This window comes from Lissotriton helveticus, chromosome 5_1 (genome assembly GCF_964261635.1).
Source record: "Lissotriton helveticus chromosome 5_1, aLisHel1.1, whole genome shotgun sequence".
NCBI lineage: Eukaryota > Metazoa > Chordata > Amphibia > Caudata > Salamandridae > Lissotriton > Lissotriton helveticus.
In genome coordinates, this window is record NC_136065.1 from 1,989,775,291 (window position 1) to 1,990,352,006 (window position 576,716).

General features: G+C 47.6%; 1 protein-coding gene and 1 pseudogene across 4 annotated transcripts; both read right to left on the reverse strand.

The window, feature by feature from the left end:
- Positions 1 to 1,608: 1,608 nt before the first annotated feature.
- LOC144756137 (butyrophilin subfamily 3 member A3-like) lies at positions 1,609 to 389,147 on the reverse strand. 4 transcript variants are annotated; one of them, XM_078645704.1, is made up of 12 exons: positions 341,513 to 341,680; positions 340,174 to 340,231; positions 296,459 to 296,536; positions 244,419 to 244,451; positions 241,493 to 241,837; positions 191,388 to 191,624; positions 101,550 to 101,717; positions 70,519 to 70,545; positions 45,205 to 45,234; positions 28,274 to 28,306; positions 12,058 to 12,120; positions 1,609 to 6,430 (listed from the first exon to the last, which is right to left on the reverse strand). In XM_078645704.1, the coding sequence occupies exons 3-12, from the start codon at positions 296,517 to 296,519 to the stop codon at positions 5,871 to 5,873; spliced, it is 1,557 nt and encodes a 518-aa protein (XP_078501830.1). In that variant the 5' UTR covers positions 296,520 to 296,536; positions 340,174 to 340,231; positions 341,513 to 341,680; the 3' UTR covers positions 1,609 to 5,870. The 4 variants fall into 4 exon arrangements, with proteins under 4 accessions (XP_078501830.1, XP_078501829.1, XP_078501827.1 ...); XM_078645703.1 differs by having other exon boundaries at positions 341,336 to 341,680; XM_078645701.1 differs by lacking the exons at positions 340,174 to 340,231; positions 341,513 to 341,680 and adding an exon at positions 388,854 to 389,147.
- On the reverse strand, positions 99,325 to 100,779 carry LOC144753935 (metastasis-associated protein MTA2 pseudogene; annotated as a pseudogene).
- Positions 389,148 to 576,716: the final 187,569 nt, after the last annotated feature.

A 576,716-nucleotide genomic window follows, 5' to 3' on the forward strand; every position in this document is an offset into this window, starting at 1 on the left:
TCACACAAAAAAAACCTGCTCCTCTGTAACCAGGCGTTGTAGCACACCAGAGATGCACTCAGCATCTCTGGTGGGAACCCAATGATGAAGCATGTCACGAACTAGGTTGGTGAGTGAGGGTTCTTTTAATTAGAGTGATTCCTCTTGCTAGCTCTTCTTTTATCGGATGCACTCTTTTGTTGTTGGATTTAGGTTGAATCTAGTTCAACATTATAGACAATCCAACCTACTGTCTATACATGAAAGTCCCACTGGCAGTCGTTTGACAGCAGTAAAGGATGTATATAGCAAGGAACACTTCCTGGATGTGATTTATCCCCCAATGGCCAGGAAACTGTATGTGCAGTTTAGACTAGGGAATCTCCCATTACATGCAGTTCTAGTAAATGGGCCATAGAGCATACGGGCGATTGTCCTGCTTGCAATTACAAGGTAGAGTCGGAAATACATGTACTGTTCTTTTGCCCTGCATACCTACTGCCTCGCAAACACTTGTTAATACAGTTATGTAAAAACCTAGGATTTGTGTGTTGCTTAGAGGCCTATAGAGTTCTAAAATATGATACGCACCCTCCAATTGTTTTTGCTGTATCATGTTTTTTAAACTTTACGTGGCACATACGGTGGGGTTTGTTAAAGTACTACTCATGGGAAGAATTAAGGGGCCCATTAGGATGGCGGTAGCCACCGCCGGCCTGGTGGGGGCAATCCGCCCGCCATCCTCTCCTAAATGCCCCCGCCATATTAGCATGGCGGGGGGACCGCGGTGGACGGAAAGACCGTCCGCCGCTTTTCCGCCCCGGTCACCTTCTGGCGGGGGCGGAAAAGGTTTAATATGGTGGCGGTGTCTATTAGACACCGCCAGACACCGTAGTATGGGCCAAAACAGATGGCTTTCCGTGGTGACGATGCCGCCACGGAAAGGCATGCGGTCTTCACTCTGGGGGCCCCCTGCGGGCACACAGAGTGAAGGAGAGGTGGGGGTGCACACAGGGAGGAACCTGTGGTACCCCCTGCATTTGCATAAACAAAGCGGCAGGCACCGTGCGGTGCCTGCTGCTTTGTTTATGCAAATGCATGAATGTATTTTTAGCATTGTGGCTGGCGGTGCTGAGAGCCACAATGCTAAAAATGCAGGATGCGCCCGCCACTGTGGCGGGCACATCCTAATACCCCTCCTCCCCCCCCCCCCCACCCCCCACGGGGGGTATCAGTATCTTTCATGTTTGCAAAATGTACACAAGCACGTATGAAAAGAACATAGATACAGCAAAAACAAATTTCGAAAAATAAGACAACATTTTAAATGCAGGAAGACATCTATGGTATATTCACAATAAAACAGTCAAAGTAAAAACAAAGTTTGGTGTAAAACATCTGCAACATCATATCAATATGCAAAACATTCCTACTACTGGAATGATCGAAAAAATATGTTATTATGACACAATACAATCCTTCATTTATTTTTGAAAAGTTCAGAAAAGATGTAAACCATGTTTTACCCAAAAATATTTTTACATTCAGTACAAATAGAATATTGTAAACCATTTCTAAAAAAAAGTATAAATATACATCTTGTACAGTATACACTGGAATTATGCGATTCTGTGGCTGCACCGATTTTTGCATAGTTATGGATTTGCTACATAATCCATTGTCTGCTGCTTTATATCCAGAATTTAACAAAAAACTATTTTGTTTATTGCTCAAACTGATCAAAAGTTTTAAAAAAATATGGCAACTCAGGTTCCTTGAACAGGAAGGCTTTTCACAAAGGTTGACTGGCAATATTTCAGTTTCTTATTGCTGTATTTAGGTGTTTCATTTGTACTAGTAAGATGAAGTCTTGTCACAGACACTGTACCAGGGGTAAAATGACAAAATAATTAAGTAATGCTATCACAAAATGTGCCGCAATATGTCATCATTCATTAAGTCTTTATTGCAATTTTCCATCATAAAAGACAAAAATTTCCAGAATAAAACAGTTTCCATTCATTTATAAAATAAACCATCATACTCTAAAATCTAAACTCATACCACAATAATAATTAACAAGTTAATATATATATAAATACATGTTAAAAGAGTTCTTAAAAAAGAATTAAATATGTTTTGGCAAAAGACTTAATCCTCATCAGTTAATTTACAAAAGTTAAACAACTTATAAATAGGGCTCCCGGTTTTATGGTATTTATTTTTTTGCCATTTCCGTCTGTATTTATCCATATTTTTTGGGGGGGTATTTTTTCTGTATTTATCCACATTTATTTTTGCCACAAGCAAAAGACGACGCTACAGCTAATGTTTTTCCACATTTATTTAAATTTACAAGGCATACCTGCGCCTATTTTTATTGGTCAACACAATACATTCATCTGAAAACGCGAATTAGACCTGAACTGAATCAGGTATCAGAGCGCTTTACATAGCACCAGTTATGTTACATGAGGACACACATTCATTTTAGGCACGGGAAGATTAAGTGATTTGCCCAGAATCACAGGATGTTTTGTTTAACGTCGTTACCGAGACTCGAACCCAGGTCCCCAGGTGTCCAGGGTCTAGGCTGTAAACCTTGGAGGGTCCTAGGAGGGTCGCCAACTGGCAACAAGGGACATTCTGGGCAATGACTGTAAAAACTCAGGACAAAGGGTCAAAATTCAGGACCAAAGTTACATTTTATGGACACATCTGAGGAGGTTGCACAGTTCTAAAATAGTTGGATGGCAGAAAGACTGGTCAAAACAGGCTTCTGGTTATTGGTATCTATCACATATAGGAGTATTAATTAAACCTGCACATTTAGTCAGACTTAGCTAAAGATGAAAAAAACGAACAACCAGATGCACCCAGGCATCAGGGACCGGAGCCAGAATTCAGCACTCCTACCAGGAATGATGGCAGCTTTAGTATTTGTGGCACACTGAGCAACGTAACCCATGTTTCTGTATACCAAAAGTGTTGATTGGTATGAAGCAGACTACCTCCCATAATGCATTAGATTGATAAATCAACGCTCAAGACTAGAGTATCAGATTCTTGGTAAAACGGAACAAATGCTGCATATAGACTATTTAGGGGGAGTAAGCGCTATTTAAATACAATTACAATACAATTACATTACATGCGAAAACTGTCGCCTAATAAACAATAACAATAATAATAATAATAAAGACATTTGTAGAGCGCATGGATTACGCCATCCCGGCGTGTCCCCGCGCTAAAAATGTGCCCGAATGTGCCCGAAGCCCCCGTGGGCGTCTTCATAACCCCCTAAACCGTTGGGCAGGGCCCCCACCTTACTACGGCCAACCCCGCATGCCTCCTGCCACAGAGGCATGGCCAACTGTCTGTACCCGGGTCAGGAGGAGGCCACCCCCCCATACGGGAAAACACCAGGGTTGCGAGCACCTCCGTGATCAGGCTGTGGTCGATCGAAGGGGTGGAGGTGATCAAGTCCTGCACAGGGTTGGGTTGGGGGGGGAGGGACGGACGGACTGGCGCCAAACTCACTGCCAATTGCTGCAGCGGCTTAACCCGTCAGGGGGCACCCATTGACCACAAGACCAGTGAAGACTCTGCCCCTCATCCCATTATGCAAAGGTGTTGGTTGGGAGGAGGAGGGCATTTGTGTCTTGCTCCACTGTTAAAAAATAACTAACTGGGCGGGGAGGAAGGGGGTGGGGGACAAAGAAACATGTATCAAGGCCCCCCCCCCCTTCCGACCCTCAAAGCTGCTGAACTTAGCACCTAGTGATACGCTTTAGCATTAGTGAGCGCAGGGAATCGCACCATAATTGTAAGCGATCGCTGAAAGACAGGGCATTATTCCGAATGAGAGGAGGAGAGCTCACAGGGAGAGGGTGAGAGAAGGGGAAAGGAGAGCGGCAGAGAAAGAAGTAACTGCACAGATGAGGGCTACTGTGTTCTCTTTATGTCTTCCTTGATTGTATAATTAAAAATTTGCTGTAGCCATTAGCTAAGACATTTTGTTCATCAAGAACTTCTTCAGGGCGAATTTATAGGGGATCAGTATGATCCCAAGTGTAAATGCTTTTATGAATCAGTGCCTATCTGTTGGATTTGTGTGTAGGGCTTCCCCAGCTACTACGGCATGGTGTGTCCAAGTGACCACATGTTTGTGTTCCCTAGCATTGCATTTTAGTGGGCAGGAGAAAAGTAGCTGTCACTGCACAAGAAGAAACTGCTCAAAACTTGTTGCTGGATAAGAGCGGTAAACAGCCTCTTACTCTGTATTTAGAAACTGGGAATAACAGCCACTGGGCAAGTTCAAATTGACAATATTTGATTTATCACACAGAGGTACCTAAGGCAGTATTTACAATCCTGGAGTAATAAGGAACACCGTAATGAGCCTTCTCCAGTCAGGTTGCTGTCAAATCCTAGCCCATTTCACACATTTTGTGGACTGGGTGTGGCTTAAAATCCATTTCTGGGGCCGCTCGTTTTGCAGAGTTCTCCCCGTCCATCATTTTGTGTTGCATCAGTGGAACAAGGGCATATTAGAGCAGAACTAAAATATATTTGTGTGAAAAGTAGGATATATAAGCAGATCCTACACATAACTCATCAGCACTATGTTTTTACGTGTTATCCTTCTGTCTGACCATGAAACATGCCTAAATGTAGGTTCTTTTTTAAAGTATGCAATTAGGGCATGTAGTACTTTACTACTTAGATAAATGATGTCGTACTATGTTTATTTTGTGATTTAATTATCTGGAAAATTAAACTATCGATCCTGTAGTCTTCATGACATACTGTGAAGGCACATGGTATTTTATCTTATTTTAATTGATGTTATTTCCAATTTTTACTTTTTGACAACATCTAATGTGTTTTAACACGTTCCGTGTTCGCGTCGGCCAGCGTGCGACGCGAGCACTACTGCCCGGTTGCTGTGCACGACCAACAGCCGACGCAGTCCCGCCCACTGTGTCGAAACGCCCGCTCCGCGGTGGAATGTCCGCCGCTGTAAATGGCTTAAACGGAATGAAATGTTGACTGTGGTTTGTATGTTTCTTTTATGGATGGAACACCTTCAGAATAAAATGAATTGAACTCATCAACACATTTGGCACAAGTGAAGCGTAGATATGGAATTGTTGAGTAGCACCATCAGCACACGTTAGCAGCCCCCTTACATCTCAACAGAGAGTAGTCAGAATTACGTCAACAGCACCCAGTCATACCTGGCATTGAACCGCACCACCTTTATGCAATATCACCACAGGATGTCGAAAGGCATTTTGTCTTCTGTTAAAAGGATTCTGATGCTATGTTCACTGATGCAGGAACTGTGCTGTGAATTATATGTCACAGCACAAGAATCGAAACTTGCGACATTTCTCCTGACTTATGGGGAGTTACTGTCTTGGGGGCAGGGACATTAAACACCATTGTTCATGCGTACTAACGTTTGACAGCAGGCACTTATCTTAAAAAAGAATTGCGATTAAATAAACTCTACTTATGATCTCCTTTTCTGTACCCAAGCAAATATCCACATAAATCATGGCCGCGGAATGATCCACGGTAATTCTTGTTCAGCCACCAGTTTCTGTCCCTTGCAGATCTCAAGGAGCAAACATTAATTTTGCTTTAAAATATAAGTGGCAACCCTACCGTTCAATAATTCTTCTGAACCTTCTTTTAAACTTTTCTATTGTGAAAAAATATACTTTAAAATATTATCTTTGACCACATTTTTCATAAATGCTTACAACCAGAACCATCTTTAAATAGAAATACCTTATAAATATATACATCTTACATCTACATTGGAGGATGGGCACGCTCACGGTCTGTCCCTGCCCCCAAGTGGGCTACAGCTAATTGCTTTGCTAGAATGGCTCACTGTGTCTATCACTGGTGTCAGCAGACTGTGGAGGAGACACAGTAATCCAGTTCTTCTGGTCCATGGTCCAGATGAAAGGGAAGACCTTCTCATGGAAGCAAATCATATAGGTGAAAATATGTCTTTGAGTGTCCGCATTATAAAAAGATAGTTGTCCTCCTCCAATGTCCAGATACACGCCCAGTGTCACAGGAGGTGGGTCTGGGCTTATATTGGTCAGAGGAGAGGTGAATGCCTGGTACTGGCCCGCAGTCAGGCCCACTGCCAGTACCCCCTCCTTCTCGAGCAGGTTACTGTTCTCGGTCCTGTCCACAGATTCTTCAGCAACACCCACGGCCCAGCTTTTGGCTTTGCCTACACACACCAACCAAAAGTACTTTCCTTTGGCGAAGCCATCTTTCCCAAATGCGACTGGCTGCCCCCTTTTGACAGTGGCGTCAGGCGTTGCATCGCCTCTAAGTTTTACACAATTCTTATCTCTGATGATGTTGAGATGGCTGCTAGCGGAGCCCTCCTCCAATATAACAGTAACCTCAGTGAAAGGAGCTGAAACAAGAGAGACAGGTGGTTAATGCCCAGCAGGGAACAGCAACTGTCAATGCCATGTGCGTGCCCCTGAGTGGTATAGCCTGTCATCTGGAATTGAGTTTGTGTACCACCACATATGTAAATGTCAGCACATATTCTTTTAGTGTGGGTCGGTGTCTAAGTTCAAGTACCATTCTGTTTTGGGAACGTGTCTCTTCATGGATTTGTCCTCTGTTTGGTATCTGTGTACACATTTTCCCATGTACCATTACCTGTGTGCACTCCTCACCATGTACCTTTTTTATTAATTTTTCAAAAGCCAAGAGAATAGGCAAGAACAAAAGGAAACAAAAACGAAAAAGTAAAGATTCAAACCGATTGACCCATACCTGCTCCCCCTTCTCCCTTCCACTAGCATAACGAAACTTGAGGGGGGTCCCATGCAAGGTACACAGCGGGCCCCTCCAGACCAAATCGGTGTACTGTGCTGAGGGAGGCCCCTGGAGCTTGGGGCCCCCCTCACCGCAGGAGCTGCAGGGGCCAGTGAAACGCCACTGCTCCCCTCCCCCACAGCCCTAGATGACATGATTCGCCAAGGATTCCAATGTGGAAGTTAGACCATAGTAGTCTCACCCTTTTACCCCAGTTCTCAAAAACCTTTGTGGGGCACCCCCTTGCATCATAAATGGGTTTGTTAAGTTTTGCACACCAGTCCCTTCCAGCACTACACTGTTTTATTGTTCGTGGGGAAGGCCGTTTCCAAACACGGGTTGTCACAGTGAATCTACCAGTTTCATGCATCTCTGTACCTTTGTGTATTTCTCCAATTAGGTATGTGTTATAGGAGTATACAATATTCTATATGTGAGCATATATGTAGACATAGCCATATAACTTGTTCCAAAATAAATCTGTGTAAATTTAATTTGAAAATGTGGCTTCGAGTAGGTTTCTGAAAGGCTTCTGTATTGATGTATTTTCGGTTTTCTGTCCGTCCTCCCTTCCCTCCCAGCGCCTTGGGACTAAGTCTGGGCAGAGTTTGCGGAGTTCCGCAAAGTGCCCAAAAAAACTCTGCCGCGCTACGCTCAGCTCCGCAAGCGGCGGAGTTCCTTTAGATAAATGCTGGTCGCTGTGATTTTCAGTGTCAGGTGCTTGCCCGCACTGTGCAATCATCGCGAACGGCACCATGCACTGCGCAAGATGGTGCTGCTTCCTTTCTGCCGCTCGAGTAGATTTTTACCCGAGGACCGGCTTTCTCAACGTGAATGGACGGTTTCTCAACGCGAGCGTTCACAAGCATATATCGCAATGAGAAATCTGACCGCCCGTGTTGAGAAATCTCGCCGGGAGGTTAATTTTCCACGCTTGCCAACTTGATGTTGACGATCAGGAACGAGGAAAAATCTCGCCAGAAGGTGGATTTTCCTTGCTTGCGCTCGCCAACTTGGCGTTGCAAAACGCGAGCGTGGATAAAAACAGGGAAAATTCCACAAACTCCGCGAGCGGAGAGGAGTTCACCGCCCAGGCTTACTTGAGACCCTTACAGGTGAGTAGTTGCACTTTACAAGCCACCTGATTGATCCATCCATCGCTCCCTTCCTGTCTGCAGGTGTGTGGCTCTGTGTGTGCATATGTTTGCTTAGATATGTGTATGTGATCATCAGCTTCATATACCTATTTGCATCATTGTGAATGATGTTTTATAGTTCTCCGCAAGTGTGAGGTATAAATATAATTATGCATCGTGGTTATAGACATTTGATTCACCTAAGATAATGTGGTATTCATGTAAGCAGCTCAAGATTCAAGGTCTCGCTTTTTCGAGCATAGTTAAAGTATGTTTGACATGGTCGGAGTGGTATATATACTGATAAGCGAGATACATAGTATGAGGATCACTTCACTCCGTGGGGATTATTACATATAAGCTGCACTTCTGAGTCCTGTGCACCTCCAAATAGGCATGCCAGACGCAGACTGGGCCAAAGTGCTCTATTACAGTTAACGCTTTACCCCCGGGGAAGTCGCAAACTCGCAGCTCCCCTGATGGCAGTGCACTAAAGAAATGTGTAGCCACTTATTTAAGCAGACTGTCTGTCTTTCACTTTTTAGGTGGCAATTTGTCCTTACAAAAGGGGTGTTGAAATCCCAAAGCAGGCAGGTGCTGGGAGATGTCTGGTGGGGTCCATTGTATCCTCTTAGTCCCATTATAAGGGGTACCCCTGGGAGGAGCACTCACTGAGCGGCAACTCTTTGTGGTGGATAGTCAGTGTGCCTATCAACAGCTGCTTTGCCTATGTGCATGCATGTGTAATATGGTGTGCATCAGTGCAGAGGCCAAGTGTTTCCTCATTTGCATGTGGCCACACCTCTATACAAATGAGGGAACGCCCTCTTGAGACCACACATAGCACTGGTGTGATCTCTACTGCAGAAGAGGCCGTGAAAGCATGTGCAGAAAGAGGGCGCACACTCGGTGCAACTCAAGGCACTCTCCATGGTAAGCGCCAGATCACTCCGAAAACTATCTCTACTACTGAACATTTTGCTCACCAATCTATGTTTTCAGGAGTGGTAATCGGATTTCTTCAAAGGAAGCAGAACTAAGAAATGTATTACATGAAAGTGCAGAATTGGAAAGATCCGGAAGTTGGTCACCTAATAAAAAGAACAATGTGACTCACACCAAGCTGGGTAGTTTCAGCTACTGGACATACATTTACAATACCTGAACCAGCAGTACAGTGATCATCATTGACGGCTGTCTCTTATGGGAACTACACGCAGCTCTTCCCCAACGGGAGAATCCTAGCTCCACACAAGAAGTGTCTAAAGAATGCCTAACTGTGGTACACAGGATGGAAGAGAGGCATCTGAAATGCAATTCAGATAGAACTGAAAGCTTGCTGTTCAGAAATGCACACAAGGTATGGTCTAGCTGCAACTGGTGGCCTTATGCACTGGGAATCCCCCTCAGCCTACTGCTATAGCCAAAACTTTGGGAGGCAAGTTTGACATAGATTTATGAGAATCAGAATAAACTTTATTCGATCTAAATAAATAGATCCTAAAAGTACAATAAACGGCAATGCATTAAAATACAATTGGTTTCCAAAAATGTCATTACAATGCATTATAAAACGATTAATAAAAGAGCAAGACAGACTTATTTTTACCCTTCCGTTTTCTGTTTGTGACTGGCACATGGTTTTCTCTTTTAAGATCTATGAAAAAGATACCACGTATTTTACCAACTGATATACGCATGATTATTTCTATGGGGCTAACTGATTACTTAATTAATCGCCTTCAGATTTTGCAGAATGTAGTAGCCAGACCCGACTGATTCTGAAGAAACCCTGGTGCCAGTCAATGGTTAAACATCTCGCATAATTTCGGTGGCTGCCGATTCTGAAAATATATATATTTTTTCCAAAGGAGTGGTGATGGCCCTCAGATTATTGTACAAGACTGGGCCTAGATGGCTTAGGGGCAGGCCAACCTACTCCTTGCTGCCTGCATAGAAGGGTAAGATTGTCTGTACCCTGTCTGCTTAAAACGTCCTGGTACTGGCCAGCTAAAGGAGGAGGTCTCGCTTTTATTTATCAGCTAAAACATGGAAAAGTATTGCCTCTACTTTACACAATATCATAAATAAAAACCAGACTTGGAAACCAGTTGAAAACGTGACTTTAAATGAGGGCTTGTAAGTTCCAAGTTGCCCTGCTTTTGCCTCACTAAAGCGCATGGGTGGCTCATCCGCTAAGGGTGACAGCAGCGTTGTGATTGGCTAGGGGACCCTGGGAGCGTCTTGCCTCGTGCGTCAAGGACCGAGAAGAAGGTAAGTGGATTGAATTATTTTTAACTCCCTCTGCCCTGCCACCCCTGTTAAGGATAAGCTGGCACTGCGCAAGCGCCCGGACGCCCGTTTGGGCAGGTGCTGCGCTCTACAAATTTGATCTTTCAGAAAAAGCATATACATTTTCAAGACTGGAAGGGCAAGCTCCACTGTGCACAATATTCAGAATGAACACCCCTTTAGGGCCGTAAGCCTTGAAGAAGTTCAAAGGGTGAAACACGCTTGAAATGGTAATTCTAGAAGCTTTTAAAGAACTCTGTTAAGAATATCTGAAGAAAATAAAGAGAAAAATGTTAGGTACTCGCGAAAGTACACCTATTATTTGCACTATATCTAAAGGACAGTTTTTCTTGGCTGATATATAGTGCCACATGAATTTGAAACTTGGTACTGCATTATGGATGCAGCACAATGTGCACACTGCAAACTTTGATTAAGTGGCCACAGGTATATTAAAACATCATCTCCACCACTTGTCGCGAGCAGGAGGATCCAGAGTCTATATAGCTCTGTAAATTGCATGTGTGTTTGTTTATATGTCTTGATATGTCCACTGTTGCCTAGGTGTCTATGTGGATGCTAAATGATCTCTATATATATATTCTTCAGAGAAATGTTCCTGCAGACTTCTAGCATGGATTTTGTTTTTAAGCTTTATTTTTGTTTTGCTTTTAATCTTGATTCATAGTAATGCACTATTAACCTTCTAGTGCTGAAAGGAAATTGACGAATTTCCCTTTTGGGGATTATACATGATATATGGTGTGTGTTGGGGTTTTATCTGTTCATGCAGTGTATCAGACGATTGGATTATGTAGAAAACGTTTAAGGTGAACAATGCACCACAAAAATTAATACTCTGGTGTACTATGTTGCCCTTTCCAGAGCGGTGCCTCCTTTATCCTGAGCTGTTGCCAGGTGGGGGGAGGTAATTCCTCCATACTCTTGAGGTAAGGCTCGGTGGATGAGTGCCCACTATGAGGGTTAGCCTGATGACCAATTATAGTTACATAGGCTTGATATAGGACATACATACTGCCCTCCAAGACTGTTTTATTTCTTCTTTTCTGTACCTTTTCTGTATTTCTTATAGATCCCTCAAGAGATACGAGGATTGTGAACTGTGAGAACCAAGCTGTAAGGTTGTATTGTTCCACAGTGTAACCTTTATGGTACTTTTTCACATTTTTTGTTATAATCACCTTTCACTATTGCAGTAGCATCAATACTTAATAGGTCCTGATGAAAGCACTAGGTGTACATCTACCTTTAGGTGCTGAAACATGTTGACCGATTGATTATTTACGGACAGCTATCTGTTGAAACTGTTTCCATGCACTGTTTTTAACCTTTGATCGTATCAGACAAGAATACATTGGGGTCTGATTACGCTTCAATTTTAAACCTCACATCATTTATCGCACTGCACTTTTCCCATACACTCTATAAAAACATTTGCTCACATCTGTATTAACACCTAAAACATCCTTGGGCTCCTCCATCATTAGGGTGGAGTTGAAGCCCCATTTAAGGAGACCCAGATGATGAAGCATGTCACCTGGAATGGTGAGTGATGGGAATCCATACAATTTTTGTATATTCCATTAGAGTCTTGGACAGTTATAGTATCTGTGTTCCTTATCACTAGACCCCGGGATATATGTTGTGTTTTGAACGTCTATGTGGATGCCACCAGGTCTCAGACAGTGTGCGCCTTGACTGCGGATCATATTGGTTTAGAAGGACCGAGAAACCAACTTCGATGCAATCGTACAACTGAACTTACCTGGGCCGTCCTGCTGTGTAAGGGACTCCTGCTGTGTAAGGGACTCTTGGTGTGTAAGGGACTCTGCAATAAAAAAAGGAAAGGAAAGTGAGAGGATTCATGATGCATTAATCTACCAAACCATTACACGACACGATGCGAGGAGTTGGGATATAAGGGCAGATTATGATTACAGCACCAGGAGGCGTTTCATTATGAACCTGCACCACCTAAATTGAGACCATTCTGGCCAGCTTCGTTGTGGTATCAATGGTGGCTGCATTCCCTGCCTGTCATGTCTACGTCACTGGCAGTCTTATCTATGGGGAGGACAGTGGCAGTTTCTTGTCAGTTTTTTGTCAGCTGGTGTCTACAGTGGTGACAGCCTCTGGAGTCCCTAGTGGGGGCAGCAACAGTCTATGGTGGTGATAACCTCTGACTGTAACGTCTGTGGTGGTGAAAGTGGACATCAGTGGTGTCTATGACTAGAAGAGTGACTGCCACCACCATAATTCTTTGGTATGGTGATGCCAGACTCTGATGTCTATGGCAACAAGGAGCCTGGGGGTTTATAAGTGATTGAGCGTGGATATTATCTGATGTCTACCTTTATCAATTCTCAACTGTAACAGATCTATACGACAAATTTTTCTTGGTGAAGACATGTCAACCTGCGAAGTCAAAATTATACATGATGCTTCGTAAAAGCATGCACAGTGTTCTAAATGGTAACTTGAAAATGTAAACAAAATAAAGAAATACCATGTGAACATTACATGAATGCATTTATGTGCTATAAGAAAATAAAATGTGTTAAAAGAGAGAGTTTTATGATAATATTATTTAAATGTACATTGCACCTAAAAATATTACACGCATAATAGAAATTCTTAACATGAAAATTGCTTAAATTGGAGAGATTTGACGGAGACCAAATCTGAGCTTATGTAACGTTTATACAATAACATATGAATTAAGAAGTGACACCATAATAATTCTGGCTTTGAAAAATGATAACGTACAAAGGTGGTACGGAAAAAAAAGAATTTAGTAGTACCTAATAATGATATGTAGTATTTGAAAGAAAATAAGAACTGCGATAATGAAGACAATTAAAATGCAATTATGAAATGTGTGATTTATGTTAAAATTAAACAGTAGTGATTCAGCTAAATGTCATGTAGGCCTCAAATGCTTCTCTATTTCTGGCTTTAATTTAAAATCATGTGAGGCAGTCACCTAAGCCCCATGAGAACTTTCTGCAAAGTTTTATATCCGCCTTAGCTAACAATGGACTCTCTACTCGCTTAGAAGAATATTTGACAAAATATAACGGTATTGTTGCAAATCCAGAGAAAAGCATCTGGGAAGCGACGGACTGATAGTGAGCAAATTAAAGTTCCACCTACTTCAGTGGAAGTGGCAAAAAGGGAATACAATTGATCTTAAGCAATATTAATGACATTTGAAAGGATTACTCAATTCTTCCGGATTTGTGTAATTCACCGATCACCCCATCACAGCTCACGATGAGTGACCAATGAGAACCCCGTGGACTGATGTAATTGATATGATTGGGGGTGTAAACCCGAAACAATTGGGTATAATTGCCCCATCAATGGAGCAGGAGGCTGACTTGCTGTACAAAAGGGGGTGGTGATGGACGGGGCATCTGAACCAATCAAACACTCACACCCAGGCTGACTTGCTGACATTTCCCTTTCTTGCCTGGCATGCTGTCGGACAGATCTCTGAAATATATCGCTTTTCCTAGGTCCTATGCCTCTTTTCCGTCTTCCTGGGTGGAACTGGCACTGATGGAATTGAACTATATCTAATTGTGTCTTCAAAACCTGTGCTTTGCCAAGACGGTGAAGTGTGTAGAAAAATAACCTTTCGGCTGAGAGGTTAGCTGACTCCAACTGTGGCACATGGTGCGGCAGATCAGACTAGACCAGATCTAATTAAGGACGAACTTGAAGTGACCAGCTTTGTTTTGGTTTGTATGATCAATAATTGAATTTCCAATTCATCCTGTTTCTCTCAAAAGGGGATTTCCCAAATGTCAACAACTCGCTCTGTTCTGTGATGTGAGCTGCTTGTAGTATGTCTTATAATTAAACCTAAATTGATATGTATTTTCTTGACTTGTCCATTCTAATAGAGGCATCAGATAAATGTTTTCAATGAATTATCTTTTCCGATTCTGTCTCATTCTTTTAGTCATATTTCTTGCTTGGAGGCAATTTTATCTGTGGCCGGGAAAGGTATTTAATTAGTTTTCAGGTAACAATAATTCTATTGCAGGTCCTCATAGAGTAATTGTGAACGTTTCCTAGTATCCTAGTCCCTGACAGCTCAACAAAAAAATCCATTGGAGAACCAAGAAACTGTAGATGTTTGAGTGGCAAACTAAGATCATAGTATACTCTAGTAATGATGATGAATTGGTCCTGGTATGAAATGAGAGGGACTGAACTAAATGAAGTTAGAAAAAAACCCAGTACACTTTGCGCTGCATCATAAGCCTCTGGTATTGAGGATGGAGACCGTCTCTGGTGTTCATGGTGACATGCTATAGTGTCTGTGTAGTGGTTTTCTCTGGTTCTATGTATGGAGTTGCCAGTGGCAGTCTCTTTTATCCACAGTGGCCTTTCCTGAAGACATACATGTGAGGCTAACATTTCACGCTTTCGAAGGCTACCTCTGGACTTCAACTTGGCATTCGACAGCTTGAACTCCGATTTAACTATCTCGTCAAAAACTGTCAACGTGTTTCTTAGTTTCAAGGTGTCTGCAAGCACTTCCCACAAGAGCTGTCCTACAACCACGGTCAGCGGTTCCACTTTTATCACATTTTTTTTTTTTTTTTATTTGTTTATTGAGGTAAGAGGATCGATGCACTTCATGTCGCTTACAAACAGAAAACACAGGGTAAACATATACAGTGCAGATGCCTACATCCATAAATGGCCGGCTACCCGTACTCAAAAATCAAAATCATTTGCATTAGTGTTACACGGCCCATCAGCCGACATCCAGCGGACCGGCGGCGTAATGATTGATAGCATCCATGTGTGTGTCAGTGCTGTATTCGCTCCCTTATAAATCAGTAATCTTACATTTTCAAAGTTCTGTTGCTTCTTATCTGGTACCGCAACTTAAACAAAACCAAACAATGTAGTCCCCAACTTTTAGTTCACATCCTGCAATTATCTTTCTGTGTCACAGCATCCTCCCTCCTCAGTGTCATTACTACTAAACTTGTACATTCTGAGTCGTCAGTGTCTTATCTGTAGATACCTCTATATCTCCGTCTCTGATCCAGAACCAACATGTGCCAGTAAATATACTCGCAAGTATCCCCAATAATCCTTGGGCCTAGAGCCACCTGGTAGCTCTTCTTCATATGTTGCAAGCGTGTCTCGACAATACACCATATCACTTATCCATTGCTTCACCTCAGGGGCCCTTCTGCCATTCCAGTACATAGACACCCTTCTCTTAGCCAGTAAAAGCGCTATAGCACAAAATTTGCGTTTCAATGCTCTTAGTTGCGGGATAATGCCCAACAAGCAGATTTTCGCATCACACAGCATAGAGGTCCCCAGCATCTCGTTCAGGACCTGCATTACGCCTTCCCAAAACCCCGCCACTTTGCGGCAGTGCCACGCTAGATGCATGAAGTCCGCTTCATCTTGCTTACACCTACAACATTGTGAATCATCTCGCAAACCATATCTATGTAATCTCTGAGGTGTGTGGTATACCTGATGCAAATACTTGTAATGTATTATTTTCAAGTTCCCGTTAGGGGTTAACATACCAGTGAGCGCACAGGAGGAATCCCATTCCAAATCAGTGAGAGGTTCTGCTAGTCCAGCACTCCATCTGTCCCTAGCCTTGTGAGTATTCGCCCCCGCCGCCTCTTGTACAGCGGCATACAGTTTGGATACTAGATGTGACGCTGTTGGTGTAGTTAGAAGCAGTTGTAGGGGCGCTAGTGTGGGAGGTTCCTCCGGGTGCGTCGGGAAGTGTTCCCTAAGCGCTCTTTGTAGTCTATAGTAATTGAAACTGAATAATGGCGTCGGGTTTGTGATGTAGTTTAGCTTGTCCAGCGTTAGAAAGACCCCGCCATCGTATAGATCCCCAAGAGTGTCTAGGCCCGCTCGCCTGAACAGGTCAATGCCTACCCTTTCCTGCGTCACCGAAAGAGCTGGGTGATGTGCCAGAGGAAGTGTTGGTGCATACAGTGGTAAGTTGCGTGTTGCTTTGCCTATCAGCCGCCAAGCCTCAATCGTGGTATTAACTGGATTTATGTCTCGTTCATGTCGTTTAGTGCGTTTATGTGTTAATATGTTGGCTAGTGGGATAGGGTCAGCGTCCCCCGCCTCTACGGCCACATGTGACAAGAAGGGCACCTCGTGGTACCAGTGGTGCGCGTATTGCGCTTGCGCGCATAAGTAATATAAATAAAAGTCCGGCACCCTAAAGCCCCCCCTAGCATATGGCAGCGTCATGGTACGTAATTCCATCCTCGCTTGTTTCCCCGCCCACAACAAATTAAGGACCAGTGTGTTAATATTACGGAATACGGCAGCGGGTGGTTTGATTGGGATATTGTTAAACAAGTACAGGAACTTCGGAAGGAGCACCATTTTTACAATGGCCGCCCTGTCTGCCAATGAAAGGGGAAGTCTGTTCCACCTCTTAACCTTGTCCTCCAGCGACGATATGGTCCGCCCGTAGTTCGTCCTTACCACCAATTCCGGGTCTCTGTGGAACCATACACCCAAATATTTCGTAGGTTCTTCCTGCCATTTTAAAGGATAGTCTAGTTGTGTCGGGTGGGTGCTGTCCGTTAAGGACAGAACTAGAGATTTATCCCAGTTAATCTGCAACCCGGACTGTAGGCCAAACCTGATGTACTCTCTCAGGAGTGGATTAAGGTGCTGCTCAGGATTCTTCACATATAGCACCATGTCGTCTGCGTACAGTGAGATATGTATGGGTCTGGAGGGCATTTGTATCGCTGAATAGTGGTGATGCTGCCGGATCTTACATGCCAGTGGCTCTAGCACCAACGCGAATAGCATCGGCGAGAGCGGGCACCCCTGTCGAGTGCCTCTGCATATTGGAATGGGCTCTGATATGTATCTGTTTACTCTGATGCGTGCTGTCAAGTTGGAATACAACATCGTTATCCAACCCAGAAAGATCTGCGGAAATCCCATACGCACCAGTACTGCTTGGATAAAGGGCCAGCCGATTGTGTCGAAAGCTTTTGCTGCGTCCAGTAACACAGCCACCGCCTTCGATTCCGGTGTTAAATAATGGGCCAGTGCGAACAATGTACGAGTGTTATGTGTAGTCGCTCTGTCGGGGATAAAACCTGATTGGTCTGGCCTGACCAGCAACGGCATAAGGGGCTTCAACCGGTCCGCCAATAAACTAGCTATGATTTTAGTGTCCACATTCAATAAAGAAAGAGGGCGATATGAGTCGCACTTATCGGCTTCTTTACCCGGTTTCAGCAACGCCACGAGCAGTGCTTCTCTCATGGATGCTGGTAGCGTCTGAGCTTCATGTGCCGCCCCGTACAGCCGCACCAAGTATGGTGCTAGGGTATCAGCGTACTTTTTATAGAATTCCGTGGCAAAGCCGTCCGGCCCAGGTGCTTTGTTATTTGGTAATCTCCGAATGGTATCAGTCACTTCCTCTACCGTTACCGGGCGTTCTAGATATTCCCTGTGCCCTTCAGCTAGCCATGCCAGCTCTATATCTTCCATGTAGTGTAATAAATCACCCTGTGGTGGTGATGGACGCGCTGTGTAAAGTGCCTCGTAAGTTTTCATAAATTCAGTTAATATCCCCTTGGTGTCCGTGATCGCCTCCCCTGTGTCTGTGCCAATGGACGTTATGTTTTGTGGGGCTCTACCCGCGCATATCTTTGCGGCCAATTCCCTACCAGGCCTCCCTCCTTCCCCATATCTCCTCGCTGTCGCACGCTTTGATATATACTTCAGTTCGTCCGTCGCGAACTCATCGTATTCGGTTAGGAGTGTTTTAATTTCCCCCAAAACAGCAGCGTCGCCCGTTCGGGCGTACGTTTGTTCCAGGGTTTGTATAGCCTGTTCTCGTGTGTGCAGTTGTTGTCTGATATCCTTGAGGATGCCAGAGGTGGTGCTGATACAGATCCCCCGTATCGTGGCCTTAAATGCCTCCCATAGCAGACCAGGGTCTTCAGTGGTGGGGGCGTTGAGATCGAAGTAATCTATGATTGCCTTGTGTATGGTTTCAACATAAACAGGGTCTTGCAATGCAGTCGCGTTGAAACGCCAGGTAAAAGGTGGTGGGTCATAGTATGGTATAGCAATGTCTAATAGTACCGGACCATGGTCCGAAAGTGTTCGCGGTAGGTGAGTTATGTCCCTGACCCACGAAAGTACCTCCCGTGTGCCCAGCCAGTAGTCCAGCCTAGACCAACTATTGTTTGCTGCATTTATGTGTGTCGCGATAGTCGTTACTGGGTTGCGTGTCCTCCATAAATCTACCATGTGCAGGTCTTCCATGGTGTCTTGCAGCATCAACCGCGCTTTGCCGTGCTGTTCCAGCGTGTGTGTTGCCCTATCTAGGCTATCCTGTAGGGCGACATTGAAATCCCCACCCCAAATTATGTGAGTCGTCTGCATGTCGACGATAGTGTGCCATACCTGTCTGAAAAAGTCCGGGTCATCCACATTAGGCCCGTATGTGTTCACTAACAGTATCTTCTGCCGTCTCACCACTCCAGCTAGTATGACGGTCCTCCCTTCTGAGTCTCTATGTATGCTCGTGATCTCAAAACCCGTTCCCTTTCTGATCAATATGCTCACTCCTCTAGAGTATGTCGAGTAGTTCGAGTTGGTGACAGACTCAGCCCATTTAGCGCCTAGTGTGGAAGTACTGTCTCGGGCTAAGTGCGTTTCCTGTAAAAACACAATGCTAACTTGTAATCTGTCGAAATAGGCAAAGAGTCGCCAGATCTTTTTCGGGTCGCCTAGCCCCCGTACATTCCATGTTAGAAATTTGAGCGTATTAGTACCTGTTATGGGTATGAGCTTGGACATCAATGGCATACATCTTACATTTATAACTCTGTTTGTTCAGTGCGTATGGACGTAAACATTTTACAGTGACCGGCATTGACGTTGGTACGTTCTGTACAAAGACAATTCTCACATCATAATACACAGCTAAGGAGGTCGCCATGCGTCTCAGACACAGAAATTGCAGTTGGAAGTATTTAGAAATTCCCACCCTCCCCCCACCCACTTTAGCCCCCGAACTTTGCCAAAGCCATCCCTTAACAACCTTTAACTGTAATGTCAAACTCTTAGTGGGGAACACCCACTCGGGGGTATCACCAGGTTCACACATCTCCATCCACATAGTGGACGTGGACGGCCGCAATATCATGCTGTAGTGTAGTACATGCGCTCCAGGTCCCCCAACCCCCCATCCCTTCTGTGTAAGCAGGGCCGCCAATGCGGCATGACGTCAGTACGCCAAGTCCCCCACTATTAGTTACATCTGCGTAGCCACCAGACCGAGTCTTGGCATGGACAAAGTGCCGTCCGTCAGTCGAGCTATGTAAGCCATATAGTTTACCAGAAGTGGCAGGCACTAGGTCGTGATCACGCAATCTTCATAGCCGAGTGGCAAACAATAAGACATCCCCACACCCTCTATTGCAGAGATACTCACAGTCATGATGACTCTGCTGCGGCGTAGCTCCAGCAAGGTCCATACTTACAGTGAGTTCGCAAGTGCCACGCCAGGTCACCATCCGCTACAATCACAACCGCTTAGGGGTGTGCGAACATTCGCACACAAATGCAGCGTCCGTTACCTGCGCCTCACTGATGGGCACCGAAATTCAGTCCCGTGCGTCCACAGATTGGGTCAGTCATTCCACGTCGCTCGTGGCCGCACTTCGATCTTGCTGCTTGCGCCGTTTCAGTTGTTGCCTCACGTAGTCCTGCGCCGCCTGTACTGTTGGCAGTATGACCGGTTTCCCATCAGTGAAGATTTTGAGTTTCGCCGGGTATAGCATCGCATATTCTTGTCCGAGTTCTCTCAGCTTCTTTTTAACTGGAGCGAATTCCTTCCGAGCCAGTTGCACCGCCATGGTATGATCCGGATAGAACTCTAGCGTGTTACCTTGATGAGTTACTTTACCCATTTCTCTGGCCAGCCTAAGTATTGTGTCGCGGTCTCGGTAGTTGAGTAAGCGGGCTATGACCATGCGGGGGGCGGCACCAGGTTTCGGCACAGGCGCAAGTGAACGGTGTGCCCGTTCGACCAGGAACACGGAAGACAGTTTCTCAGAACCAAATATCTCTTTCACCAACGATTCTATATAAGTCTCCATCTTCCCCGTGTTTGTGGATTCGGGCAAGCCCGAAATCCGGACGTTGTTGCGCCTGGACCTGGCTTCCTGGTCCTCCACCTTGGCGCGCAAACTTTCCACTGTCTTTTCCAGACCTCCGCAGGACCTGGACATGGCCTGATGGTCATCCTCCACTTGTGAGATTCGTTGTTCGGCTTCCGTTATACGCCCGTCATGCTGTTCAATGTTCGCCGTCATGTTGTCCATTCGTTGCACCACATTGTCCAGTTTTCCGTTCATTTCCTGCAGGCTCTTCTGAATCGCCCGTAGCACTGATTCCATGCCCGTGGCGCCCGATTGTTCCTGGCCCCCTTCCGCCTCATGGTCCGTCGCAGCCATTTTATCTTGCTTCCGCGCCTCAAATTGGAGCTTAGTTTGTTGCCTGTCTGGTTTCCCCATGTCCATCTGCTGCTTCGGCGTAGTTTGTGCCGACGACAATCTGGGGCTGCTAGCCGTTGTCCCACCGGCCGTGGAGCTGACGCGGTGTGTTTTCGCTGCAGCCCCCCACCGAGCTTTGCGTGTAGTCATTAGCCAGCCACGTGCTTTGGAAATAAGGCCGATCGCCTCCGCGCAGGGCCGTCAGCTCAAGGCTCCAAACGGCGTTATGATAGTGGCTGCAACGTGTTGGGGGGGTCTCTCCTCAAAGCAGGTGCGCGGAACTGATGTGCGCGGCAAAGTTATGGGGCTCGCTCCTCATAAGCGCAAGCACCATGCATATCCCTCTATTCCGGAGCAATGCGCAGTCAGCCTCATGACCTGCGCGGGGGCCAGAGATAGCGCTTGTGAAAGTTAGGTGCCACTGCGTGGTGCAGAGATCTCCTGCTGGTAGCTGAGGCGTGCCACTGTGCCAATGGCTATGCGCTTCTGTGTACAGATTACAGGCGCCCCGCGTATTATCTGGACTGTCTGCTCACATCCGAGACTGCCACACTGGCGGCCCCCTGCGTTGTCCCGCTGTCAGCGCCGATGCAAGGCATGCACTTTGGTAAGCGCCGGGAGCCTCCCTCTGTCGCCGGCTCACATGTGTGTTCTGCACAGGCAGCTTACGGTGGGAAGGCGACCGGCGGGAGCGTCCGCCGCCGCCTCCAGTCTTGTGCGTTTCACGGGCGCCGCCATCTTGTCCGCGGTGGAACGCACGCCTATCTGTTGCGGCGCTGTGTCTCGGGGGCTCACTCGAGCCTCGCAGTCGTCGCGCTGGTGGTCAGTGGCCACTCACCAAGTGGCGCTTGGTGTGCACCGTTGTCTCACTGCATCAGGAGCCTCGGTAAGCGCCGATCCGCCAGGTGTCCGGAGCGGCCATTTTGGTGATGTTGTAGCGCGGAGTCCGAGTTTTGGGCTGATTCTTCCTTTCCCCGCATAAATCTCCTTCCAGTGTTAACTTGGGATGACGGCCTCACCTTCCGATGCCCATATTCACAATCGCCGCTTATTTTTATGGGGTTTCAAGGGGTTAAAAGGCCGCTAGTTACGCGACCGTCCGGCGGAGCTGACAAGCTAGCCAGCCATTCCGCAGTGCACCCTCTAGCGCCCCCACTTTTATCACATGTTTGACTTCCAATGTTGTTTTATTGAAGAAAATGCATACGAAGTCACATGTACACCACTCTCATTAGCGGGGCTCTGGCAGTCTGGCTAGCCAATTCAGTGTTTGCTTAATGAACGTGTGTTAGACTTCCAGTAGGCTGAAGGAGTGTTGCTTTGACACACTTAATCACATCTGATGCTGCTGCCTCAGGTCTATTGTCTCACTCTCCTGTGGCCACAGTGATAATCAGTAATATCAATGAAGGAAGCAGCCTCTAAACGGGGTATCTATATATGTGGGAGCAGTGATAGCCTGGCTGGATGCAGAATCTATAGAGGTGGAGGAAATTACAAACTGTAGCTGAGGTATCTATTGAGGTGGAACCAGTGCAAGCTCAGCCTGTGGTATCTACAGAGGTGGAACCAGTGCACACTCAGCTTGTTATATCCACAGAAGTGGAACCAGTGCACACTCAGTCTGTGGTATCTACAGAGGTGGAACCAGTGCACACTCAGCCTGTGGTATCTACAGAGGTGGAACCAGTGCACACTCAGCCTGTGGTAATTAAAAAGGGGGAACCAGTGCACACTCAGCCTGTGGTATCCACAGAAGTGGAACCAGTGCACACTCAGGCTGTGATATCCACAGATGGGAAACCATTGCACGCTCAGGCTGTGGTATCTACAGAGGGCGAACCAGTGCACACTCAGGCTGCAGTATCTACAGAGGGGGAACGAGGGCACACTCAGCCTGTGGTTTCTACAGACGGGGAACTAGTGAACACTCAGCCTGTGGTATCTACAGAAGTGGAACCAATGCACACTCAGGCTGTGATATCTACAGATGGGAAACCAGTGCACGCTCAGCTGTGGTGTCTACAGAGGGGGAACCAGTGCACACTCAGGCTGTGGTATCTACAGAGGTGGAACTAGTGCACACTCAGGCTGTGATATCCAGATGGGAAACCAGTGCACAATCAGCCTGTGGTATCTACAGCGGGGATACCAGTGCACACTCAGCCTGTGGTATCTACAGAAGTGGAACTAGTGCACAATCAGTCTGTGATATCCAGATGGGAAACCAGTGCATGCTCAGGCTGTGGTATCTACAGAGGGGAACCAGTGCATACTCAGGCTGTGATATCCACAGAGGTGGAACCAGTGCATACTCAGGCTGTGGTATCTACAGAAGTGGAACCAGTGCACACTCAGGCTGTGATATCCACAGATGGGAAACCAGTTCACGCTCAGCTGTGGTATCTACAGAGGGGAAACCAGTGCACACTCAGGCTGTGATATCCACAGATGGAAAACCAGTGCACGATCAGGCTGTGGTATCCACAGAGGGGAAATTAGTGCACACTCAGCCTGTGTTACAGAGGGGAAACCAGGGGGAAACCAGTGCACACTTAGGCTGCAGTATCTACTGAGGGGTAACCAATGCACACTCAGCCTGTGGTAACTAAAGAGGGGGAACCAGTGCACGCTCAGGCTGTGGTATCTACAGCAGGGAAACCAGTGCACACTCAGCCTGTGGTATCTACAGAAGTGGAACCAGTGCACACTCAGGCTGTGATATCCACAGATGGGAAACCAGTGCACGCTCAGGCTGTGGTATCTACAGAGGGGGAACCAGTGCACACTCAGGCTGCAGTATCTACAGAGGGGGAACCAGTGCATACTCAGCCTGTGGTATCTACAGAGGGGGAACTAGTAAACACTCAGGCTGTGGTATCTACAGCGGGGAAACCAGTGCGCACTCAGGCTGTGGTATCTACAGAGGGGAAACCAGTGGACACTCAGCCTGTGGTATCTACAGAAGTGGAACCAGTGCACACTCAGCCTGTGGTATCTACAGAAGTGGAACCATGGCACACTCAGTCTGTGGTATCTACAGCAGGGAAACCAGTGCACACTCAGCCTGTGGTATCTACAGAAGTGGAACAAGTGCACGCTCAGGCTGTGATAGCCACAGATAGGAAACCAGTCCACGCTCAGGCTGTGATATTTACAGTGCATACTCAGGCTGTGGTATCAACAGAAGGGGAACCAGTGCACACTCAGCCTGTTGCATTCACAGAGGGGAAATTAGTGCACACTTAGGCTGTGTTATCCACAGAGGGGAAACCAGTGCATACTCAGGCTGCAGTATCTACAGAGGGGGAACCAATGCACACTCAGCCTGTGGTATCTACAGAGGGGTAACCAGTGCACACTCAGGCTGTGGAATCTACAGCAGGGAAACCAGTGCACACTCAGCCTGTGGTATCTACAGAAGTGGAACCAGTGCACACTCAGGCTGTGATATCTACAGATGAAAAACCAGTGCACGCTCAGGCTGTGATATCTACAGAGGGTGAACCAGTGCACACTCAGGCTGTATTATCTATAGAGGTGGAACCAGTGCACACTCGGCCGTGGTATCTACAGAGGGGGAACCATTACATACTCAGGCTGAGGTATCTACAGAGGGGAAAGCAGTGCACACTCAGGCTGCGATATCCACAGAGGGGAATCCAGTGGACACTCAGCCTGTGGTATCTATGGAAGTGGAACCAGTGCACACTCAGGCTGTGATATCCACAGATGGGAAACCAGTGCACGCTCAGGCTGTGGTAGCTACAGAGGGGGAATACGTGCACACTCAGCCTGTGGTATCTACTGATGTGGAACCAGTGCAAACTCAGCCTGTGGTATCTACAGAGGGGGGACCAGTGCACACTCAGCCTGTGTTATCTACAGAAGTGGAACAAACCAGTGCACACTCAGCCTGTGGTATCTACAGCGGGGAAACCATTGCACACTCAGGCTGTGGTATCTACAGAAGTGGAACCAGTGCATACTCAGCCTGTGGTATCTACAGTGGGGAAACCAGTGCACACTCAGCCTGTGGTATCTACAGAAGTGGAACCAGTGCACACTCAGGCTGTGATAGCCACATATAGGAAACCAGTTCACGCTCAGGCTGTGATATTTACAGAGGGGAAACCAGTGCACACTAAGGCTGTGGTATCTACAGAGGGGGAACCAGTGCACACGCAGGCTGAGGTATCTACAGAGGGGGAACCGGTGCACACTAAGGCTGTGATATCCATAGAGGGGAAAGCAGTGCACACTCAGGCTGTGATATCCACAGAGGGGAAGCCAGTGCACACTCAGGCTGCAGTATCTACAGAGGTGGAACCAGTGCACACTCAGGGTGCGTTATCTACAGAGGGGGAACCAGTGCACACTCAGCCTGCAGTATCTACAGAGGCGGAAGCAGTGCACACTCAGGTTGTGATATACGCGGAGGGAAAACTAGTGCACACTCAGGCTGTGGTATCCACAGATGGGAAACCAGTGCAAGCTCAGGCTGTGGTATCTACAGAGGGGGAACCAGTGCACACTCAGCCTGTGGTATCTACAGCAGGCTGCTGTTGTGTACCATTTTAGGGCCCTAGTGTAATTTTCCCGATTCATGCCATTATATAGGTATAGATCTCCTTGTCCTTATATAGGCATAGAAATCATAACCATATTTAGACATAGCCCATGCAGTCCAAATACACAATGGATACTTCCACTAGTTCTGAAAAGCCACAACGTTTTCTTGGAAAACTCGGCTTCAGCCGTTAGGGACTTCCCCTTGCTTGAATATTGATTTGTCCAAGAACTCATGGAGTTTTCAAAGAACTGAGACTCTTTGATGACGTTATGTCTAACCTTACGTCAAACTCGGCACCTTCAAGGTATAAGTATGTCCACACTTGCCTCAGCAAACTCACGGTGGTTTGAGGCAGTTCGACTATCTACGTGCCCGACGCAGCTCGCTACAGCAAGTGCCGAAGGAAGCCGACCCTCCAGCAGACACACTGAGAGAGACGCTGTCTTTTCTCCAGCCGAGAAATCCAGCTCCAGTGTTTCCAAGCTCCCCTTGCGGGGTGTTGGGAAATCGCGTCCCGAGACAGAGAGATACCAGACCTCCTTCATCTAAACCAAGGTACGGAGCTGATTAGACCCTAAGAGAAATCTTGGATAGATTCTTGGCAAAAGAATACTAAACTTAAGCTACACCACACTTACTTCTTCCTTCGTACTAGACTTAGGTTAGGTACACTGGGGAGGTGTATTTTAGAAGCACCAGTTGAGTACTTTTAGTATTTATTTATTTATGTATGTATTTTATGACTTCGAAACCATACCATGCTTTTACAGTATTATTTTATAATACTCTTCTTACTGTACGCATTATACTTTGCAACCAGTATTACGATTGTAGCAATTTATTTCTTATGTATGCGAAAGAAGACTGTTCAATAAATACTTTTATTGAAAACGCCCATCTTTCTATTTCCCTGCACCTCTGGTGAAACGAAGCATGCACGATTGACTAAGTGAAATATCTATTGTTTCCACGACTCATACGATACATTTTCTTATTCTTGGGAAACAAAGTTGTCATGTTTATGCGGTTGTCAGAAACGAATCCCTTCTTGTTTATTCGAGAAAGTTTCTAGTGACCTCTGAGCTAGCTGGCACTCACTATTAAGTTTAATATATTCGATAGAGACCTAGTCGACCTATGTCCTACGTCTAATCTATAGGATATATTATTCCAATGCACAGAGCCTATTGGGAGCATAGGAACTACACTACACTGTGGGATCTACAGAGGGGGACCAGTGCACACTCAGGCTGTGGTATCTACAGAGGTGGAACCAGTGCACACTCAGGCTGGGGTATCTACAGAGCGGAAACCCATGCACACTCAGGCTGTGGTCTCTACATAGGTGGATCCATTAAACCCTTAGGCCAGGGCCAGGCAATTCCGACGAGTAACTCGTGAACTACCAGTAGCTCTCCAGGGGCCTGCGAATAACTCTCATAGGTGCAGCCCAGCCTATTATTATAGAAGCTTTTGTCTGGTTGAATTATTATCAGTATACTGCTGGCCATCCTCACGCTTGTAATCTCAAAGCTCGACTAGGTCAACAGCCTATATCTTGGAGTGCCCATATTCATCATACGCAAAGTACAACTCATCCAAAATGCTGTTGCAAAGCTGCGCCCACAAGAACGCATGACCCTAGGCCTGCAATTGCTCCACTAGTTACTTTTAGCTAGAAGGGCAATGTTCATAGCACTCTGCATTGTCCACAGAGCCTTCTAATGAAAAGGAAAGCAATACCTACAACTTCAGTTCAAACAATATAAATGAAACCAGACACTACATAACAAACCAAGCAGCCAAACTCTACTACTCACTATCAGCAAACATCTGAAGCATATACACTTCATAAGGCAGTTGGAAATGTGGCTATTTCCAACATAACTATATAACGGCACAACACAGCGAAATAACCCATAATGCCAGGTTCACCTTCGAAATCTATCTTCAGATTACAATGCACTGATTGGAAATAATCCAACCAGCAAATTTCTTTCGATAGGCATGTAAGTTTAGGGGGGCTGACCTATGGTTCGCCAGGAAATTATACAGTATTGCTCTATCATATATGACATTTCTGGCACCCAATAATACTAAGACCATAAAACTGAGTGGTGGCCAGCCAATTCTAACTTATACCTCTAACATTCTCATATGACATCTCTGCTATGAGGGCTTTCCATCACCAGCATTGTAGAGCCGATAATCCAGCCATCGCCAACTGAACAGGAATGGAATGACTGAAGAGATCTATCACACACTGCTGGAAAATCCGATGACTTTCATCTAGTTCACCACTGCAGGTCCCAAACATCTATACACTATGACTTCTTCACTACATCTCACAGAGAAACTCAGATATGGGCTTTTAGTAACAATGCCCATTGCAGCAAATCTCTCCAATTTTCCCTTCCTTCAGCCAGGCCAGCTCAGGATCTCAACTATACACACAATTTCAAACTGGACAATCCTGTACAGTAACCAGCAAATAATCACCCGAAATACTATAATGTGACCAGCAGAGCTGCTCAAAATTGTCAGTATCCTGAAAACCATAAACTGGGCATCTGTCTCACACCTCATCATCCATCACACTGCTACCCGTTGCGCCCCAGAACATGATAACCACACCTCGGTGGTCCTCACTCATGACATGGAAACACTACCCACATAGGATAACATCCTTAAAAACACACACCCTACATGCTGTAGCATGCTAATCACACAGGTAAGCTGTTCAGGGCCCCACATAGGGTTAGTAAGCACAATATAAATTCTGCAATACAATAACATTGATTCGATTCCAAACTCTGGGGCCGCATGCAGCTGCTCTTGCGCTCGTTCGCACTCACCTCCTTCATTTTGGCGGTTTTCATTTTCTGCATCTAGAAAGGAAATGGACAGAAGGGTTGTCAGCACTGAGCCCTCACCAAAAACACATTTCCTACATGCACGTTTTTTAAAGAAAGATGTTTACTGCAGTTTGTATAAATGACATATTACAACAGACAGTGACTGCAATAACCTAGGAACCAAGTGGTACACATAGACCCATTAGGTCAAAATGACAGGTGTGAGGTATAAAAGCGTTCAAAAAATGAGCCAGCAAGGGGTTTTGTTTAAAAATTCTGAGTAATAGCCACTGTGGGACCTACATAAATAAGTTATCCACACTACTATCAGTTAGTGGCCGTGACTTGTATATACAAAGACAAAACAATATTGTTACCACACTAACAACACGAAAAAATACAAAAACCAGGATTTTATGGTCAAAAGATTATTATTTTCTTTACAACAAATGTAAAAAGGGTACTAGAAAAATGTATTTGGGATGTAAAAGGAGCCTCCTATATACTCCTATAATACATCTCCAGATAAGTCTAGACTGCTAAAAAGTAATAACACAATGATTTCAAAACAGCAAGATAAATGAAAATCAATGATGATTGGAAAATATCAAGCAGAGTTAGACTTCGTAGTCGACGTTTCGGTCTTTGGGGATTATTTCATAAGACCATCTTCAGGACTTGAATATTGAGCATTAAGAATGATGACCCTGAGAAAAAATTCAGGTAATGATATATACACTTCCCAAGGGGGTCAGTGATGCTGGTTGGAATCAATCGACAAGGTATTGCAGAATATCGAATCCACAACTTCAGGCCACACTCAGCGCTTAGGTAGATAATGTTTGAAAAAGCAGATAAAATCCAATTATCAGCTGGAAATATATTTTCAGAAGTCAGAAATGAATTAGCACGATTTGAATGATCGAAAGAAACGGAGCAACTCGCGTTGACAGCGTCGGGACAACAGCGTTATGGAAAACAGCTGATGAGGTATAAAAGCAGCAAACATGAATATTTATTGTCTGTCCCTTCAATTAACACAGGCATGAACCCGCACACTCATATTTAAATTTTGCCCTGCAATTAGAAATGTTCCAGCTATAACATACATATTTTGCCATGTTTTTGCAGGCATCGTCAGTTCCTGTAGGTTGGCATTTCCAAAAACGTATATTTGTAATGTTCCCAAATGCACTTGCTCCGTCTTGGGTGGCAGGAGGCCTTACGGATCTCTGCTATATTCAGCTGAGGCCAAACTAGACTCAAGTGCAAGGCCTTGGCATACTGGATTGTGTCTCTGGCGTCCATGATATAATGTGGTGCAACCTTGGGAGAGTATGGGATGGGCCAGCCCAAGACGTATGAAAGTGTCCTCAAGACCTCCCACCAGGAAACCTGTCACTCTATGCAGTCTCACGTGGGCTGGAAATAACTCACTGCTGCGGGACATCACAGGCATGCCAATGAAGAGTCTACCCATTCTGTAAAGCCTTGGCCGAGGTTAGTAAATCTATGCAGAAACTTAAACTGAATTAGGCTCTGTCTGGAAAACATGGACACATCTCAGGGGGGCATAGGAGCATTTTACCAGTCTTTGTCAATGAAGCTCCCTAAACCCCCTCCAAGAAATGGAATATACATAAACAAGAGACCTTCTTGACCCCCATTATTAGCTTACCTCTCAATGTCATAACCTAGCAGTAGAACGTACCATTTTCAGGTAGCGGAAGATGTGTGTCTAAGTTGAAGACAGCAAAAGATTTGGGACATGTACAGCTTACAGTCCTGCATTCTTCAAATGATCACAAGTAAACTGGGAGGTCACATATTTTAACAGGGAAGCAGTAACAAGATCCCACTCCACCAAATTGTGCAGGGAGGAGAATTGATTTCTTCAGGCTCCAACCAGAGTGGGGTCTCTCATCAGCTTTCCATCCATTGAATTGTCCGGAGCGTGCCCATCCACACTGTAAGAAAACACCTGGTGGTCAAGGACAGCACCAATGGAAAGTCCAGATACAGGAACTACAAGGTGATCTCTCCTCCATTTGTGTCTGAAAAACTAGATCTTGCTGCAGTCAAATAACTGGCCATTATTGACTAATAGAATGGAGGCCTCATAATAACAAGCAATGCCAAATATGCATAGACCCCCTTCATAGGGTGATTGGCAGCTCATCTCTAATGAGATTTGCAGCATGCTAATCTCCCTTGGGAATGAGTGGACCTGGGCTGTAAGTTGCTTGAAAACCGAGAAGGCGAGGAAGTGAGTAAAGTTTTGAAGTGTTCAAAGCAGCTATTGGAGGACTACCATGTTGGCGAAAAGCACCAACCCAAAAGAAACAACAGGCGAAGCGACCAGTAATTTAGGTATCCTGATGAAGTCGAAGAGTGCATGATGTTTCTGGCCCAATAATTGCCAGCTGAGATCAAGGTCTCAACACATTTCCTCTGGATGATCCAACAGCAGAAAAATTGCTGATTTGGACCAGTTCACTTGCTGACCGAGCCAATCGAGCAGCTCCTTTGCAATTGGACCCATTGGTTACGGTGTTTGATATGTAGATGAGCAGATTTCTTTGAATTGAGAGACTTGGTTCCAGTCTCTACCGCCCAATGGACGCTTTGGAGTTCGCAAAAGGATGTGTGGCTCATACAAGGGTGACATTCACTCCCTGACTTGTCAGAACAATGGACTGGACAATAAAAACTACTGTTAGATTCCAAGTCATGACTCAAGCATGGTTATTGCGAATGCCGCAGTCAAGGTCGCACCTGGTAACTCCAGAGCAGTGCGAGGAAGACTGTAATCAGATTGGTGGAAAGGTCAGATTGTTTTGACCAAAACATACTATCCATACAGGGCAGGTCAGAAGACAAAGGGTTGCAAGGCAGATAGCGCACCAGCACCAGGAGGCCTATCACTCAAAGTACTTAGAGGTAGCTGCCGGAGATTACGGTTGTGTGTAGTTTCCATGTTCCCTCTACTGGAGTCCAGGATGAGGCCCCACAGGAACAAGATGTCCCTGTGATTGGGCTTAGTTGGGCCCTGCCCTACACTAGCCTACACACACCACCAAAGCATTGAACTTGCCCCCTCCATTACCTAACAGGGTTCACCAGGTGGGTTGTGTACGAGAACGAACTAGGTTTAGGGAACTTCCAGGACTGGTACTTGCCTCCCAGGCCAAGTTACACACCAGGCCTATGTGTGATGACCGGGCAATGTCCTTGGCTACACTTCTTCTGTCCTGGTGGCCATCTGCTACTGTGGTCTGCCGGTCTTCACTTGCCTCCATCCTCTTTGGTGTCCCCAAGCTAGTAGAACAATGGGTGCATTGCCCCAAGCCTCTCACATCAGTCCCTCTGTGCCTGGGACCAGGCCTGAAGAGGCTTGCAAATGGCTGTACCACGGTCCAGCACGCTCCATCCTATGCATTTTGCACACATGCACACTCTCTGGGGTCCACCACAGTGTTTCCCAAATTGTGGGTAGTGACCTTGTGGGTCGGTAAAGTCCAGGCAATAAATAAAGATGGTTTCCAATTCTGTACAATAACGTGTCACATTTGCTGTGCTTCAAAGATAGAGGGCAAATGTCAGGCCATGTCTTCTACTTAAGAGACTGGTGTTTACAAAATTCTCTCACTTTGAAGTCAGTGAAAGAAAAATATGCGTCAATCTTGCAGGGGCAGAGAGAGTGCGAAAGGAAAGCTGGAGGATGTCATCTTTTGTCTAAAACACAACAAAATGTGAATACCTGTAAATGAACTGGACACATTAAGCAGGTAGAAAAGCAAAATGAAGGACATTGTTTTGTAAATTTGAAGTGTGATGGAAAGAAAATATTTTAGTAGGATCCGAACAAATCAAGACCCTTTAATTAATTAATTAATTATGTGCTTATATAGCGCTGGAATCACTCCCGAAGGGGTACCTCCGCGCTTCGACCGCTGCGAAACCCTTCCTGGCTTCCCTGAGAGATGGTCCCTTAATGGGTATCTCCAGGGTGAGACCAGGCATCCCCGGCGGTCTGGTGGGGCCGTTAGTGAAGATGAGGCAAGCTAGTGCCCAGAGTTGCCGAGTGTGATCGCTGATCAGAGTGGGCACCGAGGCGAGAGAATTATCGAGTCCGCTGACCCTGGTCCAGAAACCTGCCGCGTCGGGAATCGAACCCTGGTCCCGGGCCGTCCTCTGCTCTCGGGTCTGCCGCCTCTAACCAGTGAGCCACACTACTCCCTACTCCCTTAAGTTGGTGATGCACTAGCAATATATACTGAAACCCGATTTTCACATATTATCATTCGTGTGCAATATAGTTTTCTCTATAAAACTGTGTGTCTGTGCAAATTAATGGCCATTTCAAGGGAAAATGTGCTGTCTGCAAATAACAATGTGCTACCACACAATGCTTTATTACTTTAAAAAACAATTTGAGCGCTTCAAATACATTAAAGCTAGCTGGGTCGCACAAGTTTGTCTTCCTAAAATGTGGGTCTAAAAAGTTTGGTAAGCATTCACCCACCATATAAAGAGCACGCGTCGACTTCAAAGCACACCTAAGGGAAAGGAGAGCCCCCTCCATCTGGGATGGCATCTGCAGATCAAGAGCACCTCACCGTCCACTAACCCTGGGCGGTGAGCTCTGCTCCGCACGCAGAGTTTGCGGATTTTTCTGCACTCCGTGCTCGTCAACTTCAAGTTGGCAAGTGCAAGCAAGAAAAATCCACCTACTGGCGAGATTTTTTGGCATTCACAATCGTCAAAATCAAGTTGGCGAGCACAAGCATGGAAAATCAACCTTACGGCAAGATTTCTCAACACGAACGGTCAGATTTCTCATTGCGAGTGGTCACGTATGCTCAAGACCGCTCATGTTGAGAAACTATCCGTTCGCGTTGAGAAAGCAGCCATTCGAGTAAAAATCTACTTGAGCGGCAGAAAAGACGCAGCGCCGGCTTGCGCTGTGCATGGTGCCGTTCCCGAGGATTGCACAGTGCGGATAAGCATCTGGCTCTGAAAATCACTGCGATCTGCATTTATCTAATGCACTCCGCCGCTTGTGGAGCTCCGCGTAGCACGGCAGAGGTTTTTTTTGCACTTCGCAGAGTTCCCGCGGAACTTCTCCCAGGCTTACTGTCCACCAGCCGCATTACACTGGCCACCCTCCCTAGATTCTCAGTGGGTTTCCAGGCCCGGGGAAGTGGCGGGCAGCGACGACCATAGAGCAGCATATGCTTTGGATGGTTTTCTCCAGAGATAGGCTTGTGGCCTGTCTAGTTGTTAAGAGATTGAAAGCATTTTGAATGCATGCTTTGACTTAATGAGTGTGCATTTGCCATCTATGCTGCACAAACCACACCCACTCATATCTATACGTGATTCTTGGTACACCATACATGCCAAAGAGTGGTAGGCAGTGAAATATATCCACAGATAACTAATTCAGACAACACCCCCAATGTGTGCTCAACAAATCATCCTTCAAATATTTTCTACTGTGGCTTAAGGCTCTTGCTTTGCGTGTGGGACTCCAGCCAGTTACTAGGTATGTGCCTTCCACACATCAGTGCTAGACTGACCTCACAGTGATTCTAATGATGTTAGAGTGGACTGTAGAGTCCACAGTAGCACAACAAGCTATTACAGGTGGTGTTGCAGGTGCTTCAAGCGAAAGGGTTGCTGTTGGGAATGGAGAAATGCGAGTCTGGTCAGAATAATTTGGAGTACTTTGGAGAGGTAATCGGTGAGCAAGAAATTAGTCACAGACTGGAGTTAGTTAAGTTAATCGAAGATGTCCCGTCTCCTAAAGGTAAAGACCAGGTCCTTTTCTTTTGGGGGTTTGTAAATGTTATTCTAAGTTCTTGCTGAATTTTTCCTCATTGGCAGAACCTATTACTAGATTTAAAAAAGCAGCATTTGTCAGAAGAGTTTAGCGTTTGAGCATATTAACTCCGACTTAGTGCACCTCTGTTACAACTGTACACTCCCGCCTGGCTCTCTGTTACAGTCTATACCAGTGATCAGGTATATGGAACAGTACTAGAAAAGAGAAGGTAAGCTTACAGTAGGTTTTCTCGCACACTAACCAATGTAGAAAAGCAATATCCAGTACTTGAAAGAGATGCTTGCTTGCAATTAAGCTATTCCAAAATGTATAACCTACTTGTGGGGTAATCTGTTTATGCTTTGGACTAAGCACAGACCTTTGTTGACCATTTTAGAAAAACTTGCGTTTACTTTAGAAGATTGACAGCTAGCGTGGTGAAACCAGGTACTTGAGTGCTCAAGTATTCCTGGAGGGCGAAATTGTAGAACAGGTTGTTACATTTGCCGGTACATGAAAAATATGAGTCTGAGGAAGACACTGAAGATATGGAGTGCCTAATCGCCTAAGCTAAGATGTTACTTGTGATTCTGAGGTGAAGGAAGTGGATTCCGCAGTGCCGAAGATGATTCAGTTTGTAAGAGAGGGATGGACTCAGTAACAATGTTCAGAAGATCTTTAGAGTTTTCCCAAAAATGCATCTAAACTATCCACGGACCATGGAAACGTATACAGAATTGATAAGTTAGTGCCTCCTCATGTTATCAGGCACAACCTTGTTTTTATGTTCATAATGGGCATCTGAGAGTGACATCAAACAAAAAGAGGCTTCATGAGACTTACTGCTGCTTTAAGTTGAATCATACTGATAAAATGACAATAACTACTTGAACCAAAATGTCTCCCAATAGTTAGTGTAGATCTACTAGAAAGTGTGTTGATTAAAAGTTGCATTAGATTTTTGGGGTCAATTTCAAACTAGGTGATACATTTTGATGGAAGGCAGGTCCTGCTGGATAAAGGTCAGGTTTTTTAAATGGCCATACACCCAAGTGGTGGTTGAATCTCCAATGGAAGTGTTCGTAAGTGAAGTTCTTCCTATCATCTTGGTCACACATAATGGTGTCCAAATCACTCCTTTTGAAATTTTTCTGAAATATAAAGGTATCCAACATAACAAAACAAGTTTGTTTGGCTCATAGAGCCAACTGATTAACTGGAGGATGCATTAGGATGACAATGGCAGGAGTGTTGCCTGTTGAGTAGATGGCACAAGATGTGTTGTGGTGTTATTTCACCCCAAATTCAACCACTGGTATTGCTTCGTTTGAGGTCTTGAAGGGTTGCAAAACATGCTCTTTTGCTGAATCACATTCCAGGAAGATGGACTGAGATACATGCAGGAATCGCAAAGAGGGTGACAGCTAGAAGGATACACAGCTGTGAGGCAAAACTTGGTACAATATCTTGCACTATGTGAAAAGAAAGATGGGTGAAAATTATATCACCTTGTAGTTTGAGAAAGAGTGTGCATAACTTTGGTCCTGAGTTAATGGGAGAAGATGTGCTGAAATCTGCAGTTTGTAATTGGGTAAATGGTGGCCCTCAGCAAGGCAGCACATGACTGCTTTCACGGATGGAGGACCCGAGTAATCTGTGGAAACGAATGTCCCACGCGGAGTAGGTTAGGAGACATTCTTAATGGTAGGGTTTTGTTGTAAGTATATTTGGAATATTTATAAAGCGTGAACATCCATCGATAAGGTATCTTGGCGCTTAAACCTAATCAGAAATGCAACAGTCAGATGTCTTAAAAGGGAGAAAGCTCAGATAAAGATTACTATCTTTGGAAAGATCAAGTTTTCAGTAACTTTCTACATTTTAAGGAGGAATCTGGGGAGCTCAAAATGTAAAGAATGCCAGTGCTTGACTGCCGCACAAGAAAATGACCAGCTTCCAAACAAATTTGCCAAAACTTTGGCAGCCTTATCAGAACTACATTCTCTGATCAGAGTTTACACCGAGGCATGTAGTGCACAAACTTCTGAAGTAAGAATTTATGCGTGGATCTTAAAAACCTTGTGGACCAAACAGAGAGATTGACATCCTCTGTCTGACCAGAAGTTAATGCAAAGAGGTCACAGTGGTAGAAATAGAATCAGCTGTTTTCAGATACAGAACCAGTCTCTGTGTCGTGTATTGAACCAACTCCAGCTTTTTGAGAACCTTATCAGGAAGCCCATGTGGACGGCATTGCATAAGTCCAATCTGCTTGTGATTTAGCATTCAGAATGTGGACTTTACTCGAAAAAATAAACAGATGTGAAATAAAGTTTTAACGTTTGTAGTTGATATAAGCAAGAGCTATCAAGACAATTAATCAGGTTTGTCAGAGTTAGACCTGTATCAAATTTAACTCCGAGGGTTTTAAAACATTGCTCTGACAAGGGTTTCCTCAAGGTAGGATGCCCAAAATGGCTGTTCCCAGGCTAACGCAGGCCTAAAAGTGGACAACATTTCAGCTTTCCTCCACTACAGTTTCAATTTACTTCTGCCAATCTGGTGCTTCACATTTTAGAGGCAGTCTTGCAAGGTATTTGACATCTGCTGATTTGTTTTTTTCTTTGGATTTGTATCTGCTATATTTCGTTTTGGTTTTGTAGAGTTGCAGAATATGTTGTGTGAATTTATATTTGTTGTGTACTTTTTCTTTTAAATAAGAGATGTGTTGTGTTGTATTGCGGCATACGATGGCTCTTTGACTCTTAGCCTCGATTGTGAGTCTGGAGCTAGGTAGGCACGCGCCTTCCACCAGTCAGTATTACAGTTTTAATAACGGGTAATCCAGTACTGTTGGAATGAATTGTGGAGCTGGGCAATGACAGGTGAGGTAACTGTACACTTGGTAATTGTAACTAACAGTTGTTACTTGAGCTTAGAAACAACAGCAACAACAGACATGTGGTGTGAACTACTAAATAAAAAATAAGCATTGGCAAAAACCAATAGGTCTCGCCTTTAGGACCTATTGGATTTGTTATTGGTATTTAGCCACACTGCACAGCACGACTAAGCAAGAAAAAAAGCCTGTAACGTGGCCGGTTGCGTCATTCTGTGGGTGTCTGAATTGAATCACAAATAAAAAGAAAAAAATGCAAACTCAGATTTTTGAAAGCAGGTTTGGGAGCAACGCGGGGGTGAAAGCAGAGTGAGCGGGGGCAAAAGCCACACAGGAGGGGCTGAAGCAACTCAGTGGGCGGTGAAAGCAACACAGAAGTTGTAAGTGTGGGGAAGCAACAGAGAGGGCACGGGTGAGACTAAAAGCAAACAGGTGACAGCAAAGTGGAAATGGGAAGGGGGAGAAGAACAAGAGGGCGAGCACATAACAAAGGGTCACAGAAGAGAAGCACATGGGCAACAGAAACCAACATGGAGGGCGGTGGGGAGAAAAATACACAAAGGAGAGAGATGGAAAACATATACACTCTATTGGAGAGCTTAACCTAAAACAAAAAAGTGGTGCTTGAAAAGCAAGTAGTGAAAGGATACAAGTAATGGGTCCATGCTTCAGCGGGGGGACAAACACAAGAAGAGAAAGTAAAGCCCACATAAGCTAACAAATAAGAAGTAAGCAAATAGAAGTGACAATAAAACCAACCAATGGTTAGCAATGAATGGGTGCTACGCCCACTCTAAGTTCAAAATAAGTCTCACAGCAGTCAGCACATGTACTGTCAAGCAGACTTAACAAGTTAGACAAACGTCAAAGCTGCTAAACAATCAAATACACATTTAGCCATTTTGGAAGAATATTTCGGTTGTGTAGTAGACCTGTTATATTAAACGTGGGAGCGAGCGGAGGAAGCTGAGCTCCCCAAAAAAAACAAAAATGCATTTGTTTGGGTCAATCTGTGGCTTGTGAAACTACCTTTAAAATGCTGCTGCGACCTTTGCTATGGTAAAAAAATTCTGTATTATTGATGCAGCAAGTGCAGTTGCACCAGGCCCAGTGGTAAGCGAGCCCTGCATCTATCTAAGTAGGGTAATGTTGCTTCTTTGCATTAGCATGGCACCATTACATGCCACTGGATTGTATTTAGAAATCAAGGAGTACATTTTCGACTTTTCAGACTCTTCGGGATTCACAAAGAGCACCAGGTGCCCTCTGGAAATTCTTTGACTGGAGTATTCCTACTATAGAGCAAACACAATGCGATGATGGACGGAGCGCTGACACAACACTTTTCAGACACTAACCCCCACTCACAGATCCGGGTTGAATCCATCATCGTTTTTTTAGCTCACTTCGTCACCTTAGTTCAGACCCAGCTATATGCAAATCAGTCTTGACCCTGTGCTTCATGGGAACAGTCCAGACCGAAGAGTCAAGCCTGGACCGGAAACAAGCATCATGGAACCGGTTTCGGCTAACAGCCCTCATCAGCCAGGCTAGCTTGAACCCAGTGGCAAAGTGAGCAAGAGACCCACGTCTGGGCATACCCTTCCAATTTAGGGCACACAAAGCAAACACGAGGAGATGATGGACGGAGCGCTGAAACTTTTCAGACACTGACCCCCAGTCACAGATCTGGGTTGAATCCATCATCGCTCTTTAGCTCACTTCGCCACCCCTAATTCTACCATAGAAAAATGTACTCAGGCAGATTTACCACAAATTGCATTTCCACATAATTGTCTCATGAGGATTTTTTTTTTTTTTTTTTTTTATAGAACTTTTATTAGCAAGAAAGGAATACAATTACAGGCCTACAACCACCGGGGCCGGCCAGTCACACAATAACAGTAGCGCAGTAAGACACAGCTCATCAGCCGACAACCGAAGGTCCGGCAGCGATAATGCACGACATTACTCAAAATGCTACGTATGAAAGGATGTTGAAAAGGTTTCACGTTTTATACAAATAAACAATAACACATAATCGAAAAAGAGTCGAGGCTGTACCCTGCAATGTAATATCAGTTCCACATGGCGCGGGGAGAGGCGAACAAAGAGCAGCGTTAAGAAACAGGAGAGATATCGGGAGAAGGGGGGGGACACAGAGCAGGAAACAATTCGTAGAACACAGAAAAGGAGGAAACCGAAGCGTACAGTCAAGGAGAAGAAGGAGTGTCGGGAGGTTCAGTAAGGGGGGGATCACATATCTCCCCTCGGTATGAGTTCCATTGGGCCCAAACCCTACCCCATTTCTTGGGCCTGCCACGGGAGACATGTACAATTTTTTCTCTGAACATACACCAATCCATGTTCTCTTCCCAGTTGTGAACTGATGGTGCCCTTTGAGATCCCCATAATTGAGCAATGTCTCTTTTCGCAACCATGTTCCCCAGCGTGACCCATTGAGTCTGAGCAACAGTGCAGTCATTCGGCTCCCAGATGTTCAACAAACAGCGCCTGGCCTCAGGCAACAACTCAACACCCGTCACCTCACCCATCACCGCATGCACTCTAGTCCAAAAAGACACCACTTCCGGACATTCCCATATGATGTGGAGGAAAGTAGCAAGCACACCACAGCCACGCCTACACAACCCATCCGCAGAAAAACCCATATGCATCAATCGTGGACCCGTGACATAGACCCGGTGCAGAATCTTCAGCTGTACGAGTCGCAGACGCCCCGGGATCGCGACCTCTTTAGGAGAGGATATCGCAGCCTGCCAGTCTTCATCGTCCAACTCCAGCCCATCGTTAGTCCAAGCACTCCGAAGCTGAACAAGCAGGTCTGAACGATCATTGATGAGTTTTTTATAAATAAGAGAGATAGTGCTGTCCGGAACATGTCCGTCCAGCACCCTGTCCTCCAGGGGAGAACACTCCGGGATAGTAGATCCGGCTGGAAAAACCGATTCAATGGCATGACGAACTTGGAAATAGCGAAAAAACTCCGTGTCATTCAAATTATATTCCTGTTTCAATTCAGCAAAGGTCTTAACTCTATTTTTAGCCCAGAGGTCACCCACTTTACTAATCCCAATGAGGTCCCATCTATCGAAACCCTTCGACGTCCACAACTCCCCCAGTCTCTCTGCGGCAAACAAAGGGTCGCCCTGGTCAGTCTATCCGCCCACCCCGTAGCCGTGGTCGCACTACCCCACACTCGCACTGCCACTCCAGTAGGACCCGTCAAGTTCCTCCTGGCGCCTCGAGAATAGAGCGCCCTGTAGTAATCGCCCCCGGGCAACAGCCACCGATCCATCTCAAATGCAGGATTCGGAGCTGGACCGTACATGGCATGGTTAACAGCGCTCAGCTGAGATGCCCAGTAGTATCTTTTAATATCAGGCAATGCTATACCACCGTCGTACCAGGGCAACGTCAACTTCGCCAACGCAATGCGGGGCCGTCCGGCCCACACTAGTCTCCTCTGGAGGCCCTCGATTTCACGAAAATAACTGGCCGGCACCAGATCAAGCGTGTTTTGGACGGCATACAGAAAACGGGGAAGAGACATCATCTTAAACAGGGCGGCTCGTCCCAAAGGGGACAAGGGTAAACTACACCATGTCGCAACGTCCGACCGAAGCCGGACAAGCGGAGGTAACAAATTCCGCTCGTAGCGTACTATGGGGTCCAATGAAATATAGATCCCCAAATACTTAAAGCCACCTCTAGAAACCGGTATCGGGCAAGTGCGGGGCAGAGAGGGCGAGTCTCCAGTCAGTGGGAAAATACAAGACTTGGCCCAATTGATAACTAAACCGGAGTTTCGTCCAAAGGAATTCAAAACGTCGAAGAGGACTGCTAGTGACTTACGGGGGGAGGTCAGGTACAGTAATATGTTGTCGGCATATAGTGATATGCGATCTTCGAAGTCAGGGGACCATCGAATGCCCTTGAGGGAGGGCTCCCAGCAGAGCCACGCAGCAAGGGGTTCAAGCGCAAGCGCAAATAAATGCGGCGACAAAGGACACCCCTGCCTCGTGCCCCGTCCGAGAACAAAGGGCTCCGAGGCTCTGCCGTTAACCACAGCCTGAGCCAACGGCTGCTCATACAGAAGCTTGACCCACGCAATGAACTTCGGTCCAAAACCAAATTTAGCAAGGGCAGCCCACAAATACGGCCACTCAACCGTGTCAAAGGCCATCGAGGCATCAATGGAAACCAAGATGGCCGGTTCATTGAGAGACCCCGCCCTCGCAAGGACACCGTGAAGACGGCGGAGATTGAGCGCAGTATTCCGATGAGGAATAAAACCAGACTGGTCAGGGTGTATCAAATCGCTAATCACCGTGACCAATCGATTCGCCAAAAGCTTCGCCAATATCTTGGGTTCCGCGTTCAAAAGTGATATCGGTCGATACGATGAGCAGCGCTCGCGGGGCTTGCCATCTTTATGGCTAACCACAATGGACGCCAGCCTTTGGTCCCTAGGAAGGGACCCGAGGTCTCGCGATGCCGCCAACATCCTACAAAGATACGGCGCCATTTTGTCCAGGCACAGCTTGTATAATTCGACTGGTATACCGTTCGGACCAGAGGCCTTCCCCGAGCGAAGGGAGCGCAACCTCATCAGTGGAAAAGTCCGCCTCCATAAACACCCTGTCCGACTCTGAGAGACTAGGCAGCGCTAGATCACGAAGCAACAAGTGCGAGTCCTCTTCCGGCATATTCGAGACCGGTGCGTATACAACCCGAAAGTGCTGGGCAAACACCTCGACTATCTCAATCGGGTCCACCACTCGCGTCCCATCAACTTTCTCAACCACAGGCACCACTCGATTCAGTCTATCACGTTTGTCCAGCCAAGCAATCAACTTTCACGCTTTATCACCCACATCATACAAACGCCCCTGTTGCACACGGTTCATCGCCTCGGCCGCGTCAGTCACCAAAGCCCTGTATTCAGATTGCTTGAGAGCTAAAAAGTGCAATCGCTCGGGTGTAACCCCAGACTCCAACTGTTCCTCCAACCCAGCAATTTCAGTTTCCAAGCTCACCACCTCCTCATTTTTGCGCCTCCTCTCGCCAGCAATCAAAGACAAAGTCTGACCACGAATCACAGTTTTATAGGCCTCCCACAGGGAGACCGGGGAGGACACTGTTCCCTCATTTTCAGCAAAGTAGAAGTCCATACACTTGACCACCTCCTATCTAATTTTGGGATTTTGAAAATGCCATGGATTGATCGGGGCAATCCGACCCCCAGCCCCCAGCTGTACATCAATGTGGAGCCAAAGCGGGGAGTGGTCAGAAATCCCCCTGGCCAAATGCTTGATTTCACGTACCGAGACCAACTGCACCACCGGTACGAGGATATAATCGAGTCTCGAGAGACTCCCATGAGCTCCCGAATGGAAGGTGTACTGGAGCTGTCCAGGGTGCAGCTGTCTCCAACAATCCGCCAGCCCAAAAGCATCCAAAAATTTCCCCAGCCATAACTGCGATGCGGGAAGAAGCCTGGGGGGGCTACGGTCACTCTCCCCGTTAACCACAGAATTAAAATCGCCACCCACTACCAACAAACCATCAGGCAGCCCCAGAACCACCCCACCCAAATCGGTGAATGTAGTAGACTGCAGACCAGGCGGAACATATACAGACAATATGGAGATCGACTTTCCCTCCCACCTCCCCGTAATAGCCGCATAGCGGCCTTTGTCATCCAACACCGTGCCATCTATCTCCAGGGGGAGGGAGTTCCTGACCAGGATGCCCGCCCCCCTCGATCCAGTGGTAAAGCCGGAATGGGCCACCAAGCGGTAACCTCGCCTATTCAATGCCTGACACGTATTACCCACCAATGCGTCTCCTGGAACAAAACCACATCTGGGGAAGATCGCTTCAAATACTGCAATACTATCCCTCGCTTTATCCTGTCACCAAGACCATTAACGTTCCAGCTCAACACCCTCAGTCCCCTACCCCCATCCCAGAAGTAAACAGTCTGCCCCCCCCACCATGAAACAAGCACATAGCAGCAAATATGGAACAAAGCGTAGCCTCGATACAAACAAGAAAGAAAGAACCCCCCCACCACCCCCAGTGAACCCGCAAAACACAAACCCCCCTCCCTGCACCCCTGCGGTAGACCGAAAAGCCACCCCAACTTGCAGTGTGCCTGTCGCCCCATTAAACTAACCTACAAAAAGAGAGAAAAAGTCCCCAGAGGAGGAAGATTCCCCATTCCCCCCCACCCCCGGGTATCCATATTAAAGAAAAACATAGTCTCTGAGCCACTGCCGTGAAGTCAGGTTCGCCGATGCAGACTCACTACTCCTGTTCCTCCAAGCCGCCTTCAGCGCCCCTCGAGCTCTCCGGGCCATCATGGCGCGTCGACAAAGTGTCTAACCAGTCACTGGCCACCTCAGGGCGGTCGAAGAAAAACGCACGATCTTCATGCTCGATCCTCAGGCGCGCCGGGAAAAGCATAGCATACTTCAGTCCCATATCTCTAAGGCGCCTTTTCACTCCCGTGAAGCCCATTCGTTGTTTCTGCACCGCCTGAGTAAAGTCCGGGTAAAAACTGATCGATACGTTCTCAAATTTGGTGGGCCCATTCGTGCGTGAGGCTTGCAGGATAGCGTCTCTGTCCCGGAAATTAAAAATCCTGGCTATTATGGGCCGCGGAGTGGCTCCCAACTTCGGCTTCCCACCAGGGACCCGATGAGCCCGCTCCACAGCGAAAAATTTACTAAGGCCCTTCGGTGCCAGGTGTCTCAACACAAGGTCCTCCACCAGGACGTCTACGGGCAGGTCAGCAGAGTTCTCCGGAACACCCACGATGCGAACGTTGTTGCGTCTGGCCCGGCCCTCGAAATCTTCCAGCCGACGGGCAAACAGATCATTAGTCGTCCGGAGATTGCGAACTGTGGCCTGAAGATCCGAGACATCCGTGGTCAGACTCGCAGTCTTGATATCGAGGGACTTGATCCGTTCATTAGTTTTCCCCAAGTCCGCCCTGATGAGGGTGACCTCGATCGCCACCGTGTCTATCTTAGCTGCCAGGGTTTCATATTGCTGGCCCATGGTGGTCCGAACACTCACAATGGCACCCATAACGTCCTTCAAAGTTGGCTCCTCAATTTCAGGAGCACCGTCCCCAGTTTCCTCGAGGGCCCCACTCGACCCGCCCGGGGATCCCTTAGGACGAGTAAAGCGATCGATAGTCTGGGATTGGGCAACCCCTCCCCGGGACGGGCCTCTGGTGGTGCACTTCTCAACAACCGCCCTGCCCGCCATGGTGGGCAACAAACTCAGACGGGATCTTTAGGATCTGATCAAAGTGAATACCGTCATGGAAAGCTCGTAAAAGCGAGAGGGCAGGGATCCAACGCTGACTGAAGATTGGCAGCAATAACAGAGCCGGTGCGCCGATCGGCTGCAGGTCGCTGACCACAACGACCAAAAACGAAACCGAGAGTAACCCAGGGGTAGAGGGCGTGGCGTATCAGCCGTTGTTGTTCGATTACCACCTGGGTACCTCGGGGACTCGAGCCCCCGGTTGGCATACGATGTAGGACCCAAAGTTCAAAGTACAGTAAGTCCGGTGTCCGGCGACCAAATCGATTTTCGAAAAGAATATGGGCATCAGCAGGGCAGCAATAACAAGTACCCGTCGTCCAAATCAGGATTATTCACAGGATAGTTGCGGGAGGCGGAAAGGGTCTCGGGAGCCCTTAGCTCACACGTCCATCTTGGAAACGCGCGAAGCTCCTCCCATGCTCATGAGGATTTTTAATCTAGACAACTCTCTTTTTAAAAAACAAAACTCTGTAAGGAAAATATTTTAGCTTTGTAGCAAACCTTGTCACTTTCACAACTTGGAAAGGCCTTACTCCTGCTTTAACAGGGGTACGCTTAGGTTAGTCTTCAGAGCAAGAAACTACTCACAAACGTGCATGTAAATACCTACAAATGTGCACGTTTGTGGATGTTACCTACATTTGGGAGGGTCACGTGGCCTGAAGCAGGTATTCACAACCACCTACTTTGCAAATCGACCTTACAGACGGATGACTAATTTCAGTGCCCTTTACAATTCTAAAAGTCCCCATAATTTGATTTTGAGACTCATTGCAGTTACATTTAGAGGTACATTATCTTTTGAGAACCGGCATTTGCCACTCAGTTCGACAGACTCACCTGCTTGTACAGCCACATAGACCATCTTTCCTGCACATGAGAAAGAGAAAAAAACTTTAGGCAGTGCTTATTTGTGAAAGAATAAGTGCTGGGGCCTAGAATTTTGGTCAAATGGATGCCACCAATATCAAGGCTGTGTCTTGATTCCACCTCATGCCTCAGTAATCCACAACCAGACAACCCCACAACTCTTTATTTCACTCTTGCATTGTCTTTTCATCCCTGCTTTTTCCTTTCATCATTGTTTTTCTCCTTCTTTACCCTTTTGTGTTTTTCTCTCACCCTGTGTCAGAGTTTGCTAAGGGAAAATAAGTGATGTACCCCAAAAACGAGTGTCGCTGGGTTCTACCTGCAACCACCGGCTCAAATTAAGCACAGACTAGGTGAAGTTCGACAAGCAGTCAAAACTGAAATTTTGGTTCCCGTAGGAGCTGATACGGAGTGCAAACCTTGGCGAAATAGGACAGGGGCGGCTCAATGAGAAAGGCGGGGTCCGCATCGGCCCCCCTGCAGGTATGGCGGGGCACTGACCCCCCCTTCCCCTTGTTTCGTCGGTCCATGGTGGGGCGCGCCCCGCCACATCCCCATGACGCGGTAGGCACGCCTCACCACCGATTGGTGTAGAGCCCCCCAGTTAACCCAGAAGCGATTGGATCACTTCCGGGTCAAAGGGGGGAGCCAGGGTCAGGCCAGTTAGAACTGGTCTGACTGGTTTAGGGTTTATAAGGCTCAGGAGCGCGGGAGGCGTTCTCTTGTTCCCGCGCTCCTCAGGCCTGCCCTTTGCCCCCCAGCCTCCTAGGAGGCTGTGATCTTTTTCTTTTGCTTTCTCGTTTCAGGTTGAAAGGATCCGCGAAGCTGAATCCGGTTTTGAGTCGTAGCGGGTTGGCGGAGTTGTTTTTTCTGTTTTCCTACAGGATTTAGCAGAGCGTGGAGCAGGCAGAAGGATCGGACAGCAGTGGAGCGGGGATCGAGGTCAACGATTTCAGAGAGCTGGCGCGGTTGTTGGCTTTCCGGTGGTTTTTTCGCACTCGCGGGCGCTACATGTACTGGGGGGGGATCTGGAGCGGGAGCACGGCCTGAGTGTGTGCGAGGCAACGTGAGCAGCACCGCTGGTCTGGGCAGTTGATCACAGCGCTGCAGGGGAGAGGGGATCGCGACATGGTCGGGGCAGCACGCACGCCTTCCTGAAGCTCTGAAGGGAGACGCAGGTCAGGGGCACTTGGTTGACAGGGTGAATCTGTGAGTTTGATTCCCGTCACCTCCCAGAGGCACATCATGCAATCAAAAGTACGAAACGTAATCTCCCTGTGAAGGAACTGTTAAAAAGATATATTTAATAGAAGCGGTTATATATAGCTCAAAGACACCATGACATTGTCATTGTTTACCGCTTCTCCTTTTTTCCTGTGGGGGGTGCCGAGGCAGGGTCACGTGCGGTGCAACCAGTGTTCGATCCCCGTACTGGTCAGGGCTGTGTGTGAATTTTGTTTACAGTTTCTGGGCATTGCAAATATATGGTGTATAATTTAAAAGGGAGCAAGAAACCTCTATTCTGACCTATCTGTCTTTACACAGTAGCATTAAAGTCTATTTGCAATTTTATACAGGATGCGTCAGGATATATGAATTCATTCACTTAGACATTGGATTTATTATTTTCCATTTATTCATCATTTTAACAAGTTATTTTTTCATTTTTTTGTGATCATATTATCAAAATTATCGTGCAGTTCACTGCTTCTGGAGGGCCGCCGGCCTAGAGTACGCTCACCCAACACCCAGGCTAGCTAGCTGGTGTGTCGCAGTCACAGTTGCGTGGTGCTTACGGCCAACTTCAGCAGGTACCTCCAACTTCAGCAGGTGAAAGAGGTGCGAGGTTCGTGAGGATAGTACTGTTACAGGTCAGGGCGTAGGGTACTTGGCTGTGTTAATAGCAAGGGGATTGCTAGTAGACGCGGCGCAAAACGGTCCCGCATGGAACACATGCTGGAAGGGATGATGCGTAGTATGGCAACAATGAATAGGAGATGGGGAAAGGTGGGGAAAAGCGTAGCGGAGCTCAGACAGTGATTAGATGAGCAGACCTGGCCAACAGGCAGGCCCAAGCGAACGATAGTGCCCCCGAAACCTAGGGGAGAATTGGATCCACTCCCTAAGCGGGCTAGAGCAAGGAAGGGGAAGAGTCCCGTTCCAAAGCCTCTTGGGGAGTGTCCTTCAGGGGGGTCCCTCAGGGAGCCTAGTGCCACCAATGTCCCCCGCACCTATTCCCCAGACTCCTTTAATCCCCGTACCAATTACGCCAGTGCCAACACCGGGTCCATTACCCCCACTGGTCCCGGTCGTAATCCCGGTGGTACCCACATCTAACCCCAGCCCATCCCCGGGGATCCCTGTCCCAGGCGCAGCGGCCCCTACCCCAGTCCTGCCACCAGCAGTGGTTAGTCAGGTCCCGCCGTAGCTAGCGGCTCAGATAGCGGCAGTTCTCCCATGGCTAGGAAAGGGGGGGATGTTATCGTCTTCGGTAGGCGCCAAATAAATAGGGGAGGATTCTTTAGCGGAGGCACATAAGATGTTGGCAAAGATTATGGCTACCACAAGCGGCCGAGTATTCCTAACCCACCTCAAGCGGCGCAACTAGAGGTCAACACCGGAAAAGAGAAGATTGTAGAGCCGGTGGGTGCTGGGGGAATAGGTAAGGAGGTGCCATTACCGTTGCTAGGAGCGGGTACACTACCTTCTAGAAGGGAGCATTTGGCAAGGCATGTGTCACGAGAAGTGAAGGAATTAATTTGGGCTGGTGCATATGTCAATCTGTTTTCTTTGTTCGTGGATAACAGGGAAATGGAGTATGCTAGGAAGCAGAAAGATTGGATGTCGCCTAGTGAATGGCGGGTGGAAATGGGGGGGATTCAGAGTTGAAGAAACTATGACCAATTGGATTAGCGCCTTCTCAGTATTTATGGCTATTATAGCTGAGCGTTCTCCCTACTCGCAAGCTGAAATGGTGTGTTACCAGAGCAGGGTTACAATGTTGCATGATAATTATGGGGGCGTGGCATGGAAGTAATATGACATGAATTTTAAGAAAGCTAAAGAATTTGACTCATCACTTACCTGGGACCAGGTCGACTCGATGTCATTGTTTAACCACTTTACTGCAAGCTAACAGAGTAATCCAGGCCAAGGCTGGAACAGAGGTTCCACCCCCAAATCACCTCAGCCCTTTCGTCCAGGGCAGGCCGGTGGCTCGGCCCCTGGAGCAGGGAGCAGTGGGTCGCGAAAAGGGGTCTGCTGGGATTTTAATAAGAGATCATGCACCAGGGCACAGGGCACGTGTACATTTAGACACGCATGCTCCATATGTAATCACCCTTCCCACCCTGAAACAAAATGATGAAAAAGAGGTAACACATCCTCTGGAAACAAGGGGAAAAAGAAACAGGAATAATGAAAATATACGGCTGGTATCACGTTCACCCATTGATGTACTGGCTATGACTCCTTGGCTGAACAAATACCCGGACCACGCTACTGCTAGGATGTTACAAGAAGGTTTTTTGTATGGTTTTAGGATCCCAGCGGAGGATTACAAAGGGACCTTTGCGTGTAGAAATCAGCTGTCTGTTAGAACCAATCCTGGGGTGGCAGCAGCCAAGATTACTAAAGAATTGCGTTTGGGCAGAATAGTGGGTCCTTTTGATCACATCCCTGTCCAGAATTTTGTTTGCTCACCCCTGGGCATGGTGCCAAAGAAAGAGGAAGGCGAGTTCAGGCTGATTCATAATCTGTCAGCGCCTAGGGGTGCATCACTGAATGACGCCATCAATGAAGAAATCTGTAGCGTGAGGTATGCCTCCTTTGACCAAGGAGTGGATATGCTAAGGGCTCTGGGACCAGGGGCCTTGCTGACAGTCAGATATTGAATTTGCCTACCGGCTGCTGCCGGTTCATCCTCTGGATCACCATCTGCTAGGCTTTTCATTTCAAGGCAAATTCGATATGGATATGTTTATGCCCATGGGTTGTTCTGTTTCCTGCCCCTACTTTGAGAAATTCAGTTCTTTATTGGAGTGGGTCTATCGACGGATGGCTGGGCATCAACACGTCATGCATTATCTGGATGACTTTCTTTTTCTCGGGTCGGCTGGCTCTCCTAGGAGTGAGCGTGGGCATTGCAGAAATTTTGCGTGCTCCTGCGGGCTTTCGGGGTCCCGCTGGCAGCGGGAAAGACGGTAGGTCCAGCAACAACAATAGAATTCTTGGACATCGAATTAGACTCGGTAGAGGGTTGTTTTATGTTACCTAAAGACAAGATTATGACATTTAGAGCAGCATTAAAACAATGGTTAGCCAAAGAAAAAGTGACACTTCATCAGCTACAGCAGACTGTGGGGCAGCTGAACTTTGCATTGAGGGTGATACCCATGGCACAACCGTTCTTCCGCTCAATCTCACAGACCATGACTGGTCTGAGGGAGAAGCACCATCGCACGAGACTGCCGGCAGTGGTCCGCCAGGACATGCGGATTTGGATCGCATTTCTGGAGGGTTTCAACGGCAGGGTAGTGTGGCTCGGTCCCCCCACTATGTCTGCAGAGTTAGGTTTATGGACTGAGGCTGCGGGCAGTGTGGGATTTGGCGCCATACCTGGAAACAAGTGGGCGGCACACCAGTGGCCGGCGCGGTGGGACGAGAGTGGGCTGACAACTAATATAGGTTTCCTGGAACTATTTCCAATCTGGGTTGCACTGATAGTTTGGCCTCAGCAATTGTGCAATCAATCTGTAATCTTCTGGTCTGATAACATGACAGTGGTTGAATGTATCAATCAGCAGGCGGCCCTGTGTAAGATGATACTCCGCCTACTGAAAGAGATAGTGCTGGTGTGCATGAAATTGAACATACAGTTCAATGTGGGTGGCTTGAACTGCTAGTGGGAGGCTTGACCTGCTGGGTTAGGCAATTTGAGGGGATACGGGTGGATGAGGTTTTTATTGATAGTCCAGACATCATGGTTATAAGGATAAGCTCAGGGAGAGGCCTTGACTTAACCATTTATAATGTATATGCTAGGGGTCAACCTGGTGGAAGGAGCTCTCCCGTCATTACGGCCCTTATGAATCATCTGTCAGAATTGCCTCTCAGCGGTAATTTGATTATCGCTGGAGACTTTAATACCTGCTTCGAACCAATAGATTCAGAAGATGGCAGGATTAGTGAAGATGTAGATGCTCTCTAGGGGATCCCTCAACTGGACCTCCAGCCTATTAAGAAATGGTCTGAGGCTGCACTTCAAGTGAAAGGGTTGTGCCTCGAAAGGGGCCTGAGGGCAGCTAATGGTAGGACTAAGTCAGATGGTAAGGGTGCGGTCACTTTCGACAATGGTAGATCCAAAAGCCGCATTGATTATATTCTTGTGAATGTGCAGCTATGGCCAGTAGTTATAGATATGGAAGTGCAATGATGCCTTGAAAGTGACCATAATCCTCTGGTCCTTAAAATTAATCATAGTAGCTTTTCGAGTCCGGCACTGTTGGAAGGTGGTACGTGTACTAACACGATAACCATTTCAAATGATTTAAGAAGGGGTCGGTGGACACTGATAGTTACAGACAATAGGAATGTGGCGGAGATAAGGGCTTTAGTAACAGTGTCTCAAAAGAAATTGTCTGAATGCGACTCCCAGGAGGCGCTGATTTGCAATTTACAGGGAATCCACAATGAGCTTTTTAGTGGGCTGAAAAGGTTTTTTATTAACACAAAACCAGCTAAAAAGAATGGTTTGCGAAACCCAAACACGTGTAGGCTAGCCCATAGAGCCCTAGTAGATGCCATCGAATCTAGATCCTATGGCAATATTAAGCTGTGTAGAGCAACATACAAATCAGCCTTAAGACAAGCTAAGAGAGGCTGGGACGAAGATAGATGGAAAGATCTGTTACTAGCTTGTAAGGGTAGAAATATGAACCAATTTTGGGATCTTCTTAAATGGGGGAACGGGCAGCAGTCGAAAACCCCGATTAATCATGTTGACCCTCAGCATTGGGTTGCCTTCTTTGAAGCCCAATTTAAAATAAGTACGAACAGTATTGGGGTAGTTCCACCCATTAAAATTGATGACCCCTTGGTGGTTAACGATAGTGAGGTAGAGACAGTGTTGAAGTCCACCCCGTGTGGCAAGGCACCGGGGCCAGATTGCATTCCGGCAGATCTATTTAAACAAGATTACGATCTTTGGGTACCCTATATCAAAATTTTAGTCAATACTCTAGCTGGTGAAGCACCAATTCCTGTATCCTGGTTCGGGGCGGAAATCATCCCGATTTACAAGAAGGGTGATTGTTCTGCTCCGGCCGATTACAGACCCATCAGCTTAATTGATGCTGTACAAAAGATAGCAGCACGCTTGATTCTGGGTAGGATCCAGGGTTGGATGTCTGATGATGACATTTTAACACCCTTGCAGGCGGGGTTCCGCTCTCATATAGGGACCCTGGATCAAGCATTTAGATTTGTTTTACTTTACTGGAAAGAGGTTTTTTTGGGTAGAGAATTGCTCTTTGCAGCATTTGTGGATTTAAAATCCGCTTTTGACCTTGTCCCCAGGGCAAAACTGTGGGAGGTTTTATTGAAAATAGGGATACCAAAAGAGATAGTTTCCTTCCTGTTTAAACTCCACGAAAATACTTATGCCCAGGTTCGCTGGGGTAAACCAGGCGAGGTCACTGAGAAATTTGAGGTTAAAAAAGGAGTCCGACAGGGGTGTGTGTTGGCGCCCACCCTGTTTTCTCTATTCATTAATGGGGTGGTGCAGTACTTTGCTGACCACCCTACGGATGCTCCAATGTTGGCCGGACAGAAGATGCCCCTGCTCATGTTCGCAGACGACACCCTGCTAATATCCAAGACGAGACAGGGGTTGCAGTTGGCACTGTCTCGTTTTGAGGTGTTCTGCCGCGAACATGAGCTGGTGGTTAACGTCGGGAAAACAAAGTTTATGGTGCTCCATGGGTCCAAGCCTGTTAAAGTTTGTTATGGGAGGAGAACTCCTGGAGCAAACCGATGTTTTTACATACTTAGGGGTCACTTTTGGTGACAAGTTGAGCTGGAAAACTCAAGTTAAGACCTTAGCATTGAAACACGCCCAACTAGCTGGAGCATTGATTAAGGAACACAGGTTATCATTAACTAAGCCCATAGCCCCTGTTGTTAAAATTTATACAACGAAAATTACTCCTGCTATCCTTTACGGAGCTGAAATCTGGGGGTTCTGGAATCTAACCGAATTGTCTACTGCTCAGAATAAATTTATGAGATCGGTCGTGGGGTTGCCCCAATCATCCCTCTTATCCCATTGCTTCTTGATTTAGGCTGTCATATAATTGAGGGCGTTGTCCGTTATAGGCCGCTGGCATTCTAAAGGCGTCTCTGGACTACTCCGGAGCTCCACCTTTTTGCCAGGGCACTGACTGAAGTAAGGAGACTAGACCGGTCACAAAGGATCCCATGGTTGATCGGTATCAAATCCGCTCTTATCGATATGGGGATGAAGGATCTATGGGACAGCCCAGAGACCGCAGAATTTCCCTCAAAAAAATCTTACAGAGCAGCATATTGGGAGTTAATTAAAATCAGGAAATGTTCCTCTCACATTAGCCCATCGCTGTCGAGGGATTTCCCAGAGTTAAAAGATGAACCCCTTCTGGAAAGCTACTGGGACCTCATAACGAAGCCCTTAGACCATAAGCTTTATCATCAGTTCAGGGTAGGGACACTACCCCTTTATAGGCTATCTAGTAAATGGAAGCCAGGAATTAGTAATAAGTGCCCATTTTGTCATGATCATATTGAAAATTCTGATCATTTGCTTTTTGTCTGTCCAGTTTACCAAAACCCAGAAGCATCTGGCTGAAATCAGTGTGCCGGACCTTTGGAACTAGCTCTGCGATGGTCGCAAAGAGGATATTGCAATCTGGTGTAAATGACGTTGCAGTAATTGGTGTAGCTAAGTTCCTGAGTTGGGCCTGGGTATTACGGGAGAAAAACGGAGGGTTGAAATATCCATTCTAGCTTATTATTGAGCTACTGAACTTAATTTGTGGAGTCGGGATTTTTTTTACTAGTTTTATCTAGCAAAGTCTAAGTCTGTGCGTGTGACATATTTAATCCTTTCTTAATAACCATTTTTTAAATTGTAAATACAAGTATTTATTTTTTACTAAATGATGTATTATGTAAAGCCAGCTTTATGTAAATTCATGGTGTATTTATGGTTGTAACCTGGTGTAATTAACTGACTGGCCTGTCTTTTAAGATGAATAACCGCAATAAAGACTTTTTGAACTGAGAACATACAGTTTAGGGCCAAACATGTTTCAGGGGTATTAAATAATGTGTAGTGTGTTTATCTAGGAACCTGAATCGATATTTCTATTCTTTGCCCTTGTCCGGTTATAAATCAATAATATCCCTACAACGGCATAGAAACCCTATTCATAATTCAGTCATAGCGCATGCTTTCACATTAAGCAAGCCTACTCCTCCAGCCCCCTAGAAAGCACACCGAGTTCTTAAACAAATCCAAGCCTCCAGCAACCTGGGAAATCCCCGCTGCCTTTGTTTTGATTTTGTCCAAGAACTCCTGTAAAGCACTGTAAGAACGACCAGTTCTTAGTGACATCTTTATTGACGTCTTATGTCCAGCCTTACGTCAAACCCGGCACCTTTCAGGTATAAATATACCAACGCTGCCTTAAGCAAAGACACGGTGGTGGTGAATCTGGAGCAGCTACTACTTGCCCGAGAGCCCAGCTGATGCGAGAGCCCACGGACGCTGCCCCTCCCTTTTGACGCGCTGAGAAAGACGCTGTCTTTTCTCCTGTCGAGAAAATCCAGCCTCTGGCGTTTCCAGCTTACCCTTGCGGGTGACTGGGATATCGAGTCCTGAGAGAGAGATACCAGCCCTCCTGCCTTCTAATACCCAGGTACTGAACTGACTAAACCCTTACAGAGAATTCTTGAGTCAGATTCTTGGCAAAACAAACTTAACTTAAACTGCTACTTACTTACTCCTTCCCACGTATTAGGCTTAGGTCAGGTACACTGGGGTAGGCGTATTTAGAAGCACCAGTTGAGTACGATTAGTCAATGTATATATGTATGTATATCTTTTATCCATTTTAAAGTATCATATGGCTAAGAAACCATATCCATGCTTTTACAGTATTATTTTATAATCCTGCTTTTACTATATGCACTTTACTTAACTATAAGTATTGCAATTGTAGCAATTCATTTCTCTTGTATGAGGAAGGAGACTGCTCAATAAATAATACCTTTTATTGAAAACGCCCGTCTCTCTTTTCTCTGCAACCTGGTGAAACTAAGTATGAATTTATGACTGAGTGAAATAGCTGTCTTTTGTTTTCACACGGCTCTAGAGATATACTCTTAATCAAGGAGAGCAAAGTTGTCATGTTTTATGGTTGTCAGAAACTAAATCCCTTCTTGTCTATCCAGGGAGGTTAAACTCCTCCTCGCTTATTCGAGAAAGTTTCTAGTGAACTCTGAGTAGCTGGCAAAAACTTAAGTCTAATATAGTCAGTAGAGACCTAGTTAACCTCAGTCCTACGTCTACACTACTGAAGATATTATTCCAATGCGCAGAGCCTATTGGGACTATAGGAACTACACTACAAATGCAGCTGATGCACTCACTCGCTCCAAGATGCAGGTTTTCATGGAACATCTACCATCCGCAGAGGCGACGCCAACTCACTTCCCGGAAACACTCTGGCACATTGGTGTCCCCAGCTACAGAACCTCGTGGCAGCTAGCCTAGCGCCCAAGACCCAAACAGCTTATGAAGGGGCGTTTCTGCCTTACTGCACCTTTTTGGGGCAGGGTTGGGGGGAGAGATGGGATGAGTTAGGAACTTCATCCAATACCTAGACACATTGCACAGGGAGGGGCGCTCTGTGGCGACAGCCAGCCGGCATGTGGCAGCTGTTTCTTTCTTTGCGCAGATCAAGGGTACCAAGGACCCCACGAATAGCTTCACTGTGAAGAAGGCTCTGAAGGGGTGGCGGGACCTCCAGGGGACCGCCTCTGACACAAGACAACTGATAGGTTTAGAGTGGCTGGCATCACTATTAAATGCCCTGGGTGGCATTTGCAGTTCAGCAGGGGAAGTGCTATTGTTTAGAGCTGCCTTTTCACGAGCCTTTTATGGGGCATTCAGGATAGGGGAGCTGGTGGCTAGCAATAAGCAGGATCTGCTAGGTGGACTCCAGCTTGGACACGCTCAGATACTAGGTGATGCGCTGTTAATTAAGAAATCAAAAACGGATCCAGAAGCCCGTGGTGAGGGGACGGTACTTCATCGGGCAAGAACTAACCCATGCTGCCCAGTGATGCATCTGGAGGTCTTCCTCCGCCAGAGGATAGGTGCAGTGGGGGGGGGGGGGGGGGACACTGTCAATGCATGCAGATGGCACCTCACTTACCAAGTTCCAATTCAAAAGGGTGTTGGCTATGACAATTAAAAGGGCTGGTTTGAATCCAAAACACTTTGGGACACATTCATTCCGAATAGGTGCTGCCACAGAGGCGACTGCTAGAGGGTTGCACATTAGCAGTGTGAAAAGAATTGGGAGATGGTCTTCTAATTGTTACAAGCGTTATGTGCGGGTGCACATGTTGTGAGGGTGGCAGAACAATTGGACTGATGCCTGTCTTGTTTGTTTGCTTATATTTCAGTTTCTCGAACCTGTCACGCAGGGCTGAAACAGCCGTCAACACATCACCAGCAAGTATCTTCACCACGGCGGACACAAGCACAGGACAAGGATGCACATTTTGTATGGGTGATTGGTCATTCTTATGTAAGGCGTGTCAAATCTGTTTTTCTGGCAGGAACTACAGACAGAGGGTGGAACAAGGAGGTTTCAGGGTTCCCTTCCATGGGAGAGGGGGTCACTGCCTCAGTCAGTTTAGGGGGTTTGTTACAGAGCTGCTGAACAGACACACCCCGCCGCCCACAGTGGTTATCTTGCACTTGGGCGGAAACGGTCTGGTAAACTTGGGGAGAAGGGTCCTGATGGAGGACATAATCTCTGAGGTAGGCTGGTTGGCCAAGACATGCCAGGGCTACACCATAGTTTGGTCCCAGATGATACCCAGATTCAAATGGGGGGGGGGGGGGGGGAGTCTGTCAAAGCGTTGAATCACTCAGTAAAAAGGATCAACAATAAAGTAGAGAAGTTGTTTAGGTCACCTCAATTGCAAAACATTGCACATGGGTGTGTCAGGGGGGAACTGTGCTTCTTAAAAGACTGGGTTCACCTGACTAGTGTGGGCAATGACATATTTTTAGAGAACATCATGGCTTGGCTGGGGGGCTTTAGGTCTGGGCATGGCCTTTCAGTGTAGGAGGATAGGGGGGGGCAGATAGCCAGGCAACTACGCTGGCCTGTGGCGGAAAGGTCATGATTGGTGAGAAGTCAATTTAAGGTCCTTAGGGGGCGGCGCCATTCTTGAATGGGGTCACCCAGGAGGAAGGACAAAGGGTCTCTCCAGGAACTCCAGGGGCGGTACATCCGGTTGGATAGCTGGGTGCAGGGGAGGAGGGAGTCACGCTTTCTTTAGGCTGGTTGGCCACCCCGCACGTGCACTATGACGTCACTAAACGGCGCAGAGTGCAAAGGCCCCCCTTTCTTAATGGAGTTCATGGAGCGTACGGGGGTAACCGGTGGGGGGGGGAGGGAGTACCCTCTCCGTAAACGGGCCCTCTGCGCATGCGCACTCATATGTGAGGGCGTGGCTGTTTGGTAAGGATCGGAGACTGGTTAGCGACCTTGCCGTAGGCCCAAATAATATATGCAGAAAATTAATAATGTGTGATTATGATTCAAAATTTTAGTTTGAGATAGGAAATACGTTGTATTAGAACTATGTTAAGGTTAGCCCTTTGACGCCTGTCTACATGAATTGTAATCTAATGTCAATTACGTTTTCTGCATAAATAATTGTGTAAATATTGTTTATTTAAATTTTTTTTATTTGCTTTTATGTTTTAATAAATACGGCCGGGGGGGTGTATGACCCCCCGCCTTCCAGAGAAATCCTCTCATGTCCAATTTTAATGACGGTGGGGGAAACACAAGGCAGGGGAGGGGGATGGTCGGTAGTCCCTGACCATATAACTTGGGCAGTCCAGCATGCAGCGTCCTGTGGCATCTCATGTTCACCCCAGCAGGATGCTGTTCCAGATGGCTGGAGCCACTACTGAGGGGGACTCTCCTCCGGATGGACTGAGATCATGTTTTGGCACCAAAGGGAGAGGTGTGGCGCCGCGGCCAGGGCGACTGACGCTGAAATCTGGGGATCAGGGTTCGATCCCCGGCTCCGGCGGCAGGTTAGCCCAGCACCATGTGACTCTGGGCAATAGCTCGCTTAATCTTCCCGACGGCCCCCAGCGCCTAGAGACCCTTACGGGTGATTGTGCGCTTTACAAATGTGGATTATTATTATTATTATTATTATTATAATGTCTGTCGGGTTTTACCTATTTGCATCACACGTTGTACATTGCTTATCTTTACAATGCCAGACACAGGAAGATAATGGTACAGTTGAGGTCAAGGGGCATTGAAAGTGCTATAAATAAACCTAGATGCAATACGTGTGTCATTTGGAAGTTCACTAGCCGTTTCTGTAGTGTCACACTACTGTGACCGTGGGATATCATTGAGGTGCTAGAAGCGGACAACATATCGACTATTTCCCCTGCAGAACGTGTCCTCTTTGCCTTACATGAAGACAAGTGTAAGGCGCTTTTGAACACCATTCAGTTGAACTACTGTACAGCACAGGCATCGAATGACAGCCCCATTTACACCATACGCCATTAATAGGTGCATTTTACAGAGACCTGGTTGTAATATGATCATATGTTCATTGTAGATTAGGGTGAAGGGCAAATTTACTAAAATATGTTGCAGTCGTAAACCATGCAAATGATAAAATCACAGGGTTTGGGCCAGTAAAATAAGATGTGTTCCCACATGAAATAATTGTTTTTTTTCAAATAATATTTCCCATTTGGAATGCAGACACAGGTGTTTTTTGCTGTTCCTTGCAGGCCACCATCCCTGTGTTTGTAGCCACAATTTTCAATGCCGCGGTCGTTCTGCAACGTCTGAAAGTGAAACAATGAAAGTGAACTACTGGCTTCCATTGCAAGACAAATAACTGGACCTATATTTTCCGTTAATCACCAAATGCAGCCACTTCTAAATGGTCAATGTTATCAGAAGAACATGGCCACAAGTAAACTATCGGTTAGCAGAAGAAATGGTGCTTTTTGTTATGGAAAAGAAATATCTGGTCCTGTTAGGGGTACAGTGTCTTTCAATCTGAGGTCTGAATCTAATGCAATTCGTTTTAGTAGATTGTTTTTCTTTCTGACTTCATGTTTATGGTCCAAGATGTCACCTTGAGCGCACGTGCATTACCACCGAAATCTTGTGGACAATACACAACCTGATACATTTATTCCAGAGGCCTGCAGCGTTTTTGCACCCATGTTACTTACTGATCAATAGAAAATATGGGAAATAAAGCACAAAAAAGCAATTTGCACGTTTTACATGTGTTTTTTCCACTTGTTTTTATCGTTTTGAGTTCACTTTTGATGAACGGAGCGAAAAAAGCGAGGTACAGCATTTGCTAATAGCTTTCCAAAGGCAGACCGCCTGAAACATGTAAAAACAGTTGACCCTGTTTCTGAACTACCATTCTGCTCCAAGTCAGGCCCAAAGTGAATTGCTTAGAATCATCATTTTCTTGGTCAAAATCAGAAGCTTTCACCAATCTACTTTATATCTAAAATGAAGACCTCATATCATGGATATGTTGCGTGGGGTTGCACCATGTCTATGGAAATTATTAGAATGTATAGCATACTCATTCTGATGGTTCGAGCCTCATATTTTGCTTGCTGATCAAATAAGACACAGAAACTGGGTCCAGTATAAGTGGACCTAGGGGCGGCTTCTCCGATAAGGCGGAGGAGGTTCGCTCCAGAAGAAAGATAAAATGATAATAATGCCATGTTATCATTATATTTTTCCCTAGCAGCTCCCCTGGTGCGGGGCGGGGCTGGACTGCTCAAAGATCAGGGGAGGAGTGGTAGGCACTTCCCAAGTGCACATGACGATGTGACCGGCCATCTTGGGCCGGCCAAACAGTCATGCGCACTGTGCATGTTCTCTACCAGTTGTAATGCACAGCCTGGGTGGACAGGCCCCAGTCCCCATCAGAGCGCCGAACCACAGCACTCAGACCAACCACGACGCTGCTATCAGCAGCGCCATGATTGGCTAGAGGAGGGTGCTTCGTGTTCCTGCATTGTGGCAAGAGGGACGGAGGAGAGGCAGCTGCTGGTAAGGTAAGTTTAATTTTCTTATATTTTTCCCTGTTTTTTTTTCTTCTTAAAACACCCCCTTCCCGCCTCACCACTGCAGCCCCGTAGCAGCCGCTACTGAGTAGACTGTGGCATTAAGAATGCCTAACGGAAGGTGTTCAGCTGATAAGTGCGACCAGAGTAGAAAATGTATTACGGAAAATACATTTATAAGGGGTGCTTGTGTATTAAGACAATATCCCTCGGAGCGTCCCTCAAATATTTTCCACATTTCTCACCACCTTCATATTTCCAAATAACAGTCATGTTTAAGGGTACTTACATTTTTGTTTGTACTTTTATAATTGCATTTCTTTTAAAGATAACAGCATCAGTTCTTATTTAACACTTATAATGATATTTCGAAATTGTATTGTAGTCCATTAAAATGCAATTAACGCCAGTGATACTGTGAAAAGCAACATCTCATAGCCCCCCCAACAGATAACAGACTAACCCTCACCACTGCAGTACCAAACACATGTAATTAAAGTGGTTACGTTTATTCCCATGTTTAATAACCCAAATTCGTAATACTTTGTCCAAAGCCCTCATCCTGACACTCTAAACTTTCACACGTATTTGCAAACCATTAAACACAATACCCTTGATGCTATACCTTTAAATTCTTTACCCTAAACGCTAACCCATACACCTGTATAAAATACCTCTAACTCCTATACCCCAAAGTCTCAAAACGTAACTTTGTATCCCAGATTCTTCTTCTTATACATTAAACCATAACCCTTTACCCAAACCCTCAATGTTCTACCCTTTAACCCCCAAGCCCACAGCCCATACCTATGTACCTGAAACTCTTAAGTCTAGACTCCAAACTCAAACCTTGTAGCTAAAACCCTGTACACTTAAGCGTATAACCTAGCCCCTATCCCCTATACTGCAAACCTTTAACCCTAACCATTTACTCTTAACCCTTGATCATTAGTCCTAAAAATGTAATCAGTATACCCTAAACACTATACCTTATCCCATACCCTTAACCACTTTTAAACTCTCTTTACTGCAGTATATTGTGTGAACCTCACGTTGGGAACTGTTCCTATTTCAAAGTATTAATCTGGGAATCAATAACTAAGTAGTGTAACTTCTTTTTTTTTTAAAGAAGTACTTCTTTCGATATTTGGAGGCAATACCACTTTGTTATTCATGCGCATGGCACCACTTCAAATGTGTTTTTGTGTGGATTTGGCTTGGGTGTCACAGTACTATCAGTGCTGTATGCCTTGGAGGGAGCATATTTACTTTTCTATATTTATGTTGTTTGGCTAGTTTCAGAACTTCTTACTGTACATTTCATGTGATGTGAACATGCAATAACCATCTATTAAGCTGGCATTGCTTCATGAGATGAATGTGGCAGCTGTGGGCTTAGCTCAGATGGAAATAGGCTGGCCAGTGGGTTCAATTGGTGCTGGGTCACTATGGTGGAGAGGAGACGTCAAGGCGATAGATTCCCTGAGCTAAGGGGGTAGGAGGGGGGGTTGGTATCAGAGCGCTTTACTTGAGCACCAGTTGCGTTACAGACAAACACATTCATTTTGTTAGACGCGGGGAGATTAAGTGAATTGGTCAGAATCACAGGATGTTCAGCGTCCCTGCCGAGACTTATACCCGGGTCCCCAGCTCCGAAGTCGACCTCTCTAGTCGTTAGGCCACATTGTCTAAGAAGCACTGGGTGAAGCTGGTCTCTCGGGGACTCCTGCTCTGTCACACATTTGCTCCAGTTGTGGTGTTCACCATGGGAGTCCTGGCTTCTCTTCTTTATGATCTCACTTTTTTTTATGTGGGTAGGCCAGAAAAGGCTGGGCACATGGCTATAAATGTGCACCTACTGGCATTAGTACAAGTGTTGGGTGGACGTCTTCTAGAAGGGCAAGGCTCTAGTGTGACTATGCATGGCAGGCGCCCAGGGAGCCATAACGTGGTCTACCAGGCCACATAATATGGCAATAGTCTGAACAGTACTCCAGAGTATTTTTTAAAGACTCAGCAGGGGTACCTCTCACATCCATCTGCTGTCTGAGTGGTAATCATTGTTACCCTTAATGCTGCTTGATTGACAGCATGTATCCTCCATTTTCAATAACAGCAAATGAGCAGAAGACATAATGGAGGTTGTAAGTGAGGGGTGGTCACGGCACTCAAATTACATTGAGTGTGTCTGGCATTCCCAAAAGGATCACTAAAGTTCACCCACGATGGCAATATGGAGTCCAGGTGAGGCATACGTTATTACAGGACGTTACAATAGAGTACAAAACTGCTTCACTGGCATGGCAGCGCATACAAGCACTGCATTAGCAAAGTCTATCCCTTCACAAAATCTTCAAATATAACATCAAATTTCCATATTATCTATTAAGACGACTTGACTCCCTGCTTTGTAGTTCAACTAATGAGCAAGGGCCTTGGGGTCCAGGTTGTATCAAGAACCCCCATATTTTTTGCAGAGTTTTGTGTGCCTTACGTGGTTACATACTGCTAGGTATTCAGCAACCTCACTTATCACCCAGCAGGATTCTTCTCTTGTGCTACTCCGCTTCCAAACGTCTTTCATTTCCTTTCCAAACCCATTAAAATAATATACTCTCGTCGCTTCATATTTGGTGCATTGGATAACAAAATTGTTTTCATCTTCTGGAAGACAAGTTGCACAGCTTCCAATCCTGTGTCCCCCTAGTTACTTTGGTCCAGATGTAGGAGACCAAATACCGGTCGGTAACGGCCGATTTCGGCCGTTACCGACTGGAGTTTTGTAATGTAGGGGGCCTTTGATTTACAGAATCGGTAAATTTACAGAATCTGTAAAATACCGAATCGGTAAATTTACCGATTCTGTAAATCAATATGTAGGTGCCACAGTAAACAGTGCCACCCACAGGCCCCTAAGAATTCGTTATTTACCATGTAATACTATTGCATGGTAAATAACGAATTCCTGTGTACATGCACATCTGTGCATGTACATCTGTGCCATGTGGCACACAGACATGCCCACATGGCACAAAAGCCAGAAACAGGGGTGCAACAGGGTGTCAAAGTGACACCCTGTTCCCCTTGGCAATTCGGTATTTTTACCGATTCGGTAATTACCGAATCGGTATTTGCCATTGATTCCTATGGGCTTCAAGGCCCATAGGAATCATTGGCAAATACCGATTCGGTAATTACAGAATCGGTAAATACCGAATCCTACCGATTCGGTATTTGTTACAGAATAATTACCCACATCAGATTTACCGATTCATGAATACCGAATCGGTAAAATTCGGTATTTATAAATCAGTAAATCTGATTTACCTACATCTAGCCCTAGGTGTCTGAATCCATTTCCACTTTACAGTCATTTACTCTGTATTTGTTCATTCTTGATCTGTGCTTGGTATTTCATTGTATTCCTAGTAGGTTTGCAGTCTCTCTTTAGTTATATCCCACATTTCATCTTGTGTTTATTACTACTTACCTTCCCAGTATATTTAATATACTTGACCAAAGTCACCAGTGATGAAGAGCTACATCTTCTAGGTTTTTATTCTTTTGTTCTGTGCTCATGACTTTGAATGGGGCAGGCTTGCTGGGCATTTAGGTGAAACTTGACATTTTTTCAACATGTGTCTAATCCTACAGTATTTATTGCCGTTCTACAAAGATGAGTTGTGTATGCTTTAATAGAAGTATTTCTGTGGACTTAAAGAATCTTTTTGTTGACGTATGCAAGCCTCACTTCTGCTGCAGTTGTGTCCCACTTAATTAGCTAAGTATGCCTTAGTGCTATATTTAGTTGTAGTTTGTTCATTTGTGTCATGGGGTGGTTTATGTACATTTTCTAATGGTCCTGCTTTTCCTTTGCCTCTTTTTCCCACTGTACATATAGTACAGTTTAGCTGTGCGCAGAAAGCTGTTTTATGGGCCTGATTGTGAATAATGTCTGTCAGTAATAACACTAAAAACCAATCTAAGTTCTACCAAACGGGATGTTAATCTTTTCTTGTTCTGCCATTTAATAGTTAGGTTTAAGGTTTTGCATAAGTTAAGTGGCTTCTTAACATGACTGTTTAGTTTATGATGATACCTCTGTGTCTGCTCTATGGCAGGAGTTGTCCACACAACACTGGTTGTGCAGAAAGCACTATTTTCTAGTATCGGCTCATCTCCATGCTTTGTAAGGAAGTCAAGTCAAGTCAAGAGTTCTTTATTCGGTGATTAAAAAACACCATAAAAGTACATATATATATATACAGCAAATTAAAATACAGTCAAATTTATCAGAACCCTGCTTGTAATGAAGTCAATTTGCCTGGTAGTGCATGATTAGTGTATTGAGCCTTGTTTGGAAGAGTGGAGTGTTTGATTATGCAATGTGAAAAGTTGTCTCATCCTAGTAAAATGAGACAACAAGTGGTATATAATCCATACATAACTAAGTTTCGGCCTGATGTTAAATTAGCTGGAAAGAGATCAAAACCCATAGATGAGTTATCCCTTTTTAACTAGTTTTTAATATTTCTCAGTTTTCTCTTCATACCAGATATTTATCCCTCTAGAATATTTTTCTTGAGAAATATATTTGGCTTTTTCTGTATATTAGCTTGTAATGCCCTTTTCATTATTATATTTTTGATTATCTTCATTCATGATAGTGTCTCTTCAATCACTATCTGCTGAATGAGTTTCTCCATTTCGTTCAATTCACTCTGCGTGTTTTAAGTAGTTTTCTATTCTCAAAATGAATCTTTTCCTCGTTGTGGGCTTATCCTTCTCTGTATTTTGAATTCAGCATTGTCCTCTGTGCTAGTTCCTACTCTTGGATCTTGCGGTGGGCGTTTGTGTGAGCTCAGCCCTCTTTCCATGTAGTATGAGTCCACATTTTATATCCTAGTCCTCAGTACCCTATCTTTAAGGCGTTGTCAGTAATGAACATGTCTTGTTTATAAGTCGCTAATATTCTGATAATTAAATCTGGGGTCATTTCTAGAAAATGAGGATATTCTTGATTTGAATGAGAAGAATCAGAATATCTTCCTAAACCATTCTTTTCTGGAAACCTCATTTGCCTTGCTGAGTAGCAGTGAAGAGATAGGACTTTGGGTATCTAGCCATTATTTACACATCTGTATCAAGGACACCTTCAGCCGCGGCACTCTTTAGCAGTTCAGGTTTATTTTGAGATTAAGCTCTTGAAATGTCTTGTTGGTGATGACCTATCCCGAGAGCAGTTTTTTTGACTCCGGAATTATTTGGTTGTTAATGTTAGCTGGTCTTCCGTAGCTCGAATATCTCTTCCTTTCTTGGATAAGCCATTGGTTCTGGTGCATGATTATGTAAATGTGATGCGGAATTTTGCTGTTTGTTTTGTGTCCAGTCACTGAACTGTAGAACTTGTAAATACACTCCGTCTAGGAGTTTCACATTTGCATTTCTTAACATTACAATGTACACAATCGGAGGCTGTGTACAACTCCTGTAATGATTCGAACGCCTTTTTTGAGCTTATGGCTAACCCAGATTCACTCAGGTGGTTAAATCTCCCACACACATTCCTGGGCACACTTTGGTTACTGTCTTTACCAACTATTCGGGCTTGGTGGTTGGGTGCATCTTCCCTCTGAGTTGGGCTGATCATCGGGGAGTGACTTAAGATATCAGTGCCCACCTCTCATGTGAGTACCTCACAGGCGCAGTGGAAATATGTGCCATACAGAAATTGGAACATAATTATGTTGGCTGACATGGATACAGCCCTCAAAAACTCAATTTTGCGGAATGATCATCCGCAGGATCATACTTTGGAAGATTTTGCAGACTGGGTCAAGTCTGCCGTAGATAAAGTGGCTCCACTGAGAGCTAAGATTTGCACTAGGTTTAAAGCACCTGCTCCTTGGTTTTCAGATGAACTTTAAGACCTCAGACAGCAGTGTCGTAGGCAGGAACATAAATCGGAGGGAGAATTCAGGCCTGCAGATAAAGGGAAGTATAAAGAGCTCTTACTCATTTATAAGCGCGCTATTGGCATAGCAAAATCCTCTTTTTATGTTAATAAAATTAGATCTGCTAGCAATTCCTTGAATGAAGGAGCTCTCCAAACCTCCGGTCAAACAGCTTATGGAGAATTCTCAAAGTTTTTGTGACAAAGTAGCTGTCTATTTCAGAGATAAAATCCTTAAGATCTACTCAGAATTTAACATTGATGACGCTGGGGTTGTCACCTCAAAAGCCTTCTTAAACCCTAACCGTCCGCAATTTTGTCTGCAAGGCCAAAATTATGTTATGAACATATAATTGAGGTCTCCAGATGAATCTCATCCCCTAGGAATCTGCAACTTGCTCCTGATTGCTCATGACTATTCTGCACAAAGTCTTTCACCATAAACTGAAAACAGGAGTGTATATCAGTCTTTGGAAGAACGCTATAGTCATTCCTCTGCAGAGGAAACCAAATGGGGACCCTGAGGACTTAAAAACCTTTGTCCCATTTCATTGTTGTCCACTCCAGCACAAATGTTAGGAAAATACATCAAGGTTAAATTTACAAACACTCACAAGCTCCTGGATCCATACCAGAATGATGGTGGACACAGCACGGAATCTTCACTTGCTGCTGTAGCCAATTCCATCTGTGGCCAGGTCAACCAGGGTGGTGCCAACATCTTGATGATGCTTGATTTGTCAGTGGCAATCAACACTATATCATCCTTTCGCCTGTTCCAAAGACTCCCAACAGGTTGCGGGTGAGGGCCACTGCCTTGGAGCTCTTCTGCTTATTCCTTAAGCGTAGGGCCCAATAGGAAGTTGTGGAGATTTCAGAGCATAGGCCTTTACGCTCCTCTGTGGGGTGCTGTGGGGATCCTCCCTCAGCACATTCATATTTATATGTAAGTCCCTCCCCCTTCTTTGCTGAGCTGTTGCGTTCATTCGTATTTTAAGTGCTATCCTATGCAAATGACACACAAAATATTGTCTCCCTATCGGACAAGCTGCCACTGATAGCAGATAAATTCAAACTGTGTAGGAAAGGCATCAGCATCTGGATGAAAGATAAATGTCTAAAACTGAATGCTGGAAAAACAGAGATCCTGGTGTTCGGGGCTCAACACTTGGTCTGCCCCGAGCTTTGGTGGCTGGAGACCTGTGGGCCTTTACCCACCCAAGTTGAATCGGAGAAAAACTTGGGGGTCATTTTTGACAGCCACTTAATTTTGACTCACAGGTCAGTCATACCACCAGTACTTGTTTTTTTTATCATCAGGGCTTCTAAGAATTTCTTTTCATTAATCCCCCATTGAATTTCGAGTTGCAGTAGTCATTGCCATGATAACATCACGCTTAGACTACTGCAATGCTCTATATCTAATCATCAACAAGTCCTTCCTGAATAAGCTCCAGGGTGCCTCAAAATGCGGCAGCCCACATTTATTAAATGTGCCTAAAATCTTTAGGTGAAGGAAGGCATTTGCTCCCTTCAATGGCTGCCAGTTACAAAGCCAGAGGTCTATAAAGCCCGGTCTTCCTTGCTTTCCATCATCAAGGACCTGTGCATTTTAGAACATCCTTCAGCAGGAGAGTGATTGTTCCCAGGTCTCGTAAAATCAGATGGGGCGGTCACTCCTTCTCTGCTTGCAGCGGCCAAGTTGTGGAATACTATGCCTGTGCACATCGCTGCCCTGGAGTCCTTCGCCCTGTTCAGCAAGCATTGCAAAACCTGGCTCTTCCGTAAGTTTTTCTCTCAATCTTTCAGCCGGTGTTTCCCGGTATGAACCAGCACTTTGATACCCTTGGGTTTAGTGTGCTCATTTTCCGGGGTCATCTGGGGTGCATAGGTAAGTCGCTGCTGGGTTTGTTTCGTGGGTTTGAAGGAGGCTCTTCTCTGCTTTGTTGTGATATTTTCATGTTTTGTTTCTGCGCTTCATGGCTTGGAATTTGTTCTTTGTCATTTTTGGTGTGCTTTGTGATATTTTTCTCTGTGGGGTCATTCTCCTTTGTGTTTCGAAAACAATATTTTTTTTAAAACTTCTGTTATTATGTGATTTACCAACTTTTTTTCTCTTTTTTGTTTTAGGGTTATTATACTTCTTATAAGTCCCTCGCTTTAAGATTGGCTCTTCTTTTGTCTGTTGTACGTAATAAATGAATTTCATCCCCCTTTTTTTATTTTGTTTCACAAATTTACTAGGATTGTATTTATATCAGCATTTGATGTTTTAATCTCTAGACTCAGGTTTTCAATTTCTGCCTTAAGTTCACATATGCCAGTCTTATTTTTACTGTTTGCTTTCCTAGAATGCTCTTGCAATTGGTTCACAAAACTGACTATTGCACAGGCACACTCTGCATTGTGAATCTCCAGAACTGAACAGACCGTTTTTTACAGTAGTTTCTATTTTTGGGGCATGTTACCAAAAGAGTGATACACAGTTGGAGTCTGTCCTACACTATGGGCCAGATGTACGACGCACCAATTTGCGAGTCGCAAATTGCTTTGCATTTGTGACTTGCAAATTGGTATGTACACCAGTGTCTCAGACAATTCCTATTGGGGTCGCAAATTGCATGACTCATGTATATCAATGAGGCAGTCGAAACTTACGACCTCATTGGGAATGGCTGGCACTCCCAGGGATGGTGGCCTGATCGGGCTCAGCAGACATCCATGTCTGGGACTGCTTTTAAATAAAGCAGTTTTTCTTTTTTTTAAATGCAGCCCCTTTTCCTTAAAGGAAAATTATTATATATAAAAAATAAAAAATACACTTTTCATTTTCATAAGAAAAAGTTTTTTAAGGTTAACCCATAGTCATCCACCAATGTTCTTGTCGTTTTTGGTGTGTCCCAGAGATCATTACTTTCTGTCCCATTCAATATCTCCATAAAAACTCTATTTTGCATCCTACATCATTGAGGTACATTATACCATTCCGAAGGGGGTGGCAAGCAGATGACATGCAATTGTCCTCTGAATTACTTTGGCTCCATAATGATAGGATTGAAGCATCTAATAATCCTACATTCAAGTTTTCATAATAGGATTGCTAGTGCTAAGATCAACGCCAAATAGGACTATGCAAATTCATTACAGAGGAAGACCTCTCCAAATTCAATGGTTGCAGGAGGTACAGAATGCTCCTGCCAGGTGGTCTGCACACTCAAAGAGAGTAACAGGTTTTCTATTGGACTAGAATCATTGCATTGGCTGCCATGAGGCAAAAAGATCCTTTTCTAACAATGACCAGTTCCAAATGAGTGGTTAGAATAGTTCCATCACACTGTCAAAAAAAGTTAATCCTACTAAGGATTTTGGATCACACAATTGTTCGATTGCGGGCTGTCCTACGTATAATGAGAGGTGACGGGAGGTTCACCCACTTCGGCCCTTGTTTGCAGAATAATTTGTCCCTAGAATTCGTGGACAACCCCTGACTCCTTAGCTTCTGGCAATGTCCAAAGACTTTATCCCTACAGTGTTTCATCATAGTGCCCTGAGACTAAGTTCTCGACCCTTGTGAACATGTGTCTTTTTATCTTTTTCGAATGATATTATTTACTCTCACAGTGAGGTGCCTAGAGACAATTTGCTTAATGGGTTTAGTAATTTTTATCACTAAAAGGTTTGTTTTTAACTTCCTTGAACTGCAACACTTGTTTATTTCCTAATTGTAAAGTTGTTTTGGTGTTGTAGTGTCACATAGACATTACTCAAGGGAATGCCTTGCTGGTTTTGCCCGGCTACCAGGGGTAATCTTGGGATGCCTAGAAGAACCCTGTATACTTTTAAGCAGCATAGAGTTTTGACTTTGTGGAAGCATAGTAGCAGCTCTTCTGAAGACTCAGGCTTCTCTCACATCCATTTTAACTCCTTCGCTGCTCATGACGGCTCCCGGCCGTCATGAGTCATGGTAGGCGCGTGCTCATGACGGCCGGGAGCCGTCAGAACGTTGCCGCTCCGCCCACACGCTGTTAATTCCCCGCCTGTGCAGGAGAATTAATTAGAGGGCGGAGTTCTAACGGCACCCGGCCGTCATGAGCACACGCCCATCGTGATTTATGACGGCCGGGAGCCGTCATGAGTACCGCAGCACCATGCTCAACCCCCCTCCCCGCACCGCGGCGGAATTCGCGCCGCGGCGAAGGGGCTAAGTACCTGGTTTATGACATCCATATTCTGAACAAAAATATAGGTTTCTAATGACAATTTTCAACAACATACTTTAAAATGCATTGTTCTAATGCAACGCGTAAATTGACAATGTCCACTGCAACATAAATTACTTAGCTGCCGAAGAACTGATTCACTTTGGAAAACAGAACTATTTATACATTTTTTAACCAGCCAGTCATGTTCCACACACCATGCAGTGGCTAACCAATACATGACCACTGCCAGGGCCTGCGGTTCTGTAATCTGCAACAGCAGATCTTGGGATGCCTGTATACTTTTAAGCAGCAATGGAAAGCACGAACTGCACCTCAGCATGCTGCAACTTCACACCTGCTTTCTTGAATGACATTACTTCCATTAATATTACTCAGTCACAAGGCCTGCAATTCCTCATTGTACACCAGAGAGGATTGTTCTTATATCTAAAAAGGCTTGATTTGACTGTATAACTCTGTCTGACTTCACTGAGCTATTGTAAAAAATGGGATTACTCATGCTAGACATCGGGCAACCTGAACAATGGGAGAAAGAAGCGGGGGAAAAGGAGGCGAGGGAAGAAGCTAAGACTTAGAGAGTGGAAGATAGAGAATGGGTGGGGTGACGGAAAAACAGATTGAAAGGGATTCGAGTGGAATGGAGAGTGATGGGGAGAACTAGAAACAAACAAGAAATGTACCTTCTTCCTTTACTTGTTGCTTGGTTGCTAAAAACAAACAAAAACACAACATGTCAGGTTATTTATAGAGAGAATATTGTAGAGATTGAGTTTAAACAATAAACAGTACTTGCTGCTCCTCCTTCCCTCTCTATTTTCTCCTCCCCATCTATTCCTCCCACCACTCTGGCGCATGGGTTACATGTACAGTTCACACCTAGACATTAAACTGATGTACTTTCCACTAGAGTTGTCTTCCTAAAATGTACTTATTCAACACTAGCTGAGCACAACGCACCTGGCCATTCTGAATTCCACGTTTTTTAGGCGCCAGACAGTTTTGAGGCAGTCAAAGCTCATGTCAAGACTGAGATATCTCTCAAATACAGTTTAAAAATCTGGGGACCTGAAGCTGCATTCTGAACAAACGTATGAAGAAAGAGATGATTTACAATACATTCTTTTAATGTAACATGCACACTGATAATGATCATTCCAACATTAATGAGCTAATTGCACGATAAACATGTGATTCATTTTGCAAAAAGGGAGCCATGTTCCACCCACCATGGCGATTGCAGCAGGGACTGGTTGAAGCATGCAGATTGCAGCAGGGACTGACAGAAGCATGCAGATTGCAGCAGTGACTGACTGAAGCATGCAGATTGTAGCAGTGACAGACTGATGCATGCAGATTGCAGCAGTGACAGACTGATGCATGCAGATTGCAGCAGTGACTGACTGATGCATGCATATTGCAACAGTGACTGACTGATGAATGCATATTGCAACAGTGACTGATGGATGCATGCGGATTATAGCAGTGACTGACTGAAGCATGCAGATTGCAGCAGTGACTGACTGATGCATGCAGATTGCAGCAGTGACTGGCTAATGCATGCAGATTGCAGCAGGGACTGATTAATGCATGCAGATTGCAGCAGGGACTGATGGATGCATGCGGATTATAGCAGTGACTGACTGAAGCATGCAGATTGCAGCAGTGACTGACTGATGCATGCAGATTGCAACAGTGACTGATGGATGCATGCGGATTATAGCAGTGACTGACTGAAGCATGCAGATTGCAGCAGTGACTGACTGATGCATGCAGATTGCAGCAGTGACTGGCTAATGCATGCAGATTGCAGCAGGGACTGATTAATGCATGCAGATTGCAGCAGGGACTGATTGATGCATGCAGATTGCAGCAGGGACGGACTGAAGCATGCAGATTGCAGCAGTGACTGACTGACTGATGCATGCATATTGCAACAGTGACTGACTGATGAATGCATATTGCAACAGTGACTGATGGATGCATGCGGATTATAGCAGTGACTGACTGAAGCATGCAGATTGCAGCAGTGACTGACTGATGCATGCAGATTGCAGCAGTGACTGGCTAATGCATGCATATTGCAGCAGGGACTGATTAATGCATGCAGATTGCAGCAGGGACTGATTGATGCATGCAGATTGCAGCAGGGACGAACTGAAGCATGCAGATTGCAGCAGTGACTGACTGATGCATGCAGATTGCAGCAGTGACTGGCTAATGCATGCAGATTGCAGCAGGGACTGATTAATGCATGCAGATTGCAGCAGGGACTGATTGATGCATGCAGATTGCAGCAGGGACGGACTGAAGCATGCAGATTGCAGCAGGAACTGACTGATGCATGCAGATTGAAGCAGGGACTGACTGAAGCATGCAGATTGCAGCAGGGACTGACCGATGCATGCAAATGGCAGCAGGGACTGACCGAGGCATGCAAATGGCAGCAGGGACTGACCGATGCATGCAGATGGCAGCAGGGACTGACCGAAACATGCAGATTTCAGCCGGGACTGACCGATGCATGCAGATTGCAGCCGGGACTGATTGATGCATGCAGATTGCAGCAGGGACTGATTGATGCATGCACATTGCAGCAGTTACTAACCGATGCATGCTGATTGCAGCAGTGACTGACTGATGCATGCAGATTGCAGCAGTGATGCATGCAGATAGAAGCAGTGATGCATGCAGATAGAAGCAGTGACTGACTGAAGCACGCAGATTGCAGCAGTGACTGACTGATGCATGCAGATTGCAGCAGGGACTGCCTGGTGCGTGCAGATTGTAGCAGGGACTGACCGATGCATGCAGATGGCAGCAGGGACTGACCGATGCATGCAAATTGCAGCAGGGACTGACCGAGGCATGCAGATGGCAGCAGTGACTGACCGATGCATGCAGATTTCAGCCGGGACTGACCGATGCATGCAGATTGCAGCCGGGACTGATTGATGCATGCAGATTGCAGCAGTGACTGACTGATGCATGCAGATTGCAGCAGTGATGCATGCAGATAGAAGCAGTGACTGACTGAAGCACGCAGATTGCAGCAGTGACTGACTGATGCATGCAGATTGCAGCAGGGACTGATTGAAGCATGCAGATTGCAGCAGGGACTGACTGGTGCATGCAGATTGCAGCAGGGACTGACTGAAGCATGCAGATTGCAGCAGGGACTGACTGAAGCATGTAGATAGCAGCAGGAACTGACCGATGCATGCAGATGGCAGCAGGGACTGACCGATGCATGCAGATGGCAGCAGGGACTGACCGAGGCATGCAGATGGCAGCAGTGACTGACCGATGCATGCAGATGGCAGCAGGGACTGACTGAAGCATGCAGATTGCAGCCGGGACTGACCGATGCATGCAGATTGCAGCCGGGTCTGATTGATGCATGCAGATTGCAGCAGGGACTGATTGATGCATGCAGATTGCAGCAGTGACTGACTTATGCATGCAGATTGCAGCAGTGACTGATTGATGCATGCAGATTGCAGCAGTGACTGATGCATGCAGATTGTAGCAGGGTCTGACTGATGCATGCAGATTATAGCAGTGACTGACTGATGCATGCAGATTGCAGCAGTGAATGACTCAAGCATGCAGATAGAAGCAGTAACTGACTGAAGCATGCAGATTGCAGCAGTGACTGACTGAAGCATGCAGATTGCAGCAGGGACTGATTGATGCATGCAGATTGCAGCAGGGACTGATTGATGCATGTAGATTGCAGCAGGGACTGACCGATGCATGCAAATTGCAGCAGGGACTGACCGAGGCATGCAGATGGCAGCAGTGACTGACCGATGCATGCAGATTTCAGCCGGGACTGACCGATGCATGCAGATTGCAGCCGGGACTGATTGATGCATGCAGATTGCAGCAGTGACTGACGGATGCATGCAGATTGCAGCAGTGGCTGACCGATGCATGACTACTGAGAGAACCTGCAACTCTGTAACAAGCAACATTAAGCACTAGAGCTACGGGTTTGGCAAATCTGGGGATGCTACAGCATCCCCAGATTTATATGGAAGTTTAAAATGGCAGGACAATAAGGAGGCCTAGTTGGCGTTTATTTCCCCAACAAGAGTAACTTTACCTAAGGGGCCCTGTTGATGGGAGCCAGGAGAGGATGAATGTCAGATGAAGATGTGTGTTAGAGGTTTTGTTGCCAAAAATTATAGAGAACCCCCTGTTATATAAACATTTAGTAACTCAACCATGTGTGTTTGAGTGTTTCCTACAGCGACATCTGAATGAGTCTGGGTATGATAAATGTGAGCCTACGTTTTCACTAGGGCACAACTTTGTATTTTAATGATACCATACTTTATTTGTTCTATCAAACATTGTGACTTCTGGATAAATATATAGGGTCCATCTGATGAATCTTATCGCGGAAATGGCAAACCTGCATGCACCATTTCATTTGTGTTGCCAGCATTGTAGTCAATAGTTTAAAAGGTATTTGTTCTAAAATACAAGTTTGAACTAGGGTACAACTTGAAGAAAACTAATTTCACACAATGTACGCTGTGCTCACAAAATGGGAAATGGTAGAAACTAAGGGGCTTAGCCTTATTTACAAGCCCTTTGCGCCACTCGTTCGTCACTTTTCCCATGTTAAAAATGACGCAAATGTGGCGTAAGGGGTTTGTAAATCTCACCCCAATTGTTCTTCCTTTAATTCAATTTAAAGGATGGAACTAAGTTTGTGAAAAACAAAACTGCTCCATTTATTATTAAAAGGTTAATCACAGCCTTTAATTACGTGTTAGAATCTTTATTAATCCTGTTTTTGCATTGGTGCAAGCTCCCGTGTGTAGCTTAAATAGACCCATGCAGTCCTTCCGACTAAGAATCTGAGTTCACCGATTGCTTGTTAGTGACTTATTAGCATCACCACACCATTTTGACGGACAATGTGCCAGCTACAAATCATTATTGTTCCATACCACTGTATATGACTTAGCACAATATTGAGCAACGTGTGCTTCGAAATGCACACCTTGTTTACAAAATGGCCATACCACACTCTTCTACTGCAGAGGCTTTGATTATTTGCAACACTCATTGATTCAGACTAAGACTTTTTATCTCTGGAAGGCGCTGTGGTATAGAAGACATGACCGGAAGAGCGGAGAGGAAAAGGAGGGTGTATCCATTTTGGACAATGTGGAGCACTCATCAGTCTGATGTAACGTTCTGCCACCCGCAGAGTATCTGACCTCCCACTGTGCAACTGTGTGCTGCAGAGGGCAACTTATAGTGGTTTTGCAGTGGCTGCAGAGGGAGGGGCTTGGGATTTGGTATTATGTCGTACCTGGGGCCCTGAATACTGGCAGCTGGATTGGACGTCTGCTCTTACTGAGGTAAGATGTAATGTGGCCTCTCCTGGTGCCCTCATCCGAAGTCTCAAAAGGGGTGAAACTGTTGGGGGAACTCCTGATTAGGGATCAAGGGAGTGCGCTGTTGCCTTGCTCTCCTGGAAGTGCTCCAAGGCCGAGTCTGCTTTATCTCCGATAAGATGTGCTATCAAATGACATGTCCATCAGGGATTGTTGTACGTCGCTTAATAACACTGAGGAGCGAAGCAAAACATGCACCAAAGCACCACACTGGTCCCGACTGCAGTCCCTCACCCAAGCACTCAGTAATGCCTACGCCTGAGCATATGACATATTTTGCTGTATCCTGACCATCATGTTTGATTTGTTGATGGTTAGTTCTAAGGTAATTTGGACTGCTGGCAAGATTTCCGCCACCATGTCCCGCAACGCATGCACATAGCGTCCCAGGATGCAGGTGGGGCTCACAGAACGTAAGGCGAGGCTAACGAAAGATAACATATGTTTTGGCAAATGTCTCCATGTGTTTCGACTCTATCTGGCGGGGTGGTCGCAAGCGAGTTGGGTTTTAGCCTGCAGGTAGAGGCCTGGAGCACCAGGCTCTCTCGTGTGGGTTGTTGCAGGAGAAGTCTGGGTCTCCAGATGTAGGTCTGTGTCTCCTAGTAACTAGTGCTCAAGATCCAGGCTTCGTCCAGGTCCCAGCAGGGTGTGGGTTAGAGCCTCGTTAAAAGCACGAGGGCTTCCTATGAGGTCTGCTTGGGTTACAGGACTTCTTTCAGGAAGTTTGTCTTGACCTCAATGGTAGGCGGTTCTAGGTCTAGGGTCTTTCCTGTCCCCAAATGACCATGGCAAAGGAAGAAGACTCTTCCACTGATGCTCAAGGAGTTATATAGAGTGTAGTGTCAGTGGAGGTGTCCAAATCACTGGCATCTTGGAGATTCAGATGAAGATTCTCAAGGTCTGTGAATTATCATCATTATAAGGGGCAGGCAGTCTGTAGTGTAGTGTAAAGGAAGTGTTTCCAAATCTGAATAACCTAAGGGGTGAGGAGGTAGCACTTTGGCAAGTGTCGCTGCAGATTAACTTTAGTGTAAGAAAGGACTATTGACTCCCCCTCTGGCGTCAGCAGCATCTAAGCCACTGCTATACTCTGGAGTCAGTTATGGTGGCATAAGGGGTATTGGCCTTGGTACCTACCCCAGGGTAGGGCTCTGACTTAGTACGTTTTTGGCTTTTGAGAGTTACCCAATGATTTCGACCTGAAGAAAGAGCGCCCATGAGAACGACCTCGGGAATAAGTATGCCTCCACATCCTTGAGTGGGTCAGTCATTCATGCCTTTTGGCAAAGATTCACATCGTAGAGTTCGGCCTCGAAGCCTCAGATGGCCTTTGGGTTATTCTAAGCGCATTTGCCACAAGATGCAAGTCGCGTGAGGAGCCCGTACACCAGAAAAAACCTCATAAGTGTCTGCCACTAACATTTGCTTGTGGCAATCCTCTGCAAGCTTTAAACCCTGTTGCTTTTGGAAGAGACATGCCCCTTGCACCCTGGAAAAAGTTTGAAAAAACTGTCTGTTAAGCCTAACAGAATTCAAAGGAGCGAGCTACGGATCCACATCGGAAGGCGCAGAAAGAAAGGAACTGACGTTAGTGCATAGGGGTGGTGACGAGGTAGGGGCCCCGATATTACATTTGGAATGGAACGAGATGGATCAGACGTGAAACTCACAACGCCACCTACTGACGTGCAACAGAATTACTTCCAAAAAATTTCCCGATACAGTCTGACACCTCGGGATATTCACAAGTTGAGGTATCTGAGATTGAATGTATCCCTCATGATATGAAAACTGCTCAGTTGAACAATAAGTAAATATGTATAGCTACATAAATATGTATATATATATATATACACACACACACACATATATATTAAACATATATATACACAGACATATATTTATATATACATATATAGCTACTTATATAGATATATAAATATAAATATAAAAATTACACTCCATCACCACGAATATGCTAGATTAGAATAAAGCGTTCAATAAATACATCCGAATGGAACAGTATATAGGAAAACAGAATAGAATATAAAAATATTGGAATAGGACTGTAACTATAAAATAAATAGGAGGATAAGCTTCATCAACAGCACATAACCCAAAATCTCTTCAGGTGATTAATCAATTTAGGGCTCTTCCGACATTTCCTTCATAATCCTTCTTTCTTTTCTTTTTCTCCCCTTCCTTACAACATCCCCATGTTCCATTGTTTACCTCTTTTCATGATCATCATGTTTCAATAAACTTTTTCACTGGCTCTGACCACCATGACACTACTTCATTATCATTCCCAGGTTCACCCATACCTCATTTTATCACTCCTCAACTCATCTGTCTTTGTGTATACTTCTCCTGTTTGTGCATGAACAACTCAACTAGCCTTCTGTTACCCAAGCCCATGTGTTGAGATCTATTCATCAGTGCTAGACAAACAGTGTGAACTGGACTCTACCTCTAAAAAAGAACACCCAATTACCTGCCAAAGAAAGAGGGGTAGTTCTGAAACTTGACAACATTTTGACAACATTTTTTTTATGTTCCTTCTGTACTCTAAATCCCTATGGACCATAAATTGTACATGTTCCTTTAACAATATTCTGAACCATTCTACTAACTAAAATTTTTCAGTGGGGTGGTAAAGTCCTCTTTTAAGTCTGAACACTCTTGTAGAGGCTATCCTGTGAGACAGACTACGGATTGCAAGACAATGGAAGCCAAACTTGCCTCTAGAAGGCATCCCTAAAGATGGGCTAAGGATTGCAAGATGATGGAAGCCAAACTCACCTGGGGAGGATATCCCTAGAAGCAGACTAAGGACTGAAAGATAATAAAGACTAAAGTACCCCCTAGAAATGACACCATCTTTGCCCTGATACTGTCTTGGGTTGCTTGTGTTCCTGTTCAGGGAGGACCTAACCTGGCAGTTCGGCGGAATGCAAACGCTAGCTCTGAGGCTGAGACCGGATCACAAGAGAACGGGTGAAAGGGCAGCCCTCCTGATCACCGCTCCAATCCCGTCCTGCCCCGCTCCACAACCGGAGCTGCTGCCTCTGCTGCCTCTGATGATTGCACCGTCCCCTGCTCCCAGCCGCCGGGCAGAAGCAGCCGAGCCCACGCCGTCAAGCCCTGAGCCGGCTCCCCGCCACCCGGAGCTTTTTGCCGCACCTCTCACCAAACCTCGGTGCCGCACCAAACTCCGGGACTCCGGGCTCCAAGTTCCGTGCTTCAGGCTTCGGGCTTTGGGCTACGCTCACAGGCTCGGAGATGCTCCAAACGCTAACCCAGTGAACGCCGGTGAACGCTGGTCATCACACCACTCGCTTCTCTCGCTTCTCGCCTCAGTCTCGCAATGGCCCACCAGAGTCAATCCCAATAAGAATCACATGCACACATACATAAAGATGGTGCCACACTCAAAGACTTGATTTACAAGTTCATGAGGTAGGCTCCATTTTGAAATGTTGGTCTCCTTTATGCATAACCCTTCTGTAATCACCTAGAGGTTTCAATAGAACAAAAAGTAGTGAATAAATGTGGTAGCCTTCCTCAAAGGAATCAAATATGGAAACTGTGGTGACAACCCCTTTTTCGCCTACCTTGAAAAAAAAAAACCTTTCCTTAAGGCAACTGTGATGGCATCGTCACGAGTGAGGCCATTGAGGTTGGAGTTGGGCAAAACTGTTGCATATTGGGGGGCGTGGCTAGCAGCCGACGATGGCGGCCGCAGCTTAGGGAGGCTCCTGGGCGAAGGCGGCTTTCCGCGAACATCCGTAGCAGAATCCTGATATTTACTGGCGGAAAGGGGCGGACCGGACCCAGCGTCCATGCGGCGAGCTTCGCTGAAATTTCCGGGAACGGCGGCGGCTCGAACGGGCAGGATCCTGAGGTCAAGTGGCTGAGGAGGGGCAGGGCCTAATTGCCGCAGCGGAGCCACGGACTGTCGGCGCGACTGCATCCAGCCGGAAGTGACCCGAGGGCGGGGGTGAGTGGCAGGAAGCGCCGGTGAAACGGGCGTATCACCCTGAACCCTCCGTGGGGCCCCCCTCCCGTCGACCCGAGCACTTGGGCACGCGTCCACACTACCAGTCGGCGCCCCCCGGTCCCGCAAGCATCCGCCAACGGCGTGACAGGGGTGGCGTAATCTCGGCCTAAGACCGCCATTGCCCGGCCACGCAGAAAGAATACGCAGAGCACCAGCAACGGCCGTCACAGGCACACGGCCACTGCGGTCGTCGGGAGGTGGGCGCGACGGACTTCTGACCGGGAACATCGGGGGCCATTCGCATGCTGAGCCACAAGAGGAGATAGGGCGTGGACAGCGCATATACCGGGGAGACACCGAGGAGAGGCATATTGTGGCAACCCCGGCCGGTGTGGGTCATACCTCACAGCGCACCGCCAAACTTTCCTTTGGGCTCCTTGCTGGGGGGCGGCCTGACCCCTGGCTTAGTCGCAATCAGTGGGAGAGCGCTGGACCGCTACATGCCAGTGAGGAAACGCCGTCCCCCATCGCAGTGACCAGATAAGCAGTCACGGCCCGCCGCAGAAGTGCAAGGAGGCGGCCCTGCGCGACCCACGCACGATCATTCTCTCCAGCTGGCAGTCCACTTCCCGGCGACGCCATGTCCCAAAGGGGCCCCAGAAGCAACGCGACCCAGGCCAAGTTGGACAAATTCGCGTATGAGAGGCACTCGCCGCCACACGACCCACGCAAGACCGCTGGAAAAACGGCAGAACCTGAGGGGGCGAGGAAAGCCACGCTTGACGATGTCCTGGTAGCTCTGGCCCAGGTGCAGACGACGGTGGGAGCCACGGCGACGGAAGTCACCCTGATAAGAGCGGATCTCCAAAAGATGAATGAGAGGGTCAAGCAGGTCGAGGTGGTCACTAAATCGCTGGTGGAGGACGTATCCGAATTGCAAACAGCAGTAGAACGCCTGCAAACCGATAACAAACTGCTTCGGGACAAACTGGATGACCAGGAAGGGCGCTCCCGGCGCAACAATGTCCGAATTTTAGGTGTGACGGAGTCAGAAGACACGGGGGCACTGGACCTATACGTGGAGGACTTGATCAAAACGCGGCTCAAGCCCAAGGGACTCTCGAACTTCTTCTCCGTCGAAAGGGCGCACCGCGTCCCGGGAGGAAAGCCCAAGTCGGGGGCCTCACCACGACCGATACTGGCCAGATTGTTTAATTTCCGGGATCGGGATGCCATTCTCCAAGCCGCAAGAGTGTCACCGTCCGTCCAAATTCAGAACTCCAAAATTGCTTTCTTCCCGGACTACACGGCGGAGGTGGCCAGGAGACGGAGAACATTCCTGGAGGTAAAGAAGACCTTGAGAGACAAAGAACTGCCATATTCGATGATCTTCCCGGCAAAGCTGCGGGTGGTAGCGGACAAAAAAGTGTGGATCTTCGACTCCCCGGATGCAGCCCGGGACTGGCTGGAGGGTTGGCACACCGTTGGTCGACGGCGCAAAACACACAAACCGGATCGGGACCGTGGAGAAGGCAGCAGACATGGCTCTCAAACGTCGGGACGAGCGGAGGGAGCAGACCACTCGCCCTCCCATGGCATTGAAGGGGGTGGCGAGGAAGAATGACCCTGACCACGGCCTCTACGCTCTAAGCAATCACCAACCGCCGTACAGACTTATCTCTTTCAAGGCTGCAAGTTGACGCTGGCATGGCTGCCCCGAAAGCCTTCAGGGAGGCCGCCTGCCTGGGGAGACGCTCTCCCCCCTACACGCAAGTACTCTGGTTTTGGGAGGGGTAAAGCACTCTGCTCAGTTGGGGTGGCGGGCAGTTATAGGTCCGTTAAGCATGGGGGCAGGGAGGGGGGTTTGTTTTGAACTGTTTTTGTTGGGAATGTGCACAAAGGGTCGAGGGCATTGTTTCAGTATTTACAAGAATCGGAACACTTTATTGGGAACGGACAATGACTTTATGCCCCCATGATGCAGCTAACACTTGGCTGCGCAGTGACACAGCCGCTAGACCGGCCACTTTTTTGGGGCAATACATCATGTACCTCATTGCCACTAGATGGCTAACGATTTCTTACCTGCGGAGGGGGTGACTCCCTCTGATACGCACTGCCCACCTTTGACCCTGGTTTCCTGGAATGTAAGGGGCTTGGGGGACAAGGTCAAGCGGGGATTGGTCTTAACTGCTATTAAGCGCCTGCGTCCTGCTGTGGCCCTGTTGCAAGAGACACACCTGGTGGGGGGAGCTACGAAGGCCTTAGATAGACGAGGCTACAAAATGTGGGCCCACTCAGCTTTCTCGTCCGGCTCCAGGGGGACCGGCGTTCTAATACAGAAGAACTCGCGTTTCATCCCCCTAGCAATTAAGACTGATGACCAGGGCTGCTTTGCGGCCGTGCAGGGACAATGGGAAGGGAAACTCTTTCATTTGATATCAGTGTATATCCCACCGGCTTTACACTCGGTTCACCTCCCAAGACTAGGAGACTTCCTTTTAACTCTCCCCGAGGGTGAGGCCATTATAGGGGGGGATTTCAACGCGGTCATGGACCCACAACTAGATAAACACCCATCCCCCGCCCAGACTGGGGGGGAAACATACTTTCGGCGATTTGCCGCGGCCATGGGCATGACAGACATCTGGAGACACTTACACCCGAACACGAAACACTACACATTTCACTCCGCAGTGCATGGGAGCCTGTCCCGTATCGACTATTTCCTGTCGCTAGGGGAGGCCCTTTGTCATGTGGAGACCCCGGTAATTCACCCTCGTGGTATTTCTGACCACTCACCGCTCACACTGACGATTTCCTTACAGGCAAGGGCACGTAAGCGCATTTACCCCATGCACGCATCATATTTCAAAATTCCACAGGTCCGCAAGGAACTCAAACGCGCCACGAAGCACTACTTTCTTGAAAATGCCCATTCGGTGCGCTCCCCGACGACGCTCTGGGAGGCCTACAAAACGGTTCTGCGGGGCCACGCCATTAACATCATAACTGGTCATAAGAAAAGACAGTCTCAAGAACTAGCCGACCTAGAGATTAAGTTGAGGGAATGTACCGCGGCACATGAGTCACAGACCTCCCCCGCTGCCATGCACGCACTCGCTCTCCAGCAACAGCTGTACAATGATCACCTGCGGTTGGTAGTCAAGGGGCACATAACCGAAACCCAGAACAGGATTTATGAAGTGGGGGATAAAGCAGGGAAAATGCTGGCATGGCTCGATAAACGGGAGGGCAACTCCAGGGGGATCCAATGTCTAAAAGATGAACAGGGAGAGGCGCACGCTGATCCGAGGCGGATAACAGAACTGCTTGCGTCCCATTTTGAACAAGTATACACCCCGGCTCGCGAAATAACACCTGAGTGTGCCCAGACGCTCTTGGCACCGATCGCCATTCGAACCCTTTCACCGGAGGCATCGTGCGAGCTGGAGGCGGACATCACAGCCGATGAAATCCAGCTGGCCATTAAGGCGCTAAACCCGGGCAAGGCATTGGGGCCAAATGGGATACCCATAGAGTGGTATCAGATGATGCCGGACACCCTCGGCGAGTATCTGTTAGAGATGTTCGAGGACTGTTTGGAGAAGGGTACCCTCCCACCGGACCAACGTACGGCTACTATAATACCGATCCTCAAGCCGGGTAAGCCCCCGGAGGAATGCACCTCCTATCGACCCATTTCCTTATTGAATGCGGAAGTGAAAATCTTGGCCAAGCTGCTGGCACTGAGAATCTTGCCCCATCTGTCCTCGGTTATACACCCGGATCAGTCCGGATTTATGCCACAAAGGAACACAGCGATGAATTTGCGGCGGCTGCATGGTATACTAGCCAGAGCCGACGACATCCACACGCCGGCAGTAATCCTGGCACTTGACGCCAAAATGGCATTTGACCTGGTGGAGTGGGAGTACCTCTTCGAAACACTGACACGTATGGGGTTCGGGCCCCGCTTTTTAGCATGGGTCAAACTGCTGTACACAGCCCCAGTGGCTCAGGTGGTGGCGAATGGCCACATTTCCCGCACTTTCCAGCTGGGGCGGGGCACGCGACAGGGATGCCCTCTGTCACTCCTGTTGTTTGCCATCTCCTTGGAACCCCTGGCGACTCACATACGAGCCTCCCCCCTCCTCAAGGGAATACCAGGGTCCGGAGGTTGGGAAGACCGTCTGTCCCTATAAGCAGACGATATGTTACTGTATCTAACGGACCCCGAGGTGGGGATACCGGCCTTGTTACGCATTTGTGACACGTACGGTAGGATCTCCGGCTATACGCTAAATTGGTCCAAATCAGAGATTTACGTTTTACGAGGTCCTGCTCCGGATCTCGACGACGATTGCCCGCTGCGACTGGCGGGGACGTCTTTCAAATATCTAGGCGTCCACGTCACTAGGGACCCGGCTGAATTCATAGACAAGAACCTGAAGCCGCCTCTGGATAGACTCAAGCGGGATGTGGAGTTTTGGTCTGGCCTACCGTTAACGCTCCTCGGCAGGGCAGCACTATATAAGATGATGGCGTTACCACGCTTCTTATACGTCCTTGACAATTCTCCCTATCCTGTGCCGCCCAAATTCTTCCAGAAAGTTGCGGCTCTGGTCTCCAATCTACTTTGGGGCAACCTCCCGGCGCGTGTGGCGCAATCCAAGTTACACAGAGATTGGTATGGCGGGGGCATTGCGCTACCGGACTTAAAACTGTACTATTGGGCTGCACACCTGAAGCCCATTAATCAGTGGATACACGCGCCGCACGATGAGCCGGCATTTCGTTCGGACAGGGTGCAGCTGGGAACTGATAGTCTGTTGGGTCCACTATATGATCGCCGCAAAATGCGCACTCTGATAGGCCCTACCAAGATAACGGTGCAGACATGGCACGCAGCTACGGCGGCCCTGGGATGGACGGGGAAAATTACTAGGATGACTCCGCTGTGGGACTCTCGCATACTAGGTAACCTGAGGAACACCAAGGGGTTCGCGCAATGGGACACAATAGGCATATCCGTTGTGGGTGACCTATGGGAGAGGAATGAGGTAATCCCTTTTACCCAATTAAAGGAACTCTATGAGCTCAACGACAGGGAACTGTACAGATACATTCAAATACGACACGCACTGCTTGCAGCCATTCCAGCAGACACACAACTCCCAGATTCTTCACCTTTGGAGGATCGCCTACTCACCGAACACATGCTCGAACGGGCGACTTCTCTAATTTACCGCAAGCTACTCAATAACAGCCCTGAACCCACTTCACACCTGAAAGAGAAATGGGAGGGGGAGATTAATGATATGGATGAACATGAATGGAACGAGGCACTTGGGTCCCCTAAGGAGGTGGGCATTTCGGCACGCATGCGGCTGGTGCAATTTAAGATCCTGCATAGGGTTTATTACACAAGGAAAATGCTGTATCACATACATAGGGCGCCCCATCCATACTGTCTCCGGGGATGTGGGGAGGAAGGCACTTTCTTCCATACCATATGGGACTGCCCCAAGATCCAGGAGTACTGGAAACAGGTGCTCCGCACACTTTCGCAGGCCCTAGATCACTCCATATTACCTGACCCGAGGAGGTGTTTGTTAAACATATGGGAACCCACTGACTTGAACCGTTACGAGCAACTATGGGTCACAGCGGGGTTAATGGTGGCAAAACGCGACATAGCACAGCGCTGGGGGGCGGCAGAACTACCAACCAAGTCCCAATGGTGCTTAAACATGGATCGAGTAATGTTAACAGAGCGAGCAGTGTACATCAGCCGAGCCTGTCCCGGGAAATGGAATAAGATATGGCTGAAGTGGAATGTTTACAGGGGGGACATCTGCGAACCACTGCGAGAAGATGAGCAGGTCGATTCTGAGGATGAGGAGGGGGAGGAGGGTTGAACTTAGTCGGGATGGGGCAGGGGGAGGTGGCCAGGACCGCTGCAGTGGCCTCTTCTTAGAGTTTAGGCAGAGGGGCCAAGGGGGGTAGGAGCGGGTAGGGTGGGTAAAGAAATGTGCGCACTGTGAGGTGCTGTCAAGTTCCCATATTCCCAAGAGACACTGAAGACCTGAAATGCACTGAATAATGCTTAACCGCACTGTCATTCCTAACTGTTATTGTTAAAAGTTTGTTGTTGTTTAAAAAGGAAAATACAAAAACGCAAAACTACGTCAAAACCTCAACTCATGCATTGAATAATGGCTCGAATGGCACTTTTGCACTTTTCAGTACTCTCCACCGTGATTTTGTTCTTAATGTGATATGGATATCCTTCCTGCTGGTGATTATTGTGTACAACAATCCTCTGATAGCGGCCGGCCCACAGGGTTGTAGGCGTTCCGCTGTGTACTTTGCAAAGTGCAATAAAGGTTTTGGAAAAAAAACAAAAAAAACAAAACAAAAAAAAACTGTTGCATATTAATTTGGGTGTGTAGAGGCAATACTCTCTAGTATCAGTGCACCTGGAACTAAATCTCTCATGCCTGAAACTTTTGGAAGAGGTGGATGGCAGGCGAGCTGAGACTCCTGTTGGCATTTTACCGGTTGGTTTGAATGGTTTCTGCCTATGCCACTTTTGGTTTCCTAGTCTGAAAGCAATCTCTGTTGTATGGGGCTCATTGTGTTTTGAACAGTGCTTGGGGAAGTAATGATTCCTTTTCTCTTTCGGGCTTGAACTTCTTTTCTAGGACTTGACCTGCTTCTGAATCAAATCCATCACACTACAGGTTAATAGCCCTTCTGGATGTAGAGGCCAAATACTATTCCACTCTGGTGCTAGAAGAGCTTAAGGCTCGGTCTGATAATCTCAATCTTATCCCGGCCAACCAGACAGGCTTCAGGCAAGGTTTAGGGACAACAACGGATAAACTACATCTCTACCTCTGCTTTATAGACCTAAAAGCAGCTTTTGATAGTGTTGATCGTCACCTCCTGTGGAAAAAGCTGCGAGCATGGGACATTCCTGAAAGGCTATTAAAAGGCATACTGCTATTTTATTCTAACACGTGGTTAAGAATCAAGATAGGTGATGGGTCCAGATTATCAAGGAAGCTGACAACGACCAGAGGCCTCAAACAAGGGTGTGTTCTGGTCCCTCAACTTTTTAATTTGTTTTTGTCTGATCTTTCACAAAGGCTGGACTGCATTAACTCCCATCCACTGAAACTTGGTAAATTAAGACTTTCTCATCTTTCGTACGCCGATGATGTGGTGTTAATGAGCCAAACAAAGATCGGTCTTCAAAGAAGTTTGAACGAAATGTTAGCTTATATTTCAGAAAACAAACTTGAAATAAATATATCTAAGACTAAAACAATGGTGACTGGGAGCCAACAGAGAAGTAAACAGACAATCTGGCTTAACGGTAACCAACTTGAGGAGGTAAAAAATACAAGTACCTAGGACTCTACATTGATAACTCAAGAAACCTCACGGAGCAAAAAAGGTATATGACTCAGAGAACAAGCGCCCTCATATTTGCCTTCAGCTTACTGGCTAAAAAGTTGAAGGGGCCTTCATATAAACCCCTGCTCGCTGTAATGAAGGCAAAAATCCTGCCAACACTAACATATGCCAGCGCTGCCTTTCATGGCAAAGATGGAGAGGTCTTAAATCAATTAATAGTTTCCAGCTACAAAAAAGTATTTACACACAAAGGTCGGCTGCTCCAGCCCAGGTTCGTCTTGAATTCGGCCTAATAAATGAAGACATAGGCAGAATGTATGCGACAGTGAAAACTTGGTATTGCTTGAAACAAAATGTAGCTACATCAGAAATCAACGAAGCCCTTTGGACCAAAGTAAATGAGGATAAAACCTCTCCTTTTAATCAACACCTATGCAAATCTCTCTCAACTACATCTACAACAGAATTATGGAATAAAAACCTGCTGTATCAATCTTTCAAACAAGCTATAAATAAAGTTTCAAAAATTCATTCATCTCAATTGGACAAAAATACTTTTAGATTAGGGTTGCACGCTTGGATGGTAATAAACAAGTACATAAATAAGTCCCTCGCACCGGCGTCACATTTGAGCGAAACATTCTCAATTAACGTAAAAAAGCAATTAATGGCATTACGCTTTGGGAAACTACCATCTTTGGCAGACCAGCCAACCTGGGTGCATACAGGCCCTAAATCATGTCGGCTGTGCAATTTCTACAAAGAAGATTTCATCCACGTAATTTGCACATGCAAGAAACTGTATAATGTTATCCTCCTAAAATTCAAGCTTTAATGAAAGAGGCATCAGTTCCTGTAGAGCTGCAATAATGGCGTGCCTAAACCCTTCAGATCCACCACTGAATGGTAGACTGATCAAATTCCTCAAAGCATTTACAAAGCTTTGTTAAAAGGGTCGGAAACTTGGCAAAGGAGGAAAAAGGACAAACCACTGCACTGAATTTTAACAATGAATTTTAGAAGTAAGAAGAAGAGATGAAATGAATGTATTGTTTAATTCTTTTTTTAACTTGTTTTGTATAACATTGGTCTTTTTCTTTTTTCTATTTTCTTGTTTTAAATTGTTATAGTTTTAATTAACTAAACAATAAACATTTACTTACTATTGGGAGGATAATCAAAGGAGGGTTTTCTGGGCTTTAGACTCAATACACTGTTGGCAAACAGAAATCCCAAAGAAAGATACCTGAATGGATAAGGTTGAGAACTGGTGCAACATGCTTGCTTAGAGGAAGTAGGAGCACAGAAAGCAGACTTCACCGTACTATTTTAGTGATTGGTCAAAGGCGCATGGTTGTTGAGGATAACAATGACACCAATCTTATTTCAACATACCGAGTTGCTGACAATTAGGTCCAACAAGAATCAACCCTCATAATCAGAGCAGCAAATACAGGAGCGAACGCTACCGGCTTTAGAAGTCACCATACAAAAAAACTTGGATTGCTGTTGGAGAGGCCACTAGAAAATCATCACCAGACATCTATGTTTTGGTTAGATCTTGAGCCCTAATGTCAAATGAACCTCTTTTAGGGAGTCCTGTTTGCCGGTATCATGCTGCTTGTTACACCCCTAGCTAGTTCGTTCTTAAGAAACAGAGTAGGACCAGGTTCAAATTCACATGGCAGGATAATGTCAAGTACTATATTTAAAATTCTCATCTTATCTAAAGAAGAGGGAGGTTTTGCTTTCTTGATTGTCAGTGCACATTGTATTGTTGCCTGAGTAATGGCTGACCATCCGCGAGGCAGGTCTAGGAGGCTTTGGACATAGAATGGGGATTGAGCAATGGCTTTTCCTGTTTAGCTACCTTTTGTGGCACGTGGGAAAAACTTTCAGAAAACTACAGAACCAGCCCATGTGATGTCTTTGATCAATTTGTTGCAGAATAGAACTGATTGCTATTTGCAAACTTGCCTTTCACCGACCAGTTCCTGGAGGGGTGTATCTGCTTGAAAAAATGCAACGGACCCCATGCAATATCAGAAGTGGGTGAATGCAGAAACTGAAAGCGCAAGGCAATTGTTCTGAAACGGTTTGGTCATTTTGTTCCATGACCTATTAAAATGTGGGGCACGCAACAGATAAGAATACCCCATATATTCAGAGTAAAGGAGTGTTAGCCAACACTACTTGGGCTATCAAACTCAACAGAGAACTTTCACATTTTGAAAGGTTGTTGAATTTAAAGATAGGAAGATATCTCAAACAAGATTTGGAAAGAGAATTAAGAGGTGGAATTTCAGATGATCAATTGAATAACATGAAAGATATTAAGTGAAGCGTGAGATGCACCCTGCTAAAGAGGAGACACCTGGGGGAGATAAGATGCAGATTCGGAGAGGAGAAACACAATAGCGGAATGTTAGATACACAACTAGGGAAGATGGGAGACACTGACAGACTAGATCCATAGATTAACACACTGAAGGACGATGAGGTACGATGAGGTACACATTGAAAGAAGATGAGATGTACACCAGAGGAAGATGAGATGCACACTGGACGAAGATGAGATGCACACTGGACGAAGATGAGATGCACACTGGACGAAGATGAGATGCATACTGGACGGAAATGAAATGCACACTGTAGTGTAGAAAGATGAGATACACGGATCACTGACAAAATATCGAATAAAAAAATATAGACTTACCAAAATATCAATGCCAAAATATAGAATGCAAAAATATCGAATTCCTATCTACAAACAGGTAAGTACAAAAATATCGAATCAAAAATATTGTTGTAAAAAATATAGTTAGTCAAAATATCGATTTTTTTTAAATGTCTTAGAAGTAATTTAAAATTAATGAAATAATAAATATAATCAACTAAACATACTTAGAAATACTTAAATAACCTTAAAAGTATTAAAAAATGTATTTAAGTTATAAAAAACATGACATTTTATTTTTTAATACACATATATATATATATATATATATATATATATTTTTGTAATATTAATAAAAAATATACAATATTTTTACCGTAGGATAGCGGGAGGGTAAAATGTACTATTACCCCTCCAGTGAGTGCAACAGTAGGGAAAACATTGGATAGCGCAGGTGTAAAAATTACTATTCCCACTCCAGTGAGTGCAATAGTAGGGAAAGCGTTGGATAGCGTAGGGGTAAAAATTACTATTCCCACTCCAGTGAGTGCAACAGTAGGGAAAGCGTTGGATAGCGTAGGGGTAAAAATTACTATTCCCACTCCAGTGAGTGGAACAGTAGGGAAAGCATTGTATAGCGTAGGGGTAAAAATTACTATTCCCACTCCAGAGAGTGCAACAGTAGGGAAAGCGTTGGATAGCGTAGGGGTAAAAATTACTATTCCCACTCCAGAGAGTGCAACAGTAGGGAAAGCGCTGGATAGCGTAGGGGTAAAAATTACTATTCCCACTCCAGAGAGTGCAACAGTAGGGAAAGCGTTGGATAGCGTAGGGGTAAAAATTACTATTCCCACTCCAGAGAGTGCAACAGTAGGGAAAGCGTTGGATAGCGTAGGGGTAAAAATTACTATTCCCACTCCAGAGAGTGCAACAGTAGGGAAAGTAATGATTTAATATATTCATAAAAATAAATTAAATATCAATACCAATAAAAAATTAATTAAAATGAATTACCAATTTAATATTATGTAATAATTAATCAATTAAAAATACAAATACATATTCGTTATTAAAATAAATTACCTATTCATAATTAATTAACAACGACTTAATTTTCAATGGCAAAAACGAATTAATAATAAAAATGAATACCAATTAATAATTAATTAACAGTAAATTAATTATCAATAAATAAAAAGTATTTGTAATATGTAATTAATTACAATTAAATTACTTCCCACCCTTTTCCCCTATAACCCCACAACCCGCTACAGAAAATAAATTAATAAAATTAACATAATTATCAATTAATCTATTGGCCTCGGAGATCGTTATATTCGGTGGACTAGGCTGTTGTACACCTCTGCCTCGGCGCGGGTTCGTACAGGGCGCACTATATCGGAAGCATACTCAGTAGGAAGGGGCACCCGTCAGGGTTGTTCCCTGTCCCCGTTGTTGTTCGCCTTGGCGATTGAACCATTAACGGCGCATGCTAGGCGGGGGAGGTTCTACGATGGCATCATGTTCCGCGGAGAGGTTCAATTCATCTCACTGTATGCTGATGATCTTTTGCTGTACCTGGGGGTTGCTGATGTGTCCCTGAGGGGAGCTAGAGCACTTCTGCAGGAGTTTGGCTGCTTATCAGGACTCCGAGTGAACTGGGAGAAGACCTGTCTATTCCCTTTGGCATCGGGAAGCCGGAAGCCCCTAAAGTCGGGAGAGCTGCGCTGGGAGCCTCGATGCCTACCCTATCTGGGTGTCCGCATTTTTCACTCTCCGCCCGACTTACTAGAGGGGAATGTGAGCAGAGCGTTAAGGGGACTTATGGAGTTTTGGCGGACCCTCCCCCTGTCGGTGGCTGGAAGAGTAGCGCTGTTGAAGATGGTGGCACTTCCGAGATTGCTTTATTTCTTCCGCACATTGCCGGTATGGATCCCGGCGTCTTTCTTTCGAACGCTTCGGACATTGATTGTGGGGTTTCTCTGGGGATCGGGCAGACGACGGGTCGCACTGACTACGCTGTTGAGACCAAGAGAAGAGGGGGGGTTGGCTGTTCCAGACTTTGAATGGTACTATTTGGCAGCACAGCTCCAGTGGCTTACACAGGCGATAGCGCGGGAGTTTAGGGGTCCTGACGGTCCGCAGGGCAGGGTCATTCCCCGGCATATATTATCGTTTATAGTGCTCCAACAGCGGCTAGAGCTCGATCAGCTCACCCTAGAGGAACATACCCTCCGACTGTGTTGGAACCGTAGTCAGCGACCCGCGCTTATGCCCCGGGATTCCTCTGGTCTCCCCCACGGAGGGGATTGGTCTGCGCTGGCTACCTGGGAGGAATTAGGAGTCCTCATGCTTGGGGACTTATATAAAGATGGTACTTTGCTATCTTTTCAGGAGCTGCAGGATACCTTCGGGTTGCCAAGGGGTGATTACTTGCTGCATGCGTCCCTTGTGGCAGGGGCAGGGATTAGGAAGCACTGGTGAATGGGGCTGCAGGAACCCCCGACCTCGCTGGGCTGCCAGTATGTTGCCATGGCAGCTGGCACCTTTAAGGCCGTTACGTGCCTCTACAGGCGGCTATCGACGGAGGGGCTCCCACCCCTGGAGGTGTATCTTGGTAAATGGGAAGCGGATCTTGGTAAACCCATTCCGGAAACGACCTGGCCCCAGCTGCTGCGGAGGGCTTGGAAGGGCACACGCAATGCCAGGTTCCAATTGGTTCAATTTTTCACGCTGCATAGGGTCTATTTGACGCCAGTTAAAATTCGGCAGTATTTTGGGGGCACACAAGCACCATGTCCCAGATGTCACGTGGATGATGCTGATTTTGGCCATATGTTTTGGGCTTGTGCAGGACTGGGATCGTACTGGGAGGATGTGGTGTCATGCCTGAATCTAGTGACGGGTCGTACGCTGACGGTTGAAATGGGGACTTGCCTGCTGCTCTGGTTTCCCCACACTCCTGCCACTAAAATTACTAGCAAATTTTGCGACCTTGAGTTGATTATGGCAAAAAGAGAGCTTACGATGCATTGGAAGTCCAGTGCGGGCCCCAGCTATTACAGATGGCGGGCGAGCCTTTTGAGATGGGCGGGAAGTGAGGGGACATTTTGGTTGAAGTTAGCATGGCGCACCAACAATGATAGGGCCCTGGAAGCAGCGAGGGCGTGGGAGGCACTGGTGGTAGAGCTTCAGGCGCCAGCTGAGGCAGATGAGGGGGAGGGAGATATAGGGGAGGAGGGGCGGGACGGGGGTGTCCAGGTGGGGGAGTTGTAGAAAGTCTCAATGGCACCGGGCTGAAGGGGCATACAGGGAGGGAGGCTAGCTCGCCCTATCCGGGGTTTTGGAACTGTTGGGCCGCCAGAACCGGGGCATGGGACACTCACACATGGACGGCAAGAGTGCGTTTCTCCTTTGTAGCTGGGTTTATTCATTCCCTTTTACAGGAGGAGCACACCAGAGGGGGAAACAGCCCGTATTTTTATTTTTATTTTTTTATTTATTTTTTTGAAGCAAGAGTGCATGCTTAGGGCACACTGATGGGGGGGTGGGGGTAGAGGGGTTGGGGGGTAGAAGAAACAAGGTAAAATATGAGACGATGTTATTACATATCATACATGAAGTCCACTGACCACCTGTGCACTGGTCCTGGACTTAACGATTTGGGGGGGGGGGGTTTGTGTTGAATTGGAAAAGCAATAAAAATCTTATCAATTAATCTATTAATAAAAATTAATTACCAATTAAAAATGAATTACCAATTAATTCAAAATGAATACCAACAAATAAATAAAAATATTTAATTAATTACAATTAAATTACTTCCCACCCTATTGCCCTATAAACCCACAACCCGCTACGGAACTAAAACGCAAAATTAAATAAAAAATCATTCGTAATTTCTAAAAATGTATATTTAATTTAATATAATTAAATTACTTCACACCCTATTCCCCTATAAACCCACAACCCTCTACAGAATTAAATTACGCAAAAATTAAAAAATCTGAAATTCATTACTAAAAATAAATTACAAAAATAATATACACTTTTCACGCATATACTAACATACAAAATACTTTAAAAAATTTGATATAATTAAAAATTCTATATTTTGACTTTCTATATTTTAAAAATCGATATTAAATTACTTACCTTCAATTCGATATTTTTCACCACTATATTCTGTCCATTCGATATTCTGTCCATTCTATATTTTGACTTCGATATTTTGTCCATTCGATATTTTGAATTCGATATTTGGTGTAGTTACCGAGATACACACTGGAAGAAGATGAGGTATACACTGGAGAAAGGTGAGGAGTACACTGGCCGAAGATGGGATGCACACTGGACGAAGATCAGATGCATACTGGCGAAAGATGAGATACAAATTGCAGAAAAATGAGGTGCACTCTGGAAGAATATGAGGTGTACTCTGAAAGAATATGAGGTGTACACTGGAGAAAGATGAGAAGCACACTGACTGAAGATGAGAATAACATTGCATGAAGACAGGGTGTACACTGGGTGGGACTAGATACATACACTGAGGGAAAATGAGATGCACACTGGAGGAAGATGAGACACACATTGTTGGAAGATGAGGTGTACTATGGAGGAAGATGAGATGCACACTGGAAGAAGGTGAAGAGTACACTGGAAGAAGATGACGTACATTGGAAGATGAGAAGTACATTGCAGGAAGTTCAGAGGCGCACTGGAGGAAGATGAGATGTTGAGTGTGGAAATAGAAGAGACTTTGGAGAGGTGAGATACATTGCAGCGTAGATAAGATTCACTTTGGTATGAGGACAACACTGGGGAGAAGAGGAAAGACAAAGGGAAGAAGATATGCATATTAAGCAGATGAGATGCACACTGCAAGAAGATGAGATGAAAACTGGAGAAAAAATTAGATGGATGAATCCTGTGGAAAGAAGTGAGACACTGCACAAGAGGAGATAATTGGTTTCAATTTGGTAAGAGGAAAAGTGCGCAGGGAAAATACAAGATGCAGAATGGGGGGAGGAAGAGGAGATGTACAATGGTGTAAGATGAGGTGCACACTTAGGGAAGATCCGATGCAGGCAATGGGACATGAGTGACTAATGAGATTAGATGCATACTGTTTACAATGATAATCACACTGGAGGAAGACGAAATGAAGACTGTGAAAGAGACATTGAGGAAGATCAGATACAAAAATGTACGTCACAGTAATGTAATTATTAATAGTAATCAAAGAAAACAGGTGCTCAAAGTAGGAGAAGAAGTCACCCAAACACGCCGCAGCTGGAACAATGTCCACCAACCTAGAACGTTAAAGAAAACTTCATAACTAACCCAAATGATGACTGAACCTAAAACTGGATTCCTTGTTGATTCCTTGGAGTCCTCGGAGGCTATGCATTAGAAGTGAGATTTACACTGGAGGATACACACTGTTGTAACATGAAAGGCATTTCAGGGGAAGAGGAGATGGAGACGGAGGGAAGTTGAGAGAATTATTGGGTAGCATGAGACAGCACGAGGGGGGAACCGAGATGCACACTGAGCAAAGATGACTGATGCAAGGCAATGGAGATGTAGACAGATTTATGAACCAAGACATTATTAGACTTCAAAACTTGGAAGTGTGTCAATGATGGGAAGTACAATAGCAAGGTGTTAGAAACATTTTTGATTTTCTTTGCTGTTCATTGATACAGTTTTTTTTATTAATGTGGATATTTTTTATTTTAGAAAATTAATATGTGGTATTAGAGGGCCAGATGTACGACCCTGTTTTACGGCCGCAAACGGGAGATCCTCCTGTTTGCGTCGCAAAAAAGGGTAGTGGCGTGTACAAACGCGGTCAGGAAGGGGCATCCCTTCCTAATAGCGAGTCACCATGCCATGCACAATTGATTTGCGGGTATGCGAGGGTGTGGGTATGTGAGAAAATATTTTTAAGAGCAGGCAGTGGTCGCAGGGACCACTGCCGCCCTGAAATGAAACTTTAAAAGTTTCATTTTTGTTTTTTAAATGCAGGAAAACGGGATGCATTAAAAAAAACTAAAAAGAAACTGCTTTATTTAAATGCAGTCCCAGACATGGTGGTCTGCTGACCCCATCAGGCGACCATTCCACGGAGTGCTAGCCAGTCCTAATGGGGTCGCAAATTGCACATGCCTCATTAATATTCATGAGGCATGCAATTAGCGAGTCGTAAATTGGTAGGTCGTACATCTGGCCCAAGTGCCATACATTTTTCTGCGATCTTAAACCTACACCATATCTCTAAGTTAGCCTCGGATGGCTCTGTGACGCTACGCACAATCAACACCTAGAAGGATGCAATTGCTCATCCGGTTCAGGGCTCAACAGTACGGCGGCCCCAAGACTTGAGTGGTAAATAACTCCAATTGCTACAAAAGAAATGTAGGACTTTCAGGCTGCCTTGAAAACTCGTGAACTAGGTTTCCCAGTGTTGCTGTTTATCTTGCAGAACTTAGGTGACCGATCCTACATAGACAACTCACAGCAGCTGCAGAATTAAGCGATGAAACACCAGTGACTCTTGACAATGAAACGAAACCACAAAACATCCAGGAGACTGATTTAACAAATATGAACGCAAACAGCACCAAGTTGTTTTTTTCGTTCTCTTTTTGTTTCATACTTCTTTTGCTTGCTATGTTTGTCCAGTTCTGTCTCCATCAATAAGGAAACAATAGGAACCTTTGGTGGGGAGAAGAGAGAAGGGGTTAGAAAAGGTCTTCGGAAAAGAGAAAGAGCAAGTATCGGGTGAACAGAGATGCTGCAGAAGCAGAAGGAGTACTGGAGAGGAAATTCTGAAATAAAGCACAGTCTAGATCCATAGAAGTATCCTGTCTGTTCTGGGGCACAACGATGCAACATCAGTGTTCTTTAAAATACATTTACAATACATTTTTTAAAAAAAGATACCTTCAAGGTACTGGAAGTAATATTAAAGCACAATCCCACAAAATATCTTTATTTGTTTGTTGTTTATTTGGGCCATTTTCTTTCTGCTGCTGGTGCCTATTTATTTCCAGGTCGTCCCCATCAGTCAGAGAAATGAGCAGAGCTCACAATAAGATGATAAGATGGAACTCCTTAAACATTTATATCACACTTTGCCCGTTTTGGAGTTCGGTGGTGGGGCATTACTACACGCCCCGGCAGCACTTGCCTTCATGTGCCTGGAAAGCACTTACAAATTCAGCCTCGGGCTCCCGCTGCACGGAACACCCATTTGGGAGTTTGGTGGTGGGGCATTACTACACGCCTCAGCAGCACTTGCCTTCTTGCGCCAGGAGGCGCTTAAGGATTCAGTCGTGGACTCCTGCTGCGCAGGACGCCCGTTTTGGAGTTTAGAGATGGGGCAGGACTACACGCCCCAGCAGCACTTGCCTTCTCACGCCCAGAGGCATCACGCTTGACATCACTGATGACATCATCCAGTGACTGTGTATGTTTTATATATATGTCAAGGTGTATTGAAGAATGAGTGGGTGTATAAGTGTCTGGATGAAGGATTTAGTAGGCTCGTGACTGACTGTATAAGTGAATGACTAAATGTGTCTTACTGAATGCACAGATTAGTGACTAAACTGTCTGAATGTGTGTTTCGGTATATGTGTTGTTCTGTAAGCTGATGCATGTGTTGGTCAGTAGCTACATGAGTGTCTATATGGGTTGTTGATTGGTTGCCTGAGTATTTGTATGAGAAACTGAGTGTGTGTGTGGGTGGGAAGGAGGTGTGTGACTGTGCATATATGTGTGAGGGGTTGATTCACTGGGTGTATGGGTTCAAGAGTGCATGTGGAAACAGCTGTATGGGCGGGTGAGTGTGTATATGGCTGTGTTGGTGAGTGAATGGATGTGTGAGAGTTGGAGTATATAAATGACTATACGTTAGAGTCAGTGATTGTGAGAGTGGCTGTTTGGATGAGTGTGTACTTGTATCAGAGATTGTATAAGAGTAAGTATGTGTTAGTATTTGTTTAAATAAGTGAGGTGGTGTGTGTATAACTGTATAGGTGAGTAAATGGGGCTGTAATTGATTGTTTGCATGACTGACTAGGTGTGTGAGTAACTCCATGGATGAGTGGCGGTGTGTGAGTGTCTGAATAGGTGTATGAGTGCATGTGATAGTGTTGTATTGATGAGTCACTGCATGTGTGAGTGACTGTATGGGTGAATGAGTGGATGTGTGTGTAGACCTAGGAATCAGTGAGTACATATGTAGTCACTGGTATTGGTGTGTCGATGGTTTCGAAAATGGTAGTCTGTATTTTACAGGGGGTGTATCAAAGGGTATACTAGAGTGTGAGGAGGTGCTTCAGATTTTTCACGTGGATGATGTCATAAGTGATGTCATTTGAGATGTCATCAGTGATGTAACTGACCATGTCATGAATGATGTCATATGTGACGTCATCAGCAGTGCATTGCGGGGCGCGAGTTATAGTTAGCTGAACTAACTATAACGGGGGAATTTCTATAGTTTTGTACAAGTGAAATGTCCAGCTGACTTTAACGTCCATGAAACCTATGGCTTTTTCAGTGAATTTCGAAGGTTTTTTTAAATGCTAAGTTCTAACTATAACGTGCCTGAAACCTATGATTTTTTCAGTGAATTTCAATGTTTTTTTAAATGCTAATTTCTAACTATAACGTAGCAGTCGTATTTGGAGACTGGTGGAGAAAGGTGAGAGTGGCCTCCAAATACCTCTGTTCCTGTTCTAGGTGAAGGAAGCTTGCACAGCTGCCAGGCTATACCTGTTCTAGGTGAAGGAAGCTTGCATTGTTGCAGCCAGGGTGTACCTGTTCTAGGTGTAGAAAGCTTGCACTTCTGCTGGACTGTACCTGTTCTAGGGGAAGGAAGCTTGCTCTGCTGGTGCCGAGCTGTACCTGTTCTAGGTGAAGGAAGCTGCCACTGCTGCCAGGCTGTACCTGTTCTAGGTGAAGGAAGCTTGCACTGCTGCTGCCGGCTGTACCTGTTCTAGGAGAAGGAAGCTTCCACTGCTGCCTCGTTGCACCTGTTCAAGGTGAAGGAAGCTTGCACTGCTGCCAGGCTGTACCTGTTGCAGGTGAAGGAAGCTTGCACTGCTGCCAGGCTGCACCTGTTCTCGGAGAGAAAGCTTGCACTGTTGCAACCAGGCTGTACCTGTTCTAGGTGAAGGAAGCTTGTACTTCTGCCGGGCTGTACCTGTTCTAGGTGAAGGAAGTTTGCACTGCTGCTGCCGGGCTGTACCTATTCTAGGTGAAGGAAGCTTGCACTTCTGCTGGGCTGTGCCTGTTCTAGGTGAAGGAAGCTTGCACTGCTGCTGCCGGACGGGACCTGCTCTAGGTGAAGGAAGCTTGCACTGCTGCCACGCTGTACCTGTTCAAGATGAAGGAACTTTGCACTGCTGCCACGTTGCGCCTATTCTAGGTGAAGGCACCTTGCACTGCTGCTGCCAGGCTGTACCTGTTCTAGGTGAAGGAAGCTTGCACTGCTGCCAGGCGTTACCTGTTCTACGTGAATGAAGCTTGCACTGCTACTGCTAGACTGTACTTATTATAGGTGAAGCAAACTAGCATTGCACACTTGTCACATCAGGCCCCGCACCCTCACTGCACCACTGTGCAAATGCGCCCCCCATGGCGCCTTGTAAGTTGGGGGATTAAGTCTCCTTGAATCCTGGGGGTCCAACTAGCAGTCTAATTTTTCAACGGGTGGACAGGAAATAGAGGTGAGGGCTAAAAAGGGGAAGTTGGAATTCAGGAATGGAAACAAAAGGGGAGAAAATAAGATAATCCCTGTCCTGATAGGAAGGGAAGTTTTGTTTGTGCCCAGCAAGGACAAGGAGGGGCATTACAGGGGCAAGAAGAAAAAAGACTAAGAACTGCACATGAAGTTTGGTGATCCAATCCTCTCATTCATCCATAGATAAATATTAAAAATGTCTGTCATTTATTAGTCCTCCATCACAGTGGGCCCGCAGGTGTTGGCCAAGTGTGCAAGGGGCACAATTGGCAGTGGAGGTGATGGTCTCAAGGGGATAGTGGAAATCACCTCCAATACAGAGTTAGGTCTCTGTGCTGCTCGACTCACACCTATATGGGTAAGAGCTTTTCGCAGAGCTCTGGTTTCTTTTGTAGTGATGAAGATGACAGGGTTAGGGGCATCACCTGGGTTCAATTTCTGATGCTTAACCATGGGTTGAGTGTTGGACCTCATCCTGGATGACACTGGTCTGACATTAGCTGCAAACGGGGGAGGGAGGGCACTGCGGCGACAGTAGCAGCAACAGCAGTGGCTCCAGCTCCTGTCCTCTAGAGGTCTCTTGGCCCCAATGGTTGCTGGTCCCAGATTCAGGGAAATTTGATTATGGTTGATGGGAGTCCTGGTACCACTGGGGGTTTTGGTTTCAACGAGGCCTGAGCAGCCAGCTCCTTTACAATTGCTGCCAGTGGTGGCCATACCAAGGGAAGGACCTTCACATGCAACTTCGGTCCTTTTGTTAGCCTAATGGAACATTGCACTTTAATGACATGGCTGCAGGATATGACACATCTGCCAGGAGATCCTGGTCACCTTAGAAGTCTGTAGAAGGAAGGTCTGGCGGTTCTTGGCCAACAGGTTGGTACGGTTAGCACTGGTTGTGTAAGGTGATAAGCTTTGAGACTCTGGGCAGAAAAGGTGTCCACCGGAGTGGGGCTCTGTGACACTTCTTGTGGCACCCTCTAGCTTAGTGGGAATCTCCAGCCTCCAATACTTCTTCCAGTAGATCCAGCATGAGGCACAGAGGCGGCACTGCATGTTCGGGGGGCCCTACGCATATCATTGTGCTGACTGCGTAGTGTGACAGCTTTCGCAGGTCAGTCCCTTCTCGAATCCAGCTCCGCTAAGACCTGGCAAACTTTGGGCCTGCCAAAATGATCTGATTTGGGTTGGGTTTTGTGAAGGTTGGAATGTAAGCCTGCTTCAATTAGCTGTATGCTTCAGCTGCCTTCAACCTTTTTTGTTGGATGTAGCAGTCTGTAGTTTTTCCACATCTAGTAGAATTGTAAAATGCTGGGCAGAGACTTCCAAGGGAGAAAGTCCTTCCTGATGTCATTGAAGTTCTTGCCACACTTCTCAAGTGCTTCCTTAAACAGGATTGCCTCTGAGGCAACCCACTCTTCCATCTCATCTCATCACAGCACTGGTCCTCCCTGTAGCACTAGCATTAACATGGCCTTGGCTAGATCATATCCATTTTTCTGCATGGTGTCCATGGCATGGAACAATGTGATACCTCTAGAGGCAGCTGCAGCACTCGTGTAAACTATGGAGCTACTGAAGTCTAGGGCTCGTGTGCGACAACCAGAAACTGCTCAATTTGCCGTTCAGTAGGATGTTTTCAGGGTCCCACACTTTTAGCTCCATCTTCTGCTGAACATGGTTATCTGATTCTCCTTCCGACAGCTTTTCTGGGATATCAGCTTGGTACTCTCCTTAGTCTTCAAGAAGTGTCTTCTGAACAGCATCGAATGCCAGTAAATAGAAAAAACAATCCACTTTATCTAGGTACTGGCCCAGGATGTCTATTTCATTGAGAAGTGTTACAATGAACTGCCCCCATATGTGAGTGGCTGGCAGAAATTCAAACTGTCGGGAAAGGAAGAGCTCTCCGTGCTTGAGCTGGCGCCGCTGTGGCTCCCCCAGTCGGCTGTTTGGACTCACCCTCAAACTCTTGTGTGTTGCTGTCTTCTAGGCTGTTCAAGCAGATAGAGATATTACGCTACCGGAAGAGGCACACAACTATTGCCTCAAAATTCCCATTGGCTGTCTTATTCCTCGATTCATCGGATGAGGAATGGTTTACTGGTAGAGTTTTCTAAGTAAACACAATCCCCTACTTGGTACACCTTCTTCGCCCCACTGACCCCTCACAATGCAGCCTCATCGCTACTACTGTTGGCATATGTGTATGTGTATATATATATATATGTCCAGCAATACACTCTGAATTAAGAAACAATCAAGTACAGCACAATGTTTCATCTGGAAAAAAAAAATCTGAGACTGACAGATGGGGCCACTTAAAAAAAGCCAACGACTGAATGGGCTTTGCGGCTGAACTTCCCTCACCCAGCACAGAAGTGATCCTTCCAGCCAGGAGGCCATTTAACATGATAAATGAACACTTGTCTTACCCTTAAAGATGGTGGTCACATGCCAGGACCGTATTGCTTCCATGCACTTCCCTTTTTTTGGTACAATATACAGAAGAATGGCAATGATGATCATGATGACAATAATGCCTCCAGTGATGCTTAGGAAAATCCAACAGGCAGCACAGGAGCAGTCTTCCAGGAGCAAGTCTGAAGAGAGAAAGAGATCAAGCTAGTGCACTGCTTCCTACACTTTAGAACAACAAACTTTCGTGACCCACTGTAACAATCACTGAAGACAGGTAAGCTGTGCAAATTCCTTTATACTTTTTGCAGTTTTGTGCTCTATTGAAGTCGTGTAAATGATGTAATTAAACTTACAGACCCCCAGTAGGTATTCTGTAATCAGGCATTGTACCGAAATGGTCAAATTTAAATTGCATGTTATACACAACTTCAATAGAGTGCGAAACTGATCTAATTGCATTATCCAGGAATATATGAACAGCCTAATATGGCAAAGTGAACAGGTACAAACACAAGCACCGCACAGCATCATCTGTCATCAACATTCGAAATACATACCTGCATACATAGAACCGACTTACACATTCTAATTCTACATTCTACATGACATACACCAATTCTATTTACAACCCATTACTACACCCCCCTTTGATAAAACAAAATAAAGGAAGAACACACTAAAAATTTAAACAAACCATAAACTAAACAAGAAATATCCATTCTAAGGAAAAACATTAAACTGCAAGGTACAAAAATAATCCTCAATTTTTTTATACTTCTGTCCTCGTCCTCATATCCTCTACATGACCACTCTGATTGTCCTCTATATGACCATTGTGATTGTCCTCTCTTATTTTAACACTTTCCTCATCTCTTCCAGTAACAGGACTTTTCACATCAGGGGCCGTATCACAGATACACCGCATTTTCCTTGTTTGTGTTGGGCACACCTTTTAACAAGCATTTGCATAGCCAATAGGTCTCGCCTTTGGGACCTTATAAGTGTTTAGCCATGCAACAGTTGATGTTGTTGCACCAAGTATATTGTGCTGGATAACAAAACACTTATAAGGTCCCAAAGGCGAGACCTATTGGCTATGCCAATGCTTGTTCAGCCATGCTTCGACAGGCCAGAATGCGGCAGGCAGGGCAGCCGACATCATCGCCGAGCTTGCCAAGCACATGCACGCTTGCTTCAAGCCTCAGAAAGGCAGTGAGAGGTCGCCTGGTATTAGAGTAGGCTATTGTGTTCCGCATCATATCCAATCTTTAGAGACCTGATCCTGAAAAGAAACTGGAGCAGTCCACCCTTAAGGCTTCTTATGGAGACAGGGCTTGACCTGGGGCCCACCATGTGGTACCATTGAAGACGAGTACCGTAAGCATGGATGTCTCCAATAGAGGCGCTGCCCAGTGACATTCTAGGATCTGAGGCACAATAGAGAACGGGGCACGGGTGACCCTTGGGTCAAACCACTGAAATGGAATGTCAACTCACTCGTTCAGAATCACTAACATAACATGAAATCCTTCGACATAGTCCCTCCCTTCCCCACCCCTCCACCCTCAATCCAGCACATATCCACTGGCTCTGAGAAATTCGAGTAACCACGTTTTTGTGGCTTAGATTCACACACTTAGAATGGCAATGTACACATCTGGATTAGGAGGCATGTTGAAATCTTTACCAAACACAAGCATTTGCAATGCAATATGTCTCGCATTTGAGAGAGTTTAAGTTATTGGCTTTGTAAATGACAATGCCTTTTATTTATGTTTTAAAAACCAATACATAAATAAAAGGCACTGTCATTTAAAATGCCAATAGCTCAAACTCTCACAACTGCGAGACCTATTGCATTGCAAATGCTTGTTTAGCAGGGAGGTGTGTCTGAAGGGAGTGGATTGTGCAGGGATGTTTGCCAAACTATAGGTTTGATTACACGTGGAGTTTGTGTTCACGTGTAAATCTATTGGCAAGAACTTGAGCCTGTATAGAGTTATATGAGCAGTGAACTGTGTCTTCATGGGGATGCAGCCGCATGGAGCTGTGCCCACAAACAATTGTGCCTGCAGGACACTGAATGCGCAGAGCAAGCACTTTGTTTAGTCGCCAAAGAACACTTCGTATAATCAGATAGCTGTGTTGTGTCATCGAATAATAGTTTCCAAAGATATATGCACCAACTTGCCTAAAAAGTAGAGGCCCACAACGCTTAAATTCTGCACACAAAAAATGCCTCTCCATTAGGGCTTAGATTGTACAAGGGTTAATAAATGTAAAGAGCTGCGCCAGCATCTGAACTGTCTATCATAACTCATACTTGTCTGAGATCACATCTTTTTCTTAACTCTAAGTACAGTGATTTAATATGCATGATAAATAATGGGCACAAAAGATGAAGGCTGCATGTTTGATTGAGACAGGTCAAAAAACACGAGAGCCCACTCAGTTGTGGGCAGCTGCTAAAAGAGAAAGTGCATTCAAAACAACCCTGTATGCACCCCACACGTGCAGGAGCTCTCTTCATCCCTACCCGGTTACGTTCTGCTCACAAGGTGGTACTTCGGGGGCCCGGAGCCTCTGCTCCTCCGCAGTCGGTTCTGGGGTCAGAGATATCTGCAGGCTGTTCGCTACATCCAGGACAGACTCAACAGTGTGCGCTTTTTTATTACCCAAGAGTGACAAGTGCGGCTCCATTTCTTCAAGCTGCACGAGAAGGGTTTGCTTGTTCCAGAGGTGACAAAGCCGAGGAATGCAGCAGCACGCCCAGCCTTCGACTACTCATATTTTTAAGAAAACGAACTTTAAGGTTTTCAAAGGTCACTTCCTTCCAAAAAGAAGGCTTAATCACTCTCGTGTGATAGCATTTTCTCTGTCCAACCCATTCCTGGTCACGCCTTTTCCTCGGGCACAGGCACAGCACATAAACAATGCCACTTCAGAAAGGAACACTAGTCTAGCAAGCAAAATAAATTGACGGAACTAGTTAAGTGAATTTGGGGGCGACTCGACTCACGAAGGCTGATTGCAGAAATAGTCCTGCACATGCGGTGGAAACGGGAAATACAGTAAGAGAGCAACAAGTCCTGTGGATTCGTGTCAGACTCAGCAGTACCTCCCCGTGGCGCCCAAAAGCGGAGACTGACCTGCCGAAGGCATAATGGCTAGCGCCATTCAACACAACCGACACAGCAGACTTGGGAAACCAGAATGGCAACGCGGCGCCAGAGCCCATATGTGCACTTAACGCAATCATCGTAAAGACAAACACGTGACTTCCCGAAGGCCTCACTTAACATGCGCTGCACTGACTGAAATGTTCCAGAGACCGCGAAAAGCCATGCCGGCAGCCCTATGTTACTAACCAAACATGTGACAAAAGGGTGGGGTCACAGCTGAGACTGCTCTTTTACCCAGTACAGTGCCAGTCAAGTCACTGTGTCACATGAACCGTCTGCTCAAGGGCATGGCAACTGTGGTTGTTCGGCAAAAGAATAAAATAGGGTTATTTTCGCCATTAATAAAAATCATGCTTGAATAATGTAGCACACATTTCTGAAACTAGTTTACATTTTATTACCACATCCTGCAAAACAACAATCTTCAAAACCGATTATGCTGCATAAAAAACACCAGCTTCTGGGTCAAGGCGCCATTTTTAAAAGAGTTGTTCTGTTCTATAAGTAAACGAGAAACAGCCCTCCCTTATGAACATTACAAGTGAACAAATTACAAAAGCAAATGCTACATTACATGAGGCAAAAGTGATCATCGTGAGACAACAAAATACAAGAGGAGCGAACGGTGCATTACAGGAGGAGACGAGAGAACAATCACCGCCGCAGCCCGGAGGAAAACACCGGAGGCAGATGTCCGGCCCGCCGCCTGGTTGTGGGCGGGGCCGGAAAGAGGTGTGTCCACTCCCACTGCCTCGCGGAAGCTTTGCCTCAGCCTGTTGTGACCGGAGATGCCGTGCCAGCCATGGCGGGGGGCCCCGTGCAGAAGATGGAGCCCCCGCTGGAGAAGGAGAGACCGGCCCGCCGCCGAGCGCCAGCCGACCCGGTGAGTCCCGATGTATGCGGCGGCCGGGGGCCCTTCTATGTATGCGGCGGAGGGGGGGGGGGGTTTGGTTGTGGTGGTGTCTGTGTATGTATGTGTGTGCGTGCGTGTGTGGGTGCGGCGGGGGCGGGGGGCGCGCGTGTGTCTGTGTGTGTGTGGCCCTTCCTGCCTGCGTGTGCATGTGTGTGACTGTGGCAGGGGACGTGCACGGCGCCGGGCTGGGCGTGCGCGCTCACGAGGTCGAATCTCGGCCTCAAAATGCGCGTGGCACTTTGCTGTCCTCATTCCCCGAAAAGTAACTGCTATAGTTGTCTCGCTACGTCTAGCGAGACCTAAAAAAACGGTTCAAAGCCGGAGGGTCCTCGGTACATTTTTAATACCACACAGGATTTAATCCCCAACACTTAGGGGCCCATTAGGATGGCGGGCGGATTGACCCCGCCAGGCTGGCGGTAGCCACCGCCGGCCTGGCGGGGGCAATCTGCCCGCCATCCTCTCTTAAATGCCCCCCCGCCATATTAGTATGGCGGCGGGGACTGCGGCGGACGGAAAGACTGCCCAATGCTTTTCCGCCCCGGTCGCCTTGCAGCTGGGCGGAAAAGGTTTAATATGGTGGCGGTGTCTATTAGACACCACCAGCCATATTAGTATGTGCCAAAACAGATGCCTCGCCGCCACGGAAAGGCATGCGGTCTTCACTCTGGGGGCCCCCTGCGGGCCCCCAGAGTGAAGGAGAGGTGGGGAGTGCACACGGGGGTTACCTGTGGAACCCCCCTGCATTTGCATAAGCAAAGCGGCAGGCACCGCGTGGTGCCTGCCGCTTTGTTTATGCAAATGCATTAATGCATTTTTAGCATTGTGGCGGGCGGTGCTGAGAGCACCGCCCGCCACAATGCTAAAAATGCAGGATGCTCCCGCCACTGTGGCGGGCACATCCTAATACCCCCCCCCGGGACCCCCGCCCTTATGGCGGGCGGTCCCAATCCACGGTAGGATGACGGGCGGACTTTGTGCCCACAGCTAGTTCTGTGGTGTATAGTCATTGGTTCTGTATTGTTTATGTTTTTGTTCACAAACTATCTAGTAGTGGTTCGCCACACTCTCTGATTTTTGTAATAGACCCAAGAATTTCATACTGTTTAATGTTGAAATCTTGACCTGTCCCAAGATCACAATTATTTATTTATTTATTTTATTTATTTATGGTATTTGTAAAGCGCTCTGCAACCCTACGGGCATCCTGGCGCTGAGTAAATATAGCTGAAAAACCTGTATAACAGAGAGAGCAGTGGTCTGATGTTCTGAACGATTAGATTTTTGGGAAGAGCCATGTTTTGACCTTTTTTCGAAAGGCCATCAGTTCATTTGTTTTTCTGATGTCAGTAGGAAGGTTGTTCCATAGATGAGCTGCAGCTATACTAAAGGCTCTTCCACCACAGGTGGCTTTCTTGATCCTGGGTATGCTGATAAGGTTTAGGGATGAGGATCGAAGAGACCGGGTAGGCTCATACCAGTTAAGTTTGTTTTGGAGTGGTCGGGGTCCTAGCCCATGAGCTGCCCTAAAGACAATACATAGGGACTTGAAACAAATCCTCTGGTGTATAGGCAGCCAATGAAGGTCAGCCAAGGCGAGAGTGGTAGAAGATCTTCGTTCTCGGGAGAGTGCCAGTTTAGCTGCAGCCGCCTGGATACTTTGAAGTCTGGAAATCAGATAAGCAGGGGATTCCAGTAATAGGGCGTTACAGTAATCCAGGCGGCTGAGAATGGTGCTCCTGACTATGTCGGTTCTGACCTGTGAGGGCAGTCGGAGGCTTTTAAAAGGAGAACGGGGCGATCACGAGCTGGGATTACCGAAGGGGTGGGACAAGTATAGTCACGGGTTGTAGACAGAGCGCTACGAATGACAAGGACGAACACCTTAAAGCAAAAGGGCCCGATTCACAAAGCCTTTGCTGTGATTGTACTCTTGGAGTACTCCAGGCGTACTCCTGAAATTCAGGAGTAAGTCAGGAGTATACTGTCACACCAACTCGCAGTAAAACCTTTGTGAATCTTGGTTCCTGTGTGCAGGCAAAGAATAAATGGAGGCACGTCTCTGTCCATTTGTCCCTCCGCTGCCTGTCCTTATTAGTTTGCCATTTAAATTTACGACCTGGATACTAGATTGCCCCTCACAATGACGCAGGGTCGCAGATCTAGTCACCTCTCGCGAACTCACCCCTGTCAAATGAGTGGTTCGTGACACGACACCTCTGTTTCAGGGTGCGAGTGCAACCATCACGCTAAAACCAACTATGACAGATATTACTGGACTAGCCCCTTCAGGTAGTCTCAGCAGAGAGGCCAGGAATTGAATGAGGACAAACTCCGAACCACCCTTTTTGTTCTTTGAAGATGGGATGTTGTATGTTTTGCCGTTTTTAGACAGCTCGCATTGGTTCTTTAAAGGTGTTCTGAGTGCTATTTATTTATTTTGAAAGTGTTATATAGCGCGGACAAGATCTTTGCAGATATCAGAGTGCTTTACAAAAACAGGGGGTAAAGAAACAAGGGAGTGATTAACAGACTTTTGAGCAAAGAATAGTTGTAGGTACAAGATGAATAGCAAAATAGGGTAGGTACATGGGGGGGCATAATAATCAACTAAAACCAATGATACAAATCGACAATCAGACAAAACAATAGTGCAGATAGGTGCAGAGCCTCAAATAGATCCAAAGTACAAGTTCAGGTGAATTTAGTCATGAGGATAGCTTTTACTTCTTTCTTAAAGAATGTAGTGGAGGAGATAAGTCTGGTTTCTGGAGGGAGTGAGTTCCAGATCCTGGGTGCCATTCCTGAAAAGGAGCGTTTATATGTTTTTTCCTTCCGGAATCTACGAGGTTTCAGAAGAAGATTCTTTGTGCTTCTAGTGGTTTTTGTGCCACCAGATATTGTCAGCTTCTGAGTGAGGTAGCCGGGTGAGTTGTTGTGTACAGCTCTGTGCGTCATGCAGGCAATTTTCAGATGTATTCTGGCTTCAAAGGGTAGCCAGTTCAAGGATTTTAGGTCAGGGGAAATATGTGAGTGTTTTTTTGATCCAGTGATGAGTCTCGCTGCAGCGTTCAAAGAGGCTCTCAGGGGTGCAGTTGTAGATAGAGGGAGTCCGCAAAGGGCGACGCTACCGTAGTCTATGCGAGGAATGACTAGGGCTTGTACTGCAGTTTGGAAGTCCTTGGCTGTTAGGAAGGGTTTAAGTTTCCTCAGGGTATTGATTTGGAAATTTGCTCCCTTAGTTGCCTTGCTGATATGCTGCTGCATGTTGAGGTTGGCGTCAAGTGTAATGCCTAGGGATTTCGCTGAGTCCACGATGGTAGGTTGGACATTGAGTGCAGTTAGGTGCTTAAGCCAAGTTTGAGTGGTGGAGATTTTCGAGGGAGGTGAGATCTGAAGGAACTCAGTTTTCAGAGCATTGAGTTTGAGGTGATTATCGGCAAGCCATGATTGGGTGTTTCTGAGCGTTGAGTTCAGGAGTTTGATGTCTTTGGGGGATTGTACTTTGAGATATAGTTGGGTGTCGTCGGCGTACATGTGAAAGTGTACATTAGATGCTTGTAACAAGGTGGTGAGAGGTTCCATGACCAGATTGAACAATGTTGGGGATAGAGAAGATCCTTGTGGGACGCCTAATGTTACAGGCACTGGTGGGGACATCAAGTTGTTGCTCTTGAATTTCTGAGACCTGTTATGCAGAAAGGAGGTGAACCATTTGAGAACAGTCCCAGATAGACCCATTCTGGTGTGTTACAGCTCAAGTAAGTTCTCGTGTTTGATAGTGTCAAATGCTGAGGAGAGGTCAAGAAGGATGAGGAGGCAGGTATCGTTTTGATCTAGGATTTGGAGTGCGTCATCAAATATGTGTGTCATAGCAGTTTCAGTACTGTGCCCTGCTCGGAAGCCTGATTGATGAGGGTTGAGGAGGTCAAACTGATCAATGTGTTTTGTCAATTGGAGTTGTACGCATTTTTCCAACAGTTTTGCAAGGGTGGGAATGTTGGTAATAGGACGGTAATTGTTTAGGTCAGTAGGGTCAGCTGTTGGTTTCTTGAGTATAGGTGTAACTTGTCCAATTTTGAGGGAGTCGGGGATGAGTCCTTGTTGAAGAGAACTGTTAATAATTTTGGTCCAGAGTGGGAGGAGTAATGGGATGAAGTCCTTTAATGCGTTGGCAGGAAGGGGGTCTGTGAGGTGATTAGAGGGTTTCAATGTGCTGAGCAGTTTGACAATTGTTTCTTCCGAGTAGGTGTCAAAGGATGACCATGCAGCATTGTTCTTTGGTACATTGCGGAGATCGCTCCTTATGTTGCCAGTCTTTAGATTAAAGAAAGCAGAGAAGTCTTCACAGGATGGTATATCGCCTATTGTGCTATGTGAGTGTTGGGGTGGTTCCTTGGATTGTGTTTTGATTAGTTCAAATAGTTTTCTTGGCCGGTTTTTTGCTTGGTCGAGCTGGAGGCTGAAGAAATCTGATTTTGTGCGCTTGATTTTCCTGAAGTAGGCGTTTCTTTTTTTCTTCAGAGTTTTAAGGTGCAGTGCCGAAGGGGTTGATCTCCAGGTGCGCTCTGCCATACGCATGGCTCGTCTATCTTCATTGAGTCTACCATCGTACCATGGGTTGGAGTTCTTAGTGGACACTCTTTTCAATTGCAAGGGGGCCGCCTCATTGATTATTGAGGTCATAGAGATGACGTAGTGGTCGGTCAAAGATTGAACGTCAAGAGTGCCGGTAGGGGGGGAGGAGCTACCATACGAAGCAAGATGGCCGCATAAGCTCCCGGCTCCGCCGACCTCCGCCGGCAGCTCGTATATCCTGTCTATTATCCTTCAATCGTGCTGGACTCCCATGCGCATGAAGTCTTTCTGACTCCTGAGGTGCAAGTCCGGTTTTTCTAACTTACCGGGGGGCGAAGTTACGTCGAGCTCTATCCTCGGCCTGCTCCAGGGCTTCCGCCGGGACCTCGATTTCTGGCCCATTCGGGCTGGAAGTGAACAACAGCGGCTGTGGGACCAGGGGTGCATCCGGTCTCCCGATCTCGGATCACTTTTCCGCTTCCGGCTGATAATAAAGCAACCAGCTTCTCGAAGGACATGGTACGGTGACGCAAGTAATATCGGTGGCCACGTCGGGGGTCCGACGCCGGGAGACCCTTCTGGGAGGCCAGGGTTGACGGGCTGGCCCCCGCGGGTGGCGAAGGTGCCGTCTCTGCCTGCTGTGAAAGCGCCCGCTGTTATTGCCAGCTCAGTGTGTGCCTGTGCCTCGACGGTGTTCCGTGACCCGGGTCCTGCTTCGTCTCGGGGGACGGAGATGGAGGGGACGGACGGCGCGCCATCGTTGAGGTCCGTAATGGCCGCCATTGGGGCGCTCCACTCTCACTTTGTTGTCACGTACCAACGGATGTCTGTAACGCTGGATACTGTTTGCTTGAGACCGGACAACGATGTTCCGACCAGTTATCAGCGAGCTATGGTTCCCGAGGAATATCCTGCATGTCCTTCCGAGGTCCTCGAGCGGAAACCTGCTTTATCCCAATTCTATGACTCTGGCCTCGTAGATGGCGCACCCACGAACGTTGTTGGCTTTCCATACCGGACTCCTGTTTGGCGAAACATCGTCGCTAAAGGCTGTGAGCGACATGGACAGTTTTTCAGTGACTTTCGGAGAGAATCGCCCTTCCCTTTCATCATCCTTTGCTGTCGTATTTTCGGATGTCGCCATTTTGTATCCTATCTACAACCCGATTCTGCGGCCCCAAATTGTTCTGGACGCTTCGACTACCTTGATGTCACCGTGGCTCGGGCCACTTGGCCGTTTGTAAAGAACCGTACTGGTCAGGGTTGATTTTTGACTTTTTTGGAGTTAGCCGTGCTTTGTGATTTATGCCCGAAATGTACCTTTTATTCTAATGGGAGTCAGGCAGTTTTTTGATGATGTCCTCCCCTTGTATGGGGTCAATACTTGCTCTTAATAGTGGATAATATGTCCTGGGGAGGTCGCTAATGGCGGGGGGTTAAGGAGACCGGGAGTGTGTTTTATTGTTCTCCTCTCTTTCTTTATCTTTTATTTTCCTTTCTTTAGGGTAATTCTGGGGCGACAGGCACGCTGTTAGTGGGGTAGGCCATAGCCATTATGGTGATGTAGGGTGGCGGGTGTTGGGGGGGTTTTGTTATTTTAGTTTGTTTTGTTATATGGTCCCTTTCTCTCTTCCTTTCTTAGTAGGGTTGGCTGTATCTCCTTCTTTCATCCTTTTCTCTGTCGGGCATCTGCACTTGCCTCTACTTTATTGTCTCGGAAGGGTGGGTTTTTCGGATGATGCTTTTGCTAAATTGCTTGCCATTGTTTGACCTTTACTACTGGCCTGCCTTCGGCGGGCGTAGTGTGTTTTAGGCCGTATTGCTCATCACCGATTCCCGATTGCGGGGAGGGATACGCCCCTCCCGTCTCTTCTTGTTTATCATGTAGTGTGATGCCTTCGATGATATAGCCACAGCTACTTCTTCAAAACTATAAAAAATGAAACCTTTTCCATCCATGTGCTTCGTGGTGCCTACAACCATGTATTATGATTACACCGTGATTACTGCTTGAGCCGTAAACATGTGCAATACTTCTGCTTATATTTCCTGAGTTTGCGGCCGGCCCCTGTGGTTGTAGGCCTGCGCTTGTACTGCTTTGATCGAATCAATAAAGGTTTTCAAAAAAAAAAAAAAAGAGTGCCGGTAGGGGGAAGGAGGAGATTGCAGCTGTGGGAAGGTAAAGAATTTGGGTTGAGTTTCTTCAGGTCCCTTTTCCAGACCTTGGATTTAGTGGTTTGAACCGGGTTAAGTTTAACTTTTTCATTGATGAAGAATGTGATAATGTGGTGGTCTGACCAGTCACAGGGTTGGATTGACCCAAGCTGGGTAGAGTTCTCTTTGGAGATGATAAGGTCGAGGATAGAGCCTTTATCGTGGGTAGGGCTGTTGCAGATTTGGGTGAGGTCAAGAGCATTGAGGTACTTTTTGAGACTATTTACCACTGCGTCATTGTGATCGTTCCAATGGAGATTGGGGTGACTCCCGGAGAACTTTACATTTCGTGCAGCGGAGGAGGCCATGGGCAGACCTAGCGCTCCTCCCTAGTCCACAGGAACGGGTGTGCTCAGTGGGTGAAGTGTTCGTACTTACCCCGTTTCCCTAAGGCACCAATCACGGGCGAGACTGCTGAGCAGGGGCAGTGAACTGCATAGATCTGCTTCGAAAAACTCCCGATCAGCACTACAGGCGCCATAGGACATCAGCAACAGAAATGTTATGTTACGTTGTAGGAAAAAGCGACTAGTATATCAATCAATCAATCAAAGCATTTGTATAGCGCACTACTCACCCGGAGGGTCTCAAGGCGCTGGGGGGGGGGGTCCGCTACTGCTCGAATAGCCAGGTCTTGAGCTGCTTCCTGAAGGCGAGGTGGTCCTGGGTCAGGCGGAGGTGGGTCGGAAGGGAGTTCCAAGTCTTGGCGGCCAGTATACAGCTGCCTGTCAGAGATACTAGATGCAAGCCCTAGCACACCTAAAAAGCAACGGCGGAAGAATATTCTACAACCAGGGCCAGCAGACGGAAAGCTCGACCTCCCTGTGTCGTCACTTGATATGTGCAACCGTGGCCACACTGATCTGAGAGGGCAGTGGGCCTGTAAAAGAAGTTTGAGAATGCGAGGGCCTGTGCTATTCGGCCCCACGAGTTGTGCAAAGCGCCTTGAACTAAGTGGGGAGCAAATGGAGGCTGTGGAAGTGAGTGGAGGCCGAATGATATTTTAGGTATCCAGCAATCTTGCTGCGGCGTTTTAGATAAGTTTAAGTCTCTATCTTAGAGGCGTTGGCAATGCAGATGTTACCATAATCAAGACGTGAAATAACAGGGGCCTGAATAAATGTCCTTTGGGTGATGAAGTTCCAAAGAATTTTCTTAAGTCTTCTTGACATACCAAACCAACAACAAGCGCGAGCGCCTCGCGCTAAAAGTAAAAAAAAAATGCGTCTCACTCTCGGCGTAGCCCGCTGTTGCTGAGTAAACAAGTGGGAGGAGTGCAGCAGGGACACGCAGCGTTTACCTTGCGGGAGCGAGCGCACTAATTGGTAACACATGGCGCCACTCGCTCTCGCAAGGGAATCGTCAAACGTGCACGCGTTGCCATTGAAGGCAATGCAACGCGTGCACATTTTTAAGCGAAAAACCGAACCGATTTCAAGAGGTCTCCTCCCTATGCAACGCATGCGCGAGACCTAAAAAGTGTCCCCAGCACAATAAAGGAAAATGCACTGTATTAGGATGAATGCGCTGCCCCCAAGGCAGCTGTGAACTTGTGATGCCATGGGGGCAGCGCATTCCTGTGAAAAATGGAGTGGCTGCTTTGAAGCTGCTCAGTGTTTCACAGTGCAGGCGGGAACCCACCTGCACTTTGAAGGGGGATTAGATCAGTTTTGTGCTCTACTAAAATTGTGTATACAATGCAATTAAACTTCCAAACCCCAGGTTAGTATTCCGTAATCGGCCATCATACCGAAATTGTGAAAATTAAATTACATCTTATGCACGACTTCAATAGAACGCCAAACTGATCTATTTGTATTGTATTGTATTGTAATACTTTATTCGATATATTCATATCATAAAAGTACAAACATTTATTAAACATAAAACCAATGTACAAAGTATTACATCCATTCCATCTTAAAATAATTTAAAAACCTCTATACAGTAAAAGGAATAATTACAGAAGACTAAAGTGCATTTTCAGTAATGTTCCTATTTCTAGATAAAGTAGGAGTTTTTATTTTTTAATAATATCTAGTAGTCTGGTCCGTATAAACCAAGCGCTAGAAAGAAACTTTGCAACCCCACAGACAATGAACATGGAAGTTGTATCAGTTAGAAGGATACGTAGGGCAATCCTAAAATCTCTAACACCCATCTCTCTGCACACAGGTTTTAACCATCTAGCTCTAGGGGACTTGTAAGCCCTACAAGCAAACAAAAAATGAGGTAGAGATTCTTGCGTGCATGGGCAGCCTGGACAATTGGCATCATGATCCCTCACTCTTTTCCACCCCGCTGTAAACTTTTTCAGGGGGAGTGTACCATATCTCATCTTCAAGAAGAGGGATCTATCTCTAGGGATTTGAATGTAATCCAGGAGGGGCTCTAACTTCCTAATTGGCTTATGTTCCAGAAATTGGTTAGTCAATGGCCCCCACTTTGTACTTTTTAGGTTCTCAGCCTCCACCCACTCCCAATAGATTTTCTTGACAATTTGTTTGTGGGGTGGTGACTGGGAAACCCAAAATTCTGCCATACCTAGACTCATCACCAACTGTCTTAATTTATTAAGCCACTTTATTTTTGTTGAGGCATTCAAGTTAATCAACTCGTCCAACACCAAAGCATATTTTGCCAATTCTGGTGTACTTCTCAGGCGCACCCAGAACAGCAAGGGGCGGAGGCGTACTATATCCGCAATTGATCGCTTGCCCATATCATTAAAAAGGGGTTTCAGAGGGGTCGAGTAGGGAAGCGATACTAAGTCTCTCACAAACTTATTCTCAGCTCTTACCAGATCCATCGTATCCTCTCCTCTCCACAATTCGGAACCATAAACCGCCGCAGCTAGCGCCTTTCCCTCGTATACTGCAAGGGCCGGGGCTATTGGCCTACTAATCGATAGGCACTGATTCCTCAGAATTACTCCGGAGACCCTTTTAAGATTTAGAAGCATTTTTGCTAGATGGGAGTCCCATTTCATATTATTACATAACCTGACTCCCAGATAGTCAAATTCTTCAACCACCTCTAGAGCAGCCCCAATTAAGGTGAGATGGACTTTCCTAGCCTTTTTTTTGTGGGATAGGACCATCAACTTCGTTTTGGTGGTATTAATGGTTAACCCACGCTCGTCACAAAACAAACTAAAGTGATCGACCAGTTTCTGTAAGCCTGATGGGGTTTTGGACATCAGGAGGGTGTCGTCAGCAAAGAGGAGGGTAGGTGTTTTCTCCCCAGCCAGGACTGGAGCATCCGCAGAGTCCTCCCTCAAATGGTCTACCACCCCATTGATAAAGAGGGAGAACAATGCCGGAGCCATAACACAGCCCTAGCGAACCCCTCTGCTGACTGGCACCCTCCCTGTTAGCTGACCCTGTGTACCCCACCGGATTCTGGCATAAGTATCTTCATGACGCCTGACAACAAACTGCAAAAGATGACACGGGAACCCCATGTCCAGCAAGACCTTCCAGAGCTTGTCACGGGGGATTACATCAAATGCAGTTTTTAAGTCTATAAAGGCCAAATATAGGCTACCCTTTGCGACGGACACAGATTTCCAGTATACTGCACAGAACCTGAAAACCTGGTCCATCGTGCCCAAATTTTTCCTAAACCCCGCCTGAAAATGGGTCAAAATATTGTCCTCATTTAGCCATGTCCCTATTCTATTAAGACCCTGCCAACTACCTTCTGAAGTGAATCAATTAAACTTATAGGTCTGTAGTTGGCAGGGTCCTCTCTGTCGCCTTTTTTATATATGGTTATAACCTCTGCACCTTTCCATGATTCGGGGACAGGATGTCCATACATGATTAGATTCATTATACGTGCAATGAGGTCAGACCAGAATTTTGGGTCGTGCAGAAGTAAGTCGCCCGGCAGCCCATCCGGGCCTGCTGCCTTGCCGGGTATTATATTTGTGATAGCATCCTGCACTTCCAGGGCAACAAAGGCTTCTGGCTGCGCTTGTTTCTCCAAACTGTGATTATTACAAGCCCCTTTGGGTTGCCCTAGGTCTGCTGTCCCACAATACAATTTTAAAAAATGGGCGTGCCACTGTTGTTCCGTTATATGATTTAGTATTGGCGCCACCCCTCTTCTATCCAGTATATTAACCAAGTTCCAAAACAGGGATGAGTTTTTTCCACTGGCAGCAAATTTAAGTTGCTGCCAGTGATCCTCCTCCCAGTCCCTCTTAGCTACTTTAATACTCCTATTGTACTCCTTCCTGGCTAATCTTACTGCTAGCGGGTCCTTTCTTTTAATGGAAGTAGTTATTGCCTTCCTCTTTTCCTTGCATTCAGTAGTATACCAAGGGGTGCCACTAGAGGGTTTACAATTTGAAATACTAAGTCCCTTGCACACCTCTATATTAAAAAACACTCCAATTTTGTCTATTAGATTCTTATAAGAATCTATTGGTTTAACATCTTGGGAGTTAAGCTGAGCTAGACTACTGGATGATAACTCTCTAATCTCTTTGATGCAGTTTAAACTTTCTTCTTTGCAGCTTACCCTACTCCATTTTAGCTTCCGGTTACAATTTGTGGGGATTACTTCTTTAGTAATCATCATAGGGCTATTCCTTGTTTTGGTCTTACTCCCCCAGATAAATCTCATACAAAGTGAGTTGTAGTCACTGTCCTGTGATTGCCTAACCACCATATCTACTAGGTTTCCCCATGATCGAATATCCATTAATATATAATCTATATGTGACGGGCAGCCTATTCTATTATATGTCATTGCCCCGTTAGAATCTGAAACAGTCCTCCCATTGAGAGCCCGTAAATTATGTTCTAACGTCGTTAGAGCATTCATTTGTATTGCTCTAGCCAACCACTTCTTAATAGGCTTTAAATTAAGAGAAGGAATGGACTGCTTCCAGTCCTCTGCACTGAGCCCAAGCACCTCCTCATCATCTAAGGGTTCATAAGTGCAGTTGAAATCGCCTCCTACTATCACTTTGGACCTTGGTGAAATATACGCTAGTGTCGCATCTAGTAAGGCTATTAGAGGTGAAGATTGTCCACCCTGGGAGCCTCTAGCATATACACAGAACAATTCCAGTGTAATTACTCCAGTCGGACCCTTAAGGGATAAGTATAATATGTCATTTGAGTTCAAGTTGTGGACGGTGACAGCCCAGTTCAGTGCCACACTAATCCAAATGTGCAAGCCAGCTGATGGTCGTCCTCTCCCTGTTGTAAAAGCAGGGATAACATAAGTAGCATACCCATTTTTAGGTCGAGGTAATATCCGGTCTGCCGAAGGCAGAACCGGAAGTACCGAGATTTAATGTTTCTTAGTGTGGACTATTTGTCCCGCCTTTGTTTTTGCCTCTCTCCAATTGGCTGGCTTCCTAAACGGAGGCCAGCCACTGGAGGAGAGAGCCGTCCCTCCAAAGAAGCCCCGTCTTTTTCGGATTTGGGGGCGTAAGTTTTGCTGTTCTTTAGACAGTGATGTTGTCTGTCACTCAAAACAGCAAAACACGCCCCCGAATCCGAAAATGGTCGGAAGCTTTAGGCCGCCATTTTCCTGTTCGTTAAAGATGAGGTAGGTCGCCTGCTCTCGCTTTCCTCGTTCCCGCCGTCTATCCTGCACCAACCCGTCCCCTGTGAGGTCGCCTCTTAAGTCACCTTGCAGCCTCCCTCTCAGCCCCTGCAGACTCCCACCTCCCTACTCCCTTTTGCTCTCACCCGTCCTCCCAGTCCATAGCTCCCTGCTCCGGCAGGCTCCCTCTCGGCGCTTCTCGTCCTGCGCGCTCCTCTGCCCTGTAACCTCCCACCTCCCTGCACTCTCACTCCCAGCTCGCCTCCATCCAGTCTCCCTCCCTCCTCCCTCTATCCTCCCGTCCCCAGCAGTCTCTCTCGCTTTCCTCGTTCCCGCCGTCTATCCTGCACCAACCCGTCCCCTGTGAGGTTGCCTCTTCAGTGGCACCAAAAGGCGCAGTCGAGGATACGTCACGGCGGGTTTGTGAATGAGAGGTGAGCTCCGGGTCTCGAAGCAGCTCAGCTGGCGATGACCGAACAGTCGAGAGATGATGTCACAAAGCAGTGGATGTTGCGCGAGCCCCCGACGCGTTTATAGGTTCCGGTCGTGGGATCTGCAGCCAGAGTGAGGCTGGTCGGGGCTGAGAGAAGGAAGGGTGACGGGACATGGCAGCATCTGTGGGCAGAGGCCCGTGGGGCTCGGAGCCTGCATAAGTCGGCCGAGTGTCCATCAACGGACGTGTTTCCCCCGCGAGAGATGGGGTGTATCGAGAAACCCCTCTCAACGGCAGTCCACTAGAGAACGCACTCAATGCAAATGTATAAAAGTTTTTAAATGCACTCCTGATTAACGGTAGACGACTCGACGCTCCCTTGGGGTTGCAGAATGTGTTAGAAAGTTACATGTCCCACGCAGGACCTTAACAGTGGCGTTCTAACGTTCTACTCATCATCGCTGCCAGAGTTCACTTTGAGGGGCAATACTTGCTCTAATGTGCGTTGTAAAAGGCGCAGTCGAGGATACGTCACGGCGGGTTTGTGAATGAGAGGTGAGCTCCGGGTCTCGAGGCAGCTCAGCTGGCGATGACCGAACAGTCGAGAGATGATGTCACAAAGCAGTGGATGTTGCGCGAGCCCCCGACGCGTTTATAGGTTCCGGTTGTGGGATCTGCAGCCAGAGTGAGGCTGGTCGGGGCTGAGAGAAGGAAGGGTGACGGGACATGGCAGCATCTGTGGGCAGAGGCCTACGGGGCTCGGAGCCTGCGTAAGTCGGCCGAGTGTCCATCAACGGACGTGTTTCCCCCGCGAGAGATGGGGTGTATCGAGAAACCCCTCTCAACGACAGCCCTGTTGGTTTTGGTTTTTGTTACCCCGCTGGGGTCAGCAGCATTCCTCGCTAATGCCGTTTCAACATGAAGTTTCTTTCATTATCACAGTGTGGTTTGCGCTGCTTGTATGTCTTGTTCGTGCTCAAGGATGCGAAGCAGGGAGCGGAGCTAATGGAAACCGCTGGTGAATAATATTTCAGAGCATATATTAAATGTGGGGAGATTTTACTTCAGCAGTTTATATACAAGTACAACATGAAGGTGAACTTATACATTGCGTGCTGCATAAGTGCCAAATTAAATAAGTAGCGAACAGAATTGGGTCGAGATATAGGGCCCGATTCACCGACCAGCCCTCCATTGAAGGCTGTAGGCGCATCCGTACACGCTGAGGTAGACGCACAACTTTCAGGAATTCACAACGTTTCATTACTGCAGCCGGAAGACTGGGCCAGGCTTGGGTTTCTAAGCAGTAATTTTGCGAAAGGCATGTGACATTCCTAGAAACGGGTGTTCCCGTAATGCACAACTGTTTGCACGTTCTACATTGCAACTGCGCTGTGGGGGATGCGAGCACCTATGCGCAATCGAACTTTTGTTTTTTCTCCATGGAGAAACATTTTCCCCATAACAGACCTCTTCCTCCACTCCCCTCACAGTCCCTTCACCGCCGTGGGAAGGGATTCCCTACAGGCTTTTGCAGGAGCAAAAGGCCCTGTTTTTAGGTCGAGGTAATATCCGGTCTGCCGAAGGCAGAACCGGAAGTACCGAGATTTAATGTTTCTTAGTGTGGACTATTTGTCCCGCCTCTGTTTTTGCCTCTCTCCCATTGGCTGGCTTCCTAAACGGAGGGCAGCCATTGGAGGAGAGAGCCGTCCCTCCAAAGAAGCTCTGTCTTTTTCGGATTTGGGGGCGTACGTTTTGCTGTTCTTTAGACAGTGACGTTGTCTGTCACTCAAAACAGCAAAACACGCCCCCGAATCCGAAAATGGTCGGAAGCTTGTGGCCGCATTTTCCTGTTCGTTAAAGATGAGGTAGGTCGCCTGCTCTCGCTTTCCTCGTTCCCGCCGTCTATCCTGCACCAACCCGTCCCCTATGAGGTCGCCTCTTCAGTCACCTTGCAGCCTCCATCTCAGCCCCTGCAGACTCCCACCTCCCAACTCCCATTCGCTCTCACCCGTCCTCCCAGTCCGTAGCTCCCTGCTCCGGCAGGCTCCCTCTCGGCGCTTCTCGTCCTGCGCGCTCCTCTGCCCTGTAACCTCCCACCTCCCTGCACTCTCACTCCCAGCTCGCCTCCATCCAGTCTCCCTCCTCCCTCTACCCTCCCGTCCCCAGCAGTATCTCTCGCTTTCCTCGTTCCCGCCGTCTATCCTGCACCAACCCGTCCCCTGTGAGGTCGCCTCTTCAGTCACCTTGCAGCCTCCCTCTCTGCCCCTGCAGACTCCCACCTCCCTACTCCCTTTCGCTCTCACCCGTCCTCCCAGTCCGTAGATCCCTGCTCCGGCAGGCTCCCTCTCGGCGCTTCTCGTCCTGCGCGCTCCTCTGCCCTGTAACCTCCCACCTCCCTGCACTCTCACTCCCAGCTCGCCTCCATCCAGTCTCCCTCCTCCCTCTACCCTCCCGTCCCCAGCAGTCTCTCTCAGATCTACCCATTGCTGTCCAACCTGCAGCTCTCCACTCGCTCCCAGCTCTCCGCCCTCTCTCTCTCTGCCTTCCGTCTCCCCTCCCGTCCCCTGCAGTCTCCGTCGCCGGCCTCCAGTCCCCTCCTCCCTGCAGCGCCCCCAGTCAGCCCGATGATTGTCTCCGGGGCCAGAGGAGGCTGGCCCGGCATGTTCCAGGGATGATGCTGGGCTCCGGGCAGGCTCCGGACAGCAGCAGGTTCCCGCTGCATCACCTGGTCTGGAGGAACCGACCCCTGGAGCTGGAGAAGGAGCTCGGCAGGTGGGTGAGGGCGGGGCGTGGCCACAAGGCATGGGTGGGGGGGGAATACTTGGGAGGGTGAGTGAAAGCAAATCTGGAGGGGGTGGGGGTAAAGGGATCAGAGGGTATAAGGAAAACTAGGGTGAGGGTACCGGCGTGGTGTGTGGAGAGCACAGGTGTAAACGGTGTAGTACATTGTAAGTTATCTCTCTAGTCTTTGTGGAACTTACCTGCGTGATATTCTGTATTCTGTATTTTTTATCTGTTTATACTGTGGATTCCATGCTGTGGCAGTTTACTGGTTGCTGCTGCAGCGGAGGGTCTGCTCTTGTTCTACTTATCATCTTGAATAAAGAACTCCTTTACTTCTACCTACTTGGCCTCTGGAACCTATTTACTACAACTTTTTGGTGACTGATGTGAATGCATGGGGGGGGGCAGTGGCGGTTCGTCCATTGGGGGCGTTGGAGCGTTGCACCTCTAGCCATGGCCCATGGACGACCATCACGAAACTGACACTACGCAGCCCATACCAAAAATTAGAATTACGAGCGCAGCGCGGCCAGCACCAACAGTCATAATGATTTATTTTCGGAATGAGTCACTAACTGTAGTGACCTCATCGCGATCGCGGAAGGGTGGGGGGCGGGCCTGTGGCAGGCTGGCAGATAGCAGCGTGGCAGGGAGGGCAGCAGTGTGTGCGCATTTAGGACAAGTCATTTTTTTTTTACTTGCCCACGCATGCGCACACACGCAGTAGCCCCTTCCCTCCTCCTCCTCCTCTAGCAGGAACACAGGCAGTACGGGTCTCATTATGGGCAGTATAAGCCCTGCTCTTTAACCAATCCTGGCGCAGTGGCGATGTTATGCTGCGCCAGGATTGGCTGAGTTACCGCCGCGCGAGCCCTAGAATTTAAACTAGGCCCACCACGGGCACGAGGAGCGCTGCGGCCGCATCTCCAGCGCTGGGTGTCCCACAGCGTCAGCGATGCCCGGAAGATTGCTGCGCCTGCGAGTGTCAGTCAGTGAGCAGCTCATGAAAGCTGCCCTGCAAGACCACCGTGACCAGAACAGTCTGAGGATGCCACCACCAGGATGAGCGACAGGGCACGGCAAGCCCCGATGTGGCACTGAAGTTAACAACTAAAAAAAAAACAAAGCCCCGCCTAAACTCTCTGAGTACGTACCGGTAGAGCTGCCAGCTGGGTGAGATCCGACCTAGTCTCCTGCTTTATAATGAGGGCGGGTCGCGGGAACTGTTAAGGAAAGCTGAGAGAATGGATGAGAGAGCCCTCTAAGTGTATGCCCCCCTGGGGTCCGCCACACAGATGTTCTACTCGGGCAGACGGGCATGCTGTCGGACTCGGGGAGGAAGGAGGCCGAGATCAGGGAGCAAGTAGCAACAGAACAGAGGAGGATAAAGAAGTTGGTGCAGTTCATGCACAATTACAATGACTCAGCCGACCTGCTGCCTTTGGACGGGCTGAAGAAACTGGGGACATCAAAGCCGGTAGCCGGATACTGTGAACATTTACTAATTACATCCCTCCCTCACCCTTACTTTTACTTAGGAACATCTCTCGTAACGTAAACGTACACCTTTTCCTCCCATCATGGTGTGCAGTGGGTAAAAGTAATGTCCAGGTGGGTCTTCTGGGGTGGTTTATTTGCTGGGTTATTTCATCAACGCCTGCCTGCAGGCACTCCAATGCCCCATGCGAGCTGTCGGTGTTTCCCCAGTTAAATCGGACTACCTTTGCACTTTACCTCCTGTGCAGGGCCACAAGCAGATTGTCTTCACCCCGATGACGTGGTCTGCTGTCTTGGCAGATTGTCTTGTTGCCTGAAGTGCACTGTGGAACGCTACCTGGAATGACCACTTTGGCCTATGTCTTCATTATGGGTCTTTTTAGGCGGTGCAGTGTAACTGAGCTCAAACTCCTGTGTCACCCAGGTCACTTCGCAGTGTTCATTGGGTTCTGCCCATTACTTGTCCCAGAGCTCTGTAGGTGCCTCAGTCATCTCTCTGGGTGCCTTGAAGTATTGTGGTGTAGTCCGCTCAGCACCGAAGACGTGATTTGCCGCGGTGTCGAGGGCTTGCAAGTGGAGCGGGTGGAGGGAGAAGGGAGAGTGCCCCCTCATTAGACGGAGACATGCTGCAATGTGTTAGGTGGCCTGCGCGCACTCTCTCACATGGCAGGCCTCTGGTATTCCAGTCTGCGTGCCTGTAGCCCTTCTGCAGTCCTCTCCATCTTGGGCCTCTAGGCTCCTGACTATTCCACCCACCCTCCTTCACTTTCTCGGAGACGCTCCCAGCTTGCCCCAGCACTCACAGGTGGTTGCAGCAGCACATCATCACCGGTGCTCCAGACAAAACTGTGACCTCCCGACTGTCAATAAATGTTGTGACTGGAGTGGGGAAAGGACGTGTTCAATGTGAGTGAGCACGCAATAATTATTTATACAGAGAGAGAAGAGGTAGTAGCATCCTATATGAAATGGGGGGAAATTACTCTTTCATTCGTTTTGTCCCCTCCCCCCGATTCTCTTTAGTGGGATATTTACAACAGCAGCCCTTAACCCTAGAGGGAAGTACGGCATGATTATTATATGTTTTAATAATTATAGTACTGTTGTGCCTGTGTCGAAGTTTTATGGATTAAGCTTTTGTTTTCTATAATTTTGTGAAGTGTCACCATCCATCCATGTCGCAGCATAGCACTCAATTACGAATCTTTTACTTGCTTTGTGGGACACCGCATTATCGCATCAGTTTATTGAAATGCAGCCTAATCTCAAGCATACTAATGTAGTCTTACTTACACATGAGTTTAAAGAAACACCACTCGACTAGCAGGTGGCTTGACAGTACAAGGCAGCAAATTCGACATTCCAGTGCTTTGAGTCTCCGCCACAGGGCATATTTTTCCACAGAAATTGTACCAAGTCGATAGGGGAAAACGGAAATGCTAATTTGTGACTATTTATAAACATCTCTAAAATGAGTTCCCACATTTTAGAATTAGCCTGGGTGAGTGATGTCTGTGTGAGTGCAGGTTGAGCAGTGTGAGTCCAGGGTGAGTGATGTGGTTGAGCAGTGTGCCTGTGTGAGTCCAGGGTATGTGATGTCTGTGTGAGTCCAGGGTATGTGATGTCTGTGTGAGTCCAGGGTGAGTGATGCCTGTGAGAGTGCAGGGTGAGCAGTGTGCCTGTGTGAGTCCAGGGTGAGTGATGTCTGTGAGAGTGCAGGTTGAGCAGTGTGCCTGTGTGAGTCCAGGGTGAGTGATGTCTGTGTGAGTGCAGGTTGAGCAGTGTGCCTGTGTGAGTCCAGGGTGAGTGATGTCTGTGAGAGTTCAGGTTGAGCAGTGTGCCTGTGTGAGTCCATGGTGAGTGATGTCTGTGTGAGTGCAGAGTGAGCAGTGTGCCTGTGTGAGTACAGGGTATATGATGTCTGTGTGAGTCCAGGGTGAGTGATGCCTGTGAGAGTGCAGGGTGAGCAGTGTGCCTGTGTGAGTCCAGGGTGAGTGATGTCTGTGAGAGTGCAGGTTGAGCAGTGTGCCTGTGTGAGTCCAGGGTGAGTGATGTCTGTGTGAGTGCAGGTTGAGCAGTGTGCCTGTGTGAGTCCAGGGTGAGTGATGTCTCTGAGAGTGCAGGTTGAGCAGTGTGCCTGTGTGAGTCCAGGGTGAGTGATGTCTGTGTGAGTGCAGGGTGAGCAGTGTGCCTGTGTGAGTCCAGGGTATGTGATGTCTGTGTGAGTCCAGGGTGAGTGATGCCTGTGAGAGTGCAGGGTGAGCAGTGTGCCTGTGTGAGTCCAGGGTGAGTGATGTCTGTGAGAGTGCAGGTTGAGCAGTGTGCCTGTGTGAGTCCAGGGTGAGTGATGTCTGTGTGAGTGCAGGTTGAGCAGTGTGCCTGTGTGAGTCCAGGGTGAGTGATGTCTGTGAGAGTGCAGGTTGAGCAGTGTGCCTGTGTGAGTCCAGGGTGAGTGATGTCTGTGTGAGTGCAGGGTGCGCAGTGTGCCTGTGTGAGTCCAGGGTATGTGACGTCTGTGTGAGTCCAGGGTGAGTGATGCCTGTGAGAGTGCAGGGTGAGCAGTGTGCCTGTGTGAGTCCCGGGTGAGTGATGTCTGTGTGAGTGCAGGGTGAGCAGTTTGCCTGTGTGAGTCCAGGGTTAGTGATGTCCGTGTGAGTGCAGGGTGAGCAGGGTGCCTGTGTGAGGCCAGGGTGAGTGATGTGGATGGGTGAATGCTGGCTTAGTGATGTGTCAGGGAAGGGTGAGTAATGGGTCTATGAGTGCAGGGTGACTGTGCCTATATGAATGCAGGGAGAGCGATGTATCTGTGCAAGTGTAAAAAGAATTGTCTGGCTACTCCCAGAGATGTATTCGCCAAGCCCCCTCTTTCTCAAATGTGCTTGAGAATGCACCATTTGCCCACTTTTTTCAAAATGTTCTTGTGGGAAAAGCCCCGACCCCCCATAGGTGGTTCGGCCTCACTCGCTGCGCTCGCCACAGTGCAGTATTTACGCCTCACCACTTTAAAATGTCACCAGCCGCCACTGGGCGGGGGGGGGGGGGTTGGGGACTCTCTACTACTCTCTAATGCTCACCTATTGCCATTGTAAATGACAATACCATTTCTTTATGTTTAAAAAAAAAGAAAAAAAATGTCATGAGCAATGCCAATAGCTCTACCTTTAATAATGCCGAGACCATTGCATTGTAAATGCTTGTTATGGAGTGGAACCATGCTCCATGTTTCTTGGAACATGCAAATATTAAATGTGTCAATGAAATCGTTCCATTCTGGGATGGCCATTTTTTTTTGCAACCCGGCTATATTCCATGAAAGAAGATTAATGATATTAGAAGCTGAAGGTGTTCCCGTGTCTATTCAATTAGCTGATACAGGTGTCAGTAATCCTTTATCTACTGTGCTTGCTCATCTTGCCCTAAAGGTTTGGAACTCTTTCCCCTTGTCGCTCAGGAGATGCACCAATCTCATGGAGTTCAGGGGTGCACTGAAAACCTGGTTATTCAAGCAAGCTTCGGGTTAGGTTAACTGTTTTGTCACTCTTCCTCACTACCAGCGCCATGAAACCTCTGGGTGCCCGTGCGATTAACAAATTCAGAATAACATAAGATAACATAGGGCTGGTTTGCCCAAAGTTATTTAAATGCACCCTCCGGCAACCAAGCTCATATCTACTGGGGGGCTCCTCTTCCCGCTCAGCAATACTTGCAATAAGCTTAACATCAGGCAGTTTGTAGTAGTGAGAGGTATGCGGCTTCTCGATGGCAATAGGCTGGAGTCAATCCACATCTTCCAGCCCATATAGCATCGAGAATTGATTAAAAGTTGGAATGTTAAAGCCATATTGATCCATATTATGCCCATTTGCAGCCTGGTTTCCCCAAGTGGATTTTTGTGGTTGTTTAAAAGTTGGGTAAGTATAGCCATTAAGTCCTGTGCTGTGCCTATTTGGAAACCGGTGTCCTAGGGAAGAACCTAGGGGGTTTGAGAAGAACGTTTGAGGATAAAAGTGGCTTAGGTAATGCGTTGAGATTTCTTCACAACCTCTCATGTCGTACCAGTAACCAATGTGTCTTACTGCTCTATAATCTTTCAAATTAATGATTATAGTGTATTCTTTTCTATCTTTGGGCCTAGTGCCAACCCAATTCACACGTCTTACACGTAGAATTTCCCCGTTGACGTGGGCTGGCAAAGGTCTATTTTTGCACAGCCAGAATATTACTTTATTTTTAAGGGCTCCTTGATCCTCCTTCACTCCTACAGGGAGAACGGATGTATGATGTTACAACGCATACTTTTACAACGACTACCTTTACAACGCATTTTTTACAACGCAGGATCCATTACAACGAAGTACCATTACAACGCATGTATTTACAACGCAGATACCTTTACAACGCATACCATTACAACGTAAGTATTAGTAAGTATATAATATTTTTTGAAATATAAATTAATTAAAATTAATTTAATTTAATGTAATTTAATTAAATTAATTAATTTAAATAATTTAATTTAATTAATTTAATGTAATTTAATATAATTAATTTATTTTAATTTAATTTAATTAATTTTATGTAATTTAATGTAATGTAATTAAATTAATTAATTTAATTTAATTAATTTAATTAATTTAATTAATTCTAATTTAATTATTTAATTTAATTTAATTAATTTTAATTTAATTTGATTTAATTTAATTAATTTTTTTATTTAATTTAATTATTTTATTTTATTTAATTTATCCTGTACACCTTTACCCCAAAAACCCAAAACTGACCCTGAACCCTAAAAATACCCCTTTACCCAAAAACCCAAAACTGACCCTGAACCCTAAAAATACCCCTTTACCCAAAAACCCAAAATTGACCCTAAACCCTAAAAATACCCCTTTACCCAAAAACCTAAAACTAACCCTGAACCCTAAAAATACACCTTTACCCAAAAACTGAAAACTGACCCTGAACCCTAAAAATACCCCTTTACCCAAAAACTGAAAACTGACCCTGAACCCTAAAAATAGCCCTTTACTCAAAAACTGAAAACTGACCCTGAACCCTAAAAATACCCCTTTACTCAAAAACTGAAAACTGACCCTCAACCCTAAAAATACCCCTTTACCCAAAAACTGAAAACTGACCCTGAACCCTAAATATACCCCTTTACCCAAAAACTGAAAACTGACCCTGAACCCTAAAAATACCCCTTTTCCCAATAACTGAAAACTGACCCTGAACCCTAAAAATACCCCTTTACCCAAAAACTGACCCTGAACCCTAAAAATACCCCTTTACCCAAAAACTGAAAACTGACCCTGAACCCTAAAAATACCCCTTAACAAAACCCAAACATATAACATTTTAAATATAATTATATACTTACCAATACTTACGTTGTAATGGTATGCGTTGTAAAGGTACCTGCGTTGTAAAAACATGCGTTGTAAATACATGCGTTGTAATAGTTTTTGCGTTGTAAAAGTTTCGTTGTAATGGTACTGCGTTGTAAAAGTTGCGTTGTAAAGGTTGTTTCCCGGGAGAACTGGGACACCTACCATTATCACAACATAAGGAGCAGATTCCGGGGGTAAATCTACTCTTATGTTGCTTGAACTATTTATGTTTGTGTTTTGTGACTCAGTAAACCCATTACCCGTTTTTTCCGGCTAGTTTAGGTTTGTTTGCTGTTTCTCTAATATCACCCATTTTTTGGTTACTCAGTTTAGATGTTTGTACCACTTTGGGGACGGTTTTCTTCTGTATGGGGGGAGGTTTCTGGCCCTTTGTGGGTAATTCAAGTGATGGTTTATTGCCTGCATAGTTATCTTTAGTGACGATTACAGGACAAACGGAACAGTGCTTGCTTAACATCAAGGAATTCTTAACCACCTCCTTTTCAATAGAGCCTAGCTGTTCACTTATTCTCTTCACCCTTTCTATTAGTGGGAGAATTAGAGATTTAACCATTTTTTCCATACTAGGCAGCAGCTCATTTATAAGTGTCGCTGGGGGCTGTTGTGACATGGTAATTTCCGGGGTAGTGGCTTGTGATCTTCCTGATTGAGCATTGGTTATAGTCACCCATTTTTAGGTTTTGCCTACGCAATGCGTACGAAGTACGCATTCCCTAGCAAAATCTAATGATATCTCTATGTGGGGTCGGGTATCCGCCCCCTCCTCCCATTGGCTAGCTCCATAAATGGAGGCTAGCCATTGGGAGACGGCTCTGTCCGTCAATCCCGGACCAGATTCGGGGGCGTTCCCGAGAATTTTTCCCTTTTGGTGACGTCCGTCTCGGGAACGCCCCCGAATCTGTTCCGGCATTGACGGCACCCGCCCTCAATACCGTCCCTTGCCGATTTTTTGGAGCCCCCTGGCAGGTGCCCACCCTGCCAGGGACATTGCCGCCTTTGAGCGAGTGCCACCTCGCTTTATATTTTAATTGAAGCCGGTGCCCACCCGGCATTGCCCCGTGTTTACACCGCCGCTGTCCGGCCTCCCGACCCCAGGGCCGCGCTGCGATTGGCCGCGACCCGGAAGTCAGGCAGGCCGGGGGCGGGACAAGCGGAAGTGCCGGAGAAGAAGAGCTCCAGCGCAAGGAGAAGAAGCCGCCTGCCGTGTCCTTCCCTGGGCTCCCAAGTGAAGGGGGAGCCCCGGAGTTCTGGCCAGTCTCGAGGGAGGAGCGGGAGTCCTCCAGCCCCTGGCCGCCCTGTGTTGCGTAGGTCCCGCCCCCCCAGCGCGGACAAGGAGAAGGAGCTGCGCCCACCGGCAGGACTCCATGGTCGAAGAGGAGCCCCGCCGCCGCCCGTGAGAGCATCCGGCCCCAAGAAGCGGGACCGGGTGAGGAAGAGCTGCAGCAAAGTCCCACCCCCCCCCAGCGCGGACAAGGAGAAGCAGATGCACCCACCGGCAGGGCTCCATGGTCGAAGAGGAGCCCCGCCGCCGCCCGTGAGAGCACCAAGAAGCGGGACCGGGTGAGGAAGAGCTGCAGCTTCCCGTGGTAAGTGTTCCAACTTGTTCCGAGGTGGAGTCAGGTTATTGTGCTTTGTAGTAAAGCCATGTGATCACCCAGACATCCCGGGCATGCGTGGTGTAAACTTGGCGGGGGGGGGGTGGGGTCAGATGTAGAGGTAGAGGTACCTCCCGCCCCCTCTGATAGCCCAGGCAGCCTGGCATGTTTTTTTTTTCTCAAACCGGGGTTGGGTGGGGAGGGGGTTGATGTAGTGACCCCTCCCCGCCCTTTGATAGCTCTGCAGGTCTGGCCTGGTGTTTGTTTGCCTGCCAGGTGTGTGGCTCACATTACAGCCGCAGTGACTCATCTCCCGCGGGCAGGCTGGGAGCCTGTCTCACACCCAAGGCCTATTCTGGGGGGAGGGGTAGGGTGGACGCTAATACCGACTGCCACAGGTCCCTACCTATGCAGCACCAAGCCACCCCCATTCCGTCCCGGCTGCCGCAACTCCCAGTCCTACTGCCCCACCCCCACTACCTTGTTTCCCCTGTCCCAATCTTATCTTACTGCCCACCCCCAGTCCTTCCCCCTTACTGCCCTGCCCTCTCGCAGCATGCCCTCTCACAGCCTGCCCTCTCGCAGCCTGCCCTCTCGCAGCCTGCCCTCTCGCAGCCTGCCCTCTCCCAGCCTGCCCTCTCCCAGCCTGTCCTCTCGCAGCCTGTCCTCTCGCAGCCTGCCCTCTCCCAGCCTGCCCTCTCCCAGCCTGCCCTCTCGCAGCCTGTCCTCTCCCAGCCTGTCCACTCCCAGCCTGTCCACTCCCAGCCTGCCCTCTCCCAGCCTGTCCCCTCCCTGCCCTTTCCCAGCCTGTCCTCTTCCAGCCTGTCCACTTCCAGCCTGCCCTCTCCATGACCTTTCCCAGCCTGTCCTCTCCCAGCTTGTCCACTTCCAGCCTGCCCTCTCCCAACCTGCCCTCTCCCAGCCTGTCCCCTCCCTGCCCTCTCCCAGCCTGCCCTCTCCCAGCCTGTCCCCTCCCTGCCCTCTCCCAGCCTGTCCTCTCCCTGCCTGTTGTCGTGTCCCGGCGGCAGCAGGCAGCAGGCAAGAGCGTGCACTGCGTCCCCGAAGTAACAGCCCTAAAGCAAGCAAGAAGTACGCCCCCCTCCCACCAATCCCTGTTAGGTAGTGGAAACTGTCCAAACTGGGGTGCAGACAGCCCCTCTCACCTTTCGGCCTGGTACCACTGCACCAGCCGCACTACTTCCCTACTGACCGTTCTCCACTTCAGCCCCGTCTAAATTACAATTTCTGCTTGTGACCCTTTTGCCTGCTTGTGCTTGTTTTCGTGACCCTGTTGCCTGCTTGTGCCTCCGTGTGCCCCTGTTGCCTGCTTGTGCCTCCGTGTGCCCCTGTTGCCTGCTTGTGCCTCCGTGTGCCCCTGTTGCCTGCTTGCGCCTCCTTTTTCGTGCCCCTGTCGCATGCTTGTGCCTCAGTTTTCGTGCCCGTCGCCTGCTTGTGCCTCCGTGTGCCCCTGTCGCCTGCTTGTGCCTCCGTGTGCCCCTGTTGCCTGCTTGTGCCCCTGTTGCCTGCTTGTGCCTCCGTGTGCCCCTGTTGCCTGCTTGTGCCCCTGTTGCCTGCTTGTGCCTCCGTGTGCCCCTGTTGCCTGCTTGTGCCTCCGTGTGCCCCTGTTGCCTGCTTGTGCCTCCGTGTGCCCCTGTTGCCTGCTTGTGCCTCCGCGTGCCCCCGTTGCCTGCTTGTGCTGTGTGGGTGTGTGTGGAAGGCTCTGTGTGGGTGTGTGGAGGGCTCTGTGTGGCTGTGTGTGTGGGGGGCTTTGTGTGGCTGTGTGTGTGGGGGGCTTTGTGTGGCTGTGTGTGTGGGGGGCTCTGTGTGGCTGTGTGTGTGGGGGGCTCTGTGTGGCTGTGTGTGTGGGGGGCTCTGTGTGGGGGGGCTCTGTGTGTGTTTGTGTGTGTCATTTGCGAGAGATAAAGCTAGTGGGATTGTAAATGACAATGCCATTTATTTATGTTAAAAAAACATAAATAAAAATAATGTCAAGAGCAATGCCAATAGCTCTAACTTTAACAAAGGCAAAACCATTGCATTGTAAATGCTTGTTTGTTCTTATCGCCCTGTTCCTTACACAGAAGTTTTCTCTTTTTTGACGGTGGTGCAGTAATTGTTTTGGCCGGAACCTCACTTCCAGCAGGTCCCCTTTTGGGTGGACTAACTGTAGGGACCGGCGACAAGCTTGGGGTGGTTTCTAATAATGACTCCGTTTCATCTAAATCATGTGTTGTTAGTTCCAACTGTGGTGACTGTGAAAGATCATTTGCAGTGTGTGAGTCATCGATGTGTGGGGGGGTATCTTCTAAGTGCTGTCTGAGCGGAGTCACCGCTGATTTAATTGCCCCCAGGGAAGAGCGTTTTTTGTTCATAAGCTCTAGGGACAGTCGATTCTCCGTTAATACAATCTCTTTTTCTAAAACGGAAGCAGCCCTAGTAATGAATGCGTCGAGTGTGCCTCTCACACTGTCCCCCACCAACGAAGGCCTACATAAACTACTACATCGGCTCATGATTCCCTAATGAATATGTAAAATAATCCGAAAAAACTGGTCTAGGGATTGTAAAAAAGCCAAACAATTTGCTTTACCCAAACAAGCACAAAGGGGGTGACAGCGGGATTTACAGTCTCGCACAGCAGGTACTCAATTTAAATGTCCTTACTTCTGGATATTGTCACACTCCAGTTGTTAGACGGGTGGCCCAGCCCAGCCCAGCCTCGGACGGCCCCAGACGGCCGGCCCTTTGCCCGGGCTTAGCCCGGCGCACGCCTGCACGCGTCCCGCGTTAGCGGAAAGGGAGTTCCAAAAATAGGAGGGAGCGGGAAGAGGCACCAGGTGCGCGTGATGGACAAAGCGCAAAGACCTCTGGGCCTCGCAGTCCCGCACCCCCGTTAACTCCCTGATTAATCACAAGGAATAGGCAGACCCAACAGCGGCTCCAAGGGTCAGCACCAGTTTAAAATGGAAACAGAATCCACGACTGCGAGCGGCACCCCTAATTGTATTATCCAGGAATATATAAATCAAGAATACCCTGTCACCTTTTTATCGTGCGAACGTGTAAAAATCTCCACATTAGCATTTACAAAAATTTTTTTTTTGGGCCCTGATGAAGTGACATGTTGTCATGAAACACATGTTGGCCTATGAAGAACAGCTTGAATGAATAACAATAAAAACCTTTTTGATTTATTTATCAATCTCTGATCATTGAATCTTACTCACTGAGCTTAAAGACCTCAAAAACACTTTCTGTGTTTAACTATAATTGTATACAGGACTGGAGGGTGTTGGCATATAATTTATTTTTAGGTCAATGTCTAACCCTTTCCAGAGTCTATATTCCCTAACCCTTTCATTGCAGCAAAATGTATATACTGCTATTAGCAACTCTGCCGTTCCAAGTGAAGTAGTGTGGCTCACTGGTTAGAGGCGGCAGACCCGAGAGCAGAGGACGGCCCGGGACCAGGGTTCGATTCCCGGCGCGGCAGGTTTCTGGACCAGGGTCAGCGAACTCGATAATTCTCTCGCCTCGGTGCCCACTCTGATCAGCGTTCACACTCGGCAACTCTGGGCATTAGCTTGCCTCATCTTCACTAACGGCCCCACCAGACCGCCGGGGATGCCTGGTCTCACCCTGGAGATACCCATTAAGGGACCATCTCTCAGGGAAGCCAGGAAGGGTTTCGCAGCGGTCGAAGCGCCTTGGGACCCTACGGGTAAGTAGTGCGCTATATAAATGCCTATACATTTACATACATTTACACCTATGTTCTACTGCCAACTTTAACCTTTCTGCCTGGCATATATCTGTATGTCCTCGGTGAGTCAACGCTACTGTACCAGTCACTGGTACACCCTCAGCCTTCTATGCACTATTGCATGATTTTTCACTTTTTGATTTCAATTGTGCCTTGATTTAAACCTTGATTGTTTTTCCACCACTATATAAAGTGCTTTGAGACCTCCTGTGCGTTACAGCTATATGAAACAAAAAAATAACAAATTGCCTACCCCAATGTGTCTACTTGCTTTGCATTGATCGATATCTTTAAAATAAGGCATACTGCATCTAACATGTTTAGTATGATCCAAAATGTGTCAAGGGCAACCCGAAATGCAAAGTATGTATAGACTGGACCACTGGCAACTCCATCTGGGGAAAGAATCCTGCCAAAGAAATAGAATAATGCGCATAAAACTCAGAAGTAACCGTAATCAAAAAGTCAACTTGAAGCCACAGAACTAACCTAGCTTTGTTGATTTTAAGTTGGGTGGACAGTTGTCAGTGTGTTCAAAGAAGCACCTCCATCATGTCACATCTCCAGATTTAATCATTACCAGTATTCCATATTCAAAGCGTTAATGATGAGATGCGAATTATTCCTATGTGTGTCAAGGATACTCTGTAAGCAAGCATTCCGTGGCAATCCTGCAGAGGTGGAGCAGCTAAAAACGGAGTCCAGCAGGCCAGCACAACTTATGTTTGGTCCAAAGCCATTCTTAAATTAATCATAACTGCCATCTTGTTGATGGAAAAGCTAGCGGCAGCACCAGGAATACCACTTCCTCCCCGATGCACGAAACAGGGTGTGGGATGCAGAAGTTGGCAAACAGGATATTTGTTATCTTTTGTCGATGATTTTATCAATGTGTGACAAGCAGTGCTCTACAAATCCACCTTACATAACATAACATACTTTTTCAAATAATTTATGGAAGAGAGTTCACAGGACACCTTCCTGTTTCTCCAATAAATACACTAGACTGGTGTAACTATGTATCCCAATGCGGATTTGTAGAGCCCACTATCACATGGGAGTGTATCCTGGCGTTGAGCAGGTTTGATTCTTAGCAAATCTAGGGCTTAGTAGGACTACTCAAAAATCTAGGTCTGCAGCTTCTTGTAGAATCCAAGAAGTGAAAAGGAGGCTCTAATGTGTGGCGGCATGTCATTTCACGCTTTAGGAGCGATGTAGGAAAAAGCTCAACCGCAGTACCTAGTTTTCCCTATGCCTGGGATTTTTACAAGTAGGAGTCTAGACGAGCTGAGGTGCCTGGAAAGTTTGTGAAAGTAGATAAGATTATTGAGGTATGCTGGGCCATTGTTATGCAGTGCCTTGAAAGTGTGGGTGAGGAGCTTGAATTGTGCTTGTTTGTGAATGGGAACCTAGTGGCGCACCTTCCGGTGTAGTGTGATATGAGAGCAGTGTGGGAGGTTGAGAGTGATTCTGGTTGCCAAGTTCTAAATGGTCTGGAGCCTTCTGGTGAGTTTATTGCTGATCCCGGCATAGAGGTTGTTACCATAGTCCAGCTTTCTTGTGACCAGGGCGAGTGTGACACTTTTCCAGGTGCTGATTGGGAGCCATCTCAAAAACTTCCTCAGCACCTTCAGGGTACGGAAGCATGAGGCGGTACCATCATTGACTTGGGTGGTCATGTTTGCTGTCAATGATGATCCCTTAGTTCTTGGTGTGGGTGGAGGGGTTGGGTATTGGTTGCAGCTCTGTTGGCCACCAGGTGGAGTCCCACGGTGATATGCTCTTCCTGAAGATTATAATTTCATTCTTATTGGTGTTCAGCTTTAGAAAGTTGGTCTTCTTCCAATGGGCAATTTCAATCATGTAGGCATTGAACTTGATCAGGGTACTAGGCGACTTTTCCGTGAGGGAGCAAATGATTATCGTGGGCGTAGAGGAGGACACTGATATCATGAGAACCGATGATGCTGGCTAGAAAGATCATGGATGTGTTAAAGAGAGTCAAGCTCAGGGAGGATCCTTGCGTAACTTCACAGATGAGGTTGTGATTGTCAGAGGTGTAAGGTGCCAGATGGACTGGCTGGGTCCTTCCAATCATGATGGAGCAGATTCATCAGAGGGTGTGGCTTTGGATTCTGATGTCATGTAGCATTTGGGCGAGTATGGGTTGGGAGACAAAGTCAAATGCTTTGGGGGAAGTCCAGGAGGATGAGAGCTGCTGTGTCTCATATGTGCAGATGTCATCTGTGGCAGCGATGAAAGAAGTTTCCATATTGTGCTTGTGTCCGAAACCAGACTGAGTGGTGTCGAGGAGTTGGTGGTCATTGAGGTATTTAGTGAGGTGTATGTAGATGATTTTCTCTAAAACCTTGACCAGGAATGGTAGGCAGGAAATCGGTCTGTAGTTTGCGAGCGTTGAAAGATTTGCAGAGGGTTTCTTCAGTAATGGGTGGATAGTTACATGTTTCCAGCATCTTGAATGTCGCGGAAGAGGTGCTGGCATTCAGAATGGGTCTGAGCATGGCGTTAATGGGTTGCAGTGTTCTGAAGTAGCCGTAGTTGTGGCACGGATACAATGGTGTCCCTGACTGGATGGTTCTCATGGTGGAGGAGCTTTCTTTTGAGGTGATGACAGGCCATGTGGTTAGCATTGGTTCTTTAAATAAAATCAAGAGGCGTTTGGCAAGGTGTGTCGGGTCTGGTTGCAAGCTGTGGTTGCTGTAAATGGCCATGATTTTGTTGCTGAAGAACTGAAAGAGATTGTTACAGAGGTCCTGCAAGGGGGTGATAGACTTGGAGGCAGCCGACAGTGAAGAGGAATCTTTCACAATGGCGTAGATTTCTTTGCTACTGTTGGTGCTGGCATAGATGCGGTCTGCTAGAGCGGCAGGTTTGGTCGCCTGGATAATTTGGTGGTAGAATCTCTGGCGGATTTGAATATGCTACTGTCGGCATTGTCCTGGCTCAATCTCCATTTGTGATCCAATTGTTTGCAGTGGCATTTCATCAGTCTGAGTTTTTCCATTTACCAACTGGTCTGGGTGTCTGGATCATGTTGTAATGATGTAATTGTAATATAATCAAAAACTGGTATGTGGAGGGTCAAGGGGTGTTGTTTAACGACCTGTCACCTTATGCCCCTAATATCAAACTTACAATAACCACAGAAGGTGACCAGGTCAGGGGAGGTGTGTCGTCATGATGATGACTGAGGATCACAGGGTGGCGTGTATAGAAGAATAGAAAAGAGTCACTGATGGCTCTAAAACTCCCATCTGACCACCCTCATGGCGGAATTTCATCATGTGGGAATTATAGATCGACTTGCGCACCGTCCAAACCCATAGGTAGTGGTGCGAAGGTAAATGTCGGTACATTGGCCATAATCGTGCTCAAAAAGATTCTTGCTGATAAAGTGCAGTGCTCAAAAAATAATAATGTGGATAAAAATGACTACCTAGATCAAAGAGAAAACTTCATGAGAATGTCTAGGTGTCAAGAATAAAAACCCGTCTAGTTGTCAAAGCATGGGACAACATAAATGACGATGTGGAATGGTCAACATGTTTCAGCCGAGATGAGAAGTACTCCGGCTTTCGTCAGGACCTTAATAAACAATACGCTACTGCAACAAAAATAGTACCAAAGTGCAAAAAAAACATTTACAAAATGTATGAACATCAAGTTACTGTCTGGATACTGTTATATCTACCAGGAACTTGGAGCCCCAATGTCCACTGGAGACAGTCTGAGTTCTTCTCCCTGTCAAAGAAACAAAGATATACAGAAACTACTCATTTACACACATCAATCCTCATGACCCCCCAGAGAACAAGCAAGACAAACACACACACAAGCAGCAATAATTTGCATCCCGCATTTCATATAAGCATCATGGCTTCATCATTTAAAGGCATTTCCTGTAAATGATACTCACCCAGCATTGTGTGGGTGAAGGCCTCTCCTCGCCCGGCAACCGCTCGGGAAACAGAGGCCCCGCTCTAAGTGTAGAAAGTAAAGGACACAGTGAATCAACAGTTCTACAATGTCCAGCCAATTAGCACTACACACTTAACCCAGAAGACGTGTGGGACAAACTGCCTCTAACCTACCCCGTGCACCAACCTTTACCGTTAAATAATATGTGATGCTATATAGCCTAAGAAAATAGCCAAATCACCAAAAGTGTGCTATTCTATATAACCCTCGAAGGAGAGGTGTAATGGCCAAGTCACCTAACATGTGCTCTAGCTACTGCCGATGGTATTCAGTAGTACAGACCAATAGCTAGCTTAGGTCTCAATAAAGAGAACCAAGACAGTCATAAGGACTCAAACGCGCACTAGAGTCTCCTCCAGGCTATTTTCTTAGGCTATATACGTCCACACGTCTTCTGGGTTAAGTGTGTAGTGCTAATTGGCTGGACATTGTAGAACTGTTGATTCACTGTGTCCTTTACTTTCTACACTTAGAGCGGGGCCTCTGTTTCCCGAGCGGTTGCCGGGCGAGGAGAGGCCTTCACCCACACAATGCTGGGTGAGTATCATTTACAGGAAATGCCTTTAAATGATGAAGCCATGATGCTTATATGAAATGCGGGATGCAAATTATTGCCGCTTGTGTGTGTGTTTGTCTTGCTTGTTCTCTGGGGGGTCATGAGGATTGATGTGTGTAAATGAGTAGTTTCTGTATATCTTTGTTTCTTTGACAGGGAGAAGAACTCAGACTGTCTCCAGTGGACATTGGGGCTCCAAGTTCCTGGTAGATATAACAGTATCCAGACAGTAACTTGATGTTCATACATTTTGTAAATGTTTTTTTTGCACTTTGGTACTATTTTTGTTGCAGTAGCGTATTGTTTATTAAGGTCCTGACGAAAGCCGGAGTACTTCTCATCTCGGCTGAAACATGTTGACCATTCCACATCGTCATTTATGTTGTCCCATGCTTTGACAACTAGACGGGTTTTTATTCTTGACACCTAGACATTCTCATGAAGTTTTCTCTTTGATCTAGGTAGTCATTTTTATCCACATTATTATTTTTTGAGCACTGCACTTTATCAGCAAGAATCTTTTTGAGCACGATTATGGCCAATGTACCGACATTTACCTTCGCACCACTACCTATGGGTTTGGACGGTGCGCAAGTCGATCTATAATTCCCACATGATGAAATTGCGCCATGAGGGTGGTCAGATGGGAGTTTTAGAGCCATCAGTGACTCTTTTCTATTCTTCTATACACACCACCCTGTGATCCTCAGTCATCATCATGACGACACACCTCCCCTGACCTGGTCACCTTCTGTGGTTATTGTAATTGTAATATAACCACAAATAGTTTGATTCTCTCACATTATTATGACATTTTGTGGACATAGCCTTTTCCGTTTACATATGTTTTTTTTTTATGCAGGATTTTATGGTAGAATATCAATAGGAGGGGAATATTTTTGGTCCTGAAGAAGGTGGCTTTTATCCGGTACTACCCACCAAAAGGCGTTGACGCCTAGTGGTTGTTAAATTTTGGAATACAGTTCCACATATCCTAATAGAAATGTAACTCTATGATGTGTTACTTGTATTGTGTCCTACAAATTGACAACAGTTAATGACAAATGTGAATGTCTCATGTGTTTTATCTTTCTGTCTTTTTCTATGGATTAGATCCTAGATGAACCTTTTGTATTTTGTATGTTATTGACTTTTTAATGTGAGATTTAATTTATTGTTAAACTTTGTGATTTGAAGTGGTTTCTCAACTTTTGGCTCTTTTGAGACTGGATGTCCGTGCAGGAGGTGATCTAATGGGTGAAACTCTTGATGGCTTTGGGGAGGCTGTTGCTGTGTTCTGGTCGGTGGGTGTTGAGAGCAGTGTTCCACTCCTTTGTCAATGATGCCATTGAAGTTTCTGCTGGCTGGTCTGGTAGTAGTGTGTGTGCATTGGACTGAGACGGTGATGCTGAACTTGATGATGGCATGGTCTGTCCAGGTGTGGTGTTGGCTCATTGGCTCGGAGCCGCAGAAGTTGGTAAAAATATGGTCCAGGAGTTGTCAGACACGGGTCTGTCTCTACTCATAGGGTGAGTCCCAGGGTTCCAAATTATTCAATGAGTGCTCTTGAGTTGGGGGTCGGTGTGGTCTTCCAGGTGGAAGTTCAGGTCTTTGAACAGGATGTAATTGCTAGCATCAAGGATGAGTGGTGTGACGAAGTCTGTGATGGTGTTAGTGAAGGTCGTGTGCGGTCCTGGTGGTCTTGTAACGAGTGTCACTTAGGGTGAAGTTGGATGTGACATGGAGCTTGAACGATAGGTGTTCTACGTTGGAGGATGACATCATCATGGATATGGTGCAGCTTATGTTGTTCTTGTGGATAATGGCTATTCCACCTCAGGGCTTGTGAAGTCTGTCTTGCCGGAAAAGTTTGTAGCCGTCGTGGTGGGGAGGCTGTGGCGACGTCAGTTGCTGATGCAGGGTTCAGCTGTGAGAAAAAGTAGGTATGGGGCATGGTTGTGCAGCAGGTCCCAGATCTCTGTGGCGTGTTTGGTGAGTGGGTGGGTGTTGGAGCATGCATGCAAGTGTAGATTGCTGTTTGGGTGGTTGCATGACTGTGTGAGAGTCAGAGTGGGGTGTTTGTTACTGATGGTGCGGTGAGTATTGGGTGTGGGTAAGTGCATGAAAACTTGAAGGAAGCGTGGGTGAATGCTGCATTGTTTATGTGTGGTGCACCGAGGCAGCAGCCAGTGGAGCAGTGGCCTGGGCTGAGGGTGCAAAGGGTTTCAGCATGGGGGCAGGGGAAGGGGTGCACACTGTGCACCCCATGCACACAAACTGAGCAGGTAGAAGCCATGCTAACTGTTCCTCAGTCTTACATTGATTAAGCCATCACAAAGGAATTACATGCAACATTGATAAGGGAAACACCTACTGCAGGTTTCCAGGTATAGTACTCCTGCAGCTTAACCCAAGATAATATCGGATTTATCTCTGTCCTCGGGATTGAGGATATGCATATACCACACAAGGGGAATGGGCTAAACCACATATTGGAAGTTCATTACGGGATGGCATTTGAAGCTGTAGGCATCAGTGCTACTATACATGCTACAGCAGTGATATTGGTAGAGATACTTCACTAAGATTACTAGGAAAAATGCAAATTAATGACTAAGACCTCAACTACTGTAAGGCCCACCCAGTGCCTTTTACAAAATCAAATCACCCCTTAAATATTTTTTATTTTGACCATATATGTTATCCTCCCTTGAAAATCAGCCCCATGGTTCTTCCTTGAGCTAGCCTTGGAAAGAAAACACTGTAAAAGGTTGATAAGAATCTGGAGAAGGCATTATTTGGACAATGAGAAGTTAGGCCAACCCCTCTCCCAAGAGGGGTTGGCCTAACGGCTAGGGCGCTCGACCTCGGACCTGGGGATCTGGGTTCGAGTCTCTGTAACGACGCCAAAAACTCCTGTGATTCTGGGCAAATCACTTAATCTCCCCGTGCCTAAAAATGAAAGTAACTGGAAACGTAAAATGTAACGTAACTGGAAAAATATGTAAATCGCTCTGATACCTGATTCGGTTCGGGTCTAGTTCGCGCTATATAAAACTCCGCAAAAAAAAAACAAGCCTTAAGCAGATACCAGAAGAAGCTAAAATTGTCTCGGAGTAATATCTATACTGAGAAGTTAAGAGATGAAAATAATAGTTCTAGGGAGATTTTTTTAAATTGTGCTCCTACAGTTCTGGCCCGGCCTCTTGAAGCTAGACTGAACCTATTTACTAGATTGAGTGACTTTTTGAAGATAAAATTATTAAAATCCAGATTAATCTACTGTCCTGTTTCGAACTACACCCTATGATTCTGATGCCTCCCTCTGAAGGGTAAGCTCTTACAACTAAAACCACTAAATGGAGAGGAGGTAAAAGTGTGTTTTTTGTTTTGTAAAGCTGGCTGCCCGATAGATCAATGTTCTCCTCATATTCTGAGACAGAGCCTCAACACTATTTGTGCTGTATATCCTAGCCTGTTCAGTCCTTCCTTATAGTCGGGTACTATGCCTAAGACCTAAAAGAGTGGTACAAAAGTGGGTGGTGATGGACGGAGCATCTGAACCAATCAAACACTCACACCCATTCAACAGATCTGGGTTGAATCCATCACCGTTCTTTAGCCCACTCTGCCACCCCAGTTCAGACATGGCCATATGCAAATCAGTCCGACCCTGTGCCTCATGGGAACAGTCCAGCCCGAACTGCCAAGCCATGCCTTCCCTGGACCGGAAACAAGCTTCCGAGGACCGGTTTCTGGCATTTCAGTTGTCTTCAGCCCGGCTTGCTTGAATCCAGTGGCAAAGTGAGCAACATTACTTGGAAAGGTTCTGCACCAAAGGGAGCATCAGCATTTATTTTCTGCATCTGCCAGGTGAACATTGTCTCCTCTCTGGAAGACTATGTTTTTCGTATGTTTTCTTTGGTCAGCATATGCTTTCATCTTTTGTTTCTGATCTAAGTTCCTGATAGGAATGGCATTTTCATCTCTTTCTCTCTAATTGGTCAACTGGGGTATTTTGGTGTCATTGCTCTCCCGAACATCAATGTTGCCAAACATTCACCAGTGGTCGAGTGAGATGGTTGAACCGTACGCTTGCAATGTAGAGTTTAACACAGTTTGTACAGTGAACTTTTCAAGTGTAGCACGCTGCACCCCTTTCTTTAGCGTACTCATAAAACTCTCAACCAGTCTGTTGGCCTGTGGCCACAGAGGAGTGCTCTTTTGATGATTTATACTTCGATGCTCTAAGAAGTCTTTGAACTCCAGACTATTAAAAGGCGGGCCATTGCCAGATTTTAGTATGGCTGGAACACCCCATGTTACACAGATGTCATCGAGTCTTTCAATGAATCGTTCTAAAGTGGTGGATGAAATCCTCAATTAATGGAAATCATGAGTGTTAGATCTGGGGGTCTCTAGTTGGCAGAGGTAGGCACCACTGTCCAAATAGGGACCCTTGCTTCTAGTCAGGGTAAGGGGGATACACACTTTAGATAACCCCTGCTCACCCCCTTGGTAGCTTAGCACAAGCAAACAGGCTTATCAAAGGCAATGTGTAAAGTATTTGTACCAACACTCACAGTTACAGTGAAAACACCACAAATGTACTCCATACCAGTTTAGGAAAATAAAGTATCTTTATCTAAACTACACCAGACCAAAACGACAAAAATCCAACATTCACAGCTCAAGAATATGATTTAAAAGAGTTCTAGGGTTTGAGTCAAAATAATCCACAGTTGCGTCACGTTTAGCCCAAAGTACCTTTAGATGCGACAAAAGTTCCAAATGGAAGCTGCAGCGTTGAAAAACAAGCGATCCGTCACTCCTGAGACCCTGGGGAGGCGATGCGACAGCCCCGCTATACGCAGCGGGCGTGTTGCAACGAATCTGGTCTGTATGGGGAGGGAGGCAATACCTTGTATGGATTCCGGTGGGCAGGTTCGGTAGGAGGCGTCTCGCACAGGCACGATGCGACGATCTTCGGGCGGTGAGGATCTCAGGTGCAGCGGCGATGCGCAGCGCAGCATCGATCTTCTCCTCTCGCGGCCCCTCTATACGATGGGTCTGCAACGATGTTCGCAGCGACGGGATGCTGTCCGCAAGCAAGCGGTGCAGCAATCTCACCCAGCAATGACAGGTGCTGCGACGATCTCGATCTTCGGGGCGGCGGAAATTTCCTCGCACTGGCGACGATGCTCTCTGCAAGCAAGCGATGCGTGAAAATTGCAGATTTTCTTCTTTTCTCCTTGTCCAGCTTCCCAAACAGCATGCACAACTTCCAGAGGCCCCACAATTGGATCAAGCACTCTAGGAAGGGCAGAACTCACTCAGCAGAGTTCAGGGGGAAGCTGGGGGTGAAGTCCTTTTGTTCCTGGGACTTCTTAACAGGAGGCCAGCTCACTTCAGGCCCTTGGAGATCTCTTCAAGCACGGGGACAAAGCAACAACAACGTCCTTCCCCTCTCCTTGGCAGCAAAGCAACTGCAGGTCAGCCCACAAACGCACAGCGGGACAGTGTTTCCTCTTCAGTCTTCCAGCTTTCTCCTTGGCAGAGGTTCCTTCTTGATTCCAGGATGATCTAATGTCTTGGGATCAGGGTCCCAATATTTATACCCCAAAATCCTTTGTCCTCTGAGGGCAGAGGGGCCTTTGCCCAGGCCAAACCAGTTCTGGAGCACTCTGTTTACATGACTCCTTCTTTCTTTTCACAGTGCAGGGCAGAAACATCCGATGCCCCACAGGAGGTGGAGCCAGCATTGTGGAGGAAAAGCACAGCCCTGGAGCACTTTGTTGACATGAATCCTTCTCTCCTTTCACAGTGCAGGGCAGAGACATCAGATGCACCACAGGGGGTGGAGCCAGCACTGCGGGGCAGGCACTGTCTTATTCAGGTCCCAGGTACAACTCCTCCCTCCTATTTAGATGCAGATCTCTCTATTCACCACTGTGCTGACTCATTCTGTCTCCTGGAATCCCACAGCCCTGTCACTCAAACTCCAGACAAGGAATACACATCCTAGCAGAGGCAGGCCTGGATAGATAGACAAGAAAATACCTACTTTCTGAAAGTGGTATTTTCAAACACAGACTGTTAAAACCAACATCACTAAAATATGTATTTTATCATTCTGAGTTCAGGCATACTAAACTCGGATTTCTACCATGCTCCCTGAGTCAGTTAGGATTAGAAAATGTAATAATCTAACTGCCCATTCTGGCCTATAGAGAACAAGTAGCCTTGCAATAGTGAAAAACAAAAATGGCTGTAATTCACTATTAGGACATGCCACACACACCAGGGCATGTCCTACCTTTTACTTACAATGCACCCTGCCCTTGGGCCTACCATAGGGGTGTCTGACATGAAGAAAAGGGAAGGTTTGGGAACTGGCAAGTGGCTGCACTTGCCCAGTCAGCATGGTAGAGGGGGCACTTCCTCTCACCTTCAGTGAGAGCAGTGTGCTCACTGCTGGACCCCACAGAGACAGCTTGTAACACAGGAGCACTTTCTTTCACATGCAGTGGTGTCTCCGCAGGGACGATGTATATTCCTCTCCTGCTAACTGACCCATCCCCTCAGCTGACTGCAAACAGAATCAATATATAAGACTTTACAGGGTGCCATGTAGCACCCTGCCTGCTGCAGTATTGTCTGTGCTATCAGAATGGATTGGCATTTGGAGCCTGAACAAACATTATTGAACTGAGAATGTCAGTGGTGACTTGGCACCAACCGTGCAATTGAGGACATTCAAAAAGAAAATGTTTGAAATATATAACATAAAATAGAAGGTCTGTGTGAGCTGCATTTTCAATTACTTCAGTCATCGCATTCTGTAATCAGTAATTGATATGCGTATTTCTGTTACAAATTGAGTTGATTTGCTGATTCATGGTTGTAATCTACTAAAACTTTGTATAAGAGAAATTAAAATAACAAGGGGGGGGGAGGGGTTGTATCCACCGTCACTCAGTTATGCCTTTTGAGAAATGTGATTTGTCTAGTCACAGTTTTGACTTATCGTACAGTAGCATACATGGTTAATGTACCTGCTGGAAAGCAAAAAGTAATATGCAAACCTATGATGTTTATTTTATCTGGATAGTTCAGTCGGTCACTGAGAAATCGTTTTGTTGTTTGCAGTTCATTCCCTACAACACTTCGAATATAGCACAAGGAGCTATGAGCCAGCACCAAGGCCCTGCATGCAACCTGCAAAGCTACGGCTTAAAATCTTATTGTTATTCACCACCTTTCATATTCTAAAGTTGCTATAATGGATTCCTATGTGTAGTGGTAAAGTCTTAATAGTACAGAAAACCCAAACCTTGGTGTTACGTTTCAAATTCTGATTTTATGCTTCTCCAGGCCAAGTGCTTAACAGATCATGTCTACCATTATGGATAATCCTATTACTTAAATCTTTAATATTGTAATTACTGATACACTCGGCTACATCTGATATTTTTACAGCGCATGCATTTCAGAGGGGTTGATCAAAGTCAAAAACCTGTTGCCAGATAATAGTTTCCCTTGAGCACTTGTGAAGCTGGCAAAAAACTCACTTCCTCGGTTTTCCATTATAGCACAGGCATCTAGGTGTTAGGCTCCATATACCCTCCTGGCCGGATGAGACTACAATAAATGAAGGGAGGATGCCCCTTTAAATGAGGCCTTTGTGTTGGCTAAAGTAACAAGCATTTACAATGCAATGGTTCGCCTTTGGAAAAGTTAGAGCTATTGGCATTGTAAATGACAAAATTTGTATTTATGTGTTGGTTTTGTCATTTACATTGCCATTAGCTTAATCTCTCGCAATGTGAGACCTATTGTACCCTACGGACGAGCTCAGCAGACAGCAATTACTACCACACACACACACCCAGAGCCAGCCACACACACACCCAGAGCCACACACACACACCCAGAGTCACACACACACACCCAGAGCAACACACACACACACCCAGAGCCCCACCCACACACCCAGAGCCCCACACACACACCCAGAGCCCCACACACACACACACCCAGAGCCCCACACACACACACCCAGAGCCCCCCACACACACACACACAGAGCCCCCCACACACACACACCCAGAGCCCCCCACACACAGATCCCCACACACACACACAGAGCCCCACACACACACACATACCCAGAGCCCCACACACACCCAGAGCCCCCCACACACACACACCCAGAGCCCTCCTCACACACACACACCCAGAGCCCCACACACACACACCCAGAGCCCCACACACACACACCCAGAGCCCAACACACACACACCCAGAGCCCAACACACACACACCCAGAGCCCAACACACACACACACACCCAGAGCCCCCCACACACACACACACACACACACACACCCAGAGCCCCCCCACACACACACACACCCAGAGCCCCACACACACACACCCAGAGCCCTAAACACACACACCCACCCAGAACCCCCCACACACACACACACCCAGAGCCCCACACACACACACCCAGAGCCCCCCACACACACACACCCAGAACCCCACACACACACCCAGAGCCCCACACACCCACCCAGAGCCACACACACCCACCCAGAGCCACACACACCCACCCAGAGCCACACACACCCACCCAGAGCCCCACACACACACACCCACCAAGAGCCACACACACCCACCCAGAGCCACACACACCCACCTAGAGCCACACACACCCACCCAGAGCCACACACACCCACCCAGAGCCACACACACACTCAGGAGAGCAAGCAGAGCGAGGGAGCAGGGAAGCAAGCACAGCGAGGGGGCAGGTAAGCAAGCACAGCGAGGGGGCAGGGAAGCAAGCACAGCGAGGGGGCAGGGAAGCAAGCACAGCGAGGGGCCAGGGAAGCAAGCACAGCTAGGGGGCGGGGAAGCAAGCACAGCGAGGGGGGCGGGGAAGCAAGCACAGCGAGGGGGGCAGGGAAGCAAGCACAGCGAGGGGGGCAGGGAAGCAAGCACAGCGAGGGGGGCAGGGAAGCAAGCACAGTGAGGGGGCGGGGAAGCAAGCACAGCGAGGGGGCGGGGGAGCAAGCACAGGGAGGGTGCAGGGATGCAAGCACAGCCAGGGGGCAGGGAATCAAGCACAGCCAGGGGGCAGGGATGCAAGCACAGCCAGGGTGCAGGGAAGCAAGCACAGCGAGGGGGCAGCGAAGCAAGCACAGTCAGGGGCAGGGAAGCATGCACAGCCAGGGGGCAGGGAAGCATGCACAGCCAGGGGGCAGGGAAGCAAGCACAGCCAGGGGGCAGGGAAGCAAGCACAGCCAGGGGGCAGGGAAGCAAGCACAGCCAGGGGGCAGGGAAGCAAGCACAGCCAGGGGGCATGGAAGCAAGCACAGCCAGGGGGCAGGGAAGCAAGCACAGCCTAAACTGGTCAGTTGTGGGGCAGGAATGCCAGTTCTTTACACATAGCACATGTCTATGCAACCAATTTAAGTTGTCCGATTGCCATGACAGCCCACCATATATATGTCCCGTCCGTGCCACACACTAACAAAAGATTGTAGGGACTGGGCTAGCAGTAATATTTAAGAAGCAGTTTGGGCTAAGGCAGTGATAGTCCAAGCACAGGTTGGGGCGATTGCGACCCTCATGACCCTTACATGGGGCCCCCCTGGTGAACAGCAGCAAGAGGTGCTGTTTAGTTACTGAGCACTAATATTCAGGGGGGAAAAAAGGTTAAATAAAAAAGGGTGAGCATTTATTAACCTGCAAATATATGCATGCCCGTTTAACATTTTTTAGACAGCCTTACACAATCCCCGACTCACCCAGACCTCCTGCCGCCACCCTGCTGGCATCAGTGCCGCCCTCGGTCACACCAGACCATACTTTGTGAGCTCTGGGCAAATGTTTGCGAGTGCCCATCTGTTAAGGGGTAAAAGTGCGAGCCAGATTACTTTGATTTAATGCACGTTGTCTAAAGCGAATTAGCCATTTTCACATGTAGGGTTAAACTATGTGCATAATGAAGGCACATTCCTGCTCAAGTTGTTTCTTCGGTGACTTCTCTATAAGGAGGTGTTGTTGACAATGTAACTTACAGAGTTCGACCTATGAGGTGCTGAAGTTGCTCTCGTGCAGATAGCAGACCCTTGAAACATACAGGCTGCACAAAAGAACGCCCCCTCCCTTGCAGTGGGACTTTTTATTCGGACATGTCCTAAAACGACATAAGTACAACTCGCGTTTGCCCGTATGATTTGTGGACACTAAAAGTTTCAATTTCAAGATGATTCTCTGATTTGACGTCACTTTGGTCTGAACACCAGAGCTCTCTTCACACACTTAATTGTCGCCCTTGCCTTCATACCGCTATACGATCAGTTTGATATACTTTCATAAACTGGATTAAAACACAAGAGTCAGTTTAGACAAAAAAAAACGACCATCTTGTAGAAGGTGGTGCCAGGAAGCTGAACCAGTCTTCTAGGTGGATGCAAGCCAGGTTAAGGCAGAAGCTGCATTCATGGCTCGAAGCGGCGTTGATGGGATACTAGAGAAGTGAGCCCCGCTGGGTACCCCTAAAACCTGCACCAGGTCCAAAGACGCGGACTGGCAGCCAATCAGCTTCTGGCTGCTTCCAGGATGCGGGAGAAGTTTGCCAGAAGGGACGCCATTTTTAAGGCACCAGCCAGGGTGGCTTGTAGGAGGGACGAGACACCAACATTTGGTTATTAGAGAGCGGGGTGAGAGAGAAGACCTATGTAGCCAAAAAAGACGCTTGTGCGGAACAAAGCAGCCCAGAGCCCACAGACCGAGTGCGGCTGTCACAGCAAGACCCGAACCTCCTGTGCAGCGTCACAGATGCATTGCTCAAACAAGGACACCTACGTTTGGGACAGCTGAGGGTAAGTAGGTGGCAATGGCAGTGCCCAGCACATTTCATCTGCAAGGTGAATAATACCAGGAACACACTAGGTGACAGATACAACAACAAATAATAACCACCCCTTGTTGAAACCGCTCAGGCAAGCACCTCCACCCGCATCTCCGCTCCCTTTTCTTAGTTACAAATACTCCTGCTCCCCCTACGCAAGCCAACTTCCTCCGCTGCACCCCACGGCAGAACTCGCATAGTAAGTACAGCAATAATCAAATACCATCACAGGGGAAGGAACAAACATGCGACTGCCAGCCAATGGAATCTATGAACTTCACCAAGGAATGCCGCAACACCAGAGCTACATTCCTAGCAGTGAGGGAATGCCAGCCCAGCGACCATGACTAAGCCAAGAGCGGGGCCTGAAGTGGGCGAGCACTCCCCATATTTAGGGGCCGCATCCAGGTGAGTCAGTCCCATTTACGGGATACCAAGATGTGTCGGGGGAGGAGGGGCCATGGCAAGGCACGATTCCCTCGCGGGTCGTATGTCCCCTCGGGGGTGCCGTCGGGAATCTCCAGGTCATCTGGTCATCAGGGCCGCAGAGTCTGTGCAGACCCGTTCTGGGGTCATCTTTGGATGCCCTAACGGAGCTGCCGTTTTGGAGTCAAGCATCTGGTACAATTGCAACAAGCAACGGAGAGTGAAAGGGGAGGGGGGGCGGGAACGGGCACACGGGGAGGGGGGCGGAACGGACACAAGGACAGCGGGATGGGGGGCGGGAACCGGCAAAGAACAAAATACCTAAACTTACAAAGTGAAAACACATTTATAAACAAAATACTCCTTACCTGATCCCTGATCGCTTCGTGGGAACTCGAATCTTGAACTAACTCCAACAACAGACGCATGTAACATAAAGAAAAAATGGCGACTCGAAAAAAAAAAATAACACCCACCCACCACCGCGATGACGAACAGAAGTGGGTGGAGAGGGAAAAAATCGCGGGAACGCCCCCGAATCTGGTCTGGCCTTGACGGACAGATCCGGCACCCAATGGCTAGCCTCCATTTATGGAGCTAGCCAATGGGAGCCGGGGGACGTTCCTGAAGTCCTTATTGTAAACAAAGGATTTCGCCTGCGCCGAAAAGCTGCGCAGAGCGCAGCCTTCGGCAGGCGAAACCCAAAAAGTAGAAACCCCCCTTTACGGACAACAGATACTCGTCCGAAATCACTAACAGTTCTGGAAAAAATGGACAGATGATTACCCTACACGGGCAGCAGCGCAACGAAACTTGAGGGGGACCCCTGTAAAGAACATGGAGGGGGTCCCACCACTCCCCGGGACCCAGTCAGCAGTAGCTCTGGGGCTCGCCGTCCGTATACGGCAGGGGCTCCCCCATCCGCATCTCAGAGGCTAATGTTATACCAATGCTTACAGGAGCCAACACCCTGCAGGTGTTCTACACCATGGGTGCTGGTTTTCTAAGAGAGAAGGGCCTCATTTATGAGGTTTTGCCGTAGGGCAGGGCCACAGGCCTTCCTGCTGCGCTGCCCTACTGCAAAAGAAAAGGGCAGGAATGCGCTGAATCTATCAGATATGGCGCATTCCTGTCCTTTTCACCCTGCGCCGGTGCACAATGAGCTGCAGTGCGCCAACAAAGCCACCTTGGCACCATGGTGCATATAAAACTTTAAAAAAATAAAATAAATAAGGGTGTCTGCGTTGTGGGGATTATTATTTTAGTGCAGGATGCTAAACCTTCCTGCACAAAAACAATCAACAGAGGCTTTTTCCTCTTTCTATGTGTGCTACAGAATGCAGCACCCATAGATAAAGAAAAAACAAGGAGAAATAAAGATATTTCGCCTTTTGTGACTCCCTTAAGCCTCCCCTGGGAAGCGGAGTTGTACGTTTTTGGAACCACAGATTTACAATGTCTCATAAATCTGGGGCAGTATAAAAAAGCCATGGATGTTGCTGGGAAAGTCCCCAGCAACACTGATCCATGCCCCCTTAACTCGTAAAAAATATTTACGAGGCAGCATTAAGCCAAAATAAGTGGCTTGGTGCTGCCTTGTAAATATAGAGTAGGCTCCTGCCCAACGGAACGTCACGTTCTGGCGGCGCAATAGGCCTCATAAATGAGGCCCTGACTTTCCCAGTCGGTGTATATAATGGTATTTACTTGCTTCAGACTATAAACAGAAATGTGGTGTTACCGCGTAGAAATACTCCCAACATACTTGAGGATAGGATAATTTACTATTCTGACTCCAGTCATCGACTATGTGGGGAGAGTATTTTCAGGAGCTTTGCTGTACTCTTGGCAAGGAGGAGTGGTGAAAATACAGGCTCACGAGTGAGCATGTGCTGCAGAGGGCTTGTGCACTGTTAGATAGGAAGCTTAGTACTTTGAGGCATCATGTGCACTGCCGAAGCACCAGAAAGAATGCAAAATATATGAAATCTTTCTGAACGCTGCCTCAGTACAAGGAACATAATTCCAGGTAGCCTAGAGGTGAAAATGTTGCAAACATCTAATCAGCACAGCACTATGGGTGCAAACACCGAAGCTGTATATGCAACACATCAGTGTGCAAGACAAGGTGCTCTTTACACAATGTATTTACTTGTATACATGGAATTGGTGAATGGGAGTAAATTGCCCGAAGGCCAGACGTTTTTGCAAGAGCCACGACGTGAAACTATGGTGATAAGAATGAAGAAAATATTTTATTTCTGTGATTTTGCCCAGCATATACTTGCCTGTGACCATCAGAGGTATATGAGAAGGGGTCCCAGATGGAACAACATAAGACACACAAATCAACAGAATTAACCTCATAAGCATAAACGTCAAAGAATGTTATTTAATATACATCCTTCTTAGTAAATTAATTACCATATCTTTTTGCAATAGTACAATTCAAAACATTTCATGATAAGCCCCAAAAGGAAGGTGGGGGGGGGGGGAAGTGAAGAAAGAAAATTAGTGCAACATAGATTTAAATTAGTCATAAAGGAATAACATAATATGTGGTCTCATCAATATTTGAACATGTAGTGCCACACTAAATACATATCCATTGTCATATAACAACTCATAGGTTTAAGAAAATCCTATCCTGTTAATGGCTGGCACAGTCCACAAGTGATCAGTTTGCCCACAGGTAAGAATGGGTAAAAGAATGTCGACGTTTCGACCCCAGTTGAGCAGGCGACGTTAGTGCCCTACAGCGGGGTCTTCCTCAGGACTGGTGGTAGTGGGTTGTGGGAGTACAAAAAAGGGGGGCACCTACACGAAGCACGACGATTCTAGCGGCTCCGTCTGAAAATGATGTTGGGCCAAGAGCTCCTATTGTCAAGAGAGCGTTCCAGGAAAAAACGGGGATTGGAGAAGCACAACATGGATGGACCCGGAAAACTTGGCAGCTCTGCGAAAAACCTTTGCTCAGGATTACGCTCTCTTGACAATAGGAGCTCTTGGCCCAACATCATTTTCAGACGGAGCCGCTAGAATCGTCGTGCTTCGTGTAGGTGCCCCCCTTTTTTGTACTCCCACAACCCACTACCACCAGTCCTGAGGAAGACCCCGCTGTAGGGCACTAACGTCGCCTGCTCAACTGGGGTCGAAACGTCGACATTCTTTTACCCATTCTTACCTGTGGGCAAACTGATCACTTGTGGACTGTGCCAGCCATTAACAGGATAGGATTTTCTTAAACCTATGAGTTGTTATATGACAATGGATATGTATTTAGTGTGGCACTACATGTTCAAATATTGATGAGACCACATATTATGTTATTCCTTTATGACTAATTTAAATCTATGTTGCACTAATTTTCTTTCTTCACTTTCCCTCCCCCCCCCCCCTTCCTTTTGGGGCTTATCATGAAATGTTTTGAATTGTACTATTGCAAAAAGATATGGTAATTAATTTACTAAGAAGGATGTATATTAAATAACATTCTTTGACGTTTATGCTTATGAGGTTAATTCTGTTGATTTGTGTGTCTTATGTTGTTCCATCTGGGACCCCTTCTCATATACCATTGAGTACCCAGGTCCCAGTACTAGTGGGTTGACCCATTTATTATAACATGTGACCATCAGAGAGCTCAACAATGGGACCAGAACAGGACAATCGGAAAGTGAATACCATCACAGGACCAAAACAAAACAATCACACTGCGCATGCCGTAAACAGCCTCAGCCAGATTAGAGCGTAAACTGGAGAGGGCAAGAGGGTTGGAGTAATTAACCCAAGTCTCTGTCAAGGAGAAGTGCCTCGAGATCTTTTTTGAAGGTGACAAGGCATGTGTCAGCTGGAGAAACGGACGGAGAGAGTTGCGAATTCAAGTGGCATTTCTGGAGAAAGATTGGCTCTTGATTGAAGGTCAGACGCTCACCGAGAAGGAGTTGAGAATTTCTCGACCCCTGGTTGGAGATAAGTGGTGCTCTTTGTGAGTAGTGAATTTGGTTTTGAGTTTGGCTCTCGCATCTATAAGAAGCCACTGAAGGTTTAGCAAGAAAAGAGTTATGTGGCTGAATTTCTGGTGACTGGTCACTAAACATGCTTCCGCATTTAAGACTGCTCTGAGCGGGCCTGATGCCCGAGTTGCCTGATTCCCCACAACAGCCTTAGCTGGAACCAAGCACTCTTCACCAATGTTGCAATATGGCTTTGGAGGTTAAGATGGCTGTCAAGGGTTAAATGGGGGTGACTTGGCATTCTGACCAATGGAGGGGTGATCCTCCAGGGCAGGGTAGACAGCCAGCCTGTCATTAACTGAAGGATTAGCTTTCTTCTGAGATATCAGAAGAAATACATTTTTGCCAGATTTAGGGGCTCATTAGGATGGAGGATTTTCCGCATCCTCCGGGCCGGTGGAAGCCACCGCCGGCCCGGAGGATGCGGAAAATCCTCTGCGGACCCACCAAAGACCCACCGCCACATTAGGATGGCTGGTGGGTCCTGGTTTCAGTCTGCCGCTTTTCCGCCGCGGTTGACTTACAACCGCGGCAGAAAAGCTGTAACATGGCTGGCGGTGTCTATCAGACACCGCCAGCCATATTAGGATAGTGTAAAAGAGATGCTTTTCCACGGCGGCTTTTCCGCCGTGGAAAAGCATACAGACTTTGACTTCGGGGGCCCGTTGCGGGCCCCCTGGGTGAAGGGGGGGTGGGGGTGCACATGGGGGGTACCCATGGTACCCCCCTGCATTTGTAACATTGCGGCGGGTGCAGCTTGAAGCTGCACCCGCCGCAATGTTAAAGATAGAGGATGTGACCGCCACCCTGGCGGTCACATCCTAATCTTCACGGAGGGAACGCCGCTGCCCATGCGGACGTTCCCTCCTACTCTGGGGTCGCGGACGGACTCAAGTCCGTCCGCGATCCTAATGAGCCCCTTAGTTTGGAAGTGGTGATTTGACATCCAGTATTGAATTTTTGTAAGAGTAATCGAAAGGAGGGAGATGTCATTTGGGGTCGAGACCTTCAGGTAGATTTGGGCATCTTTAGGCGTGCAGGTAGAAGAGGATTTCAGAGAATCCAAGAGTCACACAGAGGTGTTTGAGGTAAAGATTGAAAAGCGTTGGAGAGGGTTATTGAGCTTTGGGGGAACCCTTGCTACAGGCCGACTGGATTCTAGACAGAGTTCCCGATTTTCACTATTTGGGAGCGGTTTGTTAGGTGGGAGTAGAACCAGTTTAGGGCTATACCTTCACATCCTACTCACTGCTTCAAAGTGTTTATCAGATCCTAGTGGCTGACTGTGTCAAATGTAGGAAAGAGGTCGAGGAGAACAAGGCGACATACATTTTCAATTGTGTTCTATGACGCAGTGAGAGCCAGCCACAATTTGAAAAATTGCACTTTCTGTGCTGGGGACCTGACGTAAGTGTGATTGCAGAGTATCAAGGAGGTTGTTTGTGTGGATGTGCTAAGGCAGCTTAGAGGCCATGCAGTTTTCAAACACCGTATCCCGTAATGGAAGGGTGGAGACTGGACGGAAGTTGTTCAAGTATTAGGGATTGAGTGTTTGATGTAGATTTGCTCAAACTGTACACTATCTTCGAACAGACTTTGTTCAATGGATGAGCTGACCTTGGTAGTCCATAAGGTGAGTAGTTGTTTGGCAAGAGGTTAACTGATGAAGCCAGGAATAGCATCACAGAGATAGTTTGATGATTTCCCCTTAGAAATGGTCAACAGTAGATCAGACTCTTAGACTGTGGAGAACGAGGACCATTGCTGCAGTGCCTTGCATGAAGTTTCTCCTCAACCCCACTGTTGAAAGTGGCCTGAAGGGAGATATTTATATTCCTAACTATCTTGTCGAAGAACTCCATACATTTATTGCATAGGACCACAGAGCATTTGGGTGCCAAAGGGGGAAAGGTTTGTTAGCCTGATAGATTTCCTTAAATAGTAGTTTAGATATATTTTTGGGAGTGTCCAAGAGGGATCCAATGTGAGAAGACTTGGCTCTAAAATGTGGTCTTTGACCAAGTTACGATTGGCAAGGATAAACTACAGACTGTGTAGGAAAGTGCTTGAAATTATGGGGCTGCAGCTTTTGTTCTTGAAGGGAGCGAATTCTTTAATCAAGGATTCCATGCAGAAGTTGAATTTGCCGTGGACCGTGCTCATTGATGTCAAGTAGGCTAAATCAGAACTAAGGGGCAGATGTATCAAATGTTTTTTTTGTCGCAAACGCTGCGAATCGCAAAATAGCAGCGTTTGCGACAAAAAAATCGGGAAATGCAATGTATCATTGAAATCGCATCGCAAACTTAAGGAATCGCAAAATTTGCGATTCCTTAAGTTTGCGTCACCATTTAAGGAATCGCAAATTGCGATTCCTTAAATGCTATGTATGAAGCATTCAGGTTTTGCGAATTTACACTAAGAAATCGCAAATTACCACCAACTTGTTGTTGGTGTTAATTTGCGAATTCTTTGTAAAGGTGCCATGTGGCGCTCATACATGCCCTTAGGGCATGTATGTGCGCCATATGCGCACACATGTAAATTTCAGGGGTGCAGCAGGGTGTTCTTATGACAACCTTGCCACCTTGAAATTATTCTCAATTTGCAATTAGCAAATTGCGAATCGCATATTGCGAATAACTTACCATTCCTTCCTAAGGGCCTCCAGGCCCATAGAAATGAATGGGAAATTATTCCTTAATTGCGATTAGCAATTTGCCAATCGCAATTAAGGAATTTTAAGAAATCGCTAAAAAATTGCGAATTTTTACATACATACCATTTTGCTATTCTCAAATAGCAATTCTCAAAAAATCGCTATTTGAGAATCGCAAATAGGTATTTTGATACATCTGCCCCTTAGTTTGGGAGGGCCATGTTACCCATGGCTTTGCTGTCAAGGTTACCTGCATCTCTGAAACAATGTTTTCCTTCTTAGGTTGATAGGAAGTTTTAGAGATGGTGAAGCACACTGTGAAGGTGATCTGGAGGGGGTGTAGCCTAACAAGATGGCCGAGTAGACGCGTTTCCTCGAGCTCCCATTAACTCCAGTAATATGGAAGCAACCTGCATAACTTCACCTGCAATTTTAACATAAATCAGGAAGAAATGATAGCCTCTCCAACCTCAGAGCCGTCTGCGACCCACATCTAGCCAGCAAACAAAGTTAACGCTGTAAGATGCAAGGTGGCTGGGGTCCTGACAGCAGCCATCTTACCTCTGTGGTGATGGACAGGGGAGGCGGCCTTGCTGACAGTGGTGCACTGCCAGTGAAGCGGAGCAGCGATGTGATACTGCGAGTCCCTGCAATCCTGTGAGACGTGGTGGCCCGGGACGAACAGCGGTACAGCGCCTGGTCCGAGAAGACTCTTCCCCCTGTGGCAGGCAAGTGAGGAGGTGAAGGGGGGTTTGGTGGGTGGGCGACAGCAGGGAGTCACCCCCCCGGGCTGTTTGGGAGGGGCGGGGGGGAGGGCAGGGTTAGGCGAGTAACGCCAGGCATTTTGTTTTGGGCTTTCTTTTTGTAGCCCAAATGTAGCCCAACGTGTACATTCGTTGGGCTACTGCTCCCGGCCACCATTTTGTCTTTGGTGACCTGGTGGCTGGGAGCTTTAGGTAGAAAATTTTTCTAGCGAGGTTAGCATTTCGTGGTTCTCTTTTATATTGTCTATAATTGCAGAGTTATGGCAGTGGAAGACGTGCGAGTGCTCGAAGCTCTAAGGCTTCTGAGCGAGGCAGGGCATATGGATATGGTTATCGGCGATGTAGCGGGCCTCCGCGCCCCGTGCGGCAGGCCTCGGCGGGCGTTGCGGCAGCCGTCGCTGCCTGTACGTCGCCCAAACGTCCAAAAATGTCCCCAGTGGTCGAGCGGGCCCGCGATCTCGGAAAGCGGCCCCTGTGAAGCACTGAAGAGGTGAGTGTGGGCCGTCTGGGAGGCGGGAGGGGCGGTGCGGCGGGGAGCGGAGGCAGAGCCGGTCTGTCAGGGGCAGCTTCAGTGGCGTTTTCTAGGAAGCGCGGGGCATCTGTACCTGCTCGAAAATTGAGACGCGGGGGAGGAAGGGGGGGCAAGAGGCGCTCTTCCTCCCTGTCAGAGGCATGCGATGTGGGCTTTTCAGCAGGGGATGAGGTGGGGACTGGGGATGATGGAGCAGGCGCTGTAATTTTGAGGCCATTTTCGGAGGCTGGGGGGGGGGGGCAGGCAATGTGAGTCCCGGTGTGGCTGTTAGGTCAGGGGGAGTATCTATGCAGCAACCAGGTGTGGAAAAAGGGGGGAGGGGTGAAGGGGAGAGGGCTGCTGAAGTCAGGCCCCCTTCTAATTCAGGCTCCATTGGTTTGGTGCGCAGTGTTCGTGAGCAGGGGGGGTGTTGCAGGGGGGAAAAGGGAGAGAGGCCTTCAGTCCCCTTCTTTTTTCTCCTCCTTCAGATAGGGGTGCAGGTGGTGCTGGGGAGGGCAGTTCGGTGGGAGAAGGGGAGTGGGCTCAGGTCGGGGGGTGGGGGGGTTTGCAACCCTTGAGTTTGGCCGGGGAACGGGGTCAGAGCGTATGGGAGGGTGAGGAGAGATATGGGGGTGCTTTAGAGGCAGACCTAGAGCCAGCAGCTGGGGGGCAGGATTGGGAAGGGTCTTGGATGTTTTCCCGTCTTGGTCAGAGGGCGTGAGGGGAGTGGGGTCCGGGAGTTGCAGTGTTTTTCAGTTGAGTTCCCCTCAAGGGGGTTCCACGGTAGAGGGCCCAGGGGTTACAGGAGGTCGGGGAGGGGGGTGGGGCTCTTGGGGCCGGCGGGCGGGGAGCGGGGACGGGAACGCCACCTGGCGTTTTTGACGCCGGGGGCGCAGGAGGTGTTGGAATGGAGCGGTGAGGAGGGGGAGGCAGCCCCCTCCCCTCCCAGGGTTTCTCGGGTAACTAAAATGAGCTCGCAGTTTGAGGGGCATGAGGATGTCATGTTGTCGGGGGGTTCTCGGTGGGGTAGACAGGTCAGTAGGTCAGTTTGTTTTTCGGGAGCTCCCAGCACACCAGTCCAAATTCTTTCTCCGCAGGTTAGGGAGCGTCGTGGGAAGGCGGACTGCGGCGAAGTGCGGCCCAGCTGCGCCGAGGAGAAGGGAGGGTGGAGCTCTGCGCGGCACATTCCGTACCAACGGGGGATCCCGGCGTGGCCAGCACAAGAAGGTCATGCGCTACCTCGCTGGCCCCAACATCATCTAGGACGCGGTGGTCAGGAGGACCGCTGGATAGGAGCGCCAACGACCATCAACGCAGGGGGTACAGTCGGCTCCCCCGCCCAGTGGATTTTCAGGGGCCATTAGGGGTGGTGTGTCCAATGTAGGTTCTATTAAAGCTCACAATGTTGGTGTCGTACAGGATCCTGTACAGATGGAGGAGGAAGTGGTTCTAGATTATGATGAAGATAGCCCTGAGGAAGGGAAGTGGAGGGATGATGAGGAGGGGGGGGTGCCTTCTCATGCGTCTTCTAGTTTTTTGCAGGTACCGGAGGTGGTGCAGCCCAGGAGGGCAGTGTCTTTGAAAGCCAGAAGAGAGCGCGGCCCCACGGTAAGGGCTCCTCGGTCGGTGGACCAAATGGAACATATGGTGTGGAATACGGCGCCTGGTCAGGCAGCCTTGCTAAACCCAGGTGAGAACATTGTCCAACAGGCCAAACCAAAGATGGTGTCAGTGCGGACAGGGGGTGAAGACATAATGGGGGACCTGGGTGGTAAGCTCCAAAAAGGTAAATATGTGCGAGATCAAGTTGTGGGGAAAGGTATGGTTTCTTCGGGAACCAAGGTGGGGAGTGGGACAAATACTGAACCGGAGGTGCTGGCTAAGGAGCCCTTGCAGAGTAAGGAATTAAAGTTTAAAAAGCTCCCTTATATGGGGGTGACAAAACAGTTAGGTGCGCATTTGATGCTAGCCACGAAAGAACGCATATGGAAAGGGGAGTATGTTGAGATTTCGAAATTGTTACACAGGGAAGTACAGTCCAAGGAAGGGTCGAAGGAGGAGGAGTATGAATTGGCCAAGCTACCTAAGGTGCCTTTAACTATCGAAAATTGGACAGCAGCGTTCTTGATTTATGCTAGCGTGTATTGCGAGAAGTTCCCGGAGCGCTGCGTAGCGATTTTCAAATACATGGATGTTATTAGGAAAGCGCAGATCACAGGCAGTGGTTATGCCTGGGCTCAGTATGATGAGGAGTTTAGGGCCCGCATGGCTTGGGATCCAGATGCTAAGTGGGGGGAACTGGACTCAGATCTATGCCAGCATACCATGGGGGTGCCAGCGGGGGGGGGGGGGGCATTTTTACTGGGAGTGGTTTACCTTTAATGTATCAGCCCTTTCAGGGGAAGCACGCCCGCGGAGGGGTCGGAAATGCTACAGTTGTGTCAGGTTCAGGGGCTTGCTGGGAATTCAATAAAGGATCTTGCACGAGAGAATATTGTAAGTTCAGACACGAGTGCTCTCAGTGTGGTAAGAAACACCCCTTGGTTAGATGCTGGGGACTTAAGCCACAGGGAAGTCAGCAGTGGCAACAGCCAAGCGTTGGTACCCCGGGGTCTTCACAGCTGTCACAGAGTTGTCGGGGAGACAAAGGGGCTCCGGGAGCTGGGCCAAAGGGCTCCTACGCCAGTTAGGCAGGGGGCTCTGGAAGTGAGTTTGATGGGTTATCGGGATCTGGAGGCGAAGCACACATTGTTGAGGGGGTTTGCTGAAGGGTTTCGTTTGGGTTACAATGGGCCACGACAGAGGAGGTGGGCGCGAAATTTGAAATCAGCTATTGAACAACCGCAAGAAGTGCAGGAGAAGTTGAACAAGGAGGTGCAAGAGTGAAGGATGGCAGGTCCTTTTAATGATTGGCCCTTAGATGACTTGATTGTTTCCCCCATTGGGGTGGTTCCCAAAAAAGAGGTGGGACAGTACAGGTTAATTCAACACCTATCGTGGCCGGAGGGGTCTTCCGTCAATGACTTTATCGAGGACGAGGCAGCCTCTGTGTTGTATTCCTCAGTTGACGTTGCTATGTCCTGGTAGTGACCGCGGGCGCAAAATCGACTCAGTTGAGATGCAGGCACGTTTGCCGGTAGATAAAAAAGAAAAGATGTTGGAATTGTTGGAAAACATGCTCTCGAGAAGTAAAGTAACAGTGAGAGACATTCAGGTTTTGTTGGGACACCTTAATTTCACCTGCAGGGTGGTCAGGGCGGGGAGGACTTTTTGCAGGAGACTGGGGCGTGCTTTGTCTGGGCACCATTTGCCTCATCACCGCGTCCGGCTGGCAACGGGAGTGAAAGAGGATTTGAGAATGTGGAAAACTTTTTTTGCATTCTTTCAATGGTATACCTTTGGTCAGAGAGGATGATTTTCAATGGGACGTCCACATTTTCTCGGACGCTGCAGGCAGTGAGAGTTTTGGTGTGTACTGGCAGGGTAAGTGGTGTGCAGAGAAGTGGCCTCAGCAGTGGAGAGATGGTGGTCGGAGCATTGCCTTTTTGGAGCTTTTTCCGGTACTGGTGGCGCTAACGTTGTGGAGTGAAGAATTGGCGCATAAGAAGGTCTTGTTCAGGATTGACAATCTGGCAGTGGTTGAGATCATTAATAGACAGTCAGCAAGAGAGGAGCAGATTTTGAAGCTGTTGCGTGTTTTTGTGCTGGGTTGCCTTAGACACAATATTGCGTTCAGGCTCTGCATATCCCGGTTGTGGACAATGACATTGTAATGTAATGTAAAAATTATTTATATAGCGCACGGACATCAAACGGTTTCATGGCGCTGTGAACGGATGGGCAAAAGATGGAGACGGTATGCAGATGGTATTCATAGGCTTGACGGAACAGATGAGTTTTTAAAGTTTTCCTAAAGGAGGAGTAGCAGGAAATAGACCCGAGTCCAAGTGGAAAGGAATTCCATAGTTTGGGTGCCAGAAATGAAAACCTGAGGCCACCATGTTTTTTCCGTTTAAAAGAAGGGACGGAAAGAAGGTTGTGGTGTGAGGAGTGGAGGTTACGAGATGGAGCGTAACGATGAATCCTGGATGCAATAAAAGCAGGACCATGGCCGGTTAGTGACTTGAAGATGGTACAGCCAAGTTTGAAAATACAGCGTTTTGCCACTGGGAGCCAATGAAGCCTCTCCATCAGAGGGGTGACATGTTGATGTTTAGGTTGATGGAAGATAAGTCTCGCCGCTTCATTCTGAACCAGTTGAAGCTGGCGAAGCAGGTAGGCTGGAATGCCAACGTATAGAACGTTGGCATAGTCAAGGCGGGAGGTAACCAATGTCATGATGACTAATATGAGGGCCTCAGTGGTCAGGAATCTGCAAATTTTTCGGATTCTCCGGAGATGGAAGAAACATGAGGAAGTGACTGTGTTGATCTGAGGTTTTAAGGAAAGATCCTTGGTGATGATCACCCCTAGACTCTTCACGGAGTCTGCAGGGGAGGGGGGGGGGGGAGCCCCAAGAAGATGGCCAAAAACTGGGGTTCCAAGGATTGAGAGACCCTCCAGTTAAAACAAGCTCCGTTTTGTCAGGGTTAGGTTTCAATTGGCTTTGACACATCCATTCGCCAATGAAGATCACGATGGACTGGAAATTGGTGATAGATGTAGGAGAGGAGTCAAGATTAAAAACCATTTGAATATCATCAGCGTAATTGAGGATGGTGGCTGGGCTATTGCATAGGGAACGGATCAGGGGTTGCATATATAAATTAAATAAGAGTGGCGATAGGGCAGATCCTTGAGGGACCCCGCAGGTCAGTTTCCTGGGGGTGGCTGAGAAGGTGGATAGATGGACAGCCTGGGAACGATGATGGAAGAAGGATCTAATCCATGCGAGAGCCACGCCTTGGATGCCGGCGCCATTGACATTGCGGATGCTTTGTCTCGTTCGCAGTGGGAGAGATTCCATGGGCTGTCTTCGGAGGCGGACAGGACACCCACCCCAATGCCGGAACATCTGTGATATGTAGGCAACGTCGGGTCATACAGTTGGTGCTAGGTTCTTTATCGGCGTCTACGCGGGCTGCATATGCGCTGGCATGGAGGGAATTCATGGCGTCAGGTGCTTGCCGGCAGGATGAGTCATGGAGAAGATCTGAAGATGTGATACAGTTCATGCTTGATCTTATGGAAAAGGGTTTGTCGAGGGTTACCATCACAGGCAAGATGGCAGGTATTTCATTTATGGGGAAATTGTTGTGGGGCTACTCCCCTTCTGCAGGGGAGGTAGGGAAAAGGATGTTGGAAGGGTGGGCCGGGGAGCGAGGGGGGACTGGAGTGACTCGGAAGCCGCTTTCTTGGCAGATTTTGGCCCGTTTGTTAGTGGCGTTACCTGTGGTGTGCACTGATGAGTTTGAAGCTTGTTTGTTTTCTACGTTAATGGTTTGGATGTTTTTTGGATCATTTAGGGTCTCTGAGCTTTTGAGGTCTAGGGTGAAATTGGGGGTTACTTGGCAAGACGTTTTCTTTTCTGGGACAGGGGTTCATATTTGGTTGTCACAGGCAAAAATCCAGAGGGGTGTTGGCAAAGGAGTGTGGCTGGAGGAAAATTCACCGGCGGAGACATGTCCTTTATATTGGGCCAAGCGGTGGAGGTCCCTGTCTGGGGGTGTTCTTAACGAAGGGGTTTTTCGACATGCAGGTGGGGGTCAGGTGATGGATTATCAGCTGCGCATGGTGCTGCGTAAGGCATTGCGTCACATTGGTTTGGTTGGTTCGCAGTTTGGAACACATCCCTTTAGGATTGGGGCAGCGACAGAGGCATGTAACAGAGGGTGGTCTGCGGGGGACATCATGCGGCTGGGGCGATGGTCATCCAACTGTTTTCAGTGTTATGTGAGAAGCCCAACTGGTCCAGCGCTTGCGTCTCCTTCTTCTTCATGAATCTCACATTGTTTTTCTTGTTTCAGGTTCGGTAGCGGGCCCTCGCTCCCAGGAGTTGACCATATGGATTGTGGGCCACTCGTTTGTCAAATGGGCCTAAGTTCAGGCGGGCGGTTGCTACTTTGGAAAACTGTTGGGTTTTAAAGAACGTTTGTTTAATATTGTTGGGAAAGGGAAAGGGGGGATGTTGTGGAGAGAGCTGATCCCGGCGTTGAATAGGTGACTGGGGGGGGGGGTCAGTGCCCAGATGTGTTATTAATACATTTAGGGGAGAATGATCTCTGTGGGGTGAAGGGTGTTGTCCTGCTTAGAGCGATGAAGAGGGATTTGGCTCTGTTGAAGGAGCGATGGTCTGGTTGCTACGTTTTGTGGACGGAGTTGATGCCTCGGCGGATTTGGAGGGGCGCTCGGGATCCTAAGGCGATTGACAGGGCGCGCAAGAAGGTAAATTTGGAAATTTCTAGATTCTGCAGGGGGCTGGGTTTTGGTGGGGTGTCTCACAGGGACATTCGTTTTGATTCAGTGGAGTTTTTTCGGGGCGACGGGGTCCACTTGTTGAGGATGGGTATGGACCTGTATCTGTTGGAAGTCAGGGAGGTGCTTTCCAGGTGTCTTATAGTTCAAGAACGTTCAACTGAAGCTTAGTTCGTTTTGGTTCGGGGGCAGAAAGGGGGGTGTAGTATCCTCCCCCTCGCCTTTCTGGGTGGAGGGGTTTATTTGAATTTTGAAAGGTTTTGGATGTATTTTGGTGGTTTATTCTAAAGTTGGGGCATAGATAGTGATTGTTTAGGCAGGTTGATGGTTTGGGGTTTTTCGGCCGAGGTGGGGTGATCGTAAGTTGAGAAGGATCAGGCAGGGGATTTTGGATAAGTGATGTTTGCATTTATAGGATTATATGTGTATTGCTTTGAATTAAAGTTTTGTAATGTTGTAATGCTGGGTGGGGGGTGGGTTCATGATATGTATTAGGGGTGGGGAGGGAGATGGGGTAAGGAGTTTGTTATACTTAGTGAGGATTAGTTTTGTAAGGCGTTTGCCAAGGTAGTTTAAATTGTGATGTGCACCTGTTCTAATAAAGCGGCCTTTTTCACACAAATCGGTGTGGTTTGCTCTCCCCTCCCTCCCAAGGGGGATTTGGAGGGTGGGCGACTGCAGGGAGTCCCCCTCGTCCCCCCCGGGCTGTTTGGGAGGGGCGGGGTTAGGCGAGTAACGCCAGCCATTTTGTTTTGGGCTTTCTTTTTGTAGCCCTAATGTAGCCCAACGTATAAATTTGTTGGGCTACTGCTCCCGGCCACCATTTTGTCTTTTGTGACCTGGTGGCTGGGAGCTTTAGGTAGAAAATTTTTCCCCACCCTCCTGTCCCTCTTTTTAACTGCTTTTCTAGTTTTTTTTTTAGCTATTTTTCGTTTTCTTAGTATTTTTCCCTCTCTTTTTTCTATATTGGCCTCTTTGTTGGTTTCAGGTGTGCAGGGTAGGTTGTTTGTACTGTCGCTTAGAGCAGGTGCGGTGCGGGGTTTATTTGAATTTTGAAAGGTTTTGGATGTATTTTGGTGGTTTATTCTAAAGTTGGGGCATAGATAGTGATTGTGTAGGCAGGTTGATGGTTTGGGGTTTTCAGGCCGAGGTGGGGTGATCGTAAGTTGAGAAGGGTCAAGCAGGGGATTTTGGATAAGTGATGTTTGCATTTATAGGATTATATGTGTATTGCTTTGAATTAAAGTTTTGTAATGTTGTAATGCTGGGTGGGGGGGCGGGTTCATGATATGTATTAGGGGTGGGGGAGGGAGATGGGGTAAGGAGTTTGTTATACTTAGCGAGGCTTAGTTTTGTAAGGCGTTTGCCAAGGTAGTTTAAATTGTGATGTGCACCTGTTCTAATAAAAATAAAGCGGCCTTTTTCACACAAATCGGTGTGGTTTGCTCTCCCCTCCCCCCCTCCCTCCCAAGGGGTGGTGTGCCCAGGCCTGAGACCCTGCGGCAGCTGGCCTGTGCAGTGCCGGAGTGCGGCACGACCCAGACTTAAAGGCTGACGCCGGCGGGTGGCGGAGACTGGAGGGCCCCCTCCCCGGGTTACGGCGGATGGAGGGGCAGCCCCGCCGCTGAAGCTGGAAAAGAACTTACCGGGGCGGGAGCACACCTGATCCGGGCTGGCAGAGTCTGTGCCCACGCCCAGCCCCCTTCCGGTGAGTGCTGCTGACGCCCTCTGGGGAACGAGACACTCTGGAGTGCCCCCCGAACTAGGCACAGATGGAAAGCCAAGTGAAGGTACTGGGGCGCCCCAGTAGGGCCCCACCCAGAGTTCCCTCAGGGCAGAGGTCCGGCTCTGGGGCGGTACACAGGCGGAGTGCCCGAGGTGGGAACCAAGTAAGAAAAGGCCTCATGAATAAAGCCTGCTATGATGTGGCCTACAAGAAGGCCCTAACCTTGTGAAGCTGATGAAAAGGGTGCCACCCCTGCTGTGAGAGCCAGTAACAGCAGCAGCTTATGTACATGCCAAGGAAAGCAGATGATAAATTACTCCAGAGGCGCTTAATTGTGGCATACCAGAGACTATCCTGCAACTGAGGAACCCAGCCTGGGACCCCAAAGCCTAGACATAGACGGAGGGCTGAATTCAGATACGGGGGCGTCCCATTGGGGCCCACCTAGAGTTCCCTTCGGGGTGGAGGTCGGCTCCGTAGCGGCCTACACGCAGAGTGCCGAGGTGGGAAACCAGACAGAGAATACAATAACAACAACAACACCACTGCCTACCGACATGCAGCCTAAAATGTAGGCCCTAACTTTGTGAAGATGAGGTACAGGGAGCCGACCTCGGCTGTGAAATCCAGTAGCAGCAGCAGATTAGGCAAACACTGAGGAGACTGGATGAAAAATTGCTCCACAGGTGATTAATCACAACATAACAGAGACTGTCCTGTAGCTGGGGAACCCAGTTCAGATCCAGTCATCAGGAAATAAACTGAAGGGCAGAGCCTGATAAGGGAACTCCGGAAGCCTGATATCGCAGGACACAGCTGAACTTTACTGGTGTCTTTACCCAGGTACCGGGATGCCTACTTAGGAGAAAGTACTCTATTGCCCTAAGATTCCATCCTAATACAGGTATAATCAGCGGAGAAACCTGGTGCTAACATTACAAATACTTACACAGAGACAACACCTGGAGCTACGGAATAGGTGTGTCTGAGGAATACGGGTAGGCTCTCATGTGGCTCGCTGGATCGATAAACGGTGAAAGATAAGGGGAACAAAACGGCCCAATCCAACAAGATTCTAAACTACGCACATCCTCTACCCCCGGATCAGGGACCACAAGTGACTAGTATGGATACACAAGATGAAGGGGTTCTACAGGCCGGGGACCAGACCCCCTCTATTGCAGATCCACAAGGGCTGAAATGACACATAAAATAGACTCTGTGGCTATTGAAGTCAACTTGCTCCGGTGTGTGATTTACGGAAAGTTTCAGACAGGGTGACCACCACTAAACAAATGTTGGACACTCTACAGACAGAGCTTCATACCCTGTGAGATACAGTCATGGATCTCCAGAAATGTGTGGTATGCCTGGATGACCAAGCGGAAGAGGTTGAAAGGAGGTCGTGGAGAAATAACCTCAGTTTTGTTGAATTTCCCGAAAAAGTGGGAGGGCTGTCCACGGAATTGTTCCAGGAACATTGGCTTGTTACAACTCTGTCACCGAAAAAGATCTCAACGTGGAGCGGGCACACAGAGAGCTGGTTGCGCCGCCCAGACCTGGTGCACCACCGACAGCCATTGTTGCCTGGCTTTTCAATTTCAGAGACTGGGATGCGATTCTGCAAATTACCCGCACCCGAGGTCTGCTGCTCTTTGAGGGCCACCAGATATCAATCTACCCAGACTATAGACAACGGGTGCAAGACCAACGGAGAACTTTCCTGATGGTGAAGCGATGCCTCAGAGACTTCAATCTAAAATACAGCCGCCTCTTCCCGGACAAATTGAGATTCGAGAGTAAAGGGAAGGATTATCTTACTTACCCAGTAAGCATCTGTTCTTGGGCTGTAGAGTTGTAGATTCACATGCTTTGCATACTCCTACCATCTAGTGTTGGGTCTGGATATTAGCAAGTTGTTTTTCTTCAAAGAAGTCTTTCTAGTCTCAAGGTTAGGTGACTTCTCTTTTCTGTGATAGTGCGCATGGGTATCGACTCCATTGTTAGATTGTTTTCCCGCAAGTGGGTGAGAATGGAGTAAGTGAGTGCAGTAAAGAGATGTTCATGCGTATGTAATGTAAATAATGAGAACTGCAACAATACAGGTGTCCGGGGAGGGAGGAGGGCTCATGTGAGTATACAGCTCTACATGCCAAGAACAGATGTTTACTGGGTAAGTAACATTACCCTTTCGAGGCATGTGTGCTGTAGATACACATGCTTTGCATAGACTATATAGCAGTATGCGCCAAAAGTGGTGGCTAACCAGTAGATGTTGCAATTGTCTGAAAATGTGTCTTTAGCACTGCTTGCCCTACATTCGTGTGGTGGTGTGCTAATCGTCCACACAATAGTGTTTGGTAAATGTGTGTGGTGTATACCATGTTAATATTATTATATTTATTAGGAAGCTTGTAAAGCGCAATGGTTACTCCAACCGGAGTGTCCCCACGCTAGGACATAGCTGAACCCCAAACCCTCCCAAGCTGGCCATCAAGAAAAACGCGGGCCTCCATAAAAGATGGCACCTTACAACTTTAGCCCACCCCGGGGAGACGGAAGAGTCATGTTTTCAAATTCTTGCGAAACAAAGACTCTGACTCAGTTGTCCTAAGATCCAGTGGGAGCTCATTCCAGGCCTTAGCTGCCAAAAAACCAAAGGATCTTCCTCCAATCCGCGCCTTCCGCACCCGGGGCACCGTCAATCTTGCACTGCCCAATGATCTCGGATTTCGAGCAGGCTGGTGGACGGTCAGGAGAGGCCATAAGAAACGCGGTCCCCTTTACCCAATAATCCTTAAAAGCCTTAAAGGTAACTCTGGCCCAGATAGGGAGCCAATGCAGTTCCTTCAGAGCTTCCCCGACTAATGCCCTCCTAGGTATATTCAAGATAAGCCGGGCTGCAGCATTTTGGAACTTCTGCAAGATGTTAAGATTTTTGGCAGTCACCCCTAGATACAAGACATTACAGTAATCCAGGTGAGACGTGACCAACGCCTGTACAATTGACCTTTTAGCATTCAGGGGGAGAAGGTCCAAGATCTTACGTATCCGCTTCAAGATGCCAAAACAAGTCCCAGCCACAGCCGATATTTGTGAGGAGAAGGAAAGATTATCGTCAAAACAGATTCCCAGATTCTTCACCGTGGCTTTCGGCACTGGACTGGTTCCCAGTGCTTCTGGCCACCAATGCTGTGACCAGAAGGAAGGCTGTTTCCCAACCACCATCACCTCTGTCTTCTCTGCATTTACCTGGAGACAACTCAGTCTCATCCAGTCCACGAGTTCCCCCAGGCAGGTTCTAAAATCAGCCGCCTTTCGGGTCCCTTCTGCTCCAAGGTCACCACTAGCTGAGTGTCATCAGCATATGACACCAGCTGAAAACCATGTTTCAGAACAATATCTGCAAGTGGGCGCATATATATGTTAAAGAGGGTTGGGCTGAGAGCCGAACCCTGCGGCACCCCCTGTTGCTGCCTTACAGATGTCAGCTATAGGAATATTACCTAAAAAGGCCATAGATTCCCTTATTTTGAGAGTGGAATACACTCTAGGCAGTATAGATAAAGTTCTTTTAGTGTTTGCATAGCAAGTCAGAATGCATTTTACAATACATATTGAAATGCCAGATTTAGAGATAGGGTTGCCCTTGTGAAGTGATACAAATGCGACAAACAGTTGCTTTGATTTACAAAAATCTTTTGCCCTTTCGATATAATACAATAAAGTTTTTCTGACATCTAGTGTGTGAAGGGCTCATTCTGTTACAGAATCAGGTTGAGGGAAGAACACAGGTAAATCAACTGATTGGTTAAGATGAAAAGCAGAAACTACTTTAGGGATGAATTTTGGGTTGGTGCGAAGAACTACCCTATCTTTATGAAGCTGAAAGAACGGTTCCTCCAAGATTAATGCCTGGAAGCTCACCAACTCTCCTTAATGAAGTGATTGCAATGAGGACGACAACCTTCCTTGAAAGGAACTGTAAATGACAATTGTGTAATGGTTCAAAGGGCAGACCCATGAGTCTTGTAAGTACAATGTTGAGTTTCATACAGGTGCCAGAGGTATTCTGGGTGGTACTACTCTTTTTAAGCCTTCCATAAAGGCTTTAATCACAGGGACTGTGAACAACAATAAATGCTGTTTTGCAAATATGCAACCACTGCTGCAAGGTGCAATCGAATAGATGTGTAAGCTAGATTAGTTTGCTGTAGCTGTAGAAGGTAACAAACAATGCTCTGAACAGAAGCATTGAGAGGATTAATTTTGTTGTTGTTACAATAAGTAACAAATTGTTTCCATTTTGCTGCATAAAAAGCTCTGGTAGTGGGCTTTCTTGCTTCTTTTAGAATAGTCATACGGCCTGGTGGCAAATTTAAGTATCCAAACTCTATGACTTCAAGAGCCAAATTGCTAAATTGAGCTCTTTGGGGTTTGGGTGCTTGATTTCTCCATGGTTCTGAATGAGAAGGCTGGAATTGAGGTGCAGCTTTTGATGTGGTAGTACTAAGAGTTCCAAAAGTGTGGTGTACCATGGTTGACAGGCCCATGTAGGAGCTACCAAAATTAGTGTGAGCAATGTTTGCCTGAGCTTTCGAACAAGAAAGGGAAGGAGTGGGAGAGGCAGAAAAGCATAGGCAAATATCCTTGACCGATTAATCCATAGGGCATTGCCTTTGGACCAAGGGTGTGGAACCTGCAGGCGAAGTTTAGGCATTTTGAGTTGCCCACTGTGGCGAACAGATCTAAATGTGGGAAGCCCCGTTTTTGAAAGTATGAAAGGAGAACTTAGGGATGAAGTTCCCATTCGTGTATTTGCTGTCTCCTTCTGTTGAGGAGTTCGGCAATTTGATTGTTGACTCCTAGAAGGTGTTCTGTCAGAAGATACATTTTTGTGATTAATTGCCCACCTCCAGATGGTCTGAGAGAGGCGCGACAGATGGAGGGAGTGTGCCCCCCTTGTTTTTGTACATAGTACATAGCGGTCATGTTGTCCGTGCGGACAAGAACAACTTTGCCTATGAGATGAGAATGAAAAGCTTTCAGCGCTAGAAATACAGCTAGAAGCTCTAGATAGTTGATGTGGGGACATTTGTGCTTGTTGTCCTAGAGACCCTGAATTGTACTCCAACCCGTGAGAGATGATTCTGCTGTTAGCACGATCTATGGAATAGGGTAGATGAAAGGCTGCCCTTTTGATAAATGTTGTGGGTTCCACCACTGCAGAGAGCAATGGGTGCGGCGGTCTACCAACACTAAATCTGTTAATTGACCCTATGACTGATTCCATTGACGTGCCAAACATTCCTGTAGAGGACGCATGTGTAGTCTTGTGTGTGGCACTATTGCAATGAATGACGCCATCATTCCTAACCGTTGCATAAAAGCTTTGGCTGATAAGGTTTCATTGGCTTGAAACTGTAATAACAGAGTTTGAATATTGCAAATTCTGGCTGCTCTGGGAGAGGCTATAGCTGTGTGAGTGTTGAGGGACGCTCCCAGATAAGATTGTATTTATAAAGGCTGTAGATAAGACTTTTGCTATTTGACCGTGAAGCCCAATCAGTAAAGTTGGTTTAGGGTGGTCTGAGTGTGTTTTAGACACTTCTGGTGTGTGCTAGCTTTGATGAGCCAGTTGTCTAAGTACGGGAAGACTTAAATTTGTTGTCTTCAAGAGATGAGCTGCCACTACTGCTAAACATTTGGTAAACATTCTGGGAACAGTATTTACTCCGAATGGGAGTGCCTTAAACTGATAGTGTTTGCCTGCTATCAGAAATCTGAGATAGTTGCGATGAGCTGGATTAACGGGAATGTGAAAATATGCATCTTTTGAGCCTTGCGGTGACATAAAATCACCTTGTTGTAGAAGTGGAAGAACCTGTTGGAGGGTTACCATATCGAAGTGTTCTGACAATATGTACAGGTTTAACACTCTGAGATCCAAAATTGGTCTCAAGGAGCCTAAGAAAGTAGAGAGAGTACACCCCGAACCTTGATACTGTAATGGAACTGGTTCTAGGGCTCCCTTTTGTAAGAGAGATTGCACCTCTTGTTTGAGTAACTGTAAGTGGCCTGAGGACAGTTGGTGAGTGTGAGGTGGAATATTTGGAGGATTGGTGGTAAGCTCCAGGTAATAACAATGTTGGGTAAGATTGAGCACCCATTTGTCGGATGTTATGGATTGCCAAATGGGGAGAAACTGTTGAAGTCTTCCCCCGACAGGTGTTAAATAATCTGGGGGAAATGTAGGTATTTGACTGTTTGTTGGGAGAAGGGATGTTACGTGCTGTGGCACCTCTACCCCTACCTTTGGAATAGTTTCCTCCCTTCTCCTCCCTTCTCTATAAAAACCTCTAGAGTGAAAGGATTGGGTGTTACCTTTATAAGAGAAAGCATTTGGGTCTGAGGATGTGGTTTTGGACCCTCCTCTGTAAAAGGAGCGACAAAAGGAGTCTCTATTTGATGGGGACTGAAGCGTTCCCATGGACTTTGCCACATCCATATCCTTCTACATTGTATCCAAAGCCTGATCAACTTTAGGACCGAACAGGTGTTGTTTGTCAAAGGGAGAGTTTAAAATGGATTGCTAAAACCTCAGGTTTAAACCCTGAAATCCTAAGCCATGCTTGCCTTCTGAGGAGAATGCTGGAATTTATCAGCCTAGCAGCGGTGTCAGCAGCATCTAAGGCACGTCTGATAGAATTAGAAATTAGTTTGCCCTCCTGAACTAACTCTTGTGCTTTGGTTTTGTGTTCGTCAGGGAGATATTAGAGCAGTAGCTCCATCTCATCCCAATGTACCCTGGCACACCTAGCTAGAAGGCCCAGTGTGTTTGCGATGTGCCAGTGGTTAGCAGATTTAGCAGCCACTCCTTTCCCTGAGGCATCTATAAGCTTAGATTCCAGGTCTGGGGGAGGTGCATCACCAGAGATTTGTGATTTAGCTGTTTCGCAAGCATTGAACACCACTAGGAAGTCGAGATGTTGCTGTCCTTTGATAAACACAGGATCAGATGGAGAAGGTTTATATTCTTTATCGACTCTGGGATTTAAAATACGTTCTTGCACAGGATCTTTAAATATGTTGTCTGCATTACTCATTATACCCTTTAACATAGGGAGTGTTTGACTTGACCTGTGTGTGAATCCAAGTGTTTCAAATAAAGTCTTCTTCTAAGGACTCTTTATGCAAGGCCACCCCATGATACTCGGCTGCTCTAGCAATAAGTTCTTGATAAGCTACATTATAGTCCGGTGGTGATGGCTTTGCAGGGTAAAGGTCTGGGTCAGATTCTAATGAAGGGTCAATGGTGTAATCATTCCATGGGTCTACAGGCAAATGAGTGTCTTCTTCATCAATATCATCTCCTTCAGGCCTTGTATGTGAAGATCCCTGAAGTGTTATGTGTAAAGGATCTAGAATTGGAAAATGTGGTGAAGATTTTAGAGGTGGAGGGGATTGTGTGGCAGGATAAGCAGGGCTGGTAGGTCTTCAGAGGGAGTTTATATGCAGGGCCCTCTGAAGAAAGTTTGCGTTTTGTTGGTGTTTTAGCAGAAAATATGCCCGTATCAGGATTGATGTAAATCTTCTTTTGTTTAGAATCCAATTTAGCTTTAAAAATGTCTAAAATTGGTTCAGGAGTCTTTTGATTTCAGCTCCGAGATAGATTTGCTTTTGAAATCGGAATGTTTTGGCTCCGAAGCATGTTTTTGTTTTGGAGTGGAAGGTTTTGGCTCCGATCCCAATTTTTCCTTCGAACCGGAGCGCTTCGGCTCCCAACCAAATTTGTCCTTGGAACAGAAGGGTTTCTGATCCGATGAGGATTTTGTCCGACTCGGTCCCGAGCCGGAAGGCTTGACGATTTGTTTAGGTGCCGAGCCAGGAGTCGGGGAATCGGAAACATTGTCTTGGTGCCGACCTTGGCCAGAAGATTAATAAGTAAAAGTAAAATAAGTATGACAAATATTTGAGATAAGTACTCAAGCTCATTAGATTGATGTGTATGTTGTGCTTTCTTTCTAACTTAATGTTGATTACTGGCCAAGTGGGGGCTTTGGGTATTATTGGACCTTGGCCAGAAGGCAGAGGAGGTGCCGTAGCCTTAGGATTTTTTGTTTTAGGGGCAAGGTGTCTTGGGTACTCACAGCACCTTGTCCCAGAGTCATGTCTTTGGACTGAAAATCGATCTTGAGTTCAGAATCCGACACTGGAACTGAGAAGGCCTCTTCTTCTGTCGCTGATGCTTCGATCTCTTCCTGCTCGGGCTCTTCATTGAAAGATGTCCAGAGTGTGTTGAATGCTTTGATGTTGCATTTCTCATCACAGTTTCTACAGGCATTGCAGTTTTCCTCCTTGTGCTCCGGTGAGAGGCACAAGTTACAAACTTTAAGTAGGTCAGTGCAAGGGTACTTGGCGCATCACCGAGGATAGAATCGGAACGAAGTTCGTTCCATTGGCGGAAGGGTGGACCAACACGTCTAGGCCCATTGTTTCCATTAGAAAAAAGAGTGTTTCTCGAGTGATTTGATATCTGGAGAAGAGGGAAATGCGTAGGACAACAGTACCATCACGGGTAGTAGAATGTGCACCGAGGGGAATTCGTAGAACAGTTTTGAACTGTAGAGCAGCAATACACGTCCGATGTCGATGCCCATGCGCACTATCCCCGAAAGGAGGAGTCCCCTTACCTCGTGACTGGAAAGAATTCTTCGAAGAAAACAAAATGCAAACATCCGGACCCAACACCACGTGGCAGGAGTATGCAAAGCATGTGTATCTACAGCACACATGCCTCAAACAGGTTGTTCTTTTTCTCTTCAGCAGAAGCCACTGACTAGATGGAGTCACAAGGACCCCAGGCGAGTGTCTGGTGCCTTCAACGGAATCACCTTGACCAACAGGTTTGGGCAGGCAGCCCAAGCCCGGAAAAAAATAAACCTCTTGCAGACCAGTAATGAGGCTCGGAGTCCTGGTCGGATCCGAGTGTGACTGGATGGAATACTGATGCTCTCCCGGACTCAAGAGATCCGTCACCGGCTGGCGCATGAACAGCGACCCAACTGATGGCATTCATAATGAAGGGTGGCAGGCTGTTTGGGAGGTAGGCAAGCACGTTGGACTTATGCTGGAGCCCCTCCAAGAAAATACTACCCATGTACACTACTGAGTAAGCACTATGGAGGCCTGGGGAGATGCCTTTGGGAGGGAAATGATGCACACAGGTTATGAGTAGTTGACGGGAGCCCACCCCCAGCGGCGGGTACCTGGCAGGAGAGCTAGAGGCTCGACCTCTCACCCCACCGGCTGGCCAGCCATTAATGTTAGGGTGGGTGAGGGGCTTTTACCTTGAATTGTTGGTTTTCTATATATTCTAGGTTGTGCGAATTTTCTTAAGGGACATGGGGCAACATCTACACACCCTCACCTTGTTTTTTCCATATCAGGAGGGGGATGCAATATTGCCCAAGGGAAGGGGGGAAATAGTTATGTTGGGGATCAGTTGAGGATAATTCTCATTCCTCTGTGTCTGTTGAAAGAGTTTGCAGAGATGGTTATGTGTTTAGAATTGTATGAGTGGCCCTTGGCCCGTGGAAGAATGGCCGTGTTGCGGCAACAAAGGTGACCTATGTGCTTCAAGGCAGCCAGCATGACTAAGCTGCTTACATGGAATGCCTGAGGTACAGCTGCCTTTGATAAGCATAGCAGAGTATTCGCCTACCTGAAAAGGTACAAAATAGCTGTGGCGAGCCTGCGGGAGACACATTTGGGGAGACTCTATACCCAGTATACGAAAACGTTGGGGGGGGAAATTGTATGTTACCTCGTATTCTGGCTTTGCTAGAGGGGATCTTATTTGGGTGGCTTCAGGTGTTCCCTTTCAGCACCTGCACCATATTACTGACCATAAGGGAGATATGTTTTCCTGCATGGTAAGCTAGATGGCAGACAATTGCGCAATCTTAATGTATATGCCCCTAACAACGAGTGCTCCTCCTTTTTTCCCACCCTAATGGAAGGGGTATCACCATATCTAGGGGCACCGATGTTGTTAGCTGGAGATGTTAATTGTGTCACTGATGGTTTGCTTGACCATGAACCCCCACAACCCCACACTAAGCCTCACATGACTGACACACTTCGAGACATACTAGAGGGCATGCTCTTAAGCGATGTATGCAAGAACGCCAACCAGCGACTCAACAGTTCTCCTGCCACACTCCAGCTACTGGAACCTTCAGCAGTCTGGATTACTGGTTCATATCCACCGGCCTTGGATGAAGCGTGCAAGGGATAACTTGTATGTCCAGATACCTCTCGGATCATTCCACTGTACTATTAGAGCTGGGAGGGCACGGGGGAGATCCGAGATACCCCTCTAAGCACAGAGGCCCTGGAGGACCCTCCGTTTGTGGCAACAATCTCTTAAGAGTTATGTCGGTACTTTGAGGAAAATTGGGGTTCGGCCTCAAACCGTTCAATTGAATGGATATCTACGGGGTCACTGACAATTGGAAAGGGATGTAGCCACACAGGAGGCAAATTTGGGTGGACTGGAATCGGAGATCCTCACGGCCCCTCATAGGATGCCAGAATGGAGTGCGGCCAAGGAGGCCCTACTAACCGACCTCCGCAGACTAGAAAAGCACGTACTCATGGCCTATCGACAAAGATTACATTGGGAGGGTGATAAAACTGGAGCCTTGCTAGCGCAACTCATTAGGCAGGAAACCCCTGTCGCCCTTATTCCACAGCTATAAAATAACAATGGGAAAATGGTCTGTACACAAAAGGCGATTTCAGAGGCACTGGCAGATCATTTAGGGGCTGTGTGCGCACATCGGGAGGCAATCCTCACCTTTCTGAACTCTTTCGAAATGCCCCAACTGGAGCCCGAAGAGACTGAGGAACTGAATACCCTAATTACAAAAGAGGAACTGTTGTTAGTTATACGACAGCTCATACCTGCCAGAAGCTCTGGGCCTGATGGACTCCCAGCAGAGTTCTATCAACAATTCTTCCCATTTTTGGCAGATAAAATGTTAGAGGACTACAATGAGGCACTGGGGACTGGATCCCTACCGCCCTCCATGCAAGAAGCGCTGGTTGCCATGATACCTAAAAGTGATAAGGACCCACACCTACCCAATTCCTATAGGCCAATCTCGCTATTAAATATTGATATGAAAATACTCCGCGGGATTCTGCCGGAAGGTCTCCTTCAGAGAATGCCCCACCTTATCCACTCGGACCAGGGAGGGTTCATACCAAGACGAAGTTCCACTCATAATCTGTGCAGTTTGGCATGCTCCAGGCCTATTAGAAGATGACGATGCTATAGCAATGCTGCATATAGAACAGGCCTTAGATTCTGTAGATTTACATTATATGTGGCAGGTTCTCAGACGAATCGGGGTGGGTGACAGATTTCTCAATTGGGAGCAACTGCTCCGCACAGTTTCTATGGCCAGAATTAGGGTTGGGAGAGTGGGGTCCAAACCACTCAACCTCAGTCGCGGCACCCGCCAGGGGTGCCCTCACTCCCTCCTGCTATTTGGGTTGGCTATGGAGCCTTTGGCGGCATGCCTCCAAAGAGAGTTGGGACCCTGAGGGATTAAGCTGGGGGAATCTAACCATGTGGTTTCATTATATGCGGACGACACATTGATCTACCTATCACGCCAAACGCGTTTGGTGCCTCTCATTACGGAGTTGAAAAACCTTGGCAAAATCTCAGGGCTTCATATAAACCCTGAGACGTCCGAGCTGATTCCCATTGGCAAGTTAGCCACAGTACCATCGTCTGAACTGCCACAGGTGGAGGTACCATGGGTGAGCGAAGGAACGCACTATCTAGAGATTCGGCTGGTAAATACAGCCTCTACCTACTTGGATCTCAATATGGGGAGGGTGGTTGAGGGATTACAGGGGTCCATACATTTCTGGCGAGACCTGCCATTATCACTAACGGGACGCATTCAATCAATCAATCAACAAAATTTGTATAGCGCGCTACTCACCTGTATGGGTCTCAAGGCGCTTAGGGGGGGTGGTCGCTACTGCTCGAACAGCCAGGTCTTGAGTTGTTTCCTGAAAGAGAGATGGTCCAGGGTCAGCCGTAGGTGAGTGGGGAGGGAGTTCCATGTCTTGGCTGCCAGGTAGGAGAAGGATCTTCCTCCGACGGTGGATTTGCGAATTCGTGGGACGGAGGCGAGGGCGAAGCTGGCTGATCGGAGCTGGCGGGTGGGTGTGTAAAATGTGAGGTGGCTGTTGAGGTACTTCGGGCCCGTGTCGTGGAGAGCCTTGTGTGCGTGGGTGAGGAGTCTGAACGTGATCCTCTTGCTGACGGGGAGCCAGTGCAGGTCTTTCAGGTGGGCAGAGATGTGGCTGTGGCGAGGGATGTCCAGGATGAGTATTACTGAGGCGTTCTGAATGCGCTGGAGTCTTTTCTGGAGTGTGGCTGTGGTTCCAGCGTAGAGGGTGTTCCCGTAGTCCAGACGGCTGGTGACGAGGGCCTGGGTGACCGTCTTACTGGTTTCGGTGGGGATCCATCGGAAGATCTTTCGGAGCATGCGCAGGGTGTTGAAGCAGGATGACGAGACGGCGTTGACTTGCTTGGTCATCGTGAGGGAGGAGTCCAGGATGAAGCCCAGGTTGCGTGCGTGGTCCGTTGGCTTGGGTGCGGTGCCCAGGGCGGGGGGTCACCAGGAGTCGTCCCAGGCAGAAGGAGATGGTCCGAGGATGAAGACTTCCGTCTTGTCTGAGTTCAGTTTCAGACGGCTGATGTTCATCCATTCTGCGACGTCATTCATTCCTTCCTGGAGGTTGGCTTTGGCGGTGGCGGGGTCGTTGGTGAGGGAGAGGATCAGCTGGGTGTCGTTGGCGTAGGAGATGATGTTGAGGTTGTGTTGGCGAGCGATGGCTGCGAGAGGGCTCATGTAGACGTTGAAGAGGGTGGGGCTGAGTGAGGATCCTTGCGGGACGCCGCAGATGACTTCGGTGGCCGCGGATCGGAACGGGGGGAAGCGGACTCTCTGGGTTCTTCCGGCGAGGAACGAGATCTACTCCAGTGCCGCTCCTTGGATTCCGGTGTTGCTGAGGCGCCGTATCAGGGTGCGGTGGCATACGGTGTGGAAGGCTGCTGAGAGGTCCAGGAGGATGAGGGCAGCGGTTTCCCCATTGTCGAGCAGAGACCTGATGTCGTCGGTGGCTGCGATGAGGGCGGTCTCGGTGCTGTGGTTTGCTCGGAAACCGGACTGTGAGGGTTCGAGGGATCCGTTGGTCTCGAGGAAGGCGGAGAGTTGTCTGTTGACGGTCTTCTCGATGACTTTGGCTGGAAAGGGGAGGAGCGAGATGGGGCGGAAGTTCTTGAGGTCCGTGGGGTCCGCGGTGGGTTTCTTCAGGAGGGCGCTCAGCTCGGCATGATTCCAGCTCTCCGGGAAGGTGGCGGATGCGAAGGAGCTGTTGATGATGTTCCGGAGTTGGGGTGCGATGATGGAGTCGGCTTTGTTGAAGATGTGGTGTGGGCAGGGGTCGGTAGGGGAGCCGGAGTGGATGGTGTTCACCGGGCGGGTGGTGTCTTCGGTGCTGACAGGGGTCCAGGTGCAGAGGGTGGTGGTGGGGGGCGCTGGTTCGGTGGTTGCGTGCGTGGTCAGCGCGCCAAAGCTGTTGTGTATGTCGGCGATCTTGCGGTGAAAGAGCGAGGCGAGTGAGTCGCAGAGGTCTTGCGAGGGTGTGATGTCGTTGTTGCAGGCGCTGGGGTTGGAGAGCTCTTTAACGATGCTGAAGAGTTCCTTGCAGTTGTGGGTGTTGTTGTCCAGTCGTTCTTTGAATGTTGTCTTCTTGGTGGTGCTGATCAGCTGGTGGTGTTTGTGGGTGGCGTTCTTGAGGGCTGTCATGTGTTCTGCTGTCTGGTTGCGGCGCCAGGCTTTCTCGAGGGTGCGGCAGGTTTTCTTGGAGTTTTTGAGGCTGTTGGTAAACCACAAGGCTTTCTTGCTGCCGAGTCTGCTGGGAGGATTCTTCAGTGGTGCGAGTTCGTCTGCGCAGTTGGTGAGTAACTGTGTGAGGTTGCGGGCTGCTTCGTTGGGGTCCGTCGTGTTGGTGGGCGGGTTCTGGCTGAGGGTGGGGGTGTGCTGGTCGGTGGTGATCTTGCTCCAGCTTCTGCGGGGAACCTGTTGTGGGTGGTGGTGGGTCGTGGTTCTCCTGAAGTTGAAGTGGACGCATCTGTGATCTGTCCAGTGTAGTCCGGTGGAGTGGCTGAAGGAGATGTGCTTGCTGGAGGAGAAGATGGGGTCAAGTGTGGCCGGCGTAGTGGGTGGGGGTGTTCACCAGTTGTTTGAGTCCGAAGTTGGCGAGGTTGTCCAGCAGGGCGGCGGTGTTGCAGTCCTTGTTGTTCGCCAGGTGGAAGTTGAGGTTCCCAAGGAGGATGTAATCTGTGGAGGTGAGGGCGTGCGGACTGACGAAGTCTGCGATGGCTTCGCTGAATTGTGTGCGTGGTCCCGGGGGTCTGTAGATGAGGGTGCCTCTGAGGGTGGTCTTGGGGTCGGTGTGTATCTGGAAGTGAAGGTGCTCAGCGGCGGTGAGGGTGTCGTCGGAGTTGGTCGTGATGTGGATGGTGTTTCTGTGGACGATGGCGATGCCTCCTCCGGTTTGGTTGACGCGGTCCCTCCGGGTGATCTTGTAGCCGTCCGGGATGGCTATGGCGATGTCGGGGGCTGAGGAGGCGTTCATCCAGGTTTCTGTGAGGAAGGCGACGTCTGGTGATGTTGTGTCGAGGAGGTTCCAGAGTTCGACAGCGTGCCTGTGGATGGAGCGGGTGTTGAGCAGGATGCACTTGAGGTGGTTGTTGCTGGTGCTCGGCTTGGCGGGTGCGGTGCAGGTTCGGAGGGAGGTGAATTGGCAGGCTTGGCAGGTGAAGGGTCCGTGGGTGCGTTTCGGGGTGGCTCGGTAGCAGGCGGGGTTCCAGCTGGCGTTGAGTGCGTGGAGGGTGGCGGCGTCGTAAGTTCGTCGGGTGCGCTGGCATCGTCGAGCACCAGGGGTACTGGCGCTGGGCGCGGTCCAGGCGCGGACGGGTGTAGACGGGTTTGCCTTTGGCGCACAATCGGCGCGCCCGCTGCGCGTGAACGCTGCGCCTACGCGTGGGCTCCATATGAGGCGAAGTGGGAGGGAGGAGCAGCTGGGAGGCGGGTGCTGGGCGGCCAATGGGGTACAGAAGAGAAAAAGGGGGCACACCAGAGGGCAGGGGTACAATACTAACAAATTAGCACAGTAGTAACTCAACAGAGAGACAAAGAATGTACAATCAGGAAATAAACACGAAAATTGAGGGCAACAGCGAAGAAGGAAAACGAGCAGCGGCGAGGGGGCACCGAGGCCAGGGGCGAACCTGTGGCGCCGGGGCAGAGACGCGCTCACAGCTGGCGAGCCGTGCGGCGTGGGGGTTGTTCTGGGGTCAGGTCATTGCAATTGGCAAAATGATTATCCTACCTCGCTGTCTCTTTGCAAGGAAACACTCGCTCTACATGATTCCGCGATACTACTTCCAGACATTAGATGGCTTAATGGCGGACTCCTATGGGGTAATAAGCGCAGAAGGGTACGTATGACAATGCTAAAAAAATGTCGGCTGGAGGAGGGCTAGAGGTTCCTTGTTTCGAATTTTATTACATGGCCTCCCAACTACAATATGCGGTTCACTGTCTCGACAGTGAAGATAACTGGAAAGACATCTCTTGGCAGGAACGCATGGAGACAGTCTACTGCCGGACCTCTTGATGCTTGGGCGCGGTACCCCCACCCACCCAGGAGATCCCAAACATTGTGTGACACATAGCCGCAACAAGGGAATCTGTGGTACGCCGGGTGGTGCAGCATGCCCCATACGCAACAGACATGCCCCAGTGGCCACTGCGCCCTTTTGCCAATATTCCTAACTATGTCGGTGTGCTGGTAGTAGGAGTGAGGATGTCAGATAGTGGGAGATCTGTACACAGACGACAAATATATTACTCGCGAGGAAGCACGGGTCAACTTCAACCTAGGAGCGGGACAATTTTTACAATATGAAAAGCTCTCCAGTGTAGTTTGAGACATCTGGCCTATGTTACCTGAGGAACCCCCTACCACCATAACACTGAAAGAAATGTTGTACATGGTGCAGGGCAGGCAGCTGGTATAGCACCTAAATAGAGCATTAAGAAATGATTAACCCAGCGAAATACTGACAGAGTCAAAATGGGATGGGTTGGTAGATGAACCCCTGATGGAGGGCGAATGGAAGAAAGGTCATGAGGGGGTACGAAGGTGAGCGCCAACGCATGATTCAAACTCCTCCAATATAACTTAGTTCACCAGTAGGCACACTACACATAATATAACTGATCAACAATAACGACTGCCAAAGACTCAATGTGCATTCCTTCACATGGTCTGGTCCTGTCGCCATTGCTCTCCTATTGGGAGAAGGTACTCGCGCGTCTTTCGGTTGCTATGGGATGGAGAATCCCTAGGGAGATTAGGCAGACATTGCCGGGACTGTTACCCACGCCGAAGCACAAGGGGCGAAATAGACGGTTTGATCTCCTAGGACCAGTCCTGGCTTAAAGATGCATTGTTATTGCATGGTTACGTCCCAGACCCCACAGCCCGAAGAATGGGTCCGAGATATGCGTGAATGGGCAACTGCGGAATTCGTACGGATGAAATTTGAGCGAAAGGACAACAGGGTTGGTGACGATCTCCTGGCATGATCTTCTATGTTAGCAGAATTAAAAGACTAGACCCCGAAGGTCTGTGGGACCCCAGGTGGGGGGCTTCCTCCCGTAGGGAACAGGACGGGAATAATGCCTATGCTTTAGTTAGTGACCACCGCACTCACGTACAGTGTTAAATGTCTTCCACGTAACTCCCTAACTTGACACGGAATGGAGGGGGGTGGAGAGGGAGTTTTGGGAGTTCTATTCACCAGATGCTTGTTAGCAGAAAGATAAAATTAACTATGTGGGCTGAGACACTGTCAACATGCGGTGCTGTATGTAACCACGGTTCATATGTCCTGATATAATATTTGCATGCCTCAAGCACAAATAAAGAAATAAAAAAAAAAATAAAAAAAAAGTGATCTTGAGGTGCTCAGATTAGTCAATGGGAATGGGTCAGTGGTCAAGAGGTGGGGCATTCTAGATATGATCAGATTCATAATGGAACCCGTGCAGTGTGAGGATTTCTGGCAGTGTTGTCGGAGGTCACCGCCGTTGAGAAAAGAGATGCAGATGTTCATAGGTTTGCTGACCTCGGTTCCCCAGTGAAGATTATCCCAGAGGAAGATAATATTGTCTGAGCTGATTTACTGGGATGTGAAAAATACCATGCAGTCCTCAATGAAGATGCTGTTTTAAACTGGGGGTGGTAAAACCCATCATTCTGAGGATGGGGGTGGCATGGATTGAAATTTCCACCAACTTGCACCCAAACGAATGAAATCTGTTGAGAAGAAGCCTGTATTTATTTATTTATAAAGTTTTATATAGCGCTAGCTAGACCCGTGGGTATCAGAGCACTTTACATACACAATCTAAGGGGATTTCTCTAAGTGAGCGTGGGGTTGACTGCGGTTCAAGAAGTTGGTAGGCAGTATTGAGTTTGGCTAGGAGGACTGAGAAACTGAGGATTTCGTGTTTTCTTACCTTTTAATAAGACTGTGAAGTTCCGTATCACTGAGGTGACAGTACAACCATTGGGCCTAGGGAAACAATTGCTCCAGTGGATATTGGTTAACTGAAGTCTATTATTCTGCTCAGGAAGTTGTATGGGAGTCCCTTCCATATACTGACTGAAAGCTTGTATAAAAGTATACATTTTCAGCAAGAGATATGATGAGGAGGTTAGGAGATAAGGGAGGCAGGCCATTATTCCCCGATGGATGGATTGCTCTTTTGAATCAGGATTTAAGATATGTTTGAACTCGGAAAAGTCACTGGGGAGACCAAAGAAGGCAGAGAAGGAGGGCTCACGAGGTTGCCATTCAAAGGAGCCAATGTACGAAGAAGTGTAGGGCTCAGAGTGGTGGAGGGAGGGACGAGAGAAGATATTGGTGCGGGCATGTGAAAGAACGAAGTGTGGGTGAGGTGGAGGGAGAGTTAGAACGGCAAGCTGGTTTTTCAGTATCCGATAGATGGGTGAGAGGTTTTGTGCTGTTGGCGTGTAGCTGAGGTGAGGTTGGCTAGATTGGGCTGGGATATAAGAGAAGTAGTTAGGTAATGCTGTGTTGTTGCAGGGGAGATGATGGAGGGAATGGGGTTATCAACATCTGGAGAGAGGCGGATCGGTGGGAGTGATGAGGTAGTTCTCCAGTAATGATTAAGGTAGAAGCAGATGAGTAGAGGGCAGACATTGGGGTGTGAGTTAAGGAGCATTTGGGGGGGTTGTAATTGGTGGAATGTGCAATGAAGGGGTCTGGGGAAAGAGGAGTTGATTGGAGAAGTCAGTTGAGGGAGAGTGCAAAGACTATGTGAGGGGAAAGGCAAGAAGAGGTTGTTAAGAGAGAGAGAGCTGCAAGGGGTGTGAGGGTAGGAGACTGTTGACTAAGGCCAAGATCGTGGTGCCCGCTTGGAAGATAATTTTGCCATTTTTGAAGATGGAGAGAGAAAGGTTACCGAGAGGAAGAAAAGGGGATGTTTTTGACCTGAAGGAATTATTGACATTGAGTGGACACAGCTTGTTTTGTAAGGAGCTGGTCCATAACTCAGAGTGACAAGTGAAGTGGCAGAGGTCAGTTTTGAAGGTTCCATTCCGCTAGTAATGGTATTGGCCTTTGACAAGGACTTCCAGGAGATCTTTCCAGTTTTTATGTTTTAGGTTTTTCATTGAATATTTAGTGAGGTGTGGGGAATATGTGATTTTGAAGGCATTGACTCCAGATTTGGAGAAAGCAATGTTGGAAATGGAAGCATCGTCACCATAGCTAGGGAGCTGGTTCAGATGGAGTAGGTCCAAGGTGAGAACCGGGGCCAAGAGTTACTTAGCATTTTCACCCCACTAGTATTTGGTTCGGAAGGGTTATGTCAAGGTGAGAGCATGAGACCTGTGATCTGTAGTGATTTCTAATAGTGATAGTGGTGTATTGCAGGTAAGATCGAGGAGGGAACTTACAGTATAAAAGAACCTAGCAAGGGGCTTGAGGCCTTCAAATTGCTGATTTGTCATAAACATGCTGGGTAAATTATACTGTACTTATAGCTCAAACTCCTGCAGAACCAGTATTTCCACAGCCTAAGTATGCAAAAAGTTGTTAATGTAAAAGTCTTATAAGAGGCCTTGTCTCTGAGAAAGACCAGGTTGGGCGTTACATCCAAGGGTGTGGGCCCTGTTTGTTTGGAAATCATTCTTTTCTTTAATGTCCAGTGGGCTGTACAGCAAAGCTATATTGTCTTTTCTTAAAAGGAAAGTGTTACAAAGACGCTGTGACACAAGATAAATAAAAGCGTCTTTTATTAGGATTCTCCACTCCTCGCAACTCCATACTCACTCCACGCCAAGCCTCACAGTCCTCTTGTCCACACCAACATTCTAACATAGTGGAGATGGGGAGAGGGGGGCAGGGAAATACCAACAGACCATTATATCAAGAAAGGAACTATGGTAAGTCAATACATTTATAGAGAGCAGACACGGATTACAACCCATCTTTCCCCCTGATAATTAAAGAAAACAGGAGAGTAGAACATCAATTCCACATGTGATTGTCTTCATGCCACTTTGGTGAGGACCCAATTCTTTTGTACTTGGAAACATTGTAGGTTGGATCCTGCTGGAACTCCGGCGTGGCGGGGTATTTGCCATGTCTGTTAATGACTGGAGAATAGTAAATGGCCAAGCTGTCCGTGATCCACTTTTGCCTATTGTCAATGACTGCAACATCATGTTTGATTCCAACTAGTTGCATAGGCCCAAAGAACTTAGAGGCCCTCTGGCACCTCTCAGCAGGGTTCTTGACATATACACAATCACCTACAAACCAATTCCGTTTTCTAGGGTTGTGTTTGTGGTCGTACGACATTTTGTAATCGTTTTGATAGGAAGTGATTTTTGTTTCATGTATCAATCCAACTATATTCCAACATTTCACCTCCCCCAATCTAATTCGGAAAGGACTTTGTGCTTGGTTTCCTTCTATTGAGAGAGGAAAAGGGGGATGTGCAGGTGACCTGGTTAGTAGTGTGGTATGCCCAGAGCATGTCCTGTATAGCACTCTCAACCGGAAGGTGATTTACACAGGCTAGTTGTATGCATTCCTTGATCATCCTGTTAATTCTTTCCACCAGGCCATTAGCTCTGGGTCAGTACAAAGGTAAGTGATGGCTAATTTTGAAAGAAAATCAGTCATGAGAGCAGAGGTAAATTGCACACCATTATCCGTGACGGGGGTGTATAGGATGCATTCTGTTGTGAAAGTTTCAATTAGGAAATCAAAGAGAATTTGTGTGGTGTTTTGATTCACCATCTTTGTGAAGACCCAATGGGATTGGTAGTCGAATGAAACAAAAGCAAAACGTTTAGGAACACCTTTACGATTAATGGGGCCAAATATACCCAGAGAAAGTTTCTTCCCTGGCTTTTCTGGAATGGAAACTGGAGATAAGAGAATTTTGTGAACAACTTTGGGTTTTCACTATTAGCACAAATTAGAAAGTTCTTAACCTTGGATTCCACAAGAGAATCCATGTTGGGAAACCAGTAGCATTCTCTAAGCCTGGATTTTGCCAAGCTCTATCCTGAGTCGAGATGGTTAACAGTGCGAGGGAGGAAAGAGGAAGGTAGGACTACTGGAAGCATTAGATAAATACAGTAGGATATATATCAGGGCCAAATATAAAATAGAGTTCACAGTGGAATAGAGGATAATAATCAATTATGACCACTGTAAGGGTAAAGTTAACACAATTGATATACCTCAGGGCCATACAAAAATAGTAGCTCACCCATGGGAGAGAACCTGAATAAATGAGGATATAACCCAACACACACAATACCCATAAACAACCTAGACCATGACAAGTGTAATGAAGCTATTCATATTATGATAAAATGGTGTGCAGACACCGAGATGGAATTGCATGCAGTCCCCAAAATGCTAGTACATAGGGAGCAGTATAGCTGATGAAAGTGTGTGTGTCACTGAGACATGCTTAACATATGGTTGGAGGACGAAAGAAATACAAAGGTGAGACCATCACCGAACAGAGTGCACGCAGCCACTGCCCACACGTAGGAGACCAATGCCACAGATTAAGAAAGTGTGCATGCCACTGAACACCGGACACATAACAGTGGAGGTGATGGCTGACTAAATCAACGAAGCTGTATGTTGCCTGAAACTATGCTCGCCGAGCCAAGGAAACAGGCGTGAGAAAAACAGAAAGTCTCTGCCCATCATCGGCAATTGCATCTCAATACCACTAGAGGGAACTTTCTGTGAACTCGGGCCACCCATCACAAGGCTGGCTCAGGGTGTGTCTCTGCAGCAGAGCCAGCAGTAACGCCTCTGTCTCTGGTCCCCCACGCCGACGGCAACCACACCCGTCTAGAACCAGGCATGCTCAGGTCTAGTCTCCGAGCAGGGCCAGCAGTAACACCTCGCGGAACACAATAGGCAGCTAGAAGGAATTTCAACAAGCTTCAGTGAAGCCAATAGGTCTCTCCTTTGGGATCTATTTCCTTTGCCAATGATTTATAGCAATGCAGGACAGCATCTCCAATGCCGTGCAGCATGGCTATGGATTTATAAAAAATAAAGCCTTGGGTGTGGCCGCTTGCATTGCTTTGTGGACTTGCACATGCCTACAAAATGAGGTGGGTTTTTTCCCCCATTATTTACTGTTGTATTGGTAAATAAAAGAAAACAAACCTGCAAAATTGTTTTTTAAATCAGGTGGGTGGATGGGGAAACAAAACCGAGGGCAAAAGCAAAGCAGGAGGGAAGAAACAACATAGAGGGCACAGGTGGGGGAAGCAACATGGGGTTCTGAGATCGGGGAAGGATGCAACACATGGGTGCAGGTGGAGAAAGCAACAAAGAGGGCATGGGTAGGGGACAGAGAAAAGCAAACATTTGAGAGAGAACAATGTGGAGCACTGGGGGAGAAAAGCAAACATGCGAGAGGGAGAGAGAGCACCGTGGGGCTAGGAGAGGAGACACACACATGCAAGAAAGCAACGTGGGAGGGCAGAAGCACAGGAGGGCGAACACATCAAGGAGGAGGTGGGAGAGAAGCACACCTATGGCAATGAGCAACATGGAATACAGAGCTGGAAATAGAAGCACACTAGTGAGACAGCACTTGCTTTCGTGGACGTTCGGTGTCGGGCAAAGAAGGAAAAGGACTCTGTCTCTTCCTTACTGCTCAGAGAAGACACAGACAATGTCCTCTTCTTTTCTGTGCTGGCAGCTGCCCCCATCTCTTCCTATTATTCCATCTCTTTCTATCTTGCTCCTCACTTACTGAAAACAGTGACTTGAAGAAACGGTTCACAACCTCTCTTTCCTTCCTTCATTTAGTTGCTTCCCTGTGAAATGGATCCAAAAAAGACAAGCGCGTGCGCCTCGCGCTGGCAGCAGGGGGAAGGGAGAGAGGAGGGGGCCTGCGCCTGTTTCCCTTGCAGGAGCAAGCAGGAACCATATGGTTCAAAGGCTCGCTACCGCAAGGGAATCGCCAGACGTGCACACGTTGCCATTGGAAGCAATGCAACGCATGCACGTTTTTGCCCGCAAGGCTGTGCCCATAGCTAAAGGTCTTTTTCCTATGCAGCGCATTCGCGATGCGTAGGCGAGACTTAAAAAAGATGCGAGTGATGGGGCTTGAAGGAAGGAGTCCTGAAATTGCAGGTTAATGGGCAGCTGGAGGGCATCCAAAGGAACAGAAGAATGCGGAGGTAAGAGGAAATAAGCAAAGAGACAGTACCTCAACCTTGCCGGTACACGGTGAACAGGGAAAAGAATTCCAGCTGGCACAGGTCAGAAGCAGAGGATATCCAGAAGGGAAGGAGACCGTGGCATATGCCCCTTACGCACATCATCGCCAGTGTTACAAAGACACTGCGACACACAATGAATAAAAGCATCTTTTATTACGATTCTCCACTCTCCGCCACTCCAAACTCCCTCCACGCCAAGACTCACAGTCCTCTTGTCCACACCAAAATTCCAACACAGGCTTCAGCCCAAACGGCTGGAATGCACCATATGGCGGAGATGGGGGGGGGGGGTCAGAGAAATACCAACAGAAAATTATGCAAGAAAGGAACTATGGTAACTCCATACATTTATAGAGATCAGATATGGATTGCAACAGAAAGCAGTGAGACTTGTTTCTACAGGTGGTTGGGCTTGATACCCAGCAAACTGGTCAATTTACTTTCTGCAGGTGGGCACTGGGTCATACTGCACAGCTGGAAAGACTTTCTACGATGGGGAGCAAAGATTCTTGCTCCTACGAGCCCTGCTACCCAGACCGTTGGACTATGTTTTCTCTGCAATAGACCTTGTGTGATCTTGCAAGATGGCAGACCCCATAGGAGAGTCTTGGGGTGCACAAAGCTCGTAGGAAAGGAGGACAGTCTGTTAATTAATTTCAGCCTCTTCAAAAACCCATGCTGTGCTCAGTTCTCGTTGGGATGTGCCCATTACTAAAAACTAACAGTGCACCCAGTACCCACAGAGGCGCGCATACTAATTTGCCCATCACATCTAGTTCTTGTAGCCAGTACCTTGCCTGGAGTAGAGTGGATTCTGTCGCGGGGCTGACGGTGCAGAACACAGCAATATTTAAATGTTCAGGTGCGCGACAGTGGCCCAATGGCTACTGCCGAGACAGCCAGGACAGTATCTCACACACGCTTAGCGGTGGGCCCAGCCGCTAGCGGCGCGAGCTGGTTGCAGAGTTTAGTTAATCAAATTAAGTTTCCAATCATGAATGGCAGCACAGACCGGAGATAATTATCTCTACTGGTGATCATATGCTACAGCTGCACTCCGACCGGACTCGACCTTGTGGACGGACTGCAGCTGCTGTTGGGGGGAGTCGTTGCGGCCAGGACTAGCCAGAGGCCTGTGCCGAATTGGCACCACGGCTCGCAAAGACACAGAAGTAGAGTGTGAGTCCAATGTCCTTTCCTATAATATTTGCTTTTATAGAGTGCACAGTCATGATCATTCTAAGCTGCTCAGCTGTGTAAGTTACAGCTGAGCTCTCTCTACAGTCAGTCTGCTCACTGTAAGTTGAGTTCAGCGTTATGGATTCAGTCGCATTAACTCATTTTAGGGTGAGCTTTGTGGTCCAACCACTTATGCTTTCAGTGTCGAGCATCAGCAAGTCAGCAGAGCCTGTAGCTCTGTGACTGGCTGCTGCTAAGTGCTTTTAGGCTGTGGCTGGTCTGGTGGTGCTGTGGGGCTGGGCAGCTTCGCGCCGACTGGGCTGGACCGCTTAGCTTGGTATATTAATTGATTTTAATTATTTTAGCTAGCAACTTAACTAATCTTTTTTAAATAATTACAGCTGAGCCTGTGACATGTCATGATATAGACTTTAATTGTATGTTGTATATTTTATAATGGAAGTGACAATCTGTTGCATCCAGTAAGTATTTTCTTGTATATTTAAGTGTGCGTGTTCCTGCATATGTGCACAGAAGTTTAATAAAGTACTGCCCCCAAAAGACTTGTTTAATGTTTAACATCATGGTTACACATTTGTTTAACAGTATTATCGGGAAACATCCTTGACAACGCAACTTTTACCACGCAGTGCCTTTACGACGCAACTTTTACAACGCAAACCATTACAACGCATTGCGCTGGGGGGCGCTCTAGGATAGGGAATAGATTTAATTTACTATCCAACACCTTCCCTACTATCCACGGGGACTGGAGTTGGAATAGTAAATTAAACTATTCACTATCCAGCGCCCCAAAGCACTATGCGTTGTAAAGTTATTTGTTGTAAATACCGCGTTGTAAAGGCATGCGTGGTAAAAGTATGCGTTGTAACATCATACATCCCAATTATCAGGTTACAAGGTTATTCCCCTCCCATTTTTTGTGCATGCAGCATTTTTAAGATATTCTTAGGGTTTCTCGTTGCTCAAATGGGTTTAATTTCTGACACCTATAGGGTTCCCTTGTCTTCGGTGCTTGATTTTTGCTTACAAGAAAGCGTCACTCTTACTCATTGACATTGACTCCTCATGACGTCAGTGAACGTATCCAGTAGCGCTGCGCAAGAGTCTGGTGAATCATGGTTATTTTGTTACATAAGTAGCCGAAACATTTGGGCTAAGATCAGCTGAACCAACCCTCAAGCCGGGAGCAGAGCTAACTACGCGCTGCAACTCCAGCTAAATTGCTCAGTCAGTGAGTTGGGCATTAGCAGAGCTCCGGCCTGACAGATGAAGAGACTCTATAAAGCATAACTTTGCATTTCAGTGCGGTGATGCAGACCACCACACTGAAATGCGTTCATCTAACCCCGGATGCGTGCCATTAAGCAGGGCTGGAAGTGTTGAGGTGGCTCTTGCAGGCTCTCTCCCGGTGTGCTTCTCATCTGCTTCACCAGAAGGCCTCAGGCAGGGTCCTGGTGGCAGAAGCCCATTGTGGGATGAGGCGGTATTTTAGATCTTTCTATAGTACCAAGCCTAGTGTGGGCTCTCTGGCTCCACCCTTAAGGGTCCTGGGACCTTCAGGGCCCATGGAATGGTTCAATTTGCCCCTGTGCAACCATACTGCCTTGGGTGTGACCTATCCTGACCCTTTGCATTCACATTTGATGATGTATGTGTGTTTGCTTAGCGTGTAGGGCCTGACCCTTACATTCACACATGGCTCATGTGGATGCAGTGGTATATCATCCTTACACATTGCTTACCTTGCCCAGACCCTGTCGTGGGTTCATTCCTGTTGAGCAGTTGTTTTTTCACGGGACAGGTGTCATTTACCGCTCTAGTAAATGTTAAATATCCGGACAGTGGGTCAGAGGTCAGGTTTTCCCCACTGCTTCCTTTCCACCTCTTCTCCGGCTCTTGGTAGAAATTCGACGTGATGCAGTGATGAATCGTACCATCTGGGGTTTTTCTGACTGTCATGACACGGGGAGAACCATTGGCTAAACAAAATAAATAAAAGTTTTGGTAAGCAAGGTACACAAATGTAGCATTTTAAGTAGCACCTCCCTCAGAAATTAGGAAGAAAACAGGATATCATGTAAATGCACATTAGTGTTACATATGTATATTATTTTCACCCTTCTCATCCGATATGTACACTGTGTGTGGCTAGTACACTCCTGATGAGTGACATTAACCTGGCACTTTGTGTATATGCGCTAGGTATGGACAGTACTGACCTTTTAGATGTAGTGTGTACCACTTTTGCTCGGACCAGGTGTAAGGCTTTTGGTAGTGCATGCTGAAATGTGTTATGCCCATTAAGTGTTACAATCGATGAGTGCAAGGGGTTCATGAATTTGTTTTTCATGGGTTAAGCATATACAACCCTACTCTGTCACCCTACTGGTGTTTTGTTTATTTGTGCAAGACATTTCTAGTGGTGACTGGTTTCATGTATACTGAGTGTGGTGTGGTGTGCTGGTTGAATGTGATAGATATGTACACGCCTGCATGTTTGGTATTGTGTTTGCTTCATATTTACGTAAGTGCATCAGTCATTGCTGGTTTCATGCAACGTAGAGTGTCTGTATATTTGTTGTGTGTAATACGCATCTGCAGTCCACGTTTGTTGATCTTTGAATGTGGGTTCTGTGTATACAGTGCGCAACTTTCACATGGCAACAGAGGCATGTGTATGACACACGTGTTAGGCTTGTACAGCACTGACTTCTCGCAAGCACTTTCGGCGGTGTGTGAATGCGCGATAGGCTTGTGCAGTCCTGGTCTATGAACTTTCGGCGGTGTGTGAATGGGCGCTAGGCTTGTGCAGTCCTGGCCTATGAACTTTTGGCAATGTGTGAATGGGCGCAAGGCTTGTGCAGTCCTGGTCTATGAACTTTCGGCGGTGTGTGAATGAGCGCTATGTTTGTGCAGTCCTGGTCATGAACTTTCGGCGGTGTGTGAATGAGCGCTATGTTTCTGCAGTCCTGGCAGGGGCTGCCTTAGGCATGTGCAAGCTGTGCACCTGCACAGGGCCACCAACCCCAGGGGCCACCACGCCAATATATTTCCTTAATATAATAATCCTCTGAGGATGGATACATATTTGTGTGGCGGCCCCTGGCAGGGATTTGGCGGCCTCCGGCTCTGCTCCACTTCCAAACACCCTGCCCCCCCCTCTTCACTGGCCTCCGCGCTCTGCCCCGCCTGGACCCCCTCTTCTGGGGACCCCTGATAGAGCAAGATTTCGCATCGCGACTTGCTCGATTCATGAACCTCGAATCTGTTGTAACCTTATAACAATTGTACGTTTTACTAATCTCTTTTTATAGGGTATGCGTGTGCGGTAGCGAAGCTTGCCTATGTGTTTTACTAATATAAATAACCGTGGTACCTAAAATGGCCGCTGCTTGCATTTCTGTTTCTGCGCATGCGTTGGGCATAGTCACGTGACATGACGCAGTCACAGTTTGAGAGGGAAAGGGTGCGCATGCGTAATAGCCTAGAAAGGCTGCTCAAACATAACCATGTGGTGAAGCTCGTGCCTTTGCTCTCGTGTCGTTATATATTGCCCTAATATCTAATTGCATAGTATATTTTTATAATGATAAAACTGAAGTACGAAATCATGACATGTAATACATTCGTTTATTTTCTATGTTTTAATTTGTTTTCGCTTACTTTTCATGTATCGCGGGAAATGGGGGTCCGAATGGGTCGTGAGCCATCTTGAAGGTCCCTTTCGCGCATGCTCATGATGCGAGGCAAGAAACAACCTTGGGCAGTGGAACTCAGCCAGCTGGCAGCCACAGTCAAGATGCTCATGTGAACGCCACCTCTGACCCAGCAAGATGGAGTTAACTGTCCTCAAACCGATACAATGACATTTTCTCTATTGTATTCTATGCCGCTTCTCATGGGAACCCCAATCTTGCTAGGCGGCACCTTAAAATGCAAAATAGGTCTTGAAATAGTCTGTTCTGATTGGCGTGTTAACCAAATCCTACCTTAGGACCAATCGAAATTGGGGATTCTGACACTTTGCAACATTTGGGGGGTGGTACACTGTCCCAAAACAGTATATCTACCCTAGGTTCACCTAGGGAATTTGTCCGACTTGTCTGAATAGCTGACCTGTCACTGACCCAACGCACTCAATAGGTGACTGAAGATACAGAGCGCTGCGGAGCACTCTGTCCGAAATTGACCATAGACTAAGGTTTTACTAAACCTTAAGTGCTGGCGGAGCACTTTTTCTGGGAGTTCGCTGACCCAATCGGGGTCCTGACTGATAGCTGCAGAGAGGGTGGAGCGCAGGCGTTGTTTCCAAACTGCGGGTGCTGGTCGTGCCTTGGTGGTCCTGTCCTGATCCTAATCTGGGTTTCCTGTCCTGTCCTGGGGTGTCCATTCTGCACCTGCTGTCCCGTTGATGTCTGTCCTTCCTGGGGGTATTTCCTGTCCTTAACTGACCCGTGGCCAGGGTTGGTTTTCACACCAGTCTAGGTAAATATCTTGCTGAAAACTCTGAAACTGCACCTTCCTATTTTTCTGTCTTTGCTTCAATAAAGACATACCCTTTGCATATGTTAATTTTCCATGCTTTTCTCCGCAACCATTGTATCTCATTAAAGTCATTTACATTTGCATTTCATAGCATGTTCCTATGTTACCCTACCTTTTTAGAAATCATTTTCTCCATTGCAGTTTGCAATTGGCTTATGTGGTCTATAATTTTCTCGTATAAAACTGACTAAAGTAATTTCCTTAATGCATAGCGTGTTTTGACTCTCCTATAGATATATAGGATCTCTGAATTTACCATAAGTATAAAACTTTTCCAATAGGGAATCTCTAGTACGTGCATAAGATTGTTCCTTAATGAATGTCCATTCTTATAACTTTCTTCTGAATCTGCATAGCATATCCCCGTTGCATCTCATATCAGAATTTCAATGGTTATCCTGACAAATTTTTCTCTATAGCTATGTACTTTTCGTTATCTTGATTATTGATTGTCTTCTTCTTGTAAATCTACTGATTTCTGAGAATGAACTTTAGATAAAACTTATAAAATTTTCAGTTGTCCGTGGTCATTTCATGAAATAAAGTACAAAAAGTTGGGTTTTGTATTTTGCTGCCTTTCCTTTTAGAGCTAGCTCCCTGACCCATCGTGGTCATAAGTACCCGTAACGGTGGATGGTAAGTCGGGTACACTGGAAATAATCGAAAGGGACTCAATGATTATTGGTAGTAGATTGTAAGGTCATCTGATCAATGTATATATGGTGAATTGGAGTATATGGCCCCGAAGCCAGAGTGGCGAAATTATTGGTCGGGTGACCTGCGATCTCTATCAGTAATTTTCTGGTAGCATCGAGGATGGTTAGGGAATAGTTAAAGGTTAGGTAGGACTAGTTAGTCTAGCTAAGTCGGATGCTGCTAGCGAAAGTAGGCAGTTCGGGTGGACTGATCACTCACTTGAAGTGTTTACTTTGAAAAATTATGAAATGTTTTAAAATCGTTATTCTTGTTATTATACTGTTATATGTATTAATCCATTCGTACGTAAAACGTTTTTTATGTTGTTAGGAATCCCCGGGGAATTGAATAGCGAGTGGTGAATAGAATCCATTCGTTTGAGGTCACTGGCTTTTAGGAAAGTTGGTGCAGGTTAGGCAGAACTGGAAGCACTAACTAGGGTTTTTTTCTGAATGTATGTTTGAATAAATGTTAGTAACGAGGTTCATTGGCTAAATTCCTATTGTGGCATAACCTAGTGAGGGTCACACCGGAAGAGTAGCAGGTTCATCGAAGCTTGGGTGAAAGCAAAGGGGCTCGCTGGTGAAACTTTAGACTCGGAAATATCCCGGAAAGGTGGATGAGTCTAGGGAAGTAGCAGGTTCTCCAATGCTTGTGTGAAGGGTAGGCAGAAGGGATCTATCCGTAGTGTGTGAAAAGTAAATGGAATTAGTTTACTTGCAGTGAAAAATTCTTTTCTGTCTAGACACTTGAGCACAGTGGCGAATGTGTATTCGTTGTGAAATAACCAAGCACTAAGCACTTTAGAAAGTAAGAAAGTTTCCGTTACCTTGTAAGGGAGGGAGTCAGTCGCGAAGCTGCTCTGACGTTACTCTGTGCCGCGCTGGGATTGGTAGAAGCAGCGGGCGGGTAGCGGGGCTGGAATTGTAAAGGAGGGGTGAGCGCCAAAGCGTGAGAACTGTCTCGCGAAAGGGCCGCGCACCCATTGGTCGAAAATATTTGAACTCGTGCACTTCATTGGTTGCACGAAAATAAAAGACGCATTTGGATTGGAAGTGACTTGTAAACAAAGCCGCTCGCAGAAGTCGTATGTGGCACACGTATACTCCGGAGACTAGACCTTATCCAAGATACCTAGGGTTTGGAAAAGATCAGTGGAAGACTAATAGATACGACATTGTGTACGGAAATAAGAGAAAATTGTCCCTTGTAAATAAAGTAAAGAATTTTTTCAAAAAGGACAAACCGATTAAAACTAGAGAAGGTGTTGTCATTCCGCCACCAAATACTCCCGCATCTTTCATGATGTTCGATAAAGGGTACAACACATGTGTATGGTTGGAAAATTGGGCGGAATACACAAAAGATGACGGAGTATTGGCTTTTCCGTTAGACGGAACATTTAACAGCAGGATTCTATTTAATCTGAGAACCCGAATGAATGATTTACATCCCAGACCTAGATTAACGCAGTACGAAGCACTAGAGGAATGGGAAATCGAGGCTTTCGAAAGGGATAAGCCACGGATGGATAAAGGGTTAACTAAATTTTATCCAAAGTTGAAGCAGGAAGCCCGAGCCAAAAAGATGAAACAGCGGAGACAGAATATGATTGTAGAAGGGCTGTTTCCAATGATGCCAGCATGTGGCCCTCCTACAGGGGAGAAAAAGACAGAAAAATGTAAACATTGGGTGCCCATTGGAGAGTCGGATGATGAATTGTTAGATGACATATTTACAAGAAGCCCGCCTCCTTATAATGAAGACCTTCTAGTGAAGGGGAAATTTTCCGAAGACCTCCTCCCCCGGAGGAGGCCAGATCTGCCAGTGCAGGAGGAGGATGCTTCATACCTCCCTACCCCGAAAGTCTAGGTCCAAAGTTACCCGTTAGTGGGGAGGCAAGATACTCCCGTGAAAAAGACTTTTGCTCTCGACCCCCTTACGGAGGTGAAGCGGGACCCTCAGGTTCAGGAATGCCGTTCCTACACCCTCATTATGAGGAGGAACCAAGATCCCTAGGCACAGGAAGTTTGTTCCCAAGACCTAATTATGGTGAAGGACCAAGTGAAACACATCCCACTGCCCCGAGTTATGCTCCCACTCTGACCCCACAGGTGTTACATGACAAAACCTTAGAGAGAATATTAGAAGAAAAGGAGCGGGAGGTTCTAGCAAAACAGAGAGCTGAGATCATTCAGAAAATCTCTCAGTTAAATACCAGTCCTGAAGCCTTGACAATCCCAGTAACTATCGGACCGGTGGTTCCGTTGTATGGGGACCGTGAAGGGAGTCCGAAAACTCCAGTCATTACTCCCGTCATAGCACAGCCAAGACCAGAGCCCTTAATTGTAGATGAACAGACAAGTGAGGGCGAATCTGAAGTCTCACTATTGGATCTGCCCATTAGAAATACAGGGAGAAGGATGCAGAAAAGACATAATCCTTTCAACACGAGGGAGATTCAAATGGAATCAACTTCGGGTACTAAAAGTGTCACGTTGGTGACTCCTGAGGAAATCGAAAGATGGAGTCAAGAATTAGAGAAACTAACTCCACAGACGAAACCTTTAGATCGCTACAAATTGAGAGTAGAAATAGAAGAATTAATGGCAGGAAATGTAGGATTAGACCGATTAAATACCTACTCTGAAGAAGAGCTGTAGTTTATTTGCAAAAGTCTTACCTGAAATGCCCGAGTACTCCATGAAAAATTGACAGACACGGCTGCTAGCATGGGAATAGATATTTCAAAATCGAAACCTTTGCAGAAACCCTACAGAGCAGACTTTTCAGACAAAGATTTAGAAAACCTGAATGTGTCAGGAAAGAAAGTACAGGTCAAAGAACTATTGACAGTATTGCAGAAATGGGGAGATGTAGAGAGATGGAAAGCCAGATGGGCTAGGAAAAAAGATGAGGCCAGGTCTAAGCAGGCAACTCCCGAATTCGTTCTAAAGGAAGCCGACAAGCCAGAACAGTTATGCCCTATGCGCGAAGTGCCAGGTGGAAAATATGTACACGTTCCATGGTCCAGACAGGATATTGTGTCCTTTACTAATGATTTCCCAAAATTACGAGAAAAGCCCGTGGATTGGTACAGGCAGGTAGAAAGGTTTGTAAAGGTACAGAAATGCCTGTGGAAGGACCTGGATGGGTTCTCGACATAGTGGTCCCTGTAGATCTGTGGACCGAGTGTAAAATCGCCATAGCTTGGCCTAGTGAGGAATACCCGAGAGATTCTAAAACAGGAGAACCCTCTAAAGAAGTGATGAGAAAATATGATCAGGTAATTCAGCATCTGAAACTAAAAGTGCCCGCAAAGGAAACTGATTGGACCAAGATAGATAGAACAACGCAGGAAAGGGACGAGACTGTGCACTCCTTTTATGAAAGGCTGTTACAGGTATTTAAGACATACAGTGGTATAGATAACATCGAGATGAAGGACATGACCCACTTCATTTACAGGTTTGTAAACGGTTTAAGACACGAAATTTGTCAGTGGATAAAAGATAATAAAATCTGTTGGCAATCCAAAAAGATGGATGAGGTCCTACGGTACGCAAAGTACTGTGAGGATGAGATGGCAGAAAAGAAAAAGGCTTTAAAGGAGAAAGTGATGTGGGCACAAGTAAAGCTCGCAGAACAACAAGAAAAGCAATTAAGTAAGATAAATAAAACTACTCAGAAGGCCCTGGGGGTGGAGGAAAACCCCGAGCAAAAATGAGCAGAGAGGAAGCGAAAAAGAAATTTCCCTGCCACCAGTGCGGAGAAATTGGACACTGGAGAGACGAGTGTCCCTATTTACAGTCTGATAATGCCCAAACCCCTGATTTAAATCCACAGACGCAGAATGAAAAGCCAAGAAAGACCCAGCAGCAGGTAAAAACAATTCAAGTACCCCGAGCGCCAAAGCCAACTTTTAAGGGTAAATCACCGCAGGGTGACGACATAGAGATCTGGGGAGGCAACGAGAATAGAAATACAGCAACTTCGCAGTATCTACTGAATGACACTTTCTTCTGTGACGACCAGTACGGACGGGGCCTGAGAGGGGAGGACAAGGAGTGTGTACTTGGCGCCTCCTTGCCGGTAGACCAGTCAGGGCCATACATTGAAGGAAAGGTCGACGGAAATGATGTCACCTTTCTATTGGACACTGGTGCTACCCGTTCTACTGTGAGAACAGTGGACGTTCCAAACCTACCCCTCTCGGGAGAAGCAATCCAGGTAGTAGGAGTATCTAATCAATTGATTAGTACCCCCGTTACAGAACCCATGGAGATTTCAATAGGGAACTTTAAAGAAATGCACAGATTTGTCGTCTGTTATACTAGTCCAGTGAACTTACTGGGACGTGATTTGTTGTGCAAAATGAACTGTACCATCTTTTGCACACCAAAAGGCGTCGAAATTCAAACCCCAGACGAGGATGGAATTTACAAGTTAATGTTAATCAGACCTGACTCAGAAATCAAACGAATGACTATACAGGACTTACCTGAAGAACTCCAAGAGACAGTGAAACCAGAAGTATGGGACTTTACAGGAAAGGATGTAGGACTAATGAAAAACGTAGACCCCATACAAATAGCAATGAAAGAAAATGCAGTGTACCCCAATACCAAGCCCTACAGAATGAGTGCCGAAGTAAGAGCAGGAGTTGGCGCCGAAATACAGAAATTACTAGAAGCAAACATCATACAGGAAGTAATGAGCAGCCCCTGTAACTCACCCATTATGGGCATCAAAAAGCCTAATGGCAAGTACAGAGTAGTGCAGGACCTGAGAAAGGTAAACAAGATAGTGGTTCCTTGTTGCCCTATTGTTCCGAACCCAGCAGTGATTCTGTATCAGATTCCCTGGGATGCTGAGTGGTTCACAGTAATAGACCTATGTCACGCATTCTTTTCGATTCCATTGCATCCAGACAGCAAATTTCTTTTCTCATTTGCTTTCAACAGTCATGTGTATGTCTGGAATAAGGTCCCCCAGGGGTACACAGAAAGCCCCTCTATCTTTAATCAGATCTTGAAAAAATGCCTTGAATCTTTAATCTTACCTGGAAAATCTGTTTTGGTGCAGTACATTGACGACCTATTGGTGGCATCCAAAAGTCATAGGGACTGCGTGATTGACACCATTGCCCTACTGAATCACCTGAGTGAAAAGGGACATAAAGTGGCCCCTGAGAAATTGCAGTTCTGTTCAAAATCAGTGAAATATCTGGGACACCAGATAGAAAAAGGCGTCAGAAAAGTCACCTCAGAGAGAGTCAGAATAATTCAAAATATGCAGTTACCCCGTACTCAGAAAGAAATCAGAATGTTCCTTGGAGTTGTAGGATACTGCAGGCAATGGATTGTGGGATTCGCAGTCCTGGCAAAGCCTTTGATAAAAATGACAAAGAAAGAAGCTCAGGACCCAGTGGAATGAAAGCTTAACAGCATTTACTAAATTACGAGATTGCCTGTGTACAGCACCTGCTCTAGGGATGCCTGACTATTCTAAGGAGTTTGCCCTATTCTGTGACACTCGTGACAATTGTGCATTGTCAGTACTAACTCAGGAGCATGGCTTAACCAGAAGGCCTGTGGCATATTTCTCTGCCACTTTGGATCCAGTGGCTGCTGGATTACCTGGGTGTTTGAAAGCAGTAGCTGCAACTTGCACAAGCTTAGAGCAGAGTGAATCCATTGTCATGGGACATCCTGTAACTGTGTATGTTCCCCATGCAGTTGTGATCCTACTGACCCGAACTAAGACTCAGTATCTCACCCCTAGTCGGCTGACTAAATACGAGAGAATTCTCGTGGGTGCTGCAAATATAGCCATTACTCGGTGTAATGTCTTGAACCCAGCCACTCTACTCCCTGATTCAATGATCCTGGAAGATGGGGGAGACCACGAGCATGACTGCATTGATTTGACAGAGTTCAGTACCAAGCCCCGTCCAGACATTAAAGAAACACCCTTGCCTGTACATGATGAGGAATGGTTTGTGGATGGTTCATGCATGAGACACGAACAGGTGGGTCTAAGTGCTGCCTACGCTGTGGTTGCTTTAGACAGAATTACAGAAGCATCCTGTTTATTCGGAGTAAAGTCTGCACAAGTAGCCGAATTGATTGCCCTGATAAGAGCTTGTAAATTGGGAAAAGACAAAAGAATAACAGTGTATACTGACAGCCAGTACTGTTATGGGGTTGTGCATGACTTTGGCCAATTATGGCTACAAAGGGAATTCCTGACTTCATCAGGTACTCCCATTCGAAATGGGAAAATTATCCAAGACCTTCTAGAGGCAATTCAATTACCAAAGGAATTGGCAGTGGTCAAATGTGTTTCCCATAAAAGAGGCCTTGACGCTGTATCCTTGGGAAATGATTTTGCTGATCGGGTAGCAAAACAATGTGCTATGGATCGCATGTCAATGAATATCAGACTGGGTGGGACTGGAAACAGCTGCCAACTTATGATGCTTGAAGAAGTGCCTACATGGGATGAAGTGAGAGAATGGCAGCATGCTGCGCCATGGGAAGAGAAGGGGAAATGGAAGGAGCAAGGTTGTCGACCGAGACGTGAGGATGGTGTCATTGTGGGCCCAAATGGTATGCCTGTGTTACCCAGACACCTGCTTGCCCCTATGGCCCGATTGATACATGAAGGATCACACATTGGTAGGGATGCCATGGTTCTGGTGTTTCAACAGACTTGGTACAACAAGAAATTCAGGAAGGTAGCAGAGTCCCTTTGTCAGAGGTGCTTGAGATGTCAGCAGTTCAACGCTGGCAAGAAGACAGTAGTCGAACTAGGGAAAATTGGGAAGTCGGGGGGTCCTTTTGTGAGAATACAAATTGACTTCATCACCATGCCTCGTTGTGAGGGGAAAAGATATGTCCTTGTAGTTGTCTGCCTATTTTCAAAATGGGTGGAAGCTTACCCTGCCACACAGAATGATGCCATAACAGTAGCCAAACTGTTACTAAAAGAGTTGATACCTAGGTTCGGGGTTCCAGTCTTTATTGAATCAGATAGAGGCGGACATTTTCAGAATGAAATATTGGCTCAACTCTGCAAAGCATTTGGGATCACACAAAAGCTGCACTGTGCACATCGTCCAGAGGCTTCTGGAGTGGTAGAGCAAATCAATGGCACCATAAAAAATAGATTGGCAACGATGTGTGACTCTACTGGCATAAACTGGGTAAATGCCTTACCTCTTGTTCTGATGGGACTCAGGAGCATTCCAGATCGAAAAACAGGCCTGAGCCCCCATGAGATATTGATGGGAAGAGTGATGAGACAAGCATGGGTACCAGGATACAAACTGTTAAGCATTTCTGATGATTTGGTACTTGAATACTGCAAGCAACTGGGTGACCAAGTGCGTTCTATCTCTCGCCAGATTGGGGCAGACGCCGTCGCCAACCCGACAACCCCAGTTCACAAATTGGTTCCGGGTGACTGGGTTAAAATAAAGAAACACACTCGTTCGAGTTGCCTTGAACCAAGGTGGGGGAAAAAGCGCCAAGTAATCCTGGTAACCACGACAGCGGTGAAGTGTGCAGGCGTTCCCAAGTGGATCCATGCCAGCCATACCCAGAAGGTAATACCAGACGAGGAGCCTGGAGCTGAAGGTTGTCCAGCTGAGGGGTCTGCAGACGTTGGTCCTGAAGTAGCTGATGACGAACAGCCGAGCACCAGTCCAGTTGAGGGTCCTGTAGACGTTGGTCCGGAAGTAGCTGATGACGAGCAGCCGAGCACCAGCCAAGATGATTGGATACCCCTAATTGATCTCATTGAAGACCCAATCAGAACAAGAGAGCGAATCTACGAAGATAGAGAGTGGAATAGAGAGGTTGAGTCAGGCACAGGCGAAGACCCTCAGATCATTGAGATTCACATCAAGTCTGAGGACGAAGAAGAAGGTCAGACAGGGACAGATCAGGTGATTGACACACCTCCACTAACTCCTGAAATCGAAAAGGGACAGACTAGAACTAGTGTAAAAGTTCGAGCAGAAGAAAATCAAGGGATCGAAGTGCTTGAACAGGATCAGTTAGAATTAGAAGAACGTGTTCAGGACGCAGAAACAGAGACATTCAAAAGCAAAAACCAAATTTCACCTGAACCAGGCCAGCTTAGTAATCAGGCAGAAGAAATAGATACAAGACCTGGGACTAGTCAGACAGGAAGGGAAGAAGCAGAAACCGAAGTGCCACAAACAAGTGAAAACAAAAGAACATTAGAAGAAAGCCAGATCACAGTGCCAGCTAAAAGACTAAAGAAAAAGAAACACATTGAGCCAAGATATATATATATATATATATTTTTTTTTAAAAACCTTTATTATACAGAAAGTGCTCACAAATACGGGCCTACAACCCATCGGGCCGGCCACCACACTTAAAGAAACATATCGGGCGGTACAGAAGCTTCAACAGGATATCACAGCAAACCATACGGGAAGCAAAGGCGAAAAGCCACAGAGCAACCACCACGAGCAGGATAAGAGAAGGTTGATTTTATAATAGAAGAAAGGGTATAGCAGAATAATGGCAATCAGTAAAGTCCAGAGGGCCGTGGCGGGCCGCGAGCAAGCAGAGACATAGAACACAGGATAATTAAAAAAGAACAGTTACATTTTGTCCCACAGTAATAAACAATTGCAACCGCTGCCCAGCGCCCACCCACCACTACGAGAACACACAATGATACACAAAACTGGAAATAGGCTTGCAAAACAAAAAGCCCTCCGCTACAACAACCCAGGGGAGGAAAGAAAAAAGGGGGGGGAGGGGGAAAAAGGTAAAGGACATCGGGAAAAAAGGGGGGGAAGAAAGAACGCGGCCTCACTGCATGCGCCCCACGGCTAACGAAGCACTAAAAATTAGACCGGCACATGGAACTAGTGGTAACAGGAGGAATGAATGCGTAGTAAACCGTGACGGCAGAAAGACCAGAAGGCCCATGCTAGCAAAAACACCCCAGGGGGCCCACATGCCGACACCGCGTCCCGAAAAAAGGGGATACATAAGAGCCATAGAACCAAAAAAGGAAAAAAGGGGAGAAAACAAAATGACAGACCCCCCCCACCCCGCACACCCCACCCTGCACCCCTGCAGAAGGCTATGGCCTACCCCCCAGCAGCGTGCCTGTCGCCCTAACCAGAACCCGAAATATAGAAGAGTGAAAAGTAAAGAAAGAACCACAAAGACAAAAAGAAGAAGGGAAAATAGGGAAATAACGGGAGAGGAGCCACAAAATAAAAACCATCAGCGCCCACCCCCCCCGTCCGAAAATACTCAGAGCCCACGAGAAGATAATAAGCACAAGGATAAGCTCCAGGAACATGAAGGAGAATCGAACATAGTCATACAATCACAAACGGATCATCCGACCATACCGCAAGATAATAGTCCACCGAGGCAAGTTCATCTCAACCCTGTCCTTGTCTATCCCAAGCTGTAGTCGTCCAACACACAAGGAAGCAGATCATGAGGAACAGGAGGCGAATAACAGGGAGTCCAATCGTCAATCCACACAAGTCATATCGATTGCGACCCGGATGAACCAAAAAGGACAGCAACCACCTCAGGCAATGCAGGCACAGTTCCGACGACAATAGGAGGAAAGCCGACCCTGCGGGGCAAGCACAGGATCTTCGTTCGGCCATTCGAGGCAAAAAGGGAAAGGGAGATCCAATGAGACCGGTCCGGACGGGACCCGGGCGGCGAACCCCCGGCACAGGGGGGAGCACAGGATGATTGAGGGCAGCGGACATCCGTACACCCACACGAGCGGCAGCCGCCGGGCCCACGACCTCCAGGAAAGTTCCAGCAGCACACAGCAGCGATGAAGCCGCACACACCGGGGGGGGCCCAGCAGGCCCGGCAAAATGATCCTCCTCCAGGTCAGCGGTAGGTGCGGCCATGGGAGCACTCCAGGAGCGCAAGGCAGGGAGGATGTCGCCAAGTGTAGGCTCACCTTTACGGTATTCAGCAAACGTGCCATGCGGCGGACCAGCGTCGCCAGTCTCAGCCAGGCTGAGAGACATGGGGCCGGCCGCCATCTTAGAAGCCCGGCGGGGCCGCGGCAATCTCCGACCCCCGTCCGGCCACCAGCGGGGCAAACAGGATACAGCCAACCACCAGCAGAGGCACCTCCAGAGCAGGAAGGCGGGCCACCAGAAGAAGGAGGGTCGCCGGCTCCCCACGCTACCGGCTCCGTTCTCCGAGTCCGGGCGGAGGGACTCAAAATGGCCGGACAGGAGAACAAAGGGGAGACGAGCCACATACACGGTCAGCCCCGTCCATGGAAGGCAGTGCCCCAACACCAGGCCGCAGAGCCGCCGGACCAGGCCCGTAGAGCCGTAAACGGTCTAACCGCACATCGGCCTCTCCGACCGAGCCCACTCCGCCACCAAGGGCCGGCCACAGCGCTCCGCCCTGCCTGGGCGCCGCCGAGGAGTTTCAGGTTCGCTCGCTCCGGAGGCCCCGAAGCGAACCAGGGTGCAGCTCAGGATCCACGGCACCCAGGAACATACGGATCAGACGGTAAGTGCCTGCAAAATGTCTTAGTTCCATAGTCTATCAAAGAACACTTCCCGGGGCAGGATAAAACACAGGATAGACGTTCCAGACAGGAAAGCGAACGGAGCCGAGCTAAAACGCGGCCATCTCGGACGCGAGCTTGGCTCCTCCCCCCGAGCCAAGATATATTAAGAGACTGAGACTGAGAATAAAAACAGTACAAGAGAAACTTGCAGACAAAAGGAGAAGTCCACGGATTGCAGAACAGCCTGGGGATAGCTCCAAAAGAAGAAGTGATCGAATAAAAAGACTGAATGAAAAATATCAGGATCCTGAATGGACATACCTGATTTTGGAAAATTTTGAGGAACTTGATATAACTGACGAAAGCGACGAAGATCAGGATACTGATTTGTCTGTCGAAGAAGAAGAGCTCACCTGAAATTGCACAGAGTAAGCTACCTGTGTAAAGTTACAAAGAGGGGTTGAAAAACATCTTCTGAGCCAAAATGTCTGATTCAAGAATGAATGGAAGGCCTAGTCGTAGTTGTTGCAAAACATGCTGCAAAGTATGTATATGTAGTATAGTTATAGTTATATTAGTTTGGATAGGACTTACAGTTTTCATTCCCTTTATGGTAAGCAAAAATACTAATATCGACCCTACACAGACTACTGACACTGACGAACTGACAACACGAAGTGTAGAAAGACATGAGAAGGCACTCAGACAAACAAAACGAGACTTAGAAGCATCAGATGAGGAAGGACTACATTACCATGGAGTTAAAAATCAGACGCATTTAAATGTTTTCGCAAACCTGTTAGTACACTATGTAGAGACTATGGAGATAGAGGATTGCTATGTCTGCATGAAGCTACCTACTTCTGTAGCTGAAGGCATGACTTACCATCACTTGCCCCTGACATATGGAATTTCCTGTAGTATTTTAGCAAGCTTGTTTTACAAAAGAGGACCATTATAGTACTATTACTCTAACAATGACGTGATCTTTTCTGAACTTCCTATACGTGGAAACCTGAACCCTGTACATACTAAAAGTGACGTTACACGTTATATGGGAGAATACTTTCTGACTATAGGTACCATAGACCTAAATGACGCACACAGGGACAACTTGACCTGTTCATTACATGAACAAGAGAAAATATTCTTAAACATGGCAGAGAAAAGAAGGGAGAGTTTCCAAAGAAAGGCAAATGACAAAAGACAGAAAACTCCTAAATGGGCTGAAAACATGGAAAGCACCTCAAATGACGGAGCAGGGCCTGCTTTGTTGCTGGATTTCGAAAAGAAAGGGAAACTCTGTCTTCACCGCGAGAAGACTAGTTATTATAATAACATTTTCATTGGTTCCAGTCAATGTGAGCACAATTACAAGGTAATTGGAGGTTGGGGTTTCAAAAATGGGTCAGAACCTGTGTTTCCAGGAATTTATTATATATGTGGAAACAAGGCTTATTTCAAATTGCCGGATCACTGGTATGGAAGCTGCTACTTTGGCATTGTTTTCCCGAAAATATACCATGTGAACGAAATTGCTGGAAGCAGTGAAAACACTAATGGCTTAGTGCGTAGCAAAAGAGAAAGCGTAGGTGAAATAATGGGTAGTATTTTTAGTGCACTGATACCTGGAGTGGGAGTGGTTCTGAACACTCACAGAATTTGCAAATTATCCACAATAGTGGATGTGTTGTCTACTGACACGGCTCATGGATTTCTGTTGGTCAATACCGAAATGGTTGCGATCAGATCAATGGTTTTGCAGAACAGACTTGCTCTTGACACTTTATTAGCAAAAGAGGGCTGAGTCTGCCGGATGTTGAAGGCGCAACATTGTTGCACTTACATTCCGGACAAAAATGTACAAAGCAAAAGATATGTGAAAAATATTACTAATTTGGAAAAAGAACTCAAACCACTCGAGGTTGACAGTGCCTGGAAGAGACTGGTTGATGGTCTCTCCAATGTAGGTCATTGGTTTGCTAGCTTAGGTAGAAGCTTACTGTTTAAGGTACTGATGCCAATTGGAGTGATAGGTTTTATCCTATTTCTCATATTCGTCTGTTGCAAATGTCGCAAACACACAAAAGGGTATCAAGTGAATGCAAGAGGAGTGAAACGGAGTGCGGATGAACTTGAATTAGAAGAAATGAATAATCAGATTTACAAAAGGGTGAAAATTCTCACCCTACCAAAAACGAGAAAGAGAAACTGAATAGGCTGTTGGAAGAAATAGAGCTGTACAAAGTGTGAAAGGAAAAGTTGGCATCTGGTTCCATTATTTTGTGATGATAGTAAATATCATCAAAGAGGGGATTGATAGAGCAAGATTTCGCATCGCGACTTGCTCGATTCATGAACCTCGAATCTGTTGTAACCTTATAACAATTGTACGTTTTACTAATCTCTTTTTATAGGGTATGCGTGTGTGGTAGCGAAGCTTGCCTATGTGTTTTACTAATATAAATAACCGTTGTACCTAAAATGGCCGCTGCTTGCATTTGTTTCTGCGCATGCGTTGGGCATAGTCACGTGACATGACGCAGTCACAGTTTGAGAGGGAAAGGGTGCGCATGCGTAATAGCCTAGAAAGGCTGCTCAAACATAACCATGTGGTGAAGCTCGTGCCTTTGCTCTCGTGTCGTTATATATTGCCCTAATATCTAATTGCATAGTATATTTTTATAATGATAAAACTGAAGTACGAAATCATGACATGTAATACATTCGTTTATTTTCTATGTTTTAATTTGTTTTCGCTTACTTTTCATGTATCGCGGGAAATGGGGGTCCGAATGGGTCGTGAGCCATCTTGAAGGTCCCTTCCGCGCATGCTCATGATGCGAGGCAAGAAACAACCTTGGGCAGTGGAACTCAGCCAGCTGGCAGCCACAGTCAAGATGCTCATGTGAACGCCACCTCTGACCCAGCAAGATGGAGTTAACTGTCCTCAAACCGATACAATGACATTTTCTCTATTGTATTCTATGCGGCTTCTCATGGGAACCCCAATCTTGCTAGGCGGCACCTTAAAATGCAAAGTAGGTCTTGAAATAGTCTGTTCTGATTGGTGTGTTAACCAAATCCTACCTTAGGACCAATCGAAATTGGGGATTCTGACACTTTGCAACATTTGGGGGGTGGTACACTGTCCCAAAACAGTATATCTACCCTAGGTTCACCTAGGGAATTTGTCCGACTTGTCTGAATAGCTGACCTGTCACTGACCCAACGCACTCAATAGGTGACTGAAGATACAGAGCGCTGCGGAGCACTCTGTCCGAAATTGACCATAGACTAAGGTTTTACTAAACCTTAAGTGCTGGCGGAGCACTTTTTCTGGGAGTTCGCTGACCCAATCGGGGTCCTGACTGATAGCTGCAGAGAGGGTGGAGCGCAGGCGTTGCTTCCAAACTGCGGGTGCTGGTCGTACCTTGGTGGTCCTGTCCTGATCCTAATCTGGGTTTCCTGTCCTGTCCTGGGGTGTCCATTCTGCACCTGCTGTCCCGTTGATGTCTGTCCTTCCTGGGGGTATTTCCTGTCCTTAACTGACCCGTGGCCAGGGTTGGTTTTCACACCAGTCTAGGTAAATATCTTGCTGAAAACTCTGAAACTGCACCTTCCTATTTTTCTGTCTTTGCTTCAATAAAGACATACCCTTTGCATATGTTAATTTTCCATGCTTTTCTCCGCAACCATTGCATCTCATTAAAGTCATTTACATTTGCATTTCATAGCATGTTCCTATGTTACCCTACCTTTTTAGAAATCATTTTCTCCATTGCAGTTTGCAATTGGCTTATGTGGTCTATAATTTTCTCGTATAAAACTGACTAAAGTAATTTCCTTAATGCATAGCGTGTTTTGACTCTCCTATAGATATATAGGATCTCTGAATTTACCATAAGTATAAAACTTTTCCAATAGGGAATCTCTAGTACGTGCATAAGATTGTTCCTTAATGAATGTCCATTCTTATAACTTTCTTCTGAATCTGCATAGCATATCCCCGTTGCATCTCATATCAGAATTTCAATGGTTATCCTGACAAATTTTTCTCTATAGCTATGTACTTTTCGTTATCTTGATTATTGATTGTCTTCTTCTTGTAAATCTACTGATTTCTGAGAATGAACTAACTTTAGATAAAACTTATAAAATTTTCAGTTGTCCGTGGTCATTTCATGAAATAAAGTACAATAAGTTGGGTTTTGTATTTTGCTGCCTTTCCTTTTACAGCTAGCTCCCTGACCCATCGTGGTCATAAGTACCCGTAACGGTGGATGGTAAGTCGGGTACACTGGAAATAATCGAAAGGGACTCAATGATTATTGGTAGTAGATTGTAAGGTCATCTGATCAATGTATATATGGTGAATTGGAGTATATGGGCCCGAAGCCAGAGTGGCGAAATTATTGGTCGGGTGACCTGCGATCTCCATCACCCCTACCTGCGCTCCCTACACAGGGCCGCCATGAGCCTAGAGACGCCCCTGGTCCTGGTCCATGAACTTTCGGCAGTGTCTGAATGGGCACTAGGCTTGCGCAGTCCTGATGTATGAACTTTTGACGGTATGTACCTGTGTTGAGTGCCATAGGCTTGCGTTGGGTCAGTTATGTGTGCTGGAAGTTCACAGTGCTGGCCTATTACTTGTACATTTTTTATGGAGTCCATGTCAGATGTTTTACATGCGCTTTGGTGGTGTGTGTCCATTCTGGTCCTGATGAAAACACTGCCATCTTTTTGCCCTTGTGTAGACCGATTTTTCTGCAGCCGACTCTCCACTTGCTCAACAGCAGTCTGGCTTCTCCTGTCACCCTCTTAAGATATCGCCGCCTCCCAAACCCATTGTGACAACAACAAAGCTAGGGATGTAGGCAGCGCTTTAAATGGGACGAGTCCTGCCGGGAAACGATTCTGTCCCCGGGAGGCACTATTTCCAAGTCCATAAAATTACTTTTAACCACGGATCAATTTTTAAAAAGAACTGTAAAAGCCCTTAATGACATCTATGTCAATCTATGTCAACGATACAGCCCATGATTGCTTTACCAAAGAGTTTTTGCTTTTCGAAATGGGATGTGTGCTGCTTTTAATAGCACAAACAATCACGATTATTAACCTTTTTGTCGTTTTTAGGTCTCGACCTAAAGCAATGCTTGTTAGGTCTCGACCTAAAGCATTGCGTTTAGCAATGCTTGTTGTCGAGATTTCTAGTAAGCCGTTTGGAAAGTCTGCCAAGGTGGATTAGCCACAGTTCATGTGATATATGCGCGTGCACAAACCAGCTACGTCACAAACCACCATTTGTCTGTGCTTCGCATCAGACATCAAAGCTGCCGCTCCCGCTCCCCCCATCAGACTTCAAAGTAATGCACTCCCGCCCCACCCCCGCCACAGCAATGTCGAGAGCTTGTTTTGAGGCACATTGTTTGCTTTCTACTTTCCGTGTGGATTTCGTTATTGATGGGATTGAAGTTCAGCTCTGATCTCTGTTTACTTTAATGTAAATACTGCAAAGGTATTTACGTTTGGCTGCGATCTTTGTTTACTTTAATGCAAGGAAAATGCTACTTACCAGTATGTATCTGTTTTTGGCATGTAGAGCTGCAGAGTCCTTCACTTAGCAATAGATCGCCACCTGGTGTTGGGCTCGGATGATCGCAGGTTGTTGTCTTCTTGGAAGAAGTCTTTGTAGTCACGAGATAGGTGACTCCTCCCTTGGACAATACTGCGCATGGTCATCGACTCCATCCTCAGATTGTTTTTCGCCATGATGGGAAATGATGGAGTTAGTAGAAGTAAAGAGAAAGGATGTCCATGCGTGTGCATCTAAGTAAGATGAGTACTGGAACGGATACAAGTCCCGGGGAGGCAGGAGGGCGTGTAGGACTCTGCAGCTCTACATGCCAAGAACAGATGCATACTGGTAAGTAGAATTTTCCGTTTGAGGCATATGAGCTGCAGATCCTACACTTAGCAACGATTGTGCAGCAGTGTCTCCCCTAGCGGTGGCCGCTTGTATCCGTTGCAGCATACTGAAATAGTGTTTTAAGGACAGCTTGGCCCACTGCAGCTTGCTGCTTGGCTTGCACATCAACACAATAGTGTTTAGTGAAGGGGTGTATTGTAGACCATGTTGCTGCCTTGCATATGTCCTCTAGTGGTATGTTTCCTAAGAAAGCCATAGAGGCTCCTAGTTTGCGAGTGGAGTGTGCTCTAGGAGGAACTGTTAGTGTACGTTTAGCTTTTTGATAGCATATTTGAATACACTTTACAATCCACCTTGCAATTCCTCCTTTAGAGATGGGATTGCCTTTGTGTGGGGGAGAGAAAGATACAAATAGTTGTTTTGTCTTTCTGAAGGATTTAGTCCTGCCTGTGTAGTATAGTAGAGCTCTTCTAACATCTAAGGTGTGTAAAGCCTTTTCTGCAACAGAGTCCGGTTTTTGAAAAAACACTGGTAACTCTACTGATTGGTTAAGGTGAAAAGGAGTAATCACTTTTGGCAGGAATTTAGGATTGGGTCTAAGAACCTCTTGGTTAGGATGTATCTGAAAAAATGGTTCTTCTATTGTGAATGCTTGTATTTCACTAAGTCATCTGAGAGAGGTGATGGCAACAAGAAAGGCAGTTTTCCATGTTAGGAACTGCAGTTCACATTTATGTAAAGGCTCAAAAGGGGGGCCCATGAGTCTTGTAAGGACCACATTTAGGTTCCATACTGGAGCAGGCGGTAACCTAGGTGGGATTATTCGTTTAAATCCTTCCATAAATGCTTTTATTGCAGGTACTCTAACGAGAGATAGATGTTGTCTATTTTGTAAATACGCTGCAATTGCTGCCAGATGCAGGCGTATGGAAGAATAAGCCAAATTGGACCTTTGTAGGTGTAGAAGGTAGCAAATAATATTTTGGATGGAAGCATCCAGTGGATCAATGTGATTGTTGTTACAGTATATTGCAAATCTTTTCCACTTAGCAGCATAACATGCTCTGGTAGTGGGTCTTCTAGCTTCTTTAATTATATTCATACAGTCTGGTGCTAAGTTTAAGTAACCAAACTCTAGGACTTCAGGAGCCAGATCGCCAAATTCAGTTGGCTTGGTTCTGGGTGCCTTATTTCTCCATGGTTCTGTATTAACAGGGATGGCGTGAGCCATAATTTCTGATGTGGAACCAGTAAGAGGTCTAGTAGCGTGGTGAACCACGGCTGACGTGCCCATGTGGGGGCCACTAGTATTAGTTTGAGAGACTGTTGTCTGAGCTTGCGTACTACTAGTGGAATGAGTGGGAGAGGCGGAAAAGCGTACGCAAATCTGCCTGACCAGTTCATCCATATTGCATTCCCCTCCGACCGTGGTTGTGGAAACCTGGCGGCGAAGGTTGGGCCTTTTGCATTTTCGTGGGTGGCGAACAGGTCTATCTGTGGATGCCCCCACATTTGGAAAAATGGTTGTAGAACTTGTGGGTGCAGCTCCCATTCGTGAATCTGTTGTGACTGACGACCAACAGATCTGCTATCTGGTTGTGAATCCCTGGAAGGTGTTCTACTGTCAGGTGTATGTTTTGAGGGATGGCCCATCTCCAAATGTTCTGTGCAAGCTGGGACAGTTGCAGAGAGTGTCCCCCCCCCTGTTTTTGTATATAATACATGGCTGTCATATTTTCCGTCCGGACTAGGACAGCTTTGTTTTGTATTTGTACTTGAAAAGTTTTGAGTGCTAGGAAAATTGCTAGCAACTCCAAATGGTTGATGTGGGACTGTTTCTGTTGATTGTTCCACTGGCCTTGTGTGGTAAAATGCAAGAGATGGGCTCCCCATCCTGTGAGGGATGCGTCTGTCGTGAGCACTATCTGTGGAACAGGGTCTAGGAACGGCCGTCCCTTTGTCAAGTTTTTGGTGTTCCACCATTGTAGAGAGCGATATGTACGGCTGTCTACCAACACCAGGTCTGTGAGCTGACCTTGAGCCTGATTCAACTGTTGTGCTAGACATTCTTGTAATGGGCGCATTTGCAGTCTTGCGTGAGGAACTATAAAGATGCAAGACGCCATCATGCCTATTAGTTTCATGAACACTCTGGCTTGGAGAGAGTGTTGGCATTGAAAAAGAGAGACTAAGTTTTGAATGCTTTGAATCCTGGCTTGACTGGGATACGCTAGAGCTGCAGATGTGTCTATGGTAGCTCCTAGATATTGATGAACGTGCGAAGGCTCTAGGTGCGACTCGGTGTAGTTTATCGTAAACCCTAAGTTGTGCAGTGTTTGAATTGTTTGTTTTGTGTGTACACATTGGTTGAACGATCTTGCTTTTATGAGCCAGTTGTCGAGGTAAGGGAAGACATGTATTTGTTGTCTTCTGAGATGTGCTGCTACTACTGCTAAGTACTTTGTAAACACTCGTGGTGATGTTGTAACCCCGAATGGAAGGACTTTGAACTGATAGTGTTGTCCTTGTATGACAAACCTTGGATACTTCCTGTGCGCAGGATGTATAGGAACGTGAAAATAGGCGTCCATTAGGTCTAGTGTGGACAGAAAGTCTCCCTGTTGTAGTAATGGGAGTACTTGTTGTAAAGTGATCATGTGAAAATGATCCGATTGTATGTAGTGGTTGAGGGGCCTGAGGTCGAGAATTGGTCTCAATGTCCCGTCCTTTTTGGGAATTAGGAAGTACAGGGAGTAAACTCCTGTTCCTTGTTCCTCTAAAGGAACTACTTGAATAGCATCTTTTTGTAGAAGTACTAGAACTTCCTGTTGAAGCAGAGTTATGTGTTCTCCGGACATTGGACGCTGCCTGGGTGGTATGTTTGGGGGGGTTGCTGTGAGTTCTAGGCAGTAGCCATGTTGGATAATTTGTCTTACCCACCTGTCTGTTGTAATGGAGTTCCAGACAGGTAGGAACTGTGAAAGTCTGCCCCCCACAGGAGTGGAATGCTGTAGGGGAGGCAGAGGGAAGTCACTGTTTGGGAGTGGAAGAGGAGCGGTTGTTGTTATTACCTCTACCTCTTCCCTTATTATTGTTGCCTCTGTATCCTCCTCTAAAGTAGCCTTTGTTAGAGGAGGTTTGTGTGTTTGTCTTAAAAGATGATGTGGTCTCTGTGGCAGTTTGCTTTGAGCCTCCTCTATGGAAGGAGCGGCGAAAAGAGCTTTTATTCTGGGTGGATTGTAATGCACCCATAGACTTAGCTGTGTCCGTGTCTTTTTTCATCTTCTCTAGTGTGTTGTCTACCTCCGGCCCGAACAACTGGTTCTGATTGAAGGCCTGGTTCAGGATGGTAGTTTGGACCTCAGGTTTAAAACCTGAAATGCGTAACCAAGCATTACGTCTGAGAATCACACTAGTATTGACTGCTCTGGATGCTGTGTCACCTACATCTAGTGCGCATTTAATTGAGGCATTAGATATTAGGTTGCCTTCTTGTAAGAGCTCTGCTGCCTGATCTTTGTATTGATCTGGGAGATGTTCCATTAACTTTTCCAGTTGGTCGTAGTGAGCCCTGTCGTAGCGTGAAAGTAAGGCTTGTGTGTTTGCTATGCGCCATATGTTTGATGCTTGTGCAGCAATCCTTTTCCCCGACGCATCAATCATTTTTGATTCTTTGTCAGGCGGGGGAGTGTCACCAGAAGTTTGGGAGTTGGCTCTTGTACGTGCATTTGACAATACCAAAGAGTCTAGTGGCAGATGTCCCTTAATATAGACCGGATCAGCTGGTGCTGGTCTATAGTTTTTTTCTATTCTGGGATTTAGCACCCTACATCGTACTGGATCTTTAAAAATGTCTGGAGCATGTTTAATGACTCCTTTGATCATGGGTAATATTTGAGTAGACCTTTGTGACTGCTCAAATGTGTCTAGTAAGAAATCCTCCTCAATGGCATCAGAGTGCATGGATACCCCATGGTAAAGGGCAGCTCTGTTTAATAGATGGTTAAACCCAATACTATCTTCTGGAGGGGAAGGTTTTGTTGGGTAATACTGAGGATCAGGAATATCTGGTGCATTGTTTGGTGTAAAATCATATGCCTCGTCCTCCTTGGGATATTGGGGGTTGACATCCTCATCTACAGGGTATGTTACGTCATTGCCCCCACCTAAATCATACTCCTCGTTAGTGTGGTGTGATGATGCAGGAGATTGAACAGGAGAAGTTATAGGTTCAATGTAAGGATGGATAGGAGAGGAAGAAGGTGAAGGAGAGGAAGGGTGCATTGGAGAAGTTGCACAATCCTTCTTTTTGGCAGGAACCACAGGTGGAAGTGGTGTGTCTGCTGGTCTCTTTTTGTAAGGAATTGCTTCCACATGTCCAGTTTTTGTATTAATTTAGACTTTCTTCTGTTTAGGATCTGGTGTAAACAGTTTTTCTTGTTCCATAATCTTCTTCGGCGTCGATTCTTTCGGTGCCGATAGAGGTTGCTTAGTGTTTTTTGCCTTAGGAGGAGTGATTGAGTCCTGTGGCAATTTTTTCGGTGCCAAAGGTTGTTTAGGCTTGGTAGGCTTGTCAGAGGGTTTAGGCGTGTCTGTATCATGCCTTGGAGTCTTTGGTACCGATATTGGAGATTTCGGCGTGGAGACAGGTTTTGTTGTGCCTGCGGCGCCGGAATCTGGCTTCCCTTCTTTATTTTTGGAACCAGAGGGTTTCAGCCCCGATGCGTCTTTTGGGTCGGGTGCCGAAGGGTCTTTGTCTTTGGGCACCGAAGGGCGTTTTTGCTTCGGTGTCGAAGAGTCCTTCGGTGTCGAAGGATATTTTGGTGCCAATGGAGGAGGTGGAATTGGCACATGTTTTTTCGGCGCCGAGGCACCGGAAGGCGTAGTCTTTTTCCTCGGAGCCGAGCCCGAAGGCGGGGCGTCGAAGGGTAAATCTCGGTCTCGACTGGGCCCCCTGGGCGGAGTGCCGACCACTGCCTTAGTCTTGGGTTGTGTATGTTGTGCGGGGGCAGTGGTACTCACGGGTTGTCGAGATGGAATCGAATCGTCCGAGTCCTCTGCCCCGATATGATCTGGAGATCAGGCGAGTCTTCCTCGGCGACGAGTGGAGCCTCGTCCTCGGAGATATCTTCGATTGGATCTTTGTCCTCGGAGTCTCTTCTTCGACGATCTCCTCCTCAAAGATGGCCTCCGGGGCTGGCGCTGATCTCCTCATTTCGTGTCGACGGGCCCTCCGATCCCGAATTGTTTTCTTCGATCGGAAGGAGGCACAGGCTGTGCAGGTCGACTCGTCATGTTCTGGCAAAAGAGAGGTTGCAGACCTCGTGATAGTCGCTATGAGGGAATTTTGCTCGACATACCGGGCACCTCTTGAATGGAGTTCTGTCCATGAGGCGTAGGCCGCACAGCGCCGATAGGCCCAACGGCCCGTGTCGACGCAATGGAATGTAGCTGGTGATGTCAAAAAGTATATTCGATGTCGAAATAAGTTTATCTAAAGTTTCTCGCTTCGAAATTGCAGAAAAAGTCTTTTCAAGTCGGAGCGGAAAACTTGCAGCCGAACCCAGTGGCGGAAAAAAACAATCTGAGGATGGAGTCGATGACCATGCGCAGTATTGTCCAAGGGAGGAGTCACCTATCTCGTAACTACAAAGACTTCTTCCAAGAAGACAACAACCTGCAATCATCCGAGCCCAACACCAGGTGGGGATCTATTGCTAAGTGTAGGATCTGCAGGTCATATGCCTCGAACACCAAGTTTTTAATGCCGATCTCTGTTGTTGGGAAACCAAACGCCTACTATTCTCTAATGGCGGTCGCTTTTCTCAAGCTTCAGCCACTTCCGTCCCACCTCCTTCTGCTCACCTCTCTTCCTCTTCCCCCACCTGGCTCATGTGCCCTCCCCTCGTTACATCAGGCTTACTCTGCCCCTTCTCTTCCCCTCTTTTCCTCATACTGTTGCTCACACCCCATCCCGAATTCTCTCCACCGGCTGTTCTCCGCGAAGCCTCTACCCCACCTGCTATTATACCATCTCCCTCAGAGTTCCGAGCCGTGATGCTCACCCCCAGTCCATGACGCTGCAGACACCGCTCTTGAATGACTTGCTTCGTGTCATCGCTTGTTTTAATTATTTTCATGTGTCATCAAACACTTCCAGTGTGGCACACCACGCTATCAAGGCTCTTCTGGCACCCGTTCAGCTTCAGCTTCAACCAGCTTCAACTGGTGCCCGACATCGCACCCCTGCTGCCCCGCGAGCGCTTGTTTTAATTGAAAAAACAGTAGTGTGCCTAAGTAATATGCTTTTTGGCCCCTTAACTTGCTTGAAAAATAAATAAAACCACTCTATACATTCAACCGCCGCACGTGAGCTGGAGGATAAAAATGCGCTCTCACTCGCAAGTATTACCTGTAAATAGGCGGGAAGCAAACATTAGCGGAGAAGCTGCTCTTTAGTGAACCGTAGCATTTCCACTCACTTTGCGCTTCTTCCCCGTCATTTGGCCTCATGTGTAGTCAGACTTCTCTTCCCTTTTACCGAGAAGCATGTGGTTTAAATGTGAGGAAGAAAGGAAAAGGGCAATTGCATTCCCCCCTCATATTTTGAACACCCAAAATACAAATGAATGAACTATAGATGAGCGCATGCAGGGTTTCCCTTTTCAAGCGCGTTTTTGGGCTTCTGGGGTTGTCCTACGCTCACAGCACGCCCCCCCCTCCGCCCTCCATTGCACGGGCAGTGCGTGCTGTATAAACACGGTCAGCAAAAGTGGTAACATCTTGTTTATTATCTCTTCCTCCGCATCGCTGGCTCGCTCTGCCTCCGTCTTGCTCGCCCCTCCCCCTCCACAGCGGCCCTTATTGTCACCTCGGCTTACACTCACCCCTCCTTTCTCCCCCTTTGGCCGCTTTGTTAGCAGCTTGTCATTAACTTTTGTATTATGGACGTATTATGATTATATTCCTATGGGAAGGGTAGTGCTAGTCCAAGGTACATTGCGCGCTCCCACGTTTCTCTGGCCTCGTCTTAATTTGCCTCTGTAAATAATTAACAGATTATTGCGATCCACCACCCTTAACGATCTAATGGTGCCTCGTACCAAGACCATCTCATGGGGAGACCGCCGCTTCATGGTCACGGCGCCAAGATTGTGGAATACCCTTCCTCAGTCGATCAGGACCAGTCACTCTCTCTGGGCATTTCGTAAAAAGCTAAAAACCTGGCTGTTTAATCAGTAAACCCTCATATACTAGCTGTGGAGAATTTTGCAGAAGTTGCAGCGCCGAGACGCCTAAGGGCAATTGTTCGCGCTTAATCAAATGTCATAAATAAATAAAAAAAATAAAAATAAACATTTAGCATCTGGGGGATTGCGGGTTATCTGTAAATGTGAAGCGATCTAATTTTAGTTTCTGCTTTGATGTTTCTGAATTTAAAAGTTTGTTTTCATTTATCTGAACAAACCTTTTACGGGCACAGTTGTAATTGTTCTCACTGTGGATACAATCACATTTGCAATCGCTGCTTCTAGTTCGAACCTTTCTAGACAGCGCCTACACTGAGCGTGTTCTTGTGCTAAGGGCTTTATTTCAGCCGGGGTCTACCGGTGCGCACATTGCGTTTAATTCCTGGCGCTTACTCTGGGCATGTTGTAATACATATTACTTAAGGAATATGCAGTTTCTGTTTTTAATTTTTTTAATTTTTTTTTGTTTTTTTCTTGACATGATACATACAGATAAAAACATGTAAACACTTGTGGCAAATAGATCTCATCACCTATTTTTTTATAAAACATAATATACGCAATGATCGTTATGTTTGTAGCTGTTGGGTGGCTGGTTACATGTCCTGCTAGGCTATTCATTTTCGTGACAGCGTTGCAACGGACCTGGACTCTTCGCCCTGTGCTTGGTTCTGAACATATAACATGTACATATAACATATAGTTGTTGACGGCTGGTTGAGGATCGGCATGCAGCACTGTGCATGGTTATCGCTATTTATGTTGTCTATGGTGGCTTGAACAGATCTAGGGAGTTATCTAATGGTTACCACATCTCTCTGTTAGGATTCCTCCAGGGTGTGTATCTTAGTGCTGTGTTGTCGGCTCCTCTTAGGAACGTTACCCAGTTTAGCCACCTTTTGAAGGTGGCCTTGGAGGTGTCTTTCCATTTGGCTAGTACTATCTTTGTGGCACTCGTTAGGAGGAAGTCGAGAAGGTTTCTTTCTTGTTGTGAGTTAATCTCGTTGTTAAGGTGTGCTGTTGTTAGAGTGCAGAACTCTTTTTTGAGGGTGCAGCCTAGTGTCTGGTTGGTGAAGTTGAACACTTTATCCCAAAATTTTTTGACCTTGCTACAATGGAAAATTAGATGTGCTAGGTCCCCTGTAGCGTTATTGCAGTTCCAACATTGGCTATTCTCTCATAAGCCTAGTTTTGCTAGTCGTCCTGGAGTCCAGTTTGCTTGGTGCAGTAACCAGAACTTTGTTTGAGCGAGTACTGGTGATATCATGTTTTGCGTAGGGGAAGACCACATGGTAGCCTTTTCCTGTTCTGTGAGATTTCTGCCTATCTGGGTTTCCCAGTAGCGTGTGTTTTTATCGGTGAGTTTTGAGGTAGTTGGGCGGAGGAGTTTATATAGGTGTGATACATGGTGACCTGTCTTGTTTAGATTCTCCATAAATTGGAAAATTGAGGGGGTCAGTTTACTTAGGTTTGCTTTTGTAATTGCTGTTTTAATGGCCAGGAAGTTGTATAGTTCCACCTCTGGGAGGTCGAACCTTCTCTTGATGGTATTGAAAGTGAGGGGAGTGCCTTTCTCTTCTAGGTGAGCCGGGTGTGAGAGGCCCAGTGTCCTCCACCTTCTTATCTCTAGGGGTTTGCCTCTGTATTTTATCTTAGGGCTTGCCCAGAGTGCAACCCATTTCGAGTTTTTGATGCTTATCTCTAGTTTTTGGTCTACTTTAAGGAGTCCAGACTTGGATCACTGGGCTGTGCGAGTCCACTCCTTTACTACTTTAAGCAGGGCCAGTTTTGTTATCTTGAATATTGGGTTCCCTTTTAGTGACTGCTTATTGGCTGTGAGGAGGGTTAGGGGGTCTGAGTTGTCGACGATGTCTCTCTCCAGGCATAGCCAGGTAGGAGTGTATTTCTGGTTTTGTAGTACCCAGTGCAGCCCGTGCCTGGCCATGCAGGCTGTCTGAAATGTCCTCAGGTCTGCAACATTAAGGCCTCCCAGTTCTTTTCTCAATCTTAATTTTTGGAGGGCTATTCTTGGTTTTTTGTCCTTCCAAATGGATTTGTTCAGTGCATGGTCTATTTTCTTATGGAAGTCGTCAGTTAGTGCTAGGGGGAGCATGCTGGCCAGGTAGTTAACTATTGGTGTGACCATCATTTTGACTGTTTCTATTCTTCCCCACCAGGTGATAAATTTGGGCGACCAGTTCTCCAGTAGGCCTTTTATCTTTTTCAGTGTGTTTTCTTCGTTTTGTTCGAGGGTAATTCCTAAATTCTTCCCGAAGTTGATTCCTAGGTATTTGATCGATTACGTTTGCCACGCTAGTCCCGATTCTCCTAGTACTTCTCTGGTTGTGTGTACGTTCATTGGCATGCACTCTGACTTATCTCTCTTTAATTTGTACCCGGAGTGGGAAGCGTAGGTGTCAATGGTGCTCATGAGCGCTGGTATGGATTCTGTTTGGGTCTTCTGTAATGATCAGCAGGTCGTCCGCGTAGGCCGCAAGCTTGGACGTGGTGTTATTGATGGATATGCCTGCTATGTTTTTGTTTGTGAGGATGTCTTTGATCAGTGGTTCTAGAGCTAGTAGGAACAGCAGTGGGGATAGAGGGCAGCCTTGTCTGGTCCCTCTTTGGAGGTCAAATGGGGTTGAGGTTGTGCTGTTAATGGCGATCTGCGCTTTTGGGTTTTTGTACAGGGCCATGACTTTTTTAGTGAACATCTCTCCCAGGTTGTATGCCTGTAGGCATTCCCCTAGGAAGTGCCAGGACACTCTGTCGAAGGCCTTTTCTACATCCAGTGTAATTGTGACAGCTGGATTGTGTGAGTTCGAGCAGTGCTTTATTACTTGGCAGAGGAGTCTCGTGTTGTCGCTGGACATTCGGCCTTTCATGTACCCTACCTGTGTGTTGCCTATTAGCTGTGGGAGCACTCCACTGAGACTTGTTGCTAATATTTTGGCATATAGTTTGCAGTCGAGGTTTAGGAGTGATATTGGTCAGTGGTTCTTTGGCCATTGTGTATCCGTACCTTCATTTGGTATGACTATGATATTGGCCTGTGACATTGTTGCGGTTATTTCCCCTACTCCTCCACAGTGATTGAAGGCTTTCGTTAGGGTCGGTGCTATTTGTTCTAGAAAGGATTTGTAGAATGGTGCTGTGTATCCGTCTGGTCCTGGGGCCTTGTTGTCCTTTAGTGACTTAATAGCTGTCTTGCCCTCAAGGGTCTTGATGTCTTGGCCTAGCGCTCTGGCTTCTTCTGCCGATATTTGCGGTAGTTTTAGGTTCTCTAGGTAGGTTTTCGTTCCCTTTGTGTCTAGCCCCTCATCCTTGTTGTACAGCTCCTTATAAAATTCCTTGAAGGTGTGTACGATGTCTTTGTGACGGGTGTGTGTTTTGCTTGTGGTGTCTGTGATTGATGTGATGTTGTGCTGTCTTTGTTTGTGTTTGAGATATGATGCTAGTGATTTCCCTGCTTTACTTGCTTCGCATAGGTTGATCTCTTTGTATTTTTTTATCCATAGCCCTGCACGTTCGCTAAGTATTCTGTTAAATTCATATTTCTTTTTTGTGAGTTCCATGAGTGTGTTTTGATTTGTAGTGTCCCCAATGTGTTGTGTTTCCAACCTTATGATGTCTTTTTCTAGCTGTGCTAGCTGAGCTCTCGCTTCCCTGTCTCTTCTCACTTTTATTTCTATTAGTACTCCTCTGATAGTTGGTTTGAGTGCCTCCCACAAAGTGCTAGGGTCTATGTCTGATGTATCGTTGTCTGAGATGTAGTCGGCAATGGCTTTCTGGATTTTGACTCTGTCTTCTTGTTTGGCTAAGGTTGTGGGGTTGAGTCGCCATATTCGTGTTACGTGTTCATTGTGTCTACCTGCAAGGTGTAGGCTAACGCAGGCATGGTCTGATATTGTTCTGGCAGCAATGTCTGTGTATTCGGGTAGGTGTGTGTGTGTGTAACTGATATGAGAATGTAGTCAATTATGCTGTAGGAGTTGTGAGGGTGAGAGTAGAAGGTGTAATCTCTGGTGTCGGGGTGCTGCAGTCGCCACGGGTCTACTAGATCCAGTTTGTTGCATAGGTTCTTTAGTGTCCTGTGCGATGTCGGGGTGCGTGTTTTGTTTTTAGCCTGTCTTTCTAGTGTCTGGTCTAGCGCCATATTGAAGTCTCCCGCCACGACCATCATGTTGTGTGAGCAGCTGGATTCTAGGTCTTTGGTTACATCCTCCCAGAATGGAATGTCATCTGTGTTGGGTGCATAGATGTTTGTCACTAGTATTGTCTCCTCTCCTCTTTTCAACTGTGTGAGCAGTAGTATACCCTCTCTGTCTTGCTGCACGTTTGCGAAGGTTATGTTAGATTTGCTACTGGTCAGAGTAATGACCCCTCTTTTTTTCCCCACCACTGGTGAGCATGCCACTTGGCCTATCCACCTGGCTCTGAGTTTGGCTGCTTCCTCTGTGGATAGTTTTGTTTCTTGTAGTAAGATAATGCCCCCCTTTGTTTTGGCTAAGTAGTCAAGTGTTTTTTTTCTCTTGACTGGGTGATTGAGACCCTTGACGTTGAGTGAGATGATCGTAAGGTCTGTTAGCAGTGATTTGCTACTTGACTGTGTCATGGTTGGAAATGCAGTGGGCTAGGTTTTGATTTGGCTGTGGGTGACTTATCTTTGGTTGTGGAGTACTGTGCTCTATCCCTGTCTTTAGGGTTTGATTGCTCAGGTGCTGAGGACGATCTGTATAGAGTGTTGGCTTTGGTGATGACAAAGACATGGACAAGACGAACGTGACATACATGACACACATGACTGACTAGACAAACGACCCTTCTCCCCACTGCTCTCCTCCCCTCCTCCCCTCCCTCCCCCTTTCCAATGCTCCTTCGTGCTGTGGGCGTGCGACAGCAAGATCCTCCCCACCCGCCCTGACCCCGGGAAATTGAACCCCTATTCTTTCTAGAGCTAGCATATAAAGGATATAAAGGATATATAATAGTAACGTGTGAGCCTCTGAGGTAGATTTGTTGTAATGTTCATCGTTGTGTAGTCTTTATGTGAGGTAGTTGTGCTTTTTCTTCATTGCAAGGTAGATTTGTTGTTCGAATGTTCTGTTAACTTTTTCTTTCGTCTCCGTGCGACCTTATTTGAGGAGGTCTTTGGTTTTTCCTTTGTGGGTCTGCTTGTTGGCCGTGCCTCCATCTGTTTGCTATAACGTGTCAATTGTCTGGTGCTTTGCCTCAATATGTTGCTGTGCCTGGTGAGGCGCTTCTTTTCCCCGTCGGCAACGAATCTTCCATTTCCTGCGTTGGTGGTCCTTGTAAGTAAAGTGAAAGTTCAGTTGGGTCTTAGAATGTCATAGCGATCCCTTTGCTGAGTATTCTGAATTTTGCCGGGCCAGTGAAGGAGAAGGCGATGTTTTCTTTCCTCAGCCTGTCTCTCTGGGCTAAGAACCCCTTTCTGATGTCGACTGTCGGCTTCGAGTAGTCCTGCGTTAGGATGATTTTGTGGCCATTCCATAACAGGTTGGGGTTTTTTCTCGCTACCCCGAATATGGCATCTGTTTGGTGTGAGCGTAGTGGTCTGCAAATTATCGGTCTTGGTGTTGCTCTGCCCGTTTGTTTGGTTGCTGGCACTCTGTACGCCTTGTCCAGCTCGAACGTCCCTTCGAACTTCAGGTTGGTTAGCTTTGGGATGAGGTTTTGTATTAACGACACACATGAGCCGGCCTTTTCTTCCTCTCCTTCCGTTACTCCCAAGATCCTTATATTACCTTTCCTGTTGCGGTCCTCAAATTCTGCTGCGTGTCTCCGGAGTTCTGTGGTTGCTTTGGCAATGTTTCCTATGGCTTTACCTGTGAGTTGCGATCTATCTTCTATGTCACTGACCCTTTGCTCTACTGCTTCCAGCTTGTTGTTTGTTGCGTGGATGTTCGCCCTGATTGCTGCCAGTTCCAGTTCTATCTTGTCCGTCGTTTTCTTGGTCGATTTGGCTAGATCATGGACATCAGCCAGTTTTTTGAGGATACTGTCTAGTGTGCTGGTAATGTCTGATTTTTGTTTAATTGGGGAGTCCATGTTGCCCTCAAGCCTGTTTTTCTTCTGTTGTTGCGACACTTTACCGTCGCTGCCGGCCATTTTCTTTTGTCTACTTTGTGGAATTTGTTCCGGATTGGTTCTATGAGGGTCTTTTGTGTACCTGGACCCTTTTTGTTGTGACAGGCTATTCGGGCTTGTTCTTCGGTTGTGGCTGAGGTTGGTTTGGTTGTGAGTCGCGTTATTGCTTCACCCACTTTAGCCTCCCTTCGCCAGCTTTATGCTATTTGGTGTTTCTGGCGGCTTGTGTTGGTGCCTGTGGTCACTGGGTTGTATCTTTGTTTACCGCTGCTGCGTGTCGCCTTGTGCGTACGTTTTTCTTCAATGTAGGATTGTTAGTTTGCAGGTTTAGGTAGCACTTTCGAGAGCGGTTGTTGTTCTGGTACTTCGCGCCTTGGGCGAGTTTCCCTTTCGGTTTTTCTGTCTTCTATTATGCACTTTGTCTTTGTTACGCTTCCTGCTGGTTAGGTACTGCGTGATGTGGCGCGTTAACTTAGTGGTCTTTTTCGCTGGCTTTCGGAGGCTTTCGGCATCTGTGAGCCTTTTTTTGACTGCCTTGGTGAATTTTGGTTTCGGTCTTCTCTTGTCTTGTTATCGCGGTGCCTTGCGCTTATACATCGTTTCACTTTTGGCCCTTAGTTTTTAGTGGATGTTGCGCCTATATTACCACACTTCGTTTCCGGCGCGCCGCGCACGCTCTGCGCTGGCTTAATGTTTTATTCCGCTTTCCCCACCGATTTGTACTCTGCTAGAAGTCCGCACCTGTTGGGACGCTTCCTTCCTCCTGTGTTCCTCCCAAAATGGCCGCGCCCTTTGTGAGTTTCGTTTTCCTTCCTTAAACTGCTCCCAAAATGGCCGCCCCTTTGTGAGTTTCGTTTCCCTTCCTTAACTGCTCCCAAAATGGCCGCACCCTTGGTGGGTTTCGCTTTCGGCTTGCTCTCGACACTGTGGATCTCAGCGCTGTTGTTCGCTTTATTTGCTTTTTGGAGGGGGGGATACCGCGCAATAGCGTTCCTTCTGCTAGGCGACTTGCGCACACTGACCTTTGGAGTCCTTTAGGGTCGTGCTGCTCGCGGTACTTGGTGTCTCGCACGGCTCCTAGGTGTGTTTGTTCTCTCGCGCCATTTTATTTCCGTTCTTATGTGGACCGATGCGAGCGCGGTCGAAATCGCGGTTTTGGCTCCCCCTACGCCTCCTGCTGCACTTCTTGTTATTCCTGATCCCTTCCGATGTCAGCAGAGCCGTTTTTTATGGTTGCTCGACGTCGGCTTCTCGCTGTTTGTTTTGTTTAAAACCCGGGGTCAGACGGAGCTCCGGATTTAGGCTGCTGCTCCCCTTGCCATCCAAGCCACGGACGCTGTTTCTGTTTTTTAACACCCAAACGTTCAGGTTATCTGTGTTCTGCTTATTATGTTATTCAGCCAAGGTGTCCGGCCACTGCAACGTTTGTGCTCTTGTGCTGCCCACACAGGAAGCACACCAGCCCCCTCACTGTAACAGGAGGCAGACCCAGCACCCTCTCATTCTTCTAACAAACAGCTCTACAGTAAACAGTCTGTGTACTGTTTCTTATCACTGCAATCTATCTCCGTTCACTGGCTCCTCACCCGCTCCCCTCACTCCTCTCTAAACATTCCTTCCCATGGCGTTTGGATCTCGGGAGAGAGCAGTGGCGTACAGCTGCATTCCTCCCCTGTTGTTGTGGATTTTATCACTAAATAACACAGTGCGGTCGAGGTCGCTTTCACTTTTGTGTCCGCGCTTCTTTGATTGGTGAATTTCATGCCTATCTGTGCTCCTCACATTCGCGCATAAAAAAGTGTAATTCATAAAGCACATTCGGTAGCCATCCCTGTGCAGGTCGCAATAACTGACTTACTTTAATAATTGGGTGGCAATAGTAATATCCAACACTCCAACATGTATCACAGTGAGCTGAGCACGTTGTTATAACTACTTCCCTTTTGACAAACTGCGATACACACTGTGATAAAGGCACACTTCCACGTCTCTCTGGCCTTCTTTTAATTTGCCTCTGTAAATAATTAACATTTAGCACCTGGTGTATTGCGGGGTACCTGTAAATGTGAAGCGATGTAATTTCATTTTCTGTTTTCACGTTTCTGAATTTAAAAGTTGTTTTCATTTATCTAAACAAACCTTTAAAGGGCACAGGTGGAACTGTTCAAACAAATAGATACAATAATGTTTGTAAGTGCTGCTTCTACTTGGAACCTTTGTAGGCAGCGTCTAGAATGAGCGCGTCTACCGGTGTGACCGCTGGCACTTAATCATTAACACTTGCATTTTGTGTGGATTATGATACATATTTCTTATTTAGTCTTCTGGATACTGTTGGACTGCTGTAGTAGAAGTAAGATGTGTAGCTACCTCAGCAGGTCATACTCTCCTAGCTGCCATTGGTAGGGTCCATAACTATACCTTTTTATATTGTAGTATGCTACATTTAGTTTGTCTTGATGAAGACCCATGAAAAGGTGTTGCAAGGGGTCAAAACGCTTATGCTTCCTCTGATACAGTTTGCAAATAATTCTATGAATTGCAGCCTTCACATTGGGTGAAGTCTGTGCCCTTGCAAATAATTTATTGTATAAGCCAAAAAAGAGACTTTGTTTCTCTTTTTAATTAACTTTCTCCATGCACCTAATACTTGTTCACTTGCACTGTGCTGTCACTTGGAGCACATTATATCATATTTTGGATGAACTATAGTTTTTGTGTAGTTGTGACAAATCTATATATAGCTTATTTTGAATTTTATACAAGTGTTTACTCTATATCAATGTTTTCTTTTCATTTGGTGCCATTGGGGTGGTTACTGCTTGTTTTTTTATTTCAGCACTTCGTGGGAGACCATTTGCTTTCTTGCTCCCTCGTTTGTATACCGCTTCCCACTCACAACCACCAGTATTTTATTTTATTTTTATTAACATGCTTTCTTTGCATTTGTATAAATCTTTTGTTATGAACCTTTTTTAAAAAAAAACTCCAATAATTGTGGGGAGCTTTCTAGAAGCACGTCACTTTTGATTTCACTGAGTGAGCTTGGGGTCTTCTGCATGTTGTAGAATGCTAGTGTTCTATTTTTCATTATTAATTTCTGTAGGGGGTGTTTACCAAACAACAGAGTAAATCATGGAAGTACCCTGCTTTACTCCTTTGCGAGGTCTCTGAAGCCTTGCATCGTATTCAAGGCGCTGTGTAAATGCACACTGCATCTTCAAGAGTGTAGTGTGGTGCTATTACTAAACTTGTTATTTCGTTGTCCACTTTTGAGTGATGTATAACATTTACACAATAGTACACTACACAAAGGGCACAAATGTAGTGTCTCCTGTGAGGATGACTCCGTTTGGTCTGGGCCAATGCAGGCTTTCAAGACCGTACAAAAGGGGCTGGTGATGGACGGAGCATCTGAACCAATCAAACACTCACACCCAGTCAAAAGATCTGGGTTTAATCCATCACCGTTCTTTAGCCCACTCTGCCACCCCATTTCAGACATGGCCATATGCAAATCAGTCTGACCCTGTGCCTCATGGGAACTTCACACCCAGTCAAAAGATCTGGGTTTAATCCATCACCGTCCTTTAGCCCACTCTGCCACCCCAGTTCAGACATGGCCATATGCAAATCAGTCTGACCCTGTGGCTCATGGGAACAGTCCAGCCCGATCTGCCAACCCATGCCTTCCCTGGACCGGAAACAAGCTTCCGAGGACCGGTTTCTGGCATTTCAGCCGCCTTCAGCCCGGCTTGCTTGAATCCAGTGGCAAAGTGAGCAAGGGACTCACGTCTGAGCATACCCTGCCAACTTATGGCGAACAAAGCGGTACAAAAGGGGGTGGTGATGGACGGAGCATCTGAACCAATCAAACACTCACACCCAGTCAAAAGATCTGGGTTTAATCCATCACCGTTGTTTAGCCCACTCTGCCACCCCAGTTCACACATGGCCATATGCAAATCAGTCTGACCCTGTGCCTCATGGGAACAGTCCAGCCCTAACTGCCAAGCCATGCCGTCCCTGGACCGGAAACAAGCTTCCGAGGACCGTTTTCTGGCATTTCAGCTGTCTTCAGCCCGGCTTGCTTGAATCCAGTGGCAAAGTGAGCAAGGGACTCATGTCTGAGCATACCCTGCCAACTTATGGCGAACCAAGCGGTACAAAAGGGGGTGGTGATGGACATAGCATCTGAACCAATCAAACACTCACACCCAGTCAAAAGATCTGGGTTTAATCCATCACCGTTCTTTAGCCCACTCTGCCACCCCAGTTCAGACATGGCCATATGCAAATCAGTCTGACCCTGTGCCTCATGGGAACAGTCCAGCCCGAACTGCCAAGCCATGCCTTCCCTGGACCGGAAACAAGTTTCCGAGGACCGGTTTCTGGCATTTCAGCCGTCTTCAGCCCGGCTTGCTTGAATCCAGTGGCAAAGTGAGCAAGGGACTCACGTCTGCGCATACCCTGCCAACTTATGGCGAACAAAGCGGTACAAAAGGGGGTGGTGATGGACGGAGCATCTGAGCCAATCAAACACTCACACCCCAGTCAAAAGATCTGGGTTTAATCCATCACCGTTCTTTACCCCACTCTGCCACCCTCTATCTATCTATCTATCTATGTCACTATCTTTCTATCTATCTATCTATCTGTCTATCAGTCTATCTATCGCCCTCACTATCTATCGCCCTATCTATCTTTCTAGCTATCGGCCTCACTCTATCTATCGCCCTCACTCTATCTATCGCCCTCACTCTATCTATCTATCTATTGCCCTCACTCTATCTATCTATCGCACTCACTCTATCTATCTATCTATCTATCTATCGCCCTCACTCCATCTATCGATCGCCCTCACTCTATTTATCGCCCTCACTCTAAAGCCCTCACTCTATCTCTCTATCTATCGCCCTCACTTTATCTATCTATTACCCTCACTCTATCTATTGCCCTCACTCTATCTATCGCCCTCACTCTATCGCCCTCACTCTATCTATCGCCCTCACTCTATCTATCGCCCTCACTCCATCTATCGATCGCCCTCACTCCATCTATCGATCGCCCTCACTCCATCTATCGATCGCCCTCACTCTAAAGCCCTCACTCTATCTCTCTATCTATCGCCCTCACTTTATCTATCTATTACCCTCACTCTATCTATTGCCCTCACTCTATCTATCGCCCTCACTCTATCTATCGCCCTCACTCTATCTATCGCCCTCACTCTATCTATCGCCCTCACTCTATCTATCGCCCTCACTCCATCTATCGATCGCCCTCACTCCATCTATCGATCGCCCTCACTCCATCTATCGATCGCCCTCACTCTATTTATCGCCCTCACTCTAAAGCCCTCACTCTATCTCTCTATCTATCGCCCTCACTTTATCTATCTATTACCCTCACTCTATCTATTGCCCTCACTCTATCTATCGCCCTCACTCTATCTATCGCCCTCACTCTATCTATCGCCCTCACTCTATCTATCGCCCTCACTCTATCTATTTATCTATCGCTATCTCTCTATCTATCACCCTCACTCTATCTATCTGTCAATCTATCGCCCTCACTCTATCTATCTATCTATCGCCCTCACTCTGTCTATCTACCTATCGCTCTCACTCTATCTATCGCCATCACTCTATCTATCGATCGCCCTCACTCTATCTATCTATCACCCTCACTCTACCTATCTATTGCCCTCTATCTATCTATCTATCTATCTATTTATCTATCTATCACCCTCACTCTATCTATCTATCTATCTATCTATCTATCGCCCTCACTCTATCTATCTATCGCATCACTCAGCACCACCACAGCATCACTCAGGGGCACCACAACATCACTATGCTCTACCACAGCATCACTGAACGCCACAGCATCACTCGTTGCCACCACAACATCACTCAGCGCCACCACAGCATCAATCTGTGCAACCATTCAACAACAACTGGTTCAATATGTTCTCTAAATGGTTCAAGCTTTATTACAAATGTCACAAAAAGATGTTAATATTTCACTTCTGTTCTTGGATTTTCGTCACAATAAAATACACAACAAAATCTTCACAAAAGTTATTTACAAAAGTTTAAGCTATTGACATTATAAATGACAAAAAATTGTATTTAAGTATTAATTATAAAAAAATAAATAAAAGCCATTGTTATATGTAATATCAATGGGGAACATCACTTACAACGCAACTTTTACCACGCAATGCTTTTACATCGCAGCTTTTACAACGCAAACCATTACAACGCATTGCGCTGGGGGGCGCTCTAGGATAGGGAATAAGTTTAATTTACTGTCCAACACCTTCCCTATTGTCCACGGGGACTGGAGTTGGAATAGTAAATTAAACTATTCACTAACCAGCACCCCAAAGCGCTATGCGTTGTAATGGTATGCGTTGTAAAACTCGCGTGGTAAAAGCATGCGATGTAAAAGCATGCGTTGTAATGTCGTACATCCAATATCAATACATCTAAGTCACGTCAATACAACACATATGGCATTACAAATGCTACAGGTGTCACATTTACGAAAGTTAAAACTATTGGCATTGTAAATGACAAAGCTATTAATTTTGCTATTTTCAAAAACCAACACATAAATAAAAAAATTATACCAATAGCTCAAACTTTCCTAATGCGAGACCTATTGCATTGCAAATGCTTGTTCTAGTTTCCTCTTTTCCCTTCCTCAATGCCTAACCGTACGCAGATCCTTCTTGGCAGCACAACTGTCGCCACTCCTTATGTGGTCACAGTATTTAATTTATATAAAGAAAAAGTTCTTAATTTGCCAAATTCAAGGCTGCCTAGTTCTGAGCCCACCTCTAGCGTCTGTCTTGCACCACTCCACTTTATCTCACTCTTATGGGTCCTTTTTCACCCTGCAATCTCTTCTTATTGGTTTTGTATGTTTCTCTTCCTCCTTCTTTGATCTCTTTGCTTTTAACTTTCTGTGCTCTGGGTCAAAGTCCAATGATAAAGTCCCAGTGCCCACCACTTGCAACCACCAGCATTAATTAAGCACTGTGAGATCAACAGCAAAAAAAGCTTTTAAAAAGCACTACTGAGAACGGGGCCCCAATGCTGATTTTCCAGATTACAGATTCTGATTGGGCAGAAGTTGTATGCAACAGCTGAAACAGTGGTTGTTCTGTATCATTTGACTAATACAAACGCTTATGCGTAAGGCAGCAGAGGTGAGTTTCTTATGGTGACAAGCAAACGATCAAGACTCCAGGGCAGATCTGTTTATTATGACAAAGGCAGTAGGCCAGATTGACTTCTTATGCAAAGCATACAGCAATAGGCCTTTACGAGTAGATTGTCATTAAACTGTGCTAAAGCTCAACGACCATTATTTTGCTACATAAAATATCACAGACCACCAAAGTAGACAAAGGTGTTGGTGTTGACTTTACCCTCCGGTTTTCACCTCTGACGAGTCTTGCAGGCAGAAGATTTGGACTTTGATAATACTAAGTAACTGCTGTAAATGGGTTGAGAATTGTTTTGCCAACTGTAATTTTGAGTAAAATATTAATTTTCACACTGCACACCTGAGGGTTGGCATGTGGTAAAGCTTACGTAGAATCCAGTAGGCCTGAGTTTGTTATGGTGATAAGCAAATGCCAAAAGCAATAGTTGTGATTGGTTCACTGGAAAAATGTATGTAAAGTGTAGAGTGTCCAATCTGTTTATTATAATATTTTCAACTAAGGCAGTAGGTTTGACATTTATTGGGTGAATGGTATGTCAAAGTCAATAGGTCTTTAAAGGGTAGGTACATTTAATATAAGTAAAATGCTACTTACCAGTATGCATCTGTTCTTGGCATGTAAGGATGCAGAACCACACACTGTTGCATTAGATCACCATCTGGTGGTGGGCCCGGATGATTACACTTTGTTGTTGTCTTGGAAGAGTCTTTGTCTGTTGGATGACTCCTCCCCTAGATCATAGTGCGCATGGGCATCGACTCCATCTTCAGATTGTTTTCGCCATTGGGCAAATGATGGAGTTGTATGAGTACAGATAAAGATGACCATGTGTTGTGTATCTAAATAAGATATTACTGGAACAGATACAGGTAGCCGGGGAGGCGGGTGGGCATGTGTGGTTCTGCAACCCTACATGCCAAGAACAGATGCATACTGGTAAGTAGCATTTTCAGTTCGAGGCATATGGGCTGCAGGCCACACACTGTTTCATAGATTGCACAGCAGTTTCTCCCATAGCGGCGACCACCCGCATCTGTTGCAGTAGTTTGAAATATTGTTTTGAGTACAGCCTGGCCCACACTTGCTTGTTGTTTTGCCTGCACATCTACACAGTAGTATTCTGTAGATGTGTGTGGAGTAGACCATGTAGCTGCTTTACAGATGTCATCTAATGGCATATTTCCTAGGAATGCCATAGATGCCCCTGACTTACGGGTAGAATGAGCCCTAGGGGGAATGGATAGAAGGCGTTTTGATTTTTGGTAACAAATTTCAATGCACTTAACAATCCACCTTGCAATGCCTGATTTTGAAATAGGATTGCCCTTATGTGGAGGAAAAAAGGACACAAACAGTTGTTTCGTTTTACGAAATGGCTTTGTCCTATCAATGTAGTATAGAAGCGCTCTTTTTACATCTAATGTATGAGGAGCTCTTTCTGCAACTGTTTGTGGTTGGGGAAAAAATACCGGCACCTCAATAGATTGGTTGAGGTGGAACGGTGAAATGACTTTTGGCAAAAAATGTGCATTTGTTTTAAGAACCACTTTGTTGATATGAAGTTGTATGAATGGTTCTTGAATTCTTAATGCCTGGATCTCACTTACTCTTCTGAGTGAGGTAACAGCTACTAAAAAAGCAACTTTCCATGTAAGGAACTGTAATTCACACTTATGTAATGGTTCAAATGGAGGACCCATAAGTCTGGTGAGAACAATATTTAAATTCCATACTGGAGAGGGTGGTATTCTGGGAGGAATTATTCATTTGAGTCCCTCCAAAACGCTTTGATTGCAGGTCCTCTAAACAATGACAAATGTTGTCTGTTTTGAAGATAGGCTGCTATAGCCGCAAGATGTAACCTGATTGAGGAGTACGCTAAATTAGATCTTTGCAGATGTAACAGGTAGCATATGATGTTTTGTATGGAAACATCTAATGGGTTGATGTTGTTATTTGTGCAATACACAACAAACCTTTTCCACTTTGCTGCATAACATGCTCTTGTTGTGGAGCGTCTTGCTTCCTTTATGACATTGACGCAATCAGGTGGTAGATTAAGGTATCCAAATTCTAAGACCTCAGGAGCCAAATCACTAGATTGAGCTGCATTGGGTCTGGTTGCATGATCTCTCCATGGTTCTGTGTCAGTAGATGTGGGGAGAGTTTTAATTTTTGATGTGGTACTACTGAGAGCTCTAGTAGCGTGGTGTACCACGGTTGTCTTGCCTACGTTGGTGCTATGAGAATTAATGTGAGAGAATGTTGCTGTAGCTTGATTACCACTAATGGAATTAGTGGGAGAGGTGGAAAAGCGTACGCAAATTTGTTTGACCAATTCATCCATACCGCATTGCCTTTGGACAATGGGTGTGGGTATCTGGCGGCGAAGTTTGGGCATTTGGAGTTGTGGTGTGTAGCAAACAGATCTATCTCTGGTTGACCGCACTTGTGAAAAAATGGCTGAAGAACTTGATGATGAAGTTCCCATTAGTGTATCTGTTGTCTTTGACGACTTAACAGATCTGCAACTTGATTGTGAACTCCTGGTAGATGTTCTGCTAACAGAAAAATGTTCTGAGGAATGGCCCACCTGCATATGCTCTTCGCCTGCCGGGAGAGCTGTAGGGAGTGTGTTCCTCCTTGTTTTTGGATGTAGTACATGGCTGTCATGTTGTCCGTATGGACTAATACACCCTTGTTTGATAGGAAATGCTGAAACGATTTTAGAGCTAGAAAAATCGCTAATAACTCCAGATGATTTATGTGGAGTAGTTTTTGTTGGGGTGCAATGTGAAATATCAAGGGCCCCCTGCTTTAGAATAGATAGTTCTTAGGACAGGGACATAGACTGTGTGAATATCGCAACCCAATATTGACAACTTTAAATAAAAGGGAAAAGTACATTCATGAAGAAACAACACAATTGGAAGAAATCTGATTCATTTAATAAAAATCGTGTTAAAAAGCAGCCATAACATGTCCTGCTAACATATACATAAAAATAATCAATGAAAAAACAAATTAAGCAATTCCAATACAATACATTCATATAAATTGACAAAAAATAAAAAGTAAGTGGCAGTGATTATATTTCGACGCGCGTTTCGGCGTTACAAGAAACGCCTTCTTCAGGAGCCACAATTTCCGTCCGATAAATATTTGTAGGCTGCTTATGACAGCTTTGCGGCGTTTCAATGGCCGGTTTCCAAACACCCCTTGCAGTTAATAATTCACTCGATAAAATTCTAATTCGATAAAATATGACTGGTACTACGTCTGTGTTCAACTGAGCGATGCAGACGATAGCAGCTTGCGTCCTGCAGTCGTTTGGACTGATACCGCCTGCTCCTAATGCGAGCTTGTTTCTATATGCGGGACCGAAGCACTACCCGTTCTGATCGTTAACTTTATCTGCTACAGTATTCTAACGGTTCAATGACCGATTGCCATGTTCCCTTCGTGATTAAAAAAAGATCCGCTTCAGTCGGAATCGTTTGATCAGGTCGGGTAATACGGGAATGTATGTCCGGGTGCTGCAAAAGATGGCTGCTCGCGACCCGCCGACGATATTAATATCTCTATCGTCGGCGGGTCGCGAGCAGCCATCTTTTGCAGCACCCGGACATACATTCCCGTATTACCCGACCTGATCAAACGATTCCGACTGAAGCGGATCTTTTTTTAATCACGAAGGGAACATGGCAATCGGTCATCGAACCGTTAGAATACTGTAGCAGATAAAGTTAACGATCAGAACGGGTAGTGCTTCGGTCCCGCATATAGAAACAAGCTCGCATTAGGAGCAGGCGGTATCAGTCCAAACGACTGCAGGACGCAAGCTGCTATCGTCTGCATCGCTCAGTTGAATACAGACGTAGTACCAGTCATATTTTATCGAATTAGAATTTTATCGAGTGAATTATTAACTGCAAGGGGTGTTTGGAAACCGGCCATTGAAACGCCGCAAAGCTGTCATAAGCAGCCTACAAATATTTATCGGACGGAAATTGTGGCTCCTGAAGAAGGCGTTTCTTGTAACGCCGAAACGCGCGTCGAAATATAATCACTGCCACTTACTTTTTATTTTTTGTCAATTTATATGAATGTATTGTATTGAAATTGCTTAATTTGTTTTTTCATTGATTATTTTTATGTATATGTTAGCAGGACATGTTATGGCTGCTTTTTAACACGATTTTTATTAAATGAATCAGATTTCTTCCAATTGTGTTGTTTCTTCATGAATGTACTTTTCCCTTTTATTTAAAGTTGTCAATATTGGGTTGCGATATTCACACAGTTTTTGTTGGGGTGTCCATGCACCCTGTACTGTGTGTTTTTGTAAATGCGCTCACCATCCTGTGAGAGAGGCATCTGTGGTTAGTATCACTTGTGGAACAGGTTCTATAAACGGCCGGCCCTTGGAAAGGTTTTTGGTGTTCCACCATTGCAGAGAGCGATGTGTCCGGTCGTCTCCCACCACCAGATCTGTTATTTGTTGCTGAGCCTGATTCCACCGACTCGCCAAGCCCTCTTGTATGGGGCGCATTTGTAGTCTTGCATATAGTACTCTGAAAATGCAAGATGCCATCATTCCTAGTAATTGCATGATCACTCGAGCTGGTAGTGAGTGTTGTGGTTGGAATATTCTGATAAGATCCTGCATACTTTGTATCCTTATCGGGTTGGGGTATGCTATTGCCTTGGAGGTATCTATTGTGGCATCTAGACACTGCTGAGTCAGGGATGGTTGGAGATGCGACTACTTTTGATTGACTGTGAATCCCAACTTGTGTAACAGGCAGATGGTTTGATGCATGTGCTGTACACATTGGTTGTATGACTTGGATTTTATTAACCAGTCGTCCAGATATGGGAAGTCATGAATGTTCTCCCTTCTCAAGTGTGCTGCTACTACTGCTAGACATTTTGTGAACACTCAAGGTGCTGTAGTTACTCCGAAAGGGAGTACTTTGAATTGATAGTGTTGACCTTCTAGTATGAACCGTAGGTACTTTCTGTGCGATTGATGGATAGGAATGTGAAAGTAGGCGTCCTTGAGATCTAATGTGGCAAGGAAGTCACCTTGCTTTAGCAACGGTAGAACCTGTTGTAGTGTGACCATATGAAAGTGGTCTGACTGTATGTACAGATTTCGGGGTCTTAGATTTAGTATTGGTCTGAAGAACCCATCCGTTTTGGGTATGAGAAAGTATAGAGAATAAACTCCTGTGTTTTGATGGTGTTTTGGGACTGGTTCTATTGCATTCTTTTGCAGTAGAAATGCCACCTCTTGTCTTAGTAGTATGAGATGTTCCTGTGACATGGGATGTTGTCTGGGTGATATTGTTGGAGGAGTGGAAGTCAGCTCCAGGCAATAACCTGACTGAATTATTTGTCTTACCCACTTGCCTGTGGTGATGGAGTTCCAGACAGGTAGGAACTGTTGTAACCTCCCCCAGACAGGAGTGGAATGGTCTGGGGGGATGGAAGGGAAGTCACTGTTTGGGAGTAGAGGCATTGTGGTTTTTGTTGCCTCTGCCTCTGCCCTTATTGTTGTTTCCTCTATATCCTCCTCTGTAATATCCTCTACTGGGCGAGGTTTGGGTGGTCGCTTTGTAAAAAGAGGAGGTATTGTCAGTTTGGAAACCCCTAGAGGCGCCCCTATATGAGGAGCAACAAAACGAGGTTCTATGGGTCTGAGTTTGTAAAACTCCCATGGATTTTGCTGTATCTGTATCTTTTTTCATCTTTTCTAGTGCACTATCGACTGTTGAACCAAAGAGGTGTTGCTGGTCAAATGGTTGATTTAAGGTACTGGCTTGAACTTCTGGTTTGAACCCAGAGATGCGTAGCCATGCATGTCTACGCAACAGTACTCCTGTGTTTATTGCTCTAGAGGCTGTGTCTGCAGTGTCTAGTGCACAGCGTATCGAGGTATTTGTAAATAACCTTGCCTTCCTGTATTAGGTCAGAAGCCCTAGTCTTATATTGCTTTGGCAAGTGTTGCATGAGTGATTCCAACTCATCGTAATGAGCTCTATCATATCTTTCTAACAAAGCCTGAGTGTTAGCAATCATCCAGACATTGGCTGCTTGTGAGATGGTGCATTTCCCTGAAGCATCTAAAAGCTTGGACTCTTTGTCAGGGGGTGGAGCATCTCCTGTTGTTTGAGAGTTAGCTCTTTTCCTCGCATTTGATACTACTAATGAGTCCAATGGCAACTGTCCTTTAATATATGCTGGATCAGTTGGAGCCGCTTTATACTTTTTTTTCCAGTCTGGGGTTAATTACTCCGGCTCTGACAGGGTCTTTAAAAATTTCTGGTGCATGTCTTACCACTCCACTAAGTATTGGTAGTGTGGTTGTGGTCTTATGTGACGACAGTAGTGTGTTCATGAGGAAGTCTTCTTCCACTGGATTTGTGTGCAAATCTACTCCATGGAAAGTGGCTGCTCTATGAATGAGCTGCCTAAACCCAATAGTGTCATCTGGGGGAGATGGTCTAGAAGAGTATGCGTCATCTTGTGGCAGATCTAGTGCATCTGGTGCATTATAATCTTCTCATGGGTCATCTGATGGCCCAGGAATATTATCTGGGTCAATTATGTCTTCTATGTGATGTTCACTTTCTACCCCCTGTGAGTAACTGTCCTCATCATCATCATCTTGTGGTATACGACTATGTGTACTAGATGGTAAATGTACAGGAGAAATATCTATTGGTATTTCTGCTACTGGTGAAGAAATCCTTATGGGGGAAGTTTGAGCATGCTTTTTCAGAGGAACTGGAGGTGTTTTAGGATAGTCCATCTTCCTCTTTTCAGGCACTGTAGTGATATGTCCAGTCTTTGGATTAATATGAAGAGTCTTTTGCTGTGGGTCAGGTTGGAAAAGCTCTTCTACTGGAAAATCCATTTTCGGTGCCAATTTATCCTGTTTGGGGCCGATATGCTTAGGTTTTACAGTGTCTATTGTCTTTGGAGCAGATTTTGGCCTCGGTTCCGAAGACTTGGTATCTTGTTTTTTCTTCGGATCTGAAATATTTGTTCCCGGAGTACGTTTAGACTCATCGACCTTCGGAGCCGAAGTAGGTTTCGATACCGTAGCAGTCTTCGGGTCGACTTTTTTAGGAACCGGAGTGGTCTTCGGTTTGGTAGCCTTGGGAACTTCTTTCGGTGCCGAACTTACTTTCGGCTCGATCAATTTAGGTACCGATGGATGCTTCGGTGCTGGGGTTAATTTTGGTTTAAGGATCGTCTACTTTTTGGGACCGACAGACTGACTCGAGCCCGAGTCAACTGGAGGCTGTTTTATATTCTTCACTGCCAAGCCATAAGGCGGGGCGTCCGAAGGTCTTGGTTGGTGTGCACCTGGACCCGGAGGTGGAGGTGGAGCCGAAGCCTGTCCCAGTATGGGGGGGGGGGGGGGGTGAACAGGGTTGACGCTTGTACTCACGACCTGTTGCCCAGGTGGAAGAAGATCGTCATCTTCGGATTGATCCTCGGCTCCGGAAGCTGAATCCTCTTCTTCGGGAGCGATGTCTTCCTGCTGCTGTTCTTCGGACTCTACCTCGATCGGAGCCTCGTCTATGATGAGGTCTGGTGTCGATGAAGACGACTGCGCCATCACTCTTCGAGCTAAACGATCCCTGATGGTTTTCTTGGACCGGAACGAAGCGCAGGCCTCACAGTCTCGACACTCGTGCTCTGGAGACAAGCACAGATTGCAAACCTCATGAAGATCGGTGTGAGGGAATTTGTGTCCACACCGAGGGCACTTCTTGAAGGGTGTTCTTTCCATGAGCCAAAGGCCCAATGGCGCAGTTGGGCCCAACGGCCCCGGCGAACGCTGGAATCGAGAAGCGAAGCCTTTCTTCGACGCAGGTAACCAAAATCACTGTCAAAGACGATGCCGATGATATTAGGATTGACTGTAAGTCGAAAAGAGATCGGTAACGGGACCGGACGATGAACACATCCGAGCCCGATGGCGGAAAAAACAATCTGAAGATGGAGTCGATGCCCATGCGCACTATGATCTAGGGGAGGAGTCATCCAACAGACTTGGGCCCCGATGTAGGTAATCCTCATTTACCGACTCTAAAATACCGAATTTTACCGATTCGGTATTCTAGATTCGGTAAATGAGATGTAGCAAAAAAATCTGTATTTTTTACCGAATCGGTAGGAATCGGTAATTACCAAATCGGTATTTACCGATTCGGTAATTGCCATTGATTCCTATGGGCTTTGAGGCCCATAGGCATCAATGTCAATTACCGAATCGGTAAATACCGATTCAGTAAAATTACCGATTTTGCAAGGGGGACAGGGTGTCACTTTGACACCCTGTTGCACCCCTGGTTTTGGCTTGTGTGCCATGTGACACACATACATGCCCTTAGGGGACTTCAAACAGTGCCACAGGCCATTACCGATTCGTTATTTACCATGTAATAACTGCATGGTAAATAACGAATTCTGGTGTACATGCACATCTGTGCATGTACACCTGTGCCATGTGTGCCATGTGACACACATACATGCCCTTATCGCCTGATCACATATGCACACCCATTGAAAAACTAATGTGCTTCAATGCCTGGGCTGGTGAGCCAGCCATTTAATTTTCTATTCTTTCTTTTTATTGGTCACCCTTCAATTCTAATCTTCTTTTCTTCAATATGTTAAGCCATCTAGCAGCTTTCCAGGCAGTCTGTTTTATTGTGCATGAGCACGTGGGTGAACGTAAGAATGATTCATTGGGCGGTTATGTGGGAATATAAACTAGACCTGTTGGCACTGCCAATGCTCATTTTTATCTTGAGAGTGTTAGCTTGCGCTGTGAATGGATGCAAGCAGCAGGCATATGGTGTACAAGTGGCAAGTGCCAAACTTTGCAAAGTTTTTCTTCGAGGGCGTCCACAACACTCGCAAGGGAGGTATGCAAAATCACACTCCCATAAAAATGTTGAAAATTACATATTAAAAGCCTTGTGAAAGCCCTCATTGTCACACGAAAGCTCAAAATGTATATTTATTTTGTACAGCTTAAGCCAAAGGACCACAATATGTTAGAAAGTTACAGAAGTGTGCTACTTTATAGAGAAATGGAATAGAAAGGCTGTTATTGAACCCAGTCCTGCTCACTTTTTGAGTTCTGCAAGAACATGAAGAATAACTCTACGTATAAGCACATTGGGAACCTCACACCTGCCCAAGTGTCTGGATACCCTTTCGGGTGATTAGTGCACTATACAAAACAACATAACATAACTCATGAAAAGTATCAAGATTAAATCTTGAATAAATATGTGCAAATGCAAGTATATCATTTTTATTCTAATGTTATCTCCATATGCCGATGGACAAAATGCTTTAATGCCATGGCCATACGTGTTTCTAGCCCATTACCAGAAAGTGGGTGCTCTTTTGATGTAAAGCGTGGAACTGTGGTAGTAGTGTGTGGGTGGTTGTGACAAGCATAGTAGAGCTGTGCTGCACACTCACCTTCTACAGAAAGATGCATGGTAGCACCATGTACCCAGCTAGGTGCAATAAGGCAGCATAAGTAGGTCCCTTCGTCCAAGAGCTCAACATCATCTATACGCAGCTCCACGTAGCCCTTGTTGATGTGGTCCTTCACGAGGTAGATTCTTTTGTTGAAGCTCAGTTCGTGCAGGGTCGGGCTCGGGCTCAGGCACATATTCTCTGGGAGGGTTTCGGACTGTGACCAGTAACACTTTACTTCTAACTTGACCTGTTCAGCGGTGTCTGAAGGGTCCAGCTTGTATTTCAGGACCGCATTCAGTCCCATCTTAACAGCTAGTTGCTTCTGAGAGAGAACCTTAAATTCTTTTATTCAACATTTGGGAAAAATGGGAGAAAATGGTCAGTGAGGGGTTGCATCATTGATTTTCCTCAAACCTCATAGTAACAACTGCTCAGGGGCTTAGCTCAGCCCTTCAGACCCTGAAGAACAAAGGGGGGCATACCTGCAGGCTGCAGCACGCCTCCACATGCGGGAGGGGGCAGGGGGGAATCTGTGTTTCTAGGGTTGCATCTCACGCGGACACTGTCAGCAGCAGCATAGCAAGGGTGACATGGGCCCTGGTGCAAGCACGGAAAATGGCCCGTTTCACCACTGTAGGGGTGCTCAAATACAGCAATTATCAGGGATCAGTGAGCCCCTACCAGTTCTGGGCCATAATGCCACTGCACGTGCTGCAGCAGTGGTAGCTACAACCCTGTATGTTAGTGCATGTTTCTGGCTATTCTTTCTCTGACAGCAAAGTAAGTCTCTGGTTGTGGTTTATTTTCTGTAGACAGTCCCCGACTATCGTTTCCATAGCAGGAACAGTCAGTTCCAGGCTAAGGTGTTCATGCGAGGGACAGACAGGAACAATCTTTGGCTGTACTTTCTATAGCTGGAACTCGGCCAAGAAGTGGCACCCACTGGAGGGCCCTGGCTGTAGCTTCCACAGTATGGTGAGTCCCTGGCTGTAGCTTCCACAGCAGGGCCGGTCCCTGGCTGTAGCCTCCACAGAAGGCAGAGTCCCTGGCTGTAGCATACACAGAAGGGAGAGTCCCTGGCTGTAGCCTACACAGAAGGGAGAGTCCCTGTCTGTAGACTACACAGAAGGGAGAGTCCCTGGCTGTGCATCCACAGTATGGTGAGTCCCTGGCTGTAGCCTCCACAGAAGGGAGAGTCCCTGGCTGTAGCCTCCACAGAAGGGAGAGTCCCTGGCTGTAGCCTCCACAGAAGGGAGAGTCCCTGGCTGTAGCCTCCACAGCCGGGTCAGCCCCTGACTGTAGCCTCCACAGAAGGGAGAGTCCCTGGCTGTAGCCTCCACAGAAGGGAGAGTTCCTGGCTGTAGACTCCACAGAAGGGAGAGTCCCTGGCTATAGCTTCCACAGTATGGAGAATCCCTGGCTGTAGCCTCCACAGAAGGGAGATTTCCTGGCAGTAGCCTCCACAGAAGGGAGAGTCGCTGGCTGTAGCTTCCACAATATGGAGAGTCCCTGGCTGTAGCTTCCACAGCTGGGCCAGCCCCTGGCTGTAGCCTCCACAGAAGGGGGAGTCCCTGGCTGTAGCCTCCACAGAAGGGAGAGTCCCTGGCTATAGCTTCCACAGTATGGAGAATCCCTGGCTGTAGCCTACACAGAAGGGAGAGTCCCTGGCTGTAGCCTACACAGAAGGGAGAGTCCCTGGCTGTAGCCTCCACAGTATGGAGAGTCCCTGGCTGTAGCTTCCACAGCATGGAGGTTCGCTGGCTGTAGCTTCCACAGTATGGAGAGTCCCTAGCTGTAGCTTCCACAATATGGAGAGTCCCTGGCTGTAGCTTCCACAGCAGGGCCAGCCCCTGGCTTTAGCCTCCACAGAAGGAAGAGTCCCTGGCTGTAGCCTCCACAGAAGGGAGAGTCCCTGGCTGTAGCCTCCACAGAAGGGAGAGTCCCTGGCTGTAGCCTCCACAGAAGGGAGAGTCCCTGGCTGTAGCCTCCACAGAAGGGAGAGTCCCCCAGCTATAGCTTCCACAGTATGAGGAGTCCCTGGCAGTAGCCTCCACACAAGGGAGAGTCCCTGGCTGTAGCTTCCACAGTATGAAGTGTCCCTGGCTGTAGCCTCCACAGAAGGGAGAGTCCCTGGCTGTAGCCTCCACAGAAGGGAGAGTCCCTGGCTGTAGCCTCCACAGAAGGGAGAGTCCCTGGCTGTAGCCTCCACAGAAGGGAGGGTCCCTGGCTGTAGCCTCCACAATATGGAGAGTCCCTTGCTGTAGCTTCCACCGCAGGGCTTGCCCCTGGCTGTAGCCTCCACAGAAGGGAGAGTCCCTGGCTGTAGCCTCCACAGAAGGGAGAGTCCCTGGCTGTAGCCTTCACAGCAGGGCCGGTCCCTGGCTGTATCCTCCAGAGTATGGAGAGTCCCTGGCTCTAGCCTCCACAGAAGGGAGAGTCCCTGGCTGTAGCCCCCACAGAAGGGAGAGTCCCTGGATGTAGTTTCTGTAGCGAGGACAGCCTCTGGCTATAGTATCCATAGGAGACACAATTGGGAACAATCCCTGGCTGTGGCTTCTGTGGCATGGCTGGCCCTTCGTTGTGGTTCCCATGGTGCGGACAGTCTCTGCTTGGTGTCTGTGGTGGGCACCTGCAGTAATACCTGGTTGTGGTTTCTAAAATAGTGACAATCCCTAGCTGTGGAGTCTGGCAGCATACCCAGTCTGTGGGTCAGGAGGGTCTTCACCCGTGATAGGGTCTTGTCCATGGAGTCAACATCTATGGTATGAACAGATCATGGCTGATGGCTGTGGTCACTGGGGCAAGGACCTTCCTAGGCTGTGGGGTCTATGTTTCTGACTGTGCAAATACATGTGTACGGTCACAGGTTATTGACATTTAACGCACGTTTCATGGTGTTTCTTCTGTACCACTTTTAACTTACCTAAATACTGACGTTTGGAACGAGGCTTCAGATCTAGGAGACAAACAATAAGATCTGGGGTCAGAATGCACGTTGAACACTGTAACAATATCACACGTACTAAAGTCAATATTACAGCAGTAATTGCTCATATCGTTAATGCAGACAGGTGACTGTAGCTTTTATATGGCTGCTCCTTCTACAGCAGAGAGGGTGGCCAGCTTTCCATTGTTATCTTTACTTTAGCCCTATAACCCACTGCCTATATCTGTTGTTAAAGACCCTGAATCAGAGTGCCTATAATGAGGGAGAGGCCTTTAACAACCGGTATAACCCGAGGCAGAAGGGCTATAAGGCTGTTAGAACATTCCACCTACTGACAGTAGAATATTCTATATTAAAAAGGGAGAAATAACATAACATGCGTATTTGTAAAGCACACTTTCACCCATAGGTCTCCTGGCACCGAATAACAATGTTTATTGTTTCAAAACTCAATTTATCGACCTCAGATTGATGAAAGGCTGAGTGGACCCAATGGGGTTCAAACCTGTGACGATGAGGTTGAACCCAGGCCCCTGCAGTGGATGGATTAGTCCACTGCTCCACCTGACCCGGCTAAATAGAAAGACGATCATTTGAAAGTTGGAGCAGAACACGCATACCAGATAACAGAAGCCCGGAGTCACTCCATTGTCTTTAATGGCACTCATCACATTTTTTATTTATTTATTTTTATTTTGAAGGTTTTATATAGCGCGAACAAGACTCTTACGAGTATCAGAGCGCTTTACAGACAAATGTAAGAAAGAAACCAAAAATGTAACAAAAACTAGAGATAGGTGCAACCATGGTACAAAACTTCAGCATGTAAAGTCAGTTATCTTGACAGAGCAAATGTCAGCTAGTTGAGAACAAATACATAGATAGGAACTATAAAACAAAAGCTAGCAGAACGGTCAGGATCACGTGAGGATCGCTTTCACTTCTTTTTTTATGGAGGCAGGGGACGGGTTCGTTCTTGTTTCCGTGGGCAAAGCGTTCCAGATCCTAGGAGCCATACCTGAGAATGGGCGAGAATATATTCTTTTCTTGGCAAATCTTGTGGTTTTAGAAGAAGTGTCTTGGCACTCCTGGAGGTTCTGCTGCCAGCAGAGAGCTCCAGTTTCTGAGCTAGATAGAGCAGGAATTGTGGTGAAGGGCTTTGTGAGTCATACACTTGTATATTCCTGGCACTTCTTGCTTTTAATTGCGCCGCTGTTTTGGCTTGTATATCGCGCTACTGCATTGTTGTATAATACCTGACCAGCAACGCGGGGGCATAGAGAGGCTTACTTGCACTGTAATCGGTCCCTTCACCCGCATTTAGCGGGGCTTAGACAGAGGGCTCCAGGGTTCCTGGTGGCGCTATTCCGACCGCCATCTTAGGTGGGGGCTAACGCTTGGGCCACTTCAGGCGCCATATTGGATGGGGCTAGAGGCTCTAGTAGCCGGAAGCCCGGGCACTGGAGAGCTTATTTAAGCTGCTCCTCTGGTAAGCGCCACAGATCTTTCACCATCGCGCGTATTACTGAATTACTGCTGCTGACTTTTTAAACTCTATCACTTGTATATTCCTGGCACTTCTTGCTTTTAATTGCGCCGCTGTTTTGGCTTGTATATCGCGCTACTGCATTGTTGTATAATACCTGACCAGCAACGCGGGGGCATAGAGAGGCTTACTTGCACTGTAATCGGTCCCTTCACCCGCATTTAGCGGGGCTTAGAGAGAGGGCTCCAGGGTTCCTGGTGGTGCTATTCCGACCGCCATCTTAGGTGGGGGCTAACGCTTGGGCCACTTCAGGCGCCATATTGGGTGGGGCTAGAGGCTCTAGTAGCCGGAAGCCCGGGCGGCGCAATACCATAAATAGGCATGTGTAAACAGACGCGCAGCGGATGCGCGCAGCGGCCGCGCCGTAGACGCGCCGGAGGTGCGCCAGAGGTAAGCCCGTTTGCGCCCGTTCGCGGCCCGGACACGCCCGGCGCACCGCATAGGGTTACCTCTCACCTATCGGGCTTCCAGACGGACTTACTGGCACTACCTGCTGAGAATATGGGGGGAGTACAACCTCATGTACTCTCTTGCGGTCTCTTGAACGTACGCTCCCTCGCTAAGCATTATGCCGAAATTGCCCTGGTAATAGAATCCTCCCACCTGGACATTCTGTTTGTGACCGAGACCTGGATCACATCAGACTGCGAGGTAGAACTCGGCTGGGCGTGTCCATCAGGATATCTTATAAGACATATCCCTCGTGGCTCTGGGAGAGGAGGTGGAGTCGGATGCATTTTTAAAGACTCAATCTCCCTCCTGCCTCTTGTGACAAAGGAAATTCAGGGATTTGAGCTTATGGGCTTTTCTATCACCGCCCAAGGTGGCACGCTGATGGCTGGCCTTCTATGTTATAGGCCACCTTCGTCAACTACAGCGGCCCTTCAATCCTTGGTCGATCTAATATATGACCTTTCAAACTCCCACTCCAAGTTCCTAGTTCTGGGCGATTTTAATCTCTGGCCCTCCGGCCCTCAAGATCTAGCCTTCCGAGAACTATGCCAAGCGTGTGACAATATTCAGCTTGAACAACTTGTTCTATCATCTACTCACACGAAGGGGCACATATTAGACTTGGTTTTTGCGGACAAGGAACTAGTCATAGTGAAAGAAATTTTAACCCAATGTTGGACCGACCATTCACTGATCCTTTTCACTATGGCTCAACCGGCCCTATTGAAACCAAATAGCTCGGGGACTATTAAATTTAATCGGTCATGGACCCGCCTGTTAAAGGAGACGAAGCGACCTATGTTACTGTCTGGAACTTTTAGGATGAAGGACAGTGTAGATGAGAGCTACACTGCCATCTGTCAGCAAATCCTGACATCCCTGGACGAGGTAGTACCTTTACGGAAACTGAGGGACAGACACAGAGGGACTAATGGCTGGTTCACCGAGGAACTCGGCCAGTTGAAGTTACGCTGTAAACAAGCGGAACGCACATGGAGGAGAGGCTATACAGAGCAGGACAGGGCTGCCTATAAAGGTATTTTATCGGAATACAAGCTCCAGTTAAGGAATGCCAATGCCAGATTTCTGGAAGAGACGTTGGCAAAAGCACCTAACAAATCGCAGACCTTGTTCAAACTGGTAAAAAGCTTATCCAACCCCGCATGCGCTGTACCTTCTACCCCCGTGTCGCAGGAGCTTTGTGACTCTTTAGCCCTTGCTTTTGATGACAAAATTAGGAATATCTTGAAGGGTTTTGAAGTGTCTACACAGCATATGCCATCTGGATCCTACCCCTCTGGGTCCCCTGGCCATCCGGCATTTGAGGAGAGTAAGAACAAGGAGATGGCCTGTCAGTTGCCAAGCTTCCCTATTCCTTCATTGGAGGAGTTCTGTGCTCTGGCTAACGGCGTATCATCAGGCTCACCTTTAGATCCCATGCCGCATAAGATTTGGAAGGCCTTCCATGGCGAGCTGTTTCCCCCGCTACACTTAATCTGTTGCCAATCGTTGGCTACTGCATTTGTTCCAGACTGTTGGAAGCTGGCAATTGTAACACCTCTGTTAAAAAAGGCCACCTTGGACCCCCTCTGTTCAGCCAATTATAGGCCTATTTCGCTTTTGCCATTCGCGATAAAAATCTTAGAGAAGTGGGTCACGAGAGCCTTGGCCAACTTCCTGGAAACCAACTCCTGTCTGGACGCAGCCCAATTTGGCTTCAGACCAGGCCACGGTACTGAGACTGCTCTGGTCACCGTGTTGAACGATCTGCGAACGCGTGTCGACAGGGGCAAGTCAGCATTTTTAGTGCTGCTTGACATGTCGGCCGCGTTCGACACGGTGAACCATGAGGTCCTACTGGGCCGCCTTTGCAATGCGGGAATAACTGGCTCGGCGTTATCCTGGTTAACATCCTACCTGGCCAATAGACAACAGGCAGTAACATTACCACCTTTTCGTTCTGACATACGTCCGGTGAATCAGGGTGTCCCCCAGGGGTCTGCGATAAGTCCGATTCTTTTTAATCTGTACCTCCAGCCCTTGATACAACTAATAAAGTCTTTCGGCATACAAGTCATCAACTATGCCGATGATACTCAATTGATTTTTTCTTTTGAGGGTTCAGAGGCAGTGTCGAGGGACACTTTCCATCAGTGTATGTCGGCCACAGCTGAGTGGTTGCAAGCCAATTCCCTCCAATTTAATGGTGCAAAGACGGAGATACTGCACTGCTCCTTAGACCGACTCCCTCGCCCATTGCCGGAAGACTTTTGGCCTATTTCTATACCAGGCTCGGTGGAGGCGGCAGAATCGGCCCGCAACCTGGAGTTATATTCGAATCAAATTTACAACTGGACGTCTCTGTGAACAGGACTGTAGGGACATGTATGGGTCTGCTCCGTGCTCTTCGGAAGATATTGCCGCTTCTCCCTCGGGAAGCTAGAGCAGAAGTAGTGCGTAGTACCATTCTCAGTAGGCTAGACTACTGTAACGCACTACTTCTGGGAGCCCCAAAGACCCTGATCCTTAAGTTACAAAGGATGCAAAATATGGCGGCTAAATTAGCTCTGTCCCTTCCACGCTCGGCTTCCTCCTCCGGAGCTTTGGCAGACCTACATTGGTTACCGGTCCAGCAGAGGATCTCCTATAAGGCCTTATGCCTGACTTTTGGAGCTCTGCATGGTCAAGGACCAATACCACTGCAAAATCTTTTCTCATGGTACCAGGCTGCCAGACCTTTGAGATCCGCCTCGGCGTTCCTAGTGAGAATCCCGAGGATAAATAGAGTGAGAATGGGCGGCCGGGCTTTTAGTTTCAAAGCCGCCACAATGTGGAACACTCTACCTCTAACACTGAGGAGCAGACAAGATCTGACCTCGTTTAAAAGGGATCTTAAAACATATCTTTTCCCAAGAGCAGAATAAGCGTACACCAGATGGCTGAACTGATCTCAGCGCCAGGATACCCTCGGGGTGACAGTTGCGCTTAACAAGCATTAAAATACATACAAAATACATACATACCAGCGATTTTAAGATGAATTCTAGCTTCAAATGGTAGCCAGTTGAGGGCTCTATGGCATTGTTCTTCAATCTGTGGGGCGTGCCCCCCTGGGGGGCGCAACACCATCCCAGGGGGGGCGCGCTCTGCACTGTAAAATCCTACCTTTGTACTGTGCTACGATCGAAAGTCGTGCCCCATTTCAAAAGGGGATTTTTGATAGGAGAACTCCGGAGCAGCATCAGCAAATTAGCAGGTAGGAACGTCACCACTGACGTTCCACCAATGATGGTACAGCAGCAGAGAGTGCAGGAAGTGCCGCGAAATTCACGTGCATAAAGTTCCTGAATTCCACTGCTTGCTGCCTTTTCTTCTTTGTTTCCTGGGGTTTACCATCGCCTGGCTATGAAGGACTTGGCTGAAATTAAATCTACATCATATAAGAGGGGTTTTTGGAAGGGAGGTGGGGGTCGGGTTGGAGAGGAATTGCTGAGGCTTTGGCAGTAACGGAGGGTTAGAGGGAGGGCGAGGGAGGGAGGAAGGGATGGAATCTATGCGGCACGACGTACTCATTCTTTTTTTAATTCCACGGGCGTCCTAGAGCAGTCCAATCAACCTCCAGATCGTATTATTTAGACTAGCAAAGCTTCATTCCGATAAAACTACCAAACTTACAGAAGGAGAAATAACCTTTCAGAACCAGAACAGATCCCTTGCTCAAACTGCCCTAACAATCTCTTTTCCGATGAACTTGTTAATTTCTAATGCTTTAGCTGCAGTGGGAGGCAAGCAGCCTCCTTTGCTAAAACCGAAAGCAAAGGAACAGTCAGTCCACTATGGACTGTCTGTTCCTTCGTGTTTTCATAGCAGAGGAGACTCCTTCCCTCCCACTGCAGCTGCATCATTTCAGCCTTAGGAATTTAACCCCCTCCTCTTCCCAGAAAGGCGACCACATTTCTTTTAAAATGACACAGGCAGGCGCACAATGTCCACAGCAGGCTAAAATGGCTTCAAGTTGCCAATAGAAAATGCCATGTATGGTTTAAAGAGCCTGCAAATTGCTTGGGCTTGTCTTGACACTAAATACAGGTTATAAATAAAGATGTTTGTATTAATTTGTAATATGACTTTTCTGTCGTTGTTCCCTTTAATTATCAGTCAAGGATCACTCAGGCAGCCCTAGAACAAAATGAAAAGTGCTTTCTATTTATATTTGCTGTTCAAAGTACGCAAAGATAAGTACTGAAAATACAGCTTTCGGTGACTGCTTATTTTTGTACCCTACGCCGCTATCAATAACATGCTGAGTTACCTCAAGTGTCTGGGAATGCACCCTGCATTCAGACAACTCTCTCGCCCTTCACTTTCAAGCTTACCCTGCACTCACAGCGATCACAATGCACTCACACTATTTACTCGCTCACCCTGCACTCACAGCGATCACAATGCACTCACTTTGATCCCCATGCACTCACAGCATTCACCAGCTCAACCTGCACTCACAGTGATCACTGTGCACTCACAATGCACTTGCGCAGTTCGCCCTGTACCTTACTCTGCAGTCACACGAGCACACTACTCAACCTGCACTCATGTGACACTTCACTCACCTGTCCCCCTCACTGCTCAATATGTAGTCACTCGAGCAAGCCCATCACTAACCATACATTCATTCGTCCCACTGTGCACTTACATCCACACCTAAATTCATATGGTCAACTCACTCACCCTGCAGTCACTCCTCTCACCTCACTCTCACACTGATGCATCGCTCACTGTGCACTCATGCGCAATCCTGCCACCCACACAGCGTAGAGGGATAATGTGCCTGCTACAAAGAACGTGTACCATGAAGATCAAAGAACTGAGTCTGCGTAAACTGTTAGTAGGGCTATAAAAAAATTAAATGTTTGTCAGAAAGGTGCTATAGAGAATGAGGTGCACTGTTGGTGAGTTGTAGTGATAGAATTCATGAAGGAGGAGGAAATGGGGGAGGGGTGCCAAAAATACTGTTGCACTGTGTGCGACCAGTGCTATGGCCATACCTGGCTGAGAGTGTTAGCCCCCCCCCACCCGCATATTTCAGGGGGCCCCTTGAAAGAGACAGCTCTGTTGTTTTTGCCCTGATGGCCTGGAATAATTCCCAAACAGATTCTTGTGAATACCGTTTTTTCCCATTTCATTTAAATTTGATTGATGTGGGAGAGTCTTACTATTTAAAGAGAAATGTGTTTGTTTCATGCAACAACCATAAAAAAGCTTTTTTACATCAAAACGTGCCCTCACAGAGGGGCGTGGCCAAGACGGCGAACATGGCGGACGTGGCTTGAACGAGCTCCGTCCCCCCGCTAGTTATCCTCTCACTGATCCTGCGTCGTCCCGACCCGATTTCGCCCAAAAGTGTGTGGCTGTCCGCAGGTGCAGGAGGGGACGCCCCGACGGCGATCTGGGAGCCCTGGGGCATTGTTTTCTGCCTCCTTCAGTCGTGTGGAGCCGGGACGGCAGCGAGGCCTGCGTAGAGCGCGGAAGCCGGGGACTAAATTTGAGGGCGGCCCGCCCGGAAGTGAGGAGACGCCGGAAACACCGGGGCGAGGAGCGCCGCCCCCACCGTGAGACCGGAGGGGCCGCCGCCGGAGACCAGCCGACTCTGCAAGGAACTTAGCAGCCGGTGAGGAGCCGGCGGATTGCAGGCGGTGAGACCGGAGCCCGGACAGCGATCGAGGTGGTAAGGGGTGGCCGCGTGGCGCGCGGCCTAGTGGGGGAGGGGAAGCTCCTGTGGTCGTACCCGGTCCCGTTCGGCGGCGCTTTCGGACCGCGGGGCTCGGGGGCCTTGGTGCATTAGGGAACGGCAGTCCTTCCGTCTCTTATTCCCCCCCCCTTCTCTGCTTCATCCTGCGGCCCTGAAACCGGATCTCTGGGGCCTGGGAGCCGGAGTGACTGTAAGGTGCGACCCACCACTGGGCGGTTGTGCCGGACCGCGGTGGGGGACACTGGCTGGAAGAGACAATCCTCAGGCGTGGCTGTGTGACATTTAGCTGGCGCCTTGGCTGATACGTGGGGAGGCGCGGTGAGAGGCCTGAGCCGCCTCCAGTGGCCCCCCTGGTGTAGAGGGCTTGGACACCTGTTATAACGCTGTCTCTACCACGCGGCCCCAACACATTGGCTTGACTCTTGGGTGTGTGGCGGCTAGGTGCAACTCCGTTGGCACAACAACCCTGACAGGATATAAGTGGGGCCGCAGACCACACCGGGCCAGCTGGGGGTACTGCTCCTTGGACAATACGTGGACTGTGGGGGCAGCCTCTAGGCCCAGGCCTCTCTTGCGCCCAATCGTAGGGCACCACCCGCGCAACGACGAGAGGAGGCAACAGCGGGAGCTCTTCAAAGCAGGGCCCGATGGATAAATTCGCGGGGCCGAGTGGGGGTGCCGGGGCCCCGGGAGGACATCAGAGCTCAGGACCGGATAATGCGGCACTGATGGCTGCAATTACGCAATCGAGAGACATGCTGGATGCGAAGATAGGGGCGGTCGGAGCCGTTACACTGCTGCGACAGGATCTGCGCAACGCGGTCGCCCGTATCACGGAAACTGAAACCAGGATCACGGAGGTAGAAGACGACGTAGTGATCCTCAAGAAAAAGGTTGCCGCCATGGAGGGGATCCAAAAGGGTTTGGCGCTGCGAGTGGAGGATACGGAAGGACTGGCCAGAAGGAACAACTTGCGCTTTGTGGGCTTTCCGGAGGACTGTGAGAAGGGAAACATGGAGGCCTTCTTGACACAGTGGCTAGAGGGATGGCTTCCGCCGGACTCCCTGTCGCGCTGCTTCGTCATAGAGCGGGCGCATCGTGCACTTCTCCCGAAGCCGCCGACCGGGGCCCGTCCCCGTGCTGTGATCGCCAAACTGCTCAACTATCATGACAGGGACACCATACTACGGCAAACTCGCGCCAAGGACCCTCTCATGTTTGACAACCACAAAATCCTGATTTTCCCGGACTACACCAAATTGGTCCAACAGCAACGGCAGTCCTTCACTGCAGCGAAAGCACGCCTACGAGACTTGAAAATCCCCTATGCTCTGCTCTACCCGGCCCGTCTGAGAGTGGTCTTTCAATCTCGCACTCAGTTTTTTAACTCTCCGGAGGAAGTATTCGAGTGGACAGACAAAACGGTGCGTGTTAAGGTGCATACCCCTCCTAGAAGAGGCTCGGACTCCTCATCCACGACGGAGCCCAAGAGGACGCCTCGCAGATCACGCAGCAGGAGCAACTGGAGGTCGCGCTCCCAGAAGCGCCCGCCTCCTCAGGAAGAGACGGTGGAAGAAGCTGAGGCGACGAACTCTTCCCCCCTGAAGTCTTGAGTCCCTATGCCGCATTATCCTGGGTCACTATTTCAGGCCCGAGGGGCTGATGAGGCACCACGACGGTGAAGAAAGGGCAGATGCTGATAACGGACATGCCACTTGAACTGCTACATTAATTATCAAGAGGGGGGTGGATCACTTGTCCTGCTGAACCTGGATTAATCGGTATTCGTTGCGTCCCTTGGTAAAAGAACCCTCATGCCCTCGAGTTGATCAGCGTGAATAAGCGGTATATCTTGTTTCTCCGCTTTGGCACTCGGGTATCTGCATAATCATCGGGTTTTTTTAGGTATGCAGCCTCCACCCGGAGGTTTTTTGATCCAAGGTTGTGCAGTAGTGTCCAGTGATAGTGGAAGTGGTGATATTTAAAATAACACAGAATCCAGAGAACGAACTTTATTAGTCTGGGTTCTGGGTTAGTGAAGTTGAAAAACTTTTTGGTATGCGTAATGGGAATATTAGGATTCTCTACGCTACCTGTCTTCGTGTTTATAAAAAGGTCGACATGTTTCAGCCCTTTCGTCAATCGATCAGTGGGCTTTCTTCAGGACCAGGGTGTGCATGTGCGGAGAAGATAACTTTATCCCTTCCTTTCAGAGTTACACTTTTCGTGCCTATAGAAAAAAATATATTGCCTTGGAATTAAAGGAACGTCTTATTTTATGTGAATACATTCTATATGTGAATGGTTAAAAACATTATATACAACGTCTACTACTAGCTTGCCAGCGCTACCACTTTAGGCAACCACATACTCTTATCTAGCCTTTACAAGTTGAGTTGTTCTCATTATTCATTATATCAGTTTTCTGTTAGTTCATAAATGACTGATGTTGTTGTTCCTATTGTGACTATATTCCTCTAGATGTTATGGAGCTCAGAATTTTAATTTGAATGACCAACAGTAAAAGTGAATTTCCAGATTCCCATTCACTTCACATTTACATACTTATATCCGTCATTTCCTTCACTCAGTTTATTTGTCACTCTACAAAGTGATTTCTTATCTCTCATCCAACTGGGTAGTGTAAAGAGTCTTTTCACTCGTATTATCATGCAGTAATCACTCGAATTTGTATATTCTTAGCCCATGTAAATCCTAATTTAAATAAATGAAGATCTAGTGGGGTGGGGCTGAATTTCAGGGCGTTCTACTTTGTATGTATGTTATAGCAGTTCTAAAAAATCCCCATCATTGCACCTACCTCCTCACGTTTCATTACGTGCTTCCTCGGGTGCCCATACAGTCGTTTGACGGCCTTTCACTACATTTTAGGAAGAGAGGGAGTTGGTAAGAACTAAGTTTAGAGTTATTAAGGTACTTATCTTATTACGAGCGTCCTCGCCGATGTTTTTTACCTCGTGGTCCGTCACGCGCTGCTTGTGCTGATCTGCCGATGGAGACCCGGTATGGTTTCTCGGCATGACGGCACCTTTTTCATTCTCAGGATCTTCATGGTAAATGAAGACAGACTATGTTGTTACTGGGGTCAGAGATTGTATGAGGAAAGACTTGCGTGATAAATATATAAAAACTTTCTCGTAATAAGACCATTACTTTTCGGGTAATTAGTTGTTAAATTAATTATGCGAACAATTTATATATTATATTTAGTTCGCTTTTCGTTATCAATTATTTAGAACTATGTTTCAAGGAGATGTTTAGCCGATTATTGTATTTTTTCATTCATAAATTGAATTATGAATTAAAAATAGATTAGAAAATAGAAAAAAGGTCCAATAGGACTCTACTTAGGTAATCATTACCTTAGTGATGGAATATTCACGTATTTGTGTAAATGTTGATCATTCATGTGAGCTCTAGTTAAGGAGTTTAATAGTGTCTATCGGTGCATACTTGCCCATGGAACATTGTCGTTCAGTCCTCGTACATCTGTGCCCAAACGATGTACCCATCTTTGCTCTTTTTCGAATAGGATACGTTCCGCATTGTGATCTTTTATTTGAAGTGTTTCAAGAATTAGCCAATGTATATCATCCACTGTGTGGCCCTTTTCCAGGTAGTGTGTGGCCATTTTTGTTGTTGTTTTTCTACATTTGACGTTACTGCGATGCTCGCAGATTCTCTGTTTCGCCTTGCGGCACGTCATTCTTGAACTGCTACTACATGATTGATTGTTTGTGGGTAGACCATGGGTCGGGAGACGCTTGTGAGAGAGCGGGCCTTCTCCCGGAATTCGTTCCCACGTGTTGGGTGGGGGTTTGTTCGCCACCTGGTGGGTAGTTGGGTGGGATCCATTGGTGTAGTGGGTCTCCGGCCTCCCGTTGGAGGCTCGGGACCGCCTGCGCCGCGACAGGTACTTCAATGTTGCTGAGGTATGGGGTGGAGGGTTGGAGGGGGGGTAGTTGGCACAGTTTGAGGTGGGGGGAGGGCTGGCGGGGGGGTCTGTTGGGGTGGGGGTGTCGGGGAGGTGTTGAGGGGGTGGGTGGGTGTAGTTTTTGCACGGTGTGTATGGGAGTCTGGAGGGTGGTATCTGTGTGTGTGTGGCCTCTGAAGCCCGTCAGATTGAAGCTCTGGCCTACTGATGGCGGATGATGGACAGGGGGCGGACCCCCCGCGAACTTCACTACGCATTTTAAGTTGGAATGTGAGAGGGGTGCTCGACAAGATTAAAAGGAGTGCGGTTTTACGGATGGGGAAGAAAGAAAAGGCGGATGTGTTGCTCCTCCAAGAAACGCACCTTATGGGCACCAAAACTCTTAGCCTACATAGATACGGTTATGATCAGGTGTTCCACGCTGGGTTTGCGAGAGGGTCCAGAGGTGTTGCAATTTTGATGCACCGTAGAGTACGATATACGCATGAGACACAATAGCTGGATGCGCATGGCAGGTTTGCCTTAGTTAAGGGTATGGTGGGTGATGAGCCCATTGTGTTCGGTAGTGTTTACGTTCCACCCCTGCTGCAAGAAGCCCTGATAGAACGACTGTTTGATGTTTGGGCTGAGGTCCCGCATGCATTGACGATTGTGGGGCGGTGACTGGAATGACGTGATGAATGTGAGGCTGGACCGCTGTAGGCCCGGGGGGGGTCAGGTGCCTGAGGCCACCACGAAATTGAGCAGGATGGTGCAGGGGATGGGTTGGATAGATGCCTGGCGATATCAGCATGCATGTAGTCGGGAATTCACGTTTGTCTCTGCAGTCCATAAATCCTTTTCTCGCCTCGATTACCTCTTCATCCCTCAGCCCTGGATAGGGAGGGTGGACTCTACCTCCATACTTCCGAGGGGTCTGTCGGATCATTCCCCGGTCACTTTGACGCTGCTCTTAGGTACGAAGCGACAGCCGTTTCGTTGGCGCCTCTCCACGTGGCACCTACAACGCGATGACTATCAGTCACACATGAGGGAGGCTATAGCGCATTACTTGGCCGACAATGATGGCCCGGATACGGATGCCATGACCCTGTGGGAGGCCATAAAGCTGGTGCTTCGTGGCGTAGATATTGCATGGTGCGCAGCAAACCGTAGGGCCCGCAGGTTGGCCATCGAGGAGGCAGCGAGTCAGGTTCATAGCCGAGAGGCGGAATGCATGTCAGGAGGGAGCAGCGACGCAATGGGGCAGCTACTTTATCATCAGCAGACATATGCCTCCTTATTGCTGGATGAGGCCCGTCAATGTTGGCTGGCTACACAGAGTAGAATTTATCAATGGGGGGACAAATCCAGCGCGATGCTTTACAGACTATGCCACGGTACCTTTCAGGCCCAGTCCCTGCCGGGACTCCGAGACGGAAGGGGTGGCCCTATAACAGCCCCTGAGGTCCTGGCCGAGACCTTTGCTCAATACTATGCGACGCAATACGCCCCCCGCAATACGCCCCCCGGGAGTCCCTTACGGCGGAAGAGATCGACAAATTCCTAGCGGATCTTCCGCCCCGAGGCGCTCTCGGATGAAGGCCGTGCCCGATTGGACCTCCCGTTGTCGGCCGAGGAACTGGGAGAGGCGCTAGGTGAGCTGAATGCTGGCAAGGCCCCTGGGCCTAACGGCTTCCCATGCGAATTTATGAAAACGTTCCATCTCCAACTAGGGATGCGCTACAGGAAGGCTCTGGAGGCGGCCAGGGACTGTGGGCGTCTGCCGGCGGACTGGCGACACGCAGAGGTGGTGGTCTTTTGCAAACCTGGGAGACCGCCGGATCGCCCTGAGTCGTACCGTCCGATTTCATTGCTTAACTTTGAAGCGAAGATCTTAGCAAAGGCCTTGGCAAAACGCCTTCTCCTTTACATTACAGACCTGGTCCATCCGGATCAGGCCGGCTTCATGCCCCACAGAGCGACTAGACATAACATTCGACGGGCGCAGTTAGTGGTGGAGGCGGCGCGGGCGGCAGACATCCCAGCGGCCCTTATACTAGCAGATATAGATAGGGCATTCGATTCCCTCAGTTGGCCGTATCTTCGGGCACTACTTCTCCGCCTCAATCTGGGCCCGCGTTTCCTGTCCTACATTCATTAGCTATACACAGACTTGACAGCGGCGGTAAGGGTGGCGGGGGCGGTCTCCAGCTCATTCCGTATAGGCCGAGGTACCCGGCAGGGATGCCCTCTTTCGCCATACCTGTTTGCCCTGGCAATGGAGCCGCTGGCGGCTTGGGTGAGGATGGATGCACAGTTGCGTGGGGTGGAATGGGTGGGGGGCCCGTCCGACAGAATCGCACTCTATGCCGATGATGTGCTTTTCTTTCTTACGGACCTAAACAGATCGGGTCCTAGGGTCCTTGATATTATGCGTATCTTCGGCGAAGTGTCCGGTCTCATGCTCAATGTGCAGAAATCGAAACTGTGGGTCTTGGGAGACAGGGGAGCCCTGGGTCCTTGGGCCTCGGCCCTTCAGGAGGCGGCGGGAGGCCTTAAATACCTAGGGGTCTTCTTGACAGATGTGCCAGGAGTCTCGTGGTCCCGCAATGTGCTACCTGTGTGGGATAAAATACGGTCGGACATGCAAATATGGTCCAGGATGCCCCTGAATGTCTATGGACGCTCGGCCATCTTTAAGATGGTAGCTTTACCCCGTATCCTGTACAAACTCCAAAACCATCCGTACCCTATTTCGCCGCAGTGGTTTAAACAGGTGACCTCGGCATTAGGTCGGTTCTTGTGGACCGGGGAGGCTGTGAGGGTGGCACTCCGCACTTGCTTCCTCTCGACTTATTGTGGGGGACTAGCCACATCCGATGTCCAGTCTTACTACCAAGCGTCACACCTGCTGGTCCTCAATGAATGGTGGTATGGGGATCGAGGGGACCCGACCTATGCTTTGGAGAGATATCTAATGGACCCATACACGCTCCATACAATCCTATATTCGGCGGCCATCCGGAAAAGACTCCCAGCGGGCACTCAGACAGTTTTCCGGGTGTGGCGCGACGAGCTCCGACGCATGGGATGGTGGAACATACTAACGGGGGAGACCCCGCTGTGGCACAACGGGAGATTGCCGGCTCTAGCTTCCCTGCGAGGTTTTGATGGCTGGGATGCTATCGGCATCTCGGCGCTGGGCCACGTCATGAAGGGCTCGGCCCTCAAGTCTTTTCAGGCTCTGCGGGATGAATTGAATATGCTACTTACCAGTATGCATCTGTTCTTGGCATGTAGGGCTGCTAACATTCATATCTGATGCATAGATCGCCGCCTAGTGTTGGGTCCGGATGATTGCACATTGTTGTCCTGGAAGAGTCTTCGAAGTATCACGAGATAGGTGGCTCCTCCCCTGGACTACAGTGCGCATGGGCATCGACTCCATCCCCAGATTGTTTTTAGCCATTGTGGCAGAGATGGAGTGAAACAGTGTAAAGGATGTCCATGCTAATGATGAATATAGAGAGAGTATCTGCAGCCGCTACGGGCACCGGGGAGGAGGGCGGGCGATATGAATGTTAGCAGCCCTACATGCCAAGAACAGATGCATACTGGTAAGTAGCATATTCAGTTCGAGGCATGTGGGCTGCTAAATTCATATCTGATGCATAGAATACATAGCAGTCTCTCCTTTAACGGCGGTTGCCCGTGCCAGCTGCAGAAGCCTGAAAAAGTGTCTTGAGAACAGCCTGTCCTACAGCTGCTTTCTGTTTTGAATGCACATCCACACAGTAATGTTTGGTAAATGTGTGTGGTGTAGACCATGTGGCTGCTCTACAAATGTCTTCTAAGGGAATGTTCCCCAGGAAAGCCATGGAGGCCCCCAATTTGCGTGTGGAGTGCGCCCGTGGGGGTATTGTTAAAGTGCGTTTAGCCTTTTGATAACAGATTTGAATGCACTTAACAATCCATCTGGCTATTCCTGCTTTGGAAATGGGGTTGCCTTTGTGCTGTGCTGAGAAGGCAACAAAAAGTTGTTGTGTCTTTCTAAAGTGTTGTGTTCTGTCAATGTAGTACATTAGCGCCCTCCTAACGTCTAATGTATGAAGCATTCTTTCTGCTACTGTTTGTGGGTTTTGGAAGAATGCAGGCAGGTCAATAGTTTGGTTGAGATGAAACTGTGACACCACTTTAGGAAGGAATTTGGGGTTAGTGCAGAGCACTAGCCTGTTGGAATGTATTTGTATGAAGGGCTCTTGGATTGTGAGCGCTTGCAGCTCACTAACACGTCTGAGCGAAGTAATAGCAATGAGAAAAGCCACTTTCCATGTGAGAAACTGAATCTCGCAGGAGTGCAGCGGCTCAAAAGGTGGGCCCATCAGCCTAGTGAGGACCACATTGAGGTTCCACACTGGAGCTGGTGGTGTTCTTGGAGGAATGACTCGCTTCAGTCCTTCTAGGAAGGCTTTAATGGCAGGCACCCTGAAAACAGAGAGGTGTTGCCTATTCTGGAGATAAGCCGCTATGGCGGATAAATGTATCCGAATGGAAGCGTACGCTAGATTGCATTTGTAAAGATGTAACAAATAGCAGATGATGTTAGGAATGGATGCATCTAGCGGGTTGATCTTGTTGTGTGCACAGTACATGACAAACCGCTTCCATTTAGCTGCATAGCAAGCTCGGGTAGTGGGCTTACGTGCCTCCCGGATGATGTCCATGCATTCCGGAGGCAGGTTGAGGTAGCCAAATTCTAAGACTTCAGGAGCCAGATCGCCAGATTGAGCTGTCGCGGATCTGGGTGCTGAATGTCGCCATGGTTCTGCGTCAAGAGCCGGGATGTGAGATGCAGCCTTTGATGCGGTACCACGGAAAGTTCTAGAAACGTGGTGTACCATGGTTGGCGTGCCCATGTTGGAGCAACTAGGATGAGAGTCATCGAGTGTTGCTTTAGCTTTCTTGCCACCAGCGGAATGAGAGGCGCTGGGGGAAAAGCGTACGCAAATTTGCCTGACCAGTTCATCCATATCGCATTCCCTTGCGATTCTGGGTGAGGGAACCTGGCGGCAAAGCTTTGGCATTTTGCGTTTTCCCTTGTGGCAAACAGGTCTATCTGTGGATGACCCCACTGCTGGAAGTACGGGTGGAGTACTGATGGATGTAACTCCCACTCGTGCATTTGATGGCTGTATCTGCTTAGCAGATCCGCCATCTGATTGTCCTTGCCCGGGAGGTGTTCCGCCATGAGGAAGATGTTCCTCTGAATGGCCCACTTCCACATGCTCTGAGCCAGACGAGACAGCTGTGGAGAGTGCGTACCTCCCTGCTTTTGGATGTAGTACATGGCTGTCATGTTGTCCACCCGGATCAACACGACTTTGTTGCACAAATGTACTTTGAAGGACTTCAGCGCCATGAAGATTGCCATCAATTCCAGGTAGTTGATGTGCAACGTCTGCTGCTGGGTGGACCACAGTCCCTGCACAGTGTAGTGGAGCACATGGGCGCCCCACCCTTGGAGAGATGCGTCCGTTGTTAGGATTATCTGTGGCACTGGCTCTTGGAACGGTCGGCCCTTGCAAAGGTTGTGTGGATTCCACCAATGCAGAGAGTTGTATGCCCGACCGGTCACCAACACTAGGTCTGTTAGCTGTCCCTGAGCCTGTGTCCACTGATTTGCCAAGCATTCTTGGAGCGGGCGCATGTGCAACCTCGCGTGCGGGACTATGAAGATGCAGGAGGCCATCATGCCTATCAACTGCATGAACACTCTCGCTGGGAGGGAGTGTTGTGGTCTGAATTTTCGGCACAGCGACTGAATGCTGTCGATTCTGACTGGGTTTGGCTGAGCCATAGCAGTCAGGGTGTTTATTGTCGCGCCCAGATACTGCCGCACATGGGCTGGTTGAAGGTGCGACTTTGGGTAGTTTAGCGAGAACCCCAGGCTGTGAAGGAGTTGAATAGTGTGGGACATGTCCGCGGCGCACTGTTGTTCTGACTTTGCTTGAACAAGCCAGTTGTCTAGGTACGGGTAGACATGTATGTTCTGTCTCCTGAGGTGCGCCGCCACTGTCGCCAGACACTTTGTAAACACTCTGGGGGCAGTAGTTACCCCGAAGGGCAGGACTTTGAATTGATAGTGCCTGTTTAGAATGGTAAACCTGAGGTATTTTCTGTGGGATGGGTGGAGTGGTATGTGGAAATAAGCATCCTTGAGGTCCAAGGTTGCTAGGAAGTCCCCTTGATTGAGCAGGGGAAGGATTTGTTGCAGTGTCAGCATGTGAAAGTGTTCTGACAGTATGTACATGTTGAGGGGGCGTAGATCCAGAATAGGTCTGAGGGATCCGTCCTTCTTTGGGATGAGGAAGTACAGGCTATAGACCCCCGTGCCTTCCTCTTCCACTGGCACGAGCTCGATTGCGCCTTTTTGCAGCATCACCAGTACTTCCTGCTGCAATAAGTGCAAGTGCTCTGCCGACATAGGACGGTGTCTTGGGGGAATGTTGGGAGGAGTGGATGTCAACTCCAAACAGTAACCGTACTGGATAAGTTTTCTCACCCACCTGTTCGTGGTGATGGACGTCCAGACTGGCAGGAACTGCTGGAGTCTCCCCCCGACCGGTGTTGTATGGTCGGGGGGCAGTGACAGAGAGTCACTGTTTGTTGGCGGCAGAGGAGCGGGAGTTGTTGTTTCCTCTGCCTCTGCCCTTGGCACTGTTGCCTCTGTAACCCCCTCTACCCTGCTTGGGGTACGAGGATTGTGCACCACCCCTCGCGTATTGTGTTTGTTGACCCAATTGTCCTCTGGTAACACCACGTGCTCCTGAGCGACGAAAAGTGTTTCCCCTGAATTGTTGAGACTGAAGCGCCCCCATGGACTTAGCAGTCTCGTTGTCCTTTTTAATTTTTTCAAGGGTGGTGTCTACATCTGGACCAAACAGGGTGTCAGGATTGACGGGCTGGTTGAGGATTGTAGTTTGGATGTCAGGCTTAAATCCAGATATGCGAAGCCAAGCTTGTCGCCTCAACATGACGCTAGTGTTAATCCCCCTAGCCGCTGTATCTGCCACATCAAGTGCACACTTTATTGCAGCGTTGGAGATAAGCTTTCCCTCTTGTATGAGTGTTTCGGCTGCTTCTTTAAACTCATCAGGTAGGTGTTGAAGGAGCTGTTCTAGGGTGTCGTAATGCGCCCTATCGTATCGTGCCAATAGTGTCTGCGTGTTTGCGATACGCCATACATTGGCAGCCTGCGCTGCCACCCTCTTGCCCGATGCCTCAAGCACTTTCGACTCCTTGTCTGGGGGAGGAGCTTCACCCGTTGTTTGGAAGTTTGCCCTCTTGCGGGCATTTGCGACCACCAACGAGTCTAGGGGCAACTGTCCTCGAATATATGCAGGATCTCCAGGTGCTGACCTGTATTTTTTCTCTATACGTGGGTTCACCACCCTTGCCCTGGAAGGTCCCTAAAGATCTCTGGGGCATGTTTAAGGACACCTTTAAGTATAGGAAGTATTTTAACTGTTCTCTCCGAGACGGAGAAAGTGTCAAATAAAAAGTCTTCCTCTACCGGGTCAGCATGCATGTCCACATTATGATTTGCTGCTGCCCATTCGAGTAAAGCATTAAATGCAGCAGAATCCTCTGTTGGAGATGTACGTGCCCCAAAGCCTTGTGGATCTTGTATCACCTGATGCCCACTTTGGTCGCCATATGAGTCCTGCTGAACATCAGGGTCATTGTCCACTGGGAAATTGTATTGGTCTTGTTGGTCATCATCATCCCCTCCTGATTGGTTGGGGGAAGGCGATGGACTCCTTCTCGGTGGTGGCAGAATAGGCTCAACAAGTAAAGGAATGTCTTGTGCCGGCCTCTTCTTCTTCAGTGGAATAACATACGATTCCAGTGGTTGGGAAGTGATTTTCCTTTTATAAAGGGTCAATCTCCCTGTGTGGGCATCGATGCAATGCGCAGATTGCTCCTCAGAGGCAAGATATGGATCCGAGAGGCCTTTTGGGGTGGACGGATCCGACGGTTTTGGCACCGACGTGGTTGCGAAGGCCTTTGGGGCCACCTTCGGTGGCAGAGTGTAAAGAAGCTTGCTTGAGGACTTCTGAGGTGTGTCCACCGATTTCGGAGCCGATGGCGTGGAAGCCGTGGACTACAATGTCTTTACCTTTATACGTTTAAGGGAGTCAGTAACCTGCTTTGTAAAGGAGGCAGAGGGTTTCGGAACCGACGGCCGATCCTCGGTGGCGTCGGGGTTGCGTGGTGTTGACGGTATTGGCGTCGACGAATTTTCGGCCGCAATGCTTCGGGGCTCCGTTGAAGGCTTTGGCGCCGATGCTGCAGATCCCGCATCCTTGTGCCGATGCGTTGAGCCAGCGGCCTTTGGGTCGTGGCCTTTAGTCGACTTTGGGTCGGCCGTGCGTTTACCGGACGGCGCCGTAGCAGCGCCCGAAGGCGTCTCAAGAGGTTTAGGTGTCCGCGCCGGAGCAACCGTGGTCGACGGCTGGTGGACGGCCTTCTTGGAGGAGGGTTCTTTGTGCACCTTCTGCGGCGCTGTCGACTCAACAGCCTTCTTCGACTTTTGTGGGCCGGAGGGCGACGGAGTCGATGAAGGAGCAGGCTTTGTTATTTTTTGTAGGACGTCGGCCATCTTAGGTTTTGTCGAGTCCGTAGGTTTCGGTTTCGTTTTCGACTGAACGTCGGCCATCTTGTGTCCCGTAGGATCCGAAGGTTTCGGTTTCGATACGGGCAATGGCGGCTCCGCTTGAGTGTCCGTGGCCGGGCCAGAAGGCGGGGCCGGGGAGAGCGGTGCATGGTCGTGGGTAAGGCCGAGTGGCGATCCCGTGACCTGAGCCTCAATAACGTAGACCTCGGGGCATAGCTCCTCCTCTGAGCTATCTTCCACGGCCCCATAAACTTCTTCGTCGTCCCCTACCTCCTCGACGTATTCAAGGTCTGGGGCCTGTCCTCCGATGTATTCCTCTGGATCGGCCAGGACCTCCGTCGACGGTGGCGAAATCTGGAGATGATGGCTATCGCCTTCCTCCTCGGGGTCGCCGAATATGTTGTCGGGTGCCGGGGTCGCTCGCTGGGCCTCAAGGCGCACCGCGCGCCGAAGCTTGAGCGTCTTCTTGGACCTGAACTTGGAGCAGGCCATGCAGTTTTCTTCGTTGTGGTCCGGCGAAAGGCATTTATTACAGACCGGATTCACATCGATGTGTGGATATTTGGATCCACAGACGGGGCAGAACTTGAACGGGCTCCGCTCCATGTTAAGTTCGTCGGGTCTTGCTGCAACGAGAAGGCCTCGATGTCCGAGGAGTTACTCGACTCCGGAGATATCCGGCTTAGAGAGTCGGACGACGCTCGAGACCGTACGCAAACAATACCGACGCAGGTAACGAAGGCCTTTTGGCCTTAAGATGAAAGTTTATCGGTTCCGACACGGAGACGTCGAAACCACATCCGAACCCAATGGCGGAAAAAAACAATCTGGGGATGGAGTCGATGCCCATGCGCACTGTAGTCCAGGGGAGGAGCCACCTATCTCGTGATACTTCGAAGACTCTTCCAGGACAACAATGTGCAATCATCCGGACCCAACACTAGGCGGCGATCTATGCATCAGATATGAATTTAGCAGCCCACATGCCTCGAACATGACATGCCCCAATCTCAATTCTTTCGATACTTACAACTCCGACACGCCCTGACCCCTGCTATAGCGGACTTGACTTCTTTGCCAGAATTCAGCCCCCTGGAGGCTAAACTGTTCATGGGGGAATTAGAAACCCCAAAATATCGAGTATATATCAAACGCTAGTTACCCACTGCTCCCCTTCCCTTGATAAATTGTGGTCGGTCTGGGAGGGAGAATTAGGGAGTTTGGAAGAAGAAGACTGGAGAGAAGCCCTGGAGGCCCCTAGGGGAGCGGCGATAGCGGTGCGCTTGCACTTCATTCAATTTAAGTACCTGCATAGGGCGTACTATACGAGGGAACGACTGTGGAGGGCGGGGCTGATAGCTTCCCCGGAGTGCTTGCGGTGTGGAAGTGCTATAGGCTCCTTTATTCATACGGTGTGGGAGTGTGTGAGACTGCAGAGATTCTGGACCGGAGTGTGGGATTGCCTGGAGGAAGTGCTGGGCTGGGAGCTCCCCCGCTCACCGAAATTGGGCCTCCTCCATGTTATGGAACAAGTAGGGCGAAATATATACAAACGTCATCTGCTTCTCTTGGGCCTCACAGTGGCCAAAAGAGATATAGCCCGGGCCTGGAAGGCTCCTAGAGCCCCATTGCTGGAGGTGTGGAAATGGGGCATGGACTTTAACATGGGCCTAGAACGCCCAATATTTGAGGCCAGGGGGTGTCCCAATAAACACTTTAAGGTCTGGAAGAACTGGGCGGACTACAGGGGCCTACTGCTGGACCCCCCGGCGCCTCAGGCCATTGACGCGGATCGCGTACTTACTGACTCTGGGTGAATTGGTACACATACAGCTATTGAGATTGCAAAGCTCCTCTTGATGGATATTGTAGACACCGTGCGGGGTGGAGGGTGGGTACCGGGTGGGATAGAGGAGGGTGGGATTCTGGGGGAATGTTGATGGACTGTCTTTGAACATGATACTACTCTATGCACACCGCCTCTCTGATTCTTAGGTAGCGGTGTATTGTTTCTTATATTCTGTCAACTACCAAAATCTAATAAAATTTTGTTCTGAAAAAAAAAAAAATGTGCCCTCACAAATGAGAAATTGGAGGATTTCACATATATTATTCGCTGTAAAATTAGTAGATGTGGAGCACAGCCTGAGAACGGCAATTGAAAAAATCCATCCACAGATTGACCGTCTCTGTGGCGAAAAATAGGCACACCTGTCACATTAATGTTGTTGGTGTTATTATCAATCTAGGTTTTGTGTAAAATAAAGCATCCTAGTAAAAAGAATTTGCTCACATTTTATCTTGGAAAATTGTTTTTGAGCTTTGTAAAAAGCCTCTGTCATTTAACCACACCGACTCAAAAACCTGCAGTTTACTAGACAGTCTTATTGTGTTGAACACTGTTTGTCAGCTATGGCCCGGGATATTCGGGTGGCGGTCGAATATGTCGTGTGACAGATTCCAGAAATTTCTGTCAGGTGGAGGGGGGGCCTGACATCTAAAAGAATTCCGATGGGAGGCTCAACCTACTAAAGTTTGAAGACCTCTGCTCTAAGGTCAGGTGATATGTGTGGGTTTCTCTTTGAGCCAGTAATGAGTCTTGCATCAGAGTTGATAGTGTCTCTTAATGGGGCTGTCGATGATCTTGGGAGGCCGCATAGGGTTATAGCACCGTGTTCCACTCTAGGTACTACTAGGGCTTGAACAGCTTGTTAGACATCAGAGGCTGGTAGAAAGGGTTTCAATTTTCGCAGGGTCTTCAAGTGGAAGTTGGCTCCTTTAGTGGAGGCTCTGATGTGCTTCTGCATCTTTAGATTACTGTCAAGAATTATCTCAAGTGATTTAGCTGAATCAACGATGAGTGGTTGACCTTTGAGAGCTGTTAGGTGCTTCAGCCAGTAAAGGATAGTGGGAGTTTTGTTAGGGGGGCGATTAGGAGGAATTCCCGTTTGAGGGAGTTTAGTTTCAGATGATTTTCGGTCAGCCAATTTTGTTTTTTTTGTAGAGTGGAGTTGAGAGATTTGATGTCATCGAGTGGATCTTGATATAGAGTTGGGTGTCGTCAGCATACATATGGAAATGGATCTTGGTGAGGCTGAGAAGATCAGTATGAGGTTCCATAAAAAGGTTGAAAAGGGTCGGTGAGAGAGAAGAGCCTTGTGGGACTCCAAGAGTTACAGGTAAAGGATTGGACAGGGATTGGTTAACTTTGAATCTTTGGGATCTGTTTTAAAGGAAGGAGGCGAACCAATTATATACAGTGTCAGACAAACCCATTCTTTGTTTAAGAAGTTCAAGCAGGTTGTCGTGTTTGACGGTGTCAAAAGCAGACGATAGATCTAGAAGGATAAGTAGACAACCTTCATTTTGGTCAAGGATTTTTGGAGCGTTGTCAATTACGTGAGTCATGGCCGATTCGGTACTATGACCTGCTCGGAAACCATATTGAAATTGGTTAAGCAAGTTGAATTTATCAATGTGACTGTTCAACTGTAAGTTAACACATTTTTCCAGGAGTTTGGCTAACGTAGGTATGTTGGAAATCGGACAATAGTTGTTTAGGTCCAAGGGCGTCAGCTGTTATCTTCTTTAAGATCGGCGAAACCTGACCACTTTTCAGGATATCTGGAATGATTCCTTGAAGGAGGGACGTATTTACGAACTTGGTCCAGAGAGGTAGTAGCAGGGGAATTAAGTCTTTTAAGTAGTTAGCCGGGAGCAGGTCTGTGAAATGGTTGGAAGGTTTCAGAGAGGTTAGTATCTTTAGTATAGAGTCTTCACTGTACGTGTTGAAGTGGGACCAAATTGCGTTGTTTTTGAGTTTGAATTTAGGGAGGATGTTGGTTTGCGCTTCAACCGGGTCAGCATATGGATTCTTATCCATGTCTGAGATGGATAAGAGGTCCTTGCGTCAATCTGATTTCATGGATTCTGTTTTAAAGGCAAAAAAGGATGCAAATTCTTCACAAATGTGTAGATTAAGAGGGGTGGCGTTCGGGAGAATGGGTATGATCTTAATTTGGGATTTAATAAGGTCGAAAAGCTTTTTAGGTCTATTCTTGGCTTGGTCAAGTTGCGACCTGAAGAAGTCGGTTTTAGACTTTCTGATTTTCCTAAAATAGGAGTTTCTGGAGAGTCTTAGGAGCTTAAGGTGCTCGGCTGAGGGAGCAGCTCTCCTTCGTCATTCAATTAATCTGAGAAAGTGTCTATCTTCATTTAGCCTCCCGTCGTACCAGGGTTTTGAGTCTTTTGTGGAGGCTCTTTTCAGTTGGAGCGGAGCAATGTTGTCAAGATGATTGGTCATGGAGTGGAAGAAGTGATTGGTTGGTCCTTGGACATTGTTTAGGTCATCCAGGGGGCAAAGAGGGTTAGAGTTAGTTAAAGCTATAGGGATAGAACCAACGTTTTTCAAGTTTCTCTTCCAGATCTTAGATCTCAGGGGTTGTGTTGGGAGGCGTTTAACATCTTCTAAGACTTGGAAAGTGATAATGTGATGGTCAGACCAATCGCAAGGGATGATCGAGTCAAGTAGTGTGAAATCCACATTTGAAATTACGAGGTCGAGAATTGCACCTTTGTCGTGAGAAGGGATGTTACATAATTGGTTGAGATTGAGGTCAGCGAGAAAGGCTTTGAGATGGTTTACCCCAGGGTCGTTCTGATCATCCCAATGGAGGTTGAAGTCCCCCAGGAATATTTGCTTATGTTGATGGCTATTATATCCATGAGTTGCTCAATGAATGTGAGGTTATCTCCTAGAGGATGATAGAAAGTGTGAAAAGAGCAGATTTGTTTATTATTACTGGCAATGTTTAGGCAGAGGTATTCACAGGAGGTCAAGGTTGGGGCATTGGAGTTGGACACACTAAGGCTGCTCTGATGTATGCAGGCTATCCCACCACCAGGTCTGTCGGTTCTGTCGAGTCTAGTGAGGTCATAATTAGGAGGTAACAAAATGTCCATGATGGGAGTGGAAGTATCATTTAACCAAGTTTCAGTTAGAATCAGAATGTCAGGTTCGTTAATGAGTATTAAGTCCACTATATCGGCTGCATGTCTGGAAGCAGATCTGCAGTTAAGGAGAATACAGTTTAGTCGTGTCTTGATGGGTACTGTTTTGGGATCGCATGTGAGGGAGATTCTAGTGAGATTATTCTCAACTATGCCTCTGGATATGATTCTGGGGGCTGTGTGTGTGTTGATAGGGATAGGTTGAAGTTGTGATTCTGTGAGAACGATGGCAGAATGCCCGGTGTTTAGTGGAGGGGGAGGAAGCTGGTATGAGTGAAGGAGGGCAACTACCTCTATGGTAGAGAGAGGGTTTAACACCCTGTTGGGGCGGGATGAGGCATTAGGGTGTGGCACTGTACTCCAATGAGGAGAGCCCTGAGCCTGGGAACTTGCAGGTGGATGTTGGGTGTGACTAGAATTCTTCGATCAGGGGAAAGATCTGTATTCTTGTTTATTGCAAGATAATTTGGGTTGTTGTAAGATCAGATCGTGTAGGGATCGGATGTCAGATTTGATTTGCTGTAGGGCAATAATATCTGGTCAAGATTGGGGTCCGGCGTGAGAGTTACCACATTGGAAAGATGGGCTGAGGAGATATGAGGAGTACTAGTATCTTTGGGGTCAATGGAGGGTTAGTCTTGGTCGGGGATAGAACAAGGTGCTCTGTCGGAGATTATGTCAATGGAGGGAGGGACCGAGGTCGGGGGGGGGGGGGGGATATGAGCAACTGCTGTGTCATAATCAAGGGGGGTAACGGTGGTGTTGCTAGGCAAATGGTGGGAGCTAGGGATAGTAATGGAGGGGTGCAGTAGGTGTAGGGTGAGGTGGCATACAGATGGTTAAGTCGGGATCAGTAGGGGTAAAGGTGGGGTTGACCGGGTGGAGAGGGGGTAAAGAGACGACTAAGATGGGAACAGTAGGGGTGGTGGTGGGGGTAGCAGTGGAGTAAGTGGGCTGGAGGGAGGTGCTGGGAGAGACTGTGAGGTGGGAGAGTCGGGGAGGTCAAGTAGGGTGGGGAGGTATGAAGAGGGCAGTGCTAGGATCTTTGGTGGTGAAGGTGAGGTTTAGGGGCTGAAAGGCGGTTTTGGGAGTAATGGTGGGGGCGGAGGGGGAGGAGGGAGTGTAGGGTGAGGTGCCTGAGAGACGTTAGTGGGCTGAAGCGAGGTGCAAGGAGAGATTGTGAGGTGGGAGAGTTGGGGAGGAGAGTAGGGTGGGGGAGCTGGAAGATGTCAATGCTAGGATCTATGGTGGTGAGGTTCAGGGGCTGAAAAGAGGTGTTTGGAGTAGTGGTGGGGGGTGGGGTAGGAGGTGGGATGTTCTAAGACATTTATGACCTGTGCACTACAAATGTTCTAAGATATTTATGACCCGTGCACTACACCTTCCAGAGGGTACTGTGAAATGAATACCTAGAGATAAAAGGTAATGACATTTCTTAATGAATTATGATCCTCGAGTTGTTTGCATGAAACAACAGAGTTAAAAAGACTGTTATGTACGGCTCTCGTAGAGAGTCTCTATTGTTTATTGCAGTTTCTGAAAGTCACAACTCCTTGCTATGACATCACAACAGTTGGTAACAAAACTGGTTATCGACTATTTTGATGTCCTAAAGGCCTTCCAGGCCAGGCCGATAGGGCTTTGCTTGTCTACTTTGAATGAAAGCAGAAAGCACAGCTGCATGAGGTGGGGGGAAGGCAAAGAAGGTAGTGGGTTTTAGCTAAGGATAGCAGGTAAGATATTTATTTTTCACATTCGCATCAAGGAGAAGAGGGCATGTTATGCACAGCTCTCCCATTATCCTCTTCTATGCAGCAGTTGAAGGCAGGGGCAGATTGTAGGAAGCTGGCTCTGTATATACTATACCAAAGTGAGGTATAGTGTGCACAGAGTCCAGTGGAACCCCAAAGGTAGGCAGAGGTAAAGTTAAATAGCACCTCACTCTCTATTTGTGGTAGTGTGGTCGAGCAGTACGGCAGTATCAGGGGACAGTGTTAAGCATTTGTTGTACACACTCAGTCAGCAAATGAATTAACACACTCAAAGACTGAACTTCAGACCAATTGTTTTTGTATAAAAATATTATTTTAGTTATTTTATTTTCTAGAACCAAGCAAGCCTGGCACAGGTAAGTGATGAGTACTTTGCAGTAAATATACAGATTGTAATACAGTTTGAATTGCACTTGAAAATGTACTTTGATCTGATTTACAGTATGGATGCAGAGAAAATGCAATGCTTAGTAAATGCAGTACAGAGACTTTAATAGGCTTTTTAGTACAATAGCAGGTAAGTAACTTTTGAGATTACTAGGCTTACACAGAGTAGCATACCTAGATACTACTCTGGGACATTTCCTGTAAACAGGTAAGTAAAATTGTTTTTTTTTAGATTATGCAATTTTAAAGAATTTCATTAGTTTCTCAAACTCCACACTTACAACTTTTCATAGAAAAACAGTCAATGTTATCATATGGAGTAAATTAGTGATATCGGTTTTGAGGTAAGTAATCAGTCTTTGGATTTAAAGTTCTGAGGTTAGAACAAGGGTTCTCCCTGGGTCAAGGATGCACTCTTGTTACACCCTCAGCTGCACTAGGGTAGCCGGGTGCAGAATGCTCAGGCCCAATGTTATCTAATGGGGGATAGGAGTCCTCTGGTTGGGGGCTACTGACGAACACGCCACTTGGCTGTGGGAGCAAAGCTCCTGGTGTTTAGTTCAGGGCAAATGGCGAAACAAAGTAGCACCAAAGGTGCACCCTCAGCGGCACTGGGGCATCTGGGCGCAGAGTGCTGTTTCGACGTCCGGCGCCCTTTTGCTTGCTATGGGGAACCTCTGGTTTGCAAAGGCACTGCAGAATCGGTGACGAAGGTCTTCTGGGTGCGACCACCACTTCAAGAGGTAAGTTTGGAAGTTAGGGGTTGGTTTGGCACCGTCGGTTTAACCACCCAAGGCTGTGGGGTGTCGAGTGCAGGGGTGCCTTCTGGGGTCGGATATTCTTGCCAGCTCCTGGTCGCGTTTGGGGGGACCTTCTGGATTTAGGCTGCCGGTTCTCGGGTCAGGATCGCCGGGGGGGGGGCCTCCTCTTGGTGTCGCTCACACGAGCTCGGGCCGTGGAAGGTGGGTGCAGTGTGGGGCGGATCCGTGGTGTCTGGACAGAGCCAGAGGTTGCAGATGAACAAATCCGGTGTTCACAGGAGACACAGTCTTTGGAGTTGAAGATAGACAGGTCCTCCGGGGTTTTCGAGGTTGCTGGCTGCAGGACACACCGGGATTTCACAGGAGCAGGTTCCAGGTGGAGACAGGCCGGTAGGGCTGGTGCCAGGTCAGTGGGCGTCTTCCTCTTGTTAGCTTTGGCACGGCTGTTCGGTCCTTCTTCTTTTCTTGTAGTTTCTTCTTGTCTAGGGAAGCTAGGTTCAGGGGTGCCCCTAAAAACTAGATTTAGAGGTGTTACAGGTAGGTAGAAAGGTTGGGACCAATGGGTCCCTTACCTGGGGTGGGTACACCCCCTCTTATGCCACCCTCCAGTGGGAGGGGGGCGTGAGCCTGTCCCTGGTTGGCTGAGTCCCCCCATCTGGAAGATGGCGGGGACTGAGAGTTGTGCTTCACCTCACCTCCCCCACCTGAGGGGTGGAGTTGGCAGAGGTGGGCACACCTCTCTTCCTCACTTGTTTTTCCCACCGGTTCTCCCGCCCAAAGTGGGGGTCAGAGCCAGTGGGGACCAGTTGCTGAAAGCAGCATGTGGCCTGGGGAAGCTCAAACAGGCGGCAAGCATTTGAAGCTTCCCCTTTGAGGACCCTGTCCATCCTGGGGGAGGAGGCTTGGCACCTCGTCCCAGGATGTGTATGGTTTCAGGCCCCCGAGAGCAGAAGGCTCTCGACCCAGGGGTCCAGAAACATGTCTGGTGGCGGCAGCTGGGGAGCAGCCACTCAGTTCAGACACTAGTGTTGGTTAGTTTTCAGAGGGCATCTCTAAGATGCCCTCTGTGTGCATTTTTCATTAAATCCCACACTGGCATCAGTGTGGGTTTAATGTGCTGAGAAATTTGATACCAATCTTCTCAGTCTTCAGTGTAGCCATTATGGTGCTGTGCAGTTCGTAATGACAAACTCCCAGTGTAGGAGAGTAGGATCTGCTTCTTATAGTTACCCCCACATTTTGCTGATGTTTCACTGTTTTTCGACTTTAGTCTGGCTGGGGCCCTGCTATCCAGGACCCCAGCCTAGCTGCTTCCTCTCTAAAATGATTCCATGTACTTTAGGTACACTCCAGTTTGGTTACTGGGGTACCCTTATGAGTCCCTGGTATATGGTACCCTAGGTACCAAGGGCATAGGTACCCCAGAGGCCTACCAGGGTATGAAGCAAGTATTATGCCACCCCTGGGCAGCCTTCCAAAATGACACCACAGGTCTGCTACTGCAGCCTGTGTAAGGTGGTGTATGCACCCCTTACTTAGATATAGGTTCCCTATACCTACCTTATATCACTACACATATAAACCTATCAGTCACCCCTCAGGCCTTATCAATCCTGAAGGCAGGGTGCAGGGTTTTGTGTGAGAGGGTGCCCATGCATGAGCAGGGCCCCTCTACCGCCTTCGGAACATATTCTCCGGGGTTGTTCTGTGATGCAGCCAGACCATATACTCTTAAGTGCATTATAACCTCGCTGTAAATGCTGACTTTGGAATGGCTGCAAGGAAACATGTCGTGTTTGGTGTCAAACACTTTGGAATCAGACCCCCATCACCACCCGCCAGTCCTGGCGGCAGGGTTATGATTCCACCCTTCTAGCGGGAGAGACATGATGTTGTATCTTGCCTATTGCATATTCCTGGGTATGCCTTTACCCACTTAATGCCCTTCTAGTGGAATGCCTCTGCACTGTGATGCACTACGGAATGTTGGGTGATGGTTGAAGATAAGCCACAGTTATGATGGGGCTGAGCTGCCTGCTGGCTGCTCCTGGTGGGGCCTGTTCCAGGCTACTTAACAACTTACAATAAATCTACATGAAATACCTCAACCAGTCTGGAGTCCATTACTACATTTTTATGGCGACGATTTGATCTTACCTTCGTGGTCAACTCAAGAAGTCAAGCTTCAAGAAGGCAAGATATTCTAAATCTTCATCTATCTTCAAACTTCAAACATATACTCTGGCACCGAGCCCCACCAGTGACCTCCACAACGGTCGCCCCCAACCTGCACATGCCAGATCTATTTTCTATATTTATCAACTCAAGTGTGCTCAACATCTTCAACTTCAAAGGAAATCATCTACTTTAACCTCAATACTACAACTGCAGCATCTCAATAAGGAAGGTAACTGGTCGTTGTCTGATTGTGTTTCCCTGCGTAGTATTATGTTCTAGCTCTGCGCATTTCAACCTTAACCAGATTCAAAATTGGCCAGCTCCTCCTTCCTGCGCCTCCTTGCTGCCTTCCAGTTCCTGCTGCCTTCTAGTACCTATTGCTCAAACAGTATCTCAAGAGGGTAGGTAAAGGCAGGGATTAATTTCTACAACCTACGGTGTATTTTTCAAATTGCTGTGGATTTGCCAGATCCCACTTCACAAGCTTGTTTCAATCAATAGACTTTTCAATCAACGCACAAAAACAGTGTGGTTCTATGGATTGTCTGCCTTCAAGCGTCTTTCTATATCAAAGCAATCTCTGCATACTTTATACCTCAAGTGGCTACATCTTCTGTCTTTGCGACATGTGTCTAGATCAAGTTCAACTGCGCCTTCAAGGGAAGTAAGCTTTGTCAAGTTAGACCTTTTTTACCTGTCATTTCTATTTTGTAAGATGTGCAGTTTGTGTTTTACACTGTGGATGAATGATTCAAGACTCTCTCAATAACAGTACTACTTTGTGTTAATCTCCCAGATATCGATGTCTTTACTGTCTGGGAAAGAAGTGTCAATTTGTTTGTGTGCGCCACCAAACTGGTATTTCTTAGACTCAAATTGCTCTGGGATCAATCTACAAATTCCATGCTTTATAAATGCAGGTGCAAACTCCTGCGATTCATTTTATTACGAGGTATACAGTGTGCCTTTGAGTTGCATGTGCAGACATTCGGGGGTGAGTTCATTTTTGTATTTATTTGTTTACTTGCTGCCTTGTGGACATTTGGCGGTTCAACCGCCCAGTTTTCATTTAAAATTGAACCGAGCACTGGTGCCTATGCTTGCGTTCTTACCTCTTCCACTTCTGGATTCCCTCCTCTGTGATGTGCCTGCCATTGTTGTCTTTGGGAAGTTCGAGTTTCCCTGCACTGCTTTTTTTTGTGTGCACACACGCTGTGAGCCATCCTGTTCCAGCGTGACGTCGTGCCGCCATGTTTCTGTTGGAATCTGCAGTGTATTTAATGGACCAGCCACGTTGTCCGCCTGTATAAAGTTGTATTTGTTTTCAATGGGGTCGGGTTTGTTCCCGTTTCAGGCATTGTTGCAGCTGTCTCCTCTTCAAGTCGCCGGACAGTCCACACCGGACCCCGTCTACTATTTCTACACAAGGTAATCCTCCTGCATGACTTTCGGGGAGAATTGGGAGTTCATTTTCTCAACTCGTCTCGTCGGTGGATCCGTTCTGGCAAGTCATGTTCTAATCAAATGCAGAGGTTACGCAAAATATGTTGTTACTACAGCGAGGTACTTTACCAGTTTTTTAGGTTTTGCCTACGCAATGCGTACGAAGTACGCATGCGCTAGCAAAATCTAATGATATCTCTATGTCGGGTCGGGTATCCGCCCCCTCCTCCCATTGGCTAGCTCCATAAATGGAGGCTAGCCATTGGTAGAGGGCTCTGTCCGTCAATCCCAGACCAGATTCGGGGGCGTTCCCGAGAATTTTTCCCTTTTGGTGACGTCAGTCTCGGGAACGCCCCCGAATCTGTTCCGGCATTGACGGCACCCGCCCTCAATACCGTCCCTTGCCGATTTTTGGGAGCCCCCTGGCAGGTGCCCACCCTGCCAGGGACATTGCCGCCTTTGAGCGAGTGCCACCTCGCTTTATATTTTAATTGAAGCCGGTGCCCACCCGGCATTGCCCCGTGTTTACACCGCCGCTGTCCGGCCTCCCGACCCCAGGGCCGCGCTGCGATTGGCCGCGACCCGGAAGTCAGGCAGGCCGGGGGCGGGACAAGCGGAAGTGCCGGAGAAGAAGAGCTCCAGCGCAAGGAGAAGAAGCCGCCTGCCGTGTCCTTCCCTGGGCTCCCAAGTGAAGGGGGAGCCCCTGAGTTCTGGCCAGTCTCGAGGGAGGAGCGGGAGTCCTCCAGCCCCTGGCCGCCCTGTGTTGCGTAGGTCCCGCCCCCCCAGCGCGGACAAGGAGAAGGAACTGCGCCCACCGGCAGGACTCCATGGTCGAAGAGGAGCCCCGCCGCCGCCCGTGAGAGCATCCGGCCCCAAGAAGCGGGACCGGGTGAGGAAGAGCTGCAGCGAAGTCCCACCCCCCCCCCAGCGCGGACAAGGAGAAGCAGATGCACCCACCGGCAGGGCTCCGTCGAGGTGAGTGCTGCCGTTCCCTCCCCCCTCACAGACCGGCAGTCCCTTGTTACCTCTGGGGGCGAAGGCCTCGTGAGTGTCGAGCGGTTCTCCGGCTCTTTCCAGGTCTGGTTGGTGGGTCTCAGCACATGGTGCTCCGTCGCCCGGAGGAAGAGGCACCTCAGGCCTCAACGGGTCCTCTTGTGGGCTGCCTAATGTTGGCTCTCCAGGTTGGCCGGTCTGTGAGCTGCTTGCGCCCAGCCAATCCCCCTCTGATGCGGCATCACGGGAAGCCAGCAGCAACAGGTCCCGGATGCACGTGGGTCCCCGAGGGACTTCTAGAACTGACAACCTGCTGGCTTCCTCCGGTATAAGATCCTGTGATGGTGTGGACTCTGACATCTGCAGAGGAACCAGAGTGGACGGTGTTGTACTTTCTTGAGAGCCTCCTGCTTCCTGAATAAAGCCTGCACCAGGGAACTGAGAACCACGTGAGCCTGTGTCCCCCTCCCCCATTACTGTGCTCCCTTGCTCTGGTACTGTATCAAGCCTCGTCAACGCGCCCTCTCGTGGGTCTCTCTCCTTTTCCAGTACTGTGCTCTTCCGTGGTATTGTGTCTTGACCCAGACCTTTTTCATGCCCTACTACTAGGTCCTGGCCTTCTGTACTCTTCCCTGGTACTGTTTCGTAACCTACAGCAGCTGTAACCTGGCCCAGACCTGTGACCTGTCCCAGTGCTTTGCCCCATTCCAGTGCCCTGTTCTCACCCAGTGCAGTACCCAGTCTCGGGGTTACGTCCTGTCCCAGTAATGTGAGATGCCCCAGTTCTATCTCTTTGCCTGGTGCTGCATCCTGCACTGGTACTGTGTTCTGCCTCAGTGATGTGTCCTGTCCCAGTACTCTGAACTGCCCTGGTACTGTGTCCTGTTCGTGCACTGTGAACTGTTCCGGTGCTCTATCCTGCAAAGCCACTGCGTGCTGCCCTGTAACTGCATCCTGCCCAGGTACTGTGTCCTGCCCTGGTACTGTGAGCAGCCCTGGTTCTGCTTCCTGCCCTGGTACTGTGAGCTGCCCTAGTACTAAATCCAGTCTCGGTACCGTGAGCTGTCCGGCTACCGAGAGTTCCTCCATTTGCTCTTGATCTCTCTTCATTGGTAAGGTAAGTGGCTCCACCGGTTCTCTGTTTTTTTCTCCCACCGCTGCGCCTCTCTCTCCTGACGCTGTCTCTTCACCGCGTGGGGGTACATGGTGTTCCTCGGGGGAAGGCTGCTGGAGTTCTGAGGTTGGGGTATGTTCCTCATCCGGGGAACGGTGAAGCCCTAAGGCTCTGGAGTGTTCCTCCTCAGAGGCGTTGTCATGCCCCTCTCCTGAGGCCCCGGCAGGTCCCTCTTCTTGACCCTCATTACAAAGCCAGGGCACTTTATACTGCACATACCTGTTTTTTGTAATAATTGGTCTAAACTCGACCTAACTCCTTTTTTCACATTTTTTCCTCAGCACCCTGTTGAGGGTGCTGAGGGGGCCGATCTCGGAACACAGGGCCACACAGAGTGAAATAAGCGGCTGACCAGACAAGAAAATACAGGGAGTGAAAATCCCCCTCCAGCCCCACCCCCTCCCCAGCCTCTTACAAGTGAATGCTGGAAATGCGTTGCTTTGAAGCGATGTTTTCCTGCTCCTTTATGTGCAGCTTTCCTGGGTAATTGAGATTCCCTGTATTTCATGACCTTGGGAATGTTTACTCAAAAAAAACATAGATGGAAATTTTAACATTTACAATGCCAATAGCTCTAACATTGTCAAAGGCAAAACCATTGCATTGTAAATGCTTGTTTGTCGTCTGTTCTTCATAACTTCTTTAATTTGAGGTTGTCAAGACAGAACGAAATCTCCACTTTTTGTGATGAGTTGGTTCAAGTGTGTGTCAAATTAATGGTGATTTTCACATGTGGTTACCTTTTCAAATCTAATTCTATTAGGTATTCTGTGGCGTAGCGCTCTAGCAGTTGCACGTCACGCCGTGACGTGCCGCCGGCCATGTTGGCGGCTGCGCGCGCATCGGACATTCAGAGGCGCGAAAGGTTAGACCGGGTGCGCACCGGATCGGCGCTCTTTAGGGAAGTTACACAAATAAAGAAGCAGCTATATTTATACTAGTGTCCTGTCATCTTTGAGCAAACCACCCACATTACAATGGCGACGAGGGTGGGATGCTGAACACAGGCACAGGAAGAGAACCACACTTCAAAAAAAAAGAAAAAAAAAAAAAGACGACGAAGGAAACCACCTTGGGAAAAAAAGCACCAGGGACTCAAGCATCCAGAACAAGGAGTCGGGCAGTCGACCCAGCCAACCAAAGGGGGCAACCAGCTGTGGATGGACAAGTAAGTCACCCCAAGCAGGCCCCCACCCTAAAGAGCGCGGCAGAGCCCACCCCAGCCAAGGGGACAAGACAAGCACGTGGGAGGAAGGACGAATGTACCCAGACAGAGCCAGTGACAAGGGCAACCCATAGTGCTGCGAACTGACGACTAGGCAACAGCGCTGGCTACCGCAGGAAAGAACAAGGGGGCAGACATAGAAAGTCCCCAGTCGCTGGCCGAGAAACAGGAACCAGACAGCACGCCAGGCAGTCCCAGAAGCCACAGCGGCACGCCAACCACGGTCAAGAGTGAGAAGATGAGCGCACAAGCAGGATATGCGACAGCACCAGTGCAGTTCCTGCCCAAACCAGGAGAACCACTCATGAAGTGAGAAGATTGGAGGGACTACATCGACAATTTCATAGAAGTACTAGAGGACGAAAATGAAGAAAAGTTCAAGAGCAAGAGAAAGAAGCGCATCCTACTACTTAACCTAGGCCCAGAAGGGCTCCGAATTTACAAGAGTTTGGTGCCTAAACAACGTGGAAGCACGGACGACGATGTGTATGCCCATGCCATCGACGATTTGAACGAACACTACAGACATGCGGTGTGCGTATCAGTTGACAGATTCAACTTCCAGCAACGGAAACAACGTCCAGGAGAGTCGGTAGAGGAATACGTGGCAGCGCTGAAGAAACTGGCGGCCACATGTAAATATGACACATTTGAAGAAGAATTCATCAAAGACCAGATAGCGATGCACACCACGAGCACGGCAGTGCAGGACAAGCTGTGGGCCAGCGGGGAAACCACGCTGAAGGAAGTAATGGTAATAGTCAAGAGGGCAGAGTTGGCGCGCAGGTGCGCGGAGGCGACGAAGAAGGAGACAGCGCCAAGCACCATGGTGAACAAAGTCGACGATGAGGAGCCCCGCAGAGACTACAAGTACAAGGGGTCGTCATCAAAGGGGCCCAACAGATGGCAATGCAAAACGGGCCCACCAGGAAAACAGATGGGAAGCAACAAGAAATCGTGCTACCGATGTGGAAGCTGGTCCCATGAGGCGCACGACAGGAAGTGCCCAGCGTTCCGCGCCAAATGTATGTACAGTGGCATTATGGGCCACTACGAGAAGGTGTGCCGGAAGAAATCTTCCAAAAGCATGGTGAAATACATTGACCAAGATCGTGAAGAGCATGAAGAGGGCACAGAGGAGGACATCGTCACTGTACTTTGCATATACGACCAAGTGTTAAGTGTGGATGGCAGAAGAACAACGAAACCGATACTGGATATGACAATAGGGGGAGTGCCGATAAGCGTGGTGGCAGACACAGGCTCGCCCTACACCATCGTCCTGAGAGCGGTGTGGAATGAAATCTTTAAGCCGCATTTAGGCCCAGAACTGGAGAAGCTGGATATCCGACCAGTCACATATAATGGGGAACGCATACCCATGGCAGGATTCAGACCCTTAAAATTTGAGTTCAGAGGCCGCTCCGCTTTCTGCAAGCTATACATATGGGAGAAAGGGCCCTCGGTGTTACGATGGCTGGACCAAGGCGACCTGGGAATCAAGCTGGATCCAGGCGGCAAAGAACAGATACTACTCACCGACCTTGAAGCCTGGTCAGATCTGGACGAATGGAAGAGAGAGTACCCCTAAGTATTCGGAGGCACGGTGGGAAAGATGGAGAAATTCTCACACAAGATAATCCTAAAGGAGGAGGCCGTACCTGTCGCCCATAAGGTGAGAAATGTGCCCCTGGCAGTGAGAGAAGCAGTACAGGAAGAGCTGCAGGACTTAGAAAAAAAGGGGATCATCAAACCAATCACGTGCGCGGAGTGGCTCGCGCCATTGGTGGTAGTTATGAAACCCAGTGGGAAAGGTAGGCTGTGTGTCGACCTGCGCGAATTGAATAAGAACATTGTGGTGGAGAAGTTCCCACTACCGAGAATTGAAGAAATGCTGGCCAAGACAAGAGGGATCAAGTGGTATTCCACTATAGACTTGACCTCAGCTTACCATCAAATCGCATTACACCCAGAGAGCAGGAAATTAACATCTTTCATCACCCCATTCGGGTGCTATCAGTTCCGCCGCATGCCGTTTGGACTGGCCTCGGCGGCTGCAGTGTTCCAGAAACTGATGTACCAACTGTTTAAAAACATGGAAGGCATCCAGTATTTTCAGGACGATATCCTGGTAATGGGGCGAGACAAACCAGACCACGACGCGAAACTCAACAAAGTACTGAAGATCCTAGATGGTAAGGGCCTCACAGCAGAATGGGCCAAGTGCCGGATAGGCATGGAGTCGGTGACCTACTTAGGGCACGAAATCGGGGTGCGAGGAGTTACCCCTAAAGCAGAGAATGTAAAGGCAATTTGTGAAGCACCACCGCCCACCAACAAAGAGGAGGTCAGGTCATTTTTGGGCATGGCGGAATACTACAGTAAGTTCGTGCAGCACTTCGCCACCAAGACACATCACATGAGGCAGCTGACGAGAGAAAGCACTCAGTTCCGTTGGACGAAGGAAGCACAAAGTGAATTCGAAGTCATCAAAAGGGAGGTGGTAGGAGCAGTGCCACTCCAGGGATACGACCCCCAGGGAAGGACAGTGCTTACTACCGATGCCAGCGACAAGGGGCTGGGGGCTGTATTGATGCAAGACCGAGGACAAGGAAGGATGGAGACACTCAGCTTTGCATCCCGCACACTGAGCGACACGGAAAAGAAATACAGCGTCATAGAAAAAGAAATGCTGGCAGTCGTGTGGGCAATGACGAGATTCAGGCAATTTCTGTGGGTCACACGGTTCCAGTTGAAAACAGATCATAAGCCCTTACTGAAAGTACTAACTTCCAGTGGACATGCAAGTGCCACGCCCAGGATCTCAAAGATGACCCTAAAACTACTAGAATTCAGATACGATGTAGAATACATCCCAGGCAGCAGGAACAGAGTGGCAGATTACTTAAGCAGGGCGGCGGCCATGGAACAGAGTGAGGAAGACCAAGCAGGGATGGAAGAGTTGGTGGCACTCACGGAGGACCAAGAAAGAGTAATCGGAAATCAGGAGTGGAAGGAAGCTTATGACGAAGATCAGACCATAAAGGAAGTGAAAGTATACATCACAAAGGGCTGGCCGGACAAGAGACAGACCAGCAAGGACCTTAAACCATTCTACGAGATCAGGGAAGAGTTGTCGATGGACGACCAAGGAGTGTTCGTGTACAGGGGAGATAAGGTCATCCCCCCGGCAAACATCATCCCCAAGTTACTAAGCATGCTACACGAAGGCCACTTAGGAATAGGAAAAATTAAGTTGAGGACCAAGCAAAACTACTGGTGGCCAGGTATGGATGTACGAGCTGAGAGACACGTCAGGGACTGTGCACAGTGCCAAGGAGCGGATAAAACACTCAAACTGTTACGCCCAGCACTAGGAAAACTTGACCCCCGCAGAATCCGTGGGAACAGTTGTCTGTGGATATCCTGGGCACGATCCTGGATGAACAAGGAGTTCAAAAATACGTGTGCGTCCTCATTGATAGATATTCGAAATGGCCAGAGGTGAAAGTAGATGAGGTGATGGACACAGAGACTATCATAAGGTTCCTGTCGGACACTTTCGTGAGAGAGGGCATCCCAAAGTCCATCCTGAGTGATAATGGCCCCCAATTCAGGTCAGACAAATGGAGCAACTTTATGCAGAGGAATGGCATCTTAGCCAAACATACTTCTATCTACCATCCGGCCAGAAATGGACTGGTGGAGCGATTTAACAGAGTAGTGATGGGGTCAGTGCAAGCAGCTATCTCCAGCAACAAAGACTGGGAAAAGGAGATATGGCACATGGTGTGGGCGTACAGAATCACCCCCACAGGGACAGGATACAGCCCCTTCCAGATTCTGAGGGGTCGTGAACCAATCACTCGAGACAACCGCGTATGGAAGGAAAAGACCATAACGAGCGAGTGGTCCCCAGCAGTGGTGCAACCAATTTGGAAAGGGCACAGGCCATCTATGCGAGACACTACAACAACCGCAGAAATGTGAAAGAGACAGAACTGGAAAGAGGCGAGTGGGTGCGAGTAAAGTTGGCTACGCTACAAAGAAAGGGAGACAGCAAGTACAGCAAACCTATGCAGGTCATGGAGGTGTATGACAGAGCGGCTCTGTTAAGCGACGGAAATGTGTGGTCTCAGGATCGCATGGCAAGATGCAACAGAATCCTACGATGGAACCAAGGTGGAGCAGGTCTAGAAGACATGGAGGAAGGAAACGTAGAGCAGGAGCAAGCGGATGTGGAGCTGGATGAGAGAAGAGGAGAACAGCACGAGGGAGCAGACGATGGCAGCCAGGGAGCTGCGAGGGAAAGAGACATGAGGAGACGAGACGAGAGCGCGGCTGCGCCTAGAAGTGGAGGGGCGGACGTAGAGACTCAGGAGAAGGAGACTCCGTCCACTCCGGTGAGGCTGACCTGGAGGGGAAGAGCCGTAGTGATACCTGCAAGGTTTCGAGACTTTGACATGGACAGCGGACTGTAAGTTAAACGTTTCATTGTTTGGAAAAAGGGGAGATATGTGGTGTAGCGCTCTAGCAGTTGCACGTCACGCCGTGACGTGACGTGCCGCCGGCCATGTTGGCGGCTGCACGCGCATCGGACATTCAGAGGCGCGAAAGGTTAGACCGGGTGCGCACCGGATCGGCGCTCTTTAGGGAAGTTACACAAATAAAGAAGCAGCTATATTTATACTAGTGTCCTGTCATCTTTGAGCAAACCACCGACATTACATATTCCATTTGTGCCTGTTTCACTATATTCTTGTGCTTGGGACTGTTATACATATTTTTGTTACAGTTTCCTCAATTACGCATTGCGTATTTCAAGTGTTCTATTTTCTGTTTTACCTTCTCCACTCATTGTGTGAAGTTTACATTGTAGTTCCATTACTGTGGACGTCTAGTCGAGGTTGTCCGAGTTGCATGTTCTCAAAAGTTCAATTACTCAATCTTTCTCTATTTTTCAATTTGTGCATGTCATGTTATCTCTGCTTAGGTTTGCCCAGTTGACACTTGCACAATGCAGTACTCTCTGTAGGGATTGCACATATCTTCAATTTATTTAAATTTGAACTTAGTTTCAATTACTCAATTATATCAATCTAAATGCATGCGTGCAGTATTCCTTTGTAGGGGATGTGTATCAATTTTTACTTATCAATATGCATGCATACCAGTAGTATTCCCTTGTTGGGATTATAGTGTGTTGTACTTGTTAGTTTCAAATGGTCACTCTCAACGGTTCTATTACTCAATATTCATTGTTCTTCAATTTGTGACCTTTATGAGGTTGTCAATTTTGTTATGGCCTCTCAACATTTCAATGTTTTTCAATGTTTGACCTTTTAGGTTGTCGATATGGGGGTTTATCCCTCTCAATATTTCAATGGTACTTCTATATAACCTTCACTAGGTTGTGGGTTTACACTCCTCAATTTTTCCACGTGTGACCTTTTACGAGGTCGTGAGGTAAAATATATATGATATGGGTTTTATCACTCTCAACTGCTCAGTACATTTCCTGCTGCATTGTATTGCCCTATATTCAAAGTTGTCTACATTATATTTGCTGCATTGTATGGCTCTATATTCAAAGTTGTCTACATTATAGTTTTATTTGCTGTTTTACAGGGTAGTGTGAAGGATGTTTTTTGTCCTTTCCTCTGCTTCTATGTTTACTATTTCTATTTACTCATTACCTGTCTCCTTTCATACCTTTCCTGCTAGTGGGTGTGTCTGGAGTATTTCTTGGGTTTCTTTTTCTATTCTCTTTCTCGTTGTTTTATGCAGAAGTGAATAAGAGTACCTATTTTTGTGTTCGTACCTTTCGGTGGTTTCCTCTCAGTCTTTCTACTTTCCTGTTCCTTTTAAGTGTTCGTACCATTCGGTGTTAGTCTTCAAGTCTGATTGTTTTACTTTATGCATTTTGCTTTGCCTTGTGTTTACAGAGAAGAAATGTGTCTGATCTTCATTAATTTATTCCTTTTCTGTATTCTCTACGCCTCATGCTGTGCGGTGCCTTCTGTCACATCTGTCTGGCCAGTGGGTGTGTCTGCAGGTATTGATCGGTACGCTTTCTCCTTCTTTTTGTTTCTATGCTCCTATGTTCATTGTTCTGTTGTGGAAGAAAAGGAGGTATGTTGTATCTTGCCCATTGCATATTCCTGTGTATGCCTTTACCCACTTAATGCCCTTCTAGTGGAATGCCTCTGCACTGTGATGCACTACGGAATGTTGGGTGCTGGTTGAAGATAAGCCATAGATATGATGGGGTTGAGCTGCCTGCTGGCTTCTCCTGGTGGGGCTTGTTCCAGGCTACTTACCAACTTACAATAAATCTACATGAAATACCTCAACCAGTCGGGAGTCCATTACTACACATGACCACACTGCTACACCTGGTACCAGCTTAAAAGAACCCTGGCATCACAAAATGGATGCCACAGACACGAGTCTGGCCTCCTGCTGCTGGACGAAACTCCGGCAGGGGAGGCCTGGACAATAGGTTTCCTGTCACAGGGAGGTGTCCCCACCTCCCAGACAGGCTTTACTGTATTGGGGCTAGGTGGGTGCACTCCAAGAGTGCTTTGCAGTTAGCACTGGGGGCACATTTGGTGCCCCTGTGCATAGCCCAGTTCAAACCGATTGCAGGGGCACCCAGCCTCTGCACTGGCGCAAAACTGGACAAAGGAAATGGGTGTAGCCACCCCTCTTACCAAACTCTCCCCTAGGTGGGTCCCCAGAGTTTGTCCCACCCCTTCCTTGGGTATAAGATAGCAACCCCTGACAACAAGACTTTAGATTACACCTGGATGAAACTCTAATACTGAATCCTGGAACTTCGACGATCTGGATGACTGAAGAATTTCCCTTGGAGTAAAGGTGGTACTCCCCTGCGTGGCAGGCACCAAAGAGCATCTGACCGTTTGCATCTCCGAAGCTCCCACCGGACTCCGACGACTTTGTAACACAGGAGGTGGATTTCCAGACTTCTCCAAGGCCGACCCGAGTCCCCAGCAAAGCTGAGACCCGTAGCCCTCGTTGGGACCGTGGAACCGGAACCCATGGACACCGTGCACATTTGCAAGTGCATCAGCTTCTTGATGATCCTTGAGGCTGTGCATTGGGTTTCTTGTAGCCCAGACCGCAAGCAGCATTGCCACCGAAGATTGCTGGCGCACACTCCACAAGTGTTCCGTGAGCCGGCCCTTTGTGTTTTCTCTCGAGGTACTTTTGCGATCCCTGGTCCGTCGCCTGGTGGATCCCTGAGAAGGCAACTTTAACTTTCCTTGGGCTTTCCAGGTTTCTCCAAACGTGTCCTGACTCTTCATTGCTTGGGGAGTCCTCTAGATCTTGCTGGTCCACACTGAAGCATCTTTTTTCTTTCTGTGTGGGTTGCTGTTGCCAAGGCTTGTTGTGTTCAAGCCGAGCACCGACGCCGCAGCACTCGACATCCTCCGTGGGACAGCTTGAATCCAGCGCCTGGTTGTTGTCGACGTCTCCTGGTCATCGTGGCTGCAGAGTCAAATTTCACCTCTTCGCACCTGAAACACCTGACATCGGTGGGCATTCGTCTATCGTGCCCCTAGTCACTGGCAAGTGACCCAGACTCTGTCCCCTCTGCTTTCAGGTTCCTCACATCTTCGATCCAGGTTTGGATCACACCAGACACTTTTCTTCTCCACGGCAGCAGCACTTTGCAGCAGGTCGCCATTGAAAACGACGAAGATTCCCGACACCATTTGACACCTATGCACTAGGCTTCCCTGGGTGAGGTAACTCGAGTACTCCAGTGCTCCCATGGGTGTTGGCCCTAGAACCCCTTAAGTCTAAAGGGGTTTGCTCACAGTCCTCTCCTAAGTGTCCTTTATCTTTAACATTTCCAACCGCGACTTTCCCCATAGAAGCTAACGGCGCTTGCGGCTGTGTTCTCACACTGTACGCGTTGGGAGACAGGGAGACACCCAGACACTCAATGCCTCATAGAGGCCTTGCTTTTAGATGACCTCAGAAAGACCCCATGGTCTGATGAGGCAGGCAGAGAGGGTGGGCAAGGAGGTGTAAACATCCAAGACCTGGACTCTGAAGCTGGCCAGGAGGATCAGAATAATTCTAACCTGGATAACCAAATTCTTTCTGGGGATGAAGAAGGGAACCCAGTGGTCCCCTCTTCACCCCTCCAGGTGGAATTAACAGGAAGAAAGACTCAGAATCAGAAAAGAGCAGTTGGCTTTAGACAGGGAAGCGTGGAGCTCCAGAGAGTTTCTAAAAAGTTGGGACTAGAGTTCAGCCTACAAACTCTATTCTGTACATATTGGAAATCACTATTTTAAACTTCAGGGTGAATTTCTTGATTTCAATGGCACTATGTACTACAATGCTGTGGTTTGTTTAGGACTTGACTTGGGCTTAGTGTATCATGAGCCCCAAAATCACATAGAATCTCTTAGATGACCCTTCAATACATTAGGACGATCATTTTCCTATTTAGAAGAAAGGACTTTACAGAGAAACAAACAGAAATGAAGAAAGAAAACAGCTGCAGGAATTGCAACACGTGTGAAACTAGTGTTTATAAATGCAGTAGGTTTGACTTTCCACAATCCTCTCTCCAAAATCCAGGCCTCGGCTAAGACTAACTTCTGGCTTTTTTTGACACACATTTGGAGAGGCAATGTTAAGATTACAATTTCTGGCTAAAATGCCATGCAATTTCAACATGGAGATGACAGGATTGATGGACGTCCACGCAGTTTTTATGAAGATTATAAATATTTTATTTCATTGCAGTGCATCCACAGCCAACGCGTTTCGCCCAACACGGGCTTCTTTAGGGCTTTTTGCTTCAAATCACACACAGTTGTGACCCTTTCAGCCAAATTCCATACGACAATTCCTTCAGTGTTCAGTGTAAATATTAGCAAAAACGTTGTTTGGACAGCAAGGCCTTTGTAACTCTGAGAAGAGATTTCCTAGTTTGCATGCGCTCCGACATGAGCTCTTTTGCCAATTCCTATGGAGTAGGAGTGTTTCTGTTAGGTGCTAATTAAAGCACTGACGGTACCCTAGCCATCTGCGCTGGTCCGACGCGTTCCTTGTCCCGATTTCAAGTGCACACTGTGTGTGATTTGAAGCAAAAAGCCCTGAAGAAGCCCGTGTTGGGCGAAACGCGTTGGCTGTGGATGCCCTGCAATGAAATAAAATATTTATAATCTTCATAAAAACTGCATGGACGTCCATCAATCCTGTCATCTCTACGTTGAAATTGCATGGCATTTTAGCCAGAAATTGTAATCTTAACATTGCCTCTCCAAATGTGTGTCAAAAATTGTGTGTTATTGGAAACCAAGTTAGGTGGCTGGTTTTAGGAGGTGTACTGAGAAAAGGGGGGTCCCAGCAAAGAAAACACAACATATATACAAATTGTTAAAGAATACTAACACAATTAATTCACATACATTGTTATTTAATCACAATGTAGGTATATCTTAATTCAGCACAAAATTGCATTACATGATAATCTGCCATCCCCATCTGGGGGCAGAGCTGTGTTCAAGGCTCCGGGGGTGAAGGGGCACACTTACTTCTGCATTTCCGATCGCCAGGTCAGCAGTCTAGTTGTTGGTCCCGGCGCAGCTTTACTTGTATTAAGGTGCGTGATGACGCGACCGCTCTTGGACTGACCCGGACCGGAGGCAGATCACTCATGCACACAGAGTGAGTTTGCAGGTCAGTGGTTTTAAAAAAAGCTCTTTATTGCTGCTATTTTAATTGTGTTTTTACCCTTTTTTTCATTTAAAGCATTGTGTGGGGGCAGAGCTGTGTTCAATGCTCTGGGGGCAGAGGGGCACACTTACTTTCGCATTTCTGATCGCCGGGTCAGCAGTCTAGTTACTGGTCCCGGCGCAGCTTTACTTGTATAAAGGTGCGTGATGACGCAACAGCGCAGCGGACGCACCGCTGGCGCGCCAAAGGCAAGCTAGTCTATGCCCGTCTGTGCCCAACCGGGCCAAGGGGTCAGATCCCTGCATCTCTTTCCCCAACTCAGTACTATTACTCCAGCACTCAGCTCAAGCAGTTAAACGGCGCCCTGGGGACTACCTGTGCCCACTCTATCTCTCTGGATAATTTTCCCGAAAGATGCCCACATTGCAGGTGTAACTTCTCTTCTAATAGCTTAGTGCCCACTGCATCCAAGGACCAGTTTAGAATCCTTCTATTAAACTGCCGATCCCTGCCCACACATTGAGCAGAGATCTGGATGCTCCTTACAGACTCTGACCCGGATGTGCTGTTCCTCATGGAAACCTGGCTCAAAACAAGTTCTGAACCAGACATTGTGCAACAATCCCTATGGTTATGTGATATAGAGGGTAGATCGAACAACAGGCATAGGTGGTGGGACTGCTATAAGGAACAATTCACTTGCCGCCTGCTTGGGAACCCTGTTGCAGATTGTGAGAACGCCCACTTCTCCATAGAACTCACGCCACTCCTATCATTTACATACATTCTCATCTATCGTCCCCCTGAAACGGATGGATCCTTCAACAAATCACTGATGGAGGCACCGGTTAACCTGGCAAGCTCGGCAGCTAATTTCACTCGCCTTGGAGATTTCAATCTCCATTTTGACGACCCACGAGCTATAAATGCAGTCGAGCAGGCCAGAGACCTTACGGCTCTCCAATTGTACCAAAAAATCCTGCATGCTACTCATGTTAAAGGACTCCTCCTTCACCCGGTGTTCTCCAGTCTAGAGGACCTAAAAGAGACAGAGCTCACCCCTCTCCCACGGTCTGACCATCTCTTGGTCTCCCTTTCCCGGTACCCACAGGTCACCAAACCTACTACTCAATCAATATGGACCCAAGGCCGCTCCTGGGCCAAGCTCCCCCTGGTGAAGTGGACCCAGGAACTGGAATGACCAGATCCATACCTAACCCATGCCCAGTCAAAGCCAATGAGGACTTCTCTAACTAGGTAGAGGAGTTACTTGACTCTGTCCTTTCGAAGACTAAGATAAAAAAAGACCGTCGGGCCTCATAACTCCCCTTGGTTCTCCTCCGAACTGCGCACCTTAAAACAGCGGTGTAAGGTTAAGGAAAGACAGTGGAGGAAAGACTTCCTACCTATTAAAAGGTTGGAATACAGGGCAGCTATCTGTGTCTATAAAACAGAAATAAAAAAAGCCCAGGCCTCCTATTACTAGGGCAAGATTTTATCAGCCGGCAACTCTCCTAGAGAAACCTTTATTATTGTTAAAAAATGACTTAAAGCCCACATACCACGAATAGCACCGGACACCTCCGGCCTACGTTGCAACAAACTTGCAGAATATTTCACCACCAAGGTTCATCATATTCTGGAATCCCTGCTGCATAAGGATTACGAGGGCGAGAACCCGTAGAAGTAGGCGGATTCCGACCCCATGTCCCTCTGAACACACACTAGAGGTCTACCCCTCCCTGACTCAGGAAACTCTACTTACCTTGTTGTCCTCGGTAAAGAGTAGATCACCAAAGGATCCCGCACCGCTTAGCATTCTAAAACAGTTAGCTTCGACAAAAACCCCGAACTTGACAGATCTGATGAACGCCTCAATGTCCACAGGAATAGTTCCTACCAACTGAAAAGGGGCCATTGTGAAAGCCCTACTTGAGAAACCCAATTTGGACCCAGCAGATTTGGGCAAATACCGCCCTATCTCCCTTCTGCCAGGAATAGGTAAAATGGCAGAGAAATACGTTGATAAAACCCTCTCCGGATACCATGAAACCCCCAACTTGCTTCACTCCTCTCAAACAGGGTTCTGACCGCGTCAGAGCACGGAAACGGCCCTGTTAGCAGTGGTAGAGGAAAGTAGAACATTTTTAGACGCAGGAGGTTTGTCAGCCATTATACTCCTTGACCTGAGCGCAGTGTTTGACACAGTGAACCATAGGATTCTGGGTCATCATCTCAGGAGTATAGGAGTAACAGGCACAGTACTTCAATGGCTATGCTCCTTTCTGGAGGGTAGAACCTTCCAGGTATTTGAGGAGAACATCGCATCCAAACCTACCCTTCTGATGAGCGGAGTCCCACAGGGCTCTTTGCTTAGCTCGACCCTTTTCAATGTATATATGGCTCCTCTGGCAGCCATTGTAGCCCCCTCTGGAGTCCGCATGGTGACCTATGCCGATGATACGTAATTGGTGGTAGCGCTAAACTAAGCAGATCAAAAAAACAATGGCCTCTTATACTTGTCTAGAGGACATCTCGAACTGGATGGACCCGTCTCAGCTTGAGCTTTAATAGTGGAAAAACTGAGATCATGATATTGGGCAACCCCCTTAGTTTTAAATCCAGTTCCACGTGGCCAACTGGCATGGGTCCACCCCCGTTCCCTAAGTCAGAAATCAAGAGCATGGGCATCTGGTTGGATCAGGATTTGAACTTTAGGACACAGGCCAGTAAGACAGCAGCTATCTGCTATGGCCTGCTTAACCCCTTCAGCGCGGGTGACAAAGCCAGCTCGTCATGGGCGTTACCTGCGCTGCGCGCATGACGAGCTGGCTTTGTCACAATCAAGCCATTTTTCGAATTTCAGCGCACAGCAGGTAAACGCGGTAGCGCGGAAGCGGTTAAAATGGCCCGCAAAGTCCTCCCCCTCCTTCCCTCTCAAGCAAAAAAGGTACTGGTCCAATCACTTATACTTTCCTGGCTGGACTACAGGAATGCACTATATCTTGGTGCCCCCACTACAGTAGTCTCCAAATTACAGTCTGTTCAAAACAGCGCCGCCAGACTTCTGAATGGAGCCACCAACAGACAATCAGCAAAACCAACACTCCACTCCCTTCACTGGCTCCCAGTGCAGGAACGTATTAGATTCAAGGCCCTGTGCCTAGTACAGAAATCTATGCAAGGGATGGGGCCTCCTATCAACTCAGCCATGATCCGTCCTCACAAAGCGAATAGGAAACTTCGGTCAGACGAATTGCATCTGGCTGAGGTCCCTAGGATCAGGAAGTCCAGAAGCGGTGGACGGCTCTTGCTCCTAAACTCTGGGATTCTCTGCCATTACATCTTCGCATAGTTCCCAGTCACCTGGCTTTCCTAAAGCAACAATTTACTTTTCTTTTTCCTTAGCTCTTCTGCCTCCTCGGTGTCGGTTCTTAGCGCTGGGACGCTCCCGGGTAGTCATGCGCTTTATAAATGCCTTTCATTTCATTTCATTTGCGTATGGGATGACAGCTTTTTCTGGCTAAAGCTTGGTTGTATTCTTTCTATTAAAAAATTCAATAAATACATTTTTTTTAAAAAGAAAGAACCTGTGCTTTGAAGGTCTTTCAGAGGGCACAGGGTGAACCCTTCCTTGTACAGCGCTCCGAGACTTGATCCTCAAAGAAAAATTACCACAATGCTTCACAGTTGAAAGAGCACACTGAGCAAACCACCATCAGCAGCCTGGGCGAGAACTCCAATTGCCCAGTTACTTAACTACAAGGATAGAGATAAGGGTGGTAACAGGAATGAAATTGGTCCAATCATGTAGCAATGCATATTGAACTGCCCAGAATATTCTAAACAGCGGCAACTTCATTGAAAAAATATTTGAAGAAGTCAAGATGGAGCTCCAGATAATAAACCAGCAATTTGCATTTCATTCCGACAAAGGGGGGCAGATTGCGAGTGCATGGGGGAGAGATACCCAGGCACCACCAAAGCGCACCCGTTGCAACAGAGAGAGGCGCACTCATCAGCCAAGGGCCATTGGACCAGGGAGTGGTAGACGTCGGAAGAAGTGCTACTCCAGATCTGACTGACGCACTAAGAGATGGCCCTATATCAGCAAGTGGATCACAAGTGGACTCTGAGGCATCTTGTTTGCCACCAAGAGCGGTAGATGCCATCTGCTCCATAAGGGATCCTCAACCTTCACACCACCCGATAAATTGACCACCGAGGCTATGGTGCATACATCATGACAGCCAATCGTGCCTATCCATAGATATTAATGCCCTCAAAGATACACATTCTCTTAAAAAGGTCTCAGTGTGAAACATTCTCGATGGGCACTCAGAGTCTCCATTCTTGGACTTCCTGGAGTCTGGAGTTTTAGTTTATAGTTCCCATTGTGGTTATCACTTCCTATTAAGGGATCCACAGAGCGTCTGAGAGTAGAAGGGGCCCTTTTCGACTCATTCCTAATCACTCTGGGCATCTGGTGTCACCACTCTTATTTGCTGTTGTGATTGGGGCTTTAGGTTGACTGCTGAGACAAGATGAAAACCAACAAGCTTCCAATGGACTTACACTGTGGTACACAAGGTGCCCCTCTATATCGACCACCTCTTGATTTATCTGAGTAACCTTGTATCCTCTGGGGTATGAATCTTAAATGATTTGGAACCTACTAAGGGCTCAATTGGGCCTTAACTAGAGTTTTCACAATTGGGACAGAACTAGAGTTGACATCTCCGTAACTCAGTAGATGTGAATAATTGAACATGCCAGGCAGAAATTCAAGTAGACACAAACAGCTTCAAGTATTTGGGGAGCTGCTAAGCCAATGGGGATATTGGTTGTCTGGATGGAAAATGTCCTCCTTCTACTGGACTGTCTGCAAGGGAATACCGTTCATTGGTCGCCCTTTAGTTCTCTTTGTTTGGTAGAATGGTAGCACTCTCCAGGATGCTCTATGTTCTGCAGAATTACTCTTTCCATGTTCCTGCTTTATTCTTCCAGTCCATCATTGCCTTGGTCAGGTCCTTCATTTGGCAGAAAGGAACTTCGAGGGTGGCAATGAGAAAACAGTACAAATCTACCCATTAGGAGAGATTACCGATGGCTGAATTCACCTCATATTATCGAGCCACCCACTCAGCCATTATCAAAGAATGGCTCTACAGCCCGCTTCAGATATGGCTTTCAAAGTACAACTCTGAACGATTGGAGATATCTCCTCACTTCACTACTTCTATGAGGAAAACCTCCACCTGATATTCTGCCAGCAATAAAAGTAGTACTAGATACATGGCAAACATCCCTTTCACAAACCAAGTGGTTAGGTGAACTCATGAAAGAACATCTCTATAGATAGACAATCAGGTGCCTCGGGTGTCTGCCCTATAGGGTTTCGGAGGGTTGGATACCTACATTAGGGGTTGTAAGTGTAGTGTTCTTAGTGGCAGAATGTTGGGAAGTAGCAGGTTCTAGTGGTGGGGCTGGTTAATCCTACAAGGGCAGAGCCAGCTGGTGGTTGTTAAGCTGTGTTCCTTCTTTGGCAATAAACCCTCTTGATCTATCCCGGGTTGTGTGAGACCGTTCATCTCAACGTCCTCACCACAAGTCAAGCAAGTTACAGACCTATTAGACAACCACAGTCACCCTTTACCTGACCAACGTGAAGCAAATACCCACCTTCAGTCCAGTGGAGGCAAACATATTATGTATGGCAAAGATGTGGGTGGCAGAAAAACTCTAGAATACACAGATCCTTTATCATAAACACATCTGATGTGTTCAGCATCTGCGACAGACATCGCAGGTAGACCTGGGACAAATTGAAAGAAGAGGACATGATGAATGTCTTATGGCAGAAAGCTCCATACCAACTGATATAATTGAAATACCTTAATTGAGTACCTATACCCCTCAACATTTATGGTGAATGCACAGAGGACCCTCTCTTGCTTGCATCAGGTGCAAGTTCAGGAAGGATGAATCCTTCTTAGAGTCTGGTCATGCAGAATTATTCACCACTTTCAGGAGAGAATAGGGAAAGTATTGTGTGAATATCTGGCTTACCCCTGAGAGCTTACACCAGGCATGGGGATGCTGAACATCTTTGTAGATGAAAGATTCACCAGGGTGGAGAAAGCCCTACTGGGTCAGAGATGGGTACCAGCAAAGTGAAATGTCACATAACATTGGAGGAATAGTGAATCCCCAAGACAAGTTGTTTGGAAAGCTAGGTTAAATGTTGGTCACCAGTGCAAACTCCTCATGTACAAAGCTACAGGTTGTTCGAAGCATCAGAAACATGGGACATATAGATCCAATATCAATTTTCCTGAGAGGGCGGAAGCAGAATGAATGTATAAGGGTGAGACTAATAATGCATGACGATTTAGAAGTGGAAATACTTCATGTGATCTGTTGTCTTCTACTTGTGGTGGGCACAGCAGTGATATAAGTTGTATTTCTTGTAACAGTGTACACGTTGACAAAATGCCATTAAAAACTGACAAGAAATTAGTACATGAGGACAAAGCCCCCAGGCTAAACGAAATTCGGTGAAGAGGTAAGTATGAAGGATCAAGAAAAAACACAGTAGCTAAAGGAAAAACATGGAATAGCATAGGGAAGTACTGCATTTCTTGAGACAGCATCAAAAGGGATGATAAGGCTATGCAGGTGACAAGGGAGTACCAGGAGTGATGAGAAAGAACCCAACATAATGAGAAAGCAAAACAGTACAAGACAAACTACCTGAAGGGATGAGAAAGTACTACAAGTCATAAGAAGTGAAAATAAATTATCAACCCTGGAGATAAAGCACCAGAAGTGAAGAGAAAGCACTATGGGTGTACCAGAAAAAAAGAACACCACAGACCATTACAAAGCAAGTAAAGTTATGAAAAGGCACCACAGGTGAAAAGGACCCACAAGCAGGCTCAGCATTCACCAAGGGTAAGGAGAAAAGAAGACTGGCTGTAAGATTTACCTTCAGCTATGGTAACGAGTGCAGCAATGCACATCAAACGCATACACATGGAAAACTTCATGGTCTGTTTCCACTGGCCTGAATAAGAGAGAAATGTAGGGTTAGGGTTAATGTGCTAAACACAAAAGAACACAGGCAGCCCTCTACCTCAAGCTGGATCTCCCCACAATTCCACTGCTATAAATGATAGTCATATATATTTTACTTCATTAACAATATAGCATGTAGTTTTATGGTTCAGCCACAATTTCCATTGAAACGTGTTGTTTATGTCTATAACTTTTTGACCCAGTGGGCATGACATTTCAGTCAACTAAGGTGTGGCACACAATATTTCATGAAGACCCGTGCAGGGACAAAAAGTTAAGAGGGCGGGATGAAAAAAAATGTTTTCCCATTTATTTATTTTTTGTTTTCAACAATTTATATTAGTTTTCATGCCAAAACAACAGCAAAAGAGTATACAGTAGACTTCTATAGAGGAATATAGTACATAAGGAGTAATTGTAGGAACAATGAATATTTGTAATCCAGAACATCCCAAGCATTATTGATTGCAATGTGATAAACAATGAAAGGCTGTGTGAATTAACATGGGCGTGGTACAGCAATATACATATCCCTAAACAGGTTAAAGATATACCCCCGTAATGCAGAATTATCAGATGTCCCAGGACACTAGTGACTAATAAGACATACACATGAAAAGAAAAGAAAGAAGAAAGAAAGAATAAGAGAAGGAAACCCCCAGTAACAAAAAAGGAAGCGAGGGAATAAACCAGAGAAAGAAAGAAAAGGATAATAAACTCTGGGAAGCTGACAAAAGCAACAGAGTCTGAAGGCAGTGCTCTAAGTATGCTAGTACTCCCCATGTACATGAAATTACCTCAGGCGGTTTGCTCTTCTGTAAATCCTTATCAAGAGAGTTCCATAGGTATCTAGAGCTGGAGGCATTATGCTATTTTGTGTACAATAAATTGTCCACACGTCTAACAGAGCATAACATGCTTCACCATTTTTTTAAAGGAACTTGCAGAAGCTGACTTCAAATTCATCAGGACCACCTTGGTGCCCACAGTTAGCAGTAGGTCCAGCAGCAAAAAGTCATGTTAATATTAGGGAGGTGGAATTATGTGCTCAAAGTAGAAAAAGGGATATAATTGAACCGAGTACCCAGTCTCCAACGGTATTTATTAGCTTATTCGCCCGTGACACCCAATATACTGTTTTCCCATCTAGCTTAATCTTATGATTATGCCACAAGGAAGCCATAACTGAGCCAGTCATACTTTTGCCTAGTCGCTTGCCAATCAATAGTAGGGTAGGAACTTATGTAACATTAAGCACTTCGAGTGCTCCAGTGGAAGTCTTGTTATGTAGCATATAGAGAGGCTAGAGCTAAGTGGCACTGTGTGAACTAAGTGAACCTCAATGTCTAGCGGAGGGAGCAGACAACCTGTACTCTAAGGGCCATATGTATGAAGCACAAATGTGTTCGCAAATGCCGAAATTCGCGTTTGCGAACACATTGGTGCAAAATGGTATGTATCACACAAATCTGCGTGCAAAATAAGGAATCGCAAAATTTGTGATTCCTTATTTTGCAATTGCATTTAAGGAATCGCAAATTTTGCGATTCCTTAAATGCAATGTAAGAAGCACGCCACATGTGTACCCATGCTTATTTCAGGGGTGCAACAGGGTGTCCTTTGGACACCCCTGCACCCTTGAAATTGCATTCTCAATTTGTGATTCGCTAATTGCTAATTGAAAATTGAAAATGTCTTCCCATTCATTCCTATGGGCCTCTAGGCGATTCGCAATTAAAGAATATTTAGGATTCGCAAAATGTATTGGAAATCCTACATACATAGTATTTTGCGATTCTCAAATAGCGATTTGCAAAAAATCGCTATTTGAGAATCGCAAAATGACTTATTGATACATATGGCCCCTAGGATTCTTGAGAGGCCAGGAAAACCTGTTGATATCTTGGGCAGGCCACCTTTGGTCATATTCATTTCCAAAGTATGCATGGAGATCCTTTCTCCGTTTCCCTTCCGCTGGAATTCAGATATGAATTTGTTAATGGTTTAAAAAAAGATGGGGAAAAAGCGACTGGGAGCATACTGGACAGGAAGTTTAACCAGTGGAGTTATCCTCATTTTGACTATCTCAGCCCGACACCAAGAGGTAACATGTTTGGGAGACCAGGCATTCAATAAATCTTTTATTTTGGTCAGTGTTTTATTTTCGTTAATGGTAATTTAATTTTTCAAGGCTCTAGCAAACAGGATACTTAGGGCCATATGTATCATCATCACCATTTGCGATTTCTAAATAGCGATTTTTAAGGAATCGCTATTTAGAAATCGCAAAATGGTATGTATGTAGAAAATCGCTATTTGTTTGCGATTTCCAATTATTCCTTATTTGCGAATTCGCAATTTGCGAATTCCCAAATAAGGAATAATTACCCATTCATCCTATGGGCCAGGAGGCCCATAGGAATGAATGTGAAATGCATTTCATTTTGCGAATCGCAATTTGTGAATTCGCAGAATGAGATTGATTTCAAGGGTGCAGGGGTGTCTCAAGAACACCCTCCTGCACCCCTGAAATCAGCATGTGTGTGCATATGGCGCACATACAAGCCCTATGGGCATGTATGTGCGTCACATGCCACATTTAAAAATGTCAATTTGTGCATTTTTATGAGAAATCGCAATTTACCACCAATTGAAAGTTTGTGGTAAATTGCGATTTCTTAAGCTAAAATCGCTATTGAAAATTGCATCATACATAGCATTTAAGGAATCGCAAAATTGCGATTCCTTAAATGCTATAGCAAAATAAGGAATCGCAAATTTTTACGATTCCTTATGATGCGATTTTTACATACATAGCAAAAAATGCTAAACAGCCTTTTGCGATTCGCAAAGGCCGGAATTTGCCGAATTCCGGCCTTTGCGTATCCAAAAAGGCTTGATACATATGGCCCTAAAATATTTAAGGGTTTTGGCTGCCATTTCAAACCCAAATTGCCTATCACTGATGAAGTGCAGTGGGTATTTAGTGGGAAGACTTCGGTTTTGTCCCTGTTAAAGGAGTACCCTGACACCAATGAGTACCTCTCTATCTCCTGCATAATGAGGAGAAAGACCAAATCAGCCTCGTTGGCAAATAATAGGATGTCATAAGATCAGCTACCAATTGCCTTCCAGAGCTGAAGTTGATACCCTTATACCCAAGTCTCAAGAACAATGGCTCAAATACCAACAGAAAGAGAAGTGGGGAAAGCAGGCGTGCCTGGCGCGTACCCTGCGACAGTGGGAATGGTTGGGGAGATAGCCATTAGCTCTAACCTTTGCTATCAGGTTCAATTGAGTAAAACTTCATGGTCATGCAGATAAAATATTCCCCCAAACAAGATTTGTGTAGTTGGCCTTTTCTGCATTTAGTGCCAGTGCAGCTGTTGGGGAGTGAATCCAATGCATGGCAAAATAACATGATGTTGTTGGCAGCGAGTCTACCCTTTAGGAAACCAGTTTTCGACTGAGAGGTAAGTCTTAGTATAACTGGCACCGATCTATGTGTGATAATCAACTCAGACAATGCATAACTTGTAATATGAGTACAACTAAATTCTGAACAAAAGCACAAAAGTGGGTGAAGATATCTTCAGCTGGGAAATTGTGTGCCTGAAAAGGCTGGGGAATTATCTGTAAATTCTAAAAATAAATCCCTTTTACCATTGATAAGTAATGTAGCAGGACAGGTTGTGGGTAATCACGTCTGGGCATTCTGGATGCTTTTAGACCATTGCTTTCCAACCTGTATAATTCCAACTGAACAGTCCCTTTAAACATAAGCAGTGTGCTCTCCCATCCGCATTGTAAAAAGACCTGCTTACTCCTAATGCACCCATCGAGGAACTGGAGATTCTGTCAGTTATCGATAGTCATGGATCCGGAAACGCACCATGTCTGGATGGGTATTCAGGTAGCTTTTAAAAAACATCTGCAGAGCTAGTTGAAGGCTCTTTATTATCCATATGCAGAATCAGGGTGTATCTCAGACTATGCAACCAAAGCCAGGATTGTGGTCATACCGAAGGAAGGGAAGGACCACTTGGACGTTACAAACTACAGACCCATATACATCATCAATCCCGACTACAAAACATATGACAAAATTTCAATATCTGTATTTCTGCTTCTAGATGTGCTAGCTGTTTGGATATGGATTTGTTTTTAATTGACATTAGGTGAATCATGAGACCTCTAAGGGTGGCTATGAGCGCGTCCCATCTAGTGGTAGACGAGTCATCAGTGTGATTTTCGTTTTTTTTTTTTAAGATCAATTGCTACCACAATTTCTACCCTACTAGCATAATCGTCAAGAAGGTCATTGTTTATACGCCAATGTCTAGGGTGTGGAGAGGATTCGCCAAATTTGAGTTCCAGGGATACACAGGCATGATTCGACATTACTATTGGTTCTATTTTAGGGGTATGAGACAGTGAGCAGTCGTTTACTAACCATAATGTAATAAATACTGGAAAAGGAGTGGTGTGGTGAAGATTAGAATGTGTAGTCACTACCTGATAGGTTATGTAGTCTCCAGACATCCACCAAATTGTTTTTTTCCACAGCATGTTTCCATTTGCCTATGTGATCTATTACCTAAAAATAGATGTGAAGACAATCTGTACAGGACCCTGTCCATCGGGAGGTTCAAATTTCCCTCCAGAATCACTTCTAGGCTGTCAGGCAATTCTTCTGGATGCTTATCAAGCTCTTTCCAAAATACCACCGAGTTGTAATTCAAGGCACAGATATTGACATTGAAGAATTCTTTATCCCTTTTCCTTGCTCTGGATATAAGCCATCTGCCCTACTGATCATTTGAATAGGATAGCACAGCGAGTTCAGATTTTTTAGTTATTTTAGTGAGAACCCCATTTTTTTCTATACTGCTGGGAAGTGTAGTCTCCGCTATCCACAGAATGTACAAATTAGCTTCTCAGTAGGAGTTAAGGTGTGTTTCTCGTAATAGTATGATATCACCTTTTAATTTGTTACAGTAGCCCTCTATAGTTTTGGGTCTTACATGGTGATTCAGGACCTTGGTGTTTAGTGAAGTGAGGGTATTTCAAAGGACAAGGACATTATAGATTGGTATGTTGAGATGGGTGTGCAAAGTAGATATACACAAAATGTATGGGGCAGTATAACTTCTGTTCCCAAGTATAAGTGCATTGGAGTGTGAGTCTGTGCGAGCTAAGATGTGCGCATAGTTGATACATAGGAAACAGCCATTACAACGCAGCTGTTACCACGCACTGCCATTACAATGCAGCCGTAACCACACATTACCATCAATATGCAGGATTTTACAGCGCATGTGCCTTTACCACACATGTCTTTACAACAAATTTTTTTGTAAAGGCATGAGTGGTAAAGGCATATGCTTTTTAAAGGTAAATATTACGTAAATATTTTTTATAAAGGGTTTAGGGTAGGTATTTTTAGGGCTTAGGTTGGGTATATATATATATATATATATATATATATATATATATATATATATATATATATATATATATATATATATATATATATAAATATATATTTGTTAGGGAAATGCTTTTATTAAAAGGGGTTTAGGGAGGGCATTTTTAGGGTGGGTATGAGTGTTTTGCAAGGTAAAGGTAATTTTAGGGTTTGAAGTGGGTATGGGTTTTTTGGGTGGCAAGAGTAATTGTAGGGTTTAGGGTGGGTACGGGTTTTTTGGCAGCAGAGGTAATTTTAGGGTGGGTACGGGTTTTCGGGCGGCAAGGGTAATTTTAGGGTTTAGGATGGGTATGGGTTTTTAGGTGGTAAGGGTAATTTTAGGATTTGGTGTGGGTTTTTGGGTGGTAATGGAAATGTTTGTATTTAGGGTGGTAAGGGTAATTTTAGGATTTAAAGTGGGTATGGGTTTTGGGGTAGTAAGGGTAATTTTAGGGTTATGGGGTTTTATGAAGATATATAAGGGGTTTTATGAAGATATATACAAAGTGTATTTACTATATATATATACACTCACAAAAAAACACACTAATGTATTTATGTTATGTTATTAACATTTATATCGCGCACAGCTACTCAATAGTGTCCCGGCGCAGAAGCCAAAAGCGAATGCTACGGAGCTGAAAGCAACTGTGGATTAGATGAAAAGCAGGGTTTTTAGCTGCTTCTTAAACAGCCTGAGGTTTTGCGTGTTCCGCAGTTTGTATGGAAGGGAATTCCAAGCTTCTTCTGCCTTACAAAATAAGGAACTGCCCCCCATTCGTGTACGCGGAAAGCAGGGAATCACTGCAAGACGCTGTGAGGCTGAACGCAATTGTCTTTGAGGAGCATAAAAGCGAAAACGTCTCCTTAGATATGGCAGGCTTGATCCATGAAGGGCTCCATGGGCCAGATTAAGGGCTTTAAATTTGACACTTTGAGCCACAGGAAGCTAATGTAAGTCATGCAAATGTTGTTTTATGCTTGATCTTCCTGGGATATTAAGCAGAGCCCTAGCTGCAGCATTTTGTATTGTTTGCAGTTTCTTTAACTGGTACCCTGTCAAGCCAATGTACAGTGCATTAGCATAGTCAATACGTGAGAGAATAAGGGCCCGGGTAACCATTTCCTTGGCTGACCTGGGTAGCAGTGGGAAGAACTTCCTCAGGGATTTCAATGTGCCAAAGCACAGTCCGGCTAGTTTCTTTATCTGCGCGAAAACCGGAGATCCTCACTAAACCAGACCCCCAGGTTTTTAACAGGTTGACCCGCAGAATTTGGTATGGGATACTCTGATGGCCAAAGTGCCTCCCTGAATTGCGGAGGGAAGGACCCATACAGGAGAACCTCTGACTTGTCCTCGTTACACTTAAGCTGAGCAAATGCGAGCCATTTAAAAACGACTGAGAGACAGTCTTTAGCTCGGTCCGGTGACAGGTCACTTTCCTTCCAAGTGAAGAGGAGCTGTGTATCATCTGCATACGCGTTGATCTTAGCTCCCAGCTCCTCCGCAAGATAGATCAAGGGAGTGACATGTATATTGAAGAGAAGAGGACTCAAGGTAGAGCCTTGTGGAACTCCCATAGTCACCTTGTTTGGGGCCGAGGAGAACTGAGGCAACCATACCTGCTGTGATCTATCCTCTAGGAATGATTTAAGCCAGTCCCACACTCGACCAGAGACGCCAATGCCCGAGAGACGGCTAATAGTTGCAGGTGTGGCACCGTATCAAAGGCGGCAAAGAGGTCCAATAAAATCAGAGGCTCCCTACCACCTGCATCCAGACATTCTCTTATAGCTTCCGACATTTCAACCAGGGCTTTCTCTGTGCTATATGTGGCCCTGAAACCAAATTGGGCTGGGCGGAGCCAGCCAGATGTGTCGACAAAGTTGGCGAGCTGATTAAATGCTGACCTGTTGGAGGAGATAGACACCCCTCCAGTAGCTCCTGCAGACATTCCCCCAGTATATGGCGATAATCTACCATGGCGAGCACTATAGAAACAGTATTGTCTATCTTGACGTGGAATGTAATCGGCTTTGGAGACAAAATAAAGCGGGGAGTGGTGCTGCAGTACTTCAGGAGACAGGCCCCAGACTTAGTATTGCTGCAGGAAACACACCTGGTGGGTAATGATTGCAAGGCCCTCAATAGGTGGGGGTACAAACTGCTGGTTCACGCAGGGTTCACCTCAGGCTCCAGATGCAGGGGTATCCTAGTACAGAAGAACTTGTCTCTCTCACAATCGTACATGGGCTGACCCTCAGAGAAGATTAGCTGTAGTGGGGGCCAGTTGGGAGGGGAGACCGATCAATGTGGTCTTGGTGTATCTCCCACCAGCGCTAGGGAGAGAGGCACTCAGTGACCTAGGTAAAATTCTGATAGATCTCCCCGAAGGCACATTAATACTGGGAGGAGACTCCAACATAAGTATGGACGACAGAATAGATAGGTATCCTTGATGACCCCTAGCACGTCATAACACTCAAATGGAGGAGTTTACTGAAGCCATGGGACTGACTGACGTATGGCATTCGCTACAACCAATTTTGACGTATTATACCCACTATTCCAACGCACATAAACGTATGTCCCGCATAGATTACTTCCTTACACACCTAGTAGACCTAGGCCACTTCCAACACCCTCGCGGGCTGCTGAGAGGTATCTCCGATCACTCCCCAGTGTGGCTCGAGCTTACCTTCAACCAACAAAGACATCGCAACACTAGAGTTATTAGTCTGTGGCTCCTAAAGGTTCCAGACATAAAGGAAAATCTCACCAGGCAAACAGATTGTTATTTTACCGAAAATCTAGGTTCAGTGGACAAATTATTTGGGAAGCTTATAAAGTGGTGATTAAAGGGCATGCTATGGCATTAAAGACAGGTTATATCCGTCAGCATAATCAGCAACTACTACAGCTAGAGCGTGAGCTTCTACAACTGGAGGCACAGAACAGTTCCTCACCTAGTGATGCCACCGCATACCGCTTAACAATTAAGCAACTAGAGTATAAAACCATGGCACGAGAAAAAACCTCGGCGCGGCTACTTCACACAAGTCATGGGGTCTACGAGCTGGGCGATAGAGCAGGGAAAATTCTTGCCTAGCTGGAGAGAAGGGCGCGGGGGGAGAGGTGGGTACCCACACTCTCCGTTGAAGGGAATGAACAGGTCTCCGATCCCCAGGAGGTAGCGGAAGCATTTGCAAATCATCTGAAGGGGGTGCATGCCTCCTCCACCACATATTTAGCCGACGATTCCTGTCAGTTGTTAACAGACATAAACGTACCCAAACTGTCAGATGAGGATAGGGCTGAGCTAGACGCAGCTATTACAGAGGAAGAAATATGCAAAGCCATATTTAACATCCAGTCCGGAAAGGCAATGGGGACCAATGGGATCCCAATTGAGTTCCTTAAATTGATGGCCTTACGGGTGGCACCCCATCTTAAACACATGTATGAGGAAAGCCTGGAGAGAGGAATTCTACCAGAAGACCAACGATTGGCTTCCATTGTATTAATTCGAAAGCTAGGGAAACCGGCGAACAGATGCAGCTCCTATTGGCCAATTTCTTTAATTAATGCTGAGGCTAAAATTTTAGCGAGGCTCCTGGCATCCTGTCTGGTGTCTGTTCTCCCTTCACTGGTCAACGCAGACCAATCGGGCTTTATACCGGGGCGAAACACAGCACTGAATATTTGTCGCGTGCACAATGTCTTGGGACGACAACACTGTATAGACAAGGACGCTATAATACTGTCACTGGATGCCTCTATGGCATTCGATTCTATAGAATGGCCCTACCTCTTTGTGGTGTTGGAACGCCTAGGGTTTGGCCCGAGATTTATAGCGTGGGTCAGACTGCTCTATACGGTATTGCGGGGCCAAGTGAGGGTGAATAACTGCATGTCTCGTATGTTTAAGCTGAGCAGAGGCACTAGACAAGGCTGCTCCCTCTCCACCCCAACTTTTTGCCCTAGTACTGGAACCACTGGCATCTTAGGTGAGACGAGATGTGGCACTTCGGGGACTAAAATAGGAGGAAGACAACGAAGACATGATATCATTGTACGCAGATGACATCCTAATCTATCTAGCGTCCCCCTATGCCTCAATAAGTAGACTACTGAATATATTTACAAATTTTGGCAAATATGCGGGGTAGGCCATTAATTGGACTAAATCAGTGCTATTCGTCTTGCGGATTCAGAAAAGGGGGTGGTGATGAACAGAGTGTCTGAATTAAGCAGACCACTCTTACCCAGTCCAAAGATCAGGGCTTGATCCATCACCGTTATTTAGCTCACTGCCCCATCCCAGCTCAGAACCTGGCTATATGCAAATTAGTCTGTCCCTGGCCCAGTGCATCATGGGAACAGGGCAGACCAAACTACCAAGCCAATTCTTCACCAGAAAGGAGACAAGCTACCGGGGACCGGTTTCTGGCATTTCAGCCTCGTCGGCCCGGCTTGCTTGAATCCTGATGGAGCAGTGAGCAAGGGACTCATGTCTGAGTATACCCTTCCACGCTTATGGTGGACAAAATGATTCAGAAAAGGGGGTGGTGATGAACAGAGTGTCTGAATTAAGCAGACCACTCTTACCCAGTCCAAAGATCAGGGCTTGATCCATCATCGTTATTTAGCTCACTGCCCCATCCCAGCTCAGAACCTGGCTATATGCAAATTAGTCTGTCCCTGGCCCAGTGCATCATGGGAACAGGGCAGACCAAACTACCAAGCCAATTCTTCACCAGAAAGGAGACAAGCTACCGGGGACCGGTTTCTGGCATTTCAGCCTCGTCGGCCCGGCTTGCTTGAATCCTGATGGGGCAGTGAGCAAGGGACTCATGTCTGAGTATACCCTTCCACGCTTATGGTGGACAAAATGATTCAGAAAAGGGGGTGGTGATGAACAGAGTGTCTGAATTAAGCAGACCACTCTTACCCAGTCCAAAGATCAGGGCTTGATCCATCACCGTTATTTAGCTCACTGCCCCATCCCAGCTCAGAACCTGGCTATATGCAAATTAGTCTGTCCCTGGCCCAGTGCATCATGGGAACAGGGCAGACCAAACTACCAAGCCAATTCTTCACCAGAAAGGAGACAAGCTACCGGGGACCGGTTTCTGGCATTTCAGCCTCGTCGGCCCGGCTTGCTTGAATCCTGATGGAGCAGTGAGCAAGGGACTCATGTCTGAGTATACCCTTCCACGCTTATGGTGGACAAAATGATTCAGAAAAGGGGGTGGTGATGAACAGAGTGTCTGAATTAAGCAGACCACTCTTACCCAGTCCAAAGATCAGGGCTTGATCCATCACCGTTATTTAGCTCACTGCCCCATCCCAGCTCAGAACCTGGCTATATGCAAATTAGTCTGTCCCTGGCCCAGTGCATCATGGGAACAGGGCAGACCAAACTACCAAGCCAATTCTTCACCAGAAAGGAGACAAGCTACCGGGGACCGGTTTCTGGCATTTCAGCCTCGTCGGCCCGGCTTGCTTGAATCCTGATGGAGCAGTGAGCAAGGGACTCATGTCTGAGTAGACAGGAACAGACTAATTTGCATATAGCCAGGTTCTGAGCTGGGATGGTGCAGTGAGCTAAAAAACGGTGATGGATTTAAACCATGATCTCTTGACTTGGTAAGAGTATTCTGCATCATTCAGAAACTCTGTCCATCACCACCCCCCTTTTCCAAAATCGGTTTTATCCACACTATGTGTGGGAGGGTATACTCAGACGTGAGTCCCTTGCTCATTGCACCATCAGGATTCAAGCAAGCCGGGCCGAAGAAGGCTGTGATGCCAGAAACCGGTCCCCGGAAGCTTGTTTCCTTCCCAGTATAAGAATTGGCTTGGTAGTTTGGTTTGCCCTGTTCCCATCATGCACTGGGACAGGAACAGACTAATTTGCATATAGCCAGGTTCTGAGCTGGGATGGTGCAGTGAGCTAAAAAACGGTGATGGATTTAAACCATGATCTCTTGACTTGGTAAGAGTATTCTGCATCATTCAGAAACTCTGTCCATCACCACCCCCCTTTTCCAAAATCGGTTTTATCCACACTATGTGTGGGAGGGTATACTCAGACGTGAGTCCCTTGCTCATTGCACCATCAGGATTCAAGCAAGCCGGGCCGAAGAAGGCTGTGATGCCAGAAACCGGTCCCCGGAAGCTTGTTTCCTTCCCAGTATAAGAATTGGCTTGGTAGTTTGGTTTGCCCTGTTCCCATCATGCACTGGGACAGGAACAGACTAATTTGCATATAGCCAGGTTCTGAGCTGGGATGGTGCAGTGAGCTAAAAAACGGTGATGGATTTAAACCATGATCTCTTGACTTGGTAAGAGTATTCTGCATCATTCAGAAACTCTGTCCATCACCACCCCCCTTTTCCAAAATCGGTTTTATCCACACTATGTGTGGGAGGGTATACTCAGACGTGAGTCCCTTGCTCATTGCACCATCAGGATTCAAGCAAGCTGGGCCGAAGAAGGCTGTGATGCCAGAAACCGGTCCCCGGAAGCTTGTTTCCTTCCCAGTATAAGAATTGGCTTGGTAGTTTGGTTTGCCCTGTTCCCATCATGCACTGGGACAGGAACAGACTAATTTGCATATAGCCAGGTTCTGAGCTGGGATGGTGCAGTGAGCTAAAAAACGGTGATGGATTTAAACCATGATCTCTTGACTTGGTAAGAGTATTCTGCATCATTCAGAAACTCTGCCCATCACCACCCCCCTTTTCCAAATTCGTCTTGCGGGGCACCACTCCTAAGCTACCCCGGGGATGTGAGATCGTAGTGGCCCGGGAAGGATTCTGTTATTTGGGGATCTTTATTACTCCAGACCCCCAACTCTTTTATGATACAAATCTAGCCGTCCCCTTAAAAAGGCTCTATGACGATGTTAAACATTAGAGATCACTGCCACTATCACTGTTGGGTTGAGCGGCCCTGTTTAAGATGCTGGTTCTACCGCCATTCCTTTACATTCTTCAGAATTGCCCATACCGGATCCCTGACTCATATTTTACTAGCATTGAGGGTAAGGTCCGCACACTACTGTGGGATGGGGCCCGCCCCGCCTAGCATTGGGGAAACTGACCATAGGATGTAAATGTAAATGTATAGGCATTTATATAGCGCACTACTTACCCGTAGGGTCCCAAGGCGCTTCGACCGCTGCGAAACCCTTCCTGGTTTCCCTGAGAGATGGTCCCTTAATGGGTATCTCCAGGGTGAGACCAGGCATCCCCGGCGGTCTGGTGGGGCCGTTAGTGAAGATGAGGCAAGCTAATGCCCAGAGTTGCCGAGTGTGATCGCTGATCAGAGTGGGAACCGAGGCGAGAGAATTATCGAGTCCGCTGACCCTGGTCCAGAAACCTGCCGCGCCGGGAATCGAACCCTGGTTCTGGGCCGTCCTCTGCTCTCGGGTCTGCCGCCTCTAACCAGTGAGCCACACTACTTCAGGATGGTACGATGGTGGGACCACACTCCCAGATATAAGACTCTATTATTAGGCCTCGCAATTGGTGGCGATAAACCATTGGCTGTACCATTCCCCGACGGACCCAGCATACAGACTAAAGAGCTATCAGATGGGACGAGAGGGGTGCCTGGGGGCCCTTTACAATAAGGTCCGCAGTGGGAGATACTTGGGCCCTATGGCCCAAACGGTAAACACCTGGCATCAAGCAACCAAATGTCTGGGATGGACAGGGGTGCTGACAAAGGCCCCTGTGGTCCTCTCAAAGTCTGGGGTTACTTTGTCACCATTTGGGTTTTGATAAATGGGATACGATTGGCTTGTCCACCATAAGGTATCTAGTACAAAAGGGTAAGCTCCTTACATTTAAGGTACTACAAGAGAAACACGAACTAGCACACAGGGAGTTATTCCGCTAATTTACAGATTCTGCATGATCTCAGGGTGGCACTCCCAGACATGACAAAGGTGCCGGAATCGTTTCCCTTAGAGGGCCGGTTATTATCAGAGCCTATCCCAGACAAAGCCATATCACTCACATATCGTAAATTATGCAATATTCTACCCGATCCCTTTCGCATGCTCAGGGACCCCTGGCAGGCGGACATTGGGCAGTTCGACGATGAGGATTGGCAAACTGCATTGATGTCCCCAAGGGAAGCAGCCATAAATCATTGTTTTCGATTGATTCAATTGAAAATATTACACAGAACATATCTTACTGGAGTCACCCTAGCTAAAATAGGGGCAAGACAAGACACATTCTGTCTGCGTAGGTGTCACCAGGAGGCAACATTTTATCATATTCTATGGGACTGCCCCCAAGTGCGACCGACCCCTATGGGAGAGGGCCACCACTCAATTGTCGCTCGCACTAGGGAAACAAATCACCCTAACACCACCGATGGGGATTCTCAATATTTGGGAGGCCACTGATCTAACCGAAATAGAACAGCAAATAGCAACCTTGGAATACACCTTGGTGACAAGAGCAATTACAATGAAGTTGGGGGCAGCGGAACGACCATCGACGAAGGGTTGGGAAGCGGAAATGGATAAATGTATGATTGCCGAAAAAGATGTATATAAATCTAGAGGCTGTCCCAAAAAGTGGGACAAAAAGTGGAGCAGGTGGAATACGCATAGGGGAGAACTGTGTTTCACCAACAGTGGAAATGGAAATGTCAAGAAGGGGGGACCACGGTAATGTAATGATGAACTGAATCATTGTGCACTTTAATCTTTATAGACCATTATCTTACTGATATTGGAATGTATGCAAATGTAGGCCTGACTTTGACAAGTTAATTTCAATAAAATATATAAGTTTAAAAAAAAGTTGGCGAGCTGTTTATAAACCGCTTTCTCACACACTTTTGCCACAGCCGGGAGAAGAGAAATAGGTCGGTAGCTAGCAAGCGTGGAGGGGTCCAAAGAAGGCTTTTTAAATAGAGGTGGCAGTTTGGCCTGCTTCCACTCTAGTGGAACTGTGGCGGTCTGAAGAGACATATTGATGACGGTATTAATCTCAGGATTGACCACCTCAGCAACAACAGCCAACAGCCTGGCCAGACAAGGGTCAGCAAGAGAACCAGATTTCAACGATTTGAGGATACACAATGAATCAAGAGGGGCAATCGGAGAAAATACCATCAAAGAAGGAAAATTCAGGAGAAGAAACCCCACCTGACCTGGGGTGCTGGTCCCAAAACTGGTCTGGATCGTCTGAATCTTGTCAATAAAGAAGCTAGAAAGTTTCTCGCACCAAGTGTCCGAGGCAGGAAGTGCAATGCGCTCCGTGCCGGGGGTTAAAAAGCTCTGAACAATTGAAAATATTTCCTTGGTATTACTTTTCTACTTGGCAATGCGCTCCGCATAATAACTGCTTTTGGCCTGCCTAATGGAAGCATAATATGCTTTCTGAGCCTTCCTTAATGCTACTTTAGACAGAGAGCAATAAGCCAGTCTCCAACCTCGTTCCAATTTTTTACAGTGCTGTTTTTGCTCTTTGAGCTCGCTGGAATATCAAGGTTTAGAGGGGGCGTTTCTTACTCGTTTGTTAGCGAGGGGTGGGGATAAATATTCTACCGCCTGTGAGATCCAATTAGTGAATCTCTCCAAAGCTCCACCCAAATCCATGGAAAAAGTGGGACGAGTGTCTGACAGGATTTGACTCAAAGCAGCAGAATCGATCCTATGAGAAGGTCTACCTTGGAGATGTCCCCTAGTAGGTTCAGGCATTTGAATGGTCCACGAAAAATGGATCAGAAAGTGATCGGAACAGGAGACTCGAAGGGGTTCTTTAACCCCTTCCATGCTAATGACGGCCCCCGGCCGTCATGCATCACGGTGCTCATGTGCTGATGACGGCTGGGGGCCGTCATAAACCCGCCCACTCATTAAAAGCGACGCACAGGTGCAGAATCGCGGCCGCACGCAAGGGGTTAACACATAATGGGAAATTGGAGCAAACTGGTTCTAAGATGTGCCCACTACGGTGTGATGGGGAGCTAATCCATTGGGTGAGCTGAGCGAGGTTGAGTGAATCACAAAGCTCCCTAGTGTCACTTGCCTCCACGCAGTACAAATGGATATTAAAATCCATGTGTGTGTAAATATATTTAAGAAAAAAAACACATCTACATATATATATATGAACACCAATTCGAGTCATTATTCAGAAAGCGGACAACAACGTGGAAAGGTAAATCCAACGCATATTTATTCTTGGCTGTAATACATTTTGGCAGTTAATACTGCCTTGATCACACGCTAGACTCCATTTAAGTTCTCGGTTTCCACCGCTTCTATTTTTTTTAACCGAATAAATAACATAATAAAACAACTCATTCACATTACCTTCATGGACCTCATTGATATGTCTGATAACAGGATAACTTTTGTTGTTATTTTTTTGGTGCCCTAAGGTGTTGCAGAATTCTCACGTGCGCCATAGGGATGGTACTCCCTATATATGATTTTGGACATGAACATTGTAAAATGCAAACGACATATTAACTCCTGCATTTGTAGGGATAGCGAATTTTCCATGGACTCTTTAATAACGGTAATTGGATTTCTTTCTTATTGATACAATGCTTATAAGCTTTGAATTTGTGGTATCTGACAAAGCACGGACTAGCCCTCAACCATCCTTCCGTGTCTGCCACCTTTGGGCTGCCCACCACCAGATCTTGACGCATAGATTTTGCTCATCTAAATGTTAACAGAGGTTTGCAAGATATAGCACTACTTAATATAGGGTTACTCTTTACTAGATGCCAGTGTCTGTTCATTGCTTCTCTCACCTTAGCATGATAAGCATTCTACCTAGTGATCATTCGTAGGTCGTCCTTGCCTTTTCTATTTTTTTGTTCCTCCTGTCTTGCTTGCAAACAGTAACAAATCTCTAGTGATTCTCTCCACCTTAGATTGAGCTTGGTCTGAAACCTGGGTACTATACACTCTCTCAATAAATCTTTTTGTCAATTGCCTCTGTGGTTCCTTTAAAGAGGTTGAATAACTACCATTTCTTTTCATCCAAAGTTGTTCTGCGTATGGAACACTCACCTTTAGTTTCTGTGGATGGAAGCTGTGTGAATGCAAGATAGAATTTCCTGATGTGGGTTTCCTGGGTGTAGTCTGTTCTTTTTTACAAACACCTCAAGATCCAAAAAGCAAACCTCTGATACACTGATGGTGGAAGTGAACTGTAAATTTAAAGAGTTGGTATTTCATTTTGACACAAACACCCTCGCTGATTCTTGGGTGCCTTTCCACAGGATAAACAAGTCATCCAATAAATCTAGTCCAAAGAATGACATTCTCTGCCCATATATTAATATACTAGCAGCCCGTCCCGACGTTGTCCAGGAGCAATCATGGCTCAGGGCCCCCGCCCGCCCTGACGTTGTGCAGTATTATGCCTCTATGTTTAGTTTGTACGCTTTTGTAAACTGCCCACGTCACTGCCCACGTCACTTTTTGCTCCTGTAATGCCCCGTTTAGTACCTTCTCCCGATTGTCATTTTAGCTTTAAGCTAACCGCTCCACTTTGTACGCTTTTGTAACCTGCACACGTTTCTTTTTCCTCCTGTAATGCCCCGTTTGGTACCTGCCCACGTCACTGCCCACGTCATTTTTTCCTCCTGTAATGCCCCGTTTGCTACCTTCTCCCGATTGTCATTTTAGCTTTCAGCTGACCGCTCCACTTTGTACGCTTTTGTAACCTGTACACGTTTCTTTTTCCGTTTGGTACCTGTTTCTCGCTCAGCGCTCCTCTCTGCCGCTGCTCCTCCCTCACGTTTGCTTTGCTCACTGCTTACTTGGCGCCCTACCTCATCCGCCGCTCACCGCTCCTCCCCGCCGCCTCTCCTCACTGCCTGCCCGCCGATCCTCACCGCCTGTCCCCCGCTCATGTCCGCTGCTTCTCTGCTCGTCACTGCTCCTCCTCACGCTGATCTCCGCCGCTCCTCGTCGCTGCTCCTCCTCACGCTGATCTCCGCCGCTCCTCGTCACTGCTCCTCCCCGCGCTGATCTCCGCCGCTCCTCCCCGCGCTGATCTTCTCCGCTCCTCGCGCTCGTGTACGCCGCTCCTGATGTAAGCACGCACGTCGCGGCCGGCGCTACTTTGAAGGGACTACTTTTTTTTTTAACTTATATTTTTTAAATAACGTATTTATTTTTAATTTATATAGCCTATGTCCATTTGCACACCCTAATGATTACAACGATGTATCGGGTGTGTGGATTGGCGCTGTGGTTCCCGAGTTTACCCGCCTCAAAGTTCTTCCTTTATAATAGTAGTATAGATACGAATAGCAGTTAAAAACATTATAAAGCGATATGCATATTTTATTATATAATATATTGGTATAACTGTTCAGGTTTATACAAGTTATAGTCATGTGACAGATATTTGTATTGTAATTGTGTGTGTATATATATATATATATATATATATATATACACACACACACAAAAAAAGTGTTTGTACCTACCTGTACATTTCTGTGCCATACCAGGCATGTCTTTACCCCTAAAATGTACATATTTTACTTCTATGGGAATATATATATATATATATATATATATATATATATATATATATATATATATATATAGAGAGAGAGAGAGAGAGAGAGAGAGAGAAAGAAACAGAGAGAGAGAGAGAGAGAGAGAGAGAGAGAGAGAGACAGAGAGACAGAGAGACAGAGAGACAGAGAGACAGAGAGACAGAGAGACAGAGAGACAGAGAGACAGAGAGACAGAGAGACAGAGAGACAGAGAGACAGAGAGACAGAGAGACAGAGAGACAGAGAGACAGAGAGACAGAGAGACAGAGAGACAGAGAGAGAGAGAGAGAGAGAGAGGGTTGTAACTTACCGGTGAAATATTTATATTTGCTACTGAAACCTTTGACATCCATATGACTTTACCATTCATGCTTTTACAACACATTTTGTAGTAAAGGCATGACTGGTAAAGGTTATGCATGATAACGGCATTCGCATTGTAACAGCATGCGTTACAACTGAATGTGTGGTTCTGTTATACATCCTTAATACACGGTGTGAGACACTGACAATGTCTCCAGCAAATGTATGATTCCGGTCTATTGAAGATAGATGTAGTTTGCCTATATGGCGTAAAGTAGATGAAAGGGTGAGGAGAAAGAGTGAGGGTAAAAGGCAACGAGAAAAAGTGTACTGACACAAAAAACAAAAACCTGAAAAGAGCCCCAAAATCAGCACCCCTTCACCTCCCCAGAAATGCAATAATCTTGCATTTCTACACCCTCCATCTAGTTGGGTCACAGGATACCATGAGCAGGTTGAACCCAATATCGCCAATCCTACCCAATCCACTAAATAAGGAGAACTTATGTGGCCCAGGTAGAGAAGTGCAAAGGTTATTGCCACCTTTTGTCCAAAGAAACAATTTTAGTCACTTTTACCCATAAAATTAACTGCAAACGCAACTCCTTTAATCTTGTTATCAGTGAACAACAAAGTGTTCTAATCTACAGGGGGACAAAGCATGGTAGCCCGTAAAATAATTGCTAACATCACTGACACAGGAAATAAGACTGGCAATCCAAAGAAACCAGGGGGGCCATCTTGGCCAGCAGCTCAGGTTACCATGTCCGAAGTAGTCAAAGAGCCTATGAACGACTGCAACTCCACTGGGCCTGTGAAGATAATTGCTTTCCCCTTAAATACAATGTGGAACTTGGCAGAACCCGCAAAGGCGAAGCTGTACCAGCAAAATCGAGAGGATGGAGAAAAAAAAAAACATGATTGGCAGAGTGCCAAAAAGCCTTTCTGAAAGGATACTGTTCCTTTAGACTAATCCTGAGGAGTAGTTATCTTGGATCCATTCCATTGTATGTGCTGGATTTTTCTCCTGTGGGAAATGGCTGTTTTGGTGTGATGATAACGCGGGGGTGTGAAGATCATCATTTTCGGATTTGGAGCAGGGTTGATTCAACTTGGGACTCTGAGCGTCCTGTCTGTTTCAAAGTATTTTTCAAATGTGATCCCAATGGTATGTGCTACCAGTATTCCAGAAGTTCAGCACAAGAATCTGCATCATATTTCACATTCTCAGGAAGACCAAAGATCCACATGTTGCCTCTACAATGCAGTCTTTAAGCTCCGAAAGCTCTCTTGCGACCACCTTCACCTTATATCTGCATGTTTCTTCCCTCATGTGGAGGAGTCCTCCAGGGCACCAATTCTGGATTCCGATTCAGTGATTCTGCTTGCCAAGCCCTTAAGATCATTGCGCAATGCCTGTATCTCCTGATGCATAGCATCCGTGTTGGTAATTATATCTTGCGCTAGATCATGCAGAAAGTCAAGTCTTTGTAGTATAAAGCCCAAGTCAGTTTTAGGCTTAACCGATGAGTGCGGTAAGGGTGTCTTTGCTTTGGTGCTTTACAGCGGGGTTTTGGTATTTTTACCCCTAGCTTTGACAGTGAACACTAGGGGAGTGAGGTGTGATGGTGTTCACACACTGCCAGTTGGGTGGAGACCCTGCTGTTCCCCGGTGAAAGCCATGCACAATGGGTGTCATTTGCCTGAGGCTCGTTGGACGCATGGCCTGTTTTTGTGCATCTGAGCCAGAAGCAATAGCTTACTTTTTAACTAAAAATTGATAATAACTAAAAACATAGTTAAAAGTTATGTAGGATGTAAAGCACAACGCATATCATAAATCACTACACCCATCATGTGTGCCCTTTAGGTAAACAATCTTTTTCTGTGCCATAAGCAAATGGTTCTAATGAGCTTAGAAGAGGTGTGAGTTACGGTGTATGTTGTTGTTGCATACTATAACATGGGAATTTCAGGGTTTTCTACGTTTTTTGTTCCCTAAACGATTACTAAACTTTTACATTTCTCAGTGAATTTGTGGGGGTTTCTTATTGATATTCTGCACTTAGCCACAGAGTCTGGTGTTTGGCCATGTGCTACACCTCAATCTAGCAGAAAGACACTACACTGAGCTTAGCAAAAGACCATGGACATTTGAGGTTGGCTACGGCCAGGTGCTGCAGCCACAAGAAAGTGCAACATACCAGGGCCCTTAACTAAACATAGCCTTGATTGTTTAATCATTTTATAAACATTTGTGAACTTGCCAAAAAATTTTTTGGGGGGAATTTTCAAGTTTTCTGAAAGTAGAGAATTTGAGAAAATGGTGCCTTTTTTTAAATACCAAATAGTATCATTTTAGGTTTGTAGAGCACATGATTACCCAAACGTGTCTTGACACTGAGTAGTAAAAGAGATTGCACAGAGAAATTAAACAAATACGTTTTTAAAGTCTTGCGAAATTCGAACAAAGTCAGCTCAATTCGCAACTCAATTGGAAGTTTGGTCCAGGTTTGGGATGTAACTACTGAGAAAGCTTCTTCCTTATGAACTCTGCACTGAGCTAAACAAACTACTATATGGCGGGCATGATAACTGCCAACTAGGAAACAAATCTACATTTTATAACAATGATTGGCTTTCATTCACTTTGGGCTTCATAGAGAGCACTATAGGTAGCACAATATTTCTAAACGTAGCCATCAAGTCCACAAAATAACCTAAACTACATATGTAATTCAAAATTACTACATGAACAACTAAAAGACACATTTATGATCACAAGATTATGTCAACCAATACACAAATACGTAACAAATACAAATCAATAAAAGGAAAGAAGTCACATTAAATAAACAAAAGACAAATATTTTTGCTCCCAGTAACTTTCCACCGATTTGATGAAACACCACAAAACTTTCCAGACCTATAGCATTTTCTGCATTTTGAGATGCAGTACATTTTTGTGGTGGATTGTTAAGGGGGTGCAAAGAAATGCAGGATCCATAGACTATTGTAATCGATGTAGCCCGAAAAAGGCTGAACTGATTTACTCCAGTGTATGCCACTCAACTGTATGTAATTTACTGTATGCCACTCCACTGTATGCTATTACACTATATCTCACTCTACTGCACGCCACTACAGTCCAGGTGACTCCACAATACCCCACTGCGCTGCTCTACTCTAGGCTATGTCACTCTACGCCATTCCACTGCATGCCACGCCACTCTAGGCTATTCCACTGTATGACACTACACTCTATGCCACTACACTCTATATTACACTGCATGCCACTAATGTATTCCATTGTACTGAATTCCACTGTATGCCACTCCACAGTACATTATTCCACTGTATACAACTACATTCTACGTCACTCCTCTATATGCTACTTTACTCTATGCCACTCCACTGTACAACACTTCACTTGACGCCAATATACTGTAAGCTATTCAACTGTATGTAACTCAAACCTACGCTGCTCCACTTAATACTATTTTACTCTACCTCCCTCTACTGTACGCTAGTCCAGTATATGCCTTCTACACTGTACTCTATGCTACTGTATGCTACTCCACTCTATGATATTACACTCCAACTTACTGCACTGTACACCACTCTAATCTATGCTAATTAACTGTATGCCACTCCACTGTATACTAGTCCACCATAACCCACGCCACTGAATGACACTAAATTCTATGCTGCAACTATGGTACAGCACTCCGCTGTATACTATTCCACTGTACTCCCCTCTACGCTATTCTACTCTACGCTACTCCACTATACTCTATGACACACTACTCAATTGTGTGCCACTCCACTGTACACCACTTGGGTACGCAACTCTAGTTTATGGCACTCCACTGTCCGACACTCCACTCTACACCAATCCACTCCATGATATTCCACTCTACCCTATTCCAGTGTACACCACTCCACTGCATGCTGTTCCACTGTTATTCCAATACATGCCACTCCACTGTACCCTACTTCAGTCCACGCAACCCCATTGTATGTCCTCCACTGTACGCAACTACACTCTACAACACTTCACTATATGCTATTCCACTCCATCCCGCTCCACTATAACCCACTCCAGTGTACGCTACTCCACTCCACTGTCCACTACTCCACTCAATGCCAATCTGGTCTATGCTATTCTACTATATGCTGCTCCACTCTATGCTATTTCATTCTACGATATGTCATTCCAGTGTATGGCACTACACTTTACGCCACAATATTCTATGCCACGCCACTCTCTCCACCCCACTCTACGCCACAACACTCTACCCCACGACACTCTATGCCACAACACTCTATGCCACCCACGACATGCCACGCTATTCCACTGTATGCTATTCCACTGTATGGCACTCAATTGTAAGCTAGTCCACCATACCCCCTCAACTGTATGCCAGTCCAGGGCATTACACCATATACCACTCCACTGAACGCTACTCCACTATATGGCATTCCACTCTATGCTACTTCTCTGTACATCACTGCACTCTACGCTATTCCACTGTATCCCACTATATTCCACTCCACTGTATGTCGCTCAACTATACAACACAACACTCGAGTCTTCTCCGCTCTACAAACCTCTACTCTACAGTCTAGTCCCCTCTATGACGTTTTCAACACTCTACAAACACAGCATACCATTTCACCGTATGACATGTCACACCACTCAATAATGCTTAACTCCACTCTATGCTAAGCCACTACACTGTACTCCACTCCACTCCACGGCACAGCACTATACTGTAGTATACGAGACGCCACTCCACTATCTGCTACTTCAGTCCACTCTCTGCTATGCCTTCTCACTTGACTCCACTGTGTTTATTCGGACTTGTGCCACTGTACGACACTCCAATGTATGCTGCTCTACTCTACCCCACTGTACTCTACTCTAGGAAAGTGCACTTTACAACACTCTACTACACTCTATGCCTCTGTATGACACTGTACAATCTTGTATGCCCCTACACTACACAACACACTACTCCACGCTATGCCACTGTGCGATACTACTCCACTCTAAGACATACTACGCAAATACTTCTACACCACTTCACTCCAATGTACTCCACTGCACTCTATGACACACTACTCCACAGCACTCTATGTGACTCTATCCCACTCAACTTTAAACACTCTACCACCCGCTACGATACTGTACTGTAAACAACTCCACAGCACTTTACTACGCTCTATGCCACTCCACTGTACTCTATTATACAACCCTTTGCAGCAGCTTCAGACATGCCCCTCCACTCCACTGTACCACACAGCACTCCACTACGACACTTTACTACACTGTATGATGTGCCAGGCCACTCTGCTTCAATCCACTCAACTGTACAACATAACACTCCACTCTATTATAGTTTAATACACACTATTCTACGCAACTCTACTGAACTCCACTGTAAGACATCCTACGGTAGTCTATGCAATTTCACTCTACAAGGCTCTACTTTAACTCAATACCACTTTATGAGGCTTTACTTCACAATATACCCATCCACTCTACTCTAATGTATGATACTCTGACACAGGCCACTCCACGACACTCATCTATATGCCATGGCACTCCACTCTGCTACACTCTCCTGCATGACACCCTACCACCTTACGACACACGACTCTACCACACTCCCCGCTACTCTATTGGACGACACTCCACTTCATAACAATGAACTGTACAACACTCTACTGTACTCTATGCCACTAATTATACAAAACTCTTCACCACTCCATGCCACTGTACAACATTATACTCCACTAGATGACACCTAACTCCATGACACGGCATAGGACAACACTCCAATGTACGATACTCAAATGTATTGTAAAACACTCCACTCCACTTTACAACACACTACTCCACTATATGGCACCATGCCACTCCACTGTATAACACTTTACTCCAATATTGGCAATGCCACTCCACTCCACAACATCAGACTCAGCTACACTAGACTGTACAACACTGTCCTTCACAATACTCTATGACACTACACTTAAAAACACTCAAACACCACTGAACACTACAATTTGAAACACATTTACATTTAAGAAATAATAAACATTTAGATTCAATGAAAAAACAAAGGTTAATGATAATTTATATTTAGGAAAACGTTATTTATTCTTTCTATACAAACCCAATATAAACTATGCAAACATTGGAAATTCTTGTGCTACTTTGTGTCCTGTCTGAGACCTGGTTTAACGTTGTTACTATCGACAGAAGAGGCCAGGGGTGACTTTGTTTGGGACATGGAGGGACTTATAGCTGGTTTATGGTGATTTTGGGGCGCTTCGCTGCACTGTAATTGATTGCGTTACACATGACTGCTGTTATCTGTATTTTTCTACCGTGGCTGTTTAGATGTTTTTTGCACGCGGAGGTGGGAGGGACCGGAACACTAGACCGAGGACCCTTCTCCCGTATTTTATCTTTTTCTTTTTCTCTTTTCTTCTCTGTATTTCGGGTCTCTTAATTAGGGCGACAGGCACGCTGCTGGGGGGGTAGGCCGTAGCCTTCTGCAGGGGTGCAGGGTTGGGGGTTGGGGGATGGGTTTGTTGTTTTGTTCCTCTTCTGTCTCTATGGCCCTTTGCCCTTTTCTTTTTCGATGCCGTCGTCTTCATGTCTCCCATAGTGTGTTTTGCCTTGAGGGGTGGGACTAGTTCGCCATGATTGCTTAGTGTTTATTGCGTCTCTCCTTACCCTGATGCCCCTCCCCCGTCATTCTCAATCTATGTGCGTCGCTGGCGTAACTTTTGCTTTTCGTTGGCTGTGCTGGGGGACTGTATGACTGTGCGACGTTGATTCTGTTTTATTTTCTGTTATTGCAAAATGAACCGACTCCGATCCTTCTCACTGTGTGATATTTTAACTGTATGTTATATCCTGGATGCTCGTCAGCCCTCGACCTCCGGACCGCTGTCTTTTGTACGCTATATTGCTTCTTTTCGTACTTTCTCCTGATATGCATAGCGGCCGGCCGGCTGGCTTGGTTGTAGGCCTATGGGTGTTTTTCTATGTTGAAACAATTAAGGTTCTTATAAAAATAAAATAATAAACAAATTGGAAATTCTAAAGTTATAATTACAACTTAAATTTATAATGTAAGCACCATCTTCAATTTCTATAAGTTGTGCACCTTTGTACAGTCTTGTCACCTCGCTCAGCGCACTATGTTAACTTTAACTCGCTACTCTGCCATGCACTGCGTTCTCAGAAATTATGTAATCTTAGATGTCATAAGTGTTGCTATGAATGCTATTTTCACATGCTACAAGTCATATAATATGCAGGGGCATAATCAATGTTGCAGCGTGGGCAGGGAAGGCATGTCTGCTACCAGCCAGAGGGAAATTTAAACATGCTCCCACCTGCTGGGACCAGACTTCTGTTCTGTTTTCCTACACGCACTCCTGTGGGTAGGGAAACAAATATTGCTCCCACCTGGAGGAAGCAAGCAGAAAATAGCTGCTCCCTCAGGGCAGGAGGGATGCCAGCTCCTGCATCATGAGGGGAGTCGGCTGGGGCCACGGGGCCATTAGCTCCACCGCAGGCCCCAAAGTGGTGGTTGCCACGGGTGGACATTGGGCAGGAGCATATCTGGGAAGCGGAACCGGCCCTGGCAAACTCCTCGTCCAGCCCCCAGGAGTGGGGAGAGGGAAGTGCAGCCGAGCTGTTAGTGTTGGTTTTGGCCGATTTTGTTACAGGGGGCTAATATTGCCGGCCCCCTGTAAAAAAACGGTCCCCAGGGGCCTAAAATGTGCCCCCACCATGGCCGCCCATTGAGGAAACGTCTGGTGCCCGCTACGGCCAGTCTGGACCAGGCATTGGGGCACCCATCTACAATTTAGAAATGCCTCGGGACAGAGTCCCAATAGTGTTGGGGAGAGGGGCCGCACCCAGATTCACAATTGAATTTGGCCCAAGCAATGGGGTACCCAGCACCAAATAGGGGTTAGGGAGGGGGCTGCTCAGCCCCCTTTCCTTTTAAGTTGGATCTGGCCCCAGGGCAAAGACTCAGGGAAGGGGCAGCATGGCCCCCCTCCCCGTTTTAATTGTATGTGGCCCGGGGGGGGAATGGGGTCCCTGGGGTCGAATAAGGCTTGGGGAGGGGGACACATGCCCCACACGGCTTTATTATGGGATCCTGCTCCAGGGATGGGGTACCACTACCCTCCCCTTAGAATTTGGCCTGGGGGACGGGGGGCCTGTGGCACCCGTTCCCTTAATAGAAGAATTCGGCCCCAGGGGATGGGTTAACAGGGCCTACAAAAGACTTGGGGATAGGTGGATGCATGGCCCTCCGTCCCCTTTTTCAGATTTCTGGTCTCAGGGGATGGGACCTTCAGCGCAACAATAGGCTCGGGGAGGGGGGCCTTGTGGCTTTCTTCCCCTTAATTATTGTAACCGGATCCGGACGATGGTGACCCTGGGGCTTTAAAAGCTAGAGGAGTGAAGGCACTCTCCCCTCCCTTATAATTAAAATATGGCCCCGAGGAAGGGGTCCCAGGGACAGCTTAAGGCTTGGGGAGGGCGGCAACACCCCCGTCCCCTATAATTAAATTATGGCCATAGGAAATGGGGTGCCCTGGGCCTCTTAAGCCTCAAGAAGGAGCAGCCACAAGCCCTCCTCCCTTATAATTAGAAAAATGCCATAGGGATAGGATCCCTCTGGCCCCATTTGGGCTTGGGTAGTGGAGGCCATGTGCTGCCTCCCCTAATGTAAAAGTATTTGGCCCCAGAAGATGGGATCCCTGGGGTCCATTTGGACTAGGGTGTGGGCACCCTCCCCTAATGTTAATGTATTTGGCTCTGCAGGGTGGGTGGGACCACATGCCTCCTACCCTAATAATATATTTGAAAGTCTGAGGTGCCAGGGGCCAATAGTGGCTTGGGGTGGGAGGCTGCGTGCGCTCCCTCCCCTTTTTAAAAACAAAGGGCCTGGGTATCCCAAGGCCAATAGTGACTTGGGGAGGTGGCAGCATGACTCCATCCTCCGGCGGGGGTTGTCTGCCTAGGGGGGTAGGGTGGGGGGAGTTGGACACATGGCCTGACCGCCTGCCGGCCCTGAGGCCAACCCCACGGCGCACCCAGCCAATGACTTTGCTTGACTACGAGAGGTTGGCCACAGGGTCTGGAAAGCAGGTCATGCTTGGCAAACCGAGTCCCTCCTGCTGAGCACAGTCAAAGGCTGTGTGCAGTGGGGGTAGCTTAAAGTACAGCAATAATATATTACTTTAAATTTAAAAAACTAGAAATTCAGTGAACAAAAAATGTTTAATGTGACGTTTTAGTTCGGTGTGATAAAAAGGTCTGATTTTGTTTATAAAACATAGAAATTGTAATTGCATTTATGTAGAGCTTGCTACCCCTGACCAGGCGTAGAAGTGCCTTTTTCGGCGAGTAGCACGCTACTCCGGAACCCAAAAAGGATTAGTAGTGAATTAGTATTGGGAGATATGAAATTAATTTGAGCGGTAGACATGCAAGTTTGTTATTTGGATTGAAAAAGGATAGTGGAGGGAAAGAAGAGGGACATGAAAAAAACAAAGATTACAGTGACGTTAGAATAGTTAGGTGTGATAAAAAATCTGATTTTGTCTAAAAAAGAAAACTTAGAAAGTCACTGGAAAACGGTTAAAGGGACAACATAGTTAGGTGAATATGTCAGTGCCAACATAACATTTTAAACAAAAAAAAAAGCACAGAGCTAACTATAACTTGCACCCCTGCATTACACTTTTTATGACCTCACATTACATCACTCATGACATGTTCTATGATATAATATATGACGTCACTGATTACATGTCAAATGACAGCATTGATGACCACTGATTACATCCATGAGTGTGCTAGTTTGTTTTATAGTTTTCAAAGTGGCAGGTAACTACCATATTACTTCTCTATCTAATTTTGTATGGCCTTTCTCCAGCTAATGGGTGTAAGTGTTTTTCAAACAACATGTGCTCCTAATGCATCATAGGTGTGTAAAGGTATCGAACATTTTATAAATGTTTGTATTCAGGAATAACAGTGTGTGCAGTTGACGACTTGTGTCCAGTATGTTCGACACAAGTTGTTTTGGTTCAGCAGAAACGTTTTTCAACAGGGCAAAGATTCTACTTAGTAGATATTAAGTATTATAAGCAGCCTTGAGTATTTTGAAAAAATTGTCTCTGCATGACAATTTCTACATAAGATAGAAGCTAGTGTGCACCAGGTACTAACCTATGTACATGTGCTTGATTAGATTCAGAAAATGGACTATCTGTAAAGGTTTCACCACAGTATGAAGGCTGCGAGTAGTATAATCTTTAGCACCTACCGACTTTGGTATTTTACCTGAATGCTCTCTTTGGACACGTTTTGCAAAGAATGAGCACTGTTCTTAGTAGATACTTTTCAATACTCTGTGATATATTGCTCATGAGAGTTTCACTGTATGCAAACAGAGTAGTACAGAGTACACCTTTTCCATAGAGTGAACACTGTTTACAGTACCCACTGTTTTACTCACATCCACTTCATTTTTCATTGATGGTTTGGTGATTGTGTAGGGTTTGATACAGGTAAATGCTGTCCGAAGTAGGGCATTAGTTATGTAACAGAAGTGGAGCATTTGGAGGAACTTTGTTTTCCATGTTGTACACAGATTGAATACTGTGAGCAGCAGGGTTACTAGCATCGATGTTAACAAGGATCCAGAAAGACCTGAAGATTTTGCCTGGACTCAAAATGGCCGACGCATAGGACTTCTCCGGCTGAAGACTCGGCAACTCACAGGAAGTTTTCGAGCTCCCGCCCTCTAGGCCACTCACAAGGATGAAGCCCCTCCTCCCCCCTCCCAGTCCTGACCAAATGGAAGCCCTAAAAGGAAGCCAAAATACCCAGAAAGTCTGAAAGTCTATGCCTGCCCCCAAGATGGCCGACGCCGAGTACATCTCCGCCTAATAGTCTGCAGCATCCACTAAGCCTGCCGTGTCTCCTCACACTGACTCACTCACTTGGTTGAAGGCTCCCACCCCCACCTCAGACCTGCCCAAAGAAAGCCCAAAAAGGAGCCTGATCACGCTTTGGACTGGCACGGAGTCGATGCCTGACCTTAAGATGACTGACAATATCCCTTCCCAGCAAAAGAGAGTATGGCATTTAACTCTCTGGTAGGTCCCCCACGCACTTGAAGGCGATATCCAGGACATCAAACTCAACCCTCCGCCTGCTCCAACGATGCCGTTGACTTCTGGTCCACTCCAAGGTACAAGTCCTGTTTCGAGATGCTCTCCCCCTCGGAACAATCACGCTAATGTTCCTGTTGATTCTATGCCTTTCCTTTACCGCTCCTACTTGTGTCGTCTTGGCCCTCCGTCCACCCCTAAACGGGAAAGTAGATCTCACTGACCCTCACACCCCCCCTCATTAAGCAGCATCTACCCCCCCAGCCTATCTGATAGGCTCCCTCTCTTATATGGTACAACGCCATACCACCCAAGATCAGGGTAAGTGGAACCACACCGAGTCCTTTTGCGACAACTAGTTCCCATAGCGTTCTATCTCTCCCACCGCTACGCATTGGCTTACCGCCCAAGGGAGTCCTACTGCTCTTACAGCAGAGAGGTCTCCTGCGTACCGGCCAAGCACTAGTCGTCTTTAGTTGCCCATAGTCTCCACTTCCAGACCAAGAGAGTACCGCCCCTCTAACAGCAACTAGGTAACCCCTGTCTATTTAGTAGGCAACAATGGCACCGGGCACTCTCACCTTCTTCAATCCACTCTTGCCGGTCCATATGAACCCGCACGGCGTGAATACCTTCGCTATTGACTTCCCCCCTAATCTTTCCCAAAAGCTAGAAAAAACTTCAAACATAATCTAATCAGACAACACCCAGAAACGCTATTTGAAATGAAATGAAATGAAAATAGAATTTATAAAGCGCTACAGTTGCCCTCAGGCGTCCAGGCGCTGTGACTAAACAAGAGTGCCCTCAGACGAACAAACAGAGATTCTGGTTACTGAAACAAAAAAGTTTTAAGTTGCTTCCGAAAACTAGTTAGGTTGGAATTGCTTCTCATTTGCAGAGGGAGGGTGTTCCATAGTCTTGATACATTATAAGAGAAGGAACGTCCTCCTGCTCTGGCTTTAAAGATTCTGGGAGTCTTGGCCAGAGATGCAGACGAGGAACGAAGCGCCTTGTTGGGCAGATAAGGGGAAATTAAAGAACAGTTGATTTCTGGGCCCATTTTCCAGAGAGCCTGATGAGCGATGCACAAAGATTTAAACTTTACTCTGTCCCTGACAGGCAGCCAATGCAACGTTCTTAACCCAGCTTTTATTGAAGTTCTTTGTGGGACTCCAAGTAGCGCACGAGCAGCACAATTTTTTTTAGGGTGTAGTCCGGTGCTCCAAGATAAAGGGCGTTGTTAAAATCCAGGCGGGATTGAACGAGGCCCTGTATTATTATCTGCTTGGCCTCAAATGGAAGAAGGGGAAGGATTTTTTTAAGCACCCTAAGGAGGCCAAAGCAGGTGGCCGCCACCTTGGTGGCCTGTGTATTGAAGCTCAGCGACTTATCTAGCCATACCCCCAGACTTTTGATGTTATCTCTCGGGGCAGGGGCCGCCCCCATGCTCGCGGGCCATAGCAGCTCCAAGGTGGAAGGGGCCGCCGGGCCTAAAAGCATGAGCTCGGTCTTATCGTCGTTGAGCTTCAGACATGAGCTCATCATCCAGCTCCTCACCTCCTCCAAACACACTGCTAAGTTGGGCGGTGATTGGAGGCCACTCTTCTGCACAAGGGAAACCACCAGCTGGGTGTCGTCCGCATAGGTAATGATGTTAATACCATGCGGACGAACAATCCCAGCCAGCGGCCTCATGTATGCATTGAAGAGCGTAGGGCTCAATGATGAGCCCTGAGGAACTCCACACCCCAGAGGCCTGGTCGCTGAAACGGATGTGCCGTCAAAGACCTGGAAGGTTTTATCAGATAAAAAAGACTTGAACCAGACCAGGGCTTCTCCAGACACTCCTAGGTCGGCGAGACGGTTCATCAGAATTTTATGATGGACCGTATCAAAAGCGGCACTCAGATCGAGGAGGATCACTGCCACTGACCCCCCCGATCCAAGATCCGTCTCGCCTCCTCAGTCACAGCCATTAGAGCAGTCTCTTTCCCATGTTTTGGGCGAAAACCCGTCTGGGAAGCATCGAGGAGATGATTTTCCTCGAGAAACTTCGTCAGGATGGTATTAATGTGCTTCTCCAGGATCTTAGATGCCCATGGGAGCAGAGAAATTGGGCGGTAATTACTAGGGTTAGCTGGGTCAAGGGCAGGTTTTTTTAGCAAGGCCCGTACCATTGCATGCTTCCATGCCATAGGAACCATCCCACTCAACATGGAGGAGTTCAACAACTCCATGAGAGTAGGGAGAATGGTTTCACTGGCCAACCCCAGCGAGCCCGGAGGAGCAGGGTCACACGGTGAGCCAGATTTTATTTGTTGTGCTAGAGACTCCAATTTGTGGACACTTACCACTGCACCTCCAAAGGGCAGGTAAAGATGGACCTCATATTCCACACAAACAGACCTGAGAACTGGAACACCACTTTAAGAATGCAACTTCACATATCCAAAACCACGACCACCTCACCTAGTTGTAAACTGACGACCTCACTCCCCAACCAGGCTTCTAGAAAAGGGAATACATCTGTGACCATTTACTCAAATGGCACAGTTCTGATACAGGCTAACAATGAGCTCTTAGAGGCCTTCGACTCCTTCTTTCCTGCTCTTCGTTCCGCCCTGCTTCACTCTCCCCGACCTGCTCCTCCCCAACCTCCTTCCCCCCTACCCCAAACTCCTTCCCCGGCCAACATACCCCATCAAGCTAAGCAAAGGCCTTCTCCCGCTCCCCTAATGAGATCCTTCAGCCGCCCCCCCGAGAAGCTCCTCCCACTCTTCCGCCCCCCTGAATCGTGACCTCAATTCTTCCGGGGTAGATCAAGTCCCTCCACCCCCTCAAACTCATCCGCCTCATCACCACTCCTCCATCCCACGGGCTAGACCTACTGACCTCTCTACCACGCCCGCAGACTTACCGAGACAGAGCCCTCGAATAGACCCCCCACCGAATGTCGCTAACAGAGTCACCTGGGATGACCAACGTATCTTTAGGCCTCACATCTCGTCCCCACCCCGCAAGAGGTCCTGACCCAAAACTACTCGCCCCCAGCCCCGGAGAATTTGGCGCTACGGTTAACCCTACTAGAAAGCCAGCTAGAAATAATAGTCAGGGGCCTCGAGGAAGTCCTAACCAAACTAGACAAAAGTTCGAAGGCCCCAGCAATCCCCACCCAGGCCCTCCTCTCAAACCGACCCTATCCTTCTAAACACGCATCTCGGGCCCTCATCCGCCCACAAGATTGCGCGGCAGAATCTTACCAGGAATGATGCTGAGATTCAATTTCAGCCTCCCGTAAGAAGCAAAGCCTCCATATCTAGGGTACAGATCCCTCCTAGTAAGGAGGCTGAGAACCAGTTACCAAGACCTACCAGAAATAAAGCAGCTATGTCGGACAAAGAGGCTTCAGACCTAGCCTCCAACTATGTCTCTCCTCTCTCAGCGGCCCTGAATTCTAATATTCAAGTGATCACAGGCTTCAGAAGAGACCACCCCCCTGCAAAAAGCACAAGACCTCCACCCTCCCTTGCCTCAATTCCAAGGGCCCCATCAGGAGAGTACCCGAGGAATAGGAAGTTATCCACTAACAGCATGCTCAGTAACTGCAGATCAGCCCCCAAGCATGCAACGGAATTAGCAGAAGCCATCCTCTCTCAAGATTTAGATATTGCATTCATCACGGAGACGTGGCTGAATGAGATCTCCCCTCCCTGTTTTGATATGCTGGTACCCCCAGGTTTCTCCATCATCAACAAAGATAGAGAAGACCAACGAGGTGGAGGAGTGGCCATCATCCATAAGAAGGACATAGACATCACTGTAATGGACTCCAGAAAGTATAGTTCATTTGAATGTCTCACTGTCAACATCAAAACGAAGGATAACAGCACATTAGTTGATCACCTGCTCTATCACCCACCAGGTAACACCCACACATTTGGGGAACACTTATCCGACTTGATTGCCCACTGCGCTCTCAAAGACACTAACTGCCTAATCCTGGGTGATTTCAACCTTCGCTGGAACGAAGCTAACAACACACTAATTCAATCTCTCAATAATCTCCTCAGCGACAATAACCTGTCCCAACACTGCTCAGAAGAAACTCACAACAAAGGAGCGACCTTGGATGCCATTATTACCGACCGGGTTGGAAACACGATTGACAACACTCTTCCAGTGGACTTGTCGGATCACCACATGATCTTATTCCACATCCCCAAAAAAGCACTATCCCTGCCTCGTGTTCAAGATCCCCCCAAATGGTCCAGAATCCTCACCCAGGTCCCCCTTGACATCATGGAAGGAAGGCTAAAGTTGATCCTACCCAGTGACAAGGATCTCTCCACAAATGACCTCACCTCGCTTTACAACATAAATATGGTATCCCTGCTGGACCAACTAGCACCCCTGAAACTTAAAAAAAAACGAGCCATCCCGCCCCGATCCTGGTTTGACTGACATCAAGGAAGAAAGGAGACAATTTAGGGCCTCTGAAAGACGGTGGAGGAGCATGCTCACTTCCTTCCACCACTATCAACTCAGATCGATCAGGAAGAAATATAACAGTCATATCAAGAACAAACAATCTGTATATTTCCGGTCTGCACTGGATTGCGCAAAAAACAGACCCAAGGAGCTCTTCAAGATCATCAGACAACAAACCTCCAAACCTGATATGTCCCTGGGACAAGCTTCCAAAGAACAGTGCGACAACTTCGCCACCTTCTTCAACGACAAGATCTCCAAGATCAAGCGCTCACTAGACGCCAACTGCTCCTCCCCTCACCTTAGCAGCCCAGCCGGGGTGCCCAGCTGCGCTCCCACTCCCAACATCAAATCCTGGTCACTCTTCCAACCCATTCCAGAGGAAGAGATAGTCAAACTTATTTCCACCTCTAAACCTTCATCTCACACCCTAGACCCTCTCCCGGCTCAACTCACCAAAAAATTGAAACTCTCCCTTGCTCCACTCTGGTGCAGGATTATTAACAGCTCCCTAAAAACCGGAATCGTTCCAGACTGTCTGAAAGTGGGTCAAGTCACCCCACTGCTGAAAAAACCAGGCCTTGACATAAATTACCTAAACAACTTCAGACCTGTCTTCAACCTTCCTCATCTCTCCAAAATCCTGGAAAGATGCGTACTCCAACTATTAACTCAACAACTTGACAATACCAACCTCCTCGACTCCCATCAGTCGGGTTTCAGGAAAGGATGTAGCACTGAAACCTCTATCCTCAACAGAAGTGATGATATTCACAAATCACTGGTCTCAGACCAATGCTGCCTCCTTATTCTCCTAGACCTATCGGCAGCATTCGATACAGTTGACAACAAACTTCTCCTCAAAGCTCTCGAAGAAAGGGCTGGTTTAAACGAGGTGGTCCTTAAATGGTTCGCCTCATTCCTTCTCAACCGCTCACAGGGAATCAAAATCAGATGCTTCGAATCTGACCTGCAACCAGTCTTGAGGGGAGTCCCCCAAGGATCAGTGCTCTCCCCCCTACTCTTTAACATTTAAAATGGAACCCCTCGCCGCCTTACTCAGGAAAGCTAACATCCCTTTTCACCTATATGCTGATGACACCCAAATCTACCTGGAAATCTCCTCTGCCAAAGACATACAAAGACTTAATGAAACACTAAGAGATGTGCAACGTTGGCTATCAAGCAACCATTTAAAACTGAACCCGGACAAAAACCGAACTACTCCCTCATCTCGAACAAAGAAGAGAACCCTCAAGGGGCTGAGTGGCTAAAGGGGATTGATGCGCTCAACGGGAACCTCTCCCTGGCCTATTCTGTCAAATCATTAGGCATCACGCTAGACTCAAAACTGGACATGACCAAACACTTAAGATTTCGGCTAAGAGCGCCTTCCTTAACCCCTTCGCTAGGGGGGATGGGGGCCGCACGGCGCTCCCATGCTCGTGACGGAACCGCTCCGTCACGAGCCTCGGGTGGGCTGTGCTTGTGACGGAGCGGTCCCGTCACGGCCCCGCCAGCTCAATAAAACGCGCCGAGCGGGCCGCGACAGAACCGCTCCGTCACCAGCACAGCCCACCCGAGGCTCGTGACAGAGCGGTTCCGTCACGAGCATGGGAGGGGTTAATCTGAAGCTACTAAACAAAATAAAATCTTTCATTCCACCCAACGACCTCAAACAAGCCACTCAAGCATTGGTGCTCTCAAGACTGGACTATGGAAACGCAGTCCTCTATGGAATTGCGAAATCACACCTTGCTCCGCTAAAAACAACCCTCAACTCAGCTGCCAGAATGACAACAGGATTAAAGAAATTTGACCACATCTCTCCTGCCCTCAAAGAACTCAAATGGCTACCCATAGAAATGCGGGAGAACTTCAGAACAGCCTGCCTCACCCACAAAGCCCTCCACACAGGCAAACCCCAATATCTGGCGCCTAAACTCAAAAGAGCAGGTCAGAACAGGAACCTCAGAAGCTCCAATACCTTACTGCTTATCCCGCTAAAACCTCGAAAACAAAAAACCGCGGCCAGATCCTTCGCCGGCAATGCGCCCAATATATGGAACTCTATCCCCCCACATAAGACCTATTCCCTCCTTCACTAAATTCAAAAGAGAGCTCAAAATCCTTTTCCTCGATCGATCTCCAGCGATCAGATAGGATCTATCGGAGTGCTGAAAATGACACTCTACCTTTCCCGGCTGTCGGATAACAAGTCCTTGTTATGGACCCACTCACCATCTTCTTTACTACGACTCACACCCGGACTGTCTCACTGTTTTGCTATTTGTTATGCTCCCTTTTGCTCGCTTTATTGTAATATGTTATGCTCTTGCATGTTTTGATATACAATTAATGTGAAGCGCTCCGATACCCTCACTATACAAAACTTCATAAATAAAAATACAAATAAATTGTTCAAGTCAATTCAGCTACCCAAGAAGTGCAACATATAGGGTCAATTTTGTACATAACACAAGCTTGCTTCAGTTAATGGGTTTGTATGAGTGGTATTATATCAATCAAAAGGATGGGTGAAGGGTCCGAGGGAATATTTAAAGACCTCAACAATTACACTCCCCCAAGTAAACTGACAAAAAGACAAATAGTAATTGTGGGTCTAAAATGAAAAACGGACTATGTGTGTGTACAGAAGACTATGTGTGTTTCTTGTGTGGAGTCAAACACTGGACATATACCTTATTTGAATAGTGTCCATCAGTTACTTTTTCTGTACCGCCCAACTCATCATCTGGGCTACTTCACATGGTAAGTAGTCAGATGCCCAAACCTTTGAGGCGGGTAATCTCAGGAACCACAGCACCAATCACAACACCCAATACAGCGTTGGAAAGGGCAGTTGCAGCAGAAGGACATAGGCTATGCAGACGCCCACCATATACATTTAAAAGGTAAAAGAACCGTGCCAGCAAAGTAGTCCCTTGTGGGCGTGTCTGCATTGTGCTGTGGGCGTGACAAACGCTGGGGGCGTGTGGTACGTTCCGCCCTTCATGCCATGTCTCATATCGTGTGCTAATCCCACCCTGCTCCCTTTAAATACCCCTGCACCCCATAATCATAACCCACCCTTACTCCTTAAAATACCCCAATACCCTTAAACACTAACCCATCTTAACCCTATAAATATACCCTGTACCCCAAAACCCAAACCTATCCCTAAACCCTAAAAATACACCTGTACCCCAAAACCCAAACCTAGCCCTGAATCCTATAAATACCCCTGTACCTCAAATCCCAAACCTACCCCTGAACCCTAAAAATACCCCTGTACCCCAAAACCTAGCCCTGAACCCTTAAAATACCCCTGTACCCCAAAACCCAAACCTACCCCTGAACCCTAAAAATACCCCTGTACCCCAAAACCCAAACCTAGCCCTGAACCCTAAAAATACCCCTGTACCCCAAAACCCATACCTATCCCTAAACCCTAAAACTACCCCTGTACCCCATAACCCAAAACTATATCTGAACCCTTAAAATACCCAAACACCCCAAAACATATACCTCAGTACCCCAAAATATATACCCCTATACCCATACTTACCTTATCCAAACATTTAAAAAAAACATGCTTTTACCATTCATGCATTTAAAACGAATTTCGTTATAAATGTATGCGTGGTAAAAGCATATAAAATGTAATGCCATGCGTTCATTGCGGAGTCATGGTACTTTCGTAATGAAAGTATGCGGAGTGATGGTATGCGGAAAGAAAGTTGCGGAATAATGGGTGTTTACCCTCCCCCGGTAAGTACATTGGTGGCACGGCGGCCCACATCTCCAGCAACATACTCATATTTTTTCACCACCCATTTGAAAAATGCACAGGTCTCTCTCATTAATGGCCAGCACCGACATACACTTTTAGACACACCTCCCGCCACAAGTTCTAGAATTGCAAACTTTAGAGCTGGGGAGCTACGTTCGAATCTCGGCATCAGCTCAACATTCTGTGATTCCAGGCAAATCGCTTTGTCTCCCCGTGCCTACCACAAATTAATGTGTTCTTCTGTAATGTAAATTGTGCTCATGCCATGTTGTCGAGTTCGCGCTATATAATATTGCAAGGAAAAATAAAGTAGGGAAACTCGAGTTCACACACTACTGAACGTGCACTCTTAAGTGCATCAGCAGTGCAATGTGAATCGGAGCGTTTCACAGGCGTGTCACAGATAAGAAATGCTATCAAAACGAAATCCTACAAAACAATATACTACTGGCCGGCAGCAATTCATACCCGGACAACGTCAGGACGGGCTGCTAGTTTATCATACAGGAGTCAATGGCAGGGTGGATACCCCTCTTTAAAATGCAAGCTTCCCTATCCCTTGTGAAACTTAATTCCCAAGTGGCCTGTTTCAAAGTTGCCCTTAATTGATATGACTATAGGGTGAAGAGAAGAGACTCATTCAATTGCAGCAAATCAACCGCAGTCCTAAAATTCCTAAAAATTAAAGACTGCATGTACCAGGATCACCCTCCACCAGGCTTACAACCCAGCGCACTATCCCCGCCAGACCCTGTACCCAACTACTTCCTAAACCAAATTCTAACCTGAGGGCAGCCACAGGACATGCAGAGTTAACTGAGGCTAGGCTCCTTAAAAATCAGCCTTCTGTTGTATTTAAGAAACCCCATTTCTCTACAGCGAGCAATTCAATACCATACAACAGCGAAGCAGCGATTTTTGCACAAAACACCTCCAATAATAGTGCAAAATGTCTTTTTCCAGTAGATTTGTAAAAGGAGCCCAAGCTTTTCCCCTCAGTAGTAGCTTTACAAATGTTACTTTCTATAAGGGCATTGTCACTTAGTTTGCTACACCCTATTTTCCCCAAAAAGTGTAAGATTTTACAAGTTCCAATTTTTGGCCACCCACTGAACTTACAAAATTCCCGTACTGCAACTTTTTCCTTCCGCGCATACACATGATTTTACTTTTAGATATATTAATCTTTAAATAGTGGGCCTCTGAAAATTCATGAAGTGCCTGCAGACGACTATTTAATCCCCTAGGCGTTAGATCCAATATTATTATGTTGCCTGCACAAAGTAGACACACAATCGGTTTTCCCCCCAATAAAGGGGCAATGCCCTCACTTTGGGCCAACATGTGAGGAAGATCAAAAATAAATAGGGAGAAAAGTAGGGGAGCCAATAAACATCCTTGTTTTAGGCCATTTGCAGTGGGGATGGCTTGTGATAGACCTCTTTCCCCTCCCATTAGGACTCCAGCTGTACAAGTGTCTCATTCATATCTATGAGGCAGCGCAAAGTCACCCTGCGTGGCTTTGCATTGCCTCATAGATATGGAATAAGATGAAGTAGTGCAACTCGCTGCGTTGCCTTACTCTATGTCAAGTAGGCGTGCCATGGAGATTGCGATGGGTGTTCCCACACAACACCTATGGATTTTGATGCTGCCCCAGATTTACAAAACCATGTAAACCTGGATCAGCGGGAAAACCTTACTCCTCCCCAAAGCAGGCGAAATGATGAGAAATGTTTTCATTTCTCCACTTTATTTCCTCTTTCCATGTGTGCTGAATTCTGCAGCACACATAGAAAGAGGAAAACCCCTCTCTGGATTGTTTTTTGTGCAGGAAGGTGCCCCTTCTTGCATAAAAACAATCCTGCCTACATTGGCGTTAGACAGCAATTTGTGCACCAACACAGAGGAAAGGACAGGAAAACACCATAATTCATAAATAAGGTGCATTCCTGCCCTTTCACATTGGCATAAGGCAGCGCCGCAAGAAGACTTGCGGCGCTGCCCAACACCAATTCTTCATAAAGGAAGCCCTTTGTTTTTAGCTACACCTTTGACTACACCCGCAGGCTCACTGACCTTTGGTTTGCTAAACACTGTTTAATATTCTTTCCTCACTGTAAAATTGATTTGCTGTGGGAATTGGGGGCGTTTATGGTTGTCGATAGTTGTCGGGAGTGTGTCCTTAATCCTAAAACATTTTGACAGGGGAGTCTCGGCATCAAAAAGTTTGAAGACCTCTGCTTTAGCAGAACAAATCCCACTAGTCTTCATAAAAAATGGTCAGGATCACTCACTTTGCTCACTCAGTTAGTGCCACATAGAGTTCATAGTAGGTGGGATTTCATTTTTTATAGCTATTCTCTTATGTTTTCATGTGGCAATTTCCAAATGGGCTGCAAGGCAGACACGCCCCTTGGATGACGTTATACCCCTGGGCCAAGGGTCGTAAAAGTAGTTCCTTGGGAAAGTGGGGATTTGCAGCTGCGCCCCCAAAATGACCCCATTGTCGCCTGAAACTGAACTCAGACAAGACGGAGGTCCTCATCCTCGGCTCCTTCCCCTTCGCCTGTGACGACTCCTGGTGGCCGGCCGCGCTGGGAGCTGCACCGATGCCCACCGACCACGCACAAAACTAGGGGTTCATCCTGGACTCATCACTCTCAATGACCCAACAAGCCAACGCCATCTCCTCCTCCTGCTTCAACACCCTCCGCAAGCTTTGCATAATCAACAGATGGATCCCCACCGGAACCAGAAAGACTGTCACCCACGTCCTCATCAGCAGCAGACTGGACTACGGCAATGCCCTCTACGCTGGAACCATGGCCAAACTCCAAAAAAGACTTCAACGTATACAGACCGCCTCCGCACGCCTCGTCCTCGGCATCCCCCACCACTCCCACATCACTGCCCACCTGAAGTACCTGCACTGGCTCCCAGTCAACAACAGGATCACCTTCAAGCTACTCACCCAAGCTCACAAAGCACTCCAAAAAGCTGGACCAGCATTCCTCAACAAGCATCTCACCTTCTACTCCCCGAATCGCCAGCTTCACTCCGCCGACCTCGCCCTCGCCACCGTCCCACGCATACACAGAACCACCACCGGTGGCAGATCCTTCTCCTACCTCGCCGCGAAGACGTGGAACACCCTCCCCACCCATCTGTGTCAGACCCAGGACCTGCTAACCTTCAGGAGACATCTCAAGATCTGGCTGTTCGAGCAGTAGCTGCTACGCCCACCCCCAGCCCCCTCAGCGCCTTGAGACCCTCACGGGTGAGTAGTGCGCTATACAAATGATTGATTGATTGATGCAGGAGGATTTATAGCTCTGTACTGGGAACATATATTAGAGAAGCAGTGAGGGCCATGTATCTAGGTGATGGTAGGCAGTGCTTAATTTGAGCCTGTGGTTTCCGGTACTAATCACCGCACTTATGACAGTCTGCCACATGGTGGCACTGTCTGTCTAATTTGAAGATGAGCACAACAACAGTTATTTACTAATTCAGTCAACATTAAAAATCACTAATACCTGCCACCCAAGCCATTCTTATAGCTTTAGGGGAGTAGAATAGTCTGAATTGTCACTCTTGCAGGAGTGTGATTGTTATTTGCTGTGGTTGTGCTGTTATTTGAATCACTGACGGAGACAATGAGGTGGTGCAGGCTGCAGAGGCCTCTTGCATGAGCCTTGGCACTTAAGTTTTACAAATCAAGCACTGCAGAATAGTAAATGCAAACTTCTGATTTGATGTTCCAGATCCCCTTGAGTGTGTACAACTGTGCCCAGGCCATTGCAGGGAAGTTCTGAGCTCGATAGGTAGGAGTGCTGTACCCCCTTCACTGTTTAGTATTTGGTTATGGCCCTCCAGTGTCTGGAAGTCTGTAGACAATATGCTAATAAATAAGACTGTTGGGGATACCATAAAAGAGGTTTTGGGCCATGGGCTTGCCATGCACAGGACGCACAGAAGAACAAATAAAAAGAAATGGAAAAATTAGTAACGAGAAAAGTTAAGAAAGAAAAAGTATGGATGAGATGAAATAGTGGGTAAAGATAAAGGCCAAAGCAAGAATAGGTGGAGGGAGAAAAGTGAAAACGAAGGAAACAGGAGCGGGTGAAAGGTAGGACTGAAGGGTGAAAGGATGGATAGATGGAAGAGTGAAAGTATCAACAGGTGGAGGGGTAAATTCATGTTAAAATGGAAAGGTGGAAAAGTATGAAATGATTAATAGGTAAATGGACAGATGAATGGATACATGAATATGTGAATGGGTGCAAAAATGTATGGGTAGATGGAAGTGGAAAGTTCAAAGATGAGCAGATGGATTAAGACATGAAAGGCTGAATGGATAGGTCGCTTGAAAGATGATGAAAGGGTGAAACAACCTCTTATGAGGAGGGCCTGGCCTGTTGGCCTCGCATGGTCGGTGTGAATAGAGTCATGTTTCAATTTCTGGTAGTATATGCATTTTCTGGCCACTCCCGTTCTCATATATGGCGACCATGTTCCTCCATGAGCGGTCCTGCTCATGAACCCAGCGGATTCTACCCCTAGGTCCTCCTTGCACTGTGTTGTTGTGTACTGACGGTTAGTAGATGGTATCCATGCAGAGCGAGAAGTGAGTGGCGTTGAAGACTGATCAAACCAAGTAGGGTTCGGGGGGTTTAGATTGACAGATCTCGCGCTTTGTTTGTGAGGGCATTGTCTGTGTTTAGAAGACACAAACAGACAATATACCATCCAGTTACCCGTTTGGTCAAGCAGAATAGCACTGTAACCTGCATCTCACAGCTGTGCATGTGTGCAGGTCTGTAAGATGCAGTCATGTCTGCAGTTCCACAACTGGTATGGGTGGGGTTGGTACAAAGTAACCGTTTCTCTCTGGGTCAATACAGGTATTGTCTCCAACCCTGTTCTTTTCACCTACAAATCATCGGTTTCAGTGTGTTTCTTTAGTTAGAGCAGCAGAAGCAAAACAAAACTATAACACCCAGAATGCATTAGCCTACCAAACAGAAGTCCAGGACTGGAAACAATCTCTTTATTGACCGTGATGGAAGTGACCATATGAGGTTTGTTGCCACACCTGCCAACTCACACAATGCCCACCGTGTGACACACAATATCAGCTTCCTTCACACAGTCACCCAGTGAGGGGCTGATATCACACGGTGGCATGGAAAACAAGCTGAAAAACACTATGAACAGTGGATTTCCAGCTAGTTTTCGGAGGATTTGACCTGCCGACATCCATTAACGGGTGTAATATCACCCAAGACATCTGCACCAGTCTCAAGCTTTTTTTTTATTTGGGGGAGAGGGTTTAGAGGGTAAGTTAGAGGCAAACCTGCCTCCTAGCTATTAAGAGGCAGGTTTGCCCGTCCCCTTCTCACACAGTGACATTTCTCTTTTAGCTGACTGGTCTGAGCTGCTCACAAGAGGTGTTATGTTATTATTAGTTATTTTTTACAGAACAAAAAGCTGACTATTGCTCAATTTCTTGTGTGACATTATCAGCTAGTCTCTTATATCTTTATCAGAAATTTGCATTACTGAGATTCTGAGTTCATCTTAATCTAAAAACGACATATCCCAGAAAATAACTGAATAGTTGAAACTATCAAATATAACATGGATTAACTAAACAGCTATGCATCTACAAGTTGAGGGCACGTACATATCAACATACATAATCGACACTGTGAACAGTAGTTTTGCTCATGCACACATACACATGATCATTAGGATGAATGTCTATAGTGTTGATCTTACCTGAGCCCACGTGTCTCTAGTTGGTTCACAGCAAAGGTGGACTGGCCCAGATGGAAATCTAGAAGACAAAAATATAGCAGCCACTGCTTAGAAAAGTCCAGTAAGTGTGCCTTGGGAGTATTCGGTCATTACGTTCCTGTTGGCAAGGTACAGAAAGGGTTGTGAAATTGTTCTATGTCGACACGGTTAGGTACGCTGAGCTGGTACTTAACAAATTAATGCATTCTGACAATTGTAGTTTTTTTGTCTTAACTAAATCAATTAACCTACTCCATCTAATAACTAGATTTGCCACATCCCTTCAGTCTGTCAACTTGTCAAGAAACCATTTCACCCAAACCTCTGGCTTCATATGGCAACCTAATGCATTCTGGGGGCTGTAGTTCCTGTAAATTTCATTTCATTGAGCACGAATGGACTAATGTATCAGACAATTAAGAGTAACACTAAAGCCCAGGGAGTCCAGACAAGATGGTGGTCTCATGTTACAATCCTGGTTGGGCATGCCAGAATCCATCAAAGGCCTGCTACCACTGGAGGCGGCAGAAAGTTGAGATAAGCTGCTATTACTTTGCACTTTATAAATGCTAATAGGCGTAATATGGTTGACATCGGCTAAACTTTTTTCATTTTTGATCAGAGCTGTAAAGTATACGTGAGATTTTGGGCTGTTACCCATATCGAGTCACGGTATGGAGAAATTTAAACTGTTAATTATATGGGGTTGCAAGATGCAATCATGACTGGCTGTAGGCTATTTGACAAAATATTGCATACTTATGAAATGTGTGTATATTTCTATAAGATTTTACCTCTTGTAAATAAAAGTATTTGACTGGCACTGGAGACGGCAGAGAGGGTGAAGGGTGACCCCGAACGCAATACAGCCGCCCTCATGTCACTTGTGGTTTCTGGAGATATTCCTATCTGTTGCCGCCACCAGTCTAAATCCTAGGACTTGTAGGCATGTACTTGTAATGGGAAAACTTTAAATTCAGCGTGCACGTTTTCGACTGCAAAGTACCTTTGCCTAAAAATCCTGGGCGCATCGTTCCAGTAGTTCTAGCCGAGAAGGCCCCCCCGCGTTGACCATTCAAACAAACTACATTTGCACCGAGAATAAACGGACTAAGAGACAATCGGTCGTGCACCGCGCCCTCACCTGTACCCTTCCGAGCCCCCTTCCGCCACCGTCGTTTCTCCTGTCTCCTGCCTTTGGAACGTGCCTGAATGTGTAAAACGTAACCAGTGCTCGTGTAAAGCGCTCCAATACCTTCGGGTCGAGTTCGCGCTATATAAAAAATCTGCACACAAAAAATGTACCGCCGGGGCCGCTCACCTGTCACTGTAACTTTGGCCACCGAGGGGACTTCCGTAAGAAAAAGTTAATTTACAAAAGAAAACAAGATCGTGTTAATACAGTGCTGCTCCCGGAGTAAAAAACATAAGGATGTTCAAACATTCCGAAAGAAAAAGAAGGCAGTCTGGCAAGTAGCGCAGAACAGGGCAAAATGTACTCCGAGAGCCCAGGGATGACTGAGGAGAGGACGCTGTCTTGCAAGAGACCGGGTCCGCCAAGGGGGAGGGACTCGCAGGTGCGGAGCCAATGGCCGACCACATGGTCTTCCGGTTTCAAAGCCTATTGGGCTAAAAGGGTTTCACGATTCCTCCGCCCCCACCCTTATTGGGTCTTGTTCCGGCGACTGTAGCTTCCAGTTCTGCCCTGCAGATGGAGCCAACATGACAGGGATCTCACAGCTGCTCCTCAGATTAATGTGCATAACAATGTATGGGAACTGAAATCCTGAGTGATGGATACCAGGTCCCCGAACATACCCAGACACCTACAGGCAACTAGATTGCCAGAATGCACAATACAAGAATCACATGGTGCATGAAATAAAACACAGGAATACACCGTCTGGGAAATGCATATGGTCTTAGGGACCGTAAATCAAGTAAGCAATGGAAATGTAAAAAATAAGGAGCTGATTCACTGATATGAATTACCTCGAGGGAAGAGTTTACCACTGTGCGGTGCAGTCTGTAGAGTGATACATAATCGGATGAGCATGCTGTCTGAACACCTTTATGAGCACTGAAAAACTCATGCCGCCTTAATCCTTCACTCCAGAGCTGTCAATCATGCTCTGTCATGCACGCGCACCCATAACCTGAATTTACCCAGACACATAAAGGGCACTCCGTTTACAGTTTATTGACTGTACAAGTTATAGGCAATATCATCAGGGGTGAATGCAAGACGGGTGAATGATTTGGCGCTCACCTATGTCGTGTCATTGTATATCACCTGGTAATATGTTGGTGTGCTCTAAAGGGGGTGGGAATCAGCCCAGACCCTCCCAATGGGATCAAAACAATGAACCCTACTTACATTAAACCATGCCCCTGAACACACACTATAATACAAAAAGCCAGTTTTATAGTTTATTAAAAAATGCAATAAATATTTGTTAATTCCTTCATTTTCTGTCTTCTTTTAGCCAGCCAACACGTGTTTCGTCATGTCAGGATTAACCCACAACTTCTTCAGGCTAAAAAATACAATAAACAACACTACTCTGGTTGCAGTGGGCTTATATAACACGACCCCACTGCACCCATGCCCTACTGCTGTTATTCGGTAACGTGTTTTGGTGTGAACATGTGGAAACCCATGCTAACATGCTTATCGAATTAGATCATCATTCTCTTACCATCATTATTTCTTTTAGAATATGTTACAATTGAAATCATATCAATGTTCAGTTGTGGATCAAATAGGATGTGACAAGAATGTATGATCAAAAAAGAGAAAGTTGAAATTGTGTGTCAATTTGATAGAGTATCACTAATCTAATTACGTTACACCACTAGTTGATTCAACCTATATTTCTAGCTTCTTTCAATCCAGTACAATCAATCCTAAAGTGTACAAAACAATACGATGTCACTATCTCCAGTGTGAAATCACTACCAAAGATTTAGTTGGTTCCCAAACTTGTAAAAAAGCATACATTGCTACCGCTTTACTTCTGTCACGGTGCTGTGTAATGTCAGTATCCTTGTTTCTTCTTTCTGCCTGATGGTAATATCACTCAATAATAATTCTAAATTTGTCTGTATAATGTATTCAGGAGTAAATGTTTCTCTTTTGCTTATTTCTGATTGGTTAAGAACCTATGTATTATGTACAGCTGTAGTGAATGCATGACATTGTTTGTTCAGAACCCCAAGAGTGTTATTTTTTGATGTAAGAGGAGCCCTTTCTCCTTACTTAAGAAGGTGAATCTATGCCAGGTTTTGTCCCGAAACTCTAAACTCTACTGAGTTCTTGATTGATTCTGTACCTTAACTGAACTTTGAGCTCTGATTTATTGACAAACTTATTTTGACTACATTGATTTAATTACTGTATGACTGAAATTCTGTCTGTCATTCTTGTTGGACTAAATGTGTTCTATATATATCCAGTATTTAAAATTGCCAGTTTAATTTCTTAAATTGAGACAGTCAAGCGGGGAGCACCAAAGTCTGCCTCCGGACTACACCGCTCCCTATCCTACAAAGGGCTCGATTCCGATCCGTAAAAATCACCGTCCGTACGACTCGCATCCGGAGCCGTTTCCGTACGACTCGTACGGACACCTTACGACCGGACGATTCCGATCCCGGTCGGGCGACCCGGACGCGATTCGTACGGTCCACGTCGATTCGTACCGAAAAGCGCACAATCACCTCTACACCGTACGGTGCGTACCCCCCATGATCGCAGGGGTACACGCCGTACCCCTGCGATCATGGGGGTACGTATAGTACACCCAGCAGACATGGAGGGTACGTGCCGTACACCCAGCGTACATGGGATACGGCACGTACCCCATGTACGCTGGGTGTACGGCATGTACCCCCCATGATCGCAGGGGTACGGCGCGTACCCCTGCGTTCATGGGGGGTACGCGCCCCGGGGGGGGCGTTCCGTACCTGTTTCGGGGCAAACTCTGACTGTACGACAGTTTCCAGCTCCCGTAGAAAAAGGGTCGTACGGAGCGTACACAACACGGATCGTACTTGCCGGGTCGTAAAAAGCAGCCACGAAACGTATGAACGTCGTGTACAGCGGCTTCCGAGGGCGATTCGTACAGGAATTTCATTTGTACGGTCCCTGGTACGATTCGGACGGATAGCTGCATCGGGTGTGGATCGTACTACGTCGTTCGTACGGGGACGGTTACGGGTACGATTCGTACGGAAAAAAATGCTCCGTACGACGATTTGGAGCGCTTTTTACGGGATCGGAATCGAGCCCAAAGTGTGTTATAGATTTTTGCGTGCTATCATTACGGCTATGAGCAGACCACTGAATGCCTTAAACTTCCCGGGCCCGGTGGTTCAGAGTATCTGGCTGGACACTGGTTCCGGGCATGATCCCTCAAAACCTGCTCTGAAATGCTTCTCTCCAGTCGTTATGCCTCAAAAGAGAACCTTTGTTTATGCTGGGCTTTGTAACAAGCTGGGCATAGGGAAGTTTTCCTTTAATTCTTCTTTGGGCCTGGCTCCTACTGCCTAGGGTACTGCAGAAACATTAAAACACATGAGTCAGGCTGGAATCAAAGTGCCTCGAGCAATGAGTTCGCGCTATATAAAATATGCAAAAAAAATTGCAGAAAAAAAAGGCTGACGAGCAAAGAATGCGTGAGACACATTTTAGTGTGGGAACGCGGGTACATAACCTAAAATGTGTTATAATAACCCCCAATACGTGGTACTTGACAGGGCTATTATTAGCTATTAAACATAAGAGTGGCTTTTGTACAGTATACTCCCTGAACTTACTTATTTAAAGGTGTTTTCACCTGTAATAATGAACAAAAAGGAGGCTTGGTGAAATAAAGTTTTTGCCTAAGATCACACGAAAGGGATTGTTCCTAAATGTTCCAGTTTCACACTGTACAATTCAGCCACAAGACATCTCTTCATGACATCAAAAGTTAATGCTTTTGAGTATTAAACTAGACTGTGGGTGACACACCACATTTTATTTTTGGACGTTTTACATAGCACAAACTTGCCCAAGGACATCAAAGCACTTCACAAATAACACAGACTCTGTTACACAATTATTTTACAGCACATGGAGCTATGCAGGGGTTCACAAGATGCTGAGCAGAGACCAGACCTTGTGCCTCGTTCCCCATGTTACATGGTCAGCAGCTATTGTCCAGGGCCGGACTGGGAACCACACCCGGCACTGGTAAAGTGCTCGGCCGCCCCCCCCCTCCCTCCCCACTCGGGGGGGTTGGAGGTGCCGCCGAGCTCTTTGCCGGGGCCGGTTTTCGTCCGATTTTGGTACAGGGCCATTTTGCAGCTATGCTGCAAAAACGGCCCTGTAACAAAAACGGCCACCAGGGGCCCAAAACCGGCCCCACTGTGCGGCGCACCAGGGGATTGCCCAGGGCCCACTATGGCCAGTCCGGCCCTGCTATTGCCATTAGACCACATCACCTCCCATGAAAGCCCGGCTCATCTTGGCCTGAAGACTACAAGAGGACCTCAAGCTGAGTAAAGGTCGGGCATCAGACTGGAGACAGGCTCAAGCTTTCAAAAGCTCGTTCACCTCTATTTTCACCTCCACTTCAATACATATACAAAATAAATCATATACCTGTGGTGTGTCAGGTCTAGGCCTGACACGTGGCTCAGGAGCTCAAATGAGTGGACACAGACAAGGGTTGTGTGCTAGCCGGAAAGACCCCAAGCGGGCTTCCGCATTCTTTATTTATACCCCGGTGCGAGCCCGCCCCGGGGTATGCGTGGATGTGTGTGGATTCTGCAACAAAGTATAGGAGAGCCCGAGTGGCTCTCTACATCCCTCCTTCAATTTAGATCTGTCCTTGCAGCAAATCAAAACTTCTCAGCTCATGGAGATGTCCAGACAAAGTCTCTCAGATTCTGGCTGGGCCTCGGGTTGGATCGCAGGTTGTAGCGTTGGCTACGGGCAAATGGAGATGCTGCAACCCCAGCCAGGGTGGTCCCTTCACTCTCACCACTGAGGGTCCCACATGGTCGATTGTTCTCGACGGTGATGTTTTGTGGTGTCACTCTGGGTGGACTCTCTCCCCTCCGCCTGGCTACAGGTGACCCTGGCAATGATCCTCCGAGATCCAGACCGCCATCATCTCCCACCTCTGGACATTCCGTTGTGTCAGGTCTTCCAGCTGGTTCTCTTGTTTTCTTAAAGCACGACACATTGCGGGTCACTACCTGCCCGTTTCGCCTGGCAGTGACCATAGTCCCTTGGATCTTATCTACGACCCACACCTCGGGCTCGTAGGGTGTTCGGAATTTCCCCCCGGGTGCCGATCTCGTACCACTACTGTGTCCCCCTCCTGCAAGGTAGGCTCCTTGGCATGGCGATACTCACTCGCATTCTGATTGGTGGCTCTCCTCCAAGCTTGAATGGCTTCATCATTCCTATCTTCGGGCAGCCAGGTGCTGTCTGTCGGGATGCTGTCACGGGGCGCTCTCTTGAAGAGTGCATGGGCGGGAGCACATTTGGTGGTGCTGTGAGGCGTCTGCCGATAGGCCCCTAGGAATTGATCAAGGGCCATTTCCGGATCCTCTCCGTTGTCTACGGCAATCCTCAGGGCTCTGTTGAGTGTCCTCATCAGCCTCTCGACCTCCCCGTTTGCCTGGGGCCACAAAGGGGTGATCTTCCGATGCTTAATCCGGAGGCTCTCGAGATAGTTCTGAAATTCTCTCCCTTGAAAGGGGGGCCCATTGTCTGATTTGATTTAGTCCGGGAGCCCCATAGTGGCAAAAACGCGATTCAAAGCCTTCTTGACTTGGGGAAACGCTGTCGAGGATATGATCTCAACTACCGGGAATTTTGAGAATGAGTCAACCAGGACCAACGTGTGTCGGCCATCTGGGAAACTCCCGAAGTCTATGTTGAGGTGTGTCCATGGCGTCTGTGGAGCATCCTCGGTGATCACAGGTGCTGGGGCCGGGTCGCTGCCGGTGATGGTGCAGGCATGGCACGATCGTACCATCGCGTCAACTTGACTGTCCATGGCGGGGAACCATACCCTGCTTCTCAGACGGGCTTTTGTCTTGGCCATTCCCTGGTGGCCTATGTGCGCCAGCGCTAGTGCCCTCTGTTGGAGGCTCTCAGGCATTACGATGAGATGCCCTCTAAGGATGACTCCTTCGTCTCCCACGCTCAGCTTGCTTCGGATTTGCCACAGCTGTTGGCGCGAGTGGCTTACTTCCAATCGAAGGCTCGGCGCTCCATCCAGGAAATGGGCCCAGCGGTTTCCTTCCAGAGCATGACGAACTCTAGTTAGCGTCTCATCCTTGGCGGTCGCTTCCCCTATTTCCTTCAGCGTCATGTTTTCTGGGCATGCTGCTTGCGAGATCATGTGGACGAATTCATCCGCTTCCGTGCCTTCTTCTTGCGGTGGATGTTGGCTGACGACATCGGAATGGCGGGATAGATAATCAGCTGGGTTGTGTGCTCCAGGTCGGAACACGATCCTGAAGTTATATCCTTGTAGCTGGACTGCCCAGCGCTCGATCCGTGGGGGTGCCAGCCGGGATGACCCCGCAAACAGCGGCAGCAGCGGCTTGTGGTCCGTCACCACGGTGAACTCCTGCCCGCACAGGTAGAGGTGGAAATGTTGACACGCCCATTTTATGGCCAGGGCTTTTCTTTCGATCTGGGCATACCTGGTCTCAGTGTCAGACAGTGCTTTGCTGGCATATGCGACTGGCTTCCATACCTCGGGTCCATGTTCCTGCAGGAGCACCGCACCCAGGCCCACTGGGCTGGCATCGACGATCTGCTCCGTTTTGCGGCGGGGCTGGAAGTAGGCCATCACGGTAGTGTCCAAGAGATTAGCCTTGATGTCTTGAAAAGCGTTGTGGGCCGCTGCTGTCCACTCCCACTTGTGGTCTATCCGCGTGAGGGCTCTTAGGGGCTCTGCAAGAGCGGCCAGGTTGGGTATAAACCGGCCACAGTAGGTGGCCATGCCCAAGAAACTGCGCACTTCGGTGGGGTTCCCTGGGGTGCTCGCTCCCTTGATCGCCTCCACCTTTTTGGGGTCAACTTTCAGTCCTTCCCTCATGAATGTGCAGCCAAAGAAGTCTATTGATTCCTGATAAAAGGAGCATTTCGACCGGTGTAGGGTTAGCCCGCTGTCCACGAGTCTTTGGAGTGTTGCCCTCAGGTGTGCGTGGTGTTCTTCAAGTGACGCCGAGTACACCAGGATATCGTCACTGAGGTTGATTACTCCGCTCAGCCCAGATAGTACTTCACGTATGGCGTTTTGAAACACCTCCGCAGCGGAGGAGACACCAAAGCTCAGCCGTTTGTAGCGACAAAGTCCCACATGGGTTGAAAAGGTGGTTATATACCTGCTCGCTGGTTCCAACTCGAGTTGATGGTATCCCGAGTTGAGGTCTAGTTTCGAGAACCATTTCGCCCCGTTCAGGTCAGCCACTATGTCATCCATGGTGGGGGTGATGTGTCTCTCTCGTTTGACGGCCGCATTGGGCAGCCTCATGTCCACACACAACCTGATCGCACCAGGTTGTTTAGGTTTAGGTGCTACCACCAATGGGAAAACCCAGGGTGTCGGGCCGACACCTTTTCTATTACGCCGAGGTCTTCCAATTTCCGGAGTTCTTCTTCGACCTGCGGCCTCAGATTGAATGGTACCCGTCTGTGTCGGAGGGCTACCGGCCGTACAGATGTGTCAATATGCAGCTTGAACTTCCGCCCTTTGAGTTTTCCAAGGCCTTGGAACAATGCTGGGAAGTCTTTCAATAGGATGTCTGCATGTGCCCGATGCACCTGGTTGGCAAAGAACACGAGTCCAAGGTCTTCCGCCGTGTGGCAGCTCAGAAGGGTGCCCTTCTTTCCTTCCGTGATGTGGAAGCGTGTTTCAGTAGAATAGTCGCCATTCACGACGGTCGTCTGGATCACTCCCCTCAGCGGTAGTGGCTCTGTGCCACCATAGGTGTAGATCCTTGCGGTGGAAGGTGCAAGAGGGGGCTTGGGAGACATCTTCTCATATTGATCTGAGTCCATGACGTTCACGGAGGCCCCCGTGTCTATGAGGGCTTTTATCTCGGTACCTTCTACGGCTATTGAGCACATGGGTGGTGGCCTTCTCTTGGTGGATGCTCTGCTGACGTAGGAGATGACATATACCTCATCGTCCTCATCGTCTTCATATCGAGGTCGTCTTTCTTGAGCTTGATGATCTGGGGGGGTAGTTCTTGGTCGGGCCACAGCTGTCGGATGCGTTGCGTCACTGTCCTGGGTCTCGGACCAGCTGGCCTGTACTTTCCTGCCCGACAAACTGCGGCGAAATGATTTAGCCGCCCGCATTTTAGACACGTCTTTCCTTTCGCGCCACACGTTGCCGTCACGGGATGATCTTCACCACAGTATCCGCATTGACTCCCTCGGGAGGTGGAGGTTCGTGGGCGGACGGTCGGGGGTCTCCTCTGGATAGCGTCGATTCTCTCCTCTTTGATCGGCTTTGTCCTTGCGGCGGTTGGAACAATTATCGGTGTGCGTAGCGCAACCTCCATCTCTTCCGCCCTCGCGTTGGACAGCTCGTGTGACCTGGCCAGAACTAGTATCTCATCTAGCGATATGCCCGGTTGGCGGAGAATGAGCTTCCTCAGTAGTTTCGACCTGCAGCCCACTATGATTTGATCCCGGATTTCCTCCCTTGGGTTGGTGAAGGGGCAGGTGCTGGCCAGCCGGCGCAGTCTAGCGTAGTACATGTCGACAGATTCAGACTCAGTTTGCCACACTCGTTTGAATTTGAACTTCTCAAAGTCATTATTGAGTTGGGGAGCAAAGTGCGTATTAAGTGCAGCGACTGCGGCGTCATAGTCGTACTCTGGTCCCGTATTGGGGAGCGTCTCGAACAAATCGTAGATCTCTGGCCCACCATACAGGATGAGGAGTGTCCTTTTTACTGTTCCATCTGTCTCCCTGGTGCCTTTAAAGTGTAGGTTTAATCTCCCAACACACGCCTTCCATCTCCGCGCCGCCGTTGTAGGGTCCGCCGCCTCGCTAAATGGGGGAATTGGCGCTGCGCCCGAGTGTAAGTGGGTGGGTGTCAACGGTGCAGTGGCCCCGGCCTGGTTCTGGCCCGGTGGTGGCGGCGCGACTATCACAGGTGGTGGGGCGACCACTGCAGGTGGGTTTTGTCCTGCCCCATCTTGGCCAGCTCCTGGCGCTACTACTGACATGGCTCAGCCCTGTTGTGGCCCTTTCGATGCCTGTTCGATTGGTCCCGGCGTGGTGGGGCCTCTTGCCCTGGTATTCAGGCTCGTCAAAGCTCGTTTTGTTATGAGGACGCTTATGCTGACCCCCTGATCCCCTCGGGGTGACTTTGGTAGGATCCCGTTGTGTGCAAGCCCGGAATGCTGCGGGGCTGGGAGTGTTCCTTCGGCGGATTGGCTTTGTCTGTGCTTGTTTTCCAGACTCTACAAATTTTTAGTTTATTGGTTTGGCTTTCTCCACCCCTACTGACCGTGTTTGCTGAGTCCGGGGCCAGGGGGGGTGTGTGGGCGGCGTTCTAGCGCACCGGTGAAGATCGCGGCTGCTGCGATGCTGGGGGCGGGTTCTGTGCCTCCTCGGGACCACGTGGTGCCGCCGCGCGAGTTGCACGTTTCCCTTCCTCTCCGGACGGGTGCTCCGGCGTCTCTGGGTCTCAGCGCTGCCGATGACACCGCACTGTGGGAGGACAAGCACGCAGGGGTGCCGCGCTGGCGGGAAGGGAGCAGACTCACCCGCACTTCCTGGGCTGGACAGGCGCAAACCGACCCTCCGGCGAGCCCCGCCGGCTGAAGGCGCTCCCAACCGGGAGACGCTTGGGCGGGTCTCGAAGCCGGGATCGGCGCAGCAACACACGCGGGTGGGCTCCGCAGCAGGACGCAGGCACACAGCGGAGCCGCCGACAGAGGCAGCCCGGCACGCGTTCAGGTAGGCCGGCCTCGTCGCCATTGTGGTGTGTCAGGTCTAGGCCTGACACGTGGCTCAGGAGCTCAAATGAGTGGACACAGACAAGGGTTGTGTGCTAGCCGGAAAGACCCCGAGCGGTCTTCCGCATTCTTTATTTATACCCCGGTGCGAGCCCGCCCCGGGATATGCGTGGATGCGTGTGGATTCTGCAACAAAGTATAGGAGAGCCCGAATGGCTCTCTACAATACCTTAAATCAAAAATAAATGCAAGTTCAAGTCACAGGTGAGAAATGCATTTTGTTATGAAAGAAAGTTCAACTGGTTAATGTGATCACTGTACGTGTGTGTGTGTAACCACAGAGGATTACTGACTTGTATATTTATAGTGCTATGAGATCCTTGTCTGCACCTGAAAGCATTGTGAATATGCAAATCACTATTTTAAATATATTACACACAGTATAATACAGGCTATTGGAAAATGTACAGAGATAATGCGCCAGATGTTCCAAAGCTTTTTTGATGTTGCAAACAACCCGATTTGCAGAATTTGGCCGTTTGAGCCCGCAGTTAGTTTTTTTCAATGTACAAAAGGCAAATTGTGATTTAGTAACTTGTTATCGAATAGCAATTTGCGTTTGGGACTCATTTCCCATTTGGTATTTGGAAGGGGCGTGTTTAGGGTGTCCCTTTCAAATTACAGTGGTATGTGTAAATGTTTTGCAACTGATTCCAGTCGCAAAACAGTAATACATTACCACCAATTCAAAATCAAAGGTAACCAATTCACAAATGTGAAGGGGTCCTGAGACCCCTACGCCTATGGGAATGTAAAAATATATATTTTTTAAGACCAGGCACAGGTTTAAGGGTCCACTGCTTACACTTAAAACATTAAACTTAAAAGCTTAATTCTATTTTTTTAAATGCATTCCATTTTTTTTCCAAGGCAAAGGGGCTGCATAAAAAAAAGATTGCTTTATCGAAAGGTAATCACAATAATGGTGGTTTGCAGACTCCAGCAGGCCACCATCCTTGTGATGGTTGTCATTCCTAATGGGTTGAAAATTGTGATCTACATCATTATAATTCATGAGGTAGGTCGATTTGCGACCCACAAGGAATCGCTAATTAAAAAAAAGTTACATACATTGGGAATAGCATTTTCCTAATTTCGATCCAGAGATGATCACAATTACAAAATCGCTGTTCCTAAAGTAAGTACAGCACGCCCAAGGAGTCTAAGTTAAAACCAGTGTATTAAAAATATTTGTTTTTTAGTAATATGCAATTAGACTGCACCTGGTGTAAACCTTTTTAGGTCGAGCATTCCTTGCTTGCTAGTGGTCAGTCCTGCCTCTTTGTCCCTCCTTTCTCTCTTCCATTCCTCCCATGCAGCAGGGACTAAGTACTGTCTCATCACACTACAGTTCTTTGTCTGTTCTCCATGGGAACACTTTTTTTCTTGGTTTCCTGCTCTGTTAGTTTGTCTGTGTGTAGTTTCGGCACCATAGCTGATCACATTTACATTTAAATATAGTTTTCCTCCCTCCAACCTCCTCCTAATTACACAGTTGTAGTAGGAGTACGTCTTTCGCCAGCCTCCTTCTTCATTGGTTGTATTTTTTAGGCTTTTATCAATTTTTGTTGTCGACTTTCATTTGGGCTTTTTTAGTAGGATGTTAGTTGGTTTTGGGCTTTGTTTAAAGGAGGATTGGGCTTGGTTTCTCTTTTTTTTTTAAATCAAATTCTGTTTATTGGATTTTTCTTTGAGATTGATACAGAAATGCAGTACATATGCAACAGTTGTCAAATGTAAGCCGAGAGTTACAGATCTCACATGTAGGTTACAGCTTGTTCACGAGGTCTGTGGCATAGAAAACTTATAAATCATTACCATCATATCTTGTTTCATTTAGTATTCCGCAACTGTAAGTCAATCCACCCTCCGAGAAAAGTAACATGAAAAGGACACGTAACATACCTAAAAAACCAACAAAACCGTGATGTCATGGTGCAAATAATAGTGAGGTGGTCATGACTGTTGGGCTATTGGGCCCCTACTAAGGCAACCTCCGAGCTGCCCATTGCCAACTGTGCTGCTGTGGAATTAGACATGGAACAGGTTGAGGGCCCTAAGCCGTGGAGTGCAAGCCATCAGTGGAAGCCTTCCGACAAGTAGCTGACCAGCGGGGACCATATCTATTCGAAACCTTTTCTGGCGTTGTCTACTATGTCAGCCATGCGCTCCAGCGCCAATGCCCTCCACAGCCTCACGAGCCATTGGTTAAAGATGGTGCCTCTTGTTTTTTCCACGCAGCAGCTACGGCCAGTTTAGCTGCCCCCAGGCAAAGCCACATAACAGACCTATCACTCTGTGTTTGGCATTTCAGAGTTGGGTCGCTCACCTCAAGCAAGGTGTGTTCCAGGGATATAGGAATTGGATAGCCTAGAATTAGTTTAATTTGGGACAACATTTTTTCCAAAAAGGTTGTATGAACGGACAGTCCCACCAGATATGGTGAAAGTCGCTCAGCAGACCATATCCCGCCAGCACCTAACCGAAGTGTTGGGGAAGATCTTGTGTGTGTTTTTCCGAGGGTATAGGTACCAATCGTACATGATCTTATAGTTCGCCTCCCTTAGATACATCAAGCGGTTAAATTTCACTATATCCTTACTTAAATGCTCCTACTGATTGTCCGCTAGAGGGGTATCTAAGAGTGCGTCCCAAAAGAGTCTATAACGCGGGGTCGACCTGGGGCTCAGAGCTTCTATGAGAGCATACAGAAAGTAATTGCATCCCTTGGAGGTGGACTCAGATTGGGCAAACTTCTCTATGGGGAGCAGGTCCCTGGTAGCGGCCAGCTGCACCAGGGACTGCTGTACCCAATGTTTAAGCTGCAAATAATGGTATTCCTCCTTGGCAGTCAGCGCAAATTGTTTCTTGCATTCCTGGAAGGTGAGAAGCTTGCCTCTATTAAATGGGAAATCATGTGACAACCCCCCTCCACCCAAGCCTCGAAGGGTCCCTCCTGAAGCGCTGGGGGGAAGGCAGCGTTAAAATGTATGGCCGTGTAAAGGGAAGTAAAGGTAGTTAGTTGTAACCTCCTAGTAAGAACATCCCATATCCGTAATGTGGTGGATGTTGTGTGCTGATGTAAGCGTTGGGCGGTCTGTCATGTTTTGGCTTCCATAATAGATCCCAAATGGTGCGACTGGTTATCCGTCTATATGAAGCCAGTGCTTCTCTGAGGCCCGCAGCGCCCATTCTGTGATTATGCGCAGCTAAGCCGCCCTGTAGTATCCCTGAAAATCCGGCTGTGCCAGGACCCCTTCCCTTCGTGGCCGCGTGAGCAGACGGTGGGGCAAGTAAGCCCTTTTCCCCAACTAGATAAATTTAATATGCATTTGTCGAAACTCCCGAAAGAGACCCTATTCCACTGGAATGGGCAGCCTCTGAAAGAGGTAGAGCAAGCGGGGGAGTGCATTCATCTTTATGGCATTAATCCTGCCCTGCCAGGAAATGTACGCAGCACTCCATTTACCCAGGTCAATTTTTAACTGGCATAGAAGGGGAGGGAAGTTGGCCTTGTAGAAAACTGAGATAGGGGGGGTGAGCTTTATACCCAAATAGGTAATTTCCTTAACTGTGCAGCTAAAGGGTGACGCGCCCTCTACCCGCCGCCACTCCTCTTTAGATGGGGACAGATTCAGTAAAAAGGACTTGACCAGATTGGTGCACTGGAGCATTCGAAATAAAAAGGTCCATTCCACGCGGTCAAATGCTTTCACTGCGTCTAGCGAGAGAAGAGCCGCTGGGATGTTTTTCTTCCGGGCCGTCTCGATTATATGGAGTATGCACCGCAGATTATCGTGAGTCTGCTGTCCCTTAATAAAGCCTGATTCGTCTGGGTCAATAAGGCCGGGAAGCACAGATTCGAGGCGAGTGGCCAGGATTTTGGAGTGAATCTTGGCGTCTCGGCTCAGAAGAGCTATCGGGCGATAAGAGGAACAGGCTGTGGGGTCCGTACCGAGTTTGGGAATTACTGCCACAATCGCCTCACCCATAGAGGGGGTGACCTGCTGTGTAGAAGCAATGACGATAAATAAAATAGTTAAAAAGGGGGCCAGCACAGATGAGAAGGTACGGAAGAAATGTGCCGTAAAGCCGTCCGGCCCGGTGCTTTTTGGAGTTTAAGTGCGTACATCGCCTTCTGCACTTCGTCTGAGGTTATGGGTCCTCATTGGTGTTAGCCGGGAGACCTAAGGGATCTAAATACCCCATTTGGTCTTGGACCCTTGGGAGTTCCGAAGTATAAAGAGTACGATAAAATGTCTCGAAGGCCTGCGCTTTCCCCTCTTCTGTCTTATGTGAGACGCCCGCCTCATCTACAATAAGTTTTATGTATTCCCTTCCCTGTTTGGCCCTTAGTTGACGTGAGAGCAGGGACCCCACTTTGCTCCCTCGCTCATACCCCCTGGTCTGTAGGCGTAAGATGTTTTTTTCCGCCCTGTTAGTATAAATGGCCTGTAGCTCTCCTTTGAGGGCTGTGACTTTCCCCAGCGCCTGGACTGAGGGGCTAGACTTATGTGCCTGCTCTGCGGACAGTAATTCCCGTTCTAACATGAGGCGCTCCTCGCGCTGCTGTGTTCTCAGCGTAGTAGCCAACTTGATGCACTTACCGTGGACTACCGATTTAAGGGCATCCCAGGTAGTGGCATGGGAAGTAAGCTCAGGGTCATTCTGCTCAAATAACTCCTTAATAGTTTTCCTGAGGTCATCACATAGAAGCCTATCCCAGCAGAGGAAGTTGGGCAAATACTAGCGTGCATGTTTTGGATGTGGGTTTGGCCAGGTGAGTGTCATCTTGAGGGGGCATGGTCAGACAGGCATATCGGGTGGAAGTGTGTTCCGCAGCACCGAGGGGAGCAGAGACTGGCTCATAAAGATGTGATCAATGCAGGAGTATGTTCTGTGGGAGTGGGAGAAGAAGGAGTAGTCAAGAACGGTGGGATTAGTATCTCTCCATACGTCCACCAGGCCCAGGAGGCAGAGTTGTGACTTGAGTGTCTTGCCAAAACCCCCTGCAGTCGCCCTATGTGGAAGAGTCGTGTCCAACCACTGATCCCAGACAAGGTTGAAGTCTCCCATGAGGAGTATGTCCCCTGTGCAGAGTTTTCCAAAGCCATAAGGAAGGAGAGTATAAAGTCCTGTTGGCCCGTATCTGGTGCATAGATAACTTCAAATGTGCAATGCCGGCCCCTTAGGTCCCCCCAAACCATAACGTACCTCCCTCCTTTGTCAGCTTTGGTGTCCTGTGCATGAAACAGGACCCCGCGTGGAAAAGTAGAGCCATCCCGTTTAGTTTTGAGGCTAGAGGATCTAAATATAAGAGGCTAAGCTTTATGGTGCAAACAATGTTCCTCAGATTTTTTGAGGGGCGTTTCCTGAAGGGCCGCCGCTTGGACATTGTGGTCGAGCAAGTATTTCCCAAAGCGTTGTCGCTTGTTAGGGGAATTTAAGCCCCAGGCATTCCAGGTTATTGTCCCGACAGCCATAGGTATCTGCATGGGACTTTGCCACCCTTGTGAGGTCCTCTGCACGGACTGAGCTCCCAATCCCCCCTCCCTCTTCTACTCCAGCACAGAAACAATATAAAAAGGGCACCATGACATCTAACTAAGTTAACAAAACAGAACAAACATTAAGATCGAGAGTGGAGAATCCCCCTCCCAGAGGGGAACCTCCTTATCAGGACAAACTCGAGGAACGTAACCATTCCAGCTCTCCCAGGCCCCTACAACAACAACTATTAAGGCATATGATTTGTGAAATTATACAGCCCGCTAGTGGCTATTACTTGGCTAAGCATCCCTGCATGAACTATTCAAGTCTGTTAGCCCCGGCGGCATCGCAGGTGTCCAGGAGAGTGCAAGTCCTCTGCTCCAACCACCCTCCCACTGTGATCTCTTTACCGCAGTAGGGACGGGCCGCTCTACACACCACTTACAACAAGCGTAGCTCGTCCACGTGGCCCTGGGGGCCAAGCACCAGACCCAGGGCTACAGAAAAGTGACCGGACCCGTGGCTGCCCCACAGTCTTGTGAATTGCAAGTCCTCGGCACCAATCATCTCTCCATAACAACTTCTGGCTGCCCCCATGGGGTGGGGAAGGGGGTAGAGTTCCTTGTCTGTCGAAAATAGCTTGGTCATGGAATCCAATGGTCGTGAAGCTCAGTCCGGGTTTTTGTTGGACCTTTGGCCCACTCTCCACCATTGGCCAACCCCCAGTCACTCTCTCTGCTTTTTCCCTGCCATTGCCCTTTAAGCTGCAGCACCATTAGGCACTGGAGTCGTGATTCCCAGGATGTCCGCCGCCTCCGTCAATTCGGTGCAGTGCTAGTGTTTGTTTTCCCATTGGAAGGCAATCCCAAACGGGTAGGTACACCTGTACTTGACCTTCTTCTCTCTCAGGTAGTCGGTGATCTGGCGGAACTGCTGTCAGCGGAGAAGAATGGCTTGTGCCACATCTTGGTAGAGCGTACACGTGGCATTCTGAAAAGAGACTTTATCAGTGTTTTTAGCTTTTTGTAGGACCAATTCTTTGATTTTAAAGGAGCTGAACTTTGCCAGAACGTCTCGGGGTCTCCTGCCCTACCCAGGGAGATGCGGCCCCAGTCTGTGTACTCTCTCCAGCTGGATTTCGGGGCCGCCCTCCCCCATTACCAAGGAGAAGAGGCCCACCATGAAGGCCTCCAGATCCGGTCCCTCGCAGTCTTCCTCCAAGCCATGGACTCGAGTATTATCTCAGCAGGACCTGTTTTCTAAATCCTCGCACTTGAGCAAGGTGGCACACAGCTGACCACTTAAGTCCGTAGATACTTCCTCTAGAAGTTGAACGCGATCCGTCAATTCCTGCACTTTCGCCTTGAGGTCAAGCTCATTTCCCCTCAGAACGACTTGAAGGAGGCGTCCATGTCAGTCTTGATGTCTGCGCGGAGCTCCTTTTTGAATTCCCACTGGGAAGCTAGGAGGTCCTCTCTGGTGAGCGCCATTACTCCTGGGGAGGGCGTCGATTCGTCACCAGTCGCCCCCACACCTGTGGTGGCAAAGTAGTTGGAGACCTTGTTGTTGGGGGCCTTTTTCGGTGGCATAGATAGATGTTGTGCTTGGTCAGCTCCTGGCTGCCCATGCGTCGCATGGAACCAGACTGTGCTCTCTGTGTTCGATTTAGGGGCTTATGTCTCGCCGCCGTCCCCTGCGAGTGGATTCTCAATGCTGAGTGTAAGGGCTCCCCAGGTAGGTCAGCGGGCCCCCTCAGTGATGACGGTCCGTGCGCTCCTGTTGGGTCTCTGCAAGAGCAGTGTTTTTCTCTGTCTGCACTCAGTGTATGAGAAGACAGGAGGCCTGCTTAGTAATCCCAGTAATGCTGCTGGTGTTCTCCAATGTTAATCCCAGTGTTCGGTGGCCATATTAGGGTCAGGCAACAGGCACCCAGCTCTTCGCAGAGAAGTTGGTCGCAGGCCCCCTTCCCTAGTAGATGCCTCCAGGGCACGGGCTCCCCAAGTCTGACCCCCTCTGGATGCCGCTGGCGCACTTGTCTCACCATCCAGAAGTTGCTGCTAGATGCCCCACCAACAGACCCAGGGGCCACGTCTTGCCACCGGTGCTGTGAGAGGGTTCAGGGCCCCTGCCCCTTACTACATGCGTCGTCCCGTGTGGAAGAGGGGTATCCCCCAGCCTCACCCGTGCCTGCAGGGGCTCCTTTGAACTGGAAGTTAGGAATCACGTCCCCCGGCGGGCACCGGGTCCACGAACACCCCGCAGTCGGCCGTCTGTGCGTTTCCGTGCTGCTTCTCAATTGGGGGGCGTGCAATCAGCAGTGTGTAGCTCAACACGCCTTCAAGCCCCTAACGTGGGTCAACGGACCCGCCGGGGCACTCCGCCATTTTGCGCAGTCGGGATGCCACCACGAGTTAGTCCGTCCGCCACTTCTGATGTCCCTGTAAGGGCAAAAAATCTCCTGGAACACAAGCGGAGACCCTTCACCCATGGTGGCCGGCGAGCCCGAAACTCAGGTCCATTAATAGGGGCCCGGGGATCTCAGCTGTTGCGTCTCTCAGCTCCCGCCATACATGCGGCCACCATTTTCCTCCACTCTCGGTGCCGGGCTAGCGCATCACGGTGGAGCACTTTCGCCGCCGCAGGGCCACCACCAGGTTTCAGGGCAGTCCCCTGCCGTCACCGCACAGTGGAGTGGTCAGGATGTCTGAAAATATGCCTTATGCCAGGAAAGATACGGGGCCTGGGATGGAACCGATCCAGTTCACGTCCGATCGGCCATGTTAATTGGCCATGCCCCCTTGTTTAGGTCGAGGACTGCATCGCACTGCGTAGCAGTGTGGGCGGAGCTCCGAGATTTAATGTTTCTTAGTAGGGGCTTGAACCCGCCCCTCTTCTCCATTGGCTGGCTTCCTAAATGGAGGCCAGCCATTGGAGGAGATGGGTGTCACTGCGTTCAAGCCCTGTGTTTTTCGGATTGAGGGGTGTGTTTTTTCGTTTCTTTCTATTTACTTTCTCTCCTATTCCCATTGGCTGGAATTTTACCTTCCAGCCAATGGGAAGAGGAGAGAACGAAAACATGCTCCTCAATCCGAAAAATGACCCTGCTTTCTCCGAGGCAATTCTGCCTTGCTTCGGAGAAACGTGGTCGTGGTCCTGTGGGGTCGGCTCTGGGGGAATTCTGCTTTTATCGCACTCCGGATTCTCATGTTTCACTACTGTTCTTATTGTGAAGCGCTCTGACACCTTCTGGTAAAGTCCGCGCTATATAAAAACGCATTAAATAAATAAATAAAAAAGTAAACGAAATAAGTGTTTATGTGCGATTCAGGTTATGGTTGTGCGCTTATTCCCTGGTATGATCGCATCTGTACACCGGGCCGCAGCCCTCTCCAGCCCACGCGATATCAATCTCATGACCGAGGCTCCTATAGGCATTGTCTGCCCTCAACGAGTTTATGGGCCGCTTCCGACCCAGCCCAGTCCAAAGATGCTCGTTTGGCCGGTCAGTCCCTGCCGGTGGACTTTGAGAACTTCGCTTGTTATTGTCCCCGCTCCTCGGACTCGCCCATCCTCAAGTCATGGTCTTGCAGCTGATTGGGTGTCCCAGATGCAGTCTCTGCCAATGCCAGCCTCTGTTACCGAGAAGGCGGGATAATCCACCCTACAGCAGCCGCCTTACCAACAACATTGCGGGAACAACTGAGCTCCTGAGTCCGGCCACAGTCTGAACTCCGAGCTCCGCAGCCGCTGCCTGCCCCTACCGCGCCCAGATATCCGTTCCCTCTCGCAGGTAAAACCCTCAACACCATTGCCAATGGTCGGGGAACCCCTAGTGCACCCCCACGCCCGCACCCCGAGAATTCTCTGCAGCTCTGGCACAGTGTACGTCAGGCACATTATGGGGCCTTCTGCACCCCTCTTCCTGCCTGAGCACCCCCATGTCCGCAGTCCGCCCCAAAAGAACCCCCTCACCCCCGTGTATCCTCTGCAACCCAATAGAGCATTTGCCCCTTATCACATCCGAGTGGGCCTGAGACACCCCGAGTCTCTCGGCTGTGAGAGCCCCGGACGCAGGATAGACACAAGTCACAGTCGCTCATCCCCTCTCCATGAAAACACCACACTTTCGTTTGAGCACCCCCAATTCAGATCAAACTCTCTGGTATAGCACCTCAATTGAGCCCTATTGCATCCAAACGACCAACATTTCCCCCAGTTCCCTCCCACCTGCTGTTGCTTGATCGCCACTCCTTTTCACTGAGCCACCCCTTAATCTCCCCCGCCCCCCACTGCTCTTACACCCACTCCCCCTCACCCCCCCTCAAGGCTTCCCTCCCCCTGCTCGTGCCCGAGGAGAAGAGGTGCTTCTGCTGTTGAGCTATGATACATCTGCCTGGCTGAGAATGGAAGTGCCCCAGTACAGCAGGCCTATTAAAAGAGATGGCACTGTCTATTTAACAGCAGAGCAGCCTGCCTGCTCAGTCCCGTTGAAAGAAAGGAAACTCCGCTGAGAGGGCAGCAAATGGTTAATTTAAAGGACATCAGTCGAGGTAAAGTCTGAAAAGTTCAGCTGCCTGCTCGGATGCACTGGTCCTGTCCAACTGAAAGCACAGCGCCATCGAAGTACACTCACACTGTGGAAAAGTGCTTGTACTGTCCAACTGAAAGTACAGCAGTCTTTCTGAAAAGTGCAGGCACCGTACAAATGAAAGCACAGCAGAAACATTCTGGTACACTCTAACTGAAGGCATAGACCCGCACATGAGAATTGCATGTGGTGTTCAGTTTAAGATACACGAGCCCTGCTGAGAATGTCTATGCTGTAGAACATAGACTTTTCTGAGGCATGCTTGTGCTCTCTATTGAAAACAGGCAATGCCACTGTTTGACTTATAACTAAACGTGCATATTCAGTCTCTGATGAGTTTAGGCACTCATTCACTAACCCATCACACATGTGCCCTGTAGCTCTTTCTTCCACACATGCATCCTTCCATTCTCTGACTCATTATTGCATTCACCCAACTCACCCGAATTCATTATTTCACTCATGATTAGTAAAACACACACTCAATGTAAGCAAACATATGCAAGATACATTTATACAAAAGCAGAAAAAAGTTTTTTAAAAATGCTTTGCATTAAAGAATAAGGTAAACATAACTGTGGGTGGCCATCTTGGAATGGTATAGTGTATAGTTTATCATTGTTTTAAGGTTCCAACATGGCGACTAATTTAGAAGCAATATCGCAGCCATCTTAGAATAGTGAACCAGTGCTGCAATATCATTGCACGAACACTGCAATAGGTCTTGCATTTGCGAGAGATTAAGCTATTGGCATTGTAAATGACAATGCCATTTATTTATCTGTTTTCAAAACCAACACATAAATAAAAAAAATGGTCATTTACAATGCCAATAGCTTTGAACGTAATCAGAATAATCTCATGATGGGCAATGTCAAATGCTACTGATGAATCCAGAAATATCTTGAGCACTGACACCAATGAGATATATAATATATGATATGTGTGGCTGTGTGTGTGTGTGTGTGGCTCTGTGTGTGTGTATGTGTGTGGCTCTGTGTGGATAGTTTTTTTTGTAGGTGGCTCTATGTGTGGGTGGCTCTGTCTGTGTGAGGGTGGCTCTGTGTAGGTGGCTCTATGTGAATGACTCTGTGAGGGTGGCTCTGTGTAGGTGGCTCTATGTGAATGACTCTGTGTGGGTGGCTCTGTGTGGGTGGCTCTGTATGTGTGTGTGTGGGTGGCTTTGTGTGTGTGGCTTTGTGTGGGTGTAAATGCAATAGGTCATGCATTTGCGAGCGATTAAGCTATTGGCATTGTAAATGACAATGCCATTTATTTAACGATTAAGCTATTGGCAATGTAAATGACAATGCCATTTATTTATGATTTAAAAAAAATAAAAAAATGTCATGAGCAATGCCAATAGTTCTACCTTTAACCCGTTTACTGCGCCCGCGATTTTGCGGAAGTGCGGCACTTCCGCAAAACGGGCGGGGCCGCGTCGGCCATTGGCCGACGGGAGCACCATCGAGTTAGCGTTGCCGTCGGCCAATGGCCGACGGCAGCATGGAAGGGGTTAATAATGCCGAGACCATTGCATTGTAAATGTTTTTTTTTTCTTTTTGACCATGTTGAACAGCATTGGCTTTGTCAGTGCAAGTTTAAACTAATGTTAGAAAACTACTGGCCGTATGGCACCCCTAAAACCAAGGCCACTTTAGGAATCTCCAGGTGCTCCATACCAATTACGAGTAGTTTATACAGCTATATATTACTTCCAGTCGTCAGTGTAAGCCATGTCAATTTGATAGTGTCATTATAAACAGCATAAACACAAATATACATGTTCCATAATGCTAGCAAAAAAACATAACAATTGAGAGCTCAGAATTGTACACAGTACTCCTCCTTGGATTGCTAAAACTTTAACAACTGCGTCGACTCAGTTACTTTCATTCCAACATGGCCATGTTTCTGTACTCTCAAGTTTGGCTGTCAATGCTGGGGTGTCCACTGAGGCTGTTCGCCGGGGGAGTTGCAGATCGGTTACTGTACATGTGGACAGGCGTAGGGAAGTTCTTATTAGCTTTATAAGCCTCATTTGGACGAAGGGTTGTCGGTTTACCGGTCTTAGTTCAATTACCGAGCATCAAGCACCTCCGCAGCTGCTGTAACTGGTTCAATATGGATATTGAATCTGTGAAGTGGCGGGTGCACCAACTAGACTTAAATGTACCCGAAGCCTGAGCTGAAAAATAAAGTTTTATAAGTAAGCTAATTGACAGGTGCTGACCAGTTGGTTTAGGGATCATTGCAGTCTTGTTTCCCAATTGCTTTTCCAGGTTTTGGACATGTAATATCTGCAGCCCTTGGTTAGTGCTTCTCATCGGTCGCCACGAGAGAGTGCAATCACATTCCTATTTATTACCGCCTCACAGCTGGTGCAGCTGGAGCAGGAGACAACAAGAACGAGCACAAAATGTAGTAGAGTCAGGGTGGTAACTTGCAATGGTGCAGCAGGTGTATTGGCACCAGGACCCAGGAGTATGAGGCCCCCTGATCACAATTAAATAGCTGCTTTTTACTACTTAACCGGGACCTAGGGCGGGGGCAGGAAGGCGTTCCTGTTAGGCTACTGCGTAGAGTACACAAAGGCAGATGCAACACTTAGCAGTCACTTGTAGCTGGGACCCCTTGGACACTTTTAAAATACTCTGACCACTGGTGGCCTTTCCCTGCTCAATCTATGGGATAAAACACTAGCCAACGATAGTTATCGTCACTTACTTCACTGAGGAATAAAAATTGTAAATCATGTGTGTTTAATTGGTGCCACAGGTACTGTGGCACCACGGCCGAGGGTGCAAGGGCAGTATTTAATTTGAGCCGTGGCTCCTGGTGGGGACTACCAGCCCTTATTAGTGGGTAGCTGCGCTTATTTTTTCCTATCAGATATTTACCGACCACAAGACGGGGAAAAAACACAGCTTTGAAAGACTAAGGAAGAGAAAGATGACGGAGGAAGAGAAAGACAGGAAAACATTCACAAACAGAGAAAGCAGGGGAGTTCAAGAATGAGATAAAGGGGCAGAGAGTGGCTGATAGTGAATTAAAAAGACATGAGGTGTATTAAAGACCACCAGCCTTGGAATTTGGCGCGCCGACATTTAATTGCACCAGCCTCAGGAATCTGTGCTGAGTTTTGAGCACCGGCACCTATTCTTTTACAAATTAAGCACTGACAGAGACTACCCCTTTAGCTGTAATGAATGACATAATTACAACAATTTGCTTTTCCACCTCCCTCATCCTGGGGTTGCAGGTGTGTCATTCTGTTACCTCCAATTGCGGATCTTCAATAATAGCCGCCCTTTTATTCTGTGCCACTTGAAAGCTTTTACTGTGAATGCTAGAATCATTAGATAGACCTATGCCAATGCTTGCTAATTTGAATCTTTCTTAGTCAGCTATTTACAAGTTTTAACACATTCAGAATAAGGCAGCATTGAATTTCAAGAAATTTGATAGGTTCTCCGAGTGAGCTCCACTGATTTCTAGATCCAAGAAGGAACTGTTACATTGTGCTCAGCTTGGCCCTCAAAGCCTCAAAAACAGGCCACAAGCTGCTTAGAAGATTCCATTTAAGTCTAAGCCATCCCTTCATTTTGGCTGTTCTTTCTGATATCGATCCCCTGACTTTTTTTAGAAAGGCTTAGTGGGGGCCGGGCAGGGGAGGTGGGGGCGAGGGGGGTCGAGGGGGTGGTAATGTTCCATCTCTTTTGTCACTTCCTCTATTTACAATTCCCTCTATCTTGGCCTGTGCATAATCAATGCTTAATTTGAGCCTATGCTTGCAGGCAGGACCCAACAGCAGTCATTTTAGGGGACCTGAACCTATTTTACCTCATCAGACATTGACCAAGAGAGAAAAAAACATAAAGGGGAAGGGATTAAACCCTTATACACAGCCTTGGTATTCAGCGCGCCAACATTTAATATCACCAGCCGCGGAGTCACGAGCAGAGCCTTGCGCACCAGCACTTATTCTTTTCCAAAGTAAGTACTGCGCAAAGTAGATGACCATTCTTTCCTGATGTTAACTTGGGGCATTTATTCCACTTTATAAATAACAAGACACCTCACATCTTGCATGCATAGGTTTTCAATATATTATAATTTATTCTAACAATTGCTTCACAATGTAATCTTTTGGTAAAATCTGTTCTTTTGGGTAGCCTTAATACTTATTAAGTGCCAAAAATCACACATAAAAAGACATACCTAATATTCACATATGTACAGACAACAAACCTACATGTCTTTTATAAATACAGCGTGCAAGAGAACTCTCTAAACACACATTGACAAAGCCAGTAGGTTTGGTGTTGGCATCAAAGCTAATGGCTTTCCTCATCCTTTCTAATTTGCTATTGTTTAATCTACTTTTATTGCTCCAAGATGGCAGGCGCATTGTGAAGCAAAGCACCGACCTTCTTGGAAGCAGTAAAGGACTATAAAGCATTTCAAGTGCCTTTCAAGAGGGCTGCCCCTTCATGTGAATGCATCTGGGCTTAAAGGCAACCATCTTGGAATGCTTTTTGTGTAAATGAAACCAAGTGGCTTCACTCACATTTTCACTCAGATTTTCATCCTTCCAATGTTGATAGAATTAGTAAAATTGAGATGGTTAACAATAAATAGAAGTTGCGCATGACTGTGTTTGCATTTGTAAGCCAGACCTATTGCCTTTGCTAGCAGTATTTTAAAAATCACACAAAAAGTCAAGGGCAGAGCTGCACTACATATTAACCTGAATATCAGATACTAGCAGCCCGCCCCGGCGTTGCCCGGGGCAGAAGGGGGCTGGGGGCAGCATCGCAGCAGGAGAGGCGCAGCAAAGCGGCCAGGAGCAGCAGAACTCACCTTGTGTTGTATTATTGTGCCCACCCTTAGCCCCGTTCCATCGCGGCTCTGTGCCGTTTGCGTGGAGGGCAGGGTCAGCTCCATCGCGCCTCAGCGCTGGCTCGCCAATCACAAGGGAGCTAGTGTCTCAGCTAGGGGCGGGGCTCAGGATTTAAAATGGCCGGCCGGCAGCGCAGCGGTAGAGCGCAGCAGGAGCGCCGTCTCCGCGCCGAAGCCGCGCGAAAGGGGTGCCAGTCTGCGCCAGTCCGCGCTGGGTCCGCGCTGTGTGCCACCCCCTCTGCCCAACAAACTTCTAAGGTACCCATTTACTCCAGGTCTCAGCTCCTGACTATAGGAAACAATACACAGGACAGGGATTGCCCCCATTTCGACTTTTGTTCATTGTACAACTTTCCACACTCCATCTGCCCAAATTGCGACTTCACAATCATACCATCCATCTCCCAGCACCCCGCGGTTGTACGCCCAGGAGATGATAGCACTACCTATATAAACTGCATTTTGATAAATGCACGATCTCTCATAAAACATAGGAACGACGTTGCAGATCTGATAACCAGTCAAAATACCGACATCATGTTTATCACCGAGACCTGGGCAGACCCTGCATCTGGCCCAGACTTCAACATCGCCACTCCAGCCGGTTATCAAGCAATAAGATTAGATAGATCGTCAGGGAAAAGAGGGGGGGGGGCTAGCCATCATACATCGAACTAAACTCCCCATAAAAACCGAACCACTCGATTATAACTGTGCAGAAGCCCTCGCCTTTTCCATCTCTCTTTCTCCTACACAAACCTTTAAAGGAGTCCTCCTTTACCGACCACCCACTTCACGCACACTCTTCCTAAAATCACTCAACCCGCTACTAGAACCAATAGCTGCCAATCAAGACTACACTATTTTGGGAGATTTTAACTTCCATTTGGAGAATGAGAAAGACAAGGAATCGCACACGCTGATTTCCGACCTTTTGGCCGCTGGCTTAGAACAGCAGGTCAGTTCAGCCACCCACCAAGCAGGGCACACTTTAGATGCCTTATTTACTAACAATACCTACATTACTGTTCCCACAGTGCTCCCTCTCACCTGGACAGATCACCTAGCTGTCAAATTCACGATCTTAGTTAAACCTCACAAAAATACCTCCTCTAGTACCTGTCCGCCGATCTCGTGTCGCGACTGGAAAAATATTGACGTTACTACTCTACATAACATCTTGGAATCCTCGATACCCGAAGATAGGTCCGATCCTCACGAAGCCTCTCTAAACTATCAATGCTGGCTCCTTAAGGCACTAGATCGCCTAGCCCCTCTAAAAAAAACGAAGCCTAACCGCACCAAACCTTCGGCGGCTTGGTTCTCGGAGTCATTACGGCTCGAGAGGCAACGCTGCAGAAACTTGGAGCGGCGCTGGCGTAGGAACTATGCCGACCTCGACAAAGAGACATATAAGAACGCATTGATTAGTTACAGAAAGATGATCACTGCGGAGAAATGCGCCTTCTACAGCACACAAATAGCAAACGCTCTAAATTCAAACAAGCAGCTGTATCAGGTGGTAAAAGACCTAGCCAATCCTCCTGCCCCACCCTCTGTTGAACCATCTCAATCATTTTGCAACAAGGTGGCAGACTTCTTTCAGGCCAAGGTCAATGATATCTTCAACGAATTCACCACAACATCAACTATAAATACAGTCCCTCTGGAGACTCCCCGTTGCTCATCAAAACCAACCCTAGAGGCCTTCATACCACCGGCATCCATGATAGAGCTCATAAATACGGTAAAGTCAGGATCCCCTTTGGACCCCTGCCCCCCACGTATCATTAAATCAGTCCCTGACCTAATAGCCCCAGTACTCACCAACATCTGTAGAGCCATATTTCAGACAGGTATATTTCCCGTAATTTGGAAAAAGTCAACTGTAACACCTCTCTTGAAAAAACCCGCACTAAATCCTTTAGAGCCCAAAAACTACCGTCCAATTGCCTCCCTCCCCTACCCTTCAAAAATTATCGAAAAGGCGATGAATCAACAGCTGTCGACCTTTATTGACCAGAATGACCTGCTGGATAACACACAGTTCGGATTCCGGAAGGGCCATGGGACGGAGATGGCCTTGATTAAAGCGGCTGAGGAGGTCAGGACTATCATGGACAGGGGTGGCACTGCTATTTTAATACTACTGGATCTATCCGCCGCCTTCGACGCGGTCGATCATTCTATTCTGATCGACCGTGTCGCTGCCCTCGGCATCCAGGGCAGGGCCAGAGCAACGCTTGCATCCTTCCTGGCCAACAGGATACAATCCGTGAAGATGGGAAACTTTAGCTCCCCCGACTTCTCTCTTCCTTGCGGTGTCCCCCAGGGCTCCTCGCTAAGTCCGACACTTTTCAACATTTGTGTGTCGGACTTGGCGAGGGTAATAAAGTCATTCGGCATAGGGCTTACATCGTACGCCGATGACACACAGCTGATCCTGGAGATACATAAAAACGGAGAAGCTGTGGCAGCCAACTTTCAGGCAGGCATGAATGCGATCAGTACATGGATGAACCGGAACTGTTTAAAGCTGAACTCCGACAAGACGGAGGTACTGGTTTTTGGCGAACTAACTCCGTCTTGGTCCCCGGTCTGGTGGCCTTCGGAACTGGGTACGCCTCCACTGCCAGTTGCCAAGGTGAAAAACCTGGGCGTGCTTTTCGACAGTAAGCTGACGTTCCTTGGTCATGCTAACGCCGTGGTCTCGGCCTCTTTTTTCACCTTGAGAATGGTGAAGAAACTGCTCCCGTTTCTTCCTCCCACTGCTGGCAAAACTCTGATGTCCTCCCTGGTATTATCCAAGGTGGACTACTGCAATGGCCTATTGCTTAACGCACAGGAACAAGTGGTGAATAAGCTACAGCTTGTTCAAAATGCTGCTGCAAGGGTCCTCTTGGGGATACCAAAATACGCCTCTATCTCTCCTATAATTAGAGAGCTTCATTGGCTTCCCATAAGAAGCAGGATAAAGTTCAAGGCCATGTGTATTACCTACAAGGCTTTGAACAATAACGGTCCCGACTTCTTTAAAAGCGCCTTTAAAATTTACAAACCCAGTCGAACTCTGCGATCATCCACAGCCCAACAGCTCCAAATCCCCCCAACAAAAAAGGTAACTTGGGGAGACAGACGATTTATAGTGGCTGCATCTAAGCTGTGGAATCAGATTCCTTCTCAAATCAAGGAACATACCTCGCTGTTTTCCTTTCGAAAACATCTCAAGACATGGCTTTTTAACCAGTAACATCTGCTCACAACCCTGTAATCTGTACACACCAGCGCCGAGACACCGGAAGGTATTTGCGCGCTCTAGAAATTTTAAAAATAAATAAAATAAAATAAATACTTACAGTGTTTCCTTGCTCCCGTTTTGTTGGTCCTGGCCGCTTCTGCCCACACTCGTGTCCGCTGTTTCTAGCAATCAGGCTTCCCCGACCCCCGGCTGCCCCGACATTGTCCATCTTTTTGGGCCCCCGCCCGCCCTGTCCCCCGCCAGCCCCGACCCCCGCGTGCCACGACATTGTGCCCCGGAGCGTTACCTCGTGAAATGCTGAAAAGTACACAATTATGGCAGTATAACGAAAATATCACAAAGGCCCAGTGTTGAGGCGCTCTGCATAAATGTCCATGCCAGATCTAAAATCAACCCTTCTGTTTTGCTGTAAGTCCCCATCCCCCGCCTGCCCCGACCCCCGCCTGCCCCAACATTGTCCGTGTTGAGGCGCTCTGAGTCCCCCGCCTGCCCCGACATTGTCCCCCGGAACCTTACCTCAGCCGCCGCTCCTCAGTTCACCGCTCCACCGCTCACCTCTCTTCCCGCCGGTCCGCTGTTCCTCACCGGCCGCTCTTCACCGCTCCTCCCCCGTGCCATGTCCGCCCGGTCCGCTGCTCCTCACCGGCCGCTCGTCACCGTTCCTCCCCCGCGCCATGTCCGCCGCTCCTCCTGACGTGAGCACGTAGGTCGCGGCCGGCGCTACTTCTCAGGGACTACTTTTTTTAATGTACATTTTTTTAAATATAACGTATTTTTTACTTTATATAGCCTATGTCCATCTGCACACCCTGAGGATTGCAAAGATGTATCGGGTGTGTGGATTGGCGCTGTGGTTCCCGAGTTTACCCGCCTCAAAGCCTCAAAGTTCTTCCTTTATAATAGTAGTATAGATTCATTGTTATTCAACATAATTGCATTCATTTTAACAACCTCAGAAGGATAAAAGCTTGGCAGACATACTGGTATTTAAACCTGTGACCAGGAGATCAAACACAAACTCTAGAAAGGCTACATTTGGCCACTCTGCTACCAGACCCACTGCTCAAGTTCCTTCACTCTACTGTCTTAGTTGCACTGAGTAGTTAAAGTAAAATGGCAGCATTAATACTAATAAATCCATGGAAAAAGAAAGAGAGAAACGCAAAATCCACATTTGAGGTTACGAATAAGCTCTGCCATTACATTCCTTCAAACAGTGATGGCAGCAGTAAAAACATAAGCATTGGTAAATGCATTAGGGTTTGCATAGGTGATTAATAATAAACTATTTTGTTTTAAGTTGTAGCTTGCTGAGTAGTTGTACAATATAAGTTACATAAATTCTGTTAAAGTGTTATGACTTGGTATGTAGAAAAAGGCAATATATAATGCTGTTACTAGTGGTATAGTGCGGGTAAGTAATAGCGAAATGTTGAAAAATTAAATGAAAGAGGGAAATAATAGAATTAATTGATGTAATAGCAAAACTATGTGTTTAGAGGAGTTATGACAACTTATTGGCCCTATGCAACTGCACCTGCTGCACAATTCATATCATGACCCTATTGCCTGTAAGGTAACTGCACTTGTGACTGCCTGTTTGGTAGTAAAATATCACAATATCTGGTGCTGAGAGGGGTTGCTAGAGCTTTGGGCCCTGGTGTCCCTGGAACTGCTGCAGCATTGAAATCATGACCCTAGTGCCTGCAAGGTAACTTCACTTGTGAAAATATAACAATATTTGGTGTTTAGAGGAGTTCTGACAAAACATTTGGACTCGGTGCCACTGCCCCTGCACCATTGAAATCATTGCCCTAGTGACTGCTTGCTAACTGAACTTGTGACTCTCTGTTTATTAGTAAAAATAAGCAATACTATGCGTTTAGTGGGGTCCCTAAAGGTTTTGACCCTCATGCCACTGCACCTGCTGCACCATTCAAATAAACTGCACGATAACTGCAATTGTGCCTGCCTGTATAGTAGCAAAATCTAGCAAAATTGGGTGTTTAGAGGAGTTTTAACAACTGATTCATCATTCAATTCATTACCCTATTGCCTGCTAGATAACTGCACTTGGGACTGTCTTGTTTAGTAGTGAAATTTAGCAATAATCTGGGTTTAGTGGGGTCCCTAGAGCTTTTGGTCCCAGTGCCACTACACATGTTGCACCATTCAAATCAAGTATCTTTTAACTGCAAGGTAACTGCAATTGTGACAGCCTGTTTAGTAGTCAAATATAGCAATATTATGTATTTGGAGGAGTTCTGACAAATTTTCAGGCTGGTGCTACTGCACGTGCTCCACCATTCAAATCATGATCCCAGTTGTCTGCAAGGTAACTGCATTTGTGGTAACCTGTTTAGGGAAAAAAAACAATATTAGGTGTTTAGTGAGATGCCTGGAGCTTTTGTTCCTGGTGCCGCTGCACCTGCTGCACTATTGTACTCATGAACCTAGTACTTGCTAGATAACTGCACATATGACTGCCTGTTTAGTTGTTAAATATAGCAATATTTGGGGGCAGATTTACAAGCCCCTTGCGCCTCTTTTGTGCCGCCGTTGCGTCACTTGTGACGCAGCGGCGGCGCAAAAGATGCGCCATGGTGCGGGGTACTTACAACGTGACGCATCTGGGAGATGCGTCACGCTGTAAAGCCCTGCGCCAGAAGGAGGCGTTCTGGCACAGGGGGGGGCGTTCCGGCGCAGGAACGCCTCCCAAAAGTGGCTGAGTGAAATCTACAAGATTTCACTCAGTCACTTTGGGGCCCATGCTGCGTCAAAATCCTGCGCCTGCTTGAAGCAGGCGTAAGGATTGACGCAGCATTAACAAGATATGGCCCCCCCAGAGCCTTGCTGGAGCTGCGTCACGCTTGCGACGCAACTCCAGCAATGCGATGCTTTACGGCACAGATGCGTCACGCATCTATGCCGTTTTTGCCCATTGGTGCGCAGCATTGTAAATGCGGCACATCAATGGTGGCGGAGGCATGGCGCACAATAAGTGGCGCATCTCTACTGATATGCAGGGATGCGCCACTTATTGTAAATCTGCCCTTGGTGTTTAGTGGAGTTATGACAACTTTTGGGGTTGGTGCCACTGTACCTGCTGCACCATTTACATCAAGCCCCTTTCAACTGCAAGGTAACAGCAATTGTGACTGCCTGTTTAGTAGTAAAATATAGCAATATTAGATGTTTAGTGGGTTTGCCTGGAGCTTTTTGTCCTGGTGCTACTGCACCTCCTTCACCATTTTAATCATAACCGTATTGTCTGAAAGATAACTGCACTCGTGACAGCCTTGTTCAGTAGTAAAATTTAGCCCCTGTGCCACTGCACCTGCTGCACCATTCAAATCGAGTCCCTTTTAACTGCAAGTTAAATGCAATTGTTTCTGCCTGTTTAGTAGTCAAAAATAGCAATATTATGTGTTTAGAGAAGGTCTGACAAGGTAGCTGCACTTGTGACTGCCTGTTTAGTAGTAAAATATAGCATAGCTCTTCTATATTAACTTTATTTTTAAAGTGTAATGCTTATTACAACATTTAGAATTTGATCATAATGGCTAAATAAAATTTAAAAAGTCAATCCGATAATACCTACAAAGTGCAAAGAAAGGTACTGTGACATGAATAGGAAATACCACAAACGTTCTAAGGCTAAATCATGTGCTTCACACAACTAAGTAATAAAAAGCCAGCATTACCAAATACTGTTAGAAACTGTCTGCCTTTTACATAGGAAGAGATCTTATCTTGACAGTGAATGGGGCTTAAACAGTGTGAACAGCTTAAGTAGAAATATCGTAAATGCGTGCAGCCAGGGGAAGTAAAGAAGATAAAAAAGTTACACTCAAAAGAGAATGAACACAATAATAAGGCTCCGGGAACTGATAAGAGCCCATTTTAAGACATAGGTTTCACGTGCAGGTGAAACCTAAAAAAGAACCCACACAAACCAAAAAATAAAGACATGTTTCTGCTCATGCTGGTATACAGATTGAATTTCCTACCTCTATTTGCATTGTTACTAGATACCAGCATTACTTGCTCAGGGATAAACACACAGTATTACGCTGCCATTGACTCCATTTCAATGAAAGACACATCATACTTGGTATAACAATTTTGTTGCACTGTGATTCGCATTTTCATATGGTGAAGACTGTTGGTGAGCGCCTGTATTGTTTCTACAGTGATATAATGTTTAAGTTGGAAACCTTGAAACAGGCAAGACGTGAAACTTCTCAAGCAGTCAGAGTTGTGCTGTGTAAGTTGATTTCCCACACAGTTACTTGTCCCTTTCTTCATTTAACACCCATTTGTTACATTGTTTTCAGAGTACTTAATGGTTGGGGCAGTGACTGGGAAGGTCAAGCAGACGATACTATTTACGTGTGTAATGCTATCAAGTGTTAACAGTACAAACAAGTCCAAGATCTTACAGCACTGACTGGTTTTTTAAGCATAGCCTTTGTTGAACTCAGTAAAAGAAAGAGGACCAACCAAAATGCCCCCAAGAGATGAAAAATAAAATGGTAATAAAGCTAATTTATTACCATTTTATTTTGTATCCAAATGTCGCGAACAGAGTGTCAGGATGGTCCGGGGCCTGCTGAGTGACAGCAGCAGGGAGGAGGGTGGGCAGCCTCTGTGCACTTCAGTTCAAAGTGCGCATGTCCCTTTGGCTAGCCGTTTCGCGACGGCCAGCCAGACATGCGCACTTAGAATCCTCTCAGAACAAGCCCAGGCCTCCAGTGCCCTCGGGAGTGCCAAGAGACCGCTCCCTCCAATCCTGGTGCTGCTCTTATGTTGGTGAACAGCATGAGAGAAGCACCCTGAATACCTTTCGTAAGATTCTGAAGACATGGCTTTTTTAGCAGCCATGCGAGATTCTGTTTACATGGGGTTTTAACTTCCCGCTGCGACTCCCATCTGCTGCCTCTGTCCTGCGCCGTGAGATCGCTTTGGGTAGCTGCGCGCTATATAAGTTTCTGCAATATATATATATATATATATACACACATTGGTTAAGGAAGTTGGCTGGGACCTGCCTGAACACGGACTGCAGCGAGGAGCACGTGAAGAGAGGAGGAGAATGTGTCATGAGAGGTAATTGGATTTTTATTTATTTTTTACGCCACACATTTAGCGTGGGATAGTGTATGCACCAGTGGGGGTGGGGGTGGGAGTTACAGGCTGTGGTGGGATTGGGGTAAGAGGCCTGACTGGGGGGGTCACAGACAGCGATGACCCTTGGGAGTCAGGCTCAGGCTGGAGGGTCAGGCGATGCTGGGCTTAGGGGTGACAGGCCCTGGCTGGGTGTCACTGGTAGTGCTGGACTTGTGGTGACAAGCCTGGACGTTGGTGGGTGTCACAAGCAGTAGTGCGCTTAGGGTGATACTCCGGGGTGTGTGCAGTGTTTGTTGCAGGGGCCACGGGCAGCGCAGAGCCTGGTATGGCGGTAGGCCCGTCGTCCGAGCGGTTGGCGGGGTGGGGGTGGGGGTGGGTCAGTGAAAGCTTCGCATGGAAAAACACACACAAATCTGACACCAGCTGTGAAGGTGCCAGCGGACCGTGAGCCCAGGAATAATGACCCGCATTCCGGGGAAATTGATATTGCTTTTGTAAAAGCAGGACGTGGATATTGGGGCTGATTAAAGAGGCAGGTGAACCGATGCAGAGGCGGAGAGAGCTGTAACACCAGGCTCAAGTGGGCCAGAGGGGCACATAATAATAATAATAAATAATAATCCACATTTGTAAAGCGCGAACCATCACCCGTGAGGGTCTCTAGGCGCTGGGGGCCGTCGGCAAGATCTTAATCTTGCTCAAGCTATTGCCCAGAGTCACATGGTGCTGGGCTAATCTGCGCCGGCCCTGGGGATCGAACCGTGATCCCCAGATTCCGAAGTCAGTCACCCTGGCCGCGGCGCCACACCTCTCCCCCTTCTCCCCACATATGTATGTGTCTGGAGCCAGGGGCAGCCCCAGGGCTTCCCTCAGCAGGGGTGTGACCCCTGACCCTTTGTGTGTCGATCAGAGGAGAAGACATACCTTTACATTGTCAGTGGCATTGCTGGTGATGATGGTTGTTATTGTCGTCGACATGGACATCCAGCGGTAATGCCAACGCTATTATTACCATTTGCCCAATGTTGTTATTACCATTCGCCCGCCTCATCACTCTCCGAGGATGCAAGCTGCCACTGGAGCACATGCCTTGTGTTATGACGCAACCTTTCATTCTCTCAAAATCGATAAAGGAGGATCATTGAGTTTTGAGTTAGGTAATAATGAAACATATTACTTAGGCAGGAAACCTTGTTTTATTAATGTGCATTATTTATATGCCTGTTATTCATTTAATTTACAAGCATCTTTAAAATAGCAGAACCAAAATAGCACATTGTTTTTTCTGGTATCTGTTGACTAGGAATACATATTGCCAATATTAAGAAGGCTACAGTTTCAGAAATAAGGTGAAAAGTTGTGCCAAAGCTTAAGCATTAGTCACACATCAAAGCAAACGCCTAGCTGAAAACCAGGCGACCCACCCCATCCAATGCTGTCCTTTATCTTGGCGACATGATTCCTTTAAAAGAACAGACCGCGTGAAAATATTTCGGTGCCAAGTGATCTCATGTCATGTTTGACACCTTTGGCCAATCGTAGTTTTTTTAACTACAAGGACTTAGCATGTGTGGGATCAAACTATCCAACCGCAATGGATGCATTAAACTCAAACTCAAGAACGCAGCGGGCTTACGTTGGGCCACTAGGCTAAAGGAGAACTGGAAAGACAAGCTTTGGCAAAGTCAATTCATCAGTCTTTGGCAAGCACTCAAATGTTTTTTTATCACAAACATTCAATACGCATGAAAAGAGTAAAATTAATTACAAAAAGTAAAAACGCTGGTGTCTCAATGTGAAGTCCAAAAGAATGTGAAACAAGAGACATTGCAAAAATAAATTAAAAATACAACACCAATGTGGCTCCTGGAGCATGATGTTGGCAAAGAAAAACAAGCATTTACAATGCAATGGTTTCGCCTTTGGAAAAGTTAGACCTATTGGCATTGAAAATGACAAAATTTGTATTTATGTTTTGCTTTTGAAAACAGATAAATAAATGGCATTGTCATTTACTTTGCTATTAGCTTAATCTCTGCAGTCACTCTGCACTCCCTAGCACTCCCTAGCACTCCCTAGTCACTCTGCACTCCCTAGCCCTCCCTAGTCACTCTGCACTCCCTAGCCCTCCCTAGTCACTCTGCACTCCCTAGCACTCTGCACTCCCTAGCACTCTGCACTCCCTTGTACTCCCTAGCACTCTGTACTCTGCACTCCCTAGCACTCTGCACTCCCTTGCACTCCCTAGCACCCTGCACTCCCTAGCACCCTGCACTCCCTAGCACCCTGCACTCCCTAGCACCCTGCACTCCCTAGCACCCTGCACTCCCTTGTACTCCCTAGCACCCTGCACTCCCTAGCACTCTGCACTCCCTAGCACTCTGCACTCCCTAGCACTCTGCACTCCCTAGCACTCCCTAGCACTCTGCACTCCGCACTCACTAGCACTCTGCACTCCCTTGTACTCCCTCTCACTCCCTAGCACTCTGCACTCCCTAGCACTCTGCACTCCCTAGCACTCCCTAGCACTCTGCACTCCCTAGCACTCGGCACTCCCTAGCACTCGGCACTCCCTAGCACTCGGCACTCCCTTGTACTCCCTAGCACTCTGCGCTCCCTAGCGCTCTGCGCTCCCTAGCGCTCTGCACTCCCTTGCGCTCTGCACTCCCTTGCGCTCCCTAGCACTCTGCACTCCCTAGCACTCTGCACTCCCTAGCACTCTGCACTCCCTAGCACTCTGCACTCCCTAGCACTCTGCACTCCCTAGCACTCTGCACTCCCTAGCACTCTGCACTCCCTAGCACTCTGCACTCACACTCAGCACTCACACTCAGCACTCACACTCAGCACTCAGCACTCACTACTCTGCTCACTCACTCTGCACTCACTACTCTGCACACTCACTTTGCACTCTGCACTGCAATTACAGACTTAGGCAGCTGTATAAATTCATCTGGTCAATCCTGAATTAAGATCCTTTATATTAACAGGCAGAAATCACTTTTCTTCGCCAAACTCCACGGAGTTAAAACACAGCTCAGCAGAATAGGCAATGCGGCTCCAGTGCCTACTCTCATGGAGGAAGTGAAGAAAAACAAACACATTCAGAATTGTTAAAATGCCTGGAATTAGGCCATGTGATCTTTATTATATTAAGTAGTCCAACGGCCACTTACCGAATGGCTATTAAGGGGGCAGGCGAAACCCAATAGGTGGACCTCCTCCGCAGACACGAGGTGCAACGCCTTTACCACGACCACCGGCCCTCTCCTCCCCCCTCCTTGTGGGGGCAGCAGCACCAATGTGTGCACAGAAAGGTACTAGGCCTTCGCGCTCCGACGTTGCCCTCTCATCCAGCAGGCTTCGGGAGAGCCCCAGCGCGCAATGACCACTCCCTCATCGCAGCAGTGATGGCATTATACCTTTACGTGCCCTTCCTCTGCAAACCCCAAGACTGGTGAAAAGGCCTCAGTAGCGATCTAACGCCCCTTCTCTCACCACAGCTCAGCATAGCCTGTGTAGGTAACACTCCTGCCAGCACAACGCCCGCAACCCTGCAGCCTCCGGGGATAGCGGCCGTGCCAAGGGCGTCCCGTCCTCTGCCCTCCTAAATCAACACTTCATTCAATTATTCAATGCACGCGCTGCTGCTCCCTGGACAGGGGGCAGCAACCGCCGCCCAATCACAGAGGCCATTGGCCAAGGGTGGGATTCACTGTCATTCACGCAAAAGTGTCATCCAGCGGCACGTGCCCAAGCTCTCATCTCTTTCTCAGTCGGTCATGTGTGCCCAGTGTGCCCCTCCAGACAGGGACCCGTTGTATGCAAAGTCCAGGCCGAACTGCAAAGCCAGGTCCCCTCCACGCAGGTATCCTCTGATGGGCCTCATCGGTGAAGTGTAGGAATGAGACAGGTGTGTCCGCCCCTCCCTCACACACTCGTCACACCCTGCCCTACCACACCAATCCTGTTAAGGGACAGGAGGATAGGTGCCCGGGCTCCTCACACACGGCCCATGTAAAACCCGCGGGCAGACGGGCCTGGGGTCATCCCACGCACCACGCAACCCCGTCATCAGGCCTTGTTTATTATAACACTTTCAGCAATGCGTCAAACGTTCACTCAGGGGAAGCGCCGTGACGCACGAGCTCGATGCGCATGGGGAGACATTAGTAATTGTGTGCATGATAGCGAATCACGAGGAGGCACATTTAGGGGGCTTCCGAGAAAAACCGCAACAATGTCTGAGGCAGAAAAATGCAATGGCAACATCTTCACACAGTACTAACGAAAGAACTGGAGAGCTGTAATGTTTACCATGTTGGGAGGGGGCAGGCGGCAGGTGACGTCACACATTAAAAAAGCATTGGAACTGTGCCCTCAGGTAGCTCCTGGAATATAAGGCCACCCTGTGGGCACAGGGACGTACATGCCACCACCCTGTGGGCACAGGGAGCGTACATGCCACGACTCTCTTTGCCTGTGCCATAGAGATCGTGACCCAGAAAGTCATGGCAACCTCCGTCCTCCCTGGCTGACTTCTCTCAGGTGACACCTGGTCTCGTAAGACTCCTGCTCTATAAGGTCACCCCCGTCTCTGTGGTGTGCGTCTCTGTGGCACTGCTCACTGCTACAGACACCAGAAAGTGGCAAAATGGCGAAGACATTACAGAATGATTTACCATGCCGTTCCGCTGAAATAAGCCACTATCTGCCATAAAAGAACAGAAAGGATTCAATCCCATTAATATAAATGGAGTTCTGACCTCAGAAAAGCATCTTTTTGTCGGAGTTTGTAATCCGCAGAGCTGGAGACCGGTGAGCACTGAGGAGGGCTGGGTTGCCGGGGGAGGAGCAGGCCCTGTGGACAGTACCCTCTGAGCGGAGGAGGCGGCTGCGCCCTGTGTGGTGACAGCACCCCAGGAGCTGCCCGGGGCACCAGGGGATGGATGTCCAGCTGGAAGGAGGGGACAGCGCTCTGAAGGGTGCAAAGAGGAGCTGACCCGGTGCCGGGACTGGGTTATGTACAAGGGTCGCGGCTCGTGCCAGAACAAGGCAGCAGATCTACCCGGGGTACGGAGCTCGAGCTGACGGGGTAGCTGTAGGGGTTCTATGCCCTGACCACCTAGGGTGAGCGCAGCTCTTACAGCGGTCGGGAAAGGAGCAGAGGACCTGACCCAGGGAGGGGCAGGTGTTAGGGTGTCCTGTACAAGGGTGGCAGCAGCTCCTCACCTGGCAGGGAGGACCACAGCAGCTGGCACGAGCGGAGCGGAAGTCGTTACGGGCGTAGATGCCCCGTCCTAGGGTGAGCGCAGGTCCTCGAGCGGCAGGGAGCGGACTTGAGCATCTGACCCTGGTTGGTTCAGGGCTTAGGATGGCAGCAGCACTGCTCTTCGCATGATGGAGTCTGGACCACAGGAGCTGGCACGGCATGGGCGGAAGTAGCTTCACTGGGAGCCTTCCTCCTCCGCCTCCATCCGCTTAACCAGACAGACCACAGCACAGCACGGTCCATGGGCGCAGAATCAACAAAGTGCCTGGGGTGGAGGAATTGGACCCGAGCACCTTCTGAGAAGCACCTACGAGGAAACAGGGGGCGGGAGAGGACACGGGCGGCGGGAGGGGGGCGGGAGAGGACATGGACGGCGGGAGGGGGGCGGGAGAGGACACGGACGGCGGGAGGGGGCGGGAGAGGACACGGACGGCGGGAGGGGGGCGGGAGAGGACACGGACGGCGGGAGGGGGCGGGAGAGGACACGGACGGCGGGAGGGGGCGGGAGAGGACACGGACGGCGGGAGGGGGCGGGAGAGGACACGGACGGCGGGAGGGGGCGGGAGAGGACACGGACGGCGGGAAACGTGCACAGGAAAGCGAGGGTAGGGCGGAAAGGCACACGGAGGGGGCGGGAATGGACAGCGCATCAGTGAAAGGGGAGGGAACGGGAAAAAACGTAACTCCGCCCAGGGAAAAAATCTCAGGAACGCCCCCGAATCTGGTCCGGCCTTGACGGACAGATCCGGCACTCAATGGCTAGCCTCCATTTATGGAGCTAGCCAATGAGAGCCGGGGGACGTTCCAGAAGTCCTTATTGTCAACAAAGGATTTCACCTGCGCTGAAAAGCTGCGCAGAGCGCAGCCTTTCGGCAGGCGAAACCCAAAAAACCAATAAAGTATTTTTATAAAAGATAAAATACAACACCAGCGCTGGGGCTGACTATGTTTTAGGCACTTGGCCACAAGCAGAATGCGATGACTCATAGTATAGTGAGCCAAATAGCTGTAGTGGGCTAACCCACTGCCACGTGCTGTATGGTGCATGAACGCAAAATCTGAATGACACTTGAACAAACCAATGAATGACAAAGACTGACCGAACGCCCCAGTGTGTATACATATTTGCTAACTCATATTATTTTTAAAACATTAGGCCAGACCTAAAAGTTCGGGTATTCGCCAGGAGCCTGGACAAATCAAAATCCAAGGGAAACATCCCACGTATGCATCTCACCTTTGCTCTTCCTCAGAACCCTTTCAGGCCAAGGAGCACCTGAACACACACCCAGACGATTTTATGTTATCTGGACACATTGTTTCCATCCCTGGGCTTTGATTATTAGAGCAGTGCATTCTGGGATTCAGAATCTTCATTACATTCGGTTGAACCAATTGGAGTAACCCTTCTGAAAGCAAAGACTTGTGACATGAAATCAAAGGACTATGACCCGTGTTTCCTGGTGACCTAGTCTAAGTTCCTTGACATGCGAGCATTCTGCACACGAGAGTGAAGAATGTGGATTCCAACCACAGGGAAAACTGACCCCTGACCCCCACTTTCCCCAAACTGCAACACCGAAAGCCTACAGCGAGCAAAAGGAGGGCCAAATTATGTGGTTGAACTGACTGTATTATGCAGCAAAGAAAGGGCAAATCATACGCCTTAATGTGGCAAACTCAGCAACAATTATTTCACTCTTTTGTCACTTTAATAATAATTAAGCCCAACTGGTCCAAAGTTTCAATACTAGTTTAAAATCTGAATACAGCAACTAGAAACTAAAAGGCGATCTATTAATCTTGCAAAGGGTCTGTCACTACGCAGTACCATGTGTGGTGTTGTATATTAGAGTGACTTTTGATCTGTTACCGTTATACTTTTGACAACTAGAAGATTATTTGGCAAACGAGATACAGCCATTATTATGCGGGAAACTCTCTGACCTCAGAATCACATAATTCCAGTGACCCTGGATATGCAGCTGTTCACTCAGGAGGACTCTGCTCCCGCACAGAACTTCTGTACCAGACTAACACATTTTACCAACATTCTTAAGCGACACTACTCCCTCATAAGTAACCCAGAAGTCCTACCTACACCCTCATAAAGGCGGAGCCTGCAACATCTATTCCTGTTTCTTTTCTTCTGCTTCCTGCAAAATGCTTACCAGTGCTTAGGGAAGGATGAGTTATTAGGTGTGATCAGTAATAATAGAGCTTCACAGGGGATTGCTGATAAATGTGCGTGACTAAAAATGTGCGTGCCTAAGAGTGTGCGTGCCTAAGAGTCTGCTTGCCTAAGAGTGTGCGTGCCTAAGAGTGTGCGTGCCTAAGAGTATTCACCTAAGAGTGTTTGCCTGAGTGTTCCAAAGAGTTTGTGCCCAAGAGTGTGCGTGCCTAAGAGTGTGTGTGCCTAAAAATGTGCGCGCCTAAGAGTGTTCATGCCTAAGAGTGTGCGTGCCTAAGAGTGTGCGTGCCTAAGAGTGTGCGTGCCTAAGAGTGTGCGTGCCTAAGAGTGTGTGTGCTTAAGAGTATTCACCTAAGAGTGTTTACCTGAGTGTTCCAGAGAGTTTGTGCCCAAGAGTGTGCGTGCCTAAGAGTGTGTGTGCCTAAAAATGTGCGCGCCTAAGAGTGTGCATGCCTAAGAGTGTGCATGCCTAAGAGTGTGCGTGCCTAAGAGTGTGCGTGCCTAAGAGTGTGCGTGCCTAAGAGTGTGCGTGCCTAAGAGTGTGCATGCCTAAGAGTGTGCATGCCTAAGAGTGTGCGTGCCTAAGTGTGTGCGTGCTTAAGAGTGTGCTCGCCTAAGAGTGTGAGCGTTTAAGAGTGTGAGCGCTTAAGAGTGGGTGCGCTTAAGAGTGGGTGCGCTTAAGAGTGGGTGCGCCTAAGAGTGGGTGCGCCTAAGAGTGGGTGAGTCTAAAAGTGTGGCTAAGCCAGTACAGGGACATTTCACAGGCTAAAGGGAGTAGTTTTCTTACACAGTGGCATGGAGAACCCCCATTCTATGCAGAGGCTCCCTCTGCGCCCAATTGGCTGGTGTACTGGTCCCCACTGAGGTGTTAAATGGTCTAATGTCTGCAGACAAAAAAGCGAATAAATTACACTGATGGGGATTAAAGAGAGTGGTGGCCTGTGGGCTGGCATGCATGGTGAAAGAAACAGAGAAAGAGAACAAATTAAAAGAAATGAAAAATGAGCACAAGAGAAAAAAATAAGAAAACAAAATATTGAGAAGAGAAGAAGGTGGGTAGAGATAAAGTGGAAAGAAAGAATATAAGGAGGAAGAAAGGGCAATGGGAAGGAATGAAAAATGAAAGGAAAAAAGGTGAATGGTAGGACTAAAGGGCGAAAGGATGAATAGCTGGAAAGGTGAAAAGCTGAATGTAAAAGCGAAAGGATCAACAGGTGAAAGAGTGAATGAAGATTTGCAGATGGAGAAGTATAAATTGATGGATGGGCATAAGGACAGATCCATGAATATATTGATGACTGGATGTATAAAGATCCATTTGGATGGAGAATTCCTGGGTGGATGGAAAAGTGAAGAATGGATAGTACTGACAAATAGATGCAAAGGTGAATGAATGATAGGTCGATGGACAGATGATGAACGGGTGAAACATGTTCATGTAAGGAGTGCTGGCATGCTCGCTTTGTATGCTTGATGTGATAAGAAGTATGTCTCAAGTGGGGCTATTTTAACTTTCTGGCAACTCCCTTGGTCTTACATTGCGTGATGGTCCTGCCTCATCGGTCCTTCTATCAAACCCAGCAAATTCCACCCTTTGAATCCTACTCACACTGTGTTCTTGTGTACTGGCTGTTAGTGGATGGTGTTCTTGCAGAGCTAGGAGTTGGTGACCTTGCAGGGTGACTTTTGAAACTGCGTTCAAACCAGGAAGAGGCTGGGGAGTTTAGATGCACAAATCTCAAGCTTTCTTTGTGATGGAACCATCTGTGTGCAGAAGAAACAAATAGACAAGATACCCCTAAGGTACTAGTTCTGCTCAATCAGAACAGCACAGAAACCTGCCTCTCACTGGGAGCATGTGTGCAGATCTTTAAGATGCAGTCATGCCTGCACTTCTGGTATGGGTGGGGTTTGTGCAGAGTGACCTTACTGTGCATCATTAAGCGCACTGTTCTACCCCTGTACTTTTCATCTACATATCACTGATTTTCGATGTGTTACTCTGAATAGTTCAGTGGAAGCAAAACAAGGCTATAACACCCAGAATGCATTAGGCTACTGTAGGAAACTCCCTCTTTTTTTACATGGTCATGCCCACTTTTTGCCTGGTACATGATGTGATTTCAACTGGAAGTGCACTGGATCCCTGCTAACCAGGTCCCCAGTGCCAGAGCAAAACTGTACAATTGGCAACATCTTTAGCACCCTCTGTAGATCCCTAGTAAGTGGTACCTAGGGCCTGAGGTAATAAAGAATGTCCCTGAGGGCTGCAGCATGAATTTTGCCACTGCAAGGGACCCCTCACCAGGCACATACAGTGCTGCCATCGCAAACTGTATGTCTTTGTGCAGGCAAAAGTGAAAACACAACATGTCACACAGCCCTGTGTGACATTTTCCGTACGACTGCATGTAGTATTTGCAAGTCACCCCCACAGCAAGCCTAAAAGCCCTAAGGCAGGATGCTTCATGCTACATGTGAGGGCATACCTGCATGAGCAGATGTTCCCCTATACTGGTCAGTCCTATTACTACCAGTATAAGGGCCAGGAATCCATTTTAAGACATGTGCTGGACACAGGTGTAAACGAGTTCTCCAGCTACATGATGGCTTCACTGAAGACAGGGATGTTTGGTATCAAACATCTCTGATAAACCCACACTGAATTCAGTGGTGGATGTATTGATACATGCACCCTGAAAACCTACCAGCCTCTGGTGTGCACCCTGGCTGGTCTTTGCCACCCTACCACTCAAGACGCCGTTTTGACCTCTTAGGGTGAGAGCCGTTTGCTCTCAGGAGACTCAGAACATAAGCCTGACTGGGAAGAGGTTGTAACACCCCCTCCCACAGGATGACCTGCTGAGTAGCCTTACTAGGGTGGCAAGCTTCAAAGAGCAGCTGCCTTGGGAATGCAAATCTGGTTCCCCTCACAGAAAATGAAGCTGACCCCCTTTGTGCAGACCCCTTTGGCACCTGGACAGGTGGGAAAATAGGCAGTCAGGTTAGTACTACCCCGAAGGTGGGCTAAACTGAGGTGGACCCAATTTTTCAGAAGTAGCCATCTTTGTGATGGTATACTTAGGAATTCTGGGACAGGGTTATGTCTACTTCCCATTGGAAGTAGTCATATAGGAGGTGTAATGTCCCCAGGGTCAGTAGCCCATTGGCTACTACCCTAGACTCCCCTTACACCCCTAAATTGAGTATTTAGTGTCCCTCGCACCAGAGAAGCAGATCCTGATGACCTTTGAAGAGAGAGGACATTGAAGAGCTGCAAGAGCACAAGAGGAAAGTAAAAGCAGCTGACTTGGTAACAGCCCCGCCGGCCTGTCTACATCCCTCATCCAAAACTGCACCAAAGTTGACTTGTCCTGCAGCTGTTGACTCCAGAACCCTTGGAGAACTGCCTTCCTTCACTAAAGACCCAAGACCTCCCCTGAAGAACGGACCTGTTCTCCTGCACCCTGCAGAAACTCCTAAGCAAAGATTGAGGCCTCCTAAACACAACACCTTAGGTAACCACTATACCTATCGCCCCCGGCGGGAGTTGAAGTGGATCAACTGTGTCAACAAGGTCCCTCCAGAGTCCACCAGAGTTTTGCCCCTCGTGGACCCTCCAACATCACCTGCAGCCTCTGCATGTAGGCCCCCTGTACCGCGAGTGCTCCCTGTAGGAAAACCCGACAACTAAAGCCACACCTGCATCTGTCGATCCTGGGTCGGGCTGAAAAAGGACCCCATGTGTCCCTAAATACCCTAGCATCGAAAGACTAGACCCCACTTGTTGATTTAACCAGACTGGTCTTCCCGCTGGAGCCTCTGTTGACAGTGATCGATCTCCATAGAAGCCCACCGGGCTCCCAACACTGTTTTGCACCCTGCACCCGGCTGCCATCGTGCCACCTGGTGGTGTACTGTTTGTGCTGCCTTGGACCTTGTCCGCCACTCTCCTTAACTCCTGGAGATTGGTCCTGTAAGTCGCTGTACTCCTGTTTGCAGAACTTTTTCTTCCTTCCATAGGATAACATTGCAGAGCTCAAAAATTGCACTGTGTCCACTTTTTGAACTGGTGAGAATTTATATTTAAAAATGTACTTACCTGAACAATTTTTCTCCGATGCCTAAACATATATAAATATACTTGGTATTTTTATAAATCAGTGTGGATCTCCTTCTTGAGTCATGTTGTCATTTATTGATGATTGTGTGTATTTGCAAATGTCTTGCACTCCTCTGTGTTAAGCTTAAGGCTGCCTGACCACACTACCCCCTATCAGAGCACTTTGGGATTGCATAGCAAGCCCCTGTCCACTCATAAGGGAACCCCTGGAATCTTTACATGGTATATCAGATTTGTAATACATCATATAAAGAGCCAGCTTCCTAAAGCTACCACATAGAAGTCCAGAAACCAATTGCTTTATTGACCTGGATGGAAGTGATCATATGAGATTGGCTGCACACGAGAGGGGATTTTTTACTTTATTATTATTATTACAGAAGAAACCGCTGACTATTGCCAGTTTCTTGTGTGACATTTTCAGCTAGTTGCAACTTTATTAACAACTTTAAATTACTGAGATTCTGCACCCATCTTATTTCCAAAACTACAAGTCCCAGAATGCAACCGGACTGGTTGAAAGAATCACGCATAACATGGGGTTAATAAGCAACGAGGCATCTATAAGATGTGGGCAAGTAACAGAATTGACAGTGTGACTTGTAGTAGCCTTGCACACAAAGACCCTTATTACGGTGCCTGTAGCTTTGGGCCTTTACAAAATAGTTACAAAAGTCCCAATATTACCTGAGTGTAGGGGATTTTAGTTTGTCCACAGTAGCGCTCGACTGGACTTGTCGGAAAACTAGCAGCGAATATAGTAGCCACTGCCTTCAAAAGTCCTGTAAGGGTGACTTGGGTTGATTCAGTTATTATGGGTCCATTGCCAAGGCACAGGGTTGTGATACTGTTCCATGTTGACACAGCCTGATAACTATGTTGGGCCTTCATTTAAGAAATTAATGTTCTGGAAATTGTAGTATTTGTGTGCTTCAACTAAAACAAGTACAACACTGCACCCAATAACTAGATTTGCCACATTACTTCAGTCTGTCAAGAAACCATTTCACCCAGTCCTCAGGCTTCATACGACAATGCAATGCATCCTGGGGACTGTAGTTCCAGTTAATTTCATTGAGCCAAGTGGACTGATACACCAGACAATTAAGAGCAGGTCACAAGTCAGGGGTACATGAGGGTACACAGCATTCACCCACTATTTTCACATGGTAAACGCCGCCCACCCTGCAACACGTGGGCCCCACTGAAATATGCTGACGTGTCCCAGTGTAATTTTCAGACACCGGGACACATTCAGCAGCACCTGCACCTTGTGCGCTTTCGTTTCCAGCAGCACCGTGCAGGCAGCAAGAGGGATTTTATATTTCAGACTCCAACTAAGCCCATAGCAAAGAACAAATTTAATGGGGAGGGAGGCATCAGGCCTCCTTTTGTTTAACTATCCTGACTGGGAGCTATCTGAGTCTCCCACCTAAATACAAGGCAGAGGAAAGAAAGTCACACAGCTTGTTATCACTTCACAAATACTTAATAGAGGCTTGCTTTTTACATTGTTCAATGCCTGTATATAAGAGATATGCATGCACTGTAGGAATGTCAGATGTGTTGGTCTGTTCCTGTATATACACAATAATTTAAATACCTCTATTTTGTTTTATTTCTTTTATAGCACCTCTCATCCCAATGCAGGGTTTCAGAGAGCTTTACATCACACGTACACATTATACATTGACAATAAATCCTATAGATGTGTAAAACAATGTACATGGTGTGTTACATATGACAGTGAGGGTTACAAGGTGTAGGTGTAACATGTCCTTCATAGCTTGCTGTGCTATTTTAGAAGGATTACAATGTATAAACTGTGCATAATAAAATGATCTCTGGTTTGAAATCAGTAGCTCACTTTCCTAGCTAAACCTGTCATCTGCATGTGTCATCTCGCTTTGCGGTACCTTTGCCTAAAAAACTACAACCACATGGGGCATCCAGGCAACTGCTGTTAACTGGGGCGTCTTGACCCCTGGGAGTCACAAGGTAGGACACTGGCAAGAAAACAAGGCTGGGGGTCCCTTACAGCAGAACTATGTCAGATGTGTCTGGTACATAGATGCCAACATTTTAGAAAAGGTAAACAGGAGAATTAAAAAATATAATAGTCGGTGGAATGTATTTCCCCCATTGACTTATATGGAAACAAAGGCAATTTCAGGCAGAAGACTGCCAAAAGAAAGCAGTTTTTCGCTTCGAAAATTGGGAGACTCCTTCCAGAATGGGGTCTATTGGCAGGTGTCCAGTAATTTGGAGTTTTTTGCTTTGAGGAATATGTGGCCCTGCACTTTGGAAAGGGAAAAATAAAATGTTCCAGAGGGAGAGGCAATGAATAATAAAAAAAAACGGGTAGCGTCACTACGATTGTCGCTCCTTTGTACAAAGCGTTACATCATTCTTCATGGGTCTCCTCGGCTCTATATAAAACCGCAAAACAATGATAGATTGATAGATAAATAAACCGAAGTTCTGTTATTAACTCACGAAGATGGAAAAAAATAATTTCCAAAATCTGTGAGCGCACCGTACAAGGGAAGGAGCTACGGGTGAGCGGGGTCCCCGTAACGAGTATTTGCCATTCAATGGACCATATTTGCACCGAGAACAAACGAGTTAAGAGACAATCTGCGGGGCACCGCGGCTCACCTGTACTCTTCAGAACCCTCTTCAGCCGCCGCCTCTGTCTCCTGCCCGGAACGAATGAACCGCCAGAGCTGCTCTCCTGTGACAGGACCCTTGGCCACGCCCACAAAACTAGGGACTTCCCTGCGAAAAAGTTCATCGAGGAGCGAGAACAAGGCCGTGTAAGCGCAGAGCTACTTCCGGAGTGGAAAAAAGGATATACCAACAAAAATATTCAGACTGAAAACACGCATTCTAATTAAAAAGTGCAGGAAAGACGACATGTACTCTGGAAAGCCATGCACTCAGTGTCGGAGACGGGTGACAGCAAAAGGGCGGAGCAAATCAGGTGTGCAACGCCCACTCGGATAAAAGGCCTCCTCCTTCATACCCGCCCCCGTTCGAGAATCTTCGCGCGCGCGAACTGTTGCTTCACCTTCCTGGACACACACTTCTTTAGCTGGTGCGCCGTACTCCACAACAGGCGGGGGTCTAATTCTTCCAACCATAGACAGAGTGGCTGTAAGAAGGGGTGTAAACACAACAAAAGCCTAATTTACAAGTAAATGGTGCGCCTGCTCCACAGCCCGCACTGATCTAAAAAAACTGCACAGGATGCGGGTTTGGGTGGCAGCTGATACCTGCCGATACCTGCACAAGTGCCACCAGTGCCTACGTAACGTTTGTTCTTGTGCTTGTGTGTCCTCCATATATTGCAGTATTATACCTCTATGTTGACTTTGTACGCTTTTGTAACCTGCACACGTCACTTTTTCCTCCTGTCATGCACCGTTTGCTACCTCTTGTATTTTGTTGGCTCACGATTATCACTTTTGTAATGCACCGTTTGCTACCTCTTGTATTTTGTTGGCTCACGATTGTCATTTTTGCTTCATTTAATGTAACGTTTGCTTTTGTATTTTGCTCACTTGTAATGTTCTCATGTATCAGTTCTGTTCCTATTGTGAAGCGCTCTGACACCTTCGGGTAAAGTCCGCGCTATATAAAAACGCATAAATAAATAAAATCTCAGGGAAGTCCGCCCCCCTCACCCCCCTGCATAGCTGTTGAGGTTTCAGATTGTTTATTTCTGTAATTTTCATAAATTTAGTGTAATTATGAGCAATGGCAGCCAGCACGCTAAAAACAAAATAATAAAAGAAATACCTTGCCGTGCTGGTTCCACGTCCTCAGACCAAGGAACAGGACGCACAGAAAAGGCTCCCCTGACCAATCACAACGCTGCAATGCAGCAGCGTTGTGATTGGTTTTGAGCGTCCTGGTTCAACGCTCAACCAGGGAATGCGGGCCTGGACTTGTTCTCCATGCCGGCTGTAATGCTGGATGTGAGGCTACCTTTCTCATGCACCTCTCATGGGTGCAGCCTATTTCTGAGGCAGTGTGTGTTTTGCACATGTCTATTGGCAGCTGGCCAGGGCTGGGGAGGGGCAGGGCTGGTAAAGATATGCAGATTGCATTTGCTGGCGGTACAGATGTGTGAAGTGCCCCAGTGTCTTTTCCTTACACACTGACCTGAAGCAAAGCCCCCTTGAGGGGGATGGGTTGCTCGCGTTGTGTGGCTGACAAAGACTATTTCAATACAAGCACCACTACCACCATGTTAACAACCTTTATGTCCACCTCTCTTCTCACATTCCATATACCTGCACTTAGACTGTACTGATGACTGTGCCACGTGCCAGCTGCACAGCATGTCACTCAAGAGACAGCTGTCAGCCTGTGCTTCCTTCTTCTGGTACTACAGGGCTTATATACGCTGCCAGTGCATCACTTTTTCCCATATTAAAATTGACGCCCCAGTGGTGCAAGGAGCTTGTAAGTAAGCCCCTTAGTTTGTTCTTGCACACACATGCCGTGTAGTATCATTTTAAATGTTGCTTGTTGTTCCACCCAGATAGTTGAAAGGATGCCGACTCGAGTCAATGGAGCAAGCGAGTTACTGAGTTGGATGTTAACATAGAAAGGGCAGTGGCTAGAATGGAAGTGCTTCAGCGATGGATCAGAGGAGCACAGAAAGCGTCAAGAGTCGACCACGATCCGTGGAACACCAGACATAAACTCCTCTCTGGCCTGCCCCTGTCTTGGAAGTATATCAACCCAGTGGAAGGGAAGCCACGGATGAGAACAGAGAGAGAGATCAGACTCTTGAAGAGCTCTTCACTTTAAGTTATGACAGTTGTTACCTAGTTAGTCGTCTCGCTGTTGCCAAAGGAAATCAATACAAAATACAGCCAAAGTAATATACAAATACAAAAATGGTAATGCACTTATGTTAGAAGGGGCGATCTCAGAGGGCCAGGTTGTGCTCACCCGACCACCCCAGGACCCACCTCTTCCACAGATATTGCTGAGTCTTATCGTGAGGTCCCCATCGGGGAGGACTTCGAATCTAGGATCGTACACACTGAGCTCACACCACACTTACGAACGGACACCACACCGTAGGTATTCAGTAATAAGTTTTTTATGAACAGTAAAAAGGAATCAGCACTCTTATTTACAAGCGATCGAGGGATCGTAAAGTCTTTAGGAATTCGGGAAGAGGGAAGCGGGACAGTCTTAGTCCTTTAGGCAAGTACGAAGCACAGCTCTCAATCCTCGAGCCGGGGGGTACGGAAGATGATGGTCGTACTAGCTGCTTCGCTCACGTCGAGTCGGCTCAGGTCGTGATGGTAGCGTCGATGGTCCAGCCGGACCAGAGTACTCCTCGAGCCGCAACGAGATCAGCAGGGCTCGATCCGGAGAAGTTCTTGAGGAGCCGCGACAGCGTCAGCAGGGCTCAGGTGGTTTCGAGTTCAAGCTCGAGCCGCGACAGCGTCAGCAGGGCTCCGAGGTCTTTGGAGAGGGCGAGCCGCGACAGCGTCAGCAGGGCTCCGAGATCTTTGAGAGGGCGAGCCGCGACAGCATCAGCAGGGCTCCGATGGTTCAGTTCCGGGTTCGAGAAGGAGCCGTGTGAGAAGTTGGCCTGATGTGCAGTGTTCACTATTCTAGTGATCACTATATATCAGTCCAAACAACCCTTATTGATGATTGGTTGTAAGTCAACCTTATAGACCAGCTATCCTAGTAGCATGGATACGCACAGTCTAAGGCTAAGACTCTAGAGGGCGTGTTAAGCCAGCTGTTTTACCATCACATTACCCCTTGAACACCCAGTGAAAGGACACCACACAAGTGTTATGAAAATAAACAATGTATTTATTAGAATCACAACAACCCTGTACTCTTTATGAGGACAGGGTGCTAGGCACACAACAAAACTCTTATGAAAATACTTAAGTTAGCACGTTATACACAAATGCCCGAGGGGCACGAAAAACCATATATTCTAAAAGTGGAATGCGAAATTACTAGCAGGTAAGTACAGTACTAATAGGCTTTGGAATCGCTAGGACTTGACTAGGGAATCGTTAGATTACTTCTAGGAGACCTAGGGGACTCGGGTGCAGAGTGTGCACTCTCACGCGGGATGCGGGACAAAGTCTATGGAGGCTAGTAAAGGCAAAGTTAGTGTTCACGGGCGAACCCGACCTGGTAGGAAGAAAACGACAGTGGATCCTGACCCTAGGATAGTGAGGCTATGCTGGGACACCGAAGTGCCGAAGTTACCTAGCCCAGGGGCTGCAGCTGCATAGGTCTGAAAAGACGTCGGGGATCTCGTTGCCGGACCAGGAGCCTGGAAGGAAGAAGTTGCTGGCAGGCGACCAGTGAAGGAAAGTTCGATGGATCCAAGCCTGGATCAAGGAAGAAGAAAACCTGAAAGCAGAGGGGACCAAGTTCTTGAATCACTAGCCAGTGATTAAGTGGGCACCAGGATGGCACCGGGCGAAGTCACCGCAGTCAGGTGAGTGGGCGCTGCTGGGCTCTGCAGTCTCTCGGACCAGGAGGCGTTGTCGGCGACCAGGATGGAGGTGCGAGCTGTCCCACGAAGGTTCTTGCTGTCGACGTCGCTGGACCCAGGATTGGGCAACAAGTCTTGGCAAATGCAAGGCCCACGTGGTGGACCTAAAATGGCGTCTTGGGTGGACCAGGAGGGTCCAGGGTACTTCTCCGATGGAGGGAAGCAAGGGCCAGTCTGGAGCAACCAGACCAGCAGCAGAAATGTTGTCGGGCGTCGTCAGGAAGGCCACAAGCCAGCGGGCTAGTAGCCAAACAACGCGGTGAGCAGTAAAAAGCAGAAGGGCCCCACGCAGATCGTGGAGATGCTGGGGGGCTGCTCTTCGGTGCTGGAGCTGCTCAGGGTGGGGGCTTCTCGGACCCCAAAGCACTCACCAGGAATTCACTCGGCGGGCTTGCTGTTCAGAAGTCGTGCAGTCTTGAAGATGGCCGGTCCCTCGAGGTCTCGTCACACCCACGAATCTCAGCGTGACTGATGATGTAGGTAGAGGTCAGAGGTGCCAGGGAAGCCGGTTCTCGTCGAGCTGGGCAGTCGGATTCCGGAGGAAGGACGTGCAGCAGGCCGCAGTGTTCTTAGATGGTGCCTGCGGATGCAGGGTGACTACTCCTTAGTCACAAGGGAGAAATCTTAGGAAGAAGTCTTGAGTTCCTTTCGTGGAAAGTAGTTTCAGGATTCAAAGATGATCTAATTTGGAAGGGGGCCAGTTCCTACCTTTATCCTGTAAAAGGGGGCTGGCACGCGACTAAGTCCTGCCCTATGGGTGGGACTAGGAGGGGGGTGGTTACACCCACTTCCTTGGCGGGCTTTCCCCAGGCCAGGGGCTGGAGTGCCCCTGGAACTGGTTTCAGCCGGCCTATGCACAGTGAGCACCGGGGTGCCACTGGCAGTCACCTTCCTCTAAAGCCCTGCCTACCTACAATACACAAAACCCTGTCTGGGACGGTGCTGGCACCGCCCCTGGCAGGAAACCCTTTGTCCTTATCTCCTGCTCTGGGAGGACTCCCAGCAGCAGGAGGGCAGACTTGTGTCTCGGTGGCAGCATCCATTTTGTGGATGCTAAGGCTCTGTCTGACTTTAACCGGGGTTAGGGGTTACATACATGTCGTGTCCCTCTAGAAGGGTGGAATGCTAACCCCGTCGCCAGAATTGGCGAGGGGTTAGTATTCCAATTCGTATGACACCTTACTCGACATGTTTTGATAAAGCGATACCAGAGTTGGCACATAACCGCGAGGATTATAATGCACTTAAGAGTATATGGTATGCGATATCATGGAAACGGCTAAGGGATGGATCCCGAAAGCCGCAGACAGGCTCAGCTCATGCCAGAGCACCATCTCACACGATTCCAAGCACTCTGCCTTCAGGATTGTTAAGGCCTGCCATAGGAGTGACTGATAGGAGATCTGTGTGTCCATTTTAGGGTTAGATATAGGTATACTATATCTAAAGCAAAGGGTGAGTACACCACCTTGCCCCAGCTGTCAAGCAGCCAGTTGTGTCAGATTTGGATGGCCAGCCAGGGGTGGCATAATACATGCTGCAGCCCCTGGTAGGCCCTGGGTACACCTATGCCCTGGGTACCTAAGGTACACTGTACAGGGACTGATAAGGTGACTCAGTATCCAATTTAGATATGTACCTAAGGTACATGGAATCCATTTTACAGAGAGAGCAGTAGGCCTGGGGCCCTGAATAGCAGGGTCCCAGGTCAACTAAGTCAGAAAACCAGCAAAACACCAGGCAAAAAGTTGGGGGCAACCATAGTCAGGGATCTACCTTCCTACAAGCCGCGACAGCGTCAGCAGGGCTCAGCGATTCAAAAGTTCAGTTCTCCTTGAGGTCAGCCGCGATCAGATCAGCAGGGCTTTCTTGTCCAGGATACAACTGCCCGCTAGTTGTGGTGCGGGCCTTGATATAGTCCAGTGGCCCTTTGATGTCCGGACCCTCGCAGGCGGAGGTCTCAGGCCTTGGGGGCTGGCCGTTGGAGAGGTCCGGCGGTTGACTCTTTGATCCTTTGAAGATGCGTCCGGGAATTCCCAGACGCCCAGCAGGTCTGGAGCCAGCGCTCGGGGAGGCCAGAGGTGCGATCGAAACTGGTCCATCGGGGAAGGCCAGAGGTGTGATAAAACCCAGTCTCTCCGGGGAGGCCGGAGGTGCCATCGAAACTCCCTGGCTTATCTCACTCGGGGAGCCCTTTACCCCCCAGCCCGGACTGGGGCGCCTTGGAGTCTGAGTTTCGCTGGGGCCGGGGTCACGCTAGGTCCAGGGAGTCAGGGATCTCGGGAAGGGAAAATGGCTGCCGGGCCTTGTGGGGCATGCGGGTTCTAGGCGCTCGGAGCCAGGAGCGGGACGGGACATGCAGGGCTGGTCGTTGATTACGGTTTTTGGGCGTACAGGGAGCAGGACGACCAGGGAACTCTGGGTGCAGGCTACGCTAGCGGGGTGCTGCGCAAGGAACTCTGGGTGCATGGCTATGCTAACGGGGTGCTGAGGAACGGGGGAGAACCACGCCACGAGGCCAGGTCCAACACACATCCCCCCCAGCTGAAAGGTGGAAAGAACTACCCATCCTCTTGGGGGTTCTCTTCACTGAGGCGGAAGAATCGGGACAGGCCGTCTGCGTTGGCGTGGTCAACACCGGGCCGGTGCTCAACAGTGAAATCCATCCCCTGGAGGGAGATGGACCAGCGCAACAGTTTGGGGTTCTCCCCTCTCATTTGCATTAGCCACCGGAGGGGTCGGTGGTCGGTCTGGACCTGGAAGTGAGTACCGAACAGGTAGGGCCTCAGCTTCTTCAGGGACCAAACCACCGCGAAGGCCTCCCGCTAGATGGTGCTCCACCTTTGCTCTTGAGGGAGTAACCTCCGGCTAATGAATGCCACTGGCTGGTCTAGGCCTTGCTCATTCATCTGGGACAGGACTGCGCCGATGCCATGCTCGGACGCGTCCGTCTGGACCACGAACTCTCGGGAGTAGTCGGGGGCTTGGAGTACAGGAGCAGTGCACATGGCATCTTTTAATGTTTCGAACGCCTCTTGGCAGGCGGGGGTCCAGTTGACTTTCTTCGGCTGGTTTTTGGAGGTTAACTCCGTGAGGGGGACTACGATGCTGCCGTACCCCTTTATGAATCTTCGGTAGTACCCCGTGAGCCCTAGGAACGCCCGCACTTCCGTCTGGGTCGTGGGGGCCTCCCAGGCCACGATCGCATCGATTTTGGGCTGGAGGGGAGCTGCCAGGCCGCTTCCGACCTGGTGCCCCAGGTAGACTACGGACCCTTGTCCGATCTGGCACTTGCTTGCCTTAATGGTGAGACCGGCCCTCTGCAGAGCCATCAGTACCTCCCAGAGGTGTTGGAGGTGTTCGGACCAGTGGGAGCTGAACACCGCGATATCGTCCAGCTACGCGGCGCTGAACTCTTCCAACCCAGCCAGGACCTGGTTAACCAGACTCTGGAAGGTGGCGGGGGCGTTTTTCATCCCGAAGGGCATCACCCGGAAATGGTAGTGACCATCCGGAGTGGAGACGGCGGATCTCTCTCTGGCCCCCTCGGTGAGGGCGATCTGCCAGTATCCGCTGGTCAGGTCGAACGTGCTGAGAAAGCGAGCAGCCCCTAGGCGGTCAATAAGCTCGTCTGCTCGGGGAATGGGATGCGCATCGGTTCTGGTGACTGCGTTGAGCCCGCAGTAGTCGACGCAGAACCTCAGCTCGGGAATAGCACCGGGGGCGGCCGCCTTCGGAACCAGGACCACGGGGCTGGCCCATGGGCTGTCAGAGGCTTCGACCACCCCCAGGGCTAGCATCATGGAGACTTCGGCCTTGATGCAGGCCCGGACTCTGTCAGGGACGCGGTAGGCTCTGTGCCGTACCGGTGGGCTGTCCCCGGTGTCCACGTCGTGAACGCACCAGCTGGTGACGCCGGGGATGAGGGAGAAAAGGCTGGAGAATTGTCCCAGTAACTGGCGACAGTCTTCACGCTGCTCAGGGGTGAGGGAGGAGGAGAGACTCACTCCCTCTACGGAGCCATCTTTCTCTTTCGCGCACAGGAGATTGGGGAGAGGCTCCGTTTCCACTTCCTCTCCATCGTCAGTGGCGAGGAGCAAGCTCAACTTGGACCGTGCGAAGTGGGGTTTGAGGCGGTTCACATGGAGGACCCTCAAGGGGTTCCTGGGGGACTGCACATCGACGAGGTAGGTCACCTGGCTCTTGCGCTCCACCACCTTGAAGGGCCCTGTCCACTTGTCTTGCAGGGCACAGGGCTCCACGGGGGCCATCACCCAGACCTGCTGACCGGGCTGAAACTCGACCAGAGTGGCATTCTGATCATAGCACCGTTTCATTTCCTCTTGACTGGCCTCGAGGTTTGCCTCGGCCAGTTCTCGGAACTTCCTAGTCTGGTTCCTGAGGGCCAGGATGTATCGAAACACATCTGGAGGGGGCTCTGGGGCCGCCGTTTCCCACCCTTCTTTGACCAGGCTGATGGGCCCCCTGATGGGGTGCCCGTAGAGCAGTTTGAAGGGGCTAAACCCCAAGGATTTCTGGGGGACTTCGCGGTACGCGAAGAGGAGACAGGGAAGGAGGACGTCCCACTTGCGCCTCAGGGGCTCTTCGAGACCCATGATCATTCCCTTGAGGATCCGGTTGAATCGCCCAACCAGACTGTTACCATGGGGGTGATATGGGGTGGTGAACTTGTACGTCACCCCACATTGTTGCCAGTGGGACTTCATGTACTTCGAAATGAAATTTGTCCCTCGGTCGCTCACTACTTCTCGGGGGAATCCCACCCGGGAGAAGATCCCCATGAGGGCCCGCCCCACTACGGGGGCCGTCACCCGTCGGAGGGGAATGGCTTCGGGGTATCGGGTGGCATGGTCCACCAGGACGAGGATAAATTGGTGGCCCAAGGAGGTCCGGGGGTCAAGGGGCCCCACGATATCGATGCCCACCCGCTCAAAGGGGGTACTGACCACGGGGAAGGGTTGGAGGGGGGCCTTGCGCCTCCCGCCGCTCTTCCCGCTGGACTGACACATGGGGCAGGACTTGCAGTGGGCCTCCACATCGGAGCGCATGCCGGGCCAGTAAAAGTGCGTGACCAGGCAGTGATACGTTTTGTCTTGTCCCAAGTGTCCCGCCAGGGGTACATCATGGGCCAGGTTCAGGAGGAAGCCGCGGAAGCGTAGGGGTACCACCAGCACTCGGGCTGACCCTAGCTCGGCCGACTTCTGTTCGCTGTACAAAAGGCAGTTTTCCCAATAGACAAGGTGGGAGCCGGACTGGTTACCGGCGACCTGGGCGGCGGCCTGCTGCCGCGGCCCAACCAAGGACGGACAGGAGGTCTGCTCAAGGCAGAACTCTTCTCGGGACGGTCCTCCTTCTTGGCGCCACTGGGCCAACTCAGGGAGGTCGTCGAGGCTTGGGATTGGTTCGGCGTCAGGCCCGAGGGGACCGGCGTCGGAGACAAGGCTCTCCCCGGGGGACAGCTCGGGGGTTTCAGATGACTCGGGGACCTCTGGGTCCTCGGGGGCTGGCTGAGCGTTCTCAGGGATTACCCCCTCGGAGGTGGCCACTCGGGCGGTCATGGAACGGGTGCTCACACAGGCCCATTAGGGCAGGCCCACCATCTCCAGGTGGGTCCTTCGTTCTACCTGCTTCCACGGGGAACTCTCCAGGTTGTTGCCGAGCAGGCAGTCCACGGGCATGTCGGTGCGGACCGCTACTCGTAACTCCCCGGAGACGCCCCCCCATTCGAACGGGACTTGAGCTATCCGGCAGGTGCGGACGGAGTTATCAGCGGCGATCACCCTGCAGGAGACGCGGGGTACAATTTGGGCTTCAGTGACCAAGTGACATTTTACTGCAGTGATGCTGGCCCCTGTGTCTCGGAGCGCCCCTATGTGGTGGCCGTTGACGGTCACCTGCTATCTGTACTACTCCGTGTTGTCTGACCATTTCCCTATCACCCAGGGAGACTAAAATCATGGCTGCTGGGTCACCCCCCTCAAAATCCTCCCCCTCTTCTTCTTCTAGGGCTACAGAGGTTATTTGGCGCGTTGGGGGACTCGCAGCGGCGGGCTTCTTGAATAGGGGGCATCGGGGGTCATTGGCATAATGCCCTGGTTGTTGGCAATGGAAGCAGGCTTGGCTACTCGGGGCCCTGGCTTGGCTGGGGGAAACCCTGCTCGCGCTGTGGGAGGAGAGGTTCCGGACTGGTTTCTGGGGGGGCTTCATGGGGACCCTACCTGGGACCCTCTCTGTCTATTCTGACCCCCCCCTCCCCTCTGGCGTGAAAACCCTTGTTCATTTCGGCCATAGTCTTCCCCGGGACCCCGGGGGACTCTGGTGCTCACCCAGCGATCTCCCTCGACGGCCAATTTCCGGGGGTCAGCCAACCTACCGTCCAGAAGGTGCTGTCTCAGTTCCACAAAGCAATTCGTAGACAAATGTTCGTAGGCGATGAGATCAATGAGCCCCTCAAATGTGGACACCTTGCTGCCCTTGATCCACCCTTCCAAGGCCCGGCTGTAGAAGTTCACATATTCTACCCATGTGGTGCCGGGGATCTTTTTGCAGTCTCTGAACCGTTGTCGGTACATTTCTGGGGTGAGCCCAAACCTTGTGAGGAGGGCCTCTTTTATGTGGCTGTAGGAGGTTTGCTCGGAGGACGGTAGATCGAGCAGGGTGTCTCTCCCTTCGCTCAGGAATCGACCCCACAGCCCGGCCCCGCAATCCTTCTGCGGAACTCGGTGGGAGGTCATGGCGACTTCGTAGGCCTTGAACCATTGCTGGATGTCATCGTTCTTGTAATACTCCTTTACCACAGCCTTGGGGATGTGGACTTTGGGTTCCACCGGGGAAACAGCCTCTCGGGTCCCCGATGTTCTGTTGTCGTCGCTCTGGGCCTTCAGTTCGATCTCCTTCAGGCCGCGCTCATGCTCCAGCTGGAGTCTTTTCCTTCGTGTTCTCTCTGGAGTTTCTTCTCCTCCAGTTCTCCTTGCAGTCGTAACTGCTCGATGGCTAGCTTCTTCTCAGCCAACTTGAGCTCTCCTTCTATCTTCAGGCGCGCTAGTTCTAGCTTGTGGTTTCGGTTGCGCTCTCGGTCGGTCATCTCTTCTGATGACAGACCTCTCTCCGTGCTGGGACTCCATGTCGGGGACTCTGCTCTCTCATCCTCTTGGGCGCAGGTTTCGGTTAGTGGCCCTCCCTCTCCACCATCTTCAGTTGGCGGGGGAAGGTGGGCTCCGGCCTCGACCCATGCTGTCAGGGCTCTTTGAAAGTCCTCCTTGGTGCTTAACCCAGTTGTAGCTATATGGAGATCTTTGCAAAACTGCTTCAGCTCTCGGTGCGTATAGTCTTCCAGAAGCTCCATCTGGAAGGTGGTCTTGTCGTTCGTCAGGATGAGACTCATGGTTGTTCTTCGTTCGGGTAGTGTGTCAGTACTGTACGATCCCTAGACGTAGGTTCTTATGGCGACGCTACCACCAATGTTAGAAGGGGCGATCTCAGAGGGCCAGGTTATGCTCACCCGACCACCCCAGAACCCACCTCTTCCACAGATATTGCCGAGTCTTATCGTGAGGTCCCCACCGGGGAGGACTTCGAATCTAGGATCGAACACACTGAGCTCACACCACACTTACGAACGGACACCACACCGTAGGTATTCAGTAATAAGTTCTTTATGAACAGTAAAAAGGAATCAGCACTCTTATTTACAAGCGATCGAGGGATCGTAAAGTCTTTAGGAATTCGGGAAGAGGGAAGCGGGACAGTCTTAGTCCTTTAGGCCAGTACGAAGCGTACCCTGCGCACAGCTCTCTATCCTCGAGCCGGGGGGTACGGAAGATGATGGTCGTACTAGCTGCTTCGCTCACGTAGAGTCGGCTCAGGTCGTGATGGTAGCGTCGATGGTCCAGCCGGACCAGAGTACTCCTCGAGCCGCGACGAGATCAGCAGGGCTCGATCCGGAGAAGTTCTTGAGGAGCCGCGACAGCGTCAGCAGAGCTCAGGTGGTTTTGAGTTCAAGCTCGAGCCGCGACAGCGTCAGCAGGGCTCCGAGGTCTTTGGAGAGGGCGAGCCGCGACAGCGTCAGCAGGGCTCCGAGATCTTTGAGAGGGCGAGCCGCGACAGCGTCAGCAGGGCTCCGATGGTTCAGTTCCGGGTTCGAGAAGGAGCCGCGACAGCGTCAGCAGGGCTCAGCGATTCAAAAGTTCAGTTCTCCTTGAGGTCAGCCGCGATCAGATCAGCAGGGCTTTCTTGTCCAGGATACAACTGCCCGCTAGTTGTGGTGCGGGCCTTGATATAGTCCAGTGGCACTTTGATGTCCGGACCCTCGCAGGCGGAGGTCTCAGGGCTTGGGGGCTGGCCGTTGGAGAGGTCCGGCGGTTGACTCTTTGATCCTTTGAAGATGCGTCCGGGAATTCCCAGACGCCCAGCAGGTCTGGAGCCAGCGCTCGGGGAGGCCAGAGGTGCGATCGAAACTGGTCCATCGGGGAAGGCCAGAGGTGTGATAAAACCCTGACTCTCAGGGGAGGCCGGAGGTGTCATCGAAACTCCCTGGCTTATCTCACTCGGGGAGCCCTTTACCCCCCAGCCGGGACTGGGGCGCCTTGGAGTCTGAGTTTCGCTGGGGCCGGGGTCACGCTAGGCCCAGGGAGTCAGGGATCTCAGGAAGGGAAAATCGCTGCCGGGCCTTGTGGGGCATGCGGGTTCTAGGCGCTCGGAGCCAGGAGCGGGACGGGACATGCGGGGCTGGTCGTTGATTACGGGTTTTGGGCGTACAGGGAGCAAGACGACCAGGGAACTCTGGGTGCAGGCTACGCTAGCGGGGTGCTGCGCAAGGAACTCTGGGTGCATGGCTATGCTAACGGGGTGCTGAGGAACGGGGGAGAACCACGCCACGAGGCCAGGTCCAACACACGTCCCCCCCAGCTGAAAGATGGAGAGAACTACCCATCCTCTTGGGGGTTCTCTTCACTGAGGCGGAAGAATCGGGACAGGCCGTCTCCGTTGGCGTGGTCAACACCGGGCCGGTGCTCAACAGTGAAATCCATCCCCTGGAGGGAGATGGACCAGGGCAACAGTTTGGGGTTCTCCCCTCTCATTTGCATTAGCCACCGGAGGGGTCGGTGGTCGGTCTGGACCCGGAAGTGAGTACCGAACAGGTAGGGCCTCAGCTTCTTCAGGGCCCAAACCACCGCGAAGGCCTCCCGCTCGATGGTGCTCCACCTTTGCTCTTGAGGGAGTAACCTCCGGCTAATGAATGCCACTGGCTGGTCTAGGCCTTGCTCATTCATCTGGGACAGGACTGCGCCAATGCCATGCTTGGACGCGTCCTTCTGGACCACGAACTCTCGGGAGTAGTCGGGGGCTTGGAGTACAGGAGCAGTGCACATGGCATCTTTTAATGTTTCGAACGCCTCTTGGCAGGCGGGGGTCCAGTTGAGTTTCTTCGGCTGGTTTTTGGAGGTTAACTCCGTGAGGGGGACTACGATGCTGCCGTACCCCTTTATGAATCTTCGGTAGTACCCCGTGAGCCCTAGGAACGCCCGCACTTCCGTCTGGGTCGTAGGGGCCTCCCAGGCCACGATCGCATCGATTTTGGGCTGGAGGGGAGCTGCGAGGCCGCTTCCGACCTGGTGCCCCAGGTAGACTACGGACCCTTGTCCGATCTGGCACTTGCTTGCCTTAATGGTGAGATCGGCCCTCTGCAGAGCCATCAGTACCTCCCAGAGGTGTTGGAGGTGTTCTGACCAGTGGGAGCTGAACACCGCGATATCGTCCAGATACGCGGCGCTGAACTCTTCCAACCCAGCCAGGACCTGGTTAACCAGTCTCTGGAAGGTGGCGGGGGCGTTTTTCATCCCGAAGGGCATCACCCGGAAATGGTAGTGACCATCCGGAGGGGAGACAGCGGATCTCTCTCTGGCCCCCTCGGTGAGGGCGATCTGCCAGTATCCGCTGGTCAGGTCGAACGTGCTGAGAAAGCGAGCAGCCCCCAGGCGGTCAATAAGCTTGTCTGCTCGGGGAATGGGATGCGCATCGGTTCTGGTGACTGCGTTGAGCCCGCTGTAGTCGACGCAGAACCTCAGCTCGGGAACAGCACCGGGGGCGGCCGCCTTCGGAACCAGGACCACGGGGCTGGCCCATGGGCTGTCAGAGGCTTCGACCACCCCCAGGGCTAGCATCTTGGAGACTTCGGCCTTGATGCAGGCCCGGACTCTGTCAGGGACGCGGTAGGCTCTGTGCCGTACCGGTGGGCTGTCCCCGGTGTCCACGTCGTGAACGCACCAGCTGGTGACGCCGGGGATGAGGGAGAAAAGGCTGGAGAATTGTCCCAGTAACTGGCGACAGTCTTCACGCTGCTCAGGGGTGAGGGAGGAGGAGAGACTCACTCCCTCTACGGAGCCATCTTTCTCTTTCGCACACAGGAGATCGGGGAGAGGCTCCGTTTCCTCTTCCTCTCCATCGTCAGTGGCGAGGAGCAAGCTCAACTTGTACCGTGCAAAGTGGGGTTTGAGGCGGTTCACATGGAGGACCCTCAAGGGGTTCCTGGGGGACTGCACATCGACGAGGTAGGTCACCTGGTTCTTGCGCTCCACCACCTTGAAGGGCCCTGTCCACTTGTCTTGCAGGGCACAGGGCTCCACGGGGGCCATCACCCAGACCTGCTGACCGGGCTGAAACTCGACCAGAGTGGCATTCTGATCATACCACCGTTTCATTTCCTCTTGACTGGCCTCGAGGTTTGCCTCGGCCAGTTCTCGGAACTTCCTAGTCTGGTTCCTGAGGGCCAGGATGTATCGAAACACATCTGGAGGGGGCTCTGGGGCCGCCGTTTCCCACCCTTCTTTGACCAGGCTGATGGGCCCCCTGATGGGGTGCCCGTAGAGCAGTTTGAAGGGGCTAAACCCCAAGGATTTCTGGGGGACTTCGCGGGATGCGAAGAGGAGACAGGGAAGGAGGACGTCCCACTTGCGCCTCAGGGGCTCTTCGAGACCCATGATCATTCCCTTGAGGGTCCGGTTGAATCGCCCAACCAGACTGTTACCATGGGGGTGATATGGGGTGGTGAACTTGTACGTCACCCCACATTGTTGCCAGAGGGACTTCATGTACTTCGAAATGAAGTTTGTCCCTCGGTCGCTCACTACTTCTCGGGGGAATCCCACCCGGGAGAAGATCCCCATGAGGGCCCGCCCCTCTACGGGGGCCGTCACCGTTCGGAGGGGAATGGCTTCGGGGTATCGGGTGGCATGGTCCACCAGGACGAGGATAAATTGGTGGCCCAAGGAGGTCCTGGGGTCAAGGGGCCCCACGATATCGATGCCCACCCGCTCAAAGGGGGTACTGACCTCGGGGAAGGGTTGGAGGGGGGCCTTGCGCCTCCCGCCGCTCTTCCTGCTGGACTGACACGTGGGGCAGGACTTGCAGTGGGCCTCCACATCGGAGCGCATGCCGGGCCAGTAAAAGTGCGTGACCAGGCAGTGATACGTTTTGTCTTGTCCCAAGTGTCCCGCCAGGGGTACATCATGGGCCAGGTTCAGGAGGAAGCCGCGGAAGCGTAGGGGTACCACCAGCACTCGGGCTGACCCTAGCTCGGCCGACTTCTGTTCGCTGTACAAAAGGCAGTTTTCCCAATAGACAAGGTGGGTGCCGGACTGGTTACCGGCGACCTGGGCGGCGGCCTGCTGCCGCGGCCCAACCAAGGACGGACAGGAGGTCTGCTCAAGGCAGAACTCTTCTCGGGACGGTCCTCCTTCTTGGCGCCACTGGGCCAACTCAGGGAGGTCGTCGAGGCTTGGGATTGGTTCGGCGTCAGGCCCGAGGGGACCGGCATCGGAGACAAGGCTCTCCCCAGGGGACAGCTCGGGGGTTTCAGATGACTCGGGGACCTCTGGGTCCTCGGGGGCTGGCTGGGCGTTCTCAGGGATTACCCCCTCGGGGGTGGCCACTCTGGCGGTCATGGAACGGGTGCTCACACAGGCCCATTAGGGCAGGCCCACCATCTCCAAGTGGGTCCTTCGTTCTATCTGCTTCCACGGGGAACTCTCCAGGCTGTTGCCGAGCAGGCAGTCCACGGGCATGTCGGTGCGGACCGCTACTCGTAACTCCCCGGAGACGCCCCCCCATTCGAACGGGACTTGAGCTATCCGGCAGGTGCGGATAGAGTTATCAGCTGCGATCACCCTGCAGGAGACGCGGGGTACAATTTGGGCTTCAGTGACCAAGTGACATTTTACTGCAGTGATGCTGGCCCCTGTGTCTCGGAGCGCCCCTATGTGGTGGCCGTTGACGGTCACCTGCTATCTGTACTTCTCCGTGTTGTCTGGCAGGGGGGCTCCGGGGACCATTTCCCTATCACCCAGGGAGACTAAAATCATGGCTGCTGGGTCTCCCCCCTCGAAATCCTCCCCCTCTTCTTCTTCTATGGCTACAGAGGTTATTTGGCGCGCTGGGGGACTCGCAGCGGCGGGCTTCTTGAATAGGGGGCATCGGGGGTCATTGGCATAATGCCCTGGTTGTTGGCAATGGAAGCAGGCTTGGCTACTCGGGGCCCTGGCTTGGCTGGGGGAAACCCTGCTCGCGCTGTGGGAGGAGAGGTTCCGGACTGGTTTCTGGGGGGGCTTCATGGGGACCCTACCTGGGACCCTCTCTGTCTATTCTGACCCCCCCCCTCCCCTCTGGCGTGAAGACCCTTGTTCATTTCGGCCATAGTCTCCCCCGGGACCCCGGGGGACTCTGGTGCTCACCCAGCGATCTGCCTCGACGGCCAATTTACGGGGGTCAGACAACTTACTGTCCAGAAGGTGCTGTCTCAGTTCCACAAAGCAATTCATAGACAAATGTTCGTAGGCGATGAGATCAATGAGCCCCTCAAATGTGGACACCTTGCTGCCCTTGATCCACCCTTCCAAGGCCCGGCTGTAGAAGTTCACATATTCTACCCATGTGGTGCCGGGGATCTTTTTGCAGTCTCTGAACCGTTGTCGGTACATTTCTGGGGTGAGCCCGTACCTTGTGAGGAGGGCCTCTTTCATGTGGCTGTAGGAGGTTTCTCGGAGGACGGTAGATCGAGCAGGGTGTCTCTCCCTTCGCTCAGGAATCGACCCCACAGCCCGGCCCCCCAATCCTTCTGCGGAACTCGGTGGGAGGTCATGGCGACTTCGTAGGCCTTGAACCATTGCTGGATGTCATCGTTCTTGTAATACTCCTTTACCACATCCTTGGGGATGTGGACTTTGGGTTCCACCGGGGAAACAGCCTCTCGGGTCCCTGATGTTCTGTTGTCGTCGCTCTGGGCCTTCAGTTCGATCTCCTTCAGGCCGCGCTCATGCTCCAGCTGGAGTCTTTTTCCTTCGTGTTCTTTCTGGAGTTTCTTCTCCTCCAGTTCTCCTTGCAGTCGTAACTGCTCGATGGCTAGCTTCTTCTCAGCCAACTTGAGCTCTCCTTCTATCTTCAGGCGCGCTAGTTCTAGCTCGTGGTTTCGGTTGCGCTCTCGGTCGGTCATCTCTTCTGATGACAGACCTCTCTCCGTGCTGGGACTCCGTGTCGGGGACTCTGCTCTCTCATCCTCATGGGCGCGGGTTTCGGTTAGTGGCCCTCCCTCTCCACCATCTTCAGTTGGCGGAGGAAGGTGGGCTCTGGCCTCGACCCATGCTGTCAGTGCTCTTTGAAAGTCCTCCTTGGTGCTTAACCCAGTTGTAGCTATATGGAGATCTTTGCAAAACTGCTTCAGCTCTTGGTGCGTATAGTCTTCCAGAAGCTCCATCTGGAAGGTGGTCTTGTCGTTCGTCAGGATGAGACTCATGGTTGTTCTTCGTTCGGGTAGTGTGTCAGCACTGTACGATCCCTAGACGTAGGTTCTTATGGCGACGCTACCACCAATGTTAGAAGGGGCGATCTCAGAGGGCCAGGTTGTGCTCACCCGACCACCCCAGAACCCACCTCTTCCACAGATATTGCCGAGTCTTATCGTGAGGACCCCACCGGGGAGGACTTCGAATCTAGGATCGTACACACTGAGCTCACACCACACTTACGAACGGACACCACACCGTAGGTATTCAATATTAAGTTCTTTATGAACAGTAAAAAGGAATCAGCACTCTTATTTACAAGCGATCGAGGGATCGTAAAGTCTTTAGGAATTCGGGAAGAGGGAAGCGGGACAGTCTTAGTCCTTTAGGCCAGTACGAAGCGTACCCTGCGCACAGCTCTCTATCCTCGAGCCGGGGGGTACGGAAGATGATGGTCGTACTAGCTGCTTCGCTCACGTCGAGTCGGCTCAGGTCGTGATGGTAGCGTCGATGGTCCAGCCGGACCAGAGTACTCCTCGAGCCGCGACGAGGTCAGCAGGGCTCGATCCGGAGAAGTTCTTGAGGAGCCGTGACAGCGTCAGCAGGGCTCAGGTGGTTTCGAGTTCAAGCTCGAGCCGCGACAGCGTCAGCAGGGCTCCGAGGTCTTTGGAGAGGGCGAGCCGCGACAGCGTCAGCAGGGCTCCGAGATCTTTGAGAGGGCGAGCCGCGACAGCGTCAGCAGGGCTCCGATGGTTCAGTTCCGGGTTCGAGAAGGAGCCGCGACAGCGTCAGCAGGGCTCAGCGATTCAAAAGTTCAGTTCTCCTTGAGGTCAGCCGCGATCGGATCAGCAGGGCTTTCTTGTCCAGGATACAACTGCCCGCTAGTTGTGGTGCGGGCCTTGATATAGTCCAGTGGCCCTTTGATGTCCGGACCCTCGCAGGCGGAGGTCTCAGGCCTTGGGGGCTGGCCGTTGGAGAGGTCCAGCGGTTGACTCTTTGATCCTTTGAAGATGCGTCCGAGAATTCCCAGACGCCCTGCAGGTCTGGAGCCAGCGCTCGGGGAGGCCAGAGGTGCGATCGAAACTGGTCCAGCGGGGAAGGCCAGAGGTGTGATAAAACCCAGTCTCTCAGGGGAGGCCGGAGGTGCCATCGAAACTCCCTGGCTTATCTCACTCGGGGAGCCCTTTACCCCCCAGCCGGGACTGGGGCGCCTTGGAGTCTGAGTTTCGCTGGGGCCGGGGTCACGCTAGGCCCAGGGAGTCAGGGATCTCGGGAAGGGAAAATGGCTGCCGGGCCTTGTGGGGCATGCGGGTTCTAGGTGCTCGGAGCCAGGAGCGGGACGGGACATTCGGGGCTGGTCGTTGATTACGGGTTTTGGGCGTACAGGGAGCAGGACGACCAGGGAACTCTGGGTGCAGGCTACGCTAGCGGGGTGCTGCGCAAGGAACTCTGGGTGCATCGCTATGCTAACGGGGTGCTGAGGAACGGGGGGAACCACGCCACGAGGCCAGGTCCAACACACGTCCCCCCCAGCTGAAAGGTGGAGAGAACTACCCATTCTCTTGGGGGTTCTCTTCACTGAGGCGGAAGAATCGGGACAGGCCGTCTGCGTTGGCGTGGTCAACACCGGGCCGGTGCTCAACAGTGAAATCCATCCCCTGGAGGGAGATGGACCAGCGCAACAGTTTGGGGTTCTCCCCTCTCATTTGCATTAGCCACCGGAGGGGTCGGTGGTCGGTCTGGACCCGGAAGTGAGTACCGAACAGGTAGGTCCTCAGCTTCTTCAGGGCCCAAACCACCGCGAAGGCCTCCCGCTCGATGGTGCTCCACCTTTGCTCTTGAGGGAGTAACCTCCGGCTAATGAATGCCACTGGCTGGTCTAGGCCTTGCTCATTCATCTGGGACAGGACTGCGCCGATGCCATGCTCGGACGCGTCCGTCTGGACCACGAACTCTCGGGAGTAGTCGGGGGCTTGGAGTACAGGAGCAGTGCACATGGCATCTTTTAATGTTTCGAACGCCTCTTGGCAGGCGGGGGTCCAGTTGACTTTCTTCGGCTGGTTTTTGGAGGTTAACTCCGTGAGGGGGACTACGATGCTGCCGTACCCCTTTATGAATCTTCGGTAGTACCCCGTGAGCCCTAGGAATGCCCGCACTTCCGTCTGGGTCATGGGGGCCTCCCAGGCCAAGATCGCATTGATTTTGGGCTGGAGGGGAGCTGCGAGGCCGCTTCCGACCTGGTGCCCCAGGTAGACTACGGACCCTTGTCCGATCTGGCACTTGCTTGCCTTAATGGTGAGACCGGCCCTCTGCAGAGCCATCAGTACCTCCCAGAGGTGTTGGAGGTGTTCGGACCAGTGGGAGCTGAACACCGCGATATCGTCCAGATACGCGGCGCTGAACTCTTCCAACCCAGCCAGGACCTGGTTAACCAGTCTCTGGAAGGTGGCGGGGGCGTTTTTCATCCCGAAGGGCATCACCCGGAAATGGTAGTGACCATCCGGAGTGGAGACGGCGGATCTCTCTCTGGCCCCCTCGGTGAGGGCGATCTGCCAGTATCCGCTGGTCAGGTCGAACGTGCTGAGAAAGCGAGCAGCCCCTAGGCGGTCAATAAGCTCATCTGCTCGGGGAATGGGATGCGCATCGGTTCTGGTGACTGCGTTGAGCCCGCGGTAGTCGACGCAGAACGTCAGCTCGGGAACAGCACCGGGGGCGGCCGCCTTCGGAACCAGGACCACGGGGCTGGCCCATGGGCTGTCAGAGGCTTCGACCACCCCCAGGGCTAGCATCTTGGAGACTGCGGCCTTGATGCAGGCCCGGACTCTGTCAAGGACGCGGTAGGCTCTGTGCCATACCGGTGGGCTGTCCCCGGTGTCCACGTCTTGGACGCACCAGCTGGTGACGCCGGGGATGAGGGAGAAAAGGCTGGAGAATTGTCCCAGTAACTGGCGACAGTCTTCACGCTGCTCAGGGGTGAGGGAGGAGGAGAGACTCACTCCCTCTACGGAGCCATCTTTCTCTTTCGCACACAGGAGATCGGGGAGAGGCTCCGTTTCCTCTTCCTCTCCATCGTCAGTGGTGAGGAGCAAGCTCAACTTGACCGTGCGAAGTGGGGTTTGAGGGGGTTCACATGGAGGACCCTCAAGGGGTTCCTGAGGGACTGCACATCGACGAGGTAGGTCACCTGGCTCGTGCGCTCCACCACCTTGAAGGGCCCTGTTCACTTGTCTTGCAGGGCACAGGGCTCCACGGGGGCCATCACCCAGACCTGCTGATCGGGCTGAAACTCGACCAGAGTGGCATTCTGATCATACCACCATTTCATTTCCTCTTGACTGGCCTCGAGGTTTGCCTCGGCCAGTTCTCGGAACTTCCTAGTCTGGTTCCTGAGGGCCAGGATGTATCGAAACACGTCTGGATGGGGCTCTGGGGCCGCCGTTTCCCACCCTTCTTTGACCAGGCTGATGGGTCCCCTGACGGGGTGCCCGTAGAGCAGTTTGAAGGGGCTAAACCCCAAGGATTTCTGGGGGACTTCGCGGTACGCGAAGAGGAGACAGGGAAGGAGGACGTCCCACTTGCGCCTCAGGGGCTCTTCGAGACCCATGATCATTCCCTTGAGGGTCCGGTTGAATCGCCCACCCAGACTGTTACCATGGGGGTGATATGGGGTGGTGAACTTGTACGTCACCCCACATTGTTGCCAGAGGGACTTCATGTACTTCGAGATGAAGTTTGTCCCTCGGTCGCTCACTACTTCTCGGGGGAATCCCACTCGGGAGAAGATCCCCATGAGGGCCCGCCCCACTACGGAGGCCGTCACCGTTCGGAGGGGAATGGCTTCGGGGTATCGGGTGGCATGGTCCACCAGGACGAGGATAAATCAGTGGCCCAAGGAGGTCCAGGGGCCCCACGATATCGATGCCCACCCGCTCAAAGGGGGTACTGACCACGGGGAAGGGTTGGCGGGGGGCCTTGCGCCTCCCGCCGCTCTTCCCGCTGGACTGACACGTGGGGCAGGACTTGCAGTGGGTCTCCACATCGGAGCGCATGCCGGGCCAGTAAAAGTGCGTGACCAGGCGGTGATACGTTTTGTCTTGTCCCAAGTGTCCCGCCAGGGGTACATCATGGGCCAGGTTCAGGAGGAAGCCGCGGAAGCGTAGGGGTACCACCAGCACTCGGGCTGATCCTAGCTCGGCCGACTTCTGTTCGCTGTACAAAAGGCCGTTTTCCCAATAGACAAGGTGGGAGTCGGACTGGTTACCGGCGACCTGGGCGGCGGCCTGCTGCCGCGGCCCAACCAAGGACGGACAGGAGGTCTGCTCGAGGCAGAACTCTTCTCGGGACGGTCCTCCTTCTTCGCGCCACTGGGCCAACTCAGGGAGGTCGTCGAGGCTTGGGATTGGTTCGGCGTCAGGCCCGAGGGGACCGGCGTCGGAGACAAGGCTCTCCCCGGGGGACAGCTTTGGGGTTTCAGATGACTCGGGGACCTCTGGGTACTCGAGGGCTGGCTGGGCGTTCTCAGGGATTACCCCCTCGGGGGTGGCCACTCGGGCGGTCATGGAACGGGTGCTCACACAGGCCCATTAGGGCAGGCCCACCATCTCCAGGTGGGTCCTTCGTTCTACCTGCTTCCACGGGGAACTCTCCAGGTTGTTGCCGAGCAGGCAGTCCACGGGCATGTCGGTGCGGACCGCTACTCGTAACTCCCCGGAGACGCCCCCCCCCCCATTCGAACCGGACTTGAGCTATCCGGCAGGTGCGGACGGAGTTATCAGCTGCGATCACCCTGCAGGAGACGCGGGGTACAATTTGGGCTTCGGTGACCAAGTGACATTTTACTGCAGTGATGCTGGCCCCTGTGTCTCGGAGCGCCCCTATGTGGTGGCCGTTGACGGTCACCTGCTGTCTGTACTTCTCCGTGTTGTCTGGCAGGGGGGCTCCGGGGACCATTTCCCTATCACCCAGGGAGACTAAAATCATGGCTGCTGGGTCACCCCCCTCGAAATCCTCGCCCTCTTCTTCTTCTAGGGCTACAGAGGTTATTTGGCGCGCTGGGGGACTCGCAGCGGCGGGCTTCTTGAATAGGGGGCATCAGGGGTCATTGGCATAATGCCCTGGTTGTTGGCAATGGAAGCAGGCTTGGCTACTCGGGGCCCTGGCTTGGCTGGGGGAAACCCTGTTCGCGCTGTGGGAGGAGAGGTTCCGGACTGGTTTCTGGGGGGGCTTCGTGGGGACCCTACCTGGGACCCTCTCTGTCTATTCTGACCCCCACCTCCCCTCTGGCGTGAAGACCCTTGTTCATTTCGGCCATAGTCTCCCCCGGGACCCCGGGGGACTCTGGTGCTCACCCAGCGATCTGCCTCGACGGCCAATTTCCGGGGGTCAGCCAACTTACTGTCCAGAAGGTGCTGTCTCAGTTCCACAAAGCAATTCGTGGACAAATGTTCGTAGGCGATGAGATCAATGAGCCCCTCAAATGTGGACACCTTGCTGCCCTTGATCCACCCTTCCAAGGCCCGGCTGTAGAAGTTCACATATTCTACCCATGTGGTGCCGGGGATCTTTTTGCAGTCTCTGAACCATTGTCGGTACATTTCTGGGGTGAGCCCGTACCTTGTGAGGAGGGCCTCTTTCATGTGGCTGTAGGAGGTTTGCTCGGAGGACGGTAGATCGAGCAGGGTGTCTCTCCCTTCGCTCAGGAATCGACCCCACAGCCCGGCCCCCCAATCCTTCTGCGGAACTCGGTGGGAGGTCATGGCGACTTCGTAGGCCTTGAACCATTGCTGGATGTCATCGTTCTTGTAATACTCCTTTACCACATCCTTGGGGATGTGGACTTTGGGTTCCACCGGGGAAACAGCCTCTCGGGTCCCCGATGTTCTGTTGTCGTCGCTCTGGGCCTTCAGTTCGATCTCCTTCAGGCCGCGCTCGTGCTCCAGCTGGAGTCTTTTTCCTTTGTGTTCTCTCTGGAGTTTCTTCTCCTCCAGTTCTCCTTGCAGTCGTAACTGCTCGATGGCTAGCTTCTTCTCAGCCAACTTGAGCTCTCCTTCTATCTTCAGGCGCGCTAGTTCTAGCTCGTGGTTTCGGTTGCGCTCTCGGTCGGTCATCTCTTCTGATGACAGACCTCTCTCCGTGCTGGGACTCCGTGTCGGGGACTCTGCTCTCTCATCCTCTTGGGCGCGGGTTTCGGTTAGTGGCCCTCCCTCTCCACCATCTTCAGTTGGCGGGGGAAGGTGGGCTCCGGCCTCAACCCGTGCTTTCAGGGCTCTTTGAAAGTCCTCCTTAGTGCTTAACCCAGTTGTAGCTATATGGAGATCTTTGCAAAACTGCTTCAGCTCTCGGTGCGTATAGTCTTCCAGAAGCTCCATCTGGAAGGTGGTCTTGTCGTTCGTCAGGATGAGACTCATGGTTGTTCTTCGTTCGGGTAGTGTGTCAGTACTGTACGATCCCTAGACGTAGGTTCTTATCGCGACGCTACCACCAATGTTAGAAGTGGCGATCTCAGAGGGCCAGGTTGTGCTCACCTGACCACCCCAGGACCCACCTCTTCCACAGATATTGGCGAGTATTATCGTGAGGTCCCCACCGGGGAGGACTTCGAATCTAGGATCGTACACACTGAGCTCACACCACACTTACGAACGGACACCACACCGTAGGTATTCAGTAATAAGTTCTTTATGAACAGTAAAAAGGAATCAGCACTCTTATTTACAAGCGATCGAGGGATCGTAAAGTCTTTAGGAATTCGGGAAGAGGGAAGCGGGACAGTCTTAGTCCTTTAGGCCAGTACGAAGCGTACCCTGCGCACAGCTCTCTATCCTCGAGCCGGGGGGTACGGAAGATGATGGTCGTACTAGCTGCTTCGCTCACGTCGAGTCGGCTCAGGTCGTGATGGTAGCGTCGATGGTCCAGCCGGACCAGAGTACTCCTCGAGCCGCGACGAGGTCAGCAGGGCTCGATCCGGAGAAGTTCTTGAGGAGCCGCGACAGTGTCAGCAGGGCTCAGGTGGTTTCGAGTTCAAGCTCGAGCTGCGACAGCGTCAGCAGGGCTCCGAGGTCTTTGGAGAGGGCGAGCCGCGACAGCGTCAGCAGGGCTCCGAGATCTTTGAGAGGGCGAGCCGCGACAGCGTCAGCAGGGCTCCGATGGTTCAGTTCCGGGTTCGAGAAGGAGCCGCGACAGCGTCAGCAGGGCTCAGCGATTCAAAAGTTCAGTTCTCCTTGAGGTCAGCCGCGATCAGATCAGCAGGGCTTTCTTGTCCAGGATACAACTGCCCGCTAGTTGTGGTGCGGGCCTTGATATAGTCCAGTGGCCCTTTGATGTCCGGACCCTCGCAGGCGGAGGTCTCAGGCCTTGGGGGCTGGCCGTTGGAGAGGTCCGGCGGTTGACTCTTTGATCCTTTGAAGATGCGTCCGGGAATTCCCAGACGCCCAGCAGGTCTGGAGCCAGCGCTCGAGGAGGCCAGAGGTGCGATCGAATCTGGTCCATCGGGGAAGGCCAGAGGTGTGATAAAACCCAGTCTCTCAGGGGAGGCCGGAGGTGCCATCGAAACTCCCTGGCTTATCTCACTCGGGGAGCCTTTTACCGCCCAGCCGGGACTGGGGCGCCTTGGAGTCTGAGTTTCGCTGGGGCCGGGGCCACGCTAGGCCCAGGGAGTCAGGGATCTCGGGAAGGGAAAATGGCTGCCGGGCCTTGTGGGGCATGCGGGTTCTAGGCGCTCGGAGCGGGACGGGACATGCGGGGCTGGTCGTTGATTACGGGTGTTGGGCGTACAGGGAGCAGGACGACCAGGGAACTCTGGGTGCAGGCTATGCTAGCGGGGTGCTGCGCAGGGAACTCTGGGTGCATGGCTATGCTAACGGGGTGCTGAGGAACGGGGGGAACCACGCCACGAGGCCGATCCAACAACTTACCAGTTTCTTGAAGATTGCCCTGACCAGGTACCAGCTCTAAGTCTCAGAAAACCAGAGATGGTAAAGCAGCCAACTGCAGAACAAAGTAACATGAAAGAATATCACAGAGTAAAGAGTGACCTCTTTATAATCGGAAAAGAAAATCTGCAATTTGCAGCTTTTTAGAGCTGTCAGCTGAAAAATAAGGACTGGCTGAGAGTGGCAAAGGCTCCCCCAACTCGAGGGCGCCGCACATATGGCGTCTTTGGCCGGGACCTCTGGTGGGGTCGGCGGCGTGATGTGGAGCGGCCTCAGCAATACCAGGGCCATTATCATGCTGTCACCTCTAATTGGCCGCAGCAGTGGAACCACTTATTTGAGAGAGTGCAAGACACAGCTCAACGCTCAGTTTTAATTAACATGCTGTGAATATGCTGTGACAGCCCAGTCAAGTGGCAGTCATTGCGTGACAGTCTCGAGCATTGCGGTAATGCAGAAACCTTACTTTGAATGCTTTAGTATAACGCACAATGCATGCTACTTGGCAGTGCTGCCCCCAGGCAGATTGGGAGGGTGGTGCAGTTCAGAGACTGCCATTTTGTGTTGGGCTACATTATAGCCCAAAAATAGCCCAGCACGTCGGGCCTGATTCACAGAATGAATTTAAGACTCAATCCTAAACTTACTACTATTTTGGTATTCACAGAATGCACTTACTACTTTTGGCATTCACAGAATGAACTTACTACTTTTGGTATTCACAGTAGTTAGGATTTTGTCTTAAGTTTGTCTTAAGACAAACTTAAGACAGACTTTAGACAGACTTAAGACAGACTTAAGACAAAATCCTAACTTAAGTCTGTCTTAAGTTTATCTTAAGACAAACTTAAGACAAAATCCTAACTTCTGTGAATACCAAAAGTAGTAAGTTCATTCTGTGAATACCAAAAGTAGTAAGTGCATTCTGTGAATGCCAAAAGTAGTAAGTGCATTCTGTGAATACCAAAATAGTAGTAAGTTTAGGATTGAGTCTTAAGTTCATTCTGTGAATCGGGCCCAATATGTTTAGGGTGGTTTTGGTCTACCAGCCACAATTTTTGTAGGCTGTATTTAGTGGTAATTTAGTGGTAATTTTGTCAGTGGAATTTCATGTCAGTAGTAGCGTGCATTACTGTAGAGTAGCTTACCTGCAGCATAGTTGGTCATGATGGCAGAAAATAATAGGAAGGTAGCAGAGGTGATGCGCCTGTTGTAAGAGGCCGCAAGGTTAGATCTCCTGGGAGGCGGTGTCCTCATCAGCCCGCCCGCCTAGTCGGAAGTAGTGGTAGTAATTTTTGCTTGTTCCCCGCCGTGTTCATGGCATGCAGGGCGAAGCGTCTGAGCAGGTGAGTACCCATGGCCGCTCCATGCCAGGCTGGAATAAGGACGTGTGAGCCAAGGCCCTGCGGGGTGAATGCGTCCGTGTCAGGGCTGGGATCGAAGGTGGGATCGAAGGTGCTCGGTGGGAGCCGGGCTCATGGTGGGCCATCCGGCGGGAACAGTATTATATTTGAAGCCCGGCTGGGGCTGCAAGGGTGGGGCAGGGGCAGAAGCCCCATCGCACCGCAGGCGATTTACTGAGCCGGTTGGAAGAGCAATGCAAGGAAGCAGGCGGTATCAGAGGTGCCGCCAGCATACGAGGAGAGCCAGGAGGGGCAGGGCACCATTGGCGCGCGGCATCCGCGGCCCCCTGTGTGTACATCCATGCAGCCTGGAGGGCGGCGGGGCGGAAAGGGGTTTACATGGACAGGCAACAGGAGAGGAGACAGGGGAGTGCGAGGGCGGCCTCCGGAGCAGCCCATATGCATGGAAGGTGTGTGAAAATTGGAGGACAGGACAGATTGGTCTGGCCTGGATATATTTGGGCACTGAGAGGAGGCAGTTGGCGTGAGCGATTGGGACACAGCGGCCTGCCGTGATGACTACTTAGACAGGGGAGGGTCCCTTCAAAGGAAAGCACAGCGGCTGGCTCAGGAAGAGGAGGGACCAGGGGGGGCCAGCATCTGCAGTAGCCGTGGCTTTGCTGGAATGGAGTGAGGGAGGAGATAATCTCAATATGGTCTGGGACTACCGACCACCCCTCCCTGTCATGAAACCACCACAATAATCCCTTAGTCATGCGAAGACTTTCTTTGGAAGGCAGGGGGTCTCATGACCCCCCGGCCGTTTTTATTAAAATATGAAAACAAATAAAATTGTTAAAATAAACATTATTTACACAATCATTAATATGCAAAATTCTGACATTAGATTTACAGCAACGTAGACAGGTATGAAGGGCTAACCTTAACAAATGTCTAATACAGCGTGTTCCTAACCGAATCTAACATCCTACGTATGAATTTTTGGGCCTACGGCAAGGTCGTTGACCGGTGTCAGATCCTTATTACCAGCTACGCCCTCACGTATGAGTGCGCGCAACAGGGCCCGGTTACCGGGAGAGTACGTCCCTCTCCTGGTTACACCGTACGCTCCGGGGACTCCATTAAACCAAAAAGGAGGGCCCTTTCACTCGCGCCACTTTATGAAGTCATAGTGTATGTGCGGGGTGGCTATCAGCCCAAGAAAAGCCTTACTCACTCCCCGCACCCTTCCAACCAAGCGGATATCCTGCCCCTGAAGTTCTAGGAGAGACCATTGGCCCCTCCCCCAGGGCGACCCCATTCGAGAATGGTGCCGCCCCCTAAGGACCTTAAATTGCTGCTCACCGATCATGACCTTACCGCCACAGGCCAGCATAGTTGACCGACTATCCGGCCCCCCAAACCTCCTACACTGAAAGGTCATACCTACCTCGCGAAACCTTCTAACCATGCCAGTATGTTCCCTGATAATAAGTGATTGCCTGTCTCTGTCAGGTAGACCCCATCCTGCAAGTAGAAATGATCCCCCCAGATGCACCCATGTGGAATACTCTGTAATAGAGGTGTCCGGAACAGCTTCTCTATCTTGTTGTTGACCCTCTTTACTGAGTGGTTCAACACCCTAACTGATTCTCACCCCTCCACTGGAGAATAGGTATTAACTGAGACCACACTATGGTGCAACCCGGTAGCACCTTCGCCAGCCAACCCGCCGCCGAGATAATCTCTTCTAACAGGAACCTTCTGCCCAGCGTCACTAAATCATTCCCCCCAAGATGTAAGATAACAATTGAGGGCGGCGGGGTGTGTCTGTCGAGTAATTCGGAAAAGAAGCGCCTAAGTTGATTAGCCCAGTTATTCGTTTGTCTTAAACACATAATACATTAAATATTTGGAAGGGAAGTACCCACGACCTTTAAACTACGATACGGGGTTGCCAACGATATGCCCAGCGACCAATTTTAAGCAAATGCGATTTATGGGACTACATGCCCCACAATGCATCGGTACAGTTTTGGCATATAACAAACAGGAAACAGCGGCGGACATCTTTATTGAGAGAAATTCGAATCTTGCAGTACAGAGCAGCAGCTCCAGCCACAGGTATTTGCCCAACTTGCACTAACACGCGCTTGTTTATTTTTATTTATTTTATTTATTTATTTATGTGACTTTTAAAGCGCTACAATTACCCGTGGGTGTCTCGGCGCTAAGAGCTATGTATAATACCAGTATCCTAAGGACAAGTAAGTTCTGAGTCTAAAGACTGAGGGCTCATTGAGAAAACAACCATGTCTTAAGTTGCTTTCGGAAAGTGAGCAATGTGGGGCTTGATTTTATGATGAGAGGAAAAGAGTTCCATAATCTTGCTGCTGCAACACTGAAGTGTCTGTCTCCCCAGTTTACTTTCCTTGTTCTGGGGGTTTGAAGCATGTGGGTTGTGTTGGAACGAAGCGTTCTACGAGTTGGGAGGGGCGTTAAGGAGTTTCTAAGAAATTTGGGTCCCATATTGTGTATTGCCTTGTACACAATACACAAGGACTTAAACTTAGTACGGCTTCTGACCGGGAGCCAGTGTAGGTGGGCCAAATGTTTTGTAACAGAGGCAAATTTTGGAATGCCAAGTAGAACTCTGGCAGAAGCGTTCTGGATCATTTGTAATTTGGAAATGTCTTTTTCCTGCCCGTTAAGGAAAAGGGCGTTACAGTAATCGATGCGAGAAAACACCAAAGTTGAAATAAGAGTTTTGCCTGCTGTGGTGGGGAGGTATGGCAAAAGCTTCTTAATTTTTCGCAGGATGTTAAATGACGATGAAACAACAGAATTCACATGGTGATGAAAAAGGAGTTTATCATAAATGTAACTCCCAAGTTCCTCACTTTGCCAACCGGTTCAGGTGGAGTGCCCATCTCTTCCGGCCACCACAGTGGGGACCAGGCAGGCTGGACCTTGCCGAACAGCATTACCTCGGTCTTAGCAGAGTTCAGTTTTAAGCAGTTGGAGGCCATCCAACTGCTAATGGCTCGCATACCGTCCTTAAAGTTGGCCGCTATCGTCGATCCGTTTTTGTGGATAGATAATACCAGCTGGGTATTGTCGGCGTATGTAGTCAGGTTGATGTTATGCGCTTTTATTACCCTCGCCAAGTCCGACACATAAATGTTAAAAAGGGTCGGACTTAGCGAGGAGCCCTGAGGGACACCGCAAGGTAGTTTGAATGTTGGTGAGGTGAATGGACCCATCTTCACTGCCTGTTTGCGGTCGGCCAGGAAGGAAGCTATGAGATCCTTGGCCTTGTGTTTGATACCGATGGCCTCGACAAGGCCGATCAGGGTAGAGTGGTCGACCGTGTCGAAAGCCGCTGATAGGTCTAACAGTATCAGAATAGCCTGACCATCATTGTCCATTGTAGTTCTAATTTCATCAGCGGCCTTGATCAGAGCCGTTTCTGTCCCATGACCTTGTCGGAAACCAAACTGGGTGTCATCTAGTAGGTCATTGGCTTGAATATAGTCAGATAGTTGTTCATTCATGACAGATTCAAAGATCTTAGCTGGAAAAGGCAATGAAGCAATGGGACGGTAGCTTGAGGACTCAAGTGGATCGAGTGATGGCTTTTTGAGTAACGGTTTTATTATAGTATTTTTCCAGATATTAGGATATGTGCCAGACGAGAACATGGTGTTACAGATGTGAGTCAATGGTGAAACAATAGTGTCTGGAATGGAATGAAGTACAGAGGGATGACAAGGATCCAGAGGGGAGCCTGATTTGGTAGACAAAATAAGTTTGTGAATACGGTATGAATGTACCTGGGTGAATTCCATGAAAGTAGCTGAATTCGGCTCTGGTTGAGTGTTCGTAGGCACCCTAATGTTAGGATTGGGAGTGAAGTCCTTAAATATAGAGGTGACCTTATCTGAGAAATAGTCAGCTAATTTATTACATAAGCTTTGTGATGTTTCGGTAGGAGGGTGAGCTGGTTCTGCAAGGTGGTTCACAACATCAAAAAGCTTTTTCATGCTGCATTTCGCCTGGTCTATTTGGGTGGTGTAGTAGATGTTTTTTTCCCTGGCTATTTTCTGCTTATAATCAAGGAGTGCAGCTTTGTAGGTTGTTTTATCTGGTGTGTTATAATGTTTGCGCCAGTTACGCTCCAAGTTGCGGCAATATTGACGTTGTAGCCTAAGTTGTTCTGTAAACCATGGAGCTGAAGGAATTTTTCTGTTACGTTTGGAGGTTCTGGGCGGAGCTAGAGTTTGAAACGTCCTTTCCAGAATGGAGGTGTAAGTGGCGGCCGCAGTATTTGGGTCCGTTTCCCCCTCTGTGTGTACAAACGCATCGGTGAGAATCAGATCAAGATGGTTGTAATCTAAATTTCGCCAATCTCTGGTGGTTAGAAGAGAATCATGTAAAGCATTTTTACCTGACTTTGATTTGATTTTGATATCGAAAAATATAACGGAATGGTCAGACCAAGTAAGAGGTAGTACTTTGTTCATGGTAATGAAAGGGTTGTTGGAGAAAATACCGTCTAGCGTGTGTCCTGCCTCATGTGTGGGAGTCATTATCAGTTGTTCTAATTCTACAGCAGATAGGTCCACAATGAGCTGGGCCGTGTCTTTGTCCGTCTGAGATTCTAAATGAAAGTTAAAATCACCCAATATAATGAAATATTTGTGTTCGGCAGCGAGTTCACTTATTTGATGAAGTTGGGACAAAAATGCGTTACGAGAACCTGGGGGACGGTAGAGTAGTGTGCCCGTAAATGATTGATTAGTATTGAGCAAAACGGTAAATACCAGGGCCTCGCATGTCGCATGTTTAAGGTCAGTAGCTTTTACTCGTAGAGTGTTGCGATAAATTATGGCGATACCACCGCCTTTTTTTGGCGCCTTGCGGTCTTGTCTGTAGACACAGTAATCCTCTGGCATGGCGGCTTTAAAATCTGGACCTGAGGCTTCATCTCCCCAAGTTTCGGTCAGAAACAAGAGGTCGATAGCATGACTAACAAGCAGTTCCAGTATATCAATCTTGTGGCAAGGTAGTGAGCGCGCGTTCACTAGTGCTGCCTGTATTGGTTTGGAAAGGATCTGTGTGTCTTGTATGGTGTTTTTACACAAGGTGCACATAAAAGGACCTCCTATAGGATCTACGTAGATACACACCAGTGGGTCATGTGTGTTGTAGAAGGTGTTGTTCAGTGCATGTAAGTCGTGTGAGGAATAAACCAACCTTGGTACTCCTGGTGAGGCAGGGGGGGTGGCCCTGGGCTCGGTCCAGGCGCAGACGGGCTTGGCTTTGGCGCGGCTTCGGCGCGCACCCGGCGCGCCCGCTGCGCCAGCCCGCTGCGCCGTCTGGCTATGACACACATATTATAGTATGAGGAGGGTGGGAGTCCTGCGCGACTAGAGCGCTGACCCCGCTACTCCTAAGATGGCGCCCACCGCCGGCCGACGCCTGAAATCGTCTGCGTCGGTGGTGGCTAGAAGAGGGAACGTGATAAGAGTGTCAGTGTACCTCAAGTAATTTTCCCACTTAATTCTAGTTGGAAGCCCCCCAAAGTACAATTTAAAATTACGATCGAACAATTATACTGTTAGTAGTAAAAGCGATTAAAAAAGCAAATTCCTTGTCCTAATACACTAGTAAAACAGCGTTAGCTCGCAGCCCCTGCAGCTGTCTCGGGGAGAGCTTCTAAGGCAGTGCGGCCTCTAAGACAATGAGTTTAAATATCACGGGAGGGCGGGAGTCCTGCGCAACTAGAGCGCTGACCCCGCTACTCCTAAGATGGCGCCCACCGCCGGCCGACGCCTGAAATCGTCTGCGTCGGTGGTGGCTAGAAGAGGGAACGTGATAAGAGTGTCAGTGTACCTTAAGTAATTTTCCCACTTAATTCTAGTTGGAAGCCCCCCAAAGTACAATTTAAAATTACGATCGAACAATTATACTGTTAGTAGTAAAAGCGATTAAAAAAGCAAATTCCTTGTCCTAATACACTAGTAAAACAGCGTTAGCTCGCAGCCCCTGCAGCTGTCTCGGGGAGAGCTTCTAAGGCAGGTTTTCGCTGAACTAGTGAAAACATCCCACTAAGGTTGCGCTTTGTTTTTCCCTTTAGAACGCTGAAATCAACAGCCCCATTCATGTGCAAATGAGAGATCAAACCAAGGTAGGCAATCTCTCTTTGAATTCTCCAAGCGAGTGTTAAATACAATTTGCACGCCGCTAAGCCCCTGAATGTCAATCTTTCTCATATCCCAGAATCCAAATTGATGGTTACGCCGCTGCTAATGGATCCTGCCAGCACTCGGCACTACCTAAAGTAAAAGGTACGCTTTCACTTCCCCAAACTGTTTTAGCTATCGATACATTCAATGAATCACTCACTTAAAAAACATCCTTGAAATCTTTCTAGGCTTCTCTGCTTGGCCACGTTATTAATTTAAACGGACCTCCAAAAGACCCCCTCTGAAATTCTACACTGACCAGCCTTGGTATGTAGCCCACACCGTCATTATAGCTACTTCATGGTAATAAGGAGCCCACACATTAGACTAAGCAAAACATTGCTTTTGTATCCTACAGATAGAAGATACACACAGCCCTGATGACAGACCAGTGACTCCAGTCTGGTCTAGAAACGCGTCGGCAGTGTTGGTTGGGAGATACAAAGTATCATTGTTGTATAAAAGCTAGGACCGGCTGGTCCAGCATTAAAACATATATGTCATTTAATTACTTATATTTTATCCTCCCAACCCCTAGTTTCTCTCATTCAGTGTTTGCAAGTTTTTTGTTGTTTGTGATAAAAATGTTTGTATTATGTTTTCAATAATGTCTGATGTGAGAATACTTTCCAATGTATGTCATAATGGTTTCTAAATGTGTAAATAGTCTTTGCCTTTAATGTTTGCTAAATTTTGTTTAGCCTTGTAAATATTTGTAATCAATGTCTTTTTTCTGTCAGCAATTTTTTCAAAATATAAAAAACAGAAAATGATTGACACAAAATAATGGTGTCTAGGGTAGCGATAATAAATTGTTTCTTACCCTATATCAAAAAATCGTATTGAGTCACTGTGGTTTGGGCACTTCGTGTTGCTTCCTAAGTTGATTAGGGCAGAGCCCCCCCCTACCATGAAAAGAAACCTGAAAACCCCTGCTCTCTGCCCTTGGTCCACAATCACCTGAAAAGAAAATTGGCTTAGCACGTTTCACATAAGAATGACCAACGACCCATACTACATGTGTCCTCCTCCTGTCTTCTTGTTTTTGCCGTGTCGCTGGTGATCGTATTCGATGAGGTACTAGTTTCCCCCCTGCGTCACAGGCGCGAGAAACTGAAACGAAACAGACAACAAGGCAGGTGTCAGGCTGGTTTGCCAGTACTTTACAACATGTGCAGCCGCACATAGCGCTTATATGCGTTGGAAGACCATCTCCCAATCCTCTTTACACTGGTGGCATGCAAACCTCTCGCTGTTGCTTCAGTGGCCGCACCTATACGGAAAGAATGTGTCCCAAATTCTTCGGGGTTCAAACCCGCCTTGGTAATTGCCATTGCTAACACTCTTTGGAACTGGAACCTGGTCAATGGGGTACCATCCGCATGTATTAACAATGCCCCCATTGCCCCGGCCACCCGTTGCCTGAGGTATGCCTCCACATGTGACACTGGGCAGCATGGGTTGGTTGGTGCCCGGTGTAGTACCAGGCTATCCCCCCTGGCCTCCTGATCAATTTTTGATTTCCGTATAGTTATCCAGATTGACTCACTCCTTATCGTGATGTCGTCCAGCTGAAGCCCACCCAACCTGTCCAGATTGTTGTGGGCCACCAGCTCGCTTACCCGCAATGCTCATAAAAGGCCAAAGCAAACGCAGCTTTAAATAGGAGTACTTCCCCCGGGGAGCTACATGTGTCAGAGAAGGCATCCAATACTCGAGACAACCGTTCCAAACCTACTGGCCGTCTGTAATCAGTGGTGCTTGCCTGTAGGCGTCGCCACCCCTTCAATGCCTTCCACACTAAAAAACTGTTTTTGGGGTCCCTAACACCTTTTAACTGCGCAAAGAAAGAGACAGCCGTTTTGTGTCTGCTAGCTGTCGCCGCTGAGCACCCCTCTCCGTGCAGTGCATCCATGTATGAGGTAAAATTCATCTCCTGCCCCCACTTGACTTCCTATCCCTGTCCCCAAAAATTGCAATAAGACATGAACGCCCATTCGTATGCTGTCCTGGTCCTGGGTGCTAAGCTGGCTGCCACGAGGTTCTGTAGTTGGGGGCACCAATTTGCCAAAGTGTTGTTGGGAAGTGCGCTGGTGAAGCTTCTGCCGCAGGTAAGTGTTCCCTGAATACCTGCATCTTAAAGCGAGAGAGGGCGTCAACTGCGTTATTTAAGACCCCTGGGACATGTCTGGCCCTAAATTGCACATTCAACTTTAAGCATCTTAACACAAATTCCTTTATGAGGCGGAGTATAAACTTACACCGCGATGCCTGTTGATTGATGCATTCCACTACAGTCATGTTGTCTGACCAGAAGATCACAGATTGATTGGACAATTGCTCAGGCCAGACCGTTAATGCAACCCATATTGGGAAGAGCTCTAGAAAACCAATGTTTGCTGTCAAACCGCTTTCTTCCCACTACTCCGGCCACCTTTGTGCCACCCACTTGTTGCCAAGTATGGCGCCAACCCCCACGCTGCCAGCAGCATCGGTCCATAGACCTAATTCCGCCGACGTAGTGGGGGGGCCGCACCACACCACTCTGCCATTGAAATCCTCCAGGAATGCCATCCATATTCGCATGTCCTGGCGAACTTCGACTGACAGTCTCGTGTGATGATGCTTGTCCTGCAGGCCTTTCATGGCCTGCGCGATTGAGTGGGAAATTGGGCGTGCCATAGGTATCACTCTTAATGCAAAATTCAGCTGGCCAACAGTCTGTTGAAGCTGCTGCAATGTGACCTTCTCTTTCACTAAACATTGCGGTAGGGCTGCTCTGAATTTCACAACCTTTTCCTTGGGTAACCTGAAACAACCCTCCCCTGAGTCCAATTCAATGCCTAAGACTTCCAAACATGTCGACAGCCCTACCATTTTCCCTGGTGCCAGCGGGACCCCAAAAGCCCGCATGAGCACGCGAAATTCCTGCAATGCCCACGCACACTCCTGAGAGCCCGCCGCCCCAAGCAAAAGGAAGTCGTCCAGATAATGCATCACATGCTGGTGGCCTGTTGTCAGTCTCATAACCCATTCTAGGAATTAACTGAATGTCTCAAAGTATGCACATGACACAGAGCAGCCCATGGGCATACACATATCCATATAGTATTTGCCTTCAAAGCAAAAACCCAGCAGGTGTTGGTCCAACGGATGTACTGGCAGTAGTCGGAAAGCTGATTCAATGTCTGATTTTGCCAACAATGCCCCGGGACCCAGAACTCTCAACATCTCTACTGCCTGGTCGAAAGACTCATATTTCACGCTGCAAATGCCCTCATCGATTGCATCATTCAATGATGCACCCCTAGGTGCTGAGAGGTTGTGTATGAGTCTGAATTCGCCCTTTTCTTACTTCGGGACCACCCCTAGGGGTGAGCAAACAAAGTTAGGTACTGGGATGTCCTCGAAAGGACCCGCTACCCTACCAAGGCGTAGCTCTTTCACAATTTTGGACGCCACCACTCCACGGTTGTGTCTAACTGACAACTGATTCCTACACTCTGGCGTCCCGGTGTATCCCCCGCTGGAATCGAAAACCATGTGTGAAACCTTCTTGGAGCAGCCTAGCAGAGGCATGGTCTGGGTACCTGTTCAGCCAAGGAATCATAGCCAGGACATCGATGGGTGAGTGAGCAACTTGCAGGTATCCCCCACTATTCCTGTTTCCTCTTCCCCCTGTTGCCTGATGTACTACCCTTTGAACGGCATGCTATTTCTGGGTGGGATGAGTGGCCGCATATGTAGCATGCGTGTCTGAATTTGCAAGTGCCCGCTGGCCTGGTGCAGGTGTGCCTGTTAAAGTCCCAACACACGTCCTTACCACCTCCATTGCCCCTGGCCTTACTGGAACCATCCCCCCCTTGCGCTGGCCGAAAGGGCTGCTGTGGCTTGGGCGAATATCCTTTGTTCCAGCTTGTGCCACCCCCTGTGGACTGACCACCTGAGAACTGGCCATGCCAGGAAATGGAGTCTACCTTGTCCGTTGTCTCCCCTAGGGCGTGCGGCCCTTTTTAAGATGATGTCCTTACCGCGGTTCCAATATGCCCTCCAGAATAGTTTTGATGTCATCCCGTCGAAATATTTTCGGGAAGTAGAATCGTTGCAGAGGCAAATAATATGGAACGGACGTTCACGCATAGCTCTTCCGAAATTGACACTCCCCTGGTATGATGGCGGTATAGCCCTCCCGGATATTCATAGGTATTATTGGGCCTCCCACCTTGCTGCTATCAACCACGAGATGTATGGCCCAGCGTTGAATCCAGCATTTGAAATGGACAAGTGGCTGCTCCCGGGTGGTGATTACTATAGGGCACTTTATTCGGGATCCTCCCGTTCACAGCTCACGGGACCTACCGCTATAGCTGTGCAGGTATGGCATAGCGCAACGGCGGCTATGGGCTGGAGTGATAAATTAACGGGTGTGACACCGCTCTATGCCTCTGCGAAGCTGGGTGGCCTACGGAGGATGAAGGGATTTGATAAGTGGGACATGATCGGTATTGGTAAAGTGCGTGATCTCTGGGTTAAAGGAAAGGTTAAGGCCTTCTCGGAACTGCAAATAGAGTATAAGCTGAGTGACAGGGAAAGATTTCGTTACATCCAGGTACGTCATGCTCTGAACTCTGTGTTGCCAGTGGGTAGTGCTATTCCGGATTCCTCCCCCCTCCAAGATCGTATACTAGATGGCTATGTGCCGGATAGTACTATCTCACTGTTCTATAAGAAAATGATTAATGACCGATCGAGTCTGCTCGATCGCCTCCGTGAGGCCTGGATTGCTGATGGTATTGAACTGGATGACGAGGACTGGCAGTCCGCGATCTCCTCTCCCAAGGAGGTGGCGTTCCCGGCCCGCCTCCGTCTGGTCCAACTCAAGGTCCTCCACAGAGTCTATGTCACTGGTCCCCGTCTGATTCATATGGGTTTCTCTACGGATGGCATGTGTCGCGTGGGTGTGGTCTCCTTGGCACCTATCTCCATATCATATGGGAATGCCCTGAGGTGGTGCAATTTTGGAAACGTATACATGAGCTTATGGATGACGTTACGGGTGTTGTGATGATGCCGGAAGCCCGACAATGTTTATTGAATGTATGGGGTCCGAATGACTATGACGTGTCGCAGCTTCGGTGGGTGACTCTGGCCAATATGGTTGCGAAGAGGGATATTGCTCAGTTATGGGGATCCCCAAGGCCGCCTACAGTGACTGCTTGGAAAGAGAGTCTGGACTGGTGCATGTTTCGAGAGAAAACAGTGTATATCGCAAGAGGCAGGCCCAAAAAATGGGGGAAGATTTGGAACCCTTGGAACTCATACCGTGGAGATATTTGTACGCCCCCGCTTACCGCTATCCCAAGTCCTTCAAAGTCGCCCTGACCTACATTCCTTCTAGCTGTGGTATATTGTGCTGTTCATATGCAATTCTGCCTCTGCCTCCCTCCCCTCATCTGTATTCAAAGACTTTTTTCTCCTGCTATCATGTATCTCCCGTCCTCCTTGAGCGCAGACCTAATGGCTGTATTATTACTGTACTGCCTTGCTTGTTTGTTTGATGTTTTGTTTCTTTGTGTTTCAAATAATAAAAAGTTGCACAAAAAAAAACTGTGCGCAAGCCGAGCCTTGAAAAATACTGGGCATGTAACTCATGCAAAAATGTAAGAATTTAACAGGGTCCTCCACAATTCAAAAAAGTGTGTTTCTTTGACCTGCTGACGAGTATTTTGCACCTCAATACATCATATTATTTCAGAAGAATTCAGTGTTGTAATTGGGGGGGGTATTATTCTGGCAACCAATAAATTGTGGGTCGGTATCTGGCAGCAGACAGCAGGTGGACACAGGAGAGGCGGAGTTATGAAAAGTAGAGTCGGACAGTCAACGTATACATTTATATATTTTCAATCTCTGCCAGAAACATATAGGTAACAAGGAGAAACCTGACAGTAAATGTGTTGTGGCTTGATCACAAAGAGAGGTCAAGACACCTGCTGAAGAGATCTTTGATAAGATAACTCTTGTGGCTAGCGTACTTCCTGGAGACATCTTTGTTTTGGCTAGTCACAGTTTTGACTTAAATTAGCTTAGTTGGATAATGTGCCTGCTGAAAGCACATTGTGTAACACACAGTGCACACATCTTTTGTAGATATGTGAGTGGTTCACTGCTTTTGTTACTTGCATGGACATAACTTGAAATATTTCTAACATAGCAGAGGAAGCTATAAACCGACATCAAGGAGCTGCTTACATGCAAACTGCAAGACATGGGCTTTGAACCTTGTTGTTTGTCTCAATTTGTCCTTATTCTAAGTTTGCTAGATAAGGATACCTTTGGGTGGGAATTAACCCCCAGATGCATCAAAGTTATGTTTTGCGAGTCCTTAATAGCGAATTTTAAGGATTCGCTATTAAAGACTCGCAAAGCGGGATGCAAAGCGGGATGCATGTAGGAATCGCAATATTATTTGCGATTTCTACTGATTCCTTATTTGCGATTCGCTAATTGCTAATTGCAAATAAGGAATGGCTTTCCCATTCATTCCTATGGGCCTAAAGGCCCATAGGAATGAATGGGGAGTCATTCCTTATTTGCGATTCGCAATTAGCGAATCGCAAATGTGCCTCAATTTCAAGGGTGCCAGGGTGTCAGGTGTGCCGTGGACAGCATTCATCAAGGGGAGTGACCGTAGTGCATTTCCACCATTAGCCCTGGAAGAAGAGGATTATCTCGAAACGCGTCAGCGTTTTGGTGGGATCTGTGAAAGGAGCAGGCTGGTGTTTTCCTTTCTGCTTAAATAAAGTGTTAGCTTGGAACACTACGGTGATGTTCGAGTGCTCTTCAATTGAACGACCAAACCAAGAGTGAGCCTCATGTTACTGGCGGCAGTCGTGCCGCCGAAGAGCACCACCCCGAGAACCTGGGGACTCCAGAGGTCGGCATTTGTGGGCGTCTGTATGGGGAGTTGTGACAAGGAGTGGTGGACCCCCAGAACTGACCCTGTAATGCCTCCTTCGTTGCAGACGACCCCTTGGGAATCAGAACAGGTAAAAAGTACCCGGTCCCTTTAACTGGGCGTTTTCTGAGGATGAGGCCCAACCTCCAAACCACGTCAGTGCAGCGGGAGTGGACAAAGCCCAGGAAGCCTGGTTCGGGGCGTGCGACGTCACCCCGGTGGAGCAGGAGAGGAGCGGAGTTGCATACGGAGAACGGAGAGGAGGACGGAGCGACGAAACCAGGCGGAGAACGGAGGAAGAGAGCGAGGAAAGCGGAGAAGGGTCCCAAGGAAAGCCAGGAGGCCAACGACATCACGAGCCGCCGTGCCACGCTCCCGGGGGAGGAGTGTGGCTCACTCAGGTACGGCAGCGTATGGCGGCCTGGGTGGGAAGCAAGCGCGTGTAGAAAGTGTACATAGCCCCTTTCGGTCCATAGTCATCCCCTCCTCGTGTTCCTTTACCCCGCGTATACCCCTCACCTTCTGTGCTCACTATCTCTCACTTGTGCAGAGTGTATAGCCTCACCGGGTGAACCCCTCGCACACCACACGGTCCCAAGGTGCACGAACCCCCAGAGGACAATAACACTAACGGCCCTGTTTCTGTTGGTCTTCTCTTCCCTGGGGAACCCAGAGCCTGTGGAGAAGATGCCGCGTCCGGACAGCCCAGAAGAGAGACGCAACCGGACAGCACAGAGGGGACTTCTTCCACCGCCAAAACGGATCCAAGTCAATTCGCCAAAGAGAGACTGACTTTTAGAACCAGAAGGACCCTAATGTTAAACGTGAAACGGGGTATCCCAATAAAGCCTGCATTACAACAACAGACTGGTGTGTCTCTAATCCCTGACCCACCTGCCAGGTCCACAGGAGTATCATCGAGGAATTTAGGAGGACATTTGCCTGCCGGAGCTCATTGGGGGCTCCGTAGTCAGCAGGACATTTTGCACGTTTATTCAAACCGGCACTACAAAGCCCATAATACTATGCGGAATGCACACACGGCAAACGATCAACAGGTGTGCCATGGACAGCATTCATCAAGGGGAGTGACCGGAGTGCATTTCCACCATTAGCCCTGGAAGAAGAGGATTATCTCGAAACGCGTCAGCGTTTTGGTGGGATCTGTGAAAGGAGCAAGCTGGTGTTTTCCTTTCAGCTAAAATAAAGTGTTTGCTTGGAACACTACGGTGATGTTCGAGTGCTCTTCAATTGAACGACCAAACCAAGCGTGAGCCTCATATATATATATACTGCCGTTTGCCGTTCTGAAACTGGTGCAATAAATCATCTTGCCTTACTTTTGGATTCGCTGGTCTTTGTTCGCCACTGGCTGGAGGTTCAAGAGCGTGTGTTTGGATCTATCTATATATATATATATATATATATATATATATATATATATATATATATATATATATATATATATATTCAGGTCCACAATACGTAGCAACGCTACGTTCCTGCACTCTCCTCGAGAAACCAGGGATCACCATTCAATACAAAGTGCGCTTTTCCAAATCCATTTTATTCATTCAAATGCAGCATCGTGATGAAACACGGAAAAAACCCAACGCGTTTCGGCGAGGAAACTCGCCTTGGTCACGTTTCCTCGCCGAAACGCGTTGGGTTTTTTCCGTGTTTCATCACGATGCTGCATTTGAATGAATAAAATGGATTTGGAAAAGCGCACTTTGTATTGAATGGTGATCCCTGGTTTCTCGAGGAGAGTGCAGGAACGTAGCGTTGCTACGTATTGTGGACCTGAATATTGATACAAGGTTACCTTTGCCCTTGAACTGCACCGCTGTCTTGGTGTCCTGGCGCTGCGAAGGATGTGGACCTGAATATATATATATATATAGATCCAAACACACGCTCTTGAACCTCCTGCCATATATATATATAGGTTGTGCAAATCTGGAACATTTGGAATAAAAAATAAAAGATAAACATCTTAAAAAGTACCCGTGAGTGCAAATCTTTCTTCGTAAGGAGAGTGGGAAGAATATATATATATATATATATATATATATATATATGCCAGAAAGGTTCCTACTATGCGAAGAACCGGGAGAAAACACAGCGGGATTATCAGGTGGGTATTTTATTCCAGCATGGCATGACGCGTTTCGGACGTAATGCCTTTCTCAAATGCCTGCTGCAACATGAGTCCTCATAGCCAGTCAGCTTTAATGTAGTTCATGTCGTTTTCCCATTGGTGGGTAATCCAGGTGGGTTGTATTACTAGGACCAACCACTGTGGCTGCGTCGGCAAACCACAGTACCCAGAATGCACTGCCACTGCTCCCCGGGTGCACGTCCAGCATCAACACCTCTTAATCTCTTCATGAGTCCTGGATATTATAAAAACGTGCTCCCGCTGAAATGGCGACCAAGTTGCTGGTGAAATAAACTTCCCACCTGGGTCCCGCCATACACCTCAACCGCATATGTCCAGATGCAAATAGCCCCGTAGTCACGGATTAAGTAGTCCGGAACCTTCCGTGAAGTCACGGGCTGCAGTCTACAGCGGAGCCTTGTTGCTGGATGCGGTGGGCCAGAGTCTGCCAATACCTTGGAGAAAAAGAAGATGCCGAAGCTGCCCTTTGGATCTCTGACCTCTTGGAAGGCGGGTTTCCTCCAGCGCGCTCGGGGCTTGCGCGCACAACATGCCAGAAAGGTTCCTACTATGCGAAGAACCGGGAGAAAACACAGCGGGATTATCAGGTGGGTATTTTATTCCAGCATGGCATGACGCGTTTCGGACATAATGCCTTTCTCAAATGCCTGCTGCAACATGAGTCCTCATAGCCAGTCAGCTTTAATGTAGTTCATGTCGTTTTCCCATTGGTGGGTAATCCAGGTGGGTTGTATTACTAGGACCAACCACTGTGGCTGCGTCGGCAAACCACAGTACCCAGAATGCACTGCCACTGCTCCCCGGGTGCACGTCCAGCATCAACACCTCTTAATCTCTTCATGAGTCCTGGATATTATAAAAACGTGCTCCCGCTGAAATGGCGACCAAGTTGCTGGTGAAATAAACTTCCCACCTGGGTCCCGCCATACACCTCAACCGCATATGTCCAGATGCAAATAGCCCCGTAGTCACGGATTAAGTAGTCCGGAACCTTCCGTGAAGTCACGGGCTGCAGTCTACAGCGGAGCCTTGTTGCTGGATGCGGTGGGCCAGAGTCTGCCAATACCTTGGAGAAAAAGAAGATGCCGAAGCTGCCCTTTGGATCTCTGACCTCTTGGAAGGCGGGTTTCCTCCAGCGCGCTCGGGGCTTGCGCGCACAACATGCCAGAAAGGTTCCTACTATGCGAAGAACCGGGAGAAAACACAGCGGGATTATCAGGTGGGTATTTTATTCCAGCATGGCATAACGCGTTTCGGACGTAATGCCTTTCTCAAATGCCTGCTGCAACATGAGTCCTCATAGCCAGTCAGCTTTAATGTAGTTCATGTCGTTTTCCCATTGGTGGGTAATCCAGGTGGGTTGTATTACTAGGACCAACCACTGTGGCTGCGTCGGCAAACCACAGTACCCAGAATGCACTGCCACTGCTCCCCGGGTGCACGTCCAGCATCTGTTAAAAGTTAGGCTGAAAACCGTCAACATTATCGGCGCCCTCTTGCTCTCCTTAAACCTTTTGTGCGCGTAAAACAGCCGCCATCTTGGACACCATGGCTTCCCCGCTCTCGCCGAGAGCCAGCGCGTCTCTCTCTCTCTCTCTCCTAACTTCGCTGGCAACCCCCCCCTGCTTGCACCTGCCTTGAGTCATAAACCCCTCTTCGGCACTGCTCTGCCCCAGGCTCTCATCCTGTTCCCAGCGCGACACCTCCCTGCTTCCCCGTCATGACCTCCGGCCCTTTTGATGCAAACCCCTTTTCCCCGTGTGTCCGTCTGTCTTCCCCGTTCCCAGGCCGACACCTAGCTCTGCCGATACCATTCTCTTGCCCCTCCCCATACAATAGGAAGCTTCCCTCCTCAAAGGACCCCCGAGATGATCAAAGCCCCCCCCATCCCACGAGATCCGATCGAAACCCGCACACTCCGTGAATCGGCGGAATACCCAGCTGCGCAATGATCATCACCTGTTGTGAACGGGGCGGGGACTTCCACTGTAGCCTTGCATGGGAACGGGCTGGGAAGGGGGGATTCTGAGGATGTCTTTCCGTACATCAAAGTATCGACGAGAATGTGTTACATGTAATAAAGAGATAAACTCGTGTATAAGAGGCCAGGCCTCCGGGATGCAGTTAGAGCACCTCAGAACGATACCTTCTGTCCGTTTTCGTTGTGTTCTCCTCCGGAGCGAATAAAAACCTTGTTTCCTGCCTTCCAGTCTCCAGCGCCTGCCTCTTCAATAGTTTAACTTCTTTGTGGGTTCAAGAGGCGACATCGCCGGGCAATAATTAAGGATCTTATATTCTGGTTGGTAGTGCCCCCCCAGTTTGTATTTTCCCAACAATTGGCGTCCCAAGCGTGGGGCCCATCAGCGACCCATGGATCCAGTGGGAGAGGTCCTGACGACAAAGTGAACGACTGCAACGATCGGGAACGCGTCTGTCCGATAGACCCTCGTCTGACAGCCGATCATCCGAACTTCACTGGTTCCGAACAGACCTCTCTCGAGTGATCTACGGTCCTGACTGGGAACCATCAGGAGTGCCGCGAGGATAACGAAGAAGAGAGGACGATCGGGCGCTGGATTCGGAAGTCAGGAAACTGTCCATGCGGTCCGGGTAAGGTCGTGTTACCACGACAAATTGCGAAAAAATTGCTTGATTGTTAAATACTAGTATTGCTCTTTTTGTTTAATTGGAGATTCACTGTCTGCAAACGGAGAAACAACAGGCTCTCTCTTTGCAAGCAGTGGAGGATAGGTAGGGCAGACAACCGTGCTTATTTTTCTCCCCCACTCAATAGTCACCTGAAACTGAGCTGTTGTTCACAAACTATTGTTTCCTGGAGATTCCCTGTCTGCAAACAGGGAAGAGACCACCCTTTTTGCAGATAGTGAAAAAGGTAGGTAACGCAAATCTTTGCGGACCTACTCACTCTCCCCATTGCTATTTGTCGGTCTTTTGTTATCTTGATCCATGAGGGATTCACTGTCTGCAAACGGAGAAACAAAGGTCTCTCTCTTTGCAAGCAGTGGAGGATAGGTAGGGTAGCAGCCGTGCTTATTTTTTTTTCTCCCTCACCCTATAATTGCTTGAAACTGAACTGTTGTTCGCAAAATTATTGTTTCCTGGAGATTCCCTGTCTGCAAACAGGGAAGAGACCACCCTTTTTGCAGATAGTGAAAAAGGTAGGTAACGCAGATCTTTGCGGACCTACTCATTCTCCCCATTGTTATTTGTTGGTCTTTGGTTATTGTGATCCATGAGGTATTCACTGCCTGCAAACAACGTAGAATAGAAATATTCTGTCTAGTCTTTGCACCTAGTGATAAGATAGGCAGTGCTGACTTTTTAGTCCCTCGTTACGAGCCGTCATGTCTGTCTTCTCCCCATTGATTGGTAGCCTGTTTAGCCCGGACCGCTTATTAGAGATGGACCATCCAGCCCCACTGGAAGGCACCCCTAATAAGGACATGTTCATGAAGCATGGATTGACCGCTATTGCCTATAGTAAACTATGGCATAAATATACAAAACAAGGTCAAGAAAGTCAATGGCCCCTGATAGGATCCTTCGATGATGACAAAATAAAAACGCTAGAAACTGCCCTAGGTAAAAACAAGACAACACCTACTATGCTTGATAGCTTCGGCATGTGGCGAAAAGAAACTGAACAGCGTAAAAAGAAAACTGAGAGTAGGTTGGAAAAAGAGCTGCAAAAAGCAGCCCACCTAGCTGCTCAGAAGCTAAAAAAGGAGATAGAGGAAAGAGAGAAAGCTAAACAGAAACTAGAAAGGGAAACGCCAAGCCAGTGTCCGGTTAGAACCCCCTCCATGCTCTACCCTGATTTACCCTCGAAACGACAAGCCAATGAGGACCTGCTGTTAGGTCCCCCTATCATCTACATGCCCCCTCCATATGCCCCTTCTCGACCCTTGGCGCAGCACGCGCCACCCCCAGGTACAAGCGAAGGTACCGCCGCAGCGTCGGCCCCAATGGCCTCTGTGCCAGCCGAACCCCTGGTATTAAAACCCGCATCAACGGCAACGTTAGACGAGCATGAGACTCGAGGGGCTGGCCTTGCAAGAACAAACAGACTAGACAAAGATGAGCGAGCGGGGATCGACAAAATAGCAAGGACACTGGTAGAAAGGAAGGATGATGAAGAGTACATCACAGATATGTTCAGCTCGTATACAGGGAGTCACAGACGACATTTTACCGTACGACTGTGTTATCATGTCTTGAATGCATACGAGGACCGATATCGAGACAAAGGTCCCGAGAACCTAAGGACTCTGTACCGGAAGGTCGATATCGGGGATGAGGGCGAGTGTGATGTGTCGGACCTCCTTACGCGTACGCTTGAGGTTTTCCGCCACCTCACTGAACGAAAGCCGGGAGCTAAATCCACGGCCCCCGTAGTGACCGAACCACCAACCGAGCAATCTAACACCATGATGCCGATACGTGAGGCTGCCCCTTACTGGGTTCCCCCTCGAGGCACAGGGACTCACGATGATGCAAACAACCAAGATGCGAAGGGAAGGGTAGTATACAACTGGGTCTACCAGCCATGGGACCGGCAAGAGATACTGACATTCCGGAAATCTCTACCCGACCTACGTAAAAACCCCACTGCCTTCTATACTGAATTGGGTACAGCCCTGGGTTCAACTATCATGACCCTGGCTGACATCGACTTGTTCTTCGGGTTATGTCTACCAGCTGATGTGTGGAAGCAAATCCGGAAAGTCGACCACCTTGAGCTGTTCGGACATACCTGGCCACAACTCGATGACTTGGATAAACAACGGGGACCAGGACAAAAGCCATTGAAATCCATTCTAGACCTCCCAGATAAAATTGTAGAGAAATTAAAAACCCTGATCCCAGAAAAGAAAGTGGACTGGTCGATAGTAACAGCCTGTCGCCAAAAACCCCAGGAGGATGTATCGGAATACTTCTCCCGGTTTGAAACGGTGTTCTCCGATTACAGCGGCCAGGACATGACCACTGCAACCGGACACCATCTGTTTGTCCAGAATTATGTTAAGGGCCTATCATTGGACATCTCCCAGAAACTACAGGCCAGCGAGAGTAGTTGGGCAGCCTCCAAACCTACAGCGATTCTTCAAATGGCCCAATATTATGAGCATCAGAAAAATGAAAACGATAGGGCGACAGAGAAAAAGAAGAAAGACTTAAAAGAGAGGGTGATGATTGCCAAACTGCAAGGGGTGACTATAGGACGAGACCAATACCGGGGAAACTACCAGACAAACGCCCCTAAGACTGCATTTCCCCAGGACCGCACTCTGACTCCCTACAGTGGACGCACAGACCTTAGAGATGACCAGTGCGCTTTCTGCAAAGGGACTGGCCATTGGAAATCCCAGTGCCCAGTTCTCCTGGAAATGATCAGGAACAGAGACCCCAGGGATGTAGCAAACGGACCGAGACCTAAGGGAACACAACGAGGGCCCCCAAATGACGCGACTAATGACAGATCAAGCAGACCGAATACGTTCGATCGACCCAGACAGAACCAATATCAACAATCTGACTATGACGACACTCACACCTTTGCATAGGACAGCCAAGGGCGAGGGAGGGATCCAGTCGAGCTCTATGTTGACCAGCAGGGCCCTTATGTCACTGCTAAGGTCCTGGGTACCAAGTCTCCATTTCTGGTAGACACTGGCGCAACACGTAGTGCGTTATCTAAACGACTGATTCCAAGGGCACCCTTGTCTGGCTCACTCATAACATCGACAGGTTTCGATGGAACGCCCTCCACCAACCCTTTGTCTGCCCCGATTCTCTTTGACGTAGAAAACAACACCACCGACACCACGTTCTTGCTTTCCTCCAATAGCCCTGACGCCATTATGGGACTTGACTTACTGAAACACTTCCGAGCGACGATTAGGTGTTCTCAAGATGGAGTTCGAGTGTTTCTTTACGACAACCCCGTTCTGCTTAAACATTGTTCCCCCCGACACATGTTTTCCATCACCGACGTCGACGCGTCCCTGCTTGACACCCTACCTCCGTATCTGTGGGCCAAAGCGGATTCGGACGTAGGGCGTATGTTAATTGACCCAGTGCACATTACTGTCCGACCAGACGCAACACTCCCAAAACTCCCCCAATATCGGATATCGCCAGAAGGCGAGAAGGCATTGGTAATGATTATCCAGTCACTGATAGACGCAGGAGTGGTAGAGGAAGTGGTTAGCAACGTTTGCAACAGCCCTATCTTGCCCATTATCAAGAAGCAGGGAGAGGGAGATGAGAAAGCATACCGTTTCATCATCGACCTCCGAGAGATCAACAAAGTGGTAGTACCCCAGTACCCTGTGGTCTCAGACATCACCACCATCCTGACCTTGATTCCATCCACTGCAACCACCTTTTCCGTCATCGACCTCAAGAACGCATTCTTCTCCATCCCCATCCACCCAGACAGCCGATATCTCTTCGGCTTTACCCTAAAATCCCGCTCATATAGGTTTTGCCGAGCCCCTCAAGGCTACACGGAGAGCCCTAGCATCTACAGCCAGGCCCTCAAAAGGCAACTAGACCAAGTCCGGTTACCCGACGGGGTGGTGTTGGTACAATATGTCGATGACATCCTTTTGGCAGCCGACACCACCCCTCTAGCGGTTACCGCCACCATTCAACTCTTGCACTTCCTTGCGGAAAATGGCCACAAGGTCTCCAAGAAGAAGTTGCAATTCTGCCTACCCCAGGTCACTTACCTAGGCCACCTTCTGTCCAAAGATGGAAGGAAACTCACCCCTGATCGAATCCAGACCATTCTAGACACCCCTGTCCCTAAAACCCAGAAGCAGGTTCGCTCCCTATTAGGCCTCACCTCCTTCTGCCGACAATGGTTGCCAAACTTCAGCCTCGTTGTAAAACCACTGCTCTCTCTCCTAAACAAAGACGTCCCTTTCCCACTCCCTTGGACTCCTGAGTGTCAAACCTCCTTCACAGAACTACGAGATGCCCTTTGCTCAGCCCCTGTCCTGGGTACCCCTGATTACAGGAAGCCCTTCTCCCTTTACACTCACGAAAGGGAGGGGTGCGCTTTATCTGTCCTGACCCAGGCCATCGGTCCTAAGCAACGACCGTGCGCTTACTTCTCTGCCACTCTTGACCCTGTCGCCAGAGCCTTGCCTGCCTGCCTTCGAGCTGTAGCTGCTGCTGCAGTCTCTATCCGACAGAGTGAGGGGATTGTACTCTCGAATTCCCTCACGGTACTGGTACCCCATGCAGTCGACACCCTCCTGAACCAAACCAAGACGCAACATCTGACGAGTGCACGACTGACTGGATACGAACTAACCTTGCTTGCCCCCCATATCACCCTGAAAAGATGCACCACACTGAACCCAGCAACTCTGTTACCCCTGCCAGAGAACGACCCCAATGTGCACCCCGTACATGACTGCGTGACTCTTACGGACGAACAGACCAGGAGTAGGGTCGATCTCAGAGACACAGCTTTCCCTGACCCCGACGGGGAGTTGTGGGTGGACGGTTCTTGCATCAAACTCTCCGATGGTACCACTTCCGCTGCCTATGCAGTCACCACGGCTCGAACTGTAGTAGAAACAGCCCGCATCACCCAGCGATCTGCCCAGGCAGCGGAACTGATTGCTTTGACGAGAGCCTGCATCCTGGCAACAGGAACCACGGCGAACGTTTACACCGACAGCCAGTATGCCTTCGGGGTGGTTCACCATTTTGGGCTCCTCTGGAGGGAGAGAGGATACTTGACCTCACACGGCACACCCATTCTGCACGGGGATTTAGTCTCCGCCTTAATCGAAGCTGTCCTCCTCCCCAACAAACTTGCCGTTATCAAATGCCAGGCACACAAGAAGGTGACAGACATTATTGGACAGGGAAATGCACTAGCCGACATCACCGCCCGAACGACAGCAGAAAATAGAACGACAACACGTATGTACGTGACCAGGTCACAAGCAGAAAACTGGACTGACGCCAAGGACACAATTAGAGACATACAAATGGCTAGCACACAACACGAATTGACTGAATGGGCACGGGTGGGATTGAAAGACGATGAAGGCTGCTGGCGGACAAAAGACACGAACAGATGGTTGCTACCTGATTCATACTTGATTCCCATATTAACCATGGCACACTCCCCAGCCCACATAGGATCAGCCCCCATGATCGAACTTGTCTCCAGGGTTTGGCACAATGACAAGATCCCAGATTCCGCCAAACGCCTGGTCCAACAATGCTTAATATGCCTGCAACACAACCCCGGGAAGGGAACTGTAGTACCCCGGGGGGGATTTGGGGTCCCAAACCACCCATTTGAAGTCCTGCAGATGGACTACATCCAGCTAGACAGATGCCAAGGCCTGAAATATGTACTTGTCGTGGTATGCGCATTTAGCAAATGGGTGGAAGCATATCCAACCCGTGACAACACCGCTATGGCCACTGCAAAGGTCCTGTTAAAGGAGTTTTTCCCCCGTTATGGCCTCTGTCGTGTTTTATGGAGTGATAATGGCCCCCACTTCGTAGCCAACGTTATCCAGCTCATCCTAAATGGGCTGGGTATCAGACAGAAATTCCACGCAGTCTTCCACCCTCAATCTGCTGGGCTTGTCGAACGCCACAACGCCACACTAAAGCTTAAACTGGCCAAAATAGTGGCTACGACGGGCCTGAAATGGCCAGACGCCCTCCCATTGGCATTGCTATCGATGCGCTCTACCCCCACCCGACATCACTTAACCCCTTATGAAGTTGTCTTCGGTCGACCCATGAGCGTCTGGTCTGCCCCGAAACCAACGTCCATTCATGACGTTCCGGATGTCCTAATGTCTGATTATCTGTACAAATTGACTGAAACTTTGTCTGTCCTTCATCAGCAGGTGCGGCAGGCCATCCCCGATGCTTCCAGGGGTCCGGGTCACGCCATCCAGCCGGGGGACTTCGTGCTGATCCGAAACTTTCAGCGATCAAAGAGTTTGGAACCCCGGTGGACGGGCCCCTGGCAAGTGCTGATCACCACTCGGACCGCACTTCGAGTGGAGGGGAAGAAACACTGGCTGCACGCTCATCACTGCAAAAAGGTCTCTCCAGCCCTGGCCACGACAGACACCGTCAACACCCAAGAAGAGCTCCTGAACCGGGACCGACCATCGTTGAGCTGCTACCCTGATACAGAGACACTTGAACTTTCAAAACATCCTGACCCCACTGTGCCATCTCGAGAAGGGTATTTCCTGCGTCGAAAGGAGGGAGCTTCGGCTAAGTAGGCCACGGACTAAGCTTAAGAATCTCAGAACGGTGACCCAAACTACCAAGGGTTACCTGGAGAGAAGCTAAAACTGAGTCTGTGGTCCTGCCCACTACCGAGCACCTTGAAGACGAAGATGATGGAAGCGCCAGATAAGAAGATGATGGAAGCGCCAAACAAGAAGCCGACTGAGACAACAGGAAATACCCACTACAGAAATCCGAGAACAGATAGACTCCATAGCTCAAAGACAATTGCACTCTTCATCGTAATCCTCCTCTGTTTTCTCCTCATGACTACGCTCTGGATTATGGAAGAACACGCACCTGCTCACGAAACATTCCTAACCACTGCTCAGCCTACCACCACGAAGGAACATTATCTAATTTCGCTCTCTCCTCAACTAAGAGAGAGGCGAAAGGAGTTTTGGAACAACTCTTTCGCGCAGCTACTTCACCAGCACAATCTTGCCACCAACGCCACCAACTGCTGGATCTGTGGGTTGCTACCCCATGCCACTGGACATTCAATACCATTCATCCCTTCACCCTTCTCCGTCCACGGCTCCTGCCTTGCCTGGCTGATCCTCCTGCAAGAGAGCTATACGGAAAATGCCACCTCCAGCAGAGCTGCAGCACATTCTTCTCATGGGGCCGGGCGAAACAAGACAAAGACACACTTCTGCCCGCTGACCCCCAGCGACTCAATCCAAATGGACATTCCGGCCAAAGAACGAATCGAAATGCAGGTGTTCCACAATCCAACCAGACCCACCTTCTCCTATCTGCGGAAACGAACGGCTGCCACTCTGACTGTAGCCCTGACGGTCATCAACGTCACAGGCCACATGTGTGTAGAAGGACTTGGGACACAGCTGGTGGGTCACAGCGCTTGCCGCTTTACCAGAACTTTGGACTCCACGGATCCACCTTCCTTTGTGTCATCCCCAAACATGTATTTCATCTGTGGCACTAAGGCCTACACCTGGCTCCCCAAAGGCTGGGGGGGCACTTGCTACATCTCCTTCGTCCTTCCTCCAACTTATGTGGCCCCAGCGAATCACCACAGGCAAAAACGAGCAAAAGACGTTGAGCAAGCCGACTCAACAGGAGCACAGTTCCTCGATGCTATGAAAGGACTCGTCCCCCTCTGGGGCCCGATGGCAAACAGCCGTGCCATCCGACATTTGACTCAGGCAGTCGAGACAACCATGAACATCACAGCGGGCATCTTTGCCAACAACACTGCCGAGCTCCAAGCGGTCCGTTTGGTGGCTCTTCAGAACCGCCTCGTTCTAGATGTGGTTCTGGCGGACCGTGGAGGAGCATGCCGCATTATTGGGGCCAGCTGTTGTACATACATACCGGACAACTCACCCTCAGTGTACAAAGCCATCGAACATCTTCACAGACTCTCCTCGGAAGTTCACCAAGAGCAAGAAGAATGGTCGCTTGGTGGTTGGTTCTGGGACACCATCAAAAGTTGGGGCTGGAGACTGCTCACCATTATCCTGATTCCCGTAGTTGTAATATGTGGCCTATGCTTAGGGATTCAATGTTTGCCACCTATGTGTTCTTTATGTGCGAGTTGTATTTTTCCCAAAACTGTGGACATTGGAAGCGAACACATGAGGGCATTATATGATGCCGAAGTTAGGAATTTGATGAAAATTGACATTGAGTAAGCAAGTTGGCTAGATATGTTGAAAAGGGAGGACTGTTAAAAGTTAGGCTGAAAACCGTCAACATTATCGGCGCCCTCTTGCTCTCCTTAAACCTTTTGTGCGCGTAAAACAGCCGCCATCTTGGACACCATGGCTTCCCCGCTCTCGCCGAGAGCCAGCGCGTCTCTCTCTCTCTCTCTCCTAACTTCGCTGGCAACCCCCCCCTGCTTGCACCTGCCTTGAGTCATAAACCCCTCTTCGGCACTGCTCTGCCCCAGGCTCTCATCCTGTTCCCAGCGCGACACCTCCCTGCTTCCCCGTCATGACCTCCGGCCCTTTTGATGCAAACCCCTTTTCCCCGTGTGTCCGTCTGTCTTCCCCGTTCCCAGGCCGACACCTAGCTCTGCCGATACCATTCTCTTGCCCCTCCCCATACAATAGGAAGCTTCCCTCCTCAAAGGACCCCCGAGATGATCAAAGCCCCCCCCATCCCACGAGATCCGATCGAAACCCGCACACTCCGTGAATCGGCGGAATACCCAGCTGCGCAATGATCATCACCTGTTGTGAACGGGGCGGGGACTTCCACTGTAGCCTTGCATGGGAACGGGCTGGGAAGGGGGGATTCTGAGGATGTCTTTCCGTACATCAAAGTATCGACGAGAATGTGTTACATGTAATAAAGAGATAAACTCGTGTATAAGAGGCCAGGCCTCCGGGATGCAGTTAGAGCACCTCAGAACGATACCTTCTGTCCGTTTTCGTTGTGTTCTCCTCCGGAGCGAATAAAAACCTTGTTTCCTGCCTTCCAGTCTCCAGCGCCTGCCTCTTCAATAGTTTAACTTCTTTGTGGGTTCAAGAGGCGACATCGCCGGGCAATAATTAAGGATCTTATATTCTGGTTGGTAGTGCCCCCCCAGTTTGTATTTTCCCAACACATCAACACCTCTTAATCTCTTCATGAGTCCTGGATATTATAAAAACGTGCTCCCGCTGAAATGGCGACCAAGTTGCTGGTGAAATAAACTTCCCACCTGGGTCCCGCCATACACCTCAACCGCATATGTCCAGATGCAAATAGCCCCGTAGTCACGGATTAAGTAGTCCGGAACCTTCCGTGAAGTCACGGGCTGCAGTCTACAGCGGAGCCTTGTTGCTGGATGCGGTGGGCCAGAGTCTGCCAATACCTTGGAGAAAAAGAAGATGCCGAAGCTGCCCTTTGGATCTCTGACCTCTTGGAAGGCGGGTTTCCTCCAGCGCGCTCGGGGCTTGCGCGCACAACATGCCAGAAAGGTTCCTACTATGCGAAGAACCGGGAGAAAACACAGCGGGATTATCAGGTGGGTATTTTATTCCAGCATGGCATGACGCGTTTCGGACATAATGCCTTTCTCAAATGCCTGCTGCAACATGAGTCCTCATAGCCAGTCAGCTTTAATGTAGTTCATGTCGTTTTCCCATTGGTGGGTAATCCAGGTGGGTTGTATTACTAGGACCAACCACTGTGGCTGCGTCGGCAAACCACAGTACCCAGAATGCACTGCCACTGCTCCCCGGGTGCACGTCCAGCATCAACACCTCTTAATCTCTTCATGAGTCCTGGATATTATAAAAACGTGCTCCCGCTGAAATGGCGACCAAGTTGCTGGTGAAATAAACTTCCCACCTGGGTCCCGCCATACACCTCAACCGCATATGTCCAGATGCAAATAGCCCCGTAGTCACGGATTAAGTAGTCCGGAACCTTCCGTGAAGTCACGGGCTGCAGTCTACAGCGGAGCCTTGTTGCTGGATGCGGTGGGCCAGAGTCTGCCAATACCTTGGAGAAAAAGAAGATGCCGAAGCTGCCCTTTGGATCTCTGACCTCTTGGAAGGCGGGTTTCCTCCAGCGCGCTCGGGGCTTGCGCGCACAACATGCCAGAAAGGTTCCTACTATGCGAAGAACCGGGAGAAAACACAGCGGGATTATCAGGTGGGTATTTTATTCCAGCATGGCATAACGCGTTTCGGACGTAATGCCTTTCTCAAATGCCTGCTGCAACATGAGTCCTCATAGCCAGTCAGCTTTAATGTAGTTCATGTCGTTTTCCCATTGGTGGGTAATCCAGGTGGGTTGTATTACTAGGACCAACCACTGTGGCTGCGTCGGCAAACCACAGTACCCAGAATGCACTGCCACTGCTCCCCGGGTGCACGTCCAGCATCAACACCTCTTAATCTCTTCACGAGTCCTGGATATTATAAAAACGTGCTCCCGCTGAAATGGCGACCAAGTTGCTGGTGAAATAAACTTCCCACCTGGGTCCCGCCATACACCTCAACCGCATATGTCCAGATGCAAATAGCCCCGTAGTCACGGATTAAGTAGTCCGGAACCTTCCGTGAAGTCACGGGCTGCAGTCTACAGCGGAGCCTTGTTGCTGGATGCGGTGGGCCAGAGTCTGCCAATACCTTGGAGAAAAAGAAGATGCCGAAGCTGCCCTTTGGATCTCTGACCTCTTGGAAGGCGGGTTTCCTCCAGCGCGCTCGGGGCTTGCGCGCACAACATGCCAGAAAGGTTCCTACTATGCGAAGAACCGGGAGAAAACACAGCGGGATTATCAGGTGGGTATTTTATTCCAGCATGGCATGACGCGTTTCGGACGTAATGCCTTTCTCAAATGCCTGCTGCAACATGAGTCCTCATAGCCAGTTAGCTTTAATGTAGTATATATATATAACTTCACTGAGAAGTTTAACCACATCCAACAATAAAGATTCTTAAATTAATTCTTTGTGTCTTTCTTTGTTTTTATTCTTTCAATGAGTTAGTTAATACAGCAATACAGGCAATCACTACAACCAACACGTGTTTCGTGCACACTGGCGCTTCTTCAGGACTGTTAAACACAGAAATCATCAATCAGTATTTTTCTTTCATAAATGCAAACAATATTCTACATAAATTATAATACAAACAATATATTTCCTTCTTACCAATGTATACACATATACACAATTATTTATAGTACTTATGTTTATTAAACAGTTATAACTCAACAATAATCACATTTCTCAGAATCAAATTGTACTACATTACATAAACATACAAAATAGATTATTGGTCTCTATAATATTATCTTTGTGCACTTATGCAATTAAACCCCAGGGATATCTCAATGTAGATCTAATAATTGCCTTTTAAGCTTTTCTTCTTCTGGTCTATGAAGTTAAATTAAAAAGCTGAGCTGAACATACTTCTTATCTCTTGAAAAAGTCTAAGTACTGTTCAAATTACCTCTCAAGTTACTTATTATGGTTCAATTAGCTGAATCCTGTCAATTAGATCATATCTTTAATCTGTTTCATCTGCATTGGTGTCCCTCACTGCAGTGGGTAAAACACATTTTGACTATGGTTAAGTCTTTGGGGATCCTAAAAGTACCCTTTCTATTTGTAAGTCCATAATTACAATATCAAAGAGGAGAAGGCTCAACAGTTTTGTTATAATTATGATTCATGACACACAATTGCACCTGCCCACGTGTTCCTCAAATTGGTATTAAGTAGTAACCTAAAGAAAACACAAGTGATTCCTTATCAATTGTCCTTCTTTGTATCTTCTTTTGTGTGTTCCCCTTGTTTTATAACATTTTAATTAATATCTCACCGTTGTGATTTGCTCTGAAGTGCTAGGTCTATCCATGTCAGATTCACTGCTACTCAGCCCAGTACTCGATGCTTCACTCAAGGTAATATTTTGTCTCCAATGTTTCTGTTACTCTTGTCTTTTCTAACTGTTCGATGAAACTTCCTAGCATATGTATAAACCCTCCTGTATCTGTAATCTCTTTCGTCTCTCAGGAATTTAATTCTCTTTTTTTCTTGGAGCTCCACTTGATACTTATCCATTATATTGTCCAGTATTTCAAAATTCTTAATGATATTCTCTAGACTATTTATATCCTCAATTTCCTTCTTAATCTCCCCAATCTCCTTCAATAAAACCGCTCTCTGATCAGCTGCAAATTCTATAAGCATACCCATGAGTTCTCTTGAAGGGACATTCAGTCTACCTTCCCATCTTTTTGCCTTTTTGTCCTCTAAATCCTCCACTGATGGAAATATATTAATTTGCAGTCCCCTGGGTATCCTTTCTACCCAGGGGACTGCAAATTAATCATTAATCATGGGGATGCTTATAGAATTTGCCGATGATCAGAGAGAGGTTAAATGTACAATACTGTACTTTCCAGCAGGGCTTTGTGCATTCAACAGCACGGTACCTGGACATTTCAGAAAAGGTGCTGTGCTTTAAATGGGACTGTATTGCTGCTTGCAGATCCCTGCATATCGGAAGGGTCTATTCCAGTCCTATTTATGTGAATGTTCTGGTACTTCTTGATCTGTGTTTATTATGAGGGCATATGGATGTGGAGTTCTGGAGAGGTACTGTAATGCCAGGGAACATGAGGGTCATTTACATGTTACCCATCCACCCAAAATTATAACTACGTACCCACTCACACGACATGTGCATGAGCGAGTATATAGAAATAAAAATACCCCAACCTCAACCCTTAAGGAACACACTGCCAAAACAAAAATGACCTGGTACAAGCTCTAAGGAAGGTCAAACCATGTGGCTTCAGAACAGCTTCTCAGGCCCTTGTACTCCATAAGAAAGATGAGTGGGGACTGTCTGTCTGCGTCCAATTTCTGTGCTAAGATGCAAAGGTTTGGTGTCTGTGGAATCAGCATAACATTCAGGCAAGATGTGCATGCATATGCTAACTCACCCACTCGTCCACGGTGACTATGTGAGGACAATCTTATCCAAGTGCCTTGGAGATATTTATCTTGGCAGTGCCTCTTTATGTTTTAATCATGCTTTCAGTAAACACTATAGCATTAAAAATACCTTAAGTATACACTGGAGGAAATGTAGCCATTTAGGGTGACTGGGAGGTTGTCTTCTATGCAGTGCAATTAGTACATTGTGTATCTACATAATAAAACCTTAATTACTTTACTTTAATTAGGTTTTGTGTATGCATTATTCATTTTATTAATGTACATTCCACCAAAGTCACATTCTGTAACACTGCTTCCATGATGCTACTGAAAAGTCTAGTGATGTTGCTCCACAGGTGTCGCATCCTGTAATGTCACTTGCTATACAGATTAGAGGGGCCTCACGCTCTTCCCTCTTGTCCTGTGGCTGCACAAAATCCTAGGACTGTCAAGTGTGCTGCCCATCCTTCAACACTATAAAGTGGTCTGTCTGTAGCAGCTTAGGTTCTCAGATGAGATGACAAGACTCTGACTTCTAGCCAATGGGCCTTAACAAAGCTGCCTGCCTTAGTCTTTAGAGAGCGGTGCTGCTTTCAACATCCTTTTGTGCTCTGCTCTAAATGCCTACATGACACATCTATCCCTCTCTTCTTGTTCACTTTGTCTCCCTATCAATTTTTTTCACTCCTTCATGTCCTCAATTTCTCACAATTTTCTTTCTCTCTCTCCATTTTTCTAATTTCCTTCTCTCGTTCAATTTCTCCCTTTCGATTTTCTATTTCCCTTTACTCTCTGGATCACCCTGAACCCCCCAAAAAATCAAACAGTAGAAATAGAATTCAGTTTCCTGAACAACTCCGTGTGATAAACCCTAACCAAAGCTCTTCAGACACACTAGAGAGAGCATCTAAGCCTAAATTGTCTTGGTAACAACCCCTTCCTCGCAACTATTCGAGACTGGCTTTTATCCCCTCTAGAGACCCCACATCAACTCTCGGCACCCCAGTCACCATCAGGGGAGGATTCCTAACCTCTGCACAACCTGTTCCCCAACCCCTCTCCCTAGAGCCGTAAGTAGATCTGAGAGTGGTTTCCTATGCCCTGAAGCAATCCTTATGAAAAGGTTGGACAGCAAGTTTATGGTATGTTTATTTGTATAACGTGCTAATCACCCAAGAGGGTATCCAGGCTCTTTGCAGGTAGAGGGGTGGCTGTCTCCCTTGTAGTGTTATGTGGGAATCTAGGACCCTAGTGTAAATTTCCCGATTCATGCCCATATATAGGTATAATTCACCCAATCCTTATAAAGGCATAGGAATCATTGCCTTATTTAGTCTTAGCCTGTGCAGCCTAAATACGGCATGGCTACTTCCACTAAACTCCGAGAATCCACAACGATTTCGTGGAAAAACCAGCCTTCAGCAGTCAGGGACTTCCCCCTGCTTGAATACTAATTTATCCAAGAACTCCTGGAGTTTTCAAGGAACTGAGGCACTAGTGGCGATATTATGTCCAATCTTACGTCAAATTCGGCAACTTCAAAGTATAAATATGCCTACATTTGCCCAGTCAAACACACAGTGGTTTAGGAGCAGATGTGCTAACTACTTGCCCGACGCCCTGCTGCTGCAAGTGCCGAAGGAAGCCGACCCTCCAACTGACGCACTGAAAAAATGCTGTCTTTTCTCTTGCCAAGAAATCCAGCTCCGGTGTTTCCAGGCTACCCTTGCGGGTTGCTGGTAGATCGAGTCCTGAGAGAGAGATACAAGACCTCTATCATTCTAAAACCAAGGTACGGAGCTGATTAGACCCTTAGAGAATTCTTGGAACAGATTCTTGGCAGAAAATTACTAGACTTAAGCTACACCACACTTACTCCTCCCTCGTACTAGACTTAGGTTAGGTACACCGGGGTAGGCGTATTTTAGAAGCACCAGTTGAGTACTTTTAGTCACTATTTTATCACTGTATGTATTTTATGCATTTTATGTATTCTATGGTTATGGCTTAGAAACCATATCATGCTCTTACAGTACTATTTTATAATACTATTCGTATTATATGCATTGTACTTCTTAACTACCATTTCAATTGTAGCAGTGCATTTCTTATGCTTAAGAAATAAGACTGTTCAATAAATACTTTTATTGAAAACGCCTGTCTCTCTATTTCTAAGCAACTCTGATGAAACAAAGCATGCACATCTGACTGAGTGAAATAGCCGTCTATTGTTTCCGCGACTCTAGAGATACATTTCATTCTGGGGAAACAAAGTTGTCATGTTATATGGTTGTCAGAGACTAATCCCTTCTTGTACTTTCAAGAAAGTTTCTAGTGACCTCTGAGCTAGCTGGCACTCACAATTAAGTCTAATATATTCGGCAGAGACCTAGTCGACTTAAGTCCTACGTCTAAGCTGCAGGATATATTATTCCAATGCGCAGAGCCTATTGGGACTATAGGAACTACACTACATGGCGGCCAACGTTTGGTAAGGCGATAATTTAACGCTAGATACTAAAGTAACTCAGTCATGCTTTTCACACAGATCCCTTTTCTCCCGTAAAAACTCCAAAAGACGTCTGGAGTGGGTAAAAGGATAATATCCGCCAAAACTGAGTAGGACGGAAAAATCCTTTGTATTAGGTTTTGGTTTGTACAACGTTGAAGGATACAGTGTTCCAAAATATTGTGCATCTAATCTTTGTTTCCTTGAAACTTGTTCTGCAAACTCTCAGCCGACTAAAATGGCGGATAGTGATACCGAATTGGAGAGAGCTGCAGCAGCAGCTCAAGCGGTCTTAGATGACGCTGCTATCCTAGAAAATGATACGGATGCTATAATCATCCCAGTAAATGTAAGGAAAAGTATAACTTACAAACTAATAAACAATGGAGTATCAGCAAGAGGTGGCAGAGTAATCTTTGTCATAGAGGCACATGAATATCGGCAGACAGAGGTATTCTATTCATGGATTCAGTTTCCAGCAGCAAATGCGGGAATACGTGAGTTCCACTACTACAAAGCAGAGGAACCTCCAGCGGAATACGTTCCTTTTGAGGACATTGAAATTCCATTAACTTACCAAGAGCATCAGCTCTGGTTTAAAGGCGCCCTACAACATCAAAATCACATTACCAGGCTCGGTCCACTAGGTAGACCAGGAGCAACATGGCCGGTACTAGCCAGCTATACACCACATCCAAGCATTGAAAGGATGTCAGATGCAGAATTGTTAGCTCAGCTAAAACAGTTAATTAAAATACATAGACAATTGGTTCAATATGTCATGCGGACATTAACAGTCCAACCAGCTGTAAGAATTCCACAGCACACTCCTCACCAGGGGAACACAAACAAAATCACACCACAGACTATACAGTCAGTCATTGGTAAACCACCAGCAAAACGAGAACAAATTCCGTTCTGGTTAGCACAAAAAAATACTCAAATAGAGGCGGTATTTCCTGATAGTACGCCTCATGAGAAACACAGGATTCTGACAATCTGTTTACCTATGGGGATTGCACCACACATAGAGGATTGTGACACTTGGGGCACAGTCTTTGCTTCAATCTACACTAAAACACATGGTGTTCCGTCCATGGCGGTAATACCAGATGTTCTAAGACAGATTCAAAATGAATACGGTCCAGAACCAGCTTTAAATCTAGGTTGAAATTACTGAAAGATTTCAAACAGGTTTCGGCTATACTATTAGCCAACATTAGAGGTGAAGCAGCATCAGTGGTAATCCGCCAGAAAGTAAAAGAAACAGACATTACTGAGCAACCTTATGAGCTTGCCAGAATTATTGAAAAATCCTATGAAGAACTAGGTAGAGATAGTTTGGGTGGGAAACCACTAAAACCACAACTAACAGAGAATCCTGAAAAAACGTTTATAAAAAATAATCTCACTACTCCTAAAAAGAAGTGGGAGAACACTAAACAAACGCTTCCTAGAGAGAAGCATTCCCTGTCCAGAGGAAGATCTCCTCAACGAGGAGGTAGGTCTCCCCAACGGGAGCCTTCTGAAAAGAGGTACAACCTCAGAAATAGGGATACTTTAACCCCTTGGGTGCGGCCGCGATTCTGCGCCTGTGCGGCAGTTTTAATGAGTGGGGGGGTTCATGACAGCCCCCAGCCGTCATCAGCACACGCCCACCGTGATGCATGACCGCTGGGGGCCGTCATCAGCATGGAAGGGGTTAAGAAAACCTGATAGATATCAAGATAATGATACACGTTCCTCTCGTACCTTTCAGACTTCACCGCAGAAATCAGAAAGAAGAGGACGGTCAGAAAAGAAAGAAGAACGCGTGAAGTCCAAAGACGAACAGCACGTTCCAAAAAATAAGAAAACTCAATTTACCAAGAAGAAGGTAGCAAGTGTAAAGATCAGACATGCCGACGATTCGGAGGACACAACTCAAGAACGGGGAATGGGCTCAGAAAATGCTAGACAGCGCAGCAGAAGTAACCATAGTTCGCAAGATCCTGAAGGATCATCTGGAGACAGTGGACTTGAATGAATGCATTCAAGTTGAAACTGCCGACACCAGGGTTAGTGTACTCCACAAGTTATATGAAGTAACACTCCGGATGGAGGGGGACATAACTAGAAAAATAAAAGCTCTCTTTTGGGACAAGCTTTCCAAGGGTTATGACATACTTCTGGCTGAAAGAGACTGGCCACCTGCAGTTGTTAGGGAGTGCCCACACGGCGAAGAGATAATTATGCCAGCCTTCTCAAATCACATTCCAATTCATAAAAAATATACATATGCCAGGAAATGGGCTGTGGCCCAAGCTCCAGCATTATATAAAAATCACTTAGGATGGGATGAGGATTCTCCTGACCATAAAATCCAGTTAAAAAATCAACCTACTGCACAGAGGCAGTATCCAGTAAAGCAAGAAGCTAAAAAACAAGTCAGGGAGATCTTAGATCAACTTGAATATCAAGGGGTGATTGAAACATGCACCTCATCTATAAACAATCCTTTGTTTCCTGTCTCCAAGCCAGACAATTCATATTGTCTAGTTTTGGATTACAGACACCTAAACTCTTGTTGCAAAACCTTTGCAGTACAAAATTCACATAGTACAGCACTGATGAATAACATTGTGCGAAAAAATATAAAACCACGTTAGACATTTCAAATGGGTTTTTCTGTCAAAACATTGCACCGGAAAGTAGTCACTTGACCGCTTTCTCAATCTTGGGGACACAGCGACAATTTTGCCGTCTCCCCCAGGGATTCAAGAATAGTCCAGGGTTATTTTCAGCAAGAGTAACTGAAATACTGCAAATGTACGATGATGAGGCATTATCTTATGTCGATCACATATATCTTACAGACGATGATTTGGACGTGCACTTGAAAAGAGTGAACACCATAATACTTGGGTTCGCTTCTGAAGGGTACAAATTCAATTTTAAGAAATCACGAATTGCCCACCTCAATGTCCTATTCTTAGGCTAGGAGTTGTCAAGTGAAGGAAAAAGCCTGGCAGCGAACTTCCTTGAGAAATGTGCGCTGCTCCAACCTCCAAAGACGCTGAAAAACTTACAGTCAATTTTAGGTTTCCTAAATTTTGGAAGAACTTATGTTCCTACGCAGAAAGGTTAAACCTCTCTTCGAACTAATCAAACCTGATTTCAAACCAACAAATTGGACTCAGAAACATACAGAAATTTTGCGTTCAGTACAAACAGACATGTTAGCAAAAACACAATTAGATACACGCAACAATGCGTGCAATTTCGTGAACCGGATCATCCCAGGGAAATGCGGGTTCATATACCTGACCTTTAATGATGGTGAAAGGGTACCTATTGCATACAAATCACACTGAAATGAAATTCACTTCAACAGAAAAAATTCTGACAGCGGTTCAAACTGCAGTAGCAAAAGAGAGAGCTCTCGCGCAGGGTAAACGCATAATGATCGTTACACCTGTACCTGCCTTAGAGGCAGTGACGAAAGCGAGCATTCCAAATGCCAAAGCTTTACATCCAAGATTGATACAATGGGTTAACTCTCTTGCTGCATCAGACGTTGAATACGTTTTTGACCCCTACTTGAAGACACAAGAATTCCTACAATACGAATATGAATGTCCTCTGCCGACCGAAATTCTGCCTCTAGAACATTACGGCTGTATAACCTAGACAGATGGATCAGCACAACCCGCAATTGGGGGTAGACAAGCCTATAGTGCTGCGTGCGCGATCTAAGGTCGTTGGCGCGAAGGTAAATTCAGACCTATGATAACTAAAACTCAATACTGGATGGCACTAACCACCTATCATAAAGCCATCAGAGCAGCCCGCAAGAATCACATTGCTTCCAAGCTCACAGCAGCCGGTAATGCCCCTAAGGTTTTTTATCAGATTCTGCAAACCTTTATAAAACCAGCAGCCTGCGAGAGTGCTGATCTATCGTCACAGCAATTATGTGACGATATCTCCCTTTACTTTACAAATAAGACAGATAGGATCTACGAGAAAATCACCAACTCTAATCTATCTATAAGTCGGCCTGTAGTATTGCCTCAGGTCGTGAAGGGAGCGAACTCTGGGGTGCTCACTAGGTTCCCTGCCATCTCCTTGAATGAGGTGGAAGACCTTGTGAGCCAAATCAAGAGTGGCTGTCCATCTGATCTTATCCCAGCCAGAATCATGCCGGTGGTTGGCAAGGTACTCGGTCCTGGGATCCAGGGCCTTGTCAATCTCTCGCTTGCCGAAGGCCGTGTTCCATTGGAATGGAAAAAGGCATTGGTAAGACCTATTCGGAAAAACTCCTCTATTCCATGGACGGATTTGTCCAACCTCAGGCCTATATCTCTGCTCCCATACTTGGGAAAAATTACAGAGAAGCACGTGAATAAACATCTTTAGAATTTTATCGAACAATCTGGGAGCCTGGACTACTCTCAGTTCGGCTTCAGGCCGAACTACAGTACCGAGTCGGCACTGCTGTCAGTAACGGACGACCTCCACATGTACCAGGACAAGGGATACTCGGTGGTTCTGGTGCTACTGGATTTATCGGCAGCGTTCGATACCATATCTCATAACATCTTGCTCGGACGTCTTGCAGAGATTGGCCTGAAGAGTGTGGCACTGGCCTGGTTGAGGAGCTTCCTATCCGATCGCACTCAATGTGTTAACATGGGTGCGTTTCGTGCAGCGGAGGTAGAGATCACAAAGGGGGTGCCACAGGGCTCATGTTTGAGCCCCACTCTTTTTAATATCGATGTGGCCCCCCTGGCTAGGATTATGAGAGCTTTTGGTTTCATCTCAGTGTCATATGCGGATGACACACAGCTCCTTTTTCCGTTTAAATCTCTTACCTCCAAGGTTAAAACATCCTTCTCCGAGGGCATAAAGGCAGTCGCCCAGTGGATGTCTTCGAACTGCCTACAATGTAATGTGGGTAAGACTGAGGTCATGCTCTTCGGGGAGGCTAAAATGGTATGGACCCCTGATTGGTGGCCATCAGACCTAGGCCTGGTTCCCGAACCCAAACAGGTGGTAAAGAACCTGGGGGTATGATTGGACCAGGAGCTATCCCTAAAACAGCATGGAAACAACATAGTGGGATCTTGTTTCCATGTTATAGGTCTCCTCCGTAAAGTGTTCCCCCTACTCCCTGATTTCACCAGAAAAACTTTGGTGCAGGCCCTGGTGCTTAGTCGCCTCGACTATTGCAACAGGCTGTTGGCTTCGGCCAACAACGGAGTATTGACCAAACTACAAGTGGTACAGAATACCGCCGCTAGGCTGGTCCTCAATGCCCCTCCCAGATCCCCCTCAAAACCTCTCTTAGATAAACTACATTGGCTATCAGTTCGCCAAAGGGTTACATTTAAGACCTGCTGCATAATCCATAAGAGCTTACACGGACAAGGACCTTTATATTTGGCCGAAAAATGTATGCCATACAATCCCGTCCGTAACCTCAGGTCTAGCAATCAGCTCCTTCTTCGAGTGCCTATTGTAAAAAAGACAAGACAGGGCGGCAAAGCTTTGTCAGTGGTTGGCCCTGTACTATGGAACAAACTTCCTTTCATGCTTAGGCAGTGTTCGGACCACCTGACTTTCAGGAAAAAGCTGAAAACTTTCCTGTACCAGAATTAGCACATCTCTATAATTGATTGCTCCCCTCCATCTGCTACTGGTGTTTGTGCGCAGAGATACTCCTTTGGGAGTCAATTCAAGCGCTGTATAAACCCATAAATAAATAAATAAAATAAATAAACCACTCGGCGACTGTACAGCTCAGCGAGCTGAAATACAGGCTTTCAAGATGGCGCTTGAAAATACCGATCGCGAATTCCCCACACTAATAGTGTGCGATTCGTATTACTGCGTCCAGTCTTACAATGATTATCTGCAGAACTGGGTTCAAAACGGTTTCAAAGACGCAAAAGGTGGCACAATTAAGCATAAAACGCTTTGGGAACAAGTAGTTCTTTTACAGAAAGAACTACAAAAGACTCACGTGATTCATACACTGAGTCATCAGCGTGATGGCGTTCAAGTTGCAGGGAATTCATTGGCTGATGAAGCCGCGAAGGCAGCTGTACTAACGGCTTCCGTAGCTGTGATTACTCGGTCAAAAACAAAAATAGACAGCGACATATTGCAAGCTGTCACTGCTTCAGTTAAAGACAGTGGTAAGACACTCCCGAAAGACTTTCCAATAAAGTACTCATATATAACTGATGCGAATAATGTTCCTTTTGCTCGAATCCCTGGAGTGGGGGATAGGGCAATTCCAAACATGGAACATAGGTTAGGACTGATCTTAGCAGCACATGAAGGACTGGCATCTGCACACGCAGGCATTTCCGCCACAGTATTATTATTAAAACAGAGATATTGGTGGCCGCGCATGAGGAAACAAACTAGAAACTATGTTCTAGAATGTGAAATCTGCCAGAAAATAAAAGTGTCAACAGTGAAACGTCCTGCACAGACGCCCCTCCTGATTTCTGATAAGCCACTAGCGTGTGTTTATCTGGACCACTGTGGTCCCTTACAAAGGGATGGTAACTATAAATATATCATGGTCGCAGTAGATTCCTGCACAAGATTTATTTGGATGTGGCCCCAGCGCTCGGCTGACACCAGAACTGTTATAAAGGATTTGCGAGTCTTTATCGGCACATACTCAATTGGCACGCTACATTCTGACCAGGGTCCTGCGTTTAGCTCTCAAGCTTACAAGGAGGCCATGGCTAGCTTGGGCGTTGCATTACGGTATTCTAGTCCCTTCCATCCTGAGGGTAATGCGGTAGTGGAAAGAAAAAACTGTGACATAAAGCAATCCATAACAGCTAAGGTTCGGGTGATGGGTGGGTCAAACATCTAATAAGTGTCCAACGTAGTCTTAAGAAAATTCTCTGGGTGGAGTCACTCCGTATGAACTAATGTTTGGTACTAGAATGATTAACGAAGACCTCGATTGTCAGACTTCAGTGGTGGAACAAAAACCCTTTGATGTCAAAGATCGTTTGGCTGTTTTACAGGACTTAAATGAAACAAGAGGAAGTCAAGAAGAAGTCTGAGTAATACAATACAGAAGCAAACGCCCACTGAAGAAAAACCACCTGTCCCAGCAAGACCCGTCTGGATTCCAAAGATTCAAAAGATTGGGGCTCTAGTCAGAGAGAAGATCACGGTGAAGAAGGAATTTGGGCCTTCTTACAGAAAAACAGTATCTGTCTTGGCAATCCAAGGAACAAGATCAGTAGTACTACCGCCCCTTGCTGGTAAAAGGGAGAACAGAGTTGTATCCATCGACCGGGTCAAACCACAACATGTGGCCGATAATAAGTAGTAGGCCCAGTGGACTCCCGAGAAGTAGCGGACGACCAAATCTTGCTACAATCCAAGAGGTTCAAACTGAAAGACTTATCACTTTTGATAAACCTGCAGTAAGAAAAGAAGGACTATGCAACAAAGCCATGGAACTTGTACCTCTGGAAACCCAAATAACAGTTCGTCAAGACATGCCTGTCTACAATGATGTGACATCTGACTATACAAATATGGCGAAACAAGAAACAGCTCAAGTGATTTCAAGTAATCCTGATGCAATCCCAACAATTGACAGAACTGCTTCTGGCTATTTTATCAACTTAGATAACTTTTCTGAGGATCCCAGTGAACCTGAGGATAAGCCTGCAAAGAAAAACTTCAAGGAAAAAGTAACAGAACTCCTTCATCTACTGGAAAAAACATATCTGGTTTCACCATGGGTTGAATTTTGGATTGAATTAGGTGTATTTTTCCTCCTGCTCTGGCTCGTACTAGTGTTAAGCTTGGGAAGGATGATTGATGGAAAATATAGTACTATGGACACAGCAAGTAAGAATATAAACTTGGTCCTGAAACCTTACAAATCATCTCATCGTGAAAGAAGAGGCCTGTCAGCAGTAAACATCACCGCCGTTCCTATACCTGGGGGTATAGCATGGGACAGAACTGATTATGACATCTATGGTCCGGTGGAATTATTGAAGATTTCACATCAGTTCAAGGTTTCTTTGAGTGACTTTGTCGCACCCAATACATTTTCTGATGATTGGGACTTTGAGACTGTTAACAACATGATGAAAGATTTAGAAATGTCAGCACAATTTACAGAACATGACTACTTAGAAGGGTCATCAGATTATGAACAAATGTATTGTTTTAATCATTATGGTCACCATTATTTGCATAAATCTGCAAGCCCTAGAAATGTGTTTCGCTACAATGAATGGGAACATTGTCCAACGCCGCCAAAAGGCAGCTCAAAAACATTCTATGAAAAGTTTCCATACTTCACAGGGTTTAATGTTACAAATCCAGAAATGTTTTATTTCAAAAATGAGAATAAGACAGGAATGAAAACAATGTTGACCAATACTAAACAAATTTATTCTGCAAACTTTTTTTTTTTCAAAACTCTTTTTATTGAGAGATCGCATAAAATCACAGCACTCCGAACCCCGGAGGAGCTGTAACAATAACAGTACATCATAGTAAGCGATTCATTTGACTGTAAGAATATTGTTCCCTCCACCCTCCACCCCACACCCCAGCTTCCCAACCCTCCCTCCCCCCTCCCTCCTTTTGCACAATGTCTCTCCGATACTGTATAGGTTAATCATATACGAATCAGTATATGCATCATTGTCTCTACATGCCCATCACAACTGCCCATCCTCGCCTCCCGCTGGTGCTGGAGGCTCCAGCCATAGGCCTCTGTAGTCTGCCCACCGTTTCCATATTTTATAGTGTTTTTTGGGACAGCCTCTGGCTTAAACACCGGTCTTTCCAGTCCCATGCAAAAGTTGAGTCCTTTCCTCAACCCAACCACTTTGGGAGCCCTGGGATCTTTTCAGGCCTGCGCCACATCTCTTTTGGCCAGTGTAAGGCCCAGTAGGAGCAGGTGCCGTTTGTAGACGTTGCCACCCACCCCTTCCAACACGTGGAGTAAGCCCAATTTTGCTGTACGGGGGAGGTCCCATCCCAGCACTTCAGATAGACAATTCCACACACCAGACCAAAATCGCACCAGACCACTACAGTCCCACACTGTGTGTAGGAGAGTGATCATTTCATGGCCACACCGCAAGCACGCCGGGGACTCAATCAGACCAGCCCTCCACAATCTCTCTCTTGTATAATAAGCACGGTGTAGGTATTTAAATTGAATGAGGCGTAGGCGGACGGCTATAGCCGCTCCCCTGGGGGACTCGAGAGCCTCCCGCCAATCTTCTTCCTCCAGCTCACCCACATCTTTCACCCAGCGATCTCTTAGGGGCTGCAGATCCGAAGAACAATGTGTAACTAGCGTCTGATAAATTTGGGATATCTTCTTTTCTACCAGGTCCCCCATAAACACTTTCGCCTCTACCGGGCTAAATTCGGGCAAAGTTTCTAAGCCCGCGAGTGTGGGTGTAAGGGCGTGTCTTAGCTGCAGGTATCGAAAGAACTGTGTGCCGGGCATATCGAATTCTGTGCTAAGTTCCTGAAAAGATTTAAGCGTGGTGCCCCGTAGGACGTGGCCCAGCGCTGAAATTCCTATCGAGTCCCATCCTCCGAAACCCCGGAGTGACATCAGTGCCGGCATATTCTGCCAACTTTTATGCTCAGCTGTCTACATTAGGTTTTGACTTTTGGAAAGACAACATCGAGACAAAAACTGTCTGGGGCACAAAAGACTAGCAGGTGCAAGGTTTAGAAGCCCTGTTCAGAGCCTGCATTATACCAGAACAAATAATGTTTTTAAATTACACTGTTCAACAAACTTCTTGTCTTGGCCTAGCTAAGATAAAAGATTTAAATAAACCGTCTATACCTAAACCCACATCTGACAGTGATAATGCTACAGAAGAGGAGGTAGACGTACCCTATATTTTAAAACAGAACAGAACTAATCGTGATTGGAAACCATGGTTAATCTGGCCCACAGACACTAATAACTGCCATGATAGATTCCTGGGAAAAACACAGGGGTTCAAAATGAATAGGCCAGATCCAAGATATTCCTAGAGACAACATCCAGTGATAGTGACCACTTACAGTGTAGGGAAGCTGTGCCTTGAGTGGCTTCAGAAATCTACACTTCCAGAAATTAAACAACACTTATCTTTACTTAAAGAAAGCAATGATTTGCGAGATTTCTTAATGGGGCCTCGCAAACCACGGCAAGAACTTTTCATATACGCCGGAATATACGCGGCATACAACGAAATATGGAAAGTGACGCAAATGGAAACTGCAGAAAGAATACGAGAAATTGATTGTATAACTTTAGAAAAAAGCCTCTCTGTAGTGGACAATGGATTAACGACTCTGTCCTCCAGAATTTATTCTTTGGACAGCATCGTGTCATCTGCCATTGACATCATAGAACAAGACTTGTTAATGTTACAACATGGCCAGTCTCAATTACGTTCTATCATGCTGCTAGGCTGGACGTTGCAAAATCTGCCTTCAGGCTATGTGCCATGGTATCTAATCAATACCACGTCATTGTTTGCTGTATTTAACCTTACAGATAAACAAATCTCTTTGGCACAAAGAGGAGCAGACTATACGGTGCTGAGCATTGAAAAACTGGAAAGATTACAATTAACAGTTTCTGAGAAACCTGTCATTGAATGGATAATTAATGACACCATTACGATACTAGTGACGTCTTTCCTGTTTCAGTATTGTCTGGAGCATATACCAGCGGGCCTGTATGAAAGGTTGGGTAAAGAATACATTAAGTCGACCTGGGTTTTACCATACACACACAGATGTTGGAATGGGGGACATGAAGTATTCCTTAGTGGTAAGAATTGTAAAACTCACTGAGTGGTACACTTTTGTGCCAGGGTATTAATTTGCACGGAGCCTGCGACGGTTCTACAGATAACCTCTCGTGCCACCTGCACGGTTCCCTCTCCACAGCGATAGTATCGATTTTCAGGCAGCTTTCCAATGGCAGCTACGTTATGCTCAATGATCACAGCTGTTGTGGCATGTTGCCAGGAAAAAGTTATCTTGTAACTGTGTCATTCACGGTCACTTGCTGTATGCAATTATTGTATCCAAAAAGTGAGACAGGAAGGGAGACGGCTTTATGGCCTTCACTGAATATCTCTTCTATACGAATTGATACTTTAAGCAGAATGAAAGCCATTCTTTTACAAAAAAATGTGCCACTGACCTCGTCTAGAGAAACTTATGATATGCAAGTAGCAAGGTCTTCTGCAGAGATACATGCATTATTATCAACAAACTGCCCGGTACATTTCGCAGAAATGTTAAGTCAAATCTTAAACATGTCTGATACCAGTGGCATCGCACATGTATTTAAGACGATTTTTTCGGGACTGTAAACACCATTTGAAGCAGTCCTTGGCTTTTTTTTCAAATTTCGTGCACTCTGTGTTCGGCGGCCTGCCTCTCATCTTGGGACTAGTAGCAGGAATTCTATTTTTATTCCTTCTGCTCCGATATGGCAAGTCTGGCTACCAGCAACACCCAGAATACCATTAAACAATGCATCCTTGCCATGAGGTATCGTGAGAGGATTTCACAGATTCTTGGCTTGGCTCATTTAAGAGATCTGAACACAACCTGGTTTCTATCGTTCAGCCCAATCTGGCAAGATTGTATCTTACCTGTTCTTCGATGCCTGCTTTGCGGACAGGAATGCGTGTTGGACATTTGTTTTACATTTCCGTCAATCCTGCCATCGGATGTTGACGCTTTGCTAGGTCCAGTAACGGCTCATGCATCGTGTTGCCCCCAACGGCTGCCTATTCTGATGACGGCATTCATTGAGGTCTCACCGGCAAGTCTAACTGAGGGTGAGATACGAGAAACTACAGGCATACAGGTACCATCTACTAAGGGCATTGCTAATGCATCAAACGCTGACAGCAATGATCCATACTTCTGCACTTTTGATCTGCTAACTGAAGTGGTTCCACTTTCACCTACCACGGTAGACGGTTTCTTTGCCAGCATAGATGATCTGATGTTTTCTCCTGACACTCCTGAGAATACCTTTTGATTATTTCACACAGCGTTCCCTGAACTCTGCAATTCGGCCTTCATTTTTCAAAACAATCCACTAATTTGAACTTTTTCCAAAACAGAACTTTTTGGCACAGAGTAATCTGCTTAAAGTAGAACTATGCTTAGAGAACAAGATTTTGTGTTTGAATTTCCTAAAATGACAATATTTGGCTTCAACCTCGAAAACAAACACAGTTAAAAACTTATACTATGGGACAAATTTCAGGTATCAATTGATGAATGTACCTTCGTTTTATTTAATGAGAGAATATATGCTCATTATTTATGCTTGATTTCAGATGACGCCTATAACTTTTGCATACAGTATATACTCATTTCATGTGAACAAGCCTATTCAAATGCATTTTTGTATTTTGGAGTGGGATTGTGAACACTTTGCTTTAGATATGTTCAGTGCTTAGGTATTATTGAACTTAATAATCGTGAAGTGGGTGTTATGTGGGAATCTAGGACTAGTGTATTTTTCCCGATTCATGCCCATATATAGGTATAATTCACCCAATCCTTAAATAGGCATATGAATCATTGCCTTATTTAGTCTTAGCCTGTGCAGCCCAAATACGGCATGGCTACTTCCACTTAACTCCGAGAATCCACAGCGATTTCTTGGAAAACCAGCCTTCAGCAGTCAGGGACTTCCCCCTGCTTGAATACTAATTTATCAAGGAACTCCTGGAGTTTTCAAGGAACTGAGGCACTAGTGACAATATTATGTCCAATCTTACGTCAAACTCAGCACCTTCAAGGTATAAATATGCCTACATTTGCCCAGTCAAACACACGGTGGTTTAGGAGCAGATCGACTAACTATTTGCCCGACGCCCTGCTGCCGCAAGTGCCGAAGGAAGCCGACCCTCCAACTGACACACTGAAAAGACACTGTCTTTTCTCTTGGCGAGAAATCCAGCTCCGGTGTTTCCAGGCTACCCTTACAGGTTGCTGGGAGATCGAGTCCTGAGAGAGACATACAAGACCTCTATCATTCTAAAACCAAGGTACGGAGCTGATTAGAATTCTTGGAACAGATTCTTGGCAGAAAATTACTAGACTTAAGCTACACCACACTTACTCCTCCCTCGTACTAGACTTAGGTTAGGTACACCGGGGTAGGATATTTTAGAAGCACCAGTTGAGTACTTTTAGCCACTATGTTATCACTCTATGTATTTTACGCATTTTATGTATTCTCTGGTTATGGCTCAGAAACCATATCATGCTCTTACAGTACTATTTTATAATACTATTCGTATTATATGCATTGTACTTCTTAAATAGCATTTCAATTGTAGCAGTGCATTTCTTATGCTTAAGAAATAAGACTGTTCAATAAATACTTTTATTGAAAACGCCCGTCTCTCTATTTCTAAGCAACTCTGGTGAAACGAAGCATGCACATCTGACTGAGTGAAATAGCCGTCTATTGTTTCCGCGACTCTAGAGATACGTTTCATTCTGGGGAAACAAAGTTGTCATGTTATATGGTTGTCAGAGACTAATCCCTTCTTGTACTTTCGAGAAAGTTTCTAGTGACCTCTGAGCTAGCTGGCACTCACAATTAAGTCTAATATATTCGGCAGGGACCTAGTTGACTTAAGTCCTACGTCTAAGCTGCAGGATATATTATTCCAATGCACAGAGCCTATTGGGAATATAGGAACTACACTACAGTAGGTTTACTCGAAAAACCAGGTCTTCAGCTTCTTGCGGCATTCAAGAAGTGATGAGGAGGCTGTGATATGATGTGCTTTGTATGTGTGTGTAAGAAGAATTAACTGAGCGTGTTTGCGTATGGCGAGCCAGTAAAGTTCTCTGAGGTGAGGGGTGATATGTGTTTGTCGAGGTAGGTGCTGAGTCTTGCTGCAGCATTTTGGAAGGTTTGGAGTTTGTTCAGGAGCTTCTTAGTGATTCCTGTAGAGAGTGAATTGATGTCGTTAAGTTTGCTGCTGATACTTTTTCTGGTGTTCTCTGAAAGCCACTTGAAGATCTTTCATAAGGTCCTCTGGGTTTGGAAGCAGGTGGAATTCACTGCGTTCATCTCGGCTCTCAAGGCTGCTTGGATGATTCCTAAGTTTCTGGTGTGGGTGGTGGTGGTGGGGGTGGGACCGAGGTCTGATGGCCACCAGGTGGAGTCCCAAGCAGAGGTATTCCGTCCGAAGATCACCACTTCAATTTTCTCTTTGTTGCGATTGAAGCACTTAGATGTAATCCAGGTGGTTACTGATGTCATGCAGCTGGCGAAGTTAGGTTTTGTTGTGGGGTCATGTTTGAAGAGTATCAGTTGAGTGTTATCTGCATAGTATGTTGATGCAGTGTGATCTGATGAGGTCAGCAGTTGGGCCATGTAGATAATGAATAAGGTCAGTCTGAGGAAGGAACTTGGGGGACTCCGCAGATCAGGTTCTTGACTAACGACTTGTAAGGTGGCAGGCAAACTCTTTGTGTTCTATGTGTAACGAAGGAGCAGAAACAGTGAGGGCAGGTCCTTGGATACCTGTTTCTTGTAGTAGTCTTCTGATAAGGCAACGTCGAAGGCTGCTGAGAGAGCGAGTAGTATGAGGGCTGCAGTTTCTCACGTCGAGGATCAACCTGATGTTGTCTGTTGCTGCAATGAGGGTTGTTTATGTGCTGTGGTTGGGTGGAAAATCTGATTGCGTAGTGTCCAGGAGTTGATATGTAATGAGGTAGTGAGCAAGGTTCTTGTTGATAGCTTTCTCCATGTCCTTGGTTTGGTACGGCAGAAGGGAGAACAGGCAGTAGTTTCCTAGTTGAGTGGGGTCAGCAGAAGTTTACTTAAGCAGTGCATTGATCTTTGCATGTTTTCAAGCATCCGGAAAAGTAGTGGTGATGAGAGACTTGTTCATTATGTGGTGTGAGGACTTGGCTGATTGAAGAGTCACCCATGTTGTAGATGTGGTGGGGGCAGAGGTCCATTGGTGCTCTACAGTAAATGGTTCTCATGATTTTGGTTGTTTCCCAGGTAGTCAGTCCATTTCTCTGTTGATTTGTGTGTAGGCTGAAGGTGAGGGTGCAGGGATTTTGTTAAGGGTTGAAATTGCTGTAGCTGGTTTTGATTTTGTTGCTTAAGAATTTCGAGAGGTTGTCACACAGTTCTTGTGAGGAGATGGTGCTGTTTGTGGTGGAGGGTGGTGAGGTGAAGTCTTTGATGATCGCGAAGATTTCTTTACAGCTATTGGAGATGTTGTCTATGCATTCTGCTAGGGCCTTCTTGGTCTCGCTTATCTGTTGGTGGTAGTGTGTCAGGGCTGCTTTGTAGGTGTCTTTGTCATTCTTGTGCTGGTTCATTCTCCATCATCTTCTTTCCAGTTGTTTGCAGTGTTATATGGTTGTGTGGAATTCGTCTGTGTACCAGCTTGCCTGATTCCAGGTCTTTCTATGTGTCTTGTGTTTTCTAGTGGCCGGAGAGTCACCACATTTTGTGATCCACTTGTCAGGCTGTTTGATGTTGTGGTCTAGGTTGTGTTTGGCTTTGGGCTGGTTCTGGCGCAGAATGTCGGGCCATTTGTAATCAGAGATGCTGCTCCCACTGAGTCTGGTTAGGCTTGTGGTGGCGGGTTTTAATTGGCAAAGGATGCTAATTTCCAACTGGTTGATGATGTAGTTAGTCAAGGTGAGAGGTGTGGTTGCGCTGATTTTGATGCTGTTGAATGTAGCAAAAACTGGGTCAAGGGTGTGCCTGGCAGAGTGTCTGGGTCCGGTGATGTGTTGTGTCAGTCTGTTGCTCTCTTCCAGGTAGAAGTTGAAGTCTCCTAGTAGGATGTAGTTTTTGGAGTCGATGGAGAGAGGGATAATGAAGTTTGTGATATTGTAGGTGAAGTTAGCTTGTGGTCCCGGTGGTCGATAGATGAAGATTCCGTTCAGGGTGTAGGTTGCTGAGCCTCCCAGTTTGAAGTGTAGGTGCTCCATGTAGAGTATTGCCTTCTCAGAAGTTGAGGTGCAGTTGATGGATGCTTTGTATATAATTGTGATTCATCCTCTTTGTGTGTGTTACCAGTTCTGCTGCACACGCTTGTATCCTGTCGACATGGCGGAGGTCAGCCATGTTTCCATGAGGAAGAAGAGGTCTGGGGTATTGCTAGCTAGGATGTCACAGATTTCCTTTGTGTGTTTCCTGGGTGAGCGAGTGTTGAGGAGCAAGTTTGGTTTGGGGTGCTTGTTTGTGGGTGGTAGCAAGAGGTGTGCTGTGCGAAGTTTTTTTGGGAGTTGTGTGGTCGTGGTGGGTGAGAAGCTGCACACAAAGTGGCAGTGGGTGCAAGTGAAAGCTCCTTCTGTATCATGTGGTGTGGAGTGGCAGGAGTGTGTGGATGTGCATTCCAGGCTGAGTGACTGGAGGAGAGTCACTAAGTGGCATGATGGTAGAGGTCAAAGGGCCAGGGGTTTGTGGCACTGGGTGCAGTCAAGGTGTAAACAGGCTTGCCTTTGGCATGCCAGCGGCTCGTCCACGCAGCATCACCATTAAGTAGGTCCTGAGAGAGGGGAAAAGAGTAGGGTGTGGTGGGTGGGGCTTAGAGGAAGGAGGGATGGGGCATGGGAGGTTCGGAGCAGGAAAACAGGCACCAAGAGATGATAGAGCACAAGGCAAAGAAGCATAGAAAAGGGAAAACAAAAGTGAAAAGTGAAAAAGGGTGAAAAAGAGCACAAATGCAACAGACAGCAAAGAATAAAGAGGCCAGAGATCAAAAGAGGGAGCACAGAGTGTGAAATCCTCCTGGAAGAATCCTCCCAGAAGAATATGAAAACCTGTTTTTAGATGTATCTAACTGAGCCTTCTTGGCGGCCTCTCTGTTCTGAATCTCTGGAGCGAAACCTCAGCGCTGAAACACTTCTCGCAAAATAACTATGCGCTCTACAAGTCACTTTATTATTATTAATCTTAAAATGGGAAAGAATGAAAAAGAGAGTTCTGAGTGAGATAAGGGTCACAGGGTTCAGCAAGGCGTGATAAAGGAAGCAAAGATTGAAGAAAGAGGGCAAAGGGTCAGTAAAAGAGCAAACAGTGCAACAATGAGCAAGAGTGCAAAAGAGAGCAAATAGTGAGAAAAAAAGAACAAAGAGTGCACAAGGCAAAGAGATGACTGAGAGGCAGAGAGAAGAGGCACAGAAGAGCTGACTAGTCATCAGGCACAGGAGCTAGGTTTGCGAGTGCCTAGTCTGGTCAGAGGGCTGGTCCAGGGAGGGCAGAGCGTAAGTTAGTGAGTGAGTGATGCATTTATAAAGCGCAACTATTGCCAAGGCGTCTTAGCACTGAGCTGTAATGAGAGTGGTAACTGGTATGTAGTGAACCGGATTTGGTTGATATAGTTGGAAACAGCATGAGCACCTTCTTGCCTCTGTCAGACCTTATGGGATCCACATGAAGGTACCATTGCAAATGGTGCATAAAGCAGTCATTACATTCATTGAACATTTCAACATTCAGGTGCTGCTTTGCTGCAGCAAGAATGTGTCAAATCAAAGGGCAAGTAACTCAAAGCCATTTTAAGGCATATGCAAAGTGAGCAATTGTCCAGGGCCCCCATTTGCGAAGGGTACCTAAATAAAGGGATCAGAGCAGGCAGAGGAAGCGCTCTCCCTCTCATCTTCCTCTTTCTTCATTCCACCCTTTCTCCCTGCCTTCATCTAACTCTGTCTTTCTCTTTCTTCTCTGGCTTTCTAACTATCTTTGTTTCTCTAGAAGAGGAACTGGTACCCCAGATACTAAATTCCGCAAAAATGTTCTTGTGGGACAAAAAAATCTAGATCCAAGTTGCAACCAGCATTGGCATAGCCAATAGGTCTTGCCTTTGGGACCTTATAAGTGTTTAGCCATGCAACAATTGATGTTGTAGCACCAAGGATATTGTGCTGCATAACTAAATGCTTATAAGGTCCTAAAAGCGAGAAATATTGGCTTTGCCAATGCTTGTTTATTTTAAGGAGGAGAGTACCAGCACTTCTCAAGAGAAATGTAATACCTTTAATTGGAGAGTACCAGCACTTCTCAGAAACAAGCAGGTACTCTAATACAGAGTACCTGCACTTCTATTTTCCATTTCAAGCACTGACCAGCACCATGTTTTTGCTGAGACTCCGTAGAGCTCACTCAATGGTCTACGTTCCTCAGTTTGATAAGAGGCGCCATGATAAGGGTTAGCCACCATCTTCCTAAGATAATTATAGTCATACACATGTTCTAGGTTTTCCCATGTTGTACCACGTCCAGTGTATTCCACGTTGTAGTCCAAAAACGTCAGCTTTCACAGAAGGAAAATAAAATGTGATTTGGCACACTAGGTTCACAAGACAAATATCCACACACATGAACAAATAGATATGCGTCCAGGACAACATTTAGGCAAGGACTCGCTTGGCACCCGTACAGTGTCGCAAATAAATACTTACGGAGCATTACTCAGAAGTCTGAAACATGAAGCACACGAGACTAGCAGAGAAAAGAGTGTACATGTGATAAAGATAGCTTCATAATTTATTCCCCAAAAGTATAATGCAACATAGAAGAAATCTCCAACATGTCACTACTAGCGGAAGTGACGTCATGTACCATTTGACCACTTCCAGGTAGTAGGGTTGATCAGTTGAAAGAAACAGAGGGAAAGAAATAAGGAAGGAAAATAAATTAAATTTAAAAAAAGAAGAAAAATAAGTAAAAAAATAATCCACGATGGGCACAAACAAAATAAAGAAAGGAAAATCGAAGAGGACAAAAGGAACTACAGAAATATACAAAATAAGCTATTGAGGATGAGAGAAGTAAAAGAATGATTGGGAGGCAAACAGAAAAAAGAAATATAGAAATGACAGATAAGATAACTCAGAGGACGAAAGTACTGATTGCGGAGAGCTGTCTAAAACTTTAAAGTCACATCTTGGCATTCTGGTGGGTCATATTAGTCTTAGCTTCTTCCGAGGTGGATAAACAGCACAACATTGAGGTGCAGAACTACAAACATTCTATTCCATCAGCGCTAAATCATTATGTAAACATGATGCACAGAGAAATGCAGAAGAATACAGCCAGCTCAGTGGGGAGAAACATTGCAAAGCGAAGCATTCGAGCTAAGGCTGCAAAAGAGAAATAGAGATGGGCTGCAACAGTCACGGAGAGACGGCATGAAATAAACAATCAAAAGTGACGTGGCCACCCGTGAAAGCGAAACTGATCGCGTTTATGATCATGAACAAAGGGGGGTGGGAAGAAGGGGAAAAGGAAAATTCAACTGACGAAGAGGGAATGCGTGGGGGGAAGAGGAGCAACACTGTGGGTGGAGGGCTGCTAAAATGCGGATCGCTTAAGCACACAAAAACAAACAAAAACAAGGTGCGCGCCCGGCTCGAACGCCGCGGCCGCCCGCCCTGACACACGTGCAATACTACTGGTCGATTGGCAGGAGTGCAGCACTTTAATCCAAAATGGACATAATTATTGTCCTCTTCCAATTGTCTGTTCCATAAGTAGCTGTTTATCAGTAAGCCAGTCTGAGCAGCATAACGCGAAAAATCAGTCTCGGCGAAATGGCGCCGAGACTGATTTTTCGCGTTATGCTGCTATGACTGGCTTACTGATAAACAGCTACTTATGGAATAGACAATTGGAAGAGGACAATAATTACGTTCGTTTTGGATTAATGAATAAACTATTGGATGTTCGACAGACTTACTTATATGATTACTGTACATGTTGCTGGTCATTTAAGAGCGTTTCTAACAGTGATTAGCCCTGAGGAAGTCCGTGACTCACACCACACAGGACGAAACACGTGTTGGCGGCTAGACCTTTTGTTCTGAAGAAAGACTATGAAATAAAATAAGAAGATTGAGAAGATCATCTTGTCTTTAAAGGACTCTTTACTGGGAATATGAGCTCAGGATATAATTTTTGTAACATTTTGAATTCAGCAAGGGGTCATTTGTGCAAATCCATCAGTTAAATATAGGAAAACTGGAAAATTATTTGAAAAAAACAGCTTTTTGTATCAACGTTTTCACCTGTAACTTCTTCTAATTATGCCAGCTCTTTAAAAGCAATATACCGTTATATCCACTTGACCATACTGGTTTTGGGGATATATAGGACTTGTAGGTTCACCAAGAACCCGACGGACCCAGAGCCAAAAACTGGGCAGCGTCTTGCAATGGTTTTTTATTATGTACTGGGTATATAGCAATTATTCTGGGAAAATGTATACATGGAAAATTCGGTATGAAAGACTACTATGTATTTCTGAAATGGGAATAAAATTTAGAGTTTAGAAACAGTAGATATTTGCACATTTACAAAATTGGGAATACTCATACTAGCACGAGAATTATCGGTTATTTTCCAAATAATTTATTTTTCACACATCGTCTTTGTTTTGGAAGGCAGAAATACATCGAAAGTCAATAGGTAATAACAGTTGCTTTACAAATCTGAATTACCCTAAGTCTCCCGATAAAAATGGTACCTCACTTGTGTGGGTAGGCATAGTGCCCACAACAGGAAACGGCTCAAAACACAACGTAAACACACCATATTTTCACAATGAAAAATTACCCTTTTTTTGCAAAGTGCCTCGCTGTAGTTTTTTAATCCTAGCAAACCTATAAATTTTTTTTAACTAGACACCCAGGGCAACCCAGGATGGGGTGACTTGACAGGCTCTCACCAGGTTCTGTTACCCTGAATCCCTTGCCAACCTAAAAAATTGTCCAAAAAAAAACAAATTTTCCTCACATTAGGTCCATGCCATGCCCGCAATTGGAATGTCCAGCACCGTGGCGGAATTCGCACCGCAGCCAAGGTGTTAATAAAAAGTGGCAGCAGCTAATAAGTCACAAAGGAAGAACAATGGTTCCTTCAGGAAGTGTCCTTAAACAAACATGAAAGGTAATTGAATAATTATGGGATAATTTGAAGTCATGGAATCATTTGCTATTCAATCATTATTTACAAACAGTGTAATACTTATTTTTCTTCATCAAGCAGTGACTGAGAGCAAGAGAGGGAAAAAACTCAACAGAGAAAGAAGGAAGAAGAGAAAGATATAAAAACATCACAAAAGGAGAAAGAAGGAACCTGGATGAGTGAGATGCAGGGATAGGTAGTAAATAGAGGTACGAGGGGGGAATCAAGACTACGCAGCCATGGTATGCAGTGCACCAACATTCAAAACCAACGGCCACAGACTTCTGAGCAGAGCCATGGGCACCAACACTTCTTCTTTTCCACATAAAACACTGTGCAAAACAAAGGACGATTCAATGTTTAGGAAGTCACTTAAAATTAATCTATTTTATTGATTATCTTCATATCTTTTCAGATGTTGTATTCATTAGTAACAACTCAGCTCACATCTCGCATGCATAGATTTTCAATATATTTAGTGAATGTGCCCACAGACACTAAGCAGGGGCGGTCCCTTCTTGGGGGCGAAGGGTGTTGGCCTCCGACGAAGTGCAGTCACGAGCATATGATTTTAAAATTCCCCAAGTCTGGACTCTTTAAAGGACTGGGCTCTGCCTGGCTGAAGTGTTTGTTCGTCAGCGGTTGGGCCAGGGCAGGGCCAACCCTGATGATGAATCCAGCTAAGGTCCAGTGGCCATGTGGGGGTTGGACGGGGTTCTGACTGGGTTCAACCAGACATGCGCACCTTCGACATCTCAAACCTGCTCTCTTTTAAGGAGTCTGGGAAACGCAGCACAGGCCCCCAGTCTCTCTTGGTGCGCTTTTGCTCACCTGCTCACACCAATCCTGACTTTGCTCTCATGCATTTCCTACTGGAAGCTGCACAACAGAAAACTCTGGATTGGTTGTGGTGAGGTTAGCCAGTCCCTGCGGCCACACGCCTGGAGCCAGTGCAGGAGCTGGATGATTAAAGAGCGTAACTAATCACATTGTAGCTTTATTATCAAGCCACACCGTGATTGGTTATGTTTCTTTAAGGGTGACACAATGCGTTCCCCTCATGCACAGTGCCAGTGACAGAATTATGCATATTGGGAGTATATCATAGCAATCACATTTTGTCACAGGTCCTCCAGCAGGCGTGATTTCTTGCCATGATGGAGAAATGGAGTACTTCTAGGCGCAGCCTCTTTAAATACGGAGATCAGCCCTCCTTAGTTACTTACTCACTTGGGCTAAATGTACTCGCCATTATAGGGCTCAGAAGTGATTCTACATTCTGTCGCCGTATTCCTGGCCTGGCGCTGCTTTCTCAAGCTGGTCTGCATCTGAACCAGGGATAGACCCGTTTCTCAGCCCTAACTTGCTTAATTGCCGTCTCTTTGGTTTTGGCAGGGCACCCTAAGCCAATCGGACACCTTTGGGTAATGTTCGTGCTATATTAAATCGCATTAAATAAAATAAATAAATAAATAAACTTGAAGACCAGCCTGGTTGCAGTTCAGTTCTTTGCAGTAGGAATATTCCATTCCTCTCTGGAAGACTACTGTGCAGCTGGTAGGGAACCTGCCCCTGGCGACTTCTACCTCGGCCTTTTCATTTCCAATCTTCCAAGCTATCTTTCGGCGGCTGCTTGACTTGTTCTTGCCATTCGGCCCGGTTTGGATGGTACATGTCTCACTGTGCTTGTGTTTGTGCTATGAGGCGTGCGTCCTGCCTCCTTGACGGTTCATGTTTTGGTGATTGGATTAAGTTGCAGAAACAAAACGGTGAGTTCAAAGCAGACCCTGCCAATAAAATTATATTACTATAACTATTACTGTTCATGTGCATCTAGGGCCATATCACATAAAGCGCCCCGGGGGCACAACAGGTATTTGCACCCGCTTTGCGTGCTTCCTGGGGCACTTTGGTATTATAGCAGGGGCCCCAGACGCTTGTGCGGCCCTTTCAGTATTACCGATATTGCTGGTGCAGATAAAGCGCCAGCGCTATCTGCAAAGGGTGTTCCCTCATTTACATGGGGGCATTTCCCATGCAAATGAGGGAATCAATTTGCCTCTGCGGCTGAGCCGTATTACAGACGCAGGCTCAGGGGCTAAGAAGCTGCTATGAGGTGCACTGACACTGCGGCACCTAAAAGGCACTCTCCGGGGGTAAAGGGGGCACTATGGACCCTCAGACATATCCTTGGAGGCAGGTGCAGTCACTAACTGCACCCGCTGCAAGGAGATCTCTAATCCCCTTCAAAAGTGCAGGCGGGTTGCCGCCTGCCCAATGATAACACGGAGTGGCTGTAAAGCATCTGCTTCATTGTTCACAGGAATGCACTGCCTCCAGGGCAGCACGAGTTTCCAGTTTACCTGGGAACAGAGCATTCATGGTAATAGGGCCCAAACAATGGAAATGCCCATTTACCTCAATTTGGCCCCTGGTGTTACGCATTTAGGGGAAGGAGTGGAAGGGATGGTCATAAAGGAGAGGGGGGTCTAGCCTTCCCTACTGTGACACTCTAGGTTGTGAGGTTCTGCACCCCTTTAGAAGTGGATCTGTTCCATTTGTTCTGCGGCTAAGTTGATCCAAAAGTGCAGGTCTTTTGCTCCTTGACGATGCTGATCAAAATATCCTCAGCTTTTCCGAAAGTCAAGTGCATAGGGAGAAATATGTGTAAATATTAGACCTGAGAACACCATTGAACTTCACTCATTCACTACACACAACTCAACTCCAACTTTTACTCCACACCACTTTGACATGTTACCAGCCGCTACTGGCTCTAAGTGCAGGGCCAGTGGCAATTTTAGAAAAACAAGCAGAAACAATGAGTTGTGGTTCTGTCCTTTGGTGATGGAGCATTCTTACCTGAGGGATAGCTCAGGTGTCTGACACCTGACCTATGGGTAATCTGAGAGATAGCTATGTGAAGCCTGAATCTATCATGTATCTCCAACCAGAGCCATACCTCTGCATCCCAAAGGAAATTCTCTATGATCAGCCTCTCAAAGTTCATTGTAAGACTGATGTTGAATTTGCTTTAACATACACTTTGTGTGGTTTTTCTCTGGGATCGTGTCTATCCAAAGGCAGCATACCCACACTACCCTATTGTAGGCACTGCATCACTGTGAACTTCCTCTTCAAACTAGTCTGGTTTGACATTGTTGTGAAACCTTATTCTGCTGTAAGACTAAAACTAAGCCTGGGTCTGTCAAAAGCAGCATCAATCAATCAATCAATCACTACATTTATAGAGCGCACTACTCACCCGTAGGGTCTCAAGGCGCTGGGAGGTGTGGTGCCTTTACTGCTCGAACAGCCAGGTCTTAAGCCTCTTCCTGAAGGAGAGGTGGTCCTGGGTCAGGCGTAGGTCGGTCGGGAGGGAGTTCCAGGTCTTGGCGGCCAGGTAGGAGAAAGACCTTCCTCCTGTTGTCGCTCTTCGGATGCGGGGGACGGCGGCGAGGGCGTGGCTGGTTGATCTGAGGTGGCGCTTGGGAGCGTAGAAGTTGATTCGGTTGTTGAGGTAGCTCGGGCCTTGGTCGTGTAGGGCTTTGTGTGCGTGGGTGAGGAGGCGGAAGGTGATTCTTTTGTTGACGGGGAGCCAGTGCAGGTCTCTCAGGTGCCCGGAGATGTGGCTGTTTCGTGGGATGTCGAGGATGAGTCTGGCGGAGGCGTTCTGGATCCGCTGGAGTCTCTTCTGGAGCTTGGCAGTGGTTCCGGCGTAGAGGGCGTTGCCGTAGTCCAGTCGGCTGGTGACGAGGGCCTGGGTGACGGTCTTCCTGGTCTCGGTGGGGATCCACCAGAAGATCTTCCGTAGCATGCGCAGGATGTTGAAGCATGACGAGGAGACGGCGTTGACTTGTCTGGTCATGGAGAGGGAGGAGTCCAGGATGAAGCCCAGGTTGCGTGCGTGGTCCGTCGGTTTGGGTGCGGTGCCCAGGGCGGGCGGCCACCAGGAGTCGTCCCAGGCGGAGGGCGAGGAGCCCAGGATGAGGACCTCCGTCTTGTCTGAGTTCAGTTTCAGGCGGCTGGTCGTCATCCACTCTGCTACATCTCTCATCCCTTCGTGCAGGTTGGCTCTGGCGGCGGCGGGGTCGTTGGTCAGGGAGAGGATCAGCTGGGTGTCGTCGGCGTAGGAGATTATGTTGAGGTTGTGTTGGCGTGCGATGGCCGCTAGGGGGCTCATGTAGACGTTGAAGAGGGTGGGACTCAACGAGGATCCTTGAGGGACGCCGCAGATGACTTCGGTGGCCTCTGACTTGTACGGTGGTAGGCGGACTCTCTGTGTTCTTCCGTCGAGGATGGAGGTGATCCATTCCAGTGCCTTCTCCTGGATTCCGATGTTGCCAAGGCGCTGTACTAGGGTGCGGTGGCAGACGGTGTCGAATGCCGCGGAGAGGTCCAGGAGGATGAGGGCTGCTGTTTCTCCGTTGTCCATCAGGGTACGGATGTCATCGGTGGCGGCGATGAGGGCGGTCTCGGTGCTGTGGTTGGCTCGGAAGCCAGACTGTGAGGGGTCGAGGGATCCATTCGTCTCGAGGAAGGCGGCCAGCTGTTTGTTGATGGTCTTTTCGATGACTTTGGCCGGGAACGGGAGGAGCGAGATGGGACGGTAGTTCTTGAGTTCGGTGGGGTCCGCTGTAGGTTTCTTGAGCAGAGCGCTGAGTTCGGCGTGCTTCCAGCTCTCAGGGAAGGTGGCGGTGTCGAAGGAGGTGTTGATAATGTCTCGTAGGTGGGGTGCGATGACAGCGTCGGCCTTGTTGAAGACGTGGTGAGGGCAGGGGTCGGTTGGAGATCCGGAGTGGATGGAGTTCATCGTGCGGATGGTGTCTTCGGTGCTGATCGGGGTCCAGGCGCGGAGGGTGGTGGTGGGTGGCGTTGCTGTGGTTTTGACGTGCGTTGGTTGGATGCTGAAGCTGTTGTGTATGTCCGCGATCTTGTTGTGGAAGTAGGAGGCGAGGGAGTTGCAGAGGTCTTGCGATGGGGTGATGTCGTTGTTTCCGGCGTTGGGGTTGGAGAGCTCTTTCACGATGTTGAAGAGTTCCTTGCAGTTGTGTGCGTTGTTGTCCAGACGGTCCTTGTATGCAGTTTTCTTGGTGGCGCGGATCAGTTGGTGGTGTTTCCGGGTGGCGAGCTTGAGGGTGGACATGTTGTTCATTGTTGGTTCCCTTCTCCACACTTTCTCGAGGGCTCGGCAGTTCTTTTTCTCTGTATTGGGTAGAATAGGCTACCAATGCTAATGCGTTACACAATAAAAACACTACTTTGTGCTCTACTTGTCCAGTGTTACAATGACAAACTGGTAACCATACTGTCTGCCTGGGGTCTCTTGTGTGCTCCATTCAATATTGTCCTTTCTCTACCCAGGCTAGGCTAATTGCTATAATTAGTACAGACATTTAGGAGACTATGGTAATTCTTCAGGAAATGAATGCTGGAGACATTCGTAACAAAGGTTGTAGTTTATCATGGATATTGCTATGATTACGTACGGTAATCCCCATTACTCTTAGTCCTACTCGTCCTCGACCCAGTCATCACTCATGAGGTATTCCACAGACAGGAAACAAAACAGGAAACGCTTTTAGGCTCCACCCCCCCTCCTGCCAGGTGCTATATCAGACCTAACCACCAGAAGCACATCCTGACACACCAAGCAACAAAGGCCTGGACAGGGAGGGAGGGTGGGAAGTATGACTGGGCCGAGGACGAGTAGGACTAAGAGTAATGGGGATTACCGTACGTAATCATAGCATTACCTCTATGTCCCTCGTCCTCGACCCAGTCATCACTCATGAGGCATACCAAAGCAACGCCCAAACAGGCCTTTGGCAACCCAAACACAGCAAAAACACGGACCAGACACAAAGGAGTGCAGCAAGCGAAAAAAGAGCAATACACAAACAGAACTCAGAGCGGAGGGGGAACCCCCACAGCTTGCAACACCCCACGACCAAAATTGGACCGGTCAGACAGGGCACAATTCAACCTGCACAACCACAGAAACGTGGACCCCGAGGCCCAGGTCCCAGCATGACAAATCTCATCAAGAGACACACCATGGTAAGCAGCCCAGGAGGCAGACACGCCCCCAGGGGAACACCCGCCGGACAAGGCAAACCAGCACCACGATAGGCAAGAGTGACGACAGCCATAATCCAGTGACCCAAGGCAAGCCTGGAAGCAGCCGTATCCTAACCAGCCAAACCAAAGGTGACAAAAAGAGAGTCAGAAGAGCGAAACTCCCCAGAACGAGCCACATAAACGGACAAGGCATGCCCCAGGTCCAAAGAATGAAGCAACAGCTCAGAAGGAGAAGAAGGAGAAGGGCACAAAGAAGGAAGAACCAGCTCCGGAGAGGAAAGGAAACGGGAGCGGACTCAGGGGATAAAACCAGGATCCAAAGAAAGCACAACAGAGTCACCCAGAAAACGCAAAAATTGGGGGGAAACAACACAAGGCCGTAAGCACCCCCAACCGCCTCGCAGAAGTGACGGCCACCAGAAAAGCCACAATGTAGGACAGAAAGGAAAGGGCCACAGTCTCCAAAGGCCCAAAGGGGGAAGACTGCAAAACACCCAACACCAGCGAGAGATCCCAAGGCCCACGAGCGGCATGCAGCACAGAAATGATGTGGTCGGGCAGACCACGGACCCCAAGAGACAATTGTACAACCTCCAGACCGCCAAGGAGAGGGGAACCAGAAGAGGGAACGGTGCCCACAGAGGAGAGGGGTAGCGGGGAAGAAGCCAAGGAGGGCCCACCGCCAGGCCCAGCAGCAGAGGAAACCAGGACCTCCTCAGCCAGAGCGGAAGAACAGCCACCACAGGAGCCCCCTCCCGCCGAACCGTCAGCAAGAAGGCAGGAATCAGAGGAAAGGGAGGAAAAGCAGAAAGAAGCCAAGGAGGCCACCGGAGAGACAAGGCATCCACTCCCCAGGCGCCCACCTCCGGAGACCAGGAGCAAAACAGGGGAACCAGGGCATTGGACCGGGAGGCGAACAAGGCCAGAACCGGAGACCCGAACCTCAGGCAAAGCAAGCGAAAAGTCCGGGGATCCAGGCACAGGGACAGAGACGAAGGAAACCTCCGGCTCAACGAATCCGCCACCACGTTGTCCACACCACGAACGTGCTGAGCAGACAGGGCCAGAAGAGTCTTCGCCGCCCAGTCCGAAAGGAGCAGGCCACCAGATCCAGGGAAGCACTGCGGGACCCCCCCGGTGATTGATATAGGCCACAGACACGGTGTTGGCCGATCCCACCAGGACATGGCAACCCCTCAGATGAAGATGGAAAAAGCGGAGCGCCCACACCACGGCAGACAACTCCCACCATTTGGACGACCTGCGAGACTCCACCAGGAGCCAACGAGCCTGCACAGCCCAATCGTCCAGAGTCGCCCCCCAGCCAGAAGCGCTGGCATCCGTGGTCACAACCAGAGGAGGAGGCAGATGGAACAACTGTGGTAAATAAATAATTAATTACCGGTACTATTTTTGAATACAGTGAATAAAACAGATAGCTCAATAAATAAGAGACAGGCTTTAATCAGGCATAAAGGACAGGAACAGGACAGCCTGCAATAGCACGGGATGGCAGCTGCCAGGGAAAAATGGAAATCGGGAATCTGGGGGGGGGGGGGGGGGTAACTTTTAGTAACAGTGCACAGTATATATATTAAAACAGTTGCATTAAATGTAAATGTAAACATTCAATACAGTAGGCGTAGCAGTAGGCGTAACTTGTAGCAGTCGCGAAAGATAAGGACAAAATGGGAGTAACAAAAGGCGTGTACAGGGCGTATACATAGACATGTGATGTAAACGTAACAGAAGTGTCATAAACGGGGCGGAAACATGGAGGGGGCTACCTGAGAAGCCGGGACCTTTAACCTAGTGGTGCGCGCAAACGGGCAATGACGTGTTACCAGGGAGAACTGGGGGCTATGACTTCTGCGCTAGAAGAGGAGACTACTGTCTACAGTGTCAGAACGACATGTACCTAAAGCATATCTAGTATCTGGTGTTTGGAGTACATGTTGATAGAATCCAAAAGTTATCAGGGCAGAGGCTACTAGACACTAAGACTGGTGTATGCATAATTCTACATGTATTGCGTGTGCTAGGAATATTCTATGAATATTAATACAGTATTTCTCTTACATGGAGACATAAAGGCTAGACCATGATGGAAACTATTGATGCGATTCAGTAGCTTAGGAATGCAGAGAAGGAGGGCTGGACTGATAACTAGAAGCATAACATACTCTTGGCAGACTGGCAGGCAGAGCCAGGCCGGGCCGGGCACTGCGAGGCAGGAAGTAAGCGAAGGGTCAGGGATGCAGGTGGGGGCTGTATCGCTCCTCGGAGAGGGTTCAGGAGACAGGAGCTTGAATCTGATGTCCGGGCCCTTTTGAGGCCTAGAAACGGGGACATTTCAATGAATTAACGTGCACACTGTAAAATGTGGCAACATAGGTTTACATAGGCCTAATACTCGTTGCTTTCACGAGAACTGGAAACTGGCATACTAGAGATGGACACAACTATAATTGCGTCTTTAATCGATCACAGGGGGATACATGCATATCGATCATGCACATATAGCATAATATGGGGAACACGTAGGCACATATAACATGGCAAAATTTACTTTTCCACATTCCCTCCTTGTGCCCTACGTTTCCATCAGGAAACATCAATATTCATGATACCATCTATCATTTCATATAGCATCATTTGCTCGTCTCGAATTGTCTTGGAACGGGATTTAGGTCTAGGAATACAAGAGGTAGCACACATGCCGCAAATCGCAGGGCCACATTGTATACAGAGGCAGCAACTGAAAATAATCATTACTGCAATACCCAGGAATGACAATACTTTCCATCCCCAGGCAGATATGATACTCCAGAGCCAACCGGACCATGTCCAGGTGCCTGGATTCTGGTGTAACTGATGGGCAATTTTATGGAGTCTGGTTATAGCTGAATAAACAGACGGCGCGTTATTAGGAATGAAAATGCAGCAACTAGATCCGATGACTCTACATGCTCCTCCTCTATCGGCCAGTATGACGTCAAGAACGAGACGATTTTGGAGCACGACAAAACGCATAGCAGATTGCTCTTCTGTTAAGTTACCTAGAGCAGAAGTAGTCTCATTCACTACTGCTTCAAGGGTTCTTGTTAACCTACGTATTAACTTACTATTCTGGACAGGGCCTATAAAGAAAAAGAAACCTTTATTGAAGTCTTGATATTGTTCTAGAGCAGTTTCAGTTTGATCGACAATTGGGGACTCGATCTCTCTTCTATGTCTGACGTGTACTAGATGTGTGTTTCTGTGATAATCAGATGGGGCTAGAAAAACTGGTGGCAGTAGGAAGGCAATATAACATGTTCCATCCCAATCGAGGGGCAGACGAACATATGCGGTCTGACCACAAATAAAATAAGAATGACGTGAGGCTTTGAAAATAGATTTCCCACTGTCACTATACTCGACAGTAGTAGTACAATCACTATGTCCTACATGTGCGGAACCATTCTTTCTGACACATAATTCGCCTTTGACTGGTAGTACTGAAATAGCAGGCAAATCTGGAGTAGTATCGGACTGAACATTCAGGACCATGAAATTCGAAGAATAATTACCTAAATCATATACTTCATTTTCTAGATCTAACCCTGTTCTATGGGAAAGACCCTGCTTGTCTGGAAAACATGTTCTATTCAGAAGGAACATATCATTCGAGGATGACGTTAACGTGGACCATGCTCCACACGAACCATTATGTGAGAACGGATAAGGAAAGAGTGGCAGAACTCCCTTCGGTGTCTGGAAAGGGGGGAGTCGACCACACACCCAACAATTAGTGGCATTGCTGGTCTGGTGTGAATAGTGCAACATTCGGATGAATGTATTATTACGCATAGCAAGACGATACGATAGCTCGTGAGGAGGCAGATCACTAAATGTGTGCTCTACTGTAGCATTAGAAAACATATGTACATGTGAAATTGGAAAACATAAATGTAAAGCATAACTTATGCATGTAACCATAAGACTCAAAAATAACAAGAAGAATAGAATGATAATACATCTCTTAGAGTTTTGACTAACTCTCTCACTATGGGGGTCTGTCTCATACATGTCAGGAACCTGTCTAACCGTTTCACCCGAGAGGGACTTAGACAATTAAACTGGCTGACTTATTTTACTAGACCTCAATTTTTCTTTATACTCCTGCCGCAGAGTTTTCTCTAACAGGGGAAGCTTGAGTTCAGAGTCTGTTTTTAGGCAGTCTTTAGGAATAAGGCAGTCCTTAATGAATGTCTTTTGTCGCAATCCATGGAACTTCTTGATATGGCTGAGGTGGACCCACCCCTTCCTGCCTTCAAGTTTCACAGCGGTCCTTGTTGTTAACAACACCATTCGAGGCTCTTTCCACCGGGGCTCCAGCGGACTTGAACGATCAAAATTGCGGACCAAAACATGTTCTCCAGGAACGATTTCATGCGGTTTCACCTCAGTGTTGTCTGGAAATGCAGCGGCAACCTGTGAACGACAAGAGTGTAGGGCAGACATCAAGGAAGCTAGGTAATCTGTCAGCATATTACTGGAAACATCTGTAATACTACAGGGTCTAGGTGTACCCCACATGTTTGGAGGGCGGCCGAATACGACCTCATAAGGAGACAGACCTGATCTGGAATGCGCAACCATTCTCATATAGAATAGGGCAACTGGCAGGGCAACTAACCAGTCTACACCTTTTTCTCTACATACTTTAGCAATGCGGATTTTCAAAGTCTGATTATGTCTCTCTACGAGACCGGCTGCTTCAGGATGGCGTACACAATGGAACTTCCACTGGTACCCTAACAGAAGGGAAACATGTTTCATGAGCTCGGATGAGAATGGCTGGCCGTTATCTGAATACACGACCCTAGGTAATCCGTAGCGGGGAAAGAACTCACGAACCAACTGCCTGGCAGTGGTCGCAGCTGTGTAATCTGGAACTGGATATGCTTCTGTCCACCTTGACAAAGCGCATACAACTACGAGGACATACTTGAAACCTCGACATCGCTCCATCTGAATATAATCCATCTGGAGGACTTCAAAAGGGTGGTCAGGAGGTTGGAATCCACCTTGTTCCACCGGGACACTTTTACCTGGATTGAACTGACAACATATCATACAGGTACGGACTTTCTGCTTGGCTGCAGCTCGTAAATGCTTGTTGAACCAAAGGTTCTGAATACTGTCTAACATAGCTTTTTCTCCTAGGTGTGCTGGACTATGTGCGGTATTAATAATGACTTGAACCATAGAGTCGGGGAGAAACCATGTGGCTTTTCCCTTCGTCAACCATCCTTGATCTGTCTGGACCCCTCCTTGTTCGGACCATTTCTTGATCTCTTCAGGAGTAGCATGTAACTGTATGTCTATGACATCTTGTGTAGGGTCCTTAACTGTCATACAAGTAGTCTGATCTGGAGTGAGTGTCTGTGTCGTGTTAACTGGAATGTCTGGAGTCTGAGCTGTAAGCTTGGCTGTTCGATCTGCTAGATCGTTACCTTGGGAAATGATGTCAGTGACTTTCGTATGTGCCTTGCACTTCATGATAGCAATAGCTGTCGGTAAATGTATTGCATCTAACAGAGCTTGAATGAGGAGACCATGCTGAATCTTGGTTCCATGAGAAGTCATGAAACCTCTCTCCTGCCAGAGCACTCCAAAGTCATGTACGACTCCGAATGCATAACGTGAATCTGTGTATATGTTTACTTTCTGGTTCTTGGCACGTATGCAGGCTTGGGTCAGAGCGACTAGCTCTGCTGCTTGAGCAGACAGGGTGTCAATACGATGTGTTTCTATAACTTCGGTTTCAGTAGTCACTGCATACGCGGCTACTAATTCTCCTGTACTTGTTCTCATACATGAACCATCCACATAAAGTGTCAGGTCGGGATTAGGTAATGCAATATCTGTCAGATCTTGTCTTGGCTTTGTCATAGTGTTGACAACTTCCACACAGTCATGTGTGGCAGGATTTGAAGTAACTGACGGTAACAGTGTAGCAGGATTTAGAATGTTGCAGCGTCTGATTTCTATGTGTGGCTGGAACAGTGTCAGTTCATAACCTGTTAAACGTGCAATTGTCAAGTGCTGAGTCTGTGTTCGGTTTAAAAGAACTTCCACGGAGTGTGGAACTTGTACTGTCAGGGAATGTCCTAACACTATGGAATCACTTTGTCTGATAGCTAGAGCTGTGGCTGCAACTGACTTGAGGCACGCAGGCAGAGCCTGGGCTACTGGATCTAATGTGCTCGAAAAATAAGCACAGGGCTTGTATTGTCCTGCTTGATCTTGTGTGAGAACAGATAATGCAGTACCATCACGTTCTGTGACAAAAAGTGTAAAAGGCTTACTGTAGTTCGGTGTTGCTAGGACAGGTGCTTGACATAATGCTTTCTTTAACTCATTAAAAACAAGTGTATGTTCCTGGGTCCAAGGGAGGACAGTCGATACGGCTGCCTCCTGTGTCGTTAACTGTATCAGTGGCTTGGCTAGAAATGCATACTGAGGAATCCATTGTCTGCAGTAAGAAGTGAGGCCAATAAAAGCTCGTACCTCCTTCTGTGTTTTGGGCTGTGGAAGACTCACTATTAACTGGATACGGTCAGGTGTCAACTGCCTACCCCACTTGGACAGTAAGTGTCCTAAGTATACCACTTGCTGGACACAGAATTGTAATTTGGAAGGGGACACCTTGTGCCCCTGCTCGGCCAGAAAATACAGAACTGTAAGTGACGCACGCTCGCAGTCACGTTCAGAACGGGCTGTGATCAGTAGATCATCAACATACTGGAGCAGGGCAGTGTCAGTTGGCATGTGAATATTGTCTAGTTGTCTCTTAAGTGCTTGACTGTAAATACTAGGACTTTCTGTAAAACCTTGAGGAGCTCGTGTGAATTTATAGCTTCTTCCATTTAAACAAAAACCGAAAAGGTACTGGCTGTCTGGATGAATGGGGACACTGAAAAATGCGTTCTTGAGATCGATAACTGTGAAAAACGTAGCTTCAGAATCAATGGCTGTCAAAAGTGATGATATATCTGGGACTACTGGGTACTGGGGTATGATACATTTATTAAGCTCTCGAAGGTCAATCACTAATCAATATACTGGAGGTGCATTTGGATCAGTACGTTTCAGGACTGGAATGATAGGAGAATTACATATATTGGAGTCAGTTTCTATAACCACTCCTTGGGCAATAAGCTCGTCAATAATTTTGGATAAGGCTGCTACAGCCTCAGGTGGCAATCTGTACTGTCTGATTCGTGGCAAAACTACACCTTGCTTTAGAGTCACACGATGGGGTGTGATATGCATACAACCTACATCAGTTGGACCTTGCGCCCATAAATGCTGTGGTACATTCAATAATCTTGGATCAAAATCACGTAATACATAATGACCTTTAAAGTCTCTTAAAAACAAGCGGACCCCCTCTGGGGAACAGCAAATAACTGCTCCTAATTCTTTCAATGTCTTAATGCCTAACAAATTTTCTGGACATGATTTCGTGAGTAACAAATCAGTAGTTCGGGACAATGGACCAACTTCTAGAGTAACTGGTTTCGAAATTTCATTAACAATCGGCTTTCCTGAAAATCCAAGGGAAACATTTTTAGAGCCTGAGAGCGGAGCCCCTGGAACCTCGTCATGACTGATGGTAGTCCTACTTGCCCCTGTATCAACCAAAAACTTTCTGTCTTTCCCTAATACTTGACTGTGTACATAGGGACCCTCTTGATCTACAGGTATCTCGATGAGAGGCAAGCCTACCTCCCTCTCTAGGCTGTTTCATGAATACGGCTGATAATCTGGATACTCTGTCTGGGCATACTGGTACATCTGCTGTGTAACATGCTGAGTTGCAGCGATAGGCTGCAGTGCTGGAACTGTCTGCTGTGCATTCTGTGGTGGCTGAGAAGTCTGTGAAACTTGTTCTTGTCTAGGCGGACGTGGTCTTTCTTTAGTTTTACCAGTAGCTATGTTGTGTTTCAGAACTGCACACTCGTTTATAAAATGACCTGGCTGTTTACAATAATTGCAAGTCCCTTTAACGGGAGCTGCAGGATGACTGGCTTGATTCGGACCCCTCTTCTGACTGTCTTGTGGAACAGATTGTGCAACTAATACTTTCATTTTCGTGTCTTTCATACGTCTCCTTTCGTGTTCCTGCTCTTCCCTGATTCTGTTCTGGTGATACTGGAGCATTTGTAACATTTGTGACGGAGTATTAGCTTGCCAGGTACTTTCGACTTTCAAAACTCGATTTTTAACTTGTGGTAAAGAATTCTCGACTAGTTTGGTAACAAAAAGATGAGGGTACGATTCACTACTTGTTTTCAGACCACTGTTAATAATAAAACATTTTTCAAATCTAGAATAAAAATCACTAGTGTCTTCATCTTGTTTCTGTTTACAAGCTGAGATTGCATCCCAATCTTCCTTTTTCGTGGCTAGTAATCTTGGCAAAACTTGTATCAATAATTCGGGCAAATCTTTACATTTCTCCCCAAGACCGGTACCTGGTACTCGTAAACCATCTTCAGCTTCTAGAGCTGCCCAATCAATCTTTTTCTCTCCCACCTCCTATTCTTTTTCCTTGAGTTTTTCATATACCCCTGCGGGCAACAGGACCTTTAACATTTTAATGATATCAGGATACGTGTATTCTCCCATACGGAGCATGTCTTTTAATTCTCGGTGGAACCCTGCTGGATCTTTGTCATGGCAGGGAATTAACTTTTTCATCTCTAAGAGTTCCATCTTTGTGATAGGGGTGTAAACAAATACTCGTTCTAGCTCACCACCCGTTCCTCTAACTGGGTGTACTTCTCGTAACGGATTCTGTCTATCTATGTAAAATGATTTACTTTCTGGAGGTGAGACATGAACAAAATGTGGATTTAGAAACGTTCGATATTTGTGGCGCTGTTCTAGAATGATACTAATTAAATCAGTACCTAGACCTCTCCATCTATACTGGAGTAACTCGTTCAAAACATCATGTAGTGGACCTGGATCAGAATGCTGTCCCTCATACAGTGTGATGAGGTGCTGGATCATATACATACCCACCAGTCGCTGCTCGGCTGGGGGCAGTTTCAGAAACATTTGTGCCACTATTTCATCTGGAAAAGTGGTAGAATCAGTAGTCCACCGGACTGCTGATCGGGCTAGTTCTTGTTCATGCATTGTACTAAGTTCACTATAACCGATTCGTGATTTCAGAATGTGATCGGTAGCTTGAAATACTTGCTCAAGAGAACCCTGTTCTGGTGCTGGAGGAGGGAAAACTTTCTTGTGATCTAGGCGTGAATGTCGGTCGAGAAGTCTAGTTCTACCTACATACGCTATTCTGGAGGGATTCTCGTCGTCTACCTCTTCAGTAGGAGAGTCGTCTTCTTTCTCGGTTACTTGTGCTGCTTCTCGTTTCTCGTGTAACTTTATTATTTCCCTACGGATTTTCTTGTACATACTCTCTATACAGTTCTGTGTCTTGTGTCTTCCCTCGGCTATATGGTCACTCCACCTAGTCAGGACTTTCATTTCTTCCGGATCTTTATCCGGATAATCTTGTTCTCTTATTAAACAATTGATTAGAAACTTTAAAAGCATGAGCTGAATCTCGACTTTTCTTTGAGCCATGGCGTCGCGAACACTTTCTGGATCTACTCCTGTACGGATAAAACGATATATTCTGTCTAGATATTCTTTCATATTGGGCAGGGTGTCCAAATATTCGGTCACCCGTCTTACACGCAATGAATATATGACCATATTACCATCGCCTGAAACGGGATCATAACGGCATTCGGTAAGTGCTCGCTTGATATCTGTAAATGTCTGAATTTTTGGCAAACGCTGTAACGCTCGTTCATGTAGCTCAAGTATCGTCATACGTTTGTGTTGAGGCGGGGTTCCAGGAGGACTTCCCCCGTTGCTCCTAAACTAGAATCGTCGGTGTGTACTGTACGTGCTGGGAGAGTGACTGATGTAGCGGGTACATGTACTGTAGGCTGGACCGGGGGTGCCGTAACAGATGCTGCAACGGGTGCCCCGGTGGCTGGAGGAACAGGAATGACATTATTTACAGGAGCAGGCGGAACAGGATTTGCATATGCTGGGACTGTGTCGTCCAAATAGGACGAGAGAAAAATATCAGCTGCGGTCGGTTTGTGACGTAGCTTAATCGGAACTAATAGCGGCGGAAAATTACATGGTGCTTCCGGGGTTGCTTTTGGCAAGCCCTCAGCAAGAAGAGGATACATACCCTTAATAAGGGCGTTTCTCTGTCTGTCTGACTGTTCTGCTTTAACTCGTTCACCTACTTCGATTAATTCCCTTTCTTGGGCTCTTTCTGAGGATTCCCTACTCAATTCTGTTTTTCTGATCTCTTTTTCGGTTCTTTTATGAGATTCTTTGCGCCATAACTCGATGGCATCTTTCTGGGACTGTCTGGATTTCTTTTTCCATAATGCTTCTTCTACTCGCATGATGCACTCGGCATCCCACGTACCTGATACGGGCCATCTGTATTTCTCTGCTAACTCTTTGGTGTAGTCCACCCATAAGTCTAGATATAATATGGCACTTAAGCCATGCTTATGATACATAAAATGACCTGGACTGTCCCTAGGCGGGACAGGAACTGCTTCCTCGAGCAATCCTTTTCTGGTTTTTAACTGACGTAACTTGGAGAATAGAGGCATTGTCTAGGCTGGAATCTAAACACAATACAATACACGATAAACACAATAATGACTGGAAAAAACAAATCACTCATACCACGACATTGAAAACACATTGAATAACATTTAGGATAACAGTTCGGACAGAATATTACCTGGTATACTGAGAACAGAACACATGAATTTCTCGAGAACGAAACGTACTAGAATTACTAGATGCACTGCTAAACAGTACGAAACTTACTGGTCCCATAAAGAGACACGTCAGGACCCGCGTCCACCTAGCTGAACACTTCGTATTGGATCTGTGTACCCAAACCCACGGACCAGAGACAAATTAATTGACCCTGTCTAGATACTACCCCAGCAACGGTACTCACCGGGCAGTAAGAACGGAAGGCCTCGGACTGGACTGGACTGCTACGACGACGGACTACGAACTTCGGACTTCAGTTACAGGTGGGCCTCCGGATACCTCGGACCTTGGACTCTCGGCTTGGGCTCTGGTCGGGACTCGCCGCGTTCCTCACCGCCTCGTCTGGATGCTGGACCGCAACCTCCGTCTCCTCCGTGGGCCTGAGGGATACTTGAAGCAGAAATATCTGCACGTGCACGGTATGGTTCCGTCACGGCTGCAGAGGATCAGGGGGCCTGCGTGGCTTCACCGGCGCGTGGGGAAAGGGCAAGTCCCTATTCGGGCGCCATTATGTGGTAAATAAATAATTAATTACCGGTACTATTTTTGAATACAGTGAATAAAACAGATAGCTCAATAAATAAGAGACAGGATTCGAGGTATCTTGAGTCTGCAGGCTTTAATCAGGCATAAAGGACAGGAACAGGACAGCCTGCAATAGCACGGGATGGCAGCTGCCAGGGAAAAATGGAAATCGGGAATCTGGGGGGGGGGGGGGTAACTTTTAGTAACAGTGCACAGTATATATATTAAAACAGTTGCATTAAATGTAAATGTAAACATTCAATACAGTAGGCGTAGCAGTAGGCGTAACTTGTAGCAGTCGCGAAAGATAAGGACAAAATGGGAGTAACAAAAGGCGTGTACAGGGCGTATACATAGACATGTGATGTAAACGTAACAGAAGTGTCATAAACGGGGCGGAAACATGGAGGGGGCTACCTGAGAAGCCGGGACCTTTAACCTAGTGGTGCGCGCAAACGGGCAATGACGTGTTACCAGGGAGAACTGGGGGCTATGACTTCTGCGCTAGAAGAGGAGACTACTGTCTACAGTGTCAGAACGACATGTACCTAAAGCATATCTAGTATCTGGTGTTTGGAGTACATGTTGATAGAATCCAAAAGTTATCAGGGCAGAGGCTACTAGACACTAAGACTGGTGTATGCATAATTCTACATGTATTGCGTGTGCTAGGAATATTCTATGAATATTAATACAGTATTTCTCTTACATGGAGACATAAAGGCTAGACCATGACGGAAACTATTGATGCGATTCAGTAGCTTAGGAATGCAGAGAAGGAGGGCTGGACTGATAACTAGAAGCATAACATACTCTTGGCAGACTGGCAGGCAGAGCCAGGCCGGGCCGGGCACTGCGAGGCAGGAAGTAAGCGAAGGGTCAGGGATGCAGGTGGGGGCTGTATCGCTCCTCGGAGAGGGTTCAGGAGACAGGAGCTTGAATCTGATGTCTGGGCCCTTTTGAGGCCTAGAAACGGGGACATTTCAATGAATTAACGTGCACACTGTAAAATGTGGCAACATAGGTTTACATAGGCCTAATACTCGTTGCTTTCACGAGAACTGGAAACTGGCATACTAGAGATGGACACAACTATAATTGCGTCTTTAATCGATCACAGGGGGATACATGCATATCGATCATGCACATATAGCATAATATGGGGAACACGTAGGCACATATAACATGGCAAAATTTACTTTTCCACACAACATCCCCACGGAAAGGTGGAAAGGATCCAGCCACCACTGAAGAGCAGACACAACGTCCAGAGACACGGGCACAGGAACTGCATAACGCAGGACAGGAAAGGGGACCCACCGCTGCACAAGCCACAGCAGAGGGCGCAGATGAACCCTGGCCCAGGGCACGGTGAAGACAGAAGCAGCCATGTGGCCCGAACCACCAGCCACTGAAGGAGGGGAGCCGAGGCTAGCGACAACAACTTCCTCAGCAAAGACTGAAGGCAACGAATCCGGGCCACCGGTAGGAACACTTTGCCCAACACAGAATCGAACACAGCTCCAATGAAGGGCCTCCGAGTGGCAGGCTCCAGGTGGCACTTCAGCAAGTTGATCAAGAATCCGTGTTCCCCGAGCGTAGTCACGGTCAAGAGAAGGTGGCGAGACAAGACCTCCAGGGACGGAGCCTGAACCATCCAGGCGTCGAGATACGGGAACACCGACACCCCCAGGAGATGGAGATGGGCCACCAGGGGATCCACCACCTTGGTGAACACCCTGGGGGTGGACCGAAGACCAAAAGGAAGGACGCAGAACCGCCAGTGCAGGCCCTCCAGGCAGAAGCGCAGGAAACGCTGATCCCTCACAGCCACCGGGACGTGTAGGCACGCATCCTGGAGGTCCAGAGTGGAGAACACCCAACCGGACCGTATCAGCGGGAAAACCATCAGGAGAGTCTCCATCATGAACGGGAACTTCCTCAGGAACAAGTTCAGACCCCGAAGGTCGATGACCACCCAGAAGCCCCCCGTGATCTCCGGCACCACAAAGATGAAGGAGTAGACCCCCAACCCCCTCACCGCCATTGGAACAGGGACAATCGCAAGCCTGCTGACCAAAGAACGAACCCCGTCCGACAAGGCCAGACGGCGGGAGGCATCCTGAGGAGAAGGGGTCACCACCAACCCGGACGGGGGAGGGAGGGACAGGAACCCGATCCGGTATCCCCGCGACAAGACATCCAGCACCCATCTGTCGGAGGTCGTCAGGCGCCAAGCAGGAAGGAACTGGCGAAGCCTCCCACCAACCAGTGGTGGACCACCAGCGAAAACGTCCCCATGGCTGGCACAGTCAGGAACGCTGCGGACCAGACCCGGCACCCCTCCGGGACTTCTTCTGAAACTTCTGGGGAAAAGCAGGCCAGTGCCACGCCGACTCCGAAACGAGGACTGCTGAAATCTGGAAGGCTGGCGGAAAGACCTGGCACCAGAGAAGGAGGAACCCTATGGGGCGGAAGATCACCAAAGGACAAAAAATGCTTGCGCTCCTTGAAGACCTCGTGCAGTACCTCCTCCAGCGAGTCACCAAACAGACGGGCACCAGTGAAAGGCAGCCTCAGAGTCAAGGAACGTCGGGCCGCGTCCGTCTTCCAATCCCTCAGCAACAGGTTACGACGGGCAGCCACAGAGGAACCACAGGACACAGCAGAAGCCCTCACAGAATCAAAGGTGACGTCCGACAGGAATTCCGCCTGGCGCTCCATAGACTCCAGCAACTCCGGACAACTGGAAGCCACCTGCATAGATGAAAACAGGGACTAGAAATCGGTCAGTAAAGACTGGGCAACGGATGCCCCATAAATGCCAGAACGAACAGCCAGATGAAAAGCGGCACAAGACTTCTACAGGGCAGAAACCACCTTTGTGTCCACACCATCCTTCAGAACGGAATCCTCCGCCATGGAAGGACGACCCACAAGACTGGCCACAACAGAGTCCACAGGAACGGAATCAGGCAAAGAGTCCGCCAAATCCTAAATGGAGAAAGCAGGGACACAAACCCGGGCATGGAGAAACGTTCCGGGTCCTTCCACGCCCATAACAGAACCACGGACACAAAAGAATGCACAGGCAGAGAAGAGGCAACAGGCCACCAGGACTGCGGCAAGAGAACAGCCAGAGAAGAGCTGGGCGCAGAATCCCCAGGAAACCCCATGCCAACCTACACATGGGAAAGGACGTCAGGCAAGAGCTCCCTGGAAATGGATACGCCCTGCAGCGCAACCTCAGCAAGCGAAGACCCAACGGAATCATTAGAGGAGGAAACATCCGAAGAAAGGCAGAAATCCCAACAGCAAGCCACAGATGAGCCTCAATAACAGAAGAGTCTCCAGAAGAAGGCGCCCAATCTGGGCATCAGCACACCTCCAGGCATGCATCACAGGCGGAGGGGGTAAGGCCCCATCGGAATCAGGGAAGAGGCAGGTACTGGAGAATGCACATGACCAACGCCCCCAAGGTAGAACCCCAAAGAAAAGAAAAACAGCGGCCAAACAGCCGGCGTGCAACAACCCCAGTAAGAACATTAGAGGGCAGGAGAGGGGACGTAGCACAGTGTAAAAGAAGCACTAGGAAGTGACAAATCGTTCGAGGGTCAGGCGAGGCTCGAACCTTGATCCCCAGCACCAAAGTCGGCAACGCTAACTGGATGGCCACAACTCACCCTAGGAAGAGTGCAGGCTGCGCAAGGATGAGGCCCCGGGTCAATCCCCGGCAGCACCTTTCAAAGGCTGTGAACTGAGAGCGCGAGCACTGCTCGCAGAGGCACAATTCCGTGCATTAGTGCGCAGGTGCCTGCCGTGTTATGGAGTAGCTTCAATTCAATTTGAGGCTGATTCAAAACATTACAAAAAGTGTCAAATATTGTAGACACGCAACCGTGTACGAACACGGAACAGGCATGTCCCTGCCCAGCGAGGAAATGGCCCCAAGAACCGGAGCGCCCGGAGCCCACCCGGGCGCCCGCCCACACCAGCACCCGGCACCGAACACGGCCGATGGGTGTAACAGAGGACAATGCGCATGCGCGCAAACCCAGGAAGACGCCGCGAGACAGCCGGCAAAGCACCGCCGCCGGCCGCCCCAGTGGAGCAGGGCGAACAACGCGTCCCAGAGGCACACTCAGGAGCCGACACCAGGGCCCCTACAAGACAAAGAGGCACTGGCGAGATTGGGGAATCCAAAGGGGAGGAGCGCGCTCCACAACAGCCCAGCGCTCACAGCCCCAAACCCCTACCTGCACGTCCGGATCCAGCAGGGAAGAACATCGAGGTGCAGGAGTCCTGGAAGATCCACAGCAGACCAGCAGCGGGAACAGAGACCAGGGCAGGAAACGAAACAGGAAGACCCACGAAGCCAAGCAGCATAGGTCACCTGAGCCCAGGAGGAGAAAGGGAAGCCCAGCAGCCCCACTCCAAGGAATCCCACGACGGTCCATGGGAGCCCCCCAGAGCCCAGCAGAGGAGGATCCACAGGACAAACGAAGCAGGTAAGCACCCGGCACTCACCCCAGCGTCTCCCATCAAGTAAACCACCGACAGGAAACAAAACAGGATGTGCTTCTGGTGGTTAGGTCTGATATAGCACCTGGCAGGAAGGGGGGTGGAGCCTAAAAGCGTTTCCTGTTTTGTTTCCTGTCTGTGCAATACCTCATGAGTGATGACTGGGTCGAGGACGAGGGACGTAGAGGTAATACCCCTGCAGGATTTGTAAACAACTTTGATATTTTAATAGATTCAACACTATATGCTTTGGGGGATTCAGAGCAGAATTAAACCCATGGCTGTTACCATTAGAACATATGCTACTAAGAGGTACAATTTCTGTTTCTGTTGGAATCACCTCTATGCAGGACATGGCCCATGAGCCACACGTTCTATGTGCTCTGAAGCTTGAAGGAATGCATTGTAATATTTACATGGTAGAACAACATTCACTGCAAAGTTATTTCACAGCAACTGCCTTTTATGCTAGTTCTTTAGACATCGTGGCTTCCTGCGTGGAGGCAGCTCAGTCACCTTACATGAGAACTGCTAAATGTGGGGTGCTAACAACAACTTTCCCTTTTAAAGATCTCCATTAGTAGCTTTGAAACTTTGTCAAATTCACTAAAACATACCTGTTGTAATCAGATTGGATTTGACCACTTTTTAAAATGCACAATGTATCTATCTTTTTTCTTTTGTTGGTTCTAAGGACAGCTCCGCCCCATTTGTTTCAATGGTTAGCCTCTTTTTCATTGGTTGTCCTGTTAGCATCGACTAAAGTTCGTTGTGCCCCTGAACCCATGCAATGGTTTTACGAACCATGCCCCTTTAAAAAAATTAATTGCACAGCAAGGGTAATGTAATAGGAAGGCTGTTCTGCCCTACTGAGTTTGTCATAGACTGCATGCAACTTAAGATAGCTGAGGGTGTTGAAACAACTATTACAGACATCTCTAAGTATCCACTCCAGTAAACCTCAGAGTGCATTCTGGAAATATAGCTTAGACGGTCATGCACTGTGGTTGTTGTTTGATGGGTCCTCCTAGGGAATTTAGTCAAGGCAGAATCTGGAACGGGCTCTATTGTCCTCACCGGAGAACTAAGATGATTTACACATGGCCCAAGCCACTTACTTTGCTAAAATTGAATCTCTCTGCTGTCATGACTACTGGGTCTATCAATTGCAAACACACAAGGATGACAAACCTGCTCAAATCAATGCACGAGAGGGACTAAAAATAGGGGGAAAGGAAAACAGGTCCCAAATCTTTGGGCCATATTTAACCAAGGGGTAAAAAAGTAAAAAGAGGAAAAGGAAGAAAGATGGAGAAAGAATCTTTCTGGGAAACCCAAAAGAATGTAAAAACTGCCCTCATCCACTAAATAGTGGCATGCTTCATCATAGGGCCGTTGGCACACCCTGGCGCAGACCAACGTCAAGGGTGGAGTGCAATTTTATAAAAGGAGAAATATACAAGTAGAGGGATCCCTGTTGCAGAAACGAATAATATTAAAAATGGTAAAGTAGGTACCCTTCTTAATTTTATTGTGGGTCCCACTTGGCAGGGTTAAATGAATTAAAGGGTATCTGGAAGAGACAACATCTCCTTTACCCTATCTGCTGTACCAACATGTTTCAGCCCTTAACTACCGCCCAATAGGGTTGATGGCCTTGGTCAGGATAAAGATCCCTTATAACATTTTATTTGCAATTCCCTCCTAGTATAGTCACTATGTAGTAGGGAAAAGGTCAGTGGCAATACTTGCACGTAGTAGGCACATGTCATGAGCATATCCGAGTTTCATCAATGATGGTCCAAACCTGGGGATAGAGTGGGAACACCACCCTGTAGTCACACTTTCTTCAAGGTGCGGTGTCACCGAATAGGCCGCTCTATTCCCTCTGACGATGCTGAATTGCAAACCTGGTCACCTGCTAGCCCAATTGACTGCCCCGCACCATGCATGATCTACCCTACTTTTGCCCACACTCAGTCAACTATTAATAGCGGCTTCTGTGATTATTAGACTGCATTTTACATAGCTTCACAGCCGACCCTGGATCCTGCGACAGAGGAACTTTTCGGGCCACACAACTAGGTTGTTTACCCCCGACACTCGCCTTTCCCTACATGTCTCAACATCGGAACCAAAAATTACATCTGTACTGCGCAACCTTCCTTGGAGGATAACCCAGGGTACAAATGGCTTACTGCCCAAACTCTATACCCAGTTTGCTCAACCTTTACCGCCCAGGCAGGTGACGTTATATGGGGCCGTTTTCACCTCTAGCTTTCTTTCTCCCACCCTTAATTAGGCTCTTATCACAACACTGCTGAAACCGCACAAAGATCCCTCAGACATGGCTACCTATCATCCATTATCTATTTTAAATACAGACTATAAAATCTTAACTAAACACTCAGCATGTTCAAGTCATAATTCATCAAGATCAATCAGGGCTTGTGCTAGGTTGTAACATCTCCTTCAATCTTCACAGGCTTTGGCACTTTAAGGAAGAATCAGCAGATATGTTCCCAGTCGTCGTGTGCCTTACGGAGGATTTAGAAAAAGCATCTGATTCCTTACTTTCAGGTTTATTCATAAAGTATTGACAACTGTTTGTGGTCGCGGTATACCGGTGAAAAAAGCACAAATTCTTTTCTCAAATCCCTCTGCCCGGGGAAAAACGGGGACATGCATATTCCTCCTCGCTTGTGGGCTGAGGAACACAGCAGGGTTGTCCCCTTTCACTCTCATTATTTGCCATGGTGAAGAAACCCTTAGTGGCCTGCCTACGCCTCCTGAGAGCTCAATGGGGTATACCACTCTGCGGCACTACTCTTGCGTTTCTCTATGTGCCGATGATGTCCTCTTGTACGTAAAAGTTGCAAGTACCGATCTATCCTCCACTGTTTACATACAGGATGATTTTGAAGTTATATCAGTTAGAATTGTGTTTGTTTGCATATGTTTCTGACTAATTAAAAGTTGAACTGAACTTCTGAGTGTTTCTGCTTTTTGAGATTTCTTATATGTGGGTAAGGGAGCTGTAAGGCAGTTTCACCCTCGGGTTTAAGCACCAAATCGATTGAATCCATATACTAAACACTTGTGTGGTGGTTTCTTAACCATTTCTGTAAAGAGTTTTGGGATCTGAGAGAACTCTCAGAACACACATTGACTAAGCCTGTAGGTTTGGCTTTGGCATAATCAAAGCTGATGGCTTTCCCAATGCTTTTATGTAATGTAAAGGATTATAACCTATTGCAAGAGCATTTCAAGAGCATTTCAAGATGGCTGCCCCTTCATGTGAATAGGAGCAAACTTAAGGGCAACCATCTTGGAATGCTTTTTGTATAAGTCCACCCCGCGGCTCAGACTTTCATCCTTCTGATGTTGATAAAATGAGTACAATTGATATGGATAACAATAAAGCGCATGTGCTCATGACTGTGTTTTCATCAGAGGCGGCCAGCACGGCTCGCAGGTGGAGGGTTGGGCATGGGGGCTGCATTGAAAAGATAAATTATAATACTTACCTTGCCGCTTCCAGGTTCCGCGTCTTCCCTCCTGCTTGCCTGTGTCCAACTCCAGGTCGGAACAGGAAGCAGCCAGGCTCCCACCCCTAAGCCAATCAAAACACTGCAACGCAGTGTGTTGATTGGTCTGAGCACCATGACACGGCTCACCACCAGGTGCTGTAGGGATGGGCATGTTCTCCATGCAGGCTATAATGCAAAAAAATTATTTCAGGTTATGAAAAATCTCCGCCATGCCATTCCTTCAAACAGTGAAGTAAAAACATAAAAAAGAACACATAAACAGAAAATTAAAACATGTCTGCTCATGCTGCAATACAAATTGCATTTTCCACCTCTATTTGCTTTGTTAAACAAGCATTTACAATGCAATGGTCTCGCAATATTATAGGTAGAGCTATTGGCATTGCTCATTATTTTTTTTTTTGTATCCCTAAATAAATGGCATTGTCATTTATATTGGCAATAGCTTAATTGCTTGCATATGCGAGACCTATTGCATTAGCAGAGAGAGAGTGAGGTAGTGAGATAGAGAGAGAGTGAGGTAGTGAGATAGAGAGAGAGAGTGAGGTAGTGAAATAGAGAGAGAGTGAGGTAGTGAGAGAGAGAGTGAGGTAGATAGAGAGTGAGGTAGTGAGAGACCGAGAGAGTGAGGTAGTGAAAGAGTGAGGTAGTGAGGGAGAGGGATGTTCTGAGGTAGTGAGATAGAAACAGACAGTGAGGTTTGTATTGTAGTGAGATAGAGAGAGAGTGAGGTAGTGAAAGAGAGTGAAAGTGAGTTAGTGAGATAGAAAGAGAGAGAGTGAGGTAGTGAGATAGAGCGAGGTAGTGAGTTAGAGAGAGAGAGTGAAGTTGTGAGGTAGTGAGATGATGAGGGAAGTAAGGGCAAGGGCGAGGCGAAAGGCAGAAGAGAGGAGGGTGTGGCGCAACGGCCAGAGCTAGCGACTTTGGAGCTGGGGAACCAGCTCGGCGTCTGCACAACATATGTGATTCTGGACAAATCACTTAATCTCCAACTATCTACGGCGCTGAGAAGAGGCAGATGCGGCCGAGCAGGGTGGAACCAGGGGGAGCGGGCCTAGGAGCAGGGAGAATAAACAGGGGGAGGGAGGGCCGTGCAACGGAGAAAGGAGAGCACGTGGAGAGAAAGAGATACGCAAGGGGGAAAAGAGGAGAGAAATGATGAGGGAAGTAAGGGCATGGGCGAGGCGAAAGGCAGAAGAGAAGAGGATGTGGCGCAACGGCCAGAGCTCGCGACTTTGGAGCTGGGGAACCAGCTCGGCGTCTGCACAACATATGTGATTCTGGACAAATCACTTAATCTCCAACTATCTACAGCGCTGAGAAGAGGCAGATGCGGCCGGGCAGGGTGGAACCAGCGGGAGCGGGCCTAGGAGCAGGGAGAAGCAGGGAGGGGGAAAAGAGGAGAGAAATGATGAGGGAAGCAAGGGCATGTGCAAAAGCCAGAAGAGAGGAGGATGTGGCGCATCCCAATCACGTTGTTTTGATTAAGTTTGCCATAGTGGTGGTTTCTCCGGCCTCCCTGCCTTCACCGGCAGCTGCTGCCTGCTGGGATAAGATACATCAATATTCCACTATGGCGGTTGCTAATCGGGTACAAAATACAGACTTTAGGATCCTGTTTTTATTTCAATAGGACAGCTGATAATCGTGCATAGAACGCTAATTATAGGATTCCATATCCTATTTCTATTTCATCATTGCAGTTGCCAATCGGGCATAGAACAACAACTATAGGATCCCACGTCCTATCTCTACTTCAATCGCCACTCTAGCGGACCAGAAACGCGTCATGTAGCTAAGACGCGAGGGACCTTTAATAAAAACGGGGATGTTTCTCCTGTCGTTCGTGGATGCAATTTACAGGCCGGCTGTTCAGAATATGGCAAACTTGTGAATATAAAGGTTGGTGCAAAGAAATGGTTGGGCCATTTTACTTTATTTTACGGTCTGGGAGATGTATACCTAAACCATATGTCTGGTTAATGTACTCAATTCCTTACATGTATATCTTAATTGGGGATGCACAGAAAACAGCAACACGAGAGGGGACGGAAGGAGGGGGCAAGGGGGGATGGACACAAGGACACAAGCACAACGAGGAACGGCTGTTTTGATTAAGTTTGCCGTAGTGGTGGTTTCTCCGGCCTCCCTGCCCTGCACTTTATGCCTTACCTCCGCCATAGTTGTCGTGCCGAGGGTCACATTGCGGGTCATCGGGAGAGCCGGGATGCACTGAAAACAGCAACACGAGAGGGGACGGACAGAGGGGGCAAGGGGGGGACGGACACAAGCACAACGAGGAACGGCTGTTTTGATTAAGTTTGCCGTAGTGGTGGTTTGTCCGGCCTCCCTGCCCTGCACTTTATGCCTTACCTCCGCCATAGTTGGCGTGCCGAGGGTCACATTGCGGGTCACCGGGAGAGCGGGGATGCACAGAAAACAGCAACACGAGAGGGGACGGAAGGAGGGGGCAAGGCTCGGACTGCCTCCGCCTTCTGCGCGGGTCTTCCAGCGCGGCATCTCGTGCCGAGGGTCACATTGCGGGTCACCGGGAGAGCCGGGATGCACAGAAAACAGCAACACGAGAGGGGACGGAAGGAGGGGGCAAGGGGGGACGGACACAAGGACACAAGCACAACGAGGAACAACGAGGAACGGCTCACCTTCACTGCGGGTGAAGAAAAAATGGCGGCCGCAAGCTTCCGAATTTTTCGGAATCGGGGGCGTGGTTTTGTGGTTCTGAGTGACAGACTACGTCACTGTCTAAAGAACAGCAAAACTTACGCCCCCGAATCCGAAAGAGACGGGGCTAAATTAGAGTGACACATCTCTCCTCCAATGGCTGGCCTCCGTTTAGGAAGCCAGCCAATAGAGGAGAGACAGGGCAGGGAGGCGGGTTAAACCGCACTACTAAGAAACGTTAAATCTCCGACCCCAGACTGCGCAAGTGCAGCCTTTAGGTCCTCGACCTAAAAAATAGCAGTGTTACATTCATAGAGATAAAAACACAGTATAACGCTGCCATTGATAGCATTACAATAAAAAACACATCAAACTTGTATAAATATATTATTGCAATGTGATTCGCATTTCAATATATTGATGACTGTTGGTAAGAGGTTAGGCGTGAAACCTCCTTGAATAGTCAGAGCTGTGCGGGGTAAGTTGATTTCACCCATTGTTTCTTGTCCTTTTCACCGTTTAGCATCCATGTATTACATTGTTTGTAAGTACATAATGGGTGGGGCACTGAGTAGGAAGGGAAGCAGCAGACTCTATATTTGTAATGGTTTCAAGTGTTAATATTACAAACATGTGCAAAGGCTTACAGCACTGAGTGTTGTTTTGCAAGGATGGCTTGAGCTGTCCTCAGTAAAAGTAAGAGCTTATGCCTTGTGTTGGGATTATCATGTCCCCTGCATGGAATACAGAACAGCTCCTCTGCCCTGAGTACATGACTGCATGTGAATCTGGTATAATGACTTTTAATTCTGTACTTGGTTTCACGCTAAGCTAGCGTGCGCACATAGGCCTAGATCTATTCCTGAGAACATGAGGTCTAGCACCTGTCCTGTGACCTGGAGCGGTCACTAAGCGTGCTCTCCTAGTGCAGAGTCTACTGTCCCTCTTCAGGGTTCATAATGTAACCACTCTGGTGACAGTATATCTCGTTTAATGATGGAGCGTGTGATCAGACGTTTTTTTTCAGTGTCAGTGAGATTGTGGCCGACTGATCTCTCTGGTGAAAGATACCGCTGTTATGTAACACCCAGAGCTATGTGCACAGAGGCCTAGGCCTGTCCCTGACAATGAGAGGGCCAAGACCTACCCTGTGACCTGGAAGGGCACACCAAGCATGCCGTCATAGCGGACAGAGGACTTCTGCCTGCAAATAAAGCGGGCTGTTAGTGTACTATGTTTAATATTGTGTAGTGTGACCAGACCTTTTTGTCTGTGTCATTTAGAGAATTGCATAAAGTTCCATTGATATGTGAGACCCAACAACTTGCAGAAACATCCCATGTGTATGTCGAGTGCATGTGCCTGTACAGTGAGCCTATGATACATGTGTGAACTGTGTGTGTGTGTGTGTGTGTCCAAGTACTGCAACCAGTGGAATCCATTTTGGAGGCCCTTGGTTTGGTGTGGGAGACGAGAACAGCTTTTCCAGACAGGAGAAGTGCTTTATTCCTGTGGCTGGAGAATGGTGATCCAGGCACTGAATTGAGGGAGATAGAGACAGGGCTACCTTTAGAAATTCCATGAAGCCTCTGTTAGTAAGGGGTTACTGATTCGTTTTTCCTAAGCATTGCCATTTGGTGTAGGGAGGAGTGAAGGGTGGGTCTGTAGTTACTCTTGTGACGGTGAGGAAGATTCTAGTCTATCCCTGATTATTGCTTTAAAAAGGCTTATAATAGCCAGATGCAGAAAACGCATGCTTGATGGTACCGATGTGATGGGTGCTCTTGCTTAGGGATAGCTCCATTGCTGTGAGAAAGCTGCATTTAAAGAGTAGCCTGAGAACACTTGAAAATGGAACAAACCAACCAAAACAAGCTCTGAAACTTGAGACAGTAGATCCATATTACCTGTCCGGAAAATGTGTATACAACAGGGATCCAAACCACCCCACTTTGTTCGAGTCCTAGGTTCTTCTAGACAAAGAAATGAAGTGTTCAGCAGACTTCTCCAAGAGATTCTGTCTAACCAGGGCTTTTGTTTTCATAACACAAAGGTTTCCCTCCTCTGAGGGATCATAGGCTGAATTCACTGCTTTCTGCCTGTGGAGTTGAGGATTTGCCTGAAGAAAGATTTTGGACTGCCTGCCTCACGAGAGAGGGTAGGAGTGCGCCTGGCTCCAGCAAGGAAAGTCCCTGCGTATTTCTGTTGTGAGGAGTGCCAAGAGGGAGCTGGTGAACCTGAGAAAGTAAACCAGGAGTGACTTGTGCTGAAAAGTGGTCCCCTGGTCTCTCTGCGCAGTATTTGAGAACATGCAATTAAGACTGTACAAAAGAGTGTCATCTTGAGTCGTCCTGGCAGCTACAGAGACACTGATAATAAGGGCTGGTCTGGTCGTAGCGGGCATCAGGTGTTTGTCCGGGAGGCTGGAAGGGTGGGGCTGGTTTTGGAGCGGTGGGAGACGGTTTTGCAGCGAAGCTGCCATATCGGCCCCCAGTAACAAAAGCAGCAGTGCTGGGGGCCAGTTTTATTGAGCAGCAGTGCTTTACGCTTGCCCCCTCAACCTCCAGCTCCCCATGGGGTGGGGCGGTCCTACAAAATTTGCAGGGCTACTTTGGGTTCCCAGTTCGGTCCTGCTGATAATGTGGACACGCTAATGAAAGCAGCACTGACGTAGGAAGCCTGGTGGCTCCAACTGTTGTGAAACTGGAAGAGAACTCACTCTGGAATCTACAACCACCACCAGCTGAAGTGCAGGTTTGCAGCTGACCACAGAGGGCCCCCACTACTTGAGAACTTGTGCAGCTGCGTAAGCCTCCATGAGCCAATCCAATAGAGATCGCCCTACACACATTTACTGCTATGGTGAAAAAGCTTCAGAGAAGTCCTCCACTGCAAAGCCTTGACAGCCACTAAGCAGTGAGAGGTAAGTGCAAGACCTAGAAGAGCCTGAGGCTGAGAGAGACTGAATCACACATGGAATAAATTGCTTTGACTGCTTGAAACTGTGATGTACAAAAGACATTCTAACTAAGCCTTTGAACTGAGCTGCCTATCGAAATTCATAGGAACTTTGAGCAGCCTTCACCTGGGTCTTCTCCCTAGCATGCAGGACAGTAATAGACAGTTAACAGGGCAGTGTTGTACCTCAATCAATCAATCAATCAATCATAACATTTGTATAGCGCACTACTCACCCGGAAGGGTCTCAAGGCGCTTGGGGGAAGGGGTCCGCTATTGCTCGAACAGCCAGGTCTTGAGTTGTCTCCTGAAGGTGAGATGGTCCTGGGTCAGCCGAAGGTGGATGGGGAGGGAGTTCCATGTCTTGGCCGCCAGGTAGGAGAAGGATCTTCCTCCGGCGTTGGCTCTTCGGATGCGTGGTACGGCGGCGAGGGCGAGGCTAGTAGAACGTAGCTGACGGGTGGGCGTGTAGGTCAGGCGGTCGTTGAGGTACTTGGGGCCCAGGTCGTGGAGAGACTTGTGTGCGTGGGTGAAGAGCCTGAACGTGATCCTCTTGCTGAGGGGGAGCCAGTGCAGGTCCCTCAGGTGGCCGGAGATGTGGCTGAGTCGGGGGATGTCCAGGATGAGTCGGGCGGAGGCGTTCTGGATGCGTGGGAGTCTTTTCTGTAGCTTGGCTGTGGTTCCGGCGTAGAGGGTGTTTCCGTAGTCCAGTCGGCTGGTGACGAGTGCCTGGGTGACCGTCTTCCTGGTTTCGGTCGGGATCCAGCGGAAGATCTTGCGGAGCATGCGTAGGGTGTTGAAGCATGATGAGGAGACGGCGTTGACGTGTTTGGTCATCGAGAGGGAGGAGTCCAGGATGAAGCCCAGATTGCGTGCGTGGTCTGTTGGCTTGGGAGTGGTGCCCAGGGCGGGGGGCCACCAGGAGTCGTCCCAGGTGGAGGGCGATGGTCCCAGGATGAGGACTTCCGTCTGGTCTGAGTTCAGTTTCAGGCGGCTGTTCTTCATCCATTCGGCGACGTCTTTCATTCCTTCGTGTAGGCTAGTTCTGGCGGTGTCGGGGTCTCGGGTGAGAGAGAGGATCAGCTGTGTGTCGTCGGCGTAGGAGATGATGTTGAGGTTGTGCTGGCGTGCAATGGCTGCAAGAGGTCTCATGTAGACGTTGAAGAGGGTGGGGCTGAGTGATGATCCTTGCGGGACGCCGCAGATGACTTCGGTGGCCTCGGATTGAAACGGGGGGAGGCGGACTCTCTGTGTTCTTCCGGCGAGGAACGAGATGATCCACTCCAGTGCCTTCTCTTGGATACCGATGTTGCTTAAGCGTTGAACTAGGGTGCGGAGGCAAACAGTGTCGAACGCTGCAGAGAGGTCCAGGAGGATGAGTGCCGCTGTTTCCCTGTTGTCGAGCAGGGCTCGGATGTCGTCGGTGGCTGCGATGAGGGCGGTCTCGGTGCTGTGGTTGGCTCTGAAACCGGACTGCGAGGGGTCGAGGGATCCGTTCGTCTGTTGACGGTCTTCTCGATGACTTTGGCAGGAAAAGGGAGGAGCGAGATGGGGCGGAAGTTCTTTTTTTTTATATATATTTTATTTGGAAAACCACATACATATCGCGTTGGAAAGCACAGACAAATGCCTACAACCCTTAGGGCCGGCAATAAAGAGCAAATCATACAAAGCCAAATGAGCACAGCACAGTATCCATCAGTCCTAGGGTTTAGCACATCATAAAATTAGGAGTTATATCAAAGCGCGTCTGCGAAACAACCGGATGTGAGAGGATTCCATTTTATAATAAGGGAATGAGGATCTTAAGAACATACAATCTAGCAAAATCTTAATTGAAGCAAATTATGTAACAGGATGAAAGCATTCAGCATGAAACGATAGGAAGGTAATTCAAGGACACTAAAAGCAAAATACGTAAGCGTATATGAAACGTGCGTCAACCCAGCGGTCCCCTCGATAGAACGACAATCAATGTAAAAACAAGCAGCGCACATTGCAAAATCCTCCCAGATCGAACTAAACTTAAACCCCCAACTGATCAAAGGTACACAATAAAGAAGAAAAGGAGAAAAAAGAAAAACAAAAAGAAGAAGGCATAGAAATAAAGAAGAAAACAAAACCCCATCCCCCCACCCCGCATACCAGCAGAAGGCTACGGCCACCCCCCCCCCATAGGCATGCCTGTCGCCCTGACAAAGAAAAACCCCAGACTATAGAGAAAGTGGAGGAGGAGCCCTCGCGTCCGCCCCTTGTGCCCGCCCCCTCTCCGACCCATTACGTCTCAGAAGAGAGTGTAAACCCTCCCAGAAGAAAGCAGCCATTTCAACATTATTTAGCCCATCCCCCCCACAGTTGCAATATCAGATCAGGTCCCGCTTCATCACCGGAATCACCAACGTAGTAGAGTCATCCTGCCCCGCTCATCCTTGGCCAGTTTGAGCACGAATAAAAACAGTCCCCAGCTCCCTGGTTCCACCGGCAGACAAATCAGGTGGCCATAACTGCCCCCCATAAGCCACGCAAGTAGTCTGAACGGACAGCCCCACTGTAACGACTACCATATTCCAGTGTTCGCAATCAGACATAGGAAGTATCTGGCTCTGACGGTCAGCAGCGATCAGTTGAATCAGGGAAACAAAGGAGTTGTCCTTCGTGCAAACATGGCCGATGTACGCACTGTCCTCAGGGTTCAGTCCACAGTACCTCCGATAGTCTTCAGCCACTACCAATGGAACACAGCCGTCCAAACAACCCATCCCTGTCTCCTCCACGTCTTCCGGCACCATATCCGAGGCAGCAATCACCCGGGAGTCAGGAACGGCCAGCAGTCCATGGCACAGGGAGGTACAACAGTCCTCAATAGCCAGGAGAACATCCCTCAGGGTACATTCCCTCTCTCCGCCTTCAGTGGTTGTAACACTCCTCGCCCCCGAGGGCCCCCCAGACTGGAGGGTACACATCCCATCGTGCGCCCCGGGTCGCATTACCCCTCAGCAGCAGATGTTGCGAGTTATACTGGAGCCATGCAGGACATTACGCATTTCAGCGCCCCAAACATCCAAGCAACCGTGTAGAGGGAGGGAGTCAGAAATACGACACTGGAGACTGCCAGTCTCACCGAGAACCAGGTCTCCTCGGGGCAGCCCAACTGTCATACGCCTGCGGCCGCTAGCAAAATCGAGCGAGCCGCAACTCCCGCCGGAGTTCACCGGTCTTTGTTGCCCAGCCACTACCGCCGCTGTACGTCTCGCCACCGGCAGCGCAGCCACTGGAGGCCCCGGAGTACAATCGATTCAGGCCACAGCCCTTGCGTCGACCATTCTCAGTCATCCGGGGCGAGCGCGAGCTCGGAATTGCGCGGCTGGGCACCGCTTCGTCTCAGCAGCAAGGGGATGGGGGTTTAGTGCAGGATAGATGCCAGGATGTTAGGGAGGGAGAGGGCGAGCGGCGGAGCCGGGCGCCTATGCGGCCATCTTGGTCGACGTCTTGGCTCCTCCTCCCGGGGCGGAAGTTCTTGAGGTCGGTGGGGTCCGCTGTTGGTTTCTACAGTAGGGCGCTGAGCTCGGCATGCTTCCAGCTCTCCGGGAAGGTGGCGGTGTTGAAGGAGGTGTTGATGATGTTCCGGAGTTGGGGTGCGATGGTGGAGTCGGCCTTGTTGAAGACGTGGTGATGGCAAGGGTCGGTTGGAGATCCGGAGTGGATGGTGCTCATCGTGCGGGCTGTGTCTTTGGTGGTCACCGTGGTCCAGGTGCGGAGGGTGGCGGTGGGGGGCGTTGGTTCGACGGTAGGGTGCGTGGATGTTGCGTCGAAGCTGTTGTGGATGTCGGCGATCTTGCGGTGGAAGAACGAGGCAAGAGAGTCGCAGAGATCTTGTGAAGGAGTGATGTCGTTGTTGCCGGTGCTGGGGTTGGAGAACTCCTTGACGATGTTGAAGAGTTCCTTGTTGTCGTGGGCGTTGTTGTCCAGTCGTTCCTTCAGTGTTTTCTTCTTGGTGGTGCGGATAAGCTGGTGGTGCTTGCGGGTGGCGTGTTTGAGGGCGGTCATGTTGTCTGTGGTCTGGTCGCGGAGCCAGGCTTTCTCGAGGGTGCGGCAGTTCTTCTTGGAGTCCTTGAGTTCGTCGGTGAACCAGGAGGCCTTCTTGCTTCTGGGTCTGCTGGGAGGGTTCTTCAGTGGCGCGAGGTCGTCAGCGCAGGCGGTCAGCCACTGCGTGAAGTTGCGGGCTGCTTCGTTGGGGTCCGTTGTGCTGGCGGGTGGGTTCTGGCTGAGTGAGGCGGTGAGCTGCTCGGCGGAGATCTTGCTCCAGCTCCTGTGAGGAACCTGTTGGGGGTGGTGGTGGGTCGTGGTTCTTCTGAAGCTGAAGTGGACGCAGCTGTGGTCAGTCCAGTGAAGTCCAGTGGAGTGGCTGAAGGTGATGTGCTTGCTGGAAGAGAAGACGGGATCAAGCGTGTGGCCGGCGTAGTGGGTGGGGGTGTTGACCAGTTGCTTGAGTCCGAGGTTGGCGAGGTTGTCCAGCAGGGCGGCGGTGTTGCGGTCCTTGTTGTTCTCCAGGTGGAAGTTGAGGTCCCCTAGGAGGATGTAGTCAGCGGAGGGGAGGGCGTGCGGGCTGATGAAGTCCGTGATGTCGTCGCTGAATTGTGTGCGTGGTCCCGGGGGTCTGTAGACGAGGGTGCCTCTGAGCGTCGTCTTTGGGTCGGCGTGTATCTGGAAGTGGAGGTGCTCTGCGGCGGAGAAGGTGTCGTTGGAGTCGGTCGTGATGCGGATGGTGTTCTTGTGTACGATGGCGATGCCTCCTCCCGTCTGGTTGATGCGGTCCCTCCGGGTGATCTTGTATCCGTCTGGGATGGCGATGGCGATGTCGGGTGCAGAGGAGGCATTCATCCAGGTTTCCGTGAGGAAGGCGACGTCTGGTGAGGTTGCGTCGAGCAGGTTCCAGAGTTCGATGGCGTGTCTGTGGATGGAGCGGGTGTTGAGCAGGATGCACTTGAGGTGGGTCTTGCTGGTGCTTGGCTTGGCGGGTGCGGTGCAGGTTCGGAGGCAGGTGAACTTGCAGGCCTTGCAGGTGAAGGGTTCGTGGGGGCGTCTCGGGGTGGCTCGGTAGCTGTTGGGATTCCGGTCGGAGTTGAGTGCGTTGAGGGTGACGGCGTCGTAAGTCCGTCGTGTGGGCTGGCATCTTCGGGGGCCAGGGGTCCTGGCGCTGGGCGCGGTCCAGGCGCGGACGGGCGCAGACGGGCTTGCCTCCGGCGCACAATCGGCGCGCCCGCTGCACGTGAACGCTGCGCGTACGTGAGGACTCTGCCATAAGTGGAGAGTAGGGGGGGCCGAGCGAGGGAGGAGCAGCTGGGAGGCAGGAGCGGGATGGCGAATGGGAAGGGAAGGGGAGAGGTCCTAAGCGAGAAGGGGCGGGGCCGCAGGGGAGCAGCGGCGGGGAGCGGGGTGCGACGGCAGAAGGCGGGAAAAACAGCGGGAAAAACGGCGGCAGTGCAGGACTCACTCAATCAGGGTCATCACACGGGGGGAGGAAAAAAACAACACGGGGGAAAGTGGCACTAGTGGATACTAGTACAGCAGGACAACTGGCGCAGAGAAACAAAGCAGAGAAAGGCACAGGGGATAATATCACAAAGTACAACTGGCACAGAGGAACAACCAGAGGAAGGCACAGGGGTCACGCCTTCAGGAGCGGCGGCGAGCGGTGGGAGCAGGGAGACCGGGTGACTCAAGGAGGGGCCACGCGGCTGGTGGAGCGACCATCTCTGACGATGTCAGGTCAGGTCACCGCTCTCCGTCGCGTGGAGGCGCCTTAAGTGTCCAGTGGGAGGGAGGAGCAGCTGGGAGGCGGGAGCGGGGTGGCGAATGGGAAGGGATGATTAGTGTACCTTACAAAAACTCTCTATAGTGGATTAATTAATTTGTGTAACAGTGAGTTGTGCTCTGTAGTTAAAAGTACATTATTTTCTTTTTTTAAGTCAAGCACTGGGCTGGACAGCACTTTAGTGTGTCTGGAGGTTGACTCTTGACTTCTGAGCTTTTGTTGCCCACACTGCCTCATTGAGAAGTCTGTGACTGCTCGCCCATTGCTATCCTGAGAGTCAAGTGCGGAACTGGCCCATTGGCTGAGACATAGTTGGATGGACCTTAGTGGCACAAAACCTCAAACTCTACGGTTAGAGCCCAGTAGCTCCTGTCTGGGCGTGCCCCTCCTCCCGCCCCATAACGAGATCTGACCCCTTGCTAATGTATGAAGTATCCTAGCATCCTTTCCCAAATCTTATAAACACACTTAGTAAATGCACATGAGCAGTCCACAGACAGTGGTGTAACACAATATGAGTCCCTCGCCCCCAGCAGGATGTGAAGAGGGCCCCCTAGTCTACCATATCTGACAGATATCCATTGGTCTTGGGCTAAATGAAGGGTGGATCCCATGAAGGATTGAGGGACCCCTTGCACTGCAGGGGATGCAGAGGCGTGTTATGCCCCTGACCCAGAACCATGCTTAACACAGTTATGAAGAAAGCACAAGTATTTTACTGAAAAAAGGCAGAAACAGCAGTCTTTTACTTATTTATTGCCATTTAACTATACTTCCTTTACTCCCGTGGCTAAGCTCACTGAAAGTGACAATAACCAGGACTTCTGGAAATGTGTGATTCATCGGCCACTGCTTTTTTCGCAAAATTAGGGATTTGCCACATAATTTATTATCTGCTGCATAATCTGCATATTGTAGCCCAAAAAAATATTTTTTGCTCAAACAGATTAGAAGTCCCTAACAACATGGCCACGTGTGTTCGCATGCAGTGGATGGCTCTTCGCAAAAATGTTTTGGTCAACTTTAATTTGCTTATTTCTGTATTTGGTTGCTAAAAAATGGTAATAATTATGTGAGGTCCTTGCCTGACTGTATTATCATGTGTAAAAATGACAAAATAATGAAGTAATACCATCAAACAATTTGCCTTTTCTTGCCGCATAATTTTCTCCCCTGCCTAATAATTCGATGCTCTCCTGGCCCATAATTCCAGCCGCCCTGCCTATAACGCATGCTCTACACAGACTTAAAAGCTTGCACTCTGTATTTACAGGCTTTGAAAGAGAATTTCTGATTGCACACAAAGTGAGGTATTTTCAAGAAAAGCATGCCCACCCTAAGGAGAGTTAAAAATCTAATGTGCACTTTCACATGTATGCCGACGACACCCAACTTTATCTCAAAATACAATCTCCCAAGGACATCATGCTTCTGAACACCACGATCATAAACACCCAATCCTGGCTTGCTGAGAATCACCTCAAACTCAATGCTCTGAAGACCGAGTTCCTCCTGATCTCACCTCCCGCTAAAATATCCACGGCTCAAACATGGCTTAAGCACTTAACGGCTCTAAATGTACAGCCCATCGTAGTAGACTCAGCAAAATCCTTAGGCATAACACTTGACACCAATCTCAACATGCAGCAGCACATCAGCAAGGCAACCAAAGGAGCGAACTTCCAAATCAATACCCTGAGAAAACTTAAACCCTTCCTTCCTGCCAAAGACTTCCAAACTGCAGTACAATCTATAGTCATCCCGCACATAGAATACGGTAGCACCGCTCTCTGCGGGCTCCCCCTAACTACAACGGCACCCCTAAGAGCGTCCCTTAACGCCGCAGCGAGACTCGTCACAGGCTCAAAAAAACACTTGCATATCTCCCCGGACTTTAAATCACTGAACTGGCTACCTTTTGAAGCCAGAATACAACTGAAAATCGCATGCATGACGCACAAGGCTGTGCACCTGAATTCACCCGCCTACCTCACTCAAAAGCTGACAATTTCGGGTGGCTCCCGAACTACTAGAAGCACAAACAATCTTTTGCTGAAACCTCAAAGATTTCGGAAGGAAAAAACGTATAAACGCTCCTTTTCAGGAATGGCACCCAGGATCTGGAACTCTCTCCCTCCTGAAACAAGGCTCATCTCATCCAACACAATCTTTAAGAAAGAAGTTAAAGCGATCCTCATGGCAAAATACACATGATCTACTATTCCGTATCACTCATGAATCTGCTCTGTAAGTCCTGCCCGACCCTTGGTCTACTGTACCACCCGTATTATCGAATTACTTAACTGTATACGTTCACTCTTTGTATTTTGTTATAATGTTTGATGCACCTGGTTGATTATGTGTATTGTTATATTGCTGACGCACCTGGTTGACTTTGCACACTTTACCCTCTCCACCTCAACGATCCCTACTTCCCTACTACTGTCGCACCTGTGGGACTATACATCCTGCACACACTCACCTCAACTTTGCCCACCTTTAAAATCTAAGTATTCTAAACACGCTTAAGCAAGTATATGCTCCTTATTATTGTACTTTATACTATTGACGCAATTGTTTGTCTATACACAGTGTACCGACACTACCTCACCTGTGACCTACCTCATGTCATTTGACCTACCTATGTAACTAGCACCTTGTACCTAACTACCTCATATATTACTTTGTATATACGCTTTATTACTTTGTATTTTTATCCCCATGCCCTTGTAAAGCGCTCTGATATCTGCAAAGATCTTGTTCGCGCTATATAAAACTTTCAAAATAAATAAATAAAAATAAATAAATAAATAGGACCCTTTCTCCAGCTCTGTAGGCTGCTGCACCATTTAAACACACACATAGCTGACAAGTTTCCCATGCCCATGTGTGATCAGCTGCTCCAGTCCAGGTTTTTCTGGTTACTTTTGGGACTTGTTATATAATGGACTAAAGAAGATTAGAAGTCACAGAAATGAGAAAAACCTGTACTGGAGCATCACATTATGAACGAAGCTGGGAAACTTGTGCAAAACTGCATAAACTGTATATGCTTGTCAGCGGCCTACAAAGGTGCATATGCAGGGCAATCTGCTGGAGCCAGTCAAGAACCCGTTTCTCACTCAAGACTGCTGCCAAAGCCAAAAAACAAGCCGATACCCACCCCAATGCAGCATTGCTGTCCGAGCTGCCTTGTTCCCCAGGTACGTGTGACTAGTCAGTCCAGACAGTCCAGTTTTCACTTAGAATTCTGGGAATTGTAGTATTAGTTAACCCTGTACAAAACCAAGACTACAAGTCCCAGAATTCTACGAGAAAACTGGGACTGGACAAACTAGTCATGCATGGACCTGTGAAAGTAGGCGGCTATGTGCTAAATGGCATTTGCAGTCAACCCTGGCCTTTACACTTTGCGGGCAGAAGCTTGTAGTTACACATTTCCCAATATCTGTTCCACAATGGTCCGAGGTTTTACTTTTCACAGTTTACATGTAGGTTCAAACATCCCAGTGTGCAAAGCACAGTTGCTTAAAAAGCCTGGACTGTTTGAAGGTGTAACACATAGCTTGTTTAGGGAAATCAGAAGGCTCCATACAACGGTGACCAAATGTTCTTAGACCTGAGCATTCAGTCTGTAAGTCAGTGCATTCTGGGAGTTGCAGTCTTTGTTCAATTACGACAAATTATAGTAACAATGTAAAATAGAATTATTTGTCAAAGTAAAGCCTGGGATTTGAGAAGCCTCAAGCTAGCCGGACAACGCGAGCAAAACGCGGGGGGGGGACTTCAAGCCCCATAACGCTTGGTACCGCACCCGTAGGCGCTGACGCTGATGCTGACTGTGCGCCCGGTGGTGCTTTAAATTTCAGCGCGGCCCCCGCTCCGTGGGATGCGCTGGGCTAAGCCCAGGCCAAGGGCGGGCCTGTCCTTGCCCTTCATCGCCCGGAGGAGGCTGGGCGGGGCCACCCCTCTAACTTTCATAGTTTCTGCCCACGATCTGCCGTTTACAAGGTACTGTTTTGACTATTGATATTTCTCTAACTGGATCACACACGTGCTTACTCTACTAACTAATATCTTCTGGAATTAATTCCTTGTCCTATTGCCTTCTTGTTTGACGGTTGTGCGCTTCTAATTTTCTTCCTTGGTTTTTCACTCTCAGCTGCGAGCCCTTGCTTGGGGGTACAAGTAAAATGAGCAAGCGCAAGGAAGTGGCGAGCACCCTGGTTGCCTTCATTGTTAGCACTACTGCAAAAGAAAGAGTCCACCCAAACGGATCAAAAGTTGGCCCACAAGGAGTCCACTGATTTAAATGCACAACATAGAGCTCACCAATAGACGACGAACAGGCCACAGGGTAGATAAAACTTAAAGTGTTAAATGTACAAAATCTTTATTTTCTTTTTTCATTTTTTCTTTGCACACATCGAATCCAAGATAATTGATAACAAAATACATAAGTTAATCAATTCATAAAACATAGATCAATAAATACATATAATATAACGACCCCACATCAACCTCTCATCATACATCTTTCATCTTCTCATCCAGTCACACACAAACATCCACTTCAACATCAAACACTATATACAAATTCCTCAACGTAATCCCCGTAATATGTTGTGCATTTAAATCAGTGGACTCCTTGTGGGCCAACTTTTGATCCGTTTGGGTGGACTCTTTCTTTTGCAGTAGTGTTATTTTCCCCTGACGTCTGCCCTAAATCGTTCCCAGGGGGCCCCTCTTATATTGGTCTGCCTTCATTGTTAGGGCAGAATCAATGCTCTGCCACGAGATTGAACTGACAGAGAGGCGTTTATCGCTAGAACCTTTAGCTGTGTCGAGGCGCCATTCTCTGGGCATTATTGATGCGGGCACTGACCATTTGAACAGCCCTAATCCCCCTGATAAAGGCCACCTTCAGCCTAACCCTGAAATTGACACATCTATCACAATTATTCCATCCGGGACAAACATAGCAACAAGGTCGCAGACCCTTACCTCTCCCATTGAGGACACTAACGACAAGCTGAGAGAGCCTATAGGGAAGCGAAGGAGAAGCGCGGCACCCAAAAATCAAAACAACAAAAACGGCCCCACCAAAATGCCCATGAGGCACCTCAAACTCGTACTATCAGCACACAAACTGACATACAAACTACCGATACCCCCTCTGTATGCAGTGTTCCAGGGCACTCTGCGGTGGACATTGTGGGGAGTGTAACTCTGCACGATGTTTTTGCACAATTAAAAGAGTTACATTACAGCCTGCTGCTGCCATGGGGGAGAGTCTGGGTCCAGTGGCACCACACACATCAGCCATTGCCCCACTCGAAAATGATAACAGCAATTGAGGACATGTCACGTAGTGGTCAAGGAGTATACGCTGGAAATGTGTTGCATAACCATTCAGTATCGGATGGTAGAATAATATTTCCCCCTCATAGGGCCAAGTCCCCTCATGTTCTATATAACGTACCCATTGAATCTAAGAGTACCTCCAGGCCAACATTAAATTCCGTCCCTGGTCATGTTAAGCCCCCTGACACTGTCCTGCCACTTAACCCGTCTGCTGTCTCCATGCAGAAAGTAGAGTCAAACTTGGGCCTGCCTCTTGAAGCCACTCCATTGACCATAATTTTAGCTAATGTACCGACCCTCGCCCGCAGGGAACCGAATCTTGGGCGGCGTTGAGAAACAAGGCACTCTGCTGGCTCGGGACCAAAATCGGGCTAACAGAGTCCTTGTTCACTGAATTCAAAATGGCAAGAAGGGTAGGCTGGGTAGGAAGAAGGGGAAAAATACTCCCTCAGGACTGTGTTGTTCTCACTTTTAAATCAACATACTTGGTACACGAAATTCTCTGTAGACTTGGTAGTGCCCCTGGGGTATTTTTATCCCCCTAGGAATCAATCATATCAGTCCTTACAGCGGAGACCGATAACCATTAATACCCATCAACAGTTTAGCTTACCTGTTCACAACAGGTTCGACATTCTACCTTCTTTAGAAGATATAGATTGACTCGTTTCCTTACCTACTCCTGTGGCACAAAGCAGGACCACAAAAAATATCCACAACATCTTAAATCTGGTATCTATGGATCAAATGAACCCTATTTCTAACATCAGACTTAGTATTGAAAATCTAGTTGAGTCCCCTCCCACTTATCAAAATTTGGGTCCACCTGATAATGTCTTACAGCGGGCCTAGTGGCGGACGCTCATCTAGCTACTGATAATAATGAGTTGGGACTCCACATAATAGATGTAAACATTAGCCACCCATGCTCCTTAAGTGACGCTGTGCCTCATCCCAAAGTAACCAGTGTGGATAACGGTTCTACCAAGCGTGTAAGCAAGGGATATCTCAGGTCTGGTCTATTAAACGTGCTTTCATGGAACATGGCAGGCCTAATTACCAAACTGTCTATTCCCGATTGGTTTAAATTCATTTATGACTTTGACGTTTTATGCTTTCAGGTAAAATGAGCAACTGAAATTATATGTATTAATGGGTTTAAATCTTTCTTTACTGTGGCAGTGCCCTCCAGCCATGGGAGGAATAAGGGTGGATTAAGTATCTTCATATCCCACAGGCTGAATGCAAGTAGGATGTTCCTTGTTGCATCTAATATCTATTACCAGGTCTTCACAATACATATCGATAAACATCATAGTATTGTCTTTTTACACTTTTATAAAAATATCCCTGCCTCAGGTTTGAGGGATGTTATTAGGGAGGTACAGGTGGATCTGGACGTAAGCCTAAGGAATACATCCAAAGATCATTGCATAATTTGGGGAGGGGATTTTAACGTGGGCCCCTGTAGTTATATGGAAAGAGGTCACTGTGACTTGCTACCCGATGATGGTATATATTTCTCCCATTTCTCTCATTCTCCTGCTGGGGAAACGTTACATTTGATGAAATATTCCATGGATCTAGGTTTTGTCAATGATCTGTGCTCACCGCCCATACCATTTAGTAGCACTTTCAACGGTCGTGGGTTGTTATCTACCATTGACTTTTTTAAATATCAAATAGTTACGCTGACAGAATTTACAATTTTAACACTCATGATGTAGCTTTTAGCGATCATTTTCCAATTAGTTTTACTCTAGAATTGCCTGTTCGAGCACTATCCACAGGATCTCTGCCAATCGAGCCCTTAAAAGATATTGTTATTAACAGGCCCAACAAGTATACTATTAAATGGGCTGGGCTAGACACTTTACAACTAACCAAGTCACTTCTGACTACTTGCAAAGTAGACGTCTTGAATTGTTTGGATGAGACGGCCACAGAACTAATCATTTGTAACTCCTTTTGTAATATCTCAAAGGCCCTTCAAAACAACCTGTTAACAAAACTTAAAAGCACAACCACCAGTAGGTCATGTTGGTTTGATTCCCAGTGCAGCAAGTCACATGCAGCTTTGAAATCTGCCTTGCATGAGACGAGGAGAGATCGGGAAGCAGTTAAATGGGCTAGGGCCGCATACAACGCATCTCTTAAAAAACGCAAAGAGGCCATTAGACTTGAATTATGGCAGGCACTTAAGCAGGCTTCTGCCTTAAAGGATATGAAAGGTTTTTGGAAGGCTGTAAATGCTCCATTTCTGGCCGCTATAAATTCACCAACTTTCGCAAATACGATCAAGGAGGATACATGGGTGTCTCACTTTTCTAGCCTCTACGGCAACAATGCCATCCCCGTTACCAACGAGGGTCCCAGTGTGGGCTCCTGTAGCCACCTACCTATCTGCCTCTTTGAGGTGGAGGAAGTGATTTTGGCCATCAACGCTAGTGTAGACAGTAAAACCCCAGGCCCAGACAGTGTATCAGTGGACCTTTTTAAATCTTGTTCTCTGCTCTGGGGCCCACTTTTAACCAGGGTCTTGAGGGCTTGTTGTACCCAAGGTTTTACCTCGACCTGGACGGAATCTATCCTGGTTCCTGTTGGACTTGGCCCTTCTGGCAGGTTCACCCCTGAACTTTTTGCCTTTTGATGTTACATCATTATAGTGATTTCTGGTCTTTGCGCACTTTAGCACTGTGGCGCAGTGTAAAGTGCGTGCGCTCTCAGAGTGCGTGTGTGAGAGTGGCCTGCCCTCCCATAGGAATGCATGGGGAATATGTGTGTCCATGATACTTCCTGATGCGTGGGGAGTGCAAGGTTGAGTTTGGTATGTGCGAACTCGTGAGATTGAATGTTGCGCGATGATGTGTGCGGCTTTAATGTGGCTAGTGTGGAAGTGCCACTTCTAGAAGTTGGCCTGCCTGTGCAGTAAATGTGAATTGACTGTCTGGCTTGTGATTGTCTGGAGCTGGCTGGTGTGCATGGCTCAAAGAGTCAGGATGGGTCTGCCCCGGTGGTGAGTGGGGAGATCTGCATATTGATGGCAGGGAGGAGTGCACCTGGGACCTGAATAGGGCTAGGCTTTCCCTACACATTGCTGGCTCCGCCCCCTGTAGTGCGACTGATGTCCCTAGCCTGGCCAGTGAATGGGCAGAGGGGCTGGGCACAACAGAGTGCTCCAAAACCAGCTGTGTTTGGTTTCCCCCACCCTGCACCCTAGAGACAAAGGATTTGTGTGTATAAAAAGAGGCTGTGACCTCCTGTAAAATGTTCTTGTGTCCTGATACTTGAATCTACCAGGGGTGTGCTGCTGCTGGGGCCCAGGGGAAGGCTTGCCTCCCTGGGCCCTGCCCAGCCCCTGGATGCTGGAGGAATTTCCTTGTGGGGAGCTGCATGCTCCATCTTTGCTGTCCAGGACTCCTTGGGACCCTGGTTACTCCAGTTACCCTGTTGGACTGAGTTCTTTTTCCTCTAGCGCCTGGGAAGCGCTTTATTTTTAAAATATCCTGTCATTGAGGGAGCCTACTACTCCTTGCTACAATTATTATTGGCAGCGCAATGCTGCCCTTTTCCCTGAGGAGAATCCCCTGGTGTGGGAATCCCCCCGAAATGGCTCCCCTGCGGGTGCCCACCCCGCTTATTTAATTATTTTCATTTACGGGTGCCCACCCCATTGATAGGAACCTTTACGGGTGCCCACCCCGTTTCTACTTTTATTTTATGCTTCGAGGATGCCCACACCTCGTTATGGCCCCCGAAACCGTGATGGCGCCGCCGCCGCGGCAAACCAGAAGTCAGGCGGCTGGGCGCCTGGAGCGGGGCGGGACTTCCGCTTTCTTCCAGGAAGTCCCACCCGCCGCCGCCGAGAAGAAGGAAGCTAAGCCGGCAGACTTATGGCCTCCCACGGCCCGGGGCTCCCGGGAGTTAGGGAGAGCCCCGGGGCCACCAGCAACAGCACCAGTGTTGCGGGGCTCCCATGCAGAAGAGGGAGTCCCGGAGAGAGATAGCCCCGTCCGGACCGCCGACCAGAGAAGTCCTGCCGAGCCGGTGAGTGGGGCCCCCTGTGTTTATTTTTGAAGAGGAGGGCATCGGGGCACATTGCGGGTGCCCGGCCCGCCCCTCCACTCCTGCAGGTGCTGTCGTCGCTCCGGCTGACCATCGTTTGGGGGCATTGCAGAGGGTAGAGCGGCCCCAGTTGGCAGCGGGCCGCTCCCCCAGCGGGCAGCATTGTTTCTCGAGCCCACGAGGCTCAAAGGGGGCAGTTTGTATCTAGAGCCCACGAGGCTCCAAGCACATGGGGGGCATTGCAGAGGGTAGAGCGGCCCCAGTAGGCAGCGGGCCGCTCCCACGTTCCCGAGCCCAGATGGCTCCTACGAGGCCCCATTATTTTTAGGAGCTTAGAGGGCTCCTGAGGACACATTGTTTTAGAGCCTAGAGGGCTCCAACGATGGGCAAGTGTTTATTTCTAGAGCAAGAGTGCTCCCATGCGCACAGTTATTTCTAGAGCCAGAGGGCTCCAACACTTTGCACCTTTTTGTGCAGTCTTTGTCCTAGGGCCAGTGAAAGCCCATGTTGCAGTTTTGACCTACAGCTGCCCAGCAAGTAGTGGGCAGCTGCACCGTTTAGGTTTTGCTTTCTAGGGACATGTCTTGGACTCAGGAGTGGGACGCACTCCTTCGCCCCTACTTTGGCCTTCCCCAGCTGCGCAGCACTTAGTGCCAGCTGCAGCGTTTAGGCCCTGTTCTTGTCCTCAGCTGCCCAGCAAATAGTGGGCAGCTGCTACGTTTAGGTTTTGGCGCAGTGGCGCAACCTGGACCCTTAAAATGATTTATGTGCTGTTATAATTTATATGCTATTGTTTTTTGGGTGTTAGGAAATGTACTGTGTGTAGTATGTTTTGTGCACCCTGTGTTCTGATACCTCTAGACATATGTTTATGCTTAGGAGGTTGTTTTATCTAGTATGGGTTATACTAGTGAGTTCATGGTTCCCTGCGTGATATATGCCTAAGGTGGTTCGGATTGCATAGGAGGTACTTACCTTTTACCAGTGGTTACTGGTTGTGTGCTACATTTGCTATTTGGTGCTACAATTATTATATGTTCTAAAAGTGCAAGTTCTAAAAGTGCTTATTCCTGACAGTGGTCCACGTGGCCCTGTCCCGTGTATATAATCCCTTGTAAATATTGCCTGTGCCAGTTGGCACAATGTACATCCTGTGATTCTGATTCTGATGTGTTTTGATAATACAAAGGCTATTTTTGATATAACCTTGTGCGGGGTTCCTTTTGTGGGAGGCGTTGGATGTTGTTGCTGGTAGGTGCGTGCGCAAATGCTTTACACATTGCCTCCGGGATAAGCCTGACTGCTCGTGCCAAGCTACCAAGGGGGTGATCAGGGGTTATCTTTGGCGGGTGACTTCCTTGCCCTGACGTAGAATGGTGGTCTCTGCCTGGCTTTTGCGCAAGCCTTAGCCAACCAGAAATCCCCATTTCTAACAGTTCCCATCTTTAAGAAAGTTGACCGCAATGACCCGGCCTGTTATAGACCTATTTCTCTTTTGGATTTCTTAGTGGAATTGGCCGGGCGTGTGGTCTTAAACAGACTACAGGTATGGGTTGAGGACTCCGGTATCATCTCAAAACTCCAGTATGGATTCCGTAAAGGCATAGGCACCGTGGAACTGGGCTTGAACCTGAGCCTTATAATGGGAAAATACACTCAGGCGAAAGACGGGAGTCTTTTTATGTGCTTTGCCGACCTGAGTTCGGCGTTCGACTGCGTTAACCACCAGAAGCTTTGGTGTATCTTAGAGGACATGGGGGTGGAAACTCAAATAGTCAACTTCTTAAAACAGTCCTACTTAGAGGCCAGGGCCAGGGTTCGCTATGGCATAAACGGTGAGCTCAACCATAGCTTCCCTGTTAAAAAGGGGGTGAGGCAGGGGTGTGTGCTAGCTCCACTCCTCTTCACCCTCTACATAAATAGCCTTGGGTATACTTTATCACAGGAATTTCACGACCTACCCTGTGTCGGTAAAAAGAAAGTTGGTGCATTGTTATATGCCGACGACGCTGTCTTGTTAGCATGCACCCCAATTGCCCTACAAAAAATCGTCACAAGCTTTGCTTTATACATATCAAGCCTTCATGTTAATATCTCCAAAACTTTTATCATGAAATGTAGAAAGCCTAGTGTTAAGTGCCGAGGGATTTTTATAAGTAAAGGAAAACTTGAACTTGTTGATAATTTTTCATACCTGGGCATTATTTTTGATAAACGGGGCACATGGGTAAAAGCCGTAAACTGTAGAAAACTACTCTTCGCAAAAGCTATAGGCGCCTTGATTAATTTCTCTAGGAGACTAGGTCAGCGTCCCATCAACGAACTATTGACAATTTACAAAGCAAAATGCATCTCAGTTGCTCTATATGGAGCAGGCATCTGGGGATATGTAAACGTGGAATCTCTTCAACGAATTGAGAACCAGTTTTTGAGGTACCTATTAGCTGCTCCTGATAGTAGGGCTATGTATATTTGTCATTCTGATTTGGGAGTGCTATACCTGTCCGATCTTATTAAAATACAGCCGATCTTGCTGTGGCATAAGGTCTGGACAGGCGTGACCACAGGTTTCAACCGGGACGTGATTTTAGATTGTCTGAACCTGCAACAAGTAAAAAGTATTCCTTGGTATGCCTATATTAAAAACTTTATGTGCGACATAGGCCATCCTGAGTTCTTTGCTAATCCTGATAGCCTGTTCCTTATTACGAGGAGGGAATTAAAATAAATATGCATAAACCACCTGGAGATGATCAGGCTGTCTTCTAATATCATGAAACCTTCAGTGAGAGCCAACCAATTGCGCCTGACTCAGACTGGGATACAACCATATTTATTAATTACTTGCAGTAAATATGACATGGTTTTATTGACGCGCCTACGTTTAGGCAACTTTCACACCCTGGTTACTTTTCCCCAGATTAACGATTGGTCACGTTCTCTATGCCCCTGTCCCTGTGACGATATTTCAACACAGAGATAATCCACATCATGTTCTTCTGCAAGTTTTACACCTTACTCAGGAAAAAGATGGATTCTGTCTTTTCTGAAAACACAAGGCTTGAGAACTTGCAGACACGCTTTTATCAAGCTGCAACTTTTGGATGATGAAATTGTTAGTGACCATATTGCTAAGTTTCTGAAAGGGGTGGTTAGAACTAGACAAATGATGCATGCCCGAACCCCAATGAAACGAGAATGGTTATCAATCATGTTTTGGTGGTGCACTGAACTGAGATGGTGGGTTTCTCTTTTTAATTGATTGATTTTATCTGTGCAAATTGTTTTTGTTGCTACATGTTTTACGTTTTATGGCTTTATTTATTTGCTTGTAATATTTTGTCTGTATTAACTGACGTGGTGCATGCTTTTATGATCTGATTTTTCAAATCGAATAAAGCGTATCTTGACTTGACTTGAGAAGTTGTACCCCCTCAGCTGCCAGCTTGAGGCATGCAGCCGATTGGCAACTATGAATCCTTCCTTGGAACAATGCGTTTTTTGTCTGTTTTCCCTTCGAGGTCAGCATGCACTCTCCAGGAGTGTAATGCAAAATGACAACGACCCTAAATTTGGCAAAGACCAAACTTTTCAGTTTCCCAGATCCGTGCTCATCTAGTCTAGGTCTTTACTTCGCATTCTGGAATTTATCATCCTGATTTCATATTAGGATACACATGACTACATGTCCCAGAATGCAAAGCAAAACTCTAAACACGGATAATTGAGATCTGTGTAAAGGGCCAATGACTTTAAGGCATCTCACAAATATACATAAGTTTTAGGCTGAGTGGTGGCCATCTGAATAGTGATGCCCTCCTGTTCTACACAGCCCTATGTTACGCAGATCTGCTTTTCCTCATGCTGGTTCTGTACAGGAGCACACTACCACAGTATTCACCTTATTTGGGCATTTGGGGTTCGGGGAGGCTGAAAGTGGTGATGGTCGCTATTCTCTCGCTAACACCTATGCCAGCCCAGGAGGATCTATGCCTGGCTGTTTTTTTAAAGCTGTCTTAAAAAAGGGGTTCCGCACTTTTAACTAAAATGAAAGTAAAGCCATAGAATGCCCAAGATACACCCAAGAACTACCAACATGAAGAAGATAGGAGGAAGGGACCAGCTACGTCCATGCCATCAGCACTCCATTGTTCCAGGTATGCAGTTTGCTCTAGCAACCTAATATTTTCTGGGAGTTGTAGTTTTGGTTTGCTTCCATTGAATCAACTGAACAGCTCTCCAGTGAAGTACTTATTTTTGTCTTCTGAACATTAGCTCTGTATGCCGGCTCTATGTGATAGGATGAGGACTCTAGCACTCCAACACCATGTTTCCAGTCCTGAGCTTTCATTCAGCAACCTAATGTGTACAAAGGGTTGTAGTCATGGCTTGCTACCTGAGAACAAGATGGCGGCGTGGAGCGAGTTGGCAACACGAATGCTGGTGCGCTACACAGGGACAACGAGGGAGCAGGTGTCCTGAGGCAAAATCGCTACCCCTTCCCCAGCAAAAGCCCGCAGCAGCAAACATACAGGGAACAAAGACTTCTGATCCTGGCAAAATCAACAAAGGAGCCAGTGTCTCGGGTGCCAGCCTGAAGGGGCATGGCAGCAGGAAAACTGCAGCTCCAGCCTCTAACACCTGAAATCTTGATGTAGTCAAAGAAAATCTGCGGGCAGCACAACACATTATAATAGGACATATTTCTAGGTGAAGCTGGAGTCCTAATCAACAAACTACGGTCTTTTCCTTCTTTCCCTTGTGAAGAAATGTTTTCTTTTCTTTGTGATTATTGTGCAACGTTTAAGCGAAGAGCACATTCAAGTGACAACTGCAGTGTGCACACGAATCCATATACCTGGTTGAGTTACGGATTGTATTGTGAAAAGTCCTGAGAACCCAACAAACATAATTGCAATGCAGATTAGATTCCAGTTTTCGATGCAGCTTAGAGCAGGGCACGAGTATTAATTAGAGCTCTCTCTCAGAGAGAGAGAACGGGCTTTCCTCTGTTCGTTCCGTTTGCGGCGACCCCACGCTGGTCTGACCTCCGACTGAAAGACTTTGATTAGGTTTGAACTTCGTACTACTTGATGCATTCATATTTTGACCATTAATCAATATTAATGTGATTGTTGCTTTCTGTAAACTTTTATCCTCTAATAAACCTTCATGGTTTAAAACTAAAATATTCTCTTTCTTGTGCAGCCTAATGTGCTTCACATTTATTGAATGTGTTGACGTGTTGACCAGGCTCAGTTGTGGAATCAATCTATCTGATACTGCTTCATGGTCCCGAAATGTACACAAAGAAAAGGTGCTAACACTAAATATCTGGTTTCCAGGTCTCAGGGCAAATAAAAGGTATCCTGTTGCCATGAGGTGAAGAAAGCAAAGCTAATCAGAACCCTTAAAGTGTGCCCTTATTTTATTTAAAAAAGCAGGACAGGTTGGTCAGCCACTTCCAAGTGAAGTGCCTCCTAGAGCATGAAAATTCAACAGTTCCACAGACAGCTCTCGCAGCAACAGAAATACATGGTGGGTGGTTCTGCAAGTGGGGTGAATCTTAGGGAACATTATTATGGTTAACCAATTGTGAATTTGATCGTAGTTTGCATATACATCAGGTTAATGCCATAACTTCTCCCATTTTATGCACACTAATAATGTTCAGGACAATTCTCCCATTTATACCTCAGGATCTCCAAAAATAGTTGTCTCCACTCTTATCCTTTTTAGTTTAGACTAGTGTAATGCCCTCTTTGTTAGTCTACAGAAAGGTCTTCTTGGCAAGCTACAAGTCCTTCAGAACGCAGCAGCCCAACTCCTGGCAGGCACTCCCAGGCATCAGTATGCCAAGCAAGCTCTTACATCTCTTTATTGGCTTCCCATGAAGAAAAGGATTGATTTTAAAGCTTTATGTATTGCCTTTAGGGCCCTATACAATTCCTAACTAGAATACTTAAACACTGGATTAGCTGGTATGCTCCACAAACACATCTTCGCTTGTCCAAGGCCAATCTGGCTGAGGTTCAAAGTTTCCAGCTATCTATTTGGGGCAGCAGCAGCTTTGTTACCTCCATGTCCAAACTACGGAACACTCTACCCACCTATGTGAAGAATTCCTCTGAGCTGTTCCCATCGTTGAAGGGCATTAAGGCCTGGATTTTCACATTGTAGCCACTTTTTCCCACCCTTTCATACCATCCTCTTAATAGGTTGTAGCGCCTAGATTCCCCCGGGCATCAGTCCACGCTTTATAAATATAAAATCATAATAAAATCACTAATGGTGGTATGAAAGGATTTACTAACAAAAAGAGATCTTAATACTCTATGAATTATAGGTCCGGCCGACTAGCAAGTACAGAGCACGCTGCTGTTATGGAGGCAGAATAAACATTTTTGGGGTTTTACAAATGGTTTTGCAGTAGAGACACCTGGTTGCAAACCAACAAATGGAGTATATAGGTGCCAGAGGACTTAGATCATGTGAAAGGAAGAACATGGACTCCAGTTCAATCAATCAAGGATTTATAAAACACAGCAAACCATCTGTGAGGGCCTCAAGCGCTGGAGTTCCTAACTTTTCCGTGGTGAGCTGTTCAAACAATGAAAACGCGGGGAAAGCCAGAAGGCACTCAAAAACTGGGGCAAAAGCAAAGAGAAAACTTTGAAAATGAGGGAAAAGCAAGGAGGAGGCATTCAAAAATGGGGGAAAAAGCAAGGAGAACGCAGTAGGAAAAGCAATGAGAAAACACTCAAAAGACGGGGGAAAAGAAGCAGAAAGCAGTGAAAATTAGGGAAAAGCAAGGAGAGGGCACAGGGAAGAAGCAAGAGGAAGACAAGCACAAGAGCGATGCAGCAGCACAAGGTGAGCTGGGCCTGGGACCTGCTCAATAGGGTTGCGCTGTGGCCTCCACTAATTAGGTCCTGGGAAGAGGGAGGGGCCCTGGGAGGCAGAAGGTTGGCTAGGCGGGAGGCAGGAAAATGGGTGGTTTACAAAAAGACAAGGGAACCCAAAAGGTATGTCATAGGGACCTTGGGCAGTATCATTTTACACAGGACAGTGGTCCCTATTTATGGACAGAATAATGTACAGAAACAATAATCATACACCTGATAAGTGATATGTCTTTTGTCCAGCCGGACAAGAAATTTATTTTTAGCGTTCTAGTAAATAAAGCACGATGTGAGAACCAATTAATAACAAGTGGGCACAGCCGTGACCCACATCATTCAAGACAGAACAACAAAAAAATGGGCAAAAGGGCAAAGCAAAAATCTGTCTGTATACTTGTAGTCAGTGTTACAGACTCAAATTCTTATAAACACACCATCGCATTTTACAATATTGCATTATCATAACGCATATGGGGTTTTGTGGTCGACGACGTTTCGATGCCTTTTTTTAGATGTAGGGCGTCATCATCAGGACAAGAAATGTCATCATTGTTGTCTTACACATCAATTATTTACACTATGCCTTTTATCGCATTAGTGCGTGCTTTCTTGCGGGCTCAGGAGTTCTTATAAAAATATGTGGCTGGATATGCTTTCATTCGAGCCGCGTCCAGAGCATAAAATTAAGTATCTGGATCCGCTTGGGTACGAGCGTGGTAGCTCAATTTCAAAAGGCCGGGGGCGCTATGGCAGATGCGGCAGTCCGATGGATACCGGCCATATGTATCAAGGTACCAATTTGCGATTCTGTAATAGCGATTTTTAAGAAATCGCTATTTCAGAATCGCAAATTGGTATGTATCAAGAAAATCGCAATTTTTTAGCGATTTCTTGATATTCCTTAATTGCGAATTCCCAAATTGCGAATTCACAATTAAGGAATACTCAGGCACATGCATCAAAGGATTTTGCGATCGCAAATGGCACGAATCGCAAAAATCAGCTGTTTGCGATCGTAAAATCCTCTTTTGGAATGCATGAAGATTCAAGGCCCTTGCAATTTAGGAATTCGCAAATATTTGCGAATTCTCAAATTGCGATTGCATTTAAGGGATCGCATTTTGCGATTCCTTAAATGCAATGCATGAAACATTTAAAAATTGCGATTTGAACCTCATGGTAATTTGTGAAAACTTTGAAAAATGCACTTTTGTGCATTTTTCAAAGTTTCATGTTGTGCCCACACATGCCCTAAGGGCATGTGTGGGCACAACATATGTGCACAGATTGATTTCAGGGGTGTAACAGGGTGTCCTTTGGACACCCCTGCACCCTTGAAATCGCATTTTCAATTTGCGATTCGCTAATTGATAATCGCAAATTGAGAATTTCTACCCATTCATTCCTATGGGCCTCTAGGCCCATAGGAATGAATGGGGAGGTATTCCTTAATTACGACTCGCAAATTGCGAGTTGCAATTAAAGAATAATAAGAAATCGCAAATTTTTTAGCAATTTCTTGATGCATTGCATTTTGCAATTCCTTAATTGCGATTCCTTATTTTTCGCAATTAAGGAATCGCAAAATGCAATAATGAAGCATGTGCCTAACGTTCCCATTCATTTCTATGGGCCAGGAGGCCCATAGGAAGGAATGGGAATTTTTTCTCAATTTGCGATTCGCAATTTGCTTACCGCAAATTGAGAATAATTTCAAGGGTGCAGGGGTGTCCAAAGGACACCCTGTTGCACCCCTGAAATAAGCATGGGCGCACATGTGGTGCACATACATGCCCTAAGGGCATGTATGTGCGTCACATGGCACTTTGAAAAATGCAAAAATGGGCATTTTTCAAGACATTCGCAAATTACCACCAACTTGAAGTTGGTGGTAATTTGCGATTCCTTAGGGACAATTTGCAATTTTTTTTGGCTTCATACATTGCATTTAAGGAATCGCAAAATTTGCGATTCCTTAAATGCAATTGCAAAATAAGGAATCGCAAATTGTGCGATTCCTTATTTTGCACCGGATTTTCCTTCATACATCCCATTTAGCAAATTCGCATTCGCAAAGGCCGAAATTCTCAGAATGTGAATTTGTATGATACATATGGCCCTTAGTCTCAGGACATCAGAGACATGCACTTCCTAATAACGGCGGCTCCTCCGCTATGGCGGAGGAGCATCGCCTTCCCCAAAAAACAGCAGGAAAGGAAAAGTAAAACAACACCCGTTTTATTTCTCCTTTCCTGTCGAGTTTTGGGGGAGAGGCCTGGGGAGGTGACAGCCCCGTGGGGAGTAGTAGTGAACTCCCTTCACTGTGCATGATGGTTTTCCCGGCAATCTCAGGCGGGCCAAACCGTCATGGGCAGTGAAGTTCTCTCCAACCCCAGCTGCATTGCTGGGGTTGGAGAGAGCAGGCACAGACTTCCGTTCTGGCCTGAAGCGCTCATTGAGAGCGTGCAGGCGAATCCTGAAGCTGCTCTCATGCGAGAGCAGCTTCAGGATTTGCCGCAAGGCAGGCTGGGAGCCTGAGCTTTCCTGAAGAGGAGCAGAGGAGCGGGACGTGGGACACGGCCGGCTGAAGGTACGTTTTTTAAAATGTATTATTTTTTATTTTGGCCCCCTCCCTTTGCAACCCCTCTGCCCCTCTCACACCCCTGCCCGTCTGCCCACTCGTAGCAAACACTGCCACTACTGCCTCCTAAGGGCATTTGTTAACGTGAGCAGGAAAACATGGCTGAAGCTAATGGGGTCAGTATTTCACACACCAAACTGTATCAACAGACCTGAGAATAATGTATGAACACTGCACTGAAATCCATGGATGTCTGGATAAAAGCCAATGAGGTGAAGATGTATCAGAGGTTGTCCAATCTGAACACCACAGAACTTGTCCCACTAAAATGTGTGTGGGGTGTGTGCCGGTGGTGTCAACGCCACTTCCCATCAACCCCATGACAGGGAAGCAATTTCATATTCCGAAGAAGTGGAAGGGCACCCCTCCAACCTCTCCCACCCACACTGTGTCAAGGGCATGCATGACTCCACCTCCACGTGCCACGGTGCCACCTGGTCCGCACAGCCCTCCACCTTGCAGGCCCTCTGTTATAGCCACATCACATGTCCCTCTGTCACACCAGTCAAGTGGACCTGCAGTCCCTGACACACAGCCAGGTCCCACTCCACATGACAGCCAGGAGTGAGTTGTCAACACCCTCATACGCCTGTGCCACACAGAGGAGTGCTAGTCTAGACCATTGTTAGCGATCTGGGTGTGTTCCTGGGCCTGTTGCTCTGATGTGCTGTACTCACCCCTGTCAAGGACTCTGGGCCTGTTGCTCTGATGTGCTGTACTCACCCCTGCCAAGGACTCTGGGCCTGTTGCTCTGATGTGCTGTACTCACCCCTGCCAAGGACTCTGGGCCTGTTGCTCTGATGTGCTGTACTCACCCCTGCCAAGGACTCTGGGCCTGTTGCTCTGATGTGCTGTACTCACCCCTGCCAAGGACTCTGGGCCTGTTGCTCTGATGTGCTGTACTCACCCCTGCCAAGGACTCTGGGCCTGTTGCTCTGATGTGCTGTACTCACCCCTGCCAAGGACTCTGGGCCTGTTGCTCTGATGTGCTGTACTCACCCCTGCCAAGGACTCTGGGCCTGTTGCTCTGATGTGCTGTACTCTCCCCTGCCCTGCCAAGGACTCTGGGCCTGTTGCTCTGATGTGCTGTACTCACCCCTGCCAAGGACTCTGGGCCTGTTGCTCTGATGTGCTGTACTCACCCCTGCCCTGCCAAGGACTCTGGGCCTGTTGCTCTAATGTGCTGTACTCTCCCCTGCCCTGCCAAGGACTCTGGGCCTGTTGCTCTGATGTGCTGTACTCACCCCTGCCCAGGACTCTGGGCCTGTTGCTCTGATGTGCTGTACTCACCCCTGCCAAGGACTCTGGGCCTGTTGCTCTGATGTGCTGTACTCTCCCCTGCCATGGACTCTGCACTTCCTGATTGTGTTTGACCAGTGCATAGTCTGTGCCATTTGTACATGATTTTGTGACTTGCTGTTGTCTACTAATGTTGTGTAGCTACATCTGTGCAATATGTGAATAAATACAGTTACTTCTGGTGTGTTTTCTCAGTCTCCTTGCTGATTAAAGTCCTTTTCTTGTTTGCATTTGCTTGACTGAGTACCATGCTCTATTTTGAAATTCACCATTGCAAGGCTCTTTGTGGCCATATGATTTTTAGACAGGGGGGACAGGGTCTTCAGTCCATTCTGGCCCTGCTGATGTTGTACTCTGTGATGGATATTTTACAGGCCATGCAGTTTTCGTGTTGGTGAATTGCTATTGCTGCATACACTGTTCACAGGTCACCTTGGGGGACACTGGCAGCACAGGGTGTGCAGCTACATGCATGTGGAGGGCTGGGTCCATGGGGTTCATGTCGGGTCTCGGCGTTCGTGCTCCGCTGTCGACTTTCCGCCTGCTTCAGCTGTGCGGTGTCTCCGCTGCCGTGCGTCTGCTTGTTTGGGCCATCCTAATTTGTCGAGCGGGGCGGACGTCATCGGGCGTGGCGGAGGGTCTCGATTGGCTGCAGCCGCCGCGGTGGCGGGCGCAGCTTGATGGCGGAGCGCGGCGCTCCGCGGCGGATGGGAAATGACCTGTGTTTACCTATCCTAATGTGGCGGACGTGAGTTCCGCTGCTCGCGGGCGGAAAAAGCTGTTTTTCCGCACCGCCACCGCCGCGGTGGTGCCACCGCCCGACATCCTAATGGACCCCTAAATTTGGCAAAGACCAAACTTTTCAGTTTCCCAGATCCGTGCTCATCTAGTCTAGGTCTTTACTTCGCATTCTGGAATTTATCATCCTGATTTCATATTAGGATACACAGGACTACATGTCCCAGAATGCAAAGCAAAACTCTAAACACGGATAATTGAGATCTGTGTAAAGGGCCAATGACTTTAAGGCATCTCACAAATATACATAAGTTTTAGGCTGAGTGGTGGCCATCTGAATAGTGATGCCCTCCTGTTCTAAGCAGCCCTATGTTACGCAGATCTGCTTTTCCTCATCCTGGTTCTGTACAGGAGCACACTACCACAATATTCACCTTATTTGAGCATTTGGGGTTCGGGGTGGCTGAAAGTGGTGATGGTCGCTATTCTCTCGCTAACACCTATGCCAGCCCAGGAGGATCTATGCCTGGCTGTTTATTTAAAGCTGTCTTAAAAAGGAGTTCCGCACTTTTAAACTAAAATGAAAGTAAAGCCATAGAATGCCCCAGATACACCCAAGAACTACCAACATGAAGAAGATAGGAGGAAGGGACCAGCAGAAAATGTCATCTACGTCGATGCCATCAGCACTCCATTGTTCCAGGTATGCAGTTTGCTCTAGCAACCTAATGTTTTCTGGGAGTTGTAGTTTTGGTTTGCTTCCATTGAATCAACTGAACAGCTCTCCAGTGAAGTACTTATTTATGGCTTCTGAACATTAGCTCTGTATGCCGACTTTATGTGATGATAGGATGAGGACTCTAGCACTCCAACACCATGTTTCCAGTCCTGAGCTTTCATTCAGCAACCTAATGTGTACAAAGGGTTGTAGTCATGGCTTGCTACCTGAGAACAAGATGGCGGCGTGGAGCGAGTTGGCAACACGAATGCTGGTGCGCTACACAGGGACAACGAGGGAGCAGGTGTCCTGAGGCAAAATCGTTACCCCTTCCCCAGCAAAAGCCCGCAGCAGCAAACATACAGGGAACAAAGACTTCTGATCCTGGCAAAATCAACAAAAGAGCCAGTGTCTCGGGTGCCAGCCTGAAGGGGCATGGCAGCAGGAAAACTGCAGCTCCAGCCTCTAACACCTGAAATCTTGATGTAGTCAAAGAAAATCTGCGGGCAGCACAACACATTATAATAGGACATATTTCTAGGTGAAGCTGGAGTCCTAATCAACAAACTACGGTCTTTTCCTTCTTTCCCTTGTGAAGAAATGTTTTCTTTTCTTTGTGATTATTGTGCAACGTTTAAGTGAAGAGCACATTCAAGTGACAACTGCAGTGTGCACACGAATCCATATACCTGGTTGAGTTACGGATTGTATTGTGAAAAGTCCTGAGAACCCAACAAACATAATTGCAATGCAGATTAGATTCCAGTTTTCGATGCAGCTTAGAGCAGGGCACGAGTATTAATTAGAGCTCTCTCTCAGAGAGAGAGAACGGGCTTTCCTCTGTTCGTTCCGTTTGCGGCGACCCCACGCTGGTCTGACCTCCGACTGAAAGACTTTGATTAGGTTTGAACTTCGTACTACTTGATGCATTCATATTTTGACCATTAATCAATATTAATGTGATTGTTGCTTTCTGTAAACTTTTATCCTCTAATAAACCTTCATGGTTTAAAACTAAAATATTCTCTTTCTTGTGCAGCCTAATGTGCTTCACATTTATTGAATGTGTTGACGTGTTGACCAGGCTCAGTTGTGGAATCAATCTATCTGATACTGCTTCATGGTCCCGAAATGTACAGAAAGAAAAGGTGCTAACACTAAATATCTGGTTTCCAGGTCTCAGGGCAAATAAAAGGTATCCTGTTGCCATGAGGTGAAGAAAGCAAAGCTAATCAGAACCCTTAAAGTGTGCCCTTATTTTATTTTAAAAAGCAGGACAGGTTGGTCAGCCACTTCCAAGTGAAGTGCCTCCTAGAGCATGAAAATTCAACAGTTCCACAGACAGCTCTCGCAGCAACAGAAATACATGGTGGGTGGTTCTGCAAGTGGGGTGAATCTTAGGGAACATTATTATGGTTAACCAATTGTGAATTTGATCGTAGTTTGCATATACATCAGGTTAATGCCATAACTTCTCCCATTTTATGCACACTAATAATGTTCAGGACAATTCTCCCATTTATACCTCAGGATCTCCAAAAATAGTTGTCTCCACTCTTATCCTTTTTAGTTTAGACTACTGTAATGCCCTCTTTGTTAGTCTACAGAAAGGTCTTCTTGGCAAGCTACAAGTCCTTCAGAACGCAGCAGCCCAACTCCTGGCAGGCACTCCCAGGCATCAGTATGCCAAGCAAGCTCTTACATCTCTTTATTGGCTTCCCATGAAGAAAAAGATTGATTTTAAAGCTTTATGTATTGCCTTTAGGGCCCTATACAATTCCTAACTAGAATACTTAAACACTGGATTAGCTGGTATGCTCCACAAACAAATCTTCGCTTGTCCAAGGCCAATCTGGCTGAGGTTCAAAGTTTCCAGCTATCTATTTGGGGCAGCAGCAGCTTTGTTACCTCCATGTCCAAACTACGGAACACTCTACCCACCTATGTGAAGAATTCCTCTGAGCTGTTCCCATCGTTGAAGGGCATTAAGGCCTGGATTTTCACTCTGTAGCCACTTTTTCCCATCCTTTCATATCATCCTCTTAATAGGTTGTAGCGCCTAGATTCCCCCCGGGCATCAGTCCACGCTTTATAAATATAAAATCAAAATAAAATCACTAATGGTGGTATGAAAGGATTTACTAACAAAAAGAGATCTTAATACTCTATGAATTATAGGTCCGGTCGACTAGCAAGTACAGAGCACGCTGCTGTTATGGAGGCAGAATAAACATTTTTGGGGTTTTACAAATGGTTTTGCAGTAGAGACACCTGGTTGCAAACCAACAAATGGAGTATATAGGTGCCAGAGGACTTAGATCATGTGAAAGGAAAAACATGGACTCCAGTTCAATCAATCAAGGATTTATAAAACACAGCAAACCATCTGTGAGGGCCTCAAGCGCTGGAGTTCCTAACTTTTCCGTGGTGATCTGTTCAAACAATGAAAACGCGGGGAAAGCCAGGAGAAGGCACTCAAAAACTGGGGCAAAAGCAAAGAGAAAACTTTGAAAATGAGGGAAAAGCAAGGAGGAGGCATTCAAAAATGGGGAAAAAAGCAAGGAGAACGCAGTAGGAAAAGCAATGAGAAAACACTCAAAAGACGGGGGAAAAGAAGCAGAAAGCAGTGAAAAATTAGGGAAAAGCAAGGAGAGGGCACAGGGAAGAAGCAAGAGGAAGACAAGCACAAGAGGGTTGCGCTGCGGCCTCCACTAATTAGGTCCTGGGAAGAGGGAGGGGCCCTGGGAGGCAGAAGGTGGGCTAGGCGGGAGGCAGGAAAATTGGTGGTTTACAAAAAGACAAGGGAACCCAAAAGGTATGTCATAGGGACCTTGGGCAGTATCATTTTACACAGGACAGTGGTCCCTATTTAGGACAGAATAATGTACAGAAACAATAATCATACACCTGATAAGTGATATGTCTTTTGTCCAGCCGGACAAGAAATTTATTTTTAGCGTTCTAGTAAATAAAGCACGATGTGAGAACCAATTAATAACAAGTGGGCACAGTCGTGACCCACAACATTCAAGACAGAACAACAAAAAAATGGCCAAAGGGCAAAGCAAAAATCTGTCTGTATACTTGTAGTCAGTGTTACAGACTCAAATTCTTATAAACACACCATCGCATTTTACAATATTGCATTATCATAACGCATATGGGGTTTTGTGGTTGACGACGTTTCGATGCCTTTTTAGGTCTCGCCCTGGAATTCGCATCCGAAGGATGCGTCCAGGGTCGGAGACTTATAGCGAGCTGACACGGGGGAATGACGGACAAAAAACTGTCACGCGCTTCTCCCCGGCTGGATTCAGCTGCTTGCACGCGCACCAACATTCACGCATGCGCACATCACAGGCACACGCATACACAGCACTCACGCATGCGCACATACACACGTGCTGCTTACTTTCACTTTGCAACCCCCCCACCAGTCATCGTTTTTTTTTACACACGCACGCATGCATGCATACATACATACACACACACAGACACACGCGCACGCACAGGCACACACGCACACACAGGCACACACACAGACACACACGCGCGCGCGCACATGTCCCCTCACACCCCACTCACCGAGTTCTTTTCGTGTGTCCCTCTCTCCTTCCCTCTCTCCTTCGGCAGGCAGCGGCAGGCAGCGGGTCATCCTCAGCAGCAGGCGGGGCTCTCCACGAGCACAGGAGCCCCGCTAGCTGACACGCAAATCTTCCGGCAATCTTCCGGCTGACGGGCACAGGAGCGCGGGGTAGGCTCCCGTCTGCTTCCTGTCTTTTTGCGGCCCCGCCCCCGTCCCAACACAGGTTGCCTGGCTTCCTGTTCGAGCCGGGCTGCGGCGGTGAGTTTTTGCTTTTCCTTGTTGTATTGGAGCCGCAGTCATGCATTTTTAATTCACTGTAAATATTGCAAACAACCAATTTAGTAAATGTCATCTCTGCAGACGTAGAATGGCCGGTATTAAAAGATCAATGTTCTGCTGGCATACTACAGCGTTTATTGTTCAAGACAGGGACGGCGGCTGTTAAGTGTTCTACTTCATGGAAACGTGACCCCGGCTGCGGTGGTAACGCACCCCTGCAGGATCGGTTTCCTCCGAGAAGCTCCATTTAAAGTTGCAAGCAGGGGGTGCGTGGCGCAGAGTTTGCAGACATGCTGTCATCATTTTGTTGCATTCAGAAAGGAAAATCTCAAATCCCTTTTGCCTTTTTGCCTTCTGTTTGTGTGTCCGTGTAATGATTGTGATAAGAGCATTTAACCAACATTGCTGCCTTTCACTGCAAGGGAGCAGTCTTGCTCTTCTTCTTGCATCCCTGACGTTTGTGAAATCGTTTCGTAGGATGGAGTGAAAATGACAAACAAATGTAGGACTATAGGGTGGTGATTGCGTGTATGAGTAAGAAAGAATGAAGAGCCGCCTCTAAATCGCATTTAAACCAAGGGTTTCAGTTAACAATACAATAACCCTGCACAAATCGTGGCTCTCAGTAAGTTGGCTGCAGTAACTTTAAAAAATATATATCTGGTAATGTACAATATATACTTTAAAAGGAAATCACAGACATCGATATTTTAACTGGAGGCCCTTGTTCTCATGTTGTAAGGTTTAATTTCATAGTCTAATACTTGACTGAATTAATATCACAGCTCAGCCGGTGCCCTGTTCCTTTCTATTACCTGTACTACCCATGCAAGAAGCGCGTCTCCAGGTAATCTGCAGGATTGAAGTAACTCAATCTGGGTTGATGGGTGTTTGTTTATGCACCAGCAGCCTGTGTGGTCTCGTTGTGCCCGCCAGGACCTGTGGCTTTCAGGGGAGGCATCTTCGGAGACCCTCGCATTCCCACATCACAGGTGCTTTTGTGCACTGCAGCTTCCTCAAAAAACAACAAAGAACCAATGACAGATATTCATTGCCACAGCAACTCTTACTGGCTGTCCTGTTTAGGTGTCACAAGAGGTTTCGGTTTCAACTCCTTTGATTCCACTCTGTTGTCCCAAGTCTGCTATTTTTCTGTGATATTTGGATTCATTTTTACATAAATTTAAAGGGTTATTTAAAAATATATGCTTGGATTTCATGAGGATCAAAGCCTGGGTGAAGTCACTTCCTTTCACGTCAACGGAGTGATGTTACTGTTGAAGTGGCTTCAAAGAATTCATGATGTGAAGTTAACCTTGTGATTTTGTTGACATTTCGCCTGGAGTAAATATAAGATGTCTTGTCCCTGTGCTGCTTGGGTGCACTTGCGACAAGAGACATAGTCTTTCAGGAAATCCTGTTTAGGTTATTGGGGTTACGACTACAGCGACAGGGGCTACTGGAGTTAATGACACGAACGCCCACCTCTGACTGGAGTAGGTACCAACATCTTTAACTAAGTTAAGATTTTTCATGCGTTTGGTACTAAACGCACCTCTAAAAAAAATGCATTATTTAGAACGACAAGTGGAGGAATACATATACCGAGATGGTGGGGTAAATGGACAGGGAGATTTGATTGAGGTTAAAGACACCAATACATATTTTTGCTGAGAAATAACAGCAAACGCATCTTCTAACGGAGTGGCCAGACATAGTGTGACCTTGTGGAATTATACATGTTTACAGAATGATCCCTTAGATGAGTGAGACACAACATAATGTACAATTTTACAGAATGCTTAATGCAGTGCTAGGAGGAAGCTTAGACCGACTTCTTATAGTTTGTGTATTTGTAGTTTCAAGAAACGTGGGCTTGATATCATGCGCGTGCGTGGGTGTTCATGATTGTGTGTATGTGAATGCCTCTCTCTTTCTGCCAGCCTTGTAATGTGCTGTAGACCGTGTTCTGGCTATTAATTTAGCTATTTTCAAAACCAACACATAAATGAACATTTAGTGAATTACCATTAAAATATTTGACTTTTTTACTAAGATATTATTGTACTCTTTTATGCAAACAAAATTTAGATACTGCATAAATAACTTTAATAAAACATATTTTATATGTAGCTTTTTATGTAAAAAAAAAACTATAGCACAAAGCAAAAAACAATTGCCATTTACAATGCTAATAGCTCAAATTTAAATAATGCGAGACCTATTGCATTGCAAATGCTTGTTTTAGATGTAGGGCATCATCATCAGGACAAGAAATTTCATCATTGTTGTCTTAAACATCAATTATTTACACTATGCCTTTTATCGCATTAGTGCGTGCTTTCTTGCGGGCTCAGGAGTTCTTATAAAAATATGTGGCTGGATATGCTTTCATTCGAGCCGCGTCCAGAGCATAAAATTAAGTATCTGGATCAGCTTGAGTACGAGCGTGGTAGCTCAATTTCAAAAGGCCGGGGGCGCTATGGCAGATGCGGCAGTCCGATGGATACCGGCCATATGTATCAAGGTACCAATTTGCGATTCTGTAATAGCGATTTTTAAGAAAACGCTATTTCAGAATCGCAAATTGGTATGTATCAAGAAAATCGCAATTTTTTAGCGATTTCTTGATATTCCTTAATTGCGAATTCTCAAATTGCGAATTCGCAATTAAGGAATACTCAGGCACATGCATCAAAGGATTTTGCGATCGCAAATGGTGCGAATCACAAAAATCGGCTGTTTGCGATCGTAAAATCTTCTTTTGGAATGCATGAAGGTTCAAGGCCCTTGCAATTTAAGAATTCGCAAATATTTGCGAATTCTCAAATTTTGATTGCATTTAAGGAATCGCATTTTGCGATTCCTTAAATGCAATGCATGAAACATTTAAAAATTGCGTTTTCGCAATTAAGGGGAGGAAATTACCATGAGGTTGAACCTCATGGTAATTTGTGGAAACTTTGAAAAATGCACTTTTGTGCATTTTTCAAAGTTTCATGTTGTGCCCACACGTGGGCACAACATATGTGCACAGATTGATTTCAGGGGTGTGACAGGGTGTCCTTTGGACACCCCTGCACCCTTGAAATCGCATTTTCAATTTGTGATTAGCTAATTGCTAATCGCAAATTGAGAATTTCTTCCCATTCATTCCTATGGGCCTCTAGGCCCATAGGAATGAATGGGGAGGTATTCCTTAATTGTGACTCGCAAATTGCGAGTCGCAATTAAGGAATAATAAGAAATCGCAAATTTTTTAGCAATTTCTTGATGCATTGCATTTTGCAATTCCTTAATTGCGATTCCTTATTTTTCGCAATTAAGGAATCGCAAAATGCAATAATGAAGCATGTGCCTAACTTTCCCATTCATTTCTATGGGCCAGGAGGCCCATAGGAAGGAATGGGAATTTTTTCTCAATTTGCGATTCGCAATTTGCTTACCGCAAATTGAGAATAATTTCAAGGGTGCAGGGGTGTCCAAAGGACACCCTGTTGCACCCCTGAAATAAACATGGGCGCACATGTGGTGCACATACATGCCCTAAGGGCATGTATGTGCGTCACATGGCACTTTGAAAATTGCAAAAATGGGCATTTTTCAAGACATTCGCAAATTACCACCAACTTGAAGTTGGTGGTAATTTGCGATTCCTTAGGGACAATTTGCAATTTTTTTTGGCTTCATACATTGCATTTAAGGAATCGCAAAATTTGCGATTCCTTAAATGCAATTGCAAAATAAGGAATCGCAAATTGTGCGATTCCTTATTTTGCACCGGATTTTCCTTCATGCATCCCATTTAGCAAATTCGCATTCGCAAAGGCCGAAATTTTGCGAATTTCGGCCTTTGCGAATGCGAATTTGTATGATACATATGGCCCTTAGTCTCAGGACATCAGAGACATGCACTTCCTAACAACGGCGGCTCCTCCGCTATGGCGGAGGAGCATCGCCTCCCCCAAAAAACAGCAGGAAAGGAAAAATAAAACAACACCCGTTTTATTTCTCCTTTCCTGCCGAGTTTTGGGGGAGAGGCCTGGGGGGGTGACAGCCCGTGGGGAGTGGTGGTGAACTCCCTTCACTGCGCATGATGGTTTTCCCGGCAATCTCAGGCGGGCCAAACCGTCATGGGCAGTGAAGTTCTCTCCAACCCCAGCTGCATTGCTGGGGTTGGAGAGAGCAGGCACAGACTTCCGTTCTGGCCTGGAGCGCTCATTGAGAGCGTGCAGGCGAATCCTGAAGCTGCTCTCATGCGAGAGCAGCTTCAGGATTTGCCGCCAGGCAGGCTGGGAGCCTGAGCTTTCCTGAAGAGGAGCAGAGGAGCGGGACGCGGGACACGGCCGGCTGAAGGTATGTTTTTTCAAATGTATTATTTTTTATTTTGGCCCCCTCCCTTCGCAACCCCTCTGCCCCTCTCACACCCCTGCCCGTCTGCCCACTCGTAGCAAACACTGCCACTACTGCCTCCTAAGGGCATTTGTTAACGTGAGCAGGAAAACATGGCTAAAGCTAATGGGGTCAGTATTTCACACACCAAACTGTATCAACAGACCTGGGAATAATGTATGAACACTGCACTGAAATCCATGGATGTCTGGATAAAAGCCAATGAGGTGAAGATGTATCAGAGGTTGTCCAATCTGAATACCCCAGAACATGTCCCTCTAAAATGTGAATTGTCTTGTGTGAAAGTTGCCCTCGATGGCTTGAATCAATCAATCAATCAATCAAAGACATTTATAAAGCGCACTACTCACCCGGAGGGTCTCAAGGCGCTTGGGGAGAGGGGGTCCGCTACTGCTCGAACAGCCAGGTCTTGAGCTTCTTCCTGAAGGAGAGGTGGTCTTGGGTCAGGCGCAGGTCGGTCGGGAGGGAGTTCCAGGTCTTGGCCGCCAGGTAGGAGAAGGACCTTCCTCCTGTTGTCGCTCTTCAGATGCGGGGGACGGCGGCGAGGGCGTGACTGGTAGATCGGAGATGGCGTTTGGGAGCGTAGAAGTTGAGGCGGTTGTTGAGGTAACTCGGGCCTTGGTCGTGTAGGGCTTTGTGCGCGTGGGTGAGGAGACGGAAGGTGATTCTCTTGTTGACGGGGAGCCAGTGAAGGTCTCTCAGGTGTCCGGAGATATGGCTGCGTCGGGGGATGTCGAGGACGAGTCTGGCTGAGGCGTTCTGGATCCTCTGGAGTCTCTTCTGGAGCATGGCGGTGGTTCCGGCGTAGAGGGCGTTGCCGTAGTCCAGTCGGCTGGTGACGAGGGCCTGGGTGACCGTCTTCCTGGTCTCGATGGGGATCCACCGGAAGATCTTCCGTAGCATGCGCAGGATGTTGAAGCACGACGAGGAGAAGGCGTTGACTTGTCTGGTCATGGAGAGGGAGGAGTCCAGGATGAAGCCCAGGTTGCGTGCGTGGTCTGTAGGTTTGGGTGCGATGCCCAAGGCGGGGGGCCACCAGGAGTCGTCCCAGGCGGAGGGCGAGGAGCCCAGGATGAGGACTTCCGTCTTGTCTGAGTTCAGTTTCAGGCGGCTGGTCGTCATCCACTCGGCTACGTCTTTCATCCCTTCGTGTAGGTTGGTTCTGGCGGCGTCGGGTCGTTGGTCAGGGAGAGGATCAGCTGGGTGTCGTCGGCGTAGGAGATGATGTTGAGGTTGTGTTGGCGTGCGATGGCCGCAAGGGGGCTCATGTAGACGTTGAAGAGGGTGGGGCTGAGCGAGGACCCTTGAGGGACGCCGCAGATGACTTTGGTGGCCTCTGACTTGTACGGTGGTAGGCGGACTCTCTGTGTCCTTCCGTCGAGGAAGGAGATGATCCATTCCAGTGCCTTCTCCTGGATTCCGACGTTGCTGAGGCGCTGCACTAGGGTGCGGTGACAGACAGTGTTGAATGCTGCGGAGAGGTCTAGGAGGATGAGGGCCGCTGTTTCTCCGTTGTCCAGCAGGGCTCGGATGTCATCGGTGGCAGCGATGAGGGCGGTCTCGGTGCTGTGGTTGGCTCGGAAGCCAGACTGAGAGGGGTCGAGGGATCCATTCGTCTCGAGGAAGGCGGCCAGCTGCTTGTTGACGGTCTTCTCGATGACTTTGGCTGGAAACGGGAGGAGCGAGATGGGGCGGTAGTTCTTGAGTTCGGTGGGGTCCGCTGTTGGTTTCTTTAGTAGAGCGCTGAGTTCGGCGTGCTTCCAGCTCTCAGGGAAGGTGGCGGTGTCGAAGGAGGTGTTGATGATGTCCCGCAGGTGGGGTGCGATGACGGCGTCGGCCTTGTTGAAGACGTGGTGAGGGCAGGGGTCGGTCGGAGATCCGGAGTGGATAGAGTTCATTGTGCGGATGGTGTCTTCTGTGTTGATCGGGGTCCAGGCGCTGAGGGTGGTGGTGGGGGGCGTTGGTGCGGTCGTGGGGAGCGTTGGTTGTGTGCTGAAGCTGTTGTGTATGTCGGCGATCTTGTTGTGGAAGTAGGAGGCGAGGGAGTTGCAGAGGTCTTGCGATGGGGTGATGTCGTTGGATCCAGCGTTGGGGTTGGAGAGCTCTTTCACGATGTTGAAGAGTTCCTTGCAGTTGTGTGCGTTGTTGTCCAGCCGGTCTTTGAATGCTGTTTTCTTGGTGGCGTGGATCAGTTGATGGTGCTTTCGGGTGGCGATCTTGAGGGTGGTCATGTTGTCCGGTGTTGGCTCCCTTCTCCAGGCTTTCTCGAGGGCTCGGCAGTTCTTCTTGGAGCTCTTGAGTTCGTCTGTGAACCATGGGGCCTTCTTGCTGCCGGGTCTGCTGGGCGGGGTCTTCAGTGGGGCGAGTTCTTCCGCGCAGTTGCTGATCCACTTTGTGAGGTTGTCGGCGGCCTGGCTTGGGTACGCTGAGCTGGCGGGAGGGTGCTGGCTCAGGGAAGCGGCGAGCTGGTCGGCTGTGATCTTGTTCCAGCTTCTTCGTGCAACCTGTTGCTGGTGGTGGTGGATCGTGGTTCTTCTGAAGGTGAAGTGGATGCAGCTGTGGTCCGTCCAGTGGAGCTGGGTGGCATGGCTGAAGGCGATGTCTTTGCTGGATGAGAAGACGGCGTCGAGTGTGTGTCCGGCGAGGTGGGTGGGGGTGGTCACCAGCTGCTTGAGTCCGAGGGTGGCGAGGGTGTCAAGCAGGGTGGTGGTGTTGCGGTCGTTGTCGTTCTCCAGGTGGAAGTTGATGTCCCCCAGGAGGATGTAGTTGGCGGAGGGGAGGGCGTGCGGGCTGATGAAGTCGGCGATGTCTTCGCTGAAAGGTGTGCGTGGTCCCGGGGGTCGGTAGATCAGGGTGCCTCTGAGGGTGGTCTTGGGGTCGGTGTGGATCTGGAAGTGCAGGTGTTCGGCGATTGTCAGGGTGTCGTCGGTGTTGGTCGTGATGTGGATGGTATCCCTGTGGATGATAGCGATGCCTCCTCCAGTCTGGTTGTCGCGGTCTTTCCGGGTGATCTTGTAGCCCTCTGGGATGGCGATGGCGATGTCGATGTCGGGCGCTGAGGAGTCGTTCATCCAGGTTTCCGTGAGGAAGGCAACGTCAGGAGCTGTGGTGTCGAGGAGGTTCCAGAGTTCGATGGCGTGTCTGTGGACGGAGCGGGTGTTGAGCAGGATGCACTTGAGGTGGTTGCTGCTGGTGTTCGGCTTGGTGGGTGCTGGAGCGGTGTAGGTCCGGATGCAGGTGAACTTGCAGGCGTGGCAGCTGAAGGGTCTGTGGGTGCGTCTCGGGGTGGCTCGGTAGCATCCCGGGATACGGCCGGTGTTGAGTGCGTTGAGGGTGGCGGCGTCGTACGTCCGGCGGGTGGGGTGGCCTCTGCGGGGGCCAGGGGTCTTGGCACTGGGCGCGGTCCAGGCGCGGACAGGCGCAGACGGGCTTACCTTTGGCGCACCTTCGGCGCGCAATCGGCGCGCCCGCTGCGCGTGCACGCTGCGCGTTCGCCACTCTGCCATATGAGGAGAGTGGGGGGGGCGGAGCGAGGGAGGGGCAGCTGGGAGGGGGAGCGGGGTGGCGAATGGGGAGGGCGAGCAAGGGAAGGGGGCGGGGCCGCAGGGGGGCAGCGGCGGGGAGGTGGCGGGAAACGCGGCTAGGGCTGGGCGAGAAAGAGGGGGGGAGCCCACGGGGCTAGGGCAAACGGCGGGAAAAAGACAAAAAAGGCGGCGAAGCAAGCTGGTGGCAGGGGGCACAGGAGATCCGCGGACCAAGCGGATCCGGCGGTCGGGGCACAGCAGAGGGTGTCGTGTATTTCTATAGGTTCTGATTCGATCCCCCTATTCCTGACCCTATTCTGGTTAAACTTACTAGCTAGTTAACTAACAGTCAGCCCATGAGGCAAGAAATCCCCCATGATGCAGATACCGTTATCTGACGCAGTCACACTACGGCACAGGAACGTGTTATCTGATTAGGTCATAACGCTTGAGATCTAATTAGACAAGCAATATTCCTCCAGCCCCTGATAAGGCATACGACGTTCTCATAACAAATCAAACCTATGACAACCTGGATAATCCGTGCGGCCATTGTTTTGATTTCACAGAGAACTTTAGTAAAGAATGTGCTAACGAGCAAGTCGTATGACATCTTTATTGACGTACCTATGTCCATCCTTACGTCAATCTCGGCACCTTTAAGGTATAAATATTGCCGACCTTGCCCTATGCAAACACACGCGTGGTGACAAGACGGAGCAGCCATACTTGCCGAAGCCGAGAGCAGAAGCAGACCCCGCAGGCAGCAGCCCCGCCTTCCTGACGCGCTGAGAGACGCGCTGCTATCTCAAGCCGAGAGACCCAGCACCGGCGCTTCTGGGCAGCCCTCGCAGGCAGCCTGGAATATCGAGAGCAGAGAAAGAGATACCATTCCTCATTCATCCTAAATTCCAGGTACAGAACTGAATAACCCCTCCTAGAGAATTCTTTAGTTATTCACTTGGCAAAAACAAACTTAAACTAAACTGTAACTTTCTATTCCCGCCCACGCATTAGACTTAGGTCAGGTACACGGGGTAGGCGTATTTAGAAACACCAGTTGAGTACGTTTAGTCAAATGTATATGTGTATGTAAATATATTTTAATCATTTTAAACATCATATGGCTCAGAAACCATATCAATGTTTTTACAGTATTATTTTATACTATTGCTTCTAATGTATGCACTTTACTTAACTATAAGTATTGCAATAATATCGATCCATTTCTCTTGTACGAGAAAAGAGACTGATCAATAAATAACATCTTTTATTGAACACGCCCGTCTCTTCCTTTTCTCTACATTCTGATGAGACTAAGAATGCACGTACTGACTGAGTAAAATAATTGCCTTGTGCTCACACGACTCTTGAGATTGACTCTTGATTAGGGGAGAGCAAAGTTGTCATGTTCTATGGTTGTCAGAAACTAAATCCCTTCTTGTCTAATCAGGGGAGTTCATCCTTCCTTGAACATTCGAGAAAGTTTCTAGCGAACTCTGAGCTTAGCTGGCAAACCCAAAAATTAAGTCTAGTTTCGACAGTAGTAGACCTAGTTAACGTCTGGCCTAGGTCTTTACTGCTGTAGGTACTATTCCAATGCGCAGAGCCTATTGGGAAAATAGGAGCTACACTACATGGCGCCCAACGCGTTTGGAAAGGGCGATAAAACTAACGTAAGACATTTAGAGTAACTCAGTCGTGCTTTCTCACTCAGACCCCTTTTCCCAAATACTCCAAAGACGTCTGGAGTGGGTGAAAGGTTATTATATCCTCCAAAACCTCGCAGGAGGGAACTCCTATGTACGGTTCTTGGTCTAGTCAACGTTGAAGGATAAAACAGTTCCAAAATATTGTGCACCTAATCTCTGTTTCCATAAAGAAACCTGATCTGCAAATAAAAATAATACCATCCTGTCAGTAAAATGGGAGACAGTGATGGAGAAAGAGAGGCAATTAGATTAGCTACTGAAATAGCAGATGCTGATGCTACCATGCAAACAGCAGACCCGGATATAATACTCATCCAGGTCGCCAAAAGGAGATCTATAACCTTAAAACTTATAGAAAATGGACTGACACCTAGAGGTGGCACAGTCATATTCGTAATTGAGGCACACGAATATCGGCAGACAGAGGTATACTATACATGGATACATTTTCCAGCAGCAAATGCTGTAACAAAGTACTTCCACTATTACAAAGTAGAGGAACCTCCTGAAACGTACACTCCTTTCGAGGAGGTGGAAGTACCACTCAAATTCCAAGAGCATTTGCTCTTATTTGATGGCGCCCTAAAACATAATAATCACATTACAAGGCTCGGTCCTTTAGGAAGACCAGGAGCAACGTGGCCGGTCTTAGCCGGATACACACCACATCCAGACATCGACGAGATGACTGCACCAGAGCTATTAATACAGCTAAAACAACTACTAAAAATTCACAGACAATTAGTTCAGTATGTAATGCGGACTTCAACAATTCAGCCAGCGATTAAAATTCCACAGCTGACCCCTCACCAGGGGAACACAAATAAAATCACACCACAGAACATCCAATCCTGCCTAGGTAAAGTTCCAGCTAAACGGGAACAGATACCATTCTGGTTGGCACAGAAAATCACCCAAATAGAGGCGGTGTTTCCTGACACCACCCCATTAGAAAAGCACAGGATTCTGACTATATGTCTCCCAATGGGAATCGCACCACACATTGAGGACTGTGACACTTGGGGTACGGTCTTTGCTTCAATCTACACAAAAACGCACGGTGTTCCATCCATTTCGGTAATACCAGATGTGCTAAAACAAATTCAAGATGAATACGGTCCAGAACCTGCTTTAACTCTTGGTATGAAATTACTGAAAGACTTCAAGCAGGTCTCGGCTATATTACTAGCCAACATAAAGGGTGAAGCAGCAAACGTGGCGATCCGCCAGAGGTTAAAAGAGACAGATATAGCAGACCAACCAGCTGAAATTGCCAGAATCATAGAAAAATCCTATGAAGAACTAGGCAGAGATAGTCTAGGTGGAATACCAGTAAAACCGCAACTGACTACAAGTCCAGAAAAAATATTTTTAAATAATAATTCACCAAAAAAGAACTGGGATGGAAATAAACAATCCAATCCTAAAGAAAAGAAATTCCAGTCCAGAGGAAGGTCTCCTAGGCGAAGAGAGAAATCTCCAAACCCGAGACAAAGGTCACCTCAGAGTGAACCCTCTGGGAATAGATATAACCTTAGAAATAGGGATAATATTAAAAAACCTGATAGATATCAAGACATTGATACACGTCCGTCTCAATCTTTTCAGAATTCCTCGCAGAAATCGGAAAGAAGAGGACGATCAGAACAAAGAGAAGAGCACGCCAAGTCCAAAGACAAGGAACCTGCTCAACTGAAAAAGAAATCACAATTTCCAAAAAAGAAGGTAGCCAGTATCAAGGTAGTTAACAATGCCGAGAATACTGAGGACACAACTGAAAAACGGAGAATGGGCTCAGACAATGCTAGACAGCGCAGCAGAGGTGAGCATAGCTCGCAAAGTCCTTATGAATCATCTGGAGACAGTGGACACGAATGAATACCTTCAAGTGGAAACTGCAGATACCAGAGTTAGCAAGCCCCACAAAATATACGAGATAACATTACGTATAGAGGGAGATAAGACTAGGAAAATAAGGGGACTATTTTGGGATAACCTATCCAAGGGCTATGACATCCTTCTAGCTGAAAAAGACTGGCCACCGGAGTTTGTCAGGGAGTGCCCTCATGGCGAAGAAGTAATTATGCCTGCCTTCTCGAATCAAATACCGATTCATAAAAAATATACACTTGCTAGAAAGTGGGCAGTGGCCTTAGCACCTGCTTTATATAAAAATCACGTAGGATGGGATGAGGATTCTCCTCCTCACAAAGTCCAGTTAAAATCACAACCAACTGCACAAAGGCAGTACCCAATTAAGCAAGAAGCTAAAAAACAAGTAAATGAAATACTAGATCAGCTAGAATACCAAGGGGTGATTGAAACTTGCACCTCACAAATGAACAATCCTTTGTTTCCGGTCTCCAAACCAGACAATTCATATCGTCTAGTTTTGGATTACCGACACCTTAACACATGTTGCAAAACTTTTGCAGTGCAAAACTCACACAGTGCTGCACTAATGAATAACATAGTGCGCAAAAAATACAAAACAACCTTGGACATCTCCAATGGATTCTTTTGTCAAAACATAGCACCAGAGAGCAGATATTTAACTGCATTTTCAGTAAATGGCACTCAAAAACAATTCTGTCGGTTAGCCCAGGGGTACAAGAACAGCCCGGGGGTATTCTCAGCGAGAGTAACAGAATTACTACAACTATATGATGATGAAGCATTATCTTATGTCGATGACATTTACTTAACAGATGATGACTTGGAGACTCACTTGAAAAGAGTGAACACCATAATACTTGGTTTCGCTGCAGAGGGTTACAAATTCAACTTCAAAAAGTCCAGAATTGCCCATCTGACGGTCCTATTCTTAGGATATGAGTTATCAAGTGAAGGCAAAAGCCTGGCAGACAATTTCCTAGAGAAATGTGCCGTAATCCAAGCTCCTAAAACACTAAAAAACCTACAGTCAATTCTAGGCTTCCTAAATTTCGGAAGAACATATATTGCAAATTACGCAGAAAGGGTCAAACCCCTTTACGATCTAATTAAACCAGACTTTAAAAGATCCAGTTGGACTCAAGCACACACAGAAATTTTGAGATCCTTACAAACAGACATGCTAATTAAAACAAAATTAGAAACCCGTGATAATACACGCAACCTTGTGATCCGAGTCATCCCAGGGAGATGCGGATTCACATACCTAACCTCTAATGAGGGAGATAAGGTACCAATTGCATTTAAATCGCACTTGTACACTAAGGCTGAAATGAAATTTAGCCCAACGGAAAAAATTCTTACAGCAACACAGACAGCTATAGCAAAAGAACGAGCCCTGGCACAAGGTAAACGAATAATAATCGTGACACCAATACCAGCCTTAGAGGCGGTAACAAAGGCAAGCATTCCTAATGCGAAAGCACTCCATCCGAGATGGATACAATGGGCTAACTCTCTTGCTGCAACAGACGTGGTGTACGAATTTGATCCTTACTTAAAAACACAAGAATTTCTACAATATGAATTCGAATGTCCTCTGCCAACCGAAATTCTGCCTCTAGACCAATACGGCTGTATAATATATACAGACGGATCAGCACAACCCGCAGTAGGGGGTAAACAAGCTTACAGTGCTGCGTGCGCGATTGTTAAAGGTCGTTGGCACGAAGGGAAATTTAAACCAACCCTAACTAAGACCCAATCTCTAGGAGATTGCACAGCTCAGCGAGCTGAATTACTAGCATTCAAGATGGCGCTTGAAAATACCGATCGAGAATTCCCCACACTCATAGTGTGCGATTCGTATTATTGCGTTCAATCTTATAATGAATACTTGCAGATCTGGCTTCAAAATGGTTTCAAGGATGCGAAAGGAGGCACAATCAAGCATAAAATGCTATGGGAACAAGTAGCTCTTTTACAAAAAGAACTACCAAAGACTCACGTGATACATACACTGAGTCATCAACGTGATGGCGTTCACGTTGCAGGGAATTCATTGGCTGATGAGGCCGCGAAGGCAGCTGTGCAAACGGCTTCCGTAGCTGCCATCACCCGGTCAAAAACAAAAATAGACAGCGAAATATTACAAGCTGTCAGCGCTTCTGAAAAGGATTCGATAGAACCACTCCCTAAAGGCTTTCCATTAAAGTACTCATACATAACAGATGAAAACAATGTTCCTTTTGCTCAAATCCCTGGAGTGGGGGATAGGGCAATTCCAAACATGGAACACAGATTAGGACTAATAATAGCGGCACACGAAGGGCTTGCTTCTACCCATGCTGGCGTCTCAGCCACAGTATCATTATTAAAACAGAGATACTGGTGGCCGCAAATGAGAAGACAAACAAGGAACTATGTTCTAGCATGTGAAATATGTCAAAAAATGAAAGTATCAACTGTGAGACGTCCAGCGCAGACGCCCCTTCTAATCTCGGATAAACCATTAGCCTGTGTTTATCTAGACCACTGTGGTCCCTTACAAAGGGACGGTAACTATAAATATATCTTGGTCGCAGTGGACTCATGCACGAGATTCATATGGATGTGGCCCCAGCGAACGGCTGACGCCAGAACTGTTATAAAAGATTTGCGGGTCTTTATCGGCACATACGCAATTGGCATTCTGCATTCGGACAATGGTCCTGCTTTTAGCTCTCGGGCTTATAAGGAGGCCATGGTCAGCATGGGCGTGCAATTGCGGTACTCTTGTCCATTTCACCCTGAGGGGAACGGAATTGTTGAAAGAAAAAACCGTGACATAAAGCAATCTATAACGGCAAAGGTATTAGGTTCGGGAGCAGGGTGGGTCAAACATCTAATAAGTGTCCAACGTAGTCTAAATAACTTGCCAAGAAATTCTCTGAAGGGATTCAGTCCGTACGAATTATTATTCGGAACTAGGATGTTGATCTCTGACCTTGATAGTCAGACTTCAGTGGTAACAGAAAAAAGCTTTGATGTCAAAGACCGTTTGGCTATTTTGCAGGACTTAAACAAAACAAGAAAAGACCTGAGCAACATACAGTTGAAAGAACAGCCAACGACCACTGAAGAATCACCACCTGTCCCAGCAAGACCTGTCTGGATTCCAAAAGTCGGGGATCTAGTCAGGGAGAAGATCGCGGTAAAGAAGGAATTTGGGCCTTCTTACAGAAAAGCAGTTCCTGTATTGTCTGTCAACGGGACAAGATCAGTTGTACTACCGCCACTTGCTGGAAAAAAGGAGAACCGAGTTGTATCCATCGACCTGGTAAAACCACAACATGTGGCCGATAACCAACAGTAGGCCAAGTGGACTCCCAATAAGTAGCAGAACACCAAGGTTTGCTACCAGTACAGAGGTCCTATCAAAGAGGCTCATCACATTCGAAACGCCTACAGAAGAACAACAAGGACTATGCAACAATGCAATAGAACTTAGACCTCTGAAAACCCAAATAAAGACATTTAGCAGAGACACACCAATCTATACAGAAGTACCAAGTGAAAATGCAAGAAACAAAAATCCTGAACCAATTGGAACAATTGACAGAACTGCATCCGGTTACTTCATCAACTTCGATGATTCGTCTGAAGGCTTCAGCGAACAAAAGACACAGCCATCATCAAAATCCTTTAAAGACAAAGCGAAGGAACTTTTGAAACAACTGAAAGAAACATATCTAGTTTCTCCATGGATTGAATTTTGGGTGGGTTTTGGTGCATTTATCCTCATACTTTGGCTCATCATGGTATTTACCTTGGGACGCTTCATTGAGGGAAAATATGCTAAAATGGACACAGCAAGTCAGAACATCAACTTGGTCCTCAAACCACACACATCTTCACACGTCGAGAAAAGAGAACTTTCTTCAGAACTTTCTTCAGCCAACTTCACAGCAATTCCAATATCTGGTGGGGTAGCCTGGGACAACACTGACTATGAAATTTATGGTCCGGTCGAGATCCTGAAATATCCACACCAAATCAAGATCTCCTTGAGTGACTTTGCAAAACCAAACTCATTTGCTGATGATTGGGACTTTGAAAGTATAAACAATATGATGTCTGACTTAGTAATGTCTGCTAAATTTACAAAACATGATTATTTGCAGGGTTCTACAAATTATGACAGCATGTACTGCTATAATTTTGAAAAAAGTACACACCCAGGCAGACTTAGGCTACAAAGAACTGGCTAAATCCCAATATATTAGTGTAAAACACATTCTGATAAATACACAAAAAGAACAAATAGAACAATAGACTGTAATGATATCAAAAAATATACTTTTAATTTCAATCTTTTTTTAAAACATTATAAAATAAAGGGTCAGTGAATATCCCTTGATTATATATAGTGCATATATTCATGAATCTGATACATTGATCATAAATGACAATTCCGTAATATACTGATAAAATTAGAACAGAATGGAAATAAATAAAACTTAGTTTCAGGGTTATTTCGTCAGAATTTTTTGTGGTAGACTCGGGCTGTGTCAACGCGTTTCGACAATTTCTTGTCTTCGTCAGGACTTATTAGTATATGCAGCCACTTTTTTTCTTCTAAATAAAATAAAACAAATTTTTAGGTAAATATTTGGCCAGCACTTTCTAGATTACAATCAACAACTGTTAAAAAACTGTAAAAAGGCCATCAAATTACAAAAGTACATTACAGTCCATTGACAATTCAAAGATATCATACATCTGCTCTAAAAGAGTCAAGAATAAATTCATTTTCTTTAGCCAGACTTTTGTTTGCATAAACATGATGGTACTGAATCGTAGAAACCAGAAGAGCGTATTTAGTTTACCAATAAACAAGGGCATCCCTCTATCTCTTATATAGACTACACCGATCAACATTAACTTAAGATGAAAAAACATGGGTTCATGGCATAGAGAGATTGTTTTTTATATAATAAAACGTTATCTGCATATGTTTTCTAGCCGTTTGTTATCTAGCCGTTTAGGATTCATTTTTCTTATACAAGGTCAGTGATCCTTGGGGGAATTATTTCCCTAAACTCTCTTGAATTACATTCAGTAACCAAACAGAGCATGATATAATATGTATTCACCATGTTTTGTTGCAGCTATTCAGAACACAGGAGTTAGGAGTGAGGCACCTCCTCTATATAAGGTTTGGTAGGTATGTGATATCTGTTTGATAAAGAGATAAATCATATTCGAGTGTTAATTTCTTGATATACATTTTAGTTATAGTGGTTAAAAAATATTTTCAGAATTTAGTCCCTGATGTTCTACTTATTAGAGGTGTTACCTGATAAATCAGTATTCACTGCAGACTTCTCACTCCCCCTCTGTTAACTTCTCATTAGCCTTCAGCCAAAAGAATTCCAAGAATCGATTTTTTTAAAAAAACGTGGGCAAAAGGACCGTCCACTTTTTCGTTACCAGTGGGGAAGTTCCTGTATAAATGCAACATGGATAGACTCAGACCTACTTATTCTGGAGACATATTCATTTACTTGTTTTAGATGGCGATAACTATTCATGGTTTACCTTGTTCTTTAGATATAATCCTTCTAACTCAGATAGTGTGTGTCTGAAGGATAACTATCCATCAAAGGCTGTGATCTTAGGGGGCGAGGTTCAGCTCCGTATGATTAGTCGCGGTCAAAATTAAAACTGCTGTTCGCTATAATCTCCTTACGCCGTTCTAAACAAAAGAGGGCAAGAGCGACAGTAATTATTTCTCTATTCATGAGATCCGGTCGATGCTTAGTTTAATTAGGCACAGTCCTTTCAACCCGGTCCCTAGCTAGTATGTTTACCTGTCGGGTTCAATCCGATTCATAGAAAACGGAGACGGGGGCGTTTTTCTTCTTATCTGCTTTCCTGTATTTTATCACGGTGCAGAGTATCCGCCGTGATACCAAAAGCGCTTTGCCGGATGATCGTTACGTTCAGGCGTTTGCTCTAAACTTTTAGGGGAGATATAAAAAAGAAGAGGATACTATCCTTAGTGATCCGCTTATTCAGTCACTCAGCTAGGGATTTTACCAACGCGGCTTCCAATTCAGATGCCGCATGATAGTTTCCACCAGGTCAAAACTTGGCGCAGGGTTGAGTAGGCTCTTACCGTGTTTCAGGACAGCAGAGTTCAGCGCGTCTCCTTCCGTCAGGGCTTCAGCAAGTAAGTAAAAGGTTACAAGAAGTCCTTCCTCTGCTTCCTATTTATATAATCGCAAATGAGGAGGCGGGTTTAAAACTTAAAGGGCTACTGCCTAATTCACACAAAATGGGCTAATGCCTATACTGGAGGAGGGCGGATCTCAGTATTTAAACACACATATCCCAATTAAGTGACCATCAGTCACATATTTCAGATAGTGGATTTTTAAAATTAAATAAGGGGGGACGCGCTTCATAATAGTTAACTGTATTCTTATATTATTGCGTTCTCCCAGGGTAGATCTTGGTTCAGGCCCCGGTCAAACGTCCCAAGAGTGAAGATCCAAAAGACCTCACGTTTCTTTCGAATTTGATTGCCACCCTGGTTGTCTTGTAAATTTATTTTCTCCAAGACGCGCCATCTAATGTCCTCCGGTTTATGCTTGTACTCCACGAAATGACTCACTAGTGGGGCTGTCAGTCGTCTTGTTTTCACTGCTGACCTATGTTCGGTGAGTCTTGTTTTGATCATGCGTGATGTTTCCCCGACATAGCCCAAGTTACAGGGGCATATGATCAGATATATCACATTTTTCGTGTTACAGTTACATAGTTCCTTCGCTCGAATGGTTACCCCATTAAATTGCAAACTGTCACCAGTTACAATACTCTCACATGAGGGGCAAGACCCACACCGTGAGGTACCTTTCACTGCGTTTTCTCCAGTAATTGATTTTTGGATAAACGTGGTACCTTGTGTCTTGTGCTTATGTCGAGAATGAACTATCTGATCCTTCAGATTCCGATTACGCCTGTGTGCATACATAGGTTTCTGTATTTTCTCTTGCTCATCTGAGGAATTTAATAGATGCCAATTAGAGTTGATTATTTGCCTTATTGTCGAATCCAATGTTGAGTGTTTCGTTATGCACACTAACTTTGGATCAGTTTTTTGTTTCTGGGAATTCAGTAAAGTGTCCCGGTCATAAAACCGGGCTCTTTTGTAGGCTGTCCTTACTAAACGGTGCGGGTATCCTCTCTGTATGAATTTTTCTTTCATTTTCACTGCTTGGGTATCGAAATCTTTGATATTCGTGCAGTTCCGTCTGACTCTCAAAAATTGAGAGAACGGTATACTGTCTCTCTGACACCGCGGATGGTAACTGCTAAAGTGTAAGAGTGTGTTTCGAGCAGTGGGCTTAGAGTATAAGTCTACCTCCAAGGAGCCCCCATTGTTTTGTATATAGATGTCCAAAAATTCGACTTTCGACTCATCTATATGTGCAGTGAAATGCAGGTTATCATCAGTGAGGTTTAACCAGAGGAGGAACTCCCTCAGAGTCTGTTCCCCATCGGTCCACACAAAGAAGATGTCGTCTATGTAACGGGACCAATGGGAAACAGACTCGAAAAATGGTGCCATTTCATTATAAATGAATTTACTCTCAAAAAGAATCATGTATATATTTGCTATAGAAGGCGCCATAGAAGCACCCATGCTTACGCCCTTGGTTTGTAAGAATAGGTCACTGCCGAATTCAAAGAAATTTTCTTTTAGAACCATAGTAAGACATTCCTTAATGAATTCCTTACAGCAAGGGATCTGATGTAAATCTATAAACCATGAGGTAGCTTCAATGGCTTCTTTCTGAGGTATGTTGCTATACAATGACTCTATGTCTAGGGTCACAAGTAGATCTCTACCCTCATTGAATGGCAGATTCTCCACTTTTTTAATGATGTCGCCTGTATCTTTCACGTATGATGGTGACAAAGAGATATAAGGTCGTAGAACTTGGTCTAGATACTTGGAGATTGCTTCCAACGGAGTCCCAATTGTAGAGACAATTGGCCTGTAGGGTGGATTTTTTTGATCCTTATGGATCTTGGGTAGTCCATATACGCAGGAAGTTTTCCTTTCAGACTTATTCAAGTATTCGAATTCCTTTTTATTAATGATCCCTTTAGTCAAAGCTTTTGTCGTTAGTTTGTCTATGGTTTTGACTATTCTTTCCGTCGGGTTTGAATAAATTTTTTTGTAGAAAGTTGTGTCATTAAGCATCTTCAGCATATTCTCCTCATATATGGTACAGTCCAAAAGGACTATCCCTCCACCCTTATCACTACTCTTTACTACAATCGTGTTGTCGTTTTTCAATCTCTCAAGGGAGTTGTGCTCATCCTTTGATATATTGTATTTAGGTTTAGGGATAAACTTGAGAGCCTGTTCTAATCTTTTAATGACAACCTTCTCAAACACAGCTACTTCGGGACCCAATTGTTGTAGGGTTGGGGTGAAGGTGGAAGGCAGAGATACAATATTGTTGCTTATATTGTCTAATTCCAAGGAGTCGTTCATCAAGAAAAACTTTTTTAATCTAATTTTTCGTAAAAAGGAGTGAATATCGCGATAAAGCTCAAAAATGTTTACTTGGGCATGAGGGACAAAAGTTAAGCCTTTAGTGAGAAGAGACACGTCCGAAGGTTCAAGGACATGGGCGGATAAGTTGAAAATTGGGATTACATCCCGTTCCGCCAGTACTGTTTGTTCCGTGTCTCCAAGTATCTCTGAGGTTCCGGGGTGTATTGAGCTGACTGATAGTTGCCTCTCGAGTGGTTTTGGAACCTTACTCTTTGGCGATTCCCCCTCCCCCCTCGGTGACCTAAAAAAGGTCGGCGGTTATTTCTCTGTCCATTTCTGGGGTCAAATGGTCTGTCATCCTGATAGCCCATAGTCCCTTCTTCCTCTGAGTCTATATCAGACCCTGATGAATTAGAGAAGTTTTGGACCTTGTGTTGGTAGGAATGTGGTTGGGCGCCTGATGTCGGATCACAATTAAAGAAACCTTCCACAATATAGGGGTAAGTTTTTTCAACTGAGTAAAATCTTTTATCCTTCACGAACTTGTCTTCCTTCCTTTTTTTTAAATAATCAGAAAAAGATAATATATCCTTTTTAATAGAGTCTAGTTGTTTATCTGCTTCATCCAGGGTAGTGGATTTTTTAAGTTTGTCTTCAAGGATCTCTATTTCCTTCCTAATATCAGCTGCTAGTTCTTTTGATGTGGAAATAATTAAAATCATCAGATCTCTTGAGCAGCGACTCGCTATCATACTCCACTTTATTAGGAAGGACTTGATGTCTACAAAAAGTCCTGGGATAATCCGAATCCTTAGACCCATGGGGATTACGCCGTTTTTAAGGTAGTTCAGCATAAACTCCCCATGGGCTTCTATCCTGACCAGCTTTTTCCGAAGATTCAAAAGATTACTATACTCACTATGGTTTTGTTGGTTACCTATTTGATTCTCTCCAAAATTGACATTGGTCCCTACTAGAGTTGCAAAGTCCTCGTCCGAGAACCCGAAGGTTTGTAGGTTCGCCATTCTATGATAGTTATTATTTAAGGTGTCTATTGATCAATTGGCAGGGAGGATTTGCTAGATCGTTATTTTTCCTAGTAAACGAGAGGGCAAAATAAGGTGTCGCAAGGATATATTCAGGTATAATCTTTAGCGTGCTCTCTGGAAGGTTTCTGCGATTCTATACACAAGGGAAGGGGATGAACGAGAAAGGAGACAGCCCCGCACGGATCAACCGTGGGTAAAATTAGGTAAATATCAGGGACCCCCTGTTAAGGATCGACTCCTGGGTCAGGGAAACAACAATTTTGAAAAAAGTACACACCCAGGCAGACTTAGGCTACAAAGAACTGGCTAAATCCCAATATATTAGTGTAAAACACATTCTGATAAATACACAAAAAGAACAAATAGAACAATAGACTGTAATGATATCAAAAAATATACTTTTAATTTCAATCTTTTTTTAAAACATTATAAAATAAAGGGTCAGTGAATATCCCTTGATTATATATAGTGCATATATTCATGAATCTGATACATTGATCATAAATGACAATTCCGTAATATACTGATAAAATTAGAACAGAATGGAAATAAATAAAACTTAGTTTCAGGGTTATTTCGTCAGAATTTTTTGTGGTAGACTCGGGCTGTGTCAACGCGTTTCGACAATTTCTTGTCTTCGTCAGGACTTATTAGTATATGCAGCCACTTTTTTTCTTCTAAATAAAATAAAACAAATTTTTAGGTAAATATTTGGCCAGCACTTTCTAGATTACAATCAACAACTGTTAAAAAACTGTAAAAAGGCCATCAAATTACAAAAGTACATTACAGTCCATTGACAATTCAAAGATATCATACATCTGCTCTAAAAGAGTCAAGAATAAATTCATTTTCTTTAGCCAGACTTTTGTTTGCATAAACATGATGGTACTGAATCGTAGAAACCAGAAGAGCGTATTTAGTTTACCAATAAACAAGGGCATCCCTCTATCTCTTATATAGACTACACCGATCAACATTAACTTAAGATGAAAAAACATGGGTTCATGGCATAGAGAGATTGTTTTTTATATAATAAAACGTTATCTGCATATGTTTTCTAGCCGTTTGTTATCTAGCCGTTTAGGATTCATTTTTCTTATACAAGGTCAGTGATCCTTGGGGGAATTATTTCCCTAAACTCTCTTGAATTACATTCAGTAACCAAACAGAGCATGATATAATATGTATTCACCATGTTTTGTTGCAGCTATTCAGAACACAGGAGTTAGGAGTGAGGCACCTCCTCTATATAAGGTTTGGTAGGTATGTGATATCTGTTTGATAAAGAGATAAATCATATTCGAGTGTTAATTTCTTGATATACATTTTAGTTATAGTGGTTAAAAAATATTTTCAGAATTTAGTCCCTGATGTTCTACTTATTAGAGGTGTTACCTGATAAATCAGTATTCACTGCAGACTTCTCACTCCCCCTCTGTTAACTTCTCATTAGCCTTCAGCCAAAAGAATTCCAAGAATCGATTTTTTTAAAAAAACGTGGGCAAAAGGACCGTCCACTTTTTCGTTACCAGTGGGGAAGTTCCTGTATAAATGCAACATGGATAGACTCAGACCTACTTATTCTGGAGACATATTCATTTACTTGTTTTAGATGGCGATAACTATTCATGGTTTACCTTGTTCTTTAGATATAATCCTTCTAACTCAGATAGTGTGTGTCTGAAGGATAACTATCCATCAAAGGCTGTGATCTTAGGGGGCGAGGTTCAGCTCCGTATGATTAGTCGCGGTCAAAATTAAAACTGCTGTTCGCTATAATCTCCTTACGCCGTTCTAAACAAAAGAGGGCAAGAGCGACAGTAATTATTTCTCTATTCATGAGATCCGGTCGATGCTTAGTTTAATTAGGCACAGTCCTTTCAACCCGGTCCCTAGCTAGTATGTTTACCTGTCGGGTTCAATCCGATTCATAGAAAACGGAGACGGGGGCGTTTTTCTTCTTATCTGCTTTCCTGTATTTTATCACGGTGCAGAGTATCCGCCGTGATACCAAAAGCGCTTTGCCGGATGATCGTTACGTTCAGGCGTTTGCTCTAAACTTTTAGGGGAGATATAAAAAAGAAGAGGATACTATCCTTAGTGATCCGCTTATTCAGTCACTCAGCTAGGGATTTTACCAACGCGGCTTCCAATTCAGATGCCGCATGATAGTTTCCACCAGGTCAAAACTTGGCGCAGGGTTGAGTAGGCTCTTACCGTGTTTCAGGACAGCAGAGTTCAGCGCGTCTCCTTCCGTCAGGGCTTCAGCAAGTAAGTAAAAGGTTACAAGAAGTCCTTCCTCTGCTTCCTATTTATATAATCGCAAATGAGGAGGCGGGTTTAAAACTTAAAGGGCTACTGCCTAATTCACACAAAATGGGCTAATGCCTATACTGGAGGAGGGCGGATCTCAGTATTTAAACACACATATCCCAATTAAGTGACCATCAGTCACATATTTCAGATAGTGGATTTTTAAAATTAAATAAGGGGGGACGCGCTTCATAATAGTTAACTGTATTCTTATATTATTGCGTTCTCCCAGGGTAGATCTTGGTTCAGGCCCCGGTCAAACGTCCCAAGAGTGAAGATCCAAAAGACCTCACGTTTCTTTCGAATTTGATTGCCACCCTGGTTGTCTTGTAAATTTATTTTCTCCAAGACGCGCCATCTAATGTCCTCCGGTTTATGCTTGTACTCCACGAAATGACTCACTAGTGGGGCTGTCAGTCGTCTTGTTTTCACTGCTGACCTATGTTCGGTGAGTCTTGTTTTGATCATGCGTGATGTTTCCCCGACATAGCCCAAGTTACAGGGGCATATGATCAGATATATCACATTTTTCGTGTTACAGTTACATAGTTCCTTCGCTCGAATGGTTACCCCATTAAATTGCAAACTGTCACCAGTTACAATACTCTCACATGAGGGGCAAGACCCACACCGTGAGGTACCTTTCACTGCGTTTTCTCCAGTAATTGATTTTTGGATAAACGTGGTACCTTGTGTCTTGTGCTTATGTCGAGAATGAACTATCTGATCCTTCAGATTCCGATTACGCCTGTGTGCATACATAGGTTTCTGTATTTTCTCTTGCTCATCTGAGGAATTTAATAGATGCCAATTAGAGTTGATTATTTGCCTTATTGTCGAATCCAATGTTGAGTGTTTCGTTATGCACACTAACTTTGGATCAGTTTTTTGTTTCTGGGAATTCAGTAAAGTGTCCCGGTCATAAAACCGGGCTCTTTTGTAGGCTGTCCTTACTAAACGGTGCGGGTATCCTCTCTGTATGAATTTTTCTTTCATTTTCACTGCTTGGGTATCGAAATCTTTGATATTCGTGCAGTTCCGTCTGACTCTCAAAAATTGAGAGAACGGTATACTGTCTCTCTGACACCGCGGATGGTAACTGCTAAAGTGTAAGAGTGTGTTTCGAGCAGTGGGCTTAGAGTATAAGTCTACCTCCAAGGAGCCCCCATTGTTTTGTATATAGATGTCCAAAAATTCGACTTTCGACTCATCTATATGTGCAGTGAAATGCAGGTTATCATCAGTGAGGTTTAACCAGAGGAGGAACTCCCTCAGAGTCTGTTCCCCATCGGTCCACACAAAGAAGATGTCGTCTATGTAACGGGACCAATGGGAAACAGACTCGAAAAATGGTGCCATTTCATTATAAATGAATTTACTCTCAAAAAGAATCATGTATATATTTGCTATAGAAGGCGCCATAGAAGCACCCATGCTTACGCCCTTGGTTTGTAAGAATAGGTCACTGCCGAATTCAAAGAAATTTTCTTTTAGAACCATAGTAAGACATTCCTTAATGAATTCCTTACAGCAAGGGATCTGATGTAAATCTATAAACCATGAGGTAGCTTCAATGGCTTCTTTCTGAGGTATGTTGCTATACAATGACTCTATGTCTAGGGTCACAAGTAGATCTCTACCCTCATTGAATGGCAGATTCTCCACTTTTTTAATGATGTCGCCTGTATCTTTCACGTATGATGGTGACAAAGAGATATAAGGTCGTAGAACTTGGTCTAGATACTTGGAGATTGCTTCCAACGGAGTCCCAATTGTAGAGACAATTGGCCTGTAGGGTGGATTTTTTTGATCCTTATGGATCTTGGGTAGTCCATATACGCAGGAAGTTTTCCTTTCAGACTTATTCAAGTATTCGAATTCCTTTTTATTAATGATCCCTTTAGTCAAAGCTTTTGTCGTTAGTTTGTCTATGGTTTTGACTATTCTTTCCGTCGGGTTTGAATAAATTTTTTTGTAGAAAGTTGTGTCATTAAGCATCTTCAGCATATTCTCCTCATATATGGTACAGTCCAAAAGGACTATCCCTCCACCCTTATCACTACTCTTTACTACAATCGTGTTGTCGTTTTTCAATCTCTCAAGGGAGTTGTGCTCATCCTTTGATATATTGTATTTAGGTTTAGGGATAAACTTGAGAGCCTGTTCTAATCTTTTAATGACAACCTTCTCAAACACAGCTACTTCGGGACCCAATTGTTGTAGGGTTGGGGTGAAGGTGGAAGGCAGAGATACAATATTGTTGCTTATATTGTCTAATTCCAAGGAGTCGTTCATCAAGAAAAACTTTTTTAATCTAATTTTTCGTAAAAAGGAGTGAATATCGCGATAAAGCTCAAAAATGTTTACTTGGGCATGAGGGACAAAAGTTAAGCCTTTAGTGAGAAGAGACACGTCCGAAGGTTCAAGGACATGGGCGGATAAGTTGAAAATTGGGATTACATCCCGTTCCGCCAGTACTGTTTGTTCCGTGTCTCCAAGTATCTCTGAGGTTCCGGGGTGTATTGAGCTGACTGATAGTTGCCTCTCGAGTGGTTTTGGAACCTTACTCTTTGGCGATTCCCCCTCCCCCCTCGGTGACCTAAAAAAGGTCGGCGGTTATTTCTCTGTCCATTTCTGGGGTCAAATGGTCTGTCATCCTGATAGCCCATAGTCCCTTCTTCCTCTGAGTCTATATCAGACCCTGATGAATTAGAGAAGTTTTGGACCTTGTGTTGGTAGGAATGTGGTTGGGCGCCTGATGTCGGATCACAATTAAAGAAACCTTCCACAATATAGGGGTAAGTTTTTTCAACTGAGTAAAATCTTTTATCCTTCACGAACTTGTCTTCCTTCCTTTTTTTTAAATAATCAGAAAAAGATAATATATCCTTTTTAATAGAGTCTAGTTGTTTATCTGCTTCATCCAGGGTAGTGGATTTTTTAAGTTTGTCTTCAAGGATCTCTATTTCCTTCCTAATATCAGCTGCTAGTTCTTTTGATGTGGAAATAATTAAAATCATCAGATCTCTTGAGCAGCGACTCGCTATCATACTCCACTTTATTAGGAAGGACTTGATGTCTACAAAAAGTCCTGGGATAATCCGAATCCTTAGACCCATGGGGATTACGCCGTTTTTAAGGTAGTTCAGCATAAACTCCCCATGGGCTTCTATCCTGACCAGCTTTTTCCGAAGATTCAAAAGATTACTATACTCACTATGGTTTTGTTGGTTACCTATTTGATTCTCTCCAAAATTGACATTGGTCCCTACTAGAGTTGCAAAGTCCTCGTCCGAGAACCCGAAGGTTTGTAGGTTCGCCATTCTATGATAGTTATTATTTAAGGTGTCTATTGATCAATTGGCAGGGAGGATTTGCTAGATCGTTATTTTTCCTAGTAAACGAGAGGGCAAAATAAGGTGTCGCAAGGATATATTCAGGTATAATCTTTAGCGTGCTCTCTGGAAGGTTTCTGCGATTCTATACACAAGGGAAGGGGATGAACGAGAAAGGAGACAGCCCCGCACGGATCAACCGTGGGTAAAATTAGGTAAATATCAGGGACCCCCTGTTAAGGATCGACTCCTGGGTCAGGGAAACAACAATTTTGAAAAAAGTACACACCCAGGCAGACTTAGGCTACAAAGAACTGGCTAAATCCCAATATATTAGTGTAAAACACATTCTGATAAATACACAAAAAGAACAAATAGAACAATAGACTGTAATGATATCAAAAAATATACTTTTAATTTCAATCTTTTTTTAAAACATTATAAAATAAAGGGTCAGTGAATATCCCTTGATTATATATAGTGCATATATTCATGAATCTGATACATTGATCATAAATGACAATTCCGTAATATACTGATAAAATTAGAACAGAATGGAAATAAATAAAACTTAGTTTCAGGGTTATTTCGTCAGAATTTTTTGTGGTAGACTCGGGCTGTGTCAACGCGTTTCGACAATTTCTTGTCTTCGTCAGGACTTATTAGTATATGCAGCCACTTTTTTTCTTCTAAATAAAATAAAACAAATTTTTAGGTAAATATTTGGCCAGCACTTTCTAGATTACAATCAACAACTGTTAAAAAACTGTAAAAAGGCCATCAAATTACAAAAGTACATTACAGTCCATTGACAATTCAAAGATATCATACATCTGCTCTAAAAGAGTCAAGAATAAATTCATTTTCTTTAGCCAGACTTTTGTTTGCATAAACATGATGGTACTGAATCGTAGAAACCAGAAGAGCGTATTTAGTTTACCAATAAACAAGGGCATCCCTCTATCTCTTATATAGACTACACCGATCAACATTAACTTAAGATGAAAAAACATGGGTTCATGGCATAGAGAGATTGTTTTTTATATAATAAAACGTTATCTGCATATGTTTTCTAGCCGTTTGTTATCTAGCCGTTTAGGATTCATTTTTCTTATACAAGGTCAGTGATCCTTGGGGGAATTATTTCCCTAAACTCTCTTGAATTACATTCAGTAACCAAACAGAGCATGATATAATATGTATTCACCATGTTTTGTTGCAGCTATTCAGAACACAGGAGTTAGGAGTGAGGCACCTCCTCTATATAAGGTTTGGTAGGTATGTGATATCTGTTTGATAAAGAGATAAATCATATTCGAGTGTTAATTTCTTGATATACATTTTAGTTATAGTGGTTAAAAAATATTTTCAGAATTTAGTCCCTGATGTTCTACTTATTAGAGGTGTTACCTGATAAATCAGTATTCACTGCAGACTTCTCACTCCCCCTCTGTTAACTTCTCATTAGCCTTCAGCCAAAAGAATTCCAAGAATCGATTTTTTTAAAAAAACGTGGGCAAAAGGACCGTCCACTTTTTCGTTACCAGTGGGGAAGTTCCTGTATAAATGCAACATGGATAGACTCAGACCTACTTATTCTGGAGACATATTCATTTACTTGTTTTAGATGGCGATAACTATTCATGGTTTACCTTGTTCTTTAGATATAATCCTTCTAACTCAGATAGTGTGTGTCTGAAGGATAACTATCCATTAAAGGCTGTGATCTTAGGGGGCGAGGTTCAGCTCCGTATGATTAGTCGCGGTCAAAATTAAAACTGCTGTTCGCTATAATCTCCTTACGCCGTTCTAAACAAAAGAGGGCAAGAGCGACAGTAATTATTTCTCTATTCATGAGATCCGGTCGATGCTTAGTTTAATTAGGCACAGTCCTTTCAACCCGGTCCCTAGCTAGTATGTTTACCTGTCGGGTTCAATCCGATTCATAGAAAACGGAGACGGGGGCGTTTTTCTTCTTATCTGCTTTCCTGTATTTTATCACGGTGCAGAGTATCCGCCGTGATACCAAAAGCGCTTTGCCGGATGATCGTTACGTTCAGGCGTTTGCTCTAAACTTTTAGGGGAGATATAAAAAAGAAGAGGATACTATCCTTAGTGATCCGCTTATTCAGTCACTCAGCTAGGGATTTTACCAACGCGGCTTCCAATTCAGATGCCGCATGATAGTTTCCACCAGGTCAAAACTTGGCGCAGGGTTGAGTAGGCTCTTACCGTGTTTCAGGACAGCAGAGTTCAGCGCGTCTCCTTCCGTCAGGGCTTCAGCAAGTAAGTAAAAGGTTACAAGAAGTCCTTCCTCTGCTTCCTATTTATATAATCGCAAATGAGGAGGCGGGTTTAAAACTTAAAGGGCTACTGCCTAATTCACACAAAATGGGCTAATGCCTATACTGGAGGAGGGCGGATCTCAGTATTTAAACACACATATCCCAATTAAGTGACCATCAGTCACATATTTCAGATAGTGGATTTTTAAAATTAAATAAGGGGGGACGCGCTTCATAATAGTTAACTGTATTCTTATATTATTGCGTTCTCCCAGGGTAGATCTTGGTTCAGGCCCCGGTCAAACGTCCCAAGAGTGAAGATCCAAAAGACCTCACGTTTCTTTCGAATTTGATTGCCACCCTGGTTGTCTTGTAAATTTATTTTCTCCAAGACGCGCCATCTAATGTCCTCCGGTTTATGCTTGTACTCCACGAAATGACTCACTAGTGGGGCTGTCAGTCGTCTTGTTTTCACTGCTGACCTATGTTCGGTGAGTCTTGTTTTGATCATGCGTGATGTTTCCCCGACATAGCCCAAGTTACAGGGGCATATGATCAGATATATCACATTTTTCGTGTTACAGTTACATAGTTCCTTCGCTCGAATGGTTACCCCATTAAATTGCAAACTGTCACCAGTTACAATACTCTCACATGAGGGGCAAGACCCACACCGTGAGGTACCTTTCACTGCGTTTTCTCCAGTAATTGATTTTTGGATAAACGTGGTACCTTGTGTCTTGTGCTTATGTCGAGAATGAACTATCTGATCCTTCAGATTCCGATTACGCCTGTGTGCATACATAGGTTTCTGTATTTTCTCTTGCTCATCTGAGGAATTTAATAGATGCCAATTAGAGTTGATTATTTGCCTTATTGTCGAATCCAATGTTGAGTGTTTCGTTATGCACACTAACTTTGGATCAGTTTTTTGTTTCTGGGAATTCAGTAAAGTGTCCCGGTCATAAAACCGGGCTCTTTTGTAGGCTGTCCTTACTAAACGGTGCGGGTATCCTCTCTGTATGAATTTACTGCTATAACCATTATGGTAACCATTTCTTGCATAAATCTGCACAACCTAGAAATGTTTTAAATTTTAATCAATGGGAACATTGTGCTACACCTCCAAAAGGGAGCTCTAGAACCGTGTATGGCAAATATTCATATTTTTCAGGTTTTAACATAACTAATGCTGAAACATTTTATTACAAATTGTCAAACAAGACAGGGATGAAAACCATGATAACCAACACAAAATTGATATATTCAGATTCTTTCTTTGAAAAAATGAATACTTTTGGATTTGATTATTGGGACAAACATGTTGATTTGAAAAGTGTTTGGGGTACAAAAGAATGGCAAGTACAGGGTATAGAAGCTTTGTTTAGAGCCTGCATGATCCCAGAACAAATGATATTTTTAAATGACACCGTTCAACAAACCACCTGTCTTGGCTTAGCCAAAATCAAAGATTTAAATAACCTGTCTATTCCAAAGCCAACAATGTTTAGCAATAACTCTGAAACAGATGAAGAAATAGACATAAACCATATACTTAACCAAAACAGAACACATCCTGATTGGAAACAATGGTTGATCTGGCCCACAGATACAAATAACTGTCAAGATAGATTCCTGAATAAAACACAGGGTTTCAAAATGAACAGGCCAGACCCTAGATATCCCCAAAGACATCACCCAGGGATAATAACAACCTACAGTGTGGGCAAATTATGCCTTCAATGGCTACAAACTTCCACACTGCCTGAAATTAAGCAACACCTAACTTTACTTACTGATGGTGCTGACTTGCGTGATTTCATAATGGGACCACGCAAACAGCGTCAAAAGCGTTTCATAGCAGCCTCTGTATATGCAGCATACAATGAGGCCTGGAAGGTTACTCAAATTGAGACAGCAGAAAGAATACGGGAAATTGACCGTATTAATTTGGAAAAATCACTTTCTGTAGTGGACAATGGGTTAATGACTCTGTCCTCCAGAATTTTTTCATTGGACAGCATTGTGTCTTCAGCAATCGATATATTATCGCAAGACTTACTGTTATTACAACATGGTCAGTCACAATTGCGTTCTATTGTACAGCTTGGCTGGACGTTACAAAATCTGCGTTCAGGCTATGTGCCTTGGCGTTTAATCAACACAACGTCACTATTTCAAATCTTTAACCTTACTGATAGACAAATCGGTATGGCGCAGAAGGGTGCTGATTATACAATCTTGAGCATTGAAAAACTAGAAAGATTACCGTTGACAATGTCAGAACGACCTGTCAGTGAATGGATAATCCACGGAATCATAAATATTCCAATCTCAACCTTCAGGTTTCAATACTGCCAAAAATATATACAGGCTGGCATGTACGAGAAATTGGGAAAGGGGTACCTTAAAACAACATGGAACCTGCCCTATTCACATGCATGTGTCAGTAACAAAGGACAGAAAGTGTTTCTTAGTGGCATCAATTGTGCTATGTCACTAAGCGGCACGCTTCTGTGTAACGGTATTAGTTTGCACGGAGCCTGTGAAGGGAATTCATACAACCTTTCATGTCACCAGCAAGGCGCACCTGCAACTGAAATAGAACCATTCTTTCAAAGACTCTATAATGGGAGTTACATTCTTATTGTAGACCGCAGATGCTGTAGTCTTATGCCCGGGACTCCTTATCTCGTCACTACGACGGCGAAGGTCAAGTGCTGTGGACGTTCTTTGTTCCCCAGCTCCTTTCCAGACAGGGAGGCGAGGGCATGGCCCAGTTTGAAAATTACTTCTATTCGAATAGACACTTTAAGCAGAATGAAAACAGTGCTTCTTCAGACGCCTACAAGGCTCACGTCATCTAAAGAAACGTATGATCTACAAGTCGCAAGGACGACTGCAGAGATACATACATTATTATCAACTAATTCCCCCGTACATTTCGCGGAAATCCTGAGCGAAATCTTAAATATTTCTGATACCACAGGGGTCTCAAAGGTATTTAAGACAGTATTTTCGATGGCATTAACACCATTCAAAGCCATACTGGGTATTTTTCCAGACTTCGTCCATTCGATTTTTGGCGGACTTCCCCTGATCCTAGGACTAATTGCAGGAATCCTATTCCTAGTCCTTATTTTTCGTTATGGCAACCCATGTCACAGATCAAACTCTCGCGACAATGGAAGATACGATCCTAGCCATTGGATACCGGGACCGGATATCAAAAATCCTGGGACTATCCCGGCTTAGAGACCTAAACATGACTTGGTTTCTATCATTTCGACCAATGTGGCAAAGGTGTGTTTTACCTGTACTAAGGTGTCTGCTATGCGGAGAAGAATGCGTGTTAGACACCTGTCTGACGCTACAATCGGATGCGCCGGTGGATGCAGATACACTGTTGGTTCCTACCAAGGTTCACGCACTGTGCTGCCCTCAAAGGCTGCCAATTCTGATGACGGCATTCCTGGAATCTTCACCACTGCGATTGAAGAGTAGTGAAGTTCAAGATGAAAGCAGCATCGAACAGGTACGACCTTCTGTCAGCAATGCAAATCAGAATGTCAATGGAGACAATCATGCGCATGAATGCATGGTTACCCCTATTTCCGACTTAGAGGAACTTTCCCATGAAGCTGTTGACAGTTTTTTCGAAAGCCTGAATGATATGATGTTCTCTCCGGAACAGAAATAGAGACTTTTGAGTAAACTCGCACACGGCGTTCCCTGAATTCGGCCTTCAACTTTAAAAATAAAGTCACATGAACAATTACAATCCAGTTCACGGACAGCAACTTTTTTCAGCAAGCCCCTAAAATATTTTTCTATATATTTTTTCCCGGGACACTGATTTTCTGCTTAAAGTAAGAGACTATTCCTAGAGAACTAAGATTTCTATTTTAGATACTTTATAGACTTTATAGACTTTAGCTGCCCGCTGGTATGTTCGCAATAGATTTTATGTGATGAAATGGTTTCGACTTTTTTTCTGTATAGCCATATTAAGAGCCATTTCATGTGTATTTCTCATATACCAACAATCAATAATGCATAACAATGCGTGTTCACTTTTGCATCTAATTCATAGCTTAAGTGCATACAATATATATGACTGCAATTTTTCAGTATATTTGAAAATTTCGAAATGCATTTATGTATTTTGGGGTGGTAAGGTATACACTATACTCTATAGTATGTTGTACTATGTTATACTATGCATAGATTAGTAGATATGACCATAGTTAGCGTGGAGTGGGTGTCGTGTATTTCTATAGGTTCTGATTCGATCCCCCTATTCCTGACCCTATTCTGGTTAAACTTACTAGCTAGTTAACTAACAGTCAGCCCATGAGGCAAGAAATCCCCCATGATGCAGATACCGTTATCTGACGCAGTCACACTACGGCACAGGAACGTGTTATCTGATTAGGTCATAACGCTTGAGATCTAATTAGACAAGCAATATTCCTCCAGCCCCTGATAAGGCATACGACGTTCTCATAACAAATCAAACCTATGACAACCTGGATAATCCGTGCGGCCATTGTTTTGATTTCACAGAGAACTTTAGTAAAGAATGTGCTAACGAGCAAGTCGTATGACATCTTTATTGACGTACCTATGTCCATCCTTACGTCAATCTCGGCACCTTTAAGGTATAAATATTGCCGACCTTGCCCTATGCAAACACACGCGTGGTGACAAGACGGAGCAGCCATACTTGCCGAAGCCGAGAGCAGAAGCAGACCCCGCAGGCAGCAGCCCCGCCTTCCTGACGCGCTGAGAGACGCGCTGCTATCTCAAGCCGAGAGACCCAGCACCGGCGCTTCTGGGCAGCCCTCGCAGGCAGCCTGGAATATCGAGAGCAGAGAAAGAGATACCATTCCTCATTCATCCTAAATTCCAGGTACAGAACTGAATAACCCCTCCTAGAGAATTCTTTAGTTATTCACTTGGCAAAAACAAACTTAAACTAAACTGTAACTTTCTATTCCCGCCCACGCATTAGACTTAGGTCAGGTACACGGGGTAGGCGTATTTAGAAACACCAGTTGAGTACGTTTAGTCAAATGTATATGTGTATGTAAATATATTTTAATCATTTTAAACATCATATGGCTCAGAAACCATATCAATGTTTTTACAGTATTATTTTATACTATTGCTTCTAATGTATGCACTTTACTTAACTATAAGTATTGCAATAATATCGATCCATTTCTCTTGTACGAGAAAAGAGACTGATCAATAAATAACATCTTTTATTGAACACGCCCGTCTCTTCCTTTTCTCTACATTCTGATGAGACTAAGAATGCACGTACTGACTGAGTAAAATAATTGCCTTGTGCTCACACGACTCTTGAGATTGACTCTTGATTAGGGGAGAGCAAAGTTGTCATGTTCTATGGTTGTCAGAAACTAAATCCCTTCTTGTCTAATCAGGGGAGTTCATCCTTCCTTGAACATTCGAGAAAGTTTCTAGCGAACTCTGAGCTTAGCTGGCAAACCCAAAAATTAAGTCTAGTTTCGACAGTAGTAGACCTAGTTAACGTCTGGCCTAGGTCTTTACTGCTGTAGGTACTATTCCAATGCGCAGAGCCTATTGGGAAAATAGGAGCTACACTACAAGGGCACAGCTGGTGGCAGGAGGCGCAGGAGACCCGCGGACCAAGCGGATCCGGCGGTCGGGGCTCAGCAGTGATGCACAGGGCACAGCTCAGGGCAGAGGCGGCACCAGGGGACGGGCTCACTCACGAGGAGTGTGCTCGGGGGGTGACCTGCCCGGAGGGCCAGAGGTCACTCAACAGCTCCTGACTACATTCAAAGACATCTGCTTGTCCATCCCACACTTAACATTACAATGAATAGGCTAAACTAAATATTTTCATTGCTTTGCATACTTTTTGAATACATTTATTATATTTTGCAATTTGCAGTGTGTTCATTTTGCACTCTGCAAAAATTTAAAATAGCCTAAAATAAATAGAAGATGCTCACCTGCAGTTCATTCACAGAAATGACAAGTGTGCCATTTTCCTGTTGAGAACCGATACAAGTAAAGGTTCAAGCAGAGTTTATCACCCCAAAGTGTACAGGTTTGCTTGTCTTGTTTAGCATCGAAAAGGCTAAATATACAGTCATATCGTTTGTCATCAAAAGAAATAGTAATGGTGTTGTCATGCGGGTAGATTCAGACTTTTCATTTCACAAAATTCCACATTTCTGTTTCACAAAGGGCATTAGCAAATACAAGAATCCTCCCACTCTCCATCTCGAGTTTATAGTCAGTGGAGTGATTGTGGATAATCTGGGGCGGTGGAAATAGAGTACATGTCTGCAAACTCGCAAGTTTTGGAGGGGGTTTTGCAGGTAGTTTACCACTCTGGAAACACATGAAAAGCTCCTGAGTTAGAGTCTTTAATTCCAAGGTGAGAAAAGAGAGAGAATAGTCAGCACTCATTTTTCAAGGGAAAGTGAGCTCTCTGTGGAGAAAAGTGTTTCCTCCGTGGATAAGTGGGTTTTGGGGGGCAGCTGAATGCAGTAACGTCTGCCCCCAGGCAGTTTGGGAGGGGCTAGCCGATTAGCGGCCATTTTGTACATTGGGCTATTTGGATATAGCCCAAGTTAATACGGGGTTGCGCAGTGCACTCCCAGCCACCAGTTTAGGTTTGGTGACCTGGTGGCTGGGAACTCTATAGGTAGCATTATCTTTTTGGGCAGTTGTTAGGTTGTTGAGGCGATTTTATATTGCTAAATGTATTATTGCCATTAGTGAGTTAGTGAACTTAGGCAGTGGTGAGCTTCCTGTGTATTAAAATGCAGGATTATCGAGTGTTAGAAGCTGTGCGTCTCTTAAGCGAGGATGGGTACCTCGATATGCTTATGCCGGAGGCCGCGGGGAATACACGCCCCCAGCTGCAAGCCTTGGCTGGGGTAGCGGACGCCGTTGTGGCCTGTACATCCCTAAGAGGGTGAAGATAAGGGAGGTGAGTGTCCGGGGCCGCTCATATGCCAGGAGAGCGGCCCCGTTGCTTAGGGTGACCAACCGTCCGTAAATTTCACGGACTGTCCGTAATTTCGGCCGTCTGTCCGTTGTCCGTGAAGGATTCTTTAACGGACGCCATTTGTCCGTCATTTTAACAGCGCACCGGTTGCCCCACCCTAAAGCCGGCACAGCTTGCACCCACCTCCCTTCTTCACTCCGATGCTGCACCAAAGCTCCTCAGATACTCAGCAGCATTGGAGAGGCACAGCGGGATGGCAACCCTCACACCTCAAGCCCTTGATGATCTGTTAATGGGTGCTTGAAGGTGACAGAGGGAGAGGCTGCAGGTTCAAGAGCAGGGGCATCTATTCACATGCAAACAGCCCTGAATGCATCATGTCTCCGCAATTTAGAGGGGGGCTCGCACATTCCATTTCTACCCAGGGCCCCAAACATCCTAGACTCGGCCAGATTACACCCCTGATTACTCCGAGGCAGCATGTGCTTCTCTTCACCGAGCTTAATTACTGTCACTAAATTGTAAGCAAACCTCGGTTCTTCAAACATGCAGTCTATAATGTAATACAATAAAGAAATGGCACAATCGCACCCACACTGATTAACAAAGTATGGAGGAAAATCAGTTCAATCAGTTATCTTAGAGTATCTCCTGTAAGTGCTGTACATCACAGTGGGGGATGTCATTTTGGACAGAGAGCCTGTCTTCTCGTTGTCTTGTGCAGGAGGGGGCGAGGAGCCCAAGATGATACTAGAATACTGCATGCCCACCCCTGTGTCCACCGTGTTGGATCCTGATCCCTCTCCTGTGATGGCTCCTGCCCTCCCCTCAGTGATTGCTCCTGTCCCCCCATGTGGTGGCTCCAGTCCACCCCCGCCTGTGATTTCTCTTGTCTCCCCCTGTGGTGGATCCTGTCTCCGCCCTGGGTGGCTTCTGTCCCAGTCCTGGAACGGCCCCTACAGCGAGGGTGAAGTTCTTGATGGGTCTCTTCTCAAAAGGGCTCAGCTCAAAATTAATATGGAAAGGTGGGCGAGTAAGTAAGATAAGGGATGGGTGAATGGCAGGATGAATTAGTGAAAGGGTGAATGGATGAATGAAAGATTGAATACATGGATAATGAGAGAGGATGGATGGATTGATGAGTGAGGGGAAGGATGGAGAGAAAATGTAAATAGCTGGATGTATGGGTGGAAGGGGAGCTGGATGATAGATGAGGGGAAAGATGGATGAGGGGAAGGATGATGGATGAGTAGAAGGATGGATGGATGGGGAGAAGGATGGATGGATGGATGGATGGATGGAGGGGAAGGATGGATGGATGAGGGGGAAGGATAAATGGATGGGATCGATGGATGGGTGAGGGGAAGGATGGATGATGGATGAAAGGAAGGATGGATGAGGGGAAGGATGGATGGATGAGGGGAAGGATGGATGGATGAGGGGAAGGATGGATGAATGAGGGGAAGAAAGGATGGATGGATGAGGGGATGGATGGATGAGGGGATGGATTGAGGGGAAGGATGGATGGATGGGTGAAAGGATGGATGGATGGATGGATGATGAGGGGAAGCATGGATGATGAGGGGAAGGATGGATGGATGATGAGGGGAAGGATGGATGGATGGATGGATGGATGAGGGGAAGGATGGATGATGGATGAAAGGAAGGATGGCTGGATGAGTGGAAGGATGGATGGATGAGGGGAAGGATGGATGGATGAGGGGGAAGGATGGATGCATGAGGGGAAGGAAGGATGAGGGGATGGATGGATGGATGGAGGGGAAGGATGGATGGATGGGTGGGTGAAAGGATGGATGGATGGATGATGAAGGGAAGTATGGATGATGAGGGGAAGGATGGATGGATGATGAGGGGAAAGATGGATGGATGATGAGGGGGTGGGTGGGTGAAAGGATGGATGATGAGGGGAAGGATGGATGGATGATGAGGGGGTGGGTGAAAGGATGGATGGATGGATGATGAGGGAATGGATGGATGATGAGGGGGTGGGTGAAAGGATGAATGGATGATGAGGGGAAGGATGGATGGATGATGAGGGGAAGGACGGATGGATGGATGGATGGATGATGAGGGAAAAGGATGGATGGATGATGAGGGGAAGGATGGATGGATGATGAGGGGAAGGATGGATGGATGGATGAGGAGGGGAAGGATGGATGGATGATGAGGGGAAGGATTGATGGATGATGAGTGGGTGGGTAGAAGGATGGATGGATGGATGGATGAGGGAAAAGGATGGATGGATGATGAGGGGAAGGATGGATGGATGATGAGGGGAAGGATGGGTGGATGGATGAATGATGGGTGGGTGAAAGGATGGATGGATGGAGAGTGGGTGGGTGAAAGGATGGATGGATGATGAGTGGGTGGGTGAAAGGATGGATGGATGATGAGTGGGTGGGTGAAAGGATGGATGGATGATGAGTGGGTGGGTGAAAGGATGGAAAGGATGGATGGATGATGAGTGGGTGGGTGAAAGGATGGATGGAGAGTGGGTGGGTGAAAGGATGGATGATGAGTGGGTGGGTGAAAGGATGGATGGATGAGTGGGTGGGTGGATGGTGGGTGGGTGTTGGACCCGGGCTCGTGGCGTGGCCCGTCTCTGGCCCTCAGAACCCTGCGAGCGTAGGCCTGCACCCTGAGCCCCTGCGCAGCGTCCCCGTAAGAATAGCCTACACCCAGCAGCCTGGTCGTCTCACCCCCGATGAGCCCGAACCCCCGTGAACCCATGACCAGGCCGCATGTCCCCGTCCCGCTCCCGGCTCCGAGCGCCTAGACCTGGCATGCCCCACAAGGCCCGGACGCCATCTTCCCTTCCCGACATCCCTGTCTCCTTGGGCCTAGCGTGACCCCGGCCCCAGCGAAACCCAGACTCCAAAGGCGCGCCAGTCCCAGCCGGGGGGTAAAGGCCTCCCCGAGTGAGATAAGCCAGGGAGTTTCGATGGCACCTCCGGCCTCCCCTGAGAGTCTGGTATCTGTCACACCTTTGGCGCTCCCCTGTGGCCCAGTTTCGATCACCCCTCTGGCCTCCCCGAGGGCTGGCTCCAGACCCGCTGGGCGTCTGGGAATTCCCGGACCCATCTTTCAAAGGGATCAAAGAGCCAACCGCCGGACCTCGCCAACGACCAGCCCCCAGGGCTTGAGACCTCCGCCTGCGAGGGTCCGGAGATCAAAGAGCGAAAAGACTATAACTGGGCCCGCCCAACAACTAGCGGGCAGTTGTATCTTGGACCTGAAGCCCTGCTAATCTGATCGCGGCTGACCCTAAGAAGACTCATCCTGAACATCGGAGCCCTGCTGACGCTGTCGCGGCTCAAGCTGAACTGAACCATCGGAGCCCTGCTGACGCTGTCGCGGCTCAAGCTGAACTGAACCATCGGAGCCCTGCTGACGCTGTCGCGGCTCAAACTGACCTTGCAACCATCGGAGCCCTGCTGACGCTGTCGCGGCTCGACCTCAAAGATCATCCGAGCCCTGCTGACGCTGTCGCGGCTCTCCCAAACTTCTCCAGATCGAGCCCTGCTGACCTCGTCGTGGCTCGAGGAGTACTCTGGTCCAGCTGGACCACCGAGACCACCATCATGACCGAGCCAACTCGACGGAGGTGAGGCCGCCAGTACGACCATCATCCCGTACCCCCCGGCTCGAGGATTGAGAGCTGGGCGTAGGGTACGCCGCGTATGGACCCAGAGACTAAAAGACTGTCCCGCTTCCCTCTTCCCGAATCCTCCAAGACTTTGTGGTCCCTTGACCACTGTGTACATAAGAGTGCTTCCTTCGTTATTTGCTTATATAAAGATCTTGTTACTAAACCCCCCCCCCCCGGTGTGGTGTCTGTTCGTAGTGCGGAGTGAGCTCAGTGTGTACGATCCTAGACCCGAAGTCCTCCCCGGTGAGGACCTCGCAATCAAGACTCGGCAAGTTCTGTGGGAGAGGTGGATCTTGGGGTGTCTGGGTGAGCACCACCTGGCCCTCGGATATCGCCCCTTCTAACATTGGTGGCAGCGTCGCGATAAGAACCTACTTCTAGGGATCGTACAGTACTGACACACTACTCGAACGAAGAGCAGCCATGAGCGTCATGGCCGACAAGACCACCTTCCAGATGGAGCTTCTGGGAGACTATTCGCACCGTGAGCTCAAGCAATTCTGCAAAGATCTCCGTATCCCGTCAACGGGATTAAACACCAAAGAGGACCTTCAGCAAGCTCTAACAGCCTGGGTGGAGACCGGAGCCCAACCTCCAGCACCGACAGAAGCCGATGGAGGGGGAGCCCCCCTGATCGAAACCCACGCCCCAGAGCAAGAAAGAGCAGAGTCCCCGACGCGGACTCACAGCACGGAGAGAGGTCTATCTCAAGAAGAGATGACCGACCGAGAACGCAACCGAAGCCACGAGCTAGAACTAGCCCGTTTAAAGATGGAGGTAGAACTCAAGCTGGCCGAGAAAAAGCTAGCCATCGAGCAGCTGTGGCTGCAAGGAGAACTGGAGGAGAAGAAACTCCAGCGAGAACATGACGGAAAGAAGCTCCAGCTGGAGCACGAGCGCAGCGTATTAGAAATAGAACTAAAGGCCCGGAACGAAGGCAACAAAACAGCAGCGACCCGAGAGTCTGTTCCCCCGGTGGAACCCAAGGTTCACATCCCCAAAGATGTGGTCAAAGAATATTATAAAAACGATGACATCCAGCAATGGTTCAAGGCCTACGAGGTCGCTATGACCTCCCACCGAGTTCCGCAGAAAGATTGGGGAGCCGGGCTGTGGGGTCGATTCCTGAGCGAGGGGAGAGACACCCTACTCGACCTACCGTCTGCCGAACAGACCTCCTACAGCCACATGAAAGAGGCCCTCCTCACAAGGTACGGGCTCACCCCAGAAATGTACCGCCAACGCTTCCGAGAATGCAAGAAGATCCCCGGCACCACGTGGGTAGAATATGTCAATTTCTACAGCCGGGCCCTGGAAGGGTGGATCAAGGGCAGCAAAGTATCCACCTTCGAGGGGCTCATCGACCTCATTGCATATGAACATTTGTCCCTGAATTGCTTTGTGGAACTCCGACAGCACCTCCTGGACAGCAAGTTGGCTGACCCCCGGAAACTGGCCGTCGAAGCCGATCGCTGGGTGAGCACCAGAGTCCCCCGGGGGCCCGGCGGAGATTCTGGCCGAAATGAACAGGGATCGTCCCGCCAGAGGGGAGGGGGGAATCAGAATAGACAGAGGGGTTCCCAGGTAGGGTCCCCGCGTAGTCCCCCCAGAAACCAGCCCGGCACCTCGCCTCCCACAGCGCGCGCAGGGTTTCCCCCAGCTAAGCCAGGGCCCCGAGTCAGCCAAGCCTGCTACCATTGCCAGCAACCAGGGCACTATGCCAATGACCCCCGCTGCTCTTTGTTCAAGAAGCCTGCCGCTGCCGGGCCCCCAGTGCGCCACATCACCTCAGTGGCCCTAGAAGAGGAGGGGGAGGAAGAGTTCGAGGGAGCAGACCCCGCGGCTATGATGTTAGTCTCCCTGGGGGATAGGGAAATGGTCCCCGGAGCTCCCTTACCCGACAACACAGAGAAGTACCGACAGCAGGTGACTGTCAATGGCCATCACATAGGGGCGCTCAGAGACACTGGGGCCAGTATCACCGCCGTCAAACGGCACCTCGTCACCGAGGCCCAGATTGTTCCCCACATCTCCTGCAGGGTGATCGCAGCTGATAACTCCGTCCGCACCTGCCGGATAGCTCAAGTCCCGTTCGAATGGGGGGGCGTCTCTGGAGAGTTACGAGTAGCGGTCCGCTCCGACATGCCGGTGGACTGCCTGCTCGGTAACGACCTAGAGAGCTCCCCATGGCAGCGGGTTGAGAAAAGGACCCACTTGGAGATGGTGGGCCTACCCGAGTGGGCCTGTGTGAGCACCCGGTCGATGTCCGCCCGAAAGGCCGCCCCCGCAGGGGCGACCTTAGAGGCGGCACCGGCGACCCCTGAGGACCCCGAGGTTCCTGAACCCTCCGAAGCCCCTGAACTGTTCCCCGGGGAGAGCTTCCCCCCCGACGCAGGTCCCCTCGGCCCTAGCGTCGATTAGACCCCGAGCCTGGACGACCTTCCTGAGCTGGCCCAGTGGCGCCAGGAAGGAGGACCGTCCCGTGAAGAATTCTGCCTAGAGCAGACCTCCTGTCCATCCTTGGTTGGGCCACGGCAGCAGGCCGCCGCCCAGGCCGCCGGTGACCAGTCCGGCTCCCACTTGGTATATTGGGAAAACTGCCTTTTATACAGCGAGCAAAAGTCCGCCGAGCTAGGGTCCGGCCGAGTGCTGGTGGTCCCCCTACGCTTCCGCGGCTTTCTCCTGAACCTGGCCCATGACGTGCCCCTGGCGGGACACTTGGGACAAGACAAAACGTACCATCGCCTGGTCACCCACTTCTACTGGCCGGGCATGCGCTCCGATGTGGAGGCTCACTGTAAGTCCTGCCCCACGTGTCAGTCCAGCGGGAAGAGCGGCGGGAGGCGCAAGGCCCCCCTCCAGCCCTTCCACGTGGTCAGTACCCCCTTTGAGAGGGTGGGAATCGACATCGTGGGCCCCCTCGACCCCCAGACCTCCTTGGGGCACCGCTTTATCCTAGTGCTGGTGGACCATGCCACCCGCTACCCCGAAGCCATTCCCCTCCGGACGGTGACCGCCCCTGTAGTGGGGCGGGCCCTCATGGCCATCTTCTGCCGGGTGGGATTCCCCCGAGAAGTCGTCAGCGACCGAGGGACCAACTTCATCTCGAAATATATGAAGTCCCTCTGGCAGCAATGTGGGGTGACCTACAAGTTCACCACCCCATATCACCCCCAGGGGAACGGTCTGGTGGAACGCTTCAACCGGACCCCCAAAGGGATGATCATGGGTCTCGAAGAGCCCCTGAGGCGTAAGTGGGACGTCCTCCTTCCCTGTCTCCTCTTCGCGTACCGCGAAGTCCCCCAGAAGTCCCTGGGGTTCAGCCCCTTCGAGCTGCTCTACGGGCACCCCGTCCGAGGACCCCTCAGTCTGGTCAAGGAAGGGTGGGAGACGGCGGCCCCTGAGCCTCCTCCAGATGTGTTTCGTTACATTCTGGCCCTCCGGAACCAGACGAGGAAGTTCAGAGAACTGGCCGAGGCGAACCTCGAGGCCAGTCAAGAAGAAATGAAACGGTGGTATGACCAAAATGCCACTCTGGTCGAGTTCCAGCCCGGACAGCGGGTCTGGGTGATGGCCCCCGTAGAGCCCTGTGCCCTGCAAGACAAGTGGACAGGGCCCTTCAAGGTGGTCGAACGCAAAAGTCAGGTGACCTACCTCATCGACGTAGAGTCCCCCAGGAACCCCTTGCGGGTCCTTCACGTGAACCGCCTCAAGCCCCACTTCGCCCGGTCCGAGTTGGGTTTGCTCCTCGCCACGGACGATGGGGAAGAAGAAGAAACTGAGCCCCTCCCCGATCTCCTGTCCACGAAAGAAAAAGATGGCTCCGTAGAGGGGGTGAGTCTCTCCTCCTCCCTCTCTTCCGAGCAGCGCGAGGACTGTCGCCAGTTGTTGGGACAGTTCTCGGAA

Excerpts from the sequence above, each read along its gene's own strand:
- LOC144756137 (XM_078645701.1), bottom strand. The coding sequence starts at position 388,989 with ATGAACTTTTTCGCAGGGAAGTCCCTAGTTTTGTGGGCGTGGCCAAGG. Across the intron at positions 70,546-101,549 it reads TGTGACCACCATCTTTAAGG|CAACCAAGCAACAAGTAAAG; the intron begins GTAAGACAAGTG and ends GTTTGTTTTTAG. Across the intron at positions 6,431-12,057 it reads TACACAGCAGGACGGCCCAG|CTCCTTTCACTGAGGTTACT; the intron begins GTAAGTTCAGTT and ends CTCTTGTTTCAG.